Raw genomic sequence first — 486397 nt, forward strand, 5'->3', positions numbered from 1 at the left:
TTGCCAATTTGCCTCATAATTCGGGAATTTGAGGAAGGCCGAGTGTGGTGCTGATGAGGTGGCTGTAGCAGCCATGGAATGTTCCAGACCCCAGGCCTCAGCTGTTCATATCACTGTGGACACAGCACTCCCCCCAGAGGGAGATGGTCAGTGAGGAGGGAACCACCAGCCCTAGCGGATTTCCGGCGTCCACGTGGGTAAGTGTTGTAGAGTGAAGTGAGTTAACACGTGTCAACTGCTCAGAACCACACTTGGCACACGGTAAGCACTCAATGTTAGCCACTTTTCAAGTAAAGAAACTGTTTTGGGCAAGTACTCAGTAAAATATTTCAATAAAGAGGATCATGTTTACTCTCACAGCTTCATGAATAGGCTCCCAGACCCGTGTGAAGAAAACCCAGCTCAGATGTCTCCGTCACTGTGAGCTTGTGAACGACCTAACCTGTGGAAGGAGGAGTCCCATATATGCACAGGGAACACCGCGAGGGACAAGAGACGTGGAATAGTGGATCCATGAAGAGCTCTGGAGAGAGACTGAAAGACTGAGGGGAAAATAAATTCTTATTCTTCACTTTATCTGCTTATATACTACCTATTTTTCACAATGAGCGTCTAATTGATAATTACAAAAAGCCTGTTGCAACAGGAAGAAAGGGTTTGCATTTGCTTTTAAGATGGAAACTCAAATGTTATTTAATTATGGGTGGGATGACGCTGAAGGTGGCTCTGGACTGGACGGGGAAACACTGTTCCAGGTGGGGTCAAGGGTCGGGAGGGGAGGACTGGATGGCAGCAGCAGACCACGGCCTGGATGGAGAGAACCGTGGAAGGCGCCAGATGGCGCTTTCCTTTCAGCTGTTGGCTTTCCTCTACCCGCTGTACCCTCTTTGTCCCCTCGAGGCATCCCAAAGGGAATACTGCTACTGACCCCAACCTGTCCTCCTGCACCCACCAATCCCTTCCAGATCATCCCAGAGCCCCCTTAGCCAGAGGGTCCTAGAGTTCCCTTGGGCTGAGGTCACACCCTCGGTGTGGTACCCCAAATCCTCCCCCTGCCAGACCCTTTCACCCAGAGACCCAGAGCACATGGGAGATGGCACAGGGTCCTGTCCCCATGACCCCACTGTGGTGTGACACTGAGCGAGTCCTGCTTGACCTCTGAGAGCCATGATTCCCCACCCAGGAAACCGGGAGCCCAGCACCCGCCTCCTGGGCTGTGCTGCAGGCCAGAGGGGAGGTGGCTGCCAGCTGGAAAGCACTGGCTAGCTGGGAGTTATCTGGAAAAAAAGAAAAGCGAGACTCTCAGGACAGTTACCCAGCTGATGTGGGTTATTTCACTTTATTTAGAAAACGGCCACACTCTGAGCCCCTCCAAACTGCTCCTCCAGCCTCAGCTGAGGGTCTGCCTCATGAAGAAGCTCAGAGGGTGAACAGGAAGGCCCAGGTTCCCCAATCGGCCTCCTCTTCTGCCACACACAGGACAGAATCACTGCTCCCGTCCTCAGGCGCCCGCCCAGTACAGTGGGGGCCTGGGCCCAGCTCCAGGCACAGAATCTCTGCTCCTGAGATGCTGGCAACAGGCCAGGGCCTCTGTCCCTAGCTGTGGGGTGCCAAACCCTTATTCCCCAGCCCTGCAGCCCGTTCCTGCTGGGCAAAAAGCAAATGTAGGAAAATACTTTAATTATATCTTTGAAACGGTTAAGAAATAAGGTTGTCCTTGTTTTTCTTTTACAATCCCAGTAAAAAAAAAGTTCACATTAGTGCCGGGCCCAAGGCCAGGCCCTTCTCCAAGCCAAGCCGAGCGCCAGCCGCTCAGTAGAAACGCTTGTTCCTCTCCTGCCGCTTCTGAAACACCACGGCCCCGACCACGGCGCACACGATGATGCCCAGGAGCGCACACAGCAGCAGCAGGAACACCCGCCACCCTGTCAGGGGCCCACTGCGGAAGTTCCCCGTCGGGTCATCCACGTTGTCTGAGGGAGGACAAAGGGAGGAGTGAAGCGGCAAGCTGAGAGGATGGGCAGGCCCCCAGGAAACAGGGCAGTCCAATAGGACCCAGCAGGGCCCACACCCCTCCACAGGTTGAAGCTGTGTCCTCTCACAGCTGCACCAGTGAGGGGCAGGAGAGTGGACAGAGGGACATTCCAACTGGGACCGAGGTTCCCAGGGACTGAGGCCCCAAGTGCCTTCTGCTACAAGAAGCTGGTGAAAACCAGATACCTGGGCTCCCTCGCAGAGCCTGAGCCTGCCTGGGGCGGGCCTGGGATCTGCTCTCACAAGCCCCCCCCACCCCGCGCAGTGGTCCGAGGTCCCCATCTGGAGAAACACAGCCCTGGCCACAGGGTGCCCTGACTCACACTTGGATGTATTCGGTGGCTCCTAGGGGGTCTTCCAGGCTCCCAGCTCCCCTCCTCCACCCCATCCATCTGTTCTGGCCACACCACTCCTCCGCCCCCTAAAACCATTGATGACTGCTGGGCACCAGCCCCTGACACACAGGGATCTCCTGGAATCCTGACCACCCTAGGATGTGGATCTCATGATCTCCCTTTCAGAGGAAGCTGAGAGCAGAAACTGACTTTCTCAAGTTTACCAGCCTGTGGTGGAGGGGCTAGGGTCTAGACTCAGGTCCTCTTGCCTTACACGGCCTACACTCTGCTCCTGCCTTGCTCCTCCCTCCCTAGCTATGGCCCCCAGCTCTGCATTATGGGGTCCATTCAGGCCTCCTCCCAGCCAGACCTCAGCCCCCAGGCTTCCCTCTCAGCTTGCTGGAAGGCCAGCCACAAGCCCACCTACAACCTCTGTTCCCACACAACCTGACACAGGCAGGCCTGCGGACCCGGTCTCATCACTGGCCTCTCTCCACCTCTGCCTTCTTCTCCGCCTCAGTCACTAGACAGAACCCCGGGGCAGTGCCCAGCCACAGCTAGGCAGTGAGTGAAAGCTTTGGAACTGTTTGCTACAGAAACAAATGGATCAATGAGTCTGAAAACAAGTTAATCTCTGCCTTGCTAGCCACATGGGGTTGCTGGGGGCAGGTCAGAGCAGATGATGTCTCTGAAAGCCCTCGGCAGCCAGAAACCCTGCAACTAAAGGTTGCAAAACAGTGGTGTATGGGAGGATTTATTTGCCCCCTAAAATGTTTGAAAGCAAGTTGTATCTTAAAACAGTGAGATGTCAGGGGCCGGCCAGGTAGCACAGCGGTTAAGTGCGTGTGCTCTGCTGTGGTGGCCCGGGGTTCGCAGGTTCGGATCCCAGGCAAGCACCGATGCACCGCTTGTCAAGCCATGCTGTGGAGGCGTCCCATATAAAGTAGAGGAAGGTGGGCATGGATGTTAGCCCAGGGCCAGTCTTCCTCAGCCAAAAAAGAGGAGGATTGACATCAGATGTTAGCTCAGAGCTGATCTTTCTCACAAAAAAAACAAAAAAAAAAAACCCCACAACTTAAAAAAAAAAAAAAAAAAGTGAGATGTCAAATAAAACGCTCGGTTCCACTCTGGCTCACACTCTGCGCGGTGGCCTTGGGCTGCGCTGAGAGGCCCCTCAGCGGCCTCGCCCCAGCACAGCCTGTGCTCCATCACCTGCCGGGCCCACAGGCAAGACTTCAGGACTCTTAGGGTGGATTTCTCCACACACAGGGACTTCACTTCTCCAACCAGAACCCTCGCTGTTAGGGTGGAGTGGTGGCTAATTAGTGCCACAGTAAGAGCCCAGGCTTTGGGGTTTTGCAAAAACTCACATTTGAATCCTGCCTTTACCTCATTCTAGCTTAGGAAACCTGGGGGATGGGTTCCCCTGGCCAGTGGCAGGACCTACCTCCCAGGCCGTACGCTGAGGTCACGCACATGTGGGATCAGAGTGCCCCTCACACCATCTACACCAACAAACTGGCCCCTTTGGCTTTCCTGGCCATTATCCCAGCACCAAGCACAGGAGGAAGCAGACGTCAGATGCTCACACATCTGCTCATTAGCGCTGACTGCTCATCTAAGAACCACAGCCACAACCACAATTGGACCAGGCAAGGGCAGATGGACCACAGGCACTAACCCAAACTGGCCTCGGCCCTAGCCCCATTCCAAGCCACCCAGGCCGGGAGGGGCCGAGCACACGTACCTTTGGGTGACTTGAGGAAATTGACGCTGGGCTCGATCTTGGTCCAGTCAATGTTCTCCTCATCAGGCGTATGCTCTACCATCAGCTGGAAAAGCTTCATGGAGATGATGTCATGATTATCTGTAGGACAGAGAGTTAACTTATAAGGGGGCTGGAGCCTGCCTTGGGGCACGTGACGCATGCCCCTCCCCAGCCACATAAAGTGACCAGGTCCCCCGGAGAGAACCCTGCTCCTGCCCACTGCCAGGTCTGTTTTCTTCCCAGTGACCTCCAGCTGCCCCCAGCAGGCAGTAATTCAGGGGCTGGAATACCTCCAGAACTCAGCAATAAGAAACCTGGGAGGAGGCAGAGTGGACAGAAAAAGGCATGGGTTTTACAGTCAAAATCATCCGGGTCTAAATCCGGGGTCAGCTTTCTTGCTTGTAAATGGGAGTGATAATCTCCATGTCGCATGGGAGTGGTGGCAGGTCAATGAGAAGGTACAAATGATGCAAAAGACATATTGCCTGGCAGCATGTACTTGAAAACAGAGCCAGATAGGGACCTGCGCGTTGTCCTATGGCTGGTTGAGAAGCCTGATCCCCCTAATGACAGGCAGCAGACAGACGCTCCTGACACAAAGACCCAAGTACAGGATGCTGATCAACAACTCGGCGACTGGCTGAGGGCTCGGCCCCCATACATGGTCAGTGACTACCTGAGGAGACTTGGGAAAGGCCCAGTCTAACCAGTACGGGCAGGAGGGAACCTCGGCTTGTCACTAATTGGTCATCCATTTTTAAGATGGGGAGGTCAAGACTCAGAGCCAAGACAAGGGTCCCGGTCAGCCTGACTCCAGCTATAGGCTCAGCTGGAATCTAAGGAAAGGCCTGGAATCGGGAGAGCCTAAAGAGCAAGGACCTGGCAGCCAGGTCAGGCAGAGCCAAGCGGTACATGACAGCCCAGCAGGCACAGGCCCTGGAAGCCCGAGGACCAGCAACAACTCTGGAGTCAGACTGCAGTTTCCATCTGAGCTCTGTCACTTCCGGGGTGTGTGATCTTGGGAAAATGCCTTCAACTCTCAAATTCCCAACAGTCTCACTGGTGTACAAGGGAAAAGAGACTGCTGCCACCTAAGAACATATCACGTGACTGCCCGTGAGAAGCCTGGTGCAGAGCTGGCATTCACAACACTCCGATTAATGGTCAGACACTACAATGTGCCCGGACCTCTCTATCACTCTTCACTGGGCCTCTCCAAACAGCTTAGAGAGCAATCCACGTGCCCCAGATTTGACTTTGTTCCCAGAACCCTCTCATAAGACAGAGATTCTGTCCGATGAAATTCAAGGTAACGGAGAAGGGTTATGGTGGATCCATGGATGAAGCAAGATTGGCAATGAGCTGATGACTGATGACCACACAATCATTGTCTGAAGCTGGGTAATGGGAACGAGGGGGCTTACTGGACCAGTCTCCCCTCTTTTGGGTATAGAATTGAAATTACCAGACTAAAAACTTTAAAATAAAACCCCAAAACAATGAACACTCTGGGGACCAAGTAGACTCAGAAGACACTTCCATGGTGAGGAAGAAGCTCCCAGATAGTGACAGGATTATAGGCCCTGGAAAGGTCTATCCTGAGGATAGACAAGCCCTCTGTCAGTCCTCCATGTCGCTTTCCAATTCTGGTGGGCAGGAGCTGGCCTTGGGCCTGGGGCCTTCTGAGGGCCCTGAGAAGATGAATGAGGAGCATGGCCAAGGGCCACCCTCAAGTGCCACCCAGGCCTGGTGGCCCAGTGAGGCCTGCACAGGCTGGCGGCACCCCAATGCTTACAGAGTGCTCACAGTGGGCCAAATAAGACAGAGCCCTGACATATGGAGCGACAACTCAGTGAGGAGGACACAGACAATGAAATAAATTATATGGTAGATTCCAAGATGGTTAAGTGCTACGAAGAAAAATAAAGCCGAGAAAGGTGAGGGAGAGTGTGCAGCAGACTGGGACGGGGGCACGGAGGGGGTGCTGTGTGCAATTCTGAATAAGGGAAGGGCCCACTAAGGAAGTGACATCTGAGCAAGACTTGAGGGAGATGACAGGACTTGAGGAGATGCAAGCACAAAGGCCCGAGGCAGGAGGGCACTGGTGTGTCTGAACAGCTGGAGGCAATGTCAACGAGGAGCAGGGAGCAATGTCAGAGGCGATGGGGCGGGGAGGTGCCAGCACACAGGGCCTGGCAGACCACAGCTGGGACAGACAGTGGCCTTGACTCCAAGTGAGACAAGAGCCATGGCAGAGCTCCGAGTGGAGGAGCGATGAAACCTCACGAGAGTTTTAACTGGATGGCTCTGGTTGCTGTGCTAGGAGAGACTGCTGGGGGCTGGTGTGGAAGGTGGTACCATTTGGGAGATTCCTGCGGTCATCCGAGAGACAGGACGGTGGCCTGCACCTGCCAGGTAGTGAAGGAGGGACAAGAAGTGGTCTGCTGCACTGTGAAGACAAAGGCAGCAAGACTCGCCAATGATAAGAGGTGGCATGTGAGAGAAACAGTACAGAATGACACCAAGGGTTTTTGGCCTGAGCAGCAAGGACAGAGGTGCCATTTATGTCTTTGTGGCAAGATGTGGTCCTCAGTTGTGAACATGTGAAGGCTGAGAGGCCTGTCAGTGACATAGGTCTGGAGATGGAAATTTGGGAGTCTACGGTGTCCAGATTCAAAGCCTCCTACCTCCTAAAGAGAAGGGAAGATTGCCGAGGGATCGCTCATGGCTCACGGACTAAGCTCTGGGCGTGCCGACATTTACAGACAATGGGAAGAGGAGGAAGAAACCCAGGCGAGCATAGAACCAAATGAGGGAATTTCCAGAAGAAAGTGATCAACTGTGTCACACGCTCCCGACAGACCAGGGAAGGTCACGACTGAGACTCAGCGCCTTGCTCAGCCCACTCACTCACCAGACAGGTCGCCGGTGCCAGCCGAGGCTCCGAAGTAGTAGCCGGTGGGCAGGCGCACTCCAGTGATATCGATGCAATTCTTCCACTCATTCTTGTCCTCCAAGTCAGTCATCACCTGCGGCCAGCCAGCAGGTCAAGCACATCCCGGGGGCAGCCTGCCCGCCTTCCTGAGCCCCCGCAGCACCAGCGCAGGCAGAGCTGCCTCCAACCCCACTCACCGTCAGACGGCCCCGGGAGTAGCGCACAGCCAGGAAGGTGTCGTGCTCGCGGTTGCGGAAGTCGGCTGTGCAGCCTGCCAGCTCGGTCCAGCGGCCATCCTTGCTATGGTCGTAGGACAGGGAGCCATTGTTCACCATCACCGAGATGTACGGGAACACGCGCTGAGACCAAGACACCGGTTATTCCACGGCCAGCCCTGCCTGCAGGAGGCAGCAGGGGCACGCGCCACCCCAATCCCTGGAGGTTCTCCCTGTGCAGGGACCAGGGAGAAGTCCCGTTCCCCATCCCCAAGCCAACTGCCCAGCCATGCCTGGCCTGCTCTGCAGGAGAGAGCAGGGGCCTACCTCCGTGGTCTCATCATTGGGATATGTGTCCAGGAAGACGGCTAAACCATGGAAGTTGTCTTTGCTTCCGAACACAGGCCCTGAAATTAGAAGATGCTCTCGTAACGGGAGAAATTGGAGTTGTCCCCGGGGTGCCTGAAGGACAAAGTAATGCCTGGGTGGGCGGAGCAAGAGAGGACGTGTGGCCACATATTTTACAGCTAAGAATGATTTTTACCATTCTACCATTTCAAAGGGTTATTTTAAAAAAAAACAAAAACAAGGACTATGTGAGACTTTATTTGGCCCTCGAAGCCTAAAATGTTTCCTCTGGCCCTTAACAGAAAGCTGTTGACCCCTCGGTTAGAGCATGAGACTTCCTCTGGAGCGGTCCTTCCTGCGTCACCACCTGTTTTTCAGAGGCTGGATACCCCTCGTCACCTGACTCCTCAGAGTACATGGCCAGATGCTGTCCCCTCACAGTTGTGGCTTCAAACTTGAGTCCTCTCTGCTGCACTCCTGAGACCCCCCAGAGATTCCTCCTCTTTCCCAGGTTCTTAGCTGGTGTACAATGCCAGGCCACAACGCGGGTACCGAGTTAAGCTGCGGGATCCAGCAGCTCCTCTTCCCGAAGGAACACTCCCCCAGAGCCGCCCTGAAGTCCAGGTTTCCTCAAAGAGGAGCAGCAGCACCCTAACAGGAGGGTGCAGAGTGGAGGATCCGTGGCCACAGACATCCCACCAGCGAGCCCCACCCTACCTGGCACCAGGCGGTCCCGGGTGTACCACAAGGCAATGCCGTCTCCATGGAGATTCTTCTTCCCTGCGCCATGGACTTTGAAGTGGACGTGCATCTCCCAGTCCTTGAGGAAGCAAGGCTGGAGGGAGAGCAGAGGGGGCTGCTCAGAGTTTCCAGGGCCTTCCTGCCAGCTGGGGTGACCTGGCCCAGGCCCTGCCCCCAGTGACACTGGGCACTGCTCAGAACAGGGCCAGGCAACACGGTCACAAAAGCCACTAACCAACAGACCCCTCAGTATTCTCCACAGGAAGGGAGGGGGAGGCCACAGGGTCCCAAGGCTGCCTGAGGCCCAGACTCTACCCACCCCGGCCCAGTCCTCTCCTGGGTGCTTCTCACACTTTGATCCATTCTCCTCAACCCCAGCCAAACCTGTTAGTCCTGTTTTCTCTCTGTCCCCACCGCTTCTGCCCTGGGATCTTGTAGAAGGACTACTACCCCTATTTGAGCCACGTATTTTATAAGAAATAAAACACATTCAGAGACACAATAACTTGTCCACAGCAGGTACATGGATGGTCTTGATCCACACCCAGGTCTGTCTGACTGGGAAACGTGCTCTGTCTTCTATACCTCCCATGGCCTTCAGGCCTTTAATACAAAGTGCACCTGGCCTCCCACCCTCACTTTCTTCCCTCCAACCTTCCAAAGTGAGGGACTCAAACCCAGGTCTGGCTGACTCCAAACCCCAAGCTCTTGGCCAGCACACCTCCTGCCTCTTGCGGACCCAGCCCAGCCCCAGCGTGGTCATAGCGCCATGGCTGGGGGCTGGAAGGGTCATGCTCTGGGGCCTCTGGGCTACCATAACGCGGGAGGAGGCAGATGCTTCCTGGTAGCCAGGAACATCAAGTTCAGAGCTGGGCACTGCCACAGCGAGGGAAACTGCCTGGCCTCACCCACCAGGAAGTTGCTCATGAAAACTAAGGTGTCAACACATATTTGACAAGAATCCACTTAGGGGAAGTCTGCAGATGGGTGTGTGAGTAAGGATTAAACAAAGGCCCACCAGAAGGGCAAACTAAAACAAGATATTGCTGACCTATCAGATTGGCAACTACTAAAGAGACATTAACACCACTGGAGACAAGCATGGAGAGAAACACACACTCTCAAACAACCAGTGGGATCGTGAGTGCTCTCGCCTTCTTGGGGACAATCTGGCTGTTGCAGCTTTTTAACAGACCAAGGCCAACCCATAAGCACTTACACTTAAAGACATCAAAGATACTAAGAGAGGAAAAGTAAGTTGCGAAACAGTATCAGTGCTATCTTCTCGTTTTTGAAAAACAAAGGAATTAGTGCATGTGTAAAGAAAAAAAAAAAATGAAAGGAATATGAACCAACATTGACAATAGATGACTTTGGGGGAGGAACTCAAGGAGTGTTTACTTTCTATGTTTGAATTTTGTATAGTGAACACATTACTTCTGTAATCAGAAAAAACTCAAATCAAAAATAAAAAAATTTACATCCCATCGTGGGTGATTTGGCTTGTGCATTCACTGATTCATCAGACTCACATTCCAGCTCTGGGTACCAGGAACCGAGGTGAGGAGACCCAACCCCGGCCCCTGAGAGCATGGAGCCAGCAGGCATCTGGACAACAGCCTGCAAGTGGTGTGAAATCAGCCTTCTCGGTTCTTGACGGTTCACCGGCTCTGGGAGAATCTGCAGATTCCGGAGGGGCAACTGACAGGTGATGAAAACCAGCTCTCTCAGGCCTGGGACAAAGAATCCAGGTCCCAGGCCTGCTGAGCGCATCCTTGCTCTGGTTTGGGACCACAAAGGCTGCAGCCCAAAAGTAAGAATGAACAAGAAAGGCCCTCCGAGGGGCTGTAGCTCAGGTTTGAGTCCTCTCAATCCCTAAAATTAGACTAAACAGACTCACCTAAGCCTCAAATTTTTTAACCAAAAAATCTTACAAATACAATATCTGGTACACAATCAAAAATATCAGGCACATGAAGAGATAAGATCTGAACAAAAACCAGAGGGAAGAAGGAAGAGAGGGAGGAAGGGAAGATGGAAGGAAGCCGACAGGAACTCCAAATATTGGCCTTTCAAATAACTAGTTTACTATGTTCAAGGAGATAAAAGACAAGATTGAGAATTTTGGTGGATAACTGAAATTTTAACTGAAATTTTTTTTCTTTTCTTTTCTTTTTTTTTTGTGAGGAAGATTGGCCCTGAGCTAACATCTGCCAATCCTCCTCTTTTTGCTGAGGAAGACTGGCCTTGGGCTAACATCCATGCCCATCTTCCTCTACTTTATATGGGACGCCACCACAGCATGGCTTGACAAGCGGTGCATCGGTGCACGCCTGGGATTTGAACCCGGAAACCCCGGGCCGCCGCAGCAGAGCGCACGCACTTAACCACTTGCACCACTGGGCCGGCCCCTGAAATATTTTAAAATCCCACTATAAAAAATTCCAGAACTAAAAAATACAATAACTGAAATTAACAACATAATGGAAAGATTTTCAACAGATTAAAAACAGATAAAAAGAGAATTACTTACCTCAAGTCCAGCCAGATAAAAATACCCAGAATGAAGCAGAGAGCAAAAGCACAATAGATACAACAAAATTGTGGGTAAGAGACGGAAGAAAGAAAGTCTAAGATATGTATAACTGGAGTTTCAGAATGTGTAGCAAGAGAACAGGGCAAAGAAAAATTTAAAGAGATGTCTAAGCACTTAATAAAACTGATTCAAAGATATTATGCCACAAATCTTAAGTCTCATAAAACCAAAGGAGACAAATAAAATCATACCTATGCACATTAACAAGGAAGGGGTGGGGGAGAGCGAGCACAGAAAAACATATACTCTTAAAAGCAACCACAAGTAAAAAAAGACAGATTACCTTCAAAGGAGCTACAATTAGCCTGATACTGGCCTTCTCAACAGAAACACTAGCAGCAAGAAGACAATAGACGGATATATTTGGAGTTGAAAGAAAATTAATAATCAGCACAGGATTCTATACTTAGCAAACGTATCCTCCTAGAATAAAGGTGAAATTAAGACATTTTCAGACAAACAAAAACATTAAAACTGTCTTTTATCCTTCCAGGAGAAAGAGAACGATCCAGATCCAGATGTGAAGTCAGAGATTCAGGAAGGAATAAAGAGCAACGAATACAGTAAATATGAGGGTATGCATATACCCTCAAATAAATATTTGACTGCATAAAACAATGTTTTGTGTGATTTAAAATAGAAAGGATTAAAATAAATGACAACAGCAGGGTAAATGGAGTTAACATGTTTGAAGATCCTCGCACTGTCCGGGATGGAGGTACACATTACAATTAGACTTTGGTAAAACACGGCTGCGTGTTTTAAACTCCACAGTCGCCACTAAAAAATTGGGAAACAAGCACAGAACTTTGAAGCCAAAAGAAGAGAAAAAATGGAATAAAAATTAAGCAACCTAAAAGAAATCCAGACCAGAGAGAAAAATGAATCCAGAATAGTCATGCGCATCTACAATTATCTCAAAATAAAAAGTTTAGGGCCCGCCTTCTGGCTTAGCAGTTAAGTGCACGCGCTCCGCCACTGGCAGCCCGGGGTTCGGATCCCTGGCGCGCACTGACGTACCGCTTCTCCGGCCATGCTGAAGCCGCGTCCCACATACAGCAACTAGAAGGATGTGCAACTATGACATACAACTATCTACTGGGGCTTTGGGGGAAAATAAATAAATAAATAAAATTATAAATAAATAAATAAATAAATAAAAAAGTTTAATTTAAAAAGTAAATAAAGGATCAAAGACTTAAACTTAAGAGTTAAAATTACAAAACTCTTAGAAGAAAGATGGGGGAAATCTTCATAACATTGGATTTAGCAAGATTTCTTGGATATGACACCAAAACACAGACAACAAAAAAAATAAATTGGATTTTATCAAAATTAAAAACTTTTACATATCAAAGAATATCAAGAGAGTGAAAAGACAACTTACAGAATGGAAGAAAATATTTCCAATAACAGATTAATATCCAGAACATATAGAGAACTCCCAAAACTCAACAACAAAAAAACTCAATTCAAAAATGGGCAAAGGTGGAGAAGATACACAAAATGGCCAATAAGCACAAGAAAGATGCTTGACATCATTAGTTATTAGAGAAATGCAAATCAAAACCACAGATACCACTTTACACCCATTAGGATGGCTATTATCAAAAAAACAAAAAATAAGTGTTGGCGAGGATGTGGAGAAATTGAAACCCTTGTGCATTGCTGGTGGGAATGTAAAATGGTGTAGCTGCTATAGAAAACAGTTCATTGGCCCTCAAAAAGTAAAATATAAGCAAAATAACTAAAGCCACGGGACTCAAACTGACATTCATGTACACTCATGTTCATAGCAGCACTATTCACAATAGCCCAAAGGTGGAAACAACACACATGTCCATCAACAGATGAATGGATAAATAAAATGTGGTGTACACACACACACTCACACACACACACACTCACAAACACAGGAACATTATTCAGCCATAAAAAGGAATGAAGTACTGATACATGCTACAACATGGATGAACTTTGAAGACAGCATGCTATTGAAATAAGCCAGACACAAATATTCTATGATTCCATTTATATGAGGTCCCTAGAATAGTCAAATTTAGAGACAGAAAGTAGAATACTGTGACCAGAGGCTGTGGGGAGCGGGGAATGGGGAGTTTGTGTTTAATATGTAGAGTTTCAGTTTGGGAAGATCAAGTTCTAGAGATGGATAGTGGTAAGGGTTGCACAACAAAGTACTTAATGCCACTGAACTGTACACTTAAAAATGGTTAAGACGGGGCCGGCCCAGTGGCTTAGTGGTTAAGTGTGCGTGCTCCGCTACTGGCAGCCCGGGTTCGGATCCCAGGCACGCGCCGACGCACTGCTTCTCCCGCCATGCTGAGGCCGCGTCCCACATACAGCAACTAGAAGGATGTGCAAGTATGACATACTAACTATCTACTGGGACTCTGGGGAAGAAAAAAAGGAGGAGGATTGGCAATAGATGTTAGCTCAGAGCCGGTCTTCCTCAGCAAAAAGAGGAGAATTAGCACGGATGTTAGCTCAGGGCTGATCTCCCTCACAAAAAAAAAAAAAAAAATGGTTAAGATGGTATATTTTATGTTATGTACATTTTACCATAGTAAAAAAATGTTTGAAGAATTTTATTTTCTTTTGCATGTGCAGATACATAAACACAATAATCAAAACTAATTTTTGGTAGTAACCGTTACATTTTTAAACACTGTTTCAATGCCAGCGTGTATCCTACTGAACAGAACGGTTTCATAAATTATTTAAAAGTTAAAAAAAAAAAGTTAAAATGATAAATTTTATGTTATATGTATTTTACCACAATAAAAATAAACAATCCCCCAAAAGCCTAATTATATGCCATTTACAAGAGACAACTCTAAAACATAAGGAAATGGGAGAAAGAAGGTAAAAAGACAGAAAAGGGTATAGTGTGCAAATGCTCACCAAAAGCAAGTTCTTCCAGCTATACCAACAACAAGTTTAAAAGGGGATTCTTCTTAACAAAAGATTCCATTTACCAGGAAAATTTTGGCCTGATAAATATATATATAAAGCATAAATTTTTTTTATAAATAAAGCAGAAACTGACAGAACTACAAAGAAAAGGACAAATCCACACACAGAAACTTTAACACACCTCTTAGTAACTGAAAAAAATGAGCAAAAATGTCAGGAAGGATAGAGCGACTTGAACCCAATCAGCCAACCTGACCTAAGGACGTAAACGGCACGCTGGACTCAACCAGCAGAGAATCCACATTCTTTGCAAGCACGCACGAAATATTTTTCCAAAAATCCTAACCATTTGCAAATCTCAACAGACCTTCAAGGATTGAAATCATAGAGTATGTTCCTTGACCATGATAAAATTAAACTAGTTATCAATAATAACAACTTTACAAAAAGATAACTAGAAAAGCCCTCATATATTTGAAAAAAATTTTACAACGTATCTCACAAATACAAAAGTCAGCCCAGAAACCAGATTTCAAATGGTCTCTTCGGTGCCCAGGAGTTTTCTGCACCTGGAATAACACACTGAGATAAGACCCCTGGCTGGTGCAAGGCATGCCTCTGAGCAGAAGGGCAACTGTGAACCGGGAAGGAAAACCTACTTCCCATCCCTGGCCTGTTCGCAGGGAGATCAGTTTCAGGAAAGAGTGTACACGGAAGCGGAGGACCTGGAATCTGATTCCTACAAGACTAGCCAGGCCTCAGAAAGTCTCCACTTACTGCAGATTGAAGACTGCAGAGCAATGGACAGAATAACACAACATAGATAACATAAGGCCTCTGAAGGATCTTAAGCAGGTGAGGTGTGGGCTGGAACTGAGTTAGAAGTTGTTTTTGGGGGCAGAACGTGACACTGCCATGGTTCTCCACGCTGGCTGCACAGCTGAGCCACCGGGGAAGCTCACAAATCTTAATGCCCTGGCCCTCCCCCAGGTCAACTAAAACAGAATCACCAGGCAGCCACGGACCATATTAGAGTTGGGTGGTTTCCATGTCTTTGCTTGCAACAAAGTGGAAGGCAGAGCTAATCCAATAGTCAGCTGATACATCATTAAAAATTCTGATGAAAGACCACTACATGATTTTGGGTTTATAAATCAAAAGTAGTTCAAAATATTGAGGGATCCTGCTATAACAACCTCCCTGCATCTCCATTTACTATTTAAGTGAACACAGATGCTCAGCATTCACACCTATAAAAACAGAAAGCAGAAGTGGTGCTGAGGCCCATCTCATTTCCACAATAATATCCATCCAGACACGCGTGGGGGGATGACACGGCACTGAGATGCATTTCAAGCGATTTTTTTTTTTTTTTTGAGAATTGACATCTTTATCATTTCAATAAATTTTTTCTTTTGTATAATAATTATTCAAAAATTGTGTAATGCATTTCTTTTTATCAATTGTGTACCAATAATAATTATAATGATTCCAAAGAAAATATTAAAACAATTTCAAGGTCCCAACAAAGTTAAAAGTTTAAATCATTACACTTATCTTAGTTGCAGAGGAATATGATAGGCTAATCAACAAGAGATTTTCAAGCATTAAATATACTGCATTAGGATAAAATTCTGTGTGGGAAACGAAATGAAAATACAAGTTTAATTAAAAAAATTGATGTACAATTTGGGCTTATTCATAGTGATTAAAAGAAAGAGTGGATATCAAAGCGCAATATTTAGATTCCACCGAATACATTGAAGAGTATTGAACAGTTTTATTTTAAAATAGCAATATTTAAAAAATGCTGGAAACTACATCCCTTGCAAATATTTAAACTATGATAAACAATCCTGGATATGAACCTTTAAAGTACAAGAGGGTACATACTTTCAGACAGCCCATCAGCAAAAAAAAGCTTAAATGCCACTGCTACAGCCTCCACATAAGACACCCTCAGGATGGGCCTGACCAGCCCCTTGGGCTTCCCCGCGTCCTGTGCTCGAGCCATGAGGCACCGCTGGGCCACTCCTTCATCTGGACCGCTCCGCCCCCACGCCACGGCAAGAGCTGCGTCTTATCTCTGCTGCTCGGAAGACAGCAGGTGCTCAGAAGTGTCTGCCAACTTAGGGCCTCCCCCAAGTGGAATGAGTGAAGGGGACAAGAAAAAGTCCAGACAGCCTCTCTCTAGCCCAATAAAGGAAGAGGTGTTTCTTGGGAAACACTGGGCAGAAAATTCTAAGAGTTCCAAGCAATTTCTTCAGGAATCATAGGAAACATTCCAACCCTTTAAGGAATATCTACACGGCCGAACATGAAAGGTCCCTGCAGCTGAAGGGGGAGACGGGGGGGGGGGGGGGGGGGGGGGAAGACAATTATAATCCAGACTGAAAATTCAATGGAGACAAGTGCACAATCCTCTCAGCCCTGTGACATCACCACGCCACTGACAACGCCAACCACCAGCTACCTACAACCATAATTAAGTTACCTGTGACCGAACCAATTTCTAACAGTTCCAGCACTATTTGTACGTAACTTTAAAAAAAAAAAAATGCTATACTGAACTCATTTCCATGAAAAATATAAGGCTACATTATCATTTTTAAAAATTATCTGAAAGCCCTAGACAGAATAATGTGACAAAATGCGACTCCGAAGAGATACGGTAGTTAAGGAAGTACTCTCTGAATGGGTGGCACTCAAGCTGAGACTTAACAGTTCCAGAGAAGAAGGAACCAAGCAGGCATGAAGAGCCAGGAGGCAGTATCCCAGACAGAGGAACAAGTGCAAAGGTCCTGAGGCAAGAAGGCACCCAGAGAGGCTGGAACAAAATTAACAGGGCAAATGACAGGAGATGCCAGGCACCGAGCACCAGACTATATAGACGCACTGCAAGTTTATCCTTTCACAGGCGATCCCAGGCTCTGAGGATCAGAGTGAAAGCTGAACAAAGTAACCCCAGATGCCCCAAGATGGAAGGAGAGGAAGAGCTGAGGGGACAGGCAGATGAAGCAACACAAGGACAGTATGGACTCCCAGAACTAAATGGAGACGTCAACCAGAAGGGACCAAAGAGCAGGGTGACAGAGAAAATTAGGACACTGGCCAACAGCTTAGGCCAGGGGAAATGCTGGGATCAGGCAGGCTGGGGCAGGAGCAGGTTCTGCCTCAAGCTGCGACCCAGTCCAAAATTATTCCCCTTTCACCCCTTTCCTAACCTATACTTCCTCAGTGTGGGGTCTGTGTAGCAGCTGATTTTGGCCACTGCTCATGTATGACATGCCAGTAACACTTGAGGCTCCCTGACCTCTGGAGCAAAGGTCACAGAAACTAAAATGGCCCACAAGTCCAGTCTCTCCATACCACTGATGACGAGACCCTCAACCAAGCACTGGGGAAGGGGACTGAGTCTGCAAGTATTTCCAAGGGGTTCCTCCACTGTTGGGGATGGCAGGGGTGTCAAGTGCAACGAGTCAATTGCTGGGGTGGGAGACAGATAGATCAGAGTTTAAATACTGTTACCCTGTCTGTGTTAGCTCTGCATAAAGTCACAATAGCCATCTATAACAAACAGCCTGTGTGAGAATTAAATGCAATAAGGCAAGTTAAGTTCAGTGGCTAACACACAGCAAAATACCCAATAAAAATCCCGTTCATTCCATTTATCACACTACTGAGAGGGTTCAATTCAGAGAGCCTGACAGCTCCACTACTTGCTGGCTGTGTGACTTTGGGTAAGGCACTTTCAACTCTGAGCCCTAGCTTCTTAGTCAGTAAAATGGAGATAACATCACTTACTTCACGTGGCTTTTTATGGAATTAAGTGAGAAGGGTGTAAAGTGTCAAGTACAGCGCCTGACACACAGCAGCTTCAATAGCCATTATCTGTTACTACTGGTGGGTGTGACCAAGATGGGGAGGGGGCAGGGTGGGGGGGGCAAGCCTTCAAACCAAGTACAGGTCTGGGCTGCTGCGGAGACAGGGAGCAGTGGCTGACTTAAGAGTCTGCCTTTTGGGAACCACTCACCTGGTGGTTCCAGATAGAGCCCTCTTTGCTGCGTTCGTCAGGGGTCAGACGCACGTACTGGCTCGTGAGTATAGTGCTGCCTTGGAAGTCCCAGAGGGGCATGGAGCTGGACCCGACCCCTGCGCGCAGAGAGACCGGCATAGACAGGTGCGCAGGGGGCCACGCCAGGACAAGTCTTGCCAGAGGCAGGAAACCCACAGAGCTGCTCTGTACAGGAGAGAGGGCACCCCCTTCCCAACCCCGTCCGCCGCTCCCTCACCAGGCGCTCACTCCCGCCCCACGCCTCGCCCTCACCTTGGTAGGGCTTGATGAGCGAATGCTCCCGCTTGAGGTGTTCACTGTTGCCGTCAGTTATATCCGCAGCCACCGGCCCCAGCAAAAAGAGAAGAAGTACAGGTGTAGCGGGGCCAGGGCCGGGGCCGGGAAGCCCAGGCCTTCCCGGGCACCGCCGGCCCCAGCCCCAGCGCCAAATCCAGCCTTCCGCCGCCATTCTCCGTTCCTCTCGGCACTTCCGTCCTAGGACTTCCGCCTTCCGGGTGTCCCTTCTAATGGCCTCCGGCCGGAAACCCTCTAACTCTAGTGTCGCCGGGGAGTTAAAAAGCAAAGCCTCGCAGCCGAGAGGACAGCGGCTTTATCTGCTGAGCAGCCTACATCCCAGTCGAGCGTCAGTCAATCTCCTTGGCGGCTCCGAGTGACCTGTCGGCCAGCCTCAGCGACGCGATCTTACGAGCGACAAGAGCCGCAACCAATCATGGAACAGCACGTTAGGCTTGTAATCCAATGGGGAGCAGAGGGTTGTTTTGAGTCGAGGGCAGCACGAGGGTCGTCTGCGAAGCGGGACATGCTGGAACTTGTAGTTTTGGCGAGCCGCTCGCGAGTGCTGGACTGAGGAAGACTACAACGCTCTGGCCTCTGACTGCCTCTCTGCAGTAACCTTTCCCAGTCTGGGGGTAATGGAGCTCTAAATTGAAGGCAGAGGGCTTGAATTCCAACTCCCGCGCCGCCACAAAATCACTGGGTGGTCCCAGGAGAGCCTTTAGCCGTCTCTGGCGTCTCCAGCCCCACCCAGCTCCACACCTTTGGAGACGTAGAATTCCCAGTTATTTGAGGGCGTCCGCTACTCCCAGCTCCTCAGGCCCAGTCGGGTTTAAGCAGGAGGAGCAGACCTGGATCTTGTCCCGGGACCCCAGTGGAGGTGGGACCCATCCAGACGATCACAGTGCCGCCCGGTGCAGCTAGAAGTGTCCATGAAAGGTCCAGGAAAGCTGGCCACGGACCCAAGGTCGGAAACTGCTGGCCCACAGCCAAATAGAGCTCTGTTTTACCTGCGCATGCTATTTCAAGAAATGATTTAACTACTGATATTTTTAAACCAGGAGACTTAAATTCACATCAGAAATTCAAATTTCTAGTTTCTCAGGAAAAATCGGGGGATCCAACCACACTATGCGCATAAGGCCCTACAAACACCATCTTCTTCTAAGTTAGTCTCCACCTTGGCCACTCATTTACAGCACCTGCCTGGCCCCTCTAGATATTTGAATTAATGACCCCTTTATAGATCACAGGGTGGGATAGATGGTTGGTTGCTCCTTTATTATTTTATTTTAAGAAGCTGTCCTTTTGAATAAATGAACTCGTTCAGGATTAAGTGCTGAGACATCTTTTTTGGGTCACAAAAGTGCTCTGCCACTCCCCTCCCAGGGGGCATACCCTTCCAGAGATTTATCTATATCTATACAAACAAGGACTTGTACATTCCACTAGACCTCCAGGAGGGCTGTGGGTTTTGTCAGCTGTGGTCACTACTGAACAGTGCTTGGCACATAGAGGTGATTAATAAGTAATTGGTGAAAGAACGAATGTTTGTTCTAGAACCTGGAATCGGGTCATTGAGAATGAGTAGGAATTTACCAGAAAGGGGAAAGTCATTCTCAGCAGAGGGAACAGGAAACGAAAAGGCAGGGAGGGCTGCCTGAAAACGTAAGGAATAGGAGCAGTTTGGATGGTTGAGGAGTAGGGGCCGAGAGTTTGACTGAGGCGAGAACTCAAAGGGCCTTCAGTTCCTAGCTAAGGAACATACTCTTTTTCCAGAAGGCAATGGGGGGGTTTTAAGCATGGGAGTGGCCAATGTGGGTTTCTCTGGCTGTGGTGAGGAGAAGAGATTGGAGGAGAGTAATAGGTAGGAAGACTGAATAGGAGGTCATTATGACCAGATGAGAGAGCATGAGGCCTGAGCCAGCGAGGGGATCAGAAATCCCACAGGGAGACTAGACTTCAGTAACTGATTCCCTGTGGAAAGCCAGGGAGAGAGAAGTTGAGAACAGTGTTCTGTGGGGTGAGGGTACCCCCACCACTCTCGTAAAGTGGAGAAAACTGGATAAGGGGTGAGAGATGGGAAGTCCCCAGGTTGGCTGGGGTCCCTGGGGTGAAGATGTGATCAGAGCTGAAATTGGCATTCATGGTGGAGAGGAGGGGAGAGGCATCTCTGCTGCAGCAGGAGAGGATGACCTTAGGTGTGGCCCAGGCAGAGCCTGTGATTGGGCCCATGGGGGGAAGAAGATGAGCTGTGGGCACCTGGGCTGGTGGTGGCCCAGACCCAGCTCCTGGCACCCCAAGTACACACATTCACAGCTTAGCAGATCCCTAATTTGATGTATAACCTTGGGCAACTCACTTCTCTCTGAGTCTCAGTTTCCTGATCTGTAAAATGGGAATAATGAGCACTGCTCACAAAGAGGTTGTGAGGATCAAATGAGGTCATGTTGGGAGAAGACTCTGTAAACTGTAAAGCTCCCTATGAAGCCTAGGCTTGGATCCATGGCACAGCAGACAGGCAGGCAGTTTCCACTCACACACATAACCCTCTTACAGGCACATTGACACTGTCATGCCCCTTAAGACCATCATTGGCAATGCTCCAGTCTCAAAAGCAACCCTCAATACACACACCAAGTCTCACTGAATCCCTCTGTCTAGGTGGCCTGGAGCAAGGTGCCTGGAAAGAGGTGAGTCAGGGCTAGGTGAAATGGTCTATTAACTAGAGTAATGCTAGCTGCCCTAACAGATATACCCTAATGTGTATACAAGCTCAAAGTTTATTTCTTGCTCATATAAGAGTCCAAAGCTGCTGTTCTTGGTTGATGGGTGGCTTGCCTTCATGCACTAATGCAGAGACCCAGGCTCCTTCCTTCTCATGGCTCCACAATTCCCTAGAACCTCAGCATCTTCTGCATCCAGCCAGCTAAGGGGAAAAGAGAATGTGGACGGCGTACTACTTAAAAGCCTTGGCCCGGAAATGGCACACATCATCCCACTCACATTCAATTGGTGGGAACTACAGTCATGTGCCGCGTACCAACATTTCAGTCAACGACAGACTACATGTATGATGGTGGTCTCATAAGATTATAATGGAATTGAAAAATTCCTGTTGCCTCTGGAAGAGGCATCTGGAAGAAGACACTCAAGAGGTTTGTCCATGACTTCAAAGGATTTGCCAAGGATGAGGAGGTTGCAAAATCAACAAGGCTGGGGCCGGCCCAGTGGCATAGTTGTTAAGTTTGTGTGCTCCGCTTTGGTAGCCCGGGGTTTGCAGGTTTGGATCCCAGGTGCAGACCTACATACCACTTATCAAGCTATGCCGTGGCAGGCGTCCCACATATAAAATAGAAGAAGATGGGCACAGATGTTAGCTCAGAGCCAATCTTCCTCTTCCTCAGCAAAAAGAGGAGGTTTGGCAATGGATGTTAGCTCGGGGCTAATCTTCCTCACCAAAAAAAAAAAAAACATCAACAAGACTGTGGTTGAGATGGCAAACAACTTTAACCTAGGTGTGGATGAGGATGACATTGAGGTGCTCCTAGAGGTGGTCCCTGAGGAATTGACTAATGAGGAGTTGTTGGAACTGAAACAGGAACACACAGCTGAAGAAGAGGCAAAAGAAAAGGAAAGTGCAGGAGAAGAAAAAGAAGAGCCTCCAAGAAAATTCATGGTGAAGGGTGTAGCAGAAATTTTTGCAGACCTCAAGAAGCTCCCTAAAAAGTTTGAAAACATGGACCCCAACACTGAAAAGTTTTCATTAATATTAAGAGAGGAATGTTCATCGTGCATTATCTGCTTACAAACAAATCTGGGATGAAGAAGAAAAAAAAAAACAAGCAAACCACCATGGACACACTCTGAAAAGAGTGACTCCTCCTCAAGAGCCTCGGGCAGTCCTTCAGGAGGTATTCCAGAAGAAGGCATTGTTATCATGGGAGATGACAGCTCCATGCATGTTATTGCCCCTGAAGACCTTCCAGTGGAACAAGATGTGGAGGAGGAAGACAGTGATATTGATGATCCTGACCCTGTGTAGGCCTAGGCTAATGTGTGTGTTTGCGTCTTAGTTTTTAACAAAAAAGTTTAAAAAGTAAAAGGAAAAATAAATTTTAACAACAGAAAAAAGCTTATATAATAAGGATATAAAGAAAATATTTTTGTACAGCTGTACAGTGTATTCGTTTTAAGCTGTGTCAAAAAGTTAAAAAAATTAAAAAGTTTATAAAGTATAAAAGTTACAGCAAGGTAAGGTTAATTTGTTATTGAATAAAGAAAAAAATTGTTTTATAAGTTCCATGTAGCCTAAGTGTCCAGTGTTATAAATTCTGCAGTAGTGTGCAGTAATGTCCTAGGCTTCACATTCACTCACCACTCACTCACTGACTCACCCAGAGCAACTTCCAGTCCTGCAGGCTCCATTCATGGTAAGTGCCCTCTATGGGTGTACTATTTTTTATCTTTTATACTGTATTTTTACTGTATCTTTTCTATGTTTAGATATACAAACCATTGTGTTACAGTCACCTACAGTAGTGAGTACAGTAACATGCTGTAGGGTTTGTAGCCTAGGAGCAATAGGCTATACCATACAGCCTAGGTGTGGGGTAGGCTATACCATCTAGATCTGCATAAGTACATTCTGTGATGTTCACACAACCATGAAATCGCCTAACGACGCATTTCTCAGAACGTGTCCCAGGCGTTAAGCGACGCAGGACTGTAGTCACATGGCCACAGCTGACTGCAAGGGAGCCTGGGAGGTTAAAGTTTAGCCATGTGCCCAGGAGGAAGAGGACATGAATTTGTGGTGAAAAGTCACTCAGTTTCTGCCACTGAAGGGATCAGGTTACAGCCCTAGAAGGGGGCAGTGAGGCAGAGAATAGAATATGAAAGGGAGTGGCACCTTGTCCCTGTAGAGAGAGGGGCCCAGACAGGCGTGGTGGGGCAACTTGAGGGCCCTAAGTAAGCCCAGACTTAGAGTCCAATACAAGTCCTCGTAGTGGGCACATGCGTGTGCAAGAAAGAGGCAAATTGAGGACTCTGGCTAAAGGCCCTGGGGTCATCTGGGACCCGGCCAGGGCTGAGAGGGCAGGGGCCACTCTGTAGTCGACAGTCCTGCTCTGAGGTGGGATTCTTATGTGAGCAAGTGTGAATGCACATATGTGTCTGCACACAAATACACCTGATCCGTTCCCCTGCCTGGGTGGGCAAGCTTGTGCACACCTGGTTGCACAGGTCACTGGCGTGTCTGAGTACATATGTGCCTGTGTGCAGTTGTGCCTGTCACAGGCACTTGGCCAAGGGACAGTACATACATATGACTGAACGCCCAGGTGTTCCAGATGAGGGAGAGCCAATGTGTTTATAACTGGTGTGGTGTGTGTGCATGACCATGCATGAGAGGTGGCCCTCTGTCTGCACACCATGGCACACTCCTGGGAAGTGTCCGGGGATAGAGGTAGTGACTCTGCATGTGCACAACTGCCTGGGGGAGGGGTGCTGAGTGTGCACATGCCTGGCACCCAGCAGGTGTGAGATAAGTGTGTGCTGTGTAAAGTACATGTGTGGATACTCAGTGCACATGTATGCATGTCCATGGGAGCCCCTGCCAAGGTGTGCCCAGGTGTGTGAGCATGCTCTTCTCTGTGCCCAGACGTGAACTTAGAGCTCCCTGGGCTGGGCCAGACCAGGCTGGGCTCCTCGCTGAGCACACAGAGGCCTCTGCTGTGTGTTGGTGCCTGCGTGGGGCACTGCCAAGTGTGCGTTGGCGGCATGTGTGTGTGCGCGTGAACGTGTGTGTGTGTGTGCGCGCGCGTGTGTGTAGGAAGAGGCATTCGCTCTCTTAGACCTTGCTTCTTTCTGTGGTTCGGTTTCTATAGAGACACTTCCTGTGGCAGAGAAAAGAGGTAGTGAGCTGGTGTTTCAGGATGTGAGGGCCCACAGGAGCGGAGCCCGGCTCTCTCCGCTGCCTGCCCTCCACCGTGCAAGCTCTGGCCGGCGCTGCCCACAGTCCACATGGTGGGCACCCCCCAAGGCGGGGAACCGTGAACAGCGACGGCATGCCAGGGAAGCCCAAGCACCTGGGCGTCCCCAACGGACGCATGGTGAGTGCGGGCTCCAGGCCAGGCCCACGGGGAGGGGTGGGCACACCCAGGGTGGAGCCCGGGAGGCACACCCGGCAGGGCTGGGCAAGAGCCTGCATGCTGCCGGCGGGCAGAAGAAGTTGGGTACAGACAGCAGCAGGCGGTGGGAACTGGTGCCTAGAGCCCAGGAGCTTCCAGATGGCCCTGCTGGGAACCTGGGGCAACCCTGGGGATGAGACCAGAGGAGAGCAGGCACAGGTTTCTGCTCCACCCTCACTGCTCCCTCTCCTGCTACTTTGGCACCACTTGGGGCTGCTTGCATCCTAGGGTAGCAGGGAAACCTGCATGCCCCTTGCCCCCTGCACACCCCCACGGTGGCCCAAGCCCCCACACCTCGCTTAGCCTCAGCCCTCCGCTCCTCATCCCATGTCCTGATGCCCAAGGTCAGGTAAGGGGTGGCCCTCACTGGGTTGCTGCCCTCCAGCTGGACCTGCCCCCGAAGTTCCTGCCAGAAGTAGCAGTTCTTGGGCAGCTTGGGATGGGTCAGCAGGGTCAGGCCACGTTGATGCAGCCTCTGTCTGTCTTGTTCCTGGGGCACCAGGAAACGGGGGTTAGCTGGGCACTCGGATGCCCTTGGCTGCTGCTGCTGCCCTACCCCCTAAACCTACTCCCTGGCTGCTTGGTGTCCGGGTCAGAGCTGCCCTCAGAGGATCCAGCTTCTTTATTCATTCAGCAGATAGGACAGGCTATGCTGGGCCTCCCTTCTCCTGCTAGGATATCAGCCCACTTGGCAGAGCCCCAGCCCCTCCTAACAACCCCAGGAAGGTGAGACAGTGTCCTAGCCTCCCACCCAGCCCCAGCCTAGTACTGGAGGACAAAGCCAATGGGTCTAGAGAGACCTGGGTTCCGGTCTTGGCTCTGTTGTCTCTTACTAGGGGGTCTTCTCTGACCCTCAGTTTCTTTATCTGTAAAATGAGGCCGTTGGAACAGATCTCAAAGGCTTGTTGAGATGATTAAGTGGAATGATGAATATGAGGCCCCTGACTCCTTGCAGGGGCTCCATAAATGTCAGCCCAATGCCCGCCTTCATTCTCAGCCCCTCTTCAAGGATTCCCTGCCTCACCAAGAAGCTGAGCCACCCCCCACCCCCACTCCTGCCTCCTAATTCCCAAGACTTGTCTCCACCTCTCCTTCCAGCATCTCTTTATTGCTCAGCCCCAGGCTAGTTGGGTGGGAGAGAGACCAACTCTTCTAAGCTGGCCCAGTCCCCCACCTCACTGTCTCTACCATCAACCTAACTTTGAAAGTTCAAGAACCCATGCCTGGCAGTCCCACCCTGGCAGCATGACACTTGGGTGTCCAGGCCAAGAAGGAGCATGCTCACTCCTATGCCCGCCCCAGAGGGCAGCTGGCTTGGTGCTTCCGAGCAGTGCCCAGAACTGCAGGGCAGCTGAGGGGCCCAGAGACAGACCCAGCCTCTCCCGCTCTGTGTCAGCCCACAGCTTCTCTACCCAAAAGTCATTCAGAGCAGGGAGGGCCCAAACTCCGCCCCGAGTCCTGGCAAGCCCACAGACACCGTGGCTGCTCTCAGCAACCTCACACACAGGTTTATCTGTGCCCTTCCTGGGCCCGCTCTGCACTCCCTGTGCCACCTCTTGGAATACTGAGGGTCACAGATTGGCCACTTGCTAGCCATTGGGCAGCTTTCTGAGGCCATGCTCAGCGGAGATGGGGAGGGGTGGACAGGCATCAGTGTCTGTGGCAGGGATGTGCAGAGAGGCACCTGTGGGCCAGGTGTCTGGCTCCTTCCATGAGGGAGACTCAGAGGAATGAATGACGTGCTGAGGACAGCGGGCAGGTAGAGGGGCCCGTATCTGAACCCAGCTGATCTGACTCCATGCCAGGGCTCTTCCACCTCCCTGCCGCCTGGCTCTGTCCTCCCCCACCTCCCCCGCAGCCACCCCACCCACTGCACTGTCATCCCTGCTGAGGCAGCTTCATTTGTCAGCCTCGTCTTTCTGCCACTCAGCATGTCAGGCAGTTGCAAGGAAACCTGTCACTTAGAGATGGCCCCCAGCACCCCTCCCAGAGATGTCTTCACACAGCCCCAACCGCCACTTCATTTTTTCACTCACTCATTCATTCAACAACCCCTCCTTAGGGCCTGTTCTGTGCCAGCCCTGCCCCAGGCACTCAAGACCCAGGCCCAGCGCCCTAGCCTCTGCCCTCAAGCAGCTCTCAGTCTGGCAAGGCACAAAAGACATGGGGCAAATAGCAGAATAAAATTCGAGTTTGGGTAAGAGCTGGAGCTCAGGCTTAGAGAAAGCTCGAGGAGGACCTGGGGAGGACAAGCCAACTTCTCAATTCATATCATGCACTGTGGCATAGGAGACGCCTGAAGGGACACATGACCTGGAAGAGGGGATGGCATGGGGAAAGGCCAGGACATGGGGAAACAGGGTATGTGCACAGGGACATGGCCCGAGGTGGGGCTGGGCCTAGAGCCTGGAGAGGGGCACTCCCTGTGTCCTGTCACTCTCGGGGGCCCAGTTAGTTGCCCCACCTGACAAGGAGACCTGCAAGGCAGAGCCCACTGTACCTCTGCCTGCATCCCTGGTATTCAGCTCAGGGCACAGGGTCAGCCCCACAGGCTGGCTCCAGCTGAAGGGTCCAGGCACCCTGGGTTCTCTGGGGATGTACCCAGAGAGGATCTTGGGGCCTTGGTTTCCCCAAGCTGGGATGAATGAGATCATGGTGCAGACTGCTCAGCACAGAAGACGCTCAGTAAATCAGCCCTCCCTTTGAGGTCTGACCCCTCCAGAGGGCAGAGTTGAAAAGAGGCCCCTGGGCCCTTTACCTCCGATTGACCTTGCCCACCTGTGCCCCAAGGACTGAGGCCCTGGGCCTCCCAGCTCCCTGGTACATCTCCCGTCCACCCAGGGAGGCAGCTTAGTGGAGGAAAGACCTCAGGCTCCAGAGTCAGGCACACTTGGGTTCTGATTTCTGCTCGGCCCCTTCCCAGCTGCGTGACTTCTTTGGGCTTAGGTTTCCTCATCTGTAGAATGGGAGTAATAATCCTTGCTGCACAGGATAAGGATGTGAGGATGGAGTGAGAACATGGATGTGTGCTGTCAAACAATGCCGGCCACACAATCAGAGCTCAGGAAATGTCAGGCCACCCTCACCTTAGTATTCTCAGATACCAGCAGCCTCCCAGGGCCCATTTCCTAAGAAAAAAGTAGGGCAAACTGAGGCCTCACTGGGGGGTCGGGGTTGCCACTGGCCACCACACCCTTCCTCATCCTTTCTTCCCCTTTCTTCCCCTTTTCACCCACCACTTCTCCTCGCAGGCAGGCCGGGCGGGGCAAGGTCGGCCCTGCTCAGCACAACTTCCCCAGTCCTGGGATCCTAGGTGGTGGGAGCCGGCCAGCAGCATCAGCACACCACTGCCACCGCTGCATGCCTGCTGCTTTCACAGACAGGCCTCTATCGCCCTTCCCAGCAGCTCCAGGAGGTTGGGAATGCTGAACCCCATGCTACCCAGGGAGAAATTGAGGCCCAGAGAAGGGAAGTTACTTGCCCTGGAATGGTAGCACTGGACTTGGACTCCATCCCCGCTCCCTCCCACCTCTTGATCTCTGTTCCATCTCATTTAGCCCCAGCTATATGGATTAACATCTGGTGGGGTGAGAGGGGCTCAGGAAGGAGGACTACAGGCTGCAGTTCAGAGACAGAGCGTCCCTGGTGAAGGGGCTGCCAAGGCCTCCTGGGAGGGTGAGGGCTGCTCAGGGCCTTGATGCCTGCTTGGGAGAACTGGGCAAGGAGGGTGCTTCGTGGGAGGGGGTGCAGGTTGGTTCCTTCCTACGAACAGGCCTGCCCTCCAGGAGCTACCAGACTGGCAAGGGAGAGGCCCAGACATGGGGGGCAGAGTGGGCAGAGGGACTCAGGGGTCCTGGTGTTTGGGGATGACTGGTGTCACTGGCAGAGATGGGAGAGCGGTTGGGTGGGGGAGCAGGAGCAGATACCGAGGCAGAGGAAACAGTGAAGCAGGAAGCAGGAGTGTGTAGGGGTGTGGGGAAAATAGAAAAGTTTGACAAAGTGTAGGGTGGAGGTGAGGGAGGGAAATGGGGGAGGCAAAGGGGCTCATTAGTCAGGCCTAGTCAGAGCTTCAGCTGTAAGCCGGCAACTGCTCCGCCTCCCAGGGCAGGGAGCAGGGCAGGAGGACCTGGGAGCCAGCCCCACCTGAAGACACAGTCAATTCAGCATAATGTAAAGAATAAAACAAAATAGGAGTGCATGCTGGCTTAACCCCAGGCGCCTCTGCCCTCTCTGGGGTCCTGGTCTGCGCATAAGCCCCTCACAGGGGGCTCTGAGCAAGAGAGAGGCTGAGTCTAGGGCTGGAAGGCAGGCTGGAGAGAGGCCAGTGTGTGTGGGAGGAGGCTACTGCGGAGAGGGAGGGAGTCAGGATGGTTCCCAGAGATCTGGCGGGAGGGCCGGGACAGCGGCACTGAGGCTGGAAAAGCCGCAGGGCAGCCTGGGGAAGAACACCCGACAGGCAGGTGTGGGGATGAAGGGAGCTGGCAGGAAGGAAAAAAGGAGGCTGGAAGGGACCTTGGGCTTCAACTCGTCCTGCTCGCACAACCCAGGAGTTGGGACTTGCTCCGGCAGCCGTGGGAGATGAAGCGTCAGATGGGGGAGAGCAGAGGCAGGATGGCGCGGGTGTGGTGCGCTGGGGAACCGGTTCCACGCCCAGCCTCCCTCTGCGCAAACTTGCTCTCCTCCTCAGCAACTAATCCTGCTCCAGGTGGGAGATGAGGCTCAAGGGGGAGTGTGAGGTTGTAAAACTTAAAAAGGGAGGGCTGGGATTTGAATCCGGATCTGACAGACCTAGACACCTGTGCTCTTTCCTCTATGGCAGGGCTCGTACACTCGAAAGTCGGAGCAGGGTCAGACATCAATACTAACACAATAACAACAATAATAGCAACGTTCCTTGAACATGTACTACACACCAGATAGTGTTCTGAGTTCTTTATATATATTTAACTTATTTAATCACAGCAACCCTTTGAAGTCAGGACCATCATTTGCCCTATTTGTTTAGAGAAAGAAACTGAGACACAGAAAGGTGAAGTACCCTGTCCAATATCACACAGCACCAAGCTGAACTCAGTCTGGGGCAGCACCTGCCTCCATAAGTGACATAAATGCATCAAACTGGCCCTAGGGACCTCTGAGGAGAGCATGAGTCCCTTCTAGGGAAGGTGGTTGCTGGTGAGCGCCAGCCGAGGTTGTCATGCTGGAAGAACTCAGGCTAGCTGGGGCATCGCAGTCTGAAAGAGGAGACAGAAAGCTGGGCTTTTACGTAAAACTCCTGATTTTTAAATGTGGAAAAGTCTTCTAAACTTTAAAAAAAAAAAGCATTCTGAGGGCCAAGAGATTAATGTCTTACGTATCTGCAGGCCAGCCCAGCCCAAGATATGTGACTCCCAGGCGGGAGCAGGGAGCAGAGAGGGAGATTCCAGCCAGGAAGGCAGCGAGAGGCTTCCTGGGGGAAGAGGTGTTTGCTGACCTGTTTCCAGCGGGGATGGAAAGAAGGCACAGGTGGTGGAAGCTCCCCTGGCAGGGCCTGGTGCAAATGTAGGAGGTGAGAAGGAGGGAGGAATTGGGGATGACTCAAGCACTGGGGTTGGAGCCCAGGTGATGGGGAGAAAGAAAGGATGCAGGGAAGCTGGTTCAGCGCCCTGCTTTGGCGGTGGCTGTGGTGGCTTCCCCTCGGGACTGGTTGCGTGGGAAGGGGTCATGGGACAGTTAGGTGGAGATGTTAGCAGGAAGTTGGCCATGCGTTCTTGGAGCTGGGGAGATATGGGAGGGAGAAAGGGCCCAGGACAGAGTCTGAGGTGGGTAGAGGCCACCTTGCATGGGTAGGAGATGACGAGGAAGCTGGAGGAGCTGCAAGGATGGTAGGAAGAAAACCAAGGGAACCACTGCAAGAGTCATTTTGAAAGGCAGATTTTTCTGTTTCTAGCGTTTGGGATTCCCAGAGAAGTCGGAATTGTGCCTGCGGGGCAAAGGGGAGGATGGAGTTGGCCTCTACAGCAATGTTACTCACAGTGTGGTCCATGGACCAGTAGCATCAACATCACCTGGGAGCTTGTTAGAAATGGAGAGTCTCTGGCGCCATCCTGGACCTACTGAACCTGAGTCTCTTGAGGGGGCTCCTCCCAGTCATTCTAATGCACACTGAAATTTGAGAACCACTGCTCTACACTATAAAATAGCATCCTGTGCCCCGTCCAAGGAGGGGTGGGACCCATGGGAGACTCTGGGCCCCAAGAGGAAACAGTTGCAATAAGGAGATCATCAGAAACAGAGACACCCCTCCTTCCTCAAAGACAACAGCAAACATTGATACAGCACTTACTACATGCTGGCCACTATTCTACATGCTGGAAATATATTAAAATGATTTGATCCTCACAACAGCCCCAGGAAGTAAGTTACTATTATTATCATCACAGATGGAGACGAACAAATAGCTTGCCCACAGTCTCACAGCTAGTTAAGTGGCAGAGACAGGACTCAAAGTCTGTGTTCCTCCTCACCGTGCTATACACCTGAGCTCACCCAGTGGGTGCTGGGGGAGGAGGGAACCAGAGGCAACTGGAAGGTACCTGGCATAGGTCCCAGCACACAGTGGTTGGCACATGATGGGAGGGGAGCCAGGGGCAGCCTCAGCAAACCCCTGAGCAAGCAGTGACCTGACTGGGAGTGCCCAGCATGGCCCTCCAAGCAGGGAGAACACAGCTCTAGTTCCACGGGCTTGGCCCGGAACTGTCCCTTGAGAGTCCACCCTGGGCTCTACTCTGACTTTCTTCCTCGGGTCTCTTGTAGGTTCTGGCTGTCTCAGATGGAGGTAAGTGACAGGGTGTGTGGAGAAAGCCTGGCTGGGGTGGGTGGGGGTGTGTGTGTGTGGAAACAGGGTGGGGATACCCCTGCTACTTGCTATCTTTCCAGAGAAAGTACCTGCAAACGGGGTTGGGCCAGGGGCTGGGCAAGGCCACAAGGCTCACGTCCACTTGTCCATCCTCCTACAGAGCTGAGCAGCACTGCGGGGCCCCAGGGCCAGGGCGAGGACCGCGGCAGCTCCCTCAGCATCCACAGCCTCCCCAGTGGCCCCAGCAGCCCCTTCCCCAGCGAGGAGCAGCCTGTGGCCAGCTGGGGCCTGTCCTTCGAGCGGCTGCTGCAGGACCCGCTGGGCCTGGCTTACTTCACTGTAAGCCCTGCGGTGGGATGGGGAGGACTGAGGGCAGTGGCCACCGTGGGGGGAGGGGCGGGGGGCATGGGAGAGGGCATGGATGGAGCCTCAGGCTGGCCAGAGTGGGACTCCTCTGTCAGCTGCCTCGTCCAGGCTTTCTCTGGCACCCTTTTCCTCCTTTCCCAGCTGGGAACTTTCCTTGTGTCTACCTCCCCTTTTCTCTCTGGGCCTCTGGATCTGGCTCCATCTGTCTGTCTTGGCCTCTTGGCCGTGTCTCTATCCCAATCTCTTTGACTATATCCCCTGATTGGGTCTCTGTGTCTCTGACTGCCTCCTCCTTCGCTCCCCCTAGGAGTTCTTGAAGAAGGAGTTCAGCGCCGAGAACGTGACCTTCTGGAAGGCTTGCGAGCGCTTCCAGCAGATCCCGGCCAGCGACACCCAGCAGGTGGGGGGAAGGGGCAGATGGGGCAGAGGTGGGACCAGGGCCCGGGCTGTGCCCTTGACCTTCTCCTGTCCCTCCTGCCCCAGCTAGCTCAGGAGGCCCGCAACATCTACCAGGAGTTCCTCTCCAGCCAGGCGCTGAGCCCCGTGAACATCGACCGGCAGGCCTGGCTCGGCGAGGAAGTGCTGGCCGAGCCCCGGCCAGACATGTTCCGTGCACAGCAGCTTCAGGTGAGCCGTCCCGGGGGCGCGGCCTGGGTTCAGGGGGCGTGGCCTTGGAAGGGAGCGCAATGGGGGAGAGGCGGGGCCAGATCCAGGGGCGGAGCCTGAGTCGCAGGCGGGTTGGGGGGGTGGTGGTCCTGGGACCGAGCTAAAACGCAGGGGCAGGGCGCGGGTCAGAGGTCAGTACCGGAGGCGGTGGTGAAGGAGGGGCTAGAGGAGGGGCCTAGCTGTAGTCGGGGCGGGGCCAAGAGTAGGGGCGGGGCCTGGATCCTAGCGGTGGGTAGGAGGGGCTAGGGGCTCGCTCCCTAGGTTGCGGACCCGGCCAACCCCGAGGGCCGGGCATGGGACTCTGGCGGCGCGCAGAGCGCCCCTTCGGCTCACTGCCCCCGCGGCGACCCCGCAGATCTTCAACTTGATGAAGTTCGACAGCTATGCGCGCTTCGTCAAGTCTCCACTGTACCGGGAGTGCCTTCTGGCGGAGGCCGAGGGGCGCCCCCTGCAGGAACCTGGCTCCTCGCGCCTCGGCAGCCCTGACGCCACGAGGAAGGTGCGGACCAGGGGCTGCCGGAGGCAGGGGGCCGGGGGCAGATCTGCGGGTGCGTGTCCACCGTCTGCATGTGGGCTAGGGCCCGACCCGGTGCCAGCGCCTTCCCTGTGCCCGCAGAAGCCCAAGCTGAAGGCTGGAAAGTCGCTGCCGCTGGGCGTGGAGGAGTTGGGGCAGTTGCCGCCTGCTGAGGGCCCTGGGGGCCGCTCGCTCCGCAAGTCCTTCCGCAAGGGTGAGGACAGGAGGCCACAGAGATGCGTGCGGGCGGGAGTTGGGGCAAGCTTTGAGAACGCCGTCTTCCTCTGCTTGTCTGACAGACAGTCTGTAAGTCTGTGAAAACCGAAATGTGACCCTGTGACCACCACTTTCCCCGGGGGGTTCAGTTCCCAGGCTAGACTCCAGAAGTTTGGGAAACCCCCTCAGTAGCAAACTCAAACCACGTTAGACTCCTGCAAGAGGGCTCCAACAGGGTCCACTCGGTTGGGGAGAAGCCTCAGCAGAGGGGAGAGTGTAGGGAGGGGGGCTGGCCTGCTCATTGCTCCTTCTGCCCTAGAACTGGCGGGCGGGGCGGCCAACTCGACCTTGCGCAGAGAGTCCCAGGGCTCCCTCAACTCCTCCGCCAGTCTGGACCTCGGCTTCCTTGCCTTCGCCAGCAGCAAATCTGAGGTGAGCTGACTGCTGGGGGAGATGAGGGGCAGGCTAGGGCCACTCCTCAGGCCCCTTTGTGTGACTGCCATCATTCCCAGTCACCCTAGGGGCTTCCATCTCCCTGGTTGCTCCCCATGGACAACCCCTCAGCCTCCTTACTTTCTTCCTGTCCTCACCACATTGGGTCCCATGCATGTCACGGGTGCACATCCTCTTTAGCCGATGTGTGTGCACGTGTGGGTGCCCTGGTGTACACAGCATGTGTGTGGGAGTCAGTGGGTGGACCTGTCTCTGGGTGCCCATATGCCTGGGTGAGCATACATGTGTTCCTGTAGAAGACTGTACCTTGCCTGCCTACAGGTGTGTCCTTGGGCATGTGTGTTCGTGTGTGCTCCCCAGTGAGCTTACCTGTCTGTACCTGTCTGCATGTCCTTGAATGAGTACACATGACCTCCCCCCACTCCTGCCCTGAATCAGAGCCACCGGAAGAGCCTTGGGAGCTCAGAAGGCGAGAGTGAAAGCCGGCCAGGGAAGTACTGCTGCGTGTACCTGCCCGATGGCACTGCCTCCTTGGCCCTGGCCCGACCCGGCCTCACCATCCGTGCCATGCTGGCAGGCATCTGTGAGAAACGAGGCCTCTCTCTACCTGACATCAAGGTCTACCTGGTCGGCAACGAGCAGGTGCGAACCTGGCCTGGTCTCCAACTCTAACTCCTTTCCTGATCCTGATCCCAGCCCCATTCCTGTCTCTGCCGAGCTATGTCTTCAACCCCAATTCCATTCCTAATCCCCTGGACCAACCTAATTCCAACCCCATCCCCTATCCTCACCCCCTTCCTAACTCCAGCCCCCACCACAACCCCACCCCTCACCCCACGCCCGACTCCAGATCAACCCAGCACCAACTCCTCACTGAAACTCAGAAGTCCACTCTCCTGCCACAAAAATCCTATCCCCATGCCATCCCCATCCAGGTTTCCAGCTTCACCCATCATCCTCCCTGTGATGGTGTCTGGGAGGTAGAGTGGGAGAGAACCGCTGCTGGAGCTGCATTTTCCCCTGTCAATCCCCAAGTTCAGACTGCCCATCCCTGAAATGGCCATTTGGGGGAGCCCTCACCTCCTCTGCCACTAGGGGCACCCAACTGCACCTAACCTATGAAAAATTCCTTTAGGTGCAAACTAACATAGCTTTAAAGAGGAGTCTAGAGAAAAACTCACTTTAAACTAAGCTGTCCCATAAGGAGTAGCTGAAGGAAGAATGCTGCATCCCAGGGAAGACCCATCAGGATTTCATTCACCCAGTAGACAAGGCCTAAGGCCCTGCCAGGTGGGTGGGCAGAGGGCCCCGGGCCTGAGCTCTGTCCTCCAGGTACACAGGCTGGATGTGAGCCAGGCAGGATGTGATCAGGGAGGAGGAGTCGAACCTCCAGCAAGTTTCTGGGACAAGGTAGACTTTTCTGGTTAGTCACAGGAAGGCTTCATGGAAGAGGCAGCAGTTGATAAGGATGAGGAGGAATTTGCCTGGCAGAGCTGTGGGGGGAGGACATTCAAGGCAGTGGGAACAGCTGAAGGGAAGGCCTGGAGGTGGGTAAGAAGTACAGGGCATGTTCAGGGGCCTGGGGCGTGGGAGTGTGAGGGCAGCAGTGGGAGGAGCTCTGCCCACTCTCTCAGGCACCTCTACATGGGCTTTCATGTCTGCTAAGTATAGCTTCACCACCCACTCTCCACCTGTGCCTGCAGCACAGCACAGCATATCGCCTGGGAGAGGCTGCCTCCCGCCCGGGGCTGATCCACCTGTGCCTGCAGCACAGCACAGCATATCGCCTGGGAGAGGCTGCCTCCCGCCCGGGGCTGATGCAGCTAGTGGGGCCTCGGGGGCTGGTAGTCACTACAGCTGCTGTCTATGGACCTACTGTGTGCCAGACACTGTGCCAGATACTTCACATCCTTTTGGCCTCACAGTGGTCTTGAGGGAAGGGTCCTTTTTGCAGTGAGGAGACAAGAAGTGTCCTTAGTAGGTGGGGACGGAGAGAAGTGGACAAGTGTCAAAAAAGAGACAAGGCCTGGGTGGCTGACCAAAGGTGGGTGGTGAGGGAGGAAATGTATCCAGTTCATCTGGTTGGGTTTCAGATGCCTAAGGCACAAGGGGCAGCTGTCCAGGGGGCAGATCCTGGCCTGGCCCAGGACGAGGCACCCTGGGATTCAGGACCTAAGCCTGCCTCTTACCTAAGCAGCCCCATTACCATTTTGTGCCCACCTCATGCCCATATTTCCCCTAACTCTGTACCGTTTCTGAGTCTGTCCAGCATTCCTGCCACCCTTCTCCCTGACACTGATTCCAGCCTGGTCTCTTACCCCATCCGCGTCTCTACGCCTAAACCGTCCATCGGCCTCTCTGACCCTTAGGGCGGCCACGGGAGGAAGTAAAGGTGGTTTCCTCGGACCCGGGGAATGGCTCGGGGTGGGGGGACAGACTCTGAGACCCTGCATGCCATCTGCAGAAGGCCCTGGTCCTGGATCAGGACTGCACCGTGCTGGCGGACCAGGAAGTGCGGCTGGAGAACAGAATCACCTTCGAGTGAGTACCCCTCCCACCGGGTCCCGGTCCCATCACTCGCTTGGGTCCCAGTTCAGGAGGCTGCTCGCCCCCTCAGGTCCCGCCCCTTGTGCTAACCCCGCCCCAAGTTGTCCATCTCCTATTTCAGGCTCCGCCCCCTCTCGAGCCTGTCCCAGGTGGGTTGGGGAGGGAGCGGAGGCCGGCTCTCCGCACTTCCGCAGCGCGCGGGTCCCGTCCAGGCTCGAGTTGGCGGCGCTGGAGCGCGTGGTGCGGATCTCGGCCAAGCCCACCAAGCGGCTGCAGGAGGCGCTGCAGCCGGTCCTGGCGAAGCACGGCCTGAGCCCGCAACAGGTGGCGCTGCGCCAGGTGGGCGGCGAGGACGCGGGGCAGGGGCGGGGGACGCGAGGCAGGGGCAGGGCGGCGGGGACTGGGCTGCCTGTCGCGTGTGCTGCTGACCTGTCCCCGCAGCCAGGCGAGCAGCAGCCGCTGGATCTGGAGAAGCTAGTGAGCTCGGTGGCGGCCCAGAGACTGGTTTTGGACGCTCTCCCAGGTAGGGGGCTTGGTCCCGGGGGACGGCTCTGGCCCAGGAGAAAGGGGGTCCAGGCGGGAGGCAAATAGGAACGGTGGCGCTCTCGGCCGCAGGTGTGAAGATCTCCGACGCCGGTGACAAATCCCCCTGCCGCAGCCGGGTGAGTGAGAGGCGGGGAGCCCTCTTCTGCCCGCTGTGCCTCTCCTCCTGGTTGTGGCTCTGACCCCACGTTCTTGCAGGGCCATCAGCCTAGAAGCCAAGATAAGGCCGCCCATCTCCCCCCACCATCCCTCAACTCGCTGGCCGACGGGCCCAGTAGTGTCACTGGGAAGAGGCAGACCTGTGACATTGAAGGTACATTGGGGATAGTGGGTGCTAGAGACCAAAGGAGTTGGAACCTTGAGGGTGGCATCAGGGGACTGGATGCCGTTGGGGCTAGAACAGGAAGGCTGGGGGCCACTGCGGTTGGGGGACCAGACTGGTTGGGCTAGGAGGTGGGAGGGGGACATTGGTGCTAGAGGGAGTGTTGCTTGGTGCTGGAGACAGTATGGGCAGCAGGACGGTGCAGGTGGGCCCTGTGCAGGTGGGCTCTCTGACTCTTCGGCTGCCGCCAGGCCTGGTGGAACTGCTGAATCGAGTGCAGAGCAGTGGGGCCCATGACCAGAGAGGCCTTCTGCGCAAAGAGGACCTGGTACTTCCAGAATTTCTGCAGCTACCTGCCCAAAGGCCCAACTCCCAGGAGGCCCCGCCACAGACTGAATCAGCAGCCCAGCCCACAGGGGGCCCCTCAGACTCCACTGCCCACTCTGCCCTCTGACAGCTGCCCAACAATCCAGGCCGGCTGCATGGCACCTGGTGGGCCAAGCATGCCATGGGCCCACTCTGCATGCCCTATCTGTGCCATGAGTGTCCCTGGCCCTTCCTGCCACGGGCAGGCCCTCAGGAAGAGCCGGGATGGGGTGGAGAGGAGCTCAGAGGAGCCACACCCCACAGCTCCCACCACATGGTCCCTCACAGGCTCACCCACCCATCCCTTGCAGCCAGGCCACTGGGGGGAGGTGCGCCTAGCCCCCCAGGTGCAGGTGTGCTCAACACGGAGGGGTGGCGTTGGCAGTGCCAGCCTCCCCACCCTGTGCCAAGCCTCCTCCAGCAGGGAACAGGAGGAGGGGCCGGCCCCTCCTCAAGGAGCTAGTAAGAGTAAGGCCTGAGGGTGTGGGCAGGCAGTCCCCCCCACCCACTAGACTCTTCTGGACATATTGATTTGGCAGTTGGCTTGGGGCAGCTGGGTTTGTCCTGGATGTATGATATTGTTATTATAATTATTATTATTATTCTGCCATGAGGTGTGTTCTTGTGTGCCAGTCTACCCTGTGCCCCCCGCCCCAAACCGCACTGCCTCTGTCACTGAGGTCAATGCCAGGAAGCTCCTGGGGACCTCAGGTGTGCCCCCTGACTTCCTGTTGTCAGAACCTCTCTTCCTGACTGCACAGAGTATCCGGGTGTGAGTGTGAGAGAGAGAGAGCAAGAGAGAGGGAGGGAGGAGAGGAGGTAGGAGGAAGTGGGGAGGGGAAGACCCTCTGGGGAGCTGTGCCTCTGCCAGGCATCATCATGCTGTTCCTTGGTCTCTGTGGATCTGAGTACAGCGTCTGGTTGCTGTTTTCTGCTTCTTTTGGGGACCGACTGTCCCTGCAGACATGGCTGCAGGCTTCTTTGGATGCATTGAAGGCCTTGTGGCGGATGCTGGCTGTTGTGGCAGGGGCAGGTTCTGCCCCTTGCCTCCTTTTGCTGGGTGGTCTTCCCTGTCTCCAGGCAGCAGGGAAGCCCAGACCTCACACGGGGAGGGGAAGCAGGGAGGACCTCCCAGAAGGAGGCAGCCTGCAGGCAGAGAAGCCAGACAGTCCTGGTGCTGCTGCAACAGAGGAAGCAGGGGACATGGGAGCCCTGAGAAGGCACCTGGGGGAGTGAGGGGTTCTCCTGATCGCCGCAGACACGTTGAGCTCTTTTCCCTACTCCAGCTCTTTACTCTTGCTGTCCCATGTGCTGGGAGCTCCCCTACCTGCCCCCTCTCATGTAACTGGCTCTTCATCATTGAAATTCATGGGAGAGCTTAGTGGGGCTTGCTGCCCCATTGCACCTTTCTCCAGAAGCTGAACCCAAGCCAGCCCCAGGAGGCTTCAGCCCTCTGCCCCCTCAGCACATTTTGTTTGGCTGGGTTGACGTGCCCCCCTGGAGTGGGCTCATGACCTAGGCCTGGCCAATCAGAGTTTGGTTCAGGGATGAGCCTCTGACCCCAACCAGAATCCCAATCCTGCTCCTTTTCTACCATCTCCTGGGGATTTTCAGAAAGGATATGCAGGGAGAGAAGCTACGTGCGATGGAAGCCAACACAGGAGAGCAGGACTGAGAGATGGAAGGAGATTCCTGACAGAAATTATCTACACGCCTAAATTCACCCGTGCCTGAAGTCAACCACCCCCAGACTTTCTCCTTAGGCAAACCAATACAGTCTTTCAAAGTGTGTCTACTTGTTACTCTGTGTGGGGTTTCTAAGACCTGCAACCGCAAACAACGTCCTGCTTCACTGAAGATCTTGGCTTAAACATCTCAGAGGAGCCTTCCCTGGTCACCTTATGCTCTGGTCTAAGTGTTTGTGTCCCCTCCAAATTCATATGTTGAAATTCTAACCCCTAAAGTGATAGTATTAGGAGGTGAGGCCTTTGGGAGGTGATTAGGTCATGAGGGTGGAGCCACCATGAGTAGGATTAGTGTTCTTATAAAAGAGACCCCAGAGAGCTCCCTCAGCCCTTCACCATATGAAGACACAGAGAGAAGATGGCTGTCTATGAACAGGAAATGGGTTCTCACCAGACATCAAATCTGCCAGCACCTTGGTCTTGGACTTCCAGACTCCAGAACTGTGAGAAATAAATTTCTGATGTTTATAAGCCACCCAGTCTCTGGTATTTTTGTTATAGCAGCCCAAACAGACAAAGACTCCCTATATGAAGTGCTCCTCAACTTTGTTCTCTACCATCTATCCAGCTGTCTCCCCTCACAGCACTCAGCCCACTCTGTGATGATCTTGTTTACTTACTTATGCTTGTTTGCTGACAATACAATGTACGTGCCCTGATGGCAGGGACCTTGTCCATCTTAGTCACCACTGTGTCCCCTTGGCCTACTAGGCTGAAAAATGATGCTGCAGACTCAGATAGTCCCGGCAAAGGGTGCAGAAGACAGCAGAGCAGTAGGGGTCCTGGACAGGGGACTGCGTAGCGCCATGGTCCCAGTTTGTGGCCAGAGATGCAACTAGGGAGACAAGCCCATGTCCCTTCCCTGATCAGCTGCAGAACCTCCCTCACCCTTCCTGGGCCCTGGGGCTTCTCCCTTGTGACACCCTTCCATGTGCCCGAGGATAGAAAGGTGAGGACAACAGGTGAGAGACGGGGTATCTTCCCAAAGTTGGAAGATCCTGCGGGCTAAGCCCACCCTTCTGCAGGTCCCCCAGCAATGATGTCTGTTACTCTTAGGGACCAATGAGATTGCCCCATGAGAAAGGAGGTCATGGGCCAGATGGAAGAGTCTCCATAGACGTCAGCCCCTCCAGGGGCAGAAATTCACATCTACTGAAGTCCCCAAGTTAGACAGAATTCATCCTTTATCTCGTTTTTGTCCTCAACAACAAAACAGCCTGGGGGTGATGAAACCAAGGATGTAGGAGCGGAAGTAATTAGCCCAGGATCCTGCAAGGAATTGTCACTGGAGCTTCACCAGCACTCAGGCTGTCTGACTCAGGGGCGTACCAGGGAGGGCCTGGATGCAGTAGAACCTCCGATGGGAGCCAAGGACGTCTAGGAGGAGGGTACATTGATATGCCTACCCTACGGGGGCCAGTGTGGGAATTTCTGCTAAAAATTAAAAACACAAAGCCTGTGATCCCAGCAGTGCTGCTAGAGATCTCTCACTCCCAGGTACGAGGAAACCCCTCCCTGCAGGGTTGCCTATGACTGGAAAACTGGCCAACCACCAAGTGTGCACGGGAGTGGGGTGTGGGGTGTGGGGTAACACAGTTGTGGTAGTGTGTCCATGCTCTGCAATATCACACAGCAGATAAAGAATTGGGTACAGCATATCCTGACATGGAAAGTTTTCCAAGACGTGTTATTGTTCAGTAAAAGAAAACAGAGCAATGCATGTGGCATGATACCTTTATATAAGCCACAAATACACTGGCACTTATAAGTGTACAGAAGGGAAAGAGAATGTTCTAGAAGAATACATGCCAAACTGACAGGGAGATGGGGAGGGGACCACGACTGGAGGTCGTGGTCAGAGGAGATTTTTACCTTAGCTTTAATTTTTTTAAAGAATGCAATTAAGAATAATTATAATAACACAAAGAACTCCCCGAGGCCACTTCTTTGTCACTGCTGGTCTGCCATCCCTTCCTCCAGAAGTAGAACCTCTCTCTTCCTCTGGGGGCTTCAGCCCACCATCCCCCTCTGCCCATTTTGGCTGGCTGGGTGTGTCCCTCTGCCACAGTCCCCTCTGTGATACCCTCCCGCAACAAGCCCCCTGAAGCAGCGTTGGGCTGAGAGAGACCTATTCCCCCCTCCCAGTTTCTCGCTCCCAGAATCCCTTGAGGCCCTGGGCCCTCACCATCCCAGCTTGGCCAGGCCCCATCTGCAGGGATGGGGGCCCAGGCCAAGGGCGAGGGGCACCAGCCAGTTGACCCATGGGGCCATATTTCAAAGCCACTGCACAGAGCTGGACTCTCCAGTGGTTAGGAAACGTGGCAGAGCTGCTTCCCCTCACCCCGCCAGGAGAGGAGCCCCGAGGGGAGTCAGCCTGTCCACCCAGCACCCAGAGTGAAGGAGGGGAGAGAAGACACATTTGCTGACCACTCTGCAGTGTCCAACATGCCCATCTTACAGAGGACACAGGCTGAGGGAGCAGGTGTGGCTTCTTCAAGGACACCAGTGGGACCCAACCCATGGCTCCAAGCCTCCAAGAGAGAATCATACTTGTCCCCCCACCCCCTTGACAGCCTTGGGCTGGGGAAGGGGATGGTACAGGATGGGCACAGGGCAAGCACAGAGCACACAGTGACCTCAACTCTGGGCCAGGGTGGGGCCAGGTGCAGGCACTGGCTGCTTCCCTGGAGCCGGGCTGGAAGTGCTGACGCAGCTGTGGGCCAGTGCTCCTGGGGCAGCCACCCTACCCCCAAGGGTGAGCACAAGGTGCCCCCCACAGGGGGCCTGGCCTGATGGTCAGGTGACTCTGCCTTCTGGTGGGTTAGAGGATGGAGTTCAGCTTCCACAGGGAAACAAAGGCCCAGATGGAGAGGAACACGCGTAGTTCGTTACATTGAGTCGGATTGAGCCCAGGCTGGGCACAGGCCACAATGCTGCACAGCTGCAGGGGCTACCATTCGTGTCCATGGGGGTCCTGGGAGGTCCAAGAAGAGCTAGGAATACAGACATGTCTATATGTCCTGTGACTCCTGCAGGGTCTGGGTGAGGAGTGCTCTGTGACCATCTCAGCTCCTGTCTCCAGAGAACTGAAGGTAGAACTTCGGGGTGGAGCAGAGGCAAAAAGCCAAGGAAAAGCACCATAGAACCAGCACCCACCTCCAGGCCAGCCCAGGGCATTGGCTGCCAGAATGAAGTCCTGGCCAGCTCAGATGGGGGGCAGAGATAACCCCGCTGGCCAAGAAGGCCACCATCTTCCTGCCCCATTGCTGAGGGGCTGAAGGAACCCAGAACCCAGACCCCAAACTGGAGTGTGGAGTACAGAACTGGAACCTGGAGCCCAGACTCAGAACCTGGAACCAAGAGCCCGAAGTCCAGAATCTGGAGTCTGGAAGCTGGAGTCAGAGATCAGAGCCCAGAACCTAGAGCCCAGTGCCTAGAAGCAGAGCCCCAAGCTTGATATTTGATCCCTGAAACTGGAGCCTGGAGCCTGGAGCTTAGATCTGGGAGTCCAGAACCCAGAGCTCGCACCTGAGAACCTAGAGTGCAGGGCCTGGAGCTCCCCGCGGCAGACCAGAACCAGAGTGGGGACCCTAGAAGCTGGAAACAAGCTCCAGGCCCAGAACATGGAGCCCAGGACCTGAAGTCTAAAGCCAGACCTCAGATCTTCAGGCCTGGAACCTAGAAGCCAGAGTTTGGGCCTGCCATCTGGGAGCATGCAGTCCACAGCCTCCCGCTCAGGCATGGTCCCTGAGGCCAGCATGAGGAGCTTGGGGCTGGAGCCACATGAGGAAGGGAACCCAGGGGAAGAGGTGATTTCTGAGAAAAGCCTGAAGCAGCCTCAGCTCTTTTGGCCACAGACTTTGGCCTCATCAGTCAATGAGTGACCGGTGCCTGGGCTTAATCATTACAGGGCGCTTATCCTCCAAACAGGGACGAGGTGTCCTTAGGTCAGCTGCCCCTGCGCTGGTCCTACAGGACCTAAAGTAGCCTCCGGCTCCCCATCTGGAAAACGGGGCTCAGATGAGACAACCTCTCAGGGCCCTGCCTGCTCTGCACCGGGCAGCTCAAATTGAAGTCCAGGCACTCCCAGAGGACAAAGTCAAGAGGGCCAGGGGAGGGATTGCTCTGTTCCCCAGAGGGAGGTGGTAGGTGGCCCCTACTATGTCATCCAGCCTACTGGTGAGAACAGCTGCCTTGACCACAGATATAGAGAGGATGCGTCAGTGTGTGTGTAACGCACACTCAGGTCTGTGTCTGTGTGCAGTTGTGCTGGCCTGAATGCCAGACTAGAATGTCCACTGCCATATTCACAATGTACGGCACTATGCTGACTGATAGTGGGACTTACGTGTTGGTTGAATAAATAAACATGCTGGTGAGAAGAGGCAGGAGTTCTCAAACCATGCTGATGGGGAACTCTGTTGTAGGATTACACTGGTCATTAGCTAGTTCCCCCAAAACGTTCAGTTCATGGACAGATCTGGACAGGTCTGGAATGTTAGTTTTCCCTGCCTTGATTGTCCTCAAACTTTAGGTTCTACAGAAAACTCACACGCAGCAAACTGTGTGTATTTAAGGAGCAAATGGATCTTAACCGAAAATTGCAGAAACAGCTGATCGTGCAAACTTCCACAGCCGGCTCAGTTCCTGGACGCGCACACTTGTTCTTGGGATGGGTCTCTGCTCCTATCGGCCGTCACGCCGCTCCTAGGGAAATCGATTTCGTTGGTGTGACGAAATTCAATATCTGTCAGCCTGGCATGTGGGCGTGGCCCATGCTGTCTCTGCTCCTACCTCCTATTCCTCCCCAACTCCCTGCAAGCTGCCCCTCCCCCAGCACTGCCCCAGGACATCTCTCCCCATCACTGAATCTGCTCTGTTCTCACATTACCTGATGTCTCAGCAGCATCTGACCTGGCTGGCCAGAGTCTCTCTCTCAAAACATGGGCAACCCTGGCTTCTGGGGCATCCGCTCTTCTGCTCTTCCTCCCAATGCCCACTGAGCCTCTCAGTCTCCTCTGCTGGTGCCCCTTCCTCTGCCCTCCCTCAAACGTGGGTGCTCCTCTGGGCTCAGCCCTGGGCCTGTCTCTCCTCACTATGCATGTTCTCCCTGGGGGGTGCCTTCCCAGGCACCAGCTGAGGCCCGCGAGGCAGGCAAGAAGCCAAGACCCTCTGGGCCCCCAGCCTGTGACTGAATGTTGGTCTTTATGCCAGCAGGGCAAATTTTAAAAGGTAGAGGGGTGACATGGTAAGAGCTGCATTTTGCAAAGCTAGCTGGCTGCTTTTTTGGAGCCTGGATTGGAGGGAGCAGGGACAGAGGCAGGGAGAGCATTTGGGAGGCTATTGCAATGACCCGGGTGAGAGACCACGGCCCAGACCTGAGAGGGGGGGAAAGGATTAGGGCGCTCCTGGAGAAGGAAGATTGGGAGAACTGGGTGATGGATTAGAGACCAGGAGGTGGAGAAGAAGGACGTGTCAAAGATGTCTGCTCTGTTTCTGGCTCAGATCAATGGGTCATGTGCTGCTCATTGAGGTGGGGAACGGGCAGGAGGCCTGTCTGGGATAAGGAGCACGGCATGTGCTTCAGACCCGCAGATCCAACTGCTCGTGCCAGAGGCACCTCAGACACAGTCTGTACAGACAGAGCTTGGCATCTTCTCTCCAAAACTGCTCCTCATCCTGGGTGACTTTTCTTAATATGAGACACTTCCAACCACCCAGGCTCCGGGGCCAGGCGCGTGGGGGAGCTGTGGTCAGAGTGCAGGTGAGCAGACAGTGCAGGAGTCACCATTCAGGGGGACACAGAGTCTGTCACGGACGGGGAGGAAGCAGGCGGTGTGCAGGAGGGGTTGAGATGAACAAAGGGGCTGAGATGCTTGGGGGCTGAAGTGTGGCCACCTTCCCTGCTGCTCCCAGGAGTCCTGAGAGCAGCTCTGGTCAGCTCCCGGGTTTCCGTGCTTTCACTAGGACGGTAGCAGCCCCATCCCCTCCCAAAATAGTTTTGGAAGCAGTGGACGTCCATGGCATTTTGTAATTATATCTCTTATGAAGCATTTGACCGACAACTGCCTCCCCTACTAAACTCCAGGCTTCGTGAGAGCAGGGAAAGTAGACTTCAAAACTGTCAAAAATCCTAACTTTATTTAAAAGGAGAGGTGCCAGCCCCATGGTGTAGTGGTTAAGTTTGGCACACTCCACATTGCCAGCCTGGGTTCGTGGGTTCGGATCCCAGGCAGAGACCTACACCACCCATCAGCCATGCTATGGTGGTGACCCACATACAAAATAGAGGAAGATTGGCACAGATGTTAGCTCAGGGCGAATCTTCCATAGCAAAAGAAAAAAAAAACGGGGGAGAAGCACCCCCGGTTCCTGGGGAGCACCTTGGATATGGCTGCTCCTGCCCAGGGTGTGACTGGAGCAGGGCAGGAGAGAGGAGAGGAACAGGGCCCGTGGTCGGGGTCCCTAGACCCACTGTGGGTGGGGGTGCTCAGACCCAGACAGCCTCAGAGCCCGTCCCCAATGTGACTTTAACAAGGCCTCTGAGCCCAAGGATGATTCCAAAACAAGAACTCAGTACTACATTTCCCTGGCTCAGTGACACCCCTCCCACACATGCACGAACCCTAGCCTCACCCAAATCAGTCCTCCAGGTTGGAGAGGTTCCAGGGCACCCAAGCGTTCACTACGTAGATTAGGGTTTGTGACGGAATGTGAGGCAACCATTGAAAACAACATCTGTGCCAAGCTGTAAAGACAAGGAAAAGGCTTATGATACGATGGTAGATGAAAAAAGAACAAGATGTGGTCTTTTATAGACAATAAAATCCTAAGCAGGTTAAAAAGGCACAGGGGAAAATGACAAAAGGCAGTTCTAAATTGTCACAGAGATGTTTCTGAGAAGGAGGATTGTTTTTATTTTCCTTTTTGCTAATGAATGGAGACCTTTCTAGGAAGCACCAGGTGGCTGATTCCCTGCCTCAGTTCCCTGGAATCTCTCAGAGCAGGCCATAAGATTATATGGCTTATTACCCAAACCAGGGCACTTTTCAGAGAGAAGGGAACTCTGGGCCAACAGTCGTAAACCAGGGCTTGGCCAGGCAAACAGGACTTACGGTCACTCCACCCAAAACCAATCCCAGCTGCACCTCCACCCCCTACCCCTCCTCTCTCCCCTGTGGGTTCTGTGGCCTAAACTGACACAACCATGATGTGGTGGAGCTGGGATCCAAACCAGGCTGGCCTTCTTCCCTGCTCTTAGCCACTTCAACAGAGAGTCCACTGTGAACACTATGCAGTGGACGACTCCACAATGCTCTGTGAATTAAACATTGATTAGTTAACCTTTGTCACATTAAAGGAGGAACTATGCAGAATGGTCCACCTTCCTTGATGGAAAAGGCTGAGTCTGTGTCACCCTAAAATATGAAAGATGTTGAGTAGGACTGTTGCTCAAGGGACTCTGAGCAATCAAAGGGCAACTGGTGAGCCAAGAGGAATTGTTGACCTGAAACAAGGCTGAGAACCTAGAGGAGGTGAGGCCATTCCCTTGGCCAGGACACTTGAGCCATCCTGGAGACAGTGAAAAGGGCATGAGAGCATGAAGAGAACAAACATGCTGAGAAACTCTGTTCTAGGCACTGAGATGGGTTATTTATCTCACTGAATTCTACAACTCATTGAAAAAGCCATGCTAATGCCATTTTATAGGTGAAGGGAACAGGGCTCAGGGAAGTGAGGTAACTTGCCTCAGAATTCCAGGCTGGCTCAGGGATTGCTTGGACCATTGCTTGGATCAGGCAAGAAGCTGATCTTGCCAATCTTGGCTCAACATAGAGTAGGAACTCAACTAATGTGCTTAGGAATGGATGGATAGACACATGGCTGGCCGGCTGGCTAGGTGGATAGATGGATGGGTGGTGGATGGGTGGGTGGGTGGATGAATGGATAGATGAATAGGTGGATGGATGGATGGGTGGATAGATGGATAGATGGATGGATGGGTGGATGAATAGGTAAATGGATGTGTGGATGGATGAACCAGATGGATGGATGGATGGATGGGTGGATGGATGGATGGATGGATGGATAAATGGGTGATAATGTCAGGCAGGTTACTCAGACAGTTGCCCAAGCTAGATCTCGAATGGAACCCACCACTGCTGGATCTGATCAAATCTTAACCCCTTAGAAGGGAAGCACCTTTCTCATCTCTCTATGAATCTAGGCCCCAATTCAGGTTCCATAGTCCTGTGAAAGGGGAATAAGCTTTCCAAAGCCTCCTTAAAACCCATCTCTGGGTTTCAGGAATTCTGTAACAGACCTCATATCATCAGCTTCCCGATCCAGAAAACTAATTGTCATATATTTCCTCTCCCTCCTGCCCTCCCCATCACCAATTCTACTGTCCAAAGTATCCCGGGGATTCCTCCTCTCCTCTCCATCCCTCCTGTTCCCACCTTGATTCATACCTCATCATCTCTCACCTGGACCATCTCATCAGCCTCTTAACTGGTCTCTCTGCTTCCAGATTTGCTCCTTATGACACATCCCAACCACCCCCTGCCAGAGGGGCCCTTCTAAAATGCAGACCAGGCCCTTCCTGGTCTGGCCAGAGTCTCCACATTCTCTTAGACTCACATCTTGGATCCGTGTTCGGGCATTGGAGACTCTCCGTGACTCAACACTACACACTCTCTCTGGGTTTGTCTCCTGTTGCTTCCTCCATCACACACTCCCTCTCCTCCAACACCCCCAAGACACACAGACATGAGACAGGAACCAGCCTAATGAGATAGGGCCATCTAGCCTAACAAGATAAGGCCCCTAACCAATCGGCAAGCTAGGAGAATCAGATAGAGACCACCAAGACCCACATTCCACTGTTTCGGGACTTTCTCGGGCTTACGCATGCGCCCTAGCACCCAGGAGTCCACTGAAGGTGACCCTAGCCCCATTAGCATAGTAAAAATCACACCCAGGGGTGGAGAGCTAGCATGCTAATGACACATGCATTGCATGTAGTAGCATGCTACACGACAGCGCAGGCGCTAGCACAACCCCACCTCTACATGCCATGACAAGGCACTCCTCCCCAGGCTTCTCCTAATAAAAGCCCCAGAATCCCGCTCCCTGATGAGCCGGTCACCTGCCCCTTTCCTTTCCGCACCGGCTCCCTTGTGCCTCTCCTGTGCACAAGCTAACAAACTTTTACTTTCCTACTCCCGTTTGTTGTCTCTTGATCTCCATCCTGGGGGACAACAAGAACCCAGTGTGCCGGTAACAGAAAGACTCACAGACACCCAGATGCATGGCAAGGCCACAGGAGGTTTGGGTCACTCCCTGGGGAGCACTGTCAGGCCAAGAATGAGGGGAAGGGGCAGGAGCCATGGAATCTCTTTGGGGACCCTGGAAACAAGGTGCCTGAGTGGCATCAGGTCTCTGCCTAGGGGCAGGGGACGTGTCTGTGCCCTCGCTGTGTCTGGGTTGTTGTTCAGGCTGAGTGCCTGTGTGGGGGCAGGGAGAGGCTGACCACAGATTCCCTCTGCAGAGCTGACGATTAGTAATTAACTGGGAGGAATCTCGGGGGTGAGGCTAATCGGGGAACATAGGGAGGGCAGCTAGGGTTCTAGGGACTTTGCCCTTGACCCGAGGAAATAAAGAGGAGTGTCCCAGCTCCTCCTCAGGCCCCTGGGACTTCCCTGAGCAGCTGAGCAGAAGCTGAAACATAGAACCCCAAGGTGAGCCTAGGGCCCCCTTGTTCCAACCCCATCCCCAACTCATAGTAGGAAAGAGCTCATCATCCCAAACCCCTCACCTCTGTCCTAACTGTGCCCCTATAACATCTCAGTCCCAGCCCAGCCTGACTCTCTCCCCCAAAGTAAAAAGGACTCCGGTTCTTCTAGGGCTTGGGATTCAGCTCTGCACAGTCGCCACCCCAACAGCCAAGGACCCTTGGAACAATGTTGGGGTGGGGGCAGGTGTGGGGGCACTGAAGCAGCCTAGGGTACTCCCATCTCAACAGCCAAGAACTCCTGGGGCAGTTCAGGGGGACTTAAAGCAAGCCGAGGGCTTCCTAGACTTGAGGACAGGGTGGGGGGCCCTTCTTACCTAAACCAGTTCTGGTCTGAGCCCCGTTTGTGGAAGCAAGGCTGTCAGTATTTGTTTATTGCTCCGGGGGGGCGGGGTCGGAGGGGGAAAGAAGTTCAGTTGTGAGGAGAACCCAGGAACTCGGGATCTGGGCCAGTGGGCCCTCCTCTGAGCGTGTGCCCAGCTGGTTCCACAAGCAAGCAGGTGTCCATGGCTCCTCGCTGCTCTCAGGGTGGACGAATCTCCTCCTGCCCAGCACAGCCCCGGCCACACCACACACAGCCCCGGCCACACCACACACAGCCCCGGCCACACCACACACAGGCGCAGCCTCCGCTACCGCCACATGTTCCCGGCCCCTCCCCTCTCCATCCTCATGACCTCTCTTCCCTTCCCCAAGAGCCCACCCCTGCCATGGGACATGCTGGTGGCACTGTATCTGTCGTTAGAACACTTGTCCCCATTGCCATTTTCCATCCGAGGGATTATGTCATTGGCATCTGTCTCCCCACTAGATTTTGAGCTCCCTGGGGGCAGGAGCTGCATCTGGATTTGGTTTCCACTGTACACCAGCATCTAGCTCAGTGCCTGGATAGAGTAGATGCTCAATAAATACTTGCTGGATGAATGAATGAATGATGAGCACCTGAGTGTGCATCTCTCAGGGGGGGTGGAGGTGTGCTTTGCTGGGTGTGTATCTGGGATCACACATCATGGATGTTTGTGCATGTGAGTGTGTGGATGTGGGGTTGGTGTGAGTGTGTGTGTTTCCATGACACAGCAGTTGTCATTCAGTGTTGCTGCGGCCCCCTGACGTGCAGGACCCACAGAGTGTGCTCAGGATGATGTCCTACGGAGAGAGGCTGGGGGGCCCGGCAGTCTCCCCACTCCCAGTCCGCGGGGGTCACATGATGCACGGGCCGGCCTTTGCCTATGTGCCCAGCCCGCAGGGTGAGTGCTGCTCCCACCCTGGACCCTGCTTGCCCACGGCCGCCCACATCCAGGGGGAGGCTTCGACCCCTCCCACCCTCCTCAGGCCCTGGGGCCTCTGGGAACTCCTGACCAGCCTCCCTCCCCAGTCCTGCACAGGGTCCCAGGGACCTCCGCCTATGCCTTTCCCAGCCTGGGCCCCGTGGCCCTTGCCGAGCACAGCTGTCCCTATGGGGAGGTTCTGGAGCACCATGACCCACTACCTGGCAAGCTGGCCCTGGAGGAAGAGCAGAAGCCAGGTGGGCCTGGGTAGGGGGCGGCAGGGGCATCAGCTGTCGCTGGCCCAGTGCCCAGGCCACCGTGCTCAAGGCTGGCCCATCTCTAGAGCCCGGGTTGGCCCAGCAGCTGCGTCGGGCTGGCGCGACGCTCCTCAAGGTGCCGCTGATGCTCGCTTTCCTCTACCTCTTCGTCTGTTCCCTGGATGTGCTCAGCTCAGCCTTCCAGCTGGCTGGAGGTAAGGCCTGGGTTGGGGAGTGGGAAAGGGTTTCTGAAGGGCCTCGGACAACACTGGCTCATGCTCCCCAGGGAAGGTGGCTGGTGACATCTTCAAGGACAATGCCATCCTGTCCAACCCGGTGGCGGGGCTGGTGGTGGGGATCCTGGTGACCGTGCTGGTGCAGAGCTCCAGCACCTCCACGTCCATCATCGTCAGCATGGTCTCCTCCGGCTGTGAGTTGGCCCACCAGGGCCAGGGAAAGACCGTGGGGGGCTGGGTGTGCTGGACAGGGGGCTGGGGTGGTATGTCGGGGGGGGGCACAGGGGGCAGGAGTGGGGACAACGGGCTGAGGGCAAAGGCAGAGCCCCGGTATCTCCCACTCTGTCCTCCAAAGCATGGCTGGGAGTCTCATCCAGGAGGGGTGCCCCAGGCACTAAGAAGGGTAGTACTTCTCAGTGCTGGGGAGCACAACCCCAGGAAGACTCCCCTCCGTATCGCCACGCGGTCACTCATTCCATCAGTCAGGGAAGCAGAACCAGAGAAGTCAGAGAAACAAAACCTGTAGGATATATATGTATATATGATTTACTGCAAGGAATTGGCTTGTGTGATTGTGAGGCTGGCTAGGCAAGTCCGAAATTGGTAGAGAAGGGCAAGCTGGAACTCCTGGGCAAAGCTGGTGCTGCAGTGGACAGGTGGGATTTCTTTTTCCTGAGAGCGCCTCCGTTTTGCTTGCAAGGCCTTTTATCTCATTGGATAAGGCCATCCAGATTGCGGAGGCTCCTCGCCTGTACTCCCCGTCCTGATTGCAGGGGTGAACGACATCTGCAAACGCCTTCACAGCAACACCTAGATCGAATAGCTGGGGCCTGTGGCCCCGCCACGTCGACACTTAAAACTGACCGTCACACTCGTGCACACACAAGCACAGATACACATATGCATATAGGATATGAGCCCTCACATACACGCACCCACACACATCCACACATGTGCAGGTGCGGTGCGTGTACATCAGTTCACATGCATGCACACAGGTAAACACACAGCACACACCCAACATGTCCCTGTGACCCGAGGCTGGGCAGAGTCAGCAGCGTAGTGGGAATGCTCGCTGTAGTGGGTCTGGCAGGAGGTGTTGTGGGGGCAGGAGCTGGATGGCCCCACCCAGTTAGTTAAGAGGTCCCCTCTTCTACGAGTGCTGGAGGTGAGCTCTGCCATCCCCATCATCATGGGCTCCAACATCGGCACCTCCGTGACCAACACCATCGTGGCCCTGATGCAAGCCGGGGACAGGACTGACTTCAGGCGGTGAGGGGGTAGAGTGGTGAGGGGCTTGTGCTGGTTGGCGGAGGGTGGTCCCAGGTGCCAGGAGCCCCAGTGGGAGCTTATCCTGGCTCTGGCTTGCCCTGCAACGTGGCCTCCCTGCTCAGGGCCTTTGCGGGGGCCACGGTGCACGACTGCTTTAACTGGCTGTCAGTTCTGGTCCTGCTGCCCCTGGAGGCCGCCACCGGGTACCTGCACCACATCACTCGACTCGTGGTGGCCTCCTTCAACATCCGCGGCGGCCGGGATGCCCCTGACGTGCTCAAAATCATCACAGAGCCCTTCACTAAACTCATCATCCAGGTGGGGGCAGGGCTGGCATGGGGCTGGGGCAGGGGGATAGTAAGGGCCCACCCTCACTCCTCCCATCCACATCTTGCCCACAGCTGGATAAGTCGGTGATTACCAGCATCGCCACTGGTGATGAGTCCCTGAGGAACCACAGTCTCATTCGGATCTGGTGCCACCCAGACCCCACAGAGGTGAGTCCCAGGTCTGGCCCCAGGTAAGAAGACACCCTCTTTAGACAGCTGACTGTTAGTGTCATCATCTGTTCAAAATGCTCCATATAGACCCAGAGATCACTTAGCCTGGAGACTGCAAGTATGCGGCACTTTTACTGTGATACTGTGTGGATAGCAGACGTTGCTAAGTCCTCCCAGAAGCTTTAGGCAGCCATTACCAATCAATCAGAGTCGGCATGTAATCCATCTAGCCCAGAGATTCTCCGAGTGTGAACTAGCAGCACTCATACCACCTGGGAGCCTGTTAGGGATGCAAAGTATTGGGCCCTTCCCTAGACCTACTAAATCAAAAATCTCTGGGGGTAGGGCCTGGCAGCCTACCTCTCTCAGCAAGCCCTCCAGGTCTGTCCCACACGCAAGTTTGGGAATCACTGATCTGGCTCAAGCCTCTGGTTTCACAGGTAGTAAAACAGGCTCCAAGAGGCTAAGAAACTTGCCAGAGCTGTCCTGTTGTTTCAGGGCCCGAGTGCGGGTCTGGCAGTCTAGGGCTCTCTTCCCGACTAGGGTACCAGCGGAGTTAATGACAGCTCTGTCGTGTTTTGGGGCTCAGGTGGTGCGGGGAAGGATGGAGAGAGAGTTGTCAGATGCCCAGGAAAGTAGGACTAATAGGAAACGGGCCCAGGAGCAGGACAAGTGGGCCACGTAGAGACCTCCCTGGAGACACAACAGCCACTTGTGCTGACATCGGGGCTCCTTCCCTGGACACTGCCACAGGCGTGCGTCCTCCCGTCCTTCTGCACTGTTCCTGCTGCTTCCCGGCTTCTACTGCCCAGAATGAAGGTCTGTTTGGATCAGCTGGACACTTGTGGACTGGCCCTTACACCCAGCTAACAAGGAAGCAAGCAATTATCACACTTTCTCACTCAGCCATAAAAAGGAAAATGCTTCATCAAAACCCGAATCTGCAGTATCTGCTTCCCTTAATTATTACACACAAGAAGGAACTCTGTTTAGAACAAGAGGTCAGGAAACTCAGAGCCCACGCCTTTCCCCCTCGTCATCTCCACTCGCTACTTGATGTTGCTGGACCTTTATCCCGGCGTGAACAGAGAACATCCTTTCAACCCGCCCTGCGAGGTTCCTTTGCGTCTGAGTGGCGCACAGCTCCAGCTCGGCCCTTCTGAGTGTTGAAGGCAGTTTGACATCAAAAAGCCCGTAAAGGCAGCCTCTGTGCAGGCTTTGTGGCCTCTCTGACACATCTCCACCTGCTCAAGAGCTCTCTGAACAGTCAAAACCTTCTCTACCTCATAGCAAACCTGCAAGTGAGAGAAATTACACACTTTGATCTTCAGGAAAAACAAGACCTGGAAGGGAGCTGCTCGGCCAAGACGGTCCTCGCCTGCTCTGAAATCCCCGCTGCCCACCTGCAGCTGCATTCCGCAGGTCTCCCCTCGCAGCATGCACCACCAAACCTAACCCTCCCAGGATGGGGTCCTCACATGGTGCCGGCGAGGCGGACTGGAGGAACGTGGGGCTCGGCAACGTGCAGGAACCGCCTGAGTTCACCAGCTGGGGCTGTCCTGGCTCCAGCTGCCCCTCGCCTGAGCACTGGTTTCTCGTCCCACCTCCCCAAGACCTTTTCTTTAAGAGTAGTGTCTGGCAGATTTTCTTGGCTTGGAGAGTAGCTAGGTGGTGGGATCTGAGCTCCCTGGTCTCCCCTCTCTCTGGGATGGCCCCGTGGGAACGTGCTCACTGAAGACTCAAGTTTTTCCTCCAGTATCCGAGTCTCTGTGTGCTCCCTTCCAACCTGTCCTCGCTGCCTCCAGCCTTCACCAAGCTGGACCTGACCTCACCTGAACCAGTCTCCAGGGAACCATGTCACCAAGGAAAGGACTAGGAGTCTGAGGTTTTCCAGACGGTGAAAGAAAAACCAGAGGCAGTTTTAGTGTCCCAACACTTCTCAACATTCTGGGGGTCTGACTCTATCCTGAGAATTACCTTCTTGTGTGGTCACACTGGATTGTCAACCATACCTCCCTAGTTTAAACAAGATATTTTGAGGACTTGCAGCCTGGGAAGCAGGGATTATCACATTCCCATTTTACAGATGAGGAAACTGAGGCTCAGAGAGGCTTGCCCAAGCCCATGCTATTGAAGTAGGATGAAAATCCTGGTGGAATCTGGAGCCCGTGCTCCTGAATCCTCATCTTGCTGCCTCTTCCAGCTGCCAGTCTGGTGTCCCACCATACTTGTCTATTTCCCGCTCTGCCCATCAGGCCTGAATGCCGCCAGCTGACCACAGTCCCCCTGGAGAGAGCTCCAGGGGTGGTAGGTGGTGCTCCCAGGAGTTCTACTCTTCACCACCAGATGGCGCTGCGGGCACAGTGATTTCCCGCTGCTTCCAGAAAAACAAAGACCCTGGAACTCCCCTTCCCCTGGAGGGGAGACTACTGCGCGGGCCCATATCCCCAGCATTTCTCCCCAGGGAAGGATTCTTGGAGGCCGACGTTCCTCTGTAAGCTTAATCATCTCCTTCAGTTCCCAGTGCCTCCTTAATTTGGGGTGGCTCTGCAGGCACTTAAATCCCAACTCTCTCTTCCAAGATTCCTCACAACTAGCCCCTGAGGAGAAGTGGGCACTGTTATGGACCTCACACTGCAGAGGAGGAATTTGAGGCCCAGAGAGGTTATGTGTTTGGTCCAGTGTCACACAGCTGAGAGTGGCTCAGCAAGTGTTTGAGCCCAAGGCTGTCTGAGGCTTATTCATTCTGTTCTTCGCAGAGTTCACCACCCCCACCATGTCCCCCTCCCACTCCTCCACCTCACCTCCATCTTGCCCCCAGGCCCAGGAGCGAAGAGCATTTCCTGGGGGTATGCCCCAGACTCTGGGCCCCCCAGCTCTTTACCTAGGCTGGAGCTTCCACCTTCTCCCTCTGCTGGCAGGGAAGCCCCAGGCCTGCTCCCTCCCCTCAGTCTCCCGCACCCAGCCTGGCTGTGCAGTTGACACCCAGGCTGGTTCTCCTCCCCTGCTGCCTCTACACTCCTCTCTTGCACTTTACAGTCTCTGCACTCACCCGTGAGCTCAGCCAGGGTCACACAACCCCAGGCAGGAAGGCCAAGGTTCCAAAACCCCAGAGGTCCTAGCCTTCAGCCTGGCCCTGCCCCGACACTGCCAGCCCTGAGTGGGACCCCAGCAAAGCTCCTATCCTCCTCCAGCCTCCCCAGGGTCCCACAGGCCCCTCCCCCAAGAGACCCCTGGGCCCAGCCCAGACTAGGTCAGTGGGGCACAGGCTGGTCAGGCATCCACTCATCTCAGGGGGGTCATCTGCCTCCAGGGCTCCAGGCCGGGGACCCCAGGAAGGTCCACCACGCTCCTCCCCAGTAGGGCCAGGAACTGCAGGAGCCCTTGATCTTGACCTAGGAAGTCAATCACACACACATAGTGTGATCCTAGATGGGCCCAAGGAGGGAGACGGGTCTGATGCTTATTAGGAGGCACAGTGTACTGAAGGCTTGTCAGGAGCTAAGCCGTATGGTGAAGGCTTCACACGCACTTTCTCCTGTAAGCTTTACAACAGCTCTTTTATTATCCTGCTTTAGAGGAAACAGGCTCAGAGAGGTGGCATGACTTGCCCAAGGCAGTTGGTATAAGAAGCAGGATTTGAACTCAGATCTGCCTGACAGCAAACACTTGGCTCTCTCCCTCGCCCGTGCGGCACTTACCACCACTTTCCCAGCCAGCTTTTCCAATTGAGCCCATCTGAGACGATCTTCTCCCGGTTTTTCCGCCTGCGATTCTGTCCTGGACATGAGGGTGTCCCGAGGCCCCGGTGTGCTCAGCTGGGAATACAGACGTGCACGTTGCCCCACTCAAGGGAGCACATGCCACTAAAATAAACCCTGATTTAAAGCCAGGCGCCATAAATAATTCTTATCTCCATCACATATTTTTTAAATGACACATAGTTTAGAATAAAACCCAAAGGAGCTGTAAACATCAAAGTGCCAGGACCCTTCCTGAGGTCAGAGGGGTGTGGGATGCAGAGCTCTGGGGGGAGTGGGACCAGGGCCCATATCAGGACCCAGAAGAGGCAGAACGTGGAGGACAGGGAGAAGTTGTGGCTCTTGCATTTTGCCTGGGGCCCTGGGAGTAACTGCCCCTTTCTGGGGCTCCATCCCGCTTTTGTGAGTTGGCTTCTCCCCAGCTGAGCCCAGCCCACTTTCTCTTCTCACTGCTGGATGGTTGCTAGGATCCTGAGGGAAAGGTAAGGAGCCCCAGGTTGCATTTTTAAAAATACCTCCTCAACCCAAGAAGGCTACAAATTAGTGGTCCCCCGGCCAGACCAGCCTTCACAGAATTGTAAAGTATGTCTTAAAGGAGTAGCCAACATTTACAGATTGGGAGATTTTATCTAAAACTTCAGAGTTGTGATTTCTCTTATGGAATTGGGCCATTTGCCTATGCTGGGCTGTGTCCTTGGATGGTTACAGTGGCCTGGAGGCCCAGCACACACTCCCTACCACTTCCACACTCAGCCTGAGCCCCTCACTTAGGCTACCTGCCTGGCCCTGGGCCCTCTGAACTTGGGGCCTCCCCAGGAGCCCCCCTCACTTCACTGACACTAGGTGGGGAGGGAAGAGATGTGGGGCCTGAACCCTCTGCCTACTGGTGGTCCCCCGCCCCTGCCCCGCTCTGAACAAGGAACTGAGCAAGAGGAAAATGGAGCTTGGGCTGGGTGCCTTGTGGGAGAGGATGAGGCAAGGACGCTGGGGAAGAGGGGGCACCGAGAGGGACTGGTAATAAAAGATGGGGAAGGGAGAGTTTTCAGAAGAGAGCCGGGGTCAGCAGCATCCTCTGCCAAGGAGAGGTGGAAGGACACAAGGACAAGAAGCCACTGGAGCAGGAGGCCCCTGCGGGCCCGGCGGGAGCCAGATCAGTGGGCTGAGGGGGCAGAATATTGAGGGCAGACCGTGGTCGGATTCTCGTGTGGCAGGGGTTTTCATCCTCGTCTCTTCAGCAGAGAAAATGGGCTCAGAGAAGGCAAGCGAACTGTCCAAGGGCACGTAGCCAGGAGGCCCACCTCTATCCCGCCAGCCCCCATCTCAGCCCCAACCCCAGGCTGCATTTCCCTAAATTCCCTAAGTCACTCTCCTCTTAATCTAGGCTCCTACCACTATCCCCAGGGCAGAGGCCAACACCAGCTGGACCCTCGGAAATGCCACCATGGAGAAATGTGAGTGCCTGCAGCGTGGGGTATGTCCAGCCTGGTGGGGGCAGAGCCTGGGAGAGGCAGGGCTATTCCCCACCTGGCCACTTCTGCTTCCAGCCCCAGGAAGGACAGCTGCCAACCAGCCCAGCCCCTGGGCTTGGGTCAGGTCTGCTGTTTAGGCTGAAGGAGCCTAAGGTGGAGCCTTAGGCTCCAAGCTCAAGGAGGTAACAAAGGTGGGGGGTTGGGGGTCGAGTTGAGGGGGTCAGCTCTCAGCAGCTTGACACTCCTCCGCCTTGCAGGCAACCACATCTTCGTGGACACGGGGCTGCCCGACCTGGCTGTGGGGCTCATCCTGCTGGCTGGCTCCCTGGTGCTCCTATGCACCTGCCTCATCCTCCTCGTCAAGATGCTCAACTCTCTGCTCAAGGGCCAGGTGGCCAAGGTCATTCAGAAAGTTATCAACACTGGTGAGCCCTGAGCAGTGGGTGTGTAGGCCCGAGGATGGGCCCTTCCAGATCTCGCTAAGTCCTGCCACTGCCTTGCTGTGTGATCTGGGAAAAGCCCTGCCAGCTCTGAGCCTCAGTTTTCCCATGTGAACAAAGAAGAGGTTGGACTGGCTGTTTTCTGAGGCCCCTGAGGTGCCTCAGCTAGCTGTCTGTGGCTGCCTCTGGCTGTGGTTCTATTCTAGCAGGTGGCTCTAAAGAGATTCTGAGAGGCCACTGTTTGATTCAATCAACAAACAGCCATTAAGCCCCTGGTGTGCCAAGCTCGATGGAGTGCCAGGGATATGGATGGATCCTGCCCTCAGGGGGCTCACAGCCCAGAGGGGGAGACAGGCAATGAAAATAAATGATCAAGGGGCGATCAACTCAGATAAAAAGAGGAAACTGCCAATGAGAAAGCCAAAATGGCAAATAGGGTATGGAAGAGGCTGCTTTCCATGGGAGGTCAGCAACCTCTGTGCGGAGGTATTTGAGCAGGGACCTAAATGAGGAGTAGTCAAGATGTGGCTGAAGAGCATTCCTGGTGGAAGGGACAGTTCAAAGGCTCTGAGGCAGGAACCAGCTGGGCAGGTTTGTGGCACAGAAAGGTGGCCAGCAGTGTTGGGGGAGCTCAGTGAGGGGGTGGAGCGAGGTCAGCGAGGGAAGACGGACGGAGCAGATCACGGGGCCCGCCGGCTGTGCTCAGAGCCTAGGCTTTATAATAGTGGCACTTGGGGGGTTGTGGGCAGGGGAGTGACACCATCTGATTTTCATTTTAAGCCTCATTTTGAGCTTTCAGGATACTGCCTGGCGCAGGCAGAGGCTGCATGACAAATGCTGGAATAAGGGCATCCATGGATCCCTGGGAGCTCGGAGGAGGGAGAAACAAAGTCTGCCCAAGGGCCGGGGGTCAGGGAGGGCTTCCCAGCGGCAGCGAGACCCATGCTGAGGGTGAACATTTAGGAGTGAGGAGGATATCCTGGGCACAGAGAACAGCCTGAGCAAAAGCGTGATGGAATCAGGCTGAGAAGGTTCTTAATCCAAGATCAGAGAGAGCCAGCAGAAGTCACTGCAGCTGAGCAGCGGACTGACAAGCTTCCACTTGGAAGCTGGCATCCAATACCTCCTCCCCAAGGAAGGTCCCCACTCCCCTCCCAACACCCTCCCACTGACCATACTGGGACGGGTTTCCTCACAGACTTCCCTGCCCCCTTCACCTGGGCCACGGGCTACTTTGCCATGGTGGTGGGCGCTGGCATGACCTTCGTTGTCCAGAGTAGCTCTGTGTTCACCTCGGCCATCACCCCCCTCATAGGTAAGCGCCCATGCCAAGGCGGGCTGGGGGGGCGGCGGGGCTGGCAGGGACAGGGCTGAAGCAGGGAGCTAGGGAGACTGTATCCTACCCCTCTGCCCCCCAGGCCTGGGTGTGATCAGCATCGAGCGGGCCTACCCCCTCACGCTGGGCTCCAACATTGGTACCACCACCACGGCCATCCTGGCTGCACTGGCCAGCCCCCGGGAGAAGCTGTCCAGTGCCTTCCAGGTGCGCCGGGGAGAGTAGCCCTGCTAGAAGCAGGACAGGGCTGGGACTGGGGTGTGGCACCTGACCCAGAGTGGGACAACATGTAACAGATTTTGACTACCTACTAGGGGCCACTCACTATGCCAGGCTCTGTGGAAACCACACGGGCAAAGTAGACCTGGTGCCACCCTTGAACCTTAGCATCTAACAGGGAGACATTATTCAGAGAACCACACCAATAAGCAATAGAGATGGGGATCTGCACTCTGAGGAAGGGGTGCTATCAGCCCCCTTGGCCCAGTCTGGGGAATCAAGGATGGGGGGGCAGATGGCAAAGAAGTAACTGACAAGCCAGGGGCTGGGGCCAGGCTGCCCACATCAGGCTGGGCCCCTATTATCTACCCCACCCGCCTGGCACAGAAACTGGGACCCGCGTCCCCTCCGCCCTCTCCCCTGCAGATCGCCCTCTGCCACTTCTTCTTCAACATCTCGGGCATCCTGCTGTGGTACCCAGTGCCCTGCACACGCCTGCCCATCTGCATGGCCAAGGTGCTGGGCAAACGCACTGCCAAGTACCGCTGGTTCGCTGTCCTCTACCTCCTCCTGTGCTTCCTGCTGCTACCCTCGCTGGTATTTGGCATCTCCATGGCAGGCTGGCAGGCCATGGTAGGTGTGGGTGCACCGTTTGGGGCCCTGCTGGCCTTCGTTGTGCTTGTCAGCGTGCTGCAGAGTCGCAGCCCCGGGCGCCTGCCCAAGTGGCTGCAGACATGGGACTTCCTGCCCCACTGGATGCACTCCTTGCAGCCCCTGGACCGCCTCATCACCCGCGCCACCTTGTGCTGTGCCAGGCGCGAGCCCCGCTCACCCCCGCTGCCTGCCAGGGTCTTCCTGGAGGAGCTGCCGCCCGCCACACCCTCCCCCCGCCTCGCACAGCCTGCCCAACACAATGCCACCCGCTTCTAGAATGCGGCCCAGACTGCTGCCTGGGGCAGGGAGAGGCCTGTGCCTGGTGCCCAGGGTGGAAGGGCTGAGGGGTCTCTGCACTCTGGGCCTTCAGCCGTCCTCATGCAGGTCCTCGGAGGTCTGAGCCTGTGTGACTGAGAGTCAGTATGTGTGCATGGGTGAGCCTGTGTCAGCCTGCACGTGTGTACTGACGCACCTGTGGGGGGCCGTGTGCAGGCTACAGGCTACCTGGGTAAGGTTTCAAGTCCTTTGCACCTGCGTTTGGAGGCCTGCGCTTGTGTCCTTGTTACACACAACTCCGACTGGGCTGGGCGGGAGGATGGTGAGTCTGAGTCAGTGACGGGCAGCTGTTTGCTGGAGCAACGATGTGGGTGCCTGAGTCACAGGCTGAACTCTCACCCCTCCCTGCCACCTTCCTTCCTCCTGATACCATCCTCCTCATCCTCACCAGGTTTCCCACAGCACCGCTGCAAACTCCCTCCCCAACACTGCCTGAGAAACAAAAGGAATTAAACTCTCATTGTGCATTTGCAAATCTGTTTGCTCTCCATTTGGGGGGAAGGAGAGACCATGGTTTGGGGTCCAGAAGCACTATCTCCTGCAAGCTCACCCCAACAATTCGCCTGGCCCTGCCTTAATGAGTCCAATCCCTGATTCAGACCCCCTGGGCCACTCCCAAGGCAGGTGTGAGGAGGGCTCTCTGCACCTCCCTCCCCGGACCCCACCAGGCTGACCTCCACTGGTCTCTCCCTGCTTCTGGACTCACCCACCTCCCTTCCTCACTCCCTCCCTCTTCCTGGGATAAGATTAGTTCTCCAGAAAACAAGTTACAGGTGGGGGCTTGTTTGGGCCCCTGGGTGGTGGTTGGAGATGGGCAAGAGAGGCCATGCCCTGGGACCTAGCACACAGGGGGCAGGGACCAGCCACTCTCCCAACTTTGTCCTCTACCTTTGGGCGGTAAACCAGGCCTCATTTAAACCCACCCAATGGTGAACATGAGAACATGATGTAATCCATGCAGAAATAGAAGTATAATGATGTACACCTGAAATTTATACAATGTTATAAACCAATGTTACTGTAATAAACAAAAAATTTAAAAAAAAAAAACCCACCCAAGCTTTTCAGTTCCTCCTACATAGGGCCACTGGAGCTGAGGCCTCCAGAGGGAGAATCAAGGGGTGGGAGTGGCAAAGTTCCTCCCTCTAATCCAGGGATATCTCTGGGGCCTTTGGAACCCAAGGGGCAGGAAAGCTGTAGCGCCCCAGATCCAGCTGTGATGTGTGATGGTCTTAGACATCAGCCTCCCCACCACCACCCTCTTTGAGGTAGGTGGGGGGAGATGCAAGGATCTGGGAGCCCCAGAGCTGCTCTCCAAGCTCCCAGCCCCACCCGGTCATCCACTCACAGCCCTTGCTAGTGCTTCCTCGTGCCAAGTGGCAGGAGTGAGAGGCACACTGGCTTCCAGCCTGGGGAGGAGTGGAGGAGTGGGGGAGGGGGCTCCGTTTATTGTTTGTCCTGCACAGACGTGCAAAAAGTTTTGTGGGAAAGGATTGTAAAGCCTCAGCTAGAGGGTTTGAGAAGGCCACTCCCTGGGACTCTTCCTCAGCTGCGGTGTCTCTAGGACCCTAAGAAGGTGCCAAAATGCCGAGACTCTGGCCTGGGGAGACGTAAGGAAGCCTCTGGACTCATAATCTCAGCCCGCCCCCAAGTAACCCTCTGCAAAGATCTTCCAGTAAACCGGTTTCTTCATCTGCAACAACCCCCCACACCACCAAAGCACGAGTCTGCCACGCCCAGGTCAGACTTTATTTTGGCGCCGCCTGGCTGTCCTGCTACGTTCCCTGCGCACGCAGCCCTTGGATCAGCTCATGCACCATCTTGTTGAGGATGCCTCCGTGCACGCCCCGACGGCCCATGAGTACGAGGAGCGCGCGCGGCGTGTGGCCCACGCAGACGGCGCGCCCGTCCAGCCCCTTGGTGCGCGCGTCCAATACTCCGTCTCCCTCAGCCAGCAGGTGGTCGCGGATGAGGCAGCAGCGGCGGCCCGCCACGCTCAGGCCCGCTTGCAGGAAGGTGCGTCGGTCGGGCCCGGTGAGCACACCCACCTCCTGCGGGGAGATGGCCGCCAGCAGGCCCCCGGGCCGCGATGCCCACACGCAGCGATTGTCTGAGTGGCCCACGATGGCCACGTCGTCGACGCGCTGGTCCCGCAGCACCGCGCTGATGTAGCCTTTCCAGTCGCCCATTCCGGCTCAGAGTGCGCCCCTCAGCTTGCACTTTCGAGGAACGTCCGGCTGCGCCGCGTGCCTGGAACGCCTGGGGCACTATGACGTATGTGGGGGTGGGATTGTGAGGCACGGCGACAGCGGCTACCTACTCTGGAGAGTGTGTATGTGGGGGAGGAGGCTCGTGTCTTAACACCTGGTGGAGTCCTAAAGTTAGCCTGAAGGAGGAAATCCTATTGATTGTCAAAATAACTCTGGAAAAACCAACTTAAATGGCCCGTTAAGCACAGTAGGCATGGGTTTAAGAACAAAGAGATGCCACTTCTGGAAAGCCAGACCTCTGGGCCTGGTAACCATTCAAGCCCCAGAATGTGGTTCTCAAACGTTGGGAGCATGCAAATCTCCTGGAAAGCTGTTAAACAGATTGCTGGGCCCCCAGCTCAGAGTTTCTGATTCAGTAGTATGGGAGGTAGCCAGAGAGGATGCATTTCCAACAAGTTCCCTGGCCACGCTGCTGCTGCTGCTGGTCCAGGAAGCACACTTGGAGGCCCACCACCCTAAGGCAAGTTGGGGAGGGGGTGAGGGTCTTCCACCAAGCCAGCCCTGTGGGCCCACGCCACTGTTTCAATCTTAAGCACTTCTCATCGTGCTTCTCAACTTCAGCTGCACAGGGAGTCACCTGGGGAGTTTTTTTGTTTTTTTTTTTTTTTGTGAGGAAGATCAGCCCTGCGCTAACATCCATGCTAATCCTCCTCTTTTTGCTGAGGAAGACCTGCTCTGAGCTAACATCTATTGCCAATCCTCCTCCTTTTTTTCCCCCAAAGCCCCAGTAGGTAATTGTATGTCATAGCTGCACGTCCTGCTAGTTGCTGTATGTGGGACATGACCTCAGCATGGCCGGACAAGGGGTGCGTCGGTGTCGCCCAGGACCCGAACCCGGGCCCCAGTAGCGGAGCACGCGCACTTAACCACTAAGCCACGGGGCCGGCCCACCTGGGGAGTTTTAAAAACATACCACGACACCGGCCCCTTCCCTAGAGACATTGATTTAATTGATCTGAGGTGGATCTTGGGCATAGGTTCAGCAATCTCCCTGGGTGATTCTATGTAAAGTCTAGGTTGAGAACTGCTGCTCTATAAACTTAAAATATTACTGCTTCATACGAGGAATCTGTGGTGTCACCTTGCACAGGGCTTGGTACACAATGCGGCTCAGGGACGTCAGCTGGACATGAATCTCAATCTTGCATAAAATTTCAATACAGCCTGCTCTCTGAGGGGTGTGGAGACGTTGTGCTCCGGTTTACTGTCCTGGCATTACCCAGCGGCACCTCTGAATACCTGTGTCTCTCTGGCATCTTTAAAAGCACTTTATTGAGTGCCCACACCATGCCTGGCTCTCTGCTGGCTGCGCTGGGGGAATGGAACATAATCCTTGCGGTCTGTCCGTGATCACGCCCCAGCCACTCTCCCATTCCACGATCGCCCAGGAGAGAAAGACAGTCCCTGGGCAGTCAGGAAGCCGTGTGCTCCCGGATCCAGTCCAGATAGTTGGCCACGTCTGTGTACACACCCGGCTTGTAGCGGTCGCCACAACCTGTGCCCCAGCTCACGATGCCTCGCAGGATGAGCCGGCGCTCTGCGGTCTCGTCCTCACACACCAGCGGGCCCCCGGAGTCACCCTGGTTCGGGGACATGCGGCTCAGAGCCCTTGGCCTGGGGTCTGCACCTGACGAGGTGGAGAGGGGCAAGCAGGCCCAAGGCCTCACCTGGCAGGCGTCGGTGCCGCCCTCGAGGAAGCCAGCGCAGAGCATGCCGGAGGCGAAGGCGGCTCCGTGCACGTCAGGGGCGGAGCAGCGCTCTGGAGGAATGAGCGGCACCTGCGCCTCCTGCAGGAAGCTAGAAAATTCCACCGCCCCTGCCAACAGAGAGCGCGCGCCTTCCTCACACCCTCGGGACTCGGCCTGCCCCAGGACCTGGCTGCGCCAGCCCTTCCACACTCACTAATCTCTCGCCTCCCTCGTAGCAAGCCCGAGAGGCAAGGAGATGCTGTTGACACCATTTCATAGACAAGGAAACTGAGGCCAGAGAGGAGCCGCGATTTGAATGGACTGGGCAGAAGCAGGACTGCTTTGGAACCTCACTTCCCATTCAGTGTCTCAGAACCTTACCCCCCAACTAGCCCACCAGCTTGATGGAGCGCAGGGCAGCATCCTAGTTATCCCTGCAGCCCAGCGCTCAGAGGGAATCAAGAGAAAGTGTGATTCTCCTTGTACCCCTCAGGAGATTTGGGGACTCCCAACAGCGAATCCCAGGCCCTGGGAGGAGAGGACTGCAGAGATAAGGGCCCTGCACATCCTCACAACCCACCAGGTCAGAGCCACCTGTCCCAGGCGGTCCCAAAGCTGCCAGCTTCTCTTGCCTATCCTGGTGGCCAGAGGTCTCCCTCCCACCTCCAGCTGTTCTGCCTACCCTCGAACTGGTGGCCCCAGCCGGCCACCTCGCAGAGCGCGGCTTCGGGTTCGGCAGGGCGGGCAACGCCGCTGGGCAGGCACACGGGTTGAACGAAAGGCGACAGGACGGCGCAGGTGCCGTCCGCCCTCTCCTGCAGGCGCAGCAGAGCTAACCCAGGCGGAGAGGAGCGTGAGACCCGGGTGCTGGAACTCCGAGCCCTGCGCGCTCTTGCCCCAGGTCCCGGAGGGGTCGCTCCCACGCACCCAGGTCGTGCTGGAAGGTAGTGGGCGAGAAACCGTCGTGCAGGCGGTAGGCGCGCACGGCCAGCGTCTGGCACTGCTCACAGCTCTGGTTATAGCGGTCCTGACCTAGCACCACCGTCAGCTCCTCGGGCGCCCGCCTGTGGGCAGGGTGTGGGAGAGAAAGAGCGCTCAGAATAGGCCAGAGCCGTCCTGGGGACGCCCCCTGCTCCCGAGCCCCTTCCTGGGTTTCATCTTCCTCCTGAGGAGCTCTGGAGTGGAGGGAGGGGAAGTGTGATGTGCGGGGGAGGTAGGGCATGGGTTCGGGTGTCACGCGGAAGCTGGGCACGGAGGAGAGGAGCTAGGGTCTGGGGCGGGGCACTGGGCGGGCAGGAACTTGCAGGTTCTGCAGGCAGTGAGCCGCCGTCAGCACCCAGCAGGGGGCGATGAGGCAGCCGCCGCAGAAACGGTGGCGCGAGTACAACGCGGCCATGTAGGGGTGAGCCCCGGGCAGCGCCACCAGTCCCCCGACGATGCGGCTCAGCGGGGACAGCCGTTTCCGGAGCCGCTGTCCGCAGCCGGTTGGGCCGGTGCTGGGCAGACGACTCGGCTGCTCGGGCGTCGCGTGCGAGGCTGTGAGAGGAACCCAGGCTGAGGACAAGGAGCCCCACGACCTGCTGGAATCTAGCTCGCCCCGCGCCCTCTCTGCTCGGACTTCCCAACCCTTCCCAACTACCTGGGGTCGGGATCGTGGGCTGAGGCTTCGGCAATGCCGAGAGCGAGGGTGAGGGGAGGTTCTGGTGCCCAGAGGGAACTTGGGTCGGACGCGGGATCTGGGGCGCCGCCGGGGCTAGGGCCTGGCATTGTGCCAGGCGGCAATATTCCCAGCCCAGTCGGTCGCCGCTCCACATGAAGCACCACGGACGAGTGTCGTTGTCCGGGTTCCTGTATCCACAGAAGGGGCGCTGTTGGAGCGTGAGGATCCCCAGAGGGCCCCAGGGCGGAGGGGGACGCCCTGCCCTGCCCCGCCCAGCGCACCGGCAGAAGGCATGGTCGCCCAGTCCCCAGTTCAGCGCTTGCTCTGCAGTCACGTTCCGGTAGGTGGCCTCCGAGGCCCACGGCCGACACCGTGCGCCCGAGATCGTAGTACTGGCCGTGCCGCGGTAGCCGAGCCCGCGGCCGTGGTAGCAGTTCGCTTCAGTGTCTCGGGAGAGAGGGGCTCTCTGCAGCCAGCTGCTGCGATGGCCTCCCGCCGCCCTCTCCTGCGCTTTCCCCTCTCTCGCTCCTCCCCCTCCGCGCGCCCTTCCCACATGGGGGCGGGGCTCCTGCTTCCCGGCAGACCCTGACTCACCCACATCGCAGAAGCGACCAGCGTAGCCCGCGGGACACAGGCACAGGCGGCGGCCCTCCGCCTCCAGGCAGCGGCCGCCGTTGAGGCACAGGTTGGTGCGGCAGACTGGGAGAAGGAGCACGTTGAGCCGCCCCTGGGCCCAGAGATCCCGCGGAGAGCTCCCCTTTCCGCTGGCACACCACCCGGCTTCTTGCCAGCTTCTCCTCCCGACCTTCGGCCCTCTTCCCAGGCCAGTTCCCTATCGATCCACTCACCCTGGCTGGCCAGCGGCTTGCAGTGGCCATCGGGACCCTTGCACTGGCACTTGGCCACACCTGCCGGCCCAGGCCTATACCATATCTCATTCTCATGGAAGACCTGGAGAAGCTGAGGCTCGAAGCACTTCTCTGAGGACAAAAGGGGGCAGTGGTCTTGGGAGAGGCTGGAACCATGCCAAGTCTCTAGGGATCCAGAGGCCTCTGGGGGGGAGGGGGTTGCTCCTGGTCCCCAGCCCCTCTTCTCCTGGCCCTCAGCGTCTCCTTACCTCTCTGGCAGTGCTTCCCAGTGAAGCGTTCTGGACAGATGCAGTGTGGGCTACTTGGCGTGTTCACGCAGGTCCCTCCGTTCTGGCAGGGGCTGTGCTTGCTGCAGTGGTCTGAGAGATGGACAGTGGGAGGAAGAGTGGGGAGCCTGAGTCAGATCCAGGCCAAGTCCCTACCTGAACCTGCTTGTCCTGTGACCTTGATACCCCAAGTTTCCAAGCCTTAGTTTACCCGCCTGCAAAAGGGAGCTACCCCCTCCCAGAACTTCTCCCTCTGGAGCGAAGGAAGGGGCTGTGTGGGCCCAGAGTCCCAGGTATGTAGGGTCTGATGACACCTAGGAGACTAATAGGGAGAGGAGAGGCCTTCCCCCCCACCCCCCAGAGGTGTGTGCAGCACCTTTCACTTTCTTGGGCTCCAGGCAGTATGCCCATCGCTGGTCCTGCTCAAAGTTGGGGGTGGTAGCACACCTGTAGAAAGAGATGAGGCTCCCTGCTCTGCCCAGGGGGCTGGCTTGCCCTCCCCTATCGCAGCCCCCTCTCTCCAAGCAGGGTTCCTTGGGCAGAAAGATGGGCAGAGGCCATGGCCCCCAGGACCCTGCTCCAACCCCATCTGGGTCGTCTTACCAGGGCCGTGGGCCTGGCCGGCCCCTGTGGGTGCATTTGTGGTGCAGCTGCCGGTGGTACTGGAAGGGGAAGTGGCAGGGCTCCCCGGTGACTGTGAGAACTGCAGGGAGAACACACTCCTTGACCATTTTCCCTGTGCCCCACTGCCCAGGCACCACCCCTCAGGGGCTGGTTGGAAAAAGGATAGACCCTAGAAAAATCCTTGTCCTGCAAGACAGCATCCTGCTTAAGAGTTGGGCTCTGGAGTGAGATAACTGGAATGGACTCCTGACTCCACCGCCTACTAGCTTGTGCCTTGGGGAAGTCTGTAGCCCCAAGGCCTGGAGGAGTGTTTGCCACAAAGTAGCACTTAATAAATAGTTGATGAATGTTGGAGTCACTTGACCCCTCTGAGCGTTAGTTTCCTCACCTGTAACACGGCAATAATGATAGTACAGTCAAAGAGTTGCCGTTCTGCAAGCTGAAAAGAGTTCTAGAGATGGATGGAGGTGATAGTTGCACAACAATACGAATGTACTTAATACCACTAAATTGTACACTTAAAAGTGTTAAGACAGTGAATTTTATGTTATGTGTATTTTACCACAATAAAAAAATTTTTTAGTCATGTATATATACTAGTAAGAAAGGTGTTCATAATTTTCACGAAGAAGAGCAAGTTAAAAACAGCATGTCAAGTATGGTCCTATTTTTGTACAAACATATTTACATGTGCATAAGAAAAATCTAGAAGGACATTCTCAAAATTTGTAAGAGTGGTTTTTGGAAGATAATGGATTACGGAGGACTTTTTTCTTCTTTTGCATTTGTAAATTTTACAATAAAAATACTGCTATTATAATTTTTTTTTTGATGAGGAGATCAGCCCTGTGCTAACATCTGCCAATCCTCCTCTTTCTTTTTATTTTTTTTATTTTTTTTATTTGCTGGGGAAGACTGGCCCTGGGCTAACATCTGTGCCCATCTTCCTCCACTTTATATGGGACGCTGCCACAGCATGGCTTGCCAAGCAGTGCGTCAGTGCGCGCCCCGGATCCGAACCGGCGAACCCCGGGCCGCCGCAGCGGAGCACGCACACTTAACCGCTTGCGCCGCCGGGCTGGCCCCTATAATTTTTTTTAAATAGTACAACCGAGGCTCATTGTTCACAGATTCTGTTTTGTGAATCTGCCTTCTTGCTGAAATTTATTTGTAACCCCCAAACTAATACTCGAGGTGCATTTACGGTTGTTAGTGGACATGCGCAGAGCTTTGAAAAATGTGAGTCACCTGAAGCACACATTCCCAGCTGAGGTCAAACAAGCTGACGCCCTGCCTCTTGTTTCAACTCTCCTACTATCAACAGGTGTCCTTTTCACTGTCTATTTAGTGCCACATTTTTCAAATTTTGTGCTTTTTGTGTGTGTGTGTGTGTGTGAGGAAGATTAGTCCTGAGCTAACGTCCATTGCCAACACTTCTCTTGTTTTTGCTGAGGAAGATTGTCCCTGGGCTAACATCTGTGCCCGTCTTCCTCTACTTATATGGGACACCGCCACAGCTTGGCTTGATGAGTGGTGCGTAGGTCCGCGCCAAGGATCCGAACCTGCAAACCCCGGGCTGCTGAAGTGGAGTGCACAAACTTAACTGCTATACCACTGGGCCGGCCCCCAAATTTTGTGCTTTTGGTAGGTGATTTTGCTGTTGAAAATGGCCCCAAATATAGTGCTAAAGTGCTGTCTTGTGTTCCTAAGTGCAAGAGGGCTGTGATGGGCCTTATGGGGAATATTGGTGTCAGATGAGCTTCATCCAGGCATGAGTTATAGTGCTGCTGGCCATGAGTTCAATATTAATGAATCAATGACACATAGTAAGTAAGTTGTCTTTAAACAGAATCACACATAAAACAAGGTGATATATTGACAGTTGATGACACTGTGGTGACCAGAGCTCACAGGAACCTAACCCTATATTTCCTTTAGGAGCAGTGGTTCTGTATTTGCTAATTCAGCGTTTGCAGTGACTTTATGGAACATGACTGCCCTGAATAAGAAGAGCTGACTGTATCTACTTCAGAGGAGGGTTGTGGTGCTCAAATGAGATAACGCCTGTAAAACACACAGCACAGAGTCTGGCACGTGGTACGTGCTCCATACGCATCAGCTGCCATTTTGTTGTTAAAGATACAGTGGCACTTGCTGAGGGCCAAACCAGGGACAGGACAGTGAGGGAAGAGAGACGGGTCTGAGATGGACCTTTAAGATGCAGATGGGACGGACAGAGAGCAGGAGGACCCTAAGTAGGTGATTAGACAAGGGCAGGGACCCTGGGTTGGGTCAGGCAAGAGAGAGGAGAGCAATTGGCGGGGTGTGGAGTGATGAGAAGAGGAGGCTGAGGCAGTCAGGGCTGGATGTGCTGGACCTTGGAGCCATGCGAAGGGACTGGGCCTGACCCCGCCAGGCCAGGCTCACCAGGGCAGGGTCCATCTAGTTCAGAACTCTAGGTAAATATTTAGTGCCTGGAAGAGTGAAGGCAATAGGGAGCTATGTCAGGGTTTGAGGAGGAGAGAGATGGCAGACATCCCCATCTAATGCTAATATATTTTAAGTATTTACCGTGCACCGGACTGTGAGCTAAGTGCCTCACGTGGACTAATGACTCATTTCTCCTTCTCCACAACCCTCAGAGGTTTACTATTACCAGCTGGGTTTTACACATGGGGAAATTGACGCTTGGAGAGATCAAGTCCATTGCCTGGAGTCACCTGGCACATAAGTGATGAAGCCTGGTATTCAGAGGCATTTGGGCTCCAGGGCCCTGCTCTTGATCCCTCCTTGTCCATCGAGGGCCCTGGCGTCTGTGTGGCATGACTGATGCCTGTGAGATATATCAAGGAAAGGAAAAGCAGGGGGGAGGCTCGGGAAACTGAGGAAGACTGGCAGGTGCTGGACTGGGCACTCAGATACAGCCTGAGCCTTGACCTCAAGGAGAGCACAGCTCACTATCACTCTGGGTCCCCAGTGCCCAAGCGCACAGAACCTGGCACATAGTGGGCACCAAGTCTGAATGCCAGCCAGACAACTCTGGGACAAGAGTGCCTGGGATCCCTCCCCTTGCTCCAAGGGCCCAAGACTGAACCCCTGTGCACTCCCCACCATACTCACTCCCGCCCCAGGGGCTCTTAGGAGGTGGGGTCGGGCTACCTACCCACCATGTGCTCCTCTGCTATGTGCTTATGCTGCTTGGGGGCTTTCCAAGGAGGAGTCTACAAGGGGAGAGGAGAGGGCAGGGAATTGGCCAAAATGTTATAGCCTGTGCTGATCCCATGCTAGTCCCCAGCTTCCTCTCACAGCCACAAACGTAAGACTTTCTCACAAGACCCCTCCCTTCTCCTCCCATTGTCTCCTCAAGCTCCCCCAGATGCGCAGGCCATGTCCTCATACCCACCAGCTCCAACCTGGGCCTTGTGGGCTGGCCTCACCTTTCTGATCAGGCCTTCCTGCCACCTGGACCCGAAGGTTGTGGGCAGAGGCCACGGCTGTGATAGGGACCCCAGGGCCAGCCCAGTACCATCCTCCCGGTTCCCACAGCCCTCACCGAAAGCGCCAACTCCAGGCTTGCCATCAGGGACCCCAGGAGCAGCAAAGCCCTCATGGTGTCTGTCTGTCGGGCTAACCGTTTGCCCAGGAGTCCAGATCAATAGAATGGGTTGAAGGTCCCTGAGGCCTGGGAAGCGAAGATTGGTCGAGCTGCCCTCCTGGGCCTGGCGGAATGCAGGCTGTTTGCGGAAAGCCAAGCAGAGCAGTTCCTTGGTAGGGACCAAGACGGGGTAGTTTGGAGTTGGTGGGTGGAGGTAGAATGCTAAGGAGCTGGGTTCCCCCTCTTTCCCACATAATGCGACTGGAAGCAGGAAGAGGGACCTTCTTATGTTCCGAGTCCTATTGGGAATGAGGAGTTTAAGGAGATCCAAGAGACGCTCCCTGCCTCAGGTGTTTTTTTTAGAGTCCATGGGGAAGTGTATTCGTTTTCTATTGGTGTCTAGAATGAACCACAAACTTCACAGCTTAAAACACTACCCATTTATTAGTTCACAAATCTGTAGGTTGAAAGTCCAGCACTGCATGACTGGGTTTTCTGCTCAGGAAATATCAAGGCTGAGTTCTTTGGAGGATCTGGGGGAAAATCCACTTCCAAGATCATTTAGGTCATTGGCAGAATTCGGTTCCTTGCGTTTGTAGGACTTGGGTCCTTGTTTCTTTGCAGGCTGTCAGTCAGCAGCCACTCTCAGCTCCTAAAATCTGCCTGCATTTCTTGCCATGTGGCCCCCTCCATCTTTCAAGCCAGCAACAGAGAATCTCCCCTATGTTGACTCTTGCACACTTTGAGTCTCCTTTGCCAGTAAGAACCCCATCCCATTTAAGGGCTCACCTGATTAGGTCAGGCCCACCAAGGATAATCTCCCTATCTTAAGGTCAACTGATTTGGGACCTTAATTCCATTTGCAGCATTCCTCTACAGAAGCATCCAGATAAGCATCCAGATTAGTGTTTGACTGGCTAACAGAGAGAAGGTATGCATACAGCAGGGATCTTGGGGGCCATCTTAGAATTCTATGACAGAAAGTGAACCAAGAAAGTAAATAATTCCATGGGAAAAGTGCTAAACCAAAGGGGGCTAAAAATGTGCAGTTGGAGCACAAGGGAAGGAGAAGGAATGGGGATGTGTTGTTCTTCCTGTCCATCAACCATTCATCTCACTTCCGTAATGGCAGCTTGATTTTTCCTTTGGGAACCACTCTTTCTTCCCCTCCACAAGTCCCTGGTGCTGCCAGCTCTCCCCTCAGTTCTAGGGCTGGAGGGTGTGGCCTAGGTCTGGCCAATCAGAGTACAGTATCTCTAGACCACAGCGATTGGTTCAGGAATAAGCGTATACACGAGTTTGGCCAGTCAGAGTCAGACTTGGGACTTCGGTGAAAACTTTCTTCCCACCGGGTTGGCCAAGAGTGGAAGCCTGGAGGTGCTGATAGCCATCTTCGTCACTGCTAGGGAGGGCTTGCCTGAGAGCGAAGCCCACACACAGGAAAAGCAGAGCAAACAGGGAAGGAAGGATGGAGGGATGCTGGGGGAGGCAGCATCCAAGATGGTCCCCATTGATCCTCACCTCCTGGGATTCATGTCCTTGTACAGACTCTTCCCACACTGAGGCAGAGCTGTTCTGAATGTCCGATAAAATATAGCAGAAGTGATGGTGTTTGACTTCCAAGTCCAGGTCATTAGAGGCATTGTAGTTTCTGCCTTGGTCTCTTGGATCGAGAGGGGAAGCCAGCTGCCCTGCAGAGAGGCCCATGTGGGGAGAAAGTGAAGCCCCCTGCCAACAACCAGCACCAATTTGACACCCGTGTGAATGAGCCGCCTTGGAAGTGGACACTGCAGCCCCAACCAACATCTGGCCTGCAACCTCATAGAGACCTCAAGCCAGAACCATCCAGCTAAGCTGCTCCCGAATTTTTTTTAATTAAGGTGTAATTGACATATAACGTTATTTCTCCCAAATTCTTGAACCTCAGAAACTGAGAAATGATAAGTGATTGTTGTTGTTTTAAGCCATAAGTTTTAGGGTGATTTGTTATCCCGCATTTGATAACTAATACAGATGGATTGATCCCTGATGACTTTGTTTGAGAACCTGGATCCTACTCTCAAGAATTCTGAGTTACATGAACCAATAAAACCAATTTGAGTAGATTTCCGTCACTTTTCAAAGAAGTCCTGACTGATACAAAATAATTTGTGGGAAATGAAGTGAAGACAGAATGTAGCAATCTCTTAATTCTGCTGGAAGAGAGGCAGCCAGCGGAAGACTTCCAGGAACAGAAACACAGCAAGAGGAGGGCAGGAGGAGCAGGGGCTGCTTATGAAAAATTGTTTTCAAAGGTACCACGTTGATGTGACAGCTGTTGAGACCATGACGAAGGCAGAACTATGAGATGTATAGACGAGCTCGTTAACGTGAAAGCACCTTCATCAGTTCCTCGTTGCACTTGAGTACAGACCACGGCCCGGGGCAGGTCCTCCAATGGATCCTTCCTCCTCCTGAGAGGCCAGCTCTCCCTGTGGATGGAAGAGGTCTTTACTATCAGTAGGGTTTGCAGGGAGGAAAGTGCTTCCAGGCAGAGTAAGACAACTTCATAGAAGCTAGGCTGCAGCATGTGGAACGAGGAATGTGATGAGTACAGTGGGCTCTGTGGGGAACCTTAGATGAGGCGTGAAGTCCATTGGGACTGAAGATGGACATTTGTGGTATGTAGATGCTCAACATCTATTCCCCCTTCCTCTTTCTCTAGTCTGCCATTTTCTATTTGGAGGTCACCCCTCTCTCATCATGTGGTGAAAGGGTAATTCCTACTGACCATCTCCCACTATGGAAGCCTAATGGACCAGATCACCCTCTCCCTACCATAGCATAGCCTGAGAGACCTAAACTCGGCCAGTGGGTGCTCTCTCCCAGGACTCTGAATCCTGAGCAGGCCACATAAGGGTGGCAAAAAGAGTTGGCATTGGAGGCCTGGCATTACACCACCTGTGCCCCGACCAGATTGTCCCTGCTACATGGCATGAGTCAGGGTGCCTTCCAAAAACCAAGCTTGAGCAGTAACGAAATCCATTGAATTTCACATTATGAAACATTCATTGAATGTTTGAAACATTTCACATGACATCATATTCATCGAATTCATCATTTCACATCACAAGAGATCTAGAGTGGAGGGGCTCCAGGAACAGTGCTTTCAGTGGTTTAACAATGTCATCAAGAACCCAAGTTCTTTCTTCTTTTTCTTTTCTATGGTCCTCAGTGTGCAAACCTTCAGGCTGACTCCCTCATGGTCACAGATGGCTGCCACAACTCCAGGAATGACATGTAAACTCCAGTGAAGAAGAGGGACCTTCTCTTCCAGTAGATCCTTCTTAGAAATGAGGAAACTTTCTTCAAAAAAATCCCAAACAGAACACTTCCTGAATCATTCTATGAGGCCAACATCACCCTGATACCAAAACCAGACAAAGACAATACAAAGAAAGAAAATTACAGGCCAATATCGCTGATGAACATTGATGCAAAAATCCTCAACAAAATATTGGCAAACCGAATACAACAATATATCAAAAAGATCATACACCATGATCAAGTGGGATTTATACCAGAGACGCAGGGATGGTTCAACATCCGCAAATCAATCAACGTGATACATCACATCAACAAAACAAAGAATAAAAACCACATGATCGTCTCAATAGACGCAGAGAAGGCATTTGACAAGATACAACATCCATTTATGATAAAAACTCTCAATAAAATGGGAATAGAAGGAAAGTACCTCAACATAATAAAGGCCATATATGACAAACCCACAGCTAACATCATACTCAACGGGGAAAGACTGAAAGCCATTCCTCTGAGAACAGGAACGAGGCAGGGCTGCCCACTCTCACCACTCCTGTTCAACATAGTACTGGAGGTTTTGGCCAGAGCAATTAGGCAAGAAAAAGGAATAAAAGGAATCCAAATAGGTAACGAAGAAGTGAAACTCTCACTATTTGCAGATGACATGATTGTATATATAGAAAACCCTAAAGAATCTGTTGGAAAACTGTTAGAAACAATCAACAACTACAGCAAAGTTGCAGGGTACAAAATCAATCTACAAAAATCAGTTGCATTTCTATATGCTAATAATGAACTAACAGAAAGAGAGCTCAAAAAGATAATACCATTTACAATTGCATCAAAAAGAATAAAATACCTAGGAATAAATCTTACCAAGGAGGTGAAGGACCTATACAATGAGAACTACAAGACATTATTGAGGGAAATCTACGATGACATAAAGAAATGGAAAGATATCCCATGCACGTGGATTGGAAGAATAAACATAGTTAAAATGTCTATATTACCTAAAGCAATCTACAGATTCAATGCAATCCCAATCAGAATCCCAATGACATTCTTCACAGAAATAGAAAAAAGAATACTAAAATTTATATGGGGCAACAAAAGACCCCGAATAGCTAAAGAAATCCTAAAGAAAAAGAACAAAGCAGGAGGCATCACAATTCCTGACTTCAAAACATACTACAAAGCAATAGTAATCAAAACAGCATGGTACTGGTACAAAAACAGACACACAGATCAATGGAACAGAATTGAAAGCCCAGAAATAAAACCACACATATACGGACAGCTAATTTTCGACAAAGGTGCTAAGGACATGCAATGGAGAAAGGAAAGTCTCTTCAATAAATGGTGTTGGGAAAACTGGACAGCCACATGCAAAAGAATGAAAGTGGACCATGTGCTATCGCCATTCACAAAAATTAACTCAAAATGGATCAAAGACCTGAAGGTGAGACCTGAAACTATAAAACTCATAGAAGAAAATATAGGCAACACACTATTTGACATTGGGTTTAAAGGAATCTTTTCGGATGACTTGCCTACCCAGACTAGGGAAACTAAAGAAAAAATAAACAAGTGGGACTTTATCAGACTAAAGAGCTTTTATAAGACAAATGAAACCAGAATCAAGATGAACAAACAACCAACCAGCTGGGAGAGAATATTTGCAAAACATACATCTGACAAGGGGTTGATCTCCATAATATATAAAGAACTCACACAATTGAACAACAAAAAAACAAACAACCCGATCAAAAAATGGGCAGAGGAAATGAACAGACACTTCTCCAAGGAAGATATACAGATGGCCAATAGGCACATGAAAAGATGCTCAACATCACTAATCATCAGGGAAATGCAAATCAAAACAACACTAAGATACCACCTCACGCCCGTTAGAATGGCTATAATCACCAAGACAAAAAACAACAAATGTTGGAGAGGATGTGGAGAAACAGGAACCCTCATACACAGCTGGTGGGAATGCAAATTGGTGCAGCCTCTATGGAAAACGGTATGGAGATTCCTCAAAGAATTAAAAATAGAGATGCCCTATGATCCAGCCATCCCACTACTGGGAATCTATCCAACGCACCTGAAATCAACAATCCAAAGAGGCTTATGCACCCCTATGTTCATTGCAGCATTATTCACCATAGCCAAGAAGTGGAAGCAACCTAAGTGTCCCTCGACTGACGATTGGGTTAAGAAAATGTGGTATATATATACAATGGAATACTACTCAGCCATAAAAAAAGACAAAATCGTCCCATTTGCAACAACATGGATGGGCCTGGAGCGTATTATGTTAAGTGAAATAAGCCAGAAAGAGAAAGACAAACACTGTATGATCTCACTCATATGTGGAATATAAACCAACACATGGACAGAGAAAACTGGACTGTGGTTACCCGGGCAGTGGGGGTGGGGGGTGGGCACAAGGGGTGAAGGGAGTCATATATGGGGTGATGGACAAACAAAAATGTACAACCCAAAATTTCACAATGTTAGAAACCATTAAAACATCAATAAAAAAAAAAAAAATCCCAAACAGAGCTTCCCTCATTGGCCAGAACTGGGTTACATGACACCCCTGAACCAATCTCTGGTAAGGGTACGGGATCTCCATAACTGTCTTAGACCAACGAACCCTGGAGCTAGGTCAGAGGCATGTGAGGTAAAGTGTCCACTGGGACAGAATTGGGACTCTGCCAACAAGGAAGAGGAGAGGCGTGGATATTAGGTGGACAACTACAGTGTCTGCTGTAATTCCTGCTTTCCAGTCCTCTAGTGGCCCTTAATTCCTGCCTATTTCCAAGCCTATTCCTTCTAGTTGATGCTGTGAATCCCTGAGGGCCTTCCAGTAAAGTAAATTCCCTTTGTTTAAGATGCTAGAGTCATTTTTTTGTTGCTTGCAGCCAAGAACTCTCTCTCTCTCTTATGCCTCAAGTCTAATCAGCCTCTGAGTTCTGCTCATTCCACTGCCTAAATATTTCTCCAATCTCTCGACTTCTCTCCATTTCTACTGCCTCTTGCTTTGATTTGCAGAAAATTCAAGGTATCTACAGTGGTGGGACATAATTTGAGAGCCTATATTGGATGTCTATCATTTCCCCTTTAGCATTCATTCTCCCTTTTTCTAGTAAGGGCCCTCAATGTTCCTTTGGGGAAGGCCCCATCCCCCTCCCTTAAGTGGATAAAATAAAGCTTACCTCATCCCTCAGCTGCCGGTGGAGTGGGCATGTGATCCAGACCTGGCCAATCAGAACACTGCCCCTCTCTGTCCTCAGTGAGTGGTTCAAAATGAACACCTGGCCCAAATCAAACCAATGAGAGGCAGCCCCAGGATTTTTGCTGGAATCAAGATAGAGGCCTTCTCTTTCCATAGAAGTTGCCATATTGGTAGAAAGTGAGCTTGGAGCTTCTGGCAGCCATCTGTAGCATCTCAAAGGGAGAACTGCCAGAGAATAAAGACAACACAGATAAAAGCAGAGTTAGATTATGGGAAAGACAACTGTTGAGTGACACCATTTAAGACCTGGGATCCAAAGACACTTGAAGTCAGAATCACCACCTATACTTTTCAGTTACTTGAACCAGTAAATTCCCTTTTTTGCCTAAACCAATTTTAGTTGCAACTAAAACTCTGAACTGATGCAAGAATTCATACATCGTTACCAGGAAGTTCCTAAAACAAAACAAAACAAAACTTCTCCTGATCAGCTCTGTACGTCTGTAGCTTAAACAGGAAAATAATGACCTTAGAAGCAGGAACTGGAGGGTAAAAACAGAAATGAACTTGAATCAGGAAACCTTCAAATCCCATCTTGGCCACTGACGCCCAGCATGACCATGGGTCAGGGGCTCAGTCTCTGTGAACCTTAATTGCTACATCTCTTTTGGGAGGATGGGCACTCACGCTGTCTGGCAGACTTGCTGAGATGTTTGAATGGGAATGCATGTGTAAGGGCAGAGCCTGGCATATGGTTGGGCTCAATCTATAGAAGTTTACAAAGAAACTTTCCTATGTGGACCCACTCCTCCTCCTCAGCACTTTCTACACACCTGCCATCTTCCTGTACATCTGGGTCTCTTCCATCAACTGCTTTGGACCAGAGCACAAGGGCACCATCTCCTTGCCCTGGCTTCTGTCTTTCTACAGACAGAAGCCTTTCTTTCTGGGGTGTAGGTCTGTGGGATGAGACGTGGGAAACCATCAAGTTCCTGTTCACAAGTGATACACACAGACAAACACAAACCCCACTCCTCTCTAGCAGAGACTTGGGGCCTAGATTTCAAGAGGTGACAGAACTGCCTGTTCAAAGACAAGTTTAGGGGATCAGAAGGTGCCCAGCCCACCATCCTTTATTCCTTCTCAGTTGGTGGCACCATTTTTTCCCCATTCAGGCTGTCACTATGGATCCTTTGTACAAATGGAAGCCACTCCTTCCTCTGGACCAGTGCTGTCTGACAGAACTTTCTGTGATGATGGAAATACTCTCTGTCTGTGTTGTCCAATATGGTAGCCACTAATCACACATGGCTATTGAGCACTTAAAGTGTGTGGCTAGTATGACTGAGAAACTGAACTTTCATTTCACTTCATTTTAATTAATTTAAATATATATAGCCATGTGTGGCTAGTGGTTACTGTATTGGACAGTGCGGCTCCAGGTGGATGCAGAAAGGTCAGTGTGACAAGAAGGAGAAGGGTGTGGCATAATGTTGGAGGGCTACACAGTCCCAGATCAAGCTGGGCCTTGGTAGGCCGTGGGCAGGAGTTTGGGTTTCATTTTTAAGTGTAATGAGAAGTGTATTAGTTATTTATTGCTGCTAATAAGAGACAACAAATTGCCCCCAACTTTAGCCACCTAAACAACAAACATTTATTGTGTTACAGTTTCTGGAGGTCAGGAACCTGGGCACTGTTTAACTGGGTACCTCTGGATCAGAGTCTCTCATGAGGCTGCAGCCACCTCGACTGAGGGAGGATCCCCTTCCAAGTTCACTCACAAGGTGATGGCTGGAGACCAGTTCCCTGGCACTTGGGCCTCTCCATAGGGCAGCTCACAACATGGCAGCTGGCTTCCCTGAGTAAGGCAGCGAGGAGGTGAGAGTGGGCACCTAAAATGGAAGCCACAATCTTTTGGTAACCTAATCTTGAGAGTGACATTCCATCACTTTTGCTGCGTTCTTTTCATTAGAAGTGACTCAGGTTCAGCCCACGCTCAAGGGGAGGGAATCACATCAGGGTGTGAATACCAGGAGGAGGGCTCATGGGGGCCACCCTAGAGCCTCTCCACCCCAGGAAGCCACTGGAGGGTTCTGAGCAGGAGAGTGATGGGATCAGGCTGATTATTTTTATTTTTTAATTTTATTATTATTATTATTATTATTATTATTATTTGCTGGGGAAGATTGGCCCTGAGCGAACATCTGTGCCCATCTTCCTCTATTTTGTATGTGAGACGCCGTCACAGCATGGCTTGATGAGTGGTGTGTAGGTCTGCGCCTGGGATCCAAACCTGCGAACCCTGGGCCACAGAAGTGGAGCACGTGAACTTAACTATGCCACTGGGCTGGCCCATGATTATTTTTAAAATAAGCAATATCTTCACAGGATGCAAGATTAAAAGTCCAAAAGGGTTTATGATGAAAAGCCTCCCCTCCCACACCTGTCCCCGGCCTTTTAACTCCCCCTTCCCAGAAGCAACCAGTGTTCTGTGCCTCCTGTGGCCTTCCAGAGGCGGGCCATGCATGTAGAAGCAAATTCGTCTATAGTAGTTAGTGTTGTTCACCAAATATTATTTCCAATTCTATTCTCCTTCCAGGCATATAGTAGTTATTCCAGGAATCTATCTCTGCGTAACAAACCACTCCTAATTTAGGGGCATAAAACAACAACTTTTTTTTTTTTTTTTGGTGAGGAAGCTTCGCCCAGAGCTAACACCTGTTGCCGATCTTTCTCTTTTTTCTTGCCTGAGGAAGATTAGCTCTGAGCTAACATTTGTGCCAATCTTCCTCTATTTTGTATGTGGGTCGCCGCCACAGCATTGCTGACAAGTGGTGTAGGTCCGCACCTGGGATCCAAACCCGCAAACCTGGGCTGCCAAAGTGGAGCACACCGATCTTAACCACTACACCATGGGGCCAGCCCCAACAGCAACCATCTTATTATGCTCATGGGTTTTGCAGGTCAGGAATTCAGGCAGGACACAGCAGGAATGGCATGTCTCTGTACCACAGTGCCAGGGGTCGCAGCTGGGGATACTTGAATGGCTGGGGCTGATTCCAATGGCTAGGAGCTGGAATCACCTGGAGGCTTCCTCACTCAAATGTCTGGTGCTCGGGTGGGACAACTGGAAGGCTGAGCTCAGCAGGGACTGTTGAGCAGAGCAGAGCACCTACACGTGGCTTTTCCATTCAGTGTGGGCTTCACACAGCACGGCCGCTGATTCTGAGGGAACATCCCAGGAGAAGCTTCTGGAGAATAGGCATTACGAGAAAACAAGGCTGCATGACTTTCCTGACCTAGCCTCAGACCTCACGTGCATCACTTCCACCAGATTCTACTGATGCTGAGAGTCAGTAAGGCCAGACCAGAGTCAAGGACAGGGAAATGAGAGCCCATTTGTTGATGTGGGGGTGTCAAGGTCACACTGAAGAAGTGCCCGTGGGATGAGAGCTTATTGTGACACTCATCTTTGGAAAATACCATCTGCCACAGCAGTGCTGTACCTCCCCACCCCTTTTGAGTTAGTCGTGACCATGTGGTTTGCCTTGACCAATGAAATGTGAGCAGAAGTGACTTGTGTCACTTTCGGGTGCAAGCTTTAAAGGCCATTGTGATTCACCACATTTCTTTTTACTGTCTGCCATTGTAGAAGCACAAATTGAGATGGAGCCCCCTCATCTTGAGTCCCTGATTGACCGCCCTGTGTGGAGCCTCCCCACCGCCCAACAACGTGTGTTGGACTTGCCGTGTATCTGAGAAATACACTTTGGTTGTTTTAAGTCACTGAAATTTGGGGATTGTGTGTTACTAGAGCATAACCTAGCCTATCCTGACCCTTTTACACAAATGGTAGCGAACCTGACACACTGTTCTGCACTTTGCTTTTTCATTTAACAATACATCTTGAGGATTGTTTATATCAGTACATAAAGAGCACTCCCACACGTTTTTAAAACAGCTACATAGTATTCCTGTATAGAAAAGGACTAAATTTTACTTAACTAGTCCCTATAAAGACAATTAGTACGTTTCATCTTTTCGGACAATGCTGCAATGAAGAAACTTGAACATTCATTTCTTATTTTGCTTGAGTGCAATTATATTTGTAGCATAAGTTTCTAGAAATGCATATCTCAGAGAGTTGGTGGCAGGTTTCCCTTTTAAAAAGGATCACTTGGCTGTACGGCGAGAATGGGTTGAAGAGTCAGCATCTGACAGCTGTGCATGACACCTTTCCCTCCTCACCTCATATCAATTGCCATGTCCTGTTCACCCCAGCTCCATGAGACCTCTCAATCTGGCCACTTGTCTACATCCCCTGGCCACTGCCCCAGCACAGGGCACTGTCATTCCTCTCTCGAATGGCTCCTCTTGAAAGGTCTTCCACTTGTCTTACTCAGGATATTTGGCTGCAAACAACGAAGCCACTCTGGGTGACTTAGGCAGACAAGGAACTGATTGGACAGCTCCTGGGTGCTTGCTGAATCCCCCTACCCAGGAAGAGCCTGGCTTGACCACATCCACCTCCCCTTCCACTGCCTCCATAATGAATCCTAAATGGTCCGTCTGATGTCTTATGTTAATCACTTGCTTTGGATTCATAGAGCTGATTGGAATCATTGGAAACATGCTCCAGCTACCAGGGACCTTGGAGAGGAAATTCTGCCTCCCCTCTGACTTCCCTAGTGGAAGGCAGGGGCTGTCTCTGCATTTCATAGGTTTCCTCCCAAAAGAAAGGGGTGTTCAGATGCTGAACACCAAAACAACAGGTGTCTACAGGTCAGCCTAAGCCCTTCACTCCTGACCTTTGACCCCATCCCTAGCACATCTTCCACAGTGTGGCTCAGAGCCCTCTGTGTAAGCAAATCTGATCACACTACTCCCTGACTTAAAAAACCCTTGACAGCTCCCCACTATCCTCAAAATGAAGTCCAAACTCCTTACCCGGCTTCCAAAGACCTTCCTGATCCAGGCCACTCCTAAGGCCTCAGCCTCATTTTTTGCCTCCCGTGCCCACCCCAATGTGTACCTGAAACTGGTCCAAGGCTCTGCCCCCGGTGCAGGAGCCCTTACCACCTTCCTCTACGGAGCTTTGAGTATGTGCTGGCCCTCTGTCCAGAAGTCTCTTTCCCCCTGCTCCAGTTATCTCTGAAACCTGCATCTTCTCCCCCACCCCTCAGGTCTCACTCGACACAGCAGCCTTCACTGGGTGAGGTGCCTGCCTTTTGTCCCACTGGCCACTGGGTTCTCCTCTTTCAAGGTACTTATCTTTACTCCCATATGCGTCCTAGATGCATGCACTTTTCTTCATCTCCACTGCCACTCTCTTGGTCCAAGCCACCATCCTCTCTGTCCTGGAATTCTGTAGCCTCCCAACTACTCTCTCTGCTTCCAGTCTTGGCCCCCTAAAAGTCCACTAGCTAGAGTGATCTTTTTAAATCTAAATTATTCTTTCAAAGGCTTCACATTTCACTTAAGAAAAACAAACTCCTTGCTATGGTCTACAAAGCCTTCCACGATCTAGCTGGGATCCTTGCTCCTTCATCTCATCTCAGACCACTGGGCTCTGAAGTTACACAGGCCTTCTTCCTGTTCCTTGAACACACCAAACTTACTCTAGGCTCAGAGCCTTTGCACCCGCTGTTGCCTCAGCTTGGAACTGTTCCCCTAGGTCTTTGTGTGGCTGGATCTGCTCAAATGCCGCACTCTGAGACCATTTCTCCTCACTCTGTATTTTGTCTTAATAGCACTTATCACTCTTGGAGACTATCCTATTTATTTGTGTATTTACAGGATTATCACCTTTAGTCCCCTCTAGCATGTGAGCAGGGAGCTTGGCTGTCTTGCTGACACCACTGTATTCCCCAGCACTTGGCTTGGTGCCTGGCAGAAAGCAGGTGCTCTGTATTTTTGGATGAATGAATGGATAGAGATCAGAGAAGCCTAGTTGAATCCAACTCTGCCTTACTCGCTGAGTTTGGGCAAGCCTCCTTTCCTGGTGTGTGAAGTGGGGGTGGAGAGAGTAGGATGCTGAGCTAGAAGCTGTTAATTAGCTGTAAAATTTCGGCCTGTTTTCTCCCTAGTCTTCGGCCTGGAGCCAGCCACTGGACCTCTGGCGCCTCAGTTCCCCACCTGTATAATGGGTGTGACCTCATCCCAACGTCTCGGGGTGGTAGCGCTGCCTTATAAGGCAGCAGAAGCCGAGGGCGGCCAAGGCCGTGTGGGTGGAGAGAAATCACAACATCCGGCTGCGGGGGCGGGGCGAGGGTGCCTGCTGCGCCCAGGCCAGAGGCCGGAGAGCCGCGGGGGAGGCCGTCAGCCTCCTCCGGGCCTCTCCCCGCTTCCGACGTGTGCCCTCCAGTATGGGCCGACCCAAAGGAATACGGCCGGACACATGGCCCAAACAAGCTCGCAGCAGGCCCGCAGGAGGCCCAGGATGCCAAGTGTGTCTCTACAAACCCTACAAAAGCCAAGGCGAGCTCAAGGGACCCGGGCCACACCCCATCTGATGGCCCAATCAGAGTGCACTGCTGAGAATGACTGACGCTTCCAAAATCCAATCAAACTTCCGGCCTCCGGGGCGTGACCCAGAGGACCCACCTCTGGTGTCCCAGCGGAGGGCTCGGCCCTAATTGGCAGTTCGGTATCCTATGAAGGCCCAGAAATTCGAACCTAGGGGCTAAACCCCACCGCAGACCAACCAGGAAGCGGTGACGTATTAAGTCCCGCCCCCCTTCTCCTTTGAGCGAATCCCTGGCTCGGGGGGCGGGGGAAGATGAAGAGGCTGTCTAATGGGAAGACGGCGCGGGGAGCGCCCGCTGGGTTATTGGCCGAGTAAAGTAAACAGAGGGCGGGGCGGGGCGGGCCGGCGCCGGGGTGGCCCCCGGGAGGGGGCGGAGAGTGCGCGGCGGGCGGCGGCGGCCGGGGAGGCCCGGGAGGCCGCGGCGCGGTCACTGCGAGCCGAGCCGAGCCGAGCCGCGCCGATCGCCATCCGGCCCCGGCTCCCGCGCGCGATCCCGCCGGCGGCGCGGCCCGGCGGGCCCGGCGGCGCCGCAGCCCATGGAGCTCGAGAACATCGTAGCAAACACGGTGCTACTCAAGGCCCGGGAAGGTGAGGCTGCCGGGCTGCCGGGCGGCCGGGTGCGGGAAACGCGGGCGCGCGGCCTCCGACTTTGGCGGGGCGCCCCGGCCGTCCGAACCCCTCGGGCAGCGCGCCCCCCACCCCGCGCGGACGCGAGCCCTTCCGGCTGGTCGTCCTCCTCCTCCGCACCTGCGGGGGCCCAGGAAGGGGCGGGGGTCAGGCCGCCGCCCTCGCGGCGGGGGGGTGAGGGGTGAGGGAAGGAGAGAGGAAGGAAGAGGGAAGGGTGGGACCTGAGCCCCGGGAGAGCCTCTCCGAGGCGTCTCCCAGATGAGAGGTTCGAGAAGATGCCCCAGGAAGGGGCAGCCTGCCCCACGTGCCCCGGGCCTAGACCCCCGGGTCCAGCCCGAACTGGCACCAAGTTGGTCCAGAGTAAAGGCTGCAGAATGAATGAACGAACGGAGCCTCCGCCGTAACAGAGCCCACCCGACTTGGGGAAACTGCTGGTCACATATGCTATCAGTACAACTGCAGTTGCTGGGTGCCTCAGGACACTGGGGACAGAGGTGACTGGGTAACAATTTTTGCTCTCAGGAAGCCCACAATCTAGTGGGGCAGACGGGTAGAGAAATAAGTGGCAGCTGAGCTTTGAAGTAAGAGAGCGTGCTGGGCATGCAGAGGGAGCCGGTCTGGTGAACTGAGTGTGTGCTGGGCTCCTCATGGCTCCCAGCCCAGATGTTACCAGGCACCTGCTCTATGATAGTCATGGGGGACATGGAAGGACCAGACCTGGTCCTCGCTGCCTTGTGGTCAGTTTGCCCTTCATCTGCCATTGTCCACCTCAATAACAGAATAACCCAGAACCCACTCTCTGCCCTGTCCTGTCCAGGGTGCTGGAGTCCCAGCATTGAACAAGACCCTTTTTGGAACTGTAGGGCAGGGAGGTCATGACAGTTTTTCCATTCTTTGCTGGCCCTCCAGGCTGAAAGAGTCACTGCTTCACCTTTCTGCTCCATTTTACAGGTGGGAAACTGAGGCTCAGACCAGGGACTAGTCCCTAGGTCACACAGCCACACTGTGGTTGACTCAGGCCTGGGGCGCAGGATGCCCCCAACACAGTCTGTAGGAAGCCCAGAGGAGCCCCCAGCTGGCACAGCATTGGGTGCCCCCTGCCTGCCCAGTGCATGTTGACCTCAGGGAGGTGCTGCCTGGAAATGGGCATGGCAGACTGGGTCCTTAGTGCCCAGAGCCTGACTTATCTCCTGTCCCTTATCGAGTCCCGGGGCTGGGCCTTCCTCTCAGCCTCTGGGGGCGTCTGTCGATTCTATTCTGCCTCGTCATCCAGCCAGCCAGGGAGGAGGGGTGGGGAGAGCCTGGCCAGGCCTCCCTCCCTAGGGCTGTAGCCAGTTCAGGCCTCCGGCACTGCCTTGCCTGGCCAAGGAGTGTGGGCACCTTCAGACAGGCTTCCTCAGGCGCTGAGTGAGGCGTAGCAGGGTATGGTCGGACTGAGGACTGTGCCTCCACTGGATGAGCCCTTGCCCCGACCTGTCTCTGCCCTTTCCACCTGCGTGGCTCTAGACAAGTCTCTTCTCTCTGAACCTCAGTAACCCTTTTTGTGGAGTGGTTGGGGACAGGACATGAAAACTAAAGGAAATCCCAGTTGTCACCAAGTCCCAAACCCTGGCCCCTGGACTGGCTATGTCGGAATCCCTCCGTGAACTGGCTGACAGCTCGGGGCCAGGCTTTTGCCAGCTTCCCAAGTGATCTGAGGCCCTAAGTGGTTTGGGAACCTTTGGTGTATGTATTCAGTTGACATCTAATAGATGCCCGGCATGTTTGGGGTGGGGAAGGAGATTGGGTATTGGTCCCAGGGAGCTGGGTTCGAATCTTGCCTCTGGCACCTCCAGACTTTGGATCTTGGACAAACTGATTCTTCCTTTCAGGGCCTCAGTTTTCTCATGAAATTGGGAGAGTTGCTGGGAGGGTGAAGTGGGACAGCACTGGGGGTGTGAGCCCTTGCTCATCCTTCCTTTCCCAGGTGCCCAGAGGCACAGGGAGGGGGCCAACCTAGGGTGCGGAGGAGCCCCACTGACTCTGGTGGCAGTTCTAGGACAGGATATTTGCATGTGACTCTTTGCTGCTGCCTTGTTGTGGCTGGGAGGAGGGGGAGGAGGAAGTAACTGGTGGGGGGAGGCAGGCGGATGGAGGGTTGGGTGAGGGACCTGCGGGGGTGAGGGAGGAGTTCCCCTTCTGGGGAGGCCTTGCCCGGGTTGGGGGTGGAGGGTCTGTTGCTCACTCACAGTGGAGCAATGATGGGGGGCTGTGCTGGGTGCAGGCTGCAGGAGGGCTGCTAGCAAGTTTCCCAATGGGTGCCTTGTGATACTTCCTCCTCCAGGCAGCTTAGGTCAGGGAGCCTTTTGAGGGACCCAGCCCTGCCTGCTCCCTAGAAGAAGGCCCCTCCTCCTGCACCACCTGCCTTCAGGCTGGCTAAAACCAGAGGGGAAACTGAGGCTGGGCAAAGGAAAGTGATTCCCTGAGGTTCCCACTGAGTTGTTGGAGCGGGGGCCCACTTTGCCACAGCCCTACTGAGTGCTGGACACAGACTCTCCCAGTCACCCACTACCTCCGGAGGTGGCTTTGGACCCAAAGTACACATGGAGAAATTGAGTTTCACAGAGGGCAAGTGATGGGCCTAAAGTGTGAATTGGAGATTCAAACCCAGGTCTATGAGACTAAGACTCAGGCCCCTGCCACTGTTCTCAACCTTCTGGCCCACAGGCCACATCTTTCTAGCTCTCTAACATGTTTTATTTATTTGGCTGCAGTGGGTTTTAAAAAAAATGGGAAGCAATATTTCATGTAACAGTCCAGATAACCAGCTGCTTTTGAAAAATCAGAAGATCTGGCCACACTGAGCCTGCATTCCTGCCTAGCAACAATCAAGCAATCAGCTGAAGTTGTGCTGCAGCTGCCGCTGTTAGTAGTGGCATGCCCGGTCCAGTTCACCACACTCCCCACCACTCCCTGTTGTCATCCATCTGGTGCACATTTACCATACCTGTCTGGCTCTGCAGGCATTTGAGCTGCTACCCTAGTCTCAGCAGCTACACATGGGGGGTCAGCTAGGTAAAATGGGGCAGGTATCAGGCAGGGCCAGGGAAGCCCTTGTGTGCAGGGGTGGGGATCCTGAGTGCCAGCCCTCCTGCCACCACCTAGTTTGAGTCTCTGGTAGCTCTGGTGCAGGGCCCGGGAATGAAAGCCTGGAGCCTCCCTGGTGAGCCAGACTGCCCTCTGCCTATGCCATCTCTCAGGCATTTCCCACATGTCCTGGACTCTCTCTCTTCTGGGCCTTGACTTACACAGTCCCCATCACTGTCATGTCCTTCTCTACTGTCTTCTTCTGGGAAACTCCTACCTCGTAGGAAGCAGCTGAGGCTTGTCGAAGCCACCTGGCAATCCCACCCTCCCCTAGCAGCCCGGCCTCCCTGCCCCTGTTGTCTCTTTCTACCCGAGAGGCCCAGCAGGAGGGCTCAGGGGACCACGTGTGTCCTGGAACCCAGTGAGGGCAAGTTGGAGCAGGTGGAAGGAAGGCCCGAGGTGCCTCCCAGAATGGGCAGTGCCTAGGCTGGGTCTGAAGGCCTCTGGACCGGACTGAGGGTCGAGGGGAGGCTAGGTGGTGGCGGGACTCTAGCCCCAGCGCCTGTTTGCTCTTGCAGGTGGTGGTGGGAATCGCAAGGGCAGAAGCAAGAAATGGCGGCAGATGCTGCAGTTCCCCCACATCAGCCAGTGCGAAGAGCTGCGGCTCAGCCTCGGTGAGGCCTGGGTGGAGGACGGGGTTGCTGAGGCAAGGGGGACCTGCTGGTGCCAGGGGACCTCCCCTGAGACCTCACTCCAGGGCGGAGGAGCAGGGCTGGGGGCTCCAGGGAGCAGGAAGATTGAGGCTGCACCGCCCAACCCAGTTTCAGTTCCTGAGCTTGGGATGGGTGGAGGGCAGAGAGCAAACAGGACAGCAGGGGGTGATGGGGGTGGATGTGGGGAGGAGGGCAGCGTCAGATCTGGGGCAGTCTGAGAGAAGCGGAGGGAGGGAGGGCTGGGCCTAGGGTGAGCAGGGCTCGGGTATAGAGGGTGCAGTGGGGGCTGGAGCCAGCCCACAGATTGACTGTGTTGGGAGCCCCAGGCCTGTGCTCAGCCCTGCCAAGCCCAGCACTTGGGGGGGCCCAGCAAAGCCTTGACCAGAAGGGCCGAGGACCCCAGTTCCTGCTTATCTTGGCCGAGGCCCCAGGTCTGAGCAGTAGCCGAGGTTACCCAGGCCCCCTCTGACAGCCTGCACGTGGGCAAGGAATATACCAAGGCTTCCACTGCCTGGGAAGGAGGCCTAGCCTCGAGCTCGCCGGAAGCCACAGCTTCCTCCCACACTTTCGCCAGGCAGGCAGCAGGTGTAGGCCTGGCCTGGGCTGGGCCGGAACCTCACAGACCGCACCCATCCCCAGCACTGTGACGTATACAAGTGGTATGAACAAGGAGACGGTTGGGGGAAGGTTAGGGCCTTGGCCCTGGAGCCACGCTCCTGGCTGTGTGACCTTGGGCTAATCACTTAGCCCCTCTGGGCCTCAAAGTCCCAAGCTATGACGGGAATAACAGTAGTGCCCACCTTAGTATTGTGGTGAGGGTTGTAAAGGAGGTAATGGCTGCCGTACTGCAGGGCTGGAAGCTGTTGTTGGGGCCCTGCCTGGCGGTGTGGACAGGAGTGCCCCGCCCCAGCCTCCAGATCTGGGAACCCAGCAGCTCCCCCTCTGCCTGCAGAGCGTGACTACCACAGCCTGTGCGAGCGGCAGCCCATTGGGCGCCTGCTGTTCCGAGAGTTCTGCGCGACGAGGCCTGAGCTGACTCGCTGCATTGCCTTCCTAGATGGGGTGGTGAGTGCAGCCCAGCCGCGGGGCCCTGCCCAGCCCTGAGGGTGGGCAAAGGTCCAGGGCCACATGTGCCACGTCTCACCACACCTGTCGTTCTGCCCAAACCCCAAGCCTCTCTGCCTCCCACCCTGTAGGCCGAGTATGAAGTGACCCCTGATGAGAAGCGGAAGGCGTGTGGGCGGCGGCTAATGCAGAATTTTCTGAGCCACACAGTGAGTGAGCAGTGATGGAGGGAAGACGGCAGCGGGCAAAGCTTGGTGATGGGAAGAGGGATGAACACAGCCTGGCAGAGGTGCCCTGGAGCTGCTCCAGGCTCACCAGGCAGTTCTGCAGGCATGGACCCCGGCGGGTGGGCCAGGGCTCTGGGCAGGCCGCCGGCCAGCAACTCGGCTTCACCCTGCCTCGAGGGGAGTGGCAGGAACAGAGTTCAGCAACTTGGGAGGCTGGTGCACCTCCAGCCTGCAGCTGCCCTTAGCACAGGCCCGACATACCTACCATCTCTGCCCTGGGACTGGGCAGCTGGCCAAGGGAGCCCCCTGCCCTGACCTGTCTGTGGCCTGTCCGCAGGGTCCTGACCTCATCCCTGAGGTCCCCCGGCAGCTGGTGACCAACTGTGCCCAGCACCTGGAGCAGGGGCCCTGCAAAGACCTCTTCCAGGAGCTTACCCGGTAAGCCTCTCCCTGCCTGCAGGCCTGGAATTGTGTCCTGAAGAGGGGCTTTCTGTGGGCCCGGAAGGCTGTGGACAGTTCAGCAGCTGATGAGAGAGATCTCACCCCAGCCTTGTCCCTGCTGTGTGACCTTGGGTGGGTTGCCTCCCCTCCCCGCAGCATCCTCAGCTTCAGCCTGGAGGCGGCTCCCGCCTAGGTGGGTCAGCAGGAGGGCTGGCTGAGGATGCTGCCTTTTGGGCTGAGCATGCACATAACGGGGGGCCTGGCCCACCAAGCCAAGAATCTGGGGTATCGGGCTGACCAGCAAACTGGGCCTTCTCAACAGACTGACCCACGAGTACCTGAGCGTGGCCCCATTTGCTGACTACCTCGACAGCATCTACTTCAACCGTTTCCTGCAGTGGAAGTGGCTGGAAAGGTGAGCTCCTTGAAGGCTGGGCCGAGGTAGGCCAAGTGGCTGGGCTCTCACGGGCCTCAAGCCCTGCTCAGCCAGCATTTGCTCCCCAACCCCTTGCTCACAGGCAGCCAGTGACCAAAAACACCTTCAGGCAGTACCGAGTCCTAGGCAAAGGCGGCTTTGGGGAGGTGAGTGGCCAGGCCAGAGACCCCAGCAGAGTGCGGAGGTGGGGTAGGGGGTGCCCTGGACCAGCCTCTTCTCCCATCTGTGTCCCTGTACCCCCAGGAAGGGCCCGGCTTGTCCTCATTTGCCCCATCTACCCTGGCTACAGGTGTGCGCCTGCCAGGTGCGGGCAACAGGCAAGATGTACGCCTGCAAGAAGCTGGAGAAGAAGCGGATCAAGAAGCGGAAAGGGGAGGCCATGGCACTCAACGAGAAGCAGATTCTGGAGAAAGTGAACAGTAGGTTTGTAGTAAGTACAGACAGGAGACCCTACCCTCCCCTCTGGCCATGTGCTGCCCTGCCCTGCCCTCCTTACTCACCTGGCTAAGGTTTTCTTCCTGCCCTGCCCCTTCCCCTCTAGGCACTGCCTCCCCGCCCTCCGAGATGCCTGGGCAGGGCGGGTTTGGGGTGTTGACACCAGGCCTGGGGAGCAGGCTGAACCCCAAGGAGTAGCACTGAGAGGGATTTCTTGGGTGGCTGGCACCAGCCCTGCCACCAGGCAGTCCACGGCCCCTGCTTGAGAGCTCGGGTCCTGGGCTGCAGGTGAGCCTGGCCTACGCCTATGAGACCAAGGACGCGCTGTGCCTGGTGCTGACGCTGATGAACGGAGGCGACCTCAAGTTCCACATCTATCACATGGGTCAGGCTGGCTTCCCAGAGGCGCGAGCCGTCTTCTACGCCGCGGAGATCTGCTGTGGCCTGGAGGACCTGCACCGGGAGCGCATCGTGTACAGGTGTAGGGGCTTGGCCCACGCACCAGGGGCTGCAGCTGGGTGTGGGCAGAGGATGGTGGTGTGCTGGGGCTGTCACCTCGGCCACAAGCCTGTCTGAGCCCTGCCGGGCACTGGCTCGGGGCTCCACACTCGCCCACGCTAGGCGGACTTGAGAGGCTCAGAACTCAGGCTCTTGGGTCTGGCTGACCCGTATGTGACTCCCGGCATTGTCACCCCTCTCTGTGTGACCTTGGGCCAGTCAGCTCCCTGCTCCCAACACCACTGCCTTTCCCGGGAAGCAGAGACTCTAATTCCTGCCTGGCAGGTGGTTGTGGGAACGCAGGAGATAATGCAGTGGAGTGCGGGGAGCCCGGCAGGCAGGGCTCCGCAGTGCAGGCTCCGGTCATTATTGTCATTGGTGGTGGTTTGTGTGAACCTCACAATGGCCCCCTGAGGGGACGGATGAGCAGCTCCACTTGACAGGCAGGAAAGGTAGAGTCAGTCACCAAAGGGGCGACACCAGGGCTGAGCAAGGCTACTGGTGACGTCCGGGGAGCTTCCCCCGGGTGGGAGCTGCCTTCCACTTGCCTAGTGAGCCCTGGGAGTCCTGGCTCTGTAGATCCTTCTGCTGCTCCCTCCAGTCGGGGCTGCTGTCCGGGGAGGGCAGGGCTGTCTGTCGCCCTGGCAGCAAATGGCCTCTGCACCTTGCTCCACATCCTATCCCAGGAGGTGAGCAGAGCTAAGAGGTGGCTCTATCTAGCTGCCTGGCGAACTGAGCAGCATCTGACCCTGCCCTTCTCTCCCCACAGGGACCTGAAGCCAGAGAACATCCTACTGGATGACCACGGTGGGTGGGGGGGCCACAGGTTGGGTGGAGTGGAGTAGGGTGGGGTCTGGCCTGCCTGCTTAACGGCCCCCTTGCCTCTCCACCTACATTCAGGTCACATCCGCATCTCCGACCTGGGGCTGGCTGTGCACGTGCCTGAGGGCCAGACCATCAAAGGCCGTGTAGGCACCGTGGGCTACATGGGTGAGTCTCCCCCTTCTACCTCCTGAGTCCCCTCACTGTCCTGGGCCTGGCCCCACCGCTTCTGTTTGGGAGTCTCCCGTGCCTCAGGAAGTAGGAAGAGCTGATGTCCGGCTTTTACAGATTAGGAGACCAAGAGTCAACCAGGACCCCACACGTGTGAATCCACATCATTCACTAAATACTTACTGATCTCCTATTGGCTGAGCCTGCAGGTGGCTGCCAGTGAAGGATGAGAAGGGACTCAAACCTATTCCCGTGGCCCCAACCCTCCACTCCTCTGATCTGCCCACACTTGGGAGTGGGAGTGCCCGTCTCTGGTGGGGGCCAAGAGTTGGCCCCACAGTCCCCTTGGGGACCACGTGACACAGTAGACAGAGCCCCAGCTACAAGTTCCACCTCTTGCTTGCGTGTGTCCTTGGTCCAGACACTCCGCTTCTCCCAGTCTTGCTTTCCCCGGCTGTAAAGCGATCATCAGACCCACTCCCAGGGTTGCCTTGAAAATGAAGAGAGGTAGTAGAGGCAGAAACCCCACTCACCTGCCCTGGCAGGCAGGAGGTGTACAGCACGTGAGTTGCCTTCTTTCCTCTCTTTGATATTAAATCCAGAGGTTGCAAACTGGTAGCCACACGGGCCTAATTTGGCCTATGTTTGTGTTTAAATGAAATTGTTTTTAAAACAATTTGAATTGGTCGCCAACATTTGATAAGCCAGACAGCTTCACATTAAAAATAGGGATTTCTGACTTCTCTTGAAAACTTGGAAGACCTGGCCCCGTGCAGGGCCACATCAGCTCCCTTTGATGGGACATGAGCTCTCCTACTTGCCCCGGGTCCCCCAGTCTGAGAGGGGACCACCAGTCTGAGCCAGTCCCCCGCCTTGACGTGCACTGGGCATTCCTGGGGCCCAGGGCTCGGTTCCCACCTCCTGCTGAGCCCTAACTGCCGTGCCACCCTGCCCAGCTCCAGAGGTGGTGAAGAATGAACGGTATACGTTCAGCCCAGACTGGTGGGCACTCGGCTGCCTGCTCTACGAGATGATCGCAGGCCAGTCACCCTTCCAGCAGAGGAAAAAGAAGATCAAGCGGGAGGAGGTCGAGCGGCTGGTGAAGGAGGTACAGGAGGAGTACTCCGAGCGCTTTTCCCCACAGGCCCGCTCCCTCTGCTCCCAGGTATGGCAGGCAGTGGACGGTCTGACCGGCTGGGGCTGGAGCTTGGGCACCTCTCCGGAGGCCACCCTGACCAGCCCTGCCCTGCCACAGCTCCTCTGCAAGGACCCTGCCGAGCGCCTGGGGTGTCGCGGGGGCAGTGCCCGCGAGGTGAAGGAGCACCCCCTCTTTAAGAAGCTGAACTTCAAGCGGCTGGGAGCCGGCATGCTGGAACCGCCATTCAAGCCAGATGTGAGTGCCGCCCACTCCTGCAGGGGGCAGGGAGGGCTGGGGGCTCTTGGGGCATCAGTCAGGACACTCTCAGTGCAAGTGTCAGAAAACCCAACTGAAATGGCTTAGCCAACAAAACAGATTATTCACTGGGCTCATGAAAATGAAAAGCCCCAGGATAGGTCTGGATTTTGGCCAACTGGATCTGGGGTTCCAACAGTGTTGTAGGAATTCTCTTTCTCTTTCTCTGCCTCCCCGCATACTGCTCTGTGTGCAGTCCTCTCTTCCAGGTGGCTCTCCTCAGGTCGTGGCAGTGGTGAGCCCAGCAGCTCAGCCACCCCAGTAAACAGGGAGCACCTCTTGCCCAATAATTTCAAAATAAGTCCTAAAAGGAAAAAAGGGCTGAGGCTGACGCTCATTGCCTCTGATTGCTCAGGTGCCCCTCAGTGGCCATGCCTGGATCATATGCCCACCTGAACCACAGCCAGTGCGGGAGATCAGTTCCCCAAAGGAAAACCAAGCTGCCGTTGCCAGCGGGGGGGGGGGGGGGGGGGGGGGGGAGAGCTGCTGGGCTGGCAGAGTGTCAGCTGCCAGCCACACCTGGCAGCACTGGCCTCCTGGCTGTGGGCAGAACACGCCCCTCGTAGAGTCTCACTCATTTACTGAGCGTCTCAGTGGGTCAGGCGTCCTGCAGGCAGTAATGTCCTCGAGTCATCAGATTCCAAGTGGCAGAAACTCAACTCACACTTACTTACACTCAACATTGGAGCTTACTGGTTCATTTGGCCAGAAAGTCCCAGAGTGGGGGACTTTAGAGTTTCACACCGTGTTGCTGGGACTCCAACTCTTGGCTCTGCTTCACCTGTTGATTGTCCTCCCACTGAACTCAGGCTTCTCTCTGTAAAGTCACAGGGAACGTTCTGATTGGCCAAGATTAGGTCATGTGCCTGCCCCCTCCCATGTAGAAGGGGACTAGGTCCTGGATTGATAGTTCACCGGGAAACCTGGGGAGGCAGGAAGGTGATGGGCAGGCCAGGTTGATGGCTGTCAACCACACACATGATTGTTTATTCATTCAAGAAATATCTGAGTGCCGTGTGTGCCAGATCTCAGAGATAATGAGATCCACAGGACCCAGTCCTGCCTTCATGTTCTAGTGGGGAGACACACCAAAATAAAGTAAGTGAAAAAAGAATTTCAGGTAATGTGAAGTACAACAGAGAAAAATAAAGCAGGCTAAGAAGGTAAGGAATGATGGGGGTGGGGGGGTGGGAGTATTTTTAGACAAGATGGTTTCTGAGGAGCTTATGGTTAAGCAGAAGTCTAAAATATGTGAAGGAGAGAGCTGTGCCAAGTTTTGGGGTGTGAGCATTCCAGGGAGAAAGAGCAGCTGGGCATTGAGGTCCTGGGGCAGGGACCAGCCTCGAAAGATGGAACAGCAGCGAGGAGGCCAGCGTGGCTGGAGTGAGCATGTGCGGGGAAAGACGTGCATGGTCTTATTCTAAGTGTGACGGGGCTTTTGGGGAATGTTGAGCAGGAATGTGGGGTGTGAGGGGTGGGCTGTAGAGGAGGTGAGTGGAAATGGGAGGCCAGCTAGGGGTCTGCTGTGTCTGAAGGATTGTGTCATGTTGGCCTCCCCAGCACCCTGCGGTGGGGGCATTGCTGTGGGCAACGGAACCGAGGGCCTGGCTTCCAGCAGCTGCCTTGGGGCTGGCACTGCTGCTCAGGGTTACTCCTGCTTCCCGTGCACGTCATCTCATGTAACCTTGAGATCATCCCACTGCCCCCAGGTCTTTCATTCAAAGTTAGAAAATCAGTGCCCTGGAGTTTCACTGTTTAGAAGCAGCAGATGAAAAGCAAGCTTGATGATGATACAGTTTTTAACAGCTTTATTGAGATTTAATTCACATACCATACAATTTACTCACATAAAGTATGTAATTAAATGGCTTTTAGCATATTCAGAGTTGTACAATTATCACCACAATCAATTTTAGAACATTTTCATCACCCCTCTGCCAAAAAAGCCCCATACCTGTTGGCAGATAGTTCCCATTCTCCCCTCCCCTTGGCCCCTGGCAACTACTAATCTACTTTTTGTCTCTATATATTTGCCTATTTTGACATTTGATATAAATGGAATTATACAACATGTGGTCCTCGTGACTGGCTTCTTTCACTTCAAATAATGTTTTCAAGGTTCATCAGTATTGTACGCCTTTCTTTTCTACGACTGAATAATATTCTATTGTATGACTGCCACATTTTGTTTATCTGTTCATCATGGATGGACATTAGGGTTGTTTCTGCTTTTTGATTATTATGAATAATGGTGCTATGAACATTCACATACAAGTTTTTGTGGGGACAAATGTTTTCATTTCTCTTGGACATACACCTAGGAGTGGAATTGCTGGCTCATTTGGTCGTGCCATGTTTAACCTTTTGGGAAACTGCCAGACTATTTTCCAAAGCAGCTGCACCATTTTACATGATGTTTTAATTGACATCCTTAATAGTAGGATTTAGAAAATAATGTAAAGATGAAAAATAAAGTGGCCTTCTGGAGTGAGGTCAGCTCCCAGGAGGGGCAGGGGGTGCGGGGAGATGGGAGGACTGTTCTAATCCTCTAGTTGGCTGTGAAGCGGGAGAGGATGGAGCAAGCCATTGGACATGCCAGGACAGAGGACCCATCAGCTCCAGGCCCTGCATGAGTTGCCCAGGCGAAAAGGCCAGCTGAGATTCAGCCTGTACTCACCTCACCAGTTGCACACCCAGACAGCTGTGTGCAGGTGGAAGGGGTGCCTGTCACTGATTCCACCAGGCGCTGTGGGGGCTGGTTGGCTATGGTGGGTGAGCTACCACCACCTGGGAAAGGCGTGGCCTTTACTCAGCCTCATCAGTCAGTGAGCAGTGAGGGATAATGATCCCCAGTTTACAGAGGGGAAGCTGGGCTTCAGAGAGAAGGGACTGCCACGCTTAGGAAGTGCACGGGATGCCTGGTGCCCCAGAGAGCTGCAAGGGTCACATGGCCAGGTCAAGGCTGGAGTAGTAATCAGGGCTGAGCTGTCCTCCCATGCATGGGCGCGTGGTGTACCTATCTTACCGCTGCCTCTGTCCCCCAGCCTCAGGCCATTTACTGCAAGGATGTCCTGGACATTGAACAGTTCTCCACGGTTAAGGGTGTGGAGCTGGAGCCCACCGACCAGGACTTCTACCAGAAGTTTGCCACGGGCAGTGTGCCCATCCCCTGGCAGAACGAGGTGGGGGCCTCCCCAGCTGGTGGGGTGGGTTCCTGGGGTGGCCCTGGGGGCAGCTCTCACAGCTGCCTGTCCTGTGGCAGATGGTGGAGACCGAGTGCTTCCAGGAGCTGAATGTCTTTGGGCTGGACGGCTCGGTTCCCCCAGACCTGGACTGGAAGGGCCAGCCGCCTGCACCCCCCAAGAAGGGACTGCTGCAGAGATTCTTCAGTCGCCAGGTAACCCCCAACAGTGTACCTGGGCCCCCAGCCTGGCTCCAGGGGAAGGTGGGTGGGAGGCAGAGCTGGTGCCCACATGCGCTGGGAGTGGGCATCCTCCAGTCATGCCAGTGGTGCCCAGGGTCTCTCCCCTCATTCCCATCTGTCCCCCACCCCTGGCTGGGCTCACGGCCTCTTTTCTCTTTCCAGAGGTGAGCAGTGTGGGCTCCCCATGGGTTGGCCTTGCTGCCCAGCCTCGGGGAGCCACGGGCAGCCCTTCCATGGCAGAGGCGAGATGTGGGTGAAAGAAGTCTGGTGCCCGCTCCCCCTTCCCCTTTCCTACTGTTTCCGTTCCCTGCACCCTGGCACCTTCAAGCTGCTAGCCTTGCTTAGCCGTCTGTCTCCCCGTGCCCTGCCTCCACTGGCCCCAGGGAAGAGGGGCTGGACGGATCCTTGGGTCCTCTTACTTCAGTCTATTGCCGGCAGCCCCTGCAGTGATGTCCAAACATGTCTGGCCTGAGCTGCTGCTCCAGGCCCCTCCTGGGGAGCGCGCCCTGCCCCCACCCCCCCACCCCCGCCCAGAGCACAGCCCTAGGCAGCTCCTGGCCTGCCCTGGCAGGGCCAGCCCAGGTGACGGCACTGGTGGCTAATGGCGCTCGCTCTGCCTCTTTCCCTCCGTGTCTCCCGCCCCTCCAGGATTGCTGTGGGAACTGCAGCGACAGTGAGGAAGAGCTCCCCACCCGCCTCGAGCCCCCCACCCGCCTCTAGTCCCCAGCCTGAGGCCCCCACCGGCGGTTGGCGGTAGCAGCTACTCCGAGCCCTGTTTACAGTTTTGCACAGTGGTCTTCCCCATTGTCCACTCAAGTCGTGGCCTGGGGACCATAGCTGGAGCTGTCCCCAGTGTCCTCTGCCCCTCGGCCCGTGGTCTGGCTGAGTTTGGGAAGGCCTGGGCTGTCCCTGGGACAAAGGTGCGTCCCTTCAGCTCTCATCTGTGGAGCTCGGGGCTTTCTGTATTTATGTATTTGTACGAATGTATATAGCAACCAGAGCGTTCTTAAGACCCACTGTGGAGCTGGCAGAGGGGCCACTGCCAAACTCAAGTCTCCTCAGGCCCAGCATGGATGGGCCGAGGCTGGGCCAGGCCAGGCCCCTGAGCCCCCAGCACTGTGCTCGCCACCGCCGACCTCCGAGTGAGGCTCGTGCCTGCCCCTTCTGCTCTGGGCTCAGGTCAACACCTTCCGGGGCCTGATGCTGTCCCTTCTCAGCACTTGTCAGAGCTGGATCTGGGGCCTCTGCATCCCCTAGGCCTGTGCCAAAGTGTGACCAGAGATTGGGCTGACCCTGGGACCCATCAGTCCACTGCCCAGGCTGTCCCCAATGGGTCTGCCTCTGCCTTCCAGCTCCCAGGGCCCCTCATCCCTCATGCTGGGCCATGTCCTGAAGACACCTCTTGCCGATACACCCCAGTCCAGGGCATGGGAAGTGGGGAGAGGTGTCCTTGGCCAGCCCTCAAACATTCCAGACTCCCCTCATAACAACAGACACATGTGCCCAGCAATAATCTGCCCCTCCCTGTGTGCGCCCGTGGGTGTGTGTGTGTGTGTGTGTGTGTGTGTGTGTGTGTGTGTGTAGGGGGTGGGCTGAGGCTGTGTGCTTGTACCCCAGGCCCCAGCCCCGGCTCTTCCCAGACTGTGATGGCCATCCTAGTCCCAGTGTTAGGGAAGCATGGGATTACAGGGCCTTGGTTTTTTCATATTTAAAGCCAATTTTTATTACTCATGTCCAGTGTAAGCTGCCACGTGTTTCTGTGTGAATACAGTCCGAGCACAAACCTGGCCCGCTGCCCCTGCCTTTCTCTTTCTTGCTCCTGGTGCTCCAGGGGTCTTCCTGCTTCCCTGGCCCTGCTGGAAGTGGGAAGGGATTGGAGGTGGGCCTGGTGGGTGCTGTCCTTCCAGCAAGGCCCAGGAGCTCCCAGGGCTGATCTTGGAGTAGCCTTTCCAGGGGGCCAGGCCTTGATGGCCTTCAGGCTCACCCAATGGGTTTCTCAGCTTCCTAAGTGAGATGAGGCCTGAGGAAGAAGCCTTGGGTCCCCACTAGGGTGTGGGTCTGGTTTCTGTGCTGGTGAGGCAGGCTCAGCTGGTGGTGTCCCCTGCAAGGCCAGTGTGGCCTGGCCACAGGTTGTAGGTTTGGAGCGGCCTGGGGAACGAGGTGGGAGCTGCTGTTAGGAGCACCTGCCTGCTCTGTCTTACCTGGATGCTTGCTGTATGCCCAGCCCGGGGCCAGCACACATGCGTTAGAGCCATCCCTCTGCTCTGCCCTTGAAGTGGGAGATGTGGCTGGGCAGAGACAGTGGTGATGCTGGGAGTTAGGCTGTGGCAGGGGTTCTGTGAAGGGAATCAGGAAGGGTTCTGTGAAGATAGCAGGTGAGCTGGGCCTTGAGGGGACGTATTCACCTGGGAGACAGAAAGGGATTGGGGGAGCATTCCATAACATTCCACCTATGCAGACTCGTGGGTGACAGCCTGTTGACCACAAGTCTGTTCCAGACTTCATAGACCTGTTGCTGCTTCCTAGCCTGCCAGTGTCCCCAGCCCCCAGGAATGCCCTGTAACCACCATAAGGGTTTGTTCGTTGCCTCTGGGCTGGGCACTGTGCCACAGAGGCCACATGAGCTTTGCAGTTGGACAGTTCTGGGTTCAAGTCCCAGCCTGGCCATTTTTCAAGCTGGCTTTGCATACACCCTTCCCTTGTCTGGAAAGATGAGTGTGAAACTCATCGCCTCACAGAGCAGCTATGAGAATCCAGCAAAGCAGCAGTCACCTCCTTGAGTTCCTAGGTCACTGGCAGGACTTGCCTGCTGGGGGATTGGGTGCTGGATGTCAAGTTGATGGCCCTCTCAAGGGCAGCCAGAAGGCTCCAAGCACCGACTTGGCAGACGGGGCCTCTTGTGCCAGCCCAGCTCTTGACGGTATGTGGAGCGTGTGCTGCCTCTTCTGTTAACTTGAGGGAAACAGGGTAGGGAGAGTGCCTTGCCCAAGGTCTTCCAGCTGGTGAGTGGCTGTTGCAGCGGGGTGAGGAAGTCAGCTAAAGATGAAGATGTTGGATCCTGCCCATGAGGCGTGAGGTTGGGGCTCAAGGAGCATTTGCCCCTCTGCTCCAGGCTTGGTTTGGGGGGGGGGGGCAGTTAGGATGCATGCAGAGGGCGGAGCCCAGCCCTGGGCAGCTGTGCAGGAGTGAGTGGGTGCCAGGTGGATGGGTAGGTCCCTGGAGTACACTGCCTGCGGGTGGGTCAGGACCTCCCACCAAGCTCCCCCTTGGGCTAGGGAGGCATTCAGGTAACTTTTTGGCTAGGGTTCAGCCCACCTTAAAGTTCACAGTGGACCCTTGGCAGAGGAAAGTCAGAATTCACTTCCAATGAGCCCTCCCTAAAGCTCACCTCTCCATCCAGCTCTATGGTAGGAACTGGGGATCCAGATGGAGATGAGGCCCCCACCAGCTTGGAGCTCAGTCTGGTAGGGAGGCAGAGGTGGGAATCCAGTGTGATCAGCACTGTGGCAGAGATGATTCTAGAGCTGGCGGGGCTGGGACTGCCACAGGGTTGGGGCTGGAGGTGGGGACCAGCACCAAACAGGAGAGGCCCCTTGGCCACAAAAGTATCAGAGTTGGTGCCCTCCAGGACACAGGATTGGATGTTCCCGGGTGGAGGAGTCAGATGGATGGTGTAGGACCTCTAGTGGTTTAGGATGGCTGAATGTGGGGTGGGGTAGGTGGGGGGTGGAAGGGTGGCTGGAACTGAGGTCAGTGAGACAGCCACACAGAACTTTGAAAGCTGTGCTAAGGATGTGGGGTCTCATCTGGAAGGCACAGGAGTCCCGGAAGGGTTTTAGCTGGTTGTGTTGGGGTGTCTGCCCAGCATGTACAAAAGTACACCAAGTTTCCTTTGGTGAACCCCCCCACCCCACTCTCAATCCGTATGGTTTAGATAGAGCTGGCTTGCACCCACTGCATACATGCACACTACACACGGCATGTGTGTGACCCAGGTGGGGCTGCTAAGGATCTTTGGTTGCAAGTGACACAACTGTCCTCCAGCAACTTAGAAAGTGTTAAAAGGATATGGGGGGAGCTGATAAACAGGAAGAACCAGAACTGGGGCAACTCCAGGTCTTAGTTGCAGAGCCCATTCTCATCAGGGCACAAACCCCAGGAGCAAGATGCTACAGCCATGTTTGTGTCTTTGCATCGTTGAGCCTGACTCCAAACTCAAGGAGTCCCAATGGGTGGGCTGGAAACCTGCCCACTGTGCATTCAAGGAGCAGGGCATTTGGGTTCACAGATCGCCGCAGTGATACCCATGGGATGCAATGATTTCCTGCGATGAAACAGAGAACCCAGTTAAGAAGCTGGTGGACAGCCAGATTCAGACTCAGGCTAGACAGTGGGGCCCTCACTAGAGCTCACCTCCATTCCCTGGGGATAAGCAGGGTGCATGGAGGCTGGGACTATGGATCCAGCACTGGATTCTCCTCCCTGTACTACTACTTAGTAGGCAGGTGGTGATGTATGCTTGCTGGGGACACAGTGGGAGGGGCCGTGAGTTGGGAGGGAGGCCAAGTATTCCTCAGTTGGGGCTACATTGGGGTGCCTGCCTACTGGAACCCCTGCCCACTTTGTGTGTGCAGTGCCTGTCAGGATGTGGCCAGGGCCTGGACGCGTGTGTGCTCCCCGGATTGAGGGGTGTGTGTGTGTGTCAGGGTTCGCGACCTCGGCTGCTTAGCTGAGCATCCTGTGTGCCCCGGTTGAGGGGTATGTGTGTGTGTGTCAGGGTTCGCGACCTCGGCTGCGTGGCTGAGCATCCTGTGTGCCCCCGGGTCTGCCTGCGTGCGCCCGGCCCAGACAACCTATTGCCAGGAGCTGTGGGGCGTGGCGCGTACATTCCCTGTGCAGGATGAGTCCGGCGCCGAGTCTTCGGCGCGGCAGGTGGGCGCTAGGTCCTCCGCCTTTCGCTCGGTGGACGGCCTCCTTGGCAGCGAGTGGCGAAGGGTGGGGGCCCTCCGCCGGCTGCCGCGCGCGCGCACGCCGAGCTCGGTACGCGCCGTGTACGCGCCCGTGCGCGCGCCCCGCGCTCCATCCCAGCGCTCGGAGCCGCCTTCGCTGCCACAGTCAGCTCCCCGGGGCCGCCGCCGCCTCCCCCACACCGGGGGCTCTGCCCGCGGGGCCCGAGCCGCTCGCCCCGAGCCAGGAGGACGAGCTCGAGGAGGATGCCTGGGCCCGTAAGTACCGCGGCAGCGGCGGCGGGCCCGACAGGCCCGGAGCACGGGCGGAAGATGGTCCCGGGACTGAGCTCCTCCCCGCGGGCGGCTCCGCGTCCTGGCCCCGGGTCGCCGCCCCGGACCCCCGCCCCGGCCAGCCCCTCCCCCAGCCCACACCGGAGGGAGGAAGGGAGGGAGGGAGAGGGAGGGCGCCAGTGAGCGAGGGAGCCAGAGCGGGGCGCAAGCAGCCACCGGTTCGCTTGGAAACGGTTGCCACAGCAACGGGGTTGCGCTCCCCGGCAACGCGGCTGCGGGGCGGCGACGCCCCCTCCCACCCCTCCCCCACCCCACGCAGGGCCGCAGCACGGGGGCGCAGGGGGAGAGGGGTGCGGCGACTTCCCCCTCGCAGGTCTGGATGTGCCTGCCTCCAGAGCCCGTCGAGGGTGGGGGTGGGGGACGAGCGGCCCCGTGGGCATGAACTGGCTCCCACGTGGCTGCAGTCGTCGCAGCAGGGCTCCTGGGGTGGCTGCAAACGTGGGGGCGGCCCAGCCGCTGGGCCTGCCCCGGGAGGAGTTGGCATGGAGGCTGGGTCCGGGATGTGTGTCCCGTCACTCCCCACCACCCCACCCACCTGCGAAATGGCTTGACCCGAGTTGGGTGCCCCAGAGGCGATGTTCCTTACCAGGGGAGAGGAAAGAAGCTCGCATCCCTGCTCCTCGTGGCCAGGGCAGGTGCCAAACCGCGGCTTGGGCCGGCGGTGGGTCTCTGCTCCGCGTTCCAAGCCACGATTCTCGGGGGACGGGTGGGAGCAGCGTGGGCAGGAGCAGAGGAAAGGACATTGCTAACCCAGGGAAGCTGAAGCCCAGGCCAAATGGGAGCGCCCTGGCTCATTGTCTGGATCACAAGGGTCCCTTTCTTGTCTGAGCACAAAGCCCAGACTGTGCTGGGTGGCATGCAGGTTGGCCAGCAGGCAGGCCAGCGCCACATGGAGATGCCCTGTCCTCCGGGGGAGCTCCTCTGGGAGGAGAATGGCCGCTGAGTCAGAGGAAATGACCTCTGGCTTCCCTCCCAACCTCCCCTCAGTGGGCAGCATGCTGGGGAGAGAAATGGCCCTCCTGTCAGCTCTCCCAGGCCTGACTCAGCAGATGCCAGCCTGACCGCAGGCCTCAGACTCAATATCACAGGGACCACAACCACCCTTGGGTTTCCTGTCCCATCCAGGGAGGTGTCCTGAGCACCAGAGGTGACCATTATCCCAGGCATTTGAGGCCTTGGCATAAGATGCCCTTAGATGGGTGGTGCCCAAGTGAGGTCTGAGTCTCCCTCCCCCAGGCAGGAGTGCCTTTGAAATTATTCACAGGCTCCTTTCATTCTGTTTCTGCTGTGTGTGAAACCTATGTTAAGTGCTCTGCATCCATTATCTCCTAATCCTTACAACCACTGTGCAAGGTAAGTTTATTATCCCCATTTTAGAGATGAAGACTCGGAGACTCAGGGAGGTAAAGTGAATTGCCCAAGGTCACACAACCAGTAAGTGGTGGGCTAGGTTTCCAGTGCAGGTTTTTCTGGTGGCACAGCCCCTCTCTGCCTGCTACACACCATCTCTTGTGACCCAGGAAGAACAAAACTATAGAGCTTTCTAGAGGAGTGTTCTTTTTTTTTTTTTTTTGTGTGAGGAAGACCAGCCCTGAGCTAACATCTATTGCCAATCCTCCTCCTTTTTTTTCCCCCCTTTTTCTCCCCAAAGCCCCAGTAGACAGTTGTCATAGTTGCACATCCTTTTAGTTGCTGTATGTGGGCCGCCGCCTCAGCATGGCCTGACAAGCGGTGCGTCGGTGCACGCACAGGATCTGAACCCGGGCCACCAGTAGCAGAGCGCGCGCACTTAACCGCTAAGCCACCGGGCCAGACCCTAGATTAGCGTTCTTAACCTTCTTTCACGTTCCTATGAATGTGAGGAAATTCCCTGTCTTTTGGGCCTTGGTACACTTTTCCTTCTTCCAATAAAATCAGCAAGATCCTTGTTCCTCCAGATGCTCTGTAGGACTGTGCTGCTGCTGGGCTGGCTGCCTCCCCCTCCATTTTCTCTAGGGGGGATACTGAGCAGTGAGGGCTGCTTCAGTTCCCTAGAAAACCCCTGAGGCCCAGTCCTTCATTTGTGGGACTGATAGCCTGATCATTTGTGGGCTCTGTAGTCTGATCAGCTTGCAGCCCTGGCTGTGGGAGAAGGAATTTAGCAAAGATGGGTCCGTGCAGTGCTGGCCCCTGGGGGTGCTCAGGCTAGCTCAGGGGTTGGAAACCCAAATGCTTCTAGGGCCCAGAGGGCAATGGAATGAGTGAGGTGGGCCAAGGAGTTACTTGGTTGTAGTCTGTGTCGCCATGTGACAATATAGACTTGGTATGACCAGATTGTCCAGTTTTCAATATGAGCCATAAATCCAAGCTTATGTAAAAATTCCTCAGTTTTGAATGTTGGCAACTAATCAGAATATTTTTAAAAATTGCTTGTGGGCCAACAAAACACATTCATGAACTGTGTCCGCCTGAGAGTCACAAGCTGAGCCCTCTGGTCCACAGGGAAGTGATGGTGGGTTTTGCTGGACCACCCCAGGTTTGTGTGATGTAGCGCCAGGGGCTGGTTTCCACGTTTGAGCCTCTTGAGACTGCAAGGTGCTGGTATTAGTTTGTCACGTGCAGCATGTACGCTGGTCTTGAATTCTTTTCACATCCCTCAGCAGTTTTGCTCTGCCCTTGGCGCTGGCAGGCAGACCTCATCATTCCTGTGTGAAGACACTTCAGCTCAGGCACAGGACTAGACGGGATGGGGTCACATAGCCGATCAGGGCAGAAGTAGGATTTGAAACCAGGGCCCCCGCTTCAGTGCTCTACGTGTTACACCAGGCTACCCCTCAGAAGAGGGTATCATCATCTACCCCCTCACCCCCGAGATGTGGCCACCTCCTTTGGAGAGACAGATCTGAGGACAGTAGACACTGACCCAAGTAAGGCCTCTCTGCCCACAGGCCCTGAGGCCCCAGTCTCGGTAGTCCTGTTTACAGTTTCCAAGCCCTGGGTTCCTGGCCCAGTTCTAGGGTTGGGTCACAGAGATGCTACCTGCAGACAAGCGTGCCAAGCTGGTACCTCAGCCTAGCTGGAAATGAGGCTCTGGCCAGCTCCATGCCCGGCTGACTGTGGCAGCTGGGACAATTCCTGTCATCTCTCTCTGGCCTCAGTTCATCTGTCTTGGTGTGGGAGGAGTGAAAAGTGTCATCAGTGCCTCCTTGAAATGTCCTTCCTGCCAGGACAGCAGGCTTTACAGTCACCTGGGCTTCACAACCACCTGGCTGTGTGGGCCTGCGCTGGTGCCAGCTCCCTGTCTGTAGAGTGGTGATGGCAGCACCACCTCCTGGGTGCCCCGAGATGACAAGTGTAAAGAGGCTAGCAGTGGGCCTGGCACGTGCAGGGCACGCAGTCACCTTCTTCTTCCACCCCACCCTCGCTCCACACGTCACACTCCTCCCTCCCTCCTCTGTCCCCTGGTCTGAGTCCCTGTCCCTTCACTTGACCATCAGCATTCAGGGCTTCACCTTGTGACTCAGAGCCCCTGCTGCCTGGGGTTCCCTCTGTCTACTCCAGAGCCCCTGGCACGTGGCCCCGTGTAGTCTTTTCCTTTTATTCACACAGCTATATGGATCCTCAGCTCATTTACAAACTACCTCGCGAGGGCCGTGAGCTGGGTGACAGCTTCTCTCTCAGTGACATGTTGGTGAATGGCTGACATTTCTTAGGAATGAATTGGATACAGACCTAGCTCTTGAGGTGTTACCTGTCCTACAGCTAAAAGACCAAACAGATAACTGGACACCTCCAGTTACTCCTTCAACAAGTGGTGTTTGACCCACTGTGTGCCAGATGATCAAAACAGATGCAGCCTCTGGTGTTGCACACAGGCCACCATGGAGCCCTGTGAGTGATGTCATTGGGCTTCTCCAGCCCTGGGGGTGAGGTGGCTCAGGGCTGACTTGTCCAGGAGTGACAGGGGAGGCCATGAGGCTGAGTAGCGAGCACAGGGTGAGAGCAGCAAGGTTGTGTTGCAGGCCTGGGGCCGGGAGAAAGCAGAGTTCTCAGCAGTGCAGGATGGAAAGCGGCTGGCTGCAGAGGGACCGGGCGCCAAAAGGTGAGGCTGAAGAGGTCTGGCAGGAGCTCCTCCTGGAAGCCCTGATCTAGGTCAGTGGTTCTCAAAGTGTGCTCCCTGGACCAGCAGCACCAGCAGCTGCTGGGAATTTGTTAGAAGTGCAAACTCTCAGGCCCCACCCCAGACCTACTGAAGCAAGCACTGGGAGCAGAGCCCAGCACTCTGCATCCTAACAAGCCCTCCACATGCTCACTCCAGATTGAGGGGTGCCCACTGAGACTGGGTTAAAGAGCTGGGCTGTCTCCTGAGGCGGTGGGGAGTCGCCACAGGGTTCAGACAGGAGAGGGCCTGGGGGAAATGGGCAACGTGGAGAGTGGGTGGATGGGCAGGAGCACTGCACAGGAGAGAGAGCACTGGCAAGCATGGGAACAGGGGCCCAGGTGAGGGACAGCAGTGGCCTGCCAAGGCAGTGGCATGGGGACCAAAAGTGGACAGATGAAGGCACCCTGCACTGAGGGTAGAAACAACAGGATTGGAGGATAGAGTGAATGGTGGGCCCTTTGCTGAGATAAAGGACCCAGTAGCAGATCTTGGGGGTCTAAGGTTGGGGTGCTGGGGTTCTTCATGCTAGAGGAGCAATGTGGTGGGTGCCCGTGGTGGTGCACCAGGCCCTAGAATAAGAGATCTCTGTGACGCTGGGTGTCATTAATGTCTTTGAGCCAAGTGTTCTCATTTGTCAGTGGGAAGAATGCTCACCTAGTTCGTAGCATGACTGTGAGAACTGTCTGTGGTGTCCAGCCCTTGGGCAGGGAGCACCCTGGTGACACACACATCTGTGCATCCCCAGCTCTGAAGCCAACATCATCAGCGCTAATATTTGTTGGGGCATCTCCAAGCCCTTTGCATGGATTAGCTCAACCTTCATCACAGTCACTGAAGAGGAAACTGAGGCATCATGGAGGTTAAGAAACTCACCCCCCGGTCTCACTTTCATCCCCCTGTGTGCTCCCAGTGAGTGTGTGGCCTAAGAAAGCCATACAAAGTGATATGCTCACAGACTCTACAAATAAATCCAGATGGAATCCTAAAAAATGTTCAAATAACCCACACGAAGCTAAGAAAAGAGAAAGAGGAAACAAACAGAAAACAAATCATAAAATGGCAGACTGAAGGATGAGTCCATCCGCAGGCAGCACTCCTGACACACAGGTGGAGCTAGACAAGTAGCAGGTACTTGCTGTGAACAGTCTGGAGGCGATGGGGAAGGTGAGTGGCTGTGAGCAAGAGGCTGCAGGCAGGGTCTGCGTCTGAAGGGCTCCCCAGACAGGCAGCAGCATGCACAGAGGTGTGGAGGGGTAAAAGGACAGCTCTTCGGGGAGGTTTTCAGAAGCTTGGCGTGGTCAGGAAAAGCATTTGGAAAGGTCTGAATGACTCTCTTAACGTTTATGTATTGAGCCCCTACTGTGGGTTAGGTGATAATGTACGGAGGACACCTGGGGGCCAGACATAGGGCGGGAGGGAGGCCTCAGGCGGGATTCCTGCCATCTGGGCCTGCTGGAGTACCACTGCGTCAAGCAACACACATACACACGCACACCACTCAAACTGCCCCCCCCCCTCAAACTGGGCGCTAGAGCCAGTGTGTGTGTGTGTTGGGGGGGGAGGGGCGCGGGTCAGAGGACCAGCTCAGCTGTGAGTCGTCAGGCAAGAGACTTCCTCTCTCAGATCATTTACAATGATCTGTAAAATGCAGCAATGTTTCCTGCCTCCTGGCTGAGGGGGACAGTAGCAGCCAGTGGAGCTTGGGTGTGCCCTGCCCCACTCTGCTGTAGTGCCCAGCTAGCTGCGCTGGGCTCCTGAGGGCATGGACCATGTTCTCTGTGCCTTGTTAACCCTGGAGCTGCCATCCCATTGCTTCTCCACCTTGTAGCCTTTTCCCCTCTTGAGCTAAGGGCTGGCGGCCAGAAGCACTAGGCCTTGGTGGGAAGGAACGGGAAGGCACATTTTGGCCACAGGCTAGCCAGTCTTCCCAGTGTCCCCACAGCTGCCAAGTCCTCATGTACTGAGTCCTCACATGCACTGGGCTTTTCATTTACATCTCACTTGTCACTTAGAGGCAAGTGTTTTAACACAGACTTTGGATTCAGAATCCGCCTAAATCCTAGCTCTCTCCTTATTAGCTGTGTGACCGGGTCAAGTCATTTTCCTCTCTGAGCCTGTCTCATCTATCAAACGGGCATGACCCCTAGGGAGAAGGTGGTGTTGAAGATCATGTAAGATTCTGCATGGAAAGGGCCTAGAACAAGGCCTGACATGCAGTAGATGGTCCTTGGCGGGTATTTCTATTTCTAATTCAGCTAAACTCCATCACCTCCAGCCCCAGAAGTACTTTTTCTGACCCGGAGCTGTTCCTGCCCTGCAGGCCAAGGAGCCTCCTAGTTAGTGCCAGTTTCCTCAGAGCATTCCTGAAAATTTCTGTGGGCTTGGGAAAAGGAGAACAACAGATTTAATTAACTCCCAGTGACTGGCAGCATCGTGTTTTTATCTGGGCTGCGTCGCCATGGCAGCGTCATGGCAGGGTTGTGGAGGGGGCGGGTGGAGCTATTGTTCCTGCCATTGTCTGTTCTGGAACGCAGGCCTACAAAAAGGGGACTGGCACGAGCACCAAGTGGCACATGGCACAAGGCAGCCAAGGAATCAGACAGGAGCCACCTGGGGAGAAGTGTCAGGTGGCCTGTGGCCTCCCTTCCCCCTAGCTTGCTGCCAGACCAGTCAGAAACAGGGTTGATATGGAGCCCCAGCTTGGGGCTCAGGCCCCATGTGCCCCACCCCACGAGCTGACTGTGTGTGTGCCTTGGGCATGCTGAGGAGAGGGGGCCCATGGGGCTCCTGGAAGAGGCCTACAAAATAGCTCAAGCAGCAGCACTCTCCCACCCCAGGCTAGGGTTTTGTGGTCAGGCTTGGGTTCAAATTACGGCACTGCCACCTACCATCTACACGGTTAATTGCTTCCCCCCTTCCTTATGGGTAAAATAGGAATCATTTCAGTTACCCCAAAGGGTTTTATGTGAAAGCCCCTGAGTATAAGGCATTCAAGAAGGGCTCATTTCTATTCTGCGGGGGTGGTGAACAGTCGCCTGCCACCCATCACTCCACAGTCAAGACTCCCTCCTACATACCTCTTAGGAAACAAGGTTCCTCTCTCAACCCTGGCTGTGGAGAGGTGGTGGTGGAACTAGAGGTGCCCATCTGGAGTGATGCGCGACCAGGTGGTACTGAAGACAGCTACTTTTCCTCCCCTCTGCACAGAGGGAAAGGAATTGGGGGAAGGGACACAGTGGCCTGGAGCTAGAAGGGCAGGGCCAAATGGGGCTGCGCATGAGTAGACGGGGGAAGCAGAGACCAAGTTGGATCCGGCGCGCGGAGGCACCTAGAGGAAAGAGAGAGGCAACGGCATACGCCCGGCGGCGCGTTCGGCGCAGACAAAGGCAGGCTGGTAGCGTGCGGTAGCAGTCGGAACCACCCGCCCAAGCCCCCCTGCGAGAGCAGCGACGACCGGGAGGCCGCGGTGTGGGCCGGGATGTTCCATGCTTTGGGCAACCAGGGATGGGGGCGGGTACAAGACCTAGAGCGCCAGGGGCTGCCGGGCGTATGCACAGGGCTGAAGCTGGGCGCCAGTGGGCTGCTTGTGGGACTCGAGGAGGTGGACCACCCTTTCCCTCCGCAAGGCAGTCGCGCCGAGGATCCTCTTCAGCATCCTGGGGGCTTGCCCACGGGCCTCTGAAACCCTTTCCGAGCTGGGGGTACCCTGTTCCCCGGGGAAGCGGGTGGAGAATCTCCCGTGCGCAGAGGTCGAGACCGGCCTTCGCGCGCCCCCTGCTGGCCCGCCTGGAGTCCCCTCGGCTTGGCGGCGGCGGCCGGGTCTCAGATCTGGGAAAACCCCACCGGGGAAACCTCGAGGCGTGACGTAATCCCTCTCGGTGACGTCACCGGGACCCTGGGGAGTGTGGGGGTTCCCGCAGAGGAGACTTCCCCCGGACTGCGCAGGGCACGGGCGCGGGCCGGGAAGTCGTCGGGAGCCGCAGCGCGCCTTCACCGCGCCCGGTGTCTGTCCCACAGGTCCCGCGCGGCCCCGGGTGAGGCCCGCCCGCGCGCCCGCCGGCGCCATGGGAAGGAGCGGGCGCGGCTGCTGCTGCCCCCCGCCGGCGCGCGCACGACTTGAGCCCCGCCACGGGCAGCTCCCGGCCGCGGGCCCCCGAGTGACGCTGGCGGCACCTGGGAGCGTCGCGCGGGCCCGGAGCCACGTAGAGGAGCCCAGTGTCCAGTGAAGCAGCCAAGGATCCGCCGCCCGCGCCGCCGCCATGGTTATGTCCCAGGGCACCTACACGTTCCTTACGTGCTTCGCCGGTTTCTGGCTCATCTGGGGTCTCATCGTCCTACTCTGCTGCTTCTGCAGCTTCCTGCGCCGCCGCCTCAAACGGCGCCAGGAGGAGCGACTGCGTGAGCAGAACCTGCGCGCACTCGAGCTGGAGCCCCTGGAGCTCGAGGGCAGCCTGGCCGGGAGCCCCCCGGGCTTGGCGCCACCGCCACCACCGCACCGCGGCCGCCTTGAGGCGCCGGCGCACGCGCATCAGCACGTGCACCCGCTCCTGCACGGGCCCGCGCAGCCGCACGCACACGCGCACGCACATCACCACGCGCTTCCGCACCCGCCGCCACCGCACCTCTCCGTGCCGCCGCGGCCCTGGAGCTACCCGCGCCAAGGTAAGTACCGACCTCCGCCACGGGCGACCCGCGCCACCGGGGTGGGCGGGGCCTCGGCAAGGGGGCGGGCTCCTGCTTTCCCGCGAGGCTTGCACTGGACAGCCTCACCGAGAACCTAGGAGGAGGGAGCAGGCTGGGTCTGGGGTAGGCGGCTGGCCCAGGCCTCTGCGGAAGGCTGGGGACAGGTGACCTCACGCCCTCGGACCGCTTCTACTCCGCAGCGGAATCGGACATGTCCAAGCCACCGTGCTACGAAGAGGCGGTGCTGATGGCCGAGCCGCCGCCACCCTACAGCGAGGTGCTCACGGACACGCGCGGCCTCTACCGCAAGATCGTCACGCCCTTTCTGAGCCGCCGTGACAGCGCCGAGAAACAGGAGCAGCCGCCGCCCAGCTACAAGCCCCTCTTCCTTGACCGGGGCTACACTTCGGCGCTGCACCTGCCTAGCGCCCCGCGGCCCGCGCCACCCTGCTCTGCGCTCTGCCTGCAGGCGGACCGCGGCCGCCGGGTCTTCCCCAGCTGGACCGACTCGGAGCTCAGCAGCCGCGAGCCGCTGGAGCACGGAGCTTGGCGCCTGCCGGTCTCCATCCCCTTGTTCGGTAGGACTACAGCCGTATAGAGGGGCGCCTGGCATCCCGGGCCCCACCCGCGGACTCCTGGCCTGGCTTGACTGCGGGGCTTTTTAAATGCTTCCTTTGGACTCCGGGGGCGGGGGGGGATTGGGGACGGGGCGGGAGGGAGGGCTTTCTTACCCCGTTTGTTACATTTTGAGGATAATAAAGGTGTGTGATCTGGTTTGGTATAAGCGGAGGGGACACCCGCTGCTTGCGCCCAAGGTGGCCAGGTGTGCCCTGGCCTTGGCGGGACAGAACCTGAATGCGCCGTTCGGCTACAAACTGGCCTGAGGGTGCAGAACTAAACTCGAGGTCAGCCTGCTTCAAACTCGAGGCTGGTTCCCCCTGGAGCGTCAGACCCCACCTGCCCGTGAGAACACAGTGAGGGCGCCCCTGCGGCCTTAGAAGTGGCAAGAGTTGGGAATAGGGGGGCAGGGCAGGCGGCCCACTCAGATCAGCCCCTGGAGGCCCGGAGCAGCAGGCCCGAAGGGATTGGGATTTCTTTATTAACAGACATGAGCACGACCCGTTACAGAAGTTTGTGCTTTCCAAAAAACAGTTACTGAACGTGAAAAAGGAACCCAAGCAAAGAGGGAGGAGTTGGGAGGGCCAGTCAAGCCCCAGCCCACCCACAGCCCTGACCTGAATCGTGTCTAGGGCCTCCGGCCTGGGACCTGCCCAGCAGGAGGGGGCAGGAAAGGGCAGGGAAGCTAAAGGGCCCCAGCTGGGCCTGCTACTTCCTTTGGGCCAGGCAGGGAGGGGTAAAGAGAAGGGCGGGGAAGGGGTCCCAGGGAGCCAGAGCCCACGAGCCATTTATTGCCATGTTTTAAAATTCGTGCAAAATATCTGAAGCCCTGGACAGAGAATACAAAGTGATATTTTTCCAAGAAACAGAAAACTAGGAAAAGAGATGGGGGGGACATTTTCCTTCCAGAGCTCCCCCCACGCCAGGCCCCAAGCAGGGTGAGACCTCCACCCCTGCCAGCTGAGTGAGCAGGGAGGGCTAAGAGCTACAATCTGGACCGGGTGGGGAGGGGGTGGAATTGGCAACAGCGTCTCAACTACCAACAGGAGGAAAACCAGTCAACTGTACAAGTCTCCTATCAACCTTAAAAAAAAGAGAGAGAAGAAAAGCTGTAAAAGTCGGGCCCCGTGGGTAGGGAAGCGGCAAAGTCCCCTGCCAGGGCCGGAATCCAGAGTGGGTGCCAGGCGGAGCTGCTGCGTGTGCAGGCGCTGCGGGCCGTCTGGCCAGAGGCAGGCGCAGGTGGGCGGCCTTGGCGAGGGCAGCCTGAGGGTGGGCACCGCCGCTAATCGCCACCCTCGAAGCCCTCCTCCTCCTCTGGTGCCGGGTCTGCATCCCAGCAGGTAATGTCGATTTCTGTGTTCGGAGGGAGGGAGTTAACGAGATGGCCCACAGATCCATGGCTGTGTCCCCCAACCCCTGTGGCTGTGCCAGCTATGTGGGGCTGCCTGCCCATACTTGAACCCAGCACCCCCACCTGAATTCCTCCCCATCATCCACCCCAGGACTACCTGGAGGTTTGTTGTAGAACACAGGAGGCGGAGCCTTTGCACACAGCTCTTCCGATTGGGCGAACTCCTCCTCCTGTGATTGGCTGAAGTACCCCTCACTGGCCTGCAGGAGGAAAGCACCAGGTCACTGAGCCCCACCCAGCAACACTAGGGCTGACCTACCAGGACTGAGCCTGTTTCCCCGGCAACCAGTGATTCCATCAGTGGTTGCCAGGGAAACAGATGGCTGCCTTGGGAACAAAAGCAGAGCCGGCCCAGGGAAGGGGAATGGAATAGAGCTCTCCATCCCCCACCCCCCCCCACCCCCACCCACGTAATGTGGGTCACAGAGAAAGGGAGGTATTGCCGCAAGCCTGAGGAATGCAGAGTCAGTCCCCTGCTTGAGCCCTGATGGCCCCTCCCACCAGGCTGCCCCTCCCTACCTGAGTTCCCTCCTTCTGGGTGGTCTCGCCATTGGTCAGCAGGTGGGGCTCTGGCTCTGCCTCCAGCTCCGGCTCCGGCTCCGGTTCTGGCTCCGGCTCCGGTTCTGGCTCCTGATCCAGCTCCTCTAGAGCAGAGGGCAGAGTTGGGGCCTGGGGGGCAGCCAGGGGATCCCCTTCTACTTCCTCCTCTGGGTCACAGAAGGTGGCAGGCGGCTCAGGCAGCTCGTCAAAACTGAGAAGGTTGGCACAGCCTTCACTTGCTGGCGGCAAGGGCTCCTGAGCCACCTTGTCCAGCAGAGGCACCTCTGCCAGAGTGACCTCGGCACCCAAGGGTGGTGTGGGGGCCCTAGGCTCAGCCTGGGGTGCGGAGGCCCCTTCTCCATTGCCAGGCCATAGGTCAATGAGGCTGGCAGTGTCAGGGGTGACGGTGTTGGCAAGAGCGGTGTCAGCAGTGGCAGTGTTGGTTTCAATGGCGTCAGTTGCCAGGGTGTCTGCTGTGGCTGTATCAGCCATGGTAGGCCCCAGAGACGCAGCCAGGACAGCCTGCTCTGGAGACACCATGAACATCAAGTCCTCCATGGCGCTGCCTTGCCCCTGGGGAGACTCCGGTGCCTGAGGGGGCTCCTCCGTGGGGCTGGCTACTCTGGCCTCCTTGCTGGTCTCTTCATCATCCAGGCCGGGGCTGGGCTCCTGGGTCTCTGTCACAGCACAAACGGAGGAGACAGATGTGATCATCTCCGTCAGGGAAGGATGTGGGCCCTGGGCAGCCACCCTACAATACTGTGCCCCCCCACCGAGGAGTCGGGGACTCCCAGGAAAGAAGGCCTCCACTAAGAGCTCCATGCAGAGCACCTTCCAGCACCCACGGGGCCCCGATACCCCTTTACCTAGTGTCTTCAAACCGCTCAGCAGCCCCAGGAGGAAGGCCCGATTCCCACTCCAGGGAGAGACACTGAGGCTCAGAGAGGGCAGGTCTGGCTGCGGCACCAGGGCTCCTCCCAGCCACAGCTACTTCCACGGCAGTACGGTCTGGGCGGCCCAGATCCCTGGGGAGTTGTTACCATGGCCACCTGGGGTTCCCAGCCCAGGGACTGATGAGAGGCCCGGTGCAGCTAGGGCTCTCATTCACCTTGGGCTGGTGGGGGTGGTGGTCGCAGTGGCAGAGGCTGTGAGGACGTGACCTCATTCAGGGCCCGCTCGATCTGCTCAGCGACAGGGGTAGAGGCCGTGCTGGAGTCAGATGGGCTCCGGGTGGGGATGGGGGTGGGTGCCATCCTCCGGTGGCTGTCCAGATGGCTACCTATGGAACAAATCCCCAGGCTGGTCAGTGAGGGCCAGGGAGTCAGGTGGGACCAGGACCGTCCACCTTGGGGCCTGGCCAGCACCTCCTCTCTGGAGTCTGGGTGGAGGCTGGGAGCTCCCCAGGCTCCCCAGGGGCCAGACCACAGCTCCAGACCCTGTAAGCCAGGCCCCTGGGGGCCAGCGCCCCGTCAGGGCCAGGGGAAAGAGGCAGGCAGTACCTGCTCTAGGGACAAACACCAGAGATCAGCAGTCAGGCTGAGGGAGTGAGGGCAGGGGGCTGCTGGGAAGCGGGGCCCTCCTTACCCGCCCCGCCGAGGCCTGGGGCTGCTACCTACATGGGAGGGAGGAAGAGAGGTTTGGGGTGCGGTGACAGGTGATATAGGGAAAGGGAGTCCGTGGAGGGGAGGAGGAGGAGGAGGAGGAGGAGGAAGGCCCACTGTCCGATGCCTTTATGAAAGGGCAGTACGGACGACCTGCCAAGAGAGACAGACAGAGAGAGACAGAGGACAAGAGAGGGTCAGTCTCCCCCACCCCGCCCCAAGGCCTCACCCGCCCCCAGGGCTGGCCCTGGAAGTCCCAGCTGCCTTCAGCCAGGTGCACATTCAGCCAAGCTGGGCCACAGCCTGGAGCGAGCCGTCAGGCGTCAGGCGACTCCCACCAGCACTAGCCAGCACAGCAAGGCGCCCGCCGCACGCAGCCAGCTGAGCAGCACACGCCCAGGTCAGCCTGCCCCACCCTGGAACCTGGGCACAGGGCCAAGCACACAGCAGGGGCAAACACTCGGACCAGCAGATAGAGAGCAGAGGGTGCTTCGGGGGGAGGCGGCAGCTGCATCAGGAGAATCCAAACAGGGGACCCTGGGCACAGGCTCCAGGCTGCGGGGACCCAGGGCAAGGGCAAGAGCCCAACCACATGCACCCGCAGCCCTTCAGGCAAACCCCAGTTCTGCCCCAGCAGGGCCACTCCCCACGGCCAGGGTTGTCTCAGCCCAGGCCAGAGCCGCCCAGATGGCCCCAGCACTACCCATTGCTCAGCCAAGGCCCAGCATGGACCCCTGCCCGAGCCCTTCAGTCCTGCCACCAGGGAGGCAGTGGGTGGAAGCACACTTGATGAACGGCCTTGCCTTCTCCAAGGGGTCCTTAGCAAGGCTTCCTTTCCAAAAAAAGAGTCCCAGAGAGGCTCAGGGCCAAAACCTGAGGAGGAGACTCAGTGGGGGTGGGACCTGGGACTACCTGGTCGGTGGTTGAAGGGTGAGGGCACGTCACAGCTGCCCGTGGAGGCCGATGCGACTCGTTCCTGCTGCTTGAAGAATTCCCGTGGGTTGTCAGGCCGCTGGGCAATAATGGCCGCTGCCTCCTGGGGGCACAAGAAAACGGTCAGAGCGGGGCCAGGCCCAGCTGAGGCAGCCCTGCCAGCCTCACCTGCCCTGTCCCCCCCCGGCTCTCACCTCTACTTCCGATTCTGACTTCTTCAACTGGGTCTCTTCCTCATCCTGCTGGTCCCCCTGGAAACCAAAAGCACAGTGTTCTGGGCAACTCTCCCCCCGCCCCAGCAGGCCTTCTTACAGTCCCCATGTTTCCTCCACAATCAAGAAAGAAGGGGCTGAGATGGCACCCCTGCTCCCTCCACCACCCAGTCACACAGCTCCTTTTCTCCATCCACAAGGCCCTCGACTACCGCATCTCCAGCCAGGACAGGCCCCTAGACACCCAGCTCAGCTCCTCCTGCTCCTTCACCCCCACATCCCACCAGGCAACCGGGCCATCCCGAACATTCCCTGCTTTGTGGCTAACTCTTCTTGGACCTCGCACCCCTGCTACCTGAATCTGGCATCACCACCAAGGCTTCCTCATTAGCCTCCCGCCTCCTTGCTCTCTTCCCATAATTTGTTCTCTATAGACCCTAAAAAGGACTTTTCCAAAATCAAGATCAGACCATGATTCTTTCTAGCTTAACATCCCTCAGGGGTCTCCCGTGAGCCACACCAAGTACTGGCTGAATACGGCCCATAAATTGCTTTTGTTTTGCCGGTATGTTTTTAAAACACATTAATGAGCTGCCTCCACTTAAAAACTGGGAAGTGTCATATTGAAATTAGAATGCCAGAAAGCCCTGGTAACGCCGGCCTGCTGCCCCGGAGCAGCCGTCAGCCAGAGCTGCACTGCAGCCGCCTGCACACGGGCATGTGCTGTCTAGTTCGCTGCAGTCCTCGCCACTCCCCACTGCGCTTCACTCGCTGTCTTGAGACTGCAACCCCAGGAGTACAGGTAGATGGGGCCCCTTCCTTGGCCCACATTCCCCTCCCCCTGCCTGACCTAGCCCCTGCCACCTCTCTAACATCCCCCTCCCACGCTGACTCGCCCACACACCCTGGGAGACACAGACATGAAGTCCTCAGCATGCTGTGGTTGCAGTTCCTGGGCTGGGCGTGGGAGAGGACTCTCTCTCCCCAGTGCCCCAGCCCACCCCAGGTCCAGCCCTTCCTGCTTCCGGCCTCAGCCTAGGCACTGCCTCCTGGGACAGAGGTCCCTGGCCCATTCAGGTCACTCCCTCCTCTGGGCCCCATGAGGTACTGGAGGCGTACAGGGCAGATCCCACTGCCACCACTTCCTGTTTCTGGGATCGTCGCCCCTGATGCGGGTGACACAGGGAGAGAACTCGGGTCGTGTGTGAGTGGCCGGCTCAGGGTTCAGCTGGTACACGATTGCTCAGTTGAACTCACTACACCAAAGCTTCTAAATCGGAGCCCCTGCTGCTCCTGCGGCCAATGGGGCAGGAGGGCGATGGCCGGGGAGAAAAAGCTGCAGGGAAGGTGGGGGAGCAACAGGGCTTCCTTGTTGTGAGCACATGACCATAAAGACTTAAACTTTCCTGTCATGGCACATGAGGAGAATGGCCCTTCAACGTATGTCCCCTCAAGAGGGCTGTCACTATGACTACAACTTTGTGTCTTCCAGAATGAAGTCTAAACTCCTCTGACCTTGCTCTCTCTTCGCAAATTTCCCCTGCTCCTCAGCCCACTGGGCTCCAGTCAGGCTCCTTGCCTTCCTATAAATGTATATACCACCACCCTTTGCTGGTACTCTGCCCCTGCCTAGTATAACCTCACTAAGCTCCTCTGCCTCATTTAAAAATAGGACCAGAGGCAGCTTACCACAAAAGCCTTAACTACCAACGTGACAAACACTGAAACAAATTAGGGCTGTGGGTAGGAGAGATCAATATACTAACCAGAAGAGTCAACAACTTTTCTGTGCCTGAGCGTCTTCAGATACATGGGAGCTCTCTGGCAGCCCAGGCAAAAAGGGAACTCAGACAAGAAATGCAATTCTTATCAGAGGAGGGAAACCAGAATAGCTCCTTAAATCAAGAGAAAGCATTTTATGGTTCTAAATTCCAAAACTTCTCACATGGGACCTTCCTTAGAGGACCTGAAGTTGTAGGGCCACCACACTGACCTGTAGAACACCTACTGTCACTGTCACATGAGCCACACTTAAAGGGCCAGATGAGACTATAAAATAATGGTATAAGACTTTAAGACTTCGCCTGAAATGTTGATAATTGGTGAAGATGAGCAATCAGTTTAGGGGGTTCACTATGCCATTTTTTCTACTTTTGTGTGCATGTAAAATTTTCCATAAAAAATAAGCTTTTTCAAAAAGACCTTAAGGGCCAGCCCAGTGCCATAGTGGTTAAGTTTGCGCATTCTGCTTCAGCGGCCCAGGGTTCGCCTGTTCGGATCCTGGGTGTGGACCTACACCGCTCATCAAGCCATGCTGAGGCAGCGTCCCACATAGAAGAGCCACAACTCTATACCTATGATACACAACTACGTACTGGGGCTTTGGGGAGAAAAAAAGAAAAAAAGGAAGATTAGCAACAGATGTTAGCGCAGGGCCAACCTTCCTCAAAAATAAAATAAAATAAAAAAATAAAAATGAATAAACAAATAAAAAAACAAAATTACAAAAAAAAAGATAAACAAAATGTGGTCTACCCATACAATGGAGTATTATCAGCCTTAAAAACAAAGGACATTCTGACACATGGATGAACCTTGAAAACATCATGCTGACATAAGCCAGTCACAAAAGAAACTACTGTAAGATTCCACTCACACAAGGTGCTTGGAGGAGTCAAATTCATGGAGACAGGAAGTAGAATGGTGGTTGCCAGAGGCTGGGGGAGGGGGATGGGGAGTTCATGTTTCATGGGTACAAGGTTTCGTCACAGGAAGATGAGAAAGTTCTGGAGATAAAGAGCAGTGATGGGGCTGCCCCGTGGCATAGCGGTTAAGCGCACACTCCGCTGCTGGCGGCCTGGGTTCGGATCCTGGGCGCACACCGAGGCACCGCTTGTCAGGCCATGCTGTAGCGGCGTCCCACATAAAGTGGAGGAAGATGGGCACAGATGTTAGCCCAGGGCCAGTCTTCCTCAGCAAAAAAAAAAAAAGAGGATTGGCATGGATGTTAGCTCAGGGCTGATCTTCCTCACACACACACACACACAAAAAAAATGAAATAAAAAAAATAATAAATTCATCAACTAATTTTCAAAAAGCCTTCGCCCATCTTGTTCTCCACCATGTTTCTAACATCTGGCACATGGCAGGTAGCAAGGGTTTGTTGAACGACCGATTGAGGCTGGAGTTTGCCAACTGCACATTACCTCCACCCACCAGGTGGCTGATGTGATTGGAGTGACCTATGACAGTCACTTAATGTCAGGGCCTGCAGGGCCATCCCATCTCCTGCCTCCTGGCCTCCTCTGGGTGCGACCTTGGAGCACATTTGAGTCCCCACAGCCCGACATCTGCCATCATAGTTCCAATCCAGATGCCCACCTCCTGTCTTGAACTATATCCTGCTCGGCCCTGAAGGACCTTAGCTATTTCTGAAATACAAAATGTAACTCAAAGCAGAGATCTGACTCCACAGTGATTTTCAAAGGCTCAATCCACAGGCCCCATGGGCCACCCCAATATTTGGAGGTTCAGACAGCATGCTGTGAACAAGGGGCCACTCTGAAGGAGACACTGCACACTCGTGTAGAGATACTCAGATTCATTCCCGGGGCTCTGCAGCACTCCTGTGGGGGGACCAGGCCTCGAGCCTCCTGAGGGCAGGAAGCCAGGGAGGGGTCTCATCCAGCCCAAGCCCCGCAGGCCCTGCTGGAAGGGGCGGGGAGCCTGGCCAGTGAGGGTCTCGTCAGGGTAGATTTTCTCTTTCAGTCTAGAGTATAAGCTTCTCCAAGGAGGTCTCTTTCCACAGCAGGAGGCCAGAGCCTCAGGCGATCAGGTGCCAGGCCTGACACTCCACAACACCCCATGCCCACGCAGCGGTGCCCAGAACGCCCAGCACTGTCCCCCAGCCACTGATCTCCCCACAAGGCCCAGGAAGACAGGCGCCATCCTCACCGCCCTGACCAGGAGGCCGGGAGCCCCGGCCCAGGACTTACAAAGATAGACTGCTCCTTCATCCGCCTCTTGGCCTCCTCAGCTTCTAAAGTCTGCTGTTTCCTCCTGGAACGAGAAGCCAGCAGGCACCCTTCAAGGGGGCCCATGCAGGGGGTGGGGGCAGCCGTGGCCCGGGGCGGGGCGCACCTGTGCTCCTCAATCTGCTGCTCCCGCTCGCGGTAGCGCCGCTCCCGCTCCTCCTGCTCCTGCCGCTCCTGCTCCATCCGCTCTTGCTCAAACCTGAGCCTCTCATCCAGGGCCTTCTTCCGCTCTTCCTCTTTCCTCAGCTCCTCCTCCTTCTGCAAGCCCCGCGCCAAGGCACTGTGGGCCCCCGAGCCTGGGCCCCGCCCCGCCAGCCCATCCCCACCCAGGGCTGGGGAGACATGGTGCTGGGAACTCAGGGGTGACCCTGTGGACATAAAGCCAAAAGGGCTCACCCTCTCAGCTGGGGGAGTCCACGGGAGGGGACACACTGTAAAAGGGAGGGACTTAGTGAGAGCAGCCCAGAGTACCCCCTGGGGTCAGGTCAGGGAAGGGCAGCTCAGCCCAGAGGCCGGGGTGGGGGTCCACACCTTGGCCTGCTCCCAGAACTGCTCGCGGTTGATCCGCTTCATCTCCACAGCTGCATCAGTCTTCTGATAGGTTGTGCCCTGCAGAGTCAAGTGGCCCGGCATGAGCACAGAGGGCAAGCCGAGCGCTCCGGGAGCTTCCACCCGCACAGGGTGAGGCCTGCGAGAGACGGGCCAGCCTGCCCGGCACACACTGACCACCGGCTCAGCGTTCTCATCCTCGCGCAGCCGAAGCCGGTGTAGCACGGGGCTGGAGAGACGGGCCAGCCCGTTGGAGAGCCGCTGCCCGATGGCGCCCGCATCTATGTCTTCCACGCTGCTGGCATTCACGATCACGTCCACACCCTACAGCGAGAAAAAGGCGTGTTCAGGCAGCACAGCTCCTTCCTGTTGTCGCCCCCAGCGTACAGACCCTGCCGTGGGTGGCTGGCCCCACCCACGAGCCCTGGCCCCACTCGCACCTGGAAGAACTCAGCCACCTTAGCCACGTGGCTGGCACAAGCGCATTTTCGGGCATCAGGCACGTCTTCACCGACCTGAAAGTACCCAGGGAAGAGGAGTCGGGAAAGGACAAGAGGGGGCAGCAGCCCGGGCCTGGGCTCTCTTCCCGGGGTTGGCAGGGTTCTCTCCAGCAGCGTCAGGGCGTGGAGCGGGGTGCAGGGAACTTTTCGGGGGCCTTCAGCCCCTCACCAGCCCACAGCTGCATACCCAGTTGATGAGCACGTATTTTGGCAGAGCAGCCTGGGAGTCCTTGACGCTGCAGAAGCCGTACATCACCTTCTGGTTCTCGAAGTGGCCCGAGAGCTCCTGCAAGCCCCCATCTGGAGGAATCAGGAGGGTATCAGGACTCCTGTCTCTTGACCCCTTACCCCACAAACGGCCTAGAACCCGAAGGAAAGACTCCTTTTGTGGGCTCTGCAGGCACCCCAGACATCTGGAGGTCCCAGAGTTCTGTGTTGGTCAGAGAGAGGCGGCAGGCAGGCGCGAGCTGTGCCTTTGAATCCCTCAGGGCCGGACTGGGGCAGGACTGAGCAAGTGTTCGTTCTTCACACATCCTCATGTCTCACGCGGTGCTAGTACCAGTGAGGTAAAATAAAGCCTTTGGGCTCTGGAGAAAGTGGGAGTGATCTGGGCCATCCCTGCTAGGATCCTTCCCCACTAGCTGTGTGACTTTGGGCAAGTCACCCTCCTTCTCTCCAGTTCAGTCTTCTCATAACCAAACAGGAAACAAGGCTCTCTCCCTCCCCACCCTGGGGATCGCAGGGATGACCAGAGGAAGAACACCCGCCAGACAAGTGCGGGTCTGCTGGACGCAGGCAGGGAGGTGGCCTGGAGCCAGATGGGTGGGGGAAAACGACCGGAGGAAGGGGTGGAGAGGACGGCGAAGAGGAATGGCTGGAATCCTTACCTCCTGACGCTGCAAGCTTGAGGTCATCTGAGCCATCCTCATATGTGTACAGAGCCCTGGGGAGAGGGAGGGGTGGCTCGGAGAACTGTCAGGGGCCCAGGCCGCCAATTTTGGGTGGGGACGGCTCTGGGGAGGAGGAGAGACAGAGAGAGAGCAGGACAGGAGGGGGGTTCTAGCCCAGTACTCTCCGGGTTGTCATGACAACAGGGCTAGGCACCATTTCTGGCTGAAGCCCAGCGGCGGGGCAGCCTGGGATCTCGGGGAAGGAGGCCTGGGTCAGGTGGGGAGGGCAACGGGGTAGAAATCACTGCCCAGTCTCGAAGTGAGCCAGTGTGGCGTCCTCAGAGCCCTGGCCCTGACAGCCTACAACCCAGCCAGCGGGTGTGAGATGGAGATTCCAAGGCGACGGTTCCCTGGTTACCATTCCCTGGCTACCACGCTCCTCATCCCCCATTGGCCGTTGCCAGGAACCTACCTGGCGCATGCCTCAGTACCCACGGCCCCTCCTCCCATGATGAGGCAGGGGGAGGAGAGAACCTGGTGCTGCTCTGCTCTGGGCATCCCCCAGTAACTATGGCAACCCAGCAACTGGCATATGACTGGCCCACCCCAGCAGCATTCTCCTGAACACAAAGAACCCTAGACACGCCTTCGGCCTCAATCTCCACCTCCCTGAAATGGGGATGAGGTCACCACAGTAGCTCTTGCCCAGACTCTGGCCCCTGGGTGGCCATGCTCTCCTGGCCTTCCAGCTCCTAGGCAGCCTCCGCCCAAGCTGAGGCCCTGGCCTCGTGGGACTGCCGGCCTTTCCTTCTGCCTTAGCTTTGCCGTAAAGCTGACCTAGCAGCCTTCCTCCTTCTCCCTAGCTTTTTCTGCTCCAGCTTTTTCTCCCCAGGCGAAAGTGGCACAGCATCCATTTCACAGAAGGGAAGGCAGAGAGGTCTGCTCCTGAGAACCCACTGGGGCAAGGAAGAAGGGCCTTGTCCCAGAGGCTCAGGAGGGCTCAACCCCTTCCCCAAGCTCCCCTTTCCTTACTGCCAAGGCAGGAGGCTGGAGGCCTGGAGGAGAGAGGCGGGAGCACGAGGAAGATGAAGAAGAGAAAGAGAGAGAAGAGAAGCAGAGAGAGAAACAGGGAGAGGAGGAAAAAAGAGAAGACAAGAGAAAGGAGGGAAGCGAAAGGATAAAGAAGAAATGAAGGAGGGAGGGAGACAAGAAGGGAGGAGGAGGGAGGGAGATGAAGGGAGGGAGGAGGGAAGAAAGGAGGGAGGGAGGAGGGAGGAAAGGAGGGAGGGAGGAGGGAGGAAAGGAGAGAAGGAGGAGGGAAAAAGGGAGAGAGGGAGGAGGGAGGAAAGGAGAGAGGGAGGAGGGAGGAAGGAGAGGGAAGAAGGAAGGGAGGAAAGGAGAGAGGGAGGAGGGAAGAAGGGATAGAGGGAGGAGGAAGGAAGGAGAGGGAGGAAGGAAGGGAGGAAAGGAGAGAAGGAGGAGGGAAGAAGGGGTAGAGGAAGGAGGGAGGAAAGGAGAGAGGAAGGAAGGGAGGTAGAGAGAGGGAGGAGGGAGGAAGTAGAGGGAGGAAGGAAGGGAGGAAGGGAGAGGGAGGCGGGAAGAAGGGATAGAGGGAGGAGGGAGGAAAGGGGGGGGAAGGAAGGGAAGAAAGGAGAGAGGAAGGAGGGAGGAAAGGAGAGAGGGAGGAGGGAGTAAGGGATAGAGGGAGGAAAGGAGAGAGGGAGGAGGGAGGAAAGGAGAGAGGGAGGAAGGGATAGAGGGAGGAAAGGAGAGAGGGAGGAGGGAGGAAAGGAGAGAGGGAGGAGGGAGGAAGGAGAGGGAGGAAGGAAGGGAGGAAAGGAGAGAAGGAGGAGGGAAGAAGGGGTATAGGAAGGAGGGAGGAAAGGAGAGAGGAAGGAGGGAGGAAGTAGAGGGAGGAAGGAAGGGAGAAAGAGAGAGGGAGGAGGGAGGAAGGGAGAGAGGGAGGAGGGAGGAAGGGAGAGAGGGAGGAGGGAGGAAGGGAGTGAGGGAGGAGGGAGGAAGGGAGAGAGGGAGGAGGGAGGAAGGGAGAGAGGGAGGAGGGAGGAAGGGAGAGAGGGAGGAGGGAGGAAGTACAGGGAGGAAGGAAGGGAGAGGGAGGAGGGAAGAAGGGAGAGAGGGAGGAGGGAGGAAGTAGAGGGAGGAAGGAAGGGAGGAAGGGAGAGGGAGGCAGGAAGAAGGGAGAAAGCAAGGAGGGAGGAAGGGAAAGAGGGAGGAGGAAGGAAGGGAGGGAGGAAGGAAGGAAGGAGGGCCTGGTCCAGCCCCATGAGATCAGGACAAGTCAAATGGCCCCCCAGCCCTCCCACTTCTCAGGATCCCTCTCTTCTGAAATCGACACAGGTGGGCTGTGGGGCCACAGGCTCCTGGTCCAACTGTTGCCCGGGCCCCAGCCCTTGCAGCTGCTTCCCAGCACAGCTGTCCCACCACCTGTCCGGCTGCCCTAGCCCACCGCTGGGAACAAAGGGCTCTCAGAGAAGCAGGGTCTGCCTCTCTCCATTCCACAGATGAGATGAGACACTGAGGCAGAACTCAGAGACCCTGGTTCCCAGACACTGCTCTAGACATCCCATCTCCCTGAGCGGAACTGTCAGCCTCTCTGTGGGCCTGGCTCCTCCCAGGAACACCTGCCCTGCCCTTCCATTCTAAACCCTTGCCTCCTCACCTCCAGTTACCTTTCCCTGCTGTGGCCACAGCCCTTACCTGGTGGAAACCATAGCGAAGTTCAAATCCTTCAACAGGCCTTCAACCCTGAGCTCTGCCCCACCTGCCTTTCCAGCCAGATGTCCGTATCCACACCACATACTTCAGTCACACTGGATGGCTCCCTGATCCCGAACACAGTTCTGGATATTTCCCACCCTCAAGCCTTTGCATATTCAGGAAGGCCAGACCTGCTTCTGCACCCCATGCCCACCCCTGGCTGAAGTCCCTCAGGAACCCAATACCAGCTCCCCAGGAAGCCCTGTCCTGAGCGGCCCCTTCCCCAGAGCACTTACCACACCCTAGCAGGGACAGGAAGGGGCATCTGAGCCCACCCCAGATCCCACTAGACCCATGTTTCTCAGAAAACACATCAGAGGCAGCCTGGGCCTGGAAGGGTGGGAGCTGGTGAAACCGCAAGGAATCAGGATGGGGGCCCTGGAATCTATGTCTCACTAGCTCCACTCCTGGAGACAGACGCTTCCAACTGGAAGCTTCGTGAAGGCAGGATGACTAACCCCATCAATCAACATATCACTCTCTGGGTTCTGGGGCCAGCCCAGAGCAGCAGCAGTAGGTGTTTGTGATACTGACACAGACTCCGAGAAACCATCCTAGGCCAGAGAAACTGGACTGGGGTGGGGGGAGCCAAAATGTAGCAGGAAGATCCTTGGGTCAGCTGATGGGGGGTGCTGAGAGCAGGCAGACCCCTCAGGACAATCACACTCAGAACGTTAGGGCTGGAAGGGCCCCGGCTGTCCCAGAGATGGCTGAGCCAACCCCCTCCTCCTGTTTTCAAGAAGACCAGAGAGCAGCCGGAACTTGTGTGTGGTCACACAGCGAGTCGTATCACGTCCACGGCGACACGGGCTCTTCCCACTATAAAACCTGACTTCCTGGGTCCCCCGCCCCCAGCGCCAGGGCAGTGGTCCATTTCAGAGTGAGCTCCCTCCCACACCCCCACTCAGAGGCAACGTCAGGGAGGGCAGTGCCAAGCCTCCTCTGTCCAGACAGCAATATTACCCAAGACGCCCTCTTGCAGCCTCTGAATGTAGAGTCTGCCCCTGAGTCTTGAGACCCCCTGCACTGCTGGCTCTGTGCTGGGTGCTGGAGGCACTCAAGCCCCCTCTGCAGGATGTGATCCTCACACCCTTTTCACGAAATGCTATCTGGGCCCTTGGGAGTGAGCAAATGTGTGTATGTGTGAGGGTGCGTGTGTGCATCTGTGTGTGTGTCCCACACACAACCCAGATGGGGGTTGACGTACACTACTGATGAATAACTCGCTTTGGCCACATGGATGCTGCTGGGTGGTGGGAGCCCAGGCCTCTGCTGAGCAGAATGCGGGCCAGCAGTGGCTGTACGACCCTGCATGGGCCACCAGGGGGAAATGGGGCGGTGATGGACAGTGCCCACCATACTGGAGGGCGAGGGGGGTATTCTGAGGTGGGCTGTGCCTCTCTCCAGGCAGGGCCCATATCCCAAGGCCAGCTCCTCCATGAGGTCAAGCTGGCTACCTACCCTGAACTCCTCCCATGATCTCAGCCCCCCAGGGGCAGGGCTGGGACAATGGGTGGGCCGCCTGCCCGCTTAGCCTCTGCTGACCTCTCTCATGACTGACCTGCAAGACATGAGAGCTCGTCTCTGGCGTCCATCCCTCCAGGCCTGGCTGCCCGCCAGTGCTGCAGTACTGTGGCATGGACGCCTGGCCATCTTGTCCCCTCCTCCAGCCCCCAGGTCAGTATCCCTACTTGACTGCCATCCCAGCATGAGGGTGAGGCCAGCCCAAGGGAGGTTCCTCAGACCTGCCCTCACTCTGTGCCTCAGTTTCCTGCCTGCCAGAAGAAGAGGGGGCCTAGGGAACAGAATGGACACCTGCCCCAGGGCAAGAGTGTTTAGGGGAAGATGATTCCTGAATGGAGCAATGTGGAACCCCTTGGCTCTCCTGCCACCCTGGGGACTCCGGCTCCAGAGCAGGCAGTCCATCCCCTCCCACAGCTCAAGGGGAGACAACAGCTGGAGAGCGGCAAGAGGGCAGCCTAGCTCCTCCCTCACCAGAGAGCCACGAGCCCCTTGACACTGGGTGATGGAGCTAGGGACTCAGTGGATCCACTCACCCCCTCATCCCTCTCTGGGGGCTCCCTCCACATTTCTGTGCCTGACGGCTTCCTCTCAGGGACCCCAGTGGGCGGGCGAGGTAGGCAGTTGGGTCCCCTTGGCATCACCCAGCCCGGCTGATCCGTCCCTGCACTCCCCTTCAGATCGTCCCTGCACTCCCCTTCAGATCGGGGAGAGGAGGACTCATCCCTGCCTCCCCCGCGACCCCTGAGGGGAACAGGAGTCACTTGGCGGTTGCCATGTGGCAGTGAACATCTTTCCATCACATCCCAACTCGGAGAGGCCCCCCCGGTGGGCGGGGCGCCCCGGCCCCCAGCCCGCCCCGCTCCTCCCCCGCCCTGGCTTTCCTTTGTGCTGCGGCCGGGCCGGGCTGGGCCAGGCAGGCTGCGCTGGCTCCGCTGGCTCGGTCCCCGCCCCATCCCCGCCCGGTCCTCGCCCGCTCGAAGGTGGCGAAGGTGCCCTTGGCCGTCCCGTGCACACCTGTCCCCCGGGCCCGGGGCGGGGGCAGGGGGCGGGGAAGGGGCTCCCGCAGGGCCACGCGGCCCCGGGCCACACATCTGGACCCTGCGTCTCTCCGGGCCGCATCCCGCCACGGCTCCGCCGCGCGACTGGGGCCGCCTCCGGGCGCTCGGGGCCCGGCACTGTCCCGCCCGGCCGGCCCCTCCCCCGGCGCGCACAAAGGCAGCCCCTCCCCGGCCCTCCCGGGCCGCTGCACCATTTCGGGGTCTCCCCTCCCTCCCGGCTACGGGGCGGCGGGCCGCGCGGAAACAAAGGCGCGGCGGCGGCGGCGCGGGGACAAAGGGCCGGGGGGCGGGGGCGGGGGGCTCACCAGTCGGCCGCGCTCTCCTCCCGAATCACCTCCTCGTACGCCGCCAGCAGCTCCAGGCGGTGGCCGCTGAAGCTGACGCCGGCCATGCTGCGGGCCGGACCGAGGCCGCACGGACAGAGGCGCGGGTGGACGGACGGACAGAGGAGGAGGGAGGAAAAGAGGGAGTCGCCGCCGCCACCGCCTCGGAGCCTCTGCAGCGCCGCAAGCCGAGTGAGCCAGCGGGCGGGGGAAGGGGAGCCGGCCGGCGGGGGGCGGGGGGCGCTGGCTCCGCCCGGCTCGCTCCCTCCGCGCGCCCGGTCCTAGCGCCGCCCCGGCCCGGCCCAGGGGGAGGCCCGCCCCCCCTTCCCGGCCTGCCCCGGGGCGCCCCCGTGCCCCTCACCCACAGCCCCTGCGCGCCCCCCCGGGCGGAGCAGCCTCTCGGCTTCCAAGGCCCGTCTCACCAGGGTCCCAAACCTTCACCTACCTTGTCCCCGGCCTCAGCGCTCACCCTCTTCCCCAGCCCCGGGGTTTCAGCCCCGTCCCCACCTCACCCACCCCTATCCAGGCCCGGCTTCACCCCTCCTCTTTCCAGCTCCCGAGTTCCAATCCCAAATCCACTTCATTCCAATCCGGCCCAGCCCCACTCCGTGCTTAATTTCTTTCCATCCCAGCTTCACCCCCATTCCTGGTTCATTTCAACCCCCAGCTCCAACCCAGTTCACATACCAGCATCCCCTGGCCAATCTGCAGCCTGTCTCCACCCGTTCCTAGTCCATCCCCATCACTGCTCACCGCCATCTGTGTCCCCACCCCAAATCCAGCCCCATTTCTTTCCTATCCCAGCTCCAGCCCCACTCCCAACCCCTTGCCTAGCAGGCACCCCCACCGGTTCACCATACCCCATCCCTAGCTGCACCCTCCTCAGTCCAGCCTATCCTGTTCCCATTCTGATCCCAGCTCTCAACCACACCCCTCCATCCCTGCCTCCTTGTCCATTCGTAGCCCCAACCCAGCTCATTACCCCAGCATTCCCAACCTCTTCCCCCTTCCCTGCCCCACCCCTATGCTGAGCCCCAACTCCCTTACTAGCTGCCTCCTAGGCCCTCTCACAGGGGACCAGCCTAGGAAATCCTTTGCCTTCTCTCCCAAGCCTCAGGCCTCCCAGAGGAATCCCAAGTAGAGTTCCGGAAGCAGCATCTAACCCCAGATTCCCCAGGCAGGACTCCTCCAAGGACACTCCAGGGCAGCCTCCTAGCACCTTTATTTCCCAAAGCTCTGAGCACAGAAGGCTCTGGGGCCTCAGAGAAGTCCCCTGCAGAGGAGTTGGCACCACTGCCAACTCCTTGAGGAGCTGAGGAAGGGAGAATGTGCACTGCCAGGGCCTCCTGGAACCTCTCCACTCCTTGCTGAGTTGGGACCCCCGAAACCCTTCCCAGCTCTGAGAAGCCTCCCACCCCCATCCTCCCCGGGGAGGTGACAGAACCTGAGCAAGCTTTACCTGGTCCAGTGTGGGAAGTGGTGGAGGAGGGAGTCCCCCTGGGCCTCCGAGTTCCGAGTTGGGTGATGGGCCACGCCAAGAGGAGGAGAGCAGTGTGTGCACTGAGCTCCAGCAGTGGTTCCCAGGGTTTTGCAGTAAGAGGAACCTCTTAAAACTCAAAACAGCCTACAGGCCTCTGCCTGGGGAATCTCTGCGCCCACCATGCCGTGGACCCCTGGCCCTGGCGTTTTCTCCACGGCCCCCACCTGGAGCAAGGCCCAGGCAGAGTCAGTAGGATTCTGAGGAGGAAGGGGACCCCATAGCAGGGCTGAGGGGTACCAGGGAGGGGTAGGTAGAGGGGTCTCAGGCCTCAGTCCCTTCCTGCTTCCTGTGACTTATCCAGGCTCAGAACTCCCCCCACCTTCCCCTCCCGGCACCTTCCCAGCCTCCTGCTCACTCAATTTGCAACCAAAAAACAGAAGCCCTAGTGCACACTCGCCCTCCCTCAAGTTCCTGCCTCCCCTAGCCACCTACAAACTCTCTCCAGCCACACCCATTCTCACCTCTTTGCCATCTATATTTTTAAATAAACTTTTAATTTTAGAACAGTTTTAGACTTACAGAAAAATTACAAAGACAGTACAGAGTCCCTATGTGCCCCGTCCACAGTTTTCTGTATTTTCAGGGGAGCAAGAGGGTCCCCTGTTCCACGTCCTGAGACCTGCTCCTTCTGGTCTTCTCACTCTGCCCCTCTATACTGGCTTCATCCGATAATTTATATATCTGTAATCTGTCTCCTCCTTCCCCTGTTGTCCCGGGCACTGTTCTGGCCAAAGTCACTAGTGACCCCTAAATTGCCAAATTCAGTGGCCCCGTCATAGTCCTCAGTTTCCTCAACCGGGTGGGAGCAGGGTGACCACCGATCACTCTGTCCTCTGTGAACCTGCCTCCCTTCAGCCATCCGCTGCCCCTGAAACCCACACACTCAGCATTGGTGGGTGGGTGCTGGGTGCCTCCTGGAGGTTCTCCCACTAGGCCGCCACATCTACCACTCCCAGCGCTGATCACCCTTCTGGTGCTAACATATCAGGTCTCTCCCACCTCCAGAGCATGAACTCCCCCCACACTGGGTGGCTGGTCCAATGGCTTCTGGGTCCTGGAGTAGAAAAGATGAGAAAAAAGGAGAATTCAGATCCAGAAGCTGGTCACTTACTGTCAGAGCTTGGCTAAAACCCTTTCCCTGTCTGAGTTGCCTCTTTGACGACATGTTGTGAGGATAAATGTAACTGGATGGAAACTTAGAAAGTGAGAACCCACTCCCTTCCTCCTCGCAGCCCCGCCCTCCTCCCTCCCATGCCCACCTTCCTGTACTGTGCTCCCCCACACCTCTCAGGGAAGATTTCCTTTTTTTTTTTTTTAATAATTTTTATTTATTTATTTATTTTTCCCCCAAAGCCCCAGCAAATAGTTGTATGTCACAGCTACAAATCCTTCCAGTTGCTGTATGTGGGACGCAGCCTCAGCATAGCCGGAGAAGCGGTGCGTCGGTGCGCACCTGGGATCCGAACCCGGGCCGCCAGCAGCAGAGGGCGAGCACTTAACCGCTAAGCCACAGGGCCGGCCCGGGGAAGGTTTCTTTTTTCCTTTTTCTTTTCTTTCTTTCTTTTTTTTTTTGCTGAGGAAGATTCGCCCTGAGCTAACATCTGTGCCAATCTTCCTTTATTTTTTAGTATGTGGGCCACCAGCACAGCATGGCCACTAACAGAGCAGTGTAGTCCACGCCCAGTAACCGAACCCTGGCCGTGGAACCCTGGCCACTGGGGCTCGCCCTCAAGGAAGGTATCAAAGCTGACTTGGCCTCAGGACATTTTCAGCACCAGCTGGCGGAAACTTCTCTGTCCTCATCTTGCCTGTGCAAGTTCCTACCAAGTACATCTTCGAAAGTGCCCCCTCATCGTCACAGGTCACTGCACTTCCCCAGGGCTCAGCCCCTGGCTCCGGCCGGCCACTTCCACCACCTCAGCTCTGCTCCTGACTGCTGAAGGCTGCTAACCGTGTGACCTGAGACTCCTTGCCTGACCCTTCCTGTCTCACTCATCTCCGGCTATAACATGGGGATGATAATGATGGCACCTACCTCAGGGGGTCTGTTTGAGGATTTTAAAAAAGTATCTAGAAAGTGCTTACAATGGCAACTGCACATACTAGGTGATATTGACATGTTGGCTGTTATTACCGTTTTACAGATGGGAAAACCGAGGCTCAGAGGGGGGCAGTGATTTTCCCTGAGGCACACAGCTGGTGAGTGGCAAAGTCTGGATGGGAACACAGGTCTGTCCCTAGTCACTTCAGCACACCACACGCCCTCCCCGCTTCCCCTTCTAGCAGCCCCATTTCCACATCCAGGGGCTGGCCTGCCTGGAATTTGGTCAGAAGTCGTTCCTGAGGCTACAGCTGTGGAGTCTAGGAGAAGAGTCAAGGGGCGGGAGTCCTGGGCTTGGAGGGGTGGAAGCGTGCCCCGTGCAGTGGACGTCCATGGTCAGGCATCCCTGTCCCTGTCTTGCAGCTGATTTTCCACTTCAGACTCTGGAGAGGTGCATGTGATCCATGCCAGTGGGTCAGACCCAGTGACGCTTCAGGATGGACCCAAGTCAGTCCAATGGGTATCAGCCCCGGGACTTTTACTGGAACTATTAAGAAAGGCTCCACTGAGGCTGCTGAGTTGGCAGGATGTGGGCCTGGAGCTGGCTGAGGGGTGTCTTTGCCAGTAATGGGGGAAGTCACCTGAGAATAAAGCCAGCACTGAGGAAAGCAGAGTTGAGAGATGGAGGGAGAGAGAGAATGCGAGAGAGCGAGTACGCTCAGAGAGACTCCTGATAACATCCATGGGTACCGGATCCCGCCAAAGCTGAAGCCATTAATCTTTTCTGTTAAATGAGATAAATTATCCTTATTTTTGCTTAAACTAGTTTGAATTGCAGCTGAAAGAGTCCTTCCTAATCTACCTAGTCCCCAAGTAGTGGTCATTTTTGTCAGTGGCAAGGGACATGGATGAAAGCTGAGTTGACCTTCTAGTGCCCCCAGGCCCTGAGCAGGAGGACCCAATCTGGTCCTGGGGCCCCTCCCTGGCCACTCCCACTGCATGATCTCCCAGGGCTGGCTCCTGCCTCCTGAGTTCTCCCCCAGGCTCCCAATAAGCAACTTCTTGCCCCATCATGACCCCCAGAAACCTAGCCCCCCACCCTCTTTCAACCCCAGTTGGGGAGGGGCCCTTCCTCCATTCTCAGGGTTGGCTTTGGACTTAGGCTGACTCAGATTTGAATCGCAGCCCAGGCTGCTGCTCCCTGTGTGCCGGCCCTTTAGAACACAGGCCTCAGCTCCCTTCCTGTAGCAGGGCTGCTTGGAGGGGTCCACAGGATTGGATGTACCTTGTGTGTGTTCCAAGGCCATGTGGGGCCTGGCACTGAGGAGGCAGCACCAGAGTCATCAGTTCCTGCCTCTGTACTCTGTACTCCGGCCAAACAGTCCCTTGCCCTCCACTGCGTCTCTCCCTGCTGACTTCAAATGAGCTCAAGCCATCCAGAGCTAGACAAAGCCCCCCTGCCTGCTGCCTCTCCAGCTGCCCACTCAGCCCCCTGCCATGGGCTCTGCCCCCTCGGCGAGGAGACTGCACTCTCCAAGGGCGCTAATGGCCTCCCCTTCCTGGCACAGGGACGTTTCCCAGTCCCTGCGGCCTCCACCCACACAGCGTCGCACCCCAGCCTTGGAACACCGTGATCCCTGCAGCTCTGTGGTGTGGGGCAGCTGGGGGTGCAGTCGGGAGCACCTCAGACTTTGATCCTTGGAGCAGCAAGCCCAGGCCATTCTGGCTGGGTGGCTCTGGGCAGGTCACTTTCCCTCTCTAAGCCTTAGTTCCCTCATCTGAAATGGGCCTTTAATGACATCTCTCTTAAGTGTGTTTTGATGATGAAATGACATGAAAGCAATTGCTCTGTGGTTCCCAGCAGAGCTGGGCTGTGCAGAGCAGGTGCCCTGTGCTTGTTTTCACTTCCATCTAGGCTAGCTCCTCTTCCTGAGATTCAGGCCCCAGCTGTCTGCTCTTCACCCTGCTCTCCCCTTACGTCCCCCTCAACTTCTCCTTCTTCAACCACCTTCCCTTGGCAGATGCCTCCCTTTCCTCCCTCCACCCATCTTGGCAGCTCAGCTGACCCTGGCTGCTAGTGGTCAGTCCTCCTCTTGGCCCACCAGAGCCAAGCCTCTTAAAAAGAGCTGTCTACACTCTCTCATCTGCACTCTCTCATTCCACATCCTCACCACCCACCCTCTTCTTCCTCTAACCCTGGGAGCCGCCACAGCTCTCTGCTAAACTGATCTGGCAAATGTCACCTTGTTGCGAAATGCCATGGGGACTCCTCATCCTTATCTGCCTGGTTGACACTGTTGGCAGCCTCTGGAAACACTCCTGCCCTGCCCCAGCCTACCTGCCCTTTGCTCTCTGGAGGTCGTCCTCCGCCTCTGGTGGCTCCTGCTTTCTCTGCCCAGTGCTGCTTCCTGGGCTCTCATCTCTTCCCTATGCTTGGGCCCCGGTCGTCCTCACACTGGATTTGGCCCACGTTTATTGTTTTTTTTTTAATAGGATTTTAAAAAATCTAACTTAGTTGCCAACATTCAAAAACCAGATTTCACATAAAAGTCTGAGTCTCTGGACGCTGTCGGTAAACTGGCAGATCTGGCCACAGCCTGGCATTCCCACGCGGCAGCCCTTGGTTGAGGCCAAGGGCAGGCGGCTGCCCCCAGAAGGCTCCCCCCAGCCCCCGTCCCCGACGGCTCCCAGCAGCACTCACCACGCACCCCTGTGCTCTTGCTTGCTTGTATCCATGGAAACCAAGGATGGACTGAGAGGGCCTCATGGTTCAAGAGAAGTGGGAGAGAGTACATTTCTTTGTGGAAGTGAAAGATACTCTGTGCTGAATATGCTAGGGATGTCTAGGTTGCAAGAAAACCATATCCCACCTGCTTTACTCCTGATGTGACCTGCCTGGGCCCTGCTCCCCACCTCTCTCTAGACATCAATGACAAGCATCTGTGATGACTGTGCCAGGCCTGTCCCAAACTCATTCCCGAATTGAATCCGCGGTGAATCCAGACCTGAATCTTCAGCTGCTCCCTGAATTTGTCTCCTAAATGTCCGGGCACCTCATTCAGTCATCAACAAACATTCATTGCGCATCCACTGTTGGCCAGGCACTGTTCTAGGCTCTGGCAAGACATCGTGAAAATAGGGCCAGCCCCGTGGCTTAGCAGTTAAGTGCGCGCGCTCTGCTGCTGGCGGACTGGGTTCGGATCCCGGGCGCGCACCGACGCACCGCTTCTCTGGCCATGCTGAGGCCGCGTCCCACATACAGCAACTAGAAGGTTGTGCAGCTATGACATACAACTATCTACTGGGGCTTTGGGGGAAAAAAGATAAAGAAAATTAAAAAAAAAAAAGACATCGTGAAAATAACACAGGAAGCTCTGTACTCAGGCTCCAGGGCTCCTCAAGAGAACACAGCAGACCCTTCTCTTCTCCTAAAGGGGATGAGCCCAAGCACCTGTTGAGAATGCCGGCAACTTCAGATGTGCTGAAGGTCCTCATTCCAGGGAGCTCTGAAGGACAGGTGGCCATGGGCACACTAAGTTGTCTAGGCCTAGTCTGGTCCCTCTCCAGTCCATGCTTGGGATAGGAGAGATAACAGTGCCCCTAGGGTGGTGGAGGGTACCTGCAGGAAGCAAGGGGCCCTGGGGAAAGATGGGACCACCACCAGAGCCTGCAGATGTCGAGAGGTGGGCGGAAGTGAGCTTCCCAGAGGGGCACTCACTGGTGAACGGTGCTCAGTGTCAGCCAGTCCCAGGACAGTGTACTCAGCTTCAGGCCTGGCTCCTAGCCCTGCTCATGGCTCAGTGGCTGTGCGGCCTTGGTCAGGTCTCCTAATCTTTCATCTATGAAACGAGTCTAGGGGCCACCCTGGTGGCGCTGCGGTTAAGTTCGTGCATTCTGCTTCAGCGGCCCAGTGTTCACCGGTTCGGATCCTGGGCACAGACCTACTCACCGCTCATCAAGCCATGCTGTGGCGGCGTCCCATATAGAAGAGCTACAACTCCACAGCTGTGATACACAACTATCTACTAGGGCTTTGGGGAGAAAAAATAAAAACAGAAAGACTGGCAATAGATGTCAGTGCAGGGCCAATCTCCCTAAAAAAAACAAAAAGAAAAAATGAGTCTAACTGCAGACACTTCACAGGGCTGCTGGGAGAGCATGTGAGATGATGTAAGCAATGGCTGGTCTATTCCAGACCCCTAGCAGGGTGTCCTTCCTTCCTCTCCTCACTCCTCATCCCCCAGGCCCCCACTCTAGGCTCCCTGGGACCTGTCACTGGGTCGCATCTCTGCCATGTCACTTTCTGCTCCTCCCTTCCCCTGGCCCGTGCCCGTCCTCCTAGTCTCCCTCCTGTCCACCCTGCTCATGGCTCTCGGCTCTCAGGGCTCTTTCTACAACACAGATCTGAACTGGTTGCTTCACTATTTCTTTTTTTTTTTTAAGATTTATTTTTCTTCCCCCCTAAAGCCCCAGTAGATAGTTGTATGTCATAGTTGCACATCCTTCCAGCCGCTGTATGTGGGACGCGGCCTCAGCATGGCCAGAGAAGCGGTGCGTCGGTGCGCGCCCGGGATCCGAACCCGGGCCGCCAGCAGCGGAGCACGCGCACTTAACTGCTAAGCCACGGGGCCAGCCCCTGCTTCATTATTTCAAACTCTTCTGTGCCCTGACTCCCCACCCCCACCTTGCCCTCAGGAAGCAGTCCCAGCTCCCCAGCCCGGCACTTGTGGCCTCCCAGGACCTGGGCGCTGCCCTTTTCAGCCCCACCTTCTTCTGCTGAAGCGTATGATGGCGGCCGGCACCTCTGGGCCTGCCCTCTGGCTGTGCCTGTTTTCCACGTCCAATCCCTGCAGGTGCACACCCAACTCCTCTTTCCTGACCTCCAAGCCAGGCCACGCCAGGCTCCCCCACTTCTGTGGCTGCCTGGGCCCAGCACACAGGATCCCCCTTTATCTCCTCCTGATGACCAGGAGCCCTCCACGTCCCCAACACAAGGACCACCAGGGTGGCAAGCCCTGGGCAAACTGTCTTAATCTCTGCCCTGCTATGTGCCTCAAATCCCACCCTTCCTGACGTGTAGGGGGAAGCACACACAGGACACAGCTGGATACAGGTTTATTGTGGCACTGGACGTGAACAGGGGCCGGTGTGGCCAGCACCGGTGTGCAATGGTGGTGGAGGGAGTTGGGGGGGAGATGCAGGGGGTGGGGCAGGGCCCAGGGAACCCTAGGCTTGGGCCAGGAGTTGGGGTTGGGGCAACTTTTGCCAGCCCTCCTCAGAAATCTCGGGGTGATGACTCCAGAACCAGTGACCCCTCTGGCTGGGCTGGGCAAGGCGGCAGTGGGTGGGAGAGGCTCACACGTGGGAGAAGGCATGGCTCTTGCAAAGGGGCTTGTCCTTCTTGGAGTAGAAAGTCTTTCCTTCCAGGTTGATCTGACATATCTGGGGACAGCCAAGGTCCAGTCACATGGGGTTGAGGGTGGCAGGGGAGGCCCCTTCCCAACCTCTCATGAATCCCAGATGCAAGGGGTGGGAGGGAGGCTGGTGAAGAACACAGGGTGCTAGGGGTGACCCGAGTCTGAGGGGGGGCACTCACTGCACACACGAAGCACGTGTCGTGCCAGCTGAAGCCCAGCGCCTCCAGGAAGCGGTCCCCAGCATCAATCTTGAAGTCACAGCCACGGCATTTCGTGCCAAACATCTTCTCATAGTCTGGAGACCGACGCAGAGAGGAAGGGGGTGCTGGGTTCTCACATGTCCCACACCCCGCCCCCCTCACCTGGCCTTGCCCCCTTGCCTGGCCCGCCAAGTACCTCGCTCGCAGTAGGGTGCCCCTTCCTCCATGTAGAAGGCCCGGTTACGAATGGGTGTCTTGCAGGCTGCGCAGGTAAAGCAATACACGTGCCAGGTCATCTTCAGGGCATGCATGATCTCCTGGGAGGAGGCGACAGTCACCAGGGGGCTCAGCCCCCTCCTCTCCAGAGCCCAGGACACAGGAACGCTGGCCTCGGGCCCTCTTCCTTCCCATGGTAAAGGTTACATCTGCACACCCACCGCTCCCACTCTCTATCTCCACCCCTGAGGTCTCCCCACAGAAGTCCACGCCTCTCAGGCTTGCCACGTCCAAAGCCAAGCTCCCAATCTCCGCCCCCCAAACCTGCTCCTCCCAGAGCAGTCTCCATCTCAGCTGATGGCACCTCCATCCTTCCATCTCCACAGGCTAAGTTCCCCTCTTTCTCACGTCCCACATCAGGTCCTCCAAGAAATCCTGCTGGATTTCACCTCCAAGAGGCATCCAGGTTTGGACCACTTCTCATAGCATCCCTGATGCAGAACATGAGCCTCAGGCGTCTGTGGCCTCGGGGACTTCACAAAACTTGCCTCCGTGCTCCTCCCTCTGCCCCTCCAGTCTGATGTCAACACCAGCCAGGCCACATCCCCCTCTGCTCGAATTCCCACCTGCTCCACATTTCTCTGAGCAAAAGCCACAGCCCTATGAAGGGCCCAAGTGAAGGGCCCAGGGGCCGCGGTCTGGCCTCTGTCCCTTTGCTCTCCCGATGGCCTCTCGCCCATGGTTGATGCACCAAGCACACTTGTCTTGGGGCTTCACACCAGCTGTCCCCTCTGCCTGGACTGCTCTGCTCCAGATATGTGCAAGGCTCAGCCCTCACCTCCTTCAGGTTTCTGCTCAAATGTTACCTTTTCCATGAAGCCCACTCTGATAACACCAGTTCATATTCCAACCTGCCTTCTCAATGCCATACTTCCAATACCTCTATCTCTGTGCTTTCCTTTTCTCCACAACTTTTCTCCTACTAACACTACTAGGTAATTTACCTATTGTGTCCATTGCTTATCATCTGCCTCTCCCCCCTTCTTCCTGCTCAAAGGTAAGGTCCAGGAGGGCAGGACCTTCTGGTTAGAACATCAACTGTTCTATTAACTGATAGATCCCAACAGGGCCTGGCCCCCTACATGCCTATCAACAAGTGATTTTTGAGTTAATCTGGGCGGGGCTCAGCTCTCCCTGGGCCAGCTGTCAATCCCTGGATCCCTTGGGCCAAGCAGGGCCACAGCATTCAGATCTGGAGCAGGTGGAGAGCAGTATGGGGCCTCAACGGGGTCAGGCCTGGGGCTTCAGCTAGACCTTGCTTCTTAGCTCGGTGACTTTGCCAACAGCTTTACCTTCTCCCGACACTTGGTTCCTTCCCTTGTGAAATGGGAACCTAATCCCAGCCTTGCAGGGTTGCTGTGAGGATGGCCCTGCATTTGAAGCTGGGGGTCCCAGACCCAGTGCCTGCCAGGGCTGGGTGGCTACACAATACAGCAAGGTGGGCACTGTGTCATGGCAGAGCACCGGTTCTGCCTGTAGGGGCAGTGCTGACCAGTTCATTTAGGAATGCCCAGAAGGCTCAGGTGGAAATCTACATGTTAAAGTGAAATCTCTTGATTTAATTAATTAATTAATTAATTTATTTATTTTTTGTGAGGAAGATTGGCCCTGGGCTAACATCCGTGCCCATCTTCCTCTACTTTATATGAGACACCGCCACAGCATGGCCTGACAAGTAGTGCGTACGTAGGTCCGCGCCTGGGTTCCAAACCTGCGAACCCCGGGCTGCCGCAGCGGTGCGCATGCACTCAACTGCTGCGCCACCAGGCCGGCCCCGAAATCTCCTGATTTTTTAAATATTAGCCATTAATTTAAAAATGAAGCAGTGTGGACCTAGCTAGACATGTGTCGGCAGCATGCAGCTCTCAGGTGGCCCATCTGTGCCCTCTACAACATTGATGTCACATCTCACATACAACTCAAAACCACCCTGGCCAGGAAGTTACTGCCATCCCCACTTTAGTGAGGCCCAGAGAGAGCGACTTGTCCCAGGTCACACAGCCAATAGACGGTAGAAACGAATTTCGTGCCCAAGTCTGCCTGCCTCCAAAGCTGGCTCTTCCCACTGCCTAGTGTTGCCTCTTTTCAAAAACCAAAGGGTCCAGGGGAAAGAATGTGGCTGTAAGCTGGTAGGACAGGGGACTCGGGCAGAAGCTTGGGGAGCCCAGAATGGGGTCCGGGGGCGTGTGGGCAGGGAGTCAGGTTTCTGTCAGTATTCAGAAGACCCAGCTGTCACCGTCTATTTTACTCCCTTATGTTTCCTATATCTGTCTGCCTCTCCATCCCCACTTCCCTGACCCAGGCCCGAGCAGCCTCAGTTCCTCTTTTCTAGCTGTCTCCTCCCGCCCCAGAGGAAGCTGGCTGAGGCAAATCTGACCACATCAGCCCTCAGCTCCAAACTCCTCTCACAGCCCCATCTACCTCTTCTGTCTCCTCAGTCTCCGCCCACCTCTTCCGTCTCTTCTCACACCCCTGTCCACCTGTTCCATCTCCTCACACACACCCCCCGCCCCGTCCACCTCTTCTGTCTCTTCTCACACCCCCGCCCACCTCTTCTGTCTCCTCACACACCCCCGCCCACCTCTTCTGTCTCTTCACACACCCCCGTCCACCTCTTCTGTCTCCTCTCACACCCTCCCCAGGTGCTGCCCTGGGACATGAGCTATTTCCTCTGCTTGTAATAATCTCCCCAGATCCTTCTCCGAGCGAATTCCTACTCATGTTTCAAGTTCAGTTTAGAGACTACTTCCATCCACTCCTGTCAACTATTTACTGACCACCTCCTATACAGGAGCACAGTATAAAGCATGACCAAAACAGCCCTGGTCCCAGCGCATGGAGTCCACACCTGGGGAAGTGATGGGACAAAAAGACTAGGGGGTAGTGAGCCAATTTTTGGGGGGTCTCATCTGGTGGGGAGAGTGGGTATCAGGGAAGGTGTTCCTGAGGAAGTGATATTTGAGTCCCAGATGAGAAGGCACAAGATAAAGAGGGTGCCAAAGAGTGTCCCTGGCAGAGAGGACAGCCTGTGCAGGGACAGCCCTGTGGCGAGGGGAACAGCACATTGGTAAAATGGAGCACCGGAGCGAGGGGGGCTGCTGGTAAGTGGTAAGCCTTGATGGCATAGGGTCCCAGATGGTTCCCAGACCAGGACAGGTCCACTCTAATGTGTCCCCCCAGCCCTCAGAGCTTCTCTCCAACTCCACTGAAACAATCTGATTGCACTGTGTTTCTCCCCACGCCACGCTGAGCTTCGAAGGAAGGCATGGTCCCGAGTGCTGGGCACAGGCAGGGCGTGGAGCTCGTGGCAGGTTGGGGAGGTCAACTTCTTGCCCCTTGGAGGGTTAGGTGGGGGCTCCCTAGGTTCTGTCAGGCCCTGGAGTCCCTGCAAGAGTGGGAGCTGAGGGCCCTGGGCAGCTCTGTGGAGCCATTGGCCTCGGTCGAGGCAGGAGAGGGTTTCCCACCCAAGACTTACTCCAGCCCCCAGGAGCCAGCCGGGCCCTGGCAGCCTCAGCTCCCCATCTGTGGCTTGGGTGACAACCCTGCCCACCCAGGACTGGGGCGGGGCAGGACGAGTACGGTGTAATGCAGGCAGAGCGGTCAGTGAACAAGAGGGCCTAGACCTATGGGAAGCAAACCCAGATGCCCAGCTCAAGAAGGGTCCTGGGATCCAGCCCATTCTGCCAGAACAGTCCAACTGGGTATGGCCTAGGCTGGCAGGGAAATGACTGTGATCTTGGACAAAATTCCCTCAGCTGTAAGATGGAAGTAGCCAAAGTGACTTCGTAGTATGATTGTGAAGCTGGATGTCTACACACAGCTCGTGCCCCACCACACGAACCGTCGTTATAATGACAAAGATTGTGTTAATATCCATTCTCCCCTTCCTGTCTACTGACAGAACCCCCATTTTGTGCTGGGTACATGGCTGCCCAAAACAGACTATCTTCTCCAGCCTCCCTTGCAGTTCAGTGTGGTCATGTGACTGAGTTCTGGCCAAAGGATGGAAGCAGAAGGGTTGGGAGGCAGCATCTTCTAAAGATGGCTGCCATGGGCCCTCCATCCCTGCCTCCCCTTCCAACTTCCTGCTGGCTGGAATATGGACACTTTGGCTAAGGCTCAAGAGCCATCTTGGACTACGAGTGATAAGTAAGCCCCTGCTGAGAATGGCTAAGCAACAGGATACAGGAGCTTGGATCTGTCTACCAGTCCCAGACTGCCTGGCTCTGGACTTCTTTAGGTGAGAAATAAGCCACCTTTATTTTAAGTTTTCTGCCACTAGTGGTCAAGCTAATCCTCACTACTACGAACATCACCGGAGCTCTCTGGCCACATCTGGCAGCTCAGACTGTGGATCCAGAAATAAGGAGAAGCGTGAGTGGCAGCAGAGCCCCCACCGGAGTCAGCAGTGCCTGGGGCTGCTCCAGCAGGACCTCAGGTCCTGCAGACTTGGGCTGTTTCCGCCCCTCTCTGGGCTTCGCCTTCCACACACATGCAACAGGAAACCCCTCAGCTTGTCACCCTGCCTATCCCGCCCCCTTTTCTCTGGCCCTGCCCTCAGCCCAACACCTTCCGCAGCCCCCTCCCCAGGGTGAGCTCCTGGGGGCAGGACCCACGTCTGTCTCTTCACGAGGTGTCCCCAGCATGGGGCACACTGCTCACACCTAATAAAGACACAAATGGAGGAAAGTGGACAGCCTGTCACCCTTTGCTCGTGACACGCACCGACCCAAGCCCCAAGCCTGGCTCCGGTTGGCAGGCAGCTAGTTTGGCACGCAGGAAACCTGCTCGGGCTATGCTGTGTGTTTAGCCTCGGCAAGAAGAATAACATTTTTCGTGTGTGTGTGTGAGGAAAATTGGCCCTGAGCTAATGTCTGTCAATCCTCCTCCTTTTGCTGAGGAAGACTGGCCATGGGCTAACATCTATGCCCACCTTCCTCCACTTTATATGGGACGCCACTACAGCATGGCCTGACAAGCGGTGCGTTGGTGCGCGCCCGGGATCCAAACCTGAGAACCCCGGGCCGTCGCAGCGGAGCGCACGCACTTAACCGCTTGCGCCACCGGGCCAGCCCCAAGAATAACATTTTGAATCACAAGTTTTTGAGTCTGAAGTTCTGGCTTTGCCACTTGGTAATCCTGGGCCCTTCATGCACATCAAGTTATCTTTCAGAGTCTGTTTTCTCATGCGTGCGGGGCAGAAGACACTATGGATTGGCCTTTCAACAGCCTGTCACAGCCCCCTTCTTTTTTGCCTTCCTCTCTTTTGGAGGATGGAAGTTAAGATACGGGTTTGTCAGCTTCCCCTGTGGCCCAGGTGCTCATAGGATAACAATTCCACCACTGAGATACAGATGCAAGTTTCTAGTTTTTCTTTCAGAGTTAAAAAGCAAAACCCTGTTAAAAGAATGCCATTTGCCCCTTCCCTCTCCTTCCTGCCTACAGGAACACAAAGGCTGCAGCTTCAGCAGCCATCTGGCAACTACAGTAGATAAGCTTGGGGACAAGGTCTACATGCTGAGGATTTCAGAGCCAAAAAGCAGGAAAAGCCTAAAGGCATCCTTGAGCGGCTGTTCCAGCCTCGGAATTCTTGTGACTGAAGTCAATAACCCCTTCTGATTGCATCTCTGTAACGGGGTTTTCTGTGACCGCAGCTGAATGCAACCCCACTGACACAGTGGCCATCTCTTATTTTGGCCTGACCAGCACTTACTTCCCTTCTTCAGCTAATGTCATCCTGGTTTTATTTCAAGGAACCAGTCCTACCTCACTCGCAGTCTGTGGTTCAGGCAGGGCCACCCAAATCTTGCTCCAGGAGTCGGTGTCACTCAGGCCTAGCCAATCTGAGTCACAGGGCTTGGTTCAGAGATGGGCATGTGACACAAGCCAGGCCAATGAGCATTAGCACTGGGACTCTTGATGCATCCACTGGCCCAGAGGCGCTCTTGTTCACTTGTGGGGCTCAGCGGGGGAGATCTAACCCTGGCACCATCTTTGCCACCTTCTAGGGAAAAGTATGCTGGGAACAAAGCCAATACAGATAAAAACACAGGCAAGTGGTAGAAAAGGAGTTCTGATGACCTCAGGACCTGCGTTCAGTTAGGCCTGAAGTTAGTGCCCCTTGGGTTTGCTGCTTATTTGAACCAATACCTTTCTTTTTTTGCTTGAGCCCTTTTGAGCAGAATTTTTGGTCATTTGTTAAGAGGATCTTGGTTAACATAAAGTGAGGCCAATATAGCAGCCTGCTTATGAGGCTGCTAAGGATCCAAAGGGCTCAGGCAGGGAGAGCCCCCAGGCCAAGGAGTTGCTCAACAGCACTCCCCACAGCTGACAGGGTTGGGACCCCCCCCCCCCATCCCCCTCAGCCCCACTCACGCCTGTGATCTTCGCCTTGCACTTGGCACAGCTGGGTGCGTAGCGCACGTCATAGCAAGGTGGGCAGAAGATGGCACCCTTCTCCTCGAAGAAGCCGCCCTCTTCCAGGACCTTCCCACACTGGCTGCACACAAACTCCTCAGGGTGGTATGCGTGGCCCAGCGCCACCAGGTAGCGGCCCCTGGGTGGGAGGCAAGGGCAGTGAGAAGGAGTGTCTGCAAACAAGGTAGGGGCTCCTGGCCCAAGTGGGTTTACTGAACACCTATTCTGAAGCCTTCAAGGAGAAGTTCATTCTCCCTGCTTTCCAGATAGGGGAGAAAATAGGCTTGGGAGGTGACCTGCCCAAGGTCACACGGCAAGAGTGATGCTCCTGCACTGCTTTGATGACAAGAGACGAGGGAGGGGTCAACATTCAAACAGGGAGAAGGGCTACATTGGGTGGGGGGGGCGGCGGGGGGAGGGGTGCTGCCTTGGGCCCAATGAGCCAAACCAAAGGAACTGCCGCCCTGAAGAGAAGGAGGCCAGAGTGCCCAGGAGCCCTGAAGACCAGTGGGCACCTGAGCTGCCCCTGGTGCCCATGCTGTGCTGCTTGCCTGTTCCATCTGGCCTGGGGAAGGGCCCGCAGGTCCCAGATAAATGGGGGTGTCTGAAGGAGGGGCTGCTCTGCAGAGCCTAAGAGCTGACAGGAGTTAAGGGCAGGGCAGGGCTGGGGTTGAGAACTAGGAAGGTTCCAGAATCTAGCACACTGACTCTGGAGGCTGTGTGACCCTGCTGGGCCCCCGGGAGCAGCGCAGAGGGAGAGGGGCCTCTGGCCTGTCTGCTCTGAAAGCAGAGGCTCAGCAGGAGAGACTGAGCAAGCAGGAGAGAGAGAGGCAGAGGGGCTGGGAGGCGCAGGGCCTTCCTCGCCCAGGGAGCAGCGAGTGCAGAGGCACAGCTCAGATGTGTCACTGGCACTTCCTCCATTTGACCAGGGCAAACGCTGACAGAAGCTGTGTGTGTGTTGGGGGGGGTGGGTGGTGGTACGTGATGCAGGATTCAGAATCTGAGGACCCAGGCCATGTCTCTACCCCAACTCCAAGTGGCAACTGAATCCTCATCCTCCTGTAGTGGTAGCTGAGATGAGTGGGGAGACAGACGGGGGAGCAGAGGTCAGAAAGATGCCAGGGCTGGGCTTTGGGACAGGAAAGGCCAGGGTAGGAAAGGAACAGGGCCACCCACCGGATGACCTTGTGGCACTGGTGGCACACAGGAGTCTTGCCATTGCTGCCGCTGCCCCCTCCTGCACCCCCTCCAGCAGCTGCTTGCACGATGGAGGTCCGGTTCTGCAGAGGTGTGGGGGTGGCCAGCTGGCTGTGCCGGGTCAGCACCGTGCTTGTCTTGTCTGGGGCGTAACGCTCGGCAAATGCAGGGTCCACAGCCCAGGGTGGGCGGCTGGTGGAGCTGGGGGTGGTAGGGCCTGCTAGGGCCAAGGAAAGGGGCTCCAGGGGGGTGCCCAGGAACCCCAAAGGACAGAGGGTAGAGCCCAGGGCAGCTTGCAGAGGCCCGCCACCCCCATGCCCCTGGGGGCTACCCACCCTTCCCCAGGCCCAAGCCCACTCTCTCTCACCAGGCCAGGGTTCCTGGGGTGTAGCTGAGGCTGGGGCTGGGGCTTCTGTCCTGGGCACCTGGCTGCAAGATCTGCCATTCAAGGCCCTGCCAGCTGAGGCTCTTGGCATGGCCCTACCCCCCAACCTTGGTCCTGCTGGCCCCATGGGAGATGCCTGGGTGTATGAGAGCTGCTGAGCTGGACTCCAGGTCCACTGGGGTAGGAATGGTAGGGCAGCTTCTCCCAGCCAGGTTCCAGCTGGTTGGTCTGTTGTACAGGGCTGGGAGGTGGAGCAGGGATCTCACTCTGGGGCAGCTCTTGGGGCTCCCCTCATCCCAGAGATCTAGCTCTGACGGCAGGGCCCTCTTTACCGGGTACTCCCTCCCACTGAGACCCAGACTGGCAGGGCCCACACTCGGTGTGAACTAACACCCCCATGCCCAAAATACAAACCAATCCCACAAAGATAGAAGACAGAGGCAGAGAAAGCAGTGTTGAGAATGTTTATTTCCATGCCCAAGCCAGCAGAGACCTGGCAGACAGCAGTACCACAGGGCAAAGAGGGAGGGCAGTGGCAGACAGAGCCAGGCCCTGTGCCAGGCGGGCATGGCCAGGGCCAGGCCAGCAGGAGGCTCAGTCCAGGGTCAGGAAAGGGGTGGGTGAGGTAGGCAGAAGCTGGAGGCACCAAGGAGGGGTGCCGTGGGCAGGAGGAACAGAAAGAGTGAGGCAGAGAGGGCAGCCGGCCGGTGAGGGCCAGGCTACGACTGCACGTTGAGCACGTGGGCAGAGCGCTGGTGGTGCCAGTCCCGGAGGCGTGTGTAGCGTGGGCTCTGCAGCTCCAGGACATACTTTTCCCTGAGGGGCAGAGAGAGAAGGAGGAAGTGGAAGGAAGGAGAAATGGAAAGGAGGAAGAACAGAAGGAAGGAAAGAACGAAAGAAAGAAAGAGAATGGAGCGCCCTGGCTGGGGATGCCCAGGAGCAGACACAGGGCAGGGGCTGGAGCAGGAGAGGCAGGAGATCAGAGAAAGACTGGTGCCCATCCTTTTACCTTGATTTCTTCAGGTGCTCCTCATCCGGGTCTTGCACTGAGAGGGCAGAGGCAGGTATTGATCAAGAGAAGACAGAGGGGCACCCCAGCCCTGAGCTCTGGCTGAGCCCAGGCCTGGGCTGGGGACCAGGAGGAGAGTCCACCCTGCCCCAGGCTGGCACTTACTGAACTCGGTGCCCGTGAGGTGGGCAAGGATGCGGAAGGAACGGGACTGGCCTGTCCCAGGACGCGGCCGCCAGTCCTCTGTGTCCTCCATCAGCCGCTGCTTGCTGGCATCTGGGACCAGCGGTCGGAGCGGCTGTCTGTGGGGAGGGTGTGGCTCAGAACCTCATGCTGGGGATGGGCAGTGGGGGCAGCCCCTCCTGGGATTTGGTACACGTGGGCTATGGTGATGGGAGAGTGGGGAAGGGCAAGGCCAGGGCCCTGCTGGGGTGGGGGTGGGGGGCGGGGGGCAGGTAAGTGAGAGGGAAGAGGGCAGTCAGGGTGAGAGGAAGGCAGCCAGGGTGGGGAGGGGCCACCGCCCAGAGTGCCAAAAGGAAGGAAGAGAGGGACAGGCAGAGGGGGCTCACTGACTTGTCAGGGGTCTGCACCTGTGAAGGAAATAGACAGATGGACAGATAAAGGGACAGACACAGGGGAAGAAGAAAGATGGCAAGGGGTCAGAGTAGCCAGGGGCAAGGCTGCACTGAGTGTCTGGGGCTCAGTCGGCCCGACGCCACACCCCAACCCCAGGCCGCCGGCGGGGGGCGCTGCCTCGTTCAGAGCCCCTAGGAGGGCAGTGCCTGGACAGGAGCCACACCCTTCGAGGGGCCCTGTGCCTGCAGCCCCTGCCCCAGCCACAAGGGGTCGCTGCCACACGGTTCGGCCGGGCTGGGGTGCAGCGCAGACGGAGCAGCAGCGGGCGTGGGGCCGCGACAGATAGTGTGGGCGGTGGGCAGGCAGGACAGACGTACCCATTCTGCTGCGGGGCGCTGTCAGCAGGCAGGGGCGCCCCGAAGGGCCGGGCCGTCTTGTTGAGGGAGGCGCTGGGTGCAAAGGTGTACCGCGGGGGGTCCGCGGCGGGGGCCAGGGCCTGGGCGGAGACAGAGCCACACAGCCGGGCAGGGGGGGCGGGGGTCTGGGTGGGAGTGGGGCGCCCCCCTCCCCCCGCCCCGCGTCGAGGGGACAGCGGTGCTCCAGCCCTGCCCCCACACATCTGGCCAGGGGCTACAGGGGAGGGGGCGACTCCGGTTTCAAGGGGCCCATTTGGGAGCGATGATCTCGGCCCACGCAGGCCCAAGGGCAGATGAGCGAGCGCGGCTTGCAGCACAAGCCGGCAGCAGCGGGCAGACAGACAAGCAGACATGCGTGGTACCCGGACCGTGCGGCAGCCCCCGGCCCAACTCCCAGTTCCCCCGACTCTCCCCAGCTCCAGTCTCCGCCCTCTGCTCCCCGCCAGAGATGGGGGTACTGAGCCTGCGCTGGGAAGGGCAGGTTAGCCTGGGCGTCCAATCCCACCCGGCCCACCACCCAGATGACCCAGGACCGTCGCCTACCTTCTGCGGTTTGCTCTGAGCCGGCTGGGCCCTGGAGGAGAAGGCGAAGGGGTGATGGCGAGCCAGGCCCGAAGGTGCCCCCACCTGCCCAGTAGGCCAGCGCCCGCATACCTGCTGAGACCCAAGCTGAGGCGCTCCCCGCAGACACGGATCTTGTTCTGGGCTTCAATGTGCGTGAGGCCCCCCGCATTCTCACCGTCGATGCTCAGCACCCAGTCGCCCACGGCCACACCAGCCTGTGCAGCTTTGCCTCCAGGAGTGAGCTGTGGAGAGATGGAGGGTCAGGGAGGCCCAAGACCCTGCGGACCAAACTGGGGCCAACAGTAGACAACCCTGCTTACTCAGCCCCACTTCTAGCACCCAGAGACCTTTTCGTTCAACATAATTCTAGGCAGTTGCTGGATACTAAAGTTATCTAGGAGGAGTGTGGCTCACCTGAGCTTCACAATCGCCCTGCTTATTTAGTTATTCACCTCCTCGACCCTCCCCACGATCCAGAAACTACTATGACATCAACAAGCAGCCACCCTCAGGCTAAACCTCAAGCTTTTCAGTTCCAACCATATCCTCTTTAGGCCCCTGCTGGCCTCTTGCCCAGGCTATTCCACGCACCAGACATGCCCTCTGGCTTGGGCATGGGGCAAGTTCCTCCCTGACACTGCTGGGTGCTCTCATTGACCTCTTACGCTACCAGCACCCTGTCCTGGGGCCGTCTGCAAGGATCTGCAAGGACCCTTTAAGAGCCAGGAATAGGCCCCATCATCTCCAGGATCCCAGTGAACAGTGCCTGAAGGGGAACCAAGGCGTCAGCTGGGGCTTCAGAGGCTATAAATGAGCATCACCCCCAAGCCTTCAACTGCCACATCACTCTCTCCTCCAGTCCTTCAGGCTCTGCATTGGGAATCCCGGGTTCCTGTGGTCAGTGAGGTGAGGGGCAATAGGAGGCTGGAAAGAATGGTCACTACCAGCATGAGATGAGACCATCAAGGATGACTTCTGGGAAGCAGTGGGCGTTGGTGAAAGGAGAGTCAGTTGGGGGGTGGGCACAAGGGGTGAAGAGGCACATTTGTATGGTGACTGACAAATAATGTACAACTGAAGTTTCACAATGTTATAAACTATTATGACCTCAATAAAAAAAACAAAAACGGAAAGTAGGTTGTGCTGCCTAGGGGATGAAGGGACCAGGACCTGGCCTTGAGGTTAGGAGGGGCTGTTAGCAGTTTGAAGTCCTGGGGTGGAATATTTCCCAGGCCCTGGACGGAGGTAACCCTGACAAACCCCAGTGGGCCCTCCCAGCACTCTAGCCCAGTGGCAGCAACCCAGGCAAGGGCAGTGCCACTGTTCATGGGTCTCAGGCCACAGGGCTGCCCGGCCATCCGGCAAGGTGCCTGGTATTGAGCAGGTTTCTGTGGGGGAAGTGCTGGAAGGCAGATTCACACTTCACAGGTGTGGGGGGGTGGATTGGGGGATATAGGCTGCCCATGGCCCCAAGAGGCTCCTCAGTGCGCCAGTGCACAGACTGAGCTAAGGCAAGGAGAGGGGAAGCAGGAGGTTCCAGAGAGAGGGCAGAGGGACCAGACGCAGAGACTGACAGCACTGGGGCAAGAAGGGAGAGCTGGGTTTGACAGCTCTATTCCATGCTGGGGAGGTTGGAAGGGTAAGACAGCTGGGCAGCTCCTTTTTCACTGCAAAATAGTAAGAATAGCAGCTTACATTTATGGAGCACCTAGTATTGCCACATGCTGACACTGAATCCTCCAATAACCCTGTGGAGCAGGGTCTGAGATTATATCCATTTCACACAGGGGAAAACACAGAGGTTAAGTAGCTTGCCTCAGATGCCCACCTAGCAAGAGGCAGGGCCAGGTTTGACCCTGACTCTAAGGCTCTACTACGCTAGGCTACCTCTGCTGAGTGTTGGGGCCCAACTCAGAGGTCAGCCCACCTAGAAAGACTCCCTGACCCCCTGGCTGAGTTTGGGGCCTGGATCCCCTCTCTCACCTTCAGTGCAATCCAACAACCCCTTATAATGGGCATGAGGAAGTGACACCCTTGAGGGGAAATGACTTACTCAAGGTTATGGTGAGTCAATAGAACGGAAACCTGGTCCAGCCACTCCCTCCCATACGGGCTGGGCTGGCTCCTGTGACATGTGGGCTGAGCTTGAGCTGGGGGTCTTGGTGGGGGGCAGGAGCAGCTGGCTCCCCGAAAAAGGGGTGGGGAGTTGGGGACTACTTCCTTTCCCGAGTGAGGAGGACAGGAAGCACAGGAGGGATGGGAGAGTGCTCAGAGAGGTAGAGAAAGAAGCAGGAGAGAACTCGGGGGTAGGGGGCAGAAGGGTGGCTGGAGAGAGAAGCAGGGAGGCCCTAAGTACGAAGGAGGTGAAGAGCCAGGGGGCTGGACATTGCATGGGGTGGGGGTGAGTCAGCCTGAGGGCTCCACCGAGCAGCCCAACCCCCAAGTCCCAGACGTTACCTCATCTCCCAGGCCTGGGCCCACAGCCAGTCCTGGGAGCCCCTCCCTCCTCTCTCCATGCCGGGGTCAGGGGAGACAGAGGGGGCTGGCCCAGCTCAGAAAAGACCACCCCATCAGCCCACCCACCAGGGCCTAGGTCCAACTCCAGGGCTGGGCTCAGCTCACCACCCCACCCACACACTGGGGCTGCTGACAAGCAAGGCGTGGCCCAGAGTGCCCCCAACAGGCCACAGCTGAAAGTCCATCCCCCAAGCTCACTATGTTGCCCATCCCCACCAATGAAGAAACAGTCTCAGAGGCCAGCCAAGGCCTGCGACTCCCCAGCCACACTGGCCAGCACTTTCCAGGGAGGGGGATTCAGGATAGGTTTTCTGGGCTGGCAAGGCATCAGGACCGTAAGGGCTGGGTGTGTGTGTTGTAGGGAGACCTGCTGGCAGGGTAGTTTCCAGGGGAACCCCATGGAAAGGTCCCTGGGAAGATCAGTGACCGCCTGCCTGCCCTGGCCACCAAGCCCAACTCCCGCAGACTCCGCCTTGGGGCCCCTCTCAGGCTGGGCAGTGCCTGGACAACCTTCTGGCCCCCTCCAGGCTGTGCCTGCCCTGGGCTTCCTGCCAACAGCCGCCTGCCCACCAGGCACCCGGGTGGGCCTCTCTGCACAGGCAGATGTGGGGACAGGAAGTCCCCACCCCACACTGACTCCTAGGCCACAGTCAGAGACACCAGCCCTCACCCTCTCTGGGCAGGCAGTTTGTTGTCTATGTCCCACAACTGACCCTACAGCTGGAGCTATGGCCTGGTGGTCACCAGCTGAGGGGCCCACCAATGCAGTTCAGGGGTCCCGGCCTAGACCAGCCTTTTTCGGCTCTGCAGACTCCAGCCAGCAGATGGCCATCCCAGCATGGGGCTGCATTCTTGGGCTTATAAGGCAATCCCCCTGCCACAGGGAGGAGCCAGCCCTTAGCTCCACCCAGGAGCCCCCCCCAACCAGGGCAGGATCTTAGGAGTCACAGCCCTAGAGACCTGTCCCACACCCCTGCTTGGGGTCAAAGGCCACTGTATCCTGAATGGGACCAGTGGGGGATGCAGGTCCTCGCACAGGCTGGAAAGAGACCCTCCTCACTCTCCTAACCACGAAAACTGCAGGCCATCCCAGTGCCTGAATCCCAATCCCTGCTTTGTCATGGAATTGCTGGAGGAGCGCCTCCACCTCTCTCAGTCCTGAGCTCCCTCATCTGGAAAAACAGGATGACAACTGCTATTCCCTGGGTGGCAGTGAGGGTGAAGTGAGATCCTGCAGTCTGAGTGTCCTGCCTGGGGGCTGGCTCCAAGCATTGCTCCCTCAAGGGCCTAGACACTTCCTGGAGATCTCAGGCTCCCCTCCTGCAGAATGGACATCCCTCAGGCCTCAGAGGTGGCCCCAGGAGCTTCATGGAATGGCATCAGGTATAGTGCAGTGCTGGGGAAGTATGAGGACTTCTTTCCCAGTATCCACCTAGTTAGGAGTCCTTGTGGCAGGTGACCACCACATCTCTGGACCTGGACACCTCCTGGACTCTTGGCCCTGGCTCCCTCCTGCTCAGACTCCTCCCATCACCCACTGGAAACCTGAGCACCCAAAGACTCCTGGGGGAGCCCCTCCCCCAACCTAGGCTCACCCGGGAGATGGACAGGGGCACATTGAAGTCCTTGCCCCCCTGCAACCGGAAGCCCCAAGGTGCTGGGCCATCCAGCACCACCTTGAAGGAATCCATGGTGTCCGTTCCTGAGAGGAGAGAGAAGGTGAGTGGCCAGCATAGTGAGTGTGCAGGCAGGCCCAGCTCTGGACACCAGCCTTGGACTGGTGCCACGCAGGCACAAGCAGACGCTTAGCACACCCAGGGCATCTGCAGGCGGGCACCTTGTCAGGTCTGGCTGGGCTGCTGGCTGGCAGGCCTCACTTTGGAAAGACAGGGGCAACCCTCCTCCCCCAGGGACTGGGAGGGTGAGGGGAGCCCGCATCCAGTCTTGAGGTTCTTTTCATCCAGGAGTGGGCCGCAGGGCTAATTTGGCACGGCCTCCCCCTAAGCCAGCCTTGAGCCTCGGATGGCGGTGGGGTGAGTCAGGGGCCGGCACTCCTCTCCCCCGCCCCCAGGTCCCGGCAGGCAGGCCGCAGCTGGAGCCTGCTAGGACTATATAAGGCGTGTAAGCTGACACTGTGCGGAGAGTCAGCGGAGGGAGCACACGGGGGCTCGGGACGCGAGGGGGAGGGGTGGGGAGGGAGGCGGCTGGAGCGAGTCCTAGCCATTCCAGGACCGGTCGAGGCTGCTGGGAACCAGGGCGGGACCCCTGGGCGCTGAGGGGGACCGGGCAGGGGTGCAGGCTCTGCGGAAATCGGTGGGGGCTGGACCCCAAAGCGTGGCCAGGAGGGGGATTCATCCTGGAGCCCAGTGGGGGTGATGCCACTCCGACGTGACTCAGTTTCCCCCTGGTCCCCCGCCCGGGCCCCATGCATTGGCCGAGTCCCGAGCGCAGGAAGCGGCGCAGGCGCCAATCGGTCCCGCCGCTGCCGGCTTCGTCGCAGGAAGGCGGGGGCGGGGGCCCGGGCCCGAGGGAGGAAGCGCAGCGCTGGCCACGACCCCTAAAGCCCTCTGCGGTCCCCAGCAGGCCTCTGCCCCCCGCCTGGCCCAGCCCGAGACGCCCCGCGCTGTCGCCTGTACCTGCTCGGCCCCGCCGAGGCGCTGCTCCGCAGCGGTCTCCCAAAGGCGGTGTCGGGCTCAGCCGCTCGTGTTCTGACCCCTCCCCCGTGGCTGCCGTCCGCTTTGAGCCCGCTGAAGGGGGCGGTGCCCCAGGCCACGCCCCCATCGAGGACACGCCCGCGAGCGGCCGGTCCGTCAGTGGGAAGCCCCACCCAATCCTCCCTCCCCGCCCAATCACGAAATCCCGTCTCGCTTTGAGCTGGAAGGCACGGCCCGCCCCGGGCCCCTTGGTGGCGCGGGGCTGGCGCGGGGCTGGGGCGGGGCCTGGGCTGCGGGATGCCGCGTCTGGGAGCCCAGCCAGCCGCTCGGCCAACGCCTTGCGCCTCCCGCTGGCCGAGTGAAAAGAAGGCAGCCTTCGAAATCAAACAGATCTGGGCATTAGTTGTCTCTGAACATTAGTTTCCTCCCCGGAAAAATGGGACAATAATACTGGCCTTGCAGGGCCGCCGTGAGGATAGGCATTCTTTGGCGTAAGGCGCAGGCATCCGCGGCTCCAGAATTTCTAAATCGAAGAAACTTGGTGGGAGGAGACACATCGAGGTGGGATTAGTTGAGGTGGGAACAGGTTTGCAGAACACTCTACTGACGGCAGAAAATAAGGGCAGGAGCGGACGGAGGTGGAGGGGGCCCTGGGCTCGGCCTGAACTGTGGGCCCTGGCCTCCCTCCCACCCCGTGACCCCAGGCAGTCAGCATCCCGCTGCCTTGCGACCCCGTCTCAGCGACCCCACACTGTCGAGATGGGCTGTGTTCTGGTACCCGACTCCAGAGGGGGTAGCGCCGCTAGTGGAGGCGCAACGGGAGACTCTAGCGAGGGTGTCCGAGTCCCCGCTTGGCCCCCAGTGCTCAGCCCCGGCGGCTAGCTCAGCCGGCGGGGGAAGTTGAGCAGGGACGGGAATGAATCGACGTCCACCTCTCAGCTGCTTCTAGGGCGTGGCCGCGGCTGCCCTCCCTGCTCCATCATCACGCTTCCCCTCTTCTGCATCATTCCCCTCACTACACAAACTGCTGAGAGAGTTCTCATCTTTAGAGACATCTCTCTTGACCCCACCTCCCTCTCCAGCTATTGCTCTTTTATTCTACTCCCCTCGAGAGTAAAATCCCTGGAAGGAGTTGTCTATCGCCCTGTCTCCGCTTGCTTTCCTCTCGTTCTTTCTTGAACTCACTCCAGTCAGGCTCTCATCCCCACCAGTCCTCTGAATTAATTCCCTTTTCTCAAGGTCTTTGATGCCTCCAGGTTATCGAATCAATGGCGGTTTCTCAGCTTTGTCTTACCGGTCCAGGGGCATTCCCTCTTCCGCTGGCTTCATGCCTCCTCCTGCCCCACTGGCTGCTCCTTCACCGCCTCAGTAAACAGCACCACCATTCATCCACCTGGTCCAGTAAAAACTATGAAGTTATCCTTCCTTTCTCTTCTCTGTCATACCCCAGATTCTGCAATTCCCACCCTCAGAATATGTTCCACATCTGGTCACTGCTGCCGTCATTGTCCCTGCCACTTATCTCGTGTCTGGACATCTTAACAGTCTCCTAATAGAGCTCCCTGCTTCCATGCTTGCCCACTCCAGAGTCTTCACCATGCAGCAGCCAAAATGATATTTTTAAAGCAGAAATCATACCACATCACCCTCAGCTTTTAGCATTCCGGTAGGCTCACATTGTACTTAAAACTAAAGTCCTCAAGATGTATATGCCACTAATAAACTGACTCTACCTCCCACCACTCTCCTCCTTGCTCACTGCACTCCAGCCACTCTGGCCTCCTCACTGTTCCTCCAACATGTCAAACATATTCCTGCCTCAGGGCCTTTGCACTTGTGGCTCCTTCTGCTTGAAGCACTTTCACCCAGATGTCTAAGCAACAGGCTCTCTCACTTTGTTCAGGTCTCTGCTCAGCTGTCGCCTCCTCCAAGGGATCTTCTCTGGCCACCTATCTAAAACAGGAGTCCCTTGACACCTTGCCAGCATCAAGTACTAGTCCCTTACCCTGCTTTATTTTTCCCCATAGCACTTACAACCATCTGATATTATATCAAGTGTTTGTTTCTTTATTGCCTTTTCCCCCTTTGGAAACTCACTCCCATGAGAGCAGGGACTTGTCTGTCTCGTCCACCAACATTTCCCCAGTGTCTGCACACAGCAGATGTGAATGAGCAGATGAAGGAAGAAAGTGACACAGCACGTGAGCAAAGGAAGAAGTGGCAGCTGGGGGTCCTGGCAGTCCTCCAGCAGAGAGGACCCTGTGACCGCATTCCTTGGCCTGTGCAAGGCTCAGGCCTGGATGGAGCCACAAGAGCTCCCTGTATAGGCAGCCCCTGGGTTGCCCCAGGCTAGGACACAGTGCCCCCCGGCGGCCAGGACAGCTACAGCTCCAGGGCCAGGCCCCTAGAGTCCTGGAGGTTTCCAAGGACTTTCTCTTTCCCAGTCTGATTGGAACCTCACAGAAATTGCATGAAACAAAGAGGCTTAGATTTGTAGTGAAGGGAAGCATGCCTGACCAGGGACCCAGAGTCCTGGGTTCTAGTTCTGGTCATGACCCTGACTCTCTGGGTAACCTCCAGTGTGTCCTCGGATTTGCTGAGCTGTGGGGCAGAGGGGTCCCTGCCGCAGGCACCCTGACTGGGAACCTTCTGGCCTCAGCTGGCTCTATGGCAGGCAGCCTGATGGATCATGGGAAGATTTTACCCATCAGGAGGAGCTTCCGTAAGTGGGTCTGAAATCTGCCTCCCCATCGCTCCAATGTCCTGAGCTTTGCCCTCTGTGGCCACAGACACTCTGGGGCAGCACTGCACAGAACCCCCCAGCGTCCCTTCAGACGTTACATTTGGAGATGCCTTTTAGACAGCCAGAAGTCTAGTGTGCAGTTGGATTCTTAAATCTGGAGCTCAAGGGAGAGGTCTGCACTGAAGATATACCTTTGGGAGCCATCAGCATTTCTTTTGTCTTTTCTTTTCTTTTCTTTTTTTGGTGAGGAAGACTGGCCCTGAGCTAACATCTGTGCCTGTCTTCCTCTATTTTGTATATGGGACGCTGCCACAGCGTGGCTTGATGAGCAGTGAGTCGTTCTGCTCCCGGGATTCCAACCTTCGACCCCTGGGCCACCAAAGCAGAGAGCACGAACTTAAACACTACGCCACTGGGCCGGCCCCTAGCCACCAGCATTTAAATGACCAGTGAGACCTGGAGACAGGACTGGCTCACTTAGGGCAGTAGTTCTCAGCCTTGGATGCACACTACAATCACTCAGGGAATCGGACAAACTGATGCCCGGGGCCTGCCAGGACTGATGAAATGTGAGCCTGTGGGTGTGCCCAGGTGCAGGCATTTTTTAAAGTCTCCTGGGTGATTCTGTGTGCAGCCAGCGTTAAGCTACACTGTGAGGCTGGAGCCCAGGGCAGGACTCTGGCAGAGGAGGAGACAGCAAAGGCTGGGAAGGAGGGGCTCAGGAGGGAGGAGGAAAACCAAGTGAAGACAGCGTATCAAGGAGGGGTGTCGAATGCTGCTGAGAAGTTGGGGAGTCCAGCTCACAAGGGGAGTCCAGGTTGCTTTTGTTTTGGGCAACAGGGAGGTTGGTGACTGTGATAAGAGCAATGCAATGAAGTGGGGGGACCAACAGGAGTCTGGAGTTGGTGGAAGGGAGAATGGGAGATGAGAAAGTGGAAATGAGAGTAATCAACAACTCTTTTGAGGAGTTTCACTGTGAAGAGGAACAGAGAAATGGGGAGGTGGCTGAAGGAGAATGTGAGGTCAAGGGAAAGTTTCTTTTAAAGATGTAAAATTACAGAGCATGTTTGTTTGTGGCTGGAAATGACGATGATGGAATTAATGGGTCGAGGAGATGGGCAGCTCAGTTTGCCAAGCTGTTAGGTGGTGAGAGGAGCTGGGATCAGACACATGTTGGGGAAAAGATACTTCTTCCATTGTAGGGCAGGAAGGAGGCAGTGCAGATGCAGGTGCACTTGTAGAGGAGGTGGTGGGAGGTTTGGGGGGGGTGGTGTTCACCTCTGTCGGCTGCTGTTTCTCCAGGATATCTGCAAGCTGAGACTGGGCAGGGATGGAGAGGAGAAGGTGTGGAGGTCTCGGAGAGGAGAAAAACAGCCATTCTGGGACACAGGATCTCTGGGCAGCGTAGAAGGCCTGCCGATTTGAGGTCTGAGATCACATTGCTAAAGACAACGCAATCAGCCTGGTGATGTGAATGTCCCCAGTGTGGGCCTCTGCCAGGCTGCAGGTATGGAGGGAGTTTGGTGTTCCCGTGGCTCGTGGCTTTGCCAGACAAATAAGCTGGAAGACGAGAGGAGCGTGAGGGGGTGACTCCATTGGCAGAACACAGAGTCTAAGGTGGACAAGGATGGAATTGTGGACAGCAGCGGCACAGACAGTCAGAAGAGGGTCACCGTAGGTGGACGCGGCTGGAGAGGAGCTGTGTGGGTCGTGCTAGAGGCAGTAGGCTGCAAGAAGAGAAGGATGTGGCCAGAGCGGGGGCACTTGGAAACAAGATTGTGAAGATGGAGCATCAATGTTATAAAGATGGGATTCAGGATGTGCCAAGGGTGTGGATAGCTGAGCCTGGGGTCAAGGGGCCAGGAAGCCAGGTCCTTGGGAGCATGATGCTTGTGTGCACGGAGGCCCCAGGGATGGTGACAGGAGTAGCATGAGGGCACTAAAGTCTTCAGGAGATTTGCTTATCTCTCTCCAGACCATGGGCTCCTTGAAAACAGGACTGTGGCTGTCTTGAACATGGCTGTGTCCCCAGTGCCTGGCACAGAGCAGGCACGGGGTAAAAAATGAGTGAATGCCTGCCTGATGTGTAGTTTGATCTTTATCCTTGACAGCTGAGGAGACTGAGGCCAAAGTCTCCTGTGTCTGTGCATTCTCGTCTCAGTGGGGAGCAAGTGTTTTTGGGTGTGCACACTTTTGAAGTCCCTTCCACCTGCCCCTCACCCCATCCCACCCCCACTACCTCCTCCCCGGCTCAGACTTCCCGGTCTCCAGTTGAGTTCCCTCAAATCACTTCTCCACATTGCTCCTTCCCTAGTCTGACTGTGTCCCTCTGCTGAGGATGACACCAAGCTCATTGCAGACGGTCAGGGCCTCTCATGCTCGGCCACCAACTTTCCCTCAGCCCCTTGGAGCCCTCTGCATCCATGCTCTTCCCTTTGTCTCTGGGCCCACTGTGCCCACCCTCAGCCCAGAGAGCCCCGGGGCTCATTGCCAGCCTGGCGAAGCCCTGTCTGCCCTTCACACTCAATTCGGAGGCACCTCTTTCATCAGCCACCCTCTTTTCTCCCTCTGCCCAACTCTCCGAGTCATTTCTGCTGCACAGGACCTCACGGAGACATAATTATCTGCATCCCTCCTGTCTGTTGAGTGGACTTGAGCCCACTGGCGGCAGAGGTCAGGTCCAGGTCATGTGTGTCCCTGGAGCCCAGCACAGGGTACTGGTGTTGGCTACAAGGCATGTGGGTGAGGTCTGTGTGGACCTGTGAGTGCCACAGGCAGAGCTGCAGTGAGGTGCCGACTGTGGGCCACAGAGCCAACCAGGAGAGGAGCCGGAAGGCTTTATTATCGGCAGGTCTGTACACTATACACCGGGGGCCCGGCAGGGCACAGGAGGGGTCCTTCTCAGGTGGCCTGCCTTGTCCCTGCAGACCAGACTGGGTACAGGATGTGTCCCCAGATGTCCATTGTCTGTCTGCCCATCTGTCCCATGCCACACAGGATGTTCAGGGCCGGTCACAGGGGGCCGGGCCCTTCTTCCGCTCACGGCTCAGCAGAGTCACCAGCTTGGCCTTGAAGCCTGCATGAGCGCCAGCGCGGCCAGAGCCTGCGGCCTCGTCGCCGATGCCGTTGCCGTTGCCATCGCCGTCGCCGTTGTCATTGTCCAGCTCCAGCAGCCGACGGTATTGGGCCTCTAGGCTGCTGTCATGGGCCGGTCCGGGCCAGCCCAGGTCCTCGTGGTTGTGGTAGACTGGGCTGCCCAGGGGGCTGCGGCTGCCAGCCTCCAGCACAGACAGGTTCTCGTAGAGGTGCTCGATGGCGCCCTGGGGCCCCCTGGCGCGCTTGCACACTGAGGCGTAGAGCACGGGCTCGGCGGGCGGCACGGGGCCCAGCACCGGCGGCAGGCTCTGGGGCCCAGGCTCGGCCAGGCGTGCCCTCCAGGAGCTGGGCGGCTCGGGCCCCGGGGGCGCCTCGCGCAGCTCTCCCGGGGGGTCCAGGGAGGGCAGGGAGGTGGCCCGCGGCAGGGGGCAGGGCCGGGGCCCCGCCAGCTCTGGCAGCCACTCCCGCTGGCGGGCGATGGCGGCGGCCACGGCCCCACACAGGTCGCGGGCTCGGGGGCTGCCGAAGGCGAAGAAGCCCTCGCCGGAGTCACAGCGGCGGCCGGCTTCAAAGGAGAACACGCCCTGGGCACGGGTGGGGCAGGGTCAGATCAGTAGTGAGGGGCCAGGGTGCCCACCACCCCCTCCCCTGCAGGACCAGTGGGGTGGGGCAGCCGCCAGCCCCTCACCTTGTCGGAGCCGAACTTGCGCAGGAAGCGGTAGGGCCAGGTGTAGAGGGCCTGGGGGCTGGCCGGCTCCCTCAGCTGGATGGCGTCTTGGCCCAGCACCAGGCAGTAGGGCCCCTTCAGCTGACAGCGGGCGGCCGCCTCGGTCCTCTGCACCACCACTGGAAATTCACCCCCTGCGGGGAAGAGGGCAGTGAGGGCAGCAAGCACAGCCCCCGTGGGTCCCCCAAAGATCCCAGCTCTGCTGAGGCCACCCCTGCACCTCCCTGACTCACCTTCCTGCCAGGAGGAGTAGATCGAGTTCTCCTCCATGGGGACCAGGCCCCTCTTGGGAGCCTCCGCCTCCCCTGATCCTGAGGGGCACTCCCCTGTGCCCTGCGGAAAGGGCCAAGGTCAGAGGTTAGAGTTCACCCCATGCTTCTTCATGAAGCCCTCCCCTGGGATCAGTAAGCCAGGACTCCGTGACAAGTGAGGGCATCCAGGGACCTGGGTGTCAGTCCCAGTTTTGCCCCTGACACGTTGCACGACCCCGGGCACCCTCTGGGCTGATTTCCCCACCTGCAACCCCGACCCGGGTCCTCCTTGAGGGTGCTGAAAGCCATAAAGCAGGGGGCACACAGATGTCCCCCACTGGCCCTGCGCTTGGCCAGGGACTGGGCCGCCCCGTGTGTCCCGGACACCTTGGAGCAGTGAAGGGGCAGGAGCTTCAGGGGGGGACATGTGAGTGAACTGGCCCCTTGCTCCTCCCCCATGCTTTTCCCCATCCCACCCCTCCCTACCCCTCAGCCCCTCATGTCCTTCGGGCTCTGCCTCTCAGCACCCGCCCCGCGATCCCCGCAGCCCACAGCAGCAAGGCCAGGCGCAAACGCAACGGCCGCCTCACTGGGCTCCTTGCTCCTGTTCCTTTCTTTTTTGTTTTAATTTTTAAAATTGTGGTAAAATAGACATCAAATTTACCATTTTAACTATTTTAAAGTGCATAATTCAGTGGTTTTTAACATAGTCACTGGTTGTGCAACCATCACCTTTATCTAGTTGCAGAACTTTTTCATCACTCCAAGTGGAAACCCGGTACCATTAACAGGCACTCGCCATTTCCCCTTCCCCCAGCCCCTTGCAACCACTAAGCTACTTTCTGTTGCCGGAGATGTGCCTGTTCTGGGTATTTCATGTAAATGGAATCATATACTATGTGGCCTTTTGTGTCTGGCTTCTTTCACTTAGCATAATGTTTTCCAGGTTCATCCATGGTGGAGTGTGCAGCAGTGCTTTATTCCTTTTTAAGGCCCATCAATGTTCCATTGTATGGAGAGACCACATTTGGTTATCCATTCATCAGTTGACAGACATTTGGGTTATTTGCACCTTTCGGCTACCATGAATAATACTGCTCTAAACATTCTCGTACAAGTTTTTTTTTGAACACCTGTTTCAATTCTCTGGGGTATATACCTAGGAGTGGAATTGCTGGGTCATATAGTAACTCTATTTTAACTTTTTGAGGAACCACCAGACTCATTTCCTTTAGGTCCATCACAGACCCTGTGAGGCTTTAAAACTCTCAGTTCCTAGCTCAAACCCTCCAAAGGCTTCTCCTCTCAATCAGAATAAAACCCCAAACTCCACACATAGCCCGAGGTGGTTTCAGCTGGCTCCCACCGAACTCTCCACCTTTGTCTCCTCCTAGGCCCCCTCCCACTCCTTCCCCTCCAGTCATACTGGCCCTCTTTCTGCCCCTCAAACATACCAAACTTTCCTCTGCCTCAGGGCCTTTGCCCATGCTGCTCCCTCTGTTCAGGACCCTCGTCAGACCTCGATGTCTGGACACTCCTTCCTCAGATCTTTGCCTAGCTGGCTCTTACCTGTCCTCGAGGACTTGGGCCCACTGTCGGCCCCAAGAGGCCTTCCTGGACTATCCTGCCTAAGGTCCCCCCACTCACTCCCGGCCCCACCCTGGCCTTTCATTTTCTCCACAGCATGTATGGCCACCTGAGATTTGTTCTGTGGGCTTCTGGGCTGTTTCCCAGGCTCGTAGGTGCTTGGCAGCTGCTTGCTGAGTGCCAGAATATGAGTGAGTATTGGAGATGAACAAGGTGGGGGTCAGAGGGTGACCTGGGCTGGCGCCCGCCTTATGCTCACCGGGAAGGCCAGCTGGCAGATGGGATCCATCCAAGCCTGGCGATGCTGTGCAGCCAGCAGGAGGCTTCGCTCAGTGGTGGTGAGCAGGAAGGCACCAGTGTCCCGGGGGCAGCTCTCACCATCCGCCGGCAGCACGGACACGCAGTCAGCCAGGCGGATGACCCGCCGCTCCCCGCGCCGGCCAGGCCCTGCAGACCTGTCACCCGCTGGCCCCAGGCCACCATCCCGGACCTCCCAGCTCTCCAGCCGTGCCACGCCTGATGGACCTCCTGCATACAGCAGACCCCATACCTTCCGCCAGGATTTCTGTGGGAGATGAGGTTGGGGGAGTAGACCCTTCGGCGGCCGTTCTCCCTGCAGCTCAGCTCAGCACAAGCCTCTCAGCAAACGCTCCTGCCACCCAGGCCAGCCTCTGCCTCCCCCAACTTCCCAGGGCCTCAGAGAAGGAGGCCTTGCCACACCTGGCCCAACAGGAGGAAGAGCCTGTGCTTGGGTCGGTCAGCCCTGGGTTCAAATCCACCCCATGCTTTCTTGTGACCCCATAGGCACTAGTATCCTTGTCTTTCAAATGGTCATGAGAACGTGAGGTTGGGTCTTCTACTGGGTGATGTCTGTCAAGTGTCTAGTGGGGAGCAGACCACCTGACACTGCCGTTATGTTGGTGCCACCTCCTCCCCCAAAGGAAAGATCACTTGGGCCACAGGACAAGGGCTGGGGTGGGAAGGAGGCGTCAGTTTCACGATGGCAAGGAAGGAAACATGCAAATAGCGTCAAGTAAAGGAAACAGACGGTTTATCTGCCTGGGCAGCAGCTGCAGCTGAGCTGTGGGGGTGCAGGGTTCGCTGCCTGAAGAGAGAGGTGAACTTCCCGCTCCTCTGCCCCATGACAGGGCTGGGAGGAGCCAAGCCTTCTTCTGCAGGGTGGGGCTCCATTTCTGCGGGCTTCTCCAGCTCAGCCCCTGACCCTCTCGAGGGGCCTTGAGGCCTTGGTGCTACTACTAAACAGGGCAAGAAGCTGTTGGATTAGCCAGCCTCTCAGCTCGGCTCTGCCCCAACATTTGGATTCTTAGAGCCTCCCTGCTCGTGGCTTCCCAATCTGTAGAGGAGGCAGGGGCCAAGGCCGTTCAGGCTGGGCACAGGGCTCTGTTCCACTCCCCCATACCAGGATTGGATCACCCCCCCTGACTCCCTTCCCCATTCTCCCAGGTCCGGGTGGACTGTCCCAGGCTGAGGCAGAGGCCCACCGTTTGTCCTTGGCAGCTGCCTGGCAACCAGGGTCCCCACCTTGCCGAACTTGATGTGTTGCTGGTAGAGGATGCCGTCCTTGACGGGGGTCTCCACAGGCTCCATGGCCGCAGCTGGGCCCCCAGGCCGCCACTCCGAAGGCCTGAGGAGACTGATGACAGGCCGGAGGGGAACTCCTCACACTTCCCCTTCTGGCCACTTCCCCCTCCCTCTCTCCAGAGAGGCAGCTGCAGGGGGGAGGGGAGCCTGGTCTTCAGCAAAGGAGCTAGGATGGGGTGGGGAGCATCACACATTTCTTCCTTGGGGTTCCGGCTGGCCCAAGGTGCCCACGTGTGCCTGGCAGGGGCCTTGGAGCACCTGAGGGCAGATGACCCGTGCCTGCACCTAGGTCAGCTGGGCGTGAGCGTCTGACCGCAGGCTGGCTCCCCAGTCAAAAGCTCCGACCCATCCCTTGTCCCTCCCCATCCCAGTTGTGCACCCTGGGGCCTGGCATTCCCACAGCCCTGTCCCCACCCTAGGACCCTGCTTCAGGCAGACTGGCAAACTCCTTGCTTTCACACTCAGGGACCTGATTGGTACCGTCTCACAGAGTCCTACTCTACTTGTCTTTGTCTCAAAAATATTTCTAATATTCACTTGCTCCTCCCCATCTTCATAGCCCCCATCCATTGCCCGCTTCAGCATCTCCCCTTTGAACCACCACCCCACCTGAGCCCATCCTGGCCCTCTCTGCTAATCCCAAACCAAGCACCTCTCCCTTTCCTGAATGGTTCCCGGCTTCCCACTGCCCTCAGGTCTAGCCTGGGTTCCTTGGCCCAGTACTCAAGGTGCTGAGTGTCCTGGCCTCTACTGCCCCCCAGAGCAACCCTCACCACTGCGCTGCTTTGGGCGCTGGGCTGCCTCTTCCTCCGGGAGGCCTCTTCTGACTACTCCACGCTGCCTGAGAGCACAAAGGCCCCAGCAGTAAACCCTTAGTCCTCATGGTGCGGCCCCAGCCACGTGAGTGTGGGTGGCACGCCCCCAGTGGGCGCCTGGAGAGCTCATATACTTTTTTTAAGCTCTGCTTCTTGCTGGGGGCCTTTTTTCGCCTGGCCTTGCTGGAGGCCAGTATTGGGGCTCTGTGTGTTGAATTCTGAGCACAGCCTCATGTCATTCACTGAATGCCACTTCTGGGAAGGAATGTGTAACGAGGCTGAGGAATACCACTTGGGAGTCACAGACGGGCTGTGGACAGGAAATCTTTTGCAAGGGCCTCCTGCACCCAGCTTCGTGCCCACTGCAGCCTGGGCAGCCCCAAGCTCCAACAGCCTCACACCACGTCCTTTGCATTCTCATTGCCATTTCAACAATGAGGAAATCGAGGCTCAGAAACATTAAGTAACTTGCAAAAGCCACATACCAAGTGACGAACATGACTTGAGCAACTGCTGTCCTGCTGGGATAAGCACTGGCCTCACACATGAAGCGTCTGGCACAGAGCCGCTGCCAGTGCCGTGCCACTCCTCTGCCTACCCCTTGCTAGACGTCGAACTGCTGCCCACGTGCCAGCAGTCGTGTGACTACTGCCACATTTATTTGCGTCTGATCTCTCTCCCACTCACCTGTGAGCCTCCCGGCAGGCGACTGCCTGACTTCTCTGGGTCCTGAGCCCAGCAGACAGCTGGGCACGGAGCAGGATCAGTGGGTGCTTGTGGCCTAAGTGGCAGTCCTGTGGTATCTGCTGACCCCTCAGTGACCAGAGTGGAGGATTCCCTACTGGGAGCCTGAGCAGACAGGCAAGTGGGCAGAGGGCCTGAGGCAGGAAGTTGCCTCCCAAGGGGCCCCAGGAGCTTCACACAACTGACAGGAACAGGGAGGCTGGGGCAGGGCTGGAACCCAACCAAAGAGACCAGAATATCCAATCAACCGTTTCCCCTCAGCCCACCAGTGTGGTCCCTCCTTGAGTCATAAATCCAGCTAGCCCAGAGGAGAAACCCTGAGCCCTGAGACAGGGCCCTAAGCAGGCAGCTCCTTCCACAACCAAGAACCACCAGGCTGGGTGCTGGCAGCAGTGGTGGGAGATGCCAAGGCCCTGCCTCAGCGGGCTCTGGAAGTCAGAGGGTGAGGCCTGTGCACGAAGCAGGGGGCAGACGAGGCGACACACAGAGACAGGGCTTAGTTTGTGCTTTAATGGCAGCTGGGGTTTAAGGAAAGCAAAATAGTCATTTTGGGGGGCACAGGGAACAGGCAGCCAGGCCTGGCCTGGCCCAGCCCAGGCCAGCTGGGCCAAGGATGCTGGCCTTTTGTCCAGGAGGGCTGGTGAGTGTGGAAGGTGGCTGGAGCCCCAGGGACTGAGGCCTCTTGGAGAGGAAGGACGACAGACAGCTCAGAAGTCCATGGAGCTGTGGGCCAGGTAGTCCTTGCGGCCAATGTTGCTGACCTGCTTGGTCTGCATAGCCTCGAGTTTGGGGCAGTCGGTGATCCGATGGCCCAGGCCCCCGCAGAAGGCACAGCCACGCTCTCCTGGGGGCATGGGGTATGGGGGAAGGGAGGTTAGCATGGTCACAGGGCCAGGCTCCACACCCCAGACCTTGGCCCCCCATCAGACCCCCCAGTGCAGTGATGTGCAGCATGGACTTGTTTCGTGGTGGTCCTGTTATGTCCCCCCAGCCTAATGGACTAGTGTCTGCTGCTCCGCAGTCACCTCCGATGTCCAGCATGGACTCGTCCCCACAGTGTAGCACTTGCAGCACGGGTGGCACCTTTTGCTTGGCCTCCAACAGCAGGGCTTTGAGGTCCATCAGCACCGATTCATCTGTGGGGGCAGTGGGGAACCATCAGGGAGCTGTAGCCAAGACCTGGGTGGTCCAGGGAGAGGACCCAGGGTATAGCTGAGGTGGCCCTGGTAACAGACTCACCACAAGCCTTGTTGATGAAGGTGGTGGCGATGCCTGTGTTTCCTGAGCGCCCGGTACGGCCAATACGGTGCACTGCAGAGAGAGGAACAGAACCTCTGGCCACTGCCCAGGGGCTGGGGCCTAGCCCACACCCCTGGCCCCCCCCGACCTTCCCACCATAGTTCTCGATCTCCTCAGGCATGTCGTAATTGATGACGTGCTGGATGGCAGGGAAGTCCAGGCCCTTGGAGGCTACGTCTGTAGCCACTAGAACATCCTTCTTGCCCTCCCGGAATGCCTCAATGGCTTTGGTCCGTTCCTCCTGGTCTGGGGAGGGTCAGGCAGGAGCTGTCAGAGCAACAGCAGGAGGCTGGGGAGTAGCGGCAGGCCAGCCAGGCAGGGGAAGGGATTAGGTGAGGGGCTAATGGCAGCAGGATCCATGCCAACACATGCACCACGCTGACCTTTGCCCCCATGGATGGCCACAGCCTCAACCCCCTTGAGCAGCAGGTACTCGTGGATGGCATCCACATCTGCCTTCTTCTCCGCAAAAATGAGCACCTGTCCAAGAAAGCCAACTCCCGTCCTGGGGGCTGAATGCTGGGGCATCCCCAACCTTGCCCAGCATGCTGCCCCTACCGCCCTCTCCACCTCGTCCCTGGAGTCCTGGGCAAGTCTGGCTGGCTGCACTCACAGGTGGCGGTGTCTTCTGGAGACATTCAAGCAGATACACCATCTTGGCCTCCTCCTTCACATATTCCACCTCCTGCCACCACATGGGCCAGGTCAGGTAGTCCTGAGAACAGGGTCACCAGCCCAGGCCCTGCCACAGAGGCTGGGCCCTCAATCCCGGCTGGGGGGTGACCAGAGGCCTCTTGCCACCAAGGGATGGGCACCCTAAGAATGTGTCCTGCCAAAGGCCCTGGCCTTGAATGAAACCCCTAGTGGCCACAACGTTGCCCCCCACACTGCTCCAATCAGCTTTGAGGGAGCCTTGCCCACTCCAGCCCTCACAGGTGAGACTGTGCCCATCAGGAGTGCTTGCCCACCTGGATGACATCCAGGCTGGCGGCCCCAGCACGCCCCACGTTGATTGTGACAGGCTTTACCAGGGCGCTCTTGGCAAAGTTCTGAATCTTCTTAGGCATGGTGGCACTGAAGAGTAGGGTCTGCCGCTGGCCCTAAGGAGGCGTAGGTCTGGGGCTGAGGACACAGGGGAGCTGCGGAGGCCAAGCAGCTGGGACAGTGGGTGGGCAGCACAGGGCCTCAGGGCCCCCCACAGTTAAATGTGGTGTGCAGGGGAAGGGTGGCAGGAGTGCCCTGGCCAGACAGGGACAGGCACCTTGAAGTAGGAGAAGATGGTGCGAATGTCGCCCTCGAAGCCCATGTCGATCATGCGGTCAGCCTCGTCCAGGGCCAGGTAACGACAGATATCTAGGCTGACCATCTTCTTCTGCAGCAGATCCATGAGGCGTCCAGGCGTGGCCACCATCATGTGCACACCACTGGAGACCGAGGAGAGACCCTGAGGTCGGGGCCACCTGCCTTCTGGCCTCCTTCCTGTCTCTTCCTCATCACTCCCACCACCTTGCCCTCCATACAGAATATGTCTCTCCTGGAGAGTGCTGCAGCATTCTCGACCACCACTCTGTTCTACTAGAGTTCCTCCCCAGCCACATGATCACCTCTGCCTGGCACACCCTTCCTCCCTTTCCTGGGTCACTTCCCTCACCCCCAGGAGGGCTGCCCTAAATCTACAGTTAGGCGTCAGTCTGCAGTCCCACAGCTCCCTCTGTAGGCCTCGACAGGCTCACTGGTACACTGAATTCACCTTTTCTGTGCCTGCATCTTCCCTGAGACTGGGAATGCCTATGGAACAGGGACTGGGTCTGGCCTATCTGTGACCCCAGACAGCTGGCAATGTCTGCTGGGGGCTGCAGTGCATGGAAGAGGCACAGATCCAGTCCTGCCCAGTGTCTTAGCTTCCTTGATGGACCACAATGAACCCTGGCCTTCCTGGACACCCTGGGCCCCCAACCTCTGTGCCTTCTGCCCAGAACGCCCCGACACCCCGATCTCCCAAATGCCCCATTCCATCTGCTGTGCTCCCACAGGACCTTACTACATCCCTCTGTCCCACCCCAACTGACCTCCCCATCAGACTGGGGGCTCCTTGAGGGCTAGGCCCACAGGAGATCTCTACAAGGGTCTGCGGAAAAGCTAAAGCAAAGGGTCCTTTAACTTGTCTAGAGGCTCTGCAGAGGTCCATGGGGTGGGGGTGTTTGTGCTCACTGTCGGATGGTCTCCATCTGCTCTTTGACAGACATGCCCCCGATGCAGAGAGCGCAGCGCAGGAGTGGTGAGCTGTCCTCCTGTAGCAGACGGCAGTAATACTCAAGGATGCCGTGGGTCTGCCGGGCCAGCTCCCTCTGCAGGTACAGGGACAGAGGTTGGCACCAGAAGATGGTCCCATCTGTGTCCTGCTCTCCAGGCTGGCCTGTCTTACCGAGGGGCAGATGATGAGTCCATAAGGCCCTTCACGCTTGGAGAAAGGTAACCTCTTCTCTTGTTCCAGACAGAACATGATGACAGGCAGAGTGAACACCAGCGTCTTGCCTGAACCCGTGAAGGCAATGCCTATCATGTCACGGCCAGATAGACTATTGGAGAGGACAGGGCTGAGGATCAGTTTCAGCAGAATACGAGGACTGCTTCTCCAGACGGATCTAGTGACTGCTCCTCCCCGACACCACCCTCTTCAGGGCTCCTAGATCCACACTCACATGGTGGGAATGCCCTGGATCTGAATTGGCGTTGGGTGGTGGATGCCCTTCTTCTTCAGGCCTCTCAGGATTGCTAAGGAAAACAACACCAGCATCATCCCTGTGTCTCACAGGTACTATCAAGCCCCCAAAGCCTGTCAAATTGGCACTATCCCCTTCAAATTACAAATGATGAAACTGAGGTTTAGAGAAAAAAAGACAGACAAACTTGTTCAAGGCTCCTAGATTAAGTGAGTCTAGCCAAGACTCACGTGCAGGTCTGCCCTAGGCCAACGTCACTTGCCCACTGAAGTTAACAGCAACGACCAGTGAATGTGCACAGCTAGGGCAACTGAAAAAGGAACCTAAAAAAGCCCCTCCTCCAACCCCTCCATCCCCACTGGCTACACTGCAGCTGCTGAGCTCAGTCGGGGCTAGGACACAACCTGACAGATGTCTGACTATCAAAGTGTGGTGCCTCTCCCAGTTCCCAAGTACCTGCAGGAAATTTCATTTCCTTGAAGCTTTTGATGGGTGGTGGGATACCATCTCCTTCCACCAGTATGTGATACTTCTTTCGTACACGCTCATGCCGCTCTTCAGACATGCTCAAGACGTAACGGGGAGGTGTCCAACTGTGGGTAGGTAGTAGGGGACAAGAGAGGCCCTAGGCACCGCTGGCTTTGGGGTGTCCCTGCCTGTCTCAGCCACACACCCTCCCAAGCAAGGGCGACTGCCTTTCCATAGACTGGCAAGATGTACCTGGTTTTGATGGGATCATCGTACGTGATTCCCTTAGCCATCTCCTTCACGGACATCAAGGCTGAGGAGACAAACGTGGCTCAGGGCTGGCTCCTGCTTTCCAGAGGCCAGGCCCCATGAGCTACCATGCCTGGGGTTGGAGGAAGAAGCTCAGTCCACCTCCTCCCTGCCCTGGCTACGACTATACCTCGGCCCTCTGCCACACTCTCCAGAATCTTCTCCTCCTCCTTCAGCTGCTTCTCCTTGGCAGACTCCTTGCGGGCTGAGAAAAGAAGCAAACGGCGTCAGAGAGACACCAAAGCAGTACATCAAGCTGACCTTCCCCCTACTGCCCAGCCCACCTTCAGCCTTCTCTTTGAGGTGCTGGTGCTGATCCAGGAGGCTGACGTTGGACTGAGGGCCCAGCGGGATGTCGTCCTCATCTCCCCGAGGCTCGCTGCCGCTGTCCTGTTGCTCCTCCTCTGCAGCCCCCTTGCGCCTTCGCTGCAGCAGCTTCTGGAGCTGAGGTTCCACCCGCGCCCCTCAGAGCCGAGCCCAACACGGAGCGGGGCCTGCCTCAGGACTCCGGCTTTCGGGAGGGCCCTGTGCCCGAGGCGCAGAGCTGCCCTCCCCCTCAGATCAGGTCGCCAGGCCCTCGTTCGCCCGGGGCCACGCTCCCGTGCACGTACACCTCACCTCGCAGACCGGGCCCCGCCCCCGCCCGCCAGCATTCCTCCCACGCCCGGGGCCCTCACCAGCAGTTGCCGGCGCTGTCGCAACGGCACGTAGGGGACGTAATCCTCGTCGTCCTCATCCTCCGCCTCGGAGCGGCTTCCTGCGGCAGTCGCCTCGTCGCTGCGAGCTCGCTGCAGATACACACGCGTGAGGCCCGGACCCCTCCCCCGCCCCCGACTCACTGCTGCTCGCCTCCCGCGCGGACTCCAGCCTCGCTCCCACCTTCCGCTCGGGTTCCGACTCCTCCATCGTTTGCTGGACGCATGCGCGCCGCGGCAAACCCCCGCCTCACCTTTGAGTGAGGTCCAATCAGAGGTGAAGAAGCGGACGTCGGTGCCTAGCAGCGACCTCTGACTGCCGGGTCGCGCAGAGGGACAAACTTCTTCCCGAGCCCTTGTCCTGCGGCTCGGCGTCAACGACCCTTGCGGGCGGCAACGCAGCTGTTGTCAGGGCTGAGGGCGAAAGCGTCGTGCAAGGCATTGTGAGACGCTGGAGGAGTTGGAGTTTGCGCTAAAGGGTCAACCCAAGCCCGGTGGGAGGGGAAGGCGCTCCGAGTGGAGGCTGTTGATCCTGCCGGGTGCCCAGCCTCGCCGGAGCATGACGTCACCCGGCCCGGTCCTGCGGCAGACGCTGCGCCATCTCGTGGCCGGGCAGCCGGGACCGGGCCAGCTGGGTCCCCGCCGGGGACGCCATCCTCCGCACGGGCCGCGGGCCGGGGTGCGGCTTGCGGAATAAGTGACTCAACACGCGCTGCCGCTCTGACTGGCGTCCTCATCTGTGTGAGAACACCTGTGTCCAGAGTGATGACGGATAAGTAAAACACTGATGACGGTGTTTTCTGAGGCCCTGTACTTATGTGGGTAAACGGTTTTTATTGTAAGTGCCTAGTGGAGCTCCGAGTAAGTGCCCGGAGAACCAGAGAAGGCTTCGAGGAGACACTGGATATGAGCTCCCAGGGAAGTGTGGCATCTCAGAGCAGGGAGTGGAGAGAGAGGCTTCCTGATAGAGGGTATAGCAGGAGTCAAGGTTTGGCCGGGTGCAAGTGCAGATTCTCAGGGAATTAAGAGATCACACAGTGGCCTGGGGTGGGGCTAGCCAGAGATAAGGCTGGAAAGACAGACTGGGCCCAGGGCATGCAGGGCAGTGACTGTCACAGTAATTACAACGTCAATGGGGACTTGGAAAGAGGAGCCGATGGGCCAGTGCTGTTCCTTCCTCTGTTCATATATTTAATATAAGCATGTGCTGGGCATTGTGCAGTGCTCAAGCAGAAAAAGATGAGCAAGACACAAACCTGGCTTGAGAGGAGCTTATGGATTAGTTGAGGAGACAGAAATATTGATAACTGGTCTTAAGGTTAAGGAGAAATATCATCAGACAGACAAGGTACCACTTTTGGAAGTATCACGAAGGCAGGGCAAACTGATTCTCCCAGTTTCAGTAGTAAAAGTGGCCTCTCAGCTGGGCTGCAAAGGATAAGCAGGAATTCATGAAGGAAGTAATCTGGGAAGAGGGAAATCTGTGAAGAGAAGTCAGGAGACCGAGGGTGCCAGGCCTAGCTGGAGACTGAAGTCGTCCCGTGTGGCTGGAGTGAGGGCAGGAGGCAGAGGCCCGGGTACAGAGGGCCCTGAATGACACTCACAGAAGTCCTTCTTTGTAGCTAAAGCGGCTGCTTGATTAGGCCTGCAATTTTCAAATGATGAAGCAAAATTTTAGACAGCTGTGCCAATTCAACTGCAAGGCAGGAGCCCAGTACAAGAGTTGAAGGGAGAGAGGAACACAGACAATAAATATACAGAGAAAGGTTTCCTAGGGGTGTCCACACTTCCTTGAGGATCGGGAAAGGCCAGGGACCAGGAATTGTGAGCCTGTGGGTAAAGCTGTTTCACTTCTTCAGAAGAGGAAGCTGGTGCTGACTGCCGGCCCATGGTGAACTCAATCTGGGGGGAAGAAAGGGGGGAGGGAGTGGTTTCTGATCCTGCTCCCAATACTACATAAAGGGCTCTTAGTGACTGTGTGGCCACTGCCTCCATCGCTCCCCACGAGCCCAGTTAAGAGTTGGTTTTGGTAGAGAAAACTACATTGGGGGCAAGGAGCTGGGACACAAGTGTGTGTGAGGCAATTCTAGCAAACCTATTATATATTAAAATATGAATTTACAGAACAGACGCATTGGGGGAGGGGGAGAATGAGGTAGTTTGCTTTACTCTACAGAAGTGTTCATTATTGTCTTAACTTTCAAGTACTGAGACTACATGTCCCATTCCCACTGGCAAGTCAGATCCAATTTACAAAAACTCCATTTACCCTCAACCTTCCCTAACAACCCCAATTTTCCAGGCTACAAATGCACAGTCCATAAAGGTCTCAAGCCCTCCCCAGACCCCGTCTCACATCAGCTACACAGAGACCAAGTCCCACCCCTCCAACTCACCCATCTTGCAGAAGGGGAAACTGAGACACAGCATGGGGAAGAGGCTGCTCTGGGTTCCCATACTAGAGCCTCCCAACAGGAGGAAAGGGCACAGACGCCGCTGTCATACCAGCCTGTGCTCTAACCCTAGTCGGCCAGACTGAGCTCGGCCGAGTCACTTTCCTGTCTTAGCTTTAGTTTCCTCATCTGTAAAATGGGGTAATAGTCCCACTTAGAACTGCTGTGAGAATTAAGTGGAAACTATGCCAAACTGCTGACACACAGTACATGCTCAAGAAAAGTTAGTAACTAAGGCAGAGCCCATGCTTCTGAGTACATCCCTCACCTCACCCCCGACCCAGACCAGCAAATCACCAACACGCCAACTCTCTGTCCAAATGTCGTTTTATCTTTCGGCAGGAAAGATCTTCACAGTATCAAAAGTAAAGAATTGAAAAACAAAAACAAAAAACCAAACACAGAGAGCAGTGTTGGGCCAGCAGTACCATCAGCCCCTGACCCACAGGCCAGCCCAGCCCCCAGGCTCTGAGTGTGGAGGCTACATAGCACCAGGAGGCGGCTCTGCACGGGGTCCTGAGAGACCCCAGTACGGCACGGCATCCATTCAGCTTTTGGTTGGTCCCAGATGGCAGGGAGCAGGGAAGGTCTTGCGGGTGGGTAGGGATATGGAGAAAGAAACTGTAGACCTTCAGTTGGCAGTTGGGGTCTCAGGTCACCCTGAAGCAGCTCCACCCGGCAGGGGCTGAGAAAACAGAAGAGCACAACCACATGGTGAGCAGTGGCCCACACCCTGGCCGCCTCATGCCAGCTCTGGGTCTCCATGGGTCCCCATGGGGAAGCAGCAACAGCTGCCTCCTATTTTTGCTCCCTGGGCTGAAAACATTGAACAGACTTCCTCAATCACCTCCAACACAGGATGAAGGTGATGACCCTGTCAGGGGACAGAGCCCCAGTCCTGTGGTTCTGTCAACATGTGGAACATCATCCTAGATCTCAAGGAATGTGGGACAATCCTTGTGGAGCCCAGGACCCTGCTGCAGCACATCCTCCCAGGCCAGGGTGGAGTTAGAGCCCAGCCTCTGGCATTTGCTCTCCTGCTGACAGGAAGCAGAGGGGCTGCCTATGCACTCAGACTCCTGCCACACAGCCAGGGCTGGTCCCAATTCTGTGCCAGCACTGCTTTCTCATGCACTTGCACTTGAGGCTCCCAATCCTGCTCTGAGGAAGGTGGAGAAGATCATAAGGAGAGCAGGGGAGGGAGTATCTCCTGTCTCGGGAAAGAGATCACCCAAAGAGAGAGTGGGAGAAGATGGCTGGATGAGGTTTCCTGGATGACAGGGGCATTGGGCCTGTGGGAGGTGCATCCCTTTTTCTCTCAGGAGGGGCAACAGATCAAAGTGCCTGGGGTCCCTGTGACTCCTGATTCCTGAGGAGGTGGAGAACAGAGGCAGGAGGGTGCCCTGGCAGAAGCTCCTGGGGGTGTGGGCATCTTGGTTTGGCAAAGGATCAGGGAGCCCAGCCCCTCAGAGCAGAGGGGCTGAGGAGAGTGTGAAGATAGTCCTGGTGCCAGGGCAGCACAAGGGTGCCACAGGGAGCCCAGCCCCTAAGGCTGCCCTGGCTTCAGCCTCTCTGGGCATTAAGAGTCAGGGATCCTGAACCGAATGGGGACAAGGGAACTCAGCCGAGGGTCCAGGAAGTCTGTTAACCGGCCCAAAGAGGAGCTGCCCTGGCATGGGAAAGAGGAGGAGAGGTGAGGACATTCTCCCCAGGGGGTGGGGGTCATCCCTGAACTCAGCCCACCTGCCCTAGCTTCCTGTTGCCTTAAGGGCAGCTGTGTGGTTGCCAGCTAGAAAAGGCCTGACCCAGGGACACAGCTCGGGATTGAGATGTGGCACTGCACAGCCACGAGGCCCCAAACCCAGCACCAGGCCTGCCAGCCAGCCACCCTTCTCTTTTGTACTATGGTTCTCAGCCCTGTGCCTTCCCCAGTCTTCTGTTCTCAGTCCAGAACATCATCTTATACATCACTGTTTCAGACAAAAGGACCTGTGCAGGTGGCTGGGAGGGGAGGCCAGAGCCCAGCTAGGGGCCAGGTCTCTTTTTCCAGGAAGCAGTTTCGCTATCAGTTTCCCCATGGAACTTGTCATGTTTGGGGAGAGCGCCCCCATGTCCTCCATGCCTAAATGACTGCCAAGGCCTTGATCTAGCTCAGCTGCCACCTCCCTGCTCCCTCGGGGTTGGCCCCATCTCGGATGGCTTCAGCTGGAAGCACCCTGGTAGCCTGCACAGAGGAGCCAGGCTGGGCAAGTGAGATTCAACCCTGAGGCTGATCATGTCAGGGATAGGGGCAGCCCTCTGGGGCCCACAGCTGCCTGGGCACTTTGGGAGGCAGCTGGGAGGGTAAGTAGAGGCCTGCAGACATACCCCAGGGGACGGCAGTGCAGGAAGGGGCCCTTTAGGCACACGGGCAGGAGGGTTCCCAGGAGGGCCTGGCCTAGGGAGGAGTGACAGAAGGACAGAGGCCTAGGGCAGAGTGGCCACAGGAGAAGAGATGGGGCCTGCATCTTCGCAGAGCACAGCTCACTGGGCTGTCACTGTGGCAGTGCAGGGGCCAGGGCTGCCAAGCCCCAAATCCAACTCCCTGTGCCCGAGAGCATGAAATGGTCTAGCGGGGGCACAGAGGGTGGCAGAGCACAGGGGTGGGGGTAGTGGTGGTGCATGCGACACCTGAAGTCTCTATACCTCACTGAGCTGTGCTGGGAGTGGTTTTCTTGAGGCTGAAGTTGGTCCAGTTTACAGCAACTTTCTGACGAGTTTGCTTTGCAGAATCCAAACAGAACCTGTTGAGTTTGGGAGATACCGGAGAAGCACAATCAGAGGTGCCCTCCTCTCCCTGCTGGACTCTTCTAGACCCAGTGTCCTGGTCTAGCTCTAAAGAAACCAGGTCAACTCTGCACAACCCCTCCAGCTCCCAGGCGTTGGGGTCGAGCAGGTATGGAAGCTGTGCTGGCTTGGGGGCTGGATGGGGAGCCCACGAGCTCAAGGGACAGTGTATGAGGAGAGTAGCACTGCCTTGGGATGCAGGCTCCCTCCTTGCCGTGTATTTCACTCCAGCTATACTGGGCTGCCTTCCGTTCCCCTAAGGGCCCCTAAGGACGATGTGTTTCTTTCACTCTCAAACCTTTGTATGCCTGGCCCTGCTGTCATGAATGCTCTTTTTGTTTGACCTGGCCCACTCATTCTTAAACCTCAGGTTTCAGCTTGGTCACCACCTCTTCTGGGAGGCTGCCCTGGCCGCCCCCACCCCTCAGCTTGGTCCGCAGTCCCTCTTCTAGCACCCCCCCCCCCACCTGCCCCACACCCTTACTCCTCTAACAGCATTTATCACTGGTTTATGCTCTCCCCCATCTAGACTGTTTGATTTGCCTCTGCCCCAGGCAGAGCAGAGAAAGTCCAGGTGAATAAACAAAGTGAATAAAGTTGGAAAAAGCTCTGGTTCTTGGGGCCTGACATGCCTCCTTCTCCCCATCCTGCCGAGTAGCTACCTGGGTTCCAGCAGACAGGCTGGTGGGAGAGCTTGGAGAGGCTCTCCCTCCAAGGGTGTAGGGCTGAGGGAGAGGCCTTTCTGAGAGGCCTGAATGTGGGTAGGCCCTGGAGTCCGCCATGGGAGAGCAGGCAGCCGCACACCTACCTCTTGAAGTACTCCACCTCCCGGTCAGTCTCATCCATCTCCAGCCCATCCGTGTCCTTGGGCAGGAACACATCGTCTAGGAAGACACAGCCAGGAGGGCTCAGTGCCCATGGCCAGGCCTCTGGGGTCATGCTCTTGGGGCAGCACTGCCCACACACGAGGACTGCCCTCCACCCCGTGGCCTGGCTGGGGTGGGGTCAGCCACTCAGTTCCTGGTGCACTCACCCAAGGAGGAGGCTGACTTCTCTTGCTTGTTGCGGCTGCGGCGGCTGCGGCCCTTGCCCTGCGGCAAGCTCTGTGGCCTTGCGGGGCCTGGGGGCTGCACAGACTCCTGTTCCAGAGGCCGTGCCTTGGCCTCACTTGGCCAATTTCGCCAGGAGCTGCCCTTCTCCTTGTCAGCTTTGGGGCTGCCAGCCCAGCCTGGTCCTGGCCGGCTCCCCTGGCTCCCCTCTCCAGCCTCGGCACAGCTGCCCACTTTGGGAGGCTCTAGGGCCTTGCCTGGCTGTTTGGGGCTGGGGGTCTGGCCCTTGGCACTAGGAGCCTCAAGGCTGGCCGGGGACTGGAGGGCTGGGCTCGCCTCACTCTTCTTGGCCTGACTGCCCTGTCTTTTGCTCTTCCGCAGCTTTCCACCTGAGGCCACAGTCTCAGGAGGCTCCTGCTTGAAAGGGGAGACCTCCTTTGGGCTTGGCTCCTCAGAACTAGGGTTGCCTGGCTTGGGTGTCTTGACCCAGATCACCCGGGACAGGTTGGGCACGGTGTTGAGTCTTCTCACTAGCCCATTCTCAGGGATGATTCCGGGTGGGGGGCCCCTCACCTCGGTCCACGGTGGGTGAGGGACTCTCATTTCTGCCCATGGTGGGGCTGGCTCGCCTGAAGCTTGTAACATGTGGTTCTGAGGGGAGCCCAAAGTCAAAGGGGACAGGTCAAGGTTGATGTCAGGCTGTTGCTCTGAGGAGCCACTGAGGTTTGAGGAGAGTAGATTCTGGGCATCTAGCTGGGCAGCCCCCTCCTTAGAGAAGCCATTGCTGTCCACGCTGAGCTCACATACACTGAAGCTGGCGCGGATGGAGTCCTTGACAGTGTTCTTGATCTCTTGCAGACGGCTGCTCAGGAAGCTGTTGACCCGATCCAGCTCCTGGTCGGGCCACTCCAAGAGCCTCTCCCTAGTAGGTCTTGGCTCCTGGCTTCCAGAAACACTACGATTCACCTGCTTTAGAGCTTCTGCTGCCAACTGGGCCTTCTCCTTTTCCTGCCAATACAAGAGGCAGTTTCAGCAGGGGCCTGGCAGCTGCCAGGCACAACGTTGACACCTGACATATCAGCCTGGGGCCCAGCTTTGCCACTAACTGGCTAGAGGCAGGGCCTGGCAATCCTGGCCTGCCTGCCCACTCTGTAGGAATGAGGATAAAATGCAGTCAGACAGGAACATGTCCTGGAGGTGGAGGCAGACACTCCCATAGAGGGTACGGTTTTTACAGCTCGTTCATCCAGAGCCCCAGTATCAGTCCTAGGGTCAAAAAAGGCTAGGACTCAAAGGGGTAGGAACGTAGTAGCTAATTGGATCTCGCCTCCTAGGCCTGGGCTTAAGCAATTCACTCACTTGCTGAGTCTCAGTGGACTCATCTGCAAAATGGGGACAATAATTTTGGAGTGAAGACCAAGTGGGGATGCATATGAGGAAGCCAGCTGCTACAGAAGCTTTCTCCCTAATTCTGCAAATGGTAGGGAAAAAAGCCGTGACATCGTGCAGAACTTTCAGGAAGGAAGATGTGGGGCTGTGAGACTGCCACAGCAGATCAGACTGCTCTGGGTAACCGGGAATGCCTGTGTCCTCCTGACATTGGGTATGGGTGCTACTAAAGATGGCAAAGTTCCTTCAGGAAGGCCCCTCACTGCTCAGTTGGCCTCAAGTAATCAAGGCCACGTCTAAAGTGTACCAATGGCATACAATGGACAGCTACACAGGGCCCCCACGGCAAGATGTAAAAGCAGCCCCTTTACCCAGGTGAGGACTGGGAGACTCAGGGAGACCAGACCCTGCCAATCAGCATTGACAGAGCCAGATCTGGAGAATGAAAATGAAAGTCTGTGGGCTCTGAGTCACCCCACCCCTCTGCCCACCTCAAGGAACTAGCAGGCCAAGGACGACTTTAGAGGGAGACAGGAGACAGATGTCAAAAGCCCATGGGAAGGTGGTGATGGTGGTGGGGCTGGATGACTTCCACCATTTCACCTATGTCTAGCTGATCTGGGAATAGTGGGGAGAAACAGGAAAAGGAAAGTGGGGAGAAAAAAGAGTGCTATTACTTCAGAGACAACCTAACGAGGGTGCCCTGTGCCCCAGGAGGCATGCACTGATTTATTCTCTCATCTTTTTTGAACACTGGTTCCACAACTGACTAGGACCACAACTGTGGGACCTTGGACAAATCACTTATTCTCTCTGAATCTTACTACTTCCATTTGTAAATTTGGGAGAAAAACTACTACTGTACCTCACAGGGTTGCTAGGAAGACACTTGAGAGGGTGTATATCCCTTTCATCCTGTGGGGCTCAGATGAGGAAGAAACTCAGTCCAGAGTAGCATTTCCAGCTGTGTGCCGTGGAGTTCAAGGCCGTGCTAAGAGCTCTGAGGCCATGGGGATGGACAAAGGACTGGAAGACCCTTCACTTCACTCCTACCCTGCACCAGAACAGCTTTGCTTTTGTTTGTTAGGAATTGAGGTTCCATGGAAGATTTCAATGGCAGAAAATAGTACTGCTGCTAAAAAGTCTGAAAACTACTGGTGTCCAGGGAGCAACATGGAACCACATAGAATGTGGTTGCGATAGGAGGAGAAAGCACAGAAACACACGTTTTCTGCTACGTACCACGAGCCTGGTACTTCCCATATGTTGTCTCAATCCTCACAACTGCCCTTGTTGCATCACTATCCTCAATTTACAGATGAGGACACTTGACTTTGGGAAGAATAAGGAACTGGCCCAGGGTTACATGGCTAGTGGGAGAGTTGGGAGAGTACACCCGGGTGTGATCTGCAGAGTTCCTATGTTTTTCAATCCTGTTTGGCAATCATTTCTGTGAGGCACTGGGCTGGGCTCTGGAACTCAGCCATGCATGAGACACAGTCTCTGTTCACTGACTTGAGTCTGCTGGGGGAGACTGACATGCAAACAGGCTGTTTAGTTCTGAGTGACAGTGACAAGAACTACAGGGAAGAGAGCACAGGGTACTCTGGGGACCCAGACTTGGCCATCAGGGAGTGCTTGCCAGAGGAGGCAGTATCTCACTGAGCACTGAGTGGGATTATCCTGGAGCAAGTGGGACAAGCACTTTCTAGACACAATGAAGAGCAAGTATCTAGGCTGGGAAATGGGAACACACAAAATCTTTAGGGAATGTAAACATTCAGAGGTATAGCTGGAGCTCAGATTTCTTTTGGCAGGGTGGGGGAGGAAGGCCAGAGGGGTAGACTGAGAGATGAAGCTGGCAAGCTTAGCAGGGGCTGGATGCTCAAGAGCCCTGCAGGCCCTGCTCAAGTCTGGATTTGATCCTGAGGGCAATGTTAGCCACCGAAGGCTTTTAACATAGTGGCAGTAGGGTGGAGAGAAGTGGACGGTTTGAGCTATTTGGGAGGTAGCATGACTAGGCCTTTTGGTGACAGATGGGGAGAGAGAATAAGATGAGTCATGAAAACAATATCAATAACCACTACTGCTGCCATAGCAGCTATACTGACCGAGCGCTCACTCTACCAAACCTTTCTGTGCATCACTCCATTTCATTGTTGCAACAATCTGAGTTAGGTTCTACTTTTATTCTCATTTTATGGATGAAGAAACTGAGGCTTAGAGGTTAAGCGATTTGCCCAAGGTCATATAGCAAGTGTGACAGAGCCGGATTTCAAACTGGGGTCCAATTCTAAGGCCCGCTGCTCGTGATCACCAAAATGTATTCCTCCCACGATGGCACCCGGTTTCTGGTTCTGGCAACTGGATGGATGGTGGTGCCGTTAACTAGATAGACAGCAGAGAAGGAAGAGCAGGTCTCTTTGGAGAAAGATAGCAAGCTTAGTGTGGGATGTGCTGAGTTTGGGTACCTGTGGGGCATCTGTGAGGAGGTGCCCAGTAGCAGGAGGAGACGTCAATGTGAAGTGAAGAGAGGAAAGAGGTGGACATAGTGAACCAGGAGGCAACACTATCTAGATGGCTTCTCTTTGCCAGGGAGATATCCTTAAGGGAGATGGTCAGGTAGAGGAAGAGAAGCTCACAAAGGAAGAGAAAAGGCGGCAGAGAGGAAGGTGAGAAATGTGGAGAACATGGTGTTCCCACTGCCCTTTCCCTGCCCCCGCTTGGCTGAGGATGGAGGAACCAAAGGAAACAATGCCTGAAAAGGAGACCCAACACAAGATGGGAGATGTTGCCTACTGGACAAAGAAGATGGAACAGGAGAGTATGATTCAGATTTGAGAACAAAGAAGTCATTGGTGACTCTGTGGGGACATGGGGGTTGATGCATGACGTGCAGTGAGTTGACAGGAGGAGTAGACAGTGAATGCAGACAATGTTTTTCAGTGATGAGAGGAAAGAGACTTGGGGGCGTGACAGAGGTTGTACACTCATGGAAGAGTATGCTTTCAAAAAAGAGACAGTACTGGGCACAGTGAAATGCTGATGGGAAACAGCCCAAAGGAGAGGCTGGAGCCACAGCATAGGAAGTCGATGTCAGGCTGAGGGGCCAGGAAAGGAGTGCATGGGCCTTGGGTAGGAAAGGGGTAACTCCTCCCTCATGACCAGAAGAAAGTTTGCAGTTGGGGTGGTAAGACACTGACAGTGCCTGTCCACTGGCTTTTATTCCTCCTTGACACAAGAAGTGAGGTTATCTGCCTAAAAATAAGGTAGGGGTGGGGAAAGCCTGGAGGTTGGAGAAGAATGGAGGTCTGTCTGACAAACGGGCTGTGATGAATGGACGTGATGAGGATCAAGAGGATTAGGGAGCTACAAGAGGCCTGCAGGCAATGTGGGGGCTCAGGCAAGCAGAAGACCATGTGGCCCGGGTGCCACAGACAGATCTGATCCAGTGCTTTCCTGGAGGTGTGGAAGGGGAGAGGCAGGTTGGGGTTCAACCTAGGGCTGCTGTTTTTCTGAGTGGGTGTAATGGAAGGGCCATGGGGCAAGGAATCCAGAGTACTGGTAAGAGAGTACATGAATGACGGTCAAGGGATCTTGAATGGCCTGGAAAGAAGCGAAAGGGGCAGGTTACAGTCTTCAGTGGATGAAGACGAGTGGCTGGGAGGTTGTAGATGACAGAGGCAGGGGTTAGTTCCAAAGGAGCAGGGGTTAGTACATGAAGGAGAGAGACTCATGGTCTGGAAATGGTATAAGGAAGCAGAAAGACACTCGGCTTTATCCGTCTCCTGAGGTGGGAGAGAATGAGCAGTCTCCATTAGACGGATACTGGAGGGAGCTGTGTTTTTGGTGGACAGCCGGACTGTAGTTAAGTCTGGGAGGTGGAAGAGGGACATTGGGGAGGAGGCTGATGTATAAACAGATAATGACCACAATCGCCTATCACAGGATATTGCAACTGCCTGCTTCCATGTTGTATCCTGGCCTCTAGACTGGGCTGGGCAGACAGTAGCTGTGCAGTAAGTTTTTGAACGAGTGAGTAGAGCGTGATAAATGGCAGACTACAGAGATGTGCAAGGTGTAATGGGAGTACAGTAGAAGAAGTTACCTAAGGAAGTCTGCAAATGAGGAAACATCTGAACTGAGCTTGGAAGGAAGTTGTCAGGAGGAAAAGGAGGGGAGAGAAAAGAACGTCACTGGTGAAGGGGAAAGAATGTCCAGGCACAGAGATTTATGAAAAGTACACTAGGCCTGGGAACTGCAGAGTGTGCTCACTGGGACCTAACTGGGAACTACTCTCCTAAGAGGCCAAGACAGGCCAAAGAGACTGCTGCCAGCCACTGGGCACTTCTGGCCAGGCAACGCTGAATTGGAGGCAGAACATGCCGACCATTTTCTGAAGGCAGTGGTGGGACCCCTTGGTTCACTACTGCAGGCTGCAGGGAAAGAGTCCTGTCCTTTGGGATGGAAAAAGATGGAGAATCACTGCTGCTTTCCAGAGCACTAGGGCTGTTTGACCACCCAGGACCTGGAGCTAGCTGATTGTTAAACCCAATCTCTTCGGCTGCTGGGCTCCCGAGTGTGGCACTGTGCAGGTGCAGCTGGGGGCAAGCAAGAGAAGAAATAATGAGGTGGCAGGGGACAAGCCATCAAGCCCGGGGGCTTGCCTGACAGCAGGGCTGCCCAGGAATAGCTCAGCGGGTTCTATCCTCAGCCCTCTGGGAGGAGCCTGCTTAGCCCACAGGCTGGGTCATTCCCATGGCGTCAATTACATCTCCATGCTGGCAACTCCCAGCCCCACACCTCCATCTCCACTTGGATGTCTCATGAGAACCTCTGAATTGACGCGCCCCAACTGAATTCCTTGTCTTCTGCCACTCCTATCCTCACTCGTGAAAGGTATGCCATCTTGCCAGTCACCCAAGCTAACACCTGGGAGATATCCCTGACTCCTTCATCTGCCTGTCCTGCAATCAGATCACCAAGCCTGTCACTTCTGCTTCCTCTGAAAATCCATCTCTCCTGCTCTAGCCCCACCATCAATCACCTCTCCCTTGGCTCACGGTTTTCCTGCCTGGAGCAGCACTCCTCCAGACTACCTTCCATGCTGCCACACGGTAATCTTGGAATAAGACCCAACAAAGTGCATTCTTTGATTAAAGCCCTCTGGTGACTCCCCCTCAGCTGCAGGATCAAGGAATGCTCCTCAGCAGGACCCACAAGGCCCTCTCTCACCTCCACTATCTGTCCTGCCTCTCCTCTGTTGGAGTTCTGGCTATACCAAGCTATTGTGGCTATGCTATGCCCACTGCCAGGAAGGCCCTCCTGATAAATTTATACTCACTCCCTACGACTCAGTTCCTGACTCAGCCTCTTGTACAGCCATTTCCAGCAAGCCCACACAGAATAGGGGGCTTCCCTCATCCCAGTACTTGTCACATGCTAACATTGCTCATTCAGTTTTGTGTCAGTCTCTCCACTGGACTGAGCTTCTCCTGGGTGAGAACTTAATGGCACCATGCTCTAGCTCCCGGTATTTGCACAAGTGTTTGCTGAATGAATAAATGACGATTGACTGAAGCAAGTCCTAGGCTTTGAGGAATCCAGCAAGCAGCTTCTGAAGCAGGACTTGTTTTTTCTCCAATCACTGGCCCCCAGGCTCCCTGACTCTGATGCCTCCCAAACTCATTCAGACTTTCCCAGAGCAGTGAGCTGTGCCAAGGCCTTTGGCAGACAGCATCTTTTATGCCCCAGAAGTCCTGAGGAGAAGAGGTAGTAGAGTTGGGCTCCCCCCCCACACCCACCTTCTTTTTCAGCTTGTGCCGGGCCCGCTTGGCAGCCCTGGCGCTGTTGGGGACTTTGGGCTCCGTGCTGTTGATGAATTCCAGCAGCTCATCCACATCTCGGTGGTCCACGGCAGGCTCCCCAGGGATCCCGCCCAGGGCGCCCCCCTTCATGGGCAGCTCCTCTTTCCGCCTGGTCAGCCTCGAGCGGAGCTTCTCTCGGATCTCGGTATAATTCCGACTCGTCGGGGCGGCGGGTGGCTGGGGGAGGGGGAGGTGCTGACATTACACCCCAGGCCTGGGAGACCCGTGACACCCCCACCCGCTGGCACCAAACGTGATGAGAAGCAACACAACTGTTCTCTCTACTGTAGCCACAAAGGCCAAATAGCTTCAGCCTCAGCCAGGCCTGGAGCCAAGGCAGCGGTGGGTGGAGTGACTGGGAGGTAGGTGACAGCGTTGGGAGCACACTGACTGGAGAGCCAGGAAAGCAGGTTTGAGCCCGGGCTCTGTCATTGGAAGCCGTATGACCTTGGGCAGGTCACCGAGTCTTTGTGAGCCTCAATTTTGTCATCTTTAAAATGAGGATAATAACCCCTTGCTCAAAGGAGACGAGCAATGTAATTACTTTCATTTGTTCTGTCTTCAACTGCTCTACCCTAGCCAGCAGCCCTTTCCTCTTCACCTTCTGAACTGCTTTTCCCCCCTATCCAGAGACAGCATGTACTCTGCTCTGAGCCTCCTTCCTGGTGCCATCTGTGCTCATGGCCTGGCCCTCGGCTGGCTCTCACACTTGGGGACTGAGAGCCTTTGCTTCCACTCTGCTTTCATCACGCACAAGTGTTCACTTCTCTGTGACTACACATGTATACATACTCATCAGAATCATAGCTTTCTCTCTTGCCATTTCTTTTCCTTTTGCCTAAGGAAAAAAAGTCAATCTTAAGAGAAACCATGAAAAGGGCAAAGGTAGCAAAATGTTTAAAAATCCCTACCTCACCAATGTGCTATGAGGATCAAGTGAGTGGACGAAGCTGTGAGGACTCACAGGGTCCCAGCGAGGTTACTGTCCCCATGAGCAAGGGGGCCTCCGGGGACAGCAGGGTGCTCCCTGCTTGGCTCACCTTGGCTGGCCCCCAGCCCTCTCTGGCCTGGGCAGGCCCACTCACCGCATTGTGGCCGAAGAACTCACAGTAGCAACAGTCACAGAACTTCCCATCTCTCTGGTGGATGGAGGACGATGTGCAGGAGCTACGCTCTGAGCTGCTGTCCTCTTCCTCGCCTAGCCCCTCATCCGCCTCGCAGGGCTGGGGTAGCTGGCAGGCCAGGCCACTGTGTGTAAACTTGTGCCCCTTGCACCCGGGGTCCCTGCTGATGGGGAAGACAGACAGGCCCAAAGGTGAGGGAGGGCAGGGCAGGAGCAGACCACAGCAGGAGCCCAGGGAATCAGCACAACCCCTATTGCTGTCCCAACTACCCTTCATCTGCCTCATCCCACGAAGGCCGAGGCAGTCAGACAGCATCAGCGCCTCTTCCAAGAACAGGGTGAACACCCTCACTGTCCCTTAGGGCCCACCTCAATCGCACTTGAGGCTTCCCATGCCTCCCCTGCCCACACCCACTGCGAACACCTCTAACCTACTGTTTTTTTTTTTAATTTTTCTTAATTAATTCATTTTTTTTTGTGAGGAAGATCAGCCCTGAGCTAACATCCATGCTAATCCTCCTCTTTTTGCTGAGGAAGACCAGCTCTGAGCTAACATCTATTGCCAATCCTCCTCCTTTTTTTTTTGCCCCCAAAGCCCCAGTAGATAGTTGTATGTCATAGCTGCACATCCTTTTAGTTGCTGTATGTGGGATGCGGCCTCAGCATGGCCGGAGAAGCGGTGCGTCAGTGCACGCCCGGGATCCGAACCCGGGCTGCCAGTAGCAGAGCGCACGCACTTAACCGCTAAGCCATGGGGCCGGCCCTATCCTACTGTTCATCACACTTTACTGTGATGGTCTCTTTGTCCGCTTGTCTCTCGGACCAACTGTGCACTCCCCAAGGACAGGGACTATTGCACTTTTATTTTTGGGTCCCAGTGTGTAGCATATCAACCTTGCACATAGTAGGTGCTCAGAAAGTAGGTGTCTGAACAGACTGGTAGACTGATGGCTCCCCTGGAGCATCCAAACGAGGCCAACAAGGTTGGTTTCCTTTCATGCTCCAAGGTCCCTATGACCGAGTCTGCACCAGTGGGTGGAGCTGCCTTAGCCATGGGGCCATGAGGTTAACAAAAGCAATGTGCCTTGTGGGCCACAGACTATAGGAGCTGCTGTCTGTGCTAGGTACTTTATTCAGCATATTATTTCTAACGATTCCCCGAGTCCTGCAAAGTAGGTGTTGCTATCTGCACCATGCAGTGGAGAAGACTCAGGGCTCAGAGTTTTAACTGATTTGCCCAAGGAGTGGACAGGACGCAGCCCGTGTTTCTGTATGCAAAGCTCACATTCTCCCACTGCACCACTCTGCCTCTGCATTTCAGGAAGTAGGGAGGCAGCTTATAACATAGACTATTTTCCCAGGGTGAGAATGAGACAGGCCTGCAAGGTCCCAGAATTGGAGCTGGGAGAGCCAGAGCCCTGGATTGGCCATCAGCAGCTGGACTGCTCCAGGGCTGGCGCCACAGCTGGGTGAGGTGCGGGAGCCGGAAGGAAGAGCAGGGCAAGGAGCAGTGAGGAGGCTCGGCTCCCCAGGCAGTCCACAGGACACAGGTTGAAAAGGAGGCGGCAGGAACCATTATCAGTGGTGCTTAGAGAAGCTTCATCCAAACTGACCACTCTTCATCTACTACATTAGCAAAATTAAAATACCCAGTGCTCCTGAGAATACGGAGAAACTAGCACTCTAATATTGGTGGTTATATCAATTTGGAGAGCCCTTTGGAAAGCAATTTTTCAATGTGTATTAAGAACCCTTCTCAAAAAACAAAAGACACCCTTGAACTGAGAACTTTTTTTCATTCTGAGGGATCTATTCTAAGGAGAAAATCCAAAAGTGGGAAAAAGCTTTAGGCAAAGACATCTTTAGAGGCAGTATATATAATGTTAAAATGTTGAATGGCCTAAATGTTCAGCAACTGGAGAACAGCGAAGTGCACTATGGAGAATATTCTCCAGGCTTCATTTATTTATTTTTTGGTGAGGAAGATCGGCCCTGAGCTAACATGTTGCCAATCTTCCTCTTTTTGCTGAGGAAGATTAGCCCTAAGATAACACCTGTGCCCATCTTCTTCTATTTTGTATATGGAATGCCACCACAGCATGGCTTGATGAGTGGTGTGTAGGTCCGCGCCTAGGATCCGAACCTGCACACCCCGGGCTGCCGAAGTGGAGAGCATGGACTTAACCATTACGCCACCGGGCCAGCCCCTCTCCAGCCTTTAAAGCTGAGGTCAGAAGACCACACAGGAACCTAACAGTGCTGAGTGAAGCTGGATGACAAGAAACTGTACAGACACCACCACCAATGTGTGGGACAGACATGCCAGGGAAAACTGCTGAAAGGGGTGGTATCAGGGTGGTGGGATTTTAGAATGGGAAAATTTATATAAATGCATAATAAAATACATCTATCTTCTCCAAAGAATTTTATCTTTCCAATACATATTAATATACATTTTCTAGGTATCTACCTTAAGGGCATAATTCCTAACTCAAATGCAGATCTAGGTGCAAGGATGCTCATTACAGTCTTGTTTATAATGGTTAAAAACTGGAAATGCCTAAATGTCCAGGAATAGGGAATGATAAAATAAATTATGCTAGAGCTATACAATAAGACATTATGTGGCCACTGAAAAGTTTTTTGAAGAATTTTAACTGGGGAAACGATCATGATATAATGTTAAAAAAAAAATAACTACACAAAAATGTACATAAAGAGGGACCTGCTTATGTTATATACAGAAACATCAGGAAGAAAATACACCACAGCATTAGAAGCTTATCTTTAGGTTGTGAGGACATTTTTTTCTTCTTTTTACGTTTATAAATTTTTCCAAGTTTTTTAAAAATAATAAACACATTTCTTTTATAACTGGAAAAACTACAGAAAAAACAACAGAGTCTAACCCTTTAATTTCCACCCCAAAGGTATGCTCCGTGAAGTTTTCCAAAACTCTATGTTCAAGTCAGCGGGGATTTGCCCTTCACACTAGCCACTTACCTGTGAGTGCTAGGTAGCTGCTGAGAGTTCGGTGGTGGGAGGAGAGGACCGCCACAGTGCCCACTGCAGTGCCCACTACAGGGGTGGTTGCACCCCGAGAATGGTGGAGGCATCTTCAGGAGCGGCATGCTGGTAGAGGACAGGTGGGGGCTCTGACAGGCCCCTAGAGTGGTAGGGGCAGCAGCAGCAGCAACAGGGCATACTGAAGCCTGGGCAGGGAAAGGTGCTGCTGGGGAGGTGGGCAGCAGGTGTGGGTGGGGTGGTGAGCCAAAGGATCTGGGGTGAGATGGGATCAGTGACGTTGGCTGTGGATGGTGGCCGGTGGGGCTATTAGGTGGAGCAGTGAGGTCTGAATGCCGGTGGTGCTCCGAGATGGAAAAAACCTCACCTGTGGGCAGATCGGGGAGAAAGGTGTCAGAGAGGGAGCCCAAATTCTGGGAAAGAAAGCCCAAGGGCTCACTGCCATAGCATCCTGCTTACTGTGACCAGAGGGACCTGTCTGGGCACAGCCTCTCAGCATAGTGCACCTGTGAGCTATTGGAAAAGTCCAGCAGTACCTTGAGCTGAAGAGGTCTTTCTACAGGCAGCAGCTCGGCTCAACAGGCTCGAGGAGCCGAGGTGTGAGGGAGAAGGCACCAAGGAATGCTGGCAGCACGGAAGGCCACACACCTCTATTGTGGCACAAATAGGGGATACGTTCTGTCTCTCAGGGTCTCTCTAGGACCTGCTTGTTCACAGGCATTCCTCAGGCCCAGGGCAAGATCTACAGAAGTCAGTGGAGCAGCAGGCCAAGGTTCTGTCTCTTGGGCCATGAGGACCGAGGTAGCCAGGGTATGCCAGACTCGCAGGTGGTCCCAGATTTCAGAGAAGAAGTGGGAAAAGGCTTTGATGACTCTCTTTGGCTTATGCACCAAAATAACTGGAATTATGTACTGCTCAACTCTCACAGTTCTGGGGGCAGCACCCCTTTGAAGAACTCAGCCCCTCCATTTAGAAGTCGACAGTAATTCATAGTTACATAGTACATCAATAACCCAAGACTTTTCCTTTGGGTCTCTGAGGGTTATCTCAGGGTCTAAAGAAGGCTTCTATAGCTTGAAACTGGCTGATGATGACGGCAGCTTGCACTGCCAACCTCTTGTGGGTGCAAGTGCAGTGCCTTTACACCCAGCCCTTAAGTGGGGAAAGAAGGCCTAGGAAGAAGTCACCCAGGTCCTCTGCGCTGCTGCAGCGGTCAGGTGTGAGGTGATCTAAGTCCTAATTCCCTAAGGGGCTGCCCAGACTCTATTTTCTATTCAGCCCGTGCTCACCAAGTCCCTTCCTGGATCCAATGGGAACAGCTATCAGAGCCACGCAGTATTTTTCAACTTCAGAGTCCTGGGGAAAGGAGTCTCACAGAAACAGTCAAGGGCTAGGTCCCCCCGCTGCTTCCCGCCAGAACAGCTCCACTTTCACTTAATTTAATAACTGATCTGTTTGAACAAACTGGTGAGGAAAATACAGCTTTCTACATTTATGGGGTCTGGCTCTCTCCCAAGCTTGGAGACTCACCGGGGATGGTAGGAGGACTCCCGAGCGAGCTGCCTGGCACGGCCCCACTGGAGTGCGGGGAGTTCCAGAGGCCTGAGAGCTTATGTGCTGACAGGAATGAGCTGGGATCCCAGTCCCCTGAGTTCCCATGGCAGGAGGAGGACAAGGACGAGGACGATGAAGAGGAAGACGAAGAAGAATGAGAGTCACCCCCACAAGACTGTGATTTGCAGGATGTGTGTGACAAGGAGATCTGGAGAAGGGGGAAGAAAAAGGCTCATGATAAAACCGCAAACATCAGAGCCGACCCTCTGCTGCCTAAGCTTACCCAGGAGTGCCTCTTCCTCCAAGCCCCCACGCGGTGGCCAAAGCACAATTCCCACTGCTCCAGGTGCAAGGGCAAATGTGGGCCAGGTCTTTGCCGGGAGGGGCTGTGGTGATCCCACTGAAGTGACGTGTGTGGATACTGGGGAGAGACACTCTGGTCGGGGCAGAGGCTGCCTGTCAACTGTGGGCCTTTGGGGAGTCTTGAGAGCTGCCAAGGAGAGGAAGGGTCTTTAAGCCAGGAGTCCTGAAGCTGAACTGATCTGGGTAAAAGACAGGGGCTGGAGGAAAAGGAGAAATGAGGACAGTCTGACAGCTGTGATTCAGGAGACAGCAGACTTGGATGGCTCCCACCTGAGGCCTTCTAACTGACGCACACTGCAGACCCTCAAACCGATCTCTGCTCTTCATGTCACACTGTTTGGCTTTCAAGCTGCCAAGACTTGAAGGCAGCACGGTCACATGGAAGGGGCAGGATCCCAATCTACCAGTACCCATGAGCCAGCCCTCACACTGCACACAGACTCTACTCAGGGGCCGGCAGGCTACCTGAAGCCTCTCTCTTCTTCCCCAAAACCTAACCCCAAGTCACTAATGCTGTGTGAATGCAGCCCAGCAGCCTCTCAGTGCCTGGGCATAGGGGCTGCCCGAGGAGAACCACCTGACAGGACAGGGAAGAACCAGCTCAACAACCTGACTTCTTTGGGCAGGCAGCCCTCCTGCATTCAGGGACTCAGCGGTTACCTACCGCCACTGCATGTTCTCGACCTGTCTGCCTTTCATCTTCCTCCATGCTCTTTCGGCAACTCTGGCAGACCCATAGAGGCATCTCGCCTAGGAGATTCTTGACGAGCTTTGGCATGAAGTCAGGGGGCAGCTTCTCACCCTGCAACACCAGTCCGTTTTGGGAAGGGCCTTCTTCCCAGCCTTTGCGTTCTCGATGACACAGCAGGCAGCAGGTCTGCACAGACTGGCTGGAGGTGGGGGGAACCTGTCCAACAGACAGAAACAGGGTTTCCCAGGAGAGGAAAGGCTCTGCTTAGAAATAATATTAATGATACTAATAATGCCACTTATTACGTGCCAGGCACTGGGTTAGGCACTTATATACATAATTTTAGTCCTTGTAACAGCTCTGCAAACTAGGTGTTATTGTTCCCATTTTTTTTAGATGAAGAAACAGATTTAAAGAAGTCAAATAAGTTGCCCAAGGAGCTAGTGAGTGGTTGACCTAGGATTTGAACCCCAGTGAAGCTGACTCCAAAGCTCATGCCAAAATGCCCTAATGCCCCAATGTTCCAAAATCTTGGTTAAAAAGAAGATGGCCCTTCCTTCTCTAGCATGTCTGGGAGTGCCACAATTCTTGGGCTGTCTATGCAGTCCACAGACAAATCCTCACCTGCAAGGAAAAAATGCTTTCAGTTAACGCAGAGTTTGGGAGAACATGTGGGTTTCCTAAAGAGCTGCACAATTCCATAAGGATCACAGCAGTATTTTAGAGGAGGGGTTTATATAGCTAGTTGAAAGCATCAACTCAATTGAAAACTGAGTTCGAGGGCAGGTAAGGCAGACCCTAGTGCTTCTCAGAGGCAGTGAGGTGTGGTGAAAAGAACCTGGGCTTTGAGGGTCACACTGATATGCATTCTAATTCCTGCCTGACCACATATTAGCTAGGTGACCTTGAGCAAGTTATTTAATTTCCCAAGCTCCGATTTCCTACCTACCTTGCAGAGTTGTTGTGAGGCTTGGTGCGCAAACAGGTAAAGTGCCTAATCCTGTGTGTGCCCATAGCCTAGGCCCAATACACAATAATTATTACCTGGACTTGTTTTTCCCTTCTAGGACAAACTTGACATAGAAATATAAGTCTATAGGTTTTCTTTCACACTGAGGGATACTGACTTGGAGACTGACTGCATTTAATGACCCCAATTAATAGCCTTCCTATATCCTGCAACTTTGTAGCCCTCTCACTGACACCAGGCTTGATCATGTCACTTTCTTTGGCCAACAGGATGTTAGCAAACACACTGCCAGCATAAGCTTGGAAAGTGTGTATGCATTTTTACTTGCTTCCTTGCATGGCTGGGCTTGCTCGCTCTTACACCTCTGTCATACCATGAGAGCATGACCAGGCTAGCTGCTAGAGGGATGTGAGAGACATGTGGAGAAAACTGAGTCTTCCCAGCTGATTGGCCAGCAGATTGAATACACGAGTGAGCCCAGCTGAGATCAGCCAAGCCGGCCCTGAATGGCAGAAACACCCAGTCAACCCATAGACTCATGAGAAATAATAAATGGTGTTGTTTTAAGCCACTAAGTTTTGGTGTGGTTTGTTACATGCAATAGTTAACTGATATACCTTCCAAACTTACCCACTACTAGGTAACAGGTGTTTGCTGAGGCCTAAGCAAAGGAATGGGGTATCATCCTCATTCTACCAATAAAATAAATGCCATCATCTTTCTCGAATAAAATTACCTTCTCACAATAAGTTGGCATCAGGGTATCCTTAAATTTGTATGTTACAATTACAATGACCCAGGTCTCTGGTTTCTAGAAAAACAAGGGAACCAAATAGTAGTACCAGGAGCATAATGAAACATTTGGGGAAGTACAGGGACCTCGGAAAAGAGTACCAGACCATGTGGAACTCCTGAGATAATGCCTAAATGCTCCATTTTGGTAAGCAAGGCAGCTGCTTAATCACAACCGCAGAGGATCTAGCCTGCTAAACCACTGGTGGTGAGCATCTCCTGGAAAGGATGGAAGGTTGATGGAGAAGGATGGCGTTTAGAGGAGTTAAGATGAAGGAGGCCTTTTTGAGAAGTGTACCCAGGAAACTTTCCATAGCTACAAGGTGCCATACTAATTCCAGGGGGAGGAGGTGAGGCCAACACCCAAGTCTCTTCCCCTGTGGGAAATATCATAGTGACTATATTCTTAAGGCAATCACCAGGACATGCAATTTTACTACAGTAGAGTTTCATTTCATTTGGGTGTTAGGTTCTAAAGTTATTACATAAGATGAAAATTTCTATGAGTAAAATTACTCTTGAAATTCTTTACATGGCCTGTAAAGTACAGTATATATGGTTGTATGTACTACCAAGAATTCAAAAGTATAATGTATATGACAATGTATAATAATTGTTCTTTCTATTTTGTTTTTTAAAATGAAAATAGAACTCTTATAAGTTAAATATGTGATCAATGTGACTGTACTTAGTGCCAAAGTACTTGCGGGAAGTGCTGGGGTGCAGTGGAAACAACACTGGCTTTGGCATTAATCCTGGGCCTCCATCACTTACCAGCTGTATAATGCTGGGCAAATTCTACTTACTCTGTCTCTTCATCTGTAAAATGGGATTAAGTCCTAACTTGTAGGGTTGGCTGTGAGCATTAAATGTGATAAAGCACCCACTCCAGTGCCAGGCATATAATACGTTGCTCAACATATGGTACTAAGAATTATGAACATGATGGGAGCAATGGGAAACAATATTTAAAATCAGGACTAGGGTTGAAAATACAGAAAACAGTCACTGTATTTTACAAGAATCCAAGAATCTCTCACACGTGATGAATCCAAGGTGACTCTGAGGCATTTTATTCTCTGCCCTAAATCCCATGAAGTCATTCCTTAAGTTCTCCAAACACTCCCTGTACTCTCCTATCTCATGCCTTTGCTAAAGGGGATCCTCTGCTTAAAACCTTTCCTTCTCACGTTTACCAATAAGCAGATGGGCAGGACTTAAAGGCCCAGCTTCAATCCAACCTCATCTAAGCTTTCCTAGAGAGTCCCTCTTATAATTCACCTCTCCTCTCCATATCCCCATAGCACTCCGTGCCTTGGTTACGGTATTTTTGCTTTCCACTTAATTTATTTACCTGCATCTTCTGTCCCTTCTACTATGTTGTGCTCCTAGAAGGCAAGCACCAGGTCTGATTCTTGTCTGGATCCCTCACAGTGAAGCACAAGGCATAGGCTCAGCTGAGCACATGGTGGCTAAGTCAGATTTGTTAAGTGTGCCTATGTCAATACAGGCAGCTGGGTGAGACACTGCTTGAAATTATATGGCTTCCCACAGAGAAAGGCCATCTCTCCACCCTGGACCTCTACCCAAATGGTTCCAATCTCAAGTGTGGAAGAGTAGATGTCTGCATTCCTTAGAGATTACAATGAGATGCCCAGTTCACAGAAATAACATGACTCTCCCTAGAGCCAAACTGGTACATATAATAAATGAGATTAGCCATCAATGGAAGTGAATTTACAGGATAGTCTGTCTTTACAGTTAAAGGAAGAAACACAAGGCCTAGACAGCTAATCAAGTCTTAACTGAAGCAGGGGTGATACCGCCTACATTGCACAAGCCTGCCCAGAGGGTTAAGTGACACTAGAGATGCACAGCCCTTAGCTCAAGGGATCCATAGAGTAGGCACTCAGTCCATTATCTAGGCTCCCTGGCTGTTCTGTTCTTAATAACTTGATACTGGAAACTAGCTTATCCACTGTCCTGAGTTTAGTATACTTGAGTCTTTCTTTCTAGGCCCAGGCAGTTCTGGGGGCCACCCCCAAAGGTGTCTTAACCCTAAGCCTTGGCACTTGCCCCTGAGTACAATTCCTGAGGGGGGAGTGGCTAAGAACCTTTCTCTGATATTTTCACCTTTACTTTAATTGCCAAGGGTAGTGAGAAGCCCAAGCCCTGGAGATGTTACATTCAGTGGGTACTACCACTGTTCCTTCGTATTTTTCCTTCGGCAGAGAAAAGCTCTTGGTTCGATTTCCCTTTGACTGCAATCTCCTGCCATTTTCCAAATTCCTGGCAATCATGACCCCTTATGCCCTAAAGTGAACTTGGGCTTTCAACTAGCTGTTCTCATGCTGTACTGTTAGCACCAGGCACAATATTCCCACAAAAGACCATGATTAATAAATGTTTATTGAATGAATGAAACACCCAATCATGTTTCTTCATCACAAAGGATGATGGAACCGATTCTTAAACCCAAAAGCCCTGGGCAACAACCAATTATTCCTTCTCATCTCAGTTTAAATTTCAGAGCCTTTCCAGATACAGGTCTGGCCTTAGCGAAAGGATGCAGAAGAGGAAGGAAAGGTTCTAGGGGTTCTCTAGATTTGAGATATGCTCAAAAAAGCTCCAAGATAATTCTGCTTTACTCTCTGAGGAAAACCAGAACCTCTGGAGAGTGTAAGGTTACTCACACAGGGGATCCACATTGTAGCACGCACATCCCCAGAACATAAAGGAGCCAGCTGAACCCTAGACTGTGGCCACTCCTACCCCAGGGGGCTGGCATGTGCCGCCATTAAAACCAGTATCTCTGCTCCCTCACCTGACCAGGCCCAAGACTTTTCTGTCTTCACCTGAGAAGCATCGTACTAGGGCATTCTAGTTTTTCCTGGATAAAAAGAGATAAAATCAAAGGAAGGGGAAGCCAACTTTTTCATGGAACACCATTTTTACTTGAAAGAATGACTGACAAATTAAAGTTATTCGTACTTGGGTACTGGCAGACGTTTTCACAAAAAAAGAACAAAATGAGAGTATTACTTCACCGAAAACAACTTATTTGCGGCCAATGATAAAATTCAAACTTTTAGGGTGGAAATTAGAATTCTGGAAAACTTGTATCCACCACCATGAGCTTGACAGCTTCCCAGTACTTGAAGACTTTTCTGATGAAATTGGTGGTGACATTAACAAATGTTATCTTTTGATATTATAAAATGAAATGGGAAAACACTGGGAAGATCTATATAACTCAGTGAACCTATTTTCCAAATGATCAAAGCACGATGTTACAGAACCATGCATTGGTAAAAAATCCATTCAAAGTGCTAGATGGACCAACAGATTTTAATATAAATGAGTATAAAGACTTCATTGATAAGGTCTCAGATTCTATATTGCAAAGAAGAATATCAACAATCATCTGGAAAGGCTATTAAAATACTCCCCTTTTCAACTACACATCTGTGGGAGGCTGGATTTTTTAAATATACTTCAACCAAAACAATGCACTGCAAAAGACTGAATACAGAAGCATATATGTGGGCCAGCCCCGTGGCTTAGCGGTTAAGTGCATGCGCTCTGCTGCTGGCGGCCCGGGTTCGGATCCCGGGCGCGCACCGACGCATCGCTTCTCCAGCCATGCTGAGGCCGCGTCCCACGTATGGCAACTAGAAGGATGTGCAGCTGACATACAACTATGTACTGGGGCTTTGGTGGAAAAATAAATAAATAAATAAAATTATAAAAAAAAAAAAAGAAGCATATATGAGAATCTAGATTTTTTTTCTATTAAGCCAGACATAAAGAAATTTGCAAAAATGAAAATAAGACCATTCTTATCACTAAGTTTTTTGGAAAATAGTTATTTTTCATTAAAAAATTGTTATTTATGTTAATGTGATAGGTTTAATATTGTTATTCTCAAGTGAATTAACAACTAAATATTTTTTAACTTTCTCAGCTTTAATACTTAATTTGGTAAATATCAATAGACATAATTAAAAAAAGCTATTTTGGGTCCTCGATAAATTTTAGGAATGTAAAAGGGTCCCGAGACCAAACACTTTGAGAACTGCTGATGTAAAGCATCTGATGGTGCCTGTCACCCAGTGGGTGCTCAATAAGCAACAGTTGTTATTAACAGTGATACACTTCATGACATATCTGGATAGCTCTTTGGGGGCATGAATAAAATTTTCCACCTCAGCCTTTCTGTCCACAATTTGGGACTTGACGGGGAATAACACGGGTCACCAGAACAGGCAGTTGTCAAGGACTGCTCTGAAGCTGGATCTAATTTCCAGAACCAAACCTGCTCTCATTCCTCTCATGGATTCCTTTTATTCCCAAGAGTTTGTTTATGTTTGTAGAGGATTCCCCCAAGACACATGCTATATCCAACCAGCAGCCCTGCAACAGCTTCCAAATTCTATTCTGAAATGGTCCATGAGAGCATTCTACTCTCAAGTCACCCAACTCCAAGAGCCTCTCTGTCACCAAGGCAGGCAGAGGACAACAGAAGCAGCTAAAATTCCCTTCCAGAAGCAGAGAAAATGATTAATCTCCAGCCTAGAAAAACTCATCAGCCCAGTCATCACTACTCACTCTTCCGTTCACCCATTCATTCCTTCATTAAACAAACATTCTCAGAGCGCCTACCTGGTGCCAACCATTGTGCTGGGTGCCGGGAAACATCAAACAAAATGTGCCTGCCTTAAATGTTCTTCAAAGAGTTCCTGCCTTAAGAGCACATGCTTAAATCAGGCAGGTTCATGCACGGGGCTGTCAACACTCCCAAACTCCCAAGATGCCTCATATTCGTTTGGCAGGAACACAAATTAAAATAATACACAATTAAAATTAATACACAAAATAAAACCAACCAACCAGGACATTGGGATTGTCCACTTAATGCAAGCTTATTATGTGCCTTCTGGCATACCTACCCCAGTTTGAGGATCTCCTTCTTTTAGCTCCTCCTTCCTACCTTGGTCTCTCTTTAATCTCCAGGCGCTTCTCTGGGTGACCTCACTACTGTGGCACCCTCTGGCCCCTGACATCCACGAGCTGGCCACAGCTGACCTCTCCATGCTCCATTTCCATGCTTAACACCTGAGAATCTTAGGTTCTATTCACACTGTTCCTCAGATATACCTGGCCCCTTCAAACCTCAGCACCTCAGCTTTACTCCTCAGCAAATTTCTACTCATCCCCTAAGATCTTGGTCAAAGGTCAGTGAAGCTTTTGCTGGACCAGGCTAAGCAGAACTACTTCTTTTCTTTTTTCTTTTTTTTTGGTGAGGAAGATTAGCCCTGAGCTAACATCTGTTGCCAATCCTCCTCTTTTTGCTGAGGAAGGCCCGCCGTGGGATAACATCTGTGCCCATCTTTCTCTACTTTAAATGTGGGATGCCTACCACAGCATGGCTTGACAAGCAGTATATAGGTCTGCACCCGGGATCCGAACCTGCAAACCCCTGGCCACCAAAGCAGAGCACGTGAACTTAACCACTACGCCACTGGGCCGGCCCCTAGAACTACTTCTTTTAATATAGCATCTATCACATTGTGCCACAGACATATTCTCTGTCCCCAAACCCTCAGTAGAATAGGAGCTCTTTGGGGGCAGGGAGTGGATCTTGGTCATTTAAGTGTGTCCAGAAACCTAGGCTTGGCTTGGGCCTGGCACATGGCAGGCATTCACTGAATAAAGGAAGGAATACTTAAAGCTGATCTGGCTCACATCTCAGCTGCTCTACACAACAGATAGAATCTAAAACACAACTGAACCAGCCCCTTTCCCGACATGCTATGCTAAAGGCATGGCTGCACCAGTCCAGGCCACTAACAGGAGGGCATCAGTGCTAAGAATCTCAGACTGTTCTAATGCCAGCAATCACAGCTGCAGTTTACTCTCAAGGAGCTGATACAACCTTACCTCAGTGTCCTGGAGCTTTCACCCAAACTCTCCCTCAGGCTGTTGGCTCAGGTCCTTCAAGGAGGTAGGACAACTGTTTTATACCATATAGCCAGTTTGTGGAGAATTCTCTCTAGTTGTACAAGCTGAGTCAAGGACATGGCAGTGAGTCTCTCTGACCTCAGTGGTCCTCCACCCCCCAAGGTAAGCTAATGTGTTGAACCTGCTTCCCGGGTGCAGTCAGTCTCAGGAAGGACCAAGCTGCTGCTATTTAACCTGGAACCTCAGGCAAACCTTATTACCTACTACTCTGTACCCCCAGGACAGATTTCTCGAGTGGAAAAGTATGAACTTTGCAGACAGACTGTTGTGAGTTCAAATCTCAGTTCTCTCATTTTCAGTATGATCTCGGATTATTTACTTTGAGCCTAAATTTCCTCATTTATGAAATGAGAACAAAACCATACTTCACAGAGTTGTGAGGACAGAAGGAAATAAATTATGTAAAGTACCTGGCCTGGGCCTGGCACACAGTAGGTGCTCAATACCCGTTAGTTTCTTTCCTCTTCTGTCCTAGAAGAAATGACAGGGAAACTTACTAAGTGAGACTTGCCCAATCCAAAGTTATTACTTGAAGCACAGGACAGAAGACTAGACAGGTGACCTTCAAGGCCTCTTTGAACCCCCCAGTCCATATCCTCTGGCTCCGACTTCCTAATAAGAACCTTCGGTGTTTCAGGCCCCTTCTTTCTGCCTTAGTTTCCCTCTATCTATTCATGTCAGAATGGAGGCAGAAGCCACAAAGGGAGCTGGAGAGCTGAGAGCCTTGGGTAGGAAATAGAGTGGAGATGGCCTATGGGACTGCAGCATGTTCATACACCTAGAGTTTGAAGGATGAGGGTGGGAGCATGGGCACAGAACCAAAGGGTGCTAACACAGGGCCTTTCCTGGGACAAAAATATACCTCTTCTCAGTCCTTTTCTGCTCTGCACATCCTGCCACAAAGAACCATTAACCATTCCTTTCCCCAAATACATAAAGCACTCACATCTTCACTCATACTGTTCCCTCTACCTCTTCCTTTTTAGGCTCAGTTTGGGTGTTACATCCTCCTAAGTCCACAAGCATAATGAACTGTGCTTTGCTCTGGGATGCCCTAACACTTTCTTTTTTTTTTGGAGGAAGATTAGCCCTAAGCTAACATCTGTTGCCAATCCTCCTCTTTTTTGCTGAAGAAGATTGGCCCTAGGCTAACATCTGTGCCCATCTTCCTCTACTTTATACGGGATGCTGCCACAGCATGGCTTTGACAAGAGGTGCATAGGTCCCCGCCCAGGATCCGAACGTGCGAACCCGTACACCACTGGGCTGGCCCCGCCCTAACACTTTTTTACATATCTCTTGAATAGAGCTTAGCGTATGTATCCTAGTTATTGAAATCTGTCCTCTCCCAAAACACTGTGAGCTTTCCAGGGCGGGGTCTGTGTCCCATGATTCACTACATCCCCGTTGTTCAACAGAGGTGGCAACATGTAGTGGGCATGGGTAACATTTTGATACACAAAGATTAGCAGTTGGAAATTTTTGTTAATAGGGCAACAACTGAAGAACTGGAGAAAGTTTGTTTTTTGTTTTTCTAAAATTAAGGCTGTTTCTATTCCTGCTTATGGAAAAGCTCCCCCCTGGGAAGCCCCATTCTTTGAAAAGTATCCTAGGCCTCGGAAGGATCCCCACAACACCCTCAATTCAGGAGTTCCCAGACCCAGCCACACATCAGAATCACCTGGGGCAATTTAATACCAATGGATTCCTGGGTATCAGATCTAGAGACTGATTCTGTAGGTCTGCGATAGGGTCCAGCAAAGCATGGGGGATCTGATGATCAGTTAGGCTAGGGTGAGGGAGAGGTGAAATCAAGCAATCACAGCTGCCTCTCCCACTGAGAATTACTTCCTCCTATGCTATCAGACAATTTACTGAAGCACATCACACTTTCCTACTTAAAGCCTTTCATTGATTCTTCATTGCCTATAGGATAAAGCCCAAACCTCCTGATGTGGTTTTCAAGAACCCTGCTAACCTCTCAATCTGACCTCTCGCCACTTATGAGTTGGACAGTACTTGCCTCTGGGTCTTTGTCTATGTTGCTTACTTGTTTAGACACCTTCTTCCACCTTCTCCTCTGGAGGAACTTCTATTCGACCATGAAGCCTCAACTCCGAGAAGCCTTCTCTGAGCTATCATATCTGTGTATCCTCAGCACTAAGCATCTATGATAATCATAGCTACCATTTGTGCTAACTGCTTGACATGCACTACTTGCTGTCCTAACGTGAGCCTGGCCTCACTGTCATTTTATGCATGAGAAAACAAACTGAGAGGCTGAAACACTTCCAAAGGCTGTGTACTAGGATCTAGGATGTGGCCGAGAGGAAGCAATGCTCTTCTAGCCTTATTGCAATTACTATATACATGTTCTCTAGACCACATGCCCCTTGTGGGCAGAGACCATGTCTGATTCACTTCTGCATTCCCAGCTAGCCCAGGGCCTGGCACAGTCAGGTGTCCTTTACTGTTTGCAGAATGAATGAATGCCAGGTCAGGCGACAGAAGACTGGGCATGGTGTGTGTGCAATGGGCTGAAATGAATGAATGACTGCCAGCCTGGCCCAGCAGTGGGAATAGGTAAGAACAAAATGGTAGATATCTAACTTATTTCTTTTACTATAATTTAGTTTAACAGTCATTTATTGAGCACATAAGGACCATGCACAATAAATAACCCATAAATGAATTAAAACATAGCTCATGCTCTTAAAAGTTCTAGGTTCACTAGGTAAAGGTGTTAGAATCTTAACAGTTCATTGATATCAGATACTAAGCTTACAGCTCTGGGACATTTTAAGGAAATTAAAAATTTAAAAATCTTAGAGGGTAAGTCTTCATCTTAAAAGGCCTTTTGGGATTTCTACATAGTGAATCTCTACTGGCTTACAAAGAACCAGAGGTGGCAGGGATCCTCCTTCAGTTCATCATTTCCTCCTACTTGCAATGAAAGTGGCCAGGCTGGGCAGGCAGTGATTTTAAGGGGGAGGGCCCTGGGTACAGGGACTATCTCATTCATCTGTGTGCCCTGAATAAAGGCCCTGGCACAGAAGCCATAATGCTTGCTTGAGTGGATTAAACATCATGAGACAGTTTTAATAAAGATACTGACTGATCATCTGCTCCAGTCCCTTGAGGGAGCGTGTTTAACTCTGAGCAGTGGGAGAACCAGGTCTCCAGAGTCCCTTTAAACTAGGATGGGCAAAGTCTCAGGAGATGCTGTAGAGAGACCAGAGATGCGAAGAGCAGGCTGAGCTCAACCCCCAACAACTGCTGGTTTACCATCTAGCAAGTCTCCTGGGGGTTTACTGAGTGTGCACCTAGATTACAAGCTGAGTGGTCTAAGAGAGACCTAACAACAGCCAGCAGAGCTGGCAGGTGAGGACACAGGCTTTGGATGGCCATCTGGCCCAGCTCCTGCCACACACCACCTCTGACTCCTACTCTCGAATAAGGAACCTCAACGTATTAGGTGCTACATGGGTTGCTACACATTCTCTTGTAAAGTTGCCGATAAGGCTTAGAGAGGGGAAAAAACATGTCTAGAGTCCCAAAGCTAGAAGGAGACTGCGCTTGGAATTCACCCCAAGTCTAACGCTAAACACTATTTCTCACTGCCTCCTTCAACAGCTTTGTAAGTTTTTTTCCTTCGCTAATAAGGCAGTACCTGTTTTAGTCTTTTTGTGAAGTAAAAAAGGATCTGGGTTCTTAGTGAACAGATCAATGTAATTTAGTGGCCTGAAACAATTGGAAGTAAGGACTTTTGGGATCGTGACTAACCTCAAGGTCCTGTCTTTAAATATATACAGATTATGCAAATGAGCAAGGGGGACTACATGGAACCAGAGTGGCCTATGAATCTTAACTCAGAGAAAGCAATGTTCTTCTAGCCTTACTGCAATTACTACATACATGTTCTCAGACAATGAGCCACTGTGGGCAGGGACCATGTCTGATTCACTTCTGCATTCCCAGCTAGCCCAGGGCCTGGCACAGTCAGGTGTCGTTCATATGCTAACGGGGCAAACACTATTCAGAGACTGCAGATTACTGCTTCTTGGAAATGTGGGCCCAGCAACACCAGATTTTTAGTTTAAAGAGATGGCACAAATCCAGTTTTGTGGGAAACCTTTTGATTTTTAAAATATTGGCTCAAATGAAAACAAAAACAGAAACAAAACAATGTGTGACTTGAGACATTAGAACCTGTCTGTGGACTGGAAGTGGTCCTATTTGCTGCCTTTGGCTTCACTTCGGCATGCAACTCTGAGTGTATACCATGCCACTCTGTGTACATAAGACAGGGTTACAAGTGGTGATGGGAACCAGAGATCCTCACCAAAGGCACACCTGTGGGCAGAGCAATGACTGACCCCAACCCTTTCAGTGGGTGCTTCTCACCAGGGTACAAAAGCCTGCTTCTGGCATCCAGAACCCTCCCTCCCCAGCAAAAAAGTGGGGCACAATCAGAATAGAGCTTGTCAATTTTCTTTTCCTCTTTGTGGCTATAGTAAAAAAAAAAAAAATGCCTTGTTAAATCCCCCACACAAGAGTGTCCTTAATTTTTTTGGCCCTGAGACCTATAGTGGGAGTTATTTGGGCAAATGTTTAGTTGCTCCGAGTCTCTGTTTCTTCATCTGAAAAATGGAGTAATAGTATTTATATCCTTCAGTTCATTCATTAACATTTGTTAATCACCAGGCATAGGGGGCTACAGTGGTGACTGACATGGTTCCTGCTCTCTCAGAGTTTATGTAGCAAAAACAGACCAATAACTACACCAATACTTAACTCATCACATTTGTGGTAAATGCTGAGGAGAACACAGGGCTGGTGGGAAGATTAGAAATAAGGTATCTAAAGTGCCTGGCATGAATAAATGAAGGAAATGGCAGGTCAAGCAATGGAGAAGATAAGAACATGGTAGGAGCCCACCATGTTAATGAAACTCATAGCTCTTAGGAAAGTTGTGTCCTAAATAAAAACTAAATGGTTAAGCCATCATCCAAGCTTTCTGGCAATGAAATCTACAGGCTGGCTAAGTGGCAGAGGACCCTGAAGTACCATATGGTCTGAATGGGAAGGAGAGAAGACAACAGCTCCCTGGCTTTCCCTTTTGGGATAACAGCATCTCTGTGGGGGGGGGGGGGGCAGAGAAAGGAAAGAGAAGGCTGGAGGGGGAAGCAGCTTCAGGGTAGAAGTTAGACCAGGCAGGGGTGGGGTCCAACTTGGAGTATTGCATCCTTTGGACTTAGCCCAGGGTAGGAGGTGGGGGTGAAGGTAGGGCTTCTGACACTCAATAAGTGGTGATATTTTCATTAATTAAAAATCTTATTGTGATCTGAGACACAAAGAAGACCAGCATCAAAACTGGGTTACGATTAGCACAGGTTCTCAACAGATTCATTTTCTCTCTCATTCACCTAGTTATTTCTACTCTGTGTCAGCAAGGCCCAGGGCTAGGCATGGAGAACCAGTGATAGATGATATAGTCTGTGCCTCTGTGGCACTCACAGTCCAGTGTGGGGAACAGACACATCAACAGAATGTCTCATCACAGAATGGGGAGTGCTACCAGAGGGGAGCACAGGGCACTGTGGGCACAGAGGGGGTACCTCAGGCAACTAGGGAGGTCAGGGTAGGCTTTCTGGGAATGGTACCCCAAACAGCATCCCCACTCACATGCATAATTCCAGAGATTCTACTAGAAGGCTGTCAAGAGCCATGCCTTCTGGCTGCACCAGCCTCCCAGAGTCCCCTGCTGCCCGATGCAGTGTCTGCAGAGCCAAACGCATCTTCTGCCACGCCTCATCCTCATCCGGCGCTGCATCCGACCCTCCAAGACTCCTGCAGGAGCCTGCCTTTCTTGGCAGGCTCAGCCAAAAGACCAACTCAAAACTCTTTTGTCAGAGCAAGCTTAGGGCGAGCCACCCAGCCCCAGGTACCACAACCCACCCAGAGCAACTGTGGCTCATGCCACCCCGGCCTCTCAGTGGACACTGGCAGGGTACCTCTCATTATCTCCTTTGCTCAAAAGAAAGTGACTTTCTTCCAGGTGGCAAGTTGAAAGTTTTGGAAATTCTCCTACTGCTCACTACCTGCAGGATTTGCCACACCCAAGGATCTGAGGATGGGGTGGGCCGCCTTGTGGATCAGGGTTATAGAGGGGAGAAAGGGCAGGCTTTGCTGGGTTTCCACCTCAGGGCAGGGCCCCACCAAACAGTCTTCTAGGTAGCCTGCCTGTCTGCTCCAACTGCTCTGCTGGGCAGGGAGAGCAGGGAGGCCCCAGGAGACACACGCTGGGGGCACAGCTGCTGAGGGGGCAGTGGCCGCCGGCAGTGAGGGGAAGGGGTGGAGCCGCTCCCGGCGCGGGGGAGGGAAGAGGCTGTAGCCTTTCAGGCTCCAGCGCCCCGAGATGGCCTGTGGGTGAGGTGGGGAGCAGGTGGGCCCAGGGGAAGGGAAAGGGCAGAGAGCTGAGCTGTGGCCTCAGGATCAGAGTCCGGCCCCGGGGTGGGTGCTCGACCAGGACGTTTGGCTTCTGCTCCAGCCCGGAGGCGGCGGGAGAAGACGGCAGGCAGCCGGGTCTCAGGAGGACAGGACGGGCCGAGCCTCGGCTCTAGAGAGAGAGATCCAGCCTCCACTCCTGCCTCGAGGGAGAAAGCCTCAGCCCAGCCTTGTGGGGAAGGCTCCGGCCGCAGCCCGGGGAGGATGGTTCACCCCAAGCCCTCCCGATCCCGCTCTGCGAAGGTGAAAGCGCCCGAGCAGCCGGACTCGCCTCGCTTGCTCCTACCTGCCGGCCGGCCGCCAGCTTCGGCTCGTCCTCCTTCCTGGGGCCGTCGCGGTCGGTCTCCGCTGGCGCCTCCGGGGGCCCCGCACTCGCTCCCGCTTCCAGGCTCGGCGGCGGCGGGGGCTCGGGCGCCTGGGGCTTCTGCGGCCCCGCGGCCCGCGCCCGCTCGCGCCTGCCCGCGCCGCCGCTCGGCCTGCTCCGCCTCCGTGTCATGCTGCTGCTCGCGCCGCTCCCTGGCTTCACTCGCGCCGCCGCCGCCGCTCCCCTCACAGGACAACAGCCAATATGGCGGCGCCCGGCTCCCCCTCTGCCGCTGCCAGCAGGTCAGAGGGCACGCGGAGTTCGCGCCGCCGCATTAGCCGCCGAGGCTGCCTGCGCCATTTTGAATCAGGTCACTACCCGGAGTTCAGCGGGAGAAAGAAGCTGACGGGGGACGTCGTCCCCATCCCGGGACCAGAGGGTTGCGACCTGCTCGAGGAGATGGTGTACGCTGTGGTAACCGTGCCGCACGGCCCTGGGCGCTTAATAGCTGCCTGTTAAATGAATGAGTGAGTTAATTTCCATCTTGCTACAGTACTTTCACACTCATCACCTGACTCCTCGCACCCTACGCGGCGAGGCAGGTACGATCGTTCCCATTTTGCAGTGGAGAAAATCGAGGCTACGGAAGGCGAAATGATTGCTCAACATCATGCAGCCGGAACTCATGGGTTCTTTGATGGCCTGAGCTGAAAGAGACGAATGAATCATCTAGGTCTTTATTTTGCAACGTATGGTCCACTGAGAGTCCAGCGTTTGGTGCTTGGGACAGCGGGACTCAGACCCGGCTTCTTCTCCCTCAGTCTGGTGGGGAAGGTGGACACTTAAATACACAATTACAACCAGTGTGATAAAGATGAGATGACTGGGGCACGTACTAGGTCAGTGTTTCCAAAAAAGTAGTATGTGCAGGAGAGGATTTTGAGTGGTATGCAAAGGAACATTAAAAAATCTAATAATTATGTATTTAATTGTGAAAAATGGGATGTCCCCCCGCCTCTTCTTTTTTGAATAGATTAGACATGCAGATGGTACAAATTTCTAAAAGTTTTGAGGGCAGTCTGTCTCATGCCAGGGCCAGTGGTATTCTGAAAGCATGTGGCAGTTCTGTATAGAGTTGCTGTTGATGTCATTGACAGGGGCAGAATTCTGACATTGGCCTAACCCACCAAACAAGGGCTATTTTGAGAGGAAGGGCTAAATGAAAGGCCCTGGAGCTCTCCTTAATTGCCAAGAACATAAATGAAAAAATAATACTTCGTCTCATCACAGGGATTAGTGCCGCCATCAAAGATTTGAAAGATTTGTGGGGATTCCTGCTACATCAACATTACCTCTTCACTTTGGCCAGAATAGAAAGTGGTATTTTTTCCTGTTTATTTACTTTTGTTGTACTAAAATATGCATAACATAAAAATTACTATCTTAACCATTTTTAAGTATTCCGTGGTATTAAGTACATTCATATTGTTGTGCAGCTATCTCCACCATCCATCTCCATAACTCTTTTCATCTTGCACAATTGAAACTCTATACTCATTAGATAATAACTCCCCATTCTCCCCTCCCTCAGTCCCTGGCAACCACCATTCTACTTTTTTTTTTTTTTTTTTTTTTTTGCTGAGGAAGATTCACCCTGAGCTAACATCTGTTGCCAATCTTCCTCTTTTTCTTGCTTGAGGAAGATTAACCCTGAACTAACATCTGTGCCAATCTTCCTCTATTTTGTATGTGGGTCCCTGCCACAGCATGGCTGTGGAGTGGTATAGGTCCCCACCTGGTATCCGAACCTGGGCCTCTGAAGCCCTTGCCAAAGGAGCGGAGTGTGCCAAACTTTAACCACTATGCCTCTGGGCCGACCCCACCATTCTACTTTTTAAGAAATAATCTCCCGGGCCAGCCCGGTGGTGGCATAGTGGTTAAATTCGTGCACTCTGCCTCTGCGGCCAGGGGTTCGTGGGCATGGGTCCTGGGTGCAGACCTACATGCTGCTCATCAAGCCATGCTGTGGTGGCATCCCACATACAAAATAGAGGAAGATTGGCACAGATGTTAGCTCAGGGCCAGTCTTTCTCACCAAAAAATTAATAAAAAATAAAAACAAACAAAAAAATCTCCACCTTTTCCCCACACCTTAGCCTCTGGTAACCACTGTTCTACTCTCTATTACTATGAGTTTGGCTTTTTTTTTTATTAAATACTCCACATACAACTGAAATCATGCGATATTTGTCTTTTTGTGACTGGCTTATTTCACTTCACAAAATGTCCTCCAGTTTCATCCATGTTGTTGCAAATGGCAAGATTTCCTTTGCTGAAAAATATTCCTTTATATATCTATTTTATATATATATTCACAGTCATGCGTTGTTTAAGGATGGGGATACGTTCTGAGAAATGCGTCGTTAGGCAGTTTTGTCATTGTGTAAACATCATAGAATGTACTTACACAAACCTACGAGGTACAGCCTACTGCATACCTAGGCTATATGATACTAATCTTATGGGACCACAGTTGTACATGCAGTCTGTCTTTGACTGAAATGTCATTATGTGGCACATGACTGTATATATATACTTTATATATATATGTTCCTATATGTTTTTATATATATATACTTTATATATACATATATATATATATACACACACACACCACATTTTCTTTATCCCTTTTTACATTGACGGAGAAGATGGATGGTCTTAAAGAATGACAGAGCATTATGATAAACTTATTCTGGTAGGGACCCCAGTCGCAGGCACTTTTTCAGAGTGGTCATGCGTGGAGCAGATTGGCGCAGTTGTTGGCCTCTAATAGACAACTATAGGTCTAGTCAATGCTTTTTCTTCTATGCCCAACCTCAGGAATAGTTTGTGTTCCTCTGGCAGTGGCAGCAGTAACCTTTACCGTCTTGCTTTAGGGGTATGTCACTCTCTGGACACATTTAGTTTACAGGAATTTTTGACAAAATCGCCATTCCAGTGGATATCAGGCTAATCTACTGTGACACTGATGACATCATCCTGATGACCTTGAGAAAGGGAAGTAGCAGATACCCTAGATGACTTGGTAAGCATGATGTGTGTGCCAGAGGGCAGATGATAAATTCTACAAGTTATACAGGGGCCTGTCTACTCAGTGAACTTTCTAGGGGTCTAGCATGTGTTGAGATATTCCTACAAAATGAAGGACTAGCTGCTGTACATCACACTCTCTACCACTAAAAAAGAGGTACAGTACTTGGTGAGCTTCTTTAGACTTGGGTGGTAAAATATACCATATTTAGGTACATTATTTTTACCTATTACTGGGTCACTTGAAAGCTGTCAACTTTTGGGGGGACCATACAAGGAGAGAAGGTTTTCTTTTTTTTTTTTTTTTTTATTGATATTTTAATGGTTTCTAACATTGTGAAATTTTGGGTTGTACATTTTTGTTTGTCCATCACCCCATATATGACTCCCTTCACCCCTTGTGCCCACCCGCCACCCCCACTTCCCGGGTAACCACAGTCCAGTTTTCTCTGTCCATGTGTTGGTTTATATTCCACATATGAGTGAGATCATACAGTGTTTGTCTTTCTCTTTCTGGCTTATTTCACTTAACATAATACGCTCCAGGCCCATCCATGTTGTTGCAAATGGGACGATTTTGTCTTTTTTTATGGCTGAGTAGTATTCCATTGTATATATATACCACATTTTCTTAATCCAATCGTCAGTCGAGGGACACTTAGGTTGCTTCCACTTCTTGGCTATGGTGAATAATGCTGCAATGAACATAGGGGTGCATAAGCCTCTTTGGATTGTTGATTTCAGGTGCGTTGGATAGATTCCCAGTAGTGGGATGGCTGGATCATAGGGCATCTCTATTTTTAATTCTTTGAGGAATCTCCATACCGTTTTCCATAGAGGCTGCACCAATTTGCATTCCCACCAGCTGTGTATGAGGGTTCCTGTTTCTCCACATCCTCTCCAACATTTGTTGTTTTTTGTCTTGGTGATTATAGCCATTCTAACGGGCGTGAGGTGGTATCTTAGTGTTGTTTTGATTTGCATTTCCCTGATGATTAGTGATGTTGAGCATCTTTTCATGTGCCTATTGGCCATCTGTATATCTTCCTTGGAGAAGTGTCTGTTCATTTCCTCTGCCCATTTTTTGATCGGGTTGTTTGTTTTTTTGTTGTTCAATTGTGTGAGTTCTTTATATATTATGGAGATCAACCCCTTGTCAGATGTATGTTTTGCAAATATTCTCTCCCAGCTGGTTGGTTGTTTGTTCATCTTGATTCTGGTTTCATTTGTCTTATAAAAGCTCTTTAGTCTGATAAAGTCCCACTTGTTTATTTTTTCTTTAGTTTCCCTAGTCTGGGTAGGCATGTCATCCGAAAAGATTCCTTTAAACCCAATGTCAAATAGTGTGTTGCCTATATTTTCTTCTATGAGTTTTATAGTTTCAGGTCTCACCTTCAGGTCTTTGATCCATTTTGAGTTAATTTTTGTGAATGGCGATAGCACATGGTCCACTTTCATTCTTTTGCATGTGGCTGTCCAGTTTTCCCAACACCATTTATTGAAGAGACTTTCCTTTCTCCATTGCATGTCCTTAGCACCTTTGTCAAAAATTAGCTGTCCGTATATGTGTGGTTTTATTTCTGGGCTTTCAATTCTGTTCCATTGATCTGTGTGTCTGTTTTTGTACCAGTACCATGCTGTTTTGATTACTATTGCTTTGTAGTATGTTTTGAAGTCAGGAATTGTGATGCCTCCTGCTTTGTTCTTTTTCTTTAGGATTTCTTTAGCTATTCGGGGTCTTTTGTTGCCCCATATAAATTTTAGTATTCTTTTTTCTATTTCTGTGAAGAATGTCATTGGGATTCTGATTGGGATTGCATTGAATCTGTAGATTGCTTTAGGTAATATAGACATTTTAACTATGTTTATTCTTCCAATCCACGTGCATGGGATATCTTTCCATTTCTTTATGTCATCGTAGATTTCCCTCAATAATGTCTTGTAGTTCTCATTGTATAGGTCCTTCACCTCCTTGGTAAGATTTATTCCTAGGTATTTTATTCTTTTTGATGCAATTGTAAATGGTATTATCTTTTTGAGCTCTCTTTCTGTTAGTTCATTATTAGCATATAGAAATGCAACTGATTTTTGTAGATTGATTTTGTACCCTGCAACTTTGCTGTAGTTGTTGATTGTTTCTAACAGTTTTCCAACAGATTCTTTAGGGTTTTCTATATATACAATCATGTCATCTGCAAATAGTGAGAGTTTCACTTCTTCGTTACCTATTTGGATTCCTTTTATTCCTTTTTCTTGCCTAATTGCTCTGGCCAAAACCTCCAGTACTATGTTGAACAGGAGTGGTGAGAGTGGGCAGCCCTGCCTCGTTCCTGTTCTCAGAGGAATGGCTTTCAGTCTTTCCCCGTTGAGTATGATGTTAGCTGTGGGTTTGTCATATATGGCCTTTATTATGTTGAGGTACTTTCCTTCTATTCCCATTTTATTGAGAGTTTTTATCATAAATGGATGTTGTATCTTGTCAAATGCCTTCTCTGCGTCTATTGAGACGATCATGTGGTTTTTATTCTTTGTTTTGTTGATGTGATGTATCACGTTGATTGATTTGCGGATGTTGAACCATCCCTGCGTCTCTGGTATAAATCCCACTTGATCATGGTGTATGATCTTTTTGATATATTGTTGTATTCGGTTTGCCAATATTTTGTTGAGGATTTTTGCATCAATGTTCATCAGCGATATTGGCCTGTAATTTTCTTTCTTTGTATTGTCTTTGTCTGGTTTTGGTATCAGGGTGATGTTGGCCTCATAGAATGATTCAGGAAGTGTTCCATCTTCCTCTATTTTTTGGAATAGTTTGAGGAGGATGGGTATTAAATCTTCTTTGAATGTTTGGTAAAATTCACTGGAGAAGCCATCTGGTCCTGGACTTTTATTTTTTGGGAGGTTTTTGATTACTATTTCAATCTCTTTACTTGTGATTGGTCTATTCAGATTCTCCATTTCTTCTTGGTTCAATTTTGGGAGGTTGTATAAGTCTAAGAATTTATCCATTTCTTCTAGATTGTCCAATTTGTTGGCATATAATTTCTCATAGTATTCTCTTATAATCCTCTGTATTTCCATGGTATCCGTTGTAATTTCTCCTCTTTCATTTCTAATTTTATTTACTTGAGGCTTTTCTCTTTTTTTCTTAGTTAGCCTGGCTAAGGGTTTGTCTATTTTGTTTATCTGAGAGAAGGTTTTCTTAATGGATCAGGCTGCAGAGTCAGTAGTTCTGCCTTTGGCTTTTAAACTCAGGCACTGGATTTTGGAGTATGCCCTCCTTCAGCAAATGGTTATTCTCCTTTTGAGAAACAGCTCCTGGTTTGCTCCAGGGGTCTGGTGAAATTGAATTCCTGACCATGGCATACCAAGTGACCATGTGACCTGAGCTACCCTGTTATCTGATCTACCCAGCCATAAAATCAGGGGTGGCCAGCAGCACTCCATCTTCAAGAAGAAATGACGTATATGCCTGGGTCCAGCAAGCCCTAAAGGCACAAGTAGGTTGCCTGAGCAAGTTGTTTACATTCCTCTCCTGCTACCAATGTTGATGTTCATGGTCTCTTAGAGAGTTGTTTATGATGAATTGACTGAGGAAGAAAAATCTAAAGCCCAGTTTGCACACAGCTCCGCACTGTCTGCTGGCTTCAGCCAGAAGTGGATTGCTCGGATGTTCCAGTCTTCCTCCTGAGGGACCTAGAAGAGGGAAGTGCGCCCAGCAGTCCTGAAGGAAAGACACACCGATTCCTGGGCATTGGATCATGGGCTAGTCTGTTGGTCAGAGACTTGGAAGGAAACAGACTGAAGGCTTAGTGACAAGAAGTGTTGAGGAAGACAAATATGCATAAGCTGTTCAGGATGGGTCCGGAGCATAAGGTTGTTTGTGTCCCAGATGAGCATTCACCAAAAGGGCCTCACTACAGAAGAACCTCTTAAAAGGCTGGTGAATGGCTGGCCTGGTGGCACAATGGTTAAGTGCGCGCGCTCCGCTTCGGCAGCCTGGGGTTCGCAGGTTCGGATCCTGGGTGCACACCAATGCACCACTTGTCAAGCCATGCTGTGGTGGTGTCCCATATAAAGTAGAGGAAGATGGGCACAGATGTTAGCTCAGGGCGAATCTTCCTCAGCAAAAAAAAAAAAAAAAAAGAGGAGGATTGGCATGGATGTTAGCTCAGAGCTGATCTTCCTCACACACACACAAAAAATGCCTGGTGAGCAGGTGGCTCCTTCAGTGGCTATCAGTCCGTCTCCTTCTGCAGCCATTTCAGGACTCCCTCAGTGGGTTTGTGAGAACACTGGCCCAGTGATGTGGACTGCTTACTCCCATAGCTGGCCTCTCTACTGTCAAGGCTGAGCCCGATACTGCGAGCCTCAGGGAAGCAGCCTGAGCCCTCTGGTGGAGCTTTACTTTGAAGGGGCCAGCCAGCTATCTTCTGGCAGGGAGGTTACATTGGACTATGTATTAGTCAGGGTTGGCTTACTGCTGTAACAAACAATCCCAACATGTCAGGGGTTTAATCCCATAATAGTTTAGTTCTTGTTCATGTCACAGTCTAGTGCCAGTCGAAGGGGACTTTGCTTCAGGCAATCATTCAGGGATCCAGTCCCCCTCTATCTTGTGGCTCTGCTCTCATCTAAGTTCTCTCCATTGAGGGTTGCGTGGGATGTTTTTATGAGCAATACACAGAAATGACTACACATCATTTTCACTCCCATTCTGTTGGCGAGATTTCAGACACATGGCTCCACCTGACTGTAATCCTTCCCTCCCACTCCTTCTCCTCGCCCCAGGCAACCACTGATCTGCTTTCTTTGTCTACAAATATTTTGCATTTTCATACAGTATGTACTCTGTTTTGCCTGACTTCTCTCTCTCAGCATAATTATTTTGTGATTCATCTGTGTTGTCCGTAGCTCCTTCCTTCTTATTGCTGAGTGGTATTCCATTGTATGAAAGGGCCACAGTTTGTTTATCCAGTCAATGTTCGTGAGCAGTCACGATAGACATTTCTCATACATTAAATTAGCATTTTTGCTGCTCTGAGAACTGGAAGGAAATATTTTTAAAGCAAGTATATAATGTACTGAAATTACATCTTTTGCAACTTTAAATTTATATATTTTTTTACATGCTAACTTAAAAATGTGTGAGAGGGCCATCCCCAGTAGCCTAGTGGTTAAGTTCAGTACACTCCACTTCAGTGGCCCACGTTCCATTCCCCGGGCGCACACCCACACCACTTGTCTGTCAGTAGCCATGCTGTGGTGGCGGCTCACATACAACAAAAAAAAGGAGGAAGATTGGCAACAGATGTTAGCTCAGGGTGAATCTTCCTCAGGAAAAAAAAGAGAAATTGTGAGAGCAGGGCTGGCTTCATGGACATGCAACCTGTGCAGCCACTCAGGGCCCCACATTCAGAAGGGCTCTGAGCTTGCCTTAATGCCCTGCTGTGGCCTTCTTGAAATTCTTAATAATGTTTGAGCAAGGGGCCCACGTTTTGTTTTGTTTTTTTTTGTGAGGAAGATCAGCCCTGTGCTAACATCTGCCAGTCCTCCTCTTTTTTTGCTGAGGAAGACTGGCCCTGGGCTAACATCCGTGCCCATCTTCCTCCACTTTATATGGGACACCGCCACAGCATGGCTTGCCAAGCGGTGCATCGGTGTGTCCCCGGGATCCGAACCAGCAAAAACCAGGCCGCTGCGGTGGAGCACGCGCACTTAACTGCTTGCACCACCAGGCCAGCCCCAGAGGCCCATGTTTTCATTTTGCACTGGGCACTACAATTTATGTAGCTAGTCCTGTGTGAGAGGGTGTTTAGTTTTTTAAACTGCTTTTAGGGGGCATGCAATCAAAAATTTGAAAGCCACTGGCCTCCACCCTCCACCTTGTGTAAGGGCCTAGGCTTGGAACACAAATCTAGGATGGTTTGCCATTTCCCCTACTTTCCATCTTGTGATTTACTGTCTACTCCTACCCCAAGGCAGTGGGCACAGAACTAATTGCTTGAGTGCAGAGGAGGGAAGGGGAAATTATAAGGGCAATGCAAACTAGATGACCATCTTCGCATAGCTGCCCGTCTGCACAGGTGATGTTGGGCACCCATGGGCCTCATGTGGGGGTGTGCTTCAGCCGGCCCTGAGACAGTTCCTGACCCCCACCCAACTCACCACCCTCATCCAGGGCCAGCTTCTCGGAAGAATTGGTTCCACTAGAAGAAAGCAGAGCAGGGCCCCTTCCTCTCCTTGAGTCCTGAAGTTGGGCCTTAGCCTAACTAAAGAATTTCTTAGAACTTTTTGAGGAAGGCAACCAATTCTCCTCCTGTCTCCCTCAATCCTCCTCCCTCTAAACTTGAGAATGGGCTTGCACCTTTGGGCAGGAGGGCCTGGGGCAGACCCTCCCCACCTGCCCAGATTGGGAGAAGGGGTTTAGAGAAGAGGAGATAAGGTTGGGGAGAAGGAGGAGAGAGAGGGTCCAGTGTGAAAGATCTTGAGTCCCAGGGTGAGAACTGGCCCTTCCGTGAGGTGCTGGAGCCTGGGCACAGGGAGGTCCAGGGGAGGCTCTGCGGCCAGGCAAGTCCTGCTGGACTTTGCCGGGACCTCTTCCAGGCCCTATGGGCCTAATTGTTACAGTGACTGTTGTACGGTAGTCTGAATGGTGCAATGTTAGCAGATACTTTTTCTAGGAAGTAAATAGAAAATTGCCAGTAAAGTAGAGTGCTTTATTAGAGTAACTGGTAATTGCTCCTAATCATTAATTAACTGGGCAAGAACCATAGAACCTATGTTACAGGGTCAGAAGAGAAGATGATTAGGGAAGGAATGAAAACTTTGCAGACAGTGTTGGAGAACCTGAATTTGCCTGGGGTGTTTGGGAAATATATCCCTCAAAGGGAGGAGAGACTTTGTCTTCCTCACTACCCAATCATCCATCTGACCTCCAAGTCTTGTCGATTCTGCCTCCAAAATATTTACTCCAGCGAGGAGGAATCTCTGTTCATAAATTCACCTGTGCAAGAAATATAATTAAAGTTTTCTGTAACTTAATTTCTATTTTGAGCTCCCATTCTGCAGGATTGGCAGACACTTAATCTCAGCTAACTGAGGGTTTTACCCCTGCCCTGGGATTATATTTAAGGCCCTGAGCCTCACCTAGTATTCGAGTGTGAATGTGTGCGTGTGTGTGTTAGGGGACCTAGTTCTCAGTGTTATCCATCCACACAGGCATTCATGGAGGTGTCATTGGTCCCCACAAGTTGCTGCTGAGCCCTGGCTATTCTCATGCATGTGTCTGCTTGAAACCACAGCTCCCCTCCTGCCTCATGCATCCTTGCTGGTGGGAATCTTGCTGAGGTTATCTAAGGTCCTTTTGCAGGGATGAGCCTCAGAGCCATGTCCATGTGGGGTTTTCTGCTTCCCAGGGCAACATTCTCCTCTGCTCTTGGATTCTTTGCTCCTTCATCAGGCCCCTCTTTGTGCTCCCATCACTTCCCTCCATCCTCCTCTTCTTCGCTTCCTTCCATTTCATCAGACCCTGGAAGCCCTTGTTTTGGGGCCTCTGGAGAACCCCCAATAGATGGCACTGTCTTCTCAACTAGGGTTCTAAACATACTGGAAAATGAAGCAAAGGAGAGACAGGTGCAGGCTGGAATATTTCCTTATTACTGACAAAGGCCAGGATGGAGCATTTGCTCAGGGTGGGCAACTGAACCCCTGAGCTAGGCAGACTCCCCCTCCCCCAGTCATGGCAGTGCTCCACTAGGTAGGCCTCCCTTGCAGAGCCCCTGGAGGGGCAGTGGATGTGGCAGATCCTAAGAGGAAGAGGGCAGAGCTGAGCAGAGCATGCACTGCATTCTTCCCAGATATGCTGGTCAGATGAGTTATTCTCTGGCCTGGATGCAGAAGTATCCTGCCAGCGGAGCTCCTTCACCTGGGCCAATTGCCCTATCCTTTCCTCTTGCTCATGAAGTTTCTTGAAACCTTTCAGCTCTATCTGAGCTACCTTTTCCCTAAGTCCTCTTTGAAACCAAATCTAGAAATACTTTAAAAATCTTTTGTAAATAAAACTTTAAAAATAGATCAATGTAGACAGAATTCTATAATGAATTCCCTTGCAGCCATCACCCAGCTTCCACTGTTATCAACTCGTGGCCCATCTTGATTCATCTCTAACCTCTACCCTCCCAATTCCTGTATTATTTACAAGTCCAGTGCTTCATACCAGAAAGACTCTTGTTTCTGTTTTCTGCCCTGTCACATCCCACCCCTGAGAGGCAATGAGCACAGAATGAACTAGCTGTTTCAAAGGAACTGGGGGTGAATTACTAGAAAAAAGAAAAACAAAGGGTAACATTATAAAAACATTATCCTACCAAAGTACTTAGGCTGTTTCCATTTTCCTTGCCACTGTTGGAGTTTAGGACTCATCATTTGTCTCTGGCAACAACCTCGTAATTAGTCTCCTTGTTTCTTCTCTCCCTTTGGATTACTGGTGTTTCTTCAGGTGACCACTTGCATCAGAATCACTTGGAAAACTTGTTAAAATGCGGATCCCTGGGCTTCTTTCAGCCGCGCTGAATCAGACTCTTCAAGTGTGGGTTCCCGGTGTTTTTTTACAAGCAGCGCAGAGGATTCTGATGCACACTGATGTTGAGAACTGCTGTTCCAATCCAGCCTCCGTGCTGTCCCCAGATTGCCTTCAAATACCAAGTCTGACCATGTCATCCCCACTTAGGACAGCCCAGGAGGCCCCCTGCCTACAGGATAAGCTCCCAGTCACCAGGCCTGGTATTTAGGGCCCTTCGTGAGCTGGCCTTTGCCCGCAGCAGCCTCTTTCCCAGCACTCTCTCCCTTGAACTCTGGGTTTCAGCCTCATCTTACTACTTTGATGTGCTCAACACTGTTTGCATTCTCTCCCTTACCCCTTCTGGGTCTGATGAACTTGTACTGATCATTCAAGGGCCAGTCCAAGGGTCTCATCTTCTCTGAAATCATCTGTGACTCACTCCACTGTATATTGTAGTGGAAAAGTTTGGGGGTCAGATAGACTTAGGTTTCAATTTGAGCTCTGCCACTTACTAGCTACATGACCTTAGGAAAGTCGTTGATTTCTCTGGGTCTCAGTCTCATTATCTAGAGAATGGGGATAAAAGCACTGTCTTGTGGGACTGTGAGATGTAAACAGAGACCTGAGCACTGTGGGGAGGCAAAATTTTACCTCTATCCTCTTAGGATCTCCAGCTGGGCCTGAGAACTAAATTAACCTAGGACAGATTACTAGGAGAAAAACATAGATTTTTAGATGTACAGGGGAGCCCCCACAGGAAAATGAAGACCCAGAGAAGTGTCCAGGCCTGAGTATTTATATACTAGGTTGAACAAAGAGAGGCAATTGTGGAAAGTAACTAAAATATATGGGGAGACTAAAGATAAAAGCTATTTTAACAAGGTCTGTTTGTACAGATTTCTCTTGGCCTTGACTCCCCTGGGGTCTCCAGTGATAAGAATCTTTCTTCCTGCTGTGGAGACAGCATCTTTCACATGGGAGTTTTATCTCCTTCTTTCAGGAAGAAAAGGGGAGGTCAGAGTGCCCTTCTTGTACCAGCTGTTTTTAAAGTGCCTTTGGCTCAATAATTCTTATGTTGAAGAGGCATATTTTGGGGAGGCATATTCTGCCACGCTTCAGCACTGTGCCTGACACGTACAGTAGGATGTTTGTAAACTAGAGCTCCCTGACAAGGCCCTGGCCAAGGGAGGGTTAGAGGCCAGGGCATGTTGAAATACTCTGATAACTAATGCAGTCTGCCCTATCAACAGTCAGCTAATAAAATGATTTATCATGGAAACAACAAGGAGGTCATCACAACAATGAGGCCATCGCTGCTCCTTTGGCCAATAATAGCTCCATTGCAGGGTACTCTGACTCCAGGTTTGTCGCCTCCGGCCCCCTGTCACTCACTGCCCTAGATGGCTTTTCTAATAGGTATGATAATATTGTAACCCAGAGTTTCAGTAATTTTGCATTCCAAAATGACATTCCATGTCTGTGCCTTTGACTTACACCCTTTCCCAGTTTCCCACTGAAATAATCAAACTGAAGTAATAGGAAAAACTCTTCTACATCAGTGGAAATTAGGAAGGGTCTGACTCGTACTCCTGAGAATGTATAGTTGTGGCAAGAAATCATTCAAATTAGGGCAGAGTATGGATGGGGAGTCTGCTGGTGACACCCACTGCCATGCTCCCTAGTCCCATTGATTTCTCTTGGCTTAAAGTGGGGCCAGGAGACAAGAGCTGTAGTAGTCTGCAAGAGACATGAACTCTAGTGAGCTTGGAGCCCACACCCAGGGACCTGAGTCTGTGGGGAATGGGGATCCTGCACTGCTCCCAGCCAGAATGCCGTGACAGGGAGGTCTCAAAGACGGTGAGAAGGTGGCTTCTCAAAGAGTAGTTAACCTAGGGGGGCTGGCCCCGTGGCGCAGTGGTTAAGTGCACACGCTCCGCTGCTGGTGACCCGGATTTGGATCCCGGGCGCGCACTGACGCACCGCTTGTCAGGCCATGCTGTGGCAGCGTCCCACGTAAAGTGGAGGAAGATCTGCACGGATGTTAGCTCAGGGCCAGTCTTCCTCAGCAAAAAGAGGAGGATTGGCATGGATGTTAGCTCAGGGCTGATCTTCCTCACACAAAATAAATAAATAAATAAATAAAAATTTGCATACAGTAGTATTCACTTTTCTTGGTGTACAATTCTATGAGTCTTAACACGTGCAAAAGATATTCTTCTCCTGGCAGAGTGTCTGTTTTGTCCAGGTTGCTTTTTTCTCTGTTTAAATGTTAGACATTTTTCTCAGATGTCTGGCAATTCCTGGCTCCCTGCTCATCATTAAGAATGGGGACTAAGAGACTAAGTGGGGACTTTGAAAACATGGTGGACCTTTTCAACTGGGAGCTTCCCAGGGGGGATAAGGTGGGCCATTTGTTGGGGGTCAGATTCCCCAGCGAAGAGCCCTCCAATCTCCTACCTAGAGGGAGGGGTGTGGCTGCCACATCCTGGGCCCAGGCAGGGTTGGGGAAGTAGGGGGACATCTTTGCATTTAGTATGCATACAGTTACTTACCCTCCTGTTTTTGGTATGCAAACGTGTCTTATTCCCTTAAATATATCTTTATTACTTATTAGCTTAAAAGGGTATCTATTTACTCTTCTGCTGAGAAATATAAGAAAATCAGCATATATATGCTGTCTTCCACCACTTCTGCCTCTCCTTTTCTGACTTTACTGAAGACACTTTCTTTGATTATTTCTAAATTTATTTTCTGGAACCATAATTGCTATGGTTGTTTTTGCCTCAATTATACATTTAAATACACTCAATACTCACCACTGACTTTGTTGTTGTTGTTGCTAGTTTTTCTGTTCATCTTTGATTGGCTAAAAGTCTTCTAGGACAGTGCTTCTCTAACTTTTATGTTTGTGAGATTCACGTGGGCATCTTGTCAAGCTGCTGATTCTGGTTCAGTCGGTCTGAGATGGGGCCTGAAAGTCTGCATGTGAAACTAGGGGCCAACTTGCTTTGACTATACTCAGTTGTCTGTTTGCAAACATAGTTAGATAATGCATTACTAAAGCTCACCCTATAGATAAGATCTCTGATGCTTGGGTCACCATGGTAACAGGTGGGGGGCTTAGGTTGTTTTTCAGGAACTAAGAGTCTACTCCTTGTCAGGCTGGTTAAGACCACCGACTCATCAACTGGGCCTGCACAAATGCCCAATAGGTGACCCTTTGACATCAGGGCGCCAAAAACTCCACCCTCAGATCATGCTAACACCACCATTTTATGAACATGCATCCTATGAAGAGCCGTAAAGCTTGACTACACTTGCACAGATTTTCAATTACCTCACTTTTCCTTACTTTCAATCATCTATCTCTACACTTCAGACCTCCCTGCCTCTTTATCCTGAAGGGGAGGAAGACTATCCTCTACTCACTCTGGGTCCTTTCTGGCTAGACTACAAATTAAATTGACATGAGACCGAATAGCAAGAGAAAAACAAAGCTTTATAACATGTATACATGGGAGAGACGAGGGAAACTGAGTTTCTCGACAAAATGGTGGAGGCTGTCTTCTTAAATAGATTCAGGTAAAGACAAAGGAGGATGTTGGGGGTGGGGGAGTCAGTTATGGGAGATTACCAGAAAAGCACAGCAAGGTTATCATGCAGCCTCGCCTTCCACATTGATAAGTTTCTAGAGATGAGGTCATCCCCCACTCTTCCCAGTACGGAGAGGGAGATACCTTTACAAATGGAGATTTCTCTTACAAATGTAAATGTTTGGTAAACAGAACTTTGATAAGAATGGGTTTAGCAAGGACCCTCCCACTCTGTCTATTAGTTAGTTGGGGGAGAGGTCAAAGTGTCTTTCAGAAAATAATCAAGGTAAAGAGACATATTTTGAGGTGGCCAATTCTGATCTCCCACAATCCCATAAATATCCCTAATCTCCATTTTCAGGGAGGCAGATTTCAGAGTTACTGTGTCCCCTTGCTTGGCTGGCTTGTAAATAAACCCTTTCTCTGCTGCAAACTTATCTTGGTAATTGGGATACTGTGTGGCAGGCAAAATGAGCCTGATTTGGTAACAATTTGGTGAGCCAGCCAGGAAGAAAATCCAGATGGACCTTTTGCCTATGGTTCATCGGCCCCTTGCCAGTATCAAGAGCCTATATATGAGTCTGAGCAGCTGCCAGGACCACTTGTCCCAGGGACCCTTCCCAGGATTTTCCCCAGCTCAGTGCCACCAATCTCCAGTGCATAATTTCATATTTTTGCAATAGAGAAATGGTTTATGGGTTTGGAAGATATCTTTTTGGTGAGTAAATTCAGTATAAGTGACCAGATTCTTATTTCTTCTTCCTTCTGGTTTGATTTTCAAAAAGGAAGCCCTGGTTTGGCCTTTGTTGTGAGGCTCCTGGTTTCAGGGATGCCTGATATTAAGGAAGAATTAGGGAATCTCTGCTTGCAAAAATTCTCTTCATTTTGTTTGTTTTTTTGAGATCTGTTTCTAGCTGCAGCATAAATATCATAAATACTTTTGACCAGCTGTGTCTAAATTTTAAAGCAGTGGGAAATGGTAATTCAATCCCCACATGTAGCCCATTGGGTTACATTCTCCAAAATTGGGTGACTTTCAGCTATAAGTCCACAAAAGGGAAAATCTTTAATCTTTAAAGAGTTAAGCGCACCACCTTCTGGCATGATTGTTCAAAACCTAAAGTTTCTGGAAGCTGTTAATATTTACAAAGAACAGCAAGATCTTACTAACCTTGTTTTGTGTCCTGAGGGCTTGGCTTTGTAATCATCAGGTTAAGGGTCCCAAAATATGGTCAGACAAAAATGGGGTTGCACCCCATTTTGTGATCAGAAATGGTCGGACAGAAATGTGGGTTGCACTCTATTTGCAGCTGAGTCCTACCAAAAGGCCATCAGCCTCAGGGGAATTACACTGGCCATTAGAAGGAACATTCCAATTAGATAAGATCATTTAAGAAGTGCACTTAAAAGCAAAAACTTCAAATTTCCAAAATAACTTTATTGAAAGATTTGTTGCAAAAGAGAAAAATTAAGTTATAAAAGGTACTCAAAAGACTAATAGTAATAGAAAAAGCTTAAGACAAAATTTGGATTTGTAACTAGTGAGCTTTGTGTTGCTGTACCTGATTCATGGCAGTAATTTTAAAACAATAGCTGTGGAGTCTCTGTGTGTGTATGTCTATGTTATTTATGTCTGATGTTTTTACCTCCAGATGACATAATTTCTAAAAGAGCTCTATTCAATTGGCTTAAAGTAAGTGCTTATATAAATGTAATGGAAACTAATCCAAGTGTTTTTCAAGCTAAATAATCTTTGGGAAATGAAAGCTTATTTAAGTTTGTTGGTTTGATAGAAAGAGGACTGCGAGTTATCAACATTGGACATGATGTGGACATGCAGCCTTTATTCTGCCTGGTTTAATGGTCAAATGAGTTCGTGTTATCTCTGTTACAAAACTTGTTAGCAAGAAGAATAACTTAGATGATAGCTAATTTTGCCTAATGTCTCATGAAATTCTGTAGGCAATCTAGATAATTATTAGGAACAAGTAAACTAAATAGATGTGAAAAAGATAAAAGTTTTAGGTGAACTTTTTAGCAGTAATTATGTGTTATGATGTATATACTTAAAATAACCTCAAAATATTTTGGTAACTTGAAACCTTAGTGTTTTGCTAAATTAAGTTAAATGATAAAATTTATTGAGTATCTAGCCCATTTCCACATAAGATATAATATTAGATATTAATTACTAAACATAGATTTATCTACCTTTGGATTCATATTACAGAGAAACTAGAAAAATACTTGGGATTATTGATAAACATGTTTTGTGCCACGCTGAGAAATTTTCCACAAGAAAGCACATGTTTCTAGACAGTATTTGTGGATCCGCCAATCCACAGGATGCCAATACAAAAGATTAAGGAAAGTAAGATGTATGTTTTCAGTAAAGAAGATTTAAGGAATGGAGATATTTATGTTTGTTTTGTTAAGAACCGTAAATTTGTCCTCAAGTACTAGGAGGGAAGAAAGAAGGCATGGGACAAATTCTGAATGCAAAAAGAAAGTTATAGAAAGTTTGTGGAAGAAGAACCCTGAAAATAAGAATTTTGTGCATGGTCAAGTTGGCTCAGATTAAAATGAATTTAATCAAGAACATGAGTTTTTTTTTTTTTTTTTTTTTTAGATCAGCCCTGAGCTAACATCCATGCCAATCCTCCTCTTTTTGCTGAGGAAGACTGGCCCTGGGCTAACATCTGTGCCCATCTTCCTCCACTTTATATGAGATGCCACCACAGTATGGCCTGACAAGTGGTGCATCGGTGCACGCCTGGGATCCAAACCTGGGCTGCCAGCAGCGAAGAGCGCACACTTAACCGCTACGCCATGGGGTTGGCCCCTAAGTAAATGAATTTTAATATCAAAAGTAAGCTGGTGCAAAATTAAAATTTGGTTTTTTCTCTCTCTTATAAGGATAATTTTCTTGAACTTTTAGTCTGCTCTTGGTAAAGAGATTATGAAAGATTTTTCTTTACCTTTGAGTGAGTCTACCTAAAAGACAGAAAAATCTATGTTTTGTCAAAATTATTTCCTGCATTCAGAACGGCTGAGGTCTCTCTATTAAGGTTTTTTTTTTTTTTTTTTTTTTTTAACTATTTAACTCTCTCTGTTTGCCTTTAAAATCTTCTGTTGTCAATGAAGGTAAGTGTGTATATGTACATACACACACATGTGAGGAATCTTGGGTGGTAAGGAGCCATTGAATGGTGTCAGGCAGGGGATCAGGAAAGACTGATAGGTTCCAGGTGGGCTGTACCATGTATTCATGTTCCCTAATCCTCCTGGCCCGGCCTTTCCCATCCTAAACGATTTCTGTCTTTCTCCAGGGCACTGTAGATCTGGCCTGCTCTCTGTTTCTCTTTCTGCCCTGTTCCCACGGTGTCAGGCATGCAGGGCAGCAAGAGGTTACCGTTGGGAGCAATTTACTTAATGTAATAGCACCTCACCTGCTCAGAATAAAAGCTTGAACTTTGGAAAAAAAAAATCCTCTGTTGTCACCTTGATTAAATAGATAACTGAGCATTGTTCCCTATTTGACCAAGTATTTTAAAACCTTTTGATATTTTTGACAAACTTCCCCCAAATTCAAATCCTAAATAAAGTCTTTTTTTTATCTGAAAGTAAATTTGGGAATTCCTATTGGGCCCCTGTGACTTCTCAAAGAATTTGTTCTCTCTTTCTATGGAGGGAGACATTAAACTAATTAGGCTTATTTGGTTAAATTACACAGGAAGCATTGTCAAATAAACGATGAGAAACATTGTTATATTGTGTGATGAATGTTATTAATATAAGTGTTTTAAAAATTATATAACATTCCTCAAATTATGATCTATCCTGGTTATCAGTCATAATTCTAGTTATTATCTTAAAAAGCTATATGTCACAGAAATAACCAAGTTTCTTTGTCAATTGCTGTTTTTAAGTTGTTTGTCATTTACAGACAGTTATTGTTTTACTCTGATGCTTTTGCAAATTACAGAACTCTAACAGAACTCTATGTAACCCAATAGGTGGCCCTTTGATGTCAGGGGGCCAAAAACTCCACCCTCAGATCATGTTAACACCATGATTTTGTGAACACATATCCTAATGAAGAGCCGTGAACCTTGACTACACTTGTGCAGATCCTCAATTACCTCACTTTACCTTATGTCCAATCATCTATTCCCACACTGCAGACCACCCTGCCCCTGTATCCCATAAATATCCCTAATCCCCATTTTTGGGGAGGCAGATTTGAGAGTTACTCTTCTGTCTCCTCAATTGGCTGCCTTGTAAATAAACTCTTTCTCTGCTGCAAACTCATTGTCTTGGTGATTGGTATACCATGTAGCAGGCAAAACGAGCCTGGTTCAGTAACATATGTCTCACTGGCATCTACCAGGTGAAACTGATCCTGCAGATCCCACTGCAATTAGCAAGGTTCTAGCAGGTTCCTCATGAGTTCTGAAACTTGGAAAACATAGCTCTGTTGCCTTGATACTTGTGTGAGATTTGGGCATGAAATTCTTGGGTACCATTTTCTTTCCTGGTTGACTGCAGACAACACTGTCCCATCTGCTGGTGTGGAAAGTTGTTTGGCTCTTCTGAAGGCAGCCTGATCTACCCCTTGCAGGTGCTTTGATTTTTGTGTGCTTGTTTCTTTTTGGCCTGGATGCCATGAGATCCTGCTTTAAATTTGAAATTCAGTGTCTTTGCAAGTGATGTGTCAGTGCTGACTGATGAGTGAGAGCTGTTTTCTGGGATATGCCCTTTCCAATCTGTGGATTCAAGTTTTCTTCTATTTCATAAGAGTTACTGGAATCATTTTTTATTTTGTTTTCATCTGAATCATTTTTTAAAAATTGTGATATAATTCACATACTATTGTAATATATTTACCCTTTTATAGTATACAATTCGGTGGGTTTTAGTTTATTCACAAAATTGTGCAACCATCACTACTATCTAATTCCAGAACATTTTCATCACCCCAGAAAGAAACCCCATACCCATTAGGGGTTACTCATTCCCTTTCCCCCACCCTCCAACCACTGGCAGCCACTAATCTACTTCTGTCTCCATGGATTTTCCTATTCTGGACATTTTACATAATTGGGTTCATACAATGTGTGCGACCTTTTGTGTCTGGCTTCTTTCACTTAGCATAATGTTTTCAAGGTTCATCTATGTTGTAGCATGTATCAGAATTTCATTCCTTTTTATGGCTCAATAATATTCTATTGTGTGGCTAAACCCTATTTTGTTTATCTATTCATCAGCTGATGGACATTTGGGTTGCTTCTACTACCTGAATCATTTTTGAATATTTCTTTTCTTTTGCTGCTTATCTTCTTCAGAGATTCCAACTATGTGTCAGGTGGATCTCTTGATCTATGTCTGACACTTTTTCTAATCCTTTTCCTTGTTTGCCCTTTTTCAATTCATTTTCCTTAATTTTCTCCATCCTCTCCTCTCTGTCCCTGATTGTTTTCCACAATATCTCATCCCCTCCTTGTGGCTTCACATGTGGCCTTTATTTCAGTGATATTCAAATTCTCCTCTTTCTCTTTTTCCTGAGCTCTGCTAGAAAAGAATTTTTTAATTTCTTTCTGCTGTCCTATCATTTCTTCACTGAACACTTACATTTCTGCTTTGAGATCTTGCATAACAGAGGTGATACTTTTAGTATATTCTATAAGTTCTTTGAGAACATCTTTGTTCATGATGCTCATCTTCTCTATGACAAAATCTTTTTGAGAGACGTTCTTTACTTGCTCCTTTAGTTTTCCTCCATCTTTCTCTCTTTTTTTCCTGCAGTGTGGATTCTTTGCCTATTCATTTTGTGGTTGAATTCTTCTTGGATGAACTGTTTTCACAAGGTTGGTGTTGGGGAGGAGCCATGGCATTTGCACTATGTCGTGGAGAAGCCCAATAAAGCAGATGCATGTGCTTGAGGCTGCTAACCTTTCCTTTGCTGAGCTGTTCAACAGGGGCAGCTGTGGGGCTGCCACCTCCCCTAGAGTTCCTCCCTGCTCCCTATGTTAGCCAAGGTAGCAGTTTGCTGGGTCCTCCTTGCAGCCTTTTATCTCCCTGAGCACCCTGACCCCTTCCACTCTGCTGTATCAAATATGCTTCCTTTGTCCCCCCACCCCCACCCCCAGGTGGGCCACCCACCTGCACAGGTCCTTCCTGTGCTGGCCCTGACTTGACAGTCCTCTGAATGTCCCAGTGTTCCCTGCCCTGGGCAGCCCTTCCTCATTTAGTTTTGAGTTTTGAGTTAGAGGTTTTCCCTAATTTAATCAAAGACAGAGAATTGCTGTTTCTCATTTTCTTTGCTGCTTTTGGTGGGTTGCGGGGAAGAGGCAGACAAGAAGTCATGAGCAATCATTTCTCATATGTAGTTCCAATAAAAGTATGACCAAAAGCAAATGCTTCAAAAAAGCAACGAAGATGTGGAGCTACCTCTCCTTCCCTGACTATAAAATGAAGGCAAAATTAAATACATATGAATTTCTGCATAGCCCTCAAAATCTTTACGGTGAGATCTCTCCACACGCTCCAGTTTATGATAGTAGAAATAAATGAAATATCTCGATGCCTCTAAAACCAAATTGCACGTATATTATAAAGCTCACATTTTAAGTCAAATCAGGCCAAACATTGCTTCCAAATTTGGAGAAAATCCAGCCATTTCCATAAAGTGGTAGCAAACAATTATCTCACAGAAAGGTAGAACTACTATTTTATATAAATGAGCAATGGATGTAAACCACTTGGCAAAGTGTTTGCTCCTATTTGAAATCAACATTGGGTTTTTCACTCTGCCTTATTTCCTTCTCGAGTCACACTGGGGACCTGGCTAGGGTGGACCAGGTCCTGGGCAGACACCCATTTGGGGAAATGGAGTTCTCCACCGGGACTGGGCCCTTAGGATGGTCACTGGGCATTTCCCACCTGGTGCTGTGTTGGGTTTCTGCAAGGTTTGTGTCTAATTGCCAATGGCCTGGGCCTCTCTCTCCAGAGCATTATGACCAGGAGGGGCACAGCTCTTTTCGAGGCTGCTAGAGGCTGGTAATACCCTGAAGTCACAATCACTCAGGGCTCTCGGCCTTGGCGTTTTCCACTCAGCTTCTAAAGCCAGTTCTTCGGGCCATCTGGCCTGTGTCACCACTATGCTTGGTGCTCTGCCAGCTCTACCTCCATCTTTCTACTGCTGTCCTCACAGCAGCTTTTTCACAGCTCCCCTCCCATATTGCCCCCTCATTCTCCTTTGTCCAGCCTCTTGGTGCTCATTGCAGTGTCCCAATGCTGCTGTCCCCTACTCCCAATTCTGCCCCGCTATGCCTGTTCCTTTGAGATCTGCTATTTGTGCTCATTAGCCTCCCCCATACTCCTCAACACCACCCTGGAAGCTCTGGGGTTGTGGCTCCAGGCTTCTGCTCTAAGCCTGGGAGATTTCCAGGGATCACTCTGCTGTGAAGTGTTACCTCTCCCAGATGCCTACAGTACATTGACAAGAGATTCTCACATATTGAGGTATATGGAGTAACTATTCCGGTTCAAAACTGATTCAGCTTGAACTAAAAAGCCTGAGTTATGGCCTATCAAACATACATTGTACATCTGCTTAACCATTAAAGAATACACTCTCTTAAGATAAGATGCATGCTTCGCCTCCTATGCCCTATTGGTAACTCCCAGATTAGTCCCTTTCCTAACATCACAGTCATGTTGATCTGCTTATTTGCAACTGAATACCTCTATGAAATTCTGATGAAAATGTATCCTGGGTGTGTTTAATGTATGTTCTCTCTTCTAAAAAGATATGACTGTACTGAAAATCATGCTTCTCTGGAAGGCTTTCTAAGGCCTTCCAGGGTTGTAATCCTCACTCTGGCTCAAGTAAACTCAGCTATTTCTTTATCTATAGAATGGTTATTGGTTATTTTGTGTGGACATTTCTTGGCATAGTCAGGGCAGGATTTCAGAGAAACCCACTGGAGACTGCCTGGAATCTACACTGAACCAGCATTTGAGCCCATTGAGCCCCCCTGGATCACTGCATTCTTCAGGTGACCCTGGTGAGTTCTCCTGAAACCTGAACCTCCTTATTTTAAGTCGATGGCCCAGAATTTATTTGAGCTGTTTCAAACCTTAAGACTAGGTGTCTTAAGGGGTTACCGGTACATACCCTAGGTAAAAGGAACCTAGGGGAAATTCCTAGGCCAGAGGAGCCTAGGGGGAACTTTGGAGTGAATGGGGCAGGCTGACCTTTTAAATTTGGCTTTAAATTGGAAAGAACTGTGTTTATAAAGTCTGAACAAACTGCTTGATAGAGAAATGAGAGACTGAATATATTCAGCTCCAAAGAAAAGGGACATTCCTCCTCCTGGCCAAAAGGCATTCTCAGGTGACTGAGAACCTTAGCGAGAGTGTTGGAGGGTCAAATCCTCAAGACATGTAGCTGTCCTGTACCGAACTCCACTATCATTCATGTTAGTTAATTAAAGGCTCGTCCAGGGAAGCGCACATGAGGGTTGGTCACCTACCCCTCTGAGCCCCCATGGCAGTCTTAGGCTGCCAGAGGGAGAAACCGAGGCACATAAGAGAGTGTTTATGACCTTTTTTAGGGAGTAACACTCACAAGCAGCACACTTCTGACCCACTACACTGCCCTTAGATGTTGTTCAGACTTTACAGCAAAATGAAACTAAAAGAAAAGCGAGAAATCAAGCTTCTAAAAGCCCGACCAGTTCCCGAATGGCCAGCCTCCCTCTTGGAACTCCAGAGACTTGCACAAGTGTTTAACAAAAGGGGAATATCTAGCCCATCCCAGATTCCTAAGATTGAAAGAAAAAAAATGGGAAAAGAAGCTTTTGAAAAAAATTGTTTTTAAAACAGTGGCTATAAAATCTTTGCTGCATCTGTCTGTTGTGTGTCTATGTATGTATATATGTTATAAATGTGTGATATTTTACCTTTGGATGGTATAATTTCTAAAAAGTTCTATTCAATTGGCTTAAAGTAAGCACTTACAAAATTTAAAAGCAACTAACTGAAATGTCTTTCAAGTTAATGTGATATGAAATAATCTTTGGTAAATAAAAGCTTGTTTAAGTTTGTCGGTTTGATTAAAATAGGCATGTCCTCAGTTATCAGCATTGGATATGATAAAAACCCTGCAGCCTTTATTCTATGTTTGTTGGTCAAATAAGCTGATGTCATCTCTATTACAAAACTGGTTAACAAAAATAATTACTTAAAATGATAGCTAATTTTGTCTAATGTCTCATGAAGTCTTGTAAGCAATCTAAATAATTATTGGGAACAAGTAACTAAATAGGTGTGAAAAAGATGAGTGTTGGGTGAACTTTTTAACAATAATTATGTGTTATGGTGTATGTATTTAATAACTTCCAAAATCTCTTTGGTAACATGAAACTTTGAAGTTTTGCTAGGTTAATTTAAATGATAAAAATTCGATCATCTCCAAATAAGATAAAATATTAGACATTAATTAGTAAATATAAGTTTATCTACTCTTGGCTTCTTACTACAGACAAACTGAAAGGTGTTTAGGTCTACTAGTAAACATGTTTTGTATTTTATTAAAAGATTGAAGTATGACTATGAAGTAACATCTTTTTAGAAATTATGAAAGGTATTTATAAATTTGCCAAGCCACAAAATGCTAAAGTAAAAGAAAGTTTATAATTGCTTACTTAGTTTTCACTAACAATTAAGGTTTCTAAGGATTAAAAATTCTAATATATGTAACTAAAGCTACTAAAAGTTAAGGAAAACATCTTTGTATTCAAGGAAAGATGTATGTTTTCAGTAAAGAAGGTATAAAGAATGAAAATATTTTTGTTTTGTTAAGAAAGATAAATTCTCCCCAAAGTACTAGGAGGAAAAAGAAAGGCATGGGATAAATTCTGAATGTAAAAAGGAAGTTATAGAAGGTTTGTTGAAGAGGAACCCTGAGGAAAGAGTTTTATCCATGGTCAAGTTGGCTAAGATTAGAATAAATTTAATTAAGCAAATAAATTTTAATATCTGAAGTAAGCTGGTACAAAAATTAGAATTTGGTTTTCTCTTTCTCTTAAAAGGGATAATTTTCTTAAACTCTTAGTCTGCTCTTGATAAAGGGCTATAAAAGGATTTTCGTTACCTTTGAGTAAGTTTACCTAAAAAAGAGATCTATGTTTTGTTAAGGTAATTTCCTATGTTCAAAAAGATTGAGGTCACTCTATTAAGGTTTTTTGACTGTTTTAACACTCTGTTTGCCCTTGACTGGTCCTGTTGTCACTTTGTTTGAATGGATAACTAAGCATTGTTTCAAGATGACAGGATCAGCAACCCCTTGATCTTGTTGGACCAAGTGTTTTAAAACCTTTTGACATTTTTGACAATCTCCTCAAAATTCATATCCTAAATGAAGTCTTTTTTTTTGACTCTTTCTTTGAGAATTTTCAGAGGGCTGCTGGGACTTCTCAAAGAAATTTGTTCTTTCTTCCTATAAAGGGGGAGATACTAAACTGATTAGGCTTGTTTGGTATGCTAAATTGCATGGGAAACATTGTCAAGTAAATGAGGATAAACCTTCTTAGGCTATATTGCATAGGTAAATATTATTCACTATTTTAACCCTGCTACCTTGTTTCCAAAATCACAAGAGGAAAAGACCATGACTGCATTCTGTTATCTAATTCCCTTTACAAATGGGTCTTACTTTAACAACAAGCAAGATATTATCAAGCTGGATATGCTGTCCAGCCTTGAGAATGCCTGCTACTTTCTATTAACTCTGCTAACCAAGTAAAAGATTTCCTTCTACAGGCTCAAGAAATTGCCACAGAAGAAGAGAGACAGATATGGCAATCAAAAGGGGAAATTTTTGACACCCCCTCACAGATGTGGTTCAGGTCCAATAAGAAACCCATAGTACTTATTGGAGCACAATTGCCACTGCTCCAGCATATATACCAGTTAAGCCATTGGGCACCTGAAAAGATGATTTTATGGGGAAAACAAAACTTTTGGAAACTTTCTCCCACAGTGGCCCATAAAGCCTACACTCGTTGTGTTATATGCCCAAAATATTACCTAGGGAAAATATTTCATGAATCACAAGGCCACTGTCCCGTGCCTAAGGGACCCCTTGAGGTATGGCAATTGGACTTTGTCCAAATGCCACCATCTCAAGGATATAAATATATCTTGTAGTGATCTATGTGTTCTTACATTGGATTGAGGCATTTCCTTGCAGAAGAGCAATGGCTTTAGACAAATTATTATTGGAGATAATAATTCCTGTTTGGGGAATTCCTACTGAGTTACATAGTAAGTGGGGAACTCATTTCACCAGACAAATAATTAAATCTCTTTGTAGCATCTGGCCAATAACATAGCATTTCCACTGTGCTTACCATGCCCAATCCTCAGGACTGGTGGAAAGAACTAACGGTACAATCAAAACTCAGCTGGCAAAGCTTTCAGAGGCATTTATTTAATCTCTCATGGCCGAAAGCTCTTCTGCTCCTTAATCTTAGATCTACACCCTTTGGTAAACATCAACTATCTCCTTCTGAGATAATAACTGGATGGCCTATGCAATTAGATGAAGAAATGTATCAATCAACTTTGCTTAAAGGAAATATGTTAATTATTGTCAAGGTCTCGCTGAGACACTTAAAAAAAGAAAAAATTATGAGAGGTTGGTAGCTGATTCTTCTCACAGAGCTCCCAGACCTTAAGGATCATGGACTATAACCTGGAGAATTTATTTATCAGAAGAGGCATCAAGTAAAAGACTCTTTGCAGCCCTGTTGGAAAGGACCATATTAGGTACTTATAACCAATTTATGCACTCAGAATCAAAAGGCATAGACTCATGGAGTCACATTTCTCATTAAAAAAAAAAAAAAAGACTTCTCCACCTGAGTGGGCTTCAGTTCCTATTTCTGATACCCGACTTCAACTGACCAATGCAAATCTCTCCAAACCAGGATGAGAAGAAGACGGCATCTGTTGTAGACAGCTGTCCCAAGACTCTGGACCAGGCTTGTATAAGCAACCTTAAATCTCCTCATTTAAACCTTTGTTATGCTTAAACTGTATACCTATTTTATAATTGTTCCATTTAACGTTTTCAAAATACTATCATACCTAAAGAAAGCGATTGATTTGGAATAGACTGGCCTCAAAGGCCTGGCATTTGTTGGGTGGCTCCTAATGGAATTCGGTGGTTATGTGGAACAAATCTCTGGCCTTGGCTACTGCCTGGATAGCTAAAACACTGCACCCTGAGTTTTCCTTGGATGCAGGGAAGGAGTCACACTGAACTAACACCTGTTGCCAATCTTCCTCTCTTCAAGGCTAGATGGGCTCATTCAGTGTTCCATTGGTATGACCACCAAGCAGCTAGCTGTATTTGTTCCTTCTTTGGGGCTAGAGGATGTCATATCACATACAGAAGCTCTTAACAGTAGTCAAGCAGGAATAGCCTTATTAGATACTGAAATGTCTTAAATGAGAAAGGCTGTCCTTCAAAATAGAATGGCCTTAGATATTCTTACAGCATCCCAAGGTGGTACATATATATTATGCAAACTGAATGCTGTGTTTTTATACCTGAGGAATCTTCCAATGTATCATCTCTGCTAAAGCACATGAGAAAAATAGGTGAATGCCTTAAGTGATCCTATACCCAGTCTTGAATTGTTTAGTTGGCTCCCTTCTGGTATTCTCTTTCATTTGCAACCTGGATTGCAATTCCTATTTCTATTACTCCTTGGAATTCTTGTATTAGTCATAATACACAAACTAATTACTATTTTCTTTCTCAGTGTTGTAAGACTGGCAGGCAAACTAGAGTAATGATTGCTCAGTGACTTGAGATGGTCAATCGATCTTACAACCCTGGATGAATCTCCTTTTCTTATTAAGACTATGCCTAAGAATTCATTTTTAAGCTAATCATTTCAAGTCTTGGATTACCTGTTCTATAATTATTATAAACAATGTAACTATAGGAAGTCATGTAAAAGTACATGTGCAATGTTTTTGCAATAATCTAAAAATAATTGACAAATTACATAACCTATTGTCAGGGGAAGAGGGAGAATCTCCCTCTGCCCTTTTCCTTAAGGTTCTTATGGCTGGCCAAATAATTAACAAGACAGGTTAACAGGAGAAAATAATACCAAGTTTAATAACATGTATACATGGGAGAAACTCAGAAATGAGCAACTCGTCACTCTGTCTAAGCTGCTTGCTTAAGTATTACAGCTAAAGGTGAGGAGCGTGTTGGGGGCGGGTAGTGGCCTGGGACTTCAGAGGGCAGGAAGACAATTCTTTTCAGGGTCATCTATAGACAATGTGGTCAGGGAGAGACAGAGTTTTTGATAAAAGGGTCTTGGTGCCTTTCCTATTGTAACCTCTATCCTACATTATCTTTACAGCCATCATGATAGAAGATCTGTTCCAGGAAGGAGCTACTATGTCAAATTCTTTAGGCAGTTAGTGGGGGAGGTCAAATGTCCCACAGAGAAAACAATCAAGGTAAAGAGATATATTTCAGCGTGGCCAAATCTTGATCTCCCACACTATGAAGCACTTCCCCTGTTAATATATACCTCTATGCTTGTGCACTATATCTGACTATTTACCCCCAAGGTGGATAACTGGGCAAGTGGATGAAATAAAAGCCTAGCACCAAGGGACATGATGGACCCAGGGCAGGCAGCAACCACCCTGGCATCGAGGGACAATATTTTGATCAGCAATGCTTGCTGTCAAAAGATTATTGACCAAAAGGGGAAAATGATAAGAGATTCTCACATTGAGGTATATGGGGTAACTATTCAGGTTCAAAATGGATTTGGCTTGAACTAAAAAGCCTGATTTATGGCCTATCAAACATACATTGTACATCTGCTTAACCATTAAAGTAAAGAATGCACTCTCTTAAGATAAGGCATGTATTCTTCCCCTCCTACACCCTATTGGTAATGCCTTATTGTTAATGCCCACTGGGATTAGTTCCTTTCCTGACATCACAGTCATGTTGATCTGCTAATTTGCAACTGAATATCTCTTTGAAATTTTGGTGAAAATGTATCCTGGATGTGTTTTATGTGTGTTCTTTGTTCTAAAAAGATATAAGACTGTACTGAAAACCATGCTTCTCTGGAATGCTTTCTAAGGCCTTCCGAGGTTATAATCCTCACTCTGGCTCAAGAAAACTCACCTTATTTCTTTATCTATAGAATGGTTATTGGTTATTTTGCATCAACAGCCCTCAGCCTCCAGGATAAGTCCTCCCAGATGGCCCTGCTTCCTGCTTTACTTTTTCTTTCTGTTTAGGGGAGGACGCTGGAGGCCTGAGCTGCCTGTGGCCAGTAGTGGGCAGGAACTCTCCCTGCTGGGCAGGGAGTTGCCCACCCCTCCCAGTGCCTGGGGCAGGTCAGGGAGTTGCAGGTGAGATGAGAAGGGTTCAGTGATGCAGAGCCCTCCTGGTGTCTGCAGTAAGTGCCCCTGGGGAAGGATTTGACACTGCCTCAAGGGAAGCCAGGCCAAGAAAGTCTCAACTGAGACGGAAAGGGAGGAGGCTCCCGGAGTTTGTGGAGTGTCTTGACTCTCCATTAGAGAGAGAGGCTCTGGGGGCCAGTGGGGAGAGAGGCCAAGCAGGGGTGTCGGAAGAGCTGGACAGCAGAGTTGGGAAGCCCACATTGGTTGTCCCCTCTGTGCAAGAGCTCATTGCTGTCTGCTGTCAACTCTTCCGTTCCCAAGGGTCACATATAGATTGAGGGAGCAGATTGTCTGGGAACTTCCCTGGAACTGGAAAAGAGTGGATGGTGGGTCAGAGTTTGTTTGACCAGGCCTGATTCCTCCAACTTATTTATTCCCTTAAAATTACTATGAAAATCTGCAAACATACACAAGTACAGAAAATACAGCAATAGACTCACATATACCCAATTTTCTAGATTGAACAATTACCAAGATTGTTAGAAATTTGATTTATCACTTTTTCTTTGCTGAAGTACTTTAAGGCAAATCCCAGACATTTTGCCATTTCACCTCTAAATACTTTGGTATACATCTTTAAAAAATGTGACAATTTCTTTCATAACCATAATGCCATTATCATACTTAAAATTAACAATGGTTCCGTGGTATCAATTAATATCAGTTCATAGTTGAATTTCTTTGGTATATTTTTACTGTTGTTTTTCATGTAAGGCCCAACATTTGGTTATGATATCTCTTAAGTCTGTTTTGATGGAGAACAATCTCTCTTTTATTCTGGGTCAATGACCTGTTGCTGACTCTGGGCTGGTCATCCTGTAGAATGGCTCTCATTCTGCGTTTGTCTGTTGAGTAGATGGTGCAGCTGCCCTGCCTAAATCCCCTTTACTGGCACATCCAACCTGGGCTGCAGTGAGTGCTGGCTGCTGACAGCTCACAGCTGTCCCCTCTCAGCAGAATCACTTCTGGAGTATTGCTCTTGTCCAACCTGAGCTCCATGAGCTCTGCAGCATGCCCTCTTCACTGTGCCAGCAGCCAATAATTGACTGATACAAGGGTACTGAAGCCTAGTCCACTTGACCCAAGAGGGGACAATCCTGTGGTGGTGTTCACGCTCCAGAGCTTTCCAGGGGATGAGGCAGAGGCTAGACTTTAGCTGAAACTACTCATTTCCTTAGCTTCTTCTGTCCTACCCTGCCTCCCTCGCTTCCTTGCAGGTTTATCTTGAGAGCACTTGCACAAAAATCTGGTGTCAAAGTGTGCTTCTAGGAGACCCAAACAAAGAAAAAGATAGTCTATTTGCTTTCTTAGAGTGTCACTTAACTTATACCTTGATTTCTTGAGTATCTGTAAATGAAAATGAACTCGAGAGGCCTAATTAGATCCAAGTTCAACTCTTTCTAGCAAGATTACTTCATCAATGGTCTGTGTGTTCATAATGCAACCCGTCTGGAGGCACAAGTTCTGTCCCACCTTTTAGACTGGCAATGATGGATCAAAGAGCTTGGAATCAAAGATCTGACTCCTCTGTCGTGAAGTTCCCCATCAACCTCTCATCTAGTGACTTCATCCATTTATTATTGCCTGGCTCAATTATTGCAAGATGGTAGTTTTTGTAATTCACTTTCTAACTCATTTTTTCTAACATCATTTCTTCCACATTTATTAGCTGGAACATTTCCATAGAGAAGAACTTTCCCTTGTCAATTAAAGCTATTTGGTTGTCCCGGGATGCAATTTATTCAGGTTAGTTTCTTTTCTGATAATTGCCAGTGCTCAGTAAAGAGGTGATGCCCTTTATTTCCCATGGTGTTCTTTTATCACTATTACTCATGTTGTTGTTGTTGATTTCAGGATCATAATAAATGCGTAGGTTTTTAATATCGAGATAAAATTCACGTAACATAAAATTCAACATTTTAACCATTTAAAAGTGTGCAATTCAGTGGTTTTTAGTATATTCACAATATTGTGCAATCATCATCACTATCTAATTCCAGGACATTTTATCACCCAAAAAGGAACCCCACCCATTAAGCAGTTACTCCTCATTACTCTCTAATTCCAAGCCCCTGGAAACCACTAATCTACTTTGTCTCTATGGGTTTGCCTATTCTGGACATTCCATATCAATGGAATCATAAATATGTGGCCTTTTGTGTCTGGCTTCTTTCCCTTAGCTTAATGTTTTCAAGGTTGATCCACGCTGTAGTGTGTATCAGTACTTCATTATTATCCATTCATTATTGACTAATAGTCCATTGTATGGATATTCCACATTTTGTTTATCCATTAATCGATTGATAGATATTTGGGTTGTTTCCATTTTTTGGCTATTAGGAATAATGTTGCTATGAACATTGATGTACAAGTTTTTGTGTGAACTTATCTTTTCAATTCTCTTTAATAAATACCTCAGAGTGGAATTGCTGTGTCATATGGTAACTCTATGTTACCTTTCTGAGGAACTGCTAAACTGTTTTCCATAGCGTCTGCTCTATTTACATTCCCACCACCAATGTATGAGGGGTTCCAATTTCTCCACATCCTCATCAATACTTGTTATTTACCATTTTAAAAATTATAGCCATCCTAGTGGGTGTGAAGTGGTATCTCAAGTGGTTATGATTTGCATTTCCCTAATGATTAATGATATTGAGCATCTTTTCATGTATTTATTGGTCATTTGTATATCTTCTTTGGAGACATTTCTATTCAAATCCTTTGCCCATTTTTTAAATTGAGTTGTTTGTCTTTTTGTTGTGGATTGATAAGAGTTCTTTGTAAGTTCTAGATACTAGACTCTAGACTTTTCGCTGTCCTGATAGTATCCTTTGATACACAAAACTTTTACCGCCCCCAGCTTTATTGAGATATAATTGACAAACAACATTGTGTAAGTTTAAGGTGTTTTTGTACAATGTGATGATTTGATATATGTAAATTTTGTGAAATGGTAACATGTAGCTACCATTTTTTGTGTGTGTGGTAAGAACACTTAAGATCTCTTTTCTTAGCAAATTCCAAGTATACAATACAGTATTGTTAATTATAGTCACCATGCTGTACATTAGATCCCCAGAACTGATTCATCTTATAATTGAAAGTTTGTACTCTTTGACCAACGTGTCCCCATTTCCTTCACCCACCAATCCCTGGCAACCACCAATTTACTCTCTGTTTCAATAAGTTCAGCTTTTTTAGATTCCACATATAAGTGAGATCATACAGTATTTGTTTTTCTCTGTCTGACTTATTTCACTTAGCATAATGCCCTCAAGGTTCATCCATGTTGTCGCAAATGTATAATGCTGCAATGAACATGGGGGTGCACATATCCTTCAAGATAGTAATTTCATTCCCTTCAAATATATATCCAGAAGTAGAATTGCTGGATCATATAGTAGTTCTATTTTTAATTTTTTGAGGAAACTTCATACTGTTTTCCATAGTGGCTGCACCAATTTACATTCCCACTAACACTGCACAAGGGTTCCCTTTTCTCCACATTCTTGACAACACTTGTTATCTCTTTTTGATAATAGCCATTGTAACAGGTATAAAGTGATGTCTCCTTGTGGTTTTGATTTGCATTTCCCTGATAATTAGTGATGTTAAGTATCTTTTCATGTACCTGTTGGCCATCTGTATGTCTTCTTTGGAGAAAGGTCTATTCAAGTACTCTGCCCATTTTTAAATCAGATTTTTTTTTTTTGCTCTTGAGTTGTATGAGTTCCTTATATATTTTGGATATTAACCCCTTATCAGATACATGGATTGCAAATATTTTCTCCCATTCCCTAGGTTGCCTTTTCATTTTGTTGATTGTTTCTTTTGCTGTGCAGGCTATTTTTAGTTTGATGTAGTCTCACATTTATTTTTGCTTTTGTTGCATGTGCTTTTGGTGTCATATCCAAAAAATCATCACCAAGATCAATGTCAAGGAGTTCTTTCCCTGTGTTTTTTTCCTAGGAGATTTATAGTTTCAGGTCTTATGTTCAAGTCTTTAATCTATTTCAAGCTAATTTTTGTGAGTGGTATAAGATAGGGGTTCAATTTCATTCTTCTGCTTGTGATTATCCAGTTTTCCCATCGCTATTTATTGAAGGAACTATCCTTTTCCCATTGAGTAGTCTTGGCTCTCTTGTCAAATATTAGTTGACTGTATACATGAAGGTTTATTTCTGGGCTCTCAGTTATGTTCCATTGGTCTATGTGTCTGTGCCAGCACCATACTGTTTTGATTACTATAGCTTTGTAGTATAGTTTGAAATCAGGAAGTGTGATGTCTCCAGCTCGTTCTTCTTTCCCAGTATTGCTTTGGTTATTTGGAGTCTTTTGTGGTTCCATATGAATTTTAGGATTATTTTTCTGTTTCTGTGAAAAGTGCCATTGGAGTTTTGATGGACATTGCATTGAACCTATAGATGGCTTTGAGTGTATGGAAATTTTAAAAAAATTAATTATTCTGATCCATGAACTTGGGACATTTTTCCCATTTATCTGTGTCTTTTTCAATTTCTTTAATCAAAGTCTTATAGTTTTCAGTGTACAGATCTTTCACCTCTTTGACTAAATTAGTTCCTAAGTATTTTACTGTTTTTGATATTACTGTGAATGAAATTGTTTTCTTTCTTTATTTTTTAGATATTTCATTGTTAGTGTATAGAAACACAACTGATTTCTGTATGTGGACTTTGTATCCTGCAATGTTACTGAAATCATTGATTAGTTCTAGTTTCATTGATAGTTTTTGGTGGCATCTTTAGCATTTTCTCTGTATAAGATCATAGCATCTGCAAACAAAGACAATTTTCCTTTTCCTTTTAATTTGGCTGCCTTTTATTTCTTGTTCTTGCCTAATTGTTCTGGCTAGAACTTCCAGTACTATGTTGAATAGGAGTGGTGAGAGTAGGCACCCTTGTCTTGTTCCTGATCTTAGAGGAAAAGCTTCCAACCTTTCACCATCAAGTACAATGTCAGCTGTGGGCTTGTCCTATATGGCCTTTATTATGTTGAGGTATGTTCCTTCTATACCCATTTTTTTTTTTTTGTGAGGAAGATCAGCCCTGAGCTAACATCCATGCCCATCCTCCTCTTTTTGCTCAGGAAGACTGACCCTGAGCTAACATCCATGCTGATCTTCCTCCACTTTATATGGCATGCTGCCACAGCATGGTCTGACAAGCAGTGGGTCGGTGCACACCCGGGATCTGAACCCAGGCCACCAGCAGTGGAGTGCATGCAGTTAATGGCTATGCCATGGGGCCGGCCCCTCTATACCTAATTTATTGAGACTTTTTATCATGAAAGGATGTTGTATTTTGTCAAATGTCTTTTTGCATCTATTGAGATGATCATATGATTCTTATCTTTCATTCTATTAATGTAGTGTGTCACATTTATTGATTTGGGTATGTTGAACCATCCTTGCATCCTAGGGATAAATCCCACTTGACCATAGTGTATGAGCTTCTTAATGTGCTGTTGTATTCAACTTGCTAATATTTTGTTGAGAATTTTTGCATCTATATTCATTGGGGATATTGGTCTGTAGTTTTCTTTTCTTGTAGTGTCCTTATCTGGCTTTGGTATCAGGGTAATGCTGGCCTCATAAAATGAGTTTGTGAATGTTCTCTCCTCTTCAATTTTCTGGAAGAATTTGAGAAGGATTTGTGCTAATTCTTCTCTTAAATATTTGGTAGGATTCACCAGGGAAACAAGCCAGTCCTGGGCTTTTCTTTCTTGGGAGGTTTTTGATTACTGATTCATTTCCTTACTTGTTATTGGTCTGTTCAGGTTTTCTATTTTTTCATGATTCTGTCTTGCTAGGTTGTATGTTTCTAGGAATTTATCCATTTCTTCTAGTTTATCCAATTTTTTGACATATAATTTTTCATAGTAGTCTCTTATGATCCTCTTTATTTCTGTGGTATCAGTTGTAATGTCTCCTTTTTTGTTACTGATTTCATTTATTTGAGCCTTCTTTTTTCCTTAGTCTAGCTAAAGGATTGGCAATTTTGTTTATCTTTTCAAAAAACCAGCTCTTAGTTTTGTTGATGTTTTCTATTGTTTTTCTGGTCTCTATTTCATTTATTTCTGCTCTGATTTTTATTTCCTTTCTTCTGCTAACTTTGGGCTTAGTTTGTTCTTTTTCTAGTTCCTTGAGGTGTGAAGTTAGATTGTTTGAGATCTTGCTTTTGTTTTTTTTTATTTTGTGAGGAAGATCAGCCCTGAGCTAACATCCATGCTAATCCTCCTCTTTCTGCTGAAGAAGACAGGCTCTGAGCTAACATCTATTGCCAATCCTCCTCCTTTTTTCCCCCCAAAGCCCCAGTAGATAGTTGTATGTCATAGTTGCACATCCTTCTAGTTGCTGTATGTGGGACGCGGCCTCAGCATGGCTGGAGAAGAGGTGCATCAGTGCGCGCCCGGGATCCGAACCCAGGCTGCCAGTAGCGGAGCGCACGCACTTAACCACTAAGCCACGGGGCCAGCCCTGAGATCTTGCTTTTCTTAATGTAGGTGTTTATCACTGTAAACTTCCCTCTTATAATTGCTTTTGCTGCATCCCATAAGTTTTGGTATATTGTGTTTCCATTTTTGTTTGTTTCAGGATATTTTTTACTTCCCTTTTGATTTCTTATTTGATCCATTGGTTGTTCAGGAGTGTGTTGTTTCTTTTCCATATATTTGTGAATTTTCTGGTTTTCCTCCTGTTATTGATTTCTAGTTTCATATCATTGTGGTTGAAAAAGATACTTGGTATGATTTCAATCTTCTTAAATTTGTTAAGACTGATTATGTGACCTATCATGATCTATCCTGAAGAACAGTTCATGTGTGCTTGAGAAGAATGTGTATTCTGCTCTGTTGGATGGACTGTTCTGTATACATCTGTTAGGTCTGTTTGGTCTAAAGTATAGTTCAACTCCAACGTTTCCTTATTGATTTTCTGTCTGGATGATCTAACCATTGTTGAAAGAGGGGTATTGATGTCCCCTACTCTTGTACTGTTGTCTATTTCCCCCTTCAGATCTGTTAGTATTTGCTTAATATATTTAGGTGCTCTGGTGTTGGGTGCATATATATTTAGGATTGCTATATATTCTTGATGAATTGACCCCTTTATCATTATATAATGATCTTCTTTGTCTTTCATTATAGTTTTGGTTTAAAGTCTATTTTACCTGATATAAGTATAGCTATCCCTGCTCTCTTTTGGTTTCCATTTGCATGGAGTATTCTTTTTCCATTCCTTCACTTTGAGCCCACGTGTGTCTTTAAAGCTGAATTGAGTCTCTTGTGGGCAGCATATAGCTGGGTCTTATTTTTTTAATCCATCCAGCCCCCCTATGCCTTTTGATTAGAGAATTTAATCCATTTACATTTAAAGTAATTATTGATAGGTAAGGACATACTAATGCCATCTTATTAATTGTTTTCTGGATATTTTGAAGTTTCTTTGTTCCTTTCTTCCTCTCTTGCTGCCTTCTTTTATGAATTGAATTTTTGTAGATGTATGCTTTAATTCCCTTCTGTTTATCTTTTGTGTATCTCTATAAATTTTTGCTTTGCGGTTACCATGAGGCTTACATAAAACATCTTAAAGATATAACAGTCTATTTTATGCTGATAATAACTTCAATCACATTTCTATCTCCTTTCTCTCTTTTTCTCCCCTCCTTTTATGTTTTTGTTGTCACAATTTACCTCTTTTTATATTTTCATTAACAAATTATTGTAGCTACAGTAATTTTTAATAGTTTTGTTTTTTAACCTGTACAGTAAAGTGGTTAATATACCACCATATTACTGTATTAGAGTATTCTGAATTTGACTATATACTTACCTTTATCAATGTGTTCTATATTTTTGTATGTTTTGTTTTTTGGTGAGGAAGATTGGTCTGGAGCTAGCAGCCATTGCCAATTTTCCTCTTTTTGCTTGAGGAAGATTGTCTCTGAGCTAACATCTGTGCCAGTTTTCCTCTATTTTGCATATGGGATGCCACTACAGTATGGCTTGATGAGCAGTGTGTAGGTCTGTGCCTGGGATCCCAATCTGTGAACCCCAGGCTGCCAAAGTGGAGCATGTGAACCTAACCACTATGCCACTGGGCTGGCCTCTATTTTTGTATGTTTTCGTGTTGCTAATTAGCACCTTTTCATTTCAGCTAGAACTCCTTTCAGAACTTCTTGTAAGACCAGTCTAGTGGTGATAAAATCCCTCATCTGTTGTTTGTCTGAGAAAGTCTTTACCTCTCCTTCATTTCTGAAAGACAATTTTGCCAGCTAGAGTATTCTTGTTTTGCAGTTTTTTTCCTTTCAGCACTTTGAATATATCATCTCCCTTTCTCCCGGCCTGTAAGGTTTCTACTAAGAAATCCGCTGATAGTCCTATGGGGTTCCTTTGTAACTTACAAGCTTCGTTTTTCTTTCTGCTTTTAAGATTCTCTCTTTGTCTTTGATTTTTGACAATTTTATTATAATGTATCCTGGAGATCTCTTTAAGTTGAGTTTGTTTGGTGACCTATAAGCTTCATGAACTTGGATAGCCAAATCTCTCCGCAGATTTGGGAATTTCTCAGCCATTATTTCTTTACTTAAGCTTTCTGCCCTCTTTTCCCTCTTCTCCTTCTGGAGTTCCAATAATTCAGTTTCTTTTGATGTTACTCCATAGATAACATAGCCTTTCTTCACTCTTTTTTATTCTTTTTTCTTTATTCTCCTATGACTGGATAATTTCAAAGGTCCTGTCTTCTAATTCACAGATTATTGAATCTAATTCAATATTGAATGTAATTCAACAATCTGTGAATTAGAATTAATTCCTGAATCTAATTCACAGATTATTTCTTCTGCTTGATCTATTTTGGTGTTGACGCTCTCTATTGCATTTTTCATTTCATTCATTGTATTCTTCAGCTCTAGAACTTTGGTTTGGTTCTTTTTTATGATTTCTCTCTCTTGGTTAAATTTCTAATTTTGTTTGTGTATTGTTTTCCTGATTTCATTCAGTTGTCTTTCTATGTTTTCTTGTAGCTCATGGAGCTTCCTTAAAACAGCTATTTTGACTTCTTTCTCAGGTAAACCACAGATCTCCATGTCTTTGGCATTGGTTACCAGAAGATTATTGTGATCCTTTGGTGGTGTCATGTTTCCTTGATTTTTCATGTTCCTTGAAGTCTTGTGCTACTGTCTTCACATTTGAAGTAGAAGTCACCTCCTCCAGTCTTTACTGACTGAATTCCAGAGAGAAATACCTCCTGTCAGCCCTGGCAGGGATTCTGAGGCTTTCTCAGACTTTCTATTGCTATGCCTGCTTCACGCTTCTTGCTCCCTCTTGTGGCAGAATTCTTAGCTTGTATGCCTTCTCTCAATCCTGCAATGTACCAGGCCAGATGCTGACAGACTCCCTTTTGCTTTTCCAAGGGTGGAGCTAAAGCTCAAGCTTGTGGTCTCTTCCTGGCCAGCAGCTTTAGGTCAGCTTTCTGCACATGCTCACCAGATGTCTGTCAAAGCTTTCTCTCATTTACATCAGGAGTGCACACATGGAGCTAGCCACAGGTTAGGGGTGTGTGTAGGTGAGGCACACGGAGCACTGGGCAGTGCCTGTGGGCCATTTGGGGGGATCTATGGGCAAAGTGTCCCCAGAAGCTCATGGGAAGGCTTCTCAATGGAGTTCATGACATAGTTAGTAGGATCCATGTTCCCTTAATGTCCTCTGAGAGTCCTATCTACCACTCTCCCAGCCTCTTCCCACTCCCAAGTCATGCTGTCATGACTTGGGATGAGTCAGTACGCCGGATGGGGCAAGAGAGAAATGGGCCTCTTTGGCAGCGTCCTGCACTGTTGGGGAAGCTGGGCGCTCACTTACATGCTTTCACTTTACCCCATGGGAGAAATCATTGGCCAAGAAAGTGATTTCTTGACACTGAGCTATGCCACCTTGGGGGACAGATGATGCAGGTAAAGTCAAACTGTTCCTCTTACTCTCTCTAATGTGTCCAAAAACATATTTTTCTGCTCCAATTTTGTGCTGGAACTTCTCCTCTGGAAACCTGGACTTCCACAAAGTCTCTCTCATCCATGAGTGATTGTCTAAGACAGTGTTCTCTAGGGAGAGAGGCCCACTCCTTCCTCATAATCTTCATCATACCACCTGGATATGCACAACTGTCATTTGCTCACATTTATGTCGTGTTGCAAAACAGCTTCAAGCTCCCTCATCCAACCAATCTGCCTATCCAATACGTCCCAAAATTTATACTACAGAAACTCTTGGCACTGTTACTGTTGGCAACTAATTTAAAAAAATTTTAAACACTGTGCAGGACAAACAGAATATACTTGCAAGCCACCAGTCTGCAGCCTCTGGTTACAGCCCAGCCTACTTCTAGTTGTCCAATTTGTAGAAAGAATATTCACTTCCATTCATTGTTTGATCTAACTTTCCTCCTGGCTTCATCCTACTCATGCTACACTTATTTTCCTGATTCATTTCTTTTTCAAAGCCTCTATCTTACCATGTTATAGAATTCAAGGGTATTGAATTATATTGAAATCCTTTGTACATTTGCATCTCTACAGGCTCCATTTCCCCCATCTGGAATTCTTTCCCCATTCTTTATATTTACGCCCTCCAATTCTTCAGTGTTCTACTCAAGTATCATCTCCTTTATAGAGACTTTCTTGACATCCCTTTTCCCATTCATCCATCTGGGTCTCACCCCATCCTGAATTCTGAGAGCTCTGATTACCCCCATTTGTTAAATCACTTGGTACCTTATCATGTGTACACTTCTTGCTCTCTGTTGTGGGTTGAATGGTGGCCCCCCCAAAACTTATGACCATGTCCTACCACCCGGACTCTGTGAATATGACCTTATTTGGAAAAACGGTCTTAAGGACCTTGAGATGAGATCATCTTGAATTACCTGGGTGGGTCCTAAATCCAAATGACAAGTGTCCTTATAAGACACAGAAGAGAAGACAGAGACACAAGAGGAAAAAATGGAGGCAGAGATTGGAGTGATGTAGACACAAGCCAAGGAATGCTTGGAGTCACCAGAAGCTGGAAGAGAAAGGGAAGATTCTCTCTTAGAGCCTTTGGAAGGAGTGTAGTCCTGCTGAGACTTTGATTTTTATACTTCTGGCCTCCAGAACTATGAGAGAATAAACTTCTGTCATTTGAATTTACCAAGTTTGTGGTAATCTGTTATAGGAGCCACAGTGAACTTATATACTTCTCATCCACACTGGCATCTCTGTAAAAAGAGGCAGGAAATCTTACCTCTTTGTCTGGGATTTTCCTCTATCTGTAGAAAAGTAGCTGAGACAGAGAAAAGAACACCAAGAATTGAGTTGAATCGGCCAGGTTTTGGAATAGCCCATCCCTTACTAGCTGGCCCTCTTCTCTAAAACAAGGATATGTGCCATCACCTCCACAGTGACTGTGGAGGTCCCATGGATGGGGCGTCAACACAAAGGAACTCCCTCTTCCTGTGTGTGCTGCTCTCCCCTGGCCTCACTGTTACTCCTTTGTGACTTGTTTCCCTACTGAATCATCAGCATAAGGTCTCAACCCCATGGGTAGAGGCTGGAGGCCCCCTGTAAAGGGTGGTCATTCTGGGGCTAATCATTGGGAAGAGGCAAGTCCTACACACGAAGTCATAATTTGGAAGGGAGGCTGCAAACAGTTTCTCTGGAGTTGGGATTTTGATGTAGTGGCCTTCTTTAGGTTTCCCCAAATTGCCATATTCTTTCTTGCTTTAGGGCTTCTGTATGTGCTATTCCCTCTGGCCAGAACGCTCTTCCCCCATCTAACTCCTATCATGAGTCTCAGATCTAAAAAGCAGCCTTCTCTGACCACCTAGACCCTGCCAGGGCTCCTGTCATGTTGCTCTTAGCCCATGTCCTTATTCTTAGACGCATGCATCATCCTTATTCAATGTCCTGCCTCATTTGGTGTCAGACCACAGGTTCTGTGGGCAAGAAAGTGCCCGTCTGGGTCACTCTGCTTCCCCTGCGGCACGGAGCAGAGCATCCCCCCACCCCCCCACCCGCTTCTGGTGAGGGAAGTGGACCCTAAGGTCACATTCTCTGGACAAAGGTTACTCTCTAGTGGCCTCTCGACCAGCCTTCAGTTAAGTCTCATTCATACTTCCAGAGGCCAATCGTGGCCAGACCCACAAATGAGCAGCACTCGAGGCTTGCAGTCATCCCTGATGAGTATCCCAGGGGAGGGTGAGTCTATCTCAGGCGCCAAGAGCTGGGGCTGTTACAGCTGCCCCTCCTCATGGGGAGTCTCCCTTTATTGGTATCTTTGGCTTTGACAATTTGGACTTGATTTTGTTGAGGGTGCCAACCAGTGAATTTCCTTGTAACAGAAAATGTCAAATTCACATGAGATGATGAATATTCCAACAGGTCAACCAGCACAGGGCTTGGTAAAATGTGGGCTAGATCAGGCAGAGCAATGGGGACATGGATGCCTGGTCATCTACACCTGTGTGCACATGCGAAGGCTGAGTTAGGGAGCTGTTGAATATAACGGAAACAGTGACTTGGAATCCTGCAATAATGAGCATCTCCTGAAAAAATGAGCCAAGGACATCATAAAGGGAGACACAGGTCAACTGAAAAATAGCAGGAAGAGAGAGGTACCCATCTGACTCCTGGAAGTACCCAGCAACCCAGATGACTGGAATGGGATAGCACACAAACCTGACCAGAGCCCAGAGAGAGAGGCACAGGATCACCAATAGCACTCAGGTTACCCAAAAGATGGGCCCAAGTTGGACTTTTCTGGAAAGGCCTCCACATGTTGCCAAGGCTTCTAGGGTACAAGTTTCCTTCACCCCATCCATTGGGGATTGGTCCCCCACCAGTGCACGCAGGGCCTCAAATGTTCACATTTGATTGGACACATGTAATGCCAGAATGAAGTGCAGAGTAGGAGGCAATAAACGTTTAGGTCATAAAGCTGGTCAGTTATAATTGACGTTCACTCTTATTTCTCCATTTTGGGATAGTCCATCCATCCTCTTTAACATGGGGGTTGGGGGCACCCTCATACTCCTCCTGCTCAGCATCACAGAGCCACAAAGGAGCCTACAGCTCCCCCCACCCAAGTGTCTCCAGCTGGAAACCCATCTTCTCCCCAGTGCTGGCTGAGAAACCAGTTCAAAGAGGTCCTTTGTCCCCCTGCCAGTAGCAAGGAAGCCCTGTGGGGTTGGGAGGGGTGGGGGAAGCCAAGAGATAGACCAGGCCAGTCCATTTTCCATCAGTCAGCAGAAGGAGAGTGAGTGAGGGCAGGATCTCTGGTCTCTGGGGCCCACCTACACCAGCTTCTTGGCTTTAAAGAAGCTCTTGAGGTGCTGCATCTGCCAGACGCCGATGGCCACAAGGATGAGGGTCTGCAGAATGGACCACCATAGCACTTGCTGGTTGGTGCTCTCACTGGTTTGCCGGAAGCGCTCCTCTCGCCACTGTGGGAGAGGACAATGGAGAACATGCCTGGCTAGAACTGAATCGCCCCCTGGGGGAGGAGCTGGAAGAGCCACTCCCTGGGAGGTTACACATCTTCTGTCCCAACTGGGCCAGCCCAGCCCCTCACCCTCTGGTACTCCTGCTCCTTCTGGATCTGCTCCACCTGCTCCACCAGCTGCTGCACACGCAGATGCAGCAGGGTCAGCTTGTCGTTGGCTGCAAACTCTGCATAATCATTGGTGTGTTCACCCAACTGCATGTCCAAGTGAATGGCCTGGGGAACGGGGGAGCCAAGGGTCGAGGGTCAAGGAGCTCAGCTTTATGCACCTGCAGGAAACCCAGCTTCCACACCCCAGTCTGGGCCTGACACTGGCAGTTCAGTTCCTCACACTCACTGACTCGGGGACTAGCCCTGCTCCGGGTGCCAAAACACCAGATCAGGACCCTGCCTGCATGGAGTTCGATGTTCAAAAGACAGAAGGGATGGGACAACATGTGCAAAGAAACAGGTATGACTCAGTGTTTGAGACAGGCAGCTACTAGAAGTTCCATGTTGGTGGGAGGTGGCGATAGAGAGCTGAGGAGCAGTCAGATGCTCAACAGCTGTCAATTTCACATCATGAAGCTTGGTCTTTATCCTAGGGATGGCAGGGAGCCAAGGGAGGATTTTAAGTCAGTGACTCCCTCCCAGGGCCCCTCTCATTCTTCAGGAGCTGTTCTCTGTATGCTTACTTTATGTAGAGCCTCAGCCCTCTCAATAGGCACCACCCACTGTCCTTCTCACCCCAGGGACTGAGACCTTGAGCCCCCAGGGACAATGGACCTTCCACCTGCCACACTCACCAGTTTGCCATCATAGAAGAGAGCGAACCGGATGGACTCCAGGTGAAGACAGATCTGATGCTCTCCGGGAGACTGGGAGGTGAAGGTGAAGCTGCCCTGAGGGCCATACTGACGGGCCAGAAGGTTCTAGAAGAAGCAGCCTCCAGTGAGCACAGAGCATCTGGCCAGGAACTTGCTTGCAGAAGAGGAACTCTGGGGATATCCCAGGTCCAGTCCCCCACAGGCCACGTGAGAGGGGAGGGTATGAGGGAAATGGCATCAGTTTGGGCTGGCAAGTCTCAGTTCCCAGCATTGACAAAATACAGTACTCTACAGTTTGCAAAGAGCATGGCCTTCCTTGAGCTTTCCTGCCTGTAAAGAGACGGGCCCTGCTCTGAGAAATGGAGGACTAAGCATTGACGCTGGAGGCGTAGGGGGCTGCAGCGAGTCAAAGCATGCCTCACCTTATTCTCGGGGTCCTTCACAAACACGAATAAGTTGATCCACTGCGGAGACGGCTGGTACTTTTCCATAGCAGGGTCATACAGCTCGGTCTTGTAGTTACCTAGTGGAGAGGCAGCCGGGACACATCCCCATCCACACACACAACCAAGGGCCCACTCAGTACCTCCCGGGGCCACTGGGGTCGAGCGAGGAAAGGAAGATCCGGGCGTCTGAGTGCGGGGCCTGACCACAGCTCTCCGCGTCTCACCTCCCCTCTCCAGCTCCCCTTTTTCCCTTCATCCCTGTCTGGATCAGACTTGCCTTCTCGGCGTCCCCAATCCCGGCTCGGGCAGGGGAGGGGATCTTTTGGCCAGACTGCTGTCTACCCATTTACCACCCGTGCCCACCCCAGGCAGGTGAGGAGAGGTGCAGGCCTGAGCTGATGCCGTGGCGCCCATTCCCCATCCCTTCTCAAGACTCTGGGAGCAAGGAGGGCAAGGCCGGGCCTGGCCGCGCGCGCACCTATGACCACGGTGCCATCGGGGATCTCCTGGATGAAGCACTTCTCCTCCAGCTCGCGGACCTCAAGGTAGAACGCGCCCCCGCGGCCCAGCAGCCCCAGCAGCTGCCCCAGCAACAGCGGCAGGGCCAGTCCGGGCGCCCGCCCACAGCCCCATGCCCGCCCGGGGCTGGCCAGAGGCCCAGCGCTTCGCGCCCCGCATGCCCCCGCCACCTTCCCAGGAGAGTCTGCCGGCCTCCGCGCGGAGCCTTCGGAGACTGCGAACTCGCTGGACTACGACTCCCTGGAGGCCCCGCGCGGCCCCGCCCCCGCGCGTTCCGCAGACACACGCTACGCCGGGGCCACGCGAGACCCCGCCTCACCGGTGCGGCGCTCCAGAAGGCTTCCCCCGCCCGGTCTCGCTTAATCGCGCAGAAACCACGGAGGCGTGGGTGCTGTTACCCCATCTTGCTGATGGGGTAACTGAGCCTCAGAGAGGGGAAGGGATTTGCCCTCTGCAGCTTGTAGAGCAGCGGCCGGAGATGGGTGCTGAGAGCGTGGGGATGGGGAAAGTTTATGACCTTGACCTGAACTTTGAACAGCTTAGAATTGATGGTGGGTGGCATGGTGAGACGGAATGAGAACTGCAGAGAAGCCCTGTGGGATTTAGAGGTTGAAGTAGTAATTCAGGAAGAGAAAGAAGAAATAGAAGGGGTAGATTTGACCCAAACCCTGAAGGATGGTTCAAATCTCCCTGAGCAGCAAGAGGCAGGAACAATTTAGGCGGAGGGACCTAGGATTGCCTAGCAGCCAGCAGGCCACTTAAGGGATCAGAGGAAGAAAGAACATGGAGGGAGTAGGTAAGTTGGGCAGAGTCACTGAGGGGGCAGGAAGTGCCAGGCCCGCTTGCACGGGGGACCCTTCCTGCAGAGTCCTTTCCTCTGCACTAGGGACCAAAAAGAAGAGGTTGTGGGTGAGCCTGGAGGGTGCAAGAAGGTGGCAGGATTGCAACTGGAAAAGGAAGAGGGGTACACAACTGAAAGGGCTGGGAGCGTGGGGCCAACGTGACAGGATGGGGACCCAGGAAAAGCAAATCTCAAGAATTCCAAAGCTCACAGTGCCCTGGGTAGAGCAGTGTATACTCAAACTTGTCAGTATAAAGCTGAAGCCCTACCCAGGTGGGGGATGAAGTTCTCCACCGTCTAGTGCCTGGTGATAATAGAGTTTCATTGGTTTATTCAGCAACATTTAATAATGATGATGAAAATAATAATACTTTATTCTTCTGTGCCAGGCACTGTTCTAAGCACTTTTAAGTGTATTAACTGAATTAATCTTTTAAAAACTCTATAAGGTAGACTCTAATGTTATTCTAATTTAACAACTGGGGAAACAGTGGCAAAGAGAAGTTGAGTAATAACTTGCCCAAGGTCATCCAGCTGATAAGTGGCAGGCGTTTGCTTACGCAAACTCTAGGCCAGGTCTTATGATACATGTTGGAAACAAAAATGAATATGACCTATATCCCGTCCTCTAAGACCCCACTGAAGAGCAAAGTCAATACAGTGTTTATTAAGATTAATAATATGTTTTAGCTATCAGGAGTTGTCCCCTCATTTTAGCAGTATGATAATCCTAGGGGAATGTTTTTTATTCCTTCATTGGGAATGATCTTTAAACAAAAATGACAGGTGCAGGTGTTAACAAAAGTCAAATGCTTTAGAAAGGTCAGTTGAGACAGAGGCTGAAAAGCATCTTTTGGATTTGGGAAGCTAGTTCACCGGAGGCCTTTGCAGGAGCTGGGAGCAGAGGCAGAGGTGATGACGCAGTGTTTGAGAGGCCGGGTGAGGTGCTGTCCGTGGTCCTGAATGGTGATTGCTACTAGACCAGTACCACCACTTGTAGTAAAGAACTGTTTTTTGCTGTTGTTTTTATAAAATTTCCAATCCCTCACGAACCAATACTTTTGTAAAATACAATAAAAAATGAAACTGATCATGTTCTTGGATGTAACATCCATGTTAAAATTCTATAAAATTCCTAAACATGTACTCTCAATTTCTGTACTTATCTCATTGCAGGCCTATAACAAACACTCACGGACCAGCACCGGCCTGCAGACCACACTGTGAATAGCACTGTTCTATGGCAGTGGTCCAGCGGTCAGACTGCCCACAGAAATCCCCTGAAAGGACAAAAGTGGAAAATTCTCAGGGCCTACAGTGACACGCATGTAAGGAGATAGTGCGCCAGTGACTTCACAGCAAGATTTCAAGGCCCAGAACCCAGACGTTAGGAAGGGTGATGTGGCTTCCCAAGTAGCAAAAGTATTGTGTTGATGATTTAAAAAACCTGTTTCTGAGAGATGATAGGGCTGGGAATACAAGAGCAGTGAGCCCATCATTCTGGGAACCTCTCACTTGGCAGTAGTCTCATTTCACAGTGGCTGCCAAGACCATTGAACCTGGGTTCCATTTGTGAGACTCAAATGAGACATTGGGGAGCTACATCTAGTTGCTCCATCTGTGGTTCCCCCAAGACCTCAGACTCTGGCAGGCCTCTACTACATGCTGTGCCCTTTCTAGGGGATGCCCTCAGCCCACATCCCTACCCTCTTCTCTACCTGCCTAATTCCTATTCATCCTTTCAAGACTCAAGTGAAGCAGCACTTTCTTAGGTATTTCCGCCCCTGGGCTCTTTGGGGCCTTGTAAATCCCTCTATTGCAGTGTTAACCATATTGAATTGTAACTGCCCATTCACAAGCAAGTCCCTTGGGAGCTGATAGCTGCAAGAGATAAAGACACAGGCTTTAGGGGCCGGTCTGGTGGTGCAAGCGGTTAAGTGCATGTGCTCCGCTGCGGCGGCCCGGGGTTCGCGGGTTCAGAACCCTGGGCGCACACCGACGCACTGCATGAGTGTGCAGTGGATGTTTGGTTAGAGGAAGGAAAGAGAGAAAGGAGAAAGAGACTACGGAGAGTAAAGGGGGGGATAGAGGGAAGAAGAAGAAAGAGAAGTTGGAGGAAGAAAGAGAGAGAAACAGAAGAGGGAAGGGAGGAAGGAGGAAGGAAGAAAGCAAGGATAAAAGAAGGAGGAGAGAAAGAAGGGAGAGAGTCATAATTACAGGAAAAGCCAAAATCTCTATACCCTATGCCTGGCTTTTCGTGTGATGGTGCCCTGCCTCATTTTTCCCATTAGGCATCTCGAACTGGGGATGGTGGGAGTGGGGATGCATCAGGGATAGAATGTTATTCACATAAAATTAGAGCTGCCATATACAATTCTTCTGCTTTGGTGTTAGGTGGATCCTGCTGGCTTGTTGGTGACCTCCACACTATCTCCAGGACACCACCACACCATTGTCTCTTCCTCTGGACCACTGGCCCCTACACTATTCTTCCTCCTTGGCATGTAGAAAAACACCTTCTACTCCTTGTGACCGTCTCTGCAAAGGAAGTGCCTATGAGAGTTCTTTTTCCTGTGCTCTCTGTCCTAGAACACTTAGGCACTAGAGGGGGCATGTGTGCCAAACCCAGGAACATCAAAAATAGTGTCATGCTGGGGCTGGCCCCATGGTGTAGCGATTAAGTGCACGCGCTCCACTGCTGGCGGCCTGGGTTCGGATCCCGGGCGTGCACCGATGCACCCCTTGTCAGGCCATGCTGTGGCGGCGTCCCATATAAAGTGGACGAAGATGGGCACAGATGTTAGCCCGGGGCCAGTCTTCCTCAGCAAAAAAAGAGGAGGATTGACATGGATGTTAGCTAGGGCTGATCTTCCTCACACACGCACACACAAAAAAAGAATAGTGTCACGCTGAACCTGGAACCAACCACTGTTGGTTCACCCACCCCCCTAGGCTCACACTGGTCCCTCTGACCGAGTCCTTCCACTCCTGGTGAATTTTCTTTGAGGTCCCACTGTCTCTCTTTCCAATCCATCCCTCCTCAGGGCTTTAGGCAGTCCATCCCACAGGTCTGTGAACCCTAATTGAAGGCTTGGTCCTCCCTCCCTCCCGCACTGTGGGTGTTCCCATAGGTAGGGCAAATCAAAGGAAGTGGCTGAGCAAATCAAAGGAAGGGCTGCCTCAGTCCCTGAGAGTCAGGAAGCCATGGACCCCAGGACTAAAAGGACTTCTAGGGGTAGTGTGGCCAAATGCCACATACCAGCTCTACTCCAGCCAAGATGCCATTTCACTTTCTCACAGTAAAATGTTTGTAGTGTCCTCAGAAGTCTCCACTGTCTTCCAAACATCCCTTCTGGAAGGGTAAAGAAATGCACAGACTTGGCCAAGGCACCAGTACACCTCTCTGGGCTCAGCTCCCCCAACGGCAAACTCCCCTCACTCCTGAGGTTGTATAGATGAACCTGGACATTGGATGCAGATTTCTCAGACCATCTGTTAGTCACCATCCTGTCCATCAAGTTCCCTAACCTGTAACTGCTCCTGCCCTTGAAGGAAGACTTTCTCTCCAACTTTCATGCATGTGGGAGGCCTCACTCTTCAGGTTCAAAGATCACTCATTGTCTATGATGAGATAAAACCTGGGGGGAAAGGGAGAAGGGAGACATGATGGGGAGACCAAGGTTGATGGAGGAGAGAGGAGGAAGATGATAAATACAGAGAGTAACACAGATACCCTCTACTTACTTCCCCTTTCTCTTCCTCTCTCTCCACTCTTTTCCTCCCCTCATCTCCCTGTACCACTTCCCATCTCCCTTAATCCCTCTGTTTTGAAATGTAGGTTTTGTTATTATTCAAGTATGGTGAGGCCAACACATCAGGAGATGATTGCTATTGAAAAGATAGTTTGTTACAGTTCCCAACAGGAGTGGGTACACCACGCCAAGCAGGGCCACATGGGGAAGCACAGGGTTGGTCATGAGGCAAAAGGAGTGAGGGGAAAGTATGAGCAAAAATCTTTATTGTGGTTTTCATGGGAAGGGATGGGTGAGGCAAGGTAAGCAGGCTTAGGGTTGGCTAGTTTGAATAATTTCTGCAGGCTCTGAAGTGTAGTGACTATTCCAAGTTGTCTGGTCCCTAGCCCTGAGTTGATTAGGACAGGGGGATATTGGTTTGGTGTGTGAGAGTTCAATAAAGATGGTGGTTGGGGGGTATGGGCTTTGGAATAGTTGGTTTGCATATGAAAGTTGCAATCTCAGGGGAGTCCTTTGCTATCTCTAGGAATTGGCTAACCCTGGGAGGGGCAGTCCCTCTGGGTTAGCAAGGCCACAAAATGCCAGAGCATCAAGAATACAGAAAATAAAATATACTTAATACACCCCCAACTGGAGTCCATACCACTGGGTTTCTAAAGGACCATGGCAGCATTCTCTTCCCACCTACACTGAGGGCTTTACAAGCCAGGCGAGGGGGACAGAACAAGGGGTGAGGGAGGAGGGGGAAGAGCAAGGTGATTCACAGCCCTGCCTTCTCTTGGACCGGGGTGGAGCAGGTTGGGGCCCAGGTGGGGTAGCCTAGGTTAAGAGGAAAGTAAGATAATTGGGCTTCTGCTGCTGCTGGCAAGATACTGCTGCACCCAGTCTGGCAAGGCCCTAGCTATTTCAGGCTTTGAAGAATAGATTCAAATGACTCAAGGCAGGCATCCCTCCTCATCCCCATCCCCAAAACCAGGATTCAGGATTCTGTACTGGCTCTGTCATTAGCTGATTGAGTGACCTTGGACATTTCACTTCCCTTCTCTGGTCCTCAGGTTTTCTTGTGCCCTCTGCTCCAGGTGAGGGCTCAGCTTCCTTGTTGCTTGTCCACATTGCAGAGCTCTCTGCTGTGTCAATCACCCCAGCCTACAGGTCTCAACTATGTGAATGCTTGTCAGTTGAATGGGCCCTGCTACCACTGGAGAGGAGGAAGGGAACCCTGGGACTGCTCCCTGGATGTGGGGAGAGGCAATGCTGGTGTTTGCTTCCTGAGGTTGGGGTCTCCTCCTGGGGGAGCTTCTGCCTCAAGGACAAGGGATAGAATCAAAGTCAAGTAAGTTCTCTAATCACCATCAACAGTGACTGACATTATTTGATTTCCAGTTTCCCTGTTCCCCTGAACATATATCAGGAATAAATTACATACCAAATTATACCCACATATACACATATCATATCATATCATTATTATATACTTGCACATTCATATTCTCCTAGTGCTGCCTTCTCTACTTTCCTTGTTATTTAATCCCTCATGAAGTTTCTTTTCCTGTTACTACTCAGACTCCCATCTCTGAGTGTTCTCTAAGCTGTGGCCCTGGATTTAGGAAAACTGTTTGGGACATGGAACCCATCTGCTGCTTTGACTATGTCCAATGCCCAGTGGAGGAGATTTCCAACAGGATTGGTAAGGGTCTGGAAAGAAACTTTCTCTTTGTCTCCACTGCCACAGAAATAGAATGAGCCAACAGTTGTCTACATCTTGCTGGTCCAGCTTTCAATCTGGAGACCTGACTTAAAGAACTCGGGGGAAACCGATGGAACAGACCAGAGAGTATATCAGACGAAGAGCACAGAGAGGCTGGTGTCACCATAGCTTGGGAAGTATGACATGTGTGAGATGAAGATATGTCCCTTTCCTCATCTCACAAGATATAGCAGATCAAGGAACTTCCTGTAAAGTGCTTTAGTAAAACCCAAATTTTAAGACAATGACCATTTTAAAAAGTCTAAACATGGTAAAAGATTGAATGCTTTCTCTCTAAGATCAGGAATGCGGCAAGATGTCTACTCACTATTCTTATTCAACATAATATCAGAAGATCTAGCAACTATAATAAACCTAGAAAAAGAAATAAAAGGCATGCAGATTGGAAAGGAAGAAATAAAACTGTCCCCATTTGTATATGACATGATTGTCTATATACAAACTCTCGAGGAATATACAAGAACCTCTGAACTAATAAATGAGTTTAGCAAGTTCGCAGGATATAAGAGCAACACATACAAATCAATCACATTTCTATATACTAACAATAAACAAAAGGAAACCAAAATTAAAAACATGATACCATTTACAATCACTCCAGAGAAAATGAATTACTCAGGTAAAATCTAAGCAAAATATGTACAGGATCTGTGTGCCAAAAATTACAAAATTCTGAGGAAAGGAATCAAAGAAGACCCAAATAAATGCAGAGGCCTACTGTATTTATAATTGGAACACTCAACATAGTAAAGATGGCAATTCCTTCCAAATTAGGTTTAACTGAATTCCTATCAATATCCCAGCAAGAGTTTGTATAGATAGAGACAAGATTACTCTAAAATTTATATGGAGAGGCAAAGGAACTAGCATAACTAAAACATTTTTGAAGGAGAAGAAAGTGCCAGAAATGAGTCTACCCATTCAAGACATTATATATAGTATTCAAGTAAACAAGACTATAGTAATCAAGACTGTGTGGTATTGGTAGAAGGATAGACATATAGATCAATGGGACAGAATAGAGAACCCAGATGTAGACCCACACAAATAAACCCATCTGATTTCGGCAGAGGTGCAAAAGCTATTCAATGGAGGAAAAATATCTTTTTTAAAAAAATGGACTTATTTTTTACAGCAGTTTTAGGTTCACAGCAAAATTGAATGGAAAGTGCAGAGAGTTCCCATATACCCTTTGCCTCCACACATGCACAATCTCCCTACTATCAACATCCCACATAAAAGTGGTATATTTGTTACAATCAATGAACCTACATTGACACATCATTATCACCCACAGTCCATAGTTTACATTAGGGGTCACTCTTGGTGTTGTATATTATATGGATTTGGGCCAATGTATGACATGTATCCACCATTATCGTACCATACAGAATAGTTTCACTGCCCTAAGAATCCTTTGTGCTCTGCGTATTCACCCTTCCCTCTTCCCTCACTCCTGGCAACCACTGATCTTTTTTCCGTCTCCATAGTTTTGCCTTTTCCAGAATGTCAGATAGTTGGAGTCATACGGTATGTGGCCTTTTCAGAATGGCTTCTTTCACTTAGTAATGCATTTAAGGCCCTCCGTGTCCTTTCCTGGCTTGATAGCTCATTTCTTTTTAGTGCTGAAGAATATTCTATTGTCTGGATGTGACACAGTTTATTTACCCATTTACCTATTGAAGGACATCTTGGTTGCTTCCAACTTTGGGTAATTTTGAATAAAGCCACTATAAACATCTGTGTGCATGTTTTGTGTGGACATAAGTTTTCAACTCCTTTGGGTAAATACGAAGAAGCATGATTGCTGGATTGTATAGTAAGGGTATGTTTAGTTTTGTAAGAAACTGCCAAACTGTATTCCAAGTGGCTGTGCCATTTTGCATTTCCACTAGCAATGAATGAGAGTTCCTGTTGCTCCACATCCTTGCCGTATTTGGTGTTGTCAGTGTTCTGAATTTTGGCCATTCTAACAGGTGTGCGGAGGTATTTCATTGCTGTTTTAATTTGATATTCCCTAATGACTTATGACAATGAGTATGTTTTCATATGTTTATTTGCCATCTGTATATCTTCAGTGAAGTGTCTGTTCAGGTCTTTTAGCCCATTTTTTAATTGGTGGTTTATTTTCTTATTGCTGATTTTCAAGAGTTCTATGTATATTTTGGATAACAGTCCTTTCTCAGATATGTCTTTTGCAAAGATTTTCTCCCAATTTGTGGCTTGACTTCTCATTCTCTTGAAGATAGCCTTTTCAACAAGTGATGCTAGAGCAATTTGGCATCCTTAGACCAAAAAAAAAAAAAAAAAAAAAAGCCTTGACCTAAGTCTCATACCTTATACAAAAATTAATTCAAAATAGACCACAGATTTAAATGTAAAATGTAAAATCATAAAACTTTGAGACGAAAATGTAGGAGAAAGTCTTTGTGATAGAGCTAGGTAAAGAGTTCTTAGACTTGACACCAAAAGCACAACCCATAAAAGGAAAAATTGATAACTTGGACTTCATCAAAATTTTAAAATTTTGCTCTATAAAAGACTCTGTTAAAAGAATGAAAAGACAAGCTACAGACTGGCGGAAAATATTTGTAAACCACATATCTGACAAAGGACTACTATATAGAATATATAAAGATCTTCCAACACTCAAAAGTAAAAAAAAAAAAAATCAAATAGAAAATGGGCAAAAGACATAAAGAGATATCTAATTAAAGAGGATACAAAGATGCATATAATTGCATGGAAAGATGTTCAATATCAGCCATTAGTGAAATGTAAATTAAAACCACAATGAAGTATCATTACACACGTCAGAATGGTTAAAGTAAAAAATAGTGACAACAACAAATGCTGGTGATGATGTGGAGAAACTGGATCACTTATACATTGCTGGTGGGAATGTAAAATGGTACAGCCACTCTTGAAAAGAGTTTATCAGTTTCTTTAAAAACTTAGCATTCAGCTACCACATGACCCAGAAATTGCCCTCCTAGGCATTTATCCCAGAGAAATGAAGACTTACATTCACACATAGACCTGTACACTAATGTTTGTTGCATCTTTATTTGTAATCATCAAAAACTGGAAACAACCCAGATGTCCTTCAATGGCTAAACTGTGAAACATCATAAAGTGGTTACTACTTAATGGTTATTTTCTTTATCCAATTTTTTTTATTGTGGTAAAATACACATAACATAAAATTTACTATCAACCATTTTAAAGTGTACAGTTCAGTGGTATTAAGTACATTCATATTGTTGTGAAACCATCACTACTATCTATCTCCAGAACTCTTTTCATCTTGCAAAACTGAAACTCTATACCCATTAAGTAATAACTCTCCATTCTCCCTTCCCCTCAGCCCTTGGAGGTTTCCATTCTACTTTCTTTATGAATCTGACAATTCTAATTCCTCATATATGTGAAATCATACAGTATTTGTCTTTTTGTGACTGGCTTATTTCACTTAGTATGTCCTCAAGGTTCATCCATGTTGTAGCATATGTCAGAATTTTCTTCCTTTTTAAGGCTGAATAATATTCCATTGTGTGTATATACCACATTTTGCCTATCCATTCATCCATCAATGGACACTTGGATTTCCACGTTTTAGCTATTGTGAATAATGCTGCTATGAATATGAGTATATAAATCTCTCTTCAAGACTCTGCTTTCAGTTCTTTTGAGTATATACCCAGAAGTGGCATTGCTGGATCATATGGTAATTCGATTTTCAATTTTTTGAGTAACCACGACACTGTTCTCCACAGCAGCTGTACCATTTTACATTCCCATCAACAGTGTACAAGTGTTCCTATTTCACTACATCTTTGCCAACACTTGTTTTTTTTTAATACTAGCCATTCTAATGGATATGAGGTACTATCTCATTGTAGTTTTGATTTGTATTTCCCTAATAATTAGTTATGTTGAGAATCTTTTCATATGATTATTGGCTACTTGTATGTCTTCTTAGAGAAATATCTATTCAAGTCCTTTAATGATTTTTGAATTGGGTTGTTTGGAGTTTTTTTGTTGTTGAGTTTTAGGAGTTCTCTATATATTCTAGATATTAATCCCTTATGAGATATATGATTTGCAAATATTTTCTCCCATTCAGCAGGTTGCCTTTTTACTCTGTTGATAGTGTCTTTTAATGCACAAAAATTTTAAATTTTCATAAAGTCCAATTTGTCTATTTTTTCTTTTGTTTCCTGTGCCTTTGGTGTTATATCCAAGAAATCATTGGCAAATCCAGTGTGGTGAAGCTTTTGCGCTATGTGTTCTTCTAAGAGTTTTATAGTTTTGTGTCTTATATTTAGGTCAAGATTCCATTTTGAGTTAATTTTTGTATATGGCAATAAGGGTTCGACTTTATTCTCTTGCATGTGGATATCCAGTTTTCCCAGCACCATTTGTTGAAAAGACTGTCTTTTCCCCCACTGAATGGTCTTGGCACCCTTGTTGAAAATCATTTGACCATATATGTGAGGTTTTATTTGTGGACTCTTTATTCTGTTGCATTGGTCTATCTGTCTGTCTTTATGCCAGTACCACACTGTTTTGATTACTGTAGCTTCGTAGTAAGTTTTGAAATCAACAAGTGTGAGTCCTCCAACTTGTTCTTCTTTTTCAAGATAGTTTTGCCTATTTGGGGTCCCTTGAGATTCCCTATGAATTTTAGGATGGCTTTTTCTATTTGTGTAAAAAACATCATTGGGAATGCATTAAATCTGTAGTGTGCTTTGGGTAGTATTGACATCTTAACAATATTAAGTCTACCAATCCATGAACATGGGATGTCTTTCCATTTATTTATGTCTTCTATAATTTCTTTCAAAAATGTTTTGTAGTTTTCATTGTACAAGTCTTTCACCTCCTTGGTTAATTCCTAAGTATTTTATTTTTTTTGATGCTATTGTAAATGGAATTTAAAAATTAATTTCCTTTTCAGTTTGTTCATGTTAGAGTATAGAAATGCAACTGATTTTTGTCTTTCTATCTTGCTACTTGGCTGAATTTGTTTATTAGTTCTAACAGTTTTTTTGTGGGGAATCTTTAGGGTTTTCTATATAGAAGATCATATCATCTGTGAAGAGAGATAATTTTACTTCTTCCTTTCCAATTTGGGTGCCTTTTATTTCTTTTTCATGCCTAATTGTTTTGGCTAAGACTTCCAGTACTATGTTAAATAGAAGTAGCAAAAGTGGGCATCCTTGTCTTTTTCCTAATCTTAGAGAAAAAGCATTCAGTCTGTCACCAGTGAGTATGATGTTCACTGTGGACTTTTCATATGTGGCTTTTATTATGTTGAGGTAGTTTCCTTCTATTCCTAGTTTGAGTGTTTTTATCATGAAAGGGTGTTGAATTTTGTCAAATGCTTTTTCTGCATCAATTGGGATGATCATGTGTGATTTTTCCCTTTATTCTCTTAATGTGGTGTATTACTTTGATGAACTTTTGTATGTTGAACCATCCTTTCATTCCAGGAATAAATCCCACTTGGTCATGGTGTAAAATCTTTTTAATATGCTGCCTAATGTGGTTTGCTGGCATTTTGTGGTGGACTTCTGCATCAATTTTCATAAGGGATATTGCTCTGTAGTTTCTTTTCTTGCAGTGTTTTTGTCTGGATTTGGTATTATGGTAGTGCTAAATTATCCTGAATGAATGAATTAGAAATGAGTTAGGGAATGTTCCCTCTTCTTCAATTTTTTGGAAAAGTTTGAGAAGAATTGGTGTTAATTCTTCTTTAAATGTTTGGTAGAATTCACCAGAAGCCATAAGGTCCAGGGCTTTTGTCTGTTAGGAGGTTTTTTATTACTGATTCAATCTCCTTGCTAGTTATAGGTCTATCCAGATTTTCTATTTCTTTGTGGTTTACTCTTGGTAGATTATGTGTTTCTAGGAATTTGTCTGTTTCCTCTAGGTTATCCAATTTTTTTGGCATACAATTTTTCATAATACTCTCTTAAAATCCTTTTTGTTTCTCTAAATTGGTAGTAATGTCCTCACTTTCATTTCTTATTTTGCTAATTTGAGTCTTCTCCCTTCTTTTCTTAGTCCATCTATCTAAAGGTTTGTCAATTTCATTGATTTTTTCTCTATTATTTTTCTATTCTCTATTTTTGTTTATCTCTGCTCTAATCTTTGTTATTGTCTTCCTTCTGCTAGCTTTGGGTTTAGTTTGTTCTTGTTTTTCTAGTTTTTTAAGTTGTAAAGTGAGGTTGTTGATTTGAGATCTTTCTTGTTTATTTTTTTTAAATTTTTGTTTATTGCAGTAACATTGGTTTATAACATTGTATAAATTTCGGTTGTACATCATTATACTTCTATTTCTGCATAGATTACATCATGTTCACCACCCAAAGACTAATTACAACCCATCACGACACACATGTGCCGAATTATCCCTTCCCCCCTCCTCGCTCCCCCTCCCCTCTGGTAACCACCAATCTAATCTCTGTCTCTATGTGTTTGTTTATTGTTGTTATTATCTACTACTTAATGAAGGAAATCATATGGTCTTTGACCTTCTCCCTCTGACTTATTTCACTTTGCATAATACCCTCAATGTCCATCCATGTTGTCACAAATGGCTGGATTTCATCATTTCTTATGGCTGGGTAGTATTCCATTGTGTATATATACCACATCTTCTTTATCCATTCGTCCCTTGATGGGCACTTAGGTTGCTTCCAAGTCTTGGCTATTGTGAATAATGCTGCAATGAACACAGGGGCGCATGTATCTTTATGCATTGCTGTTTTCAAGTTCTTTGGATAAATATCCAGCAGTGGAATAGCTGGATCATATGGTAGTTCTATCCTTGACTTTTTGAGGAATCTCCATACTGTTTTCCATAGTGGCTGCACCAGTTTGCACTCTCACCAGCAGTGTATGAGAGTTCCCTTCTCTCCACATCCTCTCCAACACTTGTTGTTTCCTATCTTGTTAATTATAGCCATTCTGACGGGCGTGAGGTGATGTCTCATTGTAGTTTTGATTTGCATTTCCCTGATAGTTAATGATTTTGAACATCTTTTCATGTGTCTGTTGGCCATCTGTATATCTGCTTTGGAGAAATGTCTGTTCAGGTCTTTTGCCCATTTTTTAATTGGGTTGGTAGTTTTTTTGTTGTTGAGATGCATGAGTTTTTTTATATATTTTGGAGATTAACCCCTTATCAGATATATGGTTTGCAAATATCTTCTCCCAATTGTTAGGTTGTCCTTTCGTTTTGTTGATGGTTTCCTTTGCTGTGCAGAAGCTTTTTAGTTTGATGTAGTCCCATTTGTTTATTCTTTCCATTGTCTCCCTTGCCTGGTCAGACACGGTGCTTGAAAATATGTTGCTAAGACCGATGTCGAAGAGCATACTGCCTATGTTTTCTTCTAGAATTTTCATAGTTTCAGGTCTTACATTCAAGTCTTTAATCCATTTTGAGTTAATTTTTGTGTATAGTGTAAGGTAAGGGTCTACTTTCATTTTTTTGCATGTGGCTATCCAGTTTTCTCAACACCATTTGTTGAAGAGACTTTCTTTTCTCCATTGTGTGTTCTTGGCTCCTTTGTCAAAGATTAGCTGTCCATAGATGTGTGGGTTTATTTCTGGGCTTTCGATTCTATTCCATTGATCTGTGTGTCTGTTTTTGTGCCAGTACCATGCTGTTTTGGTTACTATAGCTTTGCAGTATATTTTGAAATCAGGGAGTGTGATACCTCCAGCTTTGTTCTTTTTTCTCAGGATTCCTTTAGCTATTTGGGGTCTTTTGTTGTTCCATATAAATTTTAGGATTCTTTGTTCTATTTCTGTGAGAAATGTTGTTGGAACTTTGATAGGGATTGCATTGAATCTACAGATTGCTTTAGGAAGTATGGACATCTTAACTATGTTAATTCTTCCAATCCAAGAGCACGGAATATCTTTCCATTTCTTTGTGTCTTCTTCGATTTCTTTCAGAAATGTTTTATAGTTTTCAGTGTACAGATCTTTCACCTCTTTGGTTAAGTTTATTCCTAGGTATTTTATTCTTTTTGTTGCAATTGTAAATGGGATTGTATTCTTAATTTCTCTTTCTGCTACTTCGTTGTTAATGTATAGAAATGCAACTGATTTTTGTATGTTGATTTTGTATCCTGCAACTTTACCATATTTGTTTATTACTTCTAAAAGTTTTCTGGTGGATTCTTTAGGGTTTTCTATATATAAAATCATGTCATCTGCAAATAGTGAGAGTTTCACTTCTTCCTTTCCAATTTGGATCCCTTTTATTTCTTTCTCTGGCCTGATTGCTCTGGCTAGGACTTCCAGTACTATGTTAAATAGGAGTGGGGACAGTGGGCATCCTTGTCTGGTTCCTGTTCTTAGAGGGATAGGTTTCAGCTTTTCACCATTGAGGATGATTTTAGCTGTGGGTTTCTCATATACAGCCTTTATTATGTTGAGGTACTTTCCTTCTATACCCATTTTATTCAGAGTTTTTATCATAAATGGGTGCTATATCTTGTTAAATGCTTTCTCTGCATCTATTGACATGATCATGTGATTTTTATTCTTCACTTTATTAATGTGGTGTATTACGTTGATTGATTTGCGAATGTTGAACCATCCCTGCATACCTGGAATAAATCCCACTTGATCATGGTGTATAATCTTTTTAACATATTGTATTTTCTTGTTTATTAATGTAAGCATTTAGAGCTTTAAATTTCCCCTTTAGCACTGCTTTCTCTGTGTCCCACAAGCTTTGGTATGTTGTTTTCATTGTTAATCATCTCTAAGTGTTTTAGAGATGTGATTTATTCTTGATCCATTGGTTGTTTAAGAGTGTGTTGTTTAAAGAGAAAAAAAATGATGTAATTACAATCATGCAGTCCCCTTCGCTAGATTGTAAGTACCATATGGCCAGACAATGTGTCTTTTTTTAAAAAAATTATTATTTTTTTCTTTTATTGAGGTCATATTGGCTTATAACATTGTGTAAATTGCAGGTATACATTATTATATTTCAGTGTCTGTATAGACTGCATCTCACTACTGGTGCTCACCACCAATAGTCTAATTTTTATCCATTACCATATATATGTGCCCCTTTACCCCCTTTGCCCACTCCCCACCTTCCTTCCCCTCTGGTAACCACCAATCTGTTCTTCTTATCTACGTGTTTGTTTATCTTCCACATATGAGTGAAATGATACAGTGTTTGTCTTTCTCTGACTTATTTCGCTTAGCCTAATACCCTCAAGGTCCATCTATGTTGTTGCAAATGGCATGATTTTTTTCTTTTTTATGGCTGAGTAGTATGGCTGAGTGTATATATATACCACATCTTCTTTATCCATTTATCAGTCGACGGGCACTTGGTTGGCTTCCACGTCTTGGCTACTGTGAATAATGCTGCACTGAACATAGGGGTGCATAAGTCTCTTTGAATTGTTGATTTCAAGTTCCTTGGATAAATGCCCAGTAGTGGGATAGTTGGGTCGTATGGTATTTCTATTTTTAATTTTTTGAGAAACCTCTATACTGTTTTCCACAGAGGCTGCACCAGTTTGCATTCCCACCATTAGTGTATGAGGGATCCCTTTTCTCCACATCCTTTCCAACATTTGTTGTTTTTCATCTTGGTAATTATAGCCATTCTAACAGGTGTAAGGTGATATCTCATTTTAGTTTTGATTTGCATTTCCCTGATGATTAGTGATGTTGAACATCTTTGCAAGTGCCTGCTGGCCATCTGTATATCTTCTTTGGAGAAAATGTCTGTTCATTTCCTCTGCCCACGTTGTTCATTTTTTTGTTGTTGAATTGTATGAGTTCTTTATATATTTTGGAAATTAATTCCTTGTCAGATATATGATTTGCAAATATCTTCTCCCAGTTGGTGGGTTATCTTTTTGTTTTTTTGATGATTTCCTATGGCATGCAGAAGCTTTTTGTAGTCCCATTTGTTTATTTTTTCTTTTGTTTCCCTTGCCTGAGTAGACTTTGTATTCAAAAAGATGCTGCTAAGACGGATGTCAAAGAATATATTGCCTATATTTTCTTCTAAGTGTTTTATGGTTTCAGGTTTCAGGTCTTACATTGAAGTCTTTAATCCATTTTGAGTTAATTTCTGTGCGTGGTGTAAGATAATGGTCCACTTTCATTCTTTTGCATGGGGCTGTCCAGTTTTCCCATCACCATTTATTTAAGAGACTTTCCTTTCTCCATTGTATGTTCTTGGCTCCTTTGTCAAAGATTAGCTGTCCAGAGATATGTGGTTTAATTTCTGGACTGTCAAATCTGTTCCATTGATCTGTCTGTCTGTTTTTCTGCCAGTACAATGCTGTTTTGATTATTATAGCTTTGTAGTATAATTTGAATTCAGGGAGTGTGATACCTCTATGTTCTTTTTTCTCAGGATTATTTTTGCTATTCAGGGTCTTTTGTTGTTCCATATAAGTTTTAGGATTCTTTGTTCTATTTTTGTGAAGAATGTCATTGAGATTCTGATTGGGATTGCACTGAATCTATAGATTGCTTAGGTAGAATGTGTCTGTTTTTGAATCACCAACATATTTCTAACACCAAGTATAAAGCTTGGCACAAACTATGTGCTCAATCCATAGAGGTTAAATAAATAAGTGAATAGCTCCAATCACACACACACACAAAATCTGTTGTCTAATTTCCACAAATTTGTGAATTTTCCAGTTTTCCTTCTGTTATGGATTTCTAACTTCTTCTCATTGTTGTCAGAAAAGATACTTTGGGGCCGGCCCCGTGGCTTAGCGGTTAAGTGCTATGCACTCCGATGCTGGCAGCCCGGGTTCGGATCCCGGGCTCGCACCGACGCACCGCTTCTCCGGCCATGCTGAGGCCGCGTCCCACATACAGCAACTAGAGGGATGTGCAACTATGACATACAACTATCTACTGGGGCTTTGGGGGAAAAATAAATAAATAAAAATTAAAAGAAAAAAAAAAGAAAAGATATTTTGGATGATATCTATCTTTTAAAAATCTATTGAGACTTAATTTGTCTCAATATATGCCTAATATTTCATCTATCCTGGAAGATGTCCCACGTGCATTTGAGAAGAATGTGTATTCTGTTGTTGTTAGGTAGAGTGTTTTGTATACATCTGTTAGATCTAGTTGATTTATTGGGTTGTTCAAGTCCTCTATTTCCTTACTTATCTTCTGCCTGGTTGTTCTATCCATTATGGAGAGTGGGGTATTGAAGTCTCCAACTATTATTGTAGAACCGTCTATTTCTCCCTTCAATTCTTATTTTTCTTCATATATTTTGATGGTCTGTTATTACATACGTAAAGGTTTATAACCATCGTATCTTCTAGCTGTATTGAACTTTTATTAATATATAATGTTCTTTGTCTCTTGTAACTTTTTCCAATTTAAAGTCTATTTTGTCTGATATTAGTATAGCCACTCCTGCTCTCTTCTTGTTACTATTTGCATGGAATATCCTTTTCCATTCTTTCACTTTCAAACCTGTTTGTGTCTTTGAACCTACAGTGAGTTTCTTATAGACAGCATATAGTTGGATCATGTTTTTTTTTTTTAATCCATTCTGCCAATCTTTGTCTTTTGATTGGAGACTTTAATCTATTTACATTTTAAAGTAATTACTGATAAGGAGGGACTTACTTCTGTCATTTTGCTATTTGTTTTCTATTTCCCTTATAGCTTTTTTGTCTTTCATTTCCTGTATTTATTGTCTTCTTTTTTGTTAATTTTAGTAGTGAAATGTTTAAGTTCCTTTCTCATTTCCTTTTGTGTATATTCTTTAGCTATTTTCTTTTTGTTACCATGGGGATTACGTTTAACATCCTAAAGTTATAACACTCTACTTTGAATTTATACCAGTTTACCTTCAATAACATACAAAAACTCTGCTCCTTTAACAGCTCTGCTCTTACCCCTTTCAGTTGTTGATAGCACAAAATTATATCTTTATACATTGTGTGTAATGGTTACTTCTTACTATGAAAAGAAACGGTTGATACATCCAATAAACTGAATAAATCTCCAGAGAATTATGCTGAGTGATAAAAGCCAACCTTAAAGGTTACATACTGTATCATTCCATTTATATAACATTCTTGAAATGACAAAATTATAGAAATGGAAAATACAGATCAGTGGTTGGGGTTAAGGAGGGGAGAAGGGGTAGGGAAGTGGGTGTGGCTATAATAGGACAACATCAGGGATCCTTGTGTGATGGAAATGTTCTCTATCTTGACTGCATCAATGTCAATATCCTGGTTGTGATATTGTATTATACTTGGGCAAGATGTTGTCATCGGGGGAAACTAGGTAATGGGAACACTGGATCTCTCTGCATTATTTCTTACAACTGCATGTGAATCTATAATTATCTCCACTTAAAAAGTTTAATTTAAAAAATACCTGAAACTATTATTATAAAATATTATCACTTATTAATTCTGAATGGTGGTTACATCAGCAGTAATAGTATGTAGTTATAATAGCACTAAGAAAAACACAACCAGGGGGCCAGCCTGGTGGCACAAGCGGTTAAGTGCGCACGCTCTGCTGCAGCAGCCCAGGGTCCTCTGGTTCAGACCCCGGGCGTGCACCGACGCACTGCTTGGCAAGCCATGCTGTGGCGGCATCCCATATAAAGTGGTGGAAGACGGGCACGGATGTTAGCCCAGGGTCAGTCTTCCTCAGCAAAAAAAAGAGGAGGATTAGCAGATGTTAGCACAGGGCTGATCTCCTCACAAAAAAAAAAACACACACACAAAAAAACACAAGCAGCAATTCATAGAAGAAAACAAATGACCAATAAAAAATGGTCAGTATCCAAGGAAATAAAAATTAAAAGGATAGTGAAACACAATTTTTCATCCACTAATTTTGCAAAGATTAAAAAGGTTAAGAACATTTACCAGGGTGTGGGGAAGTAAGCACTCCCACACACTCCTGGTGCGACTGTAAATTGGTACAATGTTTTGGGGAAGACAATTTTGTGATCTCTATCAACAAAACTGTTCTACAGTAATGCCTTTTAGAAAATTAACAAGAATGTTTACTGCAGCGTTATTTGTAAGAGCAAATAATTAGGAGGAAAGAAATCTTAACCACTTCATCAGAGGAATGGTTAAAAAAAAAAGGTACATTCATATTACAGAATATTGTTATTGTTAAGAAAAATAAGGTAAAGACATTCTGTTGAAGGGGAAACGTGAACACACTCCCACTAAACCTCCCTTTCTAGGGCCAAACGAAACAAAAAAGAGAACCCCAAACAGAGAGAAAACCTATGAAACCTTGATGTAGCACAATCATAAACTGCTAACTCCGAAGAGCTGCCAAACACACTGAAATTTAGATAAAACCCAGGAATGACACGACTCAGACCTCTGCTGATCTCACACTGAATGCAGAGCTCTCCAAAACCGGACAGCTCCGCCCAGAGACCCCCACCAATATCCCTTTACCTGCCGGCCACTGGGACACTGAACCCTGGTCCAGAGACAGCCATCATGGCCGGAATCCGGCAGCAAAGCCCGCGTGGATGAGCGTGTGGTGGTGTGGAAGCATCCAGACCAGATTAAAGAGCTTGCAGTAGTGTGGAAGCATACAGACCAGATTTAAGAGTGGATGGGGCTTGGAGGGCCCCAGTGGTAAAGGGAGAACATGTCTTTTGTTTGTTTGTTTTTCCGGAAGATAAACTCCTTCATTGTTTGTGTCATTTTTTTTCAAAGTTCAATTTTTCTTTTCTTTTTTTTTCTTGTGAGGAAGATCAGCCCTGAGCTAACATCCATGCCAATCCTCCTCTCTTTGCTGAGGAAGACTGGCCCCTGGCCAACATCCGTGCCTATCTTCCTCCACTTTATATGGGACGCTGCTGCAGCATGGCCTGACAAGCAGTGCACTGGTGCACGCCTGAGATCCGAACCTGGGCGCCAGCAGTGGAGCGCTCGCACTTTAACCTCTATGCCACAGGGCCTGGGCCGACCCCAAAGTTCAATTTTTTAAAATAGAAGCAAACCCAGAGTAGTAGATGCTAGGTTCGAATCTTGTTCTGCTCATAATTTGCTCCGCGACCTCAAACTGCGTTAGTTTCGTCATCTGTAAAAACCTGATAATCATCACCAGTCGCCGGGCCGCGACGACGGTCAACCGAAAGAATTTTTCAATTCTGGGGCCCCAATTCGGTCTCAGGTACAAGCGGCTCGCCAATCAGGTACTGCCGCGCCACGGCCGCGGGGCATCTCGGGACTTGTAGTCCACCCAGCGGAACTCGCTGTCCCGACAGGCCTCGCTGCGGCGGCAGGGCTACGTGGCGCGGTCGGCTGCGGCTGCGCGGGCAGGTGGGGCAAGATGGCTGCAGAGCACGGAGTGCTGGTTGTTGGGCCCTGGCCCGGAGCGGGACTGGGCAGGGTGGTTCGGGCCCTCCTGCTGCTGCTGTGTTTTGCGGCCCGCGGAGGCGCGCTTTACTTCCACATCGGGGAGACAGAGAAGAAGTGCTTTATTGAGGAGATTCCGGACGAGACCATGGTTATAGGTGCGGGGGGAGGGGGAGAGTTTGGAACCAGACCGCGGTCCTGGGGCGGGGGGCTCGGGAGAGTCAGCTCTCCAGAGCCTCGGGCGGCCGGCCTCAGCGTGCTCTGGCGGCCGCGGACCCACCGCTCCTTCGCACTTCTCTGACATGGGCTCGCCCCGCTTCCCTCCAGGAAACTACAGGACGCAACTGTATGACAAACAGCGGGAAGAGTACCAGCCGGCCACCCCCGGGCTTGGCATGTTCGTGGAGGTGAAGGACCCAGAGGACAAGGTAAGCCGGCCCTTTAGCCCCGCCGAGCCCTTCGTTCTGCACTTCAGCACCAGACTAAGCAGGCGCTGGTACTTCCTCTCCTAGTTTCCGCTTCTGCTAAACGAAAAGAAGTTGGTGTTGTGACAAGATCCTGGATTTTCACTCCAGCCCAAACTTGGGCTGCTACAGTGCTAGCTAGCAGCTCCTCTCAACTTGCTACTGCTGCATGATTTTGCCAAGTCAGTTACCTTCCCCGAGCCATTTTCCTGGTGTGTGAAATAGAAATTCATCTATCTTATGTGTGTGATGGGGGGATTAATTGTGGTGCTGGGAATCAAAGAATTTTGTCAGTTCTAAAGCTGTGACATCTGGACGTGAGGATTTCACAGAACAGGGTACCTTCCAAAGAGAATGAGCAGGTTTTAATTTTGACAAAGATATTGAAACAAAACCCTTTAGCTGTCCCCTCTGTCACCTTACATTTAAAAAAAGAATCATGCCAAAAGAGTTGAAAGGGCATGAGCTATGAATAAAGGAAAGCCCTTCCCAACAGCGGTCACATGCCATCCTGATGTCATACTCTTCACCCCTGTCCCAGATAGTTCTCAGACAAGCTTTTGGCAACTGCTGCTGAATGGCTTTGGACCATTTAGTGTTGTGGGGTGCCTGAGGCTCTGTTTGTTGACTTTCGAGGCACTTAGAGCCTTAAGCCCCATTTCCTTCCTGCCCCATCCCTACCATAATACTCACTGAAGCTCCTTCTCTCTAGGTGATTCTCGCCCGGCAGTATGGCTCTGAAGGCAGGTTCACTTTCACCTCTCATACCCCCGGTGAGCATCAGATCTGTCTTCACTCCAATTCCACCAAGTTCTCCCTCTTTGCTGGAGGCATGCTGGTAAGTGGACCCCCTGGGACTCCTGGCTGTCAGCCTCTAGGCCCTGGTCAGTCCTGGGGACTGGTGGTGCTGTGGGTGTGCAATGAGTATATCAGATTTTGTGTCTCCTAACAAGACTGGGTTTCCAGTGAACATCTAGGGCATGGTTGCTGAGTTCTTTGTATATGCCTTGGTCAGAGCATCAGCCCAGGCTCATTCTTGCCTGTGTGCCTAGAGGGCTAGACGCTGAGGAGGCTTCACTCAGTGTTGGCTAAATGAAAAATGAAGGAAGGTGGGGGAACCAGCTGTCAGTCCCTGGCAGGAAGATGGAGCAGAGCTGCCTGATTCTCATCGTCCTTTTCTGTCCCCAGAGAGTGCACCTGGACATCCAGGTGGGTGAACACGCCAATGACTATGCAGAAATTGCCGCCAAAGACAAGTTGAGTGAGTTGCAGCTACGAGTACGACAGCTGGTGGAGCAAGTGGAGCAGATCCAGAAAGAGCAGAACTATCAGCGGGTGAGAGGTTGGGCCAGGAGTTGTGGGCTTCTTCCCAGAAACTGCCCACTGGCTCAGCCAGGAGTTACATGTCACTTTCATTGTGAAACCCAAGGGACTTAACCTGTCTCTGCTGCATTGCAAGTCTAAAAGGTGGGATGAGTATGACTAACTCTACTTTGTAATTGGGGAGGCAGGCTCTTAAGAGGCTGTCATTGCTCTAAATCACACAGTTACACACACAAAGTCACAGAGTAGGAATTGATACCAACACCTTGGGTGCTGTTGCCATGGCTCCAGATCCTCCCAGGACCAGGTGTTTCAAACTCACCTGTGTCCAGGAGCCAGGCAGGTACTGTGAATGAATTTGAAATCATAAGGACTGGTAGGACAGTGACCTGTCTAATCCTCAGTGACCTCGGTTGATTGTCAGCTGAGAGAAGCCTTGCAGAAATGCTAGCCCTGGGTTTTAAGAGGAGCTAGAGGTCCAGGTTTTTTCTGTGAAATTTTCCTGGGTTTTAAAGCTTGGCAAAACACTGTGTGAGCCAAACAAAACACATGTATGGGCCAGATCCAGCCCCTGGGCCACGAATTTGCAACCTATGCCTACAACTACAGGCTTCAAGGAGCAGTTTGGGAGACCAGGGCAGAGGGCTCAGAGCAAGTCCACTCCTGAGCGCTCCAGGACAGTTCTGTCGGGTCAGAGGGACAGTTCTGTCGGGTTGGATGATACTGCAGCTGCTTCACCTCTCCCCCAGGCTCCGGGGTAGGACCAGGTGAGGGCTGTGTCTGACAGATGAGCAAACAGCCTTAGGAAAAATGAGTGGGATTCCTAAGGTCATCTGGCTGGTGAGGATGAATACAGTCCCCAGGTGGGGTGGCTCTTTGCAGGCACTTGACTGGAACCTGGGCAAAGCTGGTTGGCCCTGGGGCATCCTCTGGGGAGGGAACCCAGCAGTTCTAGCAGCCCCAGGTGGGGCCTAGCCAACTCAGGCTCCTCCTCCATTCTCTCTTCCCACAGTGGCGAGAGGAGCGCTTCCGACAGACCAGCGAGAGCACCAACCAGCGAGTGCTATGGTGGTCCATTCTGCAGACCCTCATCCTCGTAGCCATCGGCGTCTGGCAGATGCGACACCTCAAGAGCTTCTTTGAAGCCAAGAAGCTGGTGTAGCCGTCCCGGGCCTCACAGCCATCCTTCCTCTCAGGCTGAGGGAGAAAGGGCCTCGTGGAACTGATTTCTCTCTGGCAGGAGGACTGGTTCACAGCCATGGATGTTCTGGAGGGAGAGGGGCCACAGGCACCCCAGGCACAAGCTGAGGGCAGCAGCTTGGCTGGCTACTACCAAGCAGGTGGTGGGGCAAATGCCTGCCCCCTCCCCTGGGCTCTGAGCCCTTTGCAGTAATCACCCAGGGGCTGGTGAAGCCACTGGGAGCCTCACTGGCACCTCAGAATTGCAGTGTTACTGATCAGGGGTGTGAGGCTGTTGTCTGGGGTGGCTGTGGGGAGGGGAGTGGGTGGGCAAGCCAGTCTTCCTTCTGTCTTCCTTTGCTAACTGGGGGTTTTGAGCTGGTTGAGGTATAGCTGTGATTTCCTGCCACCCTGGGAACCTCACTGTTCCCTCCTTGGGTCTAGACCCAGCCTGCTGCTCCAGGGTGTGTGTCAGTTGAGGGTGGGGTGGAGGGGGTTGCAGTGTGGGAAAGCGCCCCTGAGGTTGTCCCTGGGTTTTTCACATGGTTTTCCTTTTTGGGGCTCGAGGAACTGGGGTCAGGCCAAGCAGAGGCCTTGGTGCTGGTTGGGGACGGGGCCTGCAGAGTCTTAGTTACTGATTTCATTTTCAATAAGTCTAGGTTTGTTACATTGGTTTCCCAATAAAAGAAGTTGACTTCTTGTCCAGCGTAAAGTTACTCTACTATCAGTGGGCGTAACACCGCAAGGTGCTTCAGGGAATGTGAGTTCTTCCAATGGGCAAAGCACTTCACATTTCAAGATGACTACCCACCTGTGAACTTCATTCTTTCCATCCTCTCCATACCTTCGTGTGGCAGCGGGTAGTGGTTTTGACCAAGACCATCCAACAAGTAAATGGTGGGGTTGCTCAAATCCACATTTCCTCTGCGCCAGCTCCCTTATGAAGTGCCGTCATGCTCTTCCGGAGTAGGTGGACAGAACTCATGGTGCTGCAAGGAAGTGCCTGGTTAGGGAAGGTAGTGTGCATTGAGCAGAGGAATGCTGCAGGTGTGGGAAGGACAGAACTGCCTGGGCTGGTGGAGATGAGGATATTGATGCGCTTAACCAATAGCATGGGATTTCAGCAAGGACCTTGAAGGAGAGGAAGGATTCTGAGGAAAGAAGGCAGGGCGAGAGTGGTTGGGGGAAGCAGAGGCAAACTGCTGGTCTGCAGATGGATGAGCATTGTTTTAGCTGGAGGGGTGGGGGTGGGGGGTGGTGAGAAAGCTGGAAAGGAAGGTTGGTTAGAGTTAGAAGAGCCTTGAGCCCCAGGTAAGAGATTTGGACATTACCTACTGTTCAAAGTTTGGAGTAGAAGAACCCCCTGAATGTAAATTTGAGGAAGGTTAGTCCAGCAGAAAGAGACTGGGGGTGGGGAGATGAGTTTGGAGACTACTTGAACTGCAGGGAAGATGTAATATGAGCTCATATTGCCACCTAGATCTCCACAGAAAAAAACTTTAGAACAGCCTTAGAGTTACAGGAAAATTGTGAAGATCATTTCCTCTATTAGGTCATGTGTTAGTATGATACATTTGTTAAAATTAAATGAACCAACAGTGATAAATTAGTATTATTTTTAATTGAAATGTTTCATATTTTATTATGAGCCTCCAATATGCTGTGTGAAAAGCTTAATCCAAACACTTGAGTTAGCTCAACTTTCACATATTGTTTTCATAGAGTGAAAAGTAATACTGCCTTTGATACAGCTGCAAAGTAAATTATTAGAGAAACATTTTTAGAATTGTGTTACAATAGAAATAATGGAAAATCTCTGGTGTGAATGCTTGTTGGGTATGTTTTTATTCATACTCACTTTTCCCAGGTAAGAACCAGGCTCAACCATTTCCTAAATTCATTATCATATTTATTTACCATCAGTGATTTTTCAAGTCAGTTATTCATTTTTTTATACAAAATAGGTTTTAGCATGTGTAAACAAACTGTATTTGAACCTTCTCTAGCTTTAATTTCAGATTTTTCAATGTTTTTCCCAAACTCTAAGGAAAATATAGAGACTAAAAAATTTAAGGAAACTGTCTAAAAGCCTTTAGCATGCCAACACCACAAGACACAGTAGCTAAACCAGCATGGACTCCAGGGCTGGATACCTGGGTTTAAATCCCAGCTCTACTAGTACTGAGCATTATGATTTTTGGCAAGTTATTCTTTTTGTGCCTCAGTTTTCTCATCTGATAAATGGGGATAGTAATGCTAAATCAGAAGGCTTATGTGAATATTACTATAGATACATTATTTTTAACTAAACACCATACTTATGCAGATTTCCTTAGCTGTTACCTAATGTCCCTTTTCTGTTCCAGGATCCTATCTATGATACCACATTACATTTAATTGTCTTGTCTCTTTGGGCTCCTCTTGGCTGTGAAATTTTCTCCGACTTTCCCTTGTTTTTTAATACCTTAGTTTTCAGGAGTACTAATCAGGTATTTTGTAGAATTTCCCTCAACTGAAATTTGTCTACTTTTTTCCTCATGCTTAGACATTCTGGGTTTTTGAAAGGAAGACCACAGAAGTCAAGTGCCATTCTCATCCCATCATATCAAGGGTACTTATCACCAACATGACTGGATGTCACAGTTTAAAATTAGTTATTTGGATTTTTATGTGAAATCTGACTTCTTGAGAGAAATCAGATCTGACACTAGTGGGGCTTCATCCTGATGTGACAATAATTAGCTGGACTGAATGGTGGCTGTCTCCTTTAGATGGGCTTGTGCTCTCCAGGTCACAGTCCCACATCCCTGCTTCTATCCTTGGCCTTACCCGACTGGTCTCTGCAGGAGGTCAGCCTTGCCTTTGTCATCAGACAAACCTAGGTTACATTTGCCAAGGTTCTGGTGTACAGTGCAGTGCCCTGAGAGAGTTCAGCAGGAAGGGGACTGGTGGATTGTATGCTGGGTTTAAGGGAGAAAGAAAAGGGGCTGCTAGGAATGGTTACTTTCCCACCCACTGGGAAGTCCTCTCGGAGGCAGAGTGGTTGAGACCACAGAATGTGCAACCAAACTGCCTGGGCTTACATCCTTAATTGCCTCTCTGTGCCTCAGTTCCCTCATCTTTAATGTGGGCATAATAAGTACATTACTCACAAAGACTGAGTGAGGTAACAATAGTAAAGAATTTAGAACAATGACTGGCACGTAGTAAGAACTCAATAAATGTTAGCTATTTATCAAGAAACTTAAAATTTGCCTGGAAGAGCAGAGGAGATAAGTCTAGTAACTCTGCCGCTCTTTTCCCAGGTGGGAAGCTGGCCCAGCTGGGGCTAAGTTCCCACGGCGACAGGGCAGATATGGGAACTCAATCTCCTTATTCCCGTCTTCAGTTCTCACCTCAGCTCCACCCGAGTACCCCTCTCGTGGATGACAGCCATCATTTATATAGAGTTGCCTATTGTGCCCATCGCTCTACCAAGTGTTTGCGTTTTCTCCTTTAATCCTCACAGCAACCAGGTAGATCAGACACCATTTACGTACTCAGGTAAGGAAACAGACGCAAAGAGATTGCGTCTTGCCCCAAAACAGCTGAATTCGCAGAGTCAGCTTTCGCATCCAGTCAATCTGTCTTCAGCGCCTGGCTCCTAAGTACTGCTTGGGGTATCGGCTGAACCCAAGACTGAGCCCCGAGCTTGGCCCTGCCCGCTCCAAGCTTGTCGTGGAGGAAGAATGCACCTGGGTCGACAGCGGGGCTGCCCAGACGCTCCCCACCTTCCCTTGGGAAGAGGAGGAGGATGCAGATTATCCCAGGGCGCTCGTTTGGAAGTCTAGAGTCTAAGTCCAGTCCCAGCCCAGTGACGTGAGCACCTCCTGGGGCCTCAGTTTCTCAGAATGTAGAGGTCAGTCGGGCGGTTGGCAAGCTCACGTGTCCCTCGCTCGCGGAACCTTTGACGTGGCAGCTCCGGCGAGCAGACGGTGCGGCCGGAGCGCGGACCCAGCGGACCGAGGGGCGGGGCGAAGCGGCCTGGGCGGGGCGGGAGGCGGAGGCGCCGCGTAGGCCCGGGAGGCCGGCCGGGCCCGGCTGGGAGCTCGAGCCCCATGCGCCGCCGCCTCCCCCCAGGATGTTCCCCTCCCGGAGGAAAGCGGCGCAGCTGCCCTGGGAGGACGGCAGGTGAGCGGCGGCGGCCGGCCCGGGCCCCGTCCTCCGGGTGCCAGTCCTTTCCGGGCCGCCCCGCGGAATCGAGGAGCCCGAGGCCGTTGTCTCCGTCTCTGCGGGGCTCTCTGAGGGTTGTGGTTCTCCTTGAGGGTCACTGGATCTCTCTGTGTGGGTCTCTGTCTCTACTGGTCTCCGTCACTCCGCGGGTCTGTATTTCTCCGTTGACTCCCCTGTTTGAATTTGTTTCTTTCTTTCTTTACGAGTCTCTTTCTCTCATTGTGGGTCACTCTGTTTCTCCACTGGCCTCTCTCTATCTTCGTGGAGCTCTCTGACTCCGCTGACCTCTCAGTGGATCTCTGTCTTTCTCTCTGTCCCTACTCTCTGAGGGTGTTTATTCCGTTTCTCTGGCCTCTGCCTCCCCCGTTGCATCCCCGTAGCCTCAGACCTTACCCTCCTCCCTCATCCTTCCCCATCCTTTGCTGACCGCCCAGAAGAACACACCGGACAGAAGCTCTGTATGTTCTGCCTGGCACTTACTAGGCATTCCTTACATAGAACAGTAGTTCACTTCCTGTGCAGCTCTACTTAAATGGGGCCTGCTCCGTGTGTTAGGTGTGAGCTTCGTCCAGACCTTAGCTAATGATGTTTCCTATTAAAGCAGAATGAAGAGAGAGCTATTTGGCCACTTAGATTTGGGAAGACACCCACAATTCAGTCTTGAGATGTGCCCCCAAAACTCTTCTCACCCAGAATACATGATAGTGGGACTCCACCCAGTGAATGACACCTCATTCCCTTTATTTAAGTTTGCCAGTTGCCAAAAGATTCTGGAATATAGTGGGCACGACTCTTTACCATTAGGGATTTTTCAGACTTGGTGTTGAAGTAAGAAGACAGGAATAAAATAGAAAGAAAGCCTGGACTGTGGAATCAGGCATGGGTGGGAATCCTCTTTAATAGCCATGTGACCAGAAACAGATCACTTAATCCTTCCGACCTCAGCTTTTCTATTTCTGAAACAGGGATCATAACGTCCACCCTGCAGGGCTGTATGAGTATTGAAGATCATATATATACAGCTCTTGACGCTCTGCCTGGCACAGAGGAGGTACCACTTGTCTTTCAGTTACCTTTGCAGTTTGGAGGTTCTGTAATCAGAGCAGCTGAGTATTCAAACCCTGTATCACTGAGGCTTGTGTGAGGGAAGAAAGGAGAGGTAATGGAGGAGAATTTCCATTTCCTGATCCATTTCCATAAACCTTTGAAACATAACCACATTCCCAGGAAAATATATTGATATCAGTTTGTGCTTTTGACACAGGGGTACAAAGATCCAAGCAACAGATGCTGGCTAATGTAGCAATTAAGAGTGCTGGCTCCAGAGCCAGCCTTCCTGGGTTTGAATCTACCTTTTAGTAGCCTTGGACCTATAGACTGATGGAGACAAACTCTCATCTCGTCTGCCCCTCAGAGCAGGGTGGCCTGGGTCTAGGAGCAGCTGGGACTGCACATCTGGAGTTGGCCACCAGGTGGCACCAGGAACAACAGTTCTCTGTCCACTGTCCTGTGGAATTGGGACTCGGCTCTGAAGTCAATTGCTCAGCAGTTTGGGCCCTTAGAGCCATGATGGGATTGCTCATGGGAACGTGATCCTGGTAGGAAGAGGAAGCTGGACCAAAGGAACAGCATGTGAAAGTGCATGGAATGCCCAATCCATGCCATACCCCTGGATAATGGTCATTGTTTCTTTCCCCGAAGGTGGGATGTTTCCCCATGTCCATCTCCCTGGTCTCCACCCCTCCCCCAGAGAGAGCCAGGAGGGCGAGAAAGAACCTGTAGAGGTTCCAGCTTTCCCAGGCCACTCGCAGGATTGGGCTCCACCCTTCCCCAGCGGAAACCCCCACCACAGGACAACGGGGGGTAAGTTAGGAGCCTTGCAAGGTGTCCTACTGGGCAACCTCTCTGCTGCGTGTGGGACCTTGCCTGGCTTCAGGGCTGCTGGCTTCCAGGTGGGCATTTGTGCCTCTGGAGAAAGGCAGGAGTTGGTCCAGCTCTAGTTTGTGACTTAAAAGCATGCCCTGACTGCTTGAACCCTTCCTGTAACTCACTTAGCAAGCCTTCTGCTGTCTGACCTGTGCTGGGGCCACAGATAGGAATCTGATTGCCCGTGGGTAAGTGCTTCAAACAGGGGAGTACCAGATACCATGGGAACACAAAGGAGAGAGTGTGTATCTCAGTTTATGTGCAAGTGGGGGCAGGGGTCATGAGATGCTGGCCATGCCATTAGAGTTTGGCCCTGAAGGATCAGCGGGGAGCTCCCAGGCAGATAAAATAAGGAGGACATGTCAGGCAGAAGCAGCAGGCTAATTTGAGGGCAGAAGCAGGAAGGAATATGGTGAGTGGAGAAGCTCTGAGTTACTCAGTATGATAGCACTGGGCTAGGGACAGGGAGTAACTGGAGATGGGGCGAGGTCACAGAGGGGCTTCACTTTCAGGCCAAGGGTTCGGCTATTATCTGATAAACAGAAGAGGATCATGCATGTGATTGAAGGGTAAGGACCAGATGAGACTTAAGCTAAAAGAGAGACACTGGTTGAGGAAGGATCAAAGGGACACTCAGGAATCTGTAAGACTTGGTAGCCAATTGGTGACTCTTAAAGGTTATAAAGTAGATTCCAGATTATTTCAGGGGAAGTAGTATAGAGGAAGCTTCCTTTTTCTTGGATTCCTCAGCTCCTCCTCCACTGCCCTCAGGAACTTCCAGAGAGAGGGGCAAAGGAATCAGGTGAATTCCACCTGCTTCTTAGTACTTTCTAACCTAAAGGGCAGTCTCTCCCAGAAATACTACCCCAATGTCTAAGATACTCAGCTGTTTTTCTGTTTCTGAAATGAGCCTAGGTGCTGTACCCAGCCCTCATCTTTCTTTCCCTTGTCCGTCTCTCATCTCTTGTCACATGGGCTGCCTCTTGGACTGAAGCTTTGAGACTTGTTCAGTGAACTGCCACTGTCAGTTTGGGCCTTGCATTAGTTTGGGGGCAGGTCCCATCTTCCCAGAGTAAACGTTGGTCTTTTCACGAGGACTGATGCCGGCACACGCCCCTGTTTTGGGGAGCTTTCTCGTGTTAGAAGCAGGACAAAGCCAAGGGGGTAAACTTGCAGGGGAGCAAGTGTGAAAGGCAGTGGGTAGGATCTCTAAAGCGGGACTCCTGCCATCAGCTCAGGACATGAGCCACTGTCCTGGGGAGGGGCAAGTGCAAGAGACAAGGAGCCTCATCCTGCCCACGAGCAGCTCGTGGTCTGACCAGGACTCACTCACAGAAAGTAAGAGAGCATCGAGGGCCTGGGGCAGCTCTGTAACCTGAAAGTGGTCAGAGGATTTCCCGGAGGTGGGGTGCCACAAGCTGGACCTAGTGTGGTAAGCAGGATTCTGATGCTTGGTAGCAGCATGAGCAAAAGCATTGACGTTGCTTCTGCACTAATTCCCAGGCACTTGGGGCAGACTAGTCACGTGCGCCCTACTTGTGGAGAAACCAGAGAAGGGGTCTGTCACAAGGCCCCAGTTCGGCCCTGCCCTTCTGATGCATCCCTTCTCTTGTCCCAGGTCCAGGTTGCTCCCCAGCGGCCTCCCCCGGAAATGCTCCGTCTTCCACCTCTTCGTTGCCTGTCTCTTATTAGGCTTCCTCTCCCTGCTCTGGCTGCAGCTCAGCTGCTCTGGCGATGTGGCCCGGGCAGCCAGCGGACAAGGGCAGGAGACCCCAGGCCCACCCCGGGTGTGCCCCCCAGAGCCACCCCCTGAGCACTGGGAAGAAGACGCATCATGGGGCCCCCATCGCCTGGCAGTGCTGGTGCCCTTCCGCGAACGCTTTGAGGAGCTCCTGGTCTTTGTGCCCCACATGCACCGCTTCCTGAGCAGGAAGAAGATCCAGCACCACATCTATGTGCTCAACCAGGTGGATCATTTCAGGTAGGGACTACCTCCCGACCCAGCACCCCTCTCCAGGGGCCTCACTTTGCCCAGACCTCTCAGGGCCTGCTCCCTTTCCCAGCAATGGTCCAATGCCAGGTGGGCCACCTACGGCAGTGGCAGGAGGGTGGGAGGGAGCGTTCTCTCAGTGGGTGTGATGGGGATTTTTGGGGAGGGCCCTGAACTGATATTCATTTTTAAAAGATCCTGGGGCTGGCCCTGTGGCCAGGTAGTTGAGTTCAGCACACTCCACTTTGGCGGCCCAGGTTCAGTTCCTGGGCGCAGACCTGCACCACTCGTTGGTGGCCATGCTGTAGTGGCGACCCACATACAAAATAGAGGAAGACTGGCACAGATGTTAGCTCAGAGCCAATCTTCCTTAGCAAAAAAAAGAAAAAGAAAAAGGATCCCTGTGGTTGCTGTATGTGGAATAGATTATACCAGGACAAGAGAAGGGGTGGGAAGGCCTGTTGGGTGGTTTTGTAGTCGTCTGAGATGATGGTGTCTTGGCCAGCACGGTAGAAAGGTGGAAAGAAGTGATGTGGAGGAAGTGCAGACAGCGTTTGCTGGTGGATCAGCTGGTGAATCGGGAAAGGGAGGGTCAAGGCCAGGCTTTCAGGTTGTTCGCAGTCCGGTGTTATCCTAAAATCCTTGCCCTTACCAAAAACTGCTCCCCTCCATGATCACAATCCAAGCCTCTCACACTCCACCACCAGCTCCTTTCCTGTCAACTCACTCCCACTGGGAGACATACTCCAACAATTCTTGGACCCCACCAGGCCCTTTAGTCTGCGATCTTCCCAGTTTTCACTGCCCACCCTCCTTGTCCTCACTTTCTCCTCACCTGACTGGATTCCATGGCTCAGCATTAAAATCACTCTCCCGCACACACCTCAACTCCCCTGCCCCTTTCTGCCTGGCAAAACTCCCGCCTGACAAAACCTGACTCTGTCTACTCCACATCTGCACCTGGGCAGCTAGTTGTGGCTGGAGATACTGCTTGTGTACCTGACAATGCACTCTGGCCCAGGAAAGCCCTCAGCCGTGCCTGGAAGCCTCATTTGTCTAGTCTGCTGCCCCCCTCTCCGTGGCAGCCTTGCACACCTTCTCTCCTCACTCCCTCCATCTTCACCCTCAGCTGATGACTTTGCTTTCTGTTGAGAAGACAGAACCAATTGGAAGAGAACCTGCCCAAGTCCCCATGCCCTCAACTGGCCCACCAGCTTCTGTGCATACGTCCCCGTGAATGTGCTGTCCCAGCTCCTTCCAGGACAGCACTTCTACTCTGGCACTGGATCCCTTGCCGCTCTCCTTCTCAGGGGCATCACTCTAGCCATTGGCTCCTTTCTCTCCTGCATGATCAGTTTTTTCCTCCCTCCTGGAGCATTCATATCAGCATACAAACATACTGAAGAAGCTCCCATCTAAAAAGAAAAAAGGAAAAAAAAAAGACCCCCTTGATCCCACATCCCCCACAGCTATAACCTCATTTCTCTGCTTCCCTTTATAGCAAAACTCCTTCCCTTTCTCGCCTTCGCTCTCTCAAACCTCTTCCACTCAGATGTTGACCCTGTCATGACACTGAAACAGCTCCGCTGACATCACCAGTGAGCCCACCTTGTTAATCCAAAGGCCAGTGCTCAGCCTTCGTCCTGTCGCCCTCTCGGCAGCATTTGCCAAGTGAATTACTTCTTCCTTCTTAAACCTCCCGTTTGACCTCTGGGACAGCACTCTGTTCTCCTCCCTCCTCACTGGCTACCCCTCCCACCTTCTTTGCTGGTTCTGCCTCATCTCCCTGATTTCTCAACCTGGGTGCTCCTTGAGGCTCAGTGCTTGGGCATCCCCTTTCTGGCTATAGTCACTCCCTGGGGGATTTCATCCAGTCTCATGGCGTTAAATCCCATCTCTCCCCTGATGACTCCCAAGTCTGTATTCCCAGTCCAGATCTCTCTCCTAAACTCCAGACTTGCACATCCAGCTGCCTGCACAGCCTTTCATTTGGTAGTCTCAGAGGCATCTCAAGCTTAACTGATCAGAACTGAATTCCTGATTTCCCACCCACCCCAGACCTGCTTCCCCTGCCCCCTTCCCCGTTTCAGGGAATGGCAGCTGCGTGCTGCCACTGACTCAGGCCAGAGGCCTTGGAGTCATCCTCAACTCCTCTTCCCCCCCCAAACATACACATCCAGTCCATCAGTAAATACATCTAGAATCTGCCACTTCTCACTGTCTCCGCTGCTGCCCCCCTGAGCTAAATCACCACCATCTCTTGCCTGAATTATTGTGATAGCCTCTCCACTTTTCTCCCTGCTTCCACCCCTGGCCCTCCAGTCTTTTCTCAACACCACAACTAGAGCGATCCTGTTAAACCCTAAGTCACAGCATGTCATACCTCTGCTCTGAGCCTTCCAGTGGCTCCCATCTCACCCAGTGTCAGAGCCCAGGTCCATCAGCGGCCCATCACCCTCTGACTTCATCCCCTAAGCCCCCTCACACACTCTGCCTGGCTTCTTGGTGTCGGCTCCTGCCTCAGGCCTTGGCAGTCACTCTCCCCTCTGCTCAGAGCCCCATTCCTCCCATTTCCATGTGGCTCATTCTCGCAGGCCTTCAGGTTTCTGCTCACATGTCACCCTCTTACCCTGACCCTCCCTGACCACTTGTCTACCAGAATAGCTGCCCCGCCCCCAGTAAGCTTTATCCTCCTCACCTGCTCTGCTATTCTCCACGGCACCTCCCACAGTCTGGCTTGTTACTATTTACTTGTTTATTTTGTCTCCTTTTATTAGAATGTCAGTGCCTTGAGGGCAGGGCTTTGAGTTCTCACTGCTGTTATGTCCAGAGCTCTGAGAAGTGTCTGGCACACAGGAGGTGCTCAGTAAACATTTGTGAGATGAGTGGAGGGGCAGACGTGCAGTGGGCAGCCCCACAGTGAACTCAGGGTCGGGTGGGAGAGGGGTGGAGGCACTGGGGGGTGCTGTGGAGGACAGGCTCTCATGCAGAGTTTAGGGGAGAGCAAGCTCACTGTCCCCCTGCATAGGTTCAACCGGGCAGCGCTCATCAACGTGGGCTTCCTGGAGAGCAGCAACAGCACGGACTACATCGCCATGCATGACGTGGACCTGCTCCCTCTCAACGAGGAGCTGGACTACGGCTTCCCTGAGGCTGGGCCCTTCCACGTGGCCTCCCCGGAGCTCCACCCGCTCTACCACTACAAGACCTATGTCGGCGGCATCCTGCTGCTCTCCAAGCAGCACTACCAGCTGGTGAGGCCCAGCCCCACCTGCTCTGCTCAGAACCAGGGAGCACCCACCTGGGCAGGGGCACTGGCAGGAGGAGCAGCAGTTCTGGGGCCGAGCAGGTGGAGGAGTCCTGCTAGGCCCAGCAGGGGAACCCAGGAGCAGTCAGAGACTTGAGAGAGGAGCAGGACTGAGCAAGTCAGTTAGGGAGGATTCTGCTGCAGTAACAAACCCCCATGCAAGCTGGCTTCAGAAGACTTGGGGTTCATTGGCTCTCAAAATGGAAAAGTCTGGATGGGGCTGGGGGAGGTGGGTCTTGCTGCAGGTACGGCCTGCCCAGCTCTCAGACAGTGTCATCAGGGCACAATTTCACCTTCCATCTCTCACCTCTGCCTTCTCTAGACTGGATTTGTTTTTAGACATTCAGGGTGCACGGTGGTTGTCATGGCTGCAACCTGCATCCATCGAGGCCCAAGTTCAGTGGAAGATGGACCCCCTTCCCCAGCATCCCAGAGAGGAGTCCCAGAACTGCTTTATGCTGGCTCTTGATTGGCCCGCCTTGAGTCATGGGCCCATCCCTGAGTCAGTCACTGTAGCTGGGAGTGAGGGTAGGTGGGTGGGGTGGGAAGAACTCAGCGACCTCCATCTCCTGCTCCTCTCTTCAAGCTGTGGCTGAAACCAGCTTTATGTAAATGAAGCCCCAGGTTGGGTGGCAAAAATAGGTGTCTGCCGTAGAGCTCACACAGAGGAAGAGACCAGGGCAGAGCCACCCCAGGAGAAATGGGAGTATGGGGCAGGCAGAAATCAAGCCGGAGTTGGCACTTCTGCCCATCATTAGCTCCCCAAGAGGTCCCCTCCTGCCAATCATACATTAGTTTTTGAGAAACTAATCATCTCACACAAGTTCAAGGCCCCATTAGAACAGGCAAAGAGACTGGGATGCACTGACTGTCCACCAGTACCGTAGAGGTTGTGGGAATTGTAAGCATCTGGGTGTCCACAACTGCCAGGAGAGGATGAGGAGAGGGAGCCTGGCCTGGGAGGATGGGGCAAGTGACGCTGCCTGTCTCTGTGTCAGTGCAACGGGATGTCCAACCGCTTCTGGGGCTGGGGCCGCGAGGACGACGAGTTCTACCGGCGCATCAAAGGAGCCGGGCTCCAGGTAACACCCCACCCAGGGCCCTGCTATCTTCTCCACCATCATGGCTGCCCTGAGGTTCCCTTCTCTATCCTCAGATGAAGTTGCTGGGGCTTGGAAATGGCACCCCTGACTCTGATCCCAGCCCTGCCCCCTGACTAGCACACCTCTTCTGTAGAATGGGAATGCAGGCCCCTCCTGTGGCCCATGGCAGGCAGTGGGAGCCCAAAGGACTAGTGTGAGGGCCAGGGCTCCAGGAGGGGCAGCCTGACCCAACTACCTTTGGCCTCCTTAGCTTTTCCGCCCCTCGGGAATCACAACTGGGTACAAGACATTTCGCCACCTGCATGACCCAGCCTGGCGGAAGAGGGACCAGAAGCGCATCGCAGCTCAAAAACAGGTGCTGGCTGGCCCCCTGATTGGGGACGGATATGTGGTGATGTGGGGAACCAGTAGGCCCAAGCAGTTCACAAGTTCTCCTTGGGCCCCAGATGGCCCTGTCCTCCCCTGCTTGGCCCAGGTCAGTCAATGGGCATTCTGCTTGGGCCCATGCCCTGCTCTGGTGGCTGCCATGGGCACCAGGGAACTGTGGGTCAGCTGAGATTTCAGAGTCCTTGCAGGCTGGTAGGGGGGTGGGACTCAGCTGAAGGTGCCAGAATCCTAGTCAGACTTGCAACACTGGAGTCCCTATCCCTCAAACAGCCTTTTCTGTAGGAGCCATACTAGTCTAACTGAAAAATCCCTGCTCTCCTGCTTACTAGTCAGGGGCAGCCATGGGCAAAACTTCACATCTCTGAGCTTCACTTCCTCCTCTCTTCAGTGGGGTTCATAGGACCTCTGATGATGAGGTTGTGGGGGATCAGTGGACAGCTGGCACCCGCAAAGCCCAGAGTACATGCTCTCTCCCCCTTTCATTCCCAGGAGCAATTCAAGGTGGACCGGGAGGGAGGCCTGAGCACTGTGAAGTACCATGTGGATTCCCGTACAGCCCTGTCTGTGGGAGGAGCCCCCTGCACTGTTCTCAACATCATGTTGGACTGTGACAAGGCTGCCACCCCCTGGTGCACATTTGGCTGAGTTGGCTGGACAGTAAGGAAGGCTGTGCCTGGATGCCACACTGCTACTCAGGACCAAGACAAAGCCTTAGGCCCTGGGCCCACCTCCAACAGGATGTGGAGTGGCCTGAAGTAGCAGACAGCAAACCACGTGTTTGCAGCAGCCCAGCCCCCAGAGGCAGGCTTGAGCCGGGACAGGACACACACAGGGTGCCTGGGACGCTGCTAGCAATAAACAGTGATGGAAGAGGCTAGGATGTGGCTCCTGCCTGGGACTCTCTGCCCTGCCTCCTGCTTGCCCTGCTCTGCCCTCCTTCGCGTGCTGAGACCTGCGGGCTTTTGTTCCTTCCCCTGGACCGCCTCGTGCAGAGGTACAGTTTAGAAGCCAGGCCGCTGACGTGGGTGGCCAGGGTGTTTGGGAGGGTCAAAACTGCGGAAACCAGAATGCAAGCCCCGCAGAAGGGGGATAGCTGAGGCCAGCTCCAGCTGGTGGTGACTATACGGTAATGTGGGCCTAATGTTGCCAGATCTTCTGATTTTTCAGAAGAAACTAGAATTCTGGACTCTTAAGTGAAATTGGTTAATTTTTAAATGATAGCAATGAATTGAAACTTTTAAAAAGTATGGCAGGCCAAACAAAATGTGTTGTGGACCACTAGTTTGTCACCTGTGGCTGAGGGGAAGGGCATGGGGCAAAAGATGACACCTCTCTTAGTTATAAGCTGGCAAGGAGTTGAGGCAGGGCTGGGGACGACAAGACCAGGGGAAGCTCAAGTGGGAGAGAAGCCAGAGGCACAGGTTCCTGTCACCTCCCACAGCCCTCCAGGCTTTGCTGCCCTTCTGGGCAGTCTGACCGCTGGTGGGCTCAGACTCTGGAGGGGGGCTTCATCCTGCCTCATTGAGATGGACAGAAACAGATCCACAGGACTAGACTTAGAGTAGGCAGTGTGCGTTGGCAATGACTCGGTCATGGCTTGAGGGAGGGAAGAGCACGTTTGTGGGGTGGGAGGAGGAAGATAGGAGAAGTAGGAGAATCCCTGGAGTGTTCCCACAGTACGATGGGGGACTAGCAGTGAGCACCAAATGCCAGGGAGAGCTGAAGGAGGGGAGCTGAGGGAGACCATGGAATTGGGGAGTGACCTGGAGGAAGCATTTGGAGGGAAGCCTGGGGCCAATGAGAGTGGGGGTGGGGAGCCCTGCACGGTAGATCAGTCCTTCAAGGTGTCTGACTACCAGGGATTTGGGGCAGAAGTAAGAGGAGATTTGGGACCAGTTAAGGTTGGTTTGCTTAACTATAGGGCACCTGAAATGCTGGAGAAGGAAGAGATTGAGGTCCCAGAGTTCAGTAGGGTGGATTCAACAGCTCTGGTCCAAAAAAACTCCTCCTCTGAGGATGGAGCCCACACGGGGCTGCTGTGTGTAGTTGCAGGGGTTGTGCACTGTACATCCTGTGCATAAGCCAAGAGATTTAAGCAAAGATGAGTGGAGTGAAGCTTCAGGTTCCACATAACTGTTCAGACATATAACCAAGGGTCCTTGTGATTCCAAATTGACCTCAGCCAGCGATTCAGCTTCACTCACTACATGGAGGGGCAAACAGCCATGATTACAGTACAAGGGTGATGGGAGGGACTTTCTCAACTTGAGGCCCAGGAGAGGGGAATGGCATGCTTTCTGTATGCCAGTCTCCCTGGCTGTGTCATCTTGGACTTATGTAACATGAGGGCATAACACCAGCCTCTTGGAGTTGGTGGGAATGGATATGACATCAGAGCCCCCAGCTCTGTACTCACCGGGCCCATAGGAAGACCTGAAAAATGGGTTCCTTCCTTTCCACCTGCACCAGGGGAGTGGACTGAGCAGAAGAAAAGCAAGATCGTCCAACTCAGCCTGGGCTGGGGTGCATCTCCAACCCCACCATGGCCACTGCCACCACCTCCATCATCGAGGCACCATCAGTGCCTTGGGCTGGGCCTGATGTAACCCAAATCTGCAACTCCCCTCACTCCCCAGCCCCAGCCTCCACCAAGCCATTCCAGGACAGTGGGAGAGGGCTGAGCCATGGTTGGCAAGGGGAAGAAGCAGATGGCTCTTCTGCTTTCTCAGCGCCTTGGTTGCCTCCTCTGTGGAGTGGAACTAACATCCCTGCCTCACTGGCCAGGGTGGATGAAATGAAGCCAGGAGATAGGAGCACTGGGCACAGCACTTGGCCCATGTGGTTGTTGTGATCATAACAACTAGCACTTGTGGAACATTCACCACATCAGAAATGCTTTACATTGCATTATTTCCCTTAGGCCTCTCTACCTAAGAGCTAGGTCCTATGTATTACCCTGTTTTATAGATGAGGATGGTGAAGCACAGAGAGGTAAGTAGCTTGCCCAAGGTCACAGAGCTGATAAGTGGTGGAGCTTGGGCCCCTGCAGTCTACCTTCAGAGCCAGGTTCCTTCACCCCTGGCCTATACAGCAGGTGCCCATGCACAGAGGCTCCTTCCCCTCCAGACCTTCCCTCCTCTCCCTAGCTGGAGAGGGCTGACTGGGAGTGCTGGCCAATGTGGTCTAATGTCCCTCCCACCTCTGGGACAAAAGCAGGGCCATGGGGGAGATTCAGAGTGTCTGCCTCATGCTTCCTCTGCCTGGAGTAAGATGGGGATTTGGCTGTTGGAGAGGTCCCTTGGGGCATCAGTGGGAACCAGAGCATGGCACTGTGCCTGAGGAATGTACAGGTGCTTGGGGAAGGCCCACCCCTAAGGAGGTGAGGTCTTCCTGGTGGAGTCAGTTTGCCAGTCAGGATGGGAAGGGCTTCTGGAGGGAACAGCATGTGCAAGGCAGAAAGACTGGAGGAAGCATGTATGTTCAGGGACCTGGGAGTAGTTCAAGGTGTCCCTAGTACCCCAATATTGTATAGGTATGGGGGGAGGCAGGCAGCAGAGGGAAGGTTAGGGTGAACCATGAAGATCTATGAATGCCACACTGAGCAACTTGTACTTTATTCTATGGGTGCAAGATTTCTGAGCAGGGAGAGATATACGGTTAGATATTAGTTATAGAAAGAACCTTTAGGGCAGGATCCAGGTGGACTGTAGGATAGAGTCTGGAGGAGGGAGAGAGATAATGAAGCCAGAATGAGTCAGTGAAGGGGGGTGGCGGTGTCCGCTGAGCCCCTGGGGGCTGCAGGAGCCAGGATCAATGGTATACCATTGGTCCTTCCCTTCACAGAGGGTCTGCTTCCCTGCACACTCTTTCCCAAAAGGCCAAATGGATATACACTGCCTTTGTGCGATCTCAGCCCTCATGCCTTAAGAGCATTAAAACAACAACAAAAAAAAAACAAAGAAAAAGCAACTTCTGGTTTCAGCTTCAACATGTAAAGAGCTTATTAGTCATCATTCCCATCCTATGACAAGAAAAAAACTCAACAAACTGAAAAGCAACTACTTTTCTTGGGCCTATCAGAGAACTGAAGTTGCAGGGCAAACTGCCATCCCAAAATCTGGAGAGCCAGGAAAATATAGTCACAGCCAAGATCAGCTGACCTAGAGCAGAAGACGCAGAACCACAAACTGGGAGTAATACTTAAGTGGTAATTTTGACAAACTGATGGAGGCTGAGTATGGTGAAGAGCCAAGAAAAATCCCCTCCCGTCTCTATAAGGGGAAAGGGAAAAGTAACCATTTAAAAATATGCCCACAGCAGTCCCCCTGACAAAAGCCTACTCTCCAGGTAAAAAGACTATCAGAGCCTTTTCTCTCAGGGGATAGAACAATCACCCAACTCCAGCCCCCTCTAGCCTTTCTGCCACACCTCAGGAAGGGGGGAAAAAGCTCAGAGACCCCTGTGAAGGTCACAACCAGGGACACAGACCCACTAAAAGACTGAGATTTAATCATAAAATTATAAAATGCTTCCCCTTCCCTAAACCTTACCACCATGTCAACAGGGCTGCAGTATAACAATAGTGGATTACAGCTGAAAGAGCTTCAAGGCACAGACTGTATTAAAGAAGTTCTTGGGGAAACCCAAAGTCAGTAGAGGAGAAAAACACCAAGGACACTAGAGGAATTTAAAGCCACTGGCACCTAAAGCTACAACAAACATTAAAGTCAGTCCAACTCCTAGGCAGACTGTCATCACACCTCACATTAAAAGTTGTTTACATCAGTCCCTTTACCCAATAAATTGTATATTATAAGGCACACTAAAAGGCAAGGGAAAAACAGACTAAAGAGACAAAGCAAGCATCAAACCAAACTCAGATATGACACATTTTGGAATTATCAACTAGGAAATTTTAAATAATTAAGACTAATATATTAAGGGCTCTAATGGAAAAAGTAGACAATATGCAAGAACAGATGGGTAATGTAAGCAAAGAGATAGAACTCAAAGAATCAAAGGAGTTGCTAGAAATCAAAAACACTGAAATGATGAAGAATGCCTTGATGGGATCATCAGTAGATTAGACACAGACAAGGAAAGAACCGTTGAGCTGAAGATAATGTCTATAGAAACTTCCCAACTGAAATGCAAAGAGAAAAAAAAAATCCAAGAACTGAGACAATTTCAAAAGGTGTAACATAGGAACAATTGGAATATCACTAGGAGAACAGAGCAGGAGAGATATTTCATGTAATAATGACTGAGAATTTTCCAAAATGAATGGCAGACATCAAACCACAGATCCAGGAAGCTTAGAGAAAAGCAGGATAAATAGCCCCTGAAAATCAACACCTAGGCATATCATATTCAAACTGTAGAAAACCAAAGAAAAACAAAATCTTGAAGGAAGACATGGGGGGAAAAACCCTAGCTTACTTATACAGGGAAAGGATAAGAATTACAGCCTTGTCTGTAACCATACAAGCAAGAAGAGAGTGGATTTTAAATATTGAAAGAAAAAACTACATCAACCTAGAATTCTACATCCATTGAAAGTATTCTTCAAAAAGGAAGGAGAGGGGCTGGCCCCATGGCGTAGTGGTTAAGTACGGCGTGCTCTGCTTCGGCGGCCCAGGTTTGCAGGTTCGGATCCCGGGGGCGGACCTACACTGTTTGTCAACCATGCTGAGGCGGCGACCCACATATGAAATAGAGGAAAACTGGCACAGTTGTTAGATCATGGCTAATCTTCCTCAAGCAAAAAAAAGAGGAAGATTGGCAACAGATGTTAGCTCAGGGCAAATCTGCCTCACCAAAAAAAAAAAAAAAAAAAAAAAGAGACGTGTACTTAGTAAAAAGCCACTGAGTTGTACACTTTACGATGGTTAAAATGGTGAAATTTATGTTATGTGAATTTTACTGCAATGAAGAAAAAATATATGGATAAATACTTTGTCAGACAGAAAAAAATGAGGATATTTACTGCCAGCAGAACTGCTTTGCGAGAAATGTTAAAAGAAGTTCTTCATGGGGCCGGCCCTGTGGCTTGGCGGTTAAGTGCACGTGCTCCGCTACTGGTGGCCTGGGTTCGAATCTTGGATGTGCACTGATGCACCGCTTGTCCGGCCATGCTGAGGCCACGTCCCACATACAGCAACTAGAAGGATGTGCAACTATAACATACAACTATCTACTGGGGCTTTGGGGGAAAAAAAAAAAGGAGGAGGATTGGCAACAGATGTTAGCTCAGAGCCGGTCTTCCTCAGCAAAAAAAGAGGAGGATTAGCATGGATGTTAGCTCAGGGCTGATCTTCCTCACAAAAAAAAAAAAAAGAAGTTCTTCAATGAGAAGGAAATGATATAGGTCAGAAACTTAGATCTACATTAAAAAAAAGAAGAGTGTCAAAAAAGGAATAAATGAAGGTAATATAAAATATTTTATTTTTCTTATTCTTAACTGATCTCATAGATAACTGTTCAAAGTAACAATAGTAACAACGTGTTGGAGGACTATAGTGTAGGAATAAGGAAATGAATGATAGCAATGTTATAAGGGTCAGGAGAGAGGAACTGGGAAAACTTTGTTATAAGGTATCTGCGCTACCTGTGAGTGGTAAAGTGTAATTTGAAAGTGGACTTAGATTAGTTGTAAATATATATTGCAAACTCTAGAGCAATGAGTTAAAATGTTTTAAAAGCAGTATAATTGATATGCTAAGAGAGGAAAGAAAATGGAATCATATAAAATTCTCAATTAAAACCAGAGAAGACAGAAAAAGAGGGGTAGATAAGAAAAAGAAACAAAGACAAGTGCAACTAATAGAAAACAGTTAAAGATATGGCAGATATTAATCCAACTATATAAATAATCATTTTAAATGTGAGGTCTAAATATACCAATTAGAAGACAAACTCAGTAGACTGAAAACAAAAAAAAGACTCAACTATAAGTTGTGTACAAGAAACCCACTTTAAAGACACAAATGGATTAAAAGTAAAGGGATGGAGGGACCGGCCCCGTGGCTTAGTGGTTAAGTGCGCACGCTCCGCTACCGGTGGCCTGGGTTCGGATCCTGGGAGCGCACTGATGTACCGCTTCTCTGGCCATGCTGAGGCCACGTCCCACATACAGCAACTAGAAGGATGTGCAGCTATGACATACAACTATCTACCGGAGCTTTGGGGGGGAAAAAAAAAGGAGGAGGATTGGCAATAGATGTTAGCTCAGAGCCGGTCTTCCTCAGCAAAAAGAGGAGGATTAGCATGGATGTTAGCTCAGGGCTGATCTTCCTCACACACACACACACAAAAGTAAAGGGATGGAGAAAGAAATACAATGCTAATACTAATCTTGAGTACCTATATTAATTTCAGACAAAGCAGACTTCAGAGTGAGGAAAATTATTGTGGATAAAGAGGGGCATTATATAATGATAAAGAGGTCAATACTTCAAGAAGACATTGTTAAATCCTTAACGTGTATGTACCTAAAAACAGAGCATCAAAACATGTGAGGCAAAAACTGATGGAATTGCAAGAGAAATAGACAAATCCACTATTACAGTTGGTGACATCAACACCTTTCTACCAGTAATTGACAGATCCAACAGGCAAAAGATCAGTAAGGATATAGCTGGACTGAAGACCACAGCAATCCATTGAATCTAATTGACATTTATGGAATATTTCATCCAACAACAGCAAAATACACATTCTTCTCAAGCTCACATGGAACATTCACCAAGATGGACAACATATTTGGCCGTAAACACACCTTAACAAATTTAAAAGAATGGTAACCATACAAAGTGTGCTCTCAGATGAAATTAAACTAGAAATCAAAAACAGAAAGATAGGTGGAAAATCCCCAAATAATTGGAGATTAAACAAAACACTTCTAAATAACAGATGAGTCAAAAATTAAAATATTTTGAACTAAATAAAGATGAAAATACAACCTATCAAAATTTGTGGGATGCAGTGAAAGTAGTGCTTAGAGGGAAATTTATAGCATTGAATGCATATATTAGAAAAGAAGATATAAAATCAATAATCTAAGCTTCCGCCTTAGGAAGCTAGAGAACAAAGATCAATGTAAGCCTAAAGCAAGCAAAAGAATAGAAATAAAAATTAGAGTGGAAATCAATGAAATTGAAAACAGGAAATTAATACAAAAAAATCAATGAAACCAAAATCTTGTTCTTTGAAAAGGTCAATAAAATTGATAAACCTCTAGCTAGGCTAACTAAGAAAAAAGAAAAGACAAAAATTACTAATATCAGAAATGAGAGAAGACTCATCACTACTGATCCCATGGATGTTAAAAGGATAACAAAGGATAATTATGATCAACTCTATGCCCACAAATTTGATAACTTAGATGAAATGGACCAATTTCTTAAAAGATACAAACAACCAAAACTCATAAGAGGAAACAGATTATTTGAATAGGCCTATATATATTATAGAAATTGAATCAACAATAATAACTTTCAAAAAAAGAAACACCAGGCCCAGATGGTTTCACTGGTAAATTCTAGAAAACACTGAAGGAAGAAATGACACCAATCCTCTAAAATCTCTTCCAGAAAATAGAAACAGAGGGAATACTTCCTAACTCATCCTATGAAGCTAGCATTTCCCTGATACCAAAACCAGATAAAGACATTAGAAGAAAGGAAAACTACAGACTGATATCTCTCATGAACGTAGATTCAAAAATCTGCAACAAAATATTAGCAAATTGAATCCAACAATGTATAAAAATAATTATACACCACAACCTAATGGGATGTATTTTATTTTTTAATTAATTAATTATTTTTTTGCTGAGGAATAATTTGCTCTGAGCTAACATCTGTTGCCAATCTTCCTCTTTTTTTTTTTTTTTTTGCTTGAGGAAGATTAGCCCTGAGCTAACATCTGTGTCAGTCCTCCTCTATTTTGTATGTGGGTCACTGCCACAGCATGGCTGGCAAGTGGTGTAGGTCCGCACCCAGGATCTGAACCCACGAACCCAGGCCGCCAAAGCGGAGCACACCGAATGCAACCACTAGACCACAGGGCTGGCCCCTCTAATGGGATTTAATCCATATGTGTGAGACAGGTTCAACATTTTCACTTGTAACCCATGACATCAACAGTCTAAAGAAGAAAAACTATACGATCATATCAATAGATGCAGAAAAAGCATTTGACACACTCAAACACCCATTTATCATAAAAACTCTTAGCAAACTAGGAATACAAAGAGACTTCATCAACTTGATAAAGAACATCTACAAAAACTCTATAGCTAATATCACACTTAATGGTGAGAAATTGGATACTTTCCCTTAAGATCAAGGACAAGGCAAGAATGTTCCCTTCACCTTTCCTATTCAACATTGTTCTGGATGTCCTAGCTAGTGCAATAAGAAAAGGAAACAAAAGATACAGATTTGGAGGAAGATATAAAACTTTCTTTGTTTACAAGTGACATGTTTGTCTATGTAGAAAATCTCAAAGAATAGACAAACTTCTGAAATTAATATGATAATAGTAAGGTCACAGGATACAAGATTAATATACAAAATTCAATTGCTTTCTGATAAATGAACAATTGGAATTTTAAATTAAAAACTCAATATCATTTACAATAGCACCAAAAAAAAGAAATATTTAGGTATAAATCTAACAAAATATATAGGACCTATATCCAGAAAACTACAAAATTCTGATGAAAGAAATCAATGAAGATCTAAATAAATGGAGAGACATTCCATGTTCATGGATTGGAAGACTTAATATTGTTAAGATTTTAATTCTTCCCACCTTGAGCTATAGTCAATCCAGTCCCAGTCAAAATCCCAGCAAGTTATTCTGTAGATATCAACAAACTGACTCGAAAGTTTATAAGATCCAGAACACTGAAGAAGAACCAAGTTGGAGAATTGACACCACCTGACTTCAGGACTTACTACAAACTATAATAATCAAGACAGCCTGGCATTGGCAAAAAATAGACACACACATCAATGGAACAGAATAGAGAGCCCAGAAACAGACCCAAACAAATATAGTCAACTGATCTTTGATGAAAGAGTAAAGGCGATACAGTGGAGCAAACATAGTCTCTTCAACAAATGGTGCTGGAACAACTGGAAAAATGGTAGTCTTTTCAACAAATGGTGCTGGGACAACTGGACATGCATATGCCAAAAAAAAAAAAAAAAAAAGAATCCAGACACAGACCTTCCACCTTTCACAAAAATTAACTCAAAATAGATTGTAGAACTAAATGTAAAAGGCAAAAGTATAAAACTTCTAGAAGAAAACATAGAAAATCTAGGTGACCTTAGGTTTGGCAATGAGTTTTTAGATACAACACCAAAAGTATGATCCAAGAAAGAAATAATTGTTAGACTTTATTAAAACTTAAAACTTCTGCTCTGTGAAAGCAACTGTTAAGAGAATGAAAAGACAAGCCACAGACTGGGAAAAAATATTTGCAAAACACATATCTGATAAAGGTCTTGTATCCAAAATATATAAAGAATCTTAAATTTCAACAATAAGAAAATTTAAAAACCCAAATAAAAAATGGGCAAAATATCTGAACAGACATTTCATCAAGATATACAGATGGCAAATAAACATATGAAAAGATACTCAACATAATTTGTCACTAGAGAATTATAAATTAAAACAACAATGAGCTACCACTACACATCTGTTAGAATGGCTAAAATCCAAAAAACTGACAATACCAAATGCTGGTGAGGATGTGGAGCAACAGGAACCGTTCTCACCATTGCTGGTGAGAATGCAAATAGGTACAACCACTTTGGAAGACAGTTTGGTAGTTTCATACAAAGCTTAACATAATCTTACCATATGACTCAGCAATCTCACTTAGGTATTTACCCAACTGATCTGAAAACTTAGGTCCACACAAAAACCTGCATGTGAATGTTTACTGCATCTTTATTCATAACCAACAAAAACTAGAAGTGATGAAGATTCCTTCAATAGGGGAATGCATAAACAAACTGTGGTACATCTATACAATGGAATATTATTCAGCACTAAAAAGAAATGAGTTATCAAGTCCAAAAAGACATGGAGGAACCTTAAATACATGTTGCTAAGTGAAAGAAACCAGTCTATAAAAGCTACATAATGTATGATTCCTACTATATGACATTCTGGAAAAGGCAAAACTATAGATACAGTAAAAATATCAGTGGTTGCCAGATGTCTGGGGAGAGGAGAGGAAGGTTGAAGAGAAGAAGCACAGGAGATATCTAGAGTGGTGAAACTACTCTGAGGATACTGTAATGGTGGATACATGACATTATGCATTTATCAAAACCTATAGAACCTTTAGCACAAAGAGTGAACCTTAATGTATGTAAATTTAAAAAAATCATTTAAGAGGTCAGAGAATCCCAGGAAAGAGTGCAGACTATGGCAGGAGAATCTAACTGTATTAAATGTACAAAACAACCTCACTGAAGGGGGTGGGAGAGAAAGTGCTGACCTAAGGAACGCTGGAAGTAAGTGGTGTCTGTAAGACTAAAGACAAAAGGAACTGCACTGTCCTCTAGTTAATAAAGTTGTTTCCCATGGGAATAGGGAGTATGGGATAACAATTCTTCTGCATACCAGAATTGAGCAATTTAGTAAATGGATGGCAGATGGTGGGAGCCAGGTTTCTCACTGTTGGAGTGGGAACTTATGAATAAGCAAGGGCAGAAGGCTAGAATGATCCATGTGATAATGGACTAAAGCTGCATATAGCAATGAACTCACATTAAGTTTAATATCTATAAGGATGGTTACATATAAAAATATTTATAGATGTGTGTGTATACATGTATATCATACACAAATATATCCCCCTGTTCTGTCAGCTCAGAGGACCTAGAAGCAGTGATAGTCCAGGAGCAATGAACACAACTAGTGTCCAGATCTTGGTTCCTAATACCATTCTCCGGTAAAAGGAAATGGCTGATTCTAGGACTGAAGTGGGAAATAGACAAGATGAGCCTGGAGCATCTTGTAGTTCCAGAAAGTAAAGAACTGTTAAAACAAAGAAATTGGTGGGGGTATGTCAAAGGAACACAGGAGGCAACTTAAAGAGCTCCCAATGGCCAAAGCTGGGACAATTTGAGCAACAAAATAAAGTAGTATTGGGTTATAACCCAACACATAAAATAAATATTCATGCATCCATATTGATAAATAAATGATTGAATAAATAAATAAGTGGGGGAGAAGGGACAAATGTCTACACAGAATTATTCCAGATAACTTATGTAGATACTCTGCCCTCAAGGAAGGGGAACATAACTCCTCATCCTTAAGTGTGGGCTGTACAAAGTGACTTCCTTTCAAAGAGGAGAGTATGGGTGGGGGGGTAAGGATAGCTGTATAGTGAAAAAACCCGACAAACGCTATCCCAGCCAGCTGATCAAGGTCGACATCAGCAGTGATAAATCATGTTGACAGTAAGTACCCTTGACATGTTGTGATGAAAATGACACTTTATGTCTGTGACCTTCCTCCCGAAAATCCATAACCCCAGTCTAATCATGAGAAAAACAGCAGAAAAATGCCAATAAACAGCATCTTACAAAGCACCTGACCAGTGCTCCTCAGAACTATCAAGGTCATCAAAAACAAGGAAAATCTGAGAAACTGTCACAGCCAAGAGGAGCCTAAGGAGACATGACAATAAATGTAATATGGTATCTTTGGAGGGCAAAAAGGGTAAAGGGACATGTGTATGGTGACGGATAAAAACTAGACTATTGGTGGTGAACACAATGCAGTCTATACAGAAACTGAAATATAATGTATACCTGAAATTTATACAATGTTATTAGCCAATATGACCTCAACAAAATTTTAAAAATGTAATATGGTGTCTTCAATGACATCTAAGAATAGAAAAAGGACATTAGGTAAAAGCAAAGGAAATCTGAATAAATTATGGACTTTAATTAAAAATAATGTATTAATATTGGTTCATTAATTGTAATAAATGTACCATACTAATCGAAGATGTTAATAATAGGTGCAGGTAGATGGGAATTCTCTAACATCTTTGCAATTTTTCTGTAAACCTAAAACTGTTCTCAAAAATAAAGTCTATTTTTAAAAAAAGGGGTACAACACTGTACCCATAGTCAACAATACTATATTGTGCACTTAAAAATTTGTTAAGAGGATAGATCTCATGTTAAGTGTTCTTAACCACAATAATAATAATAAATACCATATAAGAAAAAAGGGAGGGGGGGCAAAAACTGCATGGTGGGAGCCAAGAGGAAACAGCTTTCGAAGAGCTTGGGCCTGAGGAGTCCAGCTTCATGGAGGTTGAGGCAGGGTTGGTCTTGAAGGCACATGCTTCCCTCCCACTAGTTTCCTCTACTTGTCTGGGACCCCTGCCCAGCCCAGGTTCTGCTGTGCCTCTAGACAGCAAACAGAAAGACCTTAGGTTAGGGCAGGGAACATTTGGCAATGTCTAGAGACATTTTTGGTGGTGACAACTGGCATCTAGTTGGTAAGAGACTGGCAATGCTGTCAAACATCCTACAGGACAGCCCCTACAACAAAGAATTATCCAGCCCCAAATGTCAATAATGCCGCTGTTGAGAAACCCTGGGTCAGGGAAGGGCTTCTGAGGGTGCTGGGCTACAGGCAGGGCAGCGGAGGATGAATGTGAGGAGGCCCTTCCTTAGCAGGTGCCAGGGGGATGCTCCTCAGTGCAGGTACTTATGAATCAGAGGCGGTCCTCCCTGGGCTGAGGGTGGGAGGGAAGGTGGCTAAGGCAAGAAAGAGAGACTGTCTAACTGGATTACTTATGTGGGTGAATGTTTGGTTCCAGGACCAAGCACAAGAGGCTTCTAGAAAGAAGCTGAAGAAGGAGAGCCCAGAAGCTTCAGACAAGACATGAAGCAAGGAGTACCAGGGGCCAGCAGGAAGGGCTGCCTTGTGGACAGTGACAGGTCATATAGGGGCAGGTGACAGGCCTACCCCACTTTGGGAAGAAATCTTGTTACTTTGGGTCTGGAACAGGGCCAGTACCAACCCTCCCTGAGGTTAAGGAATCTTTAGGAAGAGCAGCCAGGGAGGTTTGAGATGGCAGAATCCTCCACAACCTGTATACCATACAGAGATAAGATGGTGGGTCTATTCTTGAGTATTTTTTGGGTTTGTTGCTTTCACTAGAGAGCCGGCTGCCAGCTGGAGGGAGTCACTGATGCCATTTCACATGGCCCCATCATCTAAGGCCATGGCTGTTGAGGGAGCTGTCTCCCACCCACCCAGAGGTAAGTTGGAGGCTTGGCCTGGGACTGAACTGGTTCTCAAGGACCTTTGCTCTCCCTAGTGCTGTTCTGGGCACATTTCTCTATCCAGCCTGTGGTTCAAATGTGTAGTGGGGTTTGATGGCAGAAGAGGAAAAGGAATCCTATGAGATACTGTGGTCAGCCCTGACATTGAGTAAGCCAGGTGTGTCAGTCAGGGTTATCCAGAGAAACAAAACGGAGAGTAAATATATTAAAGGAATCGGCTCACGTGATTACGGAGGCAAGCAAGTCCCAAGATCTGAAGGGTGATTTGGCAAGTTGGAAATCCAGGAGAGCTGATGCTTGTCTCAGTCTGAGTTCGAGAACCTGAGAACTAGGAAAGGTGATGGTGCAGCTCGAGTCCAAAGGCTGGCAGGTTCAAGACCCAGGAAGAGCCGATGTTTCAGTTCAAGTCTGTAGTCAGGAAAAAGCTGATGTCTTAATTCAAAAGCAGTCAGGCAAGAAGAATTCTTTCTTACTCAGGGTGTGTCAGCCTTTTGTTCTATTCAGGCCTTCAACTTGATTGGATGAGGCCCACTCACATTAGAGAAGGCAATCTGCATTTACTCTACTGATTCAAATGTTAATCTCATCTAAAAACACTCTCACAGAAACATCCAGAATAATGTTTGACCGAATGTCTGGGCACCCCATGGTCTAGTCAGGTTGACATATAAAATTAACCATCATACCAGGCAGTAAGCTGTTTGGGATTCCTGAGTTACCAGCTCTGCCAGGGAGCAGGTGGATCCAGTAAGGGAAGGACCCTTCACTTGCCCACTCCTTTGCCCTTATCCTTCTGATTGGTAGTCTCTCTTCCATGAGCAGACCAGAAAAGAAACACAGGATTTCTCTGCCTTTACTGACTGGCAGCCAGGAAGCTGCACTGACCCAAGTCCCTAATTGGCTGGAGGCCCCAGCTGCTGCACTTTGAAACCTGTCATGCATTTTACTGAGACCACACCTCCCATGGGCTGCTGTTGTCATCCACGAGGAAGGGACTCCTTTGTTAGCACCCAAATGTCCCTCTCTCCCTCTTACTCAGGATCAGACTTTCACAGAAATCTGACAACTCTCTCTACCTCTTCTTGCTGCCTCCCTATTTCAGGCACTTCCCCTAATAAAATCCTTGCCTGGTGAATCATGTGGTTAATCATGTCTTGGAGTCCACTTCTCAAAGGACCTAGACTAACACAGTGACTTTTCCTCCTTCAAAGAGACATCATTATATAGAAAGAGTGCACATTTCGGAGTCAGAGAGACCTGGATTGTAATCAGAATTCACTACTTGCTGCATCATCTTATTCAAGTCACAACCTCTCTGAACTTCAGTTTGGCTAGAGTTGTTGGAGGATTAAATAACATATTAAAAGATAAGTAAGATGAAATCCAAATTTCTTTCTGTAGTTTAGTGTCTTAGTCCATTCGGGCTGCTGTAACAAAAACACCATAAACTAGGTAGCTTAACCAGCAAACACTTATTTCCCACAGTTGTGGAAGCTGGGAAGTCCAAGATCAAGGCACCAACAGATTCGATGTCTGGTGAGGACCCGCTTCCTGGTTCATAGATGGCCATCTTCCTGCTGTGTCCCCACATGGCAGAAGGGGTAAGGGAGCTCTCTGGGGTCTCTTTTATAAGGACACCACCCTCATGACCTAATCACCTCCCAAAGGCCCCAGCTCCAAACACCATCACATTGAGAATTAGGATTTCAATATATGAATCTGGGGGGACACAGACATTCAGTCTATATAGCATTTAGTTACTAGTATTGTACGACTGTCAACTTCTTACTTTTGACAAACACACCATGATTACATAAGATGTTAACCTGAGGGGAAGTGGGTGAAGGGTATACAGGAACTTTCTGTGATATCTTTACAATTTTCCTGTAAATCTAAAATGTTCCCAAAGGAAATTTTTTAAGAAGATAAGTTACATATGAGCAACACAGTAGTTGCTCAATAAATGATGGAATCTTGCCTTTCCCTTCAGGCTGACAGAATTGAGAATGGCCTCTGCTACTGCATCTGAATGAACCATGCTCCCTCACCCATAAATAAAGTTTAGTTGTGGGCTCCCCAGGCTGTGATATTGGATTAGAAAGAAGTATTGTTTTATTCAGTGGGAAAGGTAACTATTTTGTTGTTTGATGGTGCAGCACTGAGCACTTCCTTCACTAGGAAGGGAGGAAGAAGATGTTTGTCCTTAATAACCCAGTATCCCCTGCTTCACAGAGGCCCCCCCCCCCCATTGCTCATTCTCTAAAGAGTTCACACACACACACGCCCACACACATCATCCTGTTTTATTGCTCTCACAGCTATTACCCTTAACTGAAATCTTATTTATTTTCTCTCCCCTCACCCCATCCCACTGGAACATCAGCCTCCTGAACCCAGGGCCTAGTGTCTTGTTCCCTGCCCTATCCTCAGGGCCTGGTACAGTGCCTGCTGCCTCACAGGCACTCAGTTTTCATGGAATTGAGTTGGTGTCAGGTTCCAGCCCACAGCTTCAGCCACTGTTGCTCCAGCCTCCTCTGCCCTAAAGGCTGATGTTCTGCTCTCCTGTCCTGCCCTGAAGACCTGGCACCACCCCTCCCCCACACCTGGCTACATCTTCTTTGTTCACTTTCTCTTTCCACCTTGTTTACCTGTGTGCCAGCCGCTGCCATGCTATCTGCTAGCCTTAATTCTGCTTCATTTAAGCTCATTTGCACCAATTTCCTTTTTAAGAACAACCCTGACAGTCCCCTGAGGAGCAGCACCTGTTCTGGGCGGCTCTGTTTCCCTTTTCCTAATTAGCACAGGGGAGCATAGAGAAGGCGCTCCTGAAATGGCAGGGAACTGCTCTCTGGGAACTCACTAGAGCAGAGCCCCGTTCACAGGCCCAACATCAGGTGTTTCCTGGAAAGCCCCTTCGCCAGGACAGGAGGAAGCCCAGAGCAACTCAGAGGTGCTCACTTCCTACCAGGCTTGAAGTCAGTGGAACATGCTCTGAAGATTCTGAATTTTAAGGGGATAGGAATCCCAAAGTGCTTTGGGAATTGACCTGCCTCCTGAGGTGACTTTTCCTCCCTCACAGCTGTGACCCACCCGGTGTCCTCACTGCAGGGGCTTTAGACCTCAGACGTCCTAGGGGCTGCAACCCAGGCCGGAGGGGTTGGGGGGTGGGCTGTGGAAACTGGAGTGAGAAGGAGGTTCAGGAATAGTGTCCCAGGCCCGTGGACTGTTTTCTTTTCATACTGACAGCAGACAAACCAGAAGGCCACATCCAGAACAATTTTTGCCCAACTAGATCTGCCCTTTTTGTGTAGTGGCCTAGAATCTCACCCCAGCATGGGAAAACACAGTTTCCTAACATGTTGTCACATCCACCCCTCAATTTCTGCTCCTGCAGAAGACATTAACACATAATTAAATCATATTGCTTTTCATAGAAATGAAGCCAAGGCAGGAAGTGGAGGAGGGAGAAACCGAAGGGCCAGTGAGACTTATCTGGAAGAAAAGAAATCCCTGGGGCTGGGTAGCCAGGGTAGTGGAACTGGAACTCTGGCTGCAGCCAGAGGAGGTATGAATCCCTCCCCCGCCTTTAATTCACTGCAACCTCTCGCAAGTCATTAAACCTCTCTGAGCCTCAGTTTCCACATCTTTAAAGCAGAACTTTTAATACCTGCCTACCTTGCATGGCTGCTGGGAATAAACAAGATAATGTAGATATCTGGTATAGTGTATGGTATCTGACACATAAGGAGTACCCAATAAATAGTAGCTTTTATTACCACTGAAAGGCTTCAAATCAATGAATGAGGCCATCTTTATCTTATTTCATAAAGAGTCACATTACCTCATTATGTCAATAACTCTAACCTAAAAGTGCACCCAAGCCTGCTGAGGATTTGGAAGGCCTCGCAGCTCTGCCTTGCAGAGAGATGCAGGTCATTTCAACAACTTCACATGAGGGACTTGGTCTCAGACTTTGAATTCATTGACTTAAAACTCATTGCCATTAGCTACATTGTGCTCCCTATAATATTTTTAGTGGTCTAGATTAAAAAACAGAACAGAATAAAACCCATTTATAACAACAGAGAAAGAAATGCGTATTTTCTAGGCTCTTACAAGTGTGGCACTGGACGCTCCCAGAGAGCTGGGGCTGTGTTCCAACACTTCAACGTTTCAGGATCTGTCTCCTCCTATACAGTCCCTATATGGGGGTCTGTATGGGGGTGGCTTTCTGCTGGCAAAGGAAAGTTGATGGTAAGATCTGAAAAAAGCAAAATGTAGGGTTTTGTGTTAAATAACACATTAACGGGCCGGCCCCGTGGCTTAGCGGTTAAGTGCGCGCACTCCACTACTGGCGGCCCGGGTTCGGATCCGGGGCACACACTGACGCACCGCTTCTCCGGCCATGCTGAGGCCACGTCCCACATAGAGCAACTAGAAGGATGTGCAGCTATGACATACAACTATCTACTGGGGCTTTGGGGGAAAAAAAAAAAGGAGAAGGATTGGCAATAGATGTTAGCTCAGAGCCGGTCTTCCTCAGCAAAAAGAGGAGGATTAGCACAGATGTTAGCTCAGGGCTGATCTTCCTCACAAAAAAAAAAAAAAAAGAAAAAAGAAATAAACACATTAAGAAAATGAGCTATGTCCGAGAAGAACCAATTCAAGATGATCTGGGATCTATGAGTTTACCAGCCAGTGGCTCTGAACCCTGGCTGTGCATCTGAATCTACCGGAGAACTCTAAAACAATAGTGATTTCCTGCATTCATCCTCAACTAGTTAAATTAGTCTGGGGTAAGGTCCCAGCATCTTTATGTTTTAAAAGTTGAGAATCACTGCTCCAGGAGGGGCAGTGTGTCCTACCTGCTTCCCGACTCCTCCCATCAGAGTCTGAGCCCTGAAGGCCTAGTTGGTTTATGTAAAATGGCCCCTGCCTGATTCTCCTGGGAAGAATGAAAATGCAGAATCAAAATCACACAAACTGGAATTTAGATAAAACATGAGACTGGAGTCCAAGAGAGGGGGAGCTGGAGGCCTAGAAGGACACAGTCTGGACTCTCGAATCTAGAGCGGTGGTTCTCAACCCTGGCTGCCCCCTAGAATCACCTGTGGAGCATTAAAAATGACAGTGCCTGGTTGCGTCTCCAGAGGTTCTGACTGAGTTGGTCTGGCATAGTGCCCAGGCCACCGGGATTTAAAAGCTCCCCAGGTTAGTTCCAATGAGCAGCCACAGTTGAGAACTCAAGTTCTAGGGAGTCCTGGCGTGTGTTTCTTTGGCCCAGGAACCAATTTACAAAGGACAGGGAGTAGACTGGACAGAGAAAGTACGAGCTTCCTCCTCTTTAGAAAGAGTGCATTGCAGAAGACGTGGTCAGCCATGTGTGTAAGGGCCAGTCTTTATCCAGGCCTGTGAGTGACAAGTTCAGTTAAAGCTGGGAACATCATGACTCCATAGGCAAAAAGCCTAAACAGCGAAGGCAAGACTGGTAGCAATTGTGGAAGGCCCTGCCATCTCTTAGTGGCTTTCATGCCCTGCTGTACATCTCGGAGGGTGTCCTGAAGAAGGAGTCTCTGGGGAGAAAGGTTGCAGGTAGGAGGGGCGCTGGGCAGCATGCCTTATCACATAGGATCTCAGAAAAAGTTCAGTCCTGGGCTTCCCTTGCCCCGGTACACTTTCAGGTCCTTTGGGGGGATGGCATTGCTCCCTGCACCAGGTCTGGGGGTTCCAGGGCAAGGGAAGGAGGGAAGGTTGGGTTGGACTTTGGAAGCTGCACTGCTTGGCAGAAATCGTCAGAGTGTTGGTTCAAACCTTGGAATATTACTCGGCAAGGGTGAAGCTGGAAATCCAAGGAGCTCTTATTCTCTGGTGTTCCGGTATCTCTTTCAGAATCCACTATGACTGATGATGCTGATTGGTTAAAGAAAAGAAGAAAAATTCAACGCAGAAATCAGTGGAGTGGCCTGGAACAAAGATCTCATAAAAGCTCAGGAAATGATCAATGGTCAGATATAGTAAAATACATTAGGAGCTAAATAATGATTTGGATTGAAGGGGCTACCAGACAGGCTGATTCGTTTCCAGTTACTCTTTTTCCGTTGCGACAAGAAAATGGGCAGCAACAGCTGCAACTTATAGAAGTCCAAGAAGGTAAATAGAAAGGGCCCCTTCCCAAAGGGCAGGTGGTAATCCCCAAATTGCAGATGGTTTATAAAACAGGGGCTGCTTACCTGGTCCTGAGATGGGAAAGGGATCAATAGATTTGGGGCAAATGCAGAAACATATAGAAGAAATCTCGGCCCTGTAGCCAGATCTATCTCTCAACTGTAATATTAAAAAGAGATTGAGAGAGAGAGAAGAAATTTTCATCATAGTTTTTGGTTTGTTTTTACTTCCTGTGGAAGCTTCTACTGAGGTTATCAACCATTCTAGGGGAAATGATTATGGACAGAATGATCACTACTACTGAAAGCGAATTTTTACTTAAAAAAAGTGACAAATCACTTCTATTGCTTAGAATATCTCAAATGTTTTGAATTAAATTCTTAAGATTTATGCTAGTGTGCTCTCATAGAAATATAAGCCACTTAATGTAATTTTTTAAAATTTAGTAACCACATTAAAAATGTAGAAAGGCACAGTTGAAGTTCATTTTAATAACATATTTAACTTAGCCCAATATATGTAGCACATGCACCACACAATACAATAATAATATCTAACAGGATGCAATGTTAAGTGAAATGTAGTCCTACCAAAACAATAAAGTCATGTTTAACAGAAAAAAAATATTTTACATGCTCCAGTAAATAAAAATTAAAAATTCAGTCCTTCAGTCATACTAGTCACTGCAGGTGCTCAACAGCCACCTGCAGCTAGCGGCTAGCATACTGGACAGTGCAGGTCTACACTAAGACCCCTAATCCATTTTCTTGCTCGTAAGTGTAATACTGTCGTCATCGTCATCATCATCACCATCACTTACTGAGCATGTAAGTATCAGGCATTGTGCCAGGTTCCTTCATGAGGGATGCTGTTCTCTGGAATTAGACTCACTGGATGCATACGCTGGCCTTCCGTGTACTGACTATGTAACTCAGAGCAAGCAGCCTCAATTTCCTCACGTGTAAGATGGGGACAGTAATGGCAGCTCCCTTGCAGGGCTGTTGTGAGGAAGATGAGGCAGTGCTGGGCCTGGAGTCAGCTCCGATAAATGATGAGTGCTGGCTGTTCTGCCTCATTTCCTTGCTTGGGGGGAACTACCACCCTTGAGGTGATGTTCAGGTCCTTTCTCTCTCAACACAGGGACACCTCTCTTCCTCATGAGAATTGTACCTCTGCTGGGAAGTGTATGCCCTGAAGCACCAGGAGTGGCCACCACAATTGACTTCTCATATTCAGTGACCTGAATATAGGTGAGCAAATGACACAAACCAGTCTGGCGGGTGGTTTGCAGGGTCTGTCCCAGCTCCTATCTGATCTCAACCTTGCTGCCATAAAGTCACTAGTCTGGGGCTGAAATCTAAAAGTGCTTAGTAGTCCTAACGTGGCTTTCACTCAGATTTTAGTCCTATGAGACATTTTTTGCAAGGCGACACTGTGGTATAGCAGAAAGGAAGCGAGGAGGCGTGAGTCTGAATCCTGGATAGGCAGGTTACTTTGGCCCTCTGAGGCTCAGTTTCCTCATCTGTGAACTGAGGTTAATGACATGTACCTGGCAATGTTGCTCTGAGGTTAAATGTGAGAGTGTATTTGAGAAAGCCTCTAACACACTGTGTGGCCTATGTTCAATAATCAATAACTGTTGATAAATCTATACATAGATATTTTATGTTGGGATGCTTTTGAAATCTCTAAGATGGTGACCTCAAAGCCCCTGTGCAAAAAGGCCAGACCCTCCCATAATCTATAACCTGCTCACTTTGACCTTGACTCATGTAAAATTTTTCATAAACTTTATGATTATCACAGATTTATATTAGCTTCAGCTTGGTTAAAAACAATAAGAAAGATGAAAACTGGGCCGGCCCTGTAGCGTAGCGGTTAAGTGCGCATGCTCCACTGCTGGCGGCCCGGGTTTGGATCGCAGGCGCGCACTGAGGCACCGCTTGTCAGGCCATGCTGTGGCGGCGTCCCATATAAAGGGGAGGAAGATGGGCACGGATGTTAGCCCAGGGCCAGCCTTCCTCAGCAAAAAGAGGAAAATTGGCATGGATGTTAGCTCAGGGCTGATCTTCCACACACACACACAAAAAGAAAGATGAAAACCTTCCTTCTGTGTTTTCTAATAGGATTATTAGCCACTCCTTAAGTCAAATAATTATTTACTTGTGGTACAGTGGAAAGAGAATAGGGTTTGAAGTCAGAAAGAGCAGGGTTTGAATCTAGTGCATGACTAGTGCATGACAGTGGGCAAGTTGCTCAACCCCTCTGAGCCTGAGTTTCTCATATCTAAAACTGGGATAATACCCATCTCACAGAGTTGTTACGAGATTCACAGGAAATTTTAATAATTTTTTTGTTCCCTACAGATATTGTCAAGCTTGTCTTTTATTCTTTTAAACATATTTGCTTTATAGTTTGTTTCTAGTAAATCCAGTTCTAAACTCTTTGTGGGTTTGCTTTGTCTGTTATTACTCTTTTCACTCATGGCTTTTATTTCCTTGTGTGCCTAATTATTTTTGACTAGTGGACTTATTGTAATTGAAAAATCACCTGTAGAAATAATTGAGGCCTAGAGTGAAGGTACATGCCTGTGGTAAGGATTTTTATTTGCTTATATCAGGTACCTGAGGACACTACTAATCCAGGACCACCTAGTCCAAGCATGAGACTTGAAGTTTCCTACACCACCCAGGCAAGGTGAGCCAGGAGTAAATCCAGAAAGAATCATTTCCTTCTGGTTCACTCCCACCCTGAACCAGCTAGCCTTTTGGAGCCCCATTTTTTTAGGGGGAGGGTTTGCTATTAGACTCCTCACTTGAACAGTGATTTCTGGGCTTCAATTTCTCTCCCCTTTGGCCCATCAAGGCCATCAAAACTGAAGCCAAAATTTGAGAGACATAGCAAATTCCTTAGGGTACAAGTGGCTTTGGCACTGGATTCCCTGTTATGTTCCCACTTTCTTTCCATTTTAATCTGATTCTCTCTATCTTGTCAGCTCCTTACAGTTGTTAAGATTACATATCTAGCAGTCTCAGTTGTTTCAACATGAGTGTTAATCTAAATACCTAGTCTGCCTTTCTTGGAAACTGAAAATTCCCCCTTGCTCTGTGCTCCAGGCACAGTGGCCTTCTTGTACTTGCCACACTCCCTCGTGCCATAGGGAGGTTGCATGTGCCATTGCCTCAGACTGGAACTTCTTCTCGTCCCCTCTTTCCCTACATAACTCCTGTTCTCCTTCAGATCCCACCTCAAGTGTCACTTCATCAAGGAAGTTTATGCAGATCTCCTTAACTAGATCAAATTCCCACCACCTCCTCCACTCCCTCAATTGCACCTGTGTAACTGCTTCCTCACACTTGTCACTGTTACAGTTTTACAGCTGTTTGTGTGGTTATATATCTTTAACCCTGATTGTAAGCTTCACAATGACAGAGATTGTGTCTATATTGGCTCACCACTGAATCCCCAGTACCTGGCACATAGTTGATGCTTAATAAATATTTATAAATATGTAAACATCTTAAGATGCTTCTACTTAAAATGACAATTCACTATCTAAGGGAGAGGAGGACTGATGGTTTGGAAGGTTAACCTGCTCTAAGCAGATGTCCTTCATTGTACACTGACAGAATACCATGACCCTAACTAGCAGGGAGAGAATAAAGCCAGAGATCATCACAGTGACTCCCTCCAAGGATCTCAACCCAAGGCCTGGACATACAGAAGCCAGAGTTCAAAGCCAGGCTCTGGACTCAGACTTTGGGTCTGTTTCCCACCTCAGAATATCTTCTGATTGTAGACTAGCAGCCAGGAGATTTGGATTCTTGTCCTGGCTCTGCCATTATTTAGTTGTGTGTCTTTAGGCAAGTTGTTTAACTTCTCTGGATCTCTGATTCCTTATCTGTAAAAAGAGGAGGTTGAACTAGATCAGTGTTTAGCCTCCTAACTGCTCCTGTTGCTGCTTCTTCCTCTTGGGCAACAGCCATTCTTATGGCTCCGTTCCTCTCCTCTAACTCCCTCCCAGTTAAACAGCTGACTACTTTCATCATTTACCCATTCAAAAGATAACTGGGGCTAGGAAACACAGGACTTAATGATCCTAGGAGCTCTAATAACTATAAAGACACAACAACCTATAAGGTCCTTCATGACCTGGCCCATTCTTGATACACAGATTTCAGCTCAAAATGTCACTTCCTCGGAGGCCCTCTCTGAACACCCTGTCTAAAGAATTGCTGCATTCCAGCTACTCCATCAAGTCATGTTTTATTCTCTTCATAGGACTTATAACTGAAAATATCTTGGGTTGTTTTTTTCCTCTGCCTTCCTTCCCATCATAGTAAAAGCTCCATGAGAGCAGGACTTTGTTTTGCTCATTGCTCTTTTCTCAGTGCCTAGAACAGTGGCAGAGACTAAGCATCTGCTCCATAAATGTTTGCTGAATTCATGGGGAAAAAGTCTGTGGTCATTCACTGGCTTCCCTTCCTCCCTCCTCCTTGAGGCAGTGTCCCCAACAAGTGAAAATGTAATTAATACAAGTCCAATGAGCCCTCTCTCTGCTGGGCATGCTCACTCATTGTTCCTCTTGATCTCATCCTGGAAAAGCTGCCAAGGGAGTGCAGATTTGCCCCAGGAACTGGTCAGAGAACCAACATGAGTGATGTTTGATAGTAAAGATGAGGCTGGACTTCATGATGCACCACAGAGGTCAGGAACTGCTGCTTCCAGAGCCGAATGACCATTGCTGAACCCTGAACTTTCTTTGGCCAGCAGAAACTACACCTGGAGAATGGACCCTGGACATGAGCTGGACGCCATTCCTTCTCAGCAACAGTTCTGCTGGGGAAAAGAATGAGCAAGGCAGTCATGCCTAGGTTAGGCCCCAAGTCACTGAACTGTCGTGAAGGAAGATGTGGAACACTCAAATGGTGCTGGGGGACCAGCCAGCGTGGACCGGGCTCCCTGGAGTCCCTGGACTCTGGGAAGCTTCTTCCCAACGAAGGAGGACCTGGCGTGGCGAGAGTGAGCTCCCTTGTAGGGCTGGGAAGGTTGGGTTCATTTGGGTGATTCAGTTGTGGTGACCTCCTGCAGGGCTGGCTGGGGTGGGCTGGCTAGGCTCACAGAGTGGAGGTGACCACTCACTGGGAGGGATGGCTGGCTACTAAATAGGGGTGGCTTCCGGAGTACGGGTGGGAGGGGCTCCTCAGAGCGGTGAACACAGGGCACAGCCTTAGACTCTGGACTCAGAGAGAGGTGGGGACAGTGGCGGTGGGGGCAGGAGTGGGGGGTGTCCCTGGAGAGGGCGGGGACGCGCTGAGGGAGACGGCCCTCGAGGTGGGGACCAACTTCCACCCTAGGGTCCTGAGGCGCGATGTGCGGCTCTGCTTCTTCTGGTCGCCGGAAGTGGACTGCCTCCCGGGCCCCACCCCCTTCTCTTTGCTGGGTGTCTTCTCCCTCTCCCGTGTGGTGGGGTCGCGCTGGGGCACAAAGAGCCTCGGCCCCCTTCCCCACACGCACACGGCCCGTCGCCAGGAAGCTTGTGCCGCGGCCCCCATGACCCTAAAGTGAGGCCACCGGGCCGGCGGCGCGGTGGGCCCTGTGCGCGTGCAGTCGGGGCCCTGGCCAGTCTGCCCTCCTCCGGTGAGTCCCGATGGCGTTTGGACGAGGGGGCTAGGAGCCCACGCCGCGGGGCCCTCAGGGGAGGCCTGGCCTGGCAGTGCGGGTCTCACGGAGGGGCCCTTCAGACCACCCCCCACCCTGCCGAGGAATGGGAAGAAGTGCTCCGAGCGAGGGGGGAAAATAAGCTCTGTCGGCTTCAGTCTAGGGAAGAGCTTCTCAGCGCTGTCTGTGTGCGCCGAGCCGGCCCGGTGTGTCGTTTTTCTCCCCGGGTATCCGGGTCCTCAGCCTCAGGAGTGCCTTCGGAACTTCCGTCTCTCTGCGTCTTCAGAGTGAGAGGACTTTTCCGTCTGCTTATCCTTCCACTCACTATGAGAGAATATTTTCCAAGCTGTTCGCTGGCTGGAGTACATTTAGGCACGTAAGTCTTACAGTCTTCCAGCTTTATTGACATATGATTCACAAACCATACAATTCGACCACTTAAAGGTTTTTAGTATGTTCACGGAGTTGTACAACCATCATCACAATTTTGGAACATTTTCATCAGCTGGAAAAGAAGCATTGATTCCCCACTTTCCCCCAGGTCCCATCAGTCTACATTTGGTCTGTGGGTTTGCCTTCTGGACATTTTTCATGTGAAGGGAATATAAACATGTGGCCTTTTGTGACTGGCTGCTTTCACTTAGCATAGTGTCTTAAGGTTCATGTTGTGGCAGGTATCAGTACTTCATTCCTTTTTATGGCCAAATGATACTCCATTATATGGAAGTACCACGTTTTATTTATTCATTCATCAGTTGATAGACATTTGGGTTGTTTCCACCTTTTGGCTATTATAAATAATGTTGCTATGAACATCTGTGTACAAGTTTTTGTAGGGAATCGTTTCAGTTCTCTTGGTTATATATCTAGGAGTGGAATTGCTGGGTCATTGGTAACTGTTTAACTTTTGAGGTACTGCCAGACTTTTCCACAGCCACTGCACCATTCTTCATTCCCACAAGGAGTATGTGAGGGTTCTGATTTCTCCACATCATTGCCAACACTTATCTGTCTTTTTGATTATAGCCATTCTGGTGGGTTTGAAGTATCTCATTGTGGTCTTGATTTGCATTTCCTTGATGGCTAATTATGTTGAGCATCTTTTTATGTGCTTATTAGTTGTTGTATACCTTCTTTGGAGACATGTCTATTCAGATCCTTAGCCCTTTTTTTAATTGGGCTTTTTAAAATTACTGAGTTGTAGGAGTTCTTTATATATTCTAGATACAAGTCTCTTTTCAGATATATGATTTGCAAAATTTTTCTCTCATTCCGTGGGTTATAGTTTCACTTTCTTAATGGCATCATTTAAAGCACAAAAGTTTTAAATTTTGATGATGTCCAGTTTATTTTTGTTTTGTAGCTTGTGCTTTTGGTGTCACATCTAACAAACCATTGCCTAATCCAAAGTCACAAGGATTTACAGCTTTGTCTTCGTCTAAGAGTTTTATAATTTTAGCTCTTAAATAAAATGGATTTGTCATCCATTTTAAGTTAATTTTTGTATATGGTCTTAGATACAGGTCCAACTTCATTCTTTTGCTTGTGGATATCATTTTCTAAGCATCATGTGTTAAAAAGACTATTCTTCTCCCCTTTAATTGTCTTGGCTGAAAGTTGTTGAAAATCAATTAACCATGTATGTGAGACTTTATTTCTGGACTCCCAATTCTATTCTATATGTCTGTCCTCATGCTAGTATCACACTGTCCTGATTATTGTAGTTTTGTAGTAAACTTTGAAATGAGGAAGTGTGAGTCTTCCAACTCTATTCTTTTCAAGTTTTTTTGGTTATTTCGGGTCTCTTACATGCATATGAATTTTAGGATCAGCTTGTCAATTTCTGAGGGGGTAAAAAGGAAGTTGGAATTTTGACAGGGGTTACATTGAATCTATATGTCAATTTGGAGAGTTGCAGTCTTAACAATTTCCATCTTAACAATATTCAGTATTCAATCCATGAACACGGTATCTTGCCATTTATTTAGGTCTTCTTTAATTTCTTTCAAGAATGTTGTGTAGTTTTCATTGTACAAGTCTTTCACTTCTTTTATTTATTTTTATTTTTTTATTTTTTAAAGGAAATGTATTCTTTTTTTTTTTTTGGCAAGGAAAGATTTGCCCTGAGCTAACATCTGTTGCCAATCTTCCTCTTCCCCGCCCCCCCCAAAGTCCCAATACATGGTTGTATATCCTAGTTGTAAGTCGTTCTAATTCTTTTATGTGTGCCGCCACCACAGCATGGCAACTGACAGATGGGTAGTGTGGTTCGCTACTGAGAAGCGAACCCGGGCCAATGAAGCAGTGAGTGCCAAACTTTAACCAGTAGGCCATCAGGGCTGGCTCTCACTTCTTTTATTAAATATAGTCCTAAGTATTTTATTTTTGATACTGTTGTAAATGGAATTACTTTCTTAATTTCATTTTCGGATTGTTCATTGCTAGCATTTAGAAAAACAACTGATTTTTATATATTGATCTTGTATCCTGCAACCTTGCTGAACTTATTTTTAGCTTGATTTTTTTTGTGTATGGATTCTTTAGGATTTCCTATATATGCGATCATGTCATCTATAAATAGAGATAGTTTTTCTTCTTCCTTTACAATATAGATGCCTTTAATTATTTTTATTGCCTAATTGCCTTGGCTAGAATCTCCAGTACAATGTTGAATTGAAGTGGCAAGAGCAGACATTGTTGTCTTTTCGATAATAGGAAGAAAGCTTTGTTTTTCACCATTAAGTATGATGATAGCTGTAGGCTTTTGTAGATGTCCTTTATCAGGTTAATGAAGTTCCCTGATATTTCAACTTTTTTGAGTGTTTTTATCATGAAAGGGTGTTGAATTTTGTCAGATTCTTTTTCTGCATCTTTTGAGATGATCATGTGGTTTTTGTCCTTTACTCTATTGATATGGTGTATTACATAAATTGATTTTGAGATGTTAAACCAACCTTTTATTCTTGAGATGAATCCACTTAGTCATGGTATATAATCTTTTTTTTATACATTGTTGGATTCAGTTTTCTAGTATTACACTGAGGATTTTTGCATGTATTTTCATAAGAGAGATTGGTCTGTAGTTTTTTTTATAATGTCTTTGGTTTTGTATCAGGGAATACTGGCTTCATAGAATGAGTTTAGGAAGTGTTCCTTCTACTTCTATTTTTTGGAAAAGTTTGTGAAGAATTGCTATTAATTTTCCTTTAAGTGTTTGATAGAATTCTCCAGTGAAGCCATCTGAGCTTGGGCTGTGTATGTGTATGGCAAATTTTTAAATTACTTATTCAATCATTTTCCTTGTTATAGGTCTGTTCGGGTTTTCTATTTCTTCTTGAGTCAGTTTTGGTAGTTTGTGACTTTCTAGGAATTTGTCTATTTCATCTAAATTATCTAATTTGTTGGCACATAGTTCATAATATTCCCTGTAATTCTTTTTGTTTCTGTAAAGTTGGTTATAATGTCCCCTCTTTCATTCCTGACTTTAGTAATTTGAATTTTTTTTCTCTCTCTCAGTCTAGCTAAAGGTTTGATAATTTTGTTGATCCTTTCAAAGAACCACTCTATTTTTCTCTTCTTTATATCATTAATTTATGCTCTAATTCTTATTTATTTCCTTCCTTCTGCTTGCTTTGGGTTTAGTTTGCTCTTCTTTTTCCAGTGTCTTCATGTGTAGAGTTAGGTTATTGATTTGAAATCTTTTTTCTTTATTAATGTAGGCATTTATAGTTGTAAGTTTCCCTCAAAGCTCTGCTTTAGCTACATCCCATAAATTTTGGCATGTTATGTTTTCTATTTCATTCATCTCAAAGTATTTTCTCTTCTCTTGTGATTTCTTCTGTGACCAATTGGTTATTTCAGCATATATTATTTAATTTCCACATATTTTTGAAATCCCCAAATTCCTTCCATTATTAATTTCTAATTTCCCTCCATTGTGGTCAGAGAATATACTTTGTACAATTTCAGTCCTTTTAAATTTATTGAGACTTGTTTTATGGCCCAGCATATGGTTTCTTCTGGAGAAGGTTCCATGTACACTTAAGAAGAATGTGTATTCTGCTATTGTTGGGTGTTTCTGTAATGTTTTTACCCATGGCACAGGTGGGACTTTGACACTTTTTAAAAAAATTAATGTTTGCTTAAATTAATTTCACTATCTTCCAGATATTTACAAATTATCAGATTCACTTGTTATATAAGGATTTACCCACAGGGTCTAGTAAAATCAGATGAATCCTGTTCAAAAATTCCTGGATTGCTCCTCTGCTAACTGCAGGAATATCATTGAGATCTGTAGCTGTCTCTTAATTTTGGTGGAATCTAACACATTCCGCAGGTTTTCTGATCTTGAGTGGATTGCTGAATTGCCATCTTCAGTTTCCTCATCTCAAAAATGTAATACCTGCTTTGCAACTTTGCTTCATGGATTATAAACATTGCATAAAGTACCCATCTCAATGTCTAGCATGTGGTAATGCTCAATAAATAGTAATTATAATCACTATTAGGCTATTTATATGCATACTGTCTAGTTTAATATGTATAATATCATAAACTAGATATTATTAAATAAATGACATTATTTAATTTGTATTTCCTTCCTTTATAAACTTGACATTATTAGAAAAATTGAGGCTTTAGTTAAGTGACTTGCTGAACTTGTCTACCTGGAGAGTAAATGCCTGAATTTGAACTTCAGTTTCTTTGATTTGAGAGCTGGTTTTCCTACCACTGTTATAAAAATCTTTTCCTCTAGCATTTATTTTGCATTTGGAGTTTAAGTGTGGATAGAGAAAAACTTGAATCAGGGCAAGCAGAATTAAAATTATCAGAGAAGAAAGAATAAGGAAGCAGAGCCCACATATTTTTATCAGTGTGTGAGGGCCCTTTCTTACTCCAGAGACTTCCAAAGACTATTATAACTCCAACTAGCTTTCTTTTTTTTTTTTTTTTTTGTGAGGAAGATCAGCCCTGAGCTAACATCCATGCCAATCCTCCTCTTTTTGCTGAGGAAGACCGGCGCTGAGCTAACATCTATTGCCAATCCTCCTCCTTTTTTTTTTCCCCCAAAGCCCCAGTAGATAGTTGTATGTCGTAGTTGCACATCCTTCTAGTTGCTGTATGTGGGACGCGGCCTCAGCATTGCCAAAGAAGTGGTGCGTCGGTGTGCGCCCGGGATCCGAACCCGGGCCGCCAGTAGTGGAGCACGCGCACTTAACCGCTAAGCCACAGCGCTGGCCTCCAACTAGCCTTCTTAATGCAGATTTGAAATGGCATGTGGTAATTACTTATCCTCAGCAATTAGTAAAGGTACCTCAGTAACTAGAGTATCAACATGTAAGGAAGATAAATTACTGAGAGAAGCAATTTCCATGAGGGTCTCTGACTTCAAGCAGCTCTTCACCTACTGCAGATCCACCAACAATGACCTTGGCCCAAAGGACTTCTCCAAACCAGCCCCTGTTAAAGCACTTCTGTAATTCACTGGTGATGGTGGCATGCCTTATAGTATAGAACAGTGGTTCTTAACCTGGGGTGATTTTGTTCACCAAGAGATGCTTGGCAATATCTGAAGACATTTTTGTTGTCATGACCAAGGGGATGCTATTGGCATCTAGTGGGTATATGCTAGGGTATATGCAGGATTCCCTGTAATCCTCACAACAAAGAATTATCTGGCCCAAAATGTTAGTAGTGCTGAGATTGTGCAAGTAGTATAGAACCCTGGCCTTACTGTTAACTAGCTGTGTGACTTTACCTTCCCTTTCCAAGCCTCAGTGTCCTCATCTGTAAAGTTACAATAACATGATGTAGATATGAAGTACTGTGGGGGATCAGAATAGGCCATCTCAAGACGTATCTGTTTGGCATGAGAATCGTTTTGGGCTGGATACTTTTAAGAAACTGCAGACAGGGGAGAAGCTCTGAAAACCAAGTAGAAGTTACCCTTTTTGAGAGACATTTACATTTGTAAGGGAAATCTCCATTTGTAAATATGTCTCCTCTCTCTGTATCAGGAAGAGGGGAGATGACTTTATTTCTAGAAAGTCTTATCAATGCAGAAGGCGGGACTTAAATCTGCATAGTAATGTTACTCTTGTTTACTGTGCTTTTTCTGGTAATCTCCCATAACTGACTCCCCTCACCCCCAACATCCTCCTTTGTCTTTAGCTGAAGGTGGTGTTTAAAGTGGCGACCTTGGGTAGAGAGAAGTCAAGATGGCAGCATAAGTAGACTCAACTCACCTCCTCCCGTGGACACAGCCAATTTACAACTACTCGTGGAAAAATTACCCCTGAGACAGAACTGAAAACTGGATAAGAGGAACTCCTGCAACAAAGGACAATCCTAATTGAGGTGGAACAGGCAGAAACTCCCTTCTGGAGAGAAAAAAATGCCACCTTCACAAGCCACCAGCTTCACGGCCGCCTGGGAGCAGCCCAAAGGTACACAGCCCTCCCTGGAGGAGCGGGGCCCTGAGCCAGGGAGCGCTTCTGCTGTAGGCATTTTGTGGACCCAGCACAATCGAGACGAGTGGCATAATATCTGACTTTGCCTGCTACTAAAACATTGGGGAGTACCCCCAGAAGAGCTGGCTCACAAAGAAAGTAAAACCGACTCTTAAAAGGCCCACATGCAAACTCACCCATTTCAGAAAGCAACCTAAAATCACCAGAAAGAAAGGTGCACAGTGCTTTGGTGAAAAGAGACTCACCTGATAGGGTCTGAGTGCATTACAGTGAGAGGTGAGACCTCTCCAGGGACTGGACATTGGCGGCAGCCACTGTTGTGGCCTGGTGTGGGCGTGCTGACACAGACACCATTGGAGTTCTCCCTGGGGCCTGCTAGCCCAGGGTCTGCCCCACCCACTAGAGGACCGATTTAATCCAGCTCAGCCAGGGCAGGCAGCCCACCCTAGAGACAGGCCCCAAGCAACAACAAGCCCTCAGGCAACTTGTGGGCCTGCATAGATTGGTGACTGGATTCTCTGCAGCCTGGCAACTGAGCCCACTTCAGTGGGGCTGGGCATGCACAAGGAGTGGGTGGAGAGTGTGGGGTGGGGGTGGAGTGTGTGGGGCTCCCTCTGTGGAGAGACTGGGTCCACTTCAGGAGGTCGGGGTGTGCACACGGGGCAGGGCTGTGTTGACTGTGTGTGTGAACCTGTGGGTGGCGGGGCTTGTCAGCTGCAGAAGACTTGTGCTTCTCAAAGACTGACATGGGGGTTTGCCCCACCTTCCAAAGCCTGAAACAATTGGGTGCTCCCATGCCTGAGGCCAGCCCCACCCAGCTGCAATCCTCAGAAAGCTGACAAGAGACCTAAAGGCTGGAGGCTTATAGCATTTGTAAGCCCCTGAGCCTAACAACCTGCCATGCTGGGGGCCTACTCACTTAAAAGAAATACTGAAACACAAAGGTGGTATTAGAACTTGCAGCCAACTGTGCTGGGGCTCCCCACACCTGATAAAGAGACTGAAGGGCCCACAACAACTACAAGCAGCTGAGTATTACCACAACTGGCCAGGAGCATAACTCAGCCTTCCTGGGTGCCTACAGGGAGAGCAAACACGCCACAACAGAAGAACACACGTAGCCCACGTAGGCATCACCCCTGGAACATTGAGAACTGAAGGAAGCACACAGGCCTCCTAAGGCATCACTTATATAAGGTCACCTATCCAAGAGCAGGAGACGTAGCTGACCTACCTAATACACAGAGACAAGCATAAGGAAAGAGGCAAAATGAGGAGGCAAAGGAATACATTCCAAGTAAGGGAACAGGACAAAACCCCAGAAAAGAAACTAAGTGAAACAGAAATGAGCAACCCACCCGAAAGAGAGTTCAAACAAAGAGTGTTAGGGATGCTCACTGATCTGGGGAGAATAGATGAACTCAGTGAGAATGTCAACAAAGAAATGGAAGATATAAAAAAGAACCAATCAGAAATGAAGAATACAATACTGGAAATGAAAAATTCACTAGAGGGACTCAAAAGCAGAGTAGAGGATACAGAAGAATGGATCTGTGAGCTGGACAAAAGACTAGAAGAAATTACCCAAGCTGAACAGGTAAAAGGAAAAAGAATTAAAAAGAGTGAGGACAGTCTAAGGGACTTCTGGGACAACATCAAGCACACTAACATCCGTGTTATAGGTGTCCCGGAAGGAGAAGAGCAAGACAAAGGGGTAGAGAATCTATTTGAAGAAATAATATATAAAAACTTCCCTAACCTAATGAAGGAAACAGACACCCAGGTACAGGAAGTACAGAGAGCACCAAACAAGATAAACCCAAAGAGGCCCACACCAAGACGCATCATAATCAAAATGTCCAGAATTAAAGATAAAGAGATGGGGCCAGCCTGGTGGCACAAGCAGTTAAGTGCACACCCTCGCTGCGGCGGCCCAAGGTTCGCCGGTTTGGATCCCAGGCACACACCAACGCACCGCTTGTTGAGCCATGCTGTGGTGGCATCCCATATAAAGTAGAGGAGGATGGGCACAGATGTTAGCCCAGAGCCAGCCTTCCTCAGCAAAAAAGAGGAGGATTGGCAGATATTAGCTCAGGGCTGGTCCTCCTCACAAAAAAAAAAAAAAAAGATAAAGAGAGAATCCTAAAAGCCGCAAGAGAAAGACAAGTTACATACAAAGGAAACCCCATAAGGCTATCAGCTCACTTCTCAGCAGAAGCCTTACAGGCTAGAAGAGAGTGGCATGATATATTTAAAGTGCTAAAAGGGAAAAACTTACAGCCAAGAATACTCTACCCAGCAAGGTTATCATTCAAAATGGAAGGAGAGATCAAAAGTTTCCCAGACAAGCAAAAATTAAAGGAGTTTGTCACCAAGAAACCAATGCTACAAGAAATGTTAAAGGGACTGATTTAATGGGAAAAGAGAAGATCACAAATAGGAAAAATTATTTATTTCCATGATAAGAGGGTAATGGATACAAATGCATAAAAAAGAGGTTAGATACGATATCAAAAACATAAAATGAGGGAGGAGGAGAGTTAAAGAGTAGAGCTTTCAGACAGAGGTCAAACTAAAGAGACCATCAATTCTGTATAGAAGGAGAAAGGAACAGAGAGGACTACTAAAACACTGAGGAAAAATTAAAAAATGGCAGTAAGTACATACTTATCAATAGCTACTTTAAACGTCAATGGACTAAATGCTCCAATTAAAAGGCATAGGGTGGCTGATTGGATAAAATAACAAGACCCATATATATGCTGCATACAAGAGACACACTTCAGCCCTAAAGACACTCACAAACTGAAAGTAAAGGGATGGAAAAAGATACTCCACGCAAATAGCAATGAAAAGAAAGCTGAGGTAGCAATACTCATATCAGACAAAATAGACTTTAAAACAAAAACTGTAAAAAGAGACAAAGAAGGGCATTACATAATGATCAAGGGAACAATCCAACAAGAGGATATAACACTTGTAAATATGTACACACCCAATGTAGGAGCACCTAAATATATAAAGCAATTATTAACAGACATAAAAAGAGAAATAAACAGTAACACAATAATAGTAGTAACACTTACATCAACGGATAGATCATCCAAACAGAAGATCAATAAGGAAACATTGGCCTTAAATGACACACTAGAACAGATGGACCTAGTAGATATATACAGAGCATTCCATCCAAAAACCAAAGAATACACATTCTTTTCAAATGCACATGGAATGTTCTCCAGGATTGATCACATATTAGGTCACAAAACAAGTCTACATAAATTTAAGAAGATTGAAATAATACCCAGCATCTTTTCTGACCACAATGGTATGAAACTAGAAATCAGCTATAGGAAGAAAATCAGAAAAGCCACAAATACATGGAGATTAAACAAAATGCTACCGAACGACGATTGGGTCAATGAAGAAATCAAAGGAGAAATCAAAAAATACCTGGAGACAAATGAAAATGAAAATACGACATGCCAGAATTTATGGGATACAGCAAAAGCAGTTCTAAGAGGGAAGTTTATAGCAATACAGGCCTATCTCAACAAACAAGAAAAATCTCAAATAAACAATCTAACAATGCACCTAAAGGAACTGGAAAAACAAGAACAAACAAAGCCCAAAATCAGGAGAAGAAGGGAAATAATAAAAATCAGAGCAGAAATAAATGAAATAGAGACCAAAAAAACAATAGAAAAAATTAATAAAACCAAGAGCTGGTTCTTTGACAAGATAAACAAAATTGACAAACCTTTAGCTAGACTCACCAAGAAAAAAAGAGAGAAGGCTCAAATAAGTAAAATCAGAAATGAAAGAGGAGAAATTACAACAGACACCTCAGAAATACAAAAGATTATAAGAGAATACTATGAAAAGCTATATGCCAACAAATTTGGCAATCTGGAAGAAATGGATAAATTCTTAGAATCATACAACCTTCCAAAACTGGATCAAGAAGAAATAGAGAATTTGAATAGACCAATCACCAGTAAGGAGATCGAAACAGTAATCAGAAACCTTCCCAAAAATAAAAGTCCAGGACCAGATGGCTTCCCTGGTGAATTCTACCAAACATTCAAAGAAGACTTAATACCTATCCTTTTCAAACTCTTTCAAAAATTGAGGAGTGGGGGAAGCTCCCTAACTCATTCTATGAAGCTGACATTACCCTGATACCAAAACCAGACAAGGACAACACAAAAAAAAAAAAGAAAATTACAGACCAACATCACTGATGAACACCAATGCAAAAATCCTCAACAAAATACTAGCAAATCGCATACAACAATACATTAAAAAGATTATACGCCATGATCAAGTGGGATTTATTGCAGGTATGCAGGGATGGTTCAACATTCGCAAATCAATCAATGTAATACACCACATTAATAAAATGAAGAATAAAAATCACATGATCATCTCGATAGATGCAGAGAAAGCATTTGACAAGATACAGCACCCATTTATGATAAAAACTCTGAATAAAATGGGTATAGAAGGAAAGTACCTCAACATAATAAAGGCCATATATGACAAACCCAGAGCTAATATCATCCTCAATGGTGAAAAACTGAAAGCTATCCCTCTAAGAACAGGAACCAGACAAGGATGCCCACTCTCACCACTCCTATTTAACATAGTACTGGAAGTCCTAGCCAGAGCAATCAGGCAAGAAAAAGAAATAAAGGGGATCCAAATTGAAAAGGAAGAAGTGAAACTCTCACTCTTTGCAGATGACATGATTTTATATATAGAAAACCCTAAAGAACCCACCAAAAAACTTTTAGAAGTAATAAATGAATACAGTAAAGTTGCAGGATACAAAATCAACATACAAAAATCAGTTGTGTTTCTATACACTAACAACGAAGTAGCAGAAAGAGAAATTAAGAATACAATCCCATTTACAATTGCAACAAAAAGAATAAAATACCTAGGAATAAACTTAACCAAAGAGGTGAAAGATCTGTACACTGAAAACTATAAAACATTGCTGAAAGAAATTGAAGAAGACACAAAGAAATGGAAAGATATTCTGTGCTCTTGGATTGGAAGAATTAACATAGTTAAGATGTCCATACTTCCCAAAGCACTCTATAGATTCAATGCAATCTCTATCAAAGTTCCAACAACACTTTTCACAGAAATATAACAAAGAATCCTAAAATTTATATGGAACAACAAAAGACCCCGAATAGCTAAAGGAATCCTGAGAAAAAAGAACAAAGCTGGAGGTATCACACTCCCTGATTTTAAAATATACTACAAAGCTATAGTAACCAAAACAGCATGGTACTGGCACAAAAACAGACACACAGATCAATGGGATAGAATCGAAAGCCCAGAAATAAACCCACACATCTATGGACAGCTAATCTTCAACAAAGGAGCCAAGAACATACAATGGAGAAAAGAAAGTCTCTTCCACAAATGGTGTTGGGAAAACTGGACAGCCACATGCAAAAAAATGAAAGTAGACCCTTACCTTACACCATACACAAAAATTAACTCCAAATGGATTAAAGACTTGAATGTCAGACCTGAAACTATGAAACTTCTAGAAGAAAACATAGGCAGTACACTCTTCGACATCGGTCTTAGCAACATATTTTCAAGCACCATGTCTGACCGGGCAAGAGAGACAATAGAAAAAATAAACAAATGGGACTACATCAAACTAAAAAGCTTCTGCACAGCAAAGGAAACCATCAACAAAACAAAAAGACAACCTAACAATTGGGAGAAGATATTTGCAAACCATACATCTGATAAGAGGTTAATCTCCAAAATATATAAAGAACTCATGCATCTCAACAACAAAAAAACTAACAACCCAATTAAAAAATGGGCAAAAGACCTGAACAGACATTTCTCCAAAGAAGATATACAGATGACCAACAGGCACATGAAAAGGTGTTCAACATCATTAACTATCAGGGAAATGCAAATCAAAACTACAATGAGATATCACCTCACGCCCATCAGAATGGCTATAATTAACAAGACAGGAAACAACATGTGTTGAAGAGGATGTGGTGAGAAGGGAACTCTCATCCACTGCTGGTGGGAGTGCAAAATGGTGCAGCCACTATGGAAAACAGTATGGAGATTCCTCAAAAAATTAAGGATAGAACTACCATATGATCCAGCTATTCCACTGCTGGGTATTTATCCAAAGAACTTGAAAACACCAATGCATAAAGATACATGCACCCCTGTGTTCATTGCAGCGTTATTCACAATAGCCAAGACTTGGAAGCAAGCTAAGTGCCCATCAAGGGATGAATGGATAAAGATGTGGTATATATGCACAATGGAATACTACTCAGCCATAAGAAATGATGAAATCCAGCCATTTGTGACAACATGGATGGACATTGAAGGTATTATGCAAAGTGAAATAAGTCAGAGGGAGAAGGTCAAATACTGTATGATCTCTCTCATTAAGTAGTAGATAATAACAACAACAACTCTCATTAAGTAGTAGATAATAACAACAACAAACAAACACATAGAGACAGAGATTGGATTGGTGGTTACCAGAGGGGAAGGGGGGAAGGAGGAGGGGGAAAGGGATAATTCAGCACATGTGTGTGGTGATGGGTTGTAATTAGTATTTGGGTGGTGAACATGATGTAATCTATGCAGAAATAGAAGTATAATCATGTACACCTGAAATTTATACAATGTTATAAACCAATGTTACTGCAATAAACAAAAAAATTAAAAAAATAAATAAAACAATAAAAAAGAAAAGAAATGAATGTAGATGGCTAAAAAAAAAAGGTGGCGACCTTGGCCAATTTGTCAAGTTGCTCAGTTTTCCTGGGTTTCTCCCACGTGTACATTATAAAGCTTTGTTTGATTTTTCTCCTGTTATTCTGTCTCATGTTGGTTTAATTCATAGCACAGCCAGAAGGACCTAGAGGGTAGAGGATTTGTCTTCCTCCCCTGTGGTTCCTAGCAGAGATAACAAGTGCTCAAATTTAGTTACTTTTGACATACCCTAGGATGAAGGGGGACTTTTTGTTCCTGAAAAATGAGAGAGCATTTTTTTTTGAGATGTCTTTTCCTGCTTCCATCCACAGCTTCTACTACTCAAGGTACTGTCACAGCTGTTGAGAATTAAAGCACGTTGACACTTTTTTTCCTCACCCAGAATAGCTCAGAGCTAGTACACTCTGTTGCTCCTGAATGACTTACACAATTTGGATGAGCTAAGCACAAAGAGAAGACATGGCTAAGTTTGGTTCAGATGAGTAGATAAATTCTGAGATTAGAACATGAGATATTTCTGGCTTTTAAGTCTGAACTCAGACTTCTAATTTTAGAGGGTTTTTTTCACATTGTACATTCTCATGAGTAATAACAATAACTACCATGTTTCACTTACTGGGTGGCAGGAAGCCCCCCACACACACACTTTGCATATAGGGAAACAGGTTCAGAGAGGATAAGATCCTTGCCCAAGGTCTCTACCACTAGAGAGTGGTAGGAGGCTGGGAGTTCAACCCTATCTGCACTTTTCTGCCGTTCTATGTTGTGTGACTTTACCCCAGATTTAGGCCCTGCTCATTACAGCAGGGAGATTTCCCCTGTAACAGGCCCTTGTGTTGGCATTGCTCTCTCTGTGATAGACCCTCACTTTCCTTTTCACAACTTCTGCTCTTGCATACTGTCTCCCTTCTCAGAGAGGACCCCTGGTGGGATTAAGTATGTTCCCAACAGAGAGAAACTCTACGGGGAGTTTATTTTTCTGGAACAAATGGAGAAAACATTCTAGGTACATTGGTCAAAATTAATTCTACTCACAAAGCCTTATAATCTGTGCTGCTGCCCTCCCCTACAAGCTTAACTAAACTGTGGAGAGTGCAGGGTGTTTGAATGACAGCCTATACCGGAGGAAAATGCTCTCCCCCAGATAGTTAATTTGGCCACGTGAGTTTTTGTGTTTTTCAATTGAATTTGAATGCCTTTGTGCAGAGCACCATCATTATAACCCAGCTGGTTCACATTTCCTAAAGGCATTTGAGTTTTTCAACCCCTGATCGACCCATTTTCTGAGGAAGCATTCAGTAGGCCCTTGGGGAAGATCCTGCTTCATTTCTAGAAGAGAGTCAGTCAAACCTTTTAGTTTCAGCAATTTCTTGCAAAGCTGATTTTGGTTGATCTTAAGTAAGCATGAGGCTCTGGGAAACATGGACATCTATGTCCTGGCTATGTATTGTGGCTAGGATAGTAAAATAGCTTGTTTTTGTAGAATAGCTGCTCGTGGCCACCCTCTGACCTGAGCTTCTCCAGGGAGAAGGTTTGTAGGACTCCAAACCTCTTCCAGGAAGAACAAAAGGCTCAGCCCCCTTTCTGGAGGCCTTCCTGAGGCTAATCTGTGTTGAAGAATGGTCTGCAAGTATGCTCTTCAAGCATTGTGCTTTCACTTCTGTGGTTTAATTGAGACTTGGTTATTTGAATGCAGTGGAGATCACCCAGAGCTAAAGACTAAAGAAAAGTGATTAAGATGTCAACCAGATTCAATTTTAACCTCTTTAGGAAAAAAGCAGTGGTTTTAAATGAGAAAAGGAAAATGTACTGTTTGGGACAGTTCCTTATATGGAACTAACCTGAGAGCAGGAAGTTCTGAATTGGCATCCTAACCCTAACAACAGCAACAAAAAAGACAACATTTTTACCCTTTCAAATAAAAAGAGCTCTCTGGGTGTCCCTATGACTCTACACCTTTCAACCAATCCACATACCCCAAATAAATTACACCCAGCAACCAAGGATGGCAAGTTACAGATTCTCTAAGGGGTCGGCAGCAGGTATCCCAGACCTGCTTGTGTCCTACCTATTCCAGTTCTGATCCTGATTGGCTTCTGACTCTTGACTGTTTTCTTGTTTAAAGAAAAGAGCCCCTCCTGTCCCTTTGGTAATTTGCAGAATTGTTTTTCTCTAATTTGTAGAGTAATTTGCAGAATTATTGTATGTGTTTGGACTCCTAAATCTCCTTTAAGGGCTTGCCCTCCTGCTTCGAACCCGTTTAATGGAACACAGTGCCCCCACTGATCCACCAGGAACCAGCCCCAGCCATACACTGGTGCCCTGACTAACATGCTTAGTCCCTCACATGGAGGAAGATTCAGAAACCAGCCCCTTTTCAAAGCCAGGAGCACTGGGCTCCATTTTGCTCAAGGAGAGTGAAATAAGCAGGTAGTGGTTATTCGTTCAATAAGTATTTGTTGAATGGAGCTCTGCATTCGGCACTGGAGGAGCGGCAGTGACTGACCCGCCTGATGGAGAGGACAGCCTGCTGAGGACTGCAGGCGTCACACACATTAACCGAGCTATCCATCGTTACAGAAAGAAAGTATAGGATCTATGGGAACATATAATGGGGAGCTGATCTAGTCTAAGAGGTGAGGTAAGGAAGCCCTTCTGACTTTCGCTTGCCTTTCATTGCCATTTAAAATTTCTTCAGAAGGAGCAGACCCAGTGAGAGATCTTTCACAAGCTGAATACTGAATCTTAAGCAAGTGGATAACTCAGTTTATCTAAAATGGCTCAAGGTGTAGCAAAGATCGTGATGGGGAGAAAGTGTGTCCCACCTTGGAGACTCATGGGCTGGGAAATCAGGCAGCCATGCTTGCGTGAAGACCCCCTGACCTCTTAGTGGAAAAGGTGCAGTGCACATTTGTGTGTTGTCCTCCCAGCACCCTCCTCCCTATCCTCCTCTAACAACACCCAGGGTTTCTTTTAGGGACTCCTCCTCTATCCTCAGTCATGTGGTTTGAGTTGAATCTGCCCTACCCTCAGCTCTAGGGATAAGCCCTGACTGGTCTAAGCTAATCTGAATATACTATTTACCGGGCCACACAGATTGATTCAGACAAAGGCTGTAACCTAATTTGGGCAAGTGATTTGTGAGATGTTTATTCTTGGGTTTTGGGGAAGAAGCTTCTCTCTTCTGTGAGAGCTAATAGAAGAGATACTCTCTCTGCTTCTGGGTGGTGGTGTATGAAGATACCAGGATCAGCATTGACAATGTTGGTCACTTCCTGCAGGGCACTTCAGACCCAGAATATTGTGCTAATCAGTTGATCAGAGACTGGCAAAGGTAACAGCAGTAGGAAAGCTTGAGTAACGGAGAAGCATGAAGGAGCCTCCCCAGACCTGGCTGGCAGGGCATCCCAGGCACTTTCTTCAGCCGTTATTACTCCCTAAGACCAGGGGGTAATTTGAGGCAACAGGGTTACAATTTCAGGTTGTCTCCGTGGTGGTCCCTTAGAAAGCTTTGAATAACTCTGGGGAATTATCCTTTGAAGAACTGATAGAATTTTCTGAGTAAATTGAAATCGGCCCCCCAGGCTAGGTTCCTGGACTCCCAAGCCTTCGGAGGCTTCTTAGGTGGGAATCCACTAGAACTGCCACAGCCCAGCGGCCTCTAGTCAGTTTTGACTAGCTTGGTGGTGACAGGATTTATTTCTATTTTTTAAAATTATTCTCCCCAAAATTAAGAACATTCTGGAAGCCTGTGTCTTTAGGCAGCATATGTTTTAAAACTGTTTTATTGGGAGGGGATGTTGATTTATATATATATCAGATGTATATAATTTCAATGATTATGAGTCTGATCTTTGGGAGAGGGAATTATACTCATTCTCATGGCTTCAAATACTGTCCATAAGCTGATGACTGTCATATTTTTCTACAGCCCAACCCTCTCCTCTGAGCTCCAGACCCATATATCAGTTTATTTGGGATCTCCACTTGGATATCTGATAGGCATCTCAAATTCAGTATGTCCAAAATTGAACTCATAATCACCTTCTTACAAATGTTCTGCTTCCAGCCAGCGATAATTAGCACAGTGAATGGTACCTCTCTCCACTTTATGTCATATGATCCGTGTCATTTCCCTCTCCCTTGCCTCCCACATTCAACAAATTTTGCCTCTTAATCTTCAGTTCTATCCACCCTTCCATTTCCACATCCCAAATCCTGTTCTAGGCCATAAGTTTCAGTTCTGTCTCCCCAACATACACCATTACCTCCAACTCTACACAGCAATTAAAGGGATCATTCAAAGACTGAAAATCTGGGCCGACCCCGTGGTGTAGTGGTTAAGTGCTCGCGCTCCGCTGCTGGCAGCTCGGGTTGGGATCCCGGGTGCGCACAGATGCACCGCTTGTCAGGCCGTGCTGTGGCGGTGTCCCGCATAAAGTGGAGGAAGATTGGCACTGATGTTAGCTCAGGGCTGATCTTCCTCACAAAAAAAAAAAAAAGAAGAAGAAGAAAAAAAAAATAAAGACTGAAAATCTGATTATGTCATTCCTCTGCTCACAGCCCTTCATATGTTCCTATCGTACCTAGGATACAACCTCAAATCCTTACTAAGTTGCTAGTAAGACCTCGCGTGGTCTGGCCCCTGCCTGTCTCTGCAGCCTCCTCTCACGCTGTGTTCCCGTTGCTCCAGTTACCCTGCCTTACTGTTGCTTGATCTCACCAAGCTTCTTCCAGTCTCTTCCTTCTGTCTGAAGCTCTTCCTTCTTTGACTAGCAACTCCTGTTCATTCTTCAGAGTCCGCTCTAGTGCTGTCACTTCTTCAGGGAAGCCTTCCCTGACATCCTTCCTGTTTCAGACTAGGTTTACTCTCTCTTTTATGAACTCTTAAACATCTACTACTTTTCCTTAGGAATACTTATCACAATTGCATTTACTTACTTGGTTAATTTTTCAAATGTGCATCTTCCTCATTAGGCTCCGAGCTCCTGAGGGCAAGGTCTGTAGCATCTAGGACCATGCCAAGCACATAGTAAGGACTTGGGAGATATTTTTTGAATAAATGAATTCATTAGAAGAGTACACTTTCAAAAGAAGAAGAATACAGTGTTAAACTAATTTTAAGAAAATGTTGCAGGACACTGGGCAGATAGGAAATAGATTGTTCCTGTTGACCCCTATAACTTCAAGTAAATTCTCTGACTCTGCTTGCTTTACCTCTTGGCTCACAGTTGCTGCTCTTTTATGCGCAACATGCCCAGGCACAAATCTAAAATCTGTTGGAAAAACTTTTGTTTGTTTAAGACGTACATTTTTTTTTTCTTTTGGTGAGGAAGATTGGCCCTGAGCTAACATCCTTGCCAATCTTCCTCTATTTTGTATGTGGGCTGCCAGCACAGCATGGCTTGTTGAGCGGTGTAGGTCTGCACCCAGGATCCAAACCTGCGAACCCCGGGCCGACGAAGTGGAACACGTGAACTTAACCACTATGCCACCAGGCCAGCCCTCAAAATGTACATTTTAAAGAATGTACTCTCCTTAGATGGAGAATATAGCTTTTAATAGCCACTTACTACAGTGTATAAGCCTTGTCCAATTTCTTAATTTCTGTGACCTTTAGTTTCCTCTTCTATAACAGATCATGTTATCTGTTCTGCAGGCTTGTGAGGGTTATAAATGAACTATCTGGCACACAGTAGGCATTCAATAAACACTATCATTACCATCACCATTATTATTTTAAGAGCCTGTTTCTACTCACATAGCAAGATTGCCCTGGCAACAGGAACAAACAGTATTGCTTTCCTTTGTGTGCAACTAAGGAGTGAAACACACTGAACACAAGACAAATGGTTTACCCCATATCTGACATGAGTCCATCGAGGGCTGTCCAGCATTGATATATCATGCTAAAGTATATAACAAACTCTGATAAGACTTAGGCGAGCATTGGCCCAAAGACGTTCAGTCTGAGGGACAGGGCAAGATAACCTAGGCAGTGGTGTGTTTCTTCATGCATTCACTCAGCAAATATTTGCTGACCCCTGCTCTGTGCCGGGCATTTTCTCAGGACATTAGATAGAGTGGTGAATAAGACAGTCTGTACTTTTCAGGGAGATGACAGTCCAGTGGGGGGAGGCAGAGAGCACTGTAACCCACTTACGGTGGATTGTTAAGAGTAAAAGCTGGGAGGTCAGTTGAGACTGTTACATAGTTCATGATGTCTTTTGCATCCTTGACTTCATATGCTGTTCTTCCTTGAACATTCCCCCACCCTTTTACCTGTTAACTCCTGCTTCAAGACTCACTTCAGGTGTCACCTCCTCTTGAAGCGTTCCCAGATTCCCCCACCCACCACGTGAGGCTGGATTACATGCTCCCATTACACCTTATGCTTCTGGTTTCCTGGTGCTTTCCCCAGCTCTTTGTAATTGTCTATTTAGATGTCTATTTACCATCTATACTTGTTCCTCAAGTACAAGAAGGTGTTTTATATAACTCTATGTAACTCATGTATCAGTTATATATAAATATCCCTGAGCTTTCCAGACTTTAGGAATCACTCTTTTCTTTAAAACCCCAATAGCAACAACCCAGACCCCATGAACTCATTAGTCCCCACCCACTGCCTGTGGGTCACTTTGTCATGCTGCCACTACTCTCCCCATCCCACTTTGCCTGTGTATGGACATGAGAACCTCTTCTAATTCCCCCAAACATAGATAAGAACAAAGCATAATATGAAACAAAACTTGATTGACTACTTCAGGATAACATAAGGGAATTTCAGGGCAAAAAAGATAAACTTAAAAATAAGATAATAGATACCCATTATTTCATTCAACACATATTTTTTAAACTTCTGTGCCAAGCACTATTCAAGACCTTGGGAATATAGCTGTAAACAATACAGACAACAAGTCCCTACTTTCAGGTGCTTGCGTTCTTGTGAGGGAAGCGAGAGAAAATGAATATGCTGTGATTTCAGGGTGGTAAGAGCTACAGCTGTGATAAACCAGGTTGATGAAATAGAGAGGAACAAGGGTGGTGGTGCTTTTGTGGGGTGGGAGGAATACTTTTTGCCCAGATTTTCTCTTCAACCAGGATTTGAGGTCTGCTTTGCCAGACAGTAGTAGCTTTGAGATAGGGTTATTAAAAATTTGTAGGTACACAGTTAAACTCCTATGGGTGTTGGGGAGCAGGAGGAAATGCTGGAGAAGAGGGGGTGGGCATTGGTGGAATTCTCACCCCACCTGCTGCCCAGACTGATGGAAAGGAAGGTGTGGGTGCAACTTGTTAATGAGTGTGGGGCTCAGGGCCTTTTACATACAGCTTGTGCTGGTGTGTCTGAATCTTGAGTCACCTTTCTGGCAAGGTACACAGAACACCTTCTAAAAAAGCCACACAGCCAGCTTCCCTCTACCTCCCTGGAGAAGTTGGCAGAGGTGTCAGGACAGCTTGTTTTGATTAATTATCACCCCTGTGTTAATTATAATTCTTATTCCCCAGGAATCCAAGACAGAGGAACAGAGAGAAATGGGCTGGTTTGGTTCTGCCCTTTATTTATGCAAAATCCACCTTAATGGCAAATTGCAATATTTTTGCTTATAAAAATATCTTAATTATTCCTCTGATTTTTTCAACAGTGACACAGCCAACATTTTGCAGGGTGATATGCTTCTCACACTCAAGTCAATGACTTACCTGGAGAGAGAAGTCAAGATGGTGGTGTAGGTGGACTCTGAACTCACCTCCTCCCACAGACACAGCAGACTTACAACTACTCTTGGAACAGTTACCCCCGAGAGAGAACTGAAAACTAGATAAGAGGAACCCCTGCAACAAACGACAGTCCTAACTGAGGTGGAAGAGGCAGAAATTCCCTTCTGGAGAGAAAAAAACGCCGCCTACACAAGCCATAGCGCTTCACAGCTGCCTGGGAGCAGCCTTCCCTGGAGGAGCGGGGGCCTGAGCCAGTGAGCATTGCCGCTAAGCAGCTTTTGGACCCAGCACAACCGAGACGAGTGTTGGATCTGTATCTGCCATTTGCCTTTTGTTTTCTATGTCTCATGTCTTTTTTATTCCTTTCATCTTTCTTTATTGCTTTCTTTTGCATTCAATGAATATTTTTCAGTCTAACATTTGAATTCTTTAATGATTTTTAAACTATATTTTTAAGTTATTGTCTTTGCGGTTCCTCTAGGGAGGGGATGAGAAATGCTGGTGGCCTGCCCTTCCCAGTGAGATATGGTGTGCCTTCATTGGGAGCTGAGAGGAGAGGGGACATCTTCTTGGCCACACCTGCCTGTGGAGGAGTAGAGCTTCCATCAGGCTGAGCTAGGGGAGGAGGAGGGAGTGGATCGTGGCTAAATGCCACAGCTGCTCACTGTTCTGAGTTTTTGTAGATTTTCTTGAATAAATGTTTCTTCATTTGCTGTATGCCCTTAGGACAATTTCCAGAGACTTTGTTTTTGTTTTTGTTTTTTTTGTAAGGAAGATCAGCCCTGAGCTAACATCCATACCAATCCCCCTCTTTTTGCTGAGGAAGACTGGCCCTGGGCTAACATCTTTGCCTATCTTCCTCTGCTTTATATGGCATGCCGCCACAGCATGGCCTGACAAGCGGTACATCAGTGCACGCCCGGGATCCGAACCTGGGCTGCCAACAGCGGAGCCCGCGCACTTAACTGCTACGCCAGGGGGCCAGCCCCTCCAGAGACTTTGAATAGTAGGTTTTTAAAAATAAGCTTGGCCCAGTGGCATAGTGGTTAAGTTCACACGCTCCGCCTCGGCAGCCCAGGGTTCATAGCTTCAGATCCTGGGCCCAGACCAGCTTGAACTGCTTATCAAGCCATGCTGTGGCAGGCGTCCCACCTATAAAGTAGAGGAAGATGGGCACGGATGTTAGCCCAGGGCCAATCTTCCTCAACAAGAAAGAGGACAATTGGCAACAAATGTTAGCTCAGGGCTAATCTTCCTCACCAAAAATAATAATAATAATAATTTTTACCAGTTACATGGTTGTTTTGCTAGGGAGAGGGTCTGCTGAGCTCCTCACACTGCCATTCCCAAGGCACATTGAAATTTGAGAAGCACTGTTATATTTCATAGTCCCCATAGCATCTAGCACAATCCTAACTGCTAAATAAATATTGATGGATGAGTAAATGAATAAAAATGCTAGATTAGAATATGATTTGTGAAAGGTTTAAAGTCATTTATAATTGTGTATGTGTGTGTGTGTGTGAGAGAGAGAGAGAGAGAAATTGCTGCCTTATAAGCTGGGAAAGAATTGATATCTGAGTGCTTACTATGTGCCAAACTTTTTATATTGATCACCTTTACCAGCCTTGAGGCATCAATTTTTTGTACTATTATTTTACACTAATGTGTTAGGGATCTCTAATTTTGTCACTAATATTGTCTTCCTGAGGAGCAGACTCTTGACTTAGTAGTAAAGAATGAAAGGCCCAAACCATTTCGGACAAAATGGCAGGCTGGATATCCTAAAAATCATGAACTGTCAAGAAAGTAAGGGATCTCCTCAGAATTAGAATGAAGGGACACTGAATAAGCAAATAATAGATGAGTGCATGGTTTTATTTAAAGAAAATTCCCAGATAATAGATGAATAGGAATAATAAAATTAGAATATCACCTTTCTTGCAACCCTTAATGAATTAATTCAGTTGTTAATTGGCTGCTAACATTACAAAGAGAGACACTGAAACATTACTTGACCTCCTGATGGAAGAACACACCACTGTTTATGCAGATATCTTGCCAAAAAAACATCTAACCCAAACTGATCAAGTCTTTAAGCCCAACTGCCAATTTGCAGGAAATATAAGGTATAAGGGAACATATTAAATGTCACCATAGGGACACAATCAGCCAAAGTCACAAAAAATTACTGAATTTCTTTTTCAACAAATCAATTGCAAAGGAAAAAAAGATGGAGGAGAAACCTAGAGATTACAAATGCCTTGACATGTCACCCAGTTGTAATATGTAGAACTTATTTGGATCTTGATACAAGCAAACTTTAAAATATATGATAGTATTATGGGTTTTAAGGAGTCCTTTTAGCAATACATACTGAAATATTTATGGATAGATGTTATAATGTCTGCTATTTGCTTCAAAATAGTATGGATGGATGTGAGTGGCTAGAGATACAGTTGAAACAATATTGGCTATAAGTTAGTTGTTAAAACTAGGTCATAGACTGGGCCGGCCCGGTGGCTTAGTGGTTAAGTGCGCGCGCTCCGCTGCTGGCGGCCCAGGTGCGGATCCTGGGCGCGCACCGACGCACCGCTTCTCCGGCCATGCTGAGGCTGCGTCCCACATACAGCAACTAGAAGGATGTGCAACTATGACATACAACTATCTGCTGGGGCTTTGGGGGAACAAAAATAAATAAATAAAAATTATTAAAAAAAAAAAAACTAGGTCATAGAAACATGGGAAATTATTGTACAATTCTGTCTATTTTTGTATACATTTACATTTTTTCCATGGAAAATAAAGTAGATCTGGGTGTGAAGGTCCCCCAGGTGACTTGCAGAGGCTAACTGGAATCCATTTCAGATAAACACTCTTGCCAGGCCTCACAGACTTTCCACAGAGGACATTTCAACAAATAAACATAAAATGTGTCAGGTAAGAAGACACCAAGAACAACAAAACAATAGCACTAGACCCACAAAGACTAGATATTGGTATGATCAGCTACTGAATGTAAAATAAATATGTTTAATATATTTAAACATATCAAAGAACTAATCAAAGGCATGAATAAGAAGAGACTATCAAATATAAGAAAAATGACCAGATAGATTTCCTTCATTCTCCCATTTCCTGCCAGCTCGGGCTTCCACTCTAGAACTTTTACCAAAATTGACATGACTGTGTTGAACATGCTTTATTTTTATTGTTCTATTTGGATTTCCTTTCGAAAGATTCCTTAATTCTCTGGCCACACACTAAAATTGGGTAGGTAGCTTATGGAGATATTGTTACATAATTTTAAGTCACTTAAAAGGATAAAGGACACGATACCTGGTAGAAGTGAGCTTTGAAATGCCGTCTTCTCTATAGAAGCTTTCATGTTTCTGGTTCATGTTTCAGAATTAAAATATCTGGCTTAGCAGCTTGGGTTTCTTAAAATGACTTCTATTTTCAAAAACAAATATTAAATTTACCAAGTCTTCTTGCCATCACTGACTTAATTCCCTTATATGCTATGTCCAGGAAATTTAGATATAGGAGGTAAGGGTAAACTCTAGCGCATCTGAGAACATCATGAATATAGAAGTGTTGAAAATGTATGGAGTGAAATTGGGGCCAAGAATTGCTGTGAAAATTAAAGATAAATAAAGGCCAGTATCAGGAATAAGAAAAATAAGCAAGAGATAAAGGATTCCTTGATCATATTCATAAACAGTTGTGAAAAAATGTTTTTGTTTGAAGATTGTCCCATTTCTGGGAAAATGGTTAGGAGTCTCTCTCTCTGTTAAATTATTGTAACCATGGGCCCTCCAGAACCAGTTCAACTGACCTTATCTCTTATCAACAGAGTGATTACGAATTGTCTTTTAGAAAATTTGCAAAGTCATGTAGCCAGAGCATGCGCAGAAGAAATCTTGACCTGAATGACCACAAGGTTCTCCTCCTCATGGAACCAAAGGACCGGGACATGACTGGAACTTAAAAGTCAGACTCTTATCAGAAGCAAGGGGTCCATCATTCAGGAAGATCCAGTGTTAAAATTCCTTCCCCACCGTACCATAAATGTTTAGAACCTTACCATAAATGCTTGAAGCCCACCAATCAAAACCTGTCCTGCCAGCATTTCTGTGTGCCAGGCTGTTCTCCCTAACCTCTTAAATTTTGCCCCAAATCCCAAATCAGAAAGACAGATGTGAGGGCACATGCCCCCTGTCTCCCTGCAGATGGATCTTGCAGAATAAAGCTGATTTCTTTTCCCAAAGGCTGATACCATAGTTAATTGGCTTATGTGCATCTAGCAAGAGAACCCCAATTTTGTGCAGTAACATTATTGTACAGTAAAATTGACTTCTGGGGGGAGTGTACAGCTCGAGGTATTTTAGCACATGCATAGTTTCCTGGAAGCAGCACCACAAACAGGACACAGAACAGTTCTATCACCCCAAATCTCCCTGTACTTCCCCTTCCTAGTCTCACCCTCCTCACACCCCTACCTCCTGGCAACCACTGATCTAGTCTCCATCACTATAGTTTTGTCTTTTCCAGAATGTTATATAAATGGAATCACACCGTATGTAACCTTTTGATACTGACTTTTTTCACTCAACGTAATTCCCTTGAGAGCCACCCAAGTTGTTATGTGAATCAATTGTTTGTTCCTCTTTATTGCTGAGTATACTCTTCATGGTATGGATGCACCACAGATGGTTTATCTTCATTTTCTTTTCAACCCTGCCTGAAGTTACACAAAATGCAGTTCCTTCAGCTCCGTGTTACTACCTAAATTGCAATTCATCTTTAAAATTATTTCAGAGCTTGTCTTATTTTAGGGGCAAGACCTAGGACTCAGAGCCACGTGGCCTTTCTTTCCCCATCAAGAAGCATGTATTGGAATTGACAGAGAAGACTGTGTGGTGGCCTGGGAACAGTGGGGAAGTGGGCAGTGTGTGATTCAAGTCTCAGGCTATTCTGTTAATGTTCCAACTGACTGAAGCAGTGATCATGACAGCCTTGAAAAGCTTTTAAATATCTACTTATTTATATCATTTGCATGCATTCTCCTTTTTAGTTCTTTAGTTCTCTTCCTAACTTGTGCGATGCTGCCATCTGCTCTTAGAATTGGTAGGTACTGCTCCTGAGAACCTGGGTCCACAGTCTTGCAGGATACAGTAACTGTCAAAAAGCTCATCATCTGCATTCACCTATATGGTAAAATGATGGTGGATAAGGCCAGCGGAAAGAATAACAAATTTGTGCCTTAAGATCTTTCTTTAGAAGTCCCAAGGAGGGGCCAGCCTGGTGGCACAAGCCGTTAAGTGCACACGCTCCACTGCGGCGGCCTGGGGTTCGCCAGTTCGGATCCTGGGCACACACCGACGCACTGCTTGGCAAGCCATGCTGTGGCAGCACCCCATATAAAGTGGAGGAAGATGGGCAGGGATGTTAGCCCAGGGCCAGTCTTCCTCAGCAAAAAAAAAAAGAGGAGGATTGGCAGATGTTAGCACAGGGCTGATCTCTCACCAAAAAAAAAAAAAAAAAAAAAAGAAGTCCCAAGGAGACAAACTAATCTGTTCCTTCTAATCCAAAAGGCTTAACGAGATACCACTCCATTCCTGACCATACTTTATTACCTTTCTGATCAATTGTGGCTTTTAAATGGGATGGTATCTCATTTCGATAAAATGTCTGAGAGTTTAAACCCAGAAAATAAGATAGCATAAAAAAAAAATTTTTTTAAACTGTTTTTGCTAAAGTTTGAAAAACACTTTGGGACTCTAATTTTAAGTTTAAAAATCTGAAATTCTTTTATGTACTTCAGTTTTTTCTACCATCCAGAGTCATCTGTGCTTTTGTTTGACCTGAAAAGCAAGTTTTGCCATTGATAAAAAGGCTATTGGAAGAGTAAGTCTGTCTTAAATACAGGGCTGTTATCTGCTTTCCTGCTTTTTTTTTTAATACATTATTCATCATGGCCTTTATAATATAAATGAGAACGACATGGTTTACAGCAAGCTTTGTAACAACGTCATAAATCGAATAAAATCCTTATCATGAAGCCATTTTGTCTGCTTAATTGGACAGCAGCGTGACGGATTTTTCAGATTCACCTATACTGCCGGCTTGGAGATTTCTCTATATAAGTTTTCTCACATAAAGTTTTGAAAATAAATAATAGATTTTTAAAAACTCATAAATTTGGAATTTTAAAAACACTTAAATAAGTAGTGTGCCAAGTGAAACATAATCATGGAAATTAGAAAATAATTTAAAACTGAATTAGGGCTGGCCCGGTGGCATAGTGGTTAAGTTCACATGCTCTGCTTTGGCTGCCTGGGATTCACAGGTTCGAATCCCAGGTGTGGACCTAAACACCACTCATCAAGCCATGCTGTGTTGGCGACCCACATGCAAAATAGAGGAAGACTGGCACAGATGTCAGCTCAGGGCCAATCTTCCTCACCAAAAACCAAACCAAACCAAAACAAAACAAAAACTCAATTAGAATGAAAATACTATATGTCAAAGTCTGTGGATACAATTAAAGCAATACTCAGGGAAGTATTAGAAAAGAATAAGGTCTGAAAGGGAGTAAGCTAAACATCCAACTTAAGTCATTGGAAAGGAACAACAGAAGTAGAGGAAGGAAAAACAAAAAGAGCAAGAAGATGAGAGAAGAAAGAGTAGCAGCAGAGGATCAAAAGAGCCAACACTTGGCTCTTCGAAAAGACTAATAAAATTGACACATATTTGGCAAGACTGATCAAGGGGGAAAAAGACATGGTAATACAAAGCTGAGATGAAAAACATCATGGATTTCTGATTTGAACATGGCAGCATAAAGTCAGGATTTCCCTCTTTTTTTCCTTTAATCATACAAAACAGCCATAAAAAAATCAGAAACAAAAACACAAATGACATTTTAGTTAAACTAGGAGGCACCCACACAGGTAGCAAAGTAGTTAGAGTAGTAGATCTAAAGAGATAAGACACGATAGAGAGATGACATCGTGGCTAAAAATCTAAGCAAGAGCCAGCAAAAGTACACTTTTTAGAGTTAGGAGGAACACCTGCAGTGGAAATCCTCAATCCCTCACTTCAATAGTATGAACTTAGCAACGACTAGTGGCGGGAGCTTCCATTTCCACAGCAGGTTTTGAGAAGCAGAGCATTTAGGACTGGACAAGGAATCATACCAACAAGGTTTAATTTGGAAAGCAATCTCTCTCTGTAGCAGTGAAGAAGAGATTTTGAATTGTGAAAATCCAAAACGCCCTCTCTCCAGTGGTTGGGGTGAAAAAAAGTTTCACACACAAAACCATACATTCTAAGAAACATTGCAGCTACCCTGAAACATGGCCCTGGCGTCTCCTCCACTACAGACCTCCGCAAATAACTGGTTTGGAAACACTCACCTCTTTCAAAAATGATTAATTAAAAGAAAGATCCATCACACAGTATCTATATAAAGATACCACAAGAAAAAGGAGCAAAAGGAGAGAAAAACACATAGCAGGTGATGAACTGTCACCAGAAACAAAGTTGCAACAGAACAGATAAAACTTTATGGCAAATATTTTAACTATTACATTAAAAATAAAGTATTGCCTCTACAAAGCACAAGAACAAGGAAGAAATACAGCAGTTGGGGCAGAAATTGTGAACAAACAGGATGAGATAAAAAACACAATGTCAGAGCTCAGGAAAGAAGTAGAAGAAAAATAAAATAAATTCATCACTGAAATGATACTGATTCAAAGACCCTGAAAGCAGATAAAGACCCTAAAGAACTCTAATAGAGGATACATGTGAAGAAAGCAATCAGGATAAAGCTGAGATAAGGATATTAAAAGGACTAGAAAGAAGCTACGGAGGATAGACAGTGAGATGCATGTGATGAGAGTCCTTGAACAGGAAAATCAAAATAACTCAAATATTTAAAAATCAAGGACACTATAAGAAATTAAATTACAGGCCTGTACTGTCCAATATACTGGACACCAGCCACTTGTGGCTAGTGGCGACCGTATTGGACAGCACAGATTTAGAACATTACATCGTCACTGCAACTTCTATCAGACAGCATTGTTACAGACCAATAACTCCTCACGAACATAGATGGAAAAATTTTCAACAAAATATTAGCAAATTAAATCCACTGATGAACAAAAAGAATGATATATCTGATTAAGGTGGGTTATCCCAGAAGTGCAAGGTTGCTTTAACATTAGAAAAATCAACCAGGGGCCAGCCCGGTGGCACAGCAGTTAAGTTCGCTCGTTCCACGTCGGCAGCCCAGGGTTTGCCGGTTTGGATCCTGGGCCTGGACCTACTCACCTCTCATCAAGCCACGCTGAGGCAGCGTCCCACATAGAGCAACTAGAAGGATATATAACTACGACATACAACTATCTACTGGGGCTTTGGGGAGAAAAAAGGAGGAAGATTGGCAACAGATGTTAGCTCAGGGCCAATCTTCCTCAAAAAAAAAGAAAAAGCAAAAAGCAAACATTAAAAAAAAAAAAGAAAAATCAACCAATCACTGCATTAACAGAATAAAAGAGAAAAAGAATAAGATTAGCTCACTAGCTGTGGAAAAAACATCTGACAAAATTCAAAACTCATTAGTCATAATTTAAAAGAAACCCTTGGTGAATCAGGAGTTGAAGGGAATTTCCTCAATCTGATAAAAGTCATCTACAAAAAATCTACAGCTAACATGATAATTAATGGTGAAATAGTGAACGACTTTCCCCCAAGATTAGGAATAAGGTAAGGATGTCTGCTCTCACCATTACTATTCAACAGTGCACTGGAGATTCCAGCAGAGCAATGTGTCAGGAAAAATAAATAGAAAGCATAAAGATTGAAAAAAGAGTTTCACTTCTTCATTGCCTATTTGGATTCCTTTTATTCCTTTTTCTTGTCTAATTGCTCTGGCCAGAACCTCCAATACTGTGTTGAATAAGAGTGGCGAGAGTGGGCACCCTTGTCTTGTTCCTGTTTTCAGAGGGATGGCTTTCATTTTTCCCCATTGAGTATGATGTTGGCTATGAGTTTGTCATATATGGCCTATATTATGTTAAAGTACTTTCCTTCTAGACCCATTTTGTTGAGAGTTTTTATCGTAAATGGATGTTGGATCTTGTCAAAAGACTTCTTTGCATCTATTGATATGATCATGTGGTTTTCATTCCTCATTTTGTTAATATGGTGTATCACATTGATTGATTTGTGGATGTTGAACCATCCCTGTGTCCCTGGTATAAATCCCACTTGATGATGGTATATGATCTTTTTAATGTATTGCTGTATTCGGTTTGCCAATATTTTGTTGAGGATTTTTGCATCTATGTTCATCAGGGATATTGGTGTGTAGTTTTCCTTCTCAGTATTGTCTTTGCCTGGCTTTGGTATCAGGGTGGTGTTGGCCTTGTAGAATGTGTTGGGAAGTATTCCATCTTCCTCTATTTTTTGGAATAGTTTGAGAAGGATAGGTATTAAGTCTTCTTTGAATGTTTGGTAAAATTCTCCACAGAAGCCATCTGGTCCTGGACTTTTATTTTTTGGGAGGTTTTTGATTACTGTTTCAATCTCTTTACTTGTGAGTGGTCTACTCAGGTTCTCTATTTCTTTTTTATTCAGTTTCGGGAGGTTGTATGAGTCTAGGAACTTATCCATTTCTTCTAGGTTATCCAATTTGTTGGCATACAGTTTTTCATAGTATTCTCTTATATTCTTTTGTATTTCTGTGGTATCTGTTGTAATTTCTCCTTTTTCATTTCTAATTTTATTTATTTGAGCCTTCTCTCTTTTTTTCTTGGTGTGTCTAGCTAAAGGTTTGTCAATTTTGTTTATCTTCTCAAAGAACCAGCTCTTTGTTTCATTGATCCTTTCTACTGTTTTTTTAATTTCAATTTCATTTATTTCTGCTCTGATTTTTATTATTTCCCTCCTTCTGCTGACTTTAGGCTTTGCTTGTTCTTCTTTTTCTAATTCTCTTAGGCATAGTTTGAGGTTGCTTATTTGGACTCTTTCTTGTTTGTTAAGGTGGGCCTGTATTGCTATGAGTTTCCCTCTCAGGACCGCATTTGCTGCATCCCATATGAGTTGGTATGGTGTATTTTCATTTTCTTTTGTCTCCAGATATGCTTTGATTTCTCCTTTAATTTCATCAATGATCTGTTGGTGATTTAGTAGGATGTTGTTGAGTCTCCACAGCCTTGTCATTTTCCTGGTTTTTTCCTTGTAGTTGATTTCTAACTTCATGGCATTATGGTCAGAAAAGGTGCTTGTTATGATTTCAATCTTCTTAAATTTATAGAGGCATGCCTTGTTTCCCAACATATGGTCTATTCTTGAGAATGTTCCATGCACACCTGAGAAGAATGTGTAATCTGCTGTGTTTGGGTGGAGTGCTCTGTATATGTCTATTAAGTCCATCTCATCTAATTTTTTGTTTAGGTCCATTATTTCCTCATTTATTTTCTGTCTGGATGACCTGTCCATTGATGAGAGTGGGGTATTACTATCACCTACTATTATTGTGTTGTTGTTAATATCTCCTGTTAGGTTTGTTAATAGTTGCTTTATGTACCTTGGTGCTCCTGTATTGGGCGCATATATATTTAAAAGTGATATATCTTCTTGGTGGAGTGTCCCTTTTATCATTATATATTGCCCCTCTTTGTCTCTCATTACCTGTTTGATCTTGAAGTCAACTTTGTCTGATATGAGTATCGCAACACCTGCTTTCTTTTGTTTGCCATTAGCTTGGAGTATTGTCTTCCATCCTTTCACTCTGAGCCTGTGTTTGTCTTTAGAGCTGAGATGTGTTTCCTGGAGGCAGCATATTGTTGGGTCTTGTTTTTTAATCCATCCCACCACTCTATGTCTTTTTATTGGAGAGTTCAGTCCATTTACATTTAGGGTAATTATTGATATATGGGGGCTTGTTGTTGTTATTTTATCACTCTTTGTCTGGTTCTTTTGCATTTCTTTTGTTTCTCGTCCATGTGTTTCAGACTACCAATTTAGTTTGGTAGTTCTGTATGGGGGTTCTCTTAGTTTTCTCTTTCTTTAGCGTGTGTGATTCTGTTCTGATTATTTGGTTAGTGGTTACCACGAGGTTTGTATAAAAAAATCTTGTGGATGTGATAGTCCATTGTTTGATGGCCTCTTATTCCCTTAGACTAAGTTGATACGATCCCTTCCCTCTTCCCCTTTTATGTTATTGTTGTCACATCTTATTCGAGAAGGATTTTTTAAATAGGACACAAGAAAGTGTAACCATAAAGGAAAATATTGACAAAGCAGACTATTTTAAGAACTGTTAATCCTGTGACACCAATGAGAGAGTGAAAAGGCAAGCCACAGAGTGAAAGTAAATATTTGCAATACAAATAACCAAGAAAAGGTTTGTATACAGAATATCCAAAGAAACCTTGTAAATCCATAAGACAGACAACCTAATAGAAAAACTGGCAAGAAATCTGTTCAGGAGGATATCTAAATAGACAACATAGTAAGTGTTTGCTAAACTTTATTAGTAAACAGGGAAATGCAAATTAAGACTACAATAAGATGCTACTTAACACCTACAAAAAAGGCTAAAATTAGAAAGATTGATGATATCAAGTATTGGTGAAAATGTGAAACAGAACACTCATACACTACTGATAGTAGTGTAAATGGGTTTAAACACTTAGAATACAGCTTGGAATTATCTTCTAAAGTTGAAGATATGCATACCCTCTGGCCCAGTGATTGCACTCCTAGCTCTCCCTAACAAATGTGTGTACACTTGCAGCAAGAAATATGTATAAGAATGTGCATGATAGTGTCATTTATAATAGTAAAAAACTGGAAACACTCCAGATGTTCATCAACAGTAGGAATGATAAATACATTGTGGTATATTCATATACCAGAATATCATAAAGCAATGAAAATGAATGAATTATAGTTTTATAAAATATTGATGAAGCACACAAACAAGGTTAATGAAATAAGCCAGATTTTTAAAAAATACTTTATTGTTCCACATAGAAAGTTCAAAAATGACAAACCCAAACAGCAGTGTTTAGGAATATGTTCTTGGATGGTAAAACCATGAATGTGAAGGCTGGGTGGTGACTGGGAGGGAGGCTGAGGAGTGCTGACAATCTTCCTGCCCCAAGTGTTATGGACATTTGCTTTATGATATCACTGAGCTTTACATTTTAGTTTTGTTCACTTTTCAGTGTGTCATAATTAAAACAGGTTCAAGAGAAGACACAGTTCACAAAAACTTTCCCGAAGTGAAAGAAGACTTGAGAGAGTGATGTCAGCATCACGGCAGAGTAAGCCTTCCCACATTGAACTCTCCCCCAAGACACAACAAAAAGGACATTCATATTCCAACAGAAGCTATTCACACAACACAAGGGATGTCTGAGGGACACAGCCGTACATCCCAGGGCAGAGGTGCTAGAATCCCCAGAGGAAGTGGAAGGAGGTAAGAGGAGCTCCCCTCCTTCCTTAAGGATTGCAACCCAGAGACTGAGACCACATGGCTCTTGGTGGGGGGCATCCCTCCGCAAGAAAACCGTCACTCTCCAAGACCCCTCAAGCCTGTGGGGAACTCCCTTATGGAGGGAGCGGAACTGTTGCGGGGGTGCCTTTGACAGGCTAGCACTTCAGGAGAGCAGAGAGCATAGGGGAAGTGAAAACCCCTGGGATCAGGGAGGCAAAAGTGAGCACTCCTCCCCCCATCCACCTGGCACTTCAGCACAGTGGCCCTGCAGCCTCAGCTCAGCAGCACTTCAGCTCAGCCCTGGCCCCAGTGCCAGTGGTGGCAGTTCCCCAGAGCCCCAGTCCCAGTGGCTCTAGCTCACCCACACCCTGGCCCCAGCAGCCCGGCCCGACCACGCCCAGGCCCCAGCTGCCCCAGCTCAACCGTGCCACGGCCCCAGCAGCCTGGGTCTGACTAAGCCCAGGCCCCAGCTGCCCCAGCTCAACTATGCCATGGCCCGAGCAGCCTGGGCGTGACCACGCCCAGGCCCCAGCTTCCCCAGTGCGGCCATGCCACGGCCCCAGCTGCCCCAGCTTGACCATGCCCCGGCACTAGCTGCATCAGCTCACCCACACCCCAGCCCCAGCAGCCCAAGCCCGACCATGCCCAGGCCCCAGCTGCCCAGGCTTGACCATGCCACAGCCCCAGCTCCAGCTCCTTCAGCTTGACCACGCCCCAGCCCCAGCTGCATTGGCTTGGCTGCGCTTGGGCTCCACCTGCTTCAGTGCCAGCTACTTTGGCCCAGCTGCACTCCAGCTCCAGCTTCTTCAGCCTAGCCATGCTCTAGCTCCTGCTGCAGCTTCTTCAGCCCAGCTGCGCTCCAGCTACAGCTGCTTCAACCCAGCTACGCTCCAGCTTCAGCTGTTCCCATGCTTCAGATCGAGCTGCTTCCGCTCAGCCATGCTGAGGCTCGGCCGGGCTCCAGCTCCAGCTTCTTCAGCCCAGCCAAGCCCAAGCTCCAGCTGCCTTAGCCTAGCCACACTCCAGTCCCAGCTGTTCCCACGCTCCAGCTCCAGTTGTTCCCACACTCCAGCCCCAGCAGCCTCCACTCAGCCCCGCTTCAGCTCAGCCATGGGCCAACCAGAGTGTCAGGTTGGCTCAGAATACACAGCTCTTGACCCCCAACCAGTGGCGGCAGGAGGGAACTGCAACTAGATATTTTCAGTATGAGGAAAAATAAGCCAACACGGTCAGGCACTATGCAAAAATATATTAAATCTCCAGACCAGAGGGAAAGTGACAAGCACCCAGAAATCAACCCTGAAAGCACAAAACATATAACTTTAATGACAGAGAATTCAAAAGAGTTATCAACGAAAGACAAGAAAATACAGATAGATAATTCAATGAAATCAGGAATTTCTTCACAAAAGAGATTGAAATGATAAAGAAAAACCAATCAGAAATCTTGGAGATGAAAAACAGAATGGAGGAGATAAAGTCAAATCTGGAAGGCTTAAGGATCAGAGCTGAGAATATGGAGGAAAGAATTATCAGTGTTGAGGATAGCAATGCAGAAATGCTCCAGATGGAGGAAGAAAGAGAACTAAGACTAAAAAGAAATGAAGAAACTCTCCAAGAAATATTTGACTCAAGTAGGAAAGGCAACATAAGGATTATAGGTATTCCAGAGGGAGAAGAAAGGGAAAAAGGAGCAGAGAACTTGCTCAAAGAAATAATATCTGAGAACATCCCAAACCTGGGGAAAGAGCTGGAAATACCAGTGAATGAAATCAATAGATCTCCTAAATATATCAACATGAAAAGACCCTCTCCAAGGCATATAGTAGTAAAGCTGGCAAAAGTCAATGACAAAGAAAAAATAGTAAGGGCAGCTAGACAAAAAAAAAAAATATATATATATATATATATTTTTTTTTTTTTTTAAATATATATATATATATATTTTTTTAATATATATATATATATATATATACACACACACAGGAATTCCTATCAGGCTCTCAGCCAATTTCTCAACAGAAACTTTACAGGCTAGGAGAGAGTGGAACGATATATTCAAAATTCTGAAAGACAAACACTTTCAGCCAAGAATACTCTATCCAGTGAAAATATCCTTCAGATATGATGGAGAAATAATAACTATCCTTGATAAACAAAAGCTAAGGGAGTTCATTGTCACAAGACCTGCACTACAAGAATTGCTCAAGAAGGCCCTCATGCCTGAGGGAAAAAAAGAGAAAGGGGATACAAAGCTTTGAACAAGGAGAAAAATAGGTAGACAAAACCAGAAAAATTGCAGCTGTCTATCAGAATAGATTAGCAAACAATTATAAAACCAAAGATCATGGAAAGGAAAACACCAAAAATAAATATAACATCATCACTTTAAACACAAACTCATAACACAAGATGGAATAAGTTGTGACAACAATAATTTAGAAGGGGAAGAGGAAAGGGATCAAATTGACTTAGTCTAAGGAAATAAGAGGCCATCAGAAAACGGACTATCACATCCATGAGACTTTTTACACAAACTGATGCTAACCACTAATCAAATAATGAGAACAGAATCACACACACTAAAGAAAGAGAAAACTAAGAGAATCACCATACAGAACTACCAAACTGAATTGGTAGTCTGAAACACACAGGACAAGAAACAAAACAAATGCAAAAGAATTGGAAAATGAGCAATAAAATAGCAACATTAAGCCCTCATATATCAATAATTACCCTAAATGTAAATGGACTAAACTCTCCAATAAAAAGACACAAAGTAGTGGGATGGATTAAAAAACAAGACAGAACAACATACTGCCTGCAGGAAACACATCTCAGCTCTAAAGACAAACACAGGCTCAGAGTGAAAGGATGGAAGACAATACTCCAAGCTAATGGCAAACAAAAGAAAGCAGGTGTTGCGATACTCATATCAGACAAAGTTGACTTCAAGATCAAACAGGTAATGAGAGACAAAGAGCGGCAATATATAATGATAAAAGGGACACTCCACCAAGAAGACATATCACTTTTAAATATATATGCACTCAACACAGGAGCACCAAAGTACATAAAGCAACTATTAACAAACCTAACAGGAGATATTAACAACAACACAATAATAGCAGGGGATCTTATCACCCCACTCTCATCAATGGACAGATCATCCAGACAGAAAGTCAATAAGGAAATAGCGGACTTAAACAAAAAACTTGATGAGACGGACTTAATAGATATATATAGAGCACTCCACCAAAACACAGCAGATTACACATTCTTCTCAAGTACGCATGGAACATTCTCAGGTATAGACCATATGTTGGGAAACAAGGCATGCTTATATAAATTTAAGAAGATTGAAATCATAACAAGCATCTTTTCTGACCAAAATGCCATGAAGTTAGAAATCAACTACAAGAAAACAACTGGGAAAGTGACAAAGATGTGGAGACTAAACAACATGCTACTGAGCAACCAATGGATCATTGATGAAATTAAAGGAGAAATCAAAACATATCTGGAGACAAATGAAAATGAAAATACACCATACCAACTCATATGAGATGCAGCAAAAGTGGTCCTGAGAGGGAAACTCATAGCAATACAGGCCCACCTTAAGAAACAAGAAAAACCCCAAATAGGCAACCTCAAACTACGCCTAACAGAATTAGAAAAAGAAGAACAAACAAAGCCCAAAGTCAGCAGAAGGAGGGAAATAATAAAAATCATGGCAGAAATAAATGATATCGAAAAAAACAAACAAAAAAACAGCAGAAAAGAGCAATGAAACAAAGAGCTGGTTCTTTGAGAAGATAAACAAAACTCACAAACCCTTAGCCAGACTCACCAAGAAAAAAACACAGAAGGCTCAAATAAATAAAATTAAAAAGTAAAAGGAGAAATTACAATGGATAGCACAGAAATACAAAAGAATATAAGAGAATACTATGAAAAACTATATGCCAACAAATTGGACAATCTAGAAGAAATGGATAAACTCTTAGACTCAGACAACCTCCCAAAACTGAATCAAGAAGAAATAGAGGGCCGGCCCTGTGGCTTAGTGGTTAAGTGCACGCGCTCCACTACTAGTGGCCTGGATTCGTATCCCAGGCGCGCACCGACGCACTGCTTCTCTGGCCATGCTGAGGCCGCGTCCCACATACAGCAACTAGAAGGATGTGCAACTGTGACATACAACTATCTACTGGGGCTTTAGGGGAAAAAAAAGGAGGAGGATTGGCAATAGATGTTAGCTCAGAGCCGGTCTTTCTCAGCAAAAAGAGGAGGGTTAGCATGGATGTCAGGGCAGGGCTGATCTTCCTCACAAAAAAATAAATAAATAAATAAATAAATAAATAAATAAATAAATAAATAAAACAAAAAAAAAGAAGAAGAAGAAATAGAGAATCTGAATAGACCAATCACAAGTAAAGAGATTGAAACAGTAATCAGAAACCTCCCAAAAAATGTTAAGTCCAGGGGCCAGCCAGTGGCATAGCCGTTAAGTTCGCACACTCTGCTTCTGAAGTTCTGAACCCTGGGTTCGTATGTTCAGATCCCGGACGCAGACCTACACGCTGTTTACTGAGCCATGCTGTGGTGGTATCCCATATAAAGTAGAGGAAGACAGACACAGATGTTAGCCCAGGGCCAATCTTCCTCAGCAAAAAGAGGAAGACTGGCAACAGATGTTAGCTAAGGGCTAGTCTTCCTCACGAAAATAAAAACATAAAAAAATAAAAAATAGAAGTCCAGGACCAGATGGTTTCTCTGGAGAATTTTACCAAACATTCAAAGAAGATTAAATACCTTTCCTTCTCAAATTATTCCAAAAAGTAGAGGAAGATGGAACACTTCCCAACACATTCTACAAGGCCAACATCACCCTGATACCAAAGCCAGACAAGGACAATACTAAGAAGGAAAACTACACACCAATATCCCTGATGAACATAGATGCAAAAATCCTCAACAAAATATTGGCAAACCGAATACAGCAATACATTAAAAAGATCATATACCATCATCAAGTGGGATTTATACCAGGGATGCAGGGATGGTTCAACATCCACAAATCAATCAATGTGATACACCACATTAACAAAACGAGGAATGAAAACCTCATGATCATCTCAATAGACGCAGAGAAGGCATTTGACAAGATCCAATATCCATTTATGATAAACACTCTCAACAAAATGGGTCTAGAAGGAAAGTACCTCAACATAATAAAGGCCATATGTGACAAAGCCACAGTCAGCATCATACTCAACAGGGAAAAACTGAAAGCCATCCCTCTGAACACAGGAACAAGACAAGGGTGCCCACTCTCGCCACTCTTATTCAACATAGTACTGAAAGTTAAGGCCAGAGCAATTAGGCAAGAAAAAGGAATAAAAGGAATCCAAATAGGCAACAAAGAAGTGAAACTCTCTCTGTTTGCAGATGACATGATCTTATATATAGAAAACCCTAAAGAATCCATTGGAAAACTATTAGAGATAATCAACAACTATAGATAAGCAGCAGGGTACAAAATCAACTTACAGAAATCATTTGCATTTCTATATGCCAACAACAAATAAACTAACTCGAGAAGACAATCCCACTTACAATTGCAACCAACAGAAGAAAATATCTAGGAAAAAATCTAACCAAGGAGGTGAAAGACCTATACAATGAAAACTATAAGGCATTATGAGTGAAATCAATGATGACATAAAGAAAATAAACAAACACATAGAGACAGAGATTGGACTGGTGGTTACCAGAGGGGAAAGGGGGAGGGAGGAGGGCAAAGGGGATAATTCAGCACATGTGTGTGGTGATGGGTTGTAATTAGTATTTGGGTGGTGAACATGATGTAATCTATGCAGAAATAGAAGTAAAATGAGGTACACCTGAAATTTATACAATGTTATAAACCAATGTTACTGCAATAAACAAAAAATTAAAAAAAAAAAAGAATTGGAAACATATTCCATGCAAATGGATTGTAAGAATAAACATAATTAAAATGTCCATCCTACTTAAAGCAATCTACAGATGCAATGCAATCCCAATCAGAATCCCAACGACATTCTTCACGGAAATAGAAAAAAGCATACTAAAATTATGTGGGGCAACAAAAGACCCGGAATAGCTAAAGCAATCCTGAGAAAAAAGAACAAAGCTGGAGGTATCATAATCCCTGACTTCAAAACATACTACAAAGCGATAGTAATTAAAACAGCATGATACTGGTACAAAAACAGACACACAGATCAATGGAACAGAATTGAAAGCCCAGAAATAAAACCTCATATCTAGGGGCAGCTAATCTTCGACAAAGGAGCTAAGGACATACAGTGGAGAAAGGAAAGTCTCTTCAATAAATGGTGCTGGGAAAACTGGACAGCCACTTGCAAAAGAATGAAAGTAGACCACTTTCTTTCGCCATTCACAAAAATTAACTCAAATGGATCAACAACCTGAAGGTGAGACCTCAAACTATAAAACTCCTGGCAGAAAATATACGCAGTACACTATTCGTCATTGGTCATAAAGGGATATTTTCAAATTCCATGTCTACTTGAACAAGGGAAAGAAAAGAAAAAATAAACAAGTGGGACTTCATCAGATTAAAGAACTTCTACAAGGCAAATGAAACCAGGATCAAATTGAATAGGCAACCCACCAGCTGGGAAAAAATATTTGCAAACCGTATATCCAAGAAAGGAGTAATCTCCATAACATATAAAGAACTCACACAACTGAATAACAAAAAAACAAGCAACCCGATTAAAAACTGGGCAGAGGAAATGAACAGACACTTCTCCAAACAAGATATACAGATGGCCAATAGGTACATGAAAAGATGCTCAACATCACTAATCATCAAAGAAATGCAAATCAAAACTACACTAAGATATCACCTTACACCCATTAGAATGGCTGTAATCACCAAGACAAAAAGCAACAAATGCTGGAGAGGATGCGGAGAAATGGGAACCCTAATCCACTGCTGGTGGGAATGCAAACTGGCGCAGCCTCTGTGGAAAACAGTATGGAGATTCCTCAAAAAATTAAAAATAGAAATACCTTATGATCCAGCTACCCCACTACTGGGAATCTATCCAACGCACCTGAAATCAAGAATCCAAAGAGGCTTATGCACCCCTATGTTCATCCCAGCACTGCTCACTATAGCCAGGACGTGGAAGCACCCAAGTGTCCCTCAACTGATGACTGGATAAAGAAGGTGTGGTATATATATATACAATAGAATACTACTCAGCCATAAAAAAGACAAAATTGTCCCATTTGCAACAACATGGATGGACCTGGAGGGTATTATGTTAAGCGAAATAAGCCAGAAAGAGAAAGAGAAATACTGCATGATTTCACTCGTATGTGGAAGATAAACTAACACACGGACAGAGAGAACGGTTTGGTGGTTACCAGGGGCAGTGGAGGTGAGAGGTGGGCACAAGGGGTGAAGCGATGCATTTATATGGTGACTGACAAACAATAACGTACAACAAAAATTTCACAATAAAGAAAAAAAAAAGAAGACTTGAATCTACATATTGGAAGGGGACTCTGCATCCCAAGGAAATATGATCAAATTGGTCAAAACTGAGTCATACTCTAGTAAAGTAATTGACCTTTAAATATAAAATAGATTCCTTTAGGCAGCGAAGCAAACAGATAAAGTTACTTAGGGGGAAAAAATCAAGCTGGCCTCATACATCTCCACAGCAACATTCAAGTTTAGAAGAAAATGGAGCAACATCTATAAAATTATCATTGAAAATTGACTCTACAGGGCCAGCCCCATGGCTTAGTGGTTAAGTGCGCGTGCTCTGCTACTGGCGGGCAGGGTTCGGATCCCGGGCGTGCACCCACGCGCTGCTTCTCCCGCCATGCTGAGGCCGTGTCCCACATACAACAACTAGAAGGATGTGCAACTATGACATACGACTATCTACCAGGGCTTTGGGGAAGAAAAAAAAGGAGGAGGATTGGCAATAGATGTTAGCTCAGAGCTGGTCTTCCTCAGCAAAAAGAGGAGGATTAGCACCAATGTTAGCTCAGGGCTTATCTCCCTCACCAAAAAAAAAAAAAAAGAAATTGAAAATTGACTCTACAGATTACAATAACGTACAGGAATCATAGAATTTATATAAACACAAATGACCAGTAAGAAGCCCTAGAAGAGAAGATTCCCATTTACAATAGCAACAAGAGAGAGAAACTATGTAGAATTAAACTTTCTCTTAAAGACATAAAAGTAGACTTGAACAAATGGAAAAACATATGTTCTTGGATAGGACTACTTAACATTATAAAGATGATTTTTTTTTTCTTGTGAGGAAGATCAGCCCTGAGCCAACATCCATGCCAATCCTCCTCTTTTTACTGAGGAAGACCAGCCCTGGGCTAACATCTGTGCCCATCTTCCCCCACTTTAAATGGGACACTGCCACAGTATGGCCTGACAAGCAGTGCTTTGGTGTGCGACCGGGATCTGAACCCAGGCTGCCAGCGGTGGAGTGCGTGCACTTAACTGCTACGCCACGGGGCCAGCCCCCAAAATGATAATTCTAAGGTAATTTACAAGTTTAAATGATCTCGATTGAAAAATACTAACAGGTTTTTTTCTGGTGCTAGATAAGTTGATCTAGTTAACATAGAAAAACAAGCAAGAAAAACCGTTATTTAAAGAAACCCTGGGGCTGGCCCAGTGGCGTAGTGGTTAAGTTCATGCACCCTGCTTCCATGGCCCAGGGTTCACAGGTTCGAATCCCGGGCCTACACACCACTCATCAAGCCACGCTGTGACAGTGTCCCATACACAAAATAGAGGAAGATAGGCACAGATGTTAGTTCAGGGCCAATCTTCCTCACCAAAACAAACAAACAAAACAAAACAAAAAAACTCTTAAAATTAGCAGTTAGGATGAGCTAGCCCTACTGAGTATTAAAACAATAAGCCTCTATAATATGTGGTATTGGTGCATAAAAAGAATGATGGAACAGAATAGGGAACCCAGAGATAGACCAAAATTCATATACAAATATAGTATATGATAAAGATGGCATATTAAATCAGTGGGTAAAAATACAAATTTTAATAAATGGATAGACATTTAGAAAAATATAAAACTGGATCCATACTTGATTCCATATACCAGAGTTCTTTTTTTATTTTATTTATTTATTTTTTCCCCAAAGCCCCAGTAGATATTTGTGTGTCATAGCTGCACATCCTTCTAGTTGCTGTATGTGGGACACGGCCTCAGCATGGCCAGACAAGTGGTGCATTGGTGCGCACCCGGGATCCGAACCCAGGCCGCCAGCAGCAGAGCGCGCGCACTTAACCGCTAAGCCGTGGGGCCAGCCCATATACCAGAGTTCTAAGTGTAAGAAAAAGAAACCAACCTCAGAGTAACTATAAAGTTGATGAGGGAAAGTTTCTTTTTGTGCTGAATCATTCTATTGTCAACTTGGTTAGTCTGAGAACTGCACTTCCCAGAACCCCATTCCCCAGCTGGCCAGAAGAAGAACTTGCATGTGATACGGGAGATGGAGCAAAGCAGTGACCATTATACCCTGAAGGTCACTGTGGTTACTGCGGTGACAACAGATGCATAGGTGCCAGTGAGTTCCAATTTACCCTCATTCTCTTCTGCTCCATATCCAGCTCTTCTTCCTTGTTGCTTACAGCAGCCCCAGGCTCATCACTAAGTGCTCGGCTGTGGTCCCACAGAGGCGCCAGCTTCCTATAGACTTCTCAGCGGCACCCCCTGCATGGCCCACTTCAGCTCCCCCGATTCCCTGCTCGGTGGCTCCTCTAATCCTCAAACTCCTCAAACCTTTACTTCTCAAGCTCCTCACACATTTGTGGAAAATTAAATTCCAATAATAAATCTCTGAGCTCATGGTAGTTCTGCTTCCCTGGTTGAACCCCAGACTGCAAGATCTATTGGTACTGGAAGTGGGATCTGCTGTAACAAAAACCTAAACCACTGGTCTGGGGAGCAGGCAGCAGGTAGACGCAGGAAGAGCAGGGAGGAGATTCTTGTCAGAGGCAGGAATAGTAGCGAGGAAATTGCTATTAGATGCTTTGAAAAGGGTGATATGTGTGACCTGGTGGTGGAACATTTGGCAGTATTATCACCTGTGGTAATATTGAAGATAGAAAATGCACCTAACAAACTTGTGTATCTGGCTAAGGAGATTTCTAGGCAGGAAGATAAAAGTGCCAACTGCCTTCTTCTAGCTGCCTATGATGAAGCACAAGAAGAGAGAGACGAGCTAAAGAAGGAACAGTTTAGGAACAGTTTTCAAGTAGAGTTCAGAGGAAATATTTTCAACCCAGCACTATTCACAACTATTTCTCAATGCCAGCCTTGACAGATTTTCAAAGTAAGAAATGGCTTTAAGGTTAAGATCAAATCTCGGTGCAGCTGTAAAACCCTTTGTGAAGACTTCATAATAATTTAAGGTGATGCCTCATAGACCCTCTCATCTAGAGAAAAGGGCTTCTAAGAATCTTAAGAACATTGTCTCCTAGCTGCTTGACATGTCTAGACAGAGAGAGGTTTATCTGGGAAAGAATTATGCATGTGTATCTTGGGGCATGAAGTGAACACTAATCAGATTCATAGAAAACATATAGATTTTCTAAAGAGAATTGCATCGGTGAAAGCAGTTCCTGCTTGGACTAAAGGAGACAGACACAGTTCAAACCCAGTTTGAGACCTCTGAGTCCCTAACTGTCTACGGATATGAAGACGGCTGATAAAGCTACTCAGTGGCAAACACAGATCATTTCCTTTAGAAAAGGATTTATTTATTTATTTATTATTATTATTTTTTTATGAGGAAGATCAGCCCTGAGCTAACATCCATGCTAATCCTCCTCTTTTTGCTGAGGAAGACCGGCTCTGAGCTAACATCTATTGCCAATGCTCCTCCTTTTTTTCCCCAAAGCCCCAGTAGATAGTTGTATGTCATAGTTGCACATCCTTCTAGTTGCTGTATGTGGGCCACCGCCTCAGCATGGCTGGAGAAGCGGTGCGTCGGTGCGTGCCTGGATCCAAACCCGGGCCACCAGTAGCAGAGTGTGCGCACTTAACCGCTAAGCCACGGGGCCGGCCCTAGAAAAGGATTTCTTGGGGAGTGAAGACAAGAGCCACTGAGAACAACGGCCTAGGAAACCACTCCCAGAGAGCAGATCTGGGTCCTAATCAAGGAACGTTCCCTGCTCCTGGAATAGGGGACCCTGAAGAGTGTGCCTTGCTGAATTTCAGAATTTTTATGGATCAGTATTGCTTCATGCTTCCCATTCTTTCCTTTTTTGGAATAGAAATGTTTATTGTGGCTTTCCTATCATGGCCTTAATATTGCAGATTGGATGGTTTTTGCAGGGAGAATAACTGTTCTTTTAGTCCACTGGTCTCTGCATCTGAGGAATCGTATATAAGGAGCGTCATCCATATCTGGACCTGATTTAGATAACAAGATGATGGACTTCAAACTGAGCATCATATTATAATGAGATAGAATCTTTGGGGATCTTAGGCGAGGGTGAGGTATTTTGTGGGTGAAAGGGATGTGAGTTTTTGTGGCCAGAGGGTGGGCTATGGTAGATAGTCTCCAAAAGTGACCATCATCACTTCCTTCCCTTTCAATCGATACTTGTCACTTCTCACATCATGGGGTGGATTCTGTCCCCACCCCTCTTGAACCTGGGCAGATCTTCTGACCTGCTTTGGCCAATAAAACGTGAGAGAAGTGATGCTGCAGCGGACACAGGTTTCACTTCCTCTCCTGGAAGTCTGTCGTGATATAAGAACTCCAGGAGGGGCCGGCCCTGTGGCTTGGCGGTTAAGTGCGTGCACTCCGCTGCTGGCGGCCCGGGTTCGGATCCCGGGCACACACCGACGCGCCGCTTCTCCGGCCATGCTGAGGCCTCGTCCCACATACAGCAACTGGAAGGATGTGCAGCTATGACATACAACTATCTACTGGGGCTTTGGGGGGAAAAAAATAAATAAATAAAATCTTTAAAAAAAAAAAAAAAGAACTCCAGGAGCCAGCCCGTGGCGCAGCGGTTAAGTGCTCGCGCTTTGCTGTTGGTGGTCCGGGTTCAGATCCCAGGTGCACACCGAGGCACTGCTTGTCAGGCCATGCTGTGGCGGTGTCCCTTATAAAGTGGAGGAAGATGGGCATGGGCGTTAGCCCAGGGCCGGTCTTCCTTAGCAAAAAGAGAAGGATTGGCATGGATGTTAGCTCAGGGCTGATCTTCCTCACACACACAAAAAAGAACTCCAAATGCCCTGATACCATTATGCTGAGAGGAAGCCCAAGCTAGCCATGTGGAGAGGCCACTCGGGATAAAGAGATGCCAGGCCAGCTTCAGATGTTCTAGTCATCTGACCGAGGCACCAGACTTGTGAGCGAAGAAGCCCTCTTGTATATTCCAGAACCAGGAGACACCACATGCAGCTGAAGAATTGCCCAACAGATCCTGGCCCACGTTTCAGAATCATGAAAAATAATACATTATTTTAACTACTAAGTTTTGGGGTTATGCACCAATAGAAAATGATCTCCATGATATAGTGTAATAAAAGAAAGGTACAGAACAATGTATACAGCATGCTACCTTTCACGTTAGAAAGAAGGGGGGTAATATAAATGTGTGTGCATGCGCGTGTGTTTATATGTCCAGAAAGATACGTTCAATGCAATTCTAGGCAATATCCCAAGAGGGATTTTTCATAGACCTTGATAAGCTAATTCTAAAATTTACATGGTAAAACAAAGGCCAAGAATATTCAAAGCACTCCTGAGAAAGAGCAGGGTGGGGAATTTGCCTAGCAGATATCAAGACTTATTCTAAAACCATGGTAATTAAGACAGTGTAGTCTTGGCACAGAGATAGACAAAGAGACTATGGAGCTAAATGGAAAGCCCCGAAACAGACCCATAAATGGGGGTTAGAGCCCAAGGGAGGTGAGGGAGGCCTTCAGACAAGGGGCATATCACTCTACATATACTAACTGAGATATTTACATATGAAAATACGTGATTGGGGCTGGCCTGGTGGCGCAGCGGTTAAGTGCGCGCGCTCTGCTGCGGTGGCCCAGGGTTCGCAGGTTCGGATCCCGGACGCACACCGATGCACTGCTTGTCAGGCCATGCTGTGGTGGCGTCCCGTATAAAGTGGAGGAAGATGGGCATGGATGTTAGCCCAGTGCCAGTCTTCCTCAGCAAAAAAGAGAAGGATTGGCATCGGATGTTAGCTCAGGGCCGATCTTCCTCACAAAAAAAAAAAGAAAAAAAAAAGAAAATGTGATGTCCGTGATTTGTTTCAAAATAACACGGAAAGTAGAGGAAATAGATGGGTGTGTAAAGGGCAGGATTGGTTATGGGTTGAAGGTTGGTGAGGCTAGATGATGGGTACAGTGGGGCTTATTATATTTGTCTACGTTTTCATATGTTCAAACTTCTCCATAACAAACATTTTCTGTGTAAACACACACACACACACACACACACACACCCCACAATGAAAGTGAAAAGACAGTCTATAAACTGGGAAAAGAATTGTGCTAAACATATAACTGATGCAGGATTAGAATCCATAATATATATTTTATAGAAAACAAAACCCCAACATGTCAATAAGAAATAGACAAATAATCTGCTTCCTGGAGGAAGAACTATAAAGGCCAATAAAACTTAAAAAATTCTTAACTTTACAGTAATAAGAAAAATACAGGGCCGGCCCCATGGCTTAGCGGTTAAGTGCGCGTGCTCTGCTGCTGGCTGCCCGGGTTCGGATCCCGGGCGCGCCACAGTGCACTGCTTGTCCGCCCATGCTGAGGCCGCGTCCCACATACAGCAACTAGAAGGATGTGCAGCTATGACATACAACTATCTACTGGGGCTTTGGGGAGAAAAAAGGGGAAAAAAAAGGAGGAGGATTGGCATGGATGTTAGCTCAGGGCTGATCCTCCTCACAAAAAAAAAAATGCACATCAAAAGTATAATGAGATACAAGTTTATCCCTATCAGACTGACACAAATTAAAAGCCAACAGTCTGCTGTGTGGTAAGGATGTGGAGCGGCCAGCAGGCTCAGGCTCTGCTTGAGGACTGTAAATTCATCAGCGGTTCTGGCACCATTTAGCCAAGTGTAAACTCTTACAAAGGTGCTCCAAGGCACAGGGATAAGACTCAAGGTAACCTGGCTTGTAATTTAAAAAACCCTGGAAACAAGCCAAATGTCCACTGGGATAATGGATTAGTAAACTGCGATATACAATGAAATGCCCCAAGCACTGCGAATGTACTAAACGCCTCAATATGAATGAATCCTTCAAACATAATGTTGAGTGAAAAAACGCAAATCACAGAAGAATACAAAAATTATAATACCTTTTTATAAGCGTAAAAACAAGCAAAACTAAACACTGTATTCTTTAACAACATGTATACATAAATACATACGCAGTAAAATATAAAGGAAAGCAAGGGAGTAATAAATAAAAATTCAGAGCATGGTTGCCTTGGGGGGTGAGCAGGGAGAGGATGCATTTGGGGAGAGGTTCACAGTGAGCTTAAAGGTATTCTTAGTGTTCTGCTTCTTAAGCTGGATGTTGGGCACATAAGGGCTCATTTTATTATTTTTTATAACATATATACATTTACACATATATGTTTCATATTAATGAAATATAAAATCTCATAATAAAAATTTTAATTGAAACAAAAAGACTGTTTATATCTGCAGCAGTGACAAGCAATGGAAACACCTTTGGTCACTGCTCCGTGAGAGCTGGGGCAAGCGCACGTGCAGGGTATGCCTGCCATCTCACAGCCTCACCCGCAGCCCCCTCCTCACTCTTGGAAGTTCCCAGGTGGGATCCACTAGCAAGAGGGCCCTGTGCTCTGGGGCAGCAGCTGTCAGTGCTGCTTGTCCCAGCGTAAACAGAAACAGATGTGGTCTGTGAAATCAGGTAAGCGAAGCTTCTGATTAAATAGTCACTTCTACTTATTTGGAAAGCCTCCCTCAGACAGTTTCTTCATCTGTAAAATGGGCATAATTGCTACATTATGGGGTTGTTGTGAGAATTAAATGAGATTATCTATGCTCAGGATGCAAGGAATGGAAATCTCCTTTCTTTTTCAAATTACATGAGAACAGCTCCAGCTCCTGGTGGGAATCTAATATTACCCTGGAGGGTGGGGAGCCCTACTCCCTTTCTGCATCATCCTAAGACTCTCCTAGGCTTACACAGCTCCAAGAAGGTCACAGTAGATTAAAAGAGCCCTAAGAGACACATCCACCAAACACAATGTGTGGACTTGAGGTGGATCCTGATTCAGACCAATCAACGTTAAAAACATATTCTTGAGAAAATCAGGAAAATGTGAATAAGGATTGGGTATTAAAAGATGCCAGGGCCACGCAAGCGGTTAAGTGCGCGCGCTCCGCTGTGGCGGCCCAGGGTTCGCTGGTTCGGATCCCGGGCGCGCACCGACGCACTGCTTGGTAAGCCATGCTGTGGCGGCGTCCCATATAAAGTGGAGGAAGATAGGCACCGATGTTAGCCCAGGGCCGTCTTCCTCAGCAAAAAAAGAGGAGGATTGGCGGATGTTAGCTCAGGGCTGATCTCCTCACAAAAAAAAAAAAAAAAAAAAAAAAAAAAAAGATGCCAGGGCCAGCCCTGGTGGCCTAGTGGTTAAGTTCAGTGCACTCCACTTCAGCAGCCTGGGTTCGGTTCCCGGATGCAGACCTACACCACTCTGTCAGCAGCCATGCTGTGCTGGTGGCCCACAGACTGAAAAACAGAGGAAGATTGGCACAAATGTTAGCTCAGGGTGACTCTTCCTTAGCAAAAAAAAAAAATTAAAAAATAAATAAAAGATGCCAAGGTGGAGGGCCGGCCCGGTGGTGTAGTGGTTAAGTTCGCAAGCTCTACTTCGGTGGCCCAGGGTTCGCGGGTTTGGATCCTGGGTGTGGACCTACACACCGCTCATTAAGCCATGCTGTGGCAATAGTCCCAAATATAAAATAGAGGACGATGGGCACAGATGTTAGCTCAGGGCCAATCTTCTTCAGCAAAAAGAGGAAGATTGGCAACAGATGTTAGCTCAGGGCTACTCTTCCTCACCAAAAAAAAAACAAAAAAAAAAGATGCCAAGGCATAATAATGGTATATCGTGCTTGGGTTTTAAAAAAAAATCTTGGGAGGGAGGAGGGCAAAAGGGATAATTAGGCACATGTGTGTGGTGATGGATTGTAATTAGTATTTGGGTGGTGAACATGAGAACATGATGTAATCCATGCAGAAATAGAAGTATAATGATGTACACCTGAAATTTATACAGTTATAAACAAATGTTACTGCAATAAACAAAAAATTTAAAAAAAAATCTTATCCTTAAGAGATACACTCTAAAATATTCATGGATAAAATATTATAATGTCTAAGATTTGCTTTAAAATAATCCAGTGGTGGGAGTGGAGGGGGGTGGATACAGAGGAAACAGGAGTGGTCATGGTAGGTTACAGCTGGCTGGTAGGTACAGGGGGTTTGTTCTCTTCATCCCACTTTTCGGTGTGTGTGAAATCTTCTATGGAAGGAGGGAAGGAAGGGAGAGGAAGAGGGAGAGAGGGAAGCAGGGAGGAAGGAAGATCCTGGGAACATTCCCTCACACGTAGGGAAGAGCTCCAGCGTCTCTCTGAGCACGGCTCCGCTCTGTGGGTGGTTGCAGGCTGCCCTCCTGCAGGAGACAATGTCACCAGCCAGCTGAACTTACAAAGACAATGGGTCCCCACATTGTGCCAGCTTCATCAGTCCTTCGGGGGCCAAACCCACCCAAAGGTCTGCTGTATCAGGAGTGCAGGGTCTGAGCAGGCTCAGGCATCTGTCTCTCCTGGATTCCACAACTCTTCTCCTTCTCAGTCCCAGGAAACCACGCACACAAGGTGGGGCCACTTTCCTTTCTCAACCCCCTGAAAGACCACAGCAGTTCCTCTTGAAATACACCAAACGTTTCCATTCCACCCCTTCTGGCTAAGCCTGAAAGCCCTTGAGAAGGAGCTCAGATCTGAGAATAAGAACCTGGCTACCCTGCTCCCCCACCTCAGGCCTCTCCCTCCTCCTGGAAGAGGGAAAGAAATGGGGTGGGCTGGCTGGGGATAATCTTTCCTGGCAATTCCTATTCCTCCTCCGCTCTACCTCCCCCAGCCAAATACAAAGAGACTTTTTGCTATAGAAGTGACATGGTAAGAGTTAAGTGCCCATGGGTCCCCATGTTACAAGTAAGGGGAACCTTCCACAATCCCAGAGGAAAGGGAGCTGTCCTTTCCCTCCATCAAGAGCGCCTCACTCGTCCACCAGCTTTTACTGCCCCCTTGTGGTCATTTGCTTCCCACAGAAGTTCCTGCAATACACATTCCCAACCCCCCTGCCATCTCATGGCTGAGGAAGTTGGTCCCCTCCAAACTTTGCGTTGGGCCAGTTTTTATTGAGGGGCAGACATTTGGCTCAGTAGTGACAAAACTTCCTCTCAAAGCATGTTAGTACGTGAGTATCTTCCAGATAATTTCTTTGCTTTTTATAAACGTACTGGTTGAAATTTTTCAAAATAAAAATCTGAGGAGAAAGAAAACTTACGGGGTAGCTATAGGGAAAGGGATTTATAGGGGTGAAGGAGCCTCTAATTCCTATAAAAAACAATGGCCCTGCAGACACTGTGCTTGTCCTGGCAGGGCTGTGACTGATCTAACTCCCAAGCATAACTTTTGTGGCCCTGGTCACTCTCAGTGAGTTTGCCCCTGGTCACAGCAGACTAGCACTTGGAGGCATAGACAGCACGGACCGGAGGCCAAAGTCTCCCGCACCCTTCAGGTGCGGGTGAGGTGTTTGACCCCAGGGTGAGGAGGACGGGGCAAACAATTTGATGAAATCAGTCTGTGGGCCGCTGCTCTTATCCTATGTGGGCCGGTTCCCACAACACTGAAGAGAGGTCAGTCCCAGCTCCTCAGATGTCTTACCCCTGAGCAGATAGCGCCAGCACATTGTGAACTGTGCCAGCTCACTCCCAGTGGCCCTCCACTAGAAACACACTCCTCTTCGTCACAGCTTTGCCCAAGGTGACTTCTCTCTAAGCTTCTCACATTCACAATCAGCAGTGTGCCGGTAAGCAGTGTTTCCCCAAGGCTTGGAGGAAAGCTTGCCTTTCTGGCTCATGCTGCCACAGCAACCCATGAGAGACCAAGCTGGAGAGACTGGAGCCTCGGGGGAGAGGCGAGTACAGCGCCCAGATTCAATAACCACACGTCCTTGGGAAACCCACCCGCCCCCCAAAGCCTCTTTCCTCAGCTCTAAAAGAGGAAGGAGGCCAGCACCTGCCCACGCCAAGGGGTGCTGGGCTGACACACGTGGAGGATGGGTGAGATCTGCTCACACCACCACATAGATGTGCAAAGAAAATGTGGTCAAGCGCATCTTCTTCACAAGTTGTGGAGCTGGGGGTGCCAAGACTTCAGCTCAGCATTCAATCTCCTCCGGTCCAAACCATCTCTTCCAAGTTCCTTTCTAAGGGCAACTTTGAATCAGGGATGGTTTAATGGTCTCTTTTGAACGACACAGTCTCTTTCAGATGAATTTTCTGTCATTTGGATGGAAACAATATCATCCCACCCTTGTGTGCCGCTTCAAAATGGCACCTGGGTATATGTGGGGGTGGGGGAGAAGGGCCAGGGATCCACTGACAGACCCTGGATCCATTCTGACCCCTGCAGTGGAGTGTTGATCTGGTTTGGTCTGGCTGTGGACAAGTGTCTGCTATGGGGTGACTGGTCCCATCTGACCTTTGGACCACTGCTGGACACTGTGCGTCCATCCATTTGCCAGTGACCATGAAGGCCATGCATCTTGCAGCCCATGTCCCCACCCCAGACCTCCACTGGCCCACTGGCCCCCTCAGCACCTGTATGTTCTCCTCACATGGGGCAATGTGGGAACTTCTGGATCCCAGCATGCCTCCCCCAAGCCATGGGGAGCCAGGAACCCCCCCTTAGGCTCATCTAATAGCTGCTTCCCACTTGACCTTGTGTTGTGGACTGAACGTTTGTGTCTCCCCCAAATTCATATATTGAAATCGTAACCCCCAATGTGATGGGATTAAGAGATGGGGTCTTTGGGCAGTATGATATTGTGATTTGTAATAAGAAATATGTATTTGGTCTTGGTCTCCTGTTCCTGGCGCACAGCTCCCAAAACCATGGGAATTTCCTAAGCAGAGAGAGTAATAAAGGTGTGTTTTATTATGTTAATGAGGTGACTTTTGGAAAGCATCTAGGTAACATAGGGATGGGGGATGTTTGCTGGGGGAGCCAGCCACGTGATTAGAGGGTGGGAACTTTCAGTCCCTCCCCTGACCTCAGGGGAGGGGAGAGGGGCTGGAGGTCGAATCAATTGCCAATGGCCAGTGATTTAATCAATCGTGCTTATGTAATGAAGCCTCCATAAAAACCCAAAAGGACAGGGTTTGGAGAGCTTCCAGCTTAGTGAATGCATGGAGATTTGGAGAGTGGTGTGCTCAGAGAGCCTGTAAGCTTCATGCCCTTTCCCCATCGCTTGCCCTATGCAGCTCTTCCCTCTGGCTGTTCCTGAGTTAGATCCTTTTATAATTAACTGGTGATCTAGTAAGTAAATGTTTCTCTGAGTTCCGTGAGTCACTCTAGCAAAGTAATCAAACCCAAAGAGGGGGTCATGGGAACCTGTGACCTATAGCTTGATAAACAGATGAAAAGCAATAGGATATATTGGAGTATATGAGGAAGCCATTTGGTTTAAAACCAATTCGGCCTGACCTTGTTTTTCCAAAAGGGCCTGATGTGGCCTGTTGAGCAGGCATTGTACATCTGCTTTAAACATGTACTATGTCCCAAAGACAAGAAGGATGCCCCTAAAGATAGGGATGTATCTTCCCCCCATATTGGCATTTCCTTAAGGATAAGCATCTCTTCCTGGAAACTAAGGATTAACTACTGACGTGCTGTGCTCACCTTGTGACCACTGACCTGTTGGGCCAGCAAAGCAATCTCGTGACTGTTGTAAAAGGTTTATTCCTGTCACATGTGATGTACGCTCTTTGTTCCAAGAGGGTATATAACCACTCTGTACACCCCCCTTCTTTGGTGCCCTTCCTTCCTTCGGGAAGGAAGGCCCCGGGCTATAGTCCTCAGACCTGGCTCATAACAAACTCACCCCAATTTTGATTTATAGATTGATTATGGATTATTTGCATTGACAAGCTGGTTGGTCAGAAGCACAGGTGACAACCTGGACTTGTGATTGTTGTCTGAAGTGGGGTAGTCTTGTGGGACTGAGTCATTAATCTGTGGAATCTGATGCTATCTCCAGGTAGACGGTGTCAGAATTGAGTTAAATTTTATGACATCCAGCCGGTATCAGAGAATTGCTTGGTGTGGGGAAAAGCCCCCACACGTTGGAACTGGTGATCAGAATCAGTAGGCGGTAATTAAGTCATGAGGGTGGTGGTCCCATGAATGGGATTAGTGCCCTTATAAAAGAGACCCCAGAGAGCTCTCTCACCCCTGCTGCCATGTGAGCACACAGTGAGACGACGGCCGTCTGCAACCTTGAAGAGGCTCACCAGAGCCAGACCATGCTGGCACCAGCCACCAGAACTGTGAGAAATAACGGTCTGCTGCTACCCTGTCTGTGGTATTCTGTCATAGCAGGCCAAATAGACCAAGACATCTGCTGCTGCCCTCCTGAATCTCTCTGGATGTATCTATCAGGCCTCCAACCCCCCCTCTCTGCCTCTCTCCTCCTCCCTCATTTTGTGGGGGCAGGAGGAAGGGACATCTGGGCCCTCCCTCAGCCATAGTCCCTTCTGCCCAGGAGCCTTAGTGGGATCTCTCTCCACCACGGAAGAAACTTTATGATCTGGCCCATTGGTTTCTAAACGTTGTGCCCATGCGGTAGTTCACTGAGGCTGTTCATCAAGTATTTCCAGCCCTCCGCCTTCCATCATGGGTAGGATCACACTTCCTGCCCTGTGGTTGAGTGGGCCATGGGACTATTCTGGCAGGAGCAAGAGTAAAACATGTGTCACTTCCCCTCGCAACTCAGAACCCCCCACAATGGACGTGAAGTGTGAGACGTACACCTTTGTTGTTATAAGCCACTAAGGGGGGACTGTTTGTTACTGCAGCATAGCTTAGATGATCCTGACCTGATACACTTATATAGCCCCTAAAAGAAGTTTTTAAAAACTGTGTGTATCTTCCTGCACATTTTTTTTTAGTGAGGAAGATTCACCCTGAGCTAACATCTGTGCCAGTCTTCCTCTTTCTTTTTTTTTTGTATGTGGGACGCCACCACAGCATGGGTTGATGAGTGGTGTAGGTCCGCCGTGCCCAGGATCCAAACCCGCGAACCCAGGCTGCCGAAGTGGAGGGCACCAAACTTAACCACTACACCACCAGGCTGGCCCCTCCTCTTGCACATTTTTAAGGTGACACCTAAAATTTTCACTGAAGATTTAAATTGTTGCAAGGGATACAATTTCCCACCTGTTGTAAATACAGGCATACCTCGCTTTATTGTCCCTTGCAGATATTGTGTTTTTTACGAGACCCTCCACCAGCAAAACGATTAAGACTCACTGAAGGCTCAGATGATGGTTAGCATTTTTTAGCAAAGTATTTTTTAATTAAGTCATGTACATTGGTTTTTTTAGACATAATGCTATTGCACACTTAATAGACTATAGTATATGTAAACATAACTTTTATATGCACTAGGAAACTAAAAAACTCACGTGACTTGCTTTATTGATATATTTGCTTTATTGTGCTGGTCTGGAACTGAATCCACAATATCTCCAAAGTATGCCTCTATTTAAAATAAAAATTGTTACATCAGTCTTCTAAATGTATCCAATGGAATCTAAATATTGAAACACTTTCTTACCCACTATCATCAGCTTTTTAAATCCATAAATAAGCTCTTCTTCAACATTTGGAAATTTTACATTTTTTTCCTTTTTCTCCTTGAATTCATGTTTGCATTCCACATCCTCCATACATCTTTGCCACAAGGCAATAGATTTTTTAGGCCTTAAAGTCTTTTATTGACCACCTTATCATACTTAGCTATAACAAAAAAGGTAAATAAATTGAAATTCTGAAGTTTATTTTATTCCCTGTCTGCCATAAATTCTAAATGTTAAAAACATGTCTTCTGAATTGAATTATTTATTTATTTATTTATTTTTTGTGAGGAGATCAGCCCTGAGCTAGCATCTGCCAATCCTCCTCTTTTTGCTGAGGAAGACTGGCCCTGGGCTAACATCTGTGCCCATCTTCCTCCACTTTATATGGGATGCCGCCACAGCACAGCTTGAAAAGCGATGCATTGGCGCGCGCCCGGGATCGAACACGGGCCACCAGCAGCAGAGCACGCGCACTTAACCGCTACGCCACGGGGCCAGCCCCTGAAGTGAATTATTAACACAAGTAGTATTAGTACACAATTGATCAAAACAATATAAGTTTTAATGAACAATTATTAAACATAAAAAGCATCTTTTATTGAGGTATATATTGCTAATTGGTCTGGTGCTAGCAATTCTTTTTTATAATAGAAATCAAAAATATTATACATAATGAAGACTGTAACTAGGATAAATATTTTATATGATAAAACAGGTCTGACTCCATTCTTGAGTAACACAAAGAATCTGAAAGAAATATCAGCCAGTGAGTATCAGCCAGTGTGTCCTGAAAATGCTGATTCCCTGAGCACTGTGCACGGCTCAGCGTCACTAGCCTCTACTGTGCCCACTGTCCTGAGGCTTGTCCCCCCCCGGCTGAGGACGCGTCCTGGATGTGCACTGAGAACACGGGAGCTGCTTCCCAGGGATGCGTATTTCCACTCTGCTTTGCTCCCAGGGGCTTCCCTTAAGACAAAGCATTTCTAGACAAAAGGAGAGGTGGATAACAGAGCAGATCTTAAAAGTTTTCATCATAAGAAAGAAAAAGTTTGTAACTATGTACGGTGACAGATGTTAACTAGACTTATTGTGGTGATCACTTCGCAATATATACAAATGTTGAATCATTATGTTGTACACCTAAAACTAATATAATATTTTATGTCAATTATATCTCAATTAAAAAAAAGAAAAGGCAAAGCAATAAAGTAAAAATCACCGTGACTCCTTGAACTGTGTGCTCACACACATCTGCCTTCAGAACTTCCCAAAATGGCCCAAGATCCTTACTTTATCCTTAAGAGAAGCGTGTGTAAGAGAGGAAGCCCCGCAGAACCCCTGAGTAACCATCAAAGGAGAATTGACTCCACTTAGGGAGATATGGGGTGGTTGTCACCTCAGATGCTGTTACAGGCAGATCAACTTTAGGAAAGAAGACATTCGGGAGCTGAGATTCTGGAAAGTGATTCCCTTAAAACTATCCATGTAACTGGGATACAATTCCGTTACATAAAATCCAATGTAATTGGAATATTTTCTGGCACTACCCAAATTTTCAAGATACATTGGCTAAAATTCATGAACAATTCCTTTACAAGATTTTTTCAGGTTCCATATATTAGTCAATAAAGCAGTAAAATCTGTTTGCTGGTTTACCTGCCCCCCTCCTGGAAAGACCCCAGAAGTTTATATACCCTCAGTTTGAAGGTCTCTGAGCTTGTCTACCAAGAAATTTATAAAATCCTTTTCCCTTTCAACCCTGCTGGCTCTTGACTCTGGGCTGGAGTAAAAGCTTTGCATTCCAGCAGCAGGACCAAAGCAAGAATGCCTTTGACAGGAGGTCACATCCAAGGGAATGCAAGAGAAAAACATCACAATGATACCATTCAAAACTCTTGTCCCCATACACCTGTAAAGTGAGTAGTGCAGAGACCGGCAAGTGGTCAGCAGTGAATAAAGGAGAGTGTCAAGCAGACACATCTCACTGGCTTGTGCCTCAGTCTCAGCATGGCTCTGAGGCTCAAATGCCATCGCAGGCGTTCAGTAACTTGGTGCAGAGTTACTGCTGCTGAGCTAACAAGATAAGGCTCTGAACGAGGGCCTTCGGTGGCCCCGATGTGAATTGGGTACACACCGTGCTCTCTCGCCTAACTGCTCAAGGACATCCCTGTGGGCTTCAGGCTAGGCGAGATGGAGCGGGAGAGTCCATGGTGGGTAGGCTGGGAGGTTGCCAGTCATGCCCAGTGGTCGCTGAAGTCCCCCTGCCCACGCGGGAAGCTGAGTTCTGGGGAAGAAAAGGCAGAGAAAGGCTCAGAGCAGAGGACCCTTCCCTGTTGCCCACACAGGCTGGAGTCCCAGGAGAGCGCCACCTCTCTGCTACTCCACAGCATCAGCTGGGGAAGGAACACGAGATCTGGAGTGGGGCAGACCTGGGCCCTGCCCTGCCCCTCACTGACCCGACCAGTCACTGACCGCTTGGTCTTGGCCGTCTGTGCCCGCACAAGGGGATTAGATGTGTCTTACCCGATTACCACAGCAAGTAACCGATTAACTGGGACACCCAATGAAGAGCTGCTGCCTTGCTCATCCTGGCTACTCCGAATTTGCGTCCCTCCCCCCTCGGCCCCCACGCCCTCCCTCCTTGGTTTTATAACCCAACTGAGGTTGGGAGAGCCTCTCCCCATACGGCTTCACCCTCACCAGCATCTGCACAGCTACCTCTCCATTATCTCCACAGACAGTAAGAGGCAACACCAGGACCCAACCTCGCTCTGTCCGACTGTGGAAACTGCCCTCTCCACCGGGAAAGACACAGACCTGATGAACGCAGACATCTCCTCCAATAAAACCTGGGGGAGGTGGGGGACTCAAGTTTTGGTGTTAGAAAAATTGTAATTTGTAGTAAATACACAAGATCTGTTTTGTGGGCAGGCATTTGGCAAACATAGTCCTGCAGGGGGCGCTGCCCACTCAGTGACCCGTAACCTCCTGCGGGTGACCAGTGCGGGTGAGGGCTGTTTTCACAGTCCCACTCAATCCCAAGTGTTTCGGGGTCATTTGCTGCATATCTACTTTCTAAAGTGCTTGCTGTGCTATAAGCAATCCCAGAGAGCTCAAGCAAATAATACTCTTCTTTAAAATTACAAGAAAATACATGTATCCTGCAATACACAGACAATCCTTTTAGAAATACACCAGGCTACTTCTCCAACAAGCCTAAGCAAAGGTCAGGGTTTCTGGACAGTTCTTTTTAGCCTCAGAAAATGTCCTGTTAATGGACATGTGTGATTGTGTTATAAATTTGGTATATAATTAGGTGCATTTTTCTCTACTCATATTCCATTTCAGGTTTTCTTTTTTCTCTTTTTTGGTTTAACTTTACTTTTTGAGTATGTAAAATCTTTCATGATTCAAAAGTAAAAACTATATAAAAAGGTGAACTTCTGCTCCTCTGCAAACTAATTCCAACGTTTGGGTTTTTTCCCCAGCACCAAGCAATTCTCCAACACCAGCTGGGTGTCCTACAATCCAACTCAATTCTGACACTATCTCCCTGGAGGTAGTGTCAGATCCCAACAGGTTCAGGGCTCTGCCCTACAAAACTGCCCCCTCTCCCACCTCAGATGCCAATCACAAGTCCAGGGTGTCATCGGTGCTTCTGACTGATCAGCTATAATCAGAGGTTCCCAGGACCTCCTCCTTAGGTTTGATTAACTTGCTAGAGCAGCTCACAGAACTCAGAGAAACTAGATCTACTTACTAGATCACCAGTTTATTATAAAAGGATATAAGTCAGGAACAGCCAGATGGAAGAGATGTATAGGCAACCTACGGGGAAAGCGCATGAAGCTTCCATGCTCTCTCCAAAGGTGCCACTCTCCCCGAAACCCCATGTGTTCACCAACCCAGAAGCTCTCCAGGCCCCACCCTTTTGGGTTTTGATGGAGGTCTCATTACACAGGCATGACTGATTAAGTCACTGGTCACTGGCAACTGATCCACCTCCAGCCCCTCTCCCTTCCCCAGAGGTCAAGGAGTGGGACTGCAATTTCCAACCCTCTAATCACACAGCTGATGCCTCCGGCAGCCAGCCCCCATCCTTAGGTGGGGTCCAAAAGTCACCTCATTAGCATAACAAAGACACCTTCAAGTCTCTTATCACCTAGGAAATTCCAAGACTTTTAGGAGCTCTGTGTCAGGAAAAGGGATTTATGACCAAATATATATTTCTTATTATAAATCACAACATCACAGCTCCCTTGCTCATCTAGGAAGGACCTTTACAGCAGCTGCCTCCAGGGCCCCCCATGCCCACTGCTCCGGCCTCCATCCTGTCCCTCTTGGACAGAGAGCTCAGCCGTCCAGAGTGCTGTCGGGGCATCAGGTGGCCCCGGGCAGGGGTCATCCAACAGGCCTCTCCCTCTTACAGATGGACACCGGGACATGAGACTTCTCGCCATACGGGAAGGACCAGAACCCAGGCCTTGTGCCGGCTCCATCCAGGAACAGTAGGGTCTCCCAGGCCAGAGCATGGGAGGGGGCGCCCAACTTTATCCAGCTGCTTCTACCAACCAAGCACCAGGCAGCATGTTTTCATCCAAGTCCTCCTCACAACAGTGATAGACACTTTACCAAGAAAGACACAGATGCATGGAAAGGTTAAAAGACCCAACTGGTCTGACCCAAAGCCCTTGCTTTTCATGCTGCACCACAAAAAAGTACTATTCTGCCACTCAGTTTCATCCTAAATTCCCAGCTTCTACCAGCAGGAGCAGCAGCTTTCAGGCTTCCAGGCCAGCAGCGTGGGAGCCACCTTTAACTCCTCCTCCTCCACCCTGGCATCCAGTCTGGGCGCAGAATCCAGCCCTGGAGCGCTCAAGAAACCGCGAGGGCATGCAGTTCAGCTGCCCACGCAACATTAGGATTGCCTCTGAATGGTCGTGGTGAAGCTACTGCCCAGGCTCAGCCTAAACTCGGCCCCCACCCCCGTGCCAGGGGGTTCACCACTTCCTGACCTTACCTGTTACACCTTGAAGCGGTTGTGATGCTCAAAACGCTGCCTTAGTTTGAGCTGAAATCTGCCACCCTGTTGCCTCCCTTCCCACCTCCCCCACACACACTGTCACTCGGCCTAGTTTTTTCCTGCAGTTTCACAGAACAGACCTGCCGCCTCCTCCAACCTAGCCCTTTAAATGTGAAGGCTATGATCATGCCTCCAGAGGGTCAATACCCCCCATTGCTCCAGCTGGTCTTCATAATGACATGGTTTCAAGTCACTAACCAGTCTGGCCCCTCCTCCAAACACGCTCCAGTTTATCCAAATCAGGTGTTGAAAACTCTGCCTATGGGGGCCAAGCAAGTGACATCAGTGAGTGGGGTGGATGGAGCAACAATAGGGAGTGGCAGGGACTGTGGAAAAGAGGAGAGTATGTGTCCTGTTATTGGAAATGGTCATTTTAGTTTCAGCCAATTGTTGCCACGCAGAAGTGAGGCCCCAGCATTGCCAGAGCTCTCATTTTCTAGCAGAAACAGGAAATTGAATTTGGATTTGAAATGTCTTTTTTTTTGGTGAGGAAGATTGGCCCTGAGCTAACATCTGTTGCCAATCTTCCTCTTTTTGCTTGAGGAAGATTGTCCCTGAGCTAACATCTGTGCCAATCTTCCTCTATTCTGTACATGGGACACCGCCACAGCATGGCTTGATGAGTGGTGTGCAGGTCCGCACCCGGGATCCAAACCTGTGAACCCTGGGCTCCCGAAGTGGAGTGTGCAAACTTAACCACTACGCCACCAGGCGGGCCCCTGAAATGTCTTGATTTTTTAAGGCAGTAATTAATTAAAAAAAAAAATACACTATATGAGTCAATACTGTACAGGCAAACAAAAACCTATGGGCACCAATATGCAACCTCTGGTCTACCGGCATCTGGAAATGTGCCATCTAAAACTGAATGTGACACTCAGAGGCGGCGCTGACCTGCCCCATCCATCCTTCCTTGGGAAAACCTATGCCCTCCCTCTCGACGTGCACTATTTCAGGTCTTCACCATCTCTCACCAGGCCCAGGCCTGCAGTGTCCTGACCAGCCCGCTGTCTCGCTGTCCAGCCCTCCTCCTCACCACTGTCCAGTGCAACCCATGCCCTGAGCCCCTGCCCTAGGACCTAGTGTGGCCAGACCTCAATCAGCTGGGTCCAGCTCATTCTGGAGAGCAGGCAGGCAACAGCCTTGGTTAACACGCCCCCTCGGCCTGACCCCTTGGTCTGATAGAACTGGGGCTCCTCCTTTCTGCCTGTGTCTCCACACCTTTGCTCCCCACTCCAGGAACTCCTTCCTCCTCCCCACCCACCTCTCACCCAGGCTCGGCTTAAGTCCTCTCCGAGGCCTTCCCTGGCAGTGTCAGCCCACCGGAGTTTCTGTCCCTTATACTTTGCCAATACCACATCTATAAAATGGGGAGAAGACAGATCACCCTCAAAGGGTGTTTGAGGAATAAATGAGGTGACTCGTGTGCAGTGCTTGGAGCAGCAGCGGGCACACAGGAAGCGCTCGGTGCACGTGAGCTCTGACTGTTAATGCCCCGCTTAGCGCTGAACCCCGACGCCGCCTGGTGCTCTCCCGCACATGTGCTAACCACATCTTTCTAGCTACATGACGAAGCAGAAAGGACCCTGGACAGGGAGACCGGCAGACCTGGGTCTGAATTCCAACCCTCCCATGTTTCACCCTGGTGAAGTCACACAGCCTCTCTTGGCCTCTGTCTCTGTGTCTGTAAAATGGAGCTAATGGTTCCCACTTCTCAGAGCTGTGATAAGGATCAAATGAGGCAACAACTGCAAAGGATCTAAGTAAACTGGAAGAAATGCTGTAAGAACGGCAGGTTTCTGGAGGAGGACATTCCAGACCAGCCACCATACTGCTGGAGTCGAGAGCAGGAGAGTCTGTCTTTGAGCAGACCTAGAATGCTCTTTTGTTGAATGTTCAACAAATAGTTTTTAAGCAGCTACTCTGGGCCAGACGCTGTGCAGAGTGACCGCAAAGATGAAGGCCCAGGCTCGAAGTAAAGGTGGGAAAGCAGTTTGTGAAGCCGCTTCTAAACCTCCCGCAGCAGCCCCTCGGCTCAGTCCCTGGCGGCTCTCTCTCCACGCAGCCCCTCACCCTCACCCGGGACCTGGTGTTCCCATGCCTCCTGACTTCCCTTCTCAGACTCGGCCCATTCCAGTCAATCCTCTCACTGTCGCCTGAATGACCTTCCTGCAACACATTCATTCACTCATTCACGCATTACACAAGATTTATGCAGTAGTTTCTAGGTGTTCTGAAAACAAAACAGACCAGAATCCCTGCCCCTCATGTTCTAGTAACTCTAGTAACTCATTACGTAACTTCTTTGCTTTAAAAACTCCACTGGTTTTCAATTACTTATACTCGAGTTGAAAGTCTTGAGCTGCACCTTGGGGAGCGTTCACACTCTGGCTCCACTCCCCATCCCCCCACTTTCCTAGGAAGAAGGGCTCCCATCCTCCAGGTGGGCCACGCCCCCTCAGACTGCCTTGCTCTGGCTGTTTCCTCAGGGTGCGGCGCGCCTCTGTCAACTTACAGGCAGCTGGATGTTTCCTCAGTCGGGGAACCTGTTCTCATCCCTGCCCGCAGCTGGGATCAGGGGCCCCTCCTCCCCATGAGCTCTGCCACACTTACCTGGGAGCTCCCAAAGGTCCTTTTCCTTGTCGTTTCCCCAGCCTCTACATAGGGACCCTCAGCCATGGGGATCTGTGTGCGTGTGTTGAAAAAGCACCTGGTAACAGATATAAATGGTTTTGTGGATGGCCAAAGAAGAGAAGCAGAGAGCACCCTCCCACGGGGAAATTACAAAGAGGGTCTTACGGAGGATGTCCATGGGGCCTGGGTCTGGATGAATGAGCAGGATGTGACACAAGAAGGAGAATCACCTGCTGGGCAGAAGGGCCAACCGGTGCAGGGACAGAAGCACGGGACCTGCTAAGGAGCCATCCAGAGTTCCACAGGCAAGAAGAGGAAGGTGAGAAAAGGAATGGAACAGAGAACGAAGGTGGGAGAGAGATGTCACCTGAGTGGGAAAGGCCTTGAATGTCAAGCTGGGGAATCTGACCTCAGCAGGTCAGGGGTCAAAAGCTCAGCTGGGACAAGGGCAGGTTATGGAGAGGAAGGAGGCCCAGGGGACCCAGGAGAAGTGGAAACTACGGCCTTTCTACAAAGGAGAGGCACTCAACTCCCAGTGATGGAGCCAAGGTGGATAACTGGGCTCAAGGCTGCCACAGCTTCACTTTTTTTAAAAGAGAAGCCAGAAATCCAGTCTTTATAGTGAAATTTCCTGATTGAAAACACCACCACCACCAAACAAAGCACGTTTATGGGTCTTCAGTCGGCAGCGACCAGAGATGGGCACCAGCTCAATCGTACTGTGACTGGTGTGGAAAACGGCCTGGGGAGGGCCAGAGTGGAGGCAGCTGGACCTCCAGGAGGGGGCCGCGGTTGTCCAGGTGGGGCTGGGAGGGGGTAAGGTTGCCAGAGAAAATAAAGAAACCCCCAGTTAAATATGAATTTCAGATAAATATTTTATTTTCATATAAAAAATAACTGGTTGTTCACAGATTTCTGGACCCACCCCCCAGAGTTTCTGATTCAGTAAGTCTGGGAGGGATATAAAAAGTGCATTTCTAACAAGTTCTGAAGTGATGCTGTTGCTGCTGGTCAGGAGACCACACTTTGGGAATCAATTCCCTAGAGACAGAGGGAAGGAAAGGGAAAATGATAACCTCCACTGGGGATTCCTCTGAATAATGAGATGTTTATGGAGGGTAATAGATGATCTCCCTGGCCTTACCCAAATTTGCTTTACTAGGATGGGACACCCATCCCCACCTGCTCTGAGTGTTGGCTGCTAATGGCTCACAGCCACCTCTTCTTCAGAGTATTACCCTCGGCTGCCATCTTCTCCAGAGAATTTCTTCAACCGAAGGGAGCCATCTCACATGGGAAGTTATGCCTCTGAGGCCCGGAGCGTTAGCCACTGGAGGGCATCAGGAGTATGGAACCTGGATTTATCAAAACAGCAGCAGGACTGAGACCTCTCCTAGATACTCAGGTACTCCAGGATGTCTGACTTGACTGTGCTAACTGAAGCCCGGTGGAACCAGCGCATGACAGGGACCCCATCAGGTCCCACGAGGAACTTCTCAAAGTTCCAGCGGATGTCATGGACCTTCATGGGCTCCCAGAAGAGTTGGTTTGATGAGCCCAAAAGATCAGAGGTTGGAGGGCAGGAGTTCTGGAGCAGAGATATGAAACACAGAAAAATAAGTTTTTTCTGCTTCTGTGTGGTCCAGTCTTATCTCCACCCCTAGATAGTCTGCTCACCATTGTATATCTCAATATATTAACTACTTAATGTGCTCCTACTAAACCACAGACATTTGAATACATCATCACCAGTACAACAACTACCAATCAAACAACCAAGAGTTAGAGAGTAAGATAGTAAATAGAAAACATTTCTCCTTTCCCTGTCTCTCCCCTACTGCCATGATTATATCATGGTGCTTCAATGAAAGAATATCTCCTATTTTCTTTGGTAAGTCATATCGTTTCTTTTTTTTTTTTGTGAGGAGATCAGCCCTGTGCTGACATCTGCCAATCCTCCTCTTTTTTTTTTTTTTTTTTTTTTGCTGAGGAAGACTGCCCCTGGGCTAACATGCGTGCCCATCTTCCTCCACTTTATATGGGATGCCGCCACAGCATGGCTTGCCAAGCGGTGCATAGGGCACGCCCGGGATCCGAACCGGTGAACCCCAGGCCGCCACAGGGGAACGCACGCACTTAACTGCTTGCGCCACTGGGCCGGCCCCAGTCATATCATTTCTATAGTTTCAATTTCTTAAGCTGAAAAAAAAAAGCGGTTGGTTTAGAGTAGTGGTTCCCAGAGTTTGGGGCTTCAAAGGCTAGTAAAAGTTCCACAACTATTTTTTGGAGATTAAGGTAGAATAACCAACACTCAATTTGACAATAAGAAAAACATTTAAAGTCTACTATAACTATAAATTCAAAAATTACCAGATTTTTAAGTATTAGGTTGAAGAACATAAAATTGATGATATCACCATTTTTGAGCAGCAAAAATGGCAATTTATATGGTTTAACCTAATATTAATTTAATATCAGAATAAATGATGGCCTTTATGTTCAGTAAGTTGAAAAAAAAAATAAAATAAAATAACTGGTTGTGTATCTAAGTTCCAATTTACCCAGGTGTCCTGTAATTTTATTTGCTAAATCTGGCCACGCTAGAGAGGGGTCCTATGGCGGTGGAACTGAGATCACTTGACAAAGCACTGAACACGTGGGGAGTGGGGGCAGCGTGGGATGTCCGGGGTGGGACCCAGGCAGGGCAGCAGCACCTGGCTGGGGTACCTGGTGAAGGCAGTTCAGCCCTACAAACCCAGACCGCCGCCATCCTGGACAAAAGAGCCGGTTGACTCCCAGATGCCTACACCCCTGCGTCCTTGCCCCAGGCCATTCTCTGCAGGGTGACCCTCAGGCTGGCCTCAGGAACAATGAGAAGACCCTGGGAGGAAGAGCGGGACCCCTCCTTTCCCGGGGCCTCCTCCCTGCCGCGGCGCTCCCTCCTCTACCCCTCTCAGAGGAGCACCTGCGCCTCACTCGCCCAGGACGCGGCAGGACGCGGCGCACCGGGCGCCCAGACCCGGCTGCACCCGGGGGGCGGGCGGGCGGGCTGGGGGTGCGCGTGGGAGTCTGTGCGCGCCGAGTTTCCTCCTCCCTCCCCGCGGTCTTGCAGGCTCCTCATCCTCCTTCCGGCCTTCACATCTGGCTGTGCCTAAGCCTTGACCTTGAGCCCTGTTCTCTCTCCAGACGATGTCATCCTCCATCTCTGTGCTGACGACTAAAGCAGGACATTTCTTTCCCTGCCAGTCTAAACCCCAAAGGTATTCTGACCTGCGGACTGTGCGTCCTCTCCAGCCGCCGCCGCCTCTCTCCTCCATCTCTGCCTCTCTCCTCCATCTCTGCCTCTCTCCTCCATCTCTCCCTCTCTCCCCCGCTCCCTCTCTCTCCCTGTGTCCCTCCTCCTACCATCTCCCTTCCCTTTCTCCCCATTTCCTGGTATTCCTCAACTATTCTTCTCCCTCTCCGTTTCTGTCTTATTCACAAAACTGCTCAAAAACGTCTCCTGGATTCCCTAACCAACGTAGACAAGATATCCTTCACCCAGCAACACGAAATAAAGCTCCCAACAGCCGACCTACACAGAGTAAAACCGAGGACTGACTTCAACATGTCGGCAAATCTTGCCATGACTTAGATCTGCAAAACCAGATCCAGGAGATGGGACTTGATGGAAATAACAGTCGCAAAAGGAAATGCAAACTGATTGATGAGAAATCGATTTTGTTTAAAAATTAGATTGAATGAAATTAGATTGAAAATAAGTGCTATCCATGAAAATAATTTTGGCAAAATAAAATTTAAATGCAAAAAATAAGAAACGGTTTGAGCTATATTTAAATTTCTTATCAAGAAATTAATTTGCTTTAATAAATTTAATTAAAAAAATGCTTCACTGACCCAAGAAAAAATCATGTGTTGGCAAAAATTCTAATTAAAATATTTTCATTCAAGAAAACTACAGCATCAAAATGCTCCCTACCTATTGAAGACTTGCAGTTTTATATATCTCTGCCTGAACTCCAGACTCAAACATGCAACTGCCCAGGGAACATTCTCACTTGGGACACCCCAAAGCCTCATCAAATATATATGCCCAAAGCCAAGCTGCTGATCTCTCACCAAATTGTTCTTCCCCTCAGACATCTGTCTGCAAGACGGGCACCATCACCCACTCAGTTATTCATGCCAAAAGCTGAAGGCATCCTCCACTCTCACCTCCCTCTTCCCCCAGACACAATAAAAAACCAAGCCCAGGGGCCGGCCGGGTGGCGCACGCGGTTAAGTGCCCGCACTCAGCTGTGGCGGCCTGGGGTTCGCCGGTTCTGTCCCAGGCACGCACCCACGCACTGCTTGTCGCGCGGTGCTGTGGCAGGGTCCCATATAAAGTGGAGGAAGATGGGCACGGATGTTAGCTCAGGGCCAATCTTCCTCAGAATAAAAGAGGAGGATTGGCATCAGATGTTAGCTCAGGGCTGATCTTCCCCACCAAAAAAAAAAAAAAAACCAAGCCCATCAACCCAACATCTAGAGTATCTCTCAAACCTGTCCTCTTTCCAACTCTACCTCCAGGGCCCTCATCCAAGCTTAGGGCATCTCCCACATGGACTAACAGAACTGTCTCCCCGAAACCACTCGTGCACCCTCCGATCCAGCCTCCGCATTGATAGCTTGATATTTTAAAAAGCCAAGCCAGGACTTCTCCTCCAGGAAAGGTGGTCTAAATACTTTGGACAAAATCTCCTGCTGAAGACAGCTGGAAGAGCTGGTCAAATGTTTATAAAATTCACACACACACACATTCTTAAAAGCTTCAAAGAGCTAAGAAGATAGTCCAGGAAAGGATAGGATTCCAAAGAGGTGACCCTGTTACTTGAGGCTGTGGTTGCCCCAGAAGATTTTGCCAATTGGAAAGAAGTGGCTGAGAGGCCAAGCTCACTTCTAGTGGCCTTGCATGGCTGGAAACAAAAATCAGAGTCAGGAGCCTGCCAAGGGTGGGGGACTGATAAACCACCCCCAGGCACTGGGTTCAGCCCCCAAAAGACTACATCCAGAAATAAAGGTGAACTGAAAGCAAACCAACCCTTCCCTGAATGGTAGTCCAGCTCTGAGTCATGCAGGTGCCCCAGAAAACATCATGCCCTAAGTATGAACTAACATGAGCTCAGTTTGCTAATCCCTCCAGGCACCTGGCAAAAGCTATAGAAAATTCTCTTTGGTGAACGACAAAATCACCCCATTTCAAATTATCTCTACAATTAATTTCACAAACACAGTATTCAACATACAAAAATAACCAGACACACGAGGAAGCAAGATTCCTTGAGCAAATAATCACCAAGACAAAAACAACAAATGCTGGAGAGGCTGTGGAGAAATGGGAACCCTAATTCACTGCTGGTGGGAATGCAAACTGGTGCAGCCTCTATGGAAAACAGTATGGAGATTCCTCAAAAAATTAAAAATAGAAATACCATATGACCCAGCTATCCCACTTCTGGGTATTTATCCAAAGAACTTGAAATCAACAATTCAAAGAGACTTATGCATCCCTATGTTCACTGCAGCATTATTCACAGTAGCCAAGAGGTGGAAGCCAACCAAGTGCCCATCAACTGATGAATGGATAAAGAAGATGTGGTATATATATACAATGGACTACTACTCAGCCATAAACAAGACAAAAATCATGCCATTTGCAACAACATGGATGGACCTGGAGGGTATTATGTTAAGTGAAATAAGTCAGAGAAAGACAAACACCATATGATTTCACTCATATATGGAAGATAAACAAACACACGGACAGAGAGAACTGTTTGGTGGTTACCACGGGCAAGGGGGTTGGGGGGTGGACACAAGGGGTGAAGGGAGGCATTTATACGGTGACTGACAAACAAAAATGTACAACTAAAATTTCACAATGTTATAAACTATTAAGACATCAACAAAAAAATAAATAAAAAATAAAGATTCCTTGAGCTAAAACCATCAGAAATAATAGTCAACAGAAATAGAGTTGGAGGAACTCCAGACTCTAAAATAAATTACGCTTACTATGTCCAAGAAATTAAGTACCAAAATTGAAAATTTCAGCAGAGAACTGGAAACTATAAAATTACATGGCATATGAAAACCAGGAATAAACAGACACTAAAAACTAAAATTATAAACTCAATGGACAGACTTAGCAGCAGATTTGACATAGCTGAAGAATGAATTAGAGACCTAGAATGCTGGTCAGAAGAAACAATCCAGAAAGAAGTATGGAGAGACAAAGGAATGGAAAATACAGAAGAAAAGATTACAGATACGGAAGTTACAATGAGAAGATTTTACAGATGTTTAATTGCAGCCCCAGAAGAAGAGACAAAAGAGAGACTCTAACAGAGGCAATATTTGAAAAGATGATAGTTGAGAATTTTCCAGAATAGATGGAAGAGATCAATCTATAGATTTGAGAACTCAAATGGATCCCAAGCAGAATAAATAAAAGGAAATCCACACCTCAACCCACCGTGGTAAAAATGTAGACAAAGACAAAGAAAAATGGGAAAAGCACCCAGAGGAAAATGATAAATAATAGTGCTGGTTATTCACCTCTTGTCTCTCAGGTCACAGCCCACCCTTCGATAATCTGCGCTGTGATGCTGGGGCTAAGGTCTGCAAACCATACTTCCCAGGGCCCCATGTCAGCTGACTTCCTCTTAGGTTCTGCCAATGGGAGGCACTAAAGGGAGATTAGCAGCCAGAATCCCCTGAAACCTCCTGAAACTCCCTCGCAGGTATAGCCCAAGCCAGCAGGGCCCCTCTTGTGGTCTGAGCCCTAGACAGGGGTCCTCCTACAAGCCCCTAGGTTCTGTTAGCCCTACCTCTTCCCTTTTATCCTCCCATGCCTAGGAATGGAAGCTGCTTCCTGTAATTACTAGTATCTGCATAACTCAGTATCCTCTTTTGCTCTTTCAGCCTTCCCAAATCTGCATAAGCAATCCACTTTGTGTATTATATTCCCCTTGTTTGAAAAAACTAACATGGTTTATATTTTCCTGAGTGGACCCTAAGTGATATAGAACTCTTCAAAGGAGCCACAATGTGATAGATAGCATTATTGTTCCTAATTATGTGCCACCAATCCTTGTGGGAGGCTAGTACTTTCTCACCCTGCTGACATCAGGTTTTGGCCAAAGACATGCAAGGGTAATGACACATGAGGATAAGCGACATCTGCTGTCACTTCTCAGCAAAAGCTTTAAGAAGCATCACCTGATTCTGCCATGGCTCTTTTCTCTCTGCCAGGAGACTAGCATGTCCCAGGCAGGAGCTGCAGCCAACCCAGCATGGACACAGGACATGGACAGCAAGCTAGAAATAAACCTTTGCTGTTGTGAGCCAAGGAGATTTAGGGGATGTTTGTTACTGAAGCATACTCTACCAAAACCTGGCTGATTCACAGAATTAGACACATCCAACTCCTCAACGGCAAAAACAGAAGCCAACAGACGGTTGAACATTAGCTTCAATGTACTAAAGAAAATTACTGCCAACTTAGAATTCTATACTCAGAGAAACTATCCTTCAAAAAGAAATGCTAAATAAAGACATTTTCAGACAAAACCCAAGAGAATATGCCACCAACAGACCATTACACATTACAGGAAATCTAACGGCTGTTTTGCAAAGAAGGAAAACAATGGCAGATCACGGATGCAGGAAGGAACGAAGGATAAAAACCATGGTAAATACTTGGGTCAATCCAGCTGAAGATTCTATGAGAAAACAATAAGGTCTGTGGAGTTAAATAAACAACAGTAGCTTGGAAATCAAAGGAGGAATAAATGGAATTAAATGGTAAAAAATTAAGTGGAATTCAAGTGTTCTAAGGTCTCTGCACAGTCACCACTAGAGAGATACACTGATATCTTGTAGCCCCTGCTCTGCACGGGGAAGGCACACATCTCCGTGGTGTCCTTCCCCACGCTGCCCAGCGCAAACACACCTGCCAGGACTCTGCAACAAGTGAGGTCACAAGAGACGAGGAAAGACTGAGGAGCTGTCAGAGACTGAAGAAGACTAAGGAGACATGGCAGCGAAATGTCCTGGGGGTGCTGGGCAGATTCTGAACCAGAAAAGGGGCCTTAGTGGAAAAACTGGTCAAATCAAATGAAGTGTGCACTTTACAGGATTGTACTGCTGTTCACTTCTCAGTCGTCCGCCCTGTGCCGTGGCTACATATGAGGTTAACACGGGGAGGCCAAGTCAAGGGGATAAGTGATCTCTACTATTTTTGCAACTTTTCTCTAAGTCTAAAACTATTTCAAAATAAAACCTAAAAAAAAAAAATCACCCAGAGACATTGACTGTTAACATTTCTGGTATATTTTCTGCCTGTCCCTTTCCTTGCGCAGGGTGACATTTTATGCTCTGCAGAAGGAAGACCACGGCAGACACATGAATTTACTCCACACCAGGCTTCCAGGGATGTCACTGCATTTAAATCTCACAACAGGCGTCATCATCCTCATTTCACAAGTAAGGTAATTAAGGTCTAGTGCAGGGTAAAGGTCACACAGCTCACAAAGGCCAGGACTCAATGTGAGTGCAGGTCCTCTGATGCCAAATTCCAGAATTGCACTAAAACCCAATTCTTTTTTTTTTTTTTTTAATAATTTTATTTATTTTTCCCCCAAAGCCCCAGTAGATAGTTGTATGTCATAGCTGCACATCCTTCTAGTTGCTGTATGTGGGACGCGGCCTCAGCATGGCCGGAGAAGCGGTGCATCGGTGCGCGCCCGGGATCGAACCTGGGCTGCCAGCAGCGGAGCGCGCGCACTTAACTGCTAAGCCACGGGCCGGCCCATAAAACCCAATTCTTTAAGAGTGAGTTCACCCACTTGTCCATGCACACATTCACTCAGCTTGCCGAGCACTTCCCGCAGGGAGACAGGGTCTCGGAGGCCATGGCCCCCCCATGGACCTGCTTCCATGCTAAAGGCACACAGCCTGGCCTGGGTGGGACAACGGTGACAACCCCTGCAAGCAAGGACTCACTGCCCAGCTGCAAGGAGTGTGGCTGCCTGACAGTGCCGAGCTGTTAGCACCTTCTAGGTCCATTTCAGCTTTTAGAAGGAGTTCGTGCTCTTCTCCGGAGGCCGACAACTGAGCAAGGCAGTGGCATAAGGCCCTTTTCTGCCCAACGGGGGATCCTCCAAAAGGCAGATCTGGAGGTCCCTGCTGGGCACGGCCGTTGGTGGGGCCCTCTGCCCAATCCTGCTTCCTCCCCTTTCCTTTCACAGATGTTCCCCTCGATAAACTCCTGTGCTCCCAACTCCAACTCAGCATCTGCTGCCCCAAAGATCACCTGCGACAAGCTGTTCAGTAGGTCTATGTGGCCTTCCCACCAGCTCCCGTGGATAAACTAGCTCAAGGATGACGGGTGGTCTTTGCTCCCTCTGGTGCCCTCTTTGTCCCTGTCAGCCTGGTAAGCCCCCCGGGGGCTAGCAGCTGTGTGTAGAGTAAGAGGCTGGTCTGGGGCCTGAACTCCCTGGTGACCACATCGCACCATCCTGTGCCCATCCTGCCACCGGACCTGCCAAGGGGGACAAACATGTGCTTAGAGGACCTTGAGGACCCAGTGAGGATCTGCGTGCGGCCTGGGCCTCAGAGGAGGTGGAGAAGTGGGAGGGGAGCTGCTGCCCTGGTAGGTCTGGACGGAGGGTGGGGTGGGGGCGTGGCAGTGCCGGGCGGGGATGGTGTGTGCCAGCCTGTCTGGCTCTCTCGGGTGGGGCTGGATGAATGTTTGGGTATAGGCGGCAGCCATCACATGGCTCTGTGAGTGGGGCCTGCTGCGGGTTGGGGATGGAAGCCAGATAGGCGGCTGTATTGGGCACATCTACTCAGCAGGCTGAGGAAGCGGGACAGAGCAGGGGCCCAGGAAACCTCTGCCTCAGCAGAAGATACAGGGCAGAGAGGCCTGCTTTTCAGACTTCCAAGGCCGTGGCATTTCATGTACCAGGGCCCAGGGCAGGCAGGGCTATGCCCTGGCTTGGCTGACCGGCTGGGCATGGACAGACAGAAGGGCGGGTGAGGGGCCTGCTGGGAAGACATGTAGTGAGGGGGTGCATGGGTGGCCAGGTGGTTGAGAGCCCCCCAAGACCAGGACCTAACTGGTCAAGCCTGTGGCTGCCATACTCCGTGGGAAATGTCCCTCTTTCGGCACTGAAGTGGTACACTTCAGCACCTCAGCCATCTTTTCCACACAGCAGGAGTCCCACAGGTGACCCCAAGGTCACTCCTCCTGGCCTTCCCTTGAGGGGAAGAGAGAGGGGCGAACTTGTCCGTTCTCTCTCAAGAGAGGAGTGTCAGTGGGCAGGTGGCCCTGGTGCTGGTGGAGGGCAAAGCAGAGAGCCCGCCAGCCCCCTGCCTGCCGGAGGCCCTGCCTGGCCGACCCTGAGGGGTCTGAACCCTTCAGCCTTGTTGTAGGCAATCGTACCTGTGAAATCACCCACCCTGAAATAAATGTATATTACAACTTAAAATGTTTGTCTACACTGAAATATTGATGGATGAAATATCATAATGCCTGGAATTTGCTTTAAAATAACCCAGGAGTGGGGGAGGGATGGGGGGGTTGGGGGAAGGTTTATATGGAGATGAATAAAAGCACAAAGTTGGGTGATGGGTACATAGGAGGTTTGTTTTTGTGTGTGTGTGTGTGAGGAAGATCAGCCCTGAGCTAACATCCATGCTAATCCTCCTCTTTTTGCTGAGGAAGACCGGCTCTGAGCTAACATCTATTGCCAATCCTCTTCCCCCACCCCCCAAAGCCCCAGTAGATAATTGTATGTCATGGTTGCACATCCTTCTAGATGCTGTATGTGGGACACGGCCTCAGCATGGCCGGAGAAGCGGTGCGTTGGTGCGTGCCCGGGATCCAAACCCGGGCCACCAGTAGTGGAGCGCGCGCACTTAACTGCTAAGCCACTGGGCTGGCCCATAGGACGTTTTTTAATGTCTTCTCTCTACCTTGATGTATATTTGGAAATTTCCATAATTAAGCTTTAAAAGTAATCTAGGTAAAGTCCTTGCTAAAAAAAAAGACTGCCCACTACCTTTAGTTAACCCTGGAATATGAGAATCCAGGTTCACTTGAGTGTACAGTTTGATTTTCTTTTTCAAATTTTTAAATTGAGGTAAAATACACAACATGCAACCATTTTCAAGTGTGCAGTTGAGTATTAAGTATTAAGCACACTCACGCAGTTGTGCAACCATCTGCAGAAACCACCAGCTTTCCTCTTGTCATTGCACAATTCTGCAGTGGCTTCCCCAGACTGCTCTCAATCCCCATCCCCGCTCCCCGACGAACCAATGCCACTGAGGGAATGGTCTCCCAAGTTCCAGAGCACGGCACCCTGTTACTACCTGCGTGCCAGCTGGTCCTGGGCTTGGCAGTGGGGCCAGACCAGGTTTCTGGTGACCTGCCAGTGGGCCCGTTGGGCTGCCTGGTCTTCCAGGGCGGCTTGCACACTGCAGGCCTGGCTGGCTCCTACAGTCTGAGTGCCCCAGGGTAGGCACTTGAGCAAGTCCTGGCAGCTCTCAGCTTCCACCCCACCTGCGGCCTGCAGCTGCCCCGGTCACCAGGGAGGGCCGGTGGGGGGGCATTAGGGGTGACCAAAGGCTCCTCCCCAGCGCAGGTGACTCAGGGAGGGCAGTCCAGGTCCCAGGAGTCCACTTTCACCCCGGGGTGTGGAGCACATTTCTCTGGGTGTGGTGTGAAGGCGGGGGAGCAGGGTCCTACTGCCTTGACCCTGACAGCCACAGTGCCCCGCTGTGACACAGCTCTCGGATTTAGAACAGTCTTGGCGGAGCTGGCAGGAGGTGGAGTGGGCACCAGGAGCTACCTGTTAGCCTGCTCTTTGCAAGGTCTGAAATCCTCAGACGCTGCCTCTCTAGGAACGCCCAGCTCTCCTCCCTTGACCTGGGGCCCGGCCAGCTCCAGGGGAAGGAGAAGGGACAAGGGAGGGCAAAGAGTGAAGGGCAAAGGGTAGGTGGGGGACACACAGCTGTAGGTCTTCCTTCACCGACTTATGCCATTTCATTCTCGGGCGATTCTGCCTGTTTACAAATGAAGACACTGAGGCTCAGAGAGGTCACCAGGAAGTTACACACCAGGGATTAGAGCCAGGACCGCCTTCCTTCACCCTCCTCCTCCTGGTTAGAAAGCAGCCATGAAGTGGCTTTTTGCAGATGGTGTTGGAGCTGAACATGATCAACTGTCAGGTCCTGAGGGAGGCCCTGGGGGGTCTGGACGTGGACTGGGGGGCCAATCCCTGTACGCTCAGGGCTTGCTGTCTCCTGGGGGTGACAGACAGGTAGCCCACACATGCTGATGCACCGCCACAAGTGCTGCCACAGCGACAGAGGATAAGTGGAGTGATTCTGCCCCGGGCACAGGGGGTGCCCTTTATGGATTCTCCCAACAACCAGCACTTTCAGATGAGGACACTGAGGCAGTCCCCAGCACAGAGGTGCACAAGGCAGGGGCTGGGACGGGGCCCAAAGGAACCTCGGGACCAGTTCTGAAGCTGCGGCGCCACCTCTCAAGCAGCGGAGAGTGGGGACAGAAAGCGTGGGCTGGCAACTGCCGCTCAGGCAGAGTGGGTGACGCTGGGAGGGCGGCAGGGAGACTGCTGCAACAGTCCAGGAGAAAGGTGCTGAGGCCAGAGGTGGAGCCAGAGGGAAGGGGGAAATTCCTGGTCTCCCGGGGCGGGCCCAGGATTTCAGTCCTGGCCACACGCAAGCAGCACAGATGCAGGTACTCCCCCGGCCAGGGAGGCAGAGTGAGGCAACAAGGAGAGTGCATGCGAGCTGGGGTGGCACTCAGCCTGCCCAGCCACTTTAGACAGGCTCCATGGCAAGCATTTTGTCCTTGCGACAAGCTTTCTCTCTAAGGAGAAGGCGGAAGGACAAAGTAACATGTTTTACAGATGTTGCTTCACTCAATCCCCCCAGCAAATTATGATCCCCTTTTCCAGACAAAGAAACTGAGGTGCCGAGAGAGAGATTAAACTGTCCAAGGCCAGCCGACTCAGGAAGTGGTGCACCCAGGGAACCTGCGTTCCCTTCCCCTGGCCCGGCGCCCTGAGTGTCTCGCCCCTTGGCATCTGGGCGGTGTGGCTCCCACACCAACTCTACAGGAATGCCAAGTCTGGGGGCAGGCAGCCCAGGAGGGCCCCCACCCCACGCTGTCCAGGCAAATGTGGGGAGAGGACAGAGGCCTGGCTCCTGCCGGCTTCTGACTCCCCGCTCTACCCAGCCCACCTGCTTCTCTCAAAGGCTGAGGAAAGCAGATGGAGGCTAAAGGCCAGGGGGACAGGGGTGAGAACAAGAGGCAGCCGCAGTGGAGGGAGGGAGTGCGGTTGAACAGAGCGAGCACCAGACTAAACGGCAAGAGACCCAGCTTTAGGCCCAGCCCTGCCAGGAACCAGCTCTGGGATGTGTTTGGGGGGTGCCAGGTCATGTTCCCTCTCTGGACCTCGGTTTTTCCATCAGAGGGGTTGGACTGAGGGCACACAAGAGTTCAGTGTAAACTCTATGGTTTATGTCTGCAAATGTGCACAGGAAGGCACAGGGTGCAGGGCGTGTGGATGGGGAGGAGGAGGCACTTTCTGGATTGGAACTGAAGCAGCCTCTCCCCTGGGGCAGCTGGTCCCCTCAGCCTTGCAATCCTCATCAGCGTGATCAGGACAACCTCAAAGGGCTCAGAGAAGCCACAAAGGAAGGAGCATCTGCCAGGTCAGCCCCTCAACTTCTAGGGAGGGGGTGGTGGGGGGTGCTCTTAGTGGCCTAGAGACCAGAGCCTGTACAGGAGGTGGCGGACAGGTAGCCTGCTCCAGGCTGGAGGGGACGGGGACCTGACCTTTGTTTCTCTGAATGGCAGCTCTGCTAGAAGGATGAAGCCAGGCTGCTCTCTGCATCTGCCCCAGTCCCCTGCTCTCTGCAACCCCCACTGCAGAGAAGGCCCTGGTGTGGGCAGGGGATGAGCTTCCTGCTGAACTGCTAGGTTCCACCAGCCTCCAATTTACAGCTGCCCTTCTCAGGTGTGCAGCCACTTTCCAGGTATTCCATTCTGCCAGGGCCCTCCCCCGACTCTCCTCCGGGTCTTTGACAACTCTGGGCTCCAGGGTGTCTTCTGATTTCCTTCCCTCCTGCTGGGACGCTCCACAATACTGAACTCCCTTCCTCACCCACCTCCCTCTGGCAGCCTGGGGCAGACAGAACACTGGACTGAGAGGTCAGAAGACCTTGGATAAGTCACTGTGTCTATAACAACAGAAAGGCGAGGAGCAGAATCTGAGTTTCACCAGAGCTTATCTCTGACCCCCTCCCTCTCCTCCTCATGTAATTTCTTGCCAAGACAAGTCAATTCTTCTTTCAAACCATCTCATGGTCCCCCCCTCTGCCCCTGCCCTCCGTGGCCCCGTTTCGGTTCCCTGAGACTCCTATAATCCGGCCTCCCTGCCTCCACCACCTCACCGGGCCTGCGTACACACACGCCCCACAGTCCAGCTGGGTCCTCACGCTGCCCTCTCTCAACACCAGTGTGCCAGCTGTGCCCCATCTCTCCCACCGACCTTTCCCACCCCAGGCTCCGTGCTCACTAGGAAGCTTGCCTTCACCTGAACGTGCCCTGCCCTCTCCAGCCATGGGCCCTTGCTCCATGACGAGCACCCTCCTCCATGGAAATGCTTTCCATCCTTCAAGTACCATCTCAAAAGCTACTTCCCCAGTGAGGCCTTTCCTCAGGTCCCCAAAAAGATGAAGTGTGTCCTTGCTCTGAGCCTTTGTCAGCAACCCTACCAGACTGGGGCTCCTCAAGGCCTGACACACAAGTTATTAATGAGTTTTCTTAAATACAGAAGTCCTCCGAAATCTGGCATTTCCATTGTTAGGAAGTTGGTAAGGACAGCATAGAAGACAGGGGTTGCAAACTGGTGACCCATGGGCCAAATCTGATCCCCGGGTGACATGATGTCTTTTTTTTAACTGAGGTAAAATCAACCATTTTAAAGTGTACAGTTCACTGGCAGTTAGTACATTCACAATGTTGTGCAACCACCACCTGTATCTGCTTCCAAAACATTTTCCTCATCCCAAAAGGAAACTCCATGCCCATTAAGCAGTCCCTCCTCATTTCTCCCTCCCCACAGCTTCTGGCACTAAGCTACCTTCTGTCTGTCCGGATTCATCTACTTCATATAAGTGGAATCATACCACATGTGGCCTTTTGTGTCTGGTTTCTTTCACTTACCATAATTTTTTGGAGGTTCATCCATGTTGTAGTATGTATCAGAACTTCATTCTTTTTCATGGCTGAATAATATTCACCACACGGACATACCACAATGTGTTTATCCATTCATCAATTGCCGGACAACTTGCATCATATCCACCTTTTGGTCATTGTGAATAGTCCTGCTACGAACACTCTAGTACAAGTACTTGTTTGAGTCCCTGTTTTCAGTTCTTTTGGGTACATACCTAGGAGTGGAATTGCTGGGTCATATGGTAACTCTATGTTTAACTTTTTCAGGAAGATATGGTGTTTTAATATTTTGAATTTGAATGCCTGTAGGTCCATCTGTCTGTCTCCATCTTTTCTATTGTCTTACACCTCACCCATTGACTCACATTATTTATCTGGCCCCTAAAGGCATCTTAATGTGCTGCCCCTAGGAGGCGTTGGCGGCAAAAAAACTTAGCACCCAATTCAGTCGCTAACGAGCCGGAGACCTTGGGTAACTCTCTCCACCTCTCAGAGTACTATTTTGTTCAGCCTCAAAAGGAGATAATGCTTACCTAAGCGGAGGCGGCGAGGATCAGAGAGGCGATGGGCAGAACGTGCCTCTTCCGAAGCTGTCAAGGTCTGGAAACGGAGGGGCGGGCGAGGCCAGGAGGAGGAGAAAGAGAAAGCAGGCGGGCTGGGTGCCCTCTGGGGGTGTCGGCCGTGGTCAGGGCTGCCGGGCCGCAAACCTGCCGGGGTCCGAGCCGGCGCGCACGGGGTGGCCGCGACACCGAGCGCAGCCGGCAGAGGGCTCGGGCGCCACCGCCGCGCAGCGCCTCGTTGGGGGCCGGGCTGGGCTGAGCTGCGAGCCCGGGCGGGGCTCAGGTTGGCTCGCGGTGGGCGGGGGTTGCCCCCGTCCCCGCCCCCAACATCCGGGGGCCCGGGCTGGGCTCTGGGCTGGCCGCGCGCCGGTGAGTCAGGCCGGGTTTTCCCTCCGCCTTTAGGGCAGGCGAGCGAGCGCCGCCGAGCGCGTCCCTCCCTCGCCAATCCGGCTCCAGCGCCCGCCCGCCCGCGTTTTCCCGGCGCTTACCGCACGGCCGCTCCGGCCCCGCTCGCAGTCTCGGCCGGAGCCGGCTCCTTGGAGGGAGGGTTCGAATCCGCGCGAGGGAACTGCAGCGCGCGAGGGGTGCGGAGCGGCGCCAGCATGGTAAGTGGGGCGCGCCAAGGGCCGGAGCCGGGGACTGGACTCGGGGGGTGGGGCCGGCCGCCGAGGTCTCCCTTTCCTGGCGACCTTGGCCAAGCCGCAGCCCTCGCCCGCCGCGCTTCCCGTCTGAGAAGTGGGCGGGGGTGGCAGGGTGCGGTGTGCGCCCAGGTGTCCCCTGCTTCCAGACACCGAGGCACCGAGGCGCGGGATCAGGGACCGACCGCGATCAGGGACGCTGGGCTGGAGAGGCAGGCGGCAGGTTACGCTGCTCTCTCTGCCTCTTACAAACGCGCATTCCGCCGCGCCCGCGCAGGAGTCTGATCTCGGCCTCCGCCCCCCAGGTAGCTCGAGCACCTCCCGCAGTTCTCAGGGCCTCCACCACAGCCTTCCCAGGGAAAATTACGTGGGGTTGCCAATCTCCTCTGCCTCGCCACCTTCCCCTCTCCCGCCCCCTCCGGGATACTCTCTTCCTTCTCCAACCCCCTGCCCTGTACAGGTGGCAGCTGCCGGTCTGCCGCCACGGGCCGCGACCTGTGGATAAGGGACGCTCCCAGCTTTGGGCGGCTGCAGCACAGTCCCAGGCTGGCCACAACCTTTGGCCAAAGTGAGGGCCGGCCTGGGGCCAGGCCGAAATCAGGGCCTTGAGCTATGTCTGGAAAGAGGACTGGGAGCCGTCGTCTCCCACCTGGCACCTCCCACCCAAGAGCAGATTGGGGCTCTCCTTCCTTGCACCAGGGGCTCAGGCTGGCTGTCCCGCGGCTTGGCTGCCGGTGCCCTCTTCCTGGAGCCCGGCTTGGGGAGGGAGCAGAGGCAGGAAGCCATCCTGGGCTGGTGATCAACCTTCTCCCAGGGCCCTCCAAGGTAGGGCTCCTCTGCCGGCCGGCTGTGTGTGGGTGTGTATGTGCCAGACTGTGAATGAATGCGGCCAGCCGGCTCCTGCCACCTCATGCCACCGCCTCTAGAGCCCTCTAGAGCCAGCAGCTTCCTGGGCTCAGAGTCCCTGTGCAGCACGGCTTCCACTACTTCTTCCTGACCGGGGGTAGGCAGGAAGGATTCCAGGCCAGGGGACTGGGATCCAAACCAGCCTGATTGCAGACGCCCTTGGGAGAAGCAGGCGTGGGGGCTGGGCAGACATACATATACAGTACTGTGTGCCCATGGAGGGCGGCTGGTGACCCCTGGCTGGGACAGCCTGATGCAGTAGAAAGGGCCTTGCCCAGGGAGTTGGGATTGGTTGTCACTGGGATCATGGGCAGCTTGCTTCTTTATGGGCCTCAGTTTTCCTACCTGTAAAATGGAGTGAGGGTAACTCCTCACGAGACTGTTGTAGAGATGATGCAATGAAAAGGCTGAAAAAACTATGGAATGTGGTGCAGCTGTAAGTGACTGCATAGTGACCCGAAGAATCCCTCCTGCAGGGGTGCAATGCTGGGCTCTGCTTCTTCAAGTGTCGCAGTGGGGCTAGGGTATGCCAGCTTCTCCCGCCCCCTCCCTGGGCCCTTCACACACTGCCCTCTCTTTTGGAGCTGGGACATTCCAGTCCCATTCCTCAGGGGCAGCTGCAGACACGCCCTCAGCAAAGCTGATCCCCGGCAGGTGGCGGGACCCTCTCCAGAGGCCAGGGCCAGGAGGGGCTGAGCGCAGCCAAGGCCAGCCTGGGGGCTTCCTGCCCACATGCTCTGGGGTGTCCCCCCGAGAGGAGATGGACGGTGAGGTCAGGGTAGGCTTCTAAACCTGGGGAGCCTGTGCAGCTGAACAGGACCTCAGGCACATTATTTCACCTCCTGGGCCTCGGTGGTTTCCTCTTGTGCAGTGGGAGATGACAGTACCCCCTCCTGGGCATCCTGTGAGGATGTGGCAGGCCCAGTGGCAGGTGACCCAACGAGGCACCCACTAATAGATGCTGGGATGCCTCCTGCGTGTTCTCTCTTTCTCTGTTTCGTGGCTGGGGCAGTCCCCCAGCCCTGTTCTCCTATCTCCACCAAGGATTGGTCCAAAGGAGATGCTCCTCTGTGTCCAGGGCTTTCAGTGCTGCTGCCTAATCTTGGGGCCAGGGGGTGGAAGCAGGAGTAAAAGGGCGCTGTTGGGGCCAACAGGGACCTGAGCAGAAGGCGGCTTGTGTGGCCAAGCCCAGACCTAACCAGCAGGGTGGTGGGGTTTTCACCCCCATGTAGAGCTCTGGGCCTCAGGGCAGGCACTGGGCTCCGGGCAGGGAAGCCCAGGCACGTGGAGGCGGTCTGGCTTTCTGCTCTGACAGTGCCAGTGGGGCTGCAAGGCACTTGCTCTCTCTTCCCCCTTCCCCCACCACTTCCTCTCAGCCAGCCTGCATAGCTGCCCTGGCCTAACCAGGCCAGTCCCTGGGCTTCCAAGCAACGGGAAGGAATGTGTGTTGGAGGGAGACGGGGGAGGTGGATGGACCTCTTTAGGAAAAGGGACTGTCCCCAGGCTGAGACCTGGGCAGCAGGGAGCCTCCTGAAAGCCAGGGGCCTCGCCCCGCTGAGGGAGCTGATAATATAGCCAGTGAAGTTACGAGGTGGGGGGGGCCAGTTTGAGGGTGGAGGGAGGGGGTCTTAGGGAAAGACAAAGGGAAGGGGCTGTCTGTGCCTCTTTGTCCGGCTTCATAGCTATTTCTTTTCTTTTCTTTTCTTTTTTTGTGAGGAAGATCAGCCCTGAGCTAACATCCATGCTAATCCTCCTCTTTTTGCTGAGGAAGACCGGCTCTGAGCTAACATCTTCATAGCTATTTCTAATTGCTCAAGTCACTTGTGGAGAGAAGCTGGTCCCATGACCGCCTCACCACCTACACACACCCCTGCATCTAGCCTGGGGGCTGGGGGGACAGCTGGGTCTTTGTGCTGGAGTGTTCTCGTGTTGTGCCTGTCTATCCCGGAGGGTGCTTGGTGCTGTGTGGGTGACCTTGAGCATGACTGTGTCTGCCGTTGGATGTGACTGTCCACGCCGTGCCCTCTAACATAGGAGCCTCTGTGCTGCTGGCAGCGCTGACTGGACTGCAGCATGTGTGTGGTGCACGTGCTGTTGTGGCCCACGGCTGCCTCTCCCCTGAGGCCCTCCGTGGGGAACGTGGGTTGTCAGTTATTGCTCCCTGAGACAGGAAGTGAGGATCTGCCCAGGGGAAGGTGAGGTGGTGTGTGTTTGGGATGAAGTGGGCGTGTTTGGCACCACTGCCACCATCCCCGCCCCCATGTACTCACCGGGCTTACAGTTCACAAGACCTTTTACCTCTGTTGTCTCTGTGACTGTCACAGCAACCCATAAGGAAGGTGGGGCAGGCAGAGTCTTTCCCACTGCAGAGATGGGGAAACCGAGGCATGGCTAAGAGAGGTGCCCGCGGAGAGAGAGTTTGAGGGCAAGGCTGGAGACCAGGCGCTCTGCTGTCTGCTTCCCTGAGAAGCAGTGGCAGGGGGTCACTGCTCTTGGACACAGTGCTGTCTGTGGCTGGGCAGGCTTGTCCTGGACAGGGGGCGTCAGATTGGGAGGCAAGATGCTTCAGTTCCAGCTCTGGGCTGGGGGTGATTTCCTGGGTCCCACTGGACGTTTGGCAGCCATAGTGCTGGGATCACAGGCATCCTCATTCTGACCAGCCCTGTGACCTTGGGCAAACCATCTTTCAGAGCCACAGGGCCCTTACTTAGAAAACAGACAGTAACTGTGTCACAGGGCTCAGCGGGACCCTATACAGGGCCTATACAGGGGCTGTGGGTGCCCAGCCCCTGTGATTCCTTACCTGGGTGAGTCCCCTGACCCTGTGTGACCTGTGATGCCCCCAGAGGGGTTGAGCCTGCTGGGGGCTGGGAGGGGAGGGTTGAGAAGGTTCCTTTTGCCCTTAGGGTAGGGTTGAGGGCCACAAGGTGTGGGGGCAGGGCCATGCCCTCCCTCCCATTCCTGGAGAGCTTTGTCTTCCACGAACACAAAACCTGGAAATGGTCAAGGAAGATGGAACCTCCTAACGACCATTGTTTGGGGTGGGAGTGGGTGTCCCGGAAGCACATTGGGTGGGGCGGGGGGACTTGCAGCTGCAGCGTGCCTGTTGGGCGTCTGTCTGGGTCGGGAGCAGCTGCTCGGGGATAGGAGGCAGAGAAGGCGGCGAAGGCGGCATCGTTCATTTGACAGGTCCTTTCTGAGCACCTACTGTGTGCTGGACACTGGGCTGGGTACTGGAGACAGGTCCCACCCCCAGGGTGTGGTCCCAGCACAGGTGGGAGACAGTGCATAACCTACTCATTCATCCGCCTGCTGGGGGCATTCGCGTGTCTGACCAGCTAAGCCCAGCTTCTGCCAGCCTGTGCTGACCCTGGCTGCTGGCCAGGCCCTGGACTGAGCACTTTGTCTTGTTATCTCAGCCATCCTCCCAGCATCCCTGAGTGGTGAGAGTTGTCATGGCCGTTGTCTAGATGAGGAAGCCAGGGCCCACACACTGATTGGCTCCACGCCGGGGCAGGATTTGGGGCCCCCCTGCCTGGTGGTGGGCTTTGGGGTGGCAGTGTCTCCAAGGGCTGGCAGGGGCTCCGGCTGCCCCTTCCCTCTGCCTCCCACCACTGCCAGAACGTGAACACCTGTTCCGGAAACTGTGGCCATTGTTCCCGCCATCCTTCCTTCCCTTGGGCCCTTCCTGTTTGTATCCCTCCCTCTGCAGCCCCCAACCCCACCCTTGCCAGGTGCTTCCCTTGGGGAACTCTGACCCTCTGCAGGAAGAGGGCTGAACTGGGTTTTCCCCCTCCCAAGGGAAGAAGGAGTGGAGAGTCAGGCCATTGGTCCTGGTTCCCTGTGCCCTCTGCCCACTCAGCAAATGAGGGTGTAGGAGCCTGATGGGAGAGTGAGCAAGGTCAGAGGCAGACAGAGCCTAAGTCCTCAGTTGGCCCAGTCCTGGGAGGGCCCCTATCCTGCTGCTTCAGGGCCCGCCCCTGTGCCCCCCAATCACACACTGGCCCCTAGCTGGAGCTGGGGCACTGGGCAGGTGGCTTGGGGGCCTCTACCCCTTTCTCTTGCCAGCCTAGGAATCCTGTCCTGGATTCCCTCTGGGATACACATCTGTCTCTCCTGAGTGGGGCCCAGTGGGGAGCTGACACAGAGAGCAAGCACCTGGTTTTAGGGCATCAGGGAAGTTGGGCAGCAAGCGCCCACCTGCCTCTGATAGAGCCTCCCGCTCCCCAGAAGCGGCTGCCTGTGCCCTGTTGAAACTTCATGGCCACAGCCCCAGGTCCTGCTGGCATTGCCATGGGCAGCGTGGGCAGCCTATTGGAACGGCAGGACTTCTCCCCTGAAGAGCTACGGGCGGCACTCGCAGGGTCCCGCAGCTCCCGCCAGCCTGATGGGCTCCTTCGGAAGGGCTTGGGCCAGCGTGAGCTCCTCAGCTACCTGCACCTCCCCAAGAAGGACAGCAAGACCACCAAGCGGGCCCCTCGGAATGAGCCTGCCGACTATGCCACTCTCTACTACCGGGAACATCCTCGAGCCGGTGACTTCAGCAAGACGTCGCTGCCTGAGCGGGGTCGCTTCGATAAGGTGCGCCTCTGCCGACGCCCCTCCCTCGTGTAGGAGGGCGGGGATGGGGAGCTCGGGGCCTCCTTGGAATCCCTGATGCTGGGATGGGGCCGGGACCTGCAAGTCCTGTTATGGGCTAGCCTGAGGCTTGGTCGCTGCCTCCCGGTGATATGTGCCCCATGTTCTCAAAGAGGATCCTGAGGGGCTGTGGGAGCATCGGAGGGCAGCACAGCTGTCCCGGGACCTCACACCTGCCCTCTCTTCCTGGCAGTGCCGCATTCGCCCATCGGTATTCAAGCCTGTGGCGGGCACCGGGAAAGGCTTCCTGTCCATGCAGAGCCTGGCAGCCCACAAGGGCCAGAAGCTGTGGCGCAGCAATGGCAGCCTGCACACGCTGGCCTGCCACCCGCCCCTGAGCCCGGGGCCCCGGGCCAGCCAGGCACAGGCTCGTGCCCAGCTGCTGCACGCCCTCAGCCTGGACGAGGGCGGCCCTGAGCCTGAGCCCAGCCTGTCCGACTCCTCCAGTGGGGGCAGCTTTGGCCGCAGTCCTGGCACCGGCCCTGGCCCCTTCAGCTCCTCCCTGGGCCACATTAACCACCTTGGGGGCTCCCTGGACCGGGCCTCGCGGGGCCCCAAGGAGGCTGGGCCGCTGGCTATGCTGAGCTGTCTGCCTGAGCCACCGCCCCCCTACGAGTTCTCCTGTCCCACTGCCGAGGAGGTGGGAGCCACGCTGCCGGATACCTGTGAGGAGCTCAAGAGGGGCCTCGATGACGAGGATGGCGCCAACCCCTTCACACAGGTAAGGGCAGCCTCTTTCCTGGGGTCTTGTTCTGTCCCTTGGCATTGGAGTACAGGGCAGACAGAGGGTCCCCAGGCAGCTCACCCACATGACTCTGGGCACAAGAGAGTAAGCAAAAGGGAGGTGATTCAGCTCCTCTCCCCCCACCCCACATGGTGGGGATGTCATGTTACAGATGGTCCTTGCTGGGAGTTATGTGGGAAGGAGGGCGGGAGACAGGTTCCCTGGGAGGGCCACATGTTGGGGACACTTCACCTCTGGAGGGCATCTCAGGTTAGGGCACATGTGTGGTCAGAGTGCAAGGCCCTAGTGTTCGGGCACAGGACACAAGCTGTGGCTGGTGTGTTGGAGTGGTGGGCCGGCTGTGTGTGCGCTGGCCCTGTCAGGCTCCTCTTCCCCTTGGCAGGTACTGGAGGAGCGCCAGCGGCTGTGGCTGTCTGAGCTGAAGCGCCTGTACATGGAGCGGCTGCATGAGGTGGCCCAGAAGGCTGAGCGCAGCGAGCGCAACCTCCAGCTGCAGCTGTTTATGGCCCAGCAGGAGCAGCGGCGCCTGCGGAAGGAGCTGCAGGCGCAGCAGGGCCTGGCCCCCGAGCCCCGGCCCCCAGGCACCCTCCCAGAGGCTGACCCCAGCGCCCGACCAGAGGAGGAAGCCCGATGGGAGGTGAGAGACCAGGCACTCGGAAACCCTCCAGTCCCCATCACTGGAGTCCTGCCCTCTGCCCCCTTACCCTTTTGCTTGGCTCTTGCCCATCCTGTGTGCCCCCTCCAGGTGTGCCAGAAGACAGCAGAGATTAGCCTTCTGAAGCAGCAGCTCCGGGAGGCCCAGGCCGAGCTGGCGCAGAAGCTGGCTGAGATCTTCAGTCTGAAGACACAGCTTCGGGGCAGCCGGGCACAAGCTCAGGCCCAGGACGCAGAGCTGGCCCGGCTACGCGAGACCGTGCGGAGCCTGCAGGAGCAGGCCCCCCGGGAGGAAGCCCCAGGCAGCTGTGAGACCGATGACTGCAAGAGCAGGGGGCTGCTAGGGGAGGCAGGAGGCAGCGAGCCCGCAGATGGCGCTGAGCAGCTGCGGGCTGAGCTGCTGCAAGAGCGACTCCGGAGCCAGGAGCAGACTCTACGCTTCGAGCGGGAGCGGCGGACGTGGCAGGAGGAGAAGGAGCGGGTGCTGCGCTACCAGCGGGAGATCCAGGGGGGCTACCTGGACATGTACCGCCGCAACCAGGCGCTGGAACAGGAACTGCGGGTGCTGCGGGAGCCCCCCACACCCTGGAGTCCTCGGCTTGAGTCCTCCAAGATCTGAGGCCAGTGGAGTGAGCTGGCAGCAGAAGCACTGTCAGAAGATGGCTTGGGCAAGCCCTCCCTGAGATGGCCGCCTCCTTCCTTACATTGGTCTGGGGCAGAATCTGCTGAGGCCAGCCAGGGCTGGGGGGGCCCACTGAGAGGAAGGATCCAGTGGGCTGTGGGCTGGAGAGGGTGCCAGCAGCAGGAGCCAGGGCAAGGCGCTCCTAGTAGAGGAGCACCCAGGCAGGGCCCAGCCTTGCTTCCTGTAGTAGGTGTGGCCCAGAGAAGGAGGTTGGAGAATGAAGAGCCCCATGATGCAGAAGGGCAGGCATGAGGGAGGCTGGGCTGGGAACATTGGCCTCCCTGCAATAAAACCATGTTTTCTACGAGGAGGCCCCAGGTGACCTGTGGGGCCCGTCTCTGGCCTGAGTCTAGAGGATCGTGGATGGTTGGGGTGTGACATGGGCTGTAGCTCCTCCTGTGGTCACGGTCAGTGGGAGGGTGTGCCCGGTGCCTGTGTGCGCAGCTGCTGGGCATGTGGTCGGTGAGGGGAGGAATCTCCTTGCCCAGTGCCACACAGTTCCTTAGCTGCGGTGGGGGCTGAAATTCCTTCACCGTCAGTGGGATTTTTCAGAAGGAACAATGCCAGGGAACCTAGGAAAACAGGCAAGTCACCCAAGGCATTATGAGAACATAAAACATTCTCCTAGTGGGAAGTCTAGGTCCCCAGTGCCCATTCCTGCTGGATCTGGGGCCGGCCTGAAACAGCTTCCGCTAGAGCACCCAAAGGCTCCAGTAGGGCCCTGCCCCTCCCCGAATGCACTTCCCACCTTTCTGTCTGGCTGCGCTACACCCCTCCCTCCACAGGGATGGGGGTCCCTGGGAACGTGCAGGAGACGAGGCAGAGAAAGCTTGTGGGTCTCTTGGTAAAGAGCCTTTACCACAGCAAGGAATGTGGCCATTTCCCTGTAGGCATGGAGGGCCATGGGGTCTTTTTAAGCGGGGGTGAGATGTGATCTGATTTGTATTCTGGAAAGCTCTGTCCTGGGAGGACACAGCTTCCTGTCCCTGGCCCTGCACTGTGCTCCCTGACCCTTGCTGTCAGCCAAGGCTGATCCTCAGCCCTCTTAAGACCCGCTCCCACCCGTGGCCTGTCAGCAGTCTGACTTTCAATCTGGGCCTTTGCTCCCCTTCTGGGCAGTGGCCTGAAGCACAGATCCAGTCTGGCTGTGCAAGTGGGCTCTCTCCACCCCTCGTGGAGATGCGTCGTCGTAACTGCCGCCAGGTATTGAGTGCTCCCTGACTGCTAAGTGCTGTTAGGCCATCAGGGCATGGGGGCTCAGGGTTGGGTTAGATGTGCTTCCTGCCCCAGGGGAGCTGGCATACAGACGTCTCTCCCCTCCCAGTCCCTGCCCTGGTGGGGCGGCAGCCGCCTCTGATGAGTTCTCAGCAGAAATCCTCCATTTGCTCTTTGGCTGTGCTCCTGCCCTCCAAGGCCACGCTGGCAGCCCCCTCAGGCCCCAGTCGGTGGGTCCTGGTGGAGAGTGGAGTTGCTGTGCAGGGCTGTGGATGGAGCTGTGGAGTGAGCCCGTGTGCACTGCCTGTTTAGGCTGGAGAGGAGTGTGTGAGTTGTTTGCTGTGGGGATGGTGTGTTTATGGCCCGGTGAGTGGCAGGTGTGTGTAGAGATGTGCTGTGGGTGGTGGGTGTGTCTGGGGGTGTGTGTTTGGGGCTCCTGGGTTGGAGGCCAGGAGGGCTGCTTCCTGACTGCTCCCTCTGTCTTGTGTCTTCCCACCAGCCCGAGCCCTTTTAGCGCTGGTCAGGCTTGGGTGGAGCCTGAGGCCAGGACAGACCTCAGGCCTAGCTGAGACTCACTTAGGCCCATCCCTGAGGCCAGGTCCTCTGCCTGGGGAGGGAAACGGGGACCACCTGGGTTAAGCAGGCCTGTCCCCCACAGGCCTTGGAACAGGCCTTTGACAGACCCCTCCAAACCAAGGTCTCTGGGCCAGTGACCCTCCAGAGGTCCCCCCAGAGCTGGGTGCTAGCCTTAAGCCTGAATCCCTCCCTCCCCACAGCCTGGAGCTGGTCAGGCTGCGTGCCCACGTGCCCTACAATGTCCAGGTTGGGTGCCCACATGCTCCATAATGGCTGGGGTCCACCTTTTGGTGTACCAGCTCTGCAGAACAGCTCCCCACCCAGCAATTAGGGAGCTGGGCTGGCCAGTACAGCCAGTGGGGAGTGGGTGGGCGGTACCAAAACTTGGCAGCTGTGCCAGAAACCAAGGCCAGGCCCAGATGTAGGGGAGGGCGCAAGAGAGCCGAAGCTGGAGCCTCGGAGGGAACCGGATCCCTGTTAGCTCATCCCTGCTGGGCAAACCAGTTCCTGGTCCCCAAGCCGGCTGGGTGGCTCTGGGGCCGGCTGATCACAGGTGCCACTGTAGTGGCTGCTGCTTCGGGGCAGCCCCTCCCTCCTGCCCCTAGCAGGCCCCTCAGCTGCCCTCAGTCCCCTCTCCCAGCTGACTAGGTCCAGGCAGCCAGTTCTCCAGAACTGTGGCAAGCTCCCCACCCTGGGCTCTGCCCTTGGTCCCTCATGTGCTTAACTCAGATAGTGTCACGCCTTCCAGCAGTTCCCTAGGCCCCTTAGCCTATCACTTGAGGCCTCTGAGAGTCTGGCCTCCAGGGTCACAGTGGTGCCTCTTCTGACCCCAGCATCTCCTTGCCACCCTCTGGGCCCTCGTCCTCCAGGCAGAGCCCCCTCACGGTGCTCAGATCTTGCCGCCTCAGGGAAGCCTTTCCCAAACTCACGCCCTGCCTGGGCAGTCTTCTCTCCCTGTGCCAACAGCCCCCGTATGTCTCTCCATCAGCTCTGTGCTGCTGGAATTATCAGTTTGCCTCTGTCTCCACTGGGCTGTGGACATTGCTGGGATGGGACCATGTTTTCTGTTTTCATCCCCAGACCCCACTCTGGCTCCAGCCCAGAAGGCCCTGGGGGACTTGGAGTCAAAAGGGGCCAGATCCCTCCGCTGACTGGCAAGGGATCAAGCTTGGGGTGCGATGGGGTTGGTAGGGAAAGCTCCAGCTCTGAGTGTTCATTCACCATTTGTGGGCACCTGGTCACACCTGGTTTGTGCCAAGCATGGGCCCTCCAGAGCCAATCACCATTCATTGCCCAGAGATGTATTGTGTGCCTCCCTCAGGGTCAGGCCTGGTTCCCATGTGAGGAAGCCGAGGTGGCTAAGGCCTCTGCCCACATGGCCTTTCCCTGTGGGTGGAGGAGGAGACAACACATGTATGTCCACAGTAGTGATTAGGCCAGAAGAACCAAAACATACATACACGGGAAACACAGCCGGGCCTTCATGGTGGCGAGCAAGTCAGCAGAGCATGGAGAAGGCAGAAGGAGCCTGTCTGGGGGCATGAGAGTAAATTTCTCTGAGACTGGGGGCTGTAAGTATTAGGGAGCCTTTCTCTAAATGGGGTGCAGGCCCCACAGTGACGATTCAGATTGCATAACCCACCGCCCTATGGGCACTTAGGCTTCTATACTGGATTCAGAAAAGAAAATGCCATTTCAGGCCTGCCCCGTGGCTTAGCGGTTAAGTGTGGGCGCTCCGCTACTGGCGGCCCGGGTTCAATCCCAGGCACGCACCGACGCACCACTTCTCCGGCCATGCTGAGGCCGCGTCCCACATACAGCAACTAGAAGGATGTGCAGCTATAACATACAACTACCTACTGGGGCTTTGGGGGAAAAAAATAAATAAAATTATTAAAAAGAAAATGCCATTTCTCGCAACAAAAACAAAGTGAAATGTGTCACGAGAGGTGAGCCTTGAGTGCGATGGGAGTTCAGAGGATAGCTGGCTCACCATTCCAGGTGATGGGGGGGGGTGACAAGGGTTGACCAAACTTTGGTCAGGTCCTTCTGAGCTCTCTTTTTCACTATACCTGACCTTGGGCTCCTGTGTCCTTCCTTGTTCAGTCCAGTTCTAGCAAGAATCCTGCTTAGTTAGTTTAGCCAGAATCCTCCATCCTCCATATCTGATCACCCTCTATCTAATCTGGTTCTTCAGCCCCGGTCATCCCCCAGAAAGTATCTGATCACCCTGGCCTGCCTTCAGCGAGAATCCTGTGAGGTTCCTTTAGCCAGGATCCCCCCTGCCCCCTGAGGTTTCCTTAGTAATTTTCCATCCACTGACCCCACCCTGCTCCTTGGCTGTAAATTCTACTTTTCCTTGTCATATGTGGCATTGAGCCCACTCTCCCCTACTATAAAACCCCGTTGCAGTAGTCCCCCTTGAATAAAGTCTTCTTACCACTCTTGAACAAGTGTCATGAGTAATTTTTGTCTTTACCACGGGTGAGCTTCTCTGAGGAGGGGAAGTTGGGGGGCTTTCCTCTGGAGCAGTATGGGATTAGGGCATCACAGGATGGGCTTGGACTTGGACACAGGGAAGTGTGGGGCAGGTCCAGGGGAGGGTTCTTGCTGGAAGGGCTGAGGGAAGGCAAGACAGGTCCTGGACAGCCTAGTGAGCTGGCACAGAGGACTTCACCTCCTGTGACTGGGTGGGTCCCTCAGGCAGCCAAGAGGAAGGGCCAGAACCAGGACTAGTTTATGTGTGTGTCACCTGTAGTCCCAAAGGGCCCCCCGCTCAGAGGGGCCTACACTTTATGTGACAGTACTCTGTTGTCCCATCTTGAGTTCCTTAACAATGTTTGAACAAGGGGCCTCGTATTTTCATTTTTCTCTGGGGCCTGCAAATTATGTAGCCACTCCTGGCCTGAACCAAAGCTTTCAAGGAGGGACAGGAACAGGAAGAAGGAGCGGGAGACGTTGGGAGCCACCTGTAGGCTGGAAGGAAGAGACAGGGCCTGAGCAGCAACTCTGGCTCCATGGACTGAGCCCTGATGCTCCTATGTTCCCCAGAGGAGGACAGGCAGTGGCTGCATCACCCACCGCTGCCCCCACCCCACCAGCTGTCAGGAGGGTCCATTTTTTCCTGGCCTGGCCTTCCAGGACTCGGTCTGGGAGGTGAAGGAGGCTGTATTTTCAGGAGAGCACTCCAGGGCTTGCCCTCTCTGTCAAGAACCTTTATCTATTTATTTATTTATTTATTTAGTTAGTTAGTTAGTTAGTTAGTTAGTGAGGAAGATCAACCCTGAGCTAACATCCATGCTAATCCTCCTCTTTTTGCTGAGGAAGACCGGCTCTGAGCTAACATCTATTGCCAATCCTCCTCCTTTTTTTTCCCCAAAGCCTAGTAGATAGTTGTATGTCATAGTTGCACATCCTTCTAGTTGCTGTATGTGGGACGCGGCCTCAGCATGGCCCGAGAAGCGGTGCGTCGGTGCGTGCCCGGGATCGAACCCGGGGCCAGTAGCGGAGCACGTGCACCCAACCGCTAAGCCATGGGGCCGGCCCGTAGAACCTTTTTTTAAAAGAGATTTATATAGTGTCCTCTGTGTACCTGTTCCCCCACCACCATTTTTAAGGTATATTTTACATACAGGAAAATTCACCCTCTTTAGGGTACTGTTTTTAGAGCTTTGACAAATGCAGAATTGTATAACCAACCCTACAATCAAGATATAGAAGAGTTCCATCATCCCCCCAAATTCCTCTGTGCCCTTCTGTAGTCAGCCTTCTCCCCCACCTCCAGGCACCGGTGATCTGCTTTCTCAATAACTTTGTGTTTTTCTTTTTTTCCCTTTTTGTGAGCAGTGTTTAATCCTACCATATATTAGAACATATCGCAAATTAGCAAGTAAAACAGTATGATATTGCTGTAAAAATAACACTACACCTCAATGGAAAGAATGAAGAGCCAGAAATAGATTCTATACTGTAGAAAAATCTTAATATTATGATAAAGGGCTTCAAAACAAAAGGGTAAGGAAGGATTATTTAATAAGAGGTGCTGGGGTAACTGAACAAAAATATGGGAAAAAAATGTCATACTTTGCACCACTCCCCGCAAAACAAAATGGACATGTATTGAGGAGTTAAATTTTAAAAGTCAAATCCTAGGAAGCTAGCAAAAAAGTTAAGCAGACTGTAATCGAGTTAGAGGAGAACAGCTCAGTTTTTCTGCTTTGAAGCAGCCCTACCCTCAACAAAAACAAAACACAAACACACAATCCCAGCGAGGAAAGATTGACAAAATCAGCTACGTAAAAAAACTTGGTGCATCCTAAAAAGTAACAAAACCGCAATGCAAGGAGAGCCACATGCTGGGGAAAACCATGACAGGCAGAGGTGACAGTGCCCGACATACAGACGTGCCTTCAAAGTTCCCAGACAAGCAGGCCAGGGCTCCCAGAGAGGAAGTGGGGAAGCCTGGGGCGTTGGGGAAAGCCTGTGAGGTCCTGCTGGCTTCCAGGCGGCCTGAGCCTCGGCCTCATGGCCCCAGGCAAGGTTCACTCAACCCTCCAGCCCCTAGCTCCCCCATGGGCCAGGACCACCCAGGCTCTAAGCACAGACCGGCCTCTCCAGGATGCTCCAACGCCTTGCGGGCTCCCTCCCCGTGGGTCTGTGGACCCCCGTCTTCCCTACGTATTTCGTCAGGTGGAGGATATTGGCTACCTTAGAATATTTCTAAGCACCTACTATGCTCCAAGCACATGGTGTTGGGGATATAGAAGTGAGGAGTACGAAGTCCCGGCTCCAATGGAATTTTTATCCTAAAGGGGGAGAGGTGTTAGGGGCAGGAAGACAGAATAAACAAATCAACACGAGATAATTTAAAGTCAAATGCTATAAAGAAAACAAAACTGGATTGCGCAAGTGCTATACAGAGAACAGAACAAGATTGTCAAGGGGGTTTGTGGGTGGGGTGGGGGTGGTGAGGAGGCGAGGAGGATTAGAGGGGAGGATGCCCTGGAATGGGGCTGCCCCAAAAGGAAGCAGGAAGTCAAGGAAACAGACTGAGCCTTTTCTCCCAGGCTGTTTCTAGTCCAAGTCCCTGAGGCCTGTGGAGCGGTGGGAGCTTCTCTGCTCCTCCCCTCCAGAGCAAGGGCGCCTGGGAGGATCATAAATTCAGTTCTGAGCTGGGTCTGGGGTCACCGCCTCCTCTCTCCTCCTTCTTAACCCTCACCCTTCCTCCTTAGGGCAGTTGTGCAACCCCCATCTTTCCCCAGACCCCCAAGGAGGGCGACCAATGGAGGACGGCAGGGCAGAAGCTGGGTCCCCCCCAGCAGACTCTAATTCCCCTATTGAATGTCCAGTGGGTAGATTAAGTACAGGATTAGGGGATCAGCAACGGTGCATCATTTGATGTTTCAAAAACAGCATCAAGGAGCCATCGCAGGAAAGCCTGACATGGGCCCCCTCCCGTGCGTTGTGCTGTTCGGTATTGGCTTTACTCCAACGAGGTCGGGGGGCGGGGGAGGCAGTCTCTTCTGGTTTAGGGCTGCGGAACGCGGCGCCGCGGCGCCGGGACGGGGCGCGCCCGGTGGGCCCGCCGGCTCCTCTTCCGGGTGGGGAAGTCGCCTGCCCCGCGCACCACGCCGGCTAGCGCGTGGGGCGACCGAGTCCTTCCCGCCGCCGGGGCAGGTGGCGGCCCGGCAAGGGCCTTTGGGCCCCGGAGCCCCGGCGCGGCCCGGACGACTCGACTGCTGGCGCGCGGGGGTGGCGGGGGCCCGCGGGGACGCGCGCGGGACTGCTCCCCTCCGGCGAGCCGCGAGTGGGCGGGCCCGGGCGGCTGAGCAACAGCCGCCGCTTCCGGTTCCGATGACAGCGCGCCGGAAGCCAGGGCCGGGCTGCCGGGCAGGTGAGAGACGGCGGCTTCCCGGCCGGGCGGGGCGGGCCGAGGGCGGGGCGCCGGGTGGCGGACGGCCGCGGGGGTCGGTGGCTCGGCCGGGCCCCAGGCCCCGGGCCGTCTCGGAAGCCCCCGACTCCGCCCCCGCTCCAGTCCGCCCTCGGGCTTGCTTTATCCGCAGTCGTGGTCCCGGGCCTGGAGCGGGAGTCCCACAGACTCACAGGACCGTCGAGGAGCCGCCTCTGCCGGGGGAGTCGCTCGGACCCGGACGTCCCACCCTAGTGCCACCTGGCCGGGTCGGAGGTAACTCACTGCGGATGAGGGGGCCAGGCGGGGCAAGCGAGCAGGGTCTTTTGAAGGATGAGTCGGAGTTTGCCAGTCACTTGCACGTTAATGTAGCTGAAACTCCCAGTAGGTGCTGCAGTCCACCAGTTTTGGTTAATGACAAAAGAAAGATTTGAAACTTCAAATAGAGATGTGCAATGAAGAAAAGGAACAGGGTGACAGGACAGAGTGACTAGTGTGGGGGTGGGGCAGAGGTCAGCATTAGATACTGTGGTCTAGGAGAGCATCTTTGAAGAGATAACGTTTGCCCTGAGACTGTAATGAGGAGCCAGCCATGGGAAGATCTGGGCGAAGACTGTTCCAGGCAGAGAAAACAGTCAGTGCAAAGGCCCTGAGGCAGAAATAAAGTAGATGTAGTCAAGGAACAGAAAGAAGGCTACTGTGGCTGGAGTTATGGCGAGTGAGGGGGAGAGTGATAGAAGATGAGGTTGGAGAGGTGGTTGGGAGTCAACTCACATAGAGCCTTGTAGGCCATAAAAAGGAGGGTTTATTTCGTTCTAAGTACAATGAGAATTTGTTGAGTTTTAAGCAGAGGAGTGATGTGTAGGGTGGAGAATGGATAGAGGTGGGGGGTGCAAAAGAATAAGTGTTGGGTCACTCTCCAATTCTGTGTTAGGCAAAGGGGACCTCCCTATGATTTGCACAAACTTCCCTTCTTCCCCCTTGCCCCAGAAGGGACTCTCTTGTTTCAGGGTGCTGAAGACTGGGAACAAAACCTCCATGCATGCCTTGGTGGGAATTTTAATATTTCACTCATGTCTCTTCCCGCCCACCTCCCGCAGGTTTGAGCTCCCGCTCCCTAGCCCAGGGGTTAGGAAATGTCTGCACTGTTTAATCAGCAAATGTTCACTGAGCACCAGCTATGGACCAGGCCCGGGGCTGGCACTGAGGGGAGAGAGAGGACGAGACTGGACTCCAGCCGTGAGCAGCTCACAGTCCAGTGGGGGAGACAGACGTGTGAGCAGGCAGTTACTGTGCCAGAGCTGAGGACTCAGCTGTGTGTGGCAGGGGCGTTCTCGACAGGTTTGTGCAGCAGAGGAGAAGGCAGGGAGATTTCATTGAGGGCTTCATGGGGAGCTGATGATTAAACCACATCTTGTGTTCTCCATGCAGAGGAGTGCGGAGGGCACTCTGGACATAGGAAAGACTTGTGCAAAGGAAGCGAATGTACAATTACAAAGGACTTGTCTGTCAAGCTATGGCAGGGTTGAGAAAGGGAGATAGGATCTGATGTGTCATTTTGGTGGGATCACCCTGGTGGATAATTTCTGTACATGTGAGACCTTGGGGAGGAGGGCTTAGGACAATGGACATGAAATTCCATTAGATTAATCATGCGGTTTGTGAAAGACAAACTCACACACTCATCCATCCTGGTGTCTGGTAAAGATGGCCGACTGTGATCCAGGCAGAGTGGCTCACCCTGGACAGACTGAATTAGCCTCCTGGGCTTTTTGGATGGAATACTCACAAACAGTTTTGTTTTCCCAGGTCATTGATTTTATTTTTAAATTTTTTAGATTTAATCACACTTCTCAGTTCATTGTACATTTAATTGGTCCATGCAGGGCCGTTTTCTCCTTTGTGTTTATCTATGTATTCCTTTTCATCCCCATTCCTCCCTTCTTCCCCCACCATAGGAAACCACTCGGATGTGTTTGGTGTATATCCTTTTATTTGCATGCTTGGTTGTATGCATATATTTTTAATTTACATAAGTGGTATTTTGCCTAGAGTTCATTTTGTTACTTTTTCCCCCTCAGGACCACATTTTGGGATCTAATTGATGTTGCTGTGGGATTATCTGAAACATGGTTTCTAAATGCTACCCCGGTTTCCGTAGATGCATCCCCCACATCTTATTTCCTTGGCTTATCAATTCCCCCAGTGATGAGGCCCTAGATTGGCTCCCATTCCCTGCTACAACATATAACTGGGATAAAAATCCTTGTACCCATCTCCTCCCTCAGCCTTTTAATACAGTTTCAAGATGCTGACTTGGGCTTCCCTTTGATAACCCTGGTATCACTTGGTGCCTGACATGGGCAGAGTGTTTGACCTTGGTGAGGTCCTGACCTTTCTTGAGCTGTGTTTATTTTTGGTCAGTTGTGATTCTGGTTCCCAGACACTCTTGGCAAACATTCTTTTGTGCTGTCATCTTTCCTAGTTGATCATCTCACAGGCTCTGTGGTTAATTTCCTGTTTCTTGTCATCATTAATCGTTGCTGTACGCTCATTCCAACCACAACTCTTGGCTGCTTTCCTTTCCTGGTGAGACAGTGGCCTGTGAAGCTGGTCCAGAGAGGACTGGGGATATGAGGTGCTTCACAGAAGGGCTCTGGAGCCAGACTGCCCAGCTTCAGTTCCCAGGCCCTCCACCTCCCCGCTGAGTGACCATGGGCAACTTATTTAATCTTTGTGCATCTCATTTTCTCATCTGTAAAGTGGGTCTAATAATTGTACCTACCTCATAGTGCTTTTGTAAGAACTAAGTAAATTAGTTAATGTATGCAAAGTCATTAGAACAGTGCCTAGCACAGAATAAACCTCTAAGAAATGTTAACTACTAACAGCAATATTAATAATAATTACAGTATTTCAGGTAGGAGTCTCTGGTATATTTTGCCCATAATGGCTCACATCCAGTTATAGAGTATTTGCTCAGGGGGCATGAAGAGGGGAACATGTCTTCTGGACACCATGATTACAAATTCTAGTGTGAGCATCACCTGTAAAGAGGGAAGGCATAAACATGTCTCAAGCCCCTGAGTGCCATTTCCCCGTCACTTGTCCCCTGCCTGGTAGGGAGACAGTGGCTACAGGCTGGGCTGAGATGATGAGGCCAGGACTGACAGTGCTGGTGAGGATGGGAAGAGAGTCTGGTGAAACTGGGAGGATCTTGACAGTCACCTTGGACACAGGATTCTCATTGTGATGTGACTCTGTCTCCTTCTTTGAGAGAATGGACAGCTGGCTAGATTTGAACATTTGAGAGAGCCCTCTCATTCCAATCCTAGACGGAAGGCTGGGGAGGGAAATCGACTCTGTCACCAACATTCTGAGGATTGTCCATGTGTTCAGTGTCAAAGCCTGCTCTGAAATGGAGGGGAGCAGTGGCCCAGGGTAGAAGGGACTTAGGAAGGGGGCCTCAGTAGTAGAAAAGGTGGGACAAGAAAAGTCAACTTTCTTTCAATGGTATAAAGAGGAGGGAAGGTTGTGTTACAACAAGAGATGTTCTAGTGCGGCGGGGGAGGCAGGCCGTCAAACAGATCATTAGCCAGTGATCAAAACTGCAGTAGAAGGGTGCCAAGTCAGAGTAGCGGGAGCCAGGTGGGGGCAGGCTAGGGACAGCTACTGAAGGAGATGACCTCTGAGCTGACTCAGAAAGGATGAGCCAGCTTCTCAAGCAGTTGGGGAAGTGAGGGGTAACGGAGAGTATACCAGGGAGAGGAAGCAGCATGAACCAGGGCACGGTGCTGTGAGGGAGCAAGGATTCCGGCTGGCTGGACACAGCTCCCTGTCCATGGGCACACAGTGCGGGGACTGAGGCTGGAGTGGTGGGCAAGGCCCATCAGGCCTGCATGGTCAGTAGTTGTTCCTTAGGCTACGTTTCCAAATATCAGCCATTCGCGGACTGCCGTCACGGCTTCTGTCACTATAGTACATGGAAACCCAAGTCCACTAACTGAAGAGAAGGGGGCCATAATGAATAGATGAAAAGATGCAGGGTATCTTTGGATTTCTAGTTAGAAAGTATTGCCTGCTGAGAGCTCCGTGAGGCCTACTCTCTCGTCTGATTAAAAAGAGACGAACAAGGATTATAGAATGAAAACAGTTGAAAACAGTGATTTTGTCATCATGATTCAAAAAACCCCTGTCCTCACTCCATCTGCACCCTACACTGGGGCACCCTGGCTGGGGGTGATAGGAGCTGTGGACAGATATGTTAAGGTGAGAATTCCTGGGCATTGATATATGATATGTGTATAGCAGGGGGATCTGGGAGCCCTCCCCACCATGCCCCCCTGGCCCAAGTGGGGCCTGATGCGGTGGACCGTCCTCTCCCCCCAGGCAGAGGCCACCATGGAGCAGTGTGCGAGTGTGGAGAGAGAGGTGGACAAGGTTCTACAGAAGTTCCTGACCTACGGGCAGCACTGCGAGCAGAGCCTGGAGGAGCTGCTGCACTACGTGGGCCAGCTGCGGGCTGAGCTGGCCAGCGCAGGTGTGTGTCCCCCCACGAGACCCCTACAGCTGCCTCCCTGTGGGCCTAGGAGACCTTGAGGCTACTTGGTGATAAGGTTGTGGAAGGATGATGGTTAGGACACTGGTACATGGATCCCTAGGCCTCTTGAAGGAGAGTAATTTCAAAAACCTAACAGAAATTATTAATTTACCTGAGATTATTTTCATTTACATTTTGTTTTCAGTTTGCATTTCTTTTGAATTTTTAAGACATTTTAAGATAATTTCAAATTTACAGAGACGTTCCAAGAATAGTGTAAAGAACTCATATATACCCTTCACCGAAATTCACCAACTGCTGGTATGTTACCATATCTGCTTATCAGTTCTCTTGCATATTCTTACTACTTTTTAACCATTTGAAAGTCAGTTGCAGATATCATTCCCCATTGCCCCTAAACCTTCAGTGTATATTTCCTAAGATGAAGGGCATTTTTTTTTACGTAAGTACAGTATAATTATTAAAGTCAAAAAATTAAACATTAATATTATGACCTAATGAATATAGCTCGTATTTCAATTTTGCCATTGTCTTGATAATTTTCTTTCTTTCTTTTTTTTTTTTTGTGAGGCGATCAGCCCTGTGCTAACATCTGCCAATCCTCCTCTTTTTGCTGAGGAAGACTGGCCCTGGGCTAACATCCGTGCCCATCTTCCTCCACTTTATACGGGATGCCGCCACAGCATGGCTTGCCAAGCAGTGCGTTGGTGCGCGCCCAGGATTTGAACCGGTGAACCCTGGGCCGCCGCAGTGGAGCGCACACACTTAACCGCTTGCGCCACCGGGCCGGCCCTGATAATTTTCATAAAGCATTTTAATTTTATTCTCCAGTCCAGGATCCAGTCCAGGATCAAGCACTGCATTTACTTTCTCGTGTCTAATCTTTAGTTTTTTAATCCGGGATGTTTCCTCTGCTGGCTTTGTCTTTCATGACATTAATGTTTTGAAGCATTAAGGCAATGATTCTGCAGGACCTCTCTCGATTTGGAGTTGTCTGCTGTTTCCTCGCCCTGCAGGGTTTGCCTTTGGGCCAGGAGTACTTTAGAAGTGATGTGGTTCTCAGGGCATCACCTCGGGAGGTCCAAGGAGTCAGTGTGTTCCATTATTGGGATGTGAATTTTAATCACTTGATTAAGACGGTGTCTGCCAGGTTCCTCCTCTGTAAAGTTAGTATTTCTTTCTTTAGAGTTAATTACCTAAGTAATTTGTGGGGAGGTACTTTGAGACTATATAAATATCAAACTTCAGCCCACTCATTTTAGCATCCATTGATGATTCTTGCCTGAATCAATTATTACAAAACTGGGTGCAACATGGGTGATTTTTCCTGCTCTGTCATTCCTTATGTATTTATTAGTTGGCATTCAGCTTTCCTTTCTCCCTTTATTTATTTATCACACTTATAGATTCTTATTTTATTCAATGGGTTATAATCCATTACTGTTATTATTTATTTTGACACTCAAATTGTCTTAGATTTGACCAGAGGTAACCCCTGGTTCCTATGTCCTTTTTTTTTTTTTGTGAAGAAGATCAGCCCTGAGCTAACATCCAATGTCAATCCTCCTCTTTTTTGCTGAGGAAGATTGGCCCTGAGCTAACATCTGTCCCCATCCTCCTCTACTTTATATGGGACGCCGCCACAGCATGGCTTGACAAGCGGTGTGTTGGTGCGCACCCAGGATCCAAACCTGCGAACCCAGGCCCCAAAGTGGAGCACGTGCACTTAACCGCTGTGCCACCAGGCTGGCCCCGTGTGCATTTTTTTTTTTAATTGAGCTATAATTCACATTAAAATTTACCCTTTAAAAGTCTACAGTGGTTTTTAGTATATTTACAGAGTTGTGCAATCATTACCCCTATCTAATTTCAGAACATTTTCATTACCCCCAAAAGAAACCCTACCCATTAGCAGTTACTCCTTTCCTCCCTCTCCCTCAGCCCCTGACAACCACTAATCTACTTTCTCTCTGTGGATTTACCTCTTCTGGACACTTCCTGCAAATGGAATCATACAATATGTGGCCTTTTGTATCTGCCTTCTTTCACTTAGCATAATGTTTTCAAGGTTCACCCCTGTTGTAGCATGAATCGGTACTTCATTCTTTTTTGTGCACTGGGTCATATGGTATCTCTGTTTAACTTTTTGAGGAACTGGCAAATTGTTTTCCAGATGCAGCTGCAACATTTTATATTCCCACTAACAATGTATGAAGGTTCCAGTTTCTCCACATCCTCACCAACACTTGTCTTTTTGATTGTAACCATCTTAGGGGGTATGTGGTGATATCTTACTGTGGTTTTGACCTGCATTTCTCTAATGACTAACGATGTTGAGCATCTTTTCATGTGCTTGTTGGCCTATTTGTATATCTTCATTGGAGAAATGTCTATTTAAATCCTTTGCCCATTTTTTAATTGAGTTATTTGTCTTTTTATTGTTGAGTTGTAAAAGTCTTTATATATTCTTGATAGTAGACCCCTACTAGATATAGATTGGCAAATATATTCTATCATATGGGTTGTCTTTGACTTTCTTGATAGTGTCCTTTGAAGCACAGAAGTTTTTAATATTGATGGAAGCCCAATTTATTTTTTCTTTGGTTCCTTATGCTTTTGTTGTCACATCTAAGAAACTATTGTCTAATCCATGGCCATGCAAATTTACACCTCTGTTTTGTCTAAGAGTTTTGTAGTTTTGGCTCTTACACTTGAGTCTTTGATCTGTTTTGAGTTAATTTTTGTATATGGTGTAAGGTCCAGCTTCTTTCTTTTGCATGTGGACATTCAGCTGTCTCAGCACTATTCTTTCCCCTCCTTTGTCCTTGTGACATAGCCCATCTTATAAATTTATTTGTTATTTTTTTAGCACATCCTTACTTTCTGGCACAGTAAGATATTCCCTGGAATCGGTAATCTCTGCAAGTAGCCCTGGTTCTTTTGGTGGGAAATGGTATTTGGAAACCAGGATCTGGGTTATTACTGGGGTGTCATTGTTTCCAGGTTCTTTTAGCAGATGGATCTGTCTGTCTGTCTGTCTATCTGTCTTTATACCTTTATTTATATATTGCAGAATATGAATTTATACTTTGTCTCCAATTCCAACCCAATATCACAGGTTCTTCCCAGACTTCCCCCAACCATAACTGTATCTCTCTTCTCCAGCAGTGAGAAACCTCACTCCCAACATCATCAATATATTTCTCATCTGCTCAGTTTCTACAATATATAGAAAGTATTTTCAGATTTGCTACACCTAGTACCACTGATAAAAACAAATCCACAAAGTAGAGTTTGTTACTTTTTAATTTATTTTTAAAGAATGCATGCACTGGAAAAGACTTCAAGGCGAAAAACGTTTACAGTGAAAAGTGAGTCTCCCTTTCGTCCCTGATTCCCAGTTCCTATGTGTCCCTCCCTAAAAGTCACCCCTGTCCCCAGTTTCTCAGGTGCCCCTCAGGCACCATCTGTGTGTACACGTAAGTGTGTGTATAGTGTTTCTCCCCTCCTCCTTTTGTTGAACACAAAGGGTAGCATAAAGTACATCCTTTCCTGCACCTTGCTTTTTCCCCTACACAGTCTGTCTTGGAGAGCAGTCTATATCAGCACATAGAATTCTGCCTCCTCCTTCCACTGAGTTGCTTAGCATTCCACTATATGGTTGTGGCATGCTGTGATAGATGCCTAGGTGTCTTTGCTTTTGATGGCGTCTGTTAACTGTGTGCGGTAGAAATGGTCTTGCTGGTCTGAAACTCATTTATACTGGCTGTGCTCTTGGTTACCAGATGATGTTATGGCTGCAGTGTGTTTACAGGGAGACTGTGTCTCCTCAGATGGGGATTTGTTGGGGCTAACAGTCATCAGTGGGGTCCTTGGGCGGTGAAGATTTGTGGATTCCAGGTTAAAAGGCTTTGGTTTCCTGAGAGCTGTTGCTTTGTCCTAAAGGGGCTGTGGCCAAAACATATGCAGTGTGGCCCTCTGTGACCTGGGGGAGCAGAATATGGGAAATGAGTGGCAAGCTGGGGTTTGGGAGGGCAGTGCTGATGCTGAGAGTGGAAGGAGGTTCTGCCCCATCTCCCTACAGTAGGTGGGTGGCCCAGCCACCACCTCCCGTTTGTATTTGTCAGGACTCATTCAGTTACAAGTGACAGAAACCCAGCTCAGACTAGCTTAAACAAACAAACAAACAAGCAAAAGTAGGGGCTGGATTATGGGCTCAGGTAACTGAAAGGTCCAGTTGGATCTAGGGGCTCAGGTGACACCCTCACTCTACGCTGGCTTCATCTCAGAGTGGTGCTCCCCAAGGAGGCCATGGTGCTCCAGCAGGTCCAGTTCACATTGTGTTTGTTTAGAAACCTGGCAGAACACATCTCTCTTCCAGTCTCAGAGCTGAGACGCTCCCTGGCCCTCCTAGGCCACGTTCCCTTCCTTGGGTCACGTTTCCTTCCCTAAACCGAGGTGCTGCCATCTAAAGAAGGGGTGTAGATGCTGGGCCCAAAGAGGAGACTGATGCCCTGTCTGCCCTCCTCTCGTCCAAGGCCACATGCTCTTGGCGGTCCGTGTGGCTCCAGCCCGACCGTGGTGGTAGAAAGCACTGTAAGCCTGGAGTCCTGAGCCAGAAATGTCCCTGAGCTTCCCTGGCAGACCCCAGCCCGCCTGGTGTCCTCTGGGTTGATAATGCTTGATGGTTCAAAGCCTTCTCACACACAGTATCTCACTCAAGATAACAAGGAGCCATGCAGTGTGGTGGTGGGGAGCACAGGCTTTAGGTCTAGAACTGCCTCTTGGCCTGGCAAGTTGCTGTCTCAGCTGTAGGACGGGATACTGACAGTGCATAGCACTGTCAGTACTATGCTGAAATGAACTAAAATGACGTACTGACCCACAGTAAGTGACAAGTCATCTTCATTTCACAGCAACCTGCAAGGCAGCTGCTATACCGCCATTGTACAGGTGAGGAAACGAAAACTCCGAGAGATGAACCGGCTTGTCCCCCTTGACCAGTTCTCAGTCATGCGGTTACAAAGTGGCAGGACCTGGAATAGAAGCTGGGTCTCACTCTGGAGTTCAGGGCTGCCTCTCGGGCCTCCGTGCTGGCATTTAGAATAAGGAAGCAGGGACAAGTCTGCTCCTCTGTATCCTGACTCATTGCTAGTGTTTCTCTGCAGCCCTCCAGGGGACCCCTCTCTCAGCCACCCTCTCCCTGGTGATGTCCCAGTGCTGCCGGAAGATCAAAGACACCGTACAGAAACTGGCTTCGGACCACAAGGACATTCACAGCAGTGTCTCTCGAGTGGGCAAAGCCATTGACAGGGTGAGAATGTGGGCAGCCCTGGACCGGGGGTGGGGATCCGTGGAGTTGGTGGGCACCCGGGCTCATCAGGAAAGCAAGTGTGAGAAGTGCAGGTGCCGAGTCACAGGGCCCTGTCTCTCGTCCTCGTCAGAACTTTGACTCTGAGATTTGCGGTGTAGTCTCCGACGCAGTGTGGGACTCACGGGAGAAGCAGCAGCAGATCCTGCAGATGGCCATCGTGGAGCACCTGTACCAGCAGGGCATGCTCAGCGTTGCTGAGGAGCTGTGCCAGGTAACGGGCGGCCCGGGAGGGTGCTGGGACCTGCCTCTTCTGCCTTCTACTTGATAGTTTTCTTTATATTAGGTCTCTGTTATTTGTTGTTGTTTTTTTTTGTATCCAGACAAGTTGATTTATTTACATGACTCAAATGTGTTGTGTCATCAGTCTCTCATAGTCTGATAGGGATGCCCATTCCCAGAGACTAGACAGTGGGCAGGAGGCCCGGTACGGCATCCTCTCCCCTGGACTGTGCATGGGAAGTCCACTGTCTCCTCTGAGACCTCTCCTTTACGTTGCTTTTGTTGTAGACCAGCTCCTTTCTGATTGATCCATTCTTTCCTTAAATGGGCTAATATTTTTTTAAAATTCAATTTATTTAAACTTAAAAAAAAAAAACAGTTCACCTATTTCTCCCACCCCCCACTCCCCACCTCTGGCAACCACCAATCTGTTCTCTGTACCCACGAGCTTGTTTTTTTTTTTTAATTAAAAAAAAACTTTTTTTAGATTCCATATATAAGTGAGATCATATGGTATTTGTCTTTCTCTGTCTGACTTATTTCACTTAGCGTAACACCCTTGAGGTCCATTGACGTGGTGGCAAATGGCAAGATTTCATTCTTTTTCATGGCTGAGTAATATTCCATTGTATATATATACCACATTTCTTTATCCATTCATCCATCGATGGACACTTAGGTTGTTTCCATATCTTGGCTATTAGAAATAATGCTGCAGTGAACATGGGGGTGCAGATATCTTTTGGAGTTAGTGTTTTTGTTTTCATTGGATAAATACCCAATGGAATAGCTGGATCATATAGTAGTTCTATTTTTAATTTTTTAAGGAACTTCTGTACTGTTTTCCATAGTGGCTGTACTAATTTACATTCCCACCAACAGTGCACAGGGGTTCCCTTTTCTCCAAATCCTTGCCAACACTTGTTATTTCTTGTCTTTTTGGGTTTTTTTTGCAGGGGAAGATTCACCCTAAGGTAACATCTGTTGCCAGTCTTCCTTTTTCTTCCTTTTTCCCTCGCAAAGCCCCAGTACATAGTTGTGTATAGTTGTAAGTTCTTCTGGTTCTTCTACATGAGCCACCACCACAGCATGGCTACTGACAGACAAGTGGTGTGGTTTTGCACCCGGGAACTGAACCTGCGCCACCGAAGCGGAGCGTGCTGAACTTTAACTGCTAGGCCATCAGGACTGGCTCTATTTCTTGTCTTTTGTTGTGTGTGTGAGGAAGATCAGCCCTGAGCTAACATCCATGCTAATCCTCCTCTTTTTGCTGAGGAAGACCGGCCCTGAGCTAACATCTATTGCCAATCCTCCTCCTTTTTTTTTTTCCCCAAAGCCCCAGTAGATAGTTGTATACCATAGTTGCACATCCTTCTAGTTGCTGTATGTGGGACGTGGCCTCAGCATGGCCGGAGAAGAGGTGCGTCACTGCGCACCCGGGATCCGAACCCGGGCCGCCAGTAGCAGAGCACGCACTTAACTGCTAAGTCAAGGGGCCGGCCCCCTATTTCTTGTCTTTTTGATGATAGCCATTCTAATAGGTGTGAGGTGACATCTCATTGTGGTTTTGATTTGCATTTCCCTTATGATTAGTGATGTTGAGCACTTTTTCCTGTACCTGTTGGCCACCTGTATGTCTTCTTTGGAAAAATGTCTGTTCAGATTTTCTGCCCTTTTTTTTTGTTTTTTTTTTGTTTTGGCTTAAGGAAGATTTGCCCTGAGCTAACATCTGTGCCAATCTTCCCCTATTTTTTATGTGGGTCACCGCCACAGCATGGCCACTGACAAGTAGTGTAGGTCTGCCCCTAGGAACCGAACCCAGGCCGCCAAAGCAGAGCATGCTGAACTTAACCACTAGGCCATGGGGCCGGCCCCTGCCCATTTTTCAATCCTATTTTTTTTCCCATTGAGTTATATGAATTTGTTATATATTTTGGATATTAGCCCCTTATCAGATAATATGATTTGCAAATATTTTCTCCCATTTGGTAGGTTGCCTTCTCATTTTGTTGATGGTTTCCATTGCTGTGCAGAAACTTTTTAGTTTGATGTAGTCCCACTTGTTTATTTTTGCTTTTGTTACTTCTTTAAATAAATTTATTTTAGAAAGGAAATCAGTCCCCTGGCCATAAATAGAAGGTAGCTCTAAAAATATATACAGTGGAAAGTGAAGTTATTAATTTCTAGCTAGAGTTAGTTGCCAGCCAGGGCGTGATATCCCCTTCTTAAAAAGAGAGATTAGTAAAATGACATAGCAGCACTTGTTAGGTGTTAAAGACACACTGGCAGTAAAAGTAAAGGATACTTCCTTTAATGTAATTAGGAGGCTTGAAAAGGAATAATCTCACCATGCTACTCAATGTGGGTCTCCAGTACACTTGGAGTTGGGAATGGTTTGTAGTGTGCCCTCTGGGAAGCCAGTATATAGCACTCAGCCTCCCAGAAATGGGGAGAAGGGGCCCGAGCAGCTGGCAGACCACAGCTCCTCGTGCAAACCCCAGCTCTCGCCAGTCTGTCTTTGGCGTATGGGTTTTATTAAGCACAGAGCAGAGGATTTTGGAAACGCTGTCCTCCAGTGGTAGGACTGCTCTCCCTCCCTACAGGAATCAACGCTGAATGTGGACTTGGATTTCAAGCAGCCTTTCCTGGAGTTGAATCGAATCCTGGAAGCTTTGCATGAACAAGACCTGGGGCCAGCACTGGAGTAAGTTGGCCCTTGGGTGGGCCAGCGGGGGACAGGGCTTGTCTGTGGTCTTCACTCACACACTGTACTTGACATGCCTCCATCCATGTCTTGTGGGCCTCATGTCGGCTTTTGGAGCACACCTCTCAGACCCAGCTCCGCCAGGGCCCCTTCTCTCACCCCACCAGCTCCACACTCAACTGGCCCCGTTCTTCCCAGATGGGCCGTCTCCCACAGGCAGCGCCTGCTCGAGCTCAACAGCTCCCTGGAGTTCAAGTTGCACCGACTGCACTTCATCCGCCTCCTGGCAGGTGGTCCTGAGAAGCAGCTGGAGGCCCTCAGCTACGCCCGGCATTTCCAGCCCTTTGCTCGGCTGCACCAGCGGGGTAAGTGCCCAGGGTGCCAGGGTGGGCACTGCCGGGCTCTGGCAGATGTCAACACATGTCGGATTGCCAGTCCCTGCCTCACACGGGGCTGTATGCCAGGATGCACCAGGATGCCTCTCCCCAACCTGAGAACTCTGGCCCCTCCCTCATTGTCTCCCAGGTGAACTCCAAACTCAGGGTTCTTCCTCACCCGCCTCTGCCAACCCTTCTAGCTTCATCTCAGACCACCTCTGGTTCCCGGCACCTGCCGTGTGCCACACTCACACTCAGAGCACACCGGGCCACGTGCCCACAACACACATGCCCTCATGCTACTCTGCCTCAGCATGGGCCTCTCCCACCTGGAAGAACCCCACTGGTGTCCTTAAGACTCACTGGGCACCTCATCTACAGCTTCCTTCCCGAGCCCTCTTTCATCACACTGCGATTTCCAAACCTGTCGTTTGAGTCTCACCTACTAGATACTAGATGTTTACCGTTAGTAATCACCCTACTGCTAGTAACTTTTGTCTTTAGCTCCACTCATATTTATTCACATTTTATTTAGAAATAGACATCATGAAAACCAAGCAATGTTATTAAATCTTAGCTAGTTACTGCTGCCTCCTGAAAGCTTGTTAAAAGGGGAGATTAGGGGCCGGCCTGGTGGTGTAGTGGTTAAGTTTGCACGCTCTGCCTTGGCAGCCCGGGGTTCACGGGTTTGGATCCTGGACGCAGACCTACACACTGCTTGTCAAGCCATGCTGTGGGGGCATTCCATGTACAAAATAGAAGAAGACTGGCACAGACGTTAGCTCAGGGTCAGTCTTCCTCAAGCAAAAAAAAACGGGGCGGGGGGAGATTAGCTAGTATTGGAGAACAGGGATATAAGCGCCAACCTGAGACTCGCTCCTTGATGCAGTCACATGGATGGAAAGAGAATTGAAAACCCTCCCTACCTGATGCCAGGCGGGGTGGTGATGCCTGTCCCCGTACCACATAAGCAGCCCTGCGACTCCACCTCCCCATTGGATTTTAGGGAAAACTAGTTTTGCCTGAGGGCATTTCAGTCCTGGGTTGGCCTGGTCAGGGGCCTGGGAATCTTGGGGATCAGCCTGCTCCCCATCCTGCCTCCACAGCCCTGCCACCCCAGGGGCTGGACGCCGAGCCCTGGGGAAAGGCTGTGTCCTGGGCCTCTGTGTGCTCTGAGCTGCACCCTGTTGCCTTGCAGAGATCCAGGTGATGATGGGCAGTCTGGTGTATCTGCGTCTGGGCTTGGAGAAGTCGCCCTACTGCCACCTCCTGGACAACAGCCATTGGGCCGAGATCTGTGAGACCTTTACCCGGGATGCTTGTTCCCTGCTGGGGCTTTCTGTGGAGTCGCCCCTCAGTGTCAGGTACAGCCAGCCCTGGGGAGACAGCACAAGTGGGAGGGTTTAGAGAAACATTTTGCCGAGGCCCTGCCGTGTGCCAGGGCTGGTGCTCGGTGCCTTCACAGACCTCAACTGGCTGTCTTAGTCATTCTTCCAATAGGAATTACCTTTGTTTCTACAGTTGGAGAAACTGAGATTAGGAAGCATTGTGGCCTGAGGTCACAAGGTCAGTGGCAGAGTCAAGGTTTCCATCTTGTAAGGTCTCTTGAATGAGGCCTCTGCCTCGCCTGCACCTCACCACCCCTGGATGATCACATGACCCACCATCAGGCCAGCCTTGTGACCTCATGTCTCCAACACCACTTCCCCTTGGGAGACTTGGGAGTGGCTGAGTAACGTGTCGAGAGCTGTCACTTGGAAATCTCCTTCACAGTAATGTTCTTCTCGTGACTTCACAATGACCCTAGGAGTTAGAGGCTCAAGATGGGAATGAACTTGCCTAGGGCCTCACAGGGAATAAAGGGCACTGGGACCTGACCCCAAAGCCACACACCACACCACAGTGGGTCGTGTCACGGTGCACTTTATTTAGACCAGCTGTGGAATCTCGTGCCCCACCCTCCGTGATGGACTCCAGTCACAGAACAGTATTTCCCAGTAGGAACCATCTGTGCCTCAGACAGGACAGTTCCCTTGTGCACGACTTCCCTCCACACCAGGGTATTTAGCACCTGAAGCTCCAGCCAGTCGGCTCCCCACCCTGTACCCATCCTTGTGAGAACCGACCCCCTATTTCTAAGTGCCCTTGTCGACAGCCAATCACAGAGCTGCGTTATGACAGCAGAGTGGGGTCAACAGGTGGGCTGGGCCCTTCCAACTGAGCACTGTCCTCTTCACACCAGGGACTTTGCAATGGTTTGGATGAACAGATATTTGCCCCCTGGATCTTCCTTTTGTCTTTCCCTCAGTTTCTCAAACTTTGGGGTGCAGGAGAGTGACTCTCTAGAGTTGGACACACAAAACTACATATGTAACACTTTACAGGTGACCTGAGAGCTTCTCCAGGACCGATTTGACATGTGTCCCTTTAGAACCCTGCCCCCAGCTGCGGAGCAATGGCAGTGTGCTCGTCTGCTGTCCGCTGGGCTCTCGGTCTGGCCGCTCCAGCCCTGCTCTTTGTTCCGCAGCTTTGCCTCTGGCTGTGTGGCGCTGCCCGTGCTGATGAACATCAAAGCTGTGATCGAGCAGAGGCAGTGCACGGGGGTCTGGAGTCACAAGGACGAGTTACCGGTGAGGCCTGGCAGGCGGAGGTGCGGGCAAAAGGCACGGGGGAGCCCAACATGACAGAACTGTACTCACTCCTCTCCTGGCCTCCCCAGATTGAGATCGAACTCGGCATGAAGTGCTGGTACCACTCAGTGTTCGCGTGCCCCATCCTCCGCCAGCAGACATCGGATTCCAACCCCCCCATCAAGCTCATTTGTGGTCATGTTATCTCCCGAGACGCACTCAACAAGCTCATTAATGGAGGAAAGTAAGTTCCCCATGCTCTGCTCCATCTTGGCTTGGCTCTCCTGCTGGCCAGCCCCTGAGATGTTCGTGGTTCTCTTCCCTTTGCAGGCTGAAGTGCCCCTACTGTCCCATGGAGCAGAACCCAGCAGATGGGAAACGCATCATCTTCTGACTCCCACCTGGAAGGAACTTTGTTGAAAGGGGTTTTCACCCATGAGCCTTGGTCTGTCTCAGTGGGGGTGGTTGGCTTCAGTGGATTGTGGTTGGTTTCAGAGCAACTGGCTGAGGAGTGCCACCATGGGCAAGGGCCAAGGAAGGCGATGAACCAACCTGCACCGGGCAGCTGGCTCCTTGGCTGTCAGGGCAGGGAGACGCTGCCCTCTGTGCTCCTGCTTTGTCTCTCCCTGATTATATTTGCCGTTGATTTGGTAGCAACCAACAGAGAAGCAAAGGACTTGGCCAGCAGCAGCAGTCTTTCCATCCCTACCCTCAGCCAGGTCTCTTACTGCCAGGTCTTGTGTCCACTCCTCCCGCTGTACAGCCTCACAACTGTATGTACCCATTTCCCATTGTAAATAGTCTGGGTTAGAACTGAATGCCATTGTTTTATAACTTTGAGCAAATATATTCACAGGGCTTCTTCCTTCACCTGCCTTTAGCTTCACTGAAAAGAATTACTACACACCCACTGCACACAGGTCCTGGGCACGGCACGGCTGCTGCGGGTGGGAGCATGGCAGCCACAGCACCCAGTGAGAAAGAACCCAACCTGCATGTCTGATTGGGTGAGAATGCTGGGAGATGTCAGACCCTGGGCAAGCTGCTTTTACATATATACATATCAAATCTCATTACTCCATATTAGAAGTCGGGGTAAGGGGACTGAGGAAGATGAATGACTTGGACAACAGGGCTCACAGCTTATAGAGAAGAGAGCTTAGAGTTTAAACCAGGTTTGACCCTCACGCCCAAGCTCTTTCCAATTTATTCCAGGGTCCCTGACGCTTGGTTGCTATGTGTACCGAGTCCTGTGCTGGGCCTTTGAGGCAGAAGGCACCTTCTAAAATTGTAAAAGTGTAAAAGGGACTAGGTTACCAGGGCCGTTACGCCAAGCAGGAGAGATGGCCTGGGGTTTTGTATTTAGCTTCATATTCCTATTTAAAATCTCCTGTGTGGGTGGGTAAATTGCTTCCATAAGCTTCCCAGTCACATTAAAGGCTCTTGGGTAAGAAGAAAAGAGGAATGGGGGTGTTCCCAACACAGGGGCTGCTGGCTTCCATTCAGTGCGCTCTGGGCTCGGCTGCCTTACCCTGCAGCTCCTACTGACTCTGGAAGCTGAAAGCTTGGGGGTGGGCAGCAAAGAGTCTGTTCTCAGCTTGAGTCTAGCACTCAAGCATTAGCACTGAACACCCTGAAAGTCCTCGGGTTCTCTGGTGAGAGAGGCAGCTTCTACTTCTTCCTGCCCTCCAACTCCCTGGCCCCACCAGCAGCTGCTGCTTAAAAAAACACCTACAGACTCACCACATTTTAGTCTTAGCATTTACTTCCCCCACCACATTCTTGGAACTGTCTTCACAGAGGCTCAACAGGAAACAGCACTGATGGAGAAGCGAAAGAGCTGTTGGAGCTGCCGGGGAAGAATACGTGCCTCCAGGGATGGGGAGATGCTGTGAGTGTGGGCAGCAGAAGGGCCACCAAGTGGCCCGCTGCCAGCCCAACAGCCTCCAGAGCAGGTGCCCAGGTTGCTCCCCAAGTCCTTCACATGGGCGGGGGCAGCACTCGCACCTCCTCCAGGCACTCGTCATAGGCCTCCTGGTATTCCTCGTGCGGCTTCACCATTATCACGCAGGTGGGGCGCTTGGAGCCGGCAGCTGCACCCAGGTCCTGCAGAGAAGGGGAAAGAGGTTTGGAAAAAAGGTCGCAAAGCCTTATGCCAGGGAGTCACAAACCAATGACCCACCAGCCTAATCCAGCCTGCAGACAAGTGCTATTCGGTCAACATTATATTTTAAAACATTGCGCATTGATTGCCATTATTTAAAATCAGCAAACTTACTTTTTTTTTTTTGCTGAGGAAGACTCACGCTGAGCTAACATCTATTGCCAATCTTCCTTTTTTTTTTTTGTTTGAGGAAGATTTGCCCTGAGCTAATATCTGTGCCAGTCTTCCTTTATTTTTTATGTGAGTCGCCGCCACAGCATGGTTGACAAGTGGTGTAGGTCCACACCCAGGATCCGAACCTGTGAACCCAGGCTGCCGAAATGGAGTGCGCCGAACTTTAACCACTACACCATGGGGCTGGCCCCTCAGCAAACTTTCAAGCTGTGGTCCAGCAACACTGGGCCTACATTCCCACATGGCAACTGTGAAAGCACTCCAGCCCAGCAGTGGTGGTCCCCTTAGGCAGGGCCTATACTCTCCAGGTCCCAGCCATCCCCATTTCCTGTGCCCCAGACCTGGCCCCTGCTATCCGGAAGGATAAGGACAGCTGCAGGTCCCCAGAACACTGCCTCCGAGCACTACGCCCACCTAGTAGGACTAACACAGCACAGCATCTTAGTTGACAAAGCTCGTCCACGTACACCTTCTGTTTCATTCTCACAGTCCACAGAAGGGGATTCCCATTTTACAAGGAAACCAAGGTGCAGAGAAGGAACTTTATCTGCAGTTCCCCAACTAGGAAGGAGCAGAGCCAAGAATCCATCCAGGCCTGTCTTAACTCAAAAGCTTGGGCTCTTTCCCATGATGGCCTGTTCCACAGACCCAATCCCAGACCCCATCCTCTAGTGCTGACCCAGGTCAGGGGCTCCTGTGCTCCTCACCGTCTTAGAGGGGATATAGACGTAGGGCAAGTTCCGGTCCTCACACATCACCGGGAGATGGCAGTACACCTCAATGGGCAGCGTGTCTCCTGCCAAAACCATGATCCTGAAACGAGAAACAACGTTGTTTCTAGCTTGCTCATTCCCTCTTTCAGCTGTAGGTGCTACCTCTGGACTGGGCCTTGGGGGTGCAGAGACGGATAAGATGGCCCTTGCCCTCAAGAAGCCCAGTTATTCATACGGGCCTCTCAACCTCTGAAAGTGCTTGCAGATTTGTGTTTGGTGAGTGCACGCCTCTGGGGAGCTGATCTCTATTTCTTTGCAACAAGTAAATGCCACCAAGTTTGACAAGTGGTATTGCACTGGGACAGATGAGGTATGGGAGGGACGCCAAGGAGCAAGAGCTCAGCTCTTCTTGGAGAGTCAAAAAAGGATTCAGGAGGCAACACTTGAACAGAAAGCTGAATGATGAATTTCTGACAGGCAGCCCACGGAAGGGCTGAGGGCGGGGAAAGCATTTAAGGCTGAGAGAATCAGAATGGCACCAGATGCACAGGGGCTGGCTATTAGGAGCCTGGGATGGCTTTGGAATCCAGGATAGGGACCAGGGCAGAGAGGGCTAGAGAGATTGGCAGGGACCACACCCAAAGACCCTGAGTGCCAGCCTAGGAAGCATGGGCTCAGTCCCAAGAGTGACAGGGAACCAATGAAAGTTTGCCAGAGAATCCTTAGCTAGGGCTTCTAGCTGGCAAGGTGCTAGGGCTCTGGGGCAAGGGCCTCATGAGCCCTGAAGACAGAGGAAGAGTCTGTTCTCCGGGGGGGAGATAGGCAAACACAAGGAAAGAGCTCTTGGTTCAGAGCACGGCTTCCACTCTCTCCTGGTTCTCCTTTTGCCTCATGGGCTCTCCTCTTCCTCTGAGTAGACTTTAAATGCTGGTGTTCCTTTCAGCCTGGTCCTTGGCTGCCCTCTCAGTACCTTCTCCCCAGCTGACCCCAGCCACAGCCATGGCGTCAAGTGCCATGCATGTGCTGACAACTGCCAAATCTGTTTCTCCAGCCTGGCCCTCTCTCTTCCAAGCTCCAGACCCATACAGCCATTTGCCTATTTGATGGTTCTGGTGGGGAGAGGGGTCACGTGTCTAAAAGGTGCCTCAAAAACTTGTCTAAGGGGCCAGCCCGGTGGCATAGTGGTTAAGTTCACGCACTTCAGTGGCCTAGGGTTCACAGGTGGGAATCCTGGGCACGGACCTACGCACCACTCATCAAGTTATGCTGTGGCAGCATCCCACATAGAAAATAGAGGACAATGGGCAGAGATGTTAGCTCCGGGCAGTCTTCCTCAGCACAAAAAGAAAAAACCCCAACTTGTCTAAAACCAAACTCGGGATCTTCCCGGCCCCCCCTCCACTGTCCAGTATCTCAGTAAGCAGGCCCTCTGTCCATTCAGCTGGAATCCATACCTCCTGATTCTACGTCGGCAAGTCCTCTCAGATCCATCCACTTCAGTTCTCTCCATCTGCCATCACCAACCTAATCCAAACTGCCGTCACGTACACTAGAGCAGCCTCCTGTTTCAACTTCCTCAAGTCTACTCTTGCATCTCTGATCCTTCTTAAGTTGCCAAAAAAATCTTCTTAAGGGGTAAACATAATTATGTCACATCCTGGCTTTAACTCTCAATGGCCTCTCAAAGCTGAGTCCAAAAACTAAACTATACTTACCACAAGCTTACAAAGCCCCATGAGAAGGTAGCACTTCTGCCCACCACTACTCTTTCTCGTGCCCTGGTACCCATCTTCCTTGCAGAACCCCCAAAACTAATCCCTATATCTTCACACCTCAGCTACCCCCGCGTAGGTCCCTACTGAGCATCAAATCCCCCAGCATTATTTATCTCTTGGGCACCTCAGTGTACCAGACACTTCAGGGGAGAAAGCAGTGAGAGGCTTTATCCTGTTCTCAAAGAGCTTACGGCCTTTGGCCTGAGTGGGAGAAACAGGGAATAAAAATGCAAATAAGTTTCAGATTCTGATAAATGCCAGAAAAGAAAGACGAGGGGGAACGAAGTCATTCTCACTGCACCCTGTACTTTTCGTTCATAGTTACCTATCGCACAACTTGTAAATGTGCGTCTGATTATTTGATTAATGTCATTGTCTCCAGATAGCACAGTGCCGGAAAAAAAACAGACACTCGATAGATAGTCGCTGAGTGAATGAAGCTGGGGTCTACCCTAAGTGAGTGGTGTATACAAGTCGCTTCCCATGGAATTCACGTGCCCCATGGTGTCCCTCTGAGCTCGTCTAAGTGATGTATCGGTAGCTGTACTGAAGGGAATTCACCAACTGCTTGCTTATCTTCCGCACGCGGGGCTGAGTCAGAGCACTTGTACCGAGCACTACTACCCTCGTTACCGTTTAGAAATGCAAAGTCCGGCGGGAGCGTTCTTACCCTTTCTCGCCCTTATTGATAAATTTCTGGACCTCCTTCACCCCGCGTCGAATCTGCTTCTGCTTCACGGCTGAAACAACAGAAGAATCAGTCGGGGCCCTGGGCCCCCCGCCCCCGCGCCCCCCGCGCCCCCAGACTGGCCGGCCGGCGCCGCCACACCTTTCTTGATGCATTTGTAGAGCTTCCGCGTGAGGCGGCGAGAAGCCAGGGGCTGCGCGATGGGGTTCAGGTTCACCAGCAGCTCGTGGTAAGTGCGCTCCCCGCAGCACGCCTCGGCCTGAGCCTCCGGCCCGTCCGGATCGGCCTTTATCTTGGTCATCACAGCTGCCGCGGCAACAGTCCCCCGGCGACGAGTCCACGCGGCGGAGGAATCACTTCCGGGTCATCCCCTCTGCGGAGAATCGGCCGTATACTACAACCAACCAGGAGACCAGGTCTCAGACTCCGACCAATTGTGGACGCTCCGCTCCTTAAAGAGGGAGCTGAGGGGGGCGGAGTCTCGGCCGTAGGGGCGGGGCCACTCCCCCCACAGAGAGGCGGGGCGAAGCGGATTAGGGGCGGGGCCGAGGGACTCCGAGGCGAGGGGGCGGAGCCCGGAGGGAGGCGGGGCCAGAAGGAGGCGGGGCTAGGACAGCGGCTTAGGCGGATCTGAGAGCCCCGGTAACCTGTACCTACAGGAGCGGGCGGAGGAGGCAGTGTTTTTGGGGCATGACCACGACTAAGGGAACGCGATCCTTGCCTGACGGCGGGATCTGGGACCCGAGTAGAGGAAGGGGCAGTCTGCTCGGTGGGATTCCACGCCACCTTAGAGTCTGATCCTCATTTGGTCCTGGGTGGTGTGCCCTAGGTGCCAAGGTTAAGGTAAACCCTGACGCTGCTAAGGGTTCTTCGTTCTAGCACAGTTTCTCACACTCTGCTTTCCCTTTTACGGCAAGGGATGGCCCCACTCCCTGAGCGCCGGAGTCTGGACCGCCTTTCCCCAGAAAGCCCGTGCCTCACTCCTCTTCTTCCCGCAGGGGTCTGCTCAAATGTTACCCACGGGAAAGGTTCCCCGGACCACCTGATCTAAAATTGCAGTCCCCCCCCCCCACCGCATCCCCTAACTCTGTTTTCCTCGTGGTTCCTACACCGCCTGGCATCACACACACGAGAGGCATCGCGGAGACAGCTAGCTGAGCTGAGGGGCAGACAGCATGAGTGCAGCCGTGAACACTGTGGGGAACACACTGGGGCTGCGACTTGGGCGGGGGAGCGCGGGACTCTGAGTAGGCGCCCAGTGTAAAGTTATCTGTAAAGGCTTAGTGGACGGTGACGCTGGAGAGGGGAGTAGGCCTAGACTGGTGGATTTTGTATCTCCAACTTACTTCTTCCACTGCGTCTTGGAACACTGGGTGAATATCAATTAGATAATTGCTGCAAATTAATTGCCTTTGATTATGCAGTGATAGGCCTGCTATTTTTGTGGTGGTGGAACAGGCCAGTCAGTGGAACTTTAGAAGCCTACAGGTGGCCATAGCAGTGCAGGTCAGTTAAGCCAACTTAAAAAGTGGCCCTGTAACCAAGTGCAAAGTCATTAAGTAAAAAACAAATAGGTTTTTAATTTAATATTTTAATAAGAAAAATAATTTTCACAAAGAGAAAAATATTGAACAATGAAAATACATTATTTATAGGGCTGGCCCCACAGTGTAGTGGTTAAGTTTGTGCGCTCTGCTTTGGCGGCCTGGGGTTCGAAGGTTTGGATCCCGGTCGCAGACCTATGCACCACTCATCAAGCCATGCTGTGGTGGCATCCCATATACAAAATAGAGGAAGATGGGCACAGATGTTAGCTCAGGGCCAATCTTCCTTACCCTGCCAAAAAAAAGAAAGAAAGTAAATACATTATATAAGCAATAAAAAATAATTTGAAAGTAAACAAAGTTTGCACAATATAACAAAAAATTGACCTTTTAAATGTTTTCATTTTGGAATTTCTTTAAGAAAAGATAGCCCCTTCCTGAGTTTTAGGACTGGTGACTACTGTCAGCTTTACCTTAATGCAAATGACTTTGCTCTATCCCCCACTTCTCCCTCATCCCAGGTTCCTTAGTAGCCATTCTGGCCCTCCCTGGGAAGCCGTCCCCAAGGGGCAGTGAGCCTGTGAGAGCAGAGCTCCTCTGAGCACACAGCTAGCAGGGCTCTGCAGGGTGGTTTTCTGTTCCTCTTTCTGAGTGGCGTTCCTGTGAACGTTTTCAGCTTGTAGGATGAATGACACTGTGTCAGGATCACAATGGGGAGAGGCACTGCCAAATGTGTGCATGGGACATGATGAACTCTGTCCAGCCGAGTAATGGAGAATTTCATCCCTGGGAAACCCAATTCAAGCAAATTCCAGCAAATGTGCCTGACTGACCTCACCGAGGTCTCCGTCACTAAGGCCTCTCAGTTCTTATATGGAAGGAGGAAGTTAACATTTACGTGCCAAGCACATTACATGTAATCTCTCTCGCAAAGAGTATCTATATTACTCATAATTTCCTAAAGCCCATAAAAGGGAATGGCTCCATCCAGTTCACACAAAGCTGGATTTCAACCCAGATCCATTTGTCTTCACACCCTCACTCTGCTCATACTCTGTGACTTGGCGATAGACTTTAGCTCAAAGGATATGAGATGTGGCTCAGTAGTGAAAGTGCTGGAACCTCGGCCTGGCTGGGTCATGAGTGTCAGCTTTTTGAGCTGTGAGACAATGAAGTGCTAAGAACAAACAGGTCCTCAGTAAACCATATTGTGTATTTCTAAAACAGGCCCAGAGCTCTGTGCTGGATCCAAGGTGGTTTGTGTGATTTTACTGATTTTATTCAAATGGCCACTGGAACTCGCTTGAAGCAGTGTAAAGTGGGTGAAACCATAATGGCTAATGAACAGTAGACCAGGGCTCTAAGTGACAAATGGCTTTGGGTAAGTCATTTAACCTCTCTAGGCTTCAGTGCCTCATCTATAAAGTGAGAAAGTTAGACCTAGATGGACTAAGGCACCATCTTTTAAAAGTTGGAGAGGATGATTTTTTTTTAAATTGCAGTATAATTCACATACCATATAATTTTCCTGTTCAAAGTATACAATGCAATGGTTTTAGTAGCTTCACTGAGTTGTGCAGCCATCACCACAGTCAATTTGAGGACATTTTCTCATGTCAAAGAGAATCCCTGCACCCTTTAGCTATCACCCTCTGACCCCTTCATCCTTCCCAGCCCTAAGCAACCTCTAATTTTCTGTTTCTATAGATTTCCCTGTTCTGGACATTTCATAGAAATGGAATCGTGTAGTATGTGCCCTTGTGTCTGGCGTCTTGCATTGAGCATGATGTTCTCAAGGGTCATCCATGTTGTAGCATGTGTCGTTACTCTGTTATTACATAACATTCCATTGTATGGATAGTCCACGTTTTATCCATTCATCAGTGGATTGGTTTGTTTCCAACTTTTGGCCATTGTGAATAGTGCTGCTATGAACAGTCATGCACAAGATTTCGTGTGGACATATGTTTTCAGTCCTCTTGAGTAGATCCCTAGAACTAGAACTGGTGGGTCCGTGGCAACTCTGTGTTGAGTGTTTTGGGGAACCGCCAGGCTGTTCTCCCCAGCGGCTTCTCCATTTTACGTTCCCACAGCAGTGAACAAGGGCTCCAGTTTCTCCACAAGCTCACCAACACTTGCTGTTCTCTGACTTCTTCGTTATAGTAATCCCAGGAGGTGTGAAGTAGTATCTCATTGTGGTTTTGATTTGCATTTCCCTTGTGACTAATGATCCTGAGCAACTTTTCATGTGCTTATTGGCTATTTGCCTACCTTTGGAGACACATCTATTCAGATCCTTTGCCCATTTTTAAATTGAGGGTGACTTTTTTAATTGACTTTTTACTTAGCAAGATAGATGCTTACTTTAGGAGCTGAAGTTCAAGTAGAAGAAAAAAATATATAAATAACCATATATCGTTTATGCAATTTATTGGAAATCTGCTTTAATTTTTTGTAGGCCGGTTATGTCACTGTTAGTATGACCAGTATTAGTCAAGATGGTCGATGGAAACTTACGTCCCAGCCTGGTTTCCTTAGTGACAATTGGTGTCTCCTCAGAAATGAGGCCTGAGAGTTCAGGACAAAGCCTGAGGAAAGAGGGACCATCAAGTGGGATTCTGGAGGATGGACCCTTCCTCAGTCACAGCTGCTTGGGACACACCTTTCTGCACAAAGCTGAGAGCTTAGAAAAGCCAGCTCAGCACTTCAGGAAGACGGGTTTCTTTAGGGTTAGGGTTTTGGCTTTGGAATTTAAAATTTATTATTTTAAAGATGATAATGTTTATGTTAAAAAAATTTTCAGATAGTACATAAGAGTATAAAGTGAAAAGTTAAACATCTTTCTTCTCTAACCCCTATTCCCCTCATTTAAGCTCTCCAGATGTATTCACTATTAAGTTTTTTGTGTGCATATGCAAGTGTATATATATAGATATGTTTGTTTACACTATTAAATAATACACTGTTCTGGCAATTTATTTCGACATCAATATATCTTTTTTTTTTTTTGTGAGGAAGATCAGCCCTGAGCTAACATCCATGCCAATCCTCCTCTATTTTTGCTGAGGAAGACCAGCTCTGAGCTAACATATATTGCCAATTCTTCTCCTTTTTTTTCCCCCCAAAAGCCCCAGTAGATAGTTGTATACTAGTTGTATAGTTGTACAGTTGCACATCCTTCTAGTTGCTGTATGTGGGACGCGGCCTCAGCATGGCTGGCGAAGCAGTGCGTCGGTGCGCGCCCAGGATCCGAACCAGGGCTGCCAGTAGTGGAGTACGCGCACTTAACCGCTAAGCCATGGGGCCAGCCCCCTCGACATCAATATGTCTTTGGAAAATTTTCTATTTCTACAAGAGAGATAAATCTTTTAATGCCTCTGTCGTATCGCATTGTATGGATTTCCATAATTTATTTAACCAGTCCCTACTGATGGATTTTGGTTTGTTTTTAGTGTTTTTACTATTTCAGATAAGTTTGCAATGAATGTTGTACTGTATCTTTGGTACTTTTGTGAATCTATCCGGGGTTAAGTCCCTAACCTTTATCGTCTGATATAAGCAGTCTTGTCCAACTGTCCTCTAAAGAGGTAGGGTGTACAGTTGCTCGGAGTGTCTCTCTGTCCCTTGGCAAGACTGGGTTTTAGCAATTTCTTTTAGGGGGAGGAGGGTGGTGATGATTCAATCTGGAGAGATGGTGTCTTGTTTTCACTTACATTTCTTTAGTTCACAGGGAGGCTGGACATGTCCTATTTTTATAGGTCATTTGTGTTTCTTTTGCTGTGAACTCCCTGTCCTATTCTTGTCCGGTTTTTCTATAGGGTTGTCTCTCATGGCTTTAGAAAAGCATTTTGTACTTTAAGGAAGTTTTTCTAGTGCTTTTGTGGTTTCACTGTTTATATGAAAAATTGTGATCATCAGGTTTAATGTGAGTGTTTGGAGCAGGGCAGGCTCCAGCTTGACTTTCTTCCTGATGGCCAGTAGTGTCCTGATGTCATTTATCCAAGTCTTTCTCTTTCTATGCATCCATTTAGACTGTCTCTGCTGTTTGCTAGATTCTAGTATGTGTTCGGGTCCATTCCCAGCCTCTCTGTTCTTTCTCTCGTACTACACTGCTTTGATGGCTGTAGTGTTTGGTTTTTTAAATTTGTTTCTTTGTTTTTTAACTATTTTTAATATCTAATAGGGCTTTGGTAGTTTACCAATTCAACCAAGTCTAGGGAAAAGCATGCTATGTGGAGAAAGGAAAGGTCTGGGAGTCAAATAGACCAGGATTTGATGCCAGATATACAGTTTATCAGCTTTTTAGCCCTGGACAAATTGTTCAACTTTACTGTGCTTCAGTTTTACTTTTCGCTTTTAAAATGGGCTGAAGATTGAATGAGATGCTGCCAGGAAAGCCCCCGGCTGCTGTTGGGCACGTGTTGGATGTGTGGAGGTTCCCTTCTGGGCCACCGGGCTCTCCCCTGGGCCTGAGCTTCAGAGGGCCAGGGTGACGAATCTGCAAGACGAAGGAGACATGTCTCTGCCCTCCTCCAGTCCTCCAGGTGCAGGAATTCCCTGTCCAGTTGGCCCTGAGTCCATTTCCAGGGTGTGCCCAGCCCATTCCACTGATCTACTCTTCAGAGAGAGAGCTATCCCTCTAGGTCTGAAGGGTGGCTGAGGTGTGGGTGGGTGGATCGTGGACAGAGCATGGACATGTGGCTTGGGGTGTCCACATTTGTGCATGTGGCTCCCTCACTGTACAGAACAGAGTGAGGCAAGTAGGAATAGAAGAGGGGGCTTCAGGGGCTCTGTCTGTGCTCTTGCCATGAACTCCTCCAAGGTGAGGGGTAGGCCTGCTTCCCTTCTCCTTTCCCTCGTGATGATGGATAGATTGGTGGTGGCGGGAAGAGAAGTATTCATTTAATAAGCAGATGCTGGGGACTGACTGGGTGTATGTTTCCTAGGGCTGCCCTAATAAAGTATCACAAACTGGGTAGCTTAAAACAACACAGATTATTGTCTCACGGTTCTGGAGGCCAGAATTCTGAAATCAAGGTGTCAGCAGGGCCATGCTCCCCCTGCAGGCTCCAGGGGAGAATCTGCTCCAGGCCTTTCTCGTAGCTTCTGGTGTTGCCGGCAACCGCTGGCGTTCCTTGGCTTGTAGACACACCACTCCAATCTCTGCCTCCATCATCAGATGGACTTCTTTCTGTGTGTCTCTATTTTCATGTGGTATTTTTCCTCTTCTTATAAGGACACCCGTTATATTGGATTAGGACCCATCCTAATGATTTCACCTTAGCTAGATTACATCTACAAAGATCCTATTTCCAGATAAGGTCACATGCATAGGTACCAGGGGTTAGGTCTTGGACAGATTTTAGGGGCCCCCTAACACTGGGAAGTCTGGCCTTAGCAGGGCATGAGCTAGAACTGTGTGTGTGGCCGTGGGATCAGGTGAAGCTGAGTCAGCCCTGTGGGCCACCTGGACAGGTGTGGGCACTGAAGGGGCTGAGGGCTGGGCCTGGGGGGCTCGTGTTACCAGGCAGCTTCTACCACAGGGCTTCAGCACTGACTCTCCCTTCCACTTTCTCAGCTGGTGACCTGGGGCAGGCAGGGGCATGGGGCTCTGATTTCTGACAGAGATAAAATTAGAAAGGAGGACTGGACTTTTAGAAGTCAAAGGGACCCTAGGGACCCCCTAATCCTGACATTTAACAGATGGAAAGCTGAGGCATTTCCATGAGACACTTTGTGTTCTGGGTGAGAGGTGGGCTGCTGTGGGCTGTGGGCGGTGGCTCCAGTAGATGGTGGGGAGGGGTGGCCGCTGAGTCACCATCAGCCCCTGATCCCTAATTGTACCCTGAGGCAGGCTCTACTGCAGGCCACCAATACCCTACCCAAAGCCCATGCTTTTCCCAGATGGGTTTTTTGTCTGGGGCTGCCTGGAGGAGGAGGCAGTGGGTGCCTGTGCCGCCGCTGTTTCCATTTGGGCTCCCGCTCCGCCTGTCCTGTGCCCGTGGATGCCGCGTGGGGCGGCTCTCCTCTGTGGTCCCCCTGACGGCTCTCATCACCCGCCTCATCTGTCACCCTCTGCCGTTGGCTTTGCCTGCTCTGAAAAATCGGGGAAATTTCTCCTCTTTGGGAGCCTCTTCCATTTTCTTTGCCGTTTTGGTAAAGGTTGGTGGGATGTTGCTGGGGTGTGTGTGTGCGCACGTACAAAACCTGCCCCCTCTCCACGGCACCATGCTGCCTCCCACTGTTTAACGGGATTCTTGAGCGTGCCCAATGGGCACGTTTTCTGTTCTTGTGCCCAGAAAATCTCTTCCTTTTTCCTAGGCCTCCTGGAATCAACATTGGCATGCCTGCCAGACATCGTGCCATGGAGCTAGCTCTGTTCCTTAAATAGCTGATCCCCAAGCAGCAACATCCTGGGGCCTTGGCTGCAACTTACAGCTAAGGCCAGAGCAGAGCATGCCCGCGTGGGTACCCATGGGCTACAGCTCTGAGCGGACGGAGGCTTTGCTGCCAGCAGTTTCTTTGGAGTTGGCAAACTGTCAGGAGTAGAGGGAATGCTGAGGAGGTTTGGGTCTCCACTGTTGCACATTGGACTTTCCATTCATTCCAAAAAGTGTACTGAGCCCCTGGTGTGTGTCAAACACTGGGCTAGACGTTGGAGGGAGTGATGGTGAACTAGAGAGAGAAAGGCCTTGCAGGGCCGACTCGGATGGCCGCCAGCAGTGCTCACCACAGCCATACCCATCGTTGGGGTCCCTCTGTCCCACATCACAGAAAGCTCCAGGAGGGCAGAGACTATCTGTGGATCTTGGTACCTGGCAGGGAGTCAGTGCTCAGAAAACATTTGAATGAATGAACTTGTCTGAGTTTTGTTTAGATCTGGAGGCTACTGGGGAGCACTGCAGGAGCTGAAGTGGGGGCTCACCTGGTTAGCTCTGGGCTCTTGTGAGATCATTCAGGCTACTGTGGGAAAACAGGGGAGTGGGCAGTATGCCTGGGGCAGGAGGAGAAAGATGAAGACAGAGAGGGAGCCGCTGAGGAGGCCTAGGTGAGCCACGGGAGGGGTCGGCTGGGAGACTGGAGCTCAGGGCGTCGGTGTGAGCAACATGCAGGGCTTTGAGACTGGGTGTGGGAGTGGGAAAGAGGGCAGGTGGGGTAGCGGAATTTCTAAAATGGCCCCCCAGAGATGTCCTACCCTAATGCCCAGAACCTGTGGGTGGGATGAGATACCACTCCTGTGAGTACATTATTTGGCACAGTTGACTGTCCTGGATTATCCAGGCTGACTCAACGTAATCACACAAGTGCTTAAAAGCCGAGCACTTCCTCTAGCTGGTGGCAGAAGGGAATCAGATAGATTTGAACCCGGCAGTGAGGATGGAGGGGGCCATTGCAAGGACCAAAGAGTAGCTGCAGGGAGCTGAGAATGACCCCTGGCCCACAGGAAACGGGGACCCCAGTCCTACAACCACAAGGAATTGAATCCTGCCGACAATGGGAATGAACTCTCTCTTGGAAGGGAACCCTGGGCACCAGATGTGATCACAGCAGGTGGAAACTTTGATTTGAGCCTTGTAAAGTGCTGAGCAGAGAACCTAGCCATACCATCCTGGACTTCTGACCTGCGGACCTGAGAGAATAAAAGCATGTTGTTTTAAGGCACTAAGTGGTCATACGTTACAACAGCCGTAGAAAACAAACACTGGATTTCTGGATACACTCACTGAATTGAAAACAGGTGGAGGGGCAGGGCAGGACAGGCTAGCAGAGAAAAGAGGTCCTGGAGCACTTGGAGTGGGTGATAATTGTCCCAGCCTCATCAGGTTGTTGAGAGAATCAATGCATAGAAAGTGAGTGCTGGGTAAACGCAGGCCACTGTGGTTGCACCTGGAACTGCGGGGAGACCCAGGTCCCAGGTGTGGGTGGAGATCTGGGAGTTGCTGCAGAAGGGCCTCTGTGACAGGATAGAGAAAGCAGGTGACATTGTCACTGCCCAAGCCCCACTGCACCCCCTGGGGCTGGCATCTGTCAAGTAGGCCTCTCCTAGCCCTCTCTAGCCAGAAGCTCGGGTCTTCTGTCCCTTGAGTGTACACCCACCCAGAGGAGCAGTAAGGAATTACCAGGAGGTAATTGTGGCCGCCTCTGCCTTATGAGCATTTTATGACTGTGCTCTGTTTTTAATTTTTTTTTTTAATTTATTTTTCCCCCAAAGCCCCAGTAGATAGTTGTATGTCATAGCTGCACATCCTTCTAGTTGCTGTATGTGGGATGCGGCCTCAGCATGGCCGGAGAAGCAGTGCATTGGTGCGCGCCCGGGATCTGAACCCGGGGCGCCAGTAGCGCAGCACGCGCACTCAACAGCTAAGCCATGGGGCCGGCCCTGACTGTGCTCTGTTGACAGCTGGTTTCTCACATTGCCTTTGGAGAGGGCAGGGAAGTCACGGGCCTCCTCTCGGAATGTGAGAACTGGAAGTGTCTTTAGGACCTCTATTGCCCCTCTGCCTGTAACAGAGGGGAATGATGAGGCTTCCAGAGGCAGGGACTTGCCCGACCACAGAGCAAACCAGGGACGGGCTCACCTCCTCCCTCCCTCATTTGGTCATTAGCTCTGGCCTCCAGTTGGGTATGGAGAGAGGTGGGATTCAGGCTACAGCCATCATCCCCTTCCTAGTCCTGTGCTCCTTCTCCACAGACCCCGATACTCCTAAGGAACCCAACGTTGCTCGGCTTCTGTCTTTTTCATCTTCCTTTTCTACACTTGAGAAGGAGGAATCTATTTTTCTCTTTCTTCATAAGGGACAGAGAGGAGACCAGCCAGGCTAGAGTGGAGCAGACGGGGTGGGGGGGGGGGAAACTGGGTTGGGTTCAGGGTGTCTCTCCTTGATTGGGAGACCTTGGGCGTCAGAGTCCATTCGACTGAGATCCGGGGTCGACAAATGTTTTCTGTTAGGGGCCAGATAGTGAATGTTCCAGGCCTTGTGGGCTCTACGATCTCTGTTGCAACTATTCATTATTTATAAAAACAGGCAGGCGCTGAGTTTGGCCCGTGGGCCCAAGTTTGCTGGAGTTGACTGATTTGGGTGACGGTGGTGGTGGTGGCTTTCCCTCTCCTCACCTTCCATTGTAGTCATTACCATTATTTGGAGGCTAATTGTGGAAGGTCTTCAGTACTAAATCACTAGCTGGCAACACAGAGCCCTTAAGAGATTTTTTAAAAATAGTAATATGATTCTTTGTTTTTTTTTTTTAGTTTTGAAAAATTTCAATAAGTAATATATTGACATGGTTCAAACTTTATAACAAAAAGTTGTACAGTGAAAAGTGTCCCTCCCATCACCGTTTCAGTTACCTATTTTTCTAACCAGAAGCAACAAATGAGACCCATTTCCTACACTGCCTTCCATAGATATCCTATGTCTATCTTCATATACACAAATGCTGTTTTGTCCCCTTTTTACAGAATTGATAGCATTCTATGCACAGCATTCTGCATCTTGCTTTTTTCAATAAGAGATTGTTCCTATAAAATTGTTGGTGTTTTTATTAGGATAGTGTTAACAAATTAATTTATCACATGTCTGGGGAGGTTTGACATCTTCTTGATGTTGAATTATCCTATTCAGAAATGCAAGAGGCCTCTCTATTTGCTCAGATCTTTGGTGTGCTCAGCATTTCATATTTTCTTCATCTTTATCTTGAATATTTCTTGTAAGTGTATTCCTAGGTGTTTTAGGTCCTTTCTTCTTTTAAATCTTCTGATTATTGTTGGCATATATAAAAGCCACCTTACTGAATTCTCTTATAGTTTAGAATAGTGTTTGGGTTAATTCTCTTTGTGTTTTCCATATATATAAGCATATTATCAGGAAATGATGATCAGCAAATGATTTCCTGTTTTTGTGCCTCTAATTTCTTTCTCTTGTCCAACTGCATTAGTTGTACCTGCATAAAAGGTTAAATAATAAATGGAAGAAGACAACTCTGTATGGTTTCTTACCTTAATGAAAGTGCTTCTGGAAGATGACATTTGGGTTGTTTTTGTAAATGTTTATCTTATTCTGTTTTGTCAAGATTGTTTACTAAAAATATATGTTGAAATTTATCAAATGCCCTGTTAGTATATATTGATAAGACTTTTTTTCTCATTTTATTTATTAATATGGTGCATAATATTAACAGAGTTCCTAATATTAAACCATCCTTGCCTTTCTGGAATAAGCCTTGCTTGGTTATGATTTAATAACCATTATGATTTAATAATAATTTTTTAGAATTATTATTAATGTGCTGTTGGATGGTGTTTGCTTGTACTTACTAGCACTCTTGTGTCAATATTCATAACTGAGCTCCATCTGTGGTATTCTTGTCCTGGGTGTGTCAAGCCTGGTGCCTGAGGTGACCTCCAAGGGGAGGAGTAGAGGAGGCCATGGGACCTGTGCATCTGGAGCTCACAGGAAAGGGCCAGACCAGAGAGAGAGATTTGTGAGTCTTTTGCCTAGAGGTGGTATTTTGTGCCAAGAGACTGGATGAGATTACTCAGGGACTGAGCAGATAGAGATGAAGAGAGGACCAAGGACTGAGCCTTGGGATCCTTCAACATGTCTGAGATTTGGCCTTTGAGAAGGAACCAGCAAAAGAAGTGGAAAATTATTTGGCAATAAAGAGGAATGAAGTACTGATACATGTTATAATATGGATAAACCTTGGAAACATTATGCTAAGTGAAAGAAGCCAGACACAAAAGGTCATATACTGTACAATTCCATTTATATGAAATGTCCAGAATAGGCAAATCTATAGAGATGGAAAGTAGATTAGTGGTTGCCGGGACTGGGAGGAGGGTGGGGATGGGAGTGACTGCTAATGGGTAAGGGGTTTCTTTTTAGGTGATGTAAATGTTCTACATGTAGGTTGTGGTGACAGTTGCCCAACTGTGAATACGCTAAAGCCATTGAATTGTACACTTTAAGTGGATGGATTTTATGGTATGTCAATGACATCTCAATAAAAATATGGGGGAAAAAAGAAATGGACAAGTGGCTAGAATGTAGACAGAAAATCCTACATCAGCACGAGGAAGCTGATCCCATCCTGGGTCAGGGCTCAGAGCCCCACCAGCGGGAGGCTGGTTCTCAACTTTTTGACAAAATGGAGGAACATTAACTGGGGACAAGCATACTTGTTGGCAACAAGTTCAATTCTAGGACATCATTCTTCGTTGCTGGAAGTAGTTCTGACCTAGCAGCCAAAGAGAGGGTCAGTGTTAGAAAGAACGCTTCCCCAGGAGGAAAGGATTTACTGGCAGGACATGACCAAGGAAAGTGGGTGAGCCGGGCGCTAGAACCTAGACTAGCCCAGCATACATCAGTGACCAGGCCAATCTTGGCTGGGGAGGAAGAATGATGGAGCTGGTTCTGGAAAGGCCGAAGCCAGTAGAAGGACGGGGCAGGTGGGCAGGGGTGTGCCTGGGAGGAGACACTGCTGAGACAGGAAGCAGGCAGGATTAAGATGTCGGATGTCAGAATTGATGAAGTTCTTTCCTGGGGGTGGAGGGGGAATGAAAGAATGCTCCTGGAAATCTGGCCCATGCCTCTCTAGGCCAGTCGGAAGTATTTTTGGGGACTCCCGTGTGTGTAAAGGGCTAGGCCAGGCCCGGACGGGCATTGGTCCTCACTTGGAGGGACTGGAGCCGTGTGCATGCCCAGGCCACCCGGTGGACGTGCCATGGACGTGCGGAAGTGCTGCAGTCAGACCCGAGGAGGGGCAGAGCAGTGAGCAGGAGGCACGCTGGGGTGGTGGGGATGTCATCTTGGAGGAAACAGGACTTGGTGAGGAAGTGAGGAGGCCATTCCAGGCAGATGGTGGTTTGCGCTGCCAAAGTGATCCAGAAGCCACTGATGTGGGGCTCAGGCCAGTGGAGGCGGAGGTTGCTGAGGATGCTGGGAGAAGGTGACTGGTGTGCATCACCTGGATGAGATACTGAGTCAGGTGAAGGGTCTGGGTGGGCAGGTGTTGCAGTGGAGGTGAGGAGGGTGGAAACTGGAATGAGACTGGGAGACTGGAAACGAGTGAATGGGCTTTTTTACACCCAATTGAGTGCTGGCCCGATTTTCAAAGGAAGAAAATTGAGGCTTAAAAAGGGGAAATGACTTGTTCTAAATCCCAGAGTTGGGACATAGGGGAGCTGGGATTAGAGCTGGGCCTCCTGCTTCCAAAGCCAAATCTGGAGCTCCTGTCTTGGAGTTTAGGGGGCAGGCGAATGGTCTAGAACAGGGCTAGGCAAACAGGATCAGATAGTAAGTATTTTCCACTGTGTGGGCCAAGAGGCGAAATGGAGGGTGTTATGTAGGTAAGTACATAATATAAGAAGAGATGAAACAGAGTTCCATACATTTTTGTATGGGATTAAATGACAGAATTAAAAACTTTATTTATGGGGCCGGTCTGGTGGCGCAAGCGGTTAAGTGCGCACGCTCTGGTGCCGTGGCCCGGGGTTTGCTGGTTCGGATCCGAGGCGCGCACCGACACACTGCTTGTTAAGCCATGCTGTGGCCGTGTCCCATATAAAGTAGAGGAAGATGGGCACGGATGTTAGCCCAGGGCCAATCTTCCTCAGCAAAAAGAGGAGGATTGGCGACGGATGTTAGCTCAGGGCTGGTCTTCCTCAGAAAAAAGAAAAAGAAAGGAAAAAGAAACTCTATTTATGGACACTAACTTTGAATTTCATGCAATTTATGTGTCATGAAATAACTACTCTTTTGATTTCTTTTCAACCATTTAAAAATACTGTATAAAAACCATTCTTTGTTCAAGAGTCATACAAAATCAGGCAACAGGCCAGATGTGGGCTGTAGGCCACAGTCTGCCAGCCCCTGGTCTAGATCTGTGCTGTCCAGTGCAGTGGCCACTGAGCACTTGAAAAGTATTTAGTCCGAATTGAGATGCACCATAAGTGTAAAATACACACTGAATTTCAAAGACAGTCCAAAAAATACATCTCAGTAAATTTTATTTTGATTACATGTTGAAATTATAATATTTGGCTAGATTAATCGAAGTAAAATATATTATTAAAATTGATTTTACCTGTTTCATTTTACCTTTTTACTAATTGTCTAATAGTCCTTTAATGTGGCTGTTAGAAAATGTTACATTACACATGCGTTTGCATTTGTGGCTTGCATCATATTTCTGTTGTACAGCGATGCTTGGGGAGTAAGGCTAGGGGGCGTGGGGTGAGAAGACCCCTCTGTTTGTGTTGAGGGAGGTGGGAGGAGGTGTGGCCGGGCATTCAGGAGTGGAGTGTGGGGCCCTGTGGGGACAGTGGATTTCATTAAGGGGGGGGAGGGGCACAGGAGGCAGGTATGTAGACCAGGAAGGCTTCCACAGAACTGGGTTTGAGGTGGGGGCGGCTTCAGGCAGTAGCAGGGTTAAGCTGTTCTGAGGGTGGCTGTGAGAGGCTGTGGGGCAAGGCAGAAGGCAAGAAGCAAGAAGTTGCTGAGCAGTCGGCCAGATGAGTGAGTGCGGATGAGGACCCTGCCCTGAGGAGCTTCCAACTCCTGACCCCCTGGATCAGGAGACAGTGTGAACTTGTCTTCTGTTCGGAGCCTAGAACGTGCCCCTTGCTTGGAGAAGTGGTTGGGTCAGCTCACTAGCAGAATGTAGAAATAGAATGTGAAGATGCATTCACCCCAGGAATCCTTCCTTTTCACAGCATGACAAGTTCCCCGTCATTTCCCTGTGCTGACTAGAGACTATTCCTCTCTCCTCAGCCAGCCGCCAGCCCTCTCTCCCCAGCCTGGGGAGTCCTGCTGCCCTGGCCTTGGCTGGGAACAGATGTGGCTCCCTGCGCTGCTGTTCATGCCCAGGAGCCGGCTTTGCCTTTCCCCTCTGCTGTGGAGGGAGGTGGGAGGTGCCAAGGAGATGGGACCAGACTGTGGCTTCCTGTTTCTCGGTGTAGGGAAAGGCGGAGTTGCTGTGTCCATATCTGTGGTCTTTCATACTCAGCCCTGTGGGGAGAAGGAGGATGAAACCTCAGTGTGCCTCTTGTCTCTTGTCTCCCAGTGCCCGTGCGTCGGAGGAGCGCTGGGGGCTGAGAGGACACTGGACAGAGAGACCCGTGCTCTAGGCCCGGTGCCGCTGGACATGTTACCCCCTGCTCTAGGCTGAATGATTGTGTCCCCCCAAAATTCATATGTTGAAATCCTAACCCCCAATGTGATGGTAGTAGGAGGTGGACCTTTGGGTGGTGACTAGGTCATGAGGGTGAAGACCCCATGAATGGAGTTAATGCCGTTATAAAGAGCCCTCAGAGAGCTGTTTCATCCCCTTCTGCCATGTGAGGACACAAGAAGAAGACAGCCATCTGTAAAACAGGAAGCAGGCTCTCACCAGACACCAAATCTGCCGATGCCTTCATCTTGGACTTCCAGCCTCCAGAACTGCAAGAAATAAATTCCTGTTGTTTAGAAGCCCCCCAGGCTCTGGTATTCTGTTATAGCAGCTCCAACGGACTAAGACATTCCCCTTCTCTGACCTTGAGTTTTCTTCTCTGTTAATGAGAAGTTTGGACTTGATCTTTGGAATGGATCATCTCTTGATCCTTTTCTAGCCATCAGGGACTAATGTACTAGAAGTAATGGATGAAACAGACTATGCCACTAGAGACAGGCATAGCCAGGAAGCGAGGGGGCCGTCACCTGCAGTGGGATGGTTTTCTCCTTGAGAGAGGCAGATGGCGTTTGCCCACTGCCTTCCTTACCAGACCTGGCATTCAAGGCCCTCCACCAGGTGGTTCCAGTCCAACTTTCCAGCCTTACTGCCCATCGTGCCCCATGCATGGAGTCAAGGTCATAACTACACATGGACACACACAAAGTTCTGCCCACTCACCCTCCTTAACGTCTCTCACCACCTCTCCTTTCATCGACTATTGCCATCGCAGTACTCACTGACTTCCTGTTTCCTGTGGATAAATGGGACCCTTTGTCATGGCACCCTGCCCAACGACACAGTCTCAACACCTCTCTGTCACGTGGGGCTACTTGCAGTTCTCTAAACAGTCTGTGCTTTCTCAAGTGCTGAGTCTTTGCTCAGTCGTTCTCCTCTGCCTGTACCCGCTCTCCCCATCTCTGCCTGGAGAACCCCCATTCAGTCTTCATGGTGCAGCCCAGGTGTCTGCTCCCGTGGGAAGCCTTGTCCTTCCCACCCACATCCCCAGCTTGGTTCAGTGTCCCTCTGGCATGTCCTTGTCCTTCCATGCTTCCCCGATATAGCATTCATCTCACCATGTGGCAAGTAGACTCAGCTCCCAGGGCAGGGGCAGGGCAGGGGCGGCCTCTGATGGTGGAGGCCAGTGGGTTACCCAGGACAGGCATTTGGGGACATACTCTGAAAGGCTGATTGACTGAATGAAAGTTTTCCTCTAGGGTCTCCCCTCACTGTCATTAACACAAAAGCCTACTGTGAAGACTGGGCACCTATTCTGTCCCTGCCTTCCTTATGCAAGCAGCTAAGCTCATTTCTCAGTGTCCCTTGCTGAAAGGTGATGCCAGGTGACAGAATTCTAACCAACAGATGTGAATGGAAGTGATGCTTGCCCCTTCCAGGCCTGGACCATTAAGACTCTCACACTAGTTCTTCTCTGCTCATTTCATTCTCCAGCTGCGTGCAGATGACAAGGCCCAAGGGGATGGCGGAGCCACAAGACGGAAAGGGCCTGGGGCCTTAAATGACCACGCGGAGGAGAGCCACTTCTCTGGCCTGAACACCCGCCCAGGACTGTTACTCTGTAAGAAACAGTCTTCTGTGGTGTTTAGATCTATTGGCTACTACAGTGTAGCCCACCCTGCCTGATGTTCCTGTAGTGCAAACCTGAGTGCAGGTGACAGAGGGATAAAGGCACATGCGGGCTTGGATGGTGGGTTGGATGGGGCAGGTGAGAGAGAGAGGTGTGAGGGCTGACTCTCCCATGTGCCTGGCCTGCACAGGTGGCTCGATGGTGGAGGCAGTCTCTGTGGCCAACAACACTGGCCAAGGGCCTGGGCTCAGGGAATGCCATATGTTCAGTTTTGGGCATGCTGAGATTGAGGTGCCTTGGAGACAATTCAGGAGAGATGTTGAGGGTTTAGAGTTCAGAAAACAGGTCTGTCCTGAGGTTGTAGGCATGTTGATGGCAATCGAAGCTGAGATGTGAATAAATGAGTGAATAGATGAATTGTTGCATAACCAGAAACTGCGGCTTCAAGAGAGTCCCCCGGGCCCACACTGACTTTAGTGGCTGTGCTAAACTGTAAATGTAAAGAGCCTCCAAGGCTGGTGTTCTGAGGAGGCGCTACTGCCTCTTGGAGAGGAGGCCGGCATTCCCCAGTTTTGTAGGCTTTTCCCCAACCTGCTGGGAGCAGTGGGTCCTAAATCCATCCGTATCCCACCACCGGGTGCTTGGAATGCTTGATAAAAGTGAGCGTCCAGCCCCAGGGGCCTGGGAATCTGAAGTTTTACAAGCTACACAGGGGACTGTGACATGAAGCCAGGCTGGGCCCCTCTGCCTGCCGTGTCCCGTGTATGCAGCCTTGCGAGCTCCGGGGAGACGTGGAGGATCAGGTCTGGACGTGAACCACGTATTCCATTGAGGTCTGATTCCGGAAAGGTGTCCCAGACATTTCTGATTGGCCTCTGCAGGACAGAGGCTGCCTCTGAGTCTCAAGCTAGGCACGGGGTAGCTGTTGCAAGAATTTGACCTTGGAGGACCACTGGCTGGCAGTTGCTCCAGATTTTCCAAGTCTCTTTTGAGGATTCCGTCTGAGACGCATGAGGGGAGCCCAGCAGTGAAGGTGTGTTCCCTTGGGTGCTTCTATTGTCTTCATCGTTCCTGGTGCCAGCAGCTCTCACATAGACCTGCTACCTGCCTGGCCCTGTGCTATACACATGGCGGACGTTCTCTGATCCGTGGCAGAGTGCTGAGAGGCAGGGGTCGTCATCCCTGTTTGAAAGATGAAGAAGCTGAGCTTCACCAAGACCCAGTTAGGGACTGAATCTCAGATGCCTTCAGTCAATGAAAATGAATTTAGGAGGTCCAGGAGTACGACGTTAGGACCTAGTGGGAGTTTGGGAGCTGGGGTGAGCTGGACAGCACCTGCCCCTCCTGCCAGGGGGCAGGGTGACTCGGCTCCTGCTGAGTGTGAACACGTGGGACTGCGGCCCAGTGTGACTTCATCTAACAATTTTCCAAAAGTAACTGGAAATAGAACATTTTTTAGAAATATCATACTTCATGAGGGGGGCTGGCCCGCTGGCATAGTGGTTAAGTTCGCGCACTCCGCTTTGGCAGCCTGGGGCACGGACCTACACACCACTCATGAAGCCATGCTGTCGCAGGCATCCCACATATAAAAAAAGTAGAGGAAGATGGGCACGGATGTTAGCCCAGGGCCAATCTTCCTCAGCAAAAAGAGGAGGATTGGCATCAGATGTTAGCTCAGGGCTAACCTTCCTCGCAAAAAAAAGCAAAAAAAGATTTTCAAAATGCTGTGTAGGGCAAGCAAGCACATCTGAGAGTCAGACTCAGCCCACAAGTAACCAGTTTGTAACCCTGGATTAAGAGATCTTTTATTCATTCTGCAGGTATTCATTGCCACACAATGTCAATATTGTGTGGTCCATGCTCTGAGAGGGGCCCTTCTTTGGGGCATGACAGAGCACTTCCTGGAGGAAGCGGAGGTCTGATGGATGTTATATTAGTCACCCAGGGCTGCTGTAACGAAGCACCACCATCTGGGTGGAGTATGACAACAGAAATTTATTATCTCACAGTTCTGGAGTCTAGGAGTTCAAAATCCAGGTGTTGGCAGAGCCATGCTCCCTCCGAAGGCTCTAGGGGAGACTCTGTTCCATGCCTCTCTCCTAGCTTCTGGTGTTGCTGGCAGTCCTTGGTGTTCCTCGGTGCTATGGACTAAATGTTTGTGTCCTCCCAAATTCATATGTTGAAACCCTAACCCCCAATGTGATGGTGTTTGGAAATGGGGCCTTTGAGAGGCGATTAGGTTTAGATGAGGTCATGAGGGTGAGGCCCTCATGATGGGATTAGTGAGCTGATAAGAAGAGACAAGAGAGAGCTTGCTTCTCTCTTTGCTCTCCGCCTGTGAGGATACAACGAGCAGATGGCCAACTGCAAACTAGGAGGCAGGTCCTCACTAGACACCAGATCTGCCAGCAGCTTGATCCTGGACTCCCAGCCTCCAGAACTGTGAGAAAGTAAATGTTTGTTGTTTAAGCTGCCCAGTCTGGTATTTTGTTACAGCAGCCTGAACTGACTATAAGACACAGTTTGTAGACCCATCGCTCCAGTCTCTGTCTCCATGATCACATGGCGCTTTCCTTGTGTATGTGTCTCTCTCTCTCTGTGTCTTCTCTTCTTATAAGGCACCAGTCATATTGGATTAAGGGTCCGCCCTACTCCAGTTTGACCTCATCTTAACTTCATTACATCTGCAAAGACCCTGTTTCCAAGTAAGGTCACATGCCCAGAGAGCAAGGGTTAGAACTTGAATAGATCTTTTTGGTGGATACAATTCAACCCACAATAGATATAGAGTAGGCAGGTGAAATTTGGGGAAGAGTATTCCAGGTAGAGGGAACTGCAGGTGCAAAAGCACCTCCTGAGGCAGACAGGCACAGGTGAGTTCCAGAAAATAAAAGAAAGTCAGCCTAGCTAGAGTGGAGAGTGGACATAAGATGTGGCCATGCTGGGCCTCACAAGCCATGTGGAATGGTCAGGCTTGGCGAGGCTGCAATTCAAGATAAACCTCCCAATCTCAGCAGCTTCATGCAGCACAGGTTCATTTCTTGCTCATGTCAAGTCTGATGTGGGTTGAACAGCTCTTCTCCATATGTAGCTCTGTCATGCAGAACACATGGTCTCCAGGGGAAGAGAGGTCTTGGGGAGGTCCCTGGTCTCAACTACCCAGATCTGGAAGTGACCCTTCCACTCACAGACCACACAGCAAGGGAGGCTGGCAGGGGGCATGATTTCTGTGAGCCCCAACTGTCTCTCTCACCCGCATTCCCCCCTTCAGGGCACTGGGAAGCCAGCCAGCGTTTTCACGCACACTCAGAGTGTGACAAGACCTGACTTGTGTTTTGGAAAGTTTCCTCTGGCTGGATCCAAAGTCAGCCCTGAAGCCGGGGAGCCGGGCCCGTGGAACTGTGGTGTGGGGAGCAGCCCGAGTGGGAGTTGGTCACAGCAGTCACAACATATTTGCAGTTAACTCCTGCAACTTCCACCCTGCAGGCTTAGCATCAAAAAAGGAGAATGTGAGAAAAATTAATTTGTGTAATTTAAAAAACTTTCAAAATGCGTGTTGTGTCTGTCCTGCCTATTCTAGATTGGCGATTGTATATATTCTTACACGTAGATTGCCTGACAGCATGAATCCCCAGAGCCAGGAGACTGTACTCTGTGGGCCACTTAAGGGATTTTTGGGGGTGACTGGGCTCCTTACTGTTTTGAGAACCTCAATGTCGTGGAAGATGCCCTCCACTCAGGATCCGTAACTGGGACCCAATAACAAGACTGAGATCCATGTGTCAGAGGGACTTCCTGCTGCTTCCAGACAGCCCAGTGCCCTGCCTCTGTCAGAAGCACCCTTGGATGCAAAATAACAGCATTCTGTGCTGAGACTGAGCCCCACTTGTCTGCAGTTCTTTATAGTTTATGAAGTATTTTCTAAGCCATCGCTTCATTTGAGCCTCAGAATAATTTAATCTGATATAAGAGATCTAATTTAGACCAAGAAACTCAGGGGCTGAGAGATCCCTTGTGCTACAGTAGCCAGGAGCCCCGGAAACAATCCCCAGCGTGGAGTTGGAAGTGCTGGCTTTGAGGACACAATTTTAGCTGTGTGCTTTCAACATTTTCTTATACAAACTATGGATAATTGCGCAAAGCTATTTTGAAGCTCCAATGAAGTAATGTTGGTGAAAGTATTTTGCAAACTGTGAAGCACTGAACAAATGTTGTTATCCTTGCACTTGATGTGTCTCTGAAAGCGTTTCCCAGGTTCTGGAAAGGAATCCATGTGGACAAGAGCAGGAGAGTAAGTGATTTATGCCCTCAATAGTTACGTCCTGTGGCTGCACTTAGACTATTTCATTTTGAACTTAGTTGCCTGAATTATCTTCATTGTTTGGGCAGCTGTGCCCATCATCTCTTGTGAACCACATCCCTAGCCCTCATTTCTGCAGGTGGGTGAGGGCTGGAGTGGAGGTTGGGTGGGGTGTTTGTTAGGGACTTCCCTACAAGCCTTACAGCCAGATTTCAGTGACATGACCAAGGGTTTATGGAGATGTGTGAATTCCAGTCATGGAATCTAGCCTGAAAGTGAAGCGGTCAGGTGGGCCTTGGGGTGAACCAGAGGGCATTTGCTCATCAGCTCGAGTTGACTGATACCTTGGGGGAAATGCAGGCTGTGTGGCCAAATCCTCAGATTTTCTTAAGTTGATTATTTTTTCCAAATGTGAAATTGCCACATTTTCACTCTCAGGGCAACTCCACTGGCTGACAAGATTAGGGAGTGAGCCTTGAGCCAAGCTCTATGCTTCAGTTTTCTCGTTTATAAATTGGAGATGGTACCATTTTCCATAGGGTTGTTAGGGGACCACCGGATGAGAAAATAGAACGCCCGCCCGCCACACTGGGCCTGGCTGGAGGAAGCCAGCAGGAGATGCCAGCTACTCGTGTTCTGTTGCTATTTGGTAATTCTCAGGCTTCGGAGGTTGTAATCCTGGTCCATTTGGGGCCCATCACCCATAAGATTAAAAAGAATCACGGGATGACGCAGGCCTTTCAAGCTTGGTGCTCAAGGAGATAATATTAAGGGGTTTTGTATATTAGAAAAAGAACTATTCCCCACTCTCACCAAAACCTCATGATTTCACGGAAGTAGTATATTGTTCTTAAAAATAAATTCCAGCAAAAATAAGTGAATTAACTTAAATGAAAAATTCTAAGTAATCAAAAGTATAAATGCGACGCTAATCGTCAAGGTGGTGGCAGGCAACCTAAGACTGCGGAACACCATAGTCCCACCGTTTCTCCCGCCACATCCTCCCCGAGCACCATTGGCACCAAACACCCGGCGGACTCCGCCCCCTCCCCTTCTAGTCATCGGGGGAGGCGGCTGAAACGGCGGGATCGCGGGGCTCTGAGGGCACCAAGGGCAAGGGGGAGGGCGGGCTGCGTCCCAATCCCTCCAAGCCCTGCAGAGGGACGTGGGGGACGCGACGCGCCCAATCTCGGGAGCCCGGGTTCTGCCACTTCCAGCCAGGCCACCTAGGTTTGCAAGAGTTCCTCAAGCCCAGTTTCCTCTTTTCGGAAATAGTGTCCGAAACTGCCAATGCTGGGATGGGGCGCACCGGGACGAGAGACAGCGGCCTCAGAAGGCGGAGGGTCCGTCTCGGGCCCGTGTGCCGCTGGGCTTCGGCTTCCGCTGCGCGGGACTAGGCCGTCCCCCAGCCCGACCCCAGCACCCCTCTGCCTCGCGCGGGTTCTAAAATGAGGACAAAGCCCGCCCGGAGCTAGGGTGCGCGCGCCGCCGTGGCCAATGGGACGGCGGCGCAGGGTTGAGTGACGGTAGGGCGCAGCCAATGAGCATGCGCCTTGTTGCGATGTGGACCCGGCTCCGGCATTATAAAGAGCGCCACGAGTCGGCATTGTCAGGCGGCAGCACTGCGCGGGCCGGAGTGAGAGTGTCTGTCGGTGGCTTGCGGGCAGCGGCGGCCAAGGAGGAGGCGCGAGGTCGCGGCGGCTACGTCGGCGGACGGAGGCGAGGCCCGGCAGCGTGAGCGTGGGCGCGGCCGAGCCCGCGGCGCCTTCCCGGCTGGTGGGGACGAGCGGGCCCCGCGGCGTCATCGGCGGCGAGGTGAGCGGCCGGGCCTGCGGGCGGCGGGCGGGCGGCCGGCGGCGGGAGCGGCGCCGGCCTGACGCTCTGTGGCCGCCTGTGGCCGCTTTTTGCAGGAGCCGCCGCGCCCCGGCCTAGCATGTCGGAAGCGGGTGAGGAGCAGCCCATGGAGACGACGGGCGCCACCGAGAACGGACACGAGGCCGCCCCCGAGGGCGAGTCTCCGGCCGGGGCCGGCAACGGAGCCCCGGCGGGCGCTGGCGGCGGGAGCGCGGCGCCCCCGGCCGGCAACCAGAACGGCGCCGAGGGCGACCAGATCAACGCCAGCAAGAACGAGGAGGACGCGGGGTAGGTGCGGCCGCGGGCCGGCGGGGCGCCGCCTTTGTTCCGGGGCGGCCTTTTGTTGGCGCCACGCGGCGGGGGGAGGGGCGGCCGGGCCTGCTCGCGGCTCGAGACCAGCCTCCCGCGCCCGCTCGCGCCGGAGTTTGTAGGAGTTTGTTGGGTCGACTCGGGCGCCGCCCCGGGGCCGCTCGCGCGGGCGGGGGCGGGCGGCCCGGAAGCGGAGTGCGCTCGGACCCGGGGCCGAGCCGGTGTCGGGCTGCCCGGGCTGCGTAGGCGGAGTTGGCGCGCGCCCCGGTCGCGGCCTCCCTCCTCCGCCGGCTGCGGGGGGTGGAGTCACGGTCAGAACGCGGTCTCGGCCCCCGGAAGCCTCGAGTTCCTTGAGAGCGGCTTCTCGGAGGTGCTGGCGACTGGCTGGAAGGGGCTATAGCCCTTTGATACGTGGTTCTTAGGGAAATTAGTTGTAGTTGTGAGCGCTCACGGCCTGTACTCCCGGCCGGGTTGTCCTTCCTTTCCCTCGCCCAGTCTGGGGGTGTATAGTTTCTTGAAGTTTTGTTAGCGTCAGGGTTGGTTGGGAGGGTAGCGGAGGTTTGCTAACATTCTCCAAAGGTAGAACTTTTATGGACTCTAGGGTAGACCGTTGTTCCGGGGGGGTGGTGGCTTTGTATTAAAGGTCTTCAGTGAAAGCTTTGCTTGGGCCAATTTTTCTAAAAATTTTCTAAAATTTTTTAATAAGAGTTGCTTGCCATGTGTTTCATCCTACCATTTCAGAAAAATGTTCGTTGGTGGCCTGAGCTGGGATACCAGCAAAAAGGATCTAAAGGATTATTTTACCAAATTTGGAGAGGTTGTTGACTGTACCATAAAAATGGATCCCAACACTGGCCGGTCAAGAGGCTTTGGATTTATCTTGTTCAAAGATGCAACCAGTGTGGAGAAGGTAAGCTGGGCACTTTACCTCAGCAGTCTCAGCTTGTTCTCAGAGGACACCGTTCCTACAGGATGATTAGTTTGTGTTCTGCACGTGGTTGAGTGCTTTGGAAAAAGCAAAGGTTGGGAATTTATGTTCCTGTTATTAAAGGGATTAAGAATACACACTGAGTGTGGGGGAGTGAGTATGGGCTGGAGTGGTCCAGGAAGATGACAATGGATGTTTGTTATCCTTTTGTGCCTATTCTGGACACTGTTAAAGCAAATGCGTTAGTGTGAGGACTTGAAAAGAATCCAGGGTTGCTACAAGATAGGCTTTATTTTAGCCCCATTTTACAGAAAACAAAACAAAGGCTCAGAGAAGTTTCAGTAGAAGAGATCACGTAACTCGAGTAATGGGTGGAGTGAGATTCCAAGCGTAGCAGCCCAGCTCCAGCCTGTGCTGCTTCTGGAGGAGATGGGCCTTAAACTGGGACTGCCTGGGCAGGAAGAGGGGCATACAGCATGGGCAATGGCTTGAGGGAGGGGGTGAGGACTGCTTCATAGGTCTTTAAGTGAATCACCTGTACTTGAAATTTGGAGAGGATTGGATTGGGAAATCAGGTTGGGGGTAGAGTTGGAAGGGGATGAAACATGTTTTGTGTACCTGTGTTGGTGTTTTGTGGCTCAAAGAGAAGGGCCTTGTCCAGGGTCATGCTGCTGAGCTAGAACCTGATTGTCTTCTGTTGGAACAGGTCCTAGACCAGAAGGAACACAGGCTAGATGGCCGTGTTATTGACCCCAAAAAGGCCATGGCCATGAAGAAGGACCCAGTAAAGAAAATTTTTGTAGGGGGTCTGAATCCGGAAGCCACTGAGGAGAAGATCAGAGAGTACTTTGGCGAGTTTGGGGAGGTGAGTGTGTGGCCCTGGGAGTGGCCTGCCAGCTGCCCTGAGGTTGTTGCCTTCTTCTTGGTCCTTGGTAGCCTTGGCTGGCCAGAGCCCTCCCTTGAGAAGGCTGCTTTTTCACTCTTGCCTTCATGGACCTTTTCTCCTGTGAGTTCCCTTTGGGCCCTGGGGCAGGGGAGGCACTGGTCCTGAGCTTTTTGCCTATGTTTACAGATCGAGGCCATTGAGCTTCCAATGGATCCAAAGTCGAACAAAAGACGAGGCTTTGTTTTCATCACCTTTAAAGAAGAGGAACCTGTGAAGAAGGTTCTGGAGAAAAAGTTTCACACTATCAGTGGAAGTAAGGTAAGGTGTTCCCAGCTGTGTGCCTGGCCTGCTGCCACTGGAGAGTTGGCCCTTGGAGGTGTGGGTTAGGGGTTGGGCTACCTCCAAGAGCTCTCCAGGGTCATCAGCCGTTTCGGTTTTCTGCAGTGTCTGCTGCCCTGATTGGGGCAGATGGTCATGTCCTTTAAGGAGCTCCTAGGCTGGCAGGCCTGGCAGTAAACACACAGGAAGTGAGGGAAGCAGGGGAGGAAGGGTGGCTTCTGTGGGACAGGGAGAGCAGGTTGAGTAGCTCCTTTGACTCCTGATTTAAAGCTAGAGGTCAGAGGTTCTGGATCTAGAGTCCAAGGTGTGTAAGGCCTCAGCAGATTCTAGAACTTTGCCATTCACTCATTTCTTTTCTTTGTGGTGAAGTCTTTTCCTGCTGTGGATACTATTGGAGAGCTTTTCTGTTTATTGCTGCTACAACCAAATCAAAGTTTATCTGTTCCTCTTGGATGCTGGTTTAGTCAGCCCCCATCCCAGGCAAAGATCCTTCCCAAAGAGCTCCCTGGGTCCTGGCCAGCTTATAGCCAGGGCCAGTTTTGCCTTTAAATGAGCAGAGTCCTGTGTGGTCAGAAGTGCAGCTCTTCCCCCTGAACTGTAGTCAAGAGAGGATAGTTCATGCTTTGAGTATTCTCCAGGTGTCAGAGGAGGCCGTTGGGAGTTGAGGGTGTGGCTCACTGTGGCAGGGTGTGGCAGGCTCTGTCTGAGCAGGAGTGGCAGCCAGATAAGGTGGGACAGGTAGGGTAGGGCTCCTGGAAGCCTCAGTCTTGGTTAGGAATTTAGAAAGATTGGATTCTGAATTGGGCCCTTAAATTTTATGTTGAAATGAGATTGGATCCTAGAGGCAGTTGGGTAAGATGTCATCCATTGTTACTGCAGTGGACAGTGACACAGAGAGGCCTTTTTCTCAGGAAGAGCCTGTAGAGCAGCATTAGTGAAACTGCTGGTAGTGATTTTGAAATAAGTGTATTTAGTTGTATTCAGCATTTTTAATTCGATAGGATAGAAAACATCAGATTGTATCAGTTGGTGGGGGTAATTCGCCAGTTTTTAATAGGGGTACGTATGGGGACACCTCGTGTAAGATTTTTTTTTTTTACTGAACTTAGTTGGGGGTGATATGTGTCAGGGTACTTTGTTTAAAAAATACACTTAAGATTTATTTAAGCAGGAGCAGTGGAAGGTCCTTGACCCTACCCCCACCCACAGTGGGCAGATTTTTGAGCAAAAAGGAAATTGACTCTTTAGGCCCTGAGGGGATGTAGGCATCTGGTCCACCCCAACCACAAACCAGTGGTGGGTGGGGAGGGGTAGCAGGATGGCCTCCAGCAAGCCCTGCCCTGCGCCTCAGCTTCTTTCTTCCTCTGTAAGTTGGAGGTCAGAGTCACCCTCAATGGCATATTTGAGTGGGATGCTTCATTTCTTCTATAAAAAGAAAAAATCAGAAAGTCTGTAAAAACAAACAAACAAAAAAAAAACAGAAAGTCTCCTTATTGTCTAAGACTCCTCATCTGGGAAGCCTTCTCTGACCCCCTTGCCAGTAGGACCAAGGTGGCACCAGGCCTGACACCCGGTATGGTGTTTTGCTACACTGGGCTGGCATTAGCCCAGCCATCCCTCTCCTTCCAGTTGTTAGACATGGAGCTGTCCTAGGGCTGCCGTCAGCTGACCTAGGGTTGTATCTGTCATCCCCTGGACGTTCTCTGGGGAAAGGTTTGAGCCAAAAAGGCCCTAGTGTCAGTCTTGGTCTGTCTAGGTTTTAGATGTGGTTCTGAGAGCTTTTAGCCCAAATGTGGTTTCCCACCCCAGCATATTTTGTAATCTAGCAGATGGACCAGATCTGCCATCTGAATGTTTGTCAGCGAAGGTTTTTGTGCACAGTCCCTGCCCAGAGCTTGTCCTAGTGACCTGACCCGCTGTACTTTTGGCTTTCAGTGTGAAATCAAGGTGGCCCAGCCCAAAGAGGTCTATCAACAGCAGCAGTATGGCTCTGGGGGCCGCGGGAACCGAAACCGAGGGAATCGAGGCAGTGGTGGTGGCGGTGGAAGTGGAGGAGGTGAGTGGAGCCTGGATGAGGATGGGTCCTGTTTCCCTGCCTGCATGGAGCTTCTGTTGCCTGTCTTGGGGGCTCTGGCCTCTGGTGCTCAGTGCGGCAGGGTGGGCAGGAACAGGAGTGGTTTTCCTGAGTCAAGGCTGTGCTGCTTGAAGTGGAAGAGCCCGTTTCCTCATGTGGCCTGGGGCCCCAGGGCAGAGGGGCCGTTTGCACCCCACTCTGAGGGATGGAGGCACAATGGGCTTGGCTCTGTGGCTGTCTTGAGCATTGGTGTACCCCTGGGCGGGTGGGCAGAATGTAGGGCGGGGCTGTGCCAGGCGCTTTACCTCCTTCAGTCCTAGGCTCCTCTGACTCCAAAACCTGAACTCCATCCTTTTTAGGGCCAAGCTGCCAGGGAGGGTGGGGGTGATTGGAGTGAGAGTGAGCTCCTGCCTCGTCTACCCCGAGTGAAGTTAGTGTTCAGTACTGTCCTGGCCTTCCCATCCCCAGCTTGGGTCTCTTCAGGTGTAGGGCTGGGCCCAGGGCCCTCTCTACCAGGACAGTAGCCCCTTGGCTTCTACCTCTGAGTTGCCATAGTAACCCCGCCACCCAAAGGGCAGGATTCCCTCCATCCTGGCTCCTGCGTGTGCTAAATGGTCCATGGGCCCCTGTGCCCTGCTCCCCCCACAGGTCAGAGTCAGAGTTGGAATCAGGGCTACGGCAACTACTGGAACCAGGGCTACGGCTACCAGCAGGGCTACGGGCCCGGCTATGGCGGCTACGACTACTCGCCCTATGGCTATTACGGCTACGGCCCCGGCTACGACTACAGTAAGTAGGAGAGAGGGAAGCCCCATCCACTCACCCACCCTGGGAGGCAGGACAGACAGTGCAGGGGCCACTGGCAGCAGGGTCTTTGGAGTCAGACGGCTGGGCTTTGTGGCCTGGCTTGGCCACTGGAGCTAGACGACTTGAGCTCTTGACCTTGTGGGTTTCAGGAAGGGTGGGTAAGGTATCCTTACTGGACAGGGTCATTGGCTCCGGTAAGGATGCATGTCAAGCGCCTGGCACAGGGGGAAATGCTCAGTGAGTCGTAGCTGCTATCACTGTTGTTCTTGTCTCTAGGTCAGGGTAGTACAAATTACGGGAAGAGCCAGCGACGTGGCGGCCATCAGAATAACTACAAGCCATACTGAGGCTTCAGCAGGAGTGCCCGACCGACCGCACACGCTTTGTTTGGATATCGAGTGAACACAATTATGTACCAAATTTAACTTGGCATACTTTCTATGGCCTGTCCCATGTGCATCTTATTTAAAATGTCCCCTGGAAATCACTCTCCTGTGTACTATTTCCAGAGCTCTAGTTGTCTAGGCAGCGTGTGGTGTCTCAGGCCAGAGTGGTATTACGGGCTGATTTTATTACCGGGTTACCCAGAACCAGATTAGAGAGTCTGCGTCCCACTGCTGCTCTGCAGCCTGGACCTGTGGACCCTGGTTGTAAAGAGTAAATTGTATCTTAGGAAACCAGTGTCACCTTTTTTTCACCTTTTAATTTTATATTATTTGTGTCATACATTTCCTGTAATGGAAGTGTTAATTTTACTGTACTTTTTGGTACCTTTTGGGAATCTAATGTATTGTAAGGTATTTTACACGTGTCCTGATTTTGCCACGACCTGGATATTGAAGCTATCCAAGCTTTTGAAATAAAAATTTAAAAACCCCCAAGCCTGGGTGAGTGGGGTATGCTGTGAAGGGAGTGGGGCCAGGTGCTCCTGAGCTCCAGGATCCTCTGTGACCTCCTAACAGCATCCTGTTGGGTATAACCACACATTCTCCACATCCTTGGTTAGTTTCCTTTAATGACTCTACCCTGCCTAAGAATTGAGCCCTTTTGAAAAAGGAAATGGCCTGACGGTTTGAGGCAACTGTTCAAGGGGATGAAGATGGTATAGTGAGGGTTAACACCCCCAGTGGGGATGCTGCAGTGAGACTCTGGGGCACCTTGGAAAGCCTGTCTTGACTTGCCAATGGAAGTGGGATTCTCTGTCTTCCAGCAAGGACAGTGTCACGGGCCAGCTGGGTTTGGGCACAACGGTGCTCCCTCCTGGTCAGCACGTATGTAACAGCCTGCTCTGGCAGTGCCTATTTGCTGGCTGAACTAGAGCACCCCAAATCTGGTGGTTGAGGCCTAAGACCTAGCTGGTTGCAGGAGGCAGCAGCAGGCTGGAGCTCTAGGTGGATGAAGCCTGGCAAAGGGAGTTTTGTTTCCCCCTCACCTCCAGAAGGAACTGGCTTGGGGGGAGAAATGGCTGTTCCCTGCTCTTGCCCTCTTGCTATAGCTATTAAATGCAAACTAAGTATTTTGGAGACTTTTTGGTAGGGAGTAGCTGGAGAGACTCCAAGGCAGCCAGAGCCTTTCAGTGTTGAAACTAACATGTGGGAAAGGTTTGGCTTGCTGAGGAGTGAAGGAGCTGCTGCTGAGGTAAGGACCCCAGTTCTGGGTCTCTAAGAGAAGCAAGACCCACTCACCTAGAGAAGGACTCAGCAGGGCTGCCTCAGGCCTGGAGCCTCAGGGTCTCACAACTTCTCACCTTATGTTCCATGTCTGAAAAAGACCAGAGAGCCACCCAAGCTGGTTAACTTTTGTCCTCTGAAGACTCCTGCTGCCTTCAGTGTCCAAGCTTCTGGGATGGCAGTTTGGATATTGGGCCCCCTGGACAGGCCCATGTCCCACCCTTTACCCATGTGTATGGGCCACCAGCTACAGGGTCAGCAACAATCTCCTGAAAGGACAAAGCCAGCCCTCAGATTGCCTGTGACTTCCAGGCTCAACTGAAGCCTCTGAAAAGGAAACCTAAGCTAGTCCTGTGCCTAGTCAGCCTCTCCTCCCCTAGCCTGCTGGCAAATACCCTCCCTTCCGCCAGCAGGTCTCGCACCATCTCTGATTGTGTCTAGTAGGAATTGGGTTCCCTTAGCTTCAGGGCCCTGGGGGCAGCAGTAAAGTTAACCCAGAGCTGAAAGACATGGGCTGCTTGCTGGGCTGCTCTGATCTCTACCAGGAGATAGGATTTTGCTTATTAAGATTAATTTGTAAATGGATTTGGAGGAGACGCTGGGCTGACCTTGACATCATTTCTAGGTGATTGGGAATGCGGAGAAGAATTGCATTTTGCATTCACTCAATCCTGGTGCAAATCTCATTTCAGCCACTCAGCAGCTGAGGGTGACCCTAGCCTCAAGCAAAGCATAAAGGTCCTGCCAGCCACATCTCACAGTGGCTTTAAGGACACATAACCGGGTCTCCCACTGTAGTTCTAATGGCTGGATAAACCTAAGCCCTGCTTCCCTAGTCCTGCACCCCACACGGGTGCCTGCCCAGGCAGGGTGGGGGGGTGGCTCAGTTTTTACCTACCCAGTTCTCAGGAAGCCCTCCAGGCCCAGGCAGGAATAGGGGAGGCCTGGGCCAGGAGGACCTCTCTCTATTTCACTCCTTGCTCCCTGCGCTGGCCAGAGGACACCTGGCTCAGCTGTTGTGCCCCCTCCTTGGGCATGCTGGAAGGTTCTAGCTAGTGACTTCAGGTTGGGTTCTAGAGACATGGTCAGCTGCCCCTTGGGCTCCAAGCTCACCTGTCAGGATGGCGTCCAGCTTTGCCACCACGTGTCGTGCATTGTCCAAGCTGAAGCACATTGGGGGCTTAAACTTCAGGACATTCCTCCCGGGGCCATCAGTGCTCAGCAAAATGTAGTTCTCCTTTAGCCTGTGAGGACAGGACACAGCAGGGCCCTGCTGCCCACCAGCCAAAGGCCCTTCACATGGCCTTCAAGGCCTTCCTCAGCCTGGCCTTGGCCTCGTGGCTGGGGCTCCAGCCACACTGCCCTTGGAGCCCCTCACAGGGCAGTTCCCACTAGGACATGGCATTGGCTACCCCCTCCCAAGCTCCTGTCCATCCTTTGTGGCCCAGCATCAATGGCCCCCTGCCTGGGGTGCCCTACAACTGGCCCTGAGCCTGCTCCCCAGAGCAGGTGCCTTGCCTCATCCATACGTGGAGCCCCAGTCTAGGTCAGCCCAGGACTAGCCACAGGGCGACAGTGTGGACAGCAAGCCTCCCTGTATTTTTGATCTTAGGGTTTGTGATGTGTATGGTTTACTTTTTATATGGAAAAGGTTCAACATTTACAGAGTAGTGTAATGAAGCCCATGTAGCCCTCACCTAGCTTCAGTAACTTCCCTGCCAACCCTGTTTCTGCTCCTGCCCACAGGGACTCTTGCAGTCCCAGAGAACTACCCAGTTTTAATTTCTGCTTTAAGGAAGATGACTTTACTCTCCTTAACATCAGTACCTAAGAATCATTTTTAATATTCCATATTTACATTTTTAACCTAGAAAGGTATATTGGCCACTGAGAGAAGGGGTCTGATGTGATTGTATTTACACTCTCTGACCCCCATCCCTTTTTTTATTCATTATATTGCTTAAGTTTTGCCGGGAGCGGGGTGTCCTCAGTCTGCCTTCTGGCTCCTTTCTCCCATCCTGTTCTTCCTGGCACTGACTATGGCTGTGCTAGAAAGAACAAGGTCTGGACTTCAAATCCAGAATCCTACCCAGCCACCCACAGGGTGACTGCAAGTGAAAGACCCAGCCCTGGTTCTAGTGTCCTCTCAGCTGGAGAAACCACCAGGGTGTTTGTGAGGTGGAGGAGGTCAGGCTCGCTGCTGATCTGGCTCCCTCCTTCCCACTGACCATTCTGAATGCTTGAGTCCTGAGAGACTCCCTGGGGGAATGGGTGGGTGAGCTGGCCATGTGCCTGGCCAGTAGAGAAGGCAGGGACTGGACGGCCATTTAGGAGGGGTCAGTCTCAAAAACCAAGTGGAGGGAAAGATTTTTACATCAGTACGTTTTACGTCAATTTGAAACACAGAATGATGCAAGGTTCACAATTGGAATAAGGACACGTCAAGCGTTAGAAGGGTTTTCCAAGGTGCGGGAAGGGGGTAGGAGTGAGGAGTGGAGATAAAAAGAGAGTTACAAACAAACAAGAAGAGGGAGGGTCCTGAGGCTCAATTCCTGCCTGGGTTCAAGTGAAAGAACATGCAGACAGCTGGGGCAGGGGCTTCTGAGTCATCCACATTCCCCCAAGACCTGTCACTCTGGGAATGGGGAGCCCAGAGTCTGGTTCTGCCACAACCCTAGTGTGGCTCTGGAGAAGGTGCTTCCTTTGGGCAGCCTGGGTCACGATGTTGGGACTGCCTGGGACTGAGAGCCCCTCCAGCTTCGGCATTCTCAGCAGAGGCGGCTGCTCAGGCTGCGATCGGCCTGTGCCCATCTGAAGGCTTTGCTGCCAGGCACTGGGCAGAGCGGACAGGGCCACACAGACTGGCTGCCCCCTCCCCGCTCAGAAGCCCAGATGCCGCCTCCTTCAGTCAACTCTCTGTGGGCCTAGAGTGCCTGGGAACACAGTGGATGAAAGGAGAGACAAGAGGGGAGGCTCCTTCCATCAGGGCTCTAAACACCACAAAGGAAGCTTGTCTCAAGAAAAAGTACCTGGACACCAAGTAGTCAGCCTCTTCAGTTGCTGGCGTCCTTGTGGCCTCATCTTTGATCAGATCCACACCAACGAAGAGCCCAACGCCCCTGGAGCAGAAGGCAACATCTCAGGAGGTCAGCCTGAGGGACCACAGGCCAGCTCGTATCCTCTGGGCCTCAGCCAAGCCCACATTGGAAAGTCCACCAGGGCTTGTACCTTTGCCTCCTAGGGAGGCTGAGAGCCAGAAGAACTCTCAGGGTTGTGAAACAGTTTCAAGAAGGAACTACGATGGCGAGGGGGCCCTTGGTGTGGACAGAGGAAAGGCTAGTGGTCAGAGCTCAGTTTGATCCTGGCTCACCCCCCGCCCCCCACTGAAGTACTATCTTGGGCAACAGCACCTCTCAGTGCTTCAGTTCCTACTCTGTAGAGTGGAGATAACAATTCCCCCATCCCAGCTGGTTAGGTGGTTATGAGGTAGAAGAAGAAACCATGCCTGGCCCCTGACAGGTGCGCAGTTAGTGGTGACTGCTGCCCGAGCCTCACCTGATGTCCCCGATGATGGGATGTTTGGCTTTCTGCTGCCCGAGGAGGTCCATCAGGAAGCTGCCCACACAGGTGGCATGAGCCTGCAGCTGCTCTTTCTCTAAGACTTCCAGGACGGCCAGCCCCACAGCACAGGACACTGGGCTGCCCCCAAACTGAGTCGGGGGACAAAGGCACATCAGACACCCAACAAAGGGCCATGCCCCAGTGAGGGTGAGGGCAGCACAACTGCCACACATTCCAAGGGCAGTGATGAGAGCACAGGCCTGAAGCCCTCAGGGCTCAGAGTGATCAGCAGTAAATGGGGTTCTCCTGAGGCCCCCATGGTCTGTCCCACCTTTCTGGTTGCTAATGTGACTGCAGTCCAGGTCAGGGGTGCAGTAAGAGCCCCGAGAAGATGCAGAACTGGAGAAAAGGGTGTACTGTGCACTGCCATAGAGCTGGTTTTTGTCCAGAGGCTTTGGGGCCCCATCTCATGGGCTGGGCCCAGATCCACATTGGATTAGTTCCCATCACCTCCTCCAAGGCGGGTCAAGAGCAACGTGCTAGGGCCACACCCAGGAAGTGTCACTCTGTGGTTCAAGCTCATGACTGCTGGCTGAGCCCAGGGCAGATTTTAGGGCACAGACCACAAGTTGGCTGCCTGTGGGCCATGTGCAGCATAAAGAGTCATTCTGTTTGGCTTGTGTGGCATTATTAAAAATTTTGAATTAGCTGCTAATGTTTTAAACTAAGAGACTTTACACAAACATATGTATTTCCAGCTTACAACAAACCTGGCCTATCACACTACACTGGGCATCAGCTGTCGCCTTCAGGCACTCTGAGTGCTTTGACTTTCTTCCCTTCACCTGGCCCTGCAGGTGTCTGAATGGGGACGTGTGCTGCAGAGTCACAAGCAGGGGTGTCTCCTGCAGATCATCTTTTTTTTTTTTTTTTTTGCTGAGGAAGATTAGCCCTGAACTAACAACCATGTCAGTCTTCCTCTATTTTGTATGTGGGTTGCCACCACAGCATGGCTGACAAGTGGTGTAGGTCTGCACCCAGGGTCTGAACCTGTGAACCCAGGCCGCTGAAGCAGAGTATGCGGAACTTGAACCTCTAGGCCATGGGGCCAGCCCCTTTATTTATTTGAGGAAGATTGGCCCTGTGCTAACATCTGTTGCCAATCTTGTTTTTTTTTCTTTTTTCTCCCCAAAGCCCCAGTACATAGTTGTGTATCACAGCTGTAGAGTTGTACTCCTATGTGGGATGCCACCTCAGCATGGCTTAATGAGCGGTGAGTAGGTCTGCGCCCAGGATCCGAACTGGCAAACCCCAGGCTGCCGAAGTGGAATGTGCAAACTTAACCACTATGCCACCAGGCTGGCCCCTATTTATTTTCAAACTACATCTTAAAAAAAATATCAACTTGGGCCAGCCCTGGTGGCCTAGTGGTTCAGTTTGCCACGCTCTGCTTTGGCGGCCCAGGTTTGGTTCCCAGGCACGGACCTACACCACTTGTCAGTGGCTATGTGGTGGCAGCCCACATACAAAATAGAGGAAGGGTGGTGACAGATGTTAGCTCAGGGCAAATCTTCCTCAGCAAAAAAAAAAAAAAACTAGAAAAACATCAACTTTATTGAGATAATTTACATACAATAAACTGCATACAATCAGACACCATGTAACAACGTTTTGGTCAATGAAGGACCACATATATGAGGACAAGGTAGGTCCCATAAGATTAGTACCATAGAGCTGAGGTGTGTGGTAGGCTATATCATCTAGGTTTGTGTCAGTATACTCTATGATGGGCGCACTATGACAAAATCGTCTAGTGAGGCATTTCTCAGAACCTATCCTGTTCGTTAAGTGATGCATGATTGTATATTTAAAGTGTATAGTTCAGTGTGATTTGACAAATGTATATACTTCTGGAGCCTCCACCACAATGAAGATATAAAGCATTTCCATCACTCCCCAAAGTTCCATGTGCCCCACTCCACTGCTGGCCCAGGCAACTGCTGACCTGCTTTCTGTCACTATTGCTTTTGCCTTTTCCAGAATTTCATATGAATGGAATCCCAGAATATTTGTGCCTGGCTGCTTCTGCTCAGCATGTTTTTGAAATTTATCCACATTATTATGTGTATCAGTAGTTTGTTGCTACACAGTATTTCATTGTATGGACATACCACAATTTGTTTATCCAATCTCCTCTTGATGGACCCTTGGGTTATTTTGATTTTTGACTATTATGAATAAAACTGTTATGAACAATTATAACAAATCTTTTTGTAGACACACATTCTCATTTCTCTTGGGTAAATACCTAGGAGTGGAACTACTGGGTTTTATGATAAATGTATGTTTAACTTTATAAAAAACCGTGAAACTGTTTTCCAAAGTGGTTGTGCCATAGTACATTCCTACCATTAGTCTATGAAATTCCAGTTGCTCCACGTTGTCAAAAACATTTGGAATTGTCAGTCTTTTTTTTTGTGAGGAAGATCAGCCCTGAGCTAACATGGGATGCCAATCCTCCTCTTTTTGGCTGAGGAAGATTGGTCCTGGGCTAACATCCGTGGCCATCCTCCTCTACTTTATATGGGACACTGCCACAGCATGGCTTGACAAGTGGGGCGTCAGTGCGCACCAGGGAACGGAACCTGCGAACCCTTGGGCCGCCAAAGCGGAGCATGCACACTTAACTGCTGCACTACTGGGCCGGCCCCTGTCAGTCTGTTAAATTGTAGCCATTCTAATGGGTATGTAGTGGTATCCTGTAGACCATCTTGAAAGTGTACAGGCAGTGCTCCATACTTGAGATCATAAAAAAGCTTCCTAGGTGATTCTGCTATGAGGCAGCTTTCTGATATGTCCAAAACATTATGTGTGGAATGGACACAAGGGATGGATTGATCCTACTTATCGTATAATATATTAACTGTGAACTCATTAAAAGGTGGAGTGTCTATCTAGTAATAGCATCTTTGGTTTAGAATCATGACCTGGCCAAGATGCTGAACTAGCACAATACATAGGTCTTGCCCCCGAGATCACCCCAGAGGAACAATAGAAAGAAAATGAACAAAAGCTTTGACACAGTCCTGGGAATCTAGAAGGCCATGCATATGCCTAGGGATATGTTCATGCCCAGTGCTATGTGCATGTTTAGGAAAGACCTGCAAAGCTCTAAGCTCTCACCACTGCCTACTTTGAGGCTGTGCAGGAGGAGGAAGTAAAGGCTAAGACAGAGTTGTAAACTTGGCTGAGTGTTGAAGGCATGTCCCAACACACAAACACAGCTGCTTGTCAAAGCTGAGAGACTACTTGGTTCCAGGCATTTAAGGAGATGTCTGTCTAATCATTAGATGATCACCGAGAGCTAACCAAGCAGAGATTACAGCGATTATGCATGACTTTATCAAACAACACAGGGCCGGCCCTGTGGCTTAGCAGTTAAGTGCGCGCGCTCCGCTACTGACGGCCCGGGTTCGGATCCCGGGTGCGCACTGATGCACCGCTTCTCAGGCCATGCTGAGGCCGCGTCCCACATACAGCAGCTAGAAGGATGTGCAGCTATGACATACAACTATCCACTGGGGCTTTGGGGAAAAAAAGAGGAGGATTGGCAATAGATGTTAGCTCAGAGCCGGTCTTCCTCAGCAAAAAGAGGAGGATTAGCATGGATGTTAGCTCAGAGCTGATCTTCCTCACAAAAAAACAAACAAACAAAAAACCACAGACTTTACAGAATTCTTTCAGAAAAGGCACTATACAAACAACAAGAGAAAGCAACAACAACAAACCACGAGGAGGGAATATAATTTCCAAAGTTGCCACATCATATTATTTAAAATGTCAAGTTTTCAAGAGAAAATTATGAAACATGCAAAGAAAGAGGAAAGCATGCCCATATACAAGGGGGGAAGAAAGCAATCACTAGAAACTGTCCCTGAGGAAGCCCAGATGTTGGCCTTATTAGACAAAGACTTTAAATCAAATGTTATAAATATGTTAAAAAAAAAAAAAAAACTAAAGGAAATCGTATGTAAAGAGCTAAAGGGGCCGGCCTCGTGGCACAAGCGGTTAAGTGTGCGCATCCTGCTGGGGAGGCCCGGGGTTTGCTGGTTCGGATCCCAGGTGTGCACCAAAGCACCGCTTGGCAAGCCATGCTGTGGCGGCGTCCCATATAAAGTGGAGGAAGATGGGCACGGATGTTAGCCCAGGGCCAGTCTTCCTCAAGAAGAAAAGAAAAAGGTGGGGGGGAGGATTGGCAGATGTTAGCACAGGGCTGATCTTCCTCACAAAAAAAAAGAACTAAAAAGCAAAGCATGAAAAGGACGTCTTGCCAAATATAGACTATCAATAAAGAAAAATCATTGAAAAGAACCAAATAAATATTCTGGAGTTGAAAAGCATAAGTAACTGAAATGAAAAATTTACTAGAGAGGCTCAGCAGCAGATTTGGGCAGGCAGATGAAAGAATCAGCGAACTGGAAGATCTGTCAATTGAGATTGTCTAGTCTGAAAACCAGAAAGAAAAAAGAATGAAAAAAATGAAGAGAGCCTCAGGACACAATCAAGCATACCAACATATGCAAAGGGGAGTTCCAGGTGGAGAGGAGAGAAAGGGAAAGAAAGAAAATCTGAAGAAATAATGGTCAAAAACTTCCCAGATTTGATTAAAAATAATAAAAACAAACCCGACAACAATCTACACATCTGAGGAGCTCAATGGACTCCAAGTAGAATAAACTAGTGAGTGCCATACCTAGACACAACAACCAAATTATCAAAAGACAAAGACAAAGAGGGTGGGGGAAATGGGTGAAGGTGGTCAAAAGGTAGAAAATTCCAGTTATAAAATCAATAAGTCCTGGGGATATAATGTACAGCATGGTGACTATAGTTAATAATACTGTACTATATATTTGAAAGTTGCTGAGAGAGTAGATCTTAAAAAGTTCTCATCACAAGAAAAAAAATTGTCATTATGTGTGGTGATGGATGTTAACTAGACTTACTGTGGTGATCATTTCACAATATATACAAATATCAAATCATTATGTTGTGTACACCTGAAACTATATAATCTTATGTGTCAATTATACCTTAATTAAAAAAAAGATTCAATTCCCAATGAACATATAGAAATAAAAAATATGTATATACTTAATAGCCTCAAAATATATGAAGCAAAAGTTGATAGTATTACAGGGAATTCGATCAGTTTTTCATTACAGTGTGAGATTTGAATACACAGTTCTCTATTTATTTTTTGTGTGAGGAAGATCAGCCTGAGCTAACATCCATGCCCATCCTCCTCTTTTTGCTGAGGAAGACTGGCCTTGGGCTAACATCTGTCCCCATCTTCCTCCACTTTATATGGGATGCCGCCACAGCATGGCCTGACAAGCGGTGCCTTGGTGCGTGCCCGGGATCCGAACCCGGGCCACCAGCAGTGGAACATGCGCACTTAACCACTATGCCACAGGGCCGGCTCCATCAATTATGAATAAGTAGAAAAAAAATCCAGCAAGAATATAGAAGATTCAAACAACACAATTAACAAGTGTGACCTAAGAGACATTTACAGAGTTCTGCAAACATTTAGAGAAAATGCATTTTTCTCAAGGACATGTAGAACAATCAAGTACCAGATCACCTGAACACATTTTACAGAATAAGTATCAAAGAGTAAACATCACACAAGACATGACCTTTGACTTCAGTGTTATTGGTAAGAAGTTAATAAAAAGATTTGTAAACCTAAAATTGAATGATAATGCAGTGGTTCTCAAACTTTTGTTCTTAGAATCGCTTTACACTCTCAAAAATTATTCTGGAACCCAAAGAGCTTTTGTTTGCATGGGTTATATCTATTAATATTTACTGTATAGAAATTAAAACTGAGAAATTTGAAAAATATTAACATCAAAATAATAATTTTAAATATGCCATTTAAAAGTAATTTAAAAACCCATTGCACGTTATCATAACACAAATTTATGAAAAATAACTATATTTACCAAAAAAAAAAATTAGAAGTGGCCTTATTTGTACATGTTTGCAAATCTCCTAAATATCTGGGCTAATTAAAGACAACTGGAGTCTCACATTTGTTTCAGCATTCAATCTGCTGTGGTATCACATGCATCATGTAACCTCTGGGACACTCCATTGCATGACTGTGAGAGGATGAGAGTGAAAAAGGCAAATAACGTGTATTATTATCAAAGTAGTTCTTACTTTGCAGATCCCTGAAATGGTCTTGGAGATCCTCAGGGTCTGGATCACATTTTTGAGAACCTCTGTGATAATGAACAGTATATATTAAAATTTGTGGGATACAGTAAAAGTTGTGCTTGAGGGAAATTTATAGGCTTAAATATTTATATTAATAGAGAAAACAGTTAAGTATCTGTCTTAAGAAATTAGAAAACAACATAACAAACCCCAAAGAAAACAGAATAGAAAACAAGAGAAGAAGGGACTCAAACAATACTGTAAATGAAAAGGGAACATAATGATAAAGATTAAAAAGATATTAAGAGGGGCTGGCCCAGTAGTGTAGTGCTTAAGTGTGTGCACTCTGCTTTGGGGGCTGGGGGTTCACAGGTTCGGATCCCGGGTGCGGACCTACGTACCGCTTATGTAGAGGAAGTAGAAAAAAGTAAAAAAAGAACTTTTTTTACTTTATGTAAAAAAAGTAGAGGAAGATGGGCATGGATGTTAGCCCAGGGCCAATCTTCCTCAGCAAAAAGAGGAGGACTGGCAACAGATGTTAGCTCAGGGCTCATGTTCCTCACGAAAAAAAAGATACAATAACCATATGTCAACAATTTTGAACACTAAGATGAAAGAGACAAACTCCTAGGAAAATATAACTCACTAGAACTAACCCAAGAAGAAATGAAAAGCTTGAAGTCCTACATAACTTTTAAAGAAATTGAAGCAGCAATTAAGTATCTTCCAACAAAGAAAATACAAGGCCCAGATGGTTTTATAGGTAGTTACCTAACTTTCAAAGAACAGATTATCCCAATTTTATGTAAAAGGGAAAGAAGAAATACTTCCCAACTCATCTACAAGGCTGGTATAACCCAGATACCAAAACCAAAGATATTATAAGAAAAAAATGAGGGGCCAGCCCAGTGGTGCAGTGGTTAAGTGCGTGTGCTCTGCTGTGGCGGCCCGGGGTTCGCTGGTTTGGATCCCGGGCATGCACTGATGCACTGCTTGTCAAGCCATGCTGTGGCGGCATCCCATATAAAGTAGAGGAAGATGGGCGTGGATGTTAGCCCAATGCCAATCTTCCTCAGCAAAAAAGAGGAGGATTGGCATCCCATGTTAGCTCAGGGCTGATCTTCCTCACAAAAAAAAAGAAAACAATGACAGTCACATTTTACTCCTGAAAATAGATGCCAAATTCATAAATAAAATATAAGCAAATAGTGTATAAAAATTATAATACTCCATGTCCCAGTTGGATTTGTCCCAGGTATGCAAAGATAGTTTGTTAGGAAATTCATAAATATAATTCAACATATTAACAGATTAAAAGGGAAAAAAATGACTTCAATAGATGCATAAAAAGAAGAGGATAAAATTCAACACCTATTCAAAATAACATGTCTTAGTAAGTTAGGAATAGAAGGAAATTTTCTTAACCTTGTAAAGAATAAAAGTAAATAAAAGAATAAAATAAAAAATATAAAAAGAATAAAAAAATGTAAAGATAAAAAAAGAATAAAAGATAAGATAAAAACCTAGACCAAACATTATCCTAGATGGACAAGTAGTATAAGCATTCCTATAAACTGGACAAGTATGCCCACTGTCACCATTTGTTTTCAACCATGTATTGGAAGTCTCACCCAGTGCAATAAAACAACTGGCATTATTTGGAGAAGATATGATTTTTTACATAGGAAAAACAAGAAACAAAAGGTCTGCCTACAAATTATTAGAAAAAATAGAAGAGTTTAGCAAGGGGGTTGATAAAAGATTAATATACAAAACTCTGTATTTTATACACCAGCAGCAAAGAGTAGACAGACAAAGAGAGGTCACTATTTATGACAGAAAGTTTCAAATATCTAGGAATAAATCTATTGATGTACAAGATCTATACAGGGGAAATTATAAAACATGGAGAGGTATACCATGTTCATAGATAGGAAGATTCAATAATATAAATAAATTCTGTTCAGATTCACCTATAGATTCAAGTAATTCCCATATCAAAATCCCAACAGAGTTGTTCATAAAATGTTTAAAGATAACTTTAAAATTTCAATGAAAGAATAAAGGTCCAGAAATGGCCAGAACTCTTCTGAACAAGAAAAAACAGGCCAAAGGAGACCTTTTTTACCAGATATCAGAATGTATTGTGAAGCTCTAGTAATAAAGCAATGTGGTACAGGAACAGACAGGCAACTTGACCAGAAGAGTAGACATAAAAGCCCAGAAACAGCCCTGCTCACTTTTAACTTTGGTTATATAACAGAGGTAGCATGTCAGATCAATGGGGAATAAAGGGAGCTAAAAAAATGTTATTCACATGCAGAAAGGATGAAACGTGATTCCTGTTTCAAGCCATATACAAAAATCAACTCCAGATGGATTAAGGACTTACATGTCAAAACAAAATGTTAAAATATTTATTAGAAAATGCACATGAATATCTTGTAGACCATAGGTGTGGGAAGAGATTTCTTAAGACACAAAAAGAACTGTCAATAAAAGAAAAGATTGATGTAGCTGACCATGCTAAAATTAAAAACTTTGATTCATCAGAAAATATGTAAAGGAAGTGAAAGGACAAGTTATAAACTGGATGAACATATTCACAACATAGCTGACAAAGGATTAGTATCAAGAATATATATATGGGGCCGGCCTGGTGGCGCAAGCGGTTAAGTGTGTGCACTCCGCTGCGGCGGCCCAGGGTTCGCCGGTTCGGATCCCAGATGCGCACCGACGCACCGCTTGGCAAGCCATGCTGTGGCAGCATCCCATGTAAAGTAGAGGAAGATGGGCACGGATGTTAGCCCAGGGCCAGTCTTCCTCAGCAGCAAAAAAAGAGGAGGATTCGCAGATGTTAGCTCAGGGCTGATCTTCCTCACACACACACACAAAATATATATATATAAAAAAATATATATGTATATATGTACAAATGCACATATATACATACACACATACATATACATAGACACAAAAAACTCCCACAAATAAATAAGAAAAGCAGTAGTAACTCAATCAAAAAATGGGCAAAAGAGGGGCCAGCCCGGTGGCGTAGTGATTAAGTTTGTGTGCTCTGCTTCAGCGGCCTGGGATTCGTGGGTTCAGATCCCAGGGGCAGACCTACACACCACTTATCAAGCCATGCTGTGGCAGGCATCCCACATATAAAATAGAGGAAGATGGGCACAGATGTTAGCTCAGGGCCAATCTTCCTCAGCAAAAAGAGGAGGATTGGCAACGGATCTTAGCTCAGGGCTAATTTCACAGAAGAGGAAACACATGGCCAATAAACATGAAGAGATGTTTCACATAATTTGAAATCAGGGAATGGCATATCAAGATCATTTGCTGATTCGAGGGAACACCATTTTACACCCCACTTGATTGGCAGAAATTAACAGTTGTTGATGAGGATGTAGACCTACAGAATCTCTTATACACTGCTGGTAGGGTGCTAACTTGTGAACTACTGTGGAGAACAGAAGTCATTATCTCTTAAAATGGAGGATGAACGCAGACCCTATGATTAGCAATTCCACTCTTAGGTATATTCTTAAGAAAAACTCTTGTACATGCTCAACAGAGACTTATACAAATTGTTCATAGCAGCCCTGTTCATAATAGCAAAAGACATGGAACAAGCCCAAAGCACATCAACAGGAATGGATGAATAAACTTGTATATTTATACAATGGGATATTATAAAGCATTCAAAACAAATGAACTTCAGTGACAAGCAATATGGATGATCCTTAGTAACAACTAGAATAAATAACACGGGATTCAGAGTGATGGTTACCTGGGGTAAGGGAGGCAAGCAGATAGGACTGGGGGCAAACCATATGGATAAAGGCAGGTTATTGTCAAGGTCCTAACTTTTATTTGGGATGATGGCCTCTTGGATGCTTATGACATTAATAAAAGTAACTGATTAACTGATCAACTAAAAGAGGGTGACACAGGGACAGATGATGAGTCTTTCAGGAACCAAGGATTACACAATCTAACTATGGGCACTTCAAATAAGACAAAGAAAGAAACAAAACTCAGGACGATGCTCCACTGGCTTATTTGTCTTCACTTAACACAACACACTCCCTTCCTCCTCACAGGACTAATTCCACCTCATCCTCCCAGACTCAGCTCTCCTCAGACTCACCATCCACACGAAGCATCCACTGCTTGTCCCATGCTCTTCTCCACCCTTCTGCCTGGAGCCCCTTGTGCAGTTATAGAGCTGCGAATGCACTACTTCCATTAACCCCTTCTCCACGCCAATGCGAGCAGGTGTCTATGAGTCTCCCTTCCCCTGTGGCGAACGTGTCCAGGGCAGAGGCTCTGTCTATGTGTCACCTGGGCATATAATGATGGTTTGCTGAAAACACCAGCCCTCACCCTTAATGACCTTCTCTACCAAATCTCAACCATCTTGCCAAATCCTGACATGTTTCAGTCCCCACTTCAAACTTGCTCTTTTTTCTTTTTGTGAGGAAGATTAGCCCTGAGCTAACATCTGTTGCCAATCCTCCTCTTTTTGCTGAGGAAGATTGGCCCTGGGCTAACATCTGTGCCCATCTTCCTCTATTTTATATGTGGGACGCCTGCCACAGCATGGCTTGACAAGTGGTGCATCGGTCTGCACCCGGGATCCAAACCTGTGAACCCCGGGCTGCCGAAGCGGAGTGTGTGAACTTAACCACCACGCCACAGGGCCGGCCCCTCAAACTGGCTCTTTTTTGAGAAGTCACAGTGAGTTGTTCTTCCCCTGTTCTCTGTCCCTTCCTCTTCTTCCCTGTGCCCATGCCCAGATTTAGGTCTTCTCCTCTCTTGCCTGAACCAGTCTCCCTTCCTCCAGTTCTTTCTCCATACTGATTGCCAGAGATCCTTCTAGAGCGTATTTCAGATCTCATCTTTCCCCAGTTATAACCCTTCCATGGTTCCTCACTGCCCTCAGGATCAGTCCAGACTCCTTGGCTCTTTCTGATGAAGCCCCTGGTGACCACCATGCTCTCCTCACCCACCATGTGACTGCTTTCCTGGTGCCACCAAACATGCTGTGGCTTCTCCTGCAACAGAAGGATCCACTTCACTTAGGGAAAGCTCTCCACCCTGTACCCCAAGGACAGGGAGCCATGCCCTCCTCTAAGCTCCTATGGCAGTGTGAACCCTGCCCCAAGACCATTCACCACCCAAACAGACCGAGTTCCTCACGCATCTTAGTCAGCTCTTTGGCTCCAGCACCTGGCACAGGGCCTGCATACAGCAGGCAGCTTCTGCTGGGATGGACAGAGGGCCTCTTGTATTCTTTCCATAGATTTTATAAGGCATGATCTCTGTGACAGCTTTTGGATTGATGCTAATTTTAAAGAGGTTTTGTGTATTTTTTCCTCTGATCTGTGGTAACCCTCCAAGGATGGCATCTTAGAAGTCTCTGTGCTGGGCACAGTGCTAGGCCTGTGGCCTCTGCTCATTAAGAAAAGGAGACTCTCTGGGACCCAGCAGAACCCATGGCACTCCCTTGCCCTGGAGCCTTCACTCACCGTGTTGAAGTACTCGACGCCGGTGGCTTCAAATGCCCTCGCCACAGCTTGGGTTGTGGCCACGCAGGCTACAGGGTGGCCATTGCCAATGGACTTGCCCATGGTGACAATGTCAGGGACAAAGTCCTCCCCCTGCAGCTGGAAGGCCCAGAAGTGCTTGCCTACTCGGCCAAAGCCCACTTGAATCTCGTCCGCGACAAAGACCCCTCCGGCCTTGTGGATGTGCCTGTGGCAGAGGACAGATGGCTGATGGGGGACTGTGGTAAGAGGGATCAGACCAGGAGCTGGGAGGTCTTGGGACTCTGAATCCTGGATCTGCCAGCAGTACGGTGGGGGCCTTAGGCAGATGGCTGGCCTTCTTGGGGCCACTATTTCTTCAAGGCTTTGTCTGAAAATCCTGGCAAACAGGCCAGGCTGAGGTTGGAATTTGGAACAAAGGTTGGAAAACCCCATTACAGCCCTGCCCTCCTTGGGGCAGCCCCTCCCACCTACTTACTCTGCCACTTCCAGGAAGTAGCCAGCAGGGGGAATGATCTGCCCTCCCACACTGGGCAGAGACTCTGCGAAGAACGCTGCAATCTGTGGATGAGACAGGACTTTGCGAACACTACTGTGGAGGTGCTGAGTGGCAAGCTCAGTGCACCCTGCTAATGTTGGTTTAAGCAGGAGGAGTTACCGACTTCGCTATGCCCCAACTTTGGGCTCCACATCACATCTGAAGTCTGTGATTCAGTTTTCTTTCAGGCCCCAAACCAACTGTCACCACCTGGATGCCTCCAGACCGCTTGTACTTAGCATGCCCCAGACAAAATCCACTGATTTCTCCCCCGTAATCCTGTTCCTTCTCTGCCCCCATCTGGTGACTCCCATCCCTCCCACCTAGGACAGAAATCTGGCCCCCATCTTTGGACCAGCCCCCTCCTTTTTCCATCAGTCAGCACAGCCTCTGACTCTACCTCTGTAACATCTCCGCATCCACTCTCCTCCACCTGGACGCTCCTGCCTCCTGGCAGATCTGCTGGTTTCTGCCTTGGCCTCCTGCAGACGCCTTCTAACTGGACGCCTCTTCCAGTCCACCCTCCACTGGCTACCAGGGTGATGCCTCAACCCGGACACTAAGCTCTTCGCTGTCGTGTTTAAAATCCAATCACCCCTTCTGCTCACAGCCATGACTTCCAAACTGTGTCCTGCCTTGGAGCTGCTTCAGAGGCTCTGCTGGGATGCGGGAAAGGCTGATGGGGTGGGAAACCGGTCTCTCACCCCTGTTGCCATCAGAGCAACCTCTTTTCTGGTTTTATGTAAGGGGGTGCAGAGCCTGAAACGTACAGGCCAGGCTCCCCTGGTCTGGCTCTGCCAACCTTTCTGGCCTCGCAGGCTGCCTGGCTTTGCTGTACATCCTGTGTTCAGCTGTCACTCCTTCAGGGAAGCCTTCCCGAGCCCTCAGACCAATCGCTAACCACCCCCTCTCCTGTCACCTGAGCCACTGCCCTTCCAGGCACGACGCCTCTCTCCTGTCTCTGCACCTGCCCTGGGTCGGCCTCACAGTCTCCCCAGGTCACCTGCCCTCAGGCTGGCACCATTCACACGCATCCCCAGGTCTTATTACTCTCTTCTTAAAACCCTTCAGAGGTTCCCTGTGGCCTCTAGCCCCTCAGCACAGCACTTGTGGTCATCTGGCATATGGGTCCTGCCCGCCTCCACATGGCCCCACACTGACATGGTTCTTCACCTCTGTGCGGGCTGCCCTCTGTGTAGGATGCCTTTCCTCCTCTACTCCCCACCCCACCTTGAGTGGCTAACTCCTGCTCAGCTTATATTACTTAAGTCAGGTAGCACCTCCTCCCAGGGCCCTCATTCACACCCACACCAGTCCGGCCTGGACCCCTGGACTCCTATAACGCCCAGGACACATCTCTGTCTAAATTCTCCGCTGAGCACGTAACCCGCCCCCAGATTCCCAAAGGGCAGGCCTGGTTCCCACTTCTCTCGGGATTCCCAGCCTCTAGCACCCGGCTGGCAACAGAGGAAGCGATGTTCACTGTTCTATTCAGTGGACCCATGCAGACGCGGTTACCTTCCTGCCCTTTTCCTGTACGCTGTTGACCACGTGTTTCACCTCACTGGCATAGGCCACAGCTGGATTGGGGTGGTCCTCCCGGTAGGGGCCCCGGTAGGTGTCTGGGAGAGGTGCCTGCGGGGAGTGATAGTGCCGTGTCACCTGGGCTGAGGGGCGAGCACCGACCTGTTGTCCACTCGGGCAGTGCATACCACATGGACCCACTCCTTCTGGCCATCCAGGTCTCGGAACTTGTAGGGACTGATGTCGATCAGGGAGCTCAGGTGACCGTGATAAGCACTGTGGGGGAGAAGGAAGGGGGCTCAGGCTCAAGGGGCACGGACTCCCCAGCTGGGGAAGACACAGGGAAGACCAACCTTTCTTTTACAGCCTCCGAGTCCCAGGGCTGGGAATGAGCACATGCCTTGGAGTCAGCAAGACACCCTGCAAGGCTGCTGACTAGCTATGTCACAGTGGCCGGTCATTTAACCTCTCTGGGTTCAGTTCTCTCCCCTGTAAAGTGGGGGGTTTCTCCTTCAGGGTTGTAATGAATCTTTTTTTTTTGAGGGAGATCAGCCCTGAGCTAACATCCGTGCTAATCCTCCTCTTTTTGCCGAGGAAGACTGGCTCTGAGCTAACATCTATTGCCAATCCTCCTCCTTTTTTTTTCCCCCAAAGCCCCAGTAGATAGCTGTATGTCATAGTTGCACATCCTTCTAGTTGCTGTATGTGGGACGTGGCCTCAGCATGGCCGGACAAGTGGTGAGTCGGTGCGCGCCCGGGATCCGAACCCGGGCTGCCAGTAGCGGAGCGCGCGCACTTAACCGCTAAGCCACTGGGCCGGCCCTGTAATGAATCTTAAATATGATGATGCTCTAACCCTGGGCCTGGGTCTCGTGCATGGCAGATAATCGCCACAATGGGAGCTAGTGTCGGAACAGTTTTAACACCTAAAATGCGGGACCAGTTCTTACCACCTTACAAAGCATTCTCTGCTCCCCAGAAGCTGCCCTCCCAGAAAAGAGGCCCGGGGGAAAGAGCCCCCTGGTGTGTGTTGGGGATGTCTCTGTGGCCAGGTCCTCATCCTTCCTGCCCAAGGCACCTAAAGTCAGAGCCTCACTCATCCCAACAAACAGCAGGCCCAGGCTTCTGGAAACAGCACTTACTGGTCTAATACAACCACATCCCAGTGTCCTGTGTACTGGCGGGCCAGCCTCAGGGCCAGGTCATTCGCTTCCGACCTACGGAAAAGAAAAAGGGGGCACTGCTCAGACAGCTGTTCAAGGGCTTTGTCTCCCGGATACGTGCTTCCTATGGAGAAAACCAGAGGGAAGGAGGAGCCCTTCCAGCAGCAAGAAGATTCTCAGGACACCATTTGTTAGTTATTCACTTATTCATCCAGTAAAAATTTATCAAATGTCTTCTATGTGCTAGGACCCGGGGGGGGGGGGAAGCAGTAAGATAGACAGGCCCTGAGCCTCCTGAACTTATATTCTAGTATGTGTCATGAAAGCCAAAAAACAAAGAAAGAAAGAATGATCATTTTGATATGTGCCCCAAGAGAACCAGACGAGGCCCTACTTTAGATAAGGGGGTGTTATGGGCTGAATTGTGTTCCCCAAAACTCATATATTGAACCCCCCCACCCCCAGTATCTCTGGATAGGACTGTATTTGGAGAGAGGGCCTTTAAAGAGGTGATTAAGTTAAAATGAGGCCATCAGGGTGGGCCCTAATCCAATCTGACTGGTGTCCTTATACGAACAGGCAATTGGGACACACAGACACAACGGGTATGCACGCGTGAAAAAAGACCATGTGAAGACACACCAAGAAGGTAGCTATCTGCAAACTAAGGAGAGAGGCCTCAAAGAAGCCAAACCTGCTGACACCTCAATCTTGGATTTGGGCTCCAGGACTCTGAGAAAATAAATTTCTGTTGTCTAAACCTTCCCGTCTGTGGTATCTTGTTATAGCAGCCTGAGCTGACTAATACAGGGGTCAGAGAAGGACTCTATGAGGAGGAACCACCTGAATCCTCAGGGGGAAGTTTCTAGGTAGAGCAAGCAGCATGCGCAAAGGCCCCGAGGAGAGGGAAAAGAGCTCCGTGTGCTCAGGGAAGCGAGAGAGGACAAGGGAAGCCAGGGGCAGTGCAGGAGAGGAAGTGGGGAGACGTGCAGGGGCCGTGTTCACAGGGCCTTGGAAGAAGCTGGGATTTTCTTCTCACTGCCATGCAAAGCCACTGAGGAGGTTTAATCAGAGAAGGGACATGATTCAGTTCCCATCTGAGGAGGAAGACTCTGGCTGTGTGGGTCCAGTGGAGTAGAAGGGAATGAAAGTGGAAGTGAGGAAGGGAATGAAAGTGGAAGTGAGGAAGGGAATGAAAGTGGAAGTGAGGAAGGGAATGAAAGTGGAAGTGAGGAGCCCGAGAAGGAGGACATGCAGGTGAGAGCAGGTGGGGCCCTGAGGTGGAGCGAGGTGGCCAGAGGTAGGAGACAACCTGGAGATAGACGAGGCAGGACTGGGAGGAGGCCGTGTGGTTTCTGCCTTGAGCAGAGACGCAGATGGTGCTGCCATTTACGAGCTGAGACAGGGTGGATGTGGCAGTAAGGGGGGATGATCTCTTGGGAAGGTCTGGGGGAGGTGCCTGGGAATGTCAGGGAAAGCCAGCCATGGTCCCACACCAGGTGTTGGCAGATGACAACCAACTCTAGATTGTCTTTTGGACACGTGACATTGGAGATGTTCTAGAAGTCAAGTGGGCGGTTAGAACTTTGAGGGTGGGAGGCATCTGGGCTTGAGACACAAACTTGGGAGTCACCAGCACATGGATGGTATTTAAGACCATGGAAATGGATGATATTACTGTAGGGAGAGGGCTCAGAGAGGACAATGGCATGGGACCAGCCCGGGAGGAATAGAGAAGGAAAAATCCGCAAAGGAGACAGAGGAGGAGTGGCCAGAAGCTGGTGGAAAACCAGGAGCACACAGTGTCCTGGAACCAGGACCAGAAAGCATTTCCAGAGAGAGTGGTAACTGTCAGTATTGCTGAGAGAGTAACACAAGGGCAGCAAAGAGACCACTGGATTTAGCAACATGGAAGTCACTGGAATCCACAGAATAAATCTGGTGCAGTAAGCCAGCAAATGTCCCTTTCTCCACTGCCAAGGAAGCACTAACTCCTAGACCCAGCTCCCTACTCTTCCCAGAGAGGTTCCAATTCTGGTTTCCCCATCTCCTATGTGAATGACCCTGGGCAAGCTAGCTCCTTTCTTTGAACTGCTGTTTCCTTATCTGTAAAATGAAGATGGGAAACTCCACTTCCTAGAAATTACTGAGGGGACAGATGAATGTACTTCGTAAAAGGCAATGATAATGAGGGCGGCCCGGTGGCACAGCGGTTAAGTGCGCATGCTCCGCTTCGACGGCCTGGGGTTCGCAGGTTCACATCCCAGGCGCGCACCAACGCACCGCTTGTCAAGCCATGCTGTGGCGGCGTGCCACATAAAGTAGAGGAAGATGGGCAGATGTTAGGCCAGGGCCAATCTTCCTCAGCAAAAAGAGGAGGATTGGCATCGGATGTTAGCTCAGGGTTAACCTTCCTCACAAAAAAAAAAAAAAAGGCAATGATAATGATAATAATCATTACTATAATCCAAATGCTACGACCTATGATTTGTTGGAATGTTCTCTCCCAGGCATGCTGGGCTGGTTTTGTGTATACACCATCATCTGCCATTTCTGTCTCCACTGCCACTCCTAGTGTGGCGCCTAACAATGTCCATTCTTGCTCTCCCCCAGCCCAATCACATCATTTGCCTGATTAAAACCCTCCAAGGGCTTCCCAATGCTCTTAGGATAAAAACAGATTCCACTCTTGGCCAATAAGGCTCTGGGTGATGGGCCCTGCCTCCCTCCCCAGCGTCAACTCACACCCTCTCCCCTCCCTCACTGGCTGCCTTTTGGTTCCTCAGGTGTGCTGAGGTGCCATGACCCTTCCAGCCACAGGGCCTTTGCACAAGCTGTTCTGTGTGGTGACCAGCCTTGACAAGAACACTTCTGAGGGAGTGGGCAGCACCCTTCCTTCCTCCTCATCTAGTTATCTCCTAGTTAGCTCTTAGCCTAACATCATTTCTTGAGGGAAGCCTTCTCTGATCCTCTCAGAGCAGGCCATGTCCCCCACAAAACTGGATCTGACAGAGTAAGCCCAGGGTCTACAGCTGGGTGCCTGGCACAGTGAGGGCTGCCTCTCCCCAAGTCCCCACTTGGTCGGCTACACTAGGCTGTGCCCAGGTAAGCAACTCTCTTCTTTGTCGTCTCACCCACTTGCTGGGGCCTGGCTGTGGTCCACTTACCCTGAATTCAGGAAATAAAACACACAGAGCTGCTCCGGCAAGGTCTCTGACAGCCTCTGCGCATAATCCACGACGTTGTCGTGCAGGTATCGGCTATTGGTGTTCAGCGCCTGGTTCTGTTCGTGTGCTGCTTGGACCACGAGAGGGTGGCAGTGCCCAACTGGAAGAGGGCCATCTCCATCACACAGCCAGCTCTGCTCAACCGATCCCAGGGGGCCTCCCCCAGCCCCAATCTGCAAACCCGGCTGGAGGAGAAGCAGTTATGGAGGGAGAGGTGGAGAGGAAAGAGGGGAGTCTGAGGACAGAGGCGGGAGACAGAGATGTCAGTTCTGGAAAGAGAGACCTGGAAAAGGGTCCCTGAGATTCTGGCAGAAACCCTATCTAGAAAACCTATGTCTTCTTTTTTTGTTTTGTGAGGAAGATTGGCCCTGAGCTAACATCTGTTGCCAATCTTCCTCTTTTTTTCTCTGCAAAGCCCCAGTAGATAGTTGTATGTCGTAGCTGTACACCCTTCTAGTTGCTCTATGTGGAGACGCGGCCTCAGCATGGCTTGATGGAGTGGTGCGTAGGTCCGCGCCCCGGATCCGAACCGGCTAAGCCCAGGCTGCCGAAGCGGAATGCATGAATTTAACCAGCACACCACCGGGCAGGCCCCGAAAACCCATGTCTTAAAGGAAGCTTCTTGAGGCCTTCTGCTTGACAATATGAGGGGTGTGGGGTTTGGGGTATGGAGGGGGGTGTGGGTGTCTGTTGGTGGGCTTGACGTCACCAGTCAGTGGGGGCTGGAGGTAATGCTGATTGGCAACGGCCAAGGATTATGACAACAGCGAACACTGAGAGCTCAAGTGCCAGGCACACTCAAGGCAAGCTGCACAAATTACTTAATCCTCCAAAACACCTGGAGGTGAGGACCTAGTACTATCGTGTCTATTTTGCAGGTGAGCAAACCGAAGCACAGAAAATTAAGTGAGCTGCCCAAGATTACAAAGTTAGTAAGTGTCGAGGACAGGGACATGAACCCAGGTGGTCTGGCACTAGAGCCCCTGCTTTTAGCTGCTTCTTCATTAACCTCCAATTTGCCTGCTGAGTCACAGACTCCCTTTCCTTCCGTCAGCTCTGGCCACCCCACCTGGGTAACTGAGTTCCTACTTCAGTTTCCTTGCCCAGTACCTGAGATGGTCACTGGGGCTGAAGCCCTGCCATGACCCCCAGCACATGGCCAGGGCCCTGCTGCATTGTTGGTCACGGCTGGGCCGACTGCTACTCTGAGCTCGCCATGGTCTCAGGTGGAATTGGACCCCTAGACCTAGGTCTCTGATTCCTGCCCCGTTTAGCAGAGCTACCGCTTGGAAACTTCTACAGCCACACCACAAGGACTGGGCCTTCTCTGACATGGATGCTGGGTAAGCTGAACCCAAGTCCCCCGCACCTTTCTGCAACCTGAGGATCGATCACCCTTGGACCAGGTTCACAGCCTGGCCCTCCTCTCCTGCCCCGTCAGCCTGAGGTACCATACTGACCGTGAGCCACATTGTTGATACAATCGATGTATTCTGCCCCCTGTTCATCGTACACGTACTGTCCTCGGCCCCGGACAATCTTAATAGGATCCTCAGGAAAAAAGAGTCTGCAGGAAGAGCTGTGGGGACAGGCAAGGAGTGGACAGCCATGTCTGAAGACCTGAAGGGAAGGTCCACCCATCACTGGCCTCCCCCACTCCTTCCCAGTCTCTGGAAAGGACAAAAGCTTGAAGAGCAAGATGTTGCTTCCCTGCCTCCAGTCCCCCGCTCCATAGGTGGCTGGAACCGAGGAAAAGGATGGGGTAAGAAGTTGCTAAAACTTGAATTGTTTAAGTCATTTGAAGGCTAAGTGGCCTCATTCATTTCCATACGTGCCCGCACCAGTCCCTGGGGCCGGGAAAAGGTGGCCGCCCCAGACCCACGGGGGCTCCCGAAGGCAGTGTTTCCTTACTGGGATGGGTGTGAGGGAGGGCACCCCCACCAGGCAGCTGCCTCTCAGCCAGACACGTGGCCCCGCTGGGTGCCAGCTCCAAGCTCTAGTCAGAAGCTGCCTCTCCCCCTCGTCCCACCGAGAGCCCTCTCACAGGTCACGGGGGGCCTTTCTTCAAGGCTGCCTGTGAAACGACCCCACCGCCACCCTGCGTCTGAACTTTCGATCCCTTGCGGGGTCACTCTCAGGGTAGGCCTAGGTCCTGCTGGCGGGCTGCCAGTGGGAGCTCCTCCCCGGGGCGGGGGCAGCGGCTGTAAGAGCCAGGCGTGGGTGGGTGGGTGTGTGTGGCGGGGGGCGGGGAGACGGCGGGGGCGGGGGTGCGGCGGGGGCCGGGGAGACGGTGGGGGAGGGGTGCGGCGGGGGGCGGGGAGACGCGGGGGCCGGGGTGCGGCGGGGGGCGGGGAGACGGCGGGGGCGGGGGTGCGGCGGGGGCCGGGGAGACGCTGGGGGCGGGGGTGCGGCAGGGGGCGGGAAGACGCGGGGGCCGGGGTGCGGCGGGGCGGGCCGAGGGGCGCCTGGAGCCGACGCAGCGGGGAGGCGGCTGCGCCCGCCCTGTCAGGAAGTCGGGAGCCGTGGCCCGGAGGAGGCCAGCGGGGTCGGGGGCCGCGGGCTCCGCGCCGGACGTGCGTGCGTCGTGCGTGCGTCGTGCGTGCGCGCCCCGCCCGCGCCGCCGCCTCGGTACCTGAGCAGCCGCCGCCTCAGGGCCAGCGTCGCGGCCTTCGCGCGCCCGCCCGCCGCCATGGCGCCGGTCCGGCAGTCAGCGGGGACGCGGCGCCGAGAGGCCTCCTTCGCGGCCTCGGCCTCAGGCCCCGCCTCGCCGCGGCCCCGCCGCCCCGCCCCGAGTGGCCCGCGTTGCGCTGGTGGAAGAATTCGTTGGGCTGTAGAGCCCCGCAGGCTCCCCTGCTCGTGTCGGGCCGTGGAAGGCGCCCAGTGGGAACCGGTTTTGTGCTCGCCTGGCCGAGCGCTGCCCCGGCCCTGGTCCTCGGGCCTCGCCCTCCGGCCCCCTGCGGTTTCCCTCCCTGGGAGGTCTCTGGGTGACTCCGGACAGGCCTCGCCTGGGGCCTGGGGCTCAGTCTGTGTCGCCTTCCCGGTGCATAAAGTGGCATCACCGCGAGCGCTAACTGGGAATGTGTGCCAGGCCCCGGCGTAGGAGCAAGAAAGTTGTCTCTGCTGGGGCAGGACCTGGGACTTCGCAGCCCCGTGAAGGAGCAGCAGGAAGGGCAGAGGAGGGCGCGGGGCCGCTACCGGGGCTGACCAAGGAGGTCATGGACGCGACCTTCAAGGCAGCACGGCTCCTGCTAGAATTCAGGCAGGGTGAACGTGAGATATATCTACACTGAGAGAAGCATGCAGTGTTTAGGTAGAAGAAGTTTGGGAGGCCTCCTGAGCCTTACAGTGCATGGCCAGGAAACCGAGGCCCAGAAAGGGAAAAGGCTTTGCTCCCAGACACACAGCAAGTC

General features: G+C 50.1%; 20 protein-coding genes and 1 long non-coding RNA gene across 61 annotated transcripts; 9 read left to right on the forward strand and 12 right to left on the reverse strand.

Moving 5' to 3' along the window:
- Positions 1 to 1305: 1305 nt before the first annotated feature.
- On the reverse strand, positions 1306 to 18615 carry LMAN2 (lectin, mannose binding 2). Its single transcript, XM_058546851.1, has 8 exons — positions 18234 to 18615; positions 17940 to 18058; positions 8353 to 8470; positions 7615 to 7694; positions 7270 to 7431; positions 7052 to 7166; positions 4117 to 4236; positions 1306 to 1973 (listed from the first exon to the last, which is right to left on the reverse strand). The coding sequence occupies exons 1-8, from the start codon at positions 18427 to 18429 to the stop codon at positions 1813 to 1815; spliced, it is 1071 nt and encodes a 356-aa protein (XP_058402834.1). The 5' UTR covers positions 18430 to 18615; the 3' UTR covers positions 1306 to 1812.
- A 5549-nt stretch (positions 18616 to 24164) lies between these two features.
- On the forward strand, positions 24165 to 39496 carry RGS14 (regulator of G protein signaling 14). Of its 3 annotated transcripts, none has more exons than XM_058546930.1 (15): positions 24165 to 24367; positions 31241 to 31262; positions 31444 to 31622; positions 31957 to 32049; positions 32133 to 32276; positions 32671 to 32814; positions 32932 to 33043; positions 33365 to 33477; positions 33937 to 34140; positions 35963 to 36039; positions 36258 to 36384; positions 36487 to 36568; positions 36661 to 36707; positions 36787 to 36901; positions 38891 to 39496. In XM_058546930.1, the coding sequence occupies exons 1-15, from the start codon at positions 24323 to 24325 to the stop codon at positions 38992 to 38994; spliced, it is 1608 nt and encodes a 535-aa protein (XP_058402913.1). In that variant the 5' UTR covers positions 24165 to 24322; the 3' UTR covers positions 38995 to 39496. The 3 variants fall into 3 exon arrangements, with proteins under 3 accessions (XP_058402913.1, XP_058402893.1, XP_058402902.1); XM_058546910.1 differs by lacking the exon at positions 38891 to 39496 and adding an exon at positions 37162 to 37884; XM_058546919.1 differs by lacking the exon at positions 38891 to 39496 and adding an exon at positions 37162 to 37884 and having other exon boundaries at positions 36258 to 36369.
- Positions 39497 to 49937: 10441 nt separating this feature from the next.
- SLC34A1 (solute carrier family 34 member 1) lies at positions 49938 to 60535 on the forward strand. Its single transcript, XM_058546944.1, has 12 exons — positions 49938 to 50061; positions 50190 to 50339; positions 50426 to 50554; positions 50626 to 50769; positions 51736 to 51847; positions 51970 to 52165; positions 52249 to 52344; positions 57490 to 57559; positions 57835 to 58002; positions 59216 to 59332; positions 59436 to 59560; positions 59999 to 60535. Exons 1-12 carry the CDS (start codon positions 49953 to 49955, stop codon positions 60500 to 60502), a joined length of 1920 nt encoding a protein of 639 aa, XP_058402927.1. The 5' UTR covers positions 49938 to 49952; the 3' UTR covers positions 60503 to 60535.
- A 1323-nt stretch (positions 60536 to 61858) lies between these two features.
- PFN3 (profilin 3) lies at positions 61859 to 63417 on the reverse strand. The gene has a single exon (XM_058546959.1). It carries the CDS (start codon positions 62749 to 62751, stop codon positions 62338 to 62340), a length of 414 nt encoding a protein of 137 aa, XP_058402942.1. The 5' UTR covers positions 62752 to 63417; the 3' UTR covers positions 61859 to 62337.
- A 668-nt stretch (positions 63418 to 64085) lies between these two features.
- Positions 64086 to 71549, reverse strand: F12 (coagulation factor XII). Its single transcript, XM_058546974.1, has 14 exons — positions 71493 to 71549; positions 71103 to 71160; positions 67919 to 68018; positions 67692 to 67762; positions 67298 to 67408; positions 67029 to 67160; positions 66775 to 66879; positions 66462 to 66627; positions 66160 to 66368; positions 65825 to 66056; positions 65448 to 65584; positions 65203 to 65352; positions 64500 to 64648; positions 64086 to 64412 (listed from the first exon to the last, which is right to left on the reverse strand). Exons 1-14 carry the CDS (start codon positions 71547 to 71549, stop codon positions 64245 to 64247), a joined length of 1845 nt encoding a protein of 614 aa, XP_058402957.1. The 3' UTR covers positions 64086 to 64244.
- A 13501-nt stretch (positions 71550 to 85050) lies between these two features.
- GRK6 (G protein-coupled receptor kinase 6) lies at positions 85051 to 99772 on the forward strand. Its single transcript, XM_058546985.1, has 16 exons — positions 85051 to 85195; positions 88879 to 88974; positions 89966 to 90078; positions 90210 to 90287; positions 90643 to 90743; positions 91069 to 91161; positions 91265 to 91328; positions 91472 to 91612; positions 91906 to 92096; positions 92885 to 92922; positions 93016 to 93105; positions 94065 to 94273; positions 94364 to 94501; positions 97606 to 97743; positions 97824 to 97958; positions 98634 to 99772. The coding sequence occupies exons 1-16, from the start codon at positions 85144 to 85146 to the stop codon at positions 98703 to 98705; spliced, it is 1749 nt and encodes a 582-aa protein (XP_058402968.1). The 5' UTR covers positions 85051 to 85143; the 3' UTR covers positions 98706 to 99772.
- An 11889-nt stretch (positions 99773 to 111661) lies between these two features.
- Positions 111662 to 112798, forward strand: PRR7 (proline rich 7, synaptic). Its single transcript, XM_058546996.1, has 2 exons — positions 111662 to 112088; positions 112310 to 112798. Exons 1-2 carry the CDS (start codon positions 111686 to 111688, stop codon positions 112705 to 112707), a joined length of 801 nt encoding a protein of 266 aa, XP_058402979.1. The 5' UTR covers positions 111662 to 111685; the 3' UTR covers positions 112708 to 112798.
- Positions 112799 to 113185: 387 nt separating this feature from the next.
- Positions 113186 to 130685, reverse strand: DBN1 (drebrin 1). Of its 6 annotated transcripts, none has more exons than XM_058547036.1 (15): positions 129063 to 129250; positions 123395 to 123450; positions 122695 to 122807; positions 122448 to 122522; positions 122185 to 122331; positions 121990 to 122067; positions 121565 to 121716; positions 121420 to 121483; positions 117407 to 117463; positions 117192 to 117315; positions 116295 to 116432; positions 115787 to 115957; positions 114658 to 115355; positions 114236 to 114338; positions 113186 to 114080 (listed from the first exon to the last, which is right to left on the reverse strand). In XM_058547036.1, exons 1-15 carry the CDS (start codon positions 129146 to 129148, stop codon positions 114010 to 114012), a joined length of 2133 nt encoding a protein of 710 aa, XP_058403019.1. In that variant the 5' UTR covers positions 129149 to 129250; the 3' UTR covers positions 113186 to 114009. The 6 variants fall into 6 exon arrangements, with proteins under 6 accessions (XP_058403019.1, XP_058403029.1, XP_058403009.1 ...); XM_058547046.1 differs by lacking the exon at positions 129063 to 129250 and adding an exon at positions 127737 to 128170; XM_058547026.1 differs by lacking the exons at positions 116295 to 116432; positions 129063 to 129250 and adding an exon at positions 130540 to 130685.
- A 7074-nt stretch (positions 130686 to 137759) lies between these two features.
- On the reverse strand, positions 137760 to 154375 carry PDLIM7 (PDZ and LIM domain 7). 5 transcript variants are annotated; one of them, XM_058547302.1, is made up of 13 exons: positions 154272 to 154375; positions 153231 to 153337; positions 149209 to 149360; positions 149098 to 149128; positions 148516 to 148634; positions 147728 to 147864; positions 147563 to 147599; positions 146536 to 146597; positions 146148 to 146385; positions 144930 to 145110; positions 138475 to 138595; positions 138258 to 138373; positions 137760 to 138103 (listed from the first exon to the last, which is right to left on the reverse strand). In XM_058547302.1, exons 2-13 carry the CDS (start codon positions 153324 to 153326, stop codon positions 138017 to 138019), a joined length of 1377 nt encoding a protein of 458 aa, XP_058403285.1. In that variant the 5' UTR covers positions 153327 to 153337; positions 154272 to 154375; the 3' UTR covers positions 137760 to 138016. The 5 variants fall into 5 exon arrangements, with proteins under 5 accessions (XP_058403285.1, XP_058403275.1, XP_058403266.1 ...); XM_058547292.1 differs by having other exon boundaries at positions 146148 to 146388; XM_058547283.1 differs by having other exon boundaries at positions 146536 to 146606.
- On the forward strand, positions 145934 to 460396 carry HNRNPAB (heterogeneous nuclear ribonucleoprotein A/B). Of its 3 annotated transcripts, none has more exons than XM_058547378.1 (8): positions 145934 to 145942; positions 454229 to 454460; positions 455223 to 455391; positions 456116 to 456274; positions 456482 to 456613; positions 458570 to 458690; positions 459357 to 459497; positions 459792 to 460396. In XM_058547378.1, exons 2-8 carry the CDS (start codon positions 454252 to 454254, stop codon positions 459860 to 459862), a joined length of 1002 nt encoding a protein of 333 aa, XP_058403361.1. In that variant the 5' UTR covers positions 145934 to 145942; positions 454229 to 454251; the 3' UTR covers positions 459863 to 460396. The 3 variants fall into 3 exon arrangements, with proteins under 3 accessions (XP_058403361.1, XP_058403350.1, XP_058403371.1); XM_058547367.1 differs by lacking the exon at positions 145934 to 145942 and adding an exon at positions 453959 to 454133; XM_058547388.1 differs by lacking the exons at positions 145934 to 145942; positions 459357 to 459497 and adding an exon at positions 453961 to 454133.
- Positions 159857 to 166281, reverse strand: DOK3 (docking protein 3). 2 transcript variants are annotated; one of them, XM_058547261.1, is made up of 6 exons: positions 165069 to 166281; positions 164236 to 164347; positions 162953 to 163258; positions 161089 to 161188; positions 160817 to 160989; positions 159857 to 160712 (listed from the first exon to the last, which is right to left on the reverse strand). In XM_058547261.1, the coding sequence occupies exons 1-6, from the start codon at positions 165176 to 165178 to the stop codon at positions 160035 to 160037; spliced, it is 1479 nt and encodes a 492-aa protein (XP_058403244.1). In that variant the 5' UTR covers positions 165179 to 166281; the 3' UTR covers positions 159857 to 160034. The 2 variants fall into 2 exon arrangements, with proteins under 2 accessions (XP_058403244.1, XP_058403234.1); XM_058547251.1 differs by lacking the exon at positions 165069 to 166281 and having other exon boundaries at positions 164196 to 164696.
- On the reverse strand, positions 166345 to 171586 carry DDX41 (DEAD-box helicase 41). 3 transcript variants are annotated; one of them, XM_058547211.1, is made up of 17 exons: positions 171533 to 171586; positions 171331 to 171441; positions 170938 to 171097; positions 170784 to 170858; positions 170597 to 170657; positions 170333 to 170469; positions 169856 to 169928; positions 169579 to 169732; positions 169365 to 169501; positions 168415 to 168577; positions 168122 to 168253; positions 167767 to 167838; positions 167537 to 167633; positions 167250 to 167399; positions 167094 to 167165; positions 166880 to 166990; positions 166345 to 166698 (listed from the first exon to the last, which is right to left on the reverse strand). In XM_058547211.1, exons 1-17 carry the CDS (start codon positions 171557 to 171559, stop codon positions 166562 to 166564), a joined length of 1869 nt encoding a protein of 622 aa, XP_058403194.1. In that variant the 5' UTR covers positions 171560 to 171586; the 3' UTR covers positions 166345 to 166561. The 3 variants fall into 3 exon arrangements, with proteins under 3 accessions (XP_058403194.1, XP_058403209.1, XP_058403203.1); XM_058547226.1 differs by lacking the exons at positions 170938 to 171097; positions 171331 to 171441; positions 171533 to 171586 and having other exon boundaries at positions 170597 to 170689; positions 170784 to 170844; XM_058547220.1 differs by lacking the exons at positions 166345 to 166698; positions 166880 to 166990; positions 167094 to 167165 and having other exon boundaries at positions 167307 to 167420; positions 167537 to 167838.
- On the reverse strand, positions 174304 to 206763 carry FAM193B (family with sequence similarity 193 member B). Of its 16 annotated transcripts, none has more exons than XM_058547155.1 (13): positions 199881 to 199941; positions 199390 to 199514; positions 198112 to 198192; positions 191798 to 191903; positions 190917 to 191123; positions 190610 to 190841; positions 189059 to 189446; positions 186018 to 186219; positions 184870 to 185109; positions 177661 to 178684; positions 177436 to 177511; positions 176487 to 176584; positions 174304 to 174486 (listed from the first exon to the last, which is right to left on the reverse strand). In XM_058547155.1, the coding sequence occupies exons 3-12, from the start codon at positions 198123 to 198125 to the stop codon at positions 176488 to 176490; spliced, it is 2586 nt and encodes an 861-aa protein (XP_058403138.1). In that variant the 5' UTR covers positions 198126 to 198192; positions 199390 to 199514; positions 199881 to 199941; the 3' UTR covers positions 174304 to 174486; position 176487. The 16 variants fall into 16 exon arrangements, with proteins under 16 accessions (XP_058403138.1, XP_058403071.1, XP_058403128.1 ...); XM_058547088.1 differs by having other exon boundaries at positions 191661 to 191903; XM_058547145.1 differs by lacking the exons at positions 190917 to 191123; positions 198112 to 198192; positions 199390 to 199514 and adding exons at positions 190369 to 190435; positions 205156 to 206347 and having other exon boundaries at positions 199881 to 199936.
- LOC131409763 (transmembrane emp24 domain-containing protein 9-like) lies at positions 248288 to 271874 on the reverse strand. Of its 2 annotated transcripts, XM_058547453.1 has the most exons (6): positions 271215 to 271874; positions 255745 to 255854; positions 250833 to 250933; positions 250390 to 250515; positions 249674 to 249820; positions 248288 to 249545 (listed from the first exon to the last, which is right to left on the reverse strand). In XM_058547453.1, the coding sequence occupies exons 2-6, from the start codon at positions 255794 to 255796 to the stop codon at positions 249396 to 249398; spliced, it is 576 nt and encodes a 191-aa protein (XP_058403436.1). In that variant the 5' UTR covers positions 255797 to 255854; positions 271215 to 271874; the 3' UTR covers positions 248288 to 249395. The 2 variants fall into 2 exon arrangements, with proteins under 2 accessions (XP_058403436.1, XP_058403445.1); XM_058547462.1 differs by lacking the exon at positions 255745 to 255854 and having other exon boundaries at positions 248289 to 249545.
- Positions 272062 to 275791, forward strand: LOC131409759 (transmembrane emp24 domain-containing protein 9). Its single transcript, XM_058547438.1, has 5 exons — positions 272062 to 272284; positions 272454 to 272554; positions 273303 to 273428; positions 273779 to 273925; positions 274926 to 275791. Exons 1-5 carry the CDS (start codon positions 272101 to 272103, stop codon positions 275073 to 275075), a joined length of 708 nt encoding a protein of 235 aa, XP_058403421.1. The 5' UTR covers positions 272062 to 272100; the 3' UTR covers positions 275076 to 275791.
- On the forward strand, positions 279142 to 302512 carry B4GALT7 (beta-1,4-galactosyltransferase 7). Of its 5 annotated transcripts, none has more exons than XR_009220990.1 (7): positions 279146 to 279262; positions 282849 to 283211; positions 286249 to 286474; positions 287526 to 287609; positions 287881 to 287985; positions 288507 to 289011; positions 302238 to 302512. XR_009220990.1 is itself a non-coding variant. In XM_058547403.1 (6 exons), exons 1-6 carry the CDS (start codon positions 279213 to 279215, stop codon positions 288660 to 288662), a joined length of 984 nt encoding a protein of 327 aa, XP_058403386.1. In that variant the 5' UTR covers positions 279146 to 279212; the 3' UTR covers positions 288663 to 289500. The 5 variants fall into 5 exon arrangements, 3 of the variants coding, with proteins under 3 accessions (XP_058403407.1, XP_058403398.1, XP_058403386.1); XR_009220991.1 differs by lacking the exon at positions 302238 to 302512 and adding an exon at positions 301894 to 302142; XM_058547403.1 differs by lacking the exon at positions 302238 to 302512 and having other exon boundaries at positions 288507 to 289500.
- Positions 306906 to 393536, reverse strand: LOC131409780 (uncharacterized). Of its 2 annotated transcripts, XR_009221011.1 has the most exons (4): positions 393305 to 393536; positions 332389 to 332457; positions 312304 to 312428; positions 306906 to 308272 (listed from the first exon to the last, which is right to left on the reverse strand). It is a non-coding gene; the product is annotated as an uncharacterized LOC131409780 (long non-coding RNA). The 2 variants fall into 2 exon arrangements; XR_009221009.1 differs by lacking the exon at positions 332389 to 332457.
- On the forward strand, positions 393706 to 404086 carry N4BP3 (NEDD4 binding protein 3). Its single transcript, XM_058547239.1, has 5 exons — positions 393706 to 393936; positions 399106 to 399456; positions 399707 to 400234; positions 400641 to 400895; positions 401004 to 404086. The coding sequence occupies exons 2-5, from the start codon at positions 399136 to 399138 to the stop codon at positions 401529 to 401531; spliced, it is 1632 nt and encodes a 543-aa protein (XP_058403222.1). The 5' UTR covers positions 393706 to 393936; positions 399106 to 399135; the 3' UTR covers positions 401532 to 404086.
- Positions 409488 to 426028, forward strand: RMND5B (required for meiotic nuclear division 5 homolog B). Its single transcript, XM_058547353.1, has 10 exons — positions 409488 to 409569; positions 413683 to 413833; positions 419023 to 419168; positions 419299 to 419439; positions 422051 to 422151; positions 422350 to 422516; positions 423727 to 423892; positions 425056 to 425158; positions 425248 to 425402; positions 425489 to 426028. Exons 2-10 carry the CDS (start codon positions 413695 to 413697, stop codon positions 425550 to 425552), a joined length of 1182 nt encoding a protein of 393 aa, XP_058403336.1. The 5' UTR covers positions 409488 to 409569; positions 413683 to 413694; the 3' UTR covers positions 425553 to 426028.
- NHP2 (NHP2 ribonucleoprotein) lies at positions 426128 to 431060 on the reverse strand. Of its 2 annotated transcripts, XM_058547471.1 has the most exons (4): positions 430814 to 431057; positions 430655 to 430724; positions 428204 to 428309; positions 426128 to 427264 (listed from the first exon to the last, which is right to left on the reverse strand). In XM_058547471.1, the coding sequence occupies exons 1-4, from the start codon at positions 430971 to 430973 to the stop codon at positions 427139 to 427141; spliced, it is 462 nt and encodes a 153-aa protein (XP_058403454.1). In that variant the 5' UTR covers positions 430974 to 431057; the 3' UTR covers positions 426128 to 427138. The 2 variants fall into 2 exon arrangements, with proteins under 2 accessions (XP_058403454.1, XP_058403463.1); XM_058547480.1 differs by lacking the exon at positions 428204 to 428309 and having other exon boundaries at positions 430814 to 431060.
- A 1799-nt stretch (positions 460397 to 462195) lies between the features above and the next one.
- Positions 462196 to 485678, reverse strand: PHYKPL (5-phosphohydroxy-L-lysine phospho-lyase). Of its 3 annotated transcripts, XM_058547341.1 has the most exons (11): positions 485620 to 485678; positions 484448 to 484566; positions 482928 to 483087; positions 479740 to 479814; positions 478786 to 478873; positions 478592 to 478708; positions 477014 to 477096; positions 476518 to 476743; positions 464741 to 464895; positions 464215 to 464304; positions 462196 to 462429 (listed from the first exon to the last, which is right to left on the reverse strand). In XM_058547341.1, the coding sequence occupies exons 1-11, from the start codon at positions 485676 to 485678 to the stop codon at positions 462234 to 462236; spliced, it is 1368 nt and encodes a 455-aa protein (XP_058403324.1). In that variant the 3' UTR covers positions 462196 to 462233. The 3 variants fall into 3 exon arrangements, with proteins under 3 accessions (XP_058403324.1, XP_058403315.1, XP_058403307.1); XM_058547332.1 differs by lacking the exons at positions 462196 to 462429; positions 464215 to 464304; positions 464741 to 464895 and adding an exon at positions 473937 to 476043; XM_058547324.1 differs by lacking the exons at positions 462196 to 462429; positions 464215 to 464304; positions 464741 to 464895; positions 485620 to 485678 and adding an exon at positions 473937 to 476043 and having other exon boundaries at positions 484448 to 485172.
- Between the last annotated feature and the right edge of the window lie 719 nt (positions 485679 to 486397).

The sequence above is a fragment of the Diceros bicornis genome, chromosome 1, assembly GCF_020826845.1.
Source record: "Diceros bicornis minor isolate mBicDic1 chromosome 1, mDicBic1.mat.cur, whole genome shotgun sequence".
In the NCBI taxonomy this organism is placed as follows: domain Eukaryota; kingdom Metazoa; phylum Chordata; class Mammalia; order Perissodactyla; family Rhinocerotidae; genus Diceros; species Diceros bicornis.

What these genes read in the sequence shown, in the direction of transcription:
- F12 (XM_058546974.1), bottom strand. Translation starts at nt 71,549, where the DNA reads ATGAGGGCTTTGCTGCTCCTGGGGTCCCTGATGGCAAGCCTGGAGTTG. An exon ending in GGAGCCCAAGAAAGTGAAAG is followed by an intron (nt 67,409 to 67,691) that starts GTGCTGCACACA and finishes TCCATCTCTCAG; the next exon opens with ACCACTGCAGCAAGCACAGC. An exon ending in GGCGACCATGCCTTCTGCCG is followed by an intron (nt 66,369 to 66,461) that starts GTGCGCTGGGCG and finishes CTGTGGATACAG; the next exon opens with GAACCCGGACAACGACACTC.
- DBN1 (XM_058547046.1), bottom strand. Translation starts at nt 128,101, where the DNA reads ATGGACTGCCTGCTCTGGAGCCGGAGTCCCCAGGGTGGCAGGAGAGCC. An exon ending in CAGCAGATTGAGGAGCACAG is followed by an intron (nt 121,484 to 121,564) that starts GTGCGCCCCGCC and finishes TTCTCGTTCCAG; the next exon opens with GAGGAAACAGCAGACTTTAG. An exon ending in ACCACCCCCACCAGCCCAAG is followed by an intron (nt 115,356 to 115,786) that starts GTGAATGAGAGC and finishes GTGCTGTGACAG; the next exon opens with AGACCCAGGAGCCCAGCCCC.
- LOC131409759 (XM_058547438.1), top strand. Translation starts at nt 272,101, where the DNA reads ATGGCTGCAGAGCACGGAGTGCTGGTTGTTGGGCCCTGGCCCGGAGCG. An exon ending in TGAAGGACCCAGAGGACAAG is followed by an intron (nt 272,555 to 273,302) that starts GTAAGCCGGCCC and finishes CCTTCTCTCTAG; the next exon opens with GTGATTCTCGCCCGGCAGTA. An exon ending in TCTTTGCTGGAGGCATGCTG is followed by an intron (nt 273,429 to 273,778) that starts GTAAGTGGACCC and finishes TTCTGTCCCCAG; the next exon opens with AGAGTGCACCTGGACATCCA.
- DOK3 (XM_058547251.1), bottom strand. Translation starts at nt 164,489, where the DNA reads ATGTGTGATGCTCCCCACCCCATCCTAGCTCCTTTGCTGAAGACCAGG. An exon ending in CTACTCCTCCTGGCAGGAAG is followed by an intron (nt 160,990 to 161,088) that starts GTGAGTCAGGGA and finishes TCTTCCCCGCAG; the next exon opens with GGGGTGAATTTCCAGTGGTG. An exon ending in GCAAGTTCGGCTCCGACAAG is followed by an intron (nt 160,713 to 160,816) that starts GTGAGGGGCTGG and finishes ACCCGTGCCCAG; the next exon opens with GGCGTGTTCTCCTTTGAAGC.
- LMAN2 (XM_058546851.1), bottom strand. Translation starts at nt 18,429, where the DNA reads ATGGCGGCGGAAGGCTGGATTTGGCGCTGGGGCTGGGGCCGGCGGTGC. An exon ending in GCTCTATCTGGAACCACCAG is followed by an intron (nt 8,471 to 17,939) that starts GTGAGTGGTTCC and finishes CTCTCCCTCCAG; the next exon opens with CCTTGCTTCCTCAAGGACTG. An exon ending in CCAATGATGAGACCACGGAG is followed by an intron (nt 7,432 to 7,614) that starts GTAGGCCCCTGC and finishes TCTTGGTCTCAG; the next exon opens with CGCGTGTTCCCGTACATCTC.
- NHP2 (XM_058547471.1), bottom strand. Translation starts at nt 430,973, where the DNA reads ATGACCAAGATAAAGGCCGATCCGGACGGGCCGGAGGCTCAGGCCGAG. An exon ending in CTACAAATGCATCAAGAAAG is followed by an intron (nt 430,725 to 430,813) that starts GTGTGGCGGCGC and finishes CTGTTGTTTCAG; the next exon opens with CCGTGAAGCAGAAGCAGATT. An exon ending in TCTATATCCCCTCTAAGACG is followed by an intron (nt 427,265 to 428,203) that starts GTGAGGAGCACA and finishes CCTTCTCTGCAG; the next exon opens with GACCTGGGTGCAGCTGCCGG.
- PRR7 (XM_058546996.1), top strand. Translation starts at nt 111,686, where the DNA reads ATGGTTATGTCCCAGGGCACCTACACGTTCCTTACGTGCTTCGCCGGT. An exon ending in CTGGAGCTACCCGCGCCAAG is followed by an intron (nt 112,089 to 112,309) that starts GTAAGTACCGAC and finishes TCTACTCCGCAG; the next exon opens with CGGAATCGGACATGTCCAAG.
- RGS14 (XM_058546910.1), top strand. Translation starts at nt 24,323, where the DNA reads ATGCCAGGGAAGCCCAAGCACCTGGGCGTCCCCAACGGACGCATG. An exon ending in TCTGGCTGTCTCAGATGGAG is followed by an intron (nt 31,263 to 31,443) that starts GTAAGTGACAGG and finishes ATCCTCCTACAG; the next exon opens with AGCTGAGCAGCACTGCGGGG. An exon ending in ACCTGGTCGGCAACGAGCAG is followed by an intron (nt 34,141 to 35,962) that starts GTGCGAACCTGG and finishes TGCCATCTGCAG; the next exon opens with AAGGCCCTGGTCCTGGATCA.
- PFN3 (XM_058546959.1), bottom strand. Translation starts at nt 62,751, where the DNA reads ATGGGCGACTGGAAAGGCTACATCAGCGCGGTGCTGCGGGACCAGCGC.
- B4GALT7 (XM_058547403.1), top strand. Translation starts at nt 279,213, where the DNA reads ATGTTCCCCTCCCGGAGGAAAGCGGCGCAGCTGCCCTGGGAGGACGGC. An exon ending in CTGCCCTGGGAGGACGGCAG is followed by an intron (nt 279,263 to 282,848) that starts GTGAGCGGCGGC and finishes CTCTTGTCCCAG; the next exon opens with GTCCAGGTTGCTCCCCAGCG. An exon ending in CCAAGCAGCACTACCAGCTG is followed by an intron (nt 286,475 to 287,525) that starts GTGAGGCCCAGC and finishes TCTCTGTGTCAG; the next exon opens with TGCAACGGGATGTCCAACCG.
- DDX41 (XM_058547211.1), bottom strand. Translation starts at nt 171,559, where the DNA reads ATGGAGGAGTCGGAACCCGAGCGGAAG. An exon ending in ATCCAGGGCATTCCCACCAT is followed by an intron (nt 169,733 to 169,855) that starts GTGAGTGTGGAT and finishes CCTCTCCAATAG; the next exon opens with TCTATCTGGCCGTGACATGA. An exon ending in CTTCATCAACAAGGCTTGTG is followed by an intron (nt 166,991 to 167,093) that starts GTGAGTCTGTTA and finishes CTGCCCCCACAG; the next exon opens with ATGAATCGGTGCTGATGGAC.
- PDLIM7 (XM_058547274.1), bottom strand. Translation starts at nt 153,326, where the DNA reads ATGGATTCCTTCAAGGTGGTGCTGGATGGCCCAGCACCTTGGGGCTTC. An exon ending in CTCAGCTTGGGTCTCAGCAG is followed by an intron (nt 149,129 to 149,208) that starts GTATGCGGGCGC and finishes CTTCTCCTCCAG; the next exon opens with GGCCCAGCCGGCTCAGAGCA. An exon ending in GAGCACCTGAAGAAATCAAG is followed by an intron (nt 146,607 to 147,562) that starts GTAAAAGGATGG and finishes CTTGAATGGCAG; the next exon opens with ATCTTGCAGCCAGGTGCCCA.
- LOC131409763 (XM_058547453.1), bottom strand. Translation starts at nt 255,796, where the DNA reads ATGCATGAAAGTTGGAGAGAAAGTCTTCCTTCAAGGGCAGGAGCAGTT. An exon ending in TCTTCTATGATGGCAAACTG is followed by an intron (nt 249,821 to 250,389) that starts GTGAGTGTGGCA and finishes CCCGTTCCCCAG; the next exon opens with GCCATTCACTTGGACATGCA. An exon ending in AGGAGCAGGAGTACCAGAGG is followed by an intron (nt 249,546 to 249,673) that starts GTGAGGGGCTGG and finishes CCTCTCCCACAG; the next exon opens with TGGCGAGAGGAGCGCTTCCG.
- PHYKPL (XM_058547324.1), bottom strand. Translation starts at nt 484,628, where the DNA reads ATGGGTGGACCTTCCCTTCAGGTCTTCAGACATGGCTGTCCACTCCTT. An exon ending in TACAGGAAAAGGGCAGGAAG is followed by an intron (nt 477,097 to 478,591) that starts GTAACCGCGTCT and finishes TCTCATCCACAG; the next exon opens with ATTGCAGCGTTCTTCGCAGA. An exon ending in TACTTCCTGGAAGTGGCAGA is followed by an intron (nt 476,744 to 477,013) that starts GTAAGTAGGTGG and finishes CCTCTGCCACAG; the next exon opens with GCACATCCACAAGGCCGGAG.
- FAM193B (XM_058547066.1), bottom strand. Translation starts at nt 206,473, where the DNA reads ATGACACGGAGGCGGAGCAGGCCGAGCGGCGGCGCGGGCAGGCGCGAG. An exon ending in GAAGTCAGCCTCCTCCTTGG is followed by an intron (nt 177,512 to 177,660) that starts GTGAGTGCACCA and finishes GTGTCTTCCTAG; the next exon opens with ACGATGTGTTCCTGCCCAAG. An exon ending in GAGGTGGAGTACTTCAAGAG is followed by an intron (nt 176,585 to 177,435) that starts GTAGGTGTGCGG and finishes CAAACTCAACAG; the next exon opens with GTTCTGTTTGGATTCTGCAA.
- N4BP3 (XM_058547239.1), top strand. Translation starts at nt 399,136, where the DNA reads ATGGCCACAGCCCCAGGTCCTGCTGGCATTGCCATGGGCAGCGTGGGC. An exon ending in AGCGGGGTCGCTTCGATAAG is followed by an intron (nt 399,457 to 399,706) that starts GTGCGCCTCTGC and finishes TCTTCCTGGCAG; the next exon opens with TGCCGCATTCGCCCATCGGT. An exon ending in GCGCCAACCCCTTCACACAG is followed by an intron (nt 400,235 to 400,640) that starts GTAAGGGCAGCC and finishes TCCCCTTGGCAG; the next exon opens with GTACTGGAGGAGCGCCAGCG.
- GRK6 (XM_058546985.1), top strand. Translation starts at nt 85,144, where the DNA reads ATGGAGCTCGAGAACATCGTAGCAAACACGGTGCTACTCAAGGCCCGG. An exon ending in CGGGAGCGCATCGTGTACAG is followed by an intron (nt 92,097 to 92,884) that starts GTGTAGGGGCTT and finishes CTCTCCCCACAG; the next exon opens with GGACCTGAAGCCAGAGAACA. An exon ending in AACCGCCATTCAAGCCAGAT is followed by an intron (nt 94,502 to 97,605) that starts GTGAGTGCCGCC and finishes TCTGTCCCCCAG; the next exon opens with CCTCAGGCCATTTACTGCAA.
- SLC34A1 (XM_058546944.1), top strand. Translation starts at nt 49,953, where the DNA reads ATGATGTCCTACGGAGAGAGGCTGGGGGGCCCGGCAGTCTCCCCACTC. An exon ending in CTATGTGCCCAGCCCGCAGG is followed by an intron (nt 50,062 to 50,189) that starts GTGAGTGCTGCT and finishes CTCCCTCCCCAG; the next exon opens with TCCTGCACAGGGTCCCAGGG. An exon ending in AAATGCCACCATGGAGAAAT is followed by an intron (nt 57,560 to 57,834) that starts GTGAGTGCCTGC and finishes TCCGCCTTGCAG; the next exon opens with GCAACCACATCTTCGTGGAC.
- RMND5B (XM_058547353.1), top strand. Translation starts at nt 413,695, where the DNA reads ATGGAGCAGTGTGCGAGTGTGGAGAGAGAGGTGGACAAGGTTCTACAG. An exon ending in TGGGCAAAGCCATTGACAGG is followed by an intron (nt 419,169 to 419,298) that starts GTGAGAATGTGG and finishes CGTCCTCGTCAG; the next exon opens with AACTTTGACTCTGAGATTTG. An exon ending in TTGCTGAGGAGCTGTGCCAG is followed by an intron (nt 419,440 to 422,050) that starts GTAACGGGCGGC and finishes CCCTCCCTACAG; the next exon opens with GAATCAACGCTGAATGTGGA.
- HNRNPAB (XM_058547378.1), top strand. Translation starts at nt 454,252, where the DNA reads ATGTCGGAAGCGGGTGAGGAGCAGCCCATGGAGACGACGGGCGCCACC. An exon ending in ACACTATCAGTGGAAGTAAG is followed by an intron (nt 456,614 to 458,569) that starts GTAAGGTGTTCC and finishes TTTGGCTTTCAG; the next exon opens with TGTGAAATCAAGGTGGCCCA. An exon ending in CGGCCCCGGCTACGACTACA is followed by an intron (nt 459,498 to 459,791) that starts GTAAGTAGGAGA and finishes TCTTGTCTCTAG; the next exon opens with GTCAGGGTAGTACAAATTAC.